The sequence below is a fragment of the Micromys minutus genome (genome assembly GCF_963924665.1).
Source record: "Micromys minutus genome assembly, chromosome: X".
NCBI classification, from domain to species: Eukaryota; Metazoa; Chordata; class Mammalia; order Rodentia; family Muridae; genus Micromys; species Micromys minutus.
Window position 1 is genome coordinate 122,316,892 of NC_137970.1, and position 576,716 is coordinate 122,893,607.

Consider the following 576,716-nt stretch of genomic DNA (forward strand, 5'->3'; position numbering starts at 1 on the left):
ACTGACATCTATGAAAATGACAGGCCTCTAGAACCCACTCCTATCTCCTTGTGGAGTAGAATCAGTCAGTAAAAAGTCTTCAGGTAGCTACACCGTTGAAGGGATTAAGCAGGGCAGCCAAGTATCATTGATCAGAGGGCTCCAGAAAAAATAGAACTTACTCTACAGGGCCGCCTTGCTCTCCCTATATGATGAAGCAAGAATTGCTTCACCATATTTTTGCTTCCTGTTGCCTTTCATACCAACTTTCTTTAACACAGCAATTACCTCAGCTAACTGAGTCCTGTGATTCAGCCAGTTGAGATCCAGGAAATTGCATCATGAGAATGTATTTTTTTAATGTAACAGCTAACTGATGACACAACCACACTTCCAAAGTCCTGGGCTTTAAGACTATAAAAATAAGGCAAATAGAATTAGCACTGAGCACAGCTAGAGAAGAATAATATCTGAGACTCAGCTACTCAACTGTGCAACTATGTGACCTTCATGGAGGCACTTAACCTGGGTTTTCTTGGCTGTCAAAGGAAAATAATGTCTCACATACCTTCCATAGTTACAGTGATAGAAAGCCTCTATTAAGTCAGTATTAGTACAAGGATTTGGTAGCAGGTAAACCTGTGTATGAAACCTGGTTATAGCACTTGTGAACTCTGCGAGTTTGAGTAAATCCTTACCCTCTGCAAGAGACTTAATAACAATACCTACATTAAAGAATCACTTCGAGGAGTAAGTGGGAAAAAATGTATGTTTAGACCAGTGTCTGGATAGATGATCAAATTTAATCGGTTTTACGGCTATGCTAAATATGATGAAGGAATTACAGAAATCTGAATTTTAAATCATAATAGCATCACATCTCAACTATCACTAAGGGCATGATTATATCTGATATTTAAGACTCAGCAGGAACCCAGAGCCAGAAACTTTGGAAGAGCTCTGAAATCAGGTCATTCTCTATGATAACCAGAAAGCCCAAGGGTAAAGACTTTCAATTATAATACATGATTGAGATCCAAAGTACAAAGTAGAATCGTGGGGGAAAAAACCCACATGTATATTTATAAGGTGCATCATTGCAGTTTTAGAGAATTGCCCTGAGCCGAGTTGAAATCAACTCATGAACTCCAGTCACTGACTGGTTGAATGAACCCTGGGACTCCCACTAGATCCCAAACACTGTCCTGAGTTTCACTGCACAGTTTCTGTCCCTGCCCTCAAGGTCAGTAGTTCCTGAACACAACAGATTTGAACAAGTACAGAAATCTGGAAGTTAAAGAAAAAAAAAAAAAACCCAAACCCAAATCAAATCAACCAACCAAACAAACAAACAAAGAAAAAAACCCATGGAAGTGCTCTTTTATCATGGGTTATTCTGGAAGTTTCTACATATTTGAGGAAATTGCCCCAGCATCAGTTATGCTGGCCCATTCTAAGCTCAAGCTAGTGCCAAGTTTCTCTGTCATAAAGGTCCTTGATGTTTCCAGCATAGTTCATGGAAGTACATTAAACACAAATTGTAATTTCTTCCTAGGAAGTAAGTCAGCCTTACTACATGCCAGGTCAAAAGTAAATGTGGAAATCTGAGTTCCAACAGGATGACCTGTATATTACACTCTGTCCATTTGTTCTCTTCCTGAAACTGACATGCATGATTAAACTATTTTAAATCAATTTTAGTTTTAGACACTATCAGAATCTGTGTGACAATGCCTTTAGTAATACTGTAGGAATGGAGGGTTTCAGGTTCTTTGAAATGAAGATTAGTACTTGGAGACTTTGAATTAAACTCCTTAAGAAGTAATTCAAGGGAAAAAATTTCCTTCTGAAGATCTTAGAATCAGCATTTCTCTCAAGTCCCACCTGTTAAAAAAATTTCTGCTTTACTTCCATGGATTGAGATATGGAGTCTCACTTTTGATCTCGTGCTGCCTGCAGAGGGTGTTCAGTGGCCCCTTTGACTGATGGTTTGGTGAATGGTAAGGTTAGTGAAGTACCTTGTACAAGGTAGTCAAGATGACAGATGCTAATAGAGAGGAGGACCAGGCAAAAGCAGAGGGAGTGTGCACCTGCCAAATACTGAATTGAACTGACAACTGTGAATCTGTGACAGAACATAGGCCCTGCTATGTCAGGAAAGCAGGAACAGCTAAGGGGATTTGCTTGCCAAATCCAGGACAACAGTTGGCCTAGAGGACCCTTTTTACCTTGGGGAAGATGGTCACATAAGTGGACTGGGACAAAAGTAAATTGTCCTAGAGACTAGATGGTCTTTAGCATGATGGCTGCAGACACCCCTGATACCAGGAAGCATCTATCAGAGCCAGGGTTGGGAAAGTCTAGTACTAAGGGAGAAAACTAGTCTTAGATCTAAGATAACAAAGCTTCCCCCACTTAGTGTGTGCTGGACCTGAGTTGCTGGCATCAGGGACAGCCTGGCCTCTTATGTGTTGTCTCTTTTAGTCTCCTGTTAGGAGGTGGTGGGGAGGGGGAGCTGTTTCCATGCCTTCTAACTTGGTTTTGATCTCAGGAAGGGAAAGCCCCTGCCCCTCTTTGAAGCAGCAGCCAGCACCACTTGTCTCTTCTCTCCTTCCCGCAGGCACTTCTGTTCAGAGTGGTGCCTCTTGCTGGCTCCTTCTGCTTCTGCTCAGTCCCCCTGCTGATTGGGAAGAAAGTGCACCAGTGGGACGATGGGGGTCTGAAACTCTTAAAGGAGCAGCTTTATTTCTGTTGAGAATTTATTTAGAGTATTGCTTGCATGTCTTTTTCCAATCAACAGATCATTCTAAGGAAAATAAAACAGGTAACAATTGACCATAATCCTCATTTAAAAGTTAACTGTGGATGATCTGGATTTGCATACACATTTTTAAACTAACCCATGGTGAAAATCACCATTAGCAATCAAATGGAATTTGAGTACCACTTACTGAGGGCATAGTGTCTGAGGGTCACAAATCTGAATGGGGCATTTCTTGACACAAAAAGGATTCACAATTTAGGACAGAAAATAATAAACAAGGCACACGTATTTTGTACCCCAACCCCACTATTTTAAAATGTAATTCCTATTTTTAAACCCTGTAGTAATAGCCGCATCTTAGTGGAGTTAACATAACCAGTAGCCAGTTAGCAAGCTGATTTAAAACATGGTCTCCCTTTGGCTGTTCATTGGTTGGTTTTCTGTCAATCCAATAGTATTTGTTGAAGATGTGGCTCCAGGAAAACTACACATTAGGTAAAATCCCACTGAATACAGAAATTGCAGCATTTTTGGAAAGTCACTTCTTCACACCAACAATGTGCTTTCTTTCCCTTACCAATAAAATAAAACAAAATAAGCCCTGGGTGTAAGCAATTCAAAGATAGATCTGTGGCACTTTCTACAGGGTTATATGGCTTCTCTGGTTCAAGGTTGCAATCTGACACACACCCCCTTCTGGGAGAAATATTAGACCTTGAGCAAATGACCTAGTGGGCAATCTTAGTTCATCAGCATCAAAAAGCAAGGCTATTTGGATGGTATTGAGTGCGTGTGATGAATGAAAACAAGTAATCAAATAGGAAAGGTGAAGAGACTAGCATAAGCCAGATGAGCACTAGGGTAACGCTTTGGTTGTACAGATGGAAAAGCTGAGGCCAAGAGGCTCTGTCAATGTTGTCTACTGCTCTGCTCACTTCCAGCCCTAGGATCTCAGCACTGTGCCAATATTGCACCTTCCCTGTAAGGACAGGAGGGAAGCAATTCAGATAAGTGGGACTCCAAACTAAACAAGCCTTTGTAATTCCCCCTTTTCTCTTGAGTAGGTGAGAAAACTTTTCCTTTGAGGAACACGCTGAAGTAATGGATTCATCCTTTCCTGGACTAGAAGGACAAGCTGAAAGGAGGAGAGGGGTGCGGTTAAGCCCTCCACGTGCAGAGAGACCATTCTCAAGCCAGAAGGGAGAGGAGCAGCTGGTGCGTGGGATAGTGGGCACACACCCAGTGGTTTTCCTGTTTCTCAGAGAAGGAAAATGCAGGAGGTTTTTGCCCAAAGCACAAGGTTAGAAGAAACTAGCACTATAACCACTTATCCCAAGGACCACTCAAGGGGCCGCCCTTTATCCCTCCCATTGCAGCTTGCTAAATCCAGGGCCCAGAGCTTGCTGACCTACTGAGCGACCAGTACTCCCTCAGCCTAAGAGAATGTTGCAGCATGAACTCGAGCTGGGATGCGCAGCACCGCAGAAATGGTGAAGGTGACCGCCCTGTCCTCCCTGAACACATGTACCCCGTGATGCAGCCCTGAGGGATGCTAGGGACGCAAAAGTTTGATCCAGTGGTCTGAAAAGAATGTCTGGCCAGAGACTGCAGGCGACGGCACAGTTTGTGCACTTTTTCCTGATGGCAAATATTACACCCCAGTGGGAGGTTGGGGTGGAGGTGTCCCATTCTGCTAGTCTACATTCTGGTACAGCGAGACCACCTTCTGTGTCCCCGTGTCTGTGTCCCAGGACCTCCTTCCGGTCCTGGGATGGGTCTGACTCTTCAGCTCTGCAACTGCCCCCATCAGCTGATTTTGACAGGGGGTGGGGGGCATCCAGGAGCACAGGCGGGCGGGGCTAGCCCTGCCAGATCCAAGGATGATAATGTGTCTGCTCCATGTCGCGGCTTCGAGCTGTCCAGGCTCCGCCCCCTGTGAGTGTGTAAGTGTGTGATGCTGTCTCGGCCGCCGCCGCCTGTGCAGCCGCCGCCGCCGCCGCCGCCACCGCCGCTGCCGCCCCGGCTGCCGCGCCGCGCCACTGCCAGTGCCTCGCTCGCCCCCGCCTCTGCCGTCGCCACCCGCCCGCAGCCTGCCAGGCGGGCGGCCCAGCCGGCCCCAGCTCCAAGCGGCCGCCGCCGCAGCCCGGACGCGCTGGGCACGCGGGCAGCCAGGGAGCGAGTGGACCAGAGCGGGCGCTCGGGCTCTTGCCTGCCCGGTGCCATCGCTTCCGCCGCCGCCGCCGCCGCCGCCACTGCTCCGGAGCGCAGGACCAGGTACCCGGGGCGCCCGCCGCTGCCGCCGATGCGGCCCCAGCACTTTTAACCGGGCAGGAGGGCCAGGGAGCCGCGCCGCCGACCGCAGCCAGAGAGCCGCGCAGCTCAGAGCCGCGCCGACACGCAGCGAGCAGGGACAGACGGCCGCCAGCCGCCGCCGCCCCGCCGCTATGGATCTATTCGACTTTTTCAGGGACTGGGACTTGGAGCAGCAGTGGTAGGTGTTAAAATTTGCCTTCTCTTTTGATGAGTGGGATCCCTGGTCTGGTCTGTGCTTTTCGTCTTTGTTAAGAGGAGCCAGGGCTGTTGTGGGGGGCGCCCCGGACACTCTCCCACTTGCTCCCAGACACCTCTAGCTTTGGCTTCAGTGACTCCTTGGTCTGGTTCTGGGATGGGGGAGGTGCGGGGGAAAAGGGACAGGGAACGATGCGGGCAAAAGCATCCCTTTGCACTCCAAGTCTAAAGAGTTGCAGCTGGCCCATAACAGCTTCGGTGCCACCCACCCACACAACAACCTCCTGGGGTCTTTTTCCCACCAGCGGCTCTTTGGGTAGGATCCAGTTCTAAACGCTTTAACTTTCCAGTTGCCAGTACCTGCAGCCAGTGGCGGGAGAAAAAGCGACAGCCAGGTACCCAGAGGCCACCCTCAGCTTGCTTAGCGGCCACCGCCCACGCTGTTGCCACCTCAATCCCCACCCAGAAAGGCATGAGTCCAAAACCTTCCCTAAAGCCTATCCAGCCTAAGTTCCTCTTCTTAGAGCAGCGTCTTCGGGGGCCACTGCACTAGGGACCTCCAGCCCAGATGCCTTTAGCGCTTGGCTTTCAAGTGGAAGGGTGTTTGAAGTTGGCAACCAAAGTCTGCAGCTCCGAAGTCAATGAACATTTAATTAGCCTCTGAACCCCCATTGGCTTCCCAGTGGGAGGCAGCCTTAGGTTTGTGTATTGGACACACAGCTAGAATCTCAAGGTTTAGCCTGCTTTAAACAAAATACCCTAAAGTTGCGGAGAGATCCTGAAACATGGCGCAAAGGTGACTGAGGTGGGGGTGGGGGAGCAGAAAGTTCTTCCTCTCTGTGTTGATGTACTGGCGCACATGCATACTGCTCCTCGGATCTAATAACTTTCGAAAAACTTCACCCTTTACTAAAAACATTATTGTTCTTTATAAGTCACAATATTTTAATATACCAATACCCCACCGCACCCATGCCCAAGTATTTAGCCGAGGAAGGAGGCAGGCACAGCAGCAGAGTCTTCTAGTGGCACTCTTGCCCTTTAAATGTAGTGAGAAGAATCTGTAGTGCCCACCAACAGTTTGAAATCTTTTGCAATGTTCAGACTACTAGCTGCTGGCCATGAATGCTGTGCCCCCCCCCCCCCTTTTTCAGGGATTTCCATTGTCAATGTCGTTTTAGGCAATTTCCTTCTTTTTAAAAAGGGTCAGATGCTTGGCCAATAGCTTCATTATGCCACTCAGGACCGCTTTGTTGCAAACCCAAGATACCTTACCATTTGTTTTATAGAAATTCCAAATAAATCATCGAATATATCAGTATTCATCTATAGACATTTTAAAAACTATGTGAGATTTTATTAGCTGCAAGGAAAACATGATATAGTTAAAGAATCTACTCCTATTAAAATTTGAAAAAATCCTGAAATTATTGCTCAATTTAAGGCTATATTTCTGAATACAACATTTACTGTGCTACAGTAATTTATTTTACTGACAACCGATAACCACAGCATTATTATCTGCATGAAATTCTTCTAATATATGTTTTAGGTAACACTGCTAATTTAATGGACATTGTTATAATTGATTTAAGACTTAGCTGAAATTTTAAGCATATACTAGGAATTAAGGTTTTTGAACACACAGTTACATTGTCTCAATTCTAGTTTATTATTATATATGTGTAGTTAAATATTTGAAGGGGATGTGAACCTTTCTGCTTAATTTCTGTTTTTCAGGAACATGTGTGCCTGTTTCCCTTTAGAAATTCCTATTCTTAAGAAAAATACAAAGTCATTTTCCTTCTGATCTGTAACTATGTCACATCCATTTTAGAGCATGCTGACCGATTTGGTAGATGTGATAGGAAATACGGATGGAATGGAATAACATATCTGCATAAAAAAGAAAAGCCTGAATTACCTTTCTGTATATATGATCCATACAATTTTTCTTCTTATTGCTTGGTTGTGAAGAGCAAGTTTTCTTGTGAATCTGGGTCTATATTTTTAATATTTGTAATGTGGCTGTGCATCTGTATTTTAAATCCCTCCACAGAGAAAAGAAACACAACCACGGCCATGGTGCATAAACTGAAAAGCTTGACATCATTCTTCATGATGATCTATATATTCTTCAAAACATGCATGTTTGTTAGTTTACTTCCATTTCCTGAAAATAACTAGAGGGTTAAAGGGATGATGTGCAATATCCCATGTATGTAGAAAGACAGATGAGGGGGAAAGGCATGAAAGTTAAAGAGCTCATTTGCATTAGACCTATTCACTTGTGGAACAGCAAGCTGGAAATTATTTCTATGTTAACTCTACCTAGATATTTACCAATAAATTCATCAGGGGAGCTAAAAAAATAAAAAGTAATAAAGCCAACTCAATTTTCTAAGCTTAATGAAGAATGGCTGAATATATACAGGTATATGCATTATTTACAAACACTTGTCTATAGTAAATATAAAAAAACTGAGTGCACATTGATAAGCATATTTAGGTTAGGAAATATATGCACTCCAGAGATGGCTTATGAACGCTGCAGGTATGTGCCATGTCTAGGAATGCTCATATGCCTTAGAGAATGTATCACTGGATTTTACAAACTGCAATGGTAGCTTAATGGGTCATGCTCTGGACTCCATTAAAGGGCAAAAGCTCAAGTTCCTTAGGATTCCTGGATGCATGAGCAGTGTTCACCTGAGTTGGAATTTAATATGAACCATTCTGTGAAAGGAAAGGAAGGCACAGATGTTTATGTCTGCCTAATAGATCATTTTATCTTTTCAAAAGAAAAGAACAACATGGAGAAAGGAGGAGGAAAGCATAGTTCATGCTTTTCAAATCATTCCATAGATTCGTTCTTTTTAAACAAGTAAATGAATTCTTGAGGTATCTGAAGATCATGTGGCCAGATTTGGATGTCTTTATCAGCAATGGCAAAGTCATTAACATAAATGCAAGAGCTTACAAATTGTACACATTATGCTATCTCATAAGCACCTACCTCTATTGCATTAAAGTGACTCTTTGTAATATGCATGCCAAATTTCTTTTTATTAAAAAAAAATAAAGTGTGTCAGTGTGTGTGTTTTCAGTGGGTAAAAACATAGATAATTTTTAAGGATAGAAATGTAAAAAATCCCATGAGAGCAAACCCTAAATATTAAAAATAGTTTTGTTAAGAACTTGTGATAGTGGCTGATTCTCACAGCAAAGGACTACATCAGTTGTTTGTAGATTTTATGTGATGTCTCACAAGTAGCCTAATTAGAGGCAAGCTTGCAAACGGGCAGTTATACAGGAAGAGACTTAAACTCACTAAACTGTTATATAAATAGAAAGTTCAAAGGTCCATGTGAGGCTGTCAAGGCTGAGAAGGGGCCATGTGCCAGCCAGGCTTCTTCTACTTGGATGAAGGCAACCCCCAGGGCCTGCTCCAACAGCTAACACTTTCCCAAGTTTTCTGGACCTCATGGGGCCTGGAGGAGGGGACCTGCTTTCCAGACAAAAGTGAACTGTTCCAGCTCCAGCCAGGCATGGCTTCTACCACAGCAGTCCATCTGCCTCCACCCACTCCCGTGTTCCACACAGGTCCTCTGGGGCTCCCTTAGCTACAGTCTACCACAAGAGTAAAACAGGACTGGTTGTGGATGGGAAACTGTGGGAAATAGAGGGAGTACAACTTTTCTCATGCTGGGGCTACTAGAACTACACTGGGAGGGGGAGGAGTCTCATTTTCTTTAAGGCCTGTGGGTTGTCAAAACTTCTGTTCTCTGCTGTCAGCCATTGATCTTTCCCCCTTTGACTCTGTAGCATGTTAAAAAAGAAACTCTCTATGGTTCATGTTTTTGTCTAGTGTGATATATATTCTCTAGTACGCTTGAGTATTCACTCAGTAAACCATTTTGTAGTGAATGTAGTGAAAGAAATATATGGGAAGGAGAGATTGCAAGTAGTAATACTTGCTTTTGATAAGATATCCTCTACAACCTCCAGATATCCCTGCAAAGAATTAAGGCTGTCTGAGCTAATTTTTAAAATTACAGCTATTGGACAAGAAAGAAAATTATCTCATGTTAGAAATCAGTTTAATGATACATGAATTGTTTTGTTTATGATTCAGTCAAGCATTTAACAACTATAAAATACACAAATCAAGATAGAAAATGACTGCCTCAAAATGTGTCAGTTATTATAGGCATTCATGACATTCAAAACATTTAAATATTTTATGGATGGATAAAAATTATATTGTATTAAAACATGTTAACATTGGATAGAAATGATTCAAATATGTTGAATTTATATTTTACCTCCATTCTTAGATGTGACTATTTCTTGTGTGCAATATTTACACATGTTTAATGTAATTTTAAAATTCTAAAAGTCCAATAAAATGATCATCTGTAGAATAATCTAGATGCTGTTTGCCTAAGAACTTGTAATGCTAGGTAATACTTCAAAGGGGCAAATCATCATATACTAGATTAACTTCTCATGGAGACAAAACAATTCAGAGATTACATTTTTCCCTTTTAATTTTGTCTTTCTGTGGTGCTTAAAAAACAACATATTTATTGGAAAATCCAAAAAAAAAATTGGGCTGAAGATCAATGAAAGCAAGAATTGAACTTCAAGTATAATGAGGGCATGCACATGGATGTGTTTCAGCTGCAGTAGGACTCAGCCTAATCAACCCTATTGTAGTTGGAATATTCATTCATTTGGGGAAGCTATATACTTCATACACTCAGTGCCATACCTCACTTAATCTTAACAAAAACTTTCTGCAACGTAATGGCCCAAGATGATAATTATTTTCAGAGATGTCAGCTATTTAGTAATGCAGGTCAGATTTCATCCTAGATGGTCTGGACATTTTGATAGAGTATTTCCAACAAGTTCATTGCTACTACATAAGACACATCCTTTTACCATTGTGAGGTGGAAATTGCCAGAGTTGTTCCCATTTTTCTGATGAGCAGACTTGATTCTGGACATTGTTGGTATACACTTTATCCTAGTATATACAGCCTGGTGGATATGACCATAAGTCCATATTTATGAAATGTATATCAGGTGCCCCTCTACAAAATGGTATTGACTGTTCATTTATTGTGTGTTTTGAGGATATGTAGTTTTCACTAAAGCAAATGAATTGAATTGTGTAGATTATGCTTACATAAGAAAAATAAATTTGTGCAATCACCATGTACTTGACCAGCTATGGAACACTGATTTCTTTCTGTTAGCTAAAAAAGAGAACAATTTATGTATTGATACAGTCTCTTGACATGCTTTTCTTTTCTTTTTTAACATTTATTAGCTGTAGAAATAATGGATTTTATTTAGAAAATTTTATGTATTTATCATCATAATCAATCATTTCATTTCTAGTTACTTTCATAAATATGTTTTCATGGACATTTGTGAATATTAACACATACATATACATCAACCCATTTTCTAGAAGTATGGGATACATAAATTGTAGTTGTTGTAGCATATAGGTACACCATATATACATATATAACAGTGAAAACTGAAGTTTAAAAGCTGAAATCATTGAGCATTGACCACATATTTTGAATGAGCAAGTTTCTTAAATTTGGTATTGATTACATAGATGACCACAATACATTTCTCAGGTATATTTGCAGCCCCCAATTTGTGCTAGGAAGTTCATAACACTTCTTGTCAAACAGTTTTGTAATCTATCACATCTGTTCTTTGTTTTGATCCTACTAGCAACCTTGAGACTTTTTAAGAATTGTTATAATTAACTCCATTTTCAAGGGAAGAAAATTGAAGTTCATAGGGGTTAAGTGGCTTGCCAAAGTTTGAACAGTAAGTGAATGGTTAAATGAAATATGCTAATTGTACTTTTCACTTCCTCACAACTGTTACATTAAGGAGTTTATGTTTAAAATCATTGCTTCCTAAGTGATGGCATATCACCCCTGTGCGTCATCTAGCACTGTCCCTTCCCATCAGAGGTATTGAAGAATTGTCTGTTGATTTACATTGGCTCAAAGACGGATCCATGAAAATGTGCATCTTTCACAAATACTTGCTTAATAAGTCCACGAGAAAATACTGGCTTGTGCTTTCATTGTAGTGTTTGAATTATTCTTACTTCTGTTAGGTCTATTAGAGTCTGATCTCTTTTACAGAAAATAATGAGACAACATAATAGTTACACAAAAACTTAATAAGAAAGACAAAACTAGAAGCCGTGCTATGGGTGCAATTTAAAACATATAATTTCTATGAAATATAAGATATGTTTAGCATTGAGAAAACATGAAGGAATATTTCTAAAGCATGAAGTTACAGGAGTCAGTGTCAATCTGTATGGAGAGAGTTAAAGAAGAATGTGTGACAAAATTCTGAAGGGATGAGTGATCGAAGGTTTGGGGTTCCTTTAGCTATCCTTTAGTTTCACTCTTTATGACTTGTATTTCATCATGAGAAAGCTGTTTTTCTACTTAACTGTTGCAGATCTACACCATAATTATCATGACTGTTAAACAAAGGTCCAGCGCTGGCTTCATATCATGTTAAACTTTTATGTTGCACTTGAATGAAATGTTATATGCTTGTTCAAAGTAAGGCACACCACTGTGGAGAAGGTGATGCTCTGAATTGTTAGATTTGTTTAAAGTAAATCTTTTCAATGACTTTAGCTACTAACACCTACCAACTTCCCGGGTTGAGAAAAATTATCCATGAACTGAAATAAAATTGTGTGGTTGACAATAGTATTACAGACCAAGCCTGATTTTTATTAGGAATTGCTTAGGTGATGGAATTTTAAAAAATATACGTTATGTTTTGTTTGTAAAAGAATATGAACTAGTTCTTTAATGTAGTCTTTGATTCTGCTTTTCAGTAGGCAAGTGATGGCATATAAGCCATGCATTGGGGAATATGCTAAAGAAATTGGCTTTGTTTTTATTCCAGGCTCAAAAATCACTCATCTGTTTATTCTTCAGTATTCCTTTCTGAACCAAAAATAACTTCTATGCAGTGAAGAATGGTTTGTTTTGTTAGATTTCCAAAGAATATTTCTGAGCATCATTTATCCTTCTCAATGAAAAGCTGATCTCAGGAGCAGATAATTCTTCTTTTGGTAGCGTTTATTATACTCTGTTTTTAGAGTTAGAAAATTTCTTTTGGTAGGCAGCATATCTCCTTGAAATAAAGTTGAAATGTTTTCTTTTTTGATGTAAATAATAACAAAAAACTCAAAGTATTATTTGTCTTATAGCAGTCTTGAAAGTGTTGTCTAGGTTTTAAAAACATTGGAAGAAGTTTTCTGGGAGTTTGACATCTCCTTCCTCTTTGGATTTCTGGTTGGATCATGTTATGAGGTCAGTTTAACCTGCAGACTGCAGCAGCATGTCCTAACTATCAGTGGAATGACGTAAAAAGTGTGATCACATGGGCTTTATTTTCCTCTCCAGGATGTCAGTCAACTAATTTTTGAACGAATTAATTTTCCAAAGGGAGTGATTGTTTTCATGCCAGGTCCACACAGCCACAGTAAGTAAATTAGATTCAGCACGATGGATGTCTCTGATGAAGAGCCATGGAGAGGGCTCATCAATTAGCTATTATTTATTTGCTGGCAAAATGCTTGGCTCTGATGCATAGACATTAATCAATTCGTAGAACCTACTGTTTAAAGGCTAGGAGACTCCATAGAATCTTCTTGCTTTGTATCGACCTAGTACAGACAAGGAAACTGAGGCCCAGCGCGGTAAAGTGACTTTCCCGTCACTCAGCTAGTATCAGTTTTAATAGCAGATTAAGAGAGTGTAAATGGCCTCTATGACTTTAGGCACTGAACACTGAAATACAGATTTAAATGTGGAGAAAGAGTGTGGCACAGGCTTGTAAGTTAAAGAGGAATTTACAAAGACCTATTGTAGGTGAAATAGTCTTTACCCAGCCCATGAAATGCTTTAAGTGCTATTAACAATATATAGGAAAAAATGGAGTGACTATGAAGGGTTGGTGGTGTGTGACTATAATCCTGAAGCAGGGGGCTTACTCAGACTAGCATTGTGACCTTGTTTCAAAATTAACCAAACAATTAAACCAAGACAGATAGAAGAGTAGAAACTGTTATTTAGAAGTCCTAGAGCATCCCATCTGCAACAGGAAATGATGGCCTGTAGACTTGGAGTTACCTCCTTCTGCCTCTCATTTCGCTCCCAGCTGCCAGTGCTTTGTTTTGCTGTGTAGTTGTGAACTCTCCTTAGCAGCACCAACTAGCATTTGATGAGAGATGGCTACAAAACTCATCAAAACTATTTTGACTGTTTGCGTTGTGGAAACAGATGCACTTAATCTAAGAAATACCAAATGAAAATTTGGGTCTTCTTTTTTAAACAATTAAAATAACTGTAAATGGGCAACTAATTGGCCAAATAACTGTTTTGAAAAGATGTGTGTACCATAGCCTTTGAGCTATCCCCAGATATATAGCTTCCTTCCACTTTTCTCCTTTTTAAAGAAAAATGATGTAATCTTTTATTTAGAAGGCACGTATCAGGATTTCGCTCTCTGCATTTATTTATTTTCCCTAAATTGTAAGCTCGCATCCCATCTGATTGCTATTTTCATATGTGTGTGTGATTAACTGATTAAACATCAAGTAATTCTTTAGGTATCTCATCCTTCATGTATCAGCTCTATATCTATGGAACGTCCGCAGGTCACTGTCCCTTTCCAACTCAATACCCTCGCCTAGTCTTAAATTCCCCTTCTCTGTATTCTCACACTGCACTGAATACACTTTCATCTTGGCTGCAGGATACTTTCTCACTTTCTTGATGTCTTTATTTACTTGTGCTCTTGTGTGAGATGAGTACTTGCATCTTCTTTCTACATCCCGACTGCATAGCCTGGAGTAATGATTACTTATTGGTTCAGAGTAGAACATCATGTATTTATTAAATTCAGTCAGTCATTGAACTAGTTCTTCAAAAATGTAAATCTGGATGGGAAAGTAATACTGCTACCACTGATGTTAACACTGAGGGTAAAAGTGAAAATACTGATTTACTGTGTGAGAGGCTCTGATATATACAGTGTTTTCCACAGTAAAAATGAGATCTAGTGACTTGCCCCAGGTTGAATTGGAGTAGTGTATGGTAGATCTGGACTTAATATAGAGTATAGTGAATCTTTAGCTACTCTGCTAACCCATAATGATTCCCTTCTGCTTTTTGTGGGACTTTGCAGTTGTCTAGTGATGAGGCTTTTGCTGCTCATTTTGAAATTTTTATAAATTAGCTTTGGGTTTAAATTCATAATCAAATATGAGGCATAACTAATGAGGTGTCTACTCATGATTATGTTCCTCTTTGTGGTATGCAGCAAATTTGGGGCACAGTTTACACTGATCTGTAAACGTGAACATAATTCAAACATCAGAACTGAGATCTATGAGCTTAAAGATTTCAGTGCTGTTCTCGGCTTCTGAGTACATGAAACAGTAACTTATCCACGGTGGGTGGTTATTTATATTTGTTGTGTATATAAATGGATTATTATATAACAACTTGCTTCATACTTTATGGGGTCAAATTTGTGAAGAGGTAACTCAGAGGAGTAAAACTTAATTTTAACAGAACACAAAAGTTGGCAGTTTATAGATAGATATAGGAAGTAGAGAGGGATGTTGTCTCATTTCCAGTAGGTATTTTTTCCAGCATTGTTATAAATAAAATGTTTCTTCTGTGCATCTCATTTGCAAAGATTCTTGAGAATTCATTGTTGGTAAGCAAATGCTGTGAACAAAATATGCTTAGTCTATCAGATATGTAATTGTACATTTTATATCTACTATTTTCTTCTGATAGTGTGCAAGGATGTCCAGTATCTGCCATAGTATTTTATGGGTTAGTGTTCAGAATTTTAGATAAGATTCTTTTAACTAAGGCTTGGTGGAAGAGGTTTTCTCTAACATTCTTAAGGCCCTTAGTTTCATGAATAAAACTGAATTTGGGAGGAGGCACAAGAAGAGTTAGCGATGCAGGGCTCTGGCATGACATTCTCACAGAATTACGTTTAAGAATAAGAAAAGTTATACTCTGGAAACGATGTACCATAGTTAGTTAAAAGTGTCTTACCATGTCGTAATCATTGAGTTAAGGCTCATATAGTACAAAGGGAGTCATATATGCCTTGAACTTCTCCAGAGTAGTTCCTACACCCTGAACCAGATGCTGTTTTTATATTTTTACTTCTTGAGAGGCTAACCTAGGATCTGGGTTTTGCAAACATATATTTTTAGATGGAACACATCTTCTATTTATGCCTCTGGAGGATTCAGATGACAGTTTCATCTCTAGGATGAGCAAAAAAGTTTCCAAGTTTCAATTCTTAAGAACTCTGTAAGGTGTTTTTACAGTAAACAAAAAGATGATAACATACATTCCATTAGGTCCTGTCATTTGTAGGTATCGCTCCACTAAGCAAACACCCTAACAATAGGTGCTTCAACCCCCATTTTACTGCCTTTTAAAAATCTGATTTTTAAAAGGCTTAACCTGTCTTTGTAACATATTCTTATCCCCAGTGCTTATAGGAAGAGCAAGCCATTTAAGTCTCCTATGTGCTATCTCACTTGATGCCAACAGTCCATTGGGTCTGTTCCCTTCCTCTACGTTACTGGGTTGAAAACGAAAACCTCTAATTCACCTATAATATTAAGAATCAACATATGTACAGATCTATGACAATGCCTTCTTACTATATGTTCAATTTTTTATTTGGTGCATACTATTATAAGAATCAATACATTAACAACAAAGATAACTAACATAAACTTAATTATCAGAAACCAGAAAGTTTTGCTTAGGTGCAAAACATTTCACCATGAGTAGTCATTGCCCCTGACTCAAAGCTGGGTGGAGCATTCCTTGTGCTACAAACACATTAGTAACATAAATAAAGATTCCTCTGAGGCTTTTCTTGTCACTGGAAATATGACTGCAATTGCAGGACCTGGTCATTTTTATATTCTAATCACTAATTACTTTCATTATTCATTAGACTCATTACATTAATAGGATAAGGAAAGGTAAGTGTGTCTTTTTAAAAATTTTGAAATCTGAATAACTTGTGTTCACTTACTAAAAATGAAAGGCTATTACATTAATATTTGGATGGAAATATGTGGGTTTATATTTTAAGATAGAAATAATATGATTCTGAAAAAGTTCATAGAAGTTCACAGACATCACATAACTCTTAAAACATAAGGTAAATGATGAAGCATGGGGTAAGTTTCCTTAAATTGAACATAATCATAAAAATTCAAGGAAAAGCAATATATTCTGAAAAATTTATGAGAGGTTCTTTAGGGGGGAGTTCACAAAGCCTGACAACCCTCAGTACATCTGGCCTGGCACATTCCTGTCTGTAATGAGAACCTTATGGGGCACTGGGCCTTGGTTTTCTTAGGGAGAGCCTATTTCCCAAGGGTATCATAAATGATACACAAGTCAGAAACTTCGTGGCTCATGGCATTTCTCAGTAGGACTTTAGGTCAGAAGATGGGAAAGGGCTTTTCTAATAAATCTTCATTGAACTTTGGCTAATTCACACTATTATTGCCATTTTTATTTTGCTGTTGGTTATATAGGAATTTGAGGAGAAATGACTATGCCTACAAGACTTCCCAGAAATAGTCTAATGTCTTGGGGTCACTACAACTCTTATTTTTTTTTATCCAAATGCATTTGCTTAACAGTGATGACAACCAGACACCACAGACATGTAAACACCAGAAACAAAAGATTGAACACCCAGACAGAAAAACTGAAGAAAGTGTGCAATGCCAAAGCGAGATTTTTTTTTCTTTTTGTGTTTCATCCATCTCCTTTTCTCTACGTTCTGGGAATCTTAGTGATTCAACTCACTTGTGGATGTGAGTCTTCTACTATAGAATGGGTGGTATGGGAATGGGTGATAAATCGTAAAATATAATCATTGGAAATATATATTTTCACACATTTTTTACCTATACATACATTTTCTATAATTTTCTTCTCAAAAGTAAAGTTTTCTATCAGTTAGTGTGCATTTTGGTGCTAAGGGTAGAAAGTGGGGGAAACTTGTAAGTTAAATTGATTGTATTTGTGTGTGTGTGTGTGTGTGTGTGTGTGTGTGTGTGTGTTTTATCATTTAATGTGTTGCTCCTGCCTTCTTTGTGAGCAAGTTCTTAGTGGATTTCAAATGGTCTTGTGCACAAGCCTTGTTGTTCCTTCTAATATACAACCCTCCCTTTTCCATCACCTCTTTCATTATCTCATAAATTCCTGACATTTCTTTTTGTAAGTATCTTTGTGGTCATGGTTTCACTTGGGTCTTTAGGTATTTCCTAAAAGGGACTTGGTGAAGCTAACCTGACATCAGCATCTTTCTTCTGATTCACCATTCTCCTTTTAATCATCTTTTATTTCTCATACACTTGCAGAGGTTTTATGCCTTTGGCTAGATGCTGACATCAGATATCTGGAAGAGGAAAAAATGTCACTGCTTTGTAGTCATTTAACAATTTTTCACTAAACAGTGTTTCTTCATTTTATGAAGAAAATGTTTAAAAGGCTGTAGTGATTGGAACAGCTTACTCTGAATTATTGAGGGAATTGGGCAAAATGAAACATTATTTTAAAAGAAAATAAGCAATTTTTACCTTTCATATGCTGATTCTGAAGGGGTGATGAACAAATTTCTCTGTTTCCTCACTGGGAGAAAGGAGGAAAATGACATTTAGGAGACAAAAGCCTTTAATGTCTTGCAAATTGCCTCACTGTATTCTAAGGTTCAGGTAAAAAATTATGACTCATGTTGATTTATGATCCATCAATTAAAAACAAAAAGGGAGGACTCTTGAATTCAAACTGTTGAATTATCAAACTTGAAAGCCCTGGCTATTTAGCTGTATTCCTGTATTTCCATTGTAACAATAGGACTAAATTTTCATAGACAACTGATTACCAAGCATTTGTAGCTACAGTGCTGATATTATATTGTCATCCATCATAATATAACAAGAGAATGGGGACTCTCTGCTGGCCAGTTTTTCCATAATGTTAAAACCATAAAAGTTATAAAAATAGGACAAGATCTATGATCAGTTGTCCTGAAACTGTGTGGCTCAATTTTCATGCAGTGTTCATAGCATCAGTGTTTCTGCAGCGCTGTTCTAACAACAGTGTGAACTGTAGAGCTTTCAAATGGTAAAGGTCATTAAGGAGCTTCAGACGTGGGCCAGATCCTTTTTCAGTATCCCTACCAGGAGTGAGACATTCAGCTTTTACTTCTCAAGGCAGCTGATTTCTTTCCATTTGGACAGTTCTGAAAGAAATTCTGTTTGCGGTGTGGGGTGTGTGTGTCTTACAGCTTCGGATTCTTTGTTGCTGCAGGACTTGGGAGGCTACAGAATTATCTAAGTTCTTTAGTTCAAGTTGGTTCCCCTTCTGCATTCACTTATGTTCTTGCTGAGGATAAACATGCCTGAGGATAAACATGCCTGGAGAGACTGGGTGGGGGTGGGGTAGGGCGAGGCTGGAGGTGTGTGTTTGGAAGGTGGTTACAATCTCTTTCCTTAAATGCCTTTGTTCTTTTTGCTCCATTAGATAAGAATCAAGTGCTCAGCCAAATTTGGGACAAAAATCAGGTCTCTATCATTTTCTCCGAGGAAAGCATCTCTCCATATTGTCTTCTCTCCAATTGTGACAGGAAAAATCAGTAACCCAATGTCAAGTTCTGATGCATCCTGTGAACTTGTGTACTCTCTCTCTCTCTCTCTCTCTCTCTCTCTCTCTCTCTCTCTCTCTCTCTCTCTCTCTCTCTCTCTCTCTCTCATACACTCACACACACACACACACACACACACATACACACACACACTCACTTGGGAGAAAATAGTGGCTCCTGTAATTAGAGGGTTGCTGCATACCAAATACTAAACTATACAATTTCCACATTCAGACCCTGTTAAACACTTTAGTGGGAGTACACATATTTACTATTGCTTTTCTGATGTTGATTTCCAGAAAGACTGACTTATTTACTCAAAATCACAAAAGTAAATCATAGACAAGATAGTGTCTAAGCATTAATACTAAAACCATATAAGTCATATCATACTACGTCTTGTGGGAATGCCTCCTGATCGCTAAATAATTTTAAAAGCAACAAAAGTTTGTTAGATGTCCTATATTTCTTTAAATTACCTGAGGTCATGTGTAAGGATCCTTCTGGTTGCAACTTATGGCACTTTAAAGTGAAAAAAGAAACGGGTATCTTGTAGGGCTTGAGAGATGAATCAGAGGTTAATAGGGCATTCTGTTCTCTCAGTGAGCCAGAGTTTCGAATCTGTCACCCACACGGGGAGACTCAGGGTCACTCCATAGCTCTAGCTCCAAGGGATTCAACACCCTCTTCTAGCTTCCACTCATAGTGCACACAGAGAGACACTTACTTGCACATAAACAAAAATCTTAAAAATAAAGATATCTCAGTCTTCCTAATTCCCTTATGAACACTACCTTGGTAAACTCATAGTTAAAATTTATGTGACTTGTCAGTTTATGAGAGAGTATTTGTTGAACCACAGAAAACCATTTCCAAAGATTCTACTCCAAAAGGGCTGGAGTCATCAATCATATGTTGAAACTTATGGCACAGGGCATCTGGCTTTCTTTTGCGTCTGCCAGCAGTCAAGGCTATCCAATGTTGCCTTGAATGGTTTAGTCAATGTGTAGTGTTCACGTTTTAAAAACTGGTTGCATAAGAAAGTTCTGAAGTAAATTTAGCCTGTATGACATTGTCAGTTACTGTAATTTTTCAATCATTACTCAACAAACCATCTCTTCTGCTTTGTTATCAATAAGTTATTAGAATTCAATTGAATTGAACTATGAATTCAACTTTACAATATTGATTTTTTTTTTTTTTTTTTTTTTTGCCAAAGGGGCTGAGTCCTTCTAGAGATGTACATTATCGATAAGTGTAGATGACAGATGAGGGCATCTGTGATGGGAATTTTATTGTATTTAATTGGACCACGGTCTGTTACATTTGTAATGTATCCTTGCCATGGTACTTGTCTTCTGTGGGAAAAACAGTACATAACCATGTGTCATTTGTTAAATCAATATTCTTTGGGCTCTGCCAAATCACTGACCTTTAATGGAGAAAGGAAGGACTGCTTCTAGATATTTGGTTTCTTTCTGTTTGAATAGAGGTTGCCTAGTGTTTAATGTGAAGGGGCACATACAGCTTTTGTTTAAGACTGGATGACCCTATCAGGAACACTGTTGAGAAGATGCCAATATTAGGTTAAAATTGAACCAGATGACTTTGAGGTTATTTTACTCATTGAATTATTATAATGATTTTTAGCATCTCATAAGTCTAGTGTTTGAACTGATCAGGAAATAATTCACAAATCATATTAAATTCAGTTTAAGTTTTAGAAGTACATGCCTTTTGCCCACTGGGGGAGTTTATGGTAGAAAATAATAAAAAGAATTATTGTAGTATAAAATATAGCAAATTATAAAATTAATAGTACAAATCCAAATTAATTTATTAACAAATTTTTAAAGATTAGAGTTGGGCACCTCTTGTAGCCTTCCTTGATATTTTGTTTTATTTGTGAGCTTAGTAAATGTGGCCCATTAATTGCCACTGCCTTCTAGTTGCACTTGAAGAACATCTAATATACATTTTGGTAGTACAGCTATTTGTTTTGTTTTGCAACCCAGCTTACTCTCACTGCCCTGACATTGTGCATGGGACCTTCTTCTATCAGATTTGCTCTTAGATTGACATGTTTCTTAGAAAAAAGTTATTCTTAGAAGACACTTATGAGTTCAGATGATTATATTCTTATAATGGAAAATATGTTTATCTCCCTTGCATCTACCTACCTTTGCATATTTGTAGAATAAAACTTAAGCATCTCATTTTTCTTTGTTATAAAACTTTGGAATTAATGTTACAGTCTTTGTAAACGTTACAAGTGAAATGATTTGTGACTTGTCTGATTAAGTTTCATATTTAATAAATGTCTTCCAGTCCCATAGACATAAGAGCTACATAAAGTGGAGGAAATGAGACAAAATGAGACAAAGTCAGAGAATTTGAACACTTTTTTGGACCTGTGTACTAGGACATATATATGCATTTAGTATCAATTAAAGGCTTTAAAATTGTCCATTTGGAGACCTGACAAAGCAATTTATTAGTACTGATGTTTACAAGTAAGTACATACATAAATATGTTATATACATATCTGCCTATAGGCATACATGTGGTGTAATACACATGTAGCATGCATGTTTTTAAGTTCTAAGCTGTGGTGTAATGACCTCTTAAGATATGTGGACATGATAGCCCCTCCCAACTTTCTTCTTTACAATATATACAAATATGCTTTTTTTTTTTAACTATTAACCACTTTACCTGATTGAAGGTGATTTTGTCTAAAAAAATTATGCCACTATTTTATTTTCACCATTACTTTTTACAATAAAATAATCAATGGCAGCTGCCCTAAGCACTTGTGCACTTACAGGGGAAAATCATATAACATAAGCTTACATTTTAGATGCATTAAAAATGGACTTTAATTACCTAATATTTTTTAAAAAAACCTATAAAATGTGTTACTGTCCATGATGGAAACACCCAATTGCACTGTGGGTCTGCCATAGTTTAGACTTTTCAAACGCTTTTGTGTTTAGCAAAACCCCAAATGCATGTTGCCTGAAGCCTTTCTTTCCCCTCTTTAATTTTGAGACCCCTGTGCATGTGGAGGGAAATGTAATCCATATGTTTCTGATTCATTTACACTGAAATCATCAGAATGTTTTTATGTAGAGCCATTTGATGTTCTAGAAGTACTTTTTTTAAAACCAGCTTTTAAAAACTTCCCTTACTACCCCCACTCCTCTTCCCATCAGAAAGTCTGATTTACTGAGGCTAAACAAACAAAAATATCCAGCAGAATTGTCTTTTTTTTTAGTTGCTTAAGCAGAATATGCTAGAGGGTCCCAGGTGGTGGGCAGCAGGCTCCTACATTTCTGAACTGGCCTGACTAGACTTAGCAGGTCATATTCTCTTGGATCTGCTTAGTACTGGCTTGGCTGTCTCTGCTTTAGATGCAATCAAATATATTTTCAAATAAACTTGATAGTACAGAGAATTTCATTCCATTAACCAAACATCTAGTGAGCTTGTCCTTTTAGACACTCCATTCTCCTACTTTGTCATCTTTAAGAAGAAAAAAGGTCTTAAATTGAGAATCTCATTCTTTAGCGTGTCTTCTATTTTAGTCATTAAATCTTCCTTAAAATGTTAATCACTTCACCTACACTTTTCCCCCGTTTTAAATAAGGAATTTGATATATATTAATCAAGAGCACTCTTGAACAAGCTCTTTTATTGTGGCTAGTGGTTCTGGCCTGTTTCCTAAAGTAATTTGTTTATGGCTACAATTACAAAGCCTTCTGACAACTCTAGACATTGGCCCCGAGAAGAGGTCTTTATGTGGAAGTCAAACAGATGAGCAGAGCATAAAGAAAACCAGGCTGAGGGTGGCCATTTCTCAGTGCATGGCCTACTGTGGACCGAGAGTGCACTTAGAATGAAGCTTCCCATAATGTGTTTCCTCTTCACAGGAGTTTGCCTTAAGGAAAACCATCCAGAGTTCCATTCACAAATGTCGATTGGTTATGAGAAACCCTCTGAAAGGAATCTAAAGTGGGACTTTTTGGCATTTTTGCATGTTATGATAATGGAAAGGCAAAGTACAAACTCAATACAACCTCTTGTAATTACTAGAATTAGAGATATATTCAAGAATAACTCAAGATAGTTTTACAACCTGAAAAGGAATTGCCACAGTTTTACAGAAAGAATTTACTTTTTAAAACTAACACATTTTATATACTATTGTTTATGTTATTAAGATAAAGACATTATGGTCTTATAATCTTTAAAACGTATTACAAGCAAATTACATTGCATAGATTATATACTGATATGTGAGTTTCTCTGTGGATTTCTATGTTAGCAGATCACCACATATTGGGTTTGTCTTGATGTAAATGCTGAGGTCTAAGTGACCATATAGTTTCTCCCATTTAGGCCTACATGGGATTCCAATGAATATTTCAGATTAGATTGCACTTGATCATAAACATGTCTTTATATCACATAGGTGTGTGAATTCAAAGTAAGAAAAGAGTGTAGACAAGCAAGTTCTATCTGGAAGTCATGACTATATTTTAAAGGTATGGTACATCTGAAATGGGCCTGCTAGTCTGCAAGGTCACTGACTTGCTCTCCATTCACATTGGTGATCTGCAGAGTTCATGCCATTGTCAGGTTAGGTTGACAAATGGAGAAATGGTTCCCAATGAAACCTCTGCCAGAGTGTCAAAAATTTGTGATCATATTGCTAACAAGCGAAAGCCTTTGTCTCTTCTCTGATGATTGCAAAAGGACCTACAGCTGGCTGCATGGTGCACCAGTGTGTTCCAGCTTGCCTTTGGGCTCTTACAAACTCCATCATGTGCTTTTTCAAAGTATGCCCTGAAAAACTTCTGATGCAAAATAGTCAAATCATAACTGATTCGAGCTGGCCACCTGTCCCGATGACAAACATTAGTTGCCCCTACTTCAGTGAAAATCTTCACTACTTCTCCAAGGATTGCAGGTGCATGCTGCTATATTTAATTGTGTGGGCTGTCACAGAAGCACTTGAGAGCTTTAGGGAATGCATTTGTGTGAGGCAGATTGATCAGCTTTTGCCTCCTGTCCACCTAATGATAAAGACAAATTCACATGATTTAAATTCTCTTTGCCCTATTTATTAAGTGGAGTGAGAGGTTTTTCTTGTTCATATAAACAGGCATAGATTGTTTCTGCAAAGCAGGGTTGGTAAAAGGTTATGGAGCAGAGCTTCTCAACCAACTCTGCGAATACTGTGACCCTTTAATACATGTTCTCATGTTGTTGTGACCCCAATCATAAAATTACTTCATTGCTACTTTATAACTTTATCTTTGACACTGCTATGAGCTATAATGTAAATACCTAACATCCAGGATATCCAACATGCAACCCTCAAAGGGCTCACAGCTCGCAGGTTGAGAAGCTCTGCTTTGGAATATAACTTTATTTTTTTTCCTGCTTTGGGAACATATTGTAGGAACCTTTTCAGTTTCTTTATCACCATTTTTACTACATTCATTCAGTGTCAGTGATACTTTCAATGAATCTTGAGGATTTTCCAAACTTAAGACTGTATAGCTTCTGTCAGTTTCTTGTACACTTGCACAACAATTCCCTACAGTTAGTTGGTCATTGATGGGAATTTAGACGGAATCACAAGAAAAGGAGAAACTGGGGCACAAATAATATACAGCTCTTCTCAAGTAACTGGAATGCATATTAGTGCTGAAAGGATTGAATCCTACTCCTTTTTGTGATGTACATTCAGTTAAACCTCCATTAATATTAAAGTGTAACTGCTAATATCCACTTTCAACATTGATAACAAGCTGAGAAAAATGAATGAGGCTTACATATAACCATATATATATTAGTATATATATGTGTATATATACTAATCATACAATATATATATATACTATGTTAAACATATATATGTTATAATAAGTATATATACCAACATATATGTTAAAATAAGTATATATATATATATATATATATATGTATATATATATATATATATATATATATATAATTTCATTTTGAAACTACATGGTGTTCTTTGGATGTGTAACAGTAACATTATAAACCATCCATATTTCATATATTCTATTCATGTAATTAAGCCAATTCATCAAATATATTGTTGTTAAAGAATCCTGGAAATGTGTGGGATAAAGGATTAATTAACTCAGAGGCATGTAAACTCCGAAAAGTTTGTCAGTCTATTCTCATACATATGCTCTTCCATGTATGATTTGTGACAGCTTAAGGACAGATGGCTGTGTAATTTACAACTCTGATTTCAATTATATATTGTGTAGTTCAAGTGAAAATAGCTCTCTTACAGCACAGATAAAGATGTTATGAACCATTTATAAGAAGTGTTTTGAAATTAGGATCAAAGATGATGCCTACTGTGTTTGATTTCACGCAAAAAATTGGAATGCCTGTTCGTAAAATAATTTCCAAATATTAATTTTTTTGTTTGGCAGTTTTACAATTGGGCAAGTTGCAAAGTGAATTATAACTGTTCTTTCTCTCTCATGTTGTTCATGGCAGATGTTTCAGCCTTGTCTCCTCTCCAAAAAGTCCTTCAATCCAGCTTCTACAGATTGAGAAAGTAATGACAAATTCCTTAGGGTAATAATTTGGGTAGAGACAAGGAGGTGGTAAAGAGAAAGAGTTTGGTACTGACTTGGAAAGCGGGAAGTGTCCTGCTCAGGCTGATAATTTCAAAGAAGCTCTTTGTTATTAACCAGTATGATTCTTGTTCAAAGCATTATATACCAGGCTTCTTGCCATTTAAACTAACTGTTAGCTACCTCAGTACCATGTACCATTCTCTTCAAGTCCGTGTAAGAGTTCATTTGTCTATGTGCCTGTGAAGGTGATTATGGGAGTCTAACAATAATGTGTATCCCATTGCTAACTCATGGAGTATTAAGTGCATGTTAAATGTGAGGAAGGAATATTAAAATACAGACAAGGAAGTGCTGCATTATTCTATTTATTTATTTATTACATATTAACTTATATATTTTCTAGGTGATGTCGATTTGGCCTTTTCATTTTGAATTTTCTCATTCTATATACTGTTTTTAAAAGATTTTATGATTTTATATTTTCCAGAATATATTCTTTTGTGGGAAGGTAAAAAGTTTAGATTGTTTTTCATTACTTCCCTGTCCTTTAGATATACATATAACAGGAATCAAATATTACAATCTGTCTTTCTAAATATGCCTTCAGGATTTCCCCAAAGAAATTATTTTAAAGTGTCACTCTTACTCGTTAATTTGGCTATAGAGTTGAGATATTTTCCTAGCACAACCCCTTCCCCAATTTAGAACAATTTAATAAATAAAGATGCATAACTGATCTAGATACTTGATTTCCATTAAGATGTAGTAACTGAAATGTATCACAGAATAGTCTCATTTTTAGAGAATATGCAGAGACAATGTCTGGACAATCTTAGGACTAAAAGGCCAGGTATAAAGAGTGTTTTTTCCATCAGCAGCGTTTCATACATAAACATAAAGATCTAATATATCTGAGTGACATATGCTTTCTTTTCAAAGAGCAGGCAACAGCAGTGTGCATGTCCTGAAAAGTGGAGCCTTTTTTTTTTTTTTTCTTTTTCTTAGGGACTGTACTGCCACATCACCAATTGGAGTCATCACTGATAAAGCACTCAATCTAGTTGGTTGACAAATGCTATGTGTTCTCCCCTTTAAGTGTTCTTTTGAGGGAACAGGTTGTGATAAATTAGGTCAATTGAATTTTGTAGTATTTTCTGAAGGTAAATTGACAGTTAAAAATGTGTGCGCTATATTTGTAATTGTAGCTTATAATGGAAAACAAGATGTTGGGATTCTACTAGAAAAAGTAACTCTGGTGATATTTTGATATTTTCTTCACATTGACTCTTACGACTCTATAAGCAAGTAAGTGCAAATCTTCATCTGTGAGCATGTGAGTGTCTGTGAGAGACAGAAACAGAAACACAGAGCCCATGTGGATAGTTTGTGGCATGTAAGGCAACTCCTTTTTTAAAACTTTTCCATTACCGGGCATAAGACAGTGAAAAAGCTTTGACATAACATTTAAAATCTGAACTCCAGCCAATGTCAATATTGCATCGCTAATATTGACTTTAATCAAAAAGGTCTGGCTGGTATTAAAGCTTATAAGAACAAACAAAATTGTAACACTCATAACTAAATTACCACTATACAAGTATGCGGTGGTAACCTCAGCCTAGTGAATGAGCTGACTCTCAGAAGATAACGGTGCCATTAGTCAGACTTTGCAACATGGCTGTTATTCATAAATACTTTATGTTCAAATAATTAGAACAGAAGACTTCATAAATATGTATTATGATTTTAGCTTTAGGCTTCATCCTTATTTGCCTACAATATGAGATATTTAATGTAGTAAGATATTTAAAGAAATCTTATAGCACTATTAAACATGGACCACAGCAAAGATTTTAATTAGTAGAAAAGGCAATTGAGCTGTGAAATCTGCAATACAGGAAAAACTTTCTGATTAGTTTATCTATTTTGAAGATGAATTAAGGAAAGAGAAAATGTGTATGTACACACACACACACACACACACACACACACACACACAAACTGTATAGAAATTTAATTTTAGTAGGCTAAAATGCTATTCAAGACAGCTGGGACTCCCTAGAGTTACCTGCAAAGGTTACCATTCTTCGCTGTGTATTTCAGGTCTTCAAATACTTTGCACCATCAAAACACACTAAACACAGTTTAGAAACATTGTTGGACCTGCTGTAATCATCAGTTGTTTTCCAGCAAAATCATAGAAATAGTTTTGACTCAACAAAATGATTTTCAGTGAGCGACAAGGCATTGGCAAAAGTCAAAAAGGAAATAAAAAAAAGTTAACAGTTTAGTTCTCTAAAGAGTATATTGTTGTTTTAAAGAATAAGTACACATTTTTACCATTTCTTTTATTTTAAGGTTTGAGATAGTTGTAGATTTACACAACAAAGCAAGTACATATTTTGCAAAATCAATACACAAAGATTTTGTAGACCCTTTATCAGTTTTATAAAATATTAATATAATATCTAATATTAGAATCTCATTTTTTGTCAATTGAATAATAGGAAACACTTCAATTAGGTTGCTATATCTTTTTGATCTTTGAGTAAATTGTTTATTTCTAGATCATGATAGTCTGAGTTAGCCTTAAAATTTCTTTGTTTCAGTTTTAGAATATTTTTTGAATTCTCAATTCTGTTTTATAGGGAAATGGTAAAGTACACGACATGGAAAAATTTGAAGAGTTCAGGGTCTAGGTATCACTAAAAAATGCAAAACAAATATACACACATATTTTACAAAATGCATCTATGTTTTAAATCTGTAGCTACAATCTATATATGCATTAAAATGCTATGATAGCAAATTCCAAGTCTTCATTTTGTTTTCATTGATTGTTTTTCATGAAACTAACAAAATTATATATTTTATCCATAATATGCTTGCTTATTTACTCCATCCAAACATGCTACTGTGAAAAATTATTATACACAAGGCTCATCAAGTGAGAAGAAAGTTGAAATATAGCAAAACTCTAAGATAGTGTTGAAGTACATTCATGTCACTGAGATATTCCTTGCAAGAGAAAGCTACAATTTCCTTAGAGTAGACCTATCAGGAAGACACAGCTTCAGTCAAGTGGTCAAAGTCACCATCATTAGCCATGAGAGTCAATGACCTCAAGTGTACCTTGATTCTAGGCATCAAAGGGACAGAAGAACATCACTTCCCCGCAGTTCCTGCAAAAAGCACACAATCCCAATCTACTCAGTCAGAAATATCAGACAGCATGGTGTAAAATAAGTTTTCTGTCTTTGAAAATGCCAAAGTTGCAACCAACAGAGAGCTAAACAATTGCTCTAGGTTAAGGGAAAATAAAGAGATACTGAAAGTAATAAAAGCCACAATTCTAGATAATCTAGATTGGATCCTGGACCTGACATCTTTTCTCCGTGTCTTTGTATTCTTGTTGCTAGAGGGAGTATTATTGAGCCAACCGGTCAATTTTAAATAAAATAAGGAGATTAGATAAAAGTAGACATCACTACTGTTTGCTTATTTTTATTGTGGCTATAAGGAGGAATGCTTAATTATTTTCAGGCAATGCACACTGACAGCTTAAAAGACAGGAAGGTATCATGTCTATAGTTTGACAATATGTGACAGGAGTAGACTTTCTCTACTATTCTGGGGACATTTTCTAGTCTGAATTCTTTTAAAACAAAAATACTTAATAAAAGAAATTAGAAGGGTTTTGTTTTTTCTGTCCTTCCTCATCCTTCTTATTATATTCATTCGCTTCTGCCATCTTCTGGAAGAGCAAACAGGTTCCTGTTTTTTTTATTTAATTTAATTTATTTATTGACTTTACATCCTGCTCACTGCCCCCATCCCAGTCCCCCCTCCCACAAATATTTCCCAATTCTTCCTCCCCTTCTTCTCAGAGCAGGTCAGCAGGTGGGAGATCCCTAGGTATCCCCCATCTTGGCACTTCAAGTTTCTGTGAGGCTAGATGCTTCCTCTCCCACTGAGAAGACTCTTATTGAGAAACCTGATGCCCAGTTTTCTGCATCCTTATCTTTCTCTTGAGCTCAGCACAGATTTTAGAATTTGGCCACAAAGCTTAGCAATAACCTTGTGTTAATATAAACACAGCCAAACACTCAGTCATCATGTGGTTACCTTTTAGTATGAAATTCTTTCTCTTTCAGAACTTTTCTCCTTGAAGCAAATTTTTGTGAAATCTTGGTAAAGCAGTTGGTTTAATAGCTTACAAATTTATATATCATTTCTGTGTTCTCTCTCTGATTTTTTTGGGGATTGTTTTTGTTTGTATGTTTTTGGGTTTGAATGTTTGTCTTGAGACTTTTTTTTTTTTTCTGTTTAATTCTGGCTGTCCTGGAACTAACTCTGTAGGCGAGTCTGGCCTTGAATTCAGAGATCTGTCTGCCTCCTGAGGGATCCTCCATGTCTGGCCCTACAAAGGATTTTCCTTTTTTTATTGGATATTCTCTGTATTTACATTTAAAATATTATTCCCTTTCCCTCCCCCTCCACTTGTTTCCATGAAGGTGCTCCCTCTCCCAACCACCATCTCCAGTTCAGTGCCTTGGCATTCTCTTACACTGGGAAAATGTGCCTTCGCTGGACCAAAGCCCTCTTCTCCCATTGATGTCAGACAATGCTGTCCTCTGCTACATATGCAACTGGGGCCATGGGTCTCTCCATATGTGCTCATTGGTTGGTGTTTTAGGCCCTGGGAACTCTGGAGGGTTTGGTTGGTTGATAATGTTGTTCTTCCCATGGGGTTGCAAACCCTTTCTGCTCCTAAAGTCTTTTCTCTAGCTCCTTCATTGGGGACCCTGCGGTCAGTCTGATGGTTAGCTGCAAGCATCCTCAACTGTATCAGTATGACTCTGGCAGAGCCTCGAAGGAGGCATCCATATTTAAACCACAAGACAGGCTTATCTTCTCTACTCAAATGCTGATCTAGATTCATCAACATTCATGACCTTTCTCTACAATTTAATTCTTTCCTTATCTTCAGAAAAATTACTGAGGGGAAATTGCATATGTCCCTTTATTCATTCTCCATTAGCTTTCCTGTGACCATTTGCTTCTATTTAGATGGTCAGAGCAAACAGTGCTGCTGGCTGCCATAGGTAGCTTTCTGTAATTGAAATTTTAATTTTTCTAACATATCTAAAGTAGCCAAATAAAAATATAGTATGTACTGGGAAGGATAGGATGAAGTTATAGGAATTCATATTTCTTTTTAAGTTTACCTCTGGCAAAGAAAGAATAGGGGGGCAAACAGAGGGTTGATAGATTTATGATTTTGTAGACATATTATTAGCTCTTAAATATATACTTGATCTGGAACTAATGATATCAATCCTATGTTTCGATTGTTCACAATTGATTGTTTTCATTTCTAAGCACAGTGACAGTGTAATATAATACATTCTCTTTATGTACTTATCTGAGCATATCTAACATACAGTAACTTGCAAGTGATTAAAATAATATCATGATTAATGTTTACATAACCAGTTAACATATTTTCCTTTTAGTAGTAAGTCAGTTTCCTTCTATGCTCTTAAGTTATGATAAATAGCTTCAAATTACACACATACAAATTAGGTCCAAGTTTCCATGTAGGCTTAGGTTTTTTAAAACCTATTTTAATAAGGGTTCTTAAGTGTTTTAATCTCCCTTCTAGCTCACCTATCAAAGGTAGGGGAGAAGAAAAAATAATAAGAAATGGGGGATAGGAACCTGTTTAGAAGTAGTTATTTGGAGAAATTCCAAACAGGAATCAATATCAGCAGTATAGTCCAACAGACAAACACCAAACATCAATCAGTAGTAGTGACTTGATCTAGAAGAAACTGCAAGGCTCCACTCAGCAAAAGTCCAAGCAAGTGGTAAGAGGCAGCCAGAATACTACAAGAAGTTTTTTTGGCACTTTTCTTTCTAAGAAGTCACAAATGAAGAACAGCAAAGATAAGCAAAGCCTTGCAAGGTGAACCAATGCAAAAGTATCCTCTCATTGTCTCTGGGGTTATATCTATATTCTTTCTAAACGTCACATGCCATCTCAAGTGTATGCTCCAGTAAAACATCACATGCCCTCTCACAAGACAGCTTCCAGAAAAGTACTACATGGTTGTTCTTGGCAAAACACCCTATCACATGTCTGCTTCAGCAAAACATGTATTCATAAGACAGCTTCCAGGAAAACATCACATGACACACTGAGTGTCCAAAGAAACCAGACCTTTCTATTTCAATTTCATATCTAAAGTGTCACCAAACATCAGTGTTTACACAGAACCCATTAGAAAGCAGTGTACCTATTGTATATTTCAAGAGAATAAGCAGCAGCATGCAACAGTGTGACATCTGGAATAATTTAGTATGTGAGCTCAGGGATGGCTTCTGATAGGTAAACAAACAATACCATGCATGACTCTAAAGCCCTCTTATTCCAATGAAACTCTGTTTCCTAAATAATGACAAAAGGCAGTCAGTTCTTACTACAAATACATTAAAAGACTATGTAGCTTTACCTCATCTATGAAATGGGAGCTTTTTAATGTAAACATATTAATATATATAATCAACAATTGGCTAATCATAAAGTGAGCAGATTATGCTGATGTTGGCATTTCTGTTCTGAAAGTTAGTGGTTGTTTTTATCAAAACTGAGGTCTAAAAAGTGATAAATTGGGTGTGTGGTTATTCTCTTGTCTTTAATACAAAATGATTATTAGCAACAACCTTTTGATGTGCACAGCTCCTCCAATGAGATTGGAGGTATAATTAAATTATGCACAGGTAGATATGTCCCTACCATATGAAAACCATCTTTGAAGTGTCTAGTAACATCACAGCCAGATGTCCAGACTAAAGTATGAGATACCAAAAAAAAAAAAAAAAATCCACCTAGATTCACTAAACATTTCCAGGTGGTCATAGAGATTATTGAAAGAAAGCTGGAACATTTTTCTTTAACAGTGTTTTTGGGAATGAAAACACATAGCTGCTTTCTTTGAACTGCTGAAAGGATGAGAAAACAGCAAAGGAGCCCTCAGCATGTCCTGGAGCCATATGATCTCAGTCAAGTCTCACTGCCACCTTCATTATCACATGTCTCCCTTTTCATACCCTGAAAGAAAGGGTGGTTATGTTGTCTGGATGTACTGCTATGCAAAATGGCTTGAAGGAGTGTCTGGCTTGCAGCACTAATGATACCTATGACTTCCCAAGGCAGCTGAGAACAATGAAAGATTTTCTTCCAGCAGGGCACCCTAAAGTAGCATTTGACTTACATTGAATAGTAAGGAAATATCAGCTACTATGATAAGTGTTGCAATTATCAGGCCACGGGTTTGCACTTTTTACTTGCAGACTAGATGTTCACTATCCAGTAACTGTGACTATTATAATACGATGGATACTATGCCTGAGACATAGTGGAGTTAATAAATATGAGTGGCATTACAACATAACCTACGTCATGAAGGCCCAGCAACCTTTTATTTGTTTGACCTTTTAACATTGTCCATGTTAGAAACAGTTTGATGGATGTTACTTTAGAATAATATCAATTCACCTTCCATGCTTTCCTTCCTCCATATGAATGAATTCTGCATAGTGAAATCCAGTGCAAGGCTTATTAAGTTGCCTCTTCCCCTTTTTAGGCTGCTTAGTTGTCTTGTGCAGTTAAGCTGCATTTCTCTATGTCACCAGCAGGTGCTGACAACTAGCACAGGGTGCACTCAGTTTTAAATGTGTGAGGCTGGAAGCTTGGAATTTAGAAGGGAAATCAGTGACATGCATAGTAAATGGATAAATTTGTCTTCGTGTAAAATACATTGGCTTGTAATAATTAAGGGGTCTAGATATGCTAGCCTTCCAGGCGCATGGAAAGCTTAGCACTACCTACCGATTTGTACTCATCCAATCTTTTATATTGAGCAAAGCTTTGATACCTCAGAAATGCAATACAATACCTCACTGGTGTGAGGACCGACAACAATTAAAACAAAAAAAGAATAATAAATTGGCCTTAACTTTTCACTTTCTTTCTTTCTTTCTTTTTGGCATTCACAAACATAACAATGGCCATAACATTATTTCAAGGGTAGCACATTCAGAAAAAATATAGCCTCTGTGTATTGAATTCGTTTTTCGCATTAAAGGTATATTAAAATATTAACACAAAGAAACATATGAGAAAAGTATGGACATGGTATTCAATTCTCTTTGGGATATGTGTGGATACAAACAGGTATGGGGACACACTCCTTATTCTGTATCTAAGATACTCTTCTGAAAACCCTATATTTCTGACAGGATTAAATATTTAACATCACAAAAGAAGAACATTAAATTTAATATTGATCAAAATTAAATAAAATATCCTGTTCCAGAACTCTGAGTATTCAGGTAAAATGTAAAGAATGGGTTGGAAATATATGTTTCATTTGCCATTTCTACAGCCAAGATGCAGTAGGAAAGTATATAGAGTTCTAAAACATCGTCTTTGGGGAAGCTATATTGAGTGCTGCTGGGGCAAAGGAATGAATGGGATACTTTTAGCCTCAGTCTTTTCACATGTACAATGGAGTTGCTTTGACAACCTTAAGGGCATTGTATATGAAAGCACCTGTAGACTATTAAATGGCATAAAATTATGAGTGGATAGGTAGGAGTTTCAGAGGGATTTTCTATTCTTAAAAATGATTGGAAATATCATGGCTACACAATATTTGTCTATAATGTAAATTAGACATGTCCATCTTCTTCTTACCAGTGACCGAACTTAGTTGAAATCAGTACAACTTTTTTACTTATTTTCATTGCAACAGTAACATGCACATGTGGAAAGAATACACATCTACAAGATGTCATGAATTATCCTTTAAAAAGACACAAAGTGTTGGAATAGCATCTGCCCATCGTATTTATATAAGTGTTGTTAACACCCTTTAATGGTGGTTTTTAATCATGTCATTATCATCCTGTAAACGCACACCACTGAAATCTAGATCCCATAACGTGGCACAGGCAGAGCATACAAACTGGCATCTGTATGTTTCCTTGAATCCAGTTTTGTGCAAGGCTAACTTAAGATGCCAGTGACTTACAAAACATATTGTTTAAACATGTTCAGATTGCTAACAGACCATACTGTTGTGCCTTTTAGATTCCAATAAACCATATGAAAATGCTAATTATTGAGTCTACATTAATTTGTATAAATTATGCAAATTGAGTAGCAATTAAGCACTACTGTGGTTGAGGTGGATTCCATGCTATTTTTTAACTTAATGTTGGACTGACAGAGACTCGGTTCACAAAAATAAATTGTTTCATTGTTGAGTGTTTACAAAGCAATTGCTGATGGTAATTGGTTGTAGATGACACTATTGTGCATTTCACTAAGATTTATTTAACCATATGCACACAACCAAAATCCACACAAACACTGGAAGAACAATCAAGGGATTGCTCTATGATGTTTATTAGAAAAAATGGAGCTTCTATATATGAAAGTGGACAATATTTATTAAAGTTATACAAAAGTATAAATCAACAAATGACAACTTGGAATCACTTAGAGAGATGTAGCTACAGAATAATTGAAAGAAATAGAACTTATTAGGAGACCAAAACAACATCCTATTAACACTTTGAAGCAAAATACATGGAGGTAATTGCAATTTAGATACTTCTTCCATGTATGTGTTATATGCAGCCCTAATTTGGGAATGCCAGTTGTGTGTGCTTTTGCATGGCACACAATTGTTTGTAAACAAATAATTTTGTTGTCTATAAATATTCTTACTGAGGAGAGAGGGGTTAGGGAAAAGTAAGAGAGATAGAGGAGGGTGCGAGAGCGAGGGAGAGGTAAGGGAAAGAAGAGAAGACAGGGGAAGAAAAAAAGAGATATTAATATTCAAGATGAAGAAAAGGAACATTGTCTTCATATGCTATAAAATGTTAGGTAATGATGTATTGGTAACATCTGGTGACCAGCTCAGACAGTTTCCAGTGAAGTTTTTACAGAAGGCTAAGTCTACAAAAGCTTATCCTGGCACATGTCTCTCGAGACCAGAAACTTGCAGTCAAACTGTATGGGCAGTAACTAGAACGCAGGTCCAATCAACTCTCTGTCAGAGGATGATGGGATTTTTCAGATGCAAAGGTGAAACACATTGACACAATTATGAAAGGAGAATAAACCTTCCTTTCAGCCAAAATGACTGTGGTAAAGAGTGCATAAATTATAATGTGCTGGTGGAATAACAGCAATGGAATGATGAATGGAGAGTGCCAGCCTTTGGCAATTTATTTTATTTTAGTTTCGTCAATTGGCAATGAATTTTGGAAATAAAGATTTATAGCAAGTGATCTTCCTGAAAAGAGACTCTGTCTTAGTGTATTTTTGTTTTTTGGGTTTTGGTTTTTGGTTTTGCTTTGGTTTGTTTTGTTTTGGTTTGGTTTGGTTTTTTTCTCCTGTGATAAGGCACCATAACCACCTTATAGAAGAGTTTGATTTGGAGGTCACAATTCAGCAGAATAAGAATCTGTGCCCATAACGGGGGGAAGAATAAAACCAAGAATATAGTATGCCACTAGAGTAATAGCTGATAGTCTATATCTTGACTTGCAGTCAGAAAACAGGGAGGCACACTGTGGGTGGCTGCACTGGGGCCAGACAGCTAAAATCTTTGGAAACTTCAAACAAGACAATGCCACCTAATCCTTCCCAAGCAGTTCTATAAACTGGGGAACTAAATATTCAGATCTGTCAGCTTATTGAGGGTCATTCTCATTTAAACCACCTCAGTTAAAAATTTCACTATGGTCACATCTGTGTTCTTTTTCTAATAAGAACTTTAAAAAGGCAAATCTAGAAGATGATTAGTTTTACTGACTTCATAGCTGTTTTCTATAATCTCCAAACTAATTTTCATTAGACTTGGCTTAAAATATATCATTTCTCTAAAAGCTTTGAAGAATAAATTCTTAACTTCAGTATTTATTTATTATTTAATGTATTTGTAATTAATTATAAATCTGAAAGACTTTCTCATTTAAATTTTATTGTAAAGATACAGCATACTAGTTGGTTTGGTTTTCTTTTGCACTTCATACTGAATTGTAATTACAATCACTACTTCCAAATATCAAGTGTTTTATTCCCAGCTACTGCTCCCAGAATGATGACTCTGAGACTAATTACTTATTAATGAATGCCTAGGCCATAAGCTTTGGCTCATTCCCTGAATACCTTGTAACTTATTTAACCCATTCAAACTATTCTATGCCTTCCACACGGTTAGTTATCTTTCCTTAGCTTCAGATATCAAAGTCTGAGGTGAATCTCCTCTTTATTTTATCCTGAGTTCAGCTACTTTGTGGTGTACATCTCTCCATCACTTTACCATTCTAGCCTAAATCTTTCCTGCTTCTCACTGTTTCCCAGAATCCTTCCTCTTCTTCGCTGTGCCACCTATTTACAGGCTATTGGTCATAGGCTTCTGTATGGACATGTTTTGTTTATAAGAGACTCTCTCTACAATTACTTTTGCCAAATGGTCCATCTCTTTGACAAATCCACTGAGGAAAAATGAAGTTTTGAAGTGACATCTGTGCTTTCAAACTAATGAGTTAGCTTAGTGCCTGAAGGCTTCAAACTCTATTCTTCCTTCAATAATAGCAGAATAACTGTGAGTGGCTTACTTCACAGATTTGTTCTCTCAGTTGGGAAGGTTACTTGTAAGATTGGGCCAGCATAAGGCTCAGGCACTGAAAATACATGCTGATATATGAAAATCAACCACATTCATAGCTTTAGGCACTTTGTTCAAATGCTAACTGGTTGCCCTTTTCTATGTGTACTGCAAAGATCAAACGGTCTCTGTAAAAGATCTATCAATAGCAAGATGATCTCTAGTAAATAACACTTCTGATACCACACGCTTGTTTCAGTGTTATTTCTTCCATCTGTTGAACTCTAAAACCACTGCCATATCATATAGAACTGTTTTCAAGCCTGTAAAAATAACAGAATCCACCTAGCAAGATTGTAAAGACTGAATAATATTTGACTCATAAAAGTCAGTTAGTAAAGGGTAGTTGTTGCTCTTGGCACACATTCTATTAATAAGGACAAAATTTAAAAACACTTTTCTCCCACATTTTTTCAAAAACTAAAACATAACTAAGAAAGCTTTATCTCTTTATACTTAGTATTTACTAGAAGTTCAGCTCTTTAAATCTCTATAGAATTGTCTAGTCTATCCTCAATTCGTCTCAATAATGATTTTCTCTGAATTATATACCCAATCGTCCTGTATGCCTGCTTAATAGACTTGGACGGCTTTATCAATAACGACATGTGCTGTTGAGCAGGAAAATGATAACAAGTGTGGCTTTGTAGTCAGAGGGATTGATTCCGATGACAACTCTTCCCTTGCTTGCCAGGAAAAAATGAGCAGAGATATTTATTGATATTTTATTATAGACTAAAAAATTTTAAGTAGATATGTTGAAGGTTTTGTCAAGAAAATAATCAATATTTTCACAGAAAACATTACTTCACATCAACCTTTTGTTTGTAATTTCACCTTGCTGGCTAAAATTCTGTAGAGCTTATTTCAAGAGCAAGGGACTGTCAGTTAAGGGACCTAATTAGTAGTTGTAAATGAAAGGAACTGCCATTTCTATATGTGAATATTGAACATCCATTATGATATCTACACTTTATTTAAAAGAGATCAATCCAATAGATTTGTAAAGCTATTTACCCAGCACCATGAAATCTAAATCTATATCATGTAATTGAAAGTGTTCTTACCCTTGTGAACGTTTCCAGGGGCAGTTCCTCAGTCTGTTGTAAACACTATATTGTTAGAACCCTAGAATATTTACATTTTAATTAAGTAAATATTTAATTAAATTTTAATTTTGCTCAGAAAAGACAGGTTTTGTAAGCTAAGTACCTATTTGGAAAGGAGATATATATATATATATATATATATATATATATATATATATATATATATATATATATATATACACTTCAGAAATTCTGTTTGGTGTTATTTAAAAGGCAGAACAGTGTATTTGTCTTGCTTGCTAAATTATTTAAAAACACCTCCCAGTTGCATTTGGAGTACTCTCTAGAAGGGGTACAGATTAATAAATTTATATCCATTTGAGAATGAGAATTATTTATTTTTTCTTGTTTACTAGAATATGTTAATTGTACATAATGATGAGTTTCACTAGGTCAATTTTGTACAAGTATATGATGCATTTTGATTACATTCAATCTTGAGAACTAAAATTTACAATGTTATTGATAATTTCTCAATGTGGCCTAGATGTATGGAAGTGACTCTCAATGCGAAATGAGGGATAAGAAGGCTGTGTCTTTTCAGAGACCCTGCCATTTCAGATGTGCCTGACTTTAAGCACTTTACCAAATAAAAATCCTAGAGCTCCATCTTTTTAGTTTCTACATCTCTTGCTGTCTCCTTTTCAGCAACATGTGGCTCTGTATGCCGGCCCACCTTTCAGATCTATAATACTAATACTTTAATTTCACCTCAGTCCCCAAATTCTCTGAAAGTTGGCTAGTAAAGTTTTTTAACAGTAGTTAAACATTCAAATTTCCTGAAAATAACTACAATCCAAATGACAAGAGATATCAAAAAGAAGAGTGAGTGTTGATAGAAATGTTGCTTACTGTGTTGGGTTGAATGAGAACGGCCCACATAGGCTCATTTGTTTGAATATTCTCGGTTGGTAGAACTATTTGGGAAAACATAAGAAGTATGGGATTGTTGGAGGATGTGTCTCGCTGTAGGCTGACTTTAAGGGTTTAAAAGTCCATTCCATTTCCAACTGGCTCTCTTTGCCTTATGCTTCTGTCTCAAGATTGGAGCACTCAGCTATTGCTCCAGTGGAGGCCTATGTGCCTGCTACTATGTTCCCTGCCACAGTGGCCATAAACTCAGCCTCTGAAATAAGCTTCAAATAAGGTCTTTCTTCTTGGCCATGGCGTTTAATCACAACATATAGAAAAGTAACTGAGACACTTAGACTCAGAGACACACCCATTCATGGAACATTTAGAATATTAAATTCTAAAATGAACTGAGTTTTTCCAACATTCATTGAATAGTTAAGGAAAATTTGCTGAGAAAGCTTGGCCCAGCTTTGATTCCACAAAAAGGAATAGAAAGGAAGGGTGGATTACTTCTATCTAAATGTTTCAGGTCTGTTCAAGCATTTTTCTTCTTTTTAGCTAATATTTATATAATTGTAGCTCCTCTGGCTGCTGCTGCTGCACTCTAAGGAAAACAGCACACCAAAAGTTCTAGTTGACTTGCAGACCTATTATGTCAGGGCTATGTACTGTCCCTGCTGTATGTGCTTGTTGATTTTCCAGCAGGCTGCTGGCTCCCTGGTTCCTGCAAGCTTGGCTTCATCTGTAGACATCAGGATAATGAGGGTGTTCCTTTAGTCTGTTTTCCAGAAATAAGGTACTGATAGCCCAGAGAAAGGCAGCAGCTTACAGAATATACCAGGTGCTATCACCAGGACTATCAAGATTAAATATTGTCACATCTTATTGTAGGAAATAATGCATTTTCTGAAAGGCAAGCTTTGATAACTATGCCCTTGCATTGCCACTTAAGATGTTCAAGGAGTTGCTAGGTTATAATGATGCAAGTTAAGAAAGTGGCACAGATGTGAACCAATATTTCTCACCTCCAAATATGGACTTAGTGTCCTTATATCTACCTTTCCCCTCCTACTATAAAAAACAAAATAAAGCAAAACAAAAAACAGAAGCAAAAATGAAAAGGAAACAAAAAAATTTCTTATATAGCAACACTCAATGATATTTGAGTAAACCCAAGAAAATTTACTACTTCTAATCTAGTAGCTATCAGGAACTTACATCAAGCCAATTTGATGGGACTTGGTACTAAACATTTTTTGTATCCCTAGGACTATGCCCAATTCTGCTAAATCAGCAACTGTGGACCTTCAGTGTTCCCAGTACCCTAACAAAACCAGGCCTTCAGTGTGTGTTTGGAGCCGAGACACCAACTTTCTAACAGCTTCTGGCCAGAGTCTATTCTGGTGTCACACCACACTAGAAGAAGGTCAGATGGTATCTTAAGAGATTTGGCCTCAGTTTTAGCACAAACACGAGTTATCACTTGATCTTGTGAAAATACAGACTGTGATTCAAAGATCTGGCCAAGTGTTGTGTGAAGGCATCTGATAGTCTAAGGAAAGTCTATCGGTTTACTCACCTGACTTGATTTCACAAGAATGGCATTCAAAAAGACAATAACCCCTTGGACTACATACCAATCATTACTTGCATTCTTACTAGGTTCAGGGTTTTGTGCTAAGTCCTTCACCTGTGTTATCTCATTTAGTTTTTACAACAGCACTAAGTGAAGACAATCCTCATTTTACCAAGGCAAGAATCAAGGCCAGGGGAGATTACACAAGTCACATAGATAAGTAAATGACAGACTCCAGATCCAAACCAGGTGTGGTGTTCAAAGCTCATTGGCTTCTCTTTTTCACTGAACTGTATTTCCTTAATAGCAACTCAAACTATTTACATGAAATTTGTATTCAAATTGCATGTACTCTGCTAATCATGTTTCTTGCTGTGCTTCATTGGCCTGTATGTACTCTGATAACCATTATATTTTAAATTTTCCAATAAGCATTTGATAGGCTACAGAGTGGAAATTTTCTGTTCCTCTTGGGGAACCTTTAAACCTAGGATGGGATGTCTAAGAGGTTACAAAAGAATGAAACAATGTAAAACTTATTAAGCATTTATCTACCATGTTTCCATATCTACTTGCTCTTTATCTTTTAAGTTTACTGACAAATTCAATATCACACAGCTCAAGATAAAGTTGAAGTTGTAAAGGATTCCAAAACTATGCTTCAACTATTCATTGTCTATCACATAAGGGAACTACTGTCCACTACTTATACAAACTATAATTTCTGGTATAGCTTAGGGATTCAGTGCATGGAACCTGTTTATTTTAATTTTTTTGAGCACAAGAGTGGAAGTAATATGCACACACAGAATTCTGTCCTATATGTCTTTCCCCTGGAACTCTCTCTTTTCCTCACTCAAACTTCTCAGAAATTGAAATACACCCTACCTACATAGACCACATTTTGGTCACAAGCATTTTTCAGGTATTACCTTTTTCCCGTGCCACCATCATTTTAAAAAGATTGCTTTTCACTTTGCATTAGTTAAGAGCAAATGCAATAATATAACTTTGAAGGTTATACTATTGTAGTATGTCTGTGTCCCTTGTTTAAAAAGACACGATCTAATTTGTTTAGAATAAGGTACCATTTTTTTTTCTATTCTGCTAGCCTTAAATATCAACTTGTTTTAATTAGAAATAACCATAAGGTATCTTCAGAGAATACGTGTTCTTTCCTCTATCTGGGGTTCCTCAGGAGAATGGCAAAGGATTTTCTATATTACACTTGTTAATAAAGAGAAATGTTAAATATAAACAGTATTTCCAGATGAGAGTGAAGATAAAATACCTAAACCCTTTCCAGGAGCAGCTGCTTCATATTCCCATGGCCAGAGGGAGGGATTAGAGAGGCAGGGCAAGCACACAACACCTTCTGCAGTCTTAAAACCTAAGAGACTCATCCTTATCTGGAATGAGCTGGGGTTCCAAGGGAGGAAAGATAACATTAGCAGAAGGAACAAAGACCACTTAACGACTGACTTGCCTTCATTTTCGCTGAATCAAAGTATGGAGTCCCATTAAAGTCCATTCTAATGTAGTAGTAAGATAGAGGAAAGAAAAGCAACAGTGGTGGAGTGTCAAGCTGAGTCTCTGCTTCCCACAGAACAGGGTATTTAGTGTCTTCTCCATGAGCCCAGCTTCCCTGGGAGCAGACATCACTTCCTGGGAATAAATGAAGTTTTTTTTTTTGATAGCTGCTGTCCCAATTGATTTCAGGCCTTTGGGGAACCATTATGGTAGCTACTGCTTTTGGATACTTACTGATTTTCTGGTAGTCTCCTAAATGGACAAATGTGGCACCTAACATAAAGTAACTTTCAGGAACAGCTTTTTCTCAGGGAAAATGCAAAATGTAGGCAATGAGATTTCTTATGAAACTTCCTGAATGCTGTTACTTCCAGTGCAAAGCTGTGGCTCAACTACATTTGGCATCTTTGATTAATAAAAAACTATTGATATTCTTGATAAATTAAACTGCCCTCCAAATGCTGGTTTTCCTCTCCCCAGCTGAGATGGGAGAAAAAAAAATAACTGTAAAAATTTAAGATCTTTCAGTTACACCAGATGCTTGAGAAAAGAAACAGCTCAGTCATTCAAACAGCTTGATTTTATGAAGTGACATTTTAGATTATGATATGACATTGCAGATTTGACATGATTGTGCTAATTGTGAGAAAATATGTTACTTTGATTAAAGTAAAATGAAAGAAATAAAAAGACATTGTGGTTCAACTTGTAATGAAGAATAGCTCATCCTTGCAGTTTTTGGAGTGTTGTCATAGTTATCCATTCATATACAGGATGTGCAGTACAGCTAGCATTTTGTTGCTAGCAGCCTATTGTGTGCTTATTGGTAAGAAGAATTTAACATGTAGGCTTTCATTTGGGCTATTTGACTAATTCTGATTCTTTCTGCTGATTGGCATGAGATAGGGCACTAGATTGTATTTAACTGGTTTTATTGTGACGTGACTATGATGGATGTGACAAGGGCTTCTATTATTCGCTAGGGAGTGTGGCTGTTAATGAAGCCATTAGTTGAGCTAAGGCAAGTGAAGAAAATAGGGAAATTATCATTATTCTGAAGCCATTAAGTTGTAATCCACTACTTTCTCTCCTTACTCAAAAAGGCATCTTTTCTTTTTCTTTTTTGGAGGCCTCCCTGACTGTCCTTTAAAGATTCATTAATTCATTAATTTCCCAAGGCTATGTGAGTGGATAGCATAATTGAAATTTTAGTCAGTCTAACATATCATATTATTAACATTTTGGAAGTGTCCGTGTTCATTGATGGACCACATCAGGCCACTTTTAAACAAACCGCATTACAGCAGGTAACACGCTCTTCTATGCATAAGAGAAAAAATGCTATAGAGTTCAAAGTTCCTTTATACTCCTTAATAAACACTTTGTACACTCCGGTTTTACAGATGAGTGAACCAAGGCTTAGTAAGGCTCTGTTTGCTGAGGAATGAAGATCAGCAGCCAGTAGATGTGTTGAGACAGATTTCCCTTTTAGATGCACCACTGAGATTTTGTAACATAGATGGTGTATGTTCCATGTATGTTCTTTGTTGTAAAAGTGAAACTGACTTCTGGTTAGCAAAGTTCTTTTGAAAATGTATGAGTTGTGTTATAGTTAGAATAAAGTCTGTGTAAATGGTGTTTAAATATCTGCTTAGTCATAGCTACTTAGTGATTTGATCAGTTTTATTAAACAATGGGTACACGTTGTTGGGTACAGTGTGCTTTTTCTGTATTGACTCTGAAGAAAAAGAAGAAATGCTATCAGTGTGAATCATTATTATGTCATACAGACTCCAGAAGCAGGCTCTATGTGTGGTTTAGTTCATCTCCGACGTGTTTGGTTCTGTAAAGTTGACTGAAGACTACTTCTTGGAGGAGGAAATATTCTTAAAGATAGAGGTTTAAAAGATTTAGAAATACAGTATTCCCAAAGTACCTGTTAATTATCTCCTTTAGAGGGATGGTAAGGCCAGTGCCATTTTTCCCCTTTCATGTACTAAAAAAAAAAAGGTCGAACCTCTCACATCAGTAACCACAGGTTATTCAAACACTGGTGTGTATGTATTATAAACATTTAAAGGTATAAATAGAGACTGCAGGCATTCAGCCTCTACACCAGGGTGTAGCTTCTTAGCCACTTGATAATGGAACAGATGTATGATGCCCCTACTAAGAATAGGCTGGCTGGTGGACAGACCATTTGACTTATCATCCAACCATGTGTGCATGAGTTCATAGGCTTGAAAGACTGTCAGGAAAAGGCAGTCATATTACAAAAAGAAATAGGCTGGGAGGAGCAAAAGGCTATCTTTCCTCATGTTCCTGTCTGCTAGGTTAAATTTCAAAGCATTGGACAAACAAGGTAGATTTGTTCAAATAGTAGATGACAGAAAAGCAGCACTTGCTAAGAGTTTTTCTTCTTCACAGTCCGTGATACTTTTGGCCATTTGGGCATCATTCGAAGTGAATACACACATGTGAAATTTGGATTTTTTCTTTCATATCACAGGTTGGAATCACCAGTGGCAGAATTGTAAGAAAATCTGTTATAGGAACCAGATGGTCTTGCCATTTTTTTTTCAGGAGCTTGACAAGATCTTGCTAAGGACATTTTGTACTCTAGAACGCAAAGTGAAGTCTGAGAGTAGGGCCCCTTAATTGTAGAACTTGGTCCCTAAAATGGAATCCACTGATCATTTGCATAAGTCTCTTGATGTAACCTGTGAGAAATGCCTAATTTGAGGTGCCAGCACAGACATCCCAGTTCTAAGTCTGCATTATTTGAAGATAACAGGGGAATGCATATATGGCTCAGACTGAAGAGGCTATCCTCTAGATTGCATACCACTGGGAGGGACTCCATAGTCACTGCAGTGGATATATTGAATGAGTAAAGATGATGTTATTCTGCTTTACTTTTTCAAAACATAAGGAAGCTGAACATAAGTTTCAGCCAAAATCCAATCCCTAGTTTGCATCTGTTTGCTCGCCCTGCACAGCCATTCTAGCAATCCAGGGTTGTTGTTCTCATCTTACATATATATAAGTTATCGGCACAGAGCAGGATGTTCAGGGTCAGTGGGTAATTGTCAAACAAGAGGGATAACTCTTGGATGATGATGGCATACTGAAGGAGAGAGCACACAGCAGATTGGGAATAGATGGAGCTGCCTGTATGTTTAAGATATGGAATGATTTCATTAATGCTGTTTAATAGCTCTAATGATCATGGTGAGATTGTGTGGATAGTGTGCTTCTGTCTCTCTTGATAAACGTGCAAAAATGCTGTTTGATGATATTGTGTGAAACTGTTGAGTTTTAAGTATATTTTGAGAAGTTTCACTGAATGTTCAGTTATCTGCATGGCTCAATTTGGTCTTTTTATTAAGATGGTGAAAATGGATGAACTAGTCCCGTGCAATTGCCATGCACACCACTGCTTTATTTTCTGTCCTCTTTGTTTCATGAAGATAGAAGTCTTTTAAGCCACAATGGCTAATTACCTCCCCTGGGTGTCTCTATAAAGAGAAAACATGGAAAAGGTCAACCCAGTCTAAGATGATAATTTGTTGCAGTTTGAGATGAGATAGTAACATTTCAACTTAGAGTAAATGATCACTAAGTGTGGGATTGAACATGAAATGGAAAGCCAGTGAAGAAGGAGGAGCTCTGAGGGGTCATATCTGCTTGAGAGATGGTGTTGTATTTCTTTTTTAATTTTTAAAAAAATTAATCTTCTTTATACACTTCAGATTTTATCCCCCTCCTGGTCCACCCTCTGACTGTTCCACATTCCTCTCCCACCCTACCCCCAGCCCTCCCCACTCCCTGGGGCCTCCAGTCTCTTGAGGGTTAGGTGAATCTTATCTGACTGAACCCAGACCCAGCAGTCCTCTGCTGTATGTGTTGGGGGTCTCATATCAGCCAGTGAGTGCTGCCTGGTTGGTGGTCCAGTGTCTGAGAAAACTGGGGGGTTCAGGTTAATTAAGACTGTAGGTCCTTTTACAGGGTCACCCTCCTCCTCAGCTTTTTCCAGCTTTTCCCTAATTCAGCCACAGGGGCCAGCAGCTTCTGTCCTTTGGTTGGGTGTAAATATCTGCATCTGACTCTTTCAGCTGCTTGTTGGGTCTTTCAGAGGGCAGCCATGATGGGTCCCTTTTTTCCATAGCCTAAGTAATAGTGCCAGGCCTTGGGGCCTCCCATGGAGGTGGATCCCCTTTTGGGCATGTCACTGCACCTCCTTTCCCTCAGATTTGTCTCTATTTTTGTCCCTGGAGTTCTTTCAGACAGGACAAATTATGGGTCAGAGTTTTGACCATGGGATGGCAACCCCAACCCTTACGTGATGGCCTGTCTTTCTGCTAGAGGTGAGCTCTACAAGTTCCCTCTTCCCACTGTAAGGCATTTCATCTAAGGTCCCTCCCTTTGAGACCTGAGGGTCTTTCTTCCTGTTCTCTGGTACATTTTGGAAAAGCATGGACTGCCCAAATTCATTATAAAATCACGTTTGTTTCTTTTTAAAAAACAAATGTGTACCAACATTAATTATAAATGAAATCCCTGGAGGTTAAATAATTTGTCAATTTGTTATTTGAATCACTTCCATAATAACTTCATGACTTTCATAAAAGTGCGAGGAAGCAAGAAAACAAGTGAGTTTATGTATTCCTGTCTGTCTGTCTGTCTGTCTGTCTGTCTGTGGCTTTCTATCTCTTTCTCTCCCCACCCATTCACTTCTGCACTCCCTCCTGCGTTGGTTTTCCCATTTAGACCAAATAAATACTCTGTCTCTTTTTGTCTCTGTCTCTGTCTCTGTCTCTGTCTCTCTCTCTCTCTCTCTCTGTGAGTGAATGAGTGTGTGCGTGCACGCACCTGTGTGTGTGTGTGTGTGTGTGTGTTGTCTTCTCATTTAATTCAAGGAATTTTTATTTCATTCTTTATTTCTTCTTCCACCCATTCATGATTTAGTAATGAGTTGTTTAATCTCCACAGGTTTGTCTATTTACTAGAGATTTGTTTGTTGTCAATTCTAAGTGTTATTAGATCGTGGTCAGATAGTAGTAAACTCAGGGTTATTTCAACATTCTGAATTTGTTAAGTTTTGTTTTGTGTCCCAGGATGTGATCAATTTTAAAGAAGCTTCTGTGAGCTGCTGAGTGGTATACATTCTTTATTTATTGTTTGGGTAGAATGGAGTGTAGCCATCTGTTAAGTCCATTTGATGTATCATGTCATGTCATTGATGCTTCTTTCTCTGTTCAGTTTTTGTCTAAATGACTTGTATATTAATTTAAATCACCTAGTATTAGTGGTTTGATGTTAAACCATGTCTTTCATTACAGTAGTACACTTTTATGAAACTATGTTTAGGATACGGATGTCTTTTTTAACTTTTCACTTGATTAGAACAAAACATCCCTACTTAAACTCTTTTGATTAATTTTAGTTTGAAGTCTGTTTTGTCAGCTATTAGTACAGCAATGACTGCTTGTTTCCTGCTTCCATTTCATTGGAGTACTTTTGTCCTTTCCTTCATCCTGAAGTGTTGCCCTTTAAGACAAAGCTGAGTTTCTTGTAGGCAACAGATAGGTAGATTTTGTTTCCTGTTCCATTCATCTAACTTATACTATTTGACTGGAGAGCTGTCATTTTGTCATTGACTCCTGGTATTGTTTGTCTTTTCAGCAATGCTTTGTATTTAGTAGTTATCATTTATTTTCTTTCTATATAAGCTTGGTTATTCTTATTCCCTTCTTTAGCCTGAATGTTGTTTCTGACCTTTCTTGAGCTTTAGTCTGTTAGACATACATTTTTAAGCTGTTTATGTTGTGGAATATCAATTTTTATTCTTCAGTTATGGCAGGTAGTTTTACTGGATACAGATAGTCTAGGTTGACTCTTCTCACTTTAAAAGTTTCCATTGAGAAATCAGTTGTTAATCTGTTGGTTTTCCATTCTATGCATCCTATCGTTTTCTTCTTGTAGCTTTAAATACATTTTTAAAAATGTATACTAGAGTTTCACCTAAGATATGCCATAGGGATTTTCTTTTCTGGGCTTGCCTATTTTGTGTTCTGTGTGTTTCTCATATGTGTATGGATGTGTCTTTCTTTAGTTTGGGAAACTTTTCTTCTGTGATCTTGCTGATGATCTGTTCAATGCCATTGACTTCAGATTCTTCTTTGATGACTAGTCCTACAATTTCATGATGTCTCATATTTCCTGCGTGTTCCTTTCCTCTGCTTTTTTGTTTTGTTCATATGTGTTGCTTGTTTAGCATAGTGCTTCTACTTCATCTTGGGCCCTAATATTCTGCTTTCTGCTTTATTAACTATACTCATAAAGCTTTCCTTTGATATAATATGCAGTCACTGATAATTGGATACTAACCCCAGAAAGCTCTGAACACCCCAGAAACAACTCACAGACTATATGAAGTTCAACAAAAACAAAGGTCAAAAAAATGATGAAAAACCATTATACTCAATCCTTACACACCAAGAAAACTTTGACTATTACATCTTGTTTTACATGTACTTTATACTCATTGTAACTAGCAAGATTTTAATGCACACTATCAAACCTTTAAAAAAATCAAGTACTGACAAAAATGTATTCATATACTTTTTTCAAAAATGCTTAAAATGTGTACATTTATCTTTGTTTTTTAAAAATAAAGTTGTTCAATTTATTAAAAAAATCAAGTACTGACAAAAATGCTTAAAATCTGTACATTTATCTTTGTTTTTTAAAATAAAGTTGTTCAATTTAAAAAAAAGCTTTACCTTGAGTTTTCTAGTTGTGTATTGGGTTTTTCAAATTCCATCTTCATTTCAGCTCAGTTTTTCTTCATTTTTTTAATCTTTTCATTGAATTCCATGTTCAAATTCTGGAATGGCTCTTTAATTTCCATCAGCCTTATGTTTGTGTTTTCTTTGGCCTGACTTGCACATTTATGCTTATGTCCATTCTCTTTAAAAGTTTATTGAACATTTTTTTCTGTCTTCTTTAACTTTATTTATTTGTTTGATGGAATTTATGATTACTCATTTAAATTATGTGTACTGTGCTTAATTTAGGTAATTCATATTAGACAATATTTTTATGGGATTTAGATTTTGGGATAGAGATACTGGCTTAATCTTTCTTATTATTTGTATTTTTTGCAATGAGACCTGGGCATCTGAACTTGGATTAGCTCTGTGCCTGATATAAACGCAGAATACTGGAACAGAGAACAATATTTGCAAGTGAAGTTGGACCTAAGGGTTGGATATGACTTAGGTGGAATAATATCTGATAGACTTGGGGATTAGGCTGGCATGTAGGATGTATATCCTGATCCAAGCCTGTTGCTTTGAAGGTAGATTTGGGAGTGACAGAAGGTTCATGGAGGGGATGACCACCAGATAGACTCACCTGGCTAGACCCCAGATTGAGGTAGCAAGGACATGGCTGGGTGGAGAGACTAGATATGGGATGTGAGGGTTCTGTAGTCTGTGGGAATGCACCAGGGTTCTCTTCTATGCCTGGAGGCTGAGGTTGGCACAAGAAGTACCTACAACTAGATATAGGTATTGGGGTAGTATTATGGAGAAGAAGGTCAGGTAGACTTAGACCTGGCACAACTGTGCTAATTTTGGATATTTAATATTTGTATAATTTGTATACAATTTTAATATTTTAAATAATTTTAATATTTTAATATTTGTAAACATTTTATTTTTGTAAAATAATTTTAATATTTGTAAAAATTTTTATATTTTTTGTATATTGGAATGATGTCAAACAAAGATGTTGTTAAAGTCTTTGTTATTTTCTAAATTATATTTGTTTGCTCTCTTACTTTCACAGTGTGTTTGTGTTTGTACGAGAATGCGTAAACTCACCCAAGCACCTGTGCATGTAAATGCACATGTTTGTGAAGGTCAGTTGATTCTCTTCTACCATGTAGGTCCTGGGGATCAATTTCAGGTCATCAGTCTTGTCAATCAGCACCTGTATGCGCTGAACCTGCTCTTTGGTGCTCCAATTAGTGTGTCTATTAAATTTTGTTTATAGAAATTCATTTACTGACAGGAGAATAAGAGCAATAATACCAATGACAGCACTGCAGATAATATTCCTATACATAAAAGTGACATCAATATTAACAAGAACCATTAACAATCTTAAATCTTATCAGGTACAACAACCTGATTTTGAATATAACCTGGAAATCTTGCTAAAGCTTTTTTTCATCTTTGTATATTTTGAATGTTGCATTGACTCCATTTTTAATTTTTTTAAAGAAACAGAATTACTAAGAGAGATTACATTCTCTATCCTTTGCAGCAATGGACTTGAGGACTGATTTTAACTTGCCTTCCTGTACAACTCAACTAATACCTTGTTTCTATTATGTACTAAGAACATAAATAGACCTCAAGATGACTTGCTTAACTTAATGTTACACGTCACAGTGGTGATGACAACACTGTTAGGAGAAATAAACACTCAAGAACTCAAATGTGGCAGGATTGATGGCTTAGTCATAAGAGCATTAGCTGTTCTTCCAGAGTACTTGTGTTTGATTCCCAGCCCCTAATTATGGCTAACAACTATCTGTATCCCCAGTTCCTTTCTTCTAACATTCTAACATAAGAACAGTTCCCTCTTCTAACATTTATTGGTAGTGCACAGATGTTGTTTTAAAAATTTGTTTATTTATTTTGTGAGTACACTGTCGCTGTCTTCATGCACACCAGAAGAGGGCATCAGATCCTATTACAGATGGTTGTGAGCCACCATGTGGTTGCTGGGATTTGAACTCAGAACTTCTGAAAGAACAGTCAGTGCTCTTAACTGTTGAGCCATCTATCCAGCCCCACAGAATATTTTTAATAAATACAATCCCACAATCACTGATAAGCTGTCTTAGAAACTTGTGCCTTAGTTTTCCTTCACTGAAAGCCAGGTATATTGAGAATTTTAGTTGGACCTGTTTTTTCGGTGTTTTAAGCTGCCTTTTCTTGTTCCTGTAATCTGTTATCATCTTAATACTAATTTGTTCAAGTCTATTTGAATGATATCAGACATTTATTTATTGAGCTGTTACTAACATGTTGATCTTGCTTTCCAAGAATCAAAGACTTGTCAGGGAAATAACAAATGTCCACAAAAGAAGCAAGCAAGAAAGCAAGCAAACAAACAACAAAGCATCAACAACAAAACCATCGTAAAATTTAATTAAGCCTTATGAGGCCTTGCAAGATGGCCTGGTGTGTAAGTCTTTCTGTGTAAGCACACTGACCTGAGTATGATCCCTAGGATGCGTGATGGAAGGACAAAAACCACATATGCACAGCATTGTGCCCAGCTCTCTCTACCATATATAAATACATGCAAAATCATAATGAATAAAGGAAATGTTTTTAAGTGTTAAGAGACATTTGGAAAGAATATGACATCGAGACACCTAATGTAGTCCTCCCTTCTGGGAGTGTTAAGGCAAGTGGCCTTGCTGTTGATTTTATACATGAAGAGATATGCAGTGACAGTCAGAGTGGAAGATAGATAAAAAATGCCTAAGGAACAATGTGCAAATCATTCGGGTGGTTATGTGTTAAGGACAGGGGGCTATGGGCTAGGTGAAAATAAAGGGTATTGACTTCCTTTAGGAATAAAACAGTAGGAGGGAAGAGCATAAAAGAATCAGAGATAACACTGGCCATATTTCCATCAACCTTGGTTCTTCAACATGGGATGACAAGTGTGTTTTATGCACAGTGGGAGGTATTGAAAGTAAGCATGGTGTTGTATTCCGAGTTGTATTCTTAGTTCTGGGTATCTGTGGTTAGAATAGCTGAGGCTAGGAAGCAGTCATGAAACAAGCTGAATCAGTGCTTCGATGTAAGCAATGGCCTTCCACCTGTAAATGCAGGTGAAAGACCTTAGTCTTACCTGTCTAGCTACTGATATACCGAAGAAGGTTTACATCTCCTCTTGCTCTTGTTACTATCTGTTCACTCTCTACTGTTGTAAGTATCAAGCTCTTTTTGATCCTTCAGGCTGACTAATAGGAAGCCATATACTAAGCAGAGCATTGCAGTCTTATATGGCCAGTTCAGCTGAGCTACCTCTCCACCACAAGTCAGGTGTAGTTCCCTAAAAGTACTTTTTGCAAGAATTGTGCTGGATTCTTGTCACACCCTGCCAGTTCATGAGGAAGAATGAGATCATCTCCTGTTCTCACTATCTGTTGTTGTTGAATCATGGGCTCCCACTGACATTCTGTGTTAAGGATACTGAAAAAAAAAAGAAGAAAAACAAAAAAGAAAATACTGCACTCTCACTGAGAACCTTCTGATACTATACCACACAGAGCTCTCTTTATCTGCATATTGGAGTTTTCTGCAGTAGTGATATCCACCCATACCTAAGGATAAAACCGCATAAGCAGATGTTTCATTTTTTCAATCTAACATTTGTTCTAGTCTTCTAGATAGACATTTCCATCAGGTAAGAACAATTCGAATAGTTTGAATGAATCCTAACAAAATGATTCACAGAATTAAGAGAATACAAATTGTATTTTATGCAGTCATGCTATGATCCATGCTAGCTAGACCTATCTCTTGTTGTTTACAAAGAGGTCATATTATAGTACATTGGTAAAAATGTGTTGGTCTTCATGATTTTATGATTATTTTCTTTGAATGAAAATATAAGTATCAAATAGCTAAGACATACTTTTGGAGTTCATTTGAATTATTCTGTTACAATGATTAGCATAAAATGGAAATTTATTTGAGTTCTAATGATACTCTGAAAATCCATTTTTACAACCATGATATTAGGGTTATGACAGTTATTTCTGTATCAATTTCCCTTACCTGAGATAATCAGAGCTTCAACAAATATTTGTCAAATATATCAATGAACATTTATTGGAAATGTGTTAATTGAACACCAAGTAAAATCTAAATACATAAATAAACACATAACATTCAAGGGCCAAGAAATTTGTCTGTTAGAGGTCAACTAATTGTTTCATATTCCAGAGAAAATCTGTTTTTTTTTCAGTTTTTAGAGTTTCTACAACTATATACTATACCTTTTATATTTGAAAGAAATATCAATTCTTTCCGAAATCCACACTTCTTCGGGCTGAACGGTCACAGACTTTGTACATCAATTCCTACATTCATCTCTCTGAGCCTCTTAAGAATTGGCACTTTCCTCTGATCCTGGAGTGCATCACCATCATTTCCTGCTGTACACTCCAGTGTGAGATTTAAAGAAGGATTAGTGAGCATTTGCCTTGGAACCTGGATGATAGTAATCACAGACATCATTAGTGGATGAAGCAAACCATAAGACAATAGGTCCTTGGTTGAATTTGTGCTGGAATTTTTTTTTTCAAAATCTAGACTGACCACCCTTTTACACTGCTTTCTTCAAATTGCTATTTCTAAAACTGGTCTATAATTTGACAGCATCAAAAGCAGAGGATACGTTCTAGCTGCTACCTTCCAGTCCTGGATATTGAAAACAGTACACCTAATAGTTTATTACATGGTTTCAAATAGCTTCCTCCAAGAACTAGAGAAATATTTCACCCTCTTTCTATATAATTCTGGTCCTCAGAGATTGTCCTTTATCGAGAAATATTGATTTGCTATTGTTTAGGCCCCAAAGGAGTATTTCTTATCTCTATGACTGCAGTTCTGTTAGAATGAGAGTTGACAGAATTCAGATTTAGTTAAGTGAGTGTTGTCACTGTTGGTACAACGTTAAAGAGTGAGAATAAATGGCATATTAACCCAGGAAATTTTGTGAAAAGAATCCAATCCTGGAATCAAGACCTTTGTAGTATAGATTTGCAGATGATAAATGTTAAATGCCTAACTCCGTGTGGAGGAAGGCAACTAGTTTTTTACATATTTTATACAGGTTAAGTCAGAAAGACAGCATGAAATAGAAAACCATTCAGACAGTAAACATTAAGAGAAGAATTACATCAGGTTTGGTACTTTGTGATTATTGTTTTTTTGTGTTTTTACCCTATTGGGATTCTTAATTTTTTTCTTACAGTGTCCTTTGTTATTTTTATATATTGTCATAATAAATAAAATAATAGCATGACTGATTATGTGAACCAAAAATAATATGCACATACTGTGCATGATGAAAAAACATAAGGAAATGCATCAAAATGTACTGTTATTAATACATGAGGAGACTATAGACTGTTTTAGTTTTTTTTCTTTGTATTTTTACATTCTTTAAGAATTGTATACATGTGAACTAGGAGCTTTTCAGTCTTGGTAGAACTGATGTTAGGATAAGTGTAACTCTCTTGTGAGGGACAGCACTATGCAACGTGACCTCTAGACCCTTGAAACAATTAACACTTGGTTCACCAATATTATGACAAGCAAAAATGTTTTTAAGCATTGCCAAGTGCCATTGGCATAGTGGTTCAGAATAAATTTAGCTCCCACTAAAAACAAACCTCTTATATGAACTGGGTGTGAGAGAGGATTGGGGAGGGTAATGTGGAGGTAGGATCAGGTGCAGGGAGAGACAGGAGAGGCTGAAGGGTCAATAGAGTGGACAGAAATCTGCAGATGCCAGTGGTGGAGGTAGGGAGAGGAAGAATCTCTAGGATGTCCCAGAGCCCTAGGATAGGGGAGAATCCCAGAAGTCTTAATCATCTCTCTGTTGTACAGTCCAATCTGTGTGTGTGTGTGTGTGTATGTGTGTGTGTGTGTGTGCGTGTGTGTGTGTTTGACCTTAGCTGAGATGCCTAACAGTGTGAACATTGAACCTAAATTGGTTACTTCTTGTAGCCAGGCAGGGTCCACAATGGAAGGATAAGGACACCAACCAATCCACAAAACTTTTGACCTAAAATTTGTATTGTAGACAAGAAATGCAGGGATGGAGCAGAGACCAAATGAACTACTAACCAATAACTGACCCAACTTGAAACCTATCCCATGGCAAACACCAGTTTCTCACACTATTAATGATAGTCTGTTATTCTTGTAGACAGGAGCTTAGTATCATTGCCCTCCAAGAGGCTCTACCCAGCAACAGTGTGAAACAGATGCAGATATCCACAGCTAAACATTAGACTGAGGTTGGGACAATTATGAAAGAGTGAAGACAGATGGAAGGCACTGAAGGTGATAGGAACCCCACAAGAAGACCAATAGAGCATACACAAGCTGGAACAAGGTCCCAGGCCCATACATAGCAGACAGGCAGTTCAGTCTTCATGGCTGCCCTGTCTGGCCTTACTGGGAGAAGATGCACCTAATCTGGCAGAGACTTGATGTGCCAGAACAGGAGGATACCTAGGGAAGGGGCCCACCTTCTCTGAGTAAAAGAAGGGGGGAGAATCTCTGTGAGGGAAATATAGGAGGGGAAGCAGCATTTGGGATGTAAATAAATAAATACAAACAAACAAAAACTCTTATATACATTAAATCAGTACTTCTTATGTCTGTGCATGTGTGATACATATGTGTACATGTTTCTATGAGTATCCATATTTGTGCAGGTGCATGTCTGAAAATGTGTACGAGTATGTGAAGACTGGAGGACAAGTTCAGGTGTTGTTCTTCAGGAGCTACTTGCAGGGTGTCATCCTGCCCTGGGAATTGCTCAGTAGGCTAGGTAGGCTAGCTGGTGAGCCAGGGGCTTTCTACTTCGCCTTACTTATGTGACTACACATGTGGCCTTGAGTTTCATGAGGGTTTCTGGAATTTCTCTTGTAATGTAAGTGCTTGGTAGGACACCATTTCTTTCCAAACTGGATAAATCAAAGACATAAAGAATTTCTTCTATGTTCTGGTGCACGCTAATTATATGTATGTTTGATAATAAAAATTAGCATCTTGTTAATTGGCTTTACGCACAAAACCCCTTTTCTTAAACTGTAAACTCTCTTTTGGATTTTTAAAGCAAAGGAGATCAGATAAAAGTGGAGGTGCCCTGCTTGTATTTTTTTTCTTTTTTGGAATTGTGAGTGTGAGTTCCATTCTAGAGACTCACTATATAACAGAGGCATCATCAAGAAGGCTGCTTCCTTTCTGCAAGACCTCTATGTAATAAAGGGTTAAGTTAGCACAAAAGGGCTAGTCCTCTATCAGCTCCAGAGAGGCAACCTCTTGGCCTTTGGCGTATTTTGTCTGATAAGAGTATCTGTGTATACCTGAGACCTTGGGCCACTGCAGCTAGTTTCTGCTAACAATGTGGATAATGGTAGAGGCCTTGAGTCCCTCACTATCTATCTCTGACCACAATAGCAGTTGGAGACTGAGTAACTAAGGTCAGGCATGTGAGTGCTTCACACTAACTAACTGACTCTCAACAAAAGCTAAGGACCGAGAACTGAGAGAGCATTCCTGCTTGTCCTTCATGAGTAGCCAGTGACTTTAGAGGCCAGGGGATGATGGAGTCAAAGAACATGAGTACGGACAAGTTTCCCTGCAGACAGAGGACTCAGTCTGCCTCAGGAGATCCTGGACCAGAATCTTCTACTCTTAGAGTCCCAGCTGTAGCTACATTTGACCGGGTGCCTTCTGCAAGGTAAGCAGAAAAGAGGTGTAGCTTCTAAAGGCTGTTGCTTTTCCGCTCTGAGCCATATTCTTGGGCCACTTACTGTGGTTTTTGGCATGCTCACTTTAGTGTTTTGTTTTTTTTTTTAGTTGAGTAAATGAGTTTGGTTTTCTGAAGTGAATCTCAGCTTCAGAGTACTTATGGCTTTGTGTGAAAGAGAAACTCAAATCTGGGAGAATGTAAGGAGTAGCTATCTGGCATCTGAATTTTCTGTATCATGGATTATGTTTAAAACATTCTTGTCTATGTACATGGATCATATTTTACTTGCTGGTTGTGTTATGGCAACTCTACCTACAATAGTCAGGTTTTCAGCTTCACTAGGATTTTTTGTTGCTGTAGAGAGAAAATACAAAGCCACAGGAAAAATGAGATCCCAATAAGTGCACTCTCGAGGTGAGACAGAGAATCATACTTCATATCTACAGTGAGAGGGATTTCACCAGGGCTTAGAGGCTTCTCCCGTCTATGTCAGAACACATTCTCTAAGAATAAATAACACTAGATTTTTTTTTCTATAATGTGACCTCTTGCGCACGTGTGTGTGTGTGTGTGTGTGTGTGTGTGTGTGTGTGTGTGTGTGTGTGTGATTATGGGTACTCCTACAAAAAAGACGATAACATCTCTCTAGCTCTGAAACAACCTAGAACACAGTGGAAGAATGTCTTTCTGCATATCATTTTATGGAAGTATCCCATAGATCTCAGGATACAGTAGGCTTCTTAAGATCAGATTTATTCTGCAACCATTCTTAGAAAATCACAAGTCAAAGAAGAGATAAGAGGAAAGAACAAATAATAATAATAATAATAATAATAATTAATAATAATAATAATAATAATAATAATAATAATAATAATAATAATAATAATAATGAGTTATAGAAAGGTTTGAAGGAGCTAAAGGGGTTTGCAACCCCATAAGAACAACAATACCAACCAACCAGAGCTCTCAGGGACTAAACCACTATCCAAAGAGTATATATGGAGGGTTCCATGGCTCCAGCTGCAAATCTAGCAAAGGATGGCATTATTGGGCATCAGTGGGAAGAGAAGCCCTTAATCTTGCCTAGGCTTTATGCCCCGTGTAGGGGAATTTCAGGGCAGGGAGGTGGAAGGGGGTGAGTGGGGGCACTCTCATAGAAGCAGGGAGAAGGGATGGGCTAGGTTGTTTATGGAGGGGAAACCAGGAAAGGGGATAACATTTGAAATGCAAATAAAGTATATCCAATAAAAAAGGGAAAAATAAAACAACAACAACAACAAAAAAATAAAATAATAATGATAAGGACATGGGTTGGGGAAATGGGGGAAGGACTTGGGGGGTTACCAGGAAGAGGGCAGTGAGTGGAATATAGAGTGGATAAATAAAATAATAACTAATAAATAAATAAGTAAATAAGAACATGGATCAGTAGTCAAATTGAGTGAATGGTTTTGGCCCTCTGAGTCTTCTCCCATCACTCACCAAACATAATACATATTTATTTGAGTTACTAAACATTAAACAACATCTTTAAACATTTTTTTGCAATGACAGCTTCATTCATTCATCTAACAAATATTTTAAGACATATATTATGTGCCAGTTATTAGACTAGTTGCTGACAATGTAGCAGCAAATGACTGAGTCATGGCCTATGTCACTCCAAAACTTGATGTCTTCTTCATTTGCGGTTTTATTATTGTAACTGGAGGCCAAACTGAGAAAGGCCATGGTGCATTTGGGAGAAAATAGAGATTCTTAAATCACATTTTCTTATGCCATCAGGGGAAGTAGACTGGAGGTTGGTAGAGGATTAGGATGAACATCTCACTGTACACTTCATTGCTGCTGAGAATGATCTAGATCTATCAATATGTATTTGGTATTATTATTTAAAATCAGTAATATTTGGAATACTTTGTATATTTAAATGAAACCATTGTCAGTTATTCTGTCATAGGTATAGTAGGAGCCATGGAGACACCAGTTTATGTACACGCGCTGTGCTGTCTCAGGCATACTCACCTTTTAAGGTCAGGGGAGCTGCAGTATCAGACTCTCCTACCCTCCTAACCTCATTAAGTGCTTTGATAATGATGCTGAGGCTTCAGAGGCTTTTTCTTTACCCTCTTCCTGGTGTTGCTTCACTTCTATTATTTCCCAATACAAGGTCTTGTTACACTGTTGGAGTTTGTCCTAAGCCATAATGCCCTTGCATCTCCCTTCTGAGTGCTGGGATCTCAATAATGCACAACTGCATGCACAGCAGCATCAGGCATGGAACAGATGATTAACAAATATGTGTTAAATGACTGGACTGTGCCTTTGTACCTCAGCACTCAATCTAGTTTAAATGAAGTCATCTCATAAGTCAACACATACTGACTAGTGGTTGTTCACTGCTCAATAGAAGGTTCTCTGGCCTATAATGATGCCTGATTTTTCTCTGCCATCATTTGCTTGTGATCTTTGCCAATCATTTATATCCTCTGGACCTGTTGCTCCTATGCTATAAAATAGTATGTTTGACTATATGACCCAAGATCTTTTCACACGTCTAACGTTGTGATCCTTTGATTCCCCCACTCTTGGCTCCTGACACTCACACTTTATGTAAATTTCTCAGTAGCCTACACTTTGGGAAGTGGACCTCAAAATAATTGAAAACAGAACACATTGTCAATGGTGGTGGAGCTGCACTTTTGGTGCAGAAGATATGCAAATGCAATGAGAGGATTTTGGTCTCTGTTGGAACCCATACTTATTTCATTTTTTCTTTCTTGGTCTTTCACCATTTACCATCTAAGCACTTGATCGTTGCTGTCTAACATAAAGAGGAAAAATTAACCCCACACTTTTCTATATTTAAAAAATACATCTGTGTTTTAGCCTAAAATGTTTCTAAGGTCAGTTCCGATGTAGCAATTTTTCTCAATGTTTTGCTATATATCCTGTTATCCTCTGAGCACTAGACTTTGGTTTGTCAAGATTTGGGCTGTATTAGAATAGTTACTGATTAAGCCCACAGCACGAGGGCAAAGAGCAGTAAGAGAGGAAAGCCAAAAGCCTATTGTTGTAGGTTGCTCAGTCCATTTTATTCAAACTGTGAGCTATCCAATTGGCCATAAGAAATATTTCTGCATATGTAAGAGTCTGAATTTTCTATTCTAGAATATTCATTTAGTTTTTATTCACCAAGTAATGCACATAAGAGCAGCCCTGTAATTTATGGGTGCTTGTTATTAGGTTTTGTTCAAGTGAGTACCTTCTTCCAAAAGGAACCAGTTTTCTGTTCATGAATAATCCACATAAGGTGAATTTTCCTACAACTAATTTCAAATGGGGAGATTTCATGGTGTGATTTAGATGGTGTGGTGGTGGTTTATGACCATAGGAGCGTAGGTGTGTGGGTAGGAACCGACACAGTTGCATCTTTGTAAATGACTGGAAGCCACTTGGCAGAGGGGATCCAGTGGTAGGTTCCAGCTCAATTTCACATATCTAGCCCCAGACATTGGATACTGCTAATTTTCCAAAGGGCAAATATTTGTTTTACAGAAGAAATTCTGATTTGATTAAGATATTGCTTCCAGACCTAATATTCCTTTAGCGAATCATGCCTACATCATGATTGAAAATAAACTGCATGTTATCTAAGCATTAAAAAGCCACATGATTTGGAACTATTCTACAGAAGTAACATTTAGTATAATTACAGTACATTTAGATTAATTATAGCCCTGGTTCCGGGCGCCACCATACTTAAGGTTATATCTGCATTTTCCTTATTAACCCTGTATGGACAAGGTGATTTTCTGGTGGTCAATTTTTGTTCCCCCTGAAAAGAGTTTCATATAGGTTTAATTTAGAATCAAATTAGCCTTTTTACACTTAATGAATCCTTTAAAAGACTTTATTTCAGAGGTAATATCCTCTTGAAAATTTCTGTTTATGTGTAGAATCTCAAAAATGGACAGAGAATAATTTAGACAAATAGAAATGGTCAAATTCTAAGTCAGGAAGTTGACTTGCTAGAAATAGCTTGTGCTTACTTTAAGGTGTCTTTACAGCACTGACTATAAAGTTAAAAGTGACTGACACTAAAGTGACCAGAACTTTACCCATACAACTTGAGCCTGCTTCTGTTTGCAGTGGGTCCCTACATACCCATTTTAATTTAATAGTGCCATGGGAACTCAATAGCAACAGTTTCTTTTTCCAATTTTAAGAATGACCTTGAAAATTGACAGCTGGCTCCATCTGAATATCTTCATCTTTAGATATTTGAGCTCTTGACAACAATGACATTTTAATTCATTTATCTGATTCTCACAACTGTACACACAATTTCTTAGTGGTGGAATATTTGTACACAGAAAGATTAAATAATTTGACCAAAATGCAGAGCTTATAAAAGACAAAGAAGGCATTGAAACTCAGAAGAACCTGACTAGGGACCTACTTATTGTTTCCCAGCTCCCTGGGTTGGTGGAGGTAGAAAAGGGACCATCTGAACATTATTTTACAAAACAAAACAAAACAAACTGTTAGATAAACAGTATAGTCCCAGCGAAAGCAGTGGATTTTCCAAGACCTTACTTCTTTGATTTTTCTGTTCTCCTTCTGTTTGGTTCATTGAGGTTATATTTTACTTTTGCTTGGTAGACTTGTGTCAGCTCTGATGAGGAACAAATGACGTCACAAATTCAGACTAAAATCAGTGAGATGAAGATGCAGGGGGTGGAGGATGCTAAGTGCTTCCCCTGCTTAGCAGGCTGAACCTTTGAAGTCAGAATCCAGCTTCTTGGATATTGTTCAGCAGAGGTAGTATTCCCATCTATTACATACAGACCTATGTATATAGCTGCTTTGTTATTTAGCGTGGTTCCCAGTACCACCTTCTTCTTACAGCAGATGAATACTGAGAAGCAACAGAGGAGAACATGTATGCTCTCACGGCTGTTTCTAAATGTGTTAGATACAGTTTTAAAACTTTCAAATAAAATCACCTTTATGTAATTACATTGACATGTAAAAGTTACAACCTAGAATTCTTGCAAATACTTCTCCCCTCATTCTCAGAGAGATTGTCACCCTCTCCTTACATTTACTCAACTCAAGGAAACTGATTTGCCAAGGCCAACTGCATTAATTTGGTGAAAGGGTGAAAAATAACAGTGAACAGCATTCAGCCTTCTGGTGATTATGACTATTTTCTGGGATGCTAACTTCACTGAATGAAAATGATGACCAACACCCAGCATCTTACACAGTTGTTGACAGGCAGGGACAAGCCTCTTGGATGCTCTATGAAAACTCACAGACTGAAGCAGCAAGGACAGAGTCTACACATCTCTGCCCCAGGTCCTCTGTTTATAGACTATAGCTTTCAGCTTAGTATTTTTACAGGACTACTGAGTGTATAAATGATTGGATCCCTGATTCTTGTGCGTACTCTTGGGTTTATTTTTCTTCTGTTAGATTGCCTTCTACAGCCTCTATGTGATGGGTTTGGTTTTATCTTATTATTTTTTATTTTGTCATGTGTGATTGTTATCTCCCAGAATCCTGTTTTTTTTTTTTTTTTTTTTTTCTAATAAGAGACAGAAAGGAGTAGATCCAGATGGAAGAGGAGGTGTGGAGGGACTGGGAGAAGTTGAAGGATGCTCTCTTCCATTCTCAGCTCTCTATGACAAGCAAAATATTAACATTTAAATAGGTACAGAATCCGTAACTGTGAAGCTCTGACCTATACTGGAGCCTGGGGCAAAACAAACAAACAAACAAACAAACCCCATAGACAACCTACCCCAAGTCCCTTAATTTTAATTTTTTTAAACAACTTTATTTTACAAAACAAAGATAAATGTACAGATTTTAAACATTTTTTGCTTAAAATTATACATTTTTGTCAGTACTTTTTTCAGATTTTAAAATAATTTTTATATAAAACTATATGAATATATTTTTAGTCAGTACTTGATTTTTTTAAAGGTTTGATAGTATGCATTGAAAACTTAATAGTTACAATGAGCATAAAGTACATGTAAAACAAAATGTAACATGGAAATAGTCAAAGTTTTCTTGTTTTGTAAATATTTTTTTGTTTTGTTTTGTTTTCTTTATTTCTTGGACTTCATACAGTCTGTGAGTTGTTTCTGGGGGAGTGCAAGCCTCCGGGGTTAGCATCCCACTATCAGTGACTGCATATTATGTCTGTTCTTTTGTGACTGGGTTATCTCACTCAGGATGATATTCTCTAGATGCAGCCATTTTCTTAAGAATTTGGTTAAGTCATTGTTTCTGGTGGCTGAGTAGTATTCCATTGTGTAAATGTACCACAATTTTTGTATCCATTCATCTTCTGAAGGACATCTGGGTTCTTTCCAGCTTCTGGTTATTATAAATAGAGCTGCTATGAACATTGTGGTGCATATATCTTTGTTGTGTATTAAAGTGTCTTTAATTTTTAAAATATTGCATTCCATCACATTTCTCTTGAGTGGGTTTATATATCCACTTGTGTGTGTGTGTGTGTGTGTGTGTGTGTGTGTGTGTGTGTGTGTGTGTGAGAGAGAGAGAGAGAGAGAGAGAGAGAGAGAGAGATACAGAGACAGAGAGACAGAGAGACAAAGAGACACAAAGAGAGAGAGACCACTGTCTCAAAGTCCAGCTCTGCTGCTATCTTTGAAGTTTTTGTTTTGTTGTTGTTTGTTTGTTTTCTGATTTCTCCTTGTACCATCCCTCTTGATCTTAGTAAAAATGAATTCCCATCAGAATTTCTGAAGTAGTTTGTAGATATTCTTCCCGCTGCAGCCACGTGACCATAATAATTTTTTTGAGCAGCGTCATTTTCCAAAGGGCATAACTCCTTTGAAATAAAGAACATATCTCTCTCTTCTTCTTTGAATATTTATTGTTTATAAAAGGTTATTTGGTATTCAACATAATTTCTGGTTGTCCAAGACAACAGTAAAATGAATGAACAAGCCAAATGAGCTAATAAGAATAACTGAGATTTTAAATCATCATATAACCTTCTGTGGCTCCATCTTGACCTTCTATTTGGGAACTGGAAATACTATGGAGAAGCTCTAACTGGTTCTAGAATGTTTTTCATTCCAGTCACTAACCAGAGAGAGAATGTCCTTTGCTCCAAGTATGTTGGTGAAACCCACTGTGCAATTTACCAAATAGCCATGTAAGGATAAAGCCCACTTCTGAAAACTCCTTCCAAGCTTTGTTTTCACTCCTTTGCTTGTGGAAAACTCAAAAAAGATTTTCCTGCAACCTTCCAAAGTCTTAGAACAGTCATGATGCTTTGCCAAGTGGCACCAGCCCGTGTGCTCAAAGTAGGTTCCTGAAGGAATATGGTCTTTTCCCAGCTAAAGCAATTCCGCTGAATCTTTTGAGCTGCTCAAGATCCATTCTAAGATATCTATATTCCACCTTCCCTCTACGGGACCAGAATCTGGAGGGCATGACTTCCTTCTTGCCTTGGTTCTAAATAGACATATGAAATACCCCAGAACCCTTGCAAACCTAGGTTGTGTGCACCAGCTCACTGTAGGTAGTTACTCTTTTTAAGGGGTATTTTATATTGCTTTTGAAGGCCATATTTTATTTCTACTTAGAATGATGACAGTGATGATGACAGAGTTGTAAGTTGCTCTTAACTCAAGTCAACATTCTAGGATAAAACCTTTAATCTTTTAATTAGAAAAAATAAAATCTAAACAAAACCAATTAAAGCACGTTATATAATATCCACAACCAGTTCACATTTTAAAAACAAAACTCAATAGTGCAATGGTTTCTTGCATGTAAAAGATTGAGGATTAGTATTCAGTATCTTTGAATTTCAATCTTACCTATAAGATACTGGGTGATAATTACACCAAATTAGGAGGAAATGCTAATGAATATAGTGAACTGAACATTTCTCACTGGTGTCATTAACTTTAGCAACCTAATAAAACATAAACAAAGTGAATGCCACTGTCTCTGATGTCAAATGACTACTTTGACTGATTTCATTTTTAACCACTTTTGCTAAATTTTCAGGCTGCTATTGCAGGTTGGCACAAACTGTGCTGTCCTGGAACTGGATATTGACGCACGATTAAGAACTCATGGCTGAATGGTGGCTGAGAGTCATTCAGAAAGAAAATATCAATCCTTACAACTAATAGAAAATCAAAATTGCAGTCATTGAAGCTCAGTCTTGCTAAGTATCTCAGAAAAACAGAACCTCTAACACCTCTTTCTTTCTCCTTGTCCCAGGGATAAACTTGAACTTTCCATAGATCCTTAAATCACAAGTTGCCCTCATGCCTTGGTTGTATCTCCTAGCTGATCAAAAATGATCTAAATGACCATATTTCCTTCACGGCCTCAGGCCCACTAACAGCCAAGACCACAGATATAATGATCTATTAAAGACCAAACAAATCTGAAGATAATTGCATCATGTTGCTGTTAAATTGTTCTTATCTACAAGAATAATAATGGTCTCCTTCCTCTTCCTATCTTTCTCATTCTTCTTATTTCAATAATAATACAGACACTTTGGTGTGGAGTTCACTCACATAATGTAATCTGGGTTAGAGCTTATGGCACTCTTCCTTCTTTAGCCTTATAGATATTAGGATGAAAACCACACACAAAACACCACACATGGTCCCCCTCCATCCCTTGTAAAGTACAGGCAGAAAGTTCAGTGTTAAGCTGCACTGACTCACAAACCAGAGGAAGTTGTTGGTGATTTTTATGACATATTCTTGATGGGTGGGCAGCTATGACAAAATTAATAAAGACCCAATCCATATTTATATTGCAAAAGGTGCTTTGTAGAAAATAACACAGAATAGAAAGACAGCATTATGGAAGTAGAAATAAAAATGGTTACATTAGGCTGGGTGGTCTGAATTGGGTCTGTTTTAGCTGAGATCTGAATATTGAGAAATAGTTGGTCATGGGTGGATCTCAGGGAGAGATTTTTAAGGAGATTGTGGTATAATTAGACTAGGCTTCAATGCATGAAAACATGTAACTTGTTTTAGTAATGAAAAGATCCCCTATAGAAAATGAGGTTATGGATATAGACAAGGACCAGATTCGTGGGTACTTTAAAGACACAGATACAATAACTGAATTCTAATTTACCGGAATGGTGTGCTTTTGGAAGAGTTTATGAAGGGGTGGATGAATGGCCGGATAGACATTTTCTAGTGAATATGCTGCTACTTTGTGGAGCACAAACTATAGAGAAGCAGAAGTTAGAGGAGGCTGCTGAATGTGGAGGAGGGAAATAAATGGAGTTCCTTACAAGTTGAAAGAGAGTCAGGTATCACTAATAAATTCTCTGACTCGTGTGTGTGTGTGTGTGTGTGTGTGTGTGTGTGTTATAGAATCGAGTGAAAGGGGAGCTGAGTGTGGCTTCATAGGTTTTGCTGTCACTGTTATATATTTTTTATTTGTTTGTACCTACAGAGTGTATTGAAATGGCTACTCTAAAACAAAGAGCTCATATTTTTAAAGAAATTTCTATCTGAAATGAGACAACAGTAAAATGATATCAAATCAAACAATTAGCAACACTGCAGTACCTCCTACGTATTCCCCATTCCACATACTTCATTGTCAGACATACAACATCCGTGGACTCAATTTTAGTGTGTGCTTGAATCTAAAATCTACTTATAGAAGACAGAGTGTGTGTCATAGTCCCCTCATTATTCTTGTGACTGTGGTTTCATCTTACAATGACATGTGTTTTCTGCATGTTTGTTCAAAGGAGGGAAAGAAATATAGATAAATAACCTTCCATAGAATTTTACCCACCTTTTGTCTTACCGTCACAGTGGTAGGATATATAAAGGTAAATAAAATAAGGACCTCCCTATAGATTAGGAATGAGTTCTTGATATACCTGACATGGAAGAATATAATAAAAACAAAACATGCTGTAAATCATTTCCCATCACTCTGCAAAGATTTGACAAGCCTATAGAGACATTTACCTGTCTTGCAGTATCATAATATTTTCAACTCTCCATGATTATTGAATCCAGTCCTAGATAAACTCACATTCCTCTTGTGTCTGAGACACTTAGGATGACAAATGTACCATCATTAGGCTATATTTGGTAACTAATAAAGAAATTATTAACAAAAAGAAGTCCAAACTGTCTATGCAATTAGAGAGGAGCTGTCTCATTCCTGTGATACACTAGAAACAATATACTGTCTGCAGAAAAAGCTATTTTCTTCTAAAGAATTTGGCTGTTTTTACTTCATTAGAGAGAATAAAAACCAGCACCAGCATTATCTGGCACTGCATTTTGGGGGCATCTTGACATGTTCCTATGTGCCCTTTCTTTCTTTCACGCTTATTGTGTAAATTGACACCTTTTCTCTTTGCTGATTATTTTTTTATCTGTCATCTGTTTCTTCTTTTTGTCCTTCTGATGGACATGAAGAGAGCTCTCTTACCTTCTACACTGCCAGGGGCTCACTGATATTCAATGCATAGTTAAAAAGCAACCTCTTCTGAACAGGCATGTTGGACTTCTTCGTTCTGCATTTATACTTCTCCACGTATTTCCTCTAGCTTATATTATGATCACTTTTTATGGCTGTTTCTCACATCTATCTATGTGTTTACCATTTTCTATGGTCCTTAATGCACTTTACAGAGGGATGTTCACTAGAGATCTGTGCAATCCTTAAACAGAGTAGAGATCATATCATGATCTCTTTTATCATTTTCTTGCTTTGAGTAGAGGTGGCTCTTGAATATGATCTTTGCAGCAGTTTAAAATAAATGGAAGCTTAACCATAACACACAGAACTGAAATCAAGAGGCAAAATCACAATGCTTGTTTTCAATGGTAACATGAATGTCCTGAGGAAAAATTATAATTTCAGGTCCACTGATCTTAAATAAGAACCCAGCAGCACTTGCCTTTGAGACTCTATAAAGACACATGTTGGGTCATTGTATATTGTGGAAGAGCTGACTATCCCTGTGTTAAGAGGAGTATTCTATAATTTATCTTTTTATAAAATATGTATTTATAATACAGAAAATATGCCCCTTCTATATTCGGTCCTCTTAGGTTATAAAAAATAACTTTTCAAACATTTTATTCAGTATTCCCCCTTAGGCATTAGTAGCAAAAGTTTACACATATATTATAGTAGATTATTTCTTGTTTATTTCTAAGAAACAGAGCTAGAAAAATGTAAGGTCATTAGCCTATTATGTTTTAAAAACATAAATAATATGAATATGCTACTCTTAATCATCTAGATTGCCTATTATCTTTAGCTTTTCCTATGTTAAATTAATAATGATAAAACTAAATCTTATATTGATAATCTATTTTTATCTTAAGGTGTTAAACCAACTTTAGGGGGTGGGAACCTAATATAATCCCTTATATGTTTACTCATGATTTTATAACTATAAGAGTGACATTTAATTACATTTAAAAATTCATTGCATTTGCAATCAGTCAACAGAAATATTGGGTCCATAGTCACTGAGAAAGTTCAAAGAAAGAAAAGTCCAAACTCTTATCAATGCACTTAAAACACCATTGAAAATACCACGGTAACAAAGAATTATCACAGCATTCAAATCTTAATTTTCTTTAATTTATGGCTTGAGGAGGCAGCCCAGTGATTAAGTGATTTTATGACCCAGTTTTGGTTTCTCAACTCCTGAATGGTGGCTTACAACTACCTCTCTGTAAATGCAGTCTCACATAATCCAGTGCCATTTCTTGCCCTCAAAAGTACTGCACCCATATACTGTACAGACATATATTCAGGCAAAATACCTAGCCACATAAAATACAAACAAATAAGCCTTTACAGTTTTTAAATTTAATAAGAACTTAACCCATCTACCCTTGTTTTCAACAATAATTCATTGTAAAGCAATTATGCATCTTATTTAAACTGTAAGATAATTAGAGGTAAAAGCAGTTTAAAAATATATATGTATATCAATAAGCTATTTTGGAATTATATGTAAGCATGCATGAGTACAATGCAAAATGAGAAACAATTCGTCAAATATATGTGTATAGTTTTTTAGTAATTTTCTTTGCCACCGTGGTAAATAGTTTATATGTATTGTCTTATGTAAAGCTTTTTTTTTTTCAGTAGATTGTTATTTCCATCATGTAACATGTATGAAAATCAACCATCAGAAGCACCACTATTTTGCCTAAGTTTGCTTTCTGCTAGGGAGTATAGTTGGTGCTCAAACCCAAGTGTGGTTAACCAACTATCCACTGAAAACAACTATCCACTGGAAATGCCCATAGTTTAACCATATGTTAATTTCTTCTAAGAAATACAGGTTTTGAATAACATAGTTTAAAAATAACAAAAAGCATGAAATGCTTGCTACATATCAAAAGTGGTTGGTTAATAATACCAAATGAATTTGTTCTATGATACACATAATTTTGTGATTCTAAATGAGAGTAGCATCACCTCTCAGACATTTCCTTCCACTAGACATTGGTTGTCTACTTGAGTCTGATCAAAGAAATGCAGCTCTGCAGTGAAGAATTAATTTGGTAGCTAGGCAGGAAGTTCTCGGCTTAGAATGAGTTTAAACCCCACGTGAGTTACTGGTGAAGGCAGCAATGCCCCAGTCTTTAATGAATTTCTGGCGGAAAGCTATTCACCCCCAAATGCTGATCCATTCCATTGTTAAAATGTCTAACAATGTTATAATTTCGGAAAATGTGCTCAAGTTTCACATTAATTGTGTCTTGAGTAAAATACTTTGTAGGAGTTTTCATTTGTTTGTTTTTGTTTACAAAGAAAGTCTCAGAAAATCACTACTATGTGTCTGATATTCTCCAGGCTATATCAGACAACCTATTAGGCACCAATGGTATTTTTGTTTCATAGCATTTCTTGCTCTTTGGAGTTCATTAATTATTTGTGTCATTATGTGCGTTATACATGTCTCCCATGATAGACTAGACTCCAGGTAGACAAAGACTATAATTTTATTGCTCAGTTTTTCAACTTGCCTGCCGCGTTGAACCATGTAGCTGGAAAATAGTAGACACTTAATCAATATTTACTAATACAGGAATAAATGGAAAAAAAACATAACTAGGTTCATGAGCTATCTAGTGCTTTTAGTCTTGATTTATACCACATAGACCTGTGTTCCTAATTCTGTAGTGCCAGCCTAATTCTACCCTTTTCAGGTCCTAATAGCTCTGGGAGTTTATGTGATAGAAAGGAAGTCTGTTTGCTTGGTGATTACAAAAAGACAGATACAATATTTACTGGCTTTCACAACTCCTGAACAAATGTGTTCCCTGGAGAGAGACACACTGGAATAAAGCAGGGAAACACAGCCATTATCTGGAAGCAAAGTCACACAGGAATTGAGGCTGTGACTTGTGTTTCTGTGGTAAGGAGCTCTGGAGTCGTCTAGGATAATTTATGATGACACTGATGAACAGAGTTTATTTAAATACTGTAAATGTTGAAGGATTCCAATGTTCAAAAATTAGCCCCTGGCTGAGTAAATGCCTTGTTGACCCCTTTTAACTCTCTGATATACTATTGTTTCAAATATTTACATTAGAATACTGGAGTCTTAAGTCCTAAAGTGTCACAAGAGAAATAAACTACACGGATACTTCATGCACCAAGCAGATAGAAGTTTTTTCCAGTGACACTCCCTCCCTTCTTTATGCAGTTCATTGTCCTTTGGTTGGATAAATGATGCTCTAAATGGAGGACTGACCGTAACAGCAAGAAAATACAGATGTTTCATACAATACTAGTAAAACATTTAGGGAAAATTTTTAGCAAGGCAACACAGTCCTTGTTTCTAATAGAAACAAGTATCAATCCTGAGAAGAAAGGTGTTCTTCCAAGTCCATATGCTAGTAAGGCCTGCTCAGCCTGGTAGAGAACCTGAGTACAAGGCCCAGTGCTGGGGAAGCTCTTCTGTCTGCATCTCTCTAAGGTCCTTGGCAGCAGGGAAGAGCTGCCTCAAAATCCCTGCCTCTTCTCATGCAAAGCAGGGCCACAGTCCAGTCATTCAGCTCTGAACTAGAATCTCTTATCAAAAGGAGGAAAAGGTAAATGAAAAGAAATCTCAGTATCAGATGTCAGCAGACCTTTGAGTGTGTTCCTTCCCTTTGAGAGCAGAGCTGCTAGTTGTGTCTTGACCCAAGTCACAGAAACACTCTTCCAAGCACCGATGTAAGCCTGAGGACTACATACCAGTATCGGCTTACTTATCATCTGCCTACTTCCACAAAATATTTTTCTTATAAAATTAGACTTAAGTGTCTGCATTTTCGCTTAATCTTCGGAGCCGGAACAGTCTTCACAAGTGGCTATTGGCTAAGACAATCAAATTTTAAGAGGAATGATTTCCTAAAGCCTAATCAATACTACAACTCTAAAATGACCTCTTCTGTCTTTTAAATGAAGTTGAGGTCATATGTAATGACAGGATGAGGCAGGCCTGCTTTGCTTCAATCTGACAAGTGCCAGAAGCTAGAAGGAATAGCTAGCTGTAGACAAAAGAGTTTTTTCTTGGCTTGACATTTACTTTGTAAGTAAACAACCCAGTATATTGACATCTCAATGTATTAATTGCTGGTGGTTGAAAGCATGACACAAATTTAGATAGTATTTCTTCCTGTTCACAAATATATACACTTGATCAACAAGAGAGTATTTATTGCAGTCTTTGCTTGCAGTTGGCAGGGCAGAGTGAGTCATTCTGAAATATGAACTTCCTCAGATCTGAAATATGTCACAAAAAAACACAAGACAGAGGGGCCCTGAATAATAAAATAGAAGGAGCACATTTCACACACTATATGTTATAAACACGATAGAGTGACATTAATAAGATGCTAGCTCAAATGTGTATAAGGGGACTATGTTTTGTGGCCAGGTGTTAAAAGCTGTTTGATATCCTGGAAACTAACTTGTTGGAGGTAGTGATGTGCGATGAGGTAGCTGATGGAGTCCTCTTTCACTGTCTGTGTGAGTTCTGATAAATTACTTCCCCCCTGTGACTTCCGTTTCTTTATCTGTGGTGAGGATAGTGGTGGGGGTGATGATAAAATAAGAAAGGGAAGAAAGAAGATTATGGACCAGAGAGTTGCTATGAAGCTTAGATAAGAAAAATCAAAACAGGAGAAGTATGCAATATGAGGCTTGATCTTTTCCCTCTTTTCTATGAAGAAACCACATTAATTCCTTTCTTTTACCAACCTTTTGGCTCTCACCTTTCTTCTATTAAATGAGACAGTTTGGCAGAAAGGATATAATTTTCTTAAATGAAAGACACATATATTGGTTTCTGAGGCAGTTAATTCTACAGTGAAGTTATTATATCATTATGCAGCTATTCAGAGACTTTGTATATACAGATGAGTCTTTGTTGCCTAATAAAGAGTCTATAAGAAATAAGGTCAATAATCCTATATTTTATGAATTAATGAAATTTTATTTAATTTACAAGACAATTCTCAATGAATATTTTCTGTGGCTGTGTTCACTGAAAAGCCTGTGTTGTGTCTGTCTATATATGACATTTGATAAAGAGATAATTATGGAAATACCATTGTCTGCATTTCTCTTGATTAACATCACTATTATCCCACAATTCCTCAGCACAATTTGTTTCAACAACTTATCACCTGGGACTTAACTTAAGATTAAGAAACTTGGGTATTCTATGACAGAACCAAATTTGTCCTTATATTCACTATTTTCTAAAAATAGGCTATCTTAATTGCTTTTGTTAGTATTTGACTTTATTTTGGATTGAGATGCAGAGTATAATTTCTAAAACTAAATTACCTGCTCTTTACTTCTGATGATCGGTAACATTCCAATTGCCATTGCTGTATTTATCAAGCCTACCATGAACAGCACTAACTGTATGTCTGTTACAGACTATCATCAATATGATGGTGATAAAGAAATCTCCTATCAATGAATAAAATGTCTCTACTGTTTGACTGAGGTATGGATTAGTTATGGACGCATATAGATGACTTACTGCTTTATTGGGTTTACAAATGCATCACTTTGGCACAAACAATTTTAATTTTGCATTTACTTTGCACACGACTTGAAATTTATTCAGGTTCATTAAGATCAAAATGAGCATCTTCAGAGAAGTGTTCAATCTATACTATGTATCACTCCTTTCCAATTTATCTGGATGGGCTAATGTGACAGAAGCAGCCTGTGGACAAGTTGCAACTCTTCTTTCTCTCAGGCACAGGACCCTTTTTCTATTCACAGTGCTTGGAGCTCTGTTACAGTGTGATAGGGCTGTTCAAATAAAATGGCATGAACATGTGTGGCTTGGAACAATAAAAAGTTTATGGTCTCTCAGTTTTCAGACTACAAGTCAAAAATTTAAACATTGTCTGTGCTGTCATCAGTGGTGCCAGGAAAGATGTTTCCATATCTGTATCATAGCTTTGGGCAAGAGCAGATGCCCTTTCCTATCTCCTTGTGCCTTCACATTGTCTTTCTTGTGAGACTGCTCATGTCTGAAGTCAATGTCTAGTTCTTCAAGAACACTAATCTTCTTCAGTTATGGTTATATTCAGTTAAAACCTGATGACCTTATGTTAGATTGAGCACTTCTGTATTGTCATCCTTCCAAATAAAGTCACATTATGGGGTCCTGTGGATTAGGACTTCAACATATCTTTTATTTTTCTTTTTGTTGGTAATTGAAGTTCTTGAATGCTCTCCTAGGTGCGCAAAGTACATTGTAATTACTCTTACCTCCAATCTTTGTTACCCACCTCCCATCATCCTTTTATCACATTTATGTCTTTTATTTCATTTTCTGATCTCCTAAGTTTACATTGAGTCATCTTGGCGACCATGGCTTTGGAATTATCTACTGGAATTTTGTTGGCTTAACAGTAGGCAAATAACTTGTGGTTAATGACTTCCCTTCTCTGGGAATCATGAGTGGGCAATAGTTCCAGTAAAGAATAAGTACCACGAGCCCTAACCCCATCCACAACTGATTGTTGACAGAGCCAAAGACAAGTTACTATACATCTGACAAAAAAGAAAATGTCACTAAGGTCATAGTGAGGAACTTACTACTCTTGTATGATTAAATTGATATAATGCCAAATGCCTTCTTAATATCTATGTTTACATTCATAGACAAATGGTACTTATAGTTTTACCAAAGAAGCCTCTCTTTCCAGTGAAATGTAGTATAAACACAGAGACTTACAGCAACTTAAGGTACTAAGAATTAGTAATAGTTGAGTGCAGAGCCCTATCATTTTATAAGGGAACAGTGTCATATAGTTCCAAACTGTACCTCTGATTTGACTATTTCTGATAATTTTGAACAATTATCACTCATAAGTAAGTTCATTTAAAATGGAGAAAGCATACAAATAGATATTTCTTCAAATGACAAATACACACACACACTATTATACAAAATGATCTTTGCCATTTTATGAGGAAAATGTAAATAAGAACCATAGTGACATATGACTTCATATGCATAAGGGTGACTCTGTCCATAAAACACATATTTAAATATGAGAAAGTAGAAAATTCTCAGCTTTTAGAAGGTGAAAAGCCCCGTGCACTGTGTAGCCACTGCAGAAAATAAGTTGGTGTTTCATCAAAGATTTAAGCATGGAGTTACCATATGGCCCAATACTTTTACTTCTCAGTATATATCAAAGTCATAGGTCTACATAAACTAATACCAACCTATTCATAGTCATTGTTTGTAGTGACCAAAAATGAGAGTGACTTCAAAACTTCTGTCACCTGGTAAATAAACAAATATGACCTGTATATGCACTGGAGTTTATTGAATTACAAAAGGGAAGAAAATACCAATTAAAGTGGTAGTATATATAAACCTTAAAAATACTACAGTAAGTAAAAAACATAAAATGTTTCATACTGTGTGGTTCCATTTATGTCAGATCGGCAAAATGGAAAAATCTATAGAGTGTTTTCAATAGTCTGGAGATATGAGGAATAGAAAACAGAGTGATTGCTAATAGACAAGGCATTTCTTTCATCATTTGCACGTCACTGAATATATAAGGAGTAGGAAATTATATACTTTGAAATGATGAACAGTATTGAGTATGTATTATAGCTCCATAATGCTGTCAGACATACACACACAACACTTTTCACTCGCTGTCTTTATCACTCACAAATGATTCACTGAGTCATTTACTAGATCATTGTTTACAACCAAGACCAACAATTTTCCCCCCATGAAGGAGTGTTTTATCACTGGCATTTAGAATTGCTGCAGCATGGTGATAGTAAATAGCAGACAGACCTTAAGCAACCGTTGGGGAATTATGATGGAACACATTAATCACTCTATTTTGTACGAATCACCTGGTTTCCTGAAAGAATAAAAAGCAACATAGAAATGTTTCAGTATTGGGCAAGTCAGCAGTGAAAATCGCCACCCTAGGTTTTCCTGACTTCAGTGATGGAAGCTTTATGCATTCCTACTTCTTGGAGCCTGAAGGATTCTGCATAGTACTGCCAGTAAAGCAGAGCACATGGGCTATCAGACATATGTAGTAAAATATTAAAAAATAATAGTGTGCATGTAATGATAAGCACTTGACATTGTAGGAAGACAAACACATCTTGTATGCTTTTAAAACACATTACTCAATACTAAATTTTGCACTTTAAAATGGTATTAGAGATAAAATTTCTATCTGTAGTATATACATGCAAAGAACATTAATAGTAGAATCTATTTATGGCGAACATCATCGTTATTTTCAATTATGTATTGTTTTTATTAAAAAGGGAGCAAGGTTAACTTTGCAGTAAAAAGTCCTTCAAGTTAACAGTAAACATTTAATGTAAATATCTCTTATTTTCATAATGTGGGGCAACCTTAATGCTTGTTTATTTTTCCAGGTTTGGAACCAAAGTTTTGCTTTAATAAAACATATTTTAAATTTATTCTCTGTGAAGTTAAAGTATGGGATTTGTGGAGTATTTTATGTACTACACAAATTCTAATGTGGATTTAATAAAGAAAGGACTGTTAAGTGCCATGCTCTCATTTGACAGTGAACTAAAAAGTAACTCCAAGGTGTAAAGCTCAGGGAGAGGCTTTTTTATTGTGAATACCTCATAGTACATTTTGATGAGGAGGAAACAGGATAAGTCAGCATCATTCTTTTGAGCATAAAATACAAAGCTTACTCGAGAGATAATAAAGATTGGCCAATCTACAGTTACTGTACCAGCATCATGATTTGTCGTTACCCAAATCATCCAAAAATGAGTTTAACATGTTCTTCTAGGACTTAGTAACATTAGAGGCAGGTATGACGTTTCATGCATTTAATTCTAGTGCACAGAAGGAAGAAGCAATCAGAAGTCTCTGAGTTCAAGGTCAGGCTGATCTACATAGCAAGTGCCAGGCTAGCCACAGCTATATGAGTGAGATCCTATTAAAATAAAAAACAGCAAAACCACAAAATTGTTTTATTCTTGGATAGTTCCTGAAAATCTGTACCTTGTGTATACTAATCATTAATAAAAAAAATGGTCTTCTATAACACCTTATTCATTCTTGGCCATATAGCCAATATTTACTGATGGACATGAAATAGTTTTCTATATTCATAGTTTTCAGCCCCTTGGTACCAGTGACAAATGGCTGGGCTAGCATACTGTGAATGGGTCTAATTGAAGAGAACTATGTGGATATCTTCGAAATCAAAGTTAATGGATTCTTCATTACAATTCATGGTCTTTTATAGGTATCAGACCTAACCACTGCTCTAGGATCTACCTAGTAAGATCAATTGCTTTGATCCTACTCGGTGACCTGGAACTCTCACTTAAGAAAAGTGCCATATTCATCTTGTATCTCAGAAACTTATTCTTGTTTAGGTCAAATTGCTCTAGGCAAAAGACCTAACTGAGGATGCTATATCTTGGGACAGGGATGATGGTCTGAATTTGGAATGCTGATGCTGGTTTACCATCATTATGCTAAAGAAGAAATGGCAAGTGGATAATATAGTGCTAGGTAGCTTTACCCTCAGCATTTATCCATCTGCTGGTATCTGGTAATTGCCATTTTTGTTCAGGTACTGAATCATATCTTTCTCAACCTTGCAAATTAAGCCTCGGGAAGAAGCAAAGGAATACCAATTATAATTTTAATTTTAGGGATTATAAAACAGAGACTGAGATCGCTGTACAAATAGCCTTATTAGCTGCCTCTTTTAGCATAGTGTGCATACTCATGTTCACAAACACAATTCTGATAGTGAGTGCATATGTATATGTCACTGATTATTGCAAGCAATAGCAGACTCATCAAAATACATTAGTGAACAAAATACATGCATTGGTCTTTTTTTTTATCCCGGCCTATGTTGAACAGTTTGTAAATTCCTAGTAGATTATATAGATAGTTGTTAAATTAAAATCTCACCAAATAAATTTTGCGAGTGGCTTTCCTTCTGTAATTAGCTTTCCGATAGGGTGGTAAATGGCTGATGGCAACAATAATTGATAATAAAAGTTGTTTACTTGTGAGATGAGCATTTATTGTTGTTTTTACTTTTTTCATCAACTTTTAATTCACAAAAGGCTCACAAGTTAACTATGAAGAAATTACATTATTAAATATTGAATAATAATTACAATACAAGATATTAATTAGCAAATAAAGTATTCACTATGTTTTAGATAATTAGTGCATAGCATTTGATTTTTACTTCATTATCATTTGTAGCAGGTGATTACCTTTCTGCAGGGTATAATTTTTATCACATTGTTCTGAAATTTGATTGCAAGATTATGTGGAAAAGTTCAGTGTATTCAAAGTACTTCTGAAAAATTTACCCTTTTATGTCTCCTCCCTGTAAGCATACAATAAATAATGATTCATAATTGGAGAAATACAATACTAATATAAATTTCCTTAAATGTTTAACTTAGAGACATTTTAAATTTGAACTTTAGAACTTGCACTTTCGTCTCCAAACAAAAGCTATCTATTTCTAATAAATGCAAAGAATAAATAAAATCAAGACCATAATTACCCATAAATGGAATATTTGATCACATAATTGTTACCTAATACTATAATGCCGCAAGTAATTAATGGATATGTTCTATATCTCTCTAAATTCTGAAGGACCTCAATAGTAGTTAACAGTCTTTAACTCTCTTTCCAGAAAAACCGCCTATGTTGTTTGATCACACACAGACCTATTTGCTTCTTCCTTGATAATATTTATAATGAATAAAAAACAATGATCTGCATGCATTTTGGTTCCTACTGTATTTAGGATTAGAAAATATGACATCTGAGTGCATATTACAATTTGTCTTAATAACTTGATTATGTGGTTTAAAAATTCTACAGCAGTTGCCTTTAGGCAATAGTCTCTTGAAATGAGCAGGTTTGTATGTAAGGGATCCAATTTGATTAAATAAAATCCTTTAAGATAAACAAATACTGTGAGCAACTATACTTATTTAAAAACATCTGATGATCTTAAATGTAAGCACAATTCTTGCATCCCTTATTTCATTTTGGTTCTCATGAGGTTAAATAATACTGCTTAATGTTATCCATGATGGAGTTCAGTACTCAAAGAGAATAAGTTTCCTATTTAGATTTAGTCATGCAATCTGTTTAACAGCAATTCCTTTATAATGGTATGCTGCAGTTCCCATCATTCCTTAGGGCACACAGGGAGAATGGCATGGACCTCTTGAATAATTAATATGGTTTTTAGAGCAGTAGTCATGGAAACCCAAGCAGTGTCACACATTTGGATTATAAGAATTAGGCACATTTTGAATATTGCATTTAACTGAAAGAGGTAGCTATCCCCCAAAGACAAAATCATTTTTCCACAATCCCCCTGGTTTAGTGAAGTGAATATGAATTTATAGGTATGTGAGACTAATCCATGCTTCATGATAAAATTATTTTCATATTTTTGTGTTTGAATTGCTTAATAGAGTCCCTTTGCTCTATATTTGAATTCTCTACTTAATTGAGATGTTTTCACATGCAACCTTCTATTTTCTTGCTTTATCTAATGTGGTTTAGTCAGAGGTTATTACTTTTTTATTAAAGAGAAAATGTAAAACTTAATTTACAATAAAACAGTGCAGACTACTCAATGTCTTGAGTATCTCTAAGGTATCATATGCTTTCTAATATCAGGGAAAACCTCAGATCCTATTAAAAAGTAGGAATGCTGAGTGCATTTGGACATTTGTTAGTGTGGAAAAAAGCAGAAGTGTTAATATGATACTTCTAGACTGGCTCTATTAGACACTTTTATGGCTCTTTTACTTGTCTAAAATAAGGTCCCTCTTCAGAATCAATATTGTCATTACTTTAGAGGTGTGTGTGTGTGTGTGTGTGTGTGTGTGTGTGTGTGTGTGTAGTCAACCAGGCAATAGCAAAAAAACTGCCACCCAGTCTTCAGTAATAATGTACGTGTAAAGAATCAGAAGAACTGCAAAACATTTATAGAGTATAAACACTGGCTTCATAAACCATGGTTTTGTTTGCTCAGATTTATTCTACAAACCACTGCATGTCCCAGACTTCCAACTCTCTAGCATTCTGGACTGATGAAAAGTGATTAGCAATACCGTTAACAAATAAGGCAAAAGAAAAATGAAAAATAAAAGCAAGACCTGTGTTCATTATATCTGCCAGTTTGCTACCTATTTAAAACTGAGTTGCTCACAACAAATTGCCATCCCACGAATACTCTCCCATGTTTGGGATGTTTTGTTGTATATTCCCTTTTGCCAAAGACATTGAATTCTGAGCATTCTGAGAGTCATACCTTCTCTTTCTAGAAAATTCCATGGGTGCTTGCTGGTAAGCACACTCAAAGGTGTTATTGTATTTTCCTTTAAAAGCCTTTTCCATATAAATACTATGTCCCACATGCATCAGGTACCACCTACATTTCTCCTCTGGGGCTATGTGTGTGTTTTCATTGGAATTCTAACTGCATCATTGGCCCAGTGTCCTTCCATCTGTTGATAAGCTGCAATGCCTTGGCTATGCTCTTTGGAATTATCCAGCAAAAGAACTGATGCTTCAACAAAAGCCTCAAGTTCTTTTTCTGTGTCCCGAGTTGGCACATTATCTTGCTCATTTCAGTTATTCATGTGTTACAGTTAATTGAGCTCATAGCCTTTATTTTTTGTGAACTGATTTAGTGAGAAAATTCCAAATATTTATAATTGGATGCACTGTTTCACATATTATCTTTCTTGAGCACTAGGTTTGGCAAAGCCGAAATTCTGGGTTCCTGAAGTTTACCTGTTTATGTGGAATTGTCTTATGCCACTACTTTATTCCTAAAGCTGTCATTTTTTAACATTGCCTTTCCCTGTTTCTTTTTTTATAGATTCACAGCATCTTCCTTCTCTGTAATCATCTTTTTATCCTGGCTTACTTGTTTGAGGAGTGTGTTTTAGGGTCATCCCTTACCATTTTGTGCTACATATCCATGTTGAACCAAATGTTCATGCTTTAATGTTTCTCTCCACTGCCTGGAAACATTAAGGTTCTTGAGGACAAAGAATATATGCTATTTCATATGCCGAGAGCTTTATGAAGTATCAGATTCATATCTTATGTCCAGTGAATTTTCCTAGTGATAACTAGATCCATGTTGACTCTTTAAAGAGTCAATCTGTTTCAACTTCTTGTCTTGTATTATTGTAATTAAACTTATAGATATGCTCTCTTTAGGAGAACAAGAAGATTTGGCAAAGTACATTGAGTACGACAACCTGAACAAAATTCTGAGAGACACTTGATCCCCTCCCTTTGGCTATCCGATTATTTAAATAATGATCCGAAGATAATGGAATTTCACTCATAATCCCATACTGAGAAAAGAAAAAGCCTAAATGCAAATCCTACCAGAAGGGGGAGCTTGTCTCTCCAGGCAAAAATTTACCACTTGTCAGACAATCTAGGAAACATGTAGTCCAGATAAGTGATAGAATCATACCTTGACCTGGATTACTCAATTATGTCTAACTCTGGCCCTGCACTTAAACACTTCTTGAAGATTTTTATGACAGGCTTAAGTCTTGTCCTCTTTACCCATGTCTGGGAGCACATAGGAACTATTCTGATGCCTTATAAACTTATAAAAATGTGTGGAAGATTGAGAATACAAGCACCCTTGCAGTGATGTAGCTACAGATAAAATAAAACAGTAGTTTGAATGAAAATGTTTGTTTGTGACAATTAAGCATTGTAGCCATTTTCTATATGCTGAACTGAAAATCCAAATATGCCTATAATTAATGGCGGAGATTGCTGAATAAAGCGTCCATATTAGTTTCCAGTTGTCTTTAATGTTTCTTATCTGTGAATAATACTGGAATGTTTGCCTGCACCGATAAGTAGCAAATCTTACCTGAGCTGCATATGCATAATTTTCTCTGAGTTCAGTGTAAGGCCAAACATTATTTAATTTAGCAAATAATATGCTTTTATCAGCAGCATGTATATCATTATTATACATGTTTTGAAAAATAAAGTGATTTTTTGCTATTTGATACACTCAAAAGAGAGTGCTCAACAGCAATATATTTAAATGATGCTATTAATCATTTATGGCCTTGTGTAAATGCCATTCCCAGTTTGTTCTATCAAATACAATATTATAAAAAGAATCTTCTGGTGTTCTAGTGAAAACTAAACTAAATAAAATGAAGGAGAAATCACTGCAATGCAATATGTAAAAGCTGGTTTAAATGGGTTGATATTTGAAACTAAGCCTGGAAACCTTGTTACATAACTTCCAAACAGGCTTCATTGCAATCAGTCTGTCATGTGGCCAAAGACACAATACAAAACATGAAGAGTCCTCAAGAGTAAACACGTGTGACAGGGCAAGGTGTCAGAGTGCAGTCTGGAGGACTAGAAGAGAAAGGGAAGGCAGGGCAGCATCTTTCCTGTCTTCTCACTAAACTGATTCTCTTTGATCCAAGAAGATCACCTTTAGTTCAGAGACAGTGTATAAGGTTGAAGTTTTAGCAGTGCAAGTTAGGTTACTGCACACATTCCCATTAGCAAGTCACTTTGTGCTTGAGAACTGAGTACATGCTTCTCTGTTGATTGAAAATCAAGGTGCTTTCCTAAAAAGTTACACTGTAACACTTTAGTCATGCCTCAGAGAAGTGCTAGACCTGCCTGGGTGGATACCCTTTTCCATTCATAAGTTGAGGTTTGGAGCCCAGTGCTTCCCACTTGCCAGATGGTTGCAGTTGGTGATAAGCCAGTGAATCTTCCAAGCTTAGTTTTATGGTGCTTGCAAGGGAATTATCCTTGGAACTGGAACTTTCTTTGGTAAAAGATCCACTTTGGTAAAAAAAAAAAAATACCCCAAATTTGAAAAATTCACATAAAAATATAATATAAAAAATTAAAATCTATTATTCTCCATTGTTAAAATAATGGCCTATTTAAAATACAGTTGTAGAAGTAACAAAGATTAAAAATAACACCTACTTGTAATTAATCGCTTCATTAAAGAGAGAAGCATGAGTCTCTGACTAAAGGTTTATAGTTCAACATAAAGTTAATACCAAGAAGGAACAACTGTATCTTATTATTAAAGCTTATCTTCTTTTTATTGTTTTATGTTATCCCACAGAAAACTTTAAGAATTATACAAAGAATCTTCATATACCCCTCCCCCATCTTCCTTAAATGTTTATGTGTTAGCACATTGCTTCCTAACTCTTTCTCAAAAATGGTTGCATGAATCTGTGCATTCACACATTTTTCCTAAATTGTTTGATAAGGACTCATGGGCATGCTCTTTCTTTGCTTCAGAACAGTTCAATGAATAGTTCCTAAGAACACAAAAATCTTTTATTTAAGTACAATATATCTATCAAATTTAGAAAGCTAATGTCAATCCTGGAGGCTTTATTTAACTATGTTTTAATTAATTAATACTTTTGGTAATTGTTTGAGTGAAATCTTTCAAGTAAAAAATCAGGGGTAGTTCAACCATTTGCTTATAAATGTGTAATTTAGAACAGCTCCTCTTTCTGTTTTGATACTTTTGTGGCCTTGATACTTTTGAACATCAGAAGTCAGTTTATCTTGCAAAATGTCGTTCATTTTGGACTTGTCTAAGGTTTCTTGACATTACCTTCACCTTCTGTTCTCTTGGCAGAAATCCACAGGACTGAACTTGTGTTCTTATTACACTGTATCAGGATATACATAGTATTAATTGTCCTGTTACTGGTGATACTATTTTTTATCACTTAATTAAAGTTGTATCTACCAGTTTTATCTCACATGAAGTCAGTATTTTTCAGGCCACTGAGGTGTCTCAGAGTGTAAAAGCACCTGATATTGAGCCTAACAATCTGAATTTAATCCCCAGGACCCACATCGTGGAGGGAGAGAATCAACCCCACAGGTTTCTTCTGACTTTCATCCATGCACTATGGAGTGCATGTATATACACCTAATAATCCATCTATCAATTCATGCATTAATCAATAAACAAATTTATTTTTAAACTCACTATTTTACTTTTGTAATCATTAAATATCGTATTATGAATAGTTGAGGCTATTATCTTCTTCCTCATTAAAACTTCACTCACAAACCTACTAAAATATAAAGATATACAAGTTGCAAAATCATATGTAGCTGTATCAATGCCGCCAGTCATCTAGGAAAGCAAATCAAACTATAATTATGCACTTGCTCACACTAGAACTTGTACATAAATGTTGCTGGAAGAACTAATGAAAAATGACAACAAATGTCTATCACCTATTTATGACTACACCATACAGTGAACATTATTCAACTGCTGAAAAGAACTGCGTCATTTATGTCACATTATGTATTACAACCTGGACAAATTTGAAAAATTACAGGAAGTAAAAGAAGCTAGCCACAAGCCCCCACAGACTGTATAATTCCATTTCTATGAAATGTTCACATTAGGCAAAGTTACCATGACGGAAAGTAGATTAATGTTTGCTATAGGGTAGAGAGAGGCAGATGGGAATCAAATACTTAATGATCACAAGTTTTCCTTTGGGGGTAATAAGAATTATCTAGAATCAATGGCAATTATTGCATAACCTGATTGATACACTAAAATCCACTAAATTATATACTTTAATTGGGTCAGTTATATGCTATGTGAATTGTATTTTCAGAAAGCAGATACATGCAAGACTTCTGTTGCAGTTTTATCACTGATGATTCTCCTGTGCTGCTGATTGTGGTATACACCATGTGCTAAACAACATTACCATTAGACCACTTTGACTTTCACAACACCATTGACAAATGTACCCAAAGTTCTCATATATTCATTCTTCTCAAATGTCTTCATGCATTTTCTCACTACTAATGTCTCCCACTGGAGGTGAGGAACCTATATTAGCACATCACCAGCACCCAAAGTTCATACTTTACATTAGGATTCATGGTTGCTATTTTACATTCAGAGTCTGTAAATAAATCTATACCATCTACGAATCATTATAATAGTAAACAGACTAAAAAGTATTTTGTTAATAATTATTTAATCTCCCACCATACCAGCCTTACGTGATAATACATACCTGTAATCCCAGCACCCTGGAGGTGGGGATTGGGAGGATCACAAAGCTGGACTTCATGGGATAGCCTGTCCCAAAATCCCACTGTTTGGAGTTGTAGCTTAGTGCTGTCATCTTTATAGCTAAAAAAGAAACCTTCTAATTCCTTTGGAATTTCTGTTGGATTTCCACAGTAAGGCAGAGTACCTCCTCTCCCCCATCCCCTTCTCTTCCTCCTTTCCTTTACTTCATGCTTTTCCCTTTACTCTTTTTTGTTCTTTCTGTCCTGACTTTCTTCCTTTCTTGGTTTCTGCTTTCCCTCCATCTTTCTCTCTCGGCTCCTCTTCCTTTCATCACTTTTGTATTCACTGCATTTACTGTCACTATTGATTTTTGCTTCTCAGCTTCTTTACTGTTTATCCCATGACAACCCCATAAGGCAGTACCAATGTCTTTTTGACATGCTCCCATTACTCATATTTGGCTAAGTCTTTCTTTTCTAAAATACAAATTTATTTCCAGTTCCCCCTTTATTTTCCCTATTATAGCATGGGATCAGGTATTTTTAAAGCATTCATTTTCAGTAGAAATGTAGTTGAAAAAAACAAGATTTCAGCACTGAATGTGCCTCTTGCTACTGCTAAGACCTTTTAATAAGGTAGAGCTAGAAAATGAGAGTCCATGTGTACATGTGCACACACACACACACACACACACACACACTTTCAGTATTTCTTTCATATATGGTTTGATAGTCAGATGCAAACATTGGAAAGCATAAAATTTTATTCACACCTTTAATTCCCATTCAATGCCACAGATTTCATTCTAGCTTTTACTTTATTGCATATTTATAGCTCATTTTCCTAACACTGAGAGCCCTGGACCCAATTATTCAGCATATATTAACTTACTTGCTCAGTTCTGCAATACGCAGGCATTGTTTTCTGCATTGCTAACCAAAGATGCTATGGAAGCAGCTTACCAACTAGTACATGTCATTGGCTAAATTTTTTGTTGTCTTTAGCATGAAGACATTCTGTTTGGAAAGAGTAAACAACACCCGAGCGAGCTCTTAGTTCTGATTATCCCACACACTCCAATGCAGTGGTGGTAGCTTAGTCTATTTCTGTTTGAGTTTCACTGAAGATTTGTGGTTCCTCATCTGTGTCTTTTTTCTTACTTTTAAAAATGAAATTATGGCATGTTTTTCAAATGTATCCCTTTTATACAATAAGAGTCTACTTTTTAAAATCTATTTTAAACTTATTTCCAAAGATGAGGGTCTAAGGAATGCTTTCAAAATATGGTACCACAGAATCTAAAGGAAATACTAGCATCCAAAGAAGAAAAATAGAGAAAGGACTGATGTAATAATCGAATAATCAAGGAAAAAGGAAAATAAAACCTTAATTTTATTATGTCTGCTAACCAGCTGTTAAGTATGGGGCCAAGGTCACGTTGACCTAGTTATTTGTCTGGAGGGATAAAGCAAAAAAATAAAAATCACTTTAAAATTAAATATCTACTTTGTACCAGTACTACGTAGGGCATAAAAGAAACATGATATTTGGCCCCTGACTGTGAAGTGTATCAGAATATATAATGAGAGAAACAAACGAAATTGCTGGAAAATAAAATAAAACCTTTCAGAATTAAAAAAAAAATAGAGTCTACATTCCACGATATTAAAAGATTAATTGATTGCTGGCTTTCCAGTAGATTGTACCTTGCTCTGAGAATTCATTACTCAAGAACTCCAAGAACTGGGCGGAACAGGTATAGGGGTTTTTCTAAGGATAAATTGGATCTGAGAATTCTTTGGAGCCCGTTTTGAGTTCATGGAATGAAGCCTTTTGCGAAAGTTGAAAAGCCGATGGGTAGTATAATCATGGGGAGGGCGTACAGTTTGCTACTGATGGAAAAATGAAGCGCAGGAGTATTAAGAAACTTGCCTACAGTTTCACAGCTTCTAAGTGAAATTTTCTTATCAAATCAAGGTTTAAAGTTTATTTTGTAGGTAATAGGGAACTACTAATTTTTTTTTGTATATGTCAGTATGATGAAGCTTATTTCTGTTTCCTTCAGTTTAAGTATCACTCACCCAGCTTATGTTACTGAGACAAGAAGGCTGGGGGGGGGGGTGAAGTGAGAATGACTGAATGTCAGTTTCTCATCTTGTTCATCTTTGTTATCATGTGTAATGGTCTTCATAGTTAAAATTATATATACCTAAGGAGGTTAGCTGATAGATGCATATGATGTTATAATATTTTCAGATACAGGAAAACATATTTTAATTGTACTATTGTTATCATTATTAATAATAATAGTGTGTACATGTATGCATGTGTGTGCTACCTCAGACATGTGGAGTTCAGAGAAAACTTTGTGTTGCCTGCTCTCGATCCATCTTTACGTGGATCTGGGGACCTAATTCAAGTGAATCGGCTTGTGTGGGCATCACTTCTTATGACTGAGCAATCTTGCTGGCCCTAAAAGTTTGTTTATTTCTTTAAAGCAAACAAGCTTTAAATTATACAGCATGGTTAGTCGGTAAAGTGCTACTACTCTGCCCCCAAGAGCATGATAGAAATACTTCTTAGGCTTTTAGAGCTTAAAGCAATTAATATTCTCTGTGTATTCATTTTAGCTGTCAATAGCTTTCTATTCCTCATAAGCATACATTATTATGAGAAGATAATACTCAAATGTTGACCTAGAGTTCTGGTAAGTGTTTTAGTAAATCTTCTGAATTTGAGCTGTCAGTCTACAAATTAAGCAAATATACACCAACTTCATTCTGTACTGTTCAAATATTTGAAACAAAGTATTCTTCAATGTTTGGATAATGGCACATATATTGGACAAATGAGGCATGGTATTGCAGACACTTTACATATGTCATGTATAGCTTTATTACATATATATATATATATATATATATATATATATATATATATATATATATATATATATATTACATTTTAAGTCATTGAATCTTGGACTTAAGAGAGCAGGCAAAATATTCAAGAAATGATTGACGCACTCTGCTAATCTATGGGTAAAAATGTCTTGAAAGGAGTCATTTCCTTGACCATGATCACTCACTTCATGCATAATTTCTTAATTCTTTTTTCTTTTCCATGTGTTACAGAACCATTCTGTAACTCCTAGGGTGAGACAATCTACTTGTAGATATCACTTATACATTAAGAATCTTATAACTTTATATAGGCAATTTTTCCATATTTTAGGGGATATGTACAAGATGAGATATACTTTTATCTTCATTATAATAGTGTTCTCAAAGCCAGAAAGTACTCACCACTCCAAAATTAAAGGAGCAATATGAAATTACATTAAATATATTACTCATGTTGCAAAAACATGCATTTTGTATATGGATATTTTATTAAGTATCTGAGACAACTTTGGAATTTTTGTAATATCTAGCATGAAATATGTTATAAATTTCATAATTGAAACCTAAAAGGTGATTCTAAACATTAGTTTGAGGAGCTAATTTCTCCTAGAAAATGCATATCACTTGACCATGAGAGCAGTATATCTTGAAAAATGCTTGTAGTGAAACTTTGAGTTGAATGCTTAAAAGGAAACATCATACTAATATTACCTTCATGTCATGGCCAAGGGAATATGACTATATAATATAATATAATATAGGAGACCTGCACTGCATACCTGCATGGCCCTAAGCACCTTTGCAAATGAGACAACTTAGTTACATGTACATCAGTTAAAACCAGATTACTGATCTGAAAATGTATCTATTTTCATGTTTTCTTACACAGCATTTCTGTTAGGCTATTGACTCCCTTCCCTGTGTCTTCAGATGTCATATTTTCCTGGACTCCATATATATTTTGTGTATAGAAGATTTCTCATGTGGGCTTCTTGATTGCTGAGTTATTTACTGAGTTTGTGTTTTTTTCAATAGGCAGTGCCCAATCTCATTTTCAGGATAGTATTCATGTGCTATTAACAATAATGGTTTCATCAGGCCAGAGAATAGCTCTTGGATGCTGAGGGTAGATTTTTAACAGAAAGAAAATAGCCTGCTCCATTACTTTCTCAAGAATATGCATAATATACATGTAGACAATTTCATAGAATTATCTGAATCAACTGCATGCTCTCTTTGAAAGGGGGATGTGATTTTAGTATTGTTTCCTTAAGAATCTCATGCACAGAACATGCTGAGGCCCTAGATTCACTTAATGGTTTTCACCTCAGCAGGTCTCTAATTTGTTAGTCCTTCTGATAAACCAGGGGATCTGCTTATGAAGGACAGAAAATGCACTAGCTTCTGAATCCTGAACTCATAATGAACATATTGAGCAGGTGAATTCTTCGGTGAAATGTTTCTTCTATGACAGATCTGAATATTCTGCCTTCTTTCCACTGAAGAAAGTGGTGCTGTAGAAACAGAACTCTCAAACTCTTATATAATTTGCAGGAGCTTGCCAGGGCAATGCCACATTTGGTAATCTGCTTGTCATTGTCATCTTCACTCTCCCCCCCCCCCCAAACCCCAAACTATTAGAGGAGACTTGTGTAAGCCTAGATCAAGTGAATCTTGATCAGATGATCTTTTCATCCATAGAGTTAGAAGTAGAACTTGCAGGAATGGCAGTCTCAGGTTTCAGTTTGCTGTACTCAGTGCACATTAGGAGAGCCCTGCTCTGTCACTGAAAAAACGAATTGAAACCCTGCCATGGATCTATACGGAGTGTGGCCAGTTAAGAGCTGAACTAGGTTAACATTCATAACAAGGGGAAGGGGCATAGAGGAGTCCCATACCTAGCACTGGAGGTCTCATTGCAATGACAAGGCAGTAAATATGACACAATCAGAATTTATTTCTTTCAACATAAGGTGGCTGGGGCATGCAGGCACCGAGAGTCATTTAGCTGTGTTGATGTGAATTTTTTTTTAAATCGCTGTCACTGAAGCATTGGATGTTAATTCTGGCAAGGTTAATTATGAGAAATTAAAAGCTGCTCCAAACAGACTGTATCATTTGCACTCTGATAGAGTAGGTGCTGGCATGAGAGCACCTCTTCATTAATATTCTTCCCCAAAGGGCTATTCCATGCAGTGTTTAGAAAATGGATCGTGAAGTTCCAGGAATGATGCAAGAAAGCAAGGATGTGGATGGTTCCTCTTCGACAGCTTCAAGAAAACACAAGTGTACCTGCCTTGAATAATCACCTGGCTGCTGACATTTGGAAAGGAAAATGTATTTATTTGCATGTCAGCATGTTTTGCATTTTGAAATGAGTAGTCCTTACTGCATCCGTGTTCCTCTACTGTCATTGTGTACTCTATACAACTGCTAACTGGGGAGTTTGCAGAGCACTGTAATTGTCTACCATTAGTATGCCAACCATATGGCTCTAGGGTATGCATTGCTTTCCCAGGAAAATTCTCTCAGCTCCTTAGAAAGTAGGCACTGTTCTATCAGCCTAATATATTGTTCAAAATAGCAATCTTGTTACCCCAAATACATTGCAGGAAAGTAAACTGTGAAAAAATACCAATATAAATAGTACAGCTATACGAATGATAATCGAAGAGGGGAGCAAAGTCTTCTTTTCAATAGCTCTTAATTTGTGTGACTGTAAACCACAAAGGCCAAATTAGAGAGAAAACCTATATAGACATGGAAGCCAAAGACACAGTCAAGTGACACAGTAGTTTACCTGTACGGCAAAACTAAAGCCTTGTTACTCAGTGGATTAAATTTCGAGGCTATCACAAAAAAAGCTCTCATGTTAAGACCCACCTCTAAAAGATGAATTTGGTGCTCTGTTAGTATGGGTATTTGCTCGTCTTTGCCTACATACCTGCAGTTGGAACAACATTAAAATATATTACTACCTTCCACAAAGAGCTGAGCTGGTACTAAGAAGAAAGATCTACTCTTGAGCTTTTCTGGCATTTAAGGAGCAAATGAAGCTACTAGGTATTAGGAAAACTAGAAAGCAAGCAACAACAGCAACTATAAACCATCACTGTGCAGTTAGTCCTTATTTTTTGTCTAAAGATCATATTGTGCAATGTCCCCTACTAAAGCACCCCATTGGTCTACTACTCTATCCTTTATAGCAATTTACTTCCTGAGGAGTGAGCATTTAGTTAGTTTTTGATTCTGGTGGTTCTCTAAGATCTTTTTACATGTTAATGTCTTCCATAAGATTTTAGGGCTTGGTCCTCTCTTCTTCCTTTCCTCAACTAGTTACTCATTAATGTCTCTAGCTCCATTGTCTTCAGTGGTCCTGCATTTTTCACCTTCACATTCTCTATTACTATGGAGTAGGAGAAATTTTCTCTTGCCTTGATCATGCTCCTCTGGATCTGACAGTCTGGGCATGTTCTTTAGACTATTCCAGGGGCTGTAAAGAAATGTATATGTGTTCTTCCTGAAGAGCTGTTAGTGAATGCTGAAAGAAACATGGCGGGTGCTCCTATCCAAACTGAAAAATGTACACATATGTTACATTTGTTTTCTACTCCCAAGGCACCAAGAAGTAGTTTATATTAAGATTTTTTCCATTAATTTATTTATCCACTCTCATTCTGACTGCAGCCCCTCTCCTTCCTCTCCTGCCTGTTCTACCCTTCTCCTCAGAGAAGGAGAGCTCCACCAGTCCCTAACTTTTCCTGGCACATCAAGTCACAGCAGGATCAAGTGTATCCTTGCCCACTAAGGACAACCAAGGCAGCCCACCAAGGGAAAAGGAATCCACAGGCAGGCAGGCAACAGAGTCAGAAATAACCCCTTCTATAAGTGTTCGGGGACCCACATGAGGACCCACCTGTACATCTGCTACATATATGCAGGAGAACCCAGGTCCAACCCATGTGCATTCTCTGGTTGATGGTTCAGTCTCTGTGAGTCCCCATGGGCCCTGGTTATTTAACTCTGTTGGTCTTTCAGAGGTGTCCTTGACCCCTCTGACTTCCTCCATCAGTTCTCCCAATTCTTCCACAGATTCCCTGAGCTTTGCATTCCATCCTCCTCTGTGATCTGAAACTAATAATCTTCCATGCTTTTGTCAGTGAAGATCAAATGAAGCACTGTAAAAGTGCTTAAACACCCCACTCCCCCAAATCCTGTAAGGGCTGGCCAATTTAAAAACCTTTATATTGTTACCCAAGTATTTTACTTAATGGCTTCCAGCCATGATTAGGTCTTTCATGGCATGGACCAGATTTATTGTGCCATTAACAAAGAAATTTTCTTTTCTGAGAAAGTGAAGATTACACTGTGTGTAATGTTGCTTACCACAGAAGTGACCACTTTCAAGTACTAATCTTATGTCCTCTTGAGCACATTTAGCAAATGAAGTAGAACACTTAAAGAAAAGATTATTCTCAAACAATTGTTTCAAAACATGGATCTATCATTTCTCACCAGAGCCAGATTCCTTGTCTTCCTCCTGCTCCTCTTCCTTTGTTTACTTACTGAAAATGCTGCTCCCAGACTCGTTCTTACGATGCATAAATGCTCAAAATGCTGCATTTCCTCATTAGCTTTGCCTATGACAGACACCTGTGTCACAGCTGATGGTGCCTTTATGAGCTTTTTAGCCAAATGACTGATGTTCGCCTCCTTATGTCAGATCTGAGGGCACTCTTGGCATATCGCTTTATTCCCTGTCTAACAACATCAACTGAGCAGCTGCTATGAACCCATGATCAGGGTGATTAGGAAAATGTGCTCAGGAGCTGGCCAATGCCAGGCATCTTTTATCTGAAGAGGCCAATAGGTGCTGGCTACAGTTTTTGGTTTTGCAGAGAGTTTTTGAGCAGGTATCACAGGTGAGAAACACTTGGGCCAAGTCCAAGGGAATGAGACATGATTCATGGATACGAACTCTGGTTTACTATGAAAAAAGTTCCTGGTATAAAGATTGCCCACTTCCCCTTTTCATTATTTTTCTATCTTGCTCATTTTATATTGTTTTGTGTTCAAAGATAACTTGGGTCTGGACCATAGGTAGGAAGTATGTTAAGTCCAGGTCCTGTTGATAGGAAACAGGGTTTTTCTGAGACAAATTTTAATATGAATGATCACTTATGGAGCATAAAACCTCACATTTATCATCACAAATGTGTGATATTTGAAATTCTCTATTCTGAGATTGTTGCTTGACTTGGTAGACAGGTCTTCAGTGACTTGGCTGGCTTATGCCTACTCAAATTACTGGCCGGCTCCTGAGAATTCTGAGATTGTGTTTGGCATAAGGTATTGTAGTGTATGGCATTGGACTCGGGCCCTCACTTGTGCCTCATTGGAAATCAGCTCTGTAACCTTGGCCTTCATTCCCTGTCCTCTAAGGTGCAGTCAGCTTTGTCTCTGAAACCATTTTGGTTAAAGCAACCTTCTTCCTCATCTTGGCATCCCATTCTTTAATAAATAGCCATGATTTGTTTTTACTTTTTCCTTTGCCTCTCTGTACAGCCTGCTTTTGTATTCATTCTTGCTTAGAAGCACATATGCCTAAATAATGTTGATCATCAGCTCAGGTTGCCCCACAGCGTTGGAAAGTGATTCCTCTGTCAACCCTTCAGGGGAGTCCAGGCTGTTCACAAAAATAATAGCCGCATGAATTCTGGAAAGCATGGCAACTCCATAGCTGAAATCTGATATCTTCATTTCTAGCTGTTTCTGACAAGCTGTTATTTCTCTAAAGCAGACACTTCCCATAGTAATCAAACAACAGTCTTTGGGAAAAATTCTTGTAATTTTTAAATGTAATATTTTTATAACTAATACATTACTAGCATATTAGCAAATAAAATGTCTAGCCCTGGAGTGAGAGACAAAGCAAGAGTTCAGGATCAAAACATGCCATCTTAAGCTAACACTTCCAAATATTGAGCTTTTATAATAACATTTTCTTTTGGTCCATTTTGAATGGCATTTTCTGGAAGTGAGAGATTTGGATCTAGCTTCACTTTTCTCCATGGGGGAATCATATTTTCCCACCACCATGTGTTGAAGGGGCTGGCTGTTCTTCACCATAGGTTTTTAACACTTTGCCAAATGCAAATGGCTGTAACACTGTGTATTAGTTATATGCTATTGCTTTGTTCTACAAGTTTGTTTTCTTGTCAGTGAAAGACTGTCTTTTTTAATGGTAGCTCTATATTGTGATATGAAATCATGCATCTGATACCCAAACTGTTGTTTATTTTGCTTAGAATTGCTTTGATGTTTGTTGTTGTTGTTGTTGTACAGTGTAAGCTAGTGTGAGCACCATGGAAATCATGAAGGAGGGCTCTAACAGAAGTAAACAGAGAACTGCGACATGTCCCATATATAATAGTTTCCTTGGATATGTACCAGGATGACACTAAGAAGGTATACCGTAGAGATGCTTACACATCTATTGTTTTTACATCACTATTTACAAAACCCAAGTTACAAAATAAGTTTGGATACCAATTAGCAAATTGATACATTATAAGAAAACATGGTATTTTAGCTAAGTCATAAAGAAATTCAAAATTTGCCATCTGCTGAAAAATGGAAGTATTTATCCAGGGCTCCTTGATTTACCTGCCACTATGTTGGATAACTTATAAAACCTTTTTCGTTTCCACATGAATCTCCAAAGATTTCTGTAATATAGGTTCCTCAATTTTAAAGATGTGGAGACTGTGGCTTAAAGAACTGGTTAGATTTATGTGGCTCTACAAATTATCAATATGGAACCAGGAGTCTTACCTATGTGACAGTAGCTCCAGAATCTAAGCTCTTATCAATTATTCAAAAAATGACACACTAGACATAAAAAAGAAAAGAGAAATGTGGTGAGGATTAGAAGTCACAATTGGGAATTAGAACTAAGAGTACCAAGGGACTGGGAGAAATGATGGAGAAGAGTCTAAACCACACTTCATTTAAAATGTCATAATGATGTGTAATATCTTATATACTCATTTTAAAACCATGTTTAAAAGAGTGACATCACCATAATGTCCAGCGGTAGGAGGTAAGTGTATTGATTTGGTATACCATCCATGAATTGCACATAAATATGTACATGGAATGTGTGTATTAGTAGAAGTAGCATTCAGAGAAACAGACTAAGTATTCTAGCTTCATAATGGCCAAAGCCAAGGAGATTCAGATAAACCAGCACAAAAGAGTCTGACTTAGCTTTTTTTATTCATGGGTTTTCATGCCTTGGTAACAATAGTATGGGGAATTTTAGTGGTGCTTAGCACTAGCCCATCAGATTTGCCTGGGTCTGGAATCAATTCAGAAATACATCTGTGACAACTTCTTCAGGATTGTTTTGTCTCAGTTTCTGGAGCTAAGAGTGTAATATAGTTGATTGTTGAGTTGAGAGACATGGTTGATGTTTTTCAGCTGTCGATCAATCATCCCCCATTGTTCTCCCCTCAATTTCAATAAAAGTTGTTTGTTTAGCTGGTTGGTTTATTTGGGTTGGGTTTTGTTGTTATTGTCCTTTTTGGTTTTAAGGAGTAACCCAAAAGGACTGGGAATAAGTGAGAAATCTCAAACAAACAAACAAACAAACAAGGTAACTTCTTTAGCAGCTATTAGAATACAAATCCCAAACTATCACTAGAAAAAGCTAAACACCAATCAGACTGTGAAGTCTTTCAGAAGTTTGACAACATGGTAACTAATTATGTCTAGAATGGGGAGTGAAAGTCTCGAATAGAAAGGATTGATGGGGAGCTGGCTGCTTTCCCTCTTTTCTACACTATTTCCTGGCTCCTAGGAGACTCTTCTTGGGCTTTTATTCTTTGAATAGACTGAAATACACTGTTTGTCCAGAGATATTTCCAGGAAAAAGGATAGTAAGTCAATACATGCATATGCAACTAGCTAAATGTAGGTACCATTGGGCCTTCCTCCTTAGATGGGTGCCAGCAGTCTTAATGACCTTTAAGAAAAAAAAAAGATATGAAGAGGAAATTCTTAAAGCTTTCAAGAAGAGGAAGCAGGTGGAACAGAGAGAACAGGGTGCATTAAGAAAGAATGCTTTTGGAATTCATAGCAATCCTGGAAGCTAGAAAACCATTGAAGGGAAACACTTTCTAGCCTAACTGCCAAATTGTAAATTAAGCTGATTAAATGAAAACCGTTTAAAACACTCAATATCTCACAAAATTTCTCTAAATATTCCTTTTACAATAAGCACAATGTATCTTGTCAAGTAAAGAAATGAGTCAAGGAAGAAACCTTGTAATGGGGACAAGGAACTCCAACAAAGGAAAGTTGGAGTGTTGAGGATCTGAGACAGAAACAGGTCAGAGAGTTCTGAATGAAGCTCATAAAGAAGGTGGAGTTGAGAGCTATGAATAATGCTTTGATAGGTTTCATAAAATGGATATATTTTGAATTTTTATTAGTGATCGTGGAAAATAAACCCCAAATAATAAAATCCAATTATGATGGTTAAATCAAAGTATTTTTAAGGAATAAAGAATTACAGTTGATAACATGACTTGAACAAATGTAAAAAAATGTATATTGAATGAGCTTAATTTTGTAGTAAGTCTTTTTGGAAGGTAGGAGAATGAGAAATACCCCCAGCATATGGTGTCAAAAGAAGAAAGCAAGAATGTTATTTGTCCATCTTTCACAAAGTTGATAACAGTTGAGCCAAAAAATATCAAGGAATAGCAATTTTATTATGTTATTCAGATGAGTGGTGTCAAATGCTCAAAAAATCAACTTAAAAAATCATGCAGAAGATTTGGATTTCATGTTCACATTTGTCCTAAAGAATCTTTTATAGCTACTTGGTTGTTGCAAATATCACATGTAAAGGTCAGCTTGAGAGCACTCTTAACATCTTCACTGTTCCCTTTTGCAAGTACAACAATTGAAACTCCCAAGAGATAGAAAATGAAAATGAACAAAGTATCCATAGAAGCTCCTACTGTGTAGGTGATAGTTATAAAATGAAGGCTGCTAGCAGAGAAGTAGAGCCTTCATCAGACTTTGAATTCTGCAAGAAAAACTGTCTAATACCACAGTGCACCTCCAGGCTTCACGGCCCTGCCCCTGACCACTTCATTGTGCACTTGGAGAGGAGTGTCTAGCTTAGAAGCCTGCAAAGCTGCACAAAGACCCCTTCATCAAGCCATGTCTCTCCTAATTGCTTGTAAATCCAATGGAGCTAACCCAAATACAATAGACACTTGAGATTTAGCCTACAAAAAGCATACAGTGGGACTACTATTTTCCCATCTCCTCCTGTTCATGGGAATCAGGATTTTCCTCATTCTTTAGTAACTCAGCTCCCTCAGTTAGGCCAACTAGTGATGCATTGGTACAGATATTAAATGCCAGCTAGAATTTAGTCAAATCCTAGCACATATAGAAATTGTATACACATATATGTATTGTCACTTACTTGGGATAACTAAATGGTTTATCTAGGAGATTATTGAAATAGTTATTTTTCCATTTATACTGTTGCATGATCAAAATTTGCAGAGTTTACTCTATGTTAAACTAACTTCTTGGGAAACATGATATCGTGTGAGAACACAGAATAATCTTTAATAAAAGGTGAACATTATTAATGAATCACTTGGTAGATAGAGCATGCTAATTCTTCCTATTTGTGTATCATCAGCAGCTCTCCTAAGAGTCCCGGAGCAGGTACTGGAGGGTATATTACATTAAATTGGGGCAGATGAGGATGAATGAATTCCCCCATTTCCGGAGGTGACAGCACAGTCAGTCATTTTGAAGTGGTCAGTGCCTCCCTGGAGTTTATCAGAAACTTCTGCTTGCAGGGTGTTCAAACAGAAAGCAGAGCTTTGCAGCTGTGCATTCCTTTCTTGCATTTGCAGTCTCACACCCTGCTGTTTTTGTGTGTTGCCCTAGGAAAGACCTTACAAAAGGGCAGGGAAGCAGAAGTGTCCCAAGAAGGGAGTGAGTGATATTAAAGAACATACAAAATGAGCTGGACAGGAATTTGCTTTCTCTGAGCCAGGTAAAATTAGCGCAGGAACCCTTAATCGAATGTTGTTCTTTGATATTATCAAGTGAATACATTTCTTCATGGCCTACCTGCTAGTGTAACTAATTAACAGCCATTCTCATTAATTACATTGATCAGGATCATAAAATAATTTCAAATTGCTGAACATGATCAGCAGGAGTAAAATGGCTTTCCTTTAATCTCTTAATGATTTTTTTCATGATTAATCAAACAAAATATATGTAGTGATTTGAACCACTTTTTTTTTTCTCATCGCAGAGCTGCAATTCAGGGCAATTATATTACACATAAAGTTGAACCAACAGAACTATGTTTTATGTGGTAGCTAATTAAGCAATAAGTCACAATAGGGTGAGGTACACAATTATCATCACATAACCACTGCCCTGAGGAGGCAGAAGTCACAAGGTCCAGCGAAGTTGCTCTGTTTCCATTGGGTCACGATTACCTGTGAACAGCCAGGAATCCTGGCAGCCAGTGCCTTCCTGCTCATCAGAAACTCTTACCATTTTATACAGGAGTGAACTGAGAAAAAAATCACTTGGGTCACGTAAATGGCTCAAACCAGTATAAAGATTTTGTGTATTAATAGTGACAGCATCACTGTATGTTCTAGAAGGTTATGTAATCAGTCAGGTTGTTCTCACATCCTCCACGGGTGTGATGGGGGTTTAATGATTGTTTACACTCTGAAGAGAACATACATCGGGTGTGAAATGTCTTCAAATGGTCATGCTTCTCGTGATTAAGCTTGGTCCTCTAGAACAGTTCTTTTCTTGCTACTAGAATTTTTTAAACAAAATAGAAATGGTACCTTATTTTCAAAATCTAAGAAAGAGGGAAAAAATACATGTGTTAGGTTTTTATCCATCTCAGTTTTCTGCCAACTCTGAAACTTCCTTTCTATGCCCAGCCAACTACAGACTGCGAACTGGAAAAATCCAGTCCACACAAACAAAAACAAAGCAAAATGGCCAATGTGTTTCCTGTGCCAGGACCAGTTGGCAGGGTAAGAAAGCCCTGGTACTTGAAGTGTCTGTGTCCGGTAGTTCACTTATTCTTGTCTGCATGTTGCATACTGGGAGGAGTAGCCATCACAACAGGCTATTTTTTTTTCAAGGTAGGAATAATGCTGGAGTTAGGTTTGAGGTCATATTAAGAGAATACATTATTAAATAAACTTATCTGTCTCACCGGCAATGTTACAGAACAAAGATTGTAAAGAGAATATTATAGGTATCCAGTGATTTCATTTATACCAAATATAAGCAGGTGCATTGTAAGCTTGACAGATTGACCAACCAAACTTGTCTGCTGTGGTTATCCATATAAATGGGTGTGTGTGTGTGTGTGTGTGTGTGTGTGTGTGTGTGTTTGTATGTGTGTGTGTGTGTGAGTGTAATAACAGTTAATGAAAAAAAGAAGCCATAATTTAGAAAAGGAGCAAGGGGAAATATAGGATATTTTGGATAAAGAAAAGAAGTGAGAAATGATGCGATTATATTATAATCTCAAAAATAAAAGTATAGTTAAAAAATTTAAAAATTACCATTATTATTTTCCTGAGTTGTGCCTTAAACAATCAGACTCATTCCATATTTCTTGCCTTTTAGCTAAAATAATTCTGATCCTTTTTTTCTTTTGTTATTTAAGAAGGAGATTTACTAAAACAAATAGGCAAACAACAGTGCCATAAGGTTTAAGGAAATGTCAGACAGTCACCTAAGGGCAATGTACACGGTAGCATCACCTAATACATTTGCATGGTAGAGGCTTGGTATTGGTGCTTGGCATTTCCTCAGCAGATTCAATCTATATTTAGTTAAGACACATTCTTTGGAGAGAAATCACATGCTAGAATAAAGTGCCCTTCACACATCTGCTGTGTCACCAACAGTTCTAACATCTCCTGGTCCTTTGATTATCAAATGTGTTTATCAGGGTGCTCTTGGTTTCTTTCAAAATAATGACTGTTGCTCTAGCATCTCTGGGTTTGTTGAAGGAAATGTAGACATGTACTTTTTGCGACCCTGGGGAATGAAGATAAATGGTGTCCTTTGCAGAATACATTACTGACTTTATGACATACATAAATTGACAGTTGAATGCATCCTTGCCATAAAAGTACCCTTGAATTTCTCCCACAGTCATCAGTGGGATACACTGAAACAAGGATAAGGACAAAAGATGCATTCCAGGCCATGGATTTTTTCCTTCATGTGTTGGTAATTTCTAGTTTTGAAATTTTTAGGGTGTGGGTTAACTCTCATTCTTGTTGAAAATTCATGTCGAACATTTTGATTTGCTGTGGTTTTGCTTGGCAAGAACTTTGCTACCGTATTGAAACCATTTTGGCTAAAGTTAAAAATGAGGAAGACCTTTTTGAAAAACAAAGCTAGCACAAAGTATGGGCAGTAGTAGTGATCATGAAAAAAGATAGCAGAGAACTAAGTCTTGTGATCCTCCTGCCTTATCAAAGTCACAGAAACACTCAAGCTTCCATTATGCATTTTGTAGAGAAAATGTCAACTATTAACTTAAGTAGCATAGGTGTAAATTATAATGGGGCTTTTCAGGGAAATGCAAATCAAAACAACCCTGAAATTCCACCTCACACCAGTCAGAATGGCTAAGATCAAAAATTCAGATGACAGCAGATGCTGGCAAAGATGTGGTGAAAGAGGAACACTTCTCCACTGTTGGTGGGGTTGTAAACTGGTACAACCACTCTGGAAATCAGTCTGGCGGTTCCTCAGAAAACTGGACATAGTACTATCTGAAGACCCAGTTATTCCACTTCTGGGCATATACCCCAGAGAAGCTCCAACATACAACAAAGACACATGCACCACAATGTTAATAGCAGCCCTATTTATAATAGCCAGAAACTGGAAAGAACCCAGATGTCCTTCAGTAGATGAACGGATACAAAAATTGTGGTATATTTACACAATGGAGCACTACTAAGCTATCAGAAAAATTGACTTCATGAAATTCCTAGGAAAACGGATGCATCTAGAGAATATCATCCTGAGTGAGGTAACCCAGGCACAAAAGAACAGAAATAATATGCAGTCACTGATAATTGGATACTAGACCCAGAAAGTTATGAATATTCCAGAAACAACTCACAGGCCATATGAAGCTCAAGAAAAAAAAAAGGCAAAAAAGTGAAAGCCTCAATCCTTCTTAGGAAAAACATAAGTGTGTAGCACCCTCTCCGAGTGGGGTACACTTGGACCTTAAATCATTAATAACCCAAGAGCTAAGCATATAGCCTTGTGGCAATTTTTGGTATTTAAATATCATTATGTTTAATCTATACACACCAAGAAAACTCTGACTGTTTCCATGTTACGTTCTGTCCTACATGTACTTTGTGCTTATTTTAACTAGTGGGATTTCAATGCATGCTATCAAACCTCTAAGAGAATTAATTACTGACAAAAATATATTCATATAGTGTTATGCCAAAATGCCTTTAAAAATCTGTACACGTATCTCTCTTTCTTTAAAAAATAAAGTTCTAAGAGGAAAAAAAGGGTGCTTCTTAACTGCCAAATGCTGAAAAAGGATATTAAATATGGTTATTTATGAGAAATCTTTAGAAATATTTACATTCATTCTAGTGGGACCTGGCAAGTAGGTTTTAAATCATGTTTGGTATCCAACCTCTCAAAATTCATGTTAAATATTAGTAAAGGTATCTTTCCTTATATGCATCTTGTAGCATGTTGGCCATACATCTGTCTTCCCTAAAGCAATTAATCTTTACAAATTTAGCCATTGATAAAATTTGACAGATTGTTTGTGAGTTGAAATGATGGCAAGTGAAATTTAATTGACAAATGGAATGTTTTTGGAAAGCTCTATCACTTGGGGTTATTTTTTTGGTTTTAAATCCCATGACTCAACATTAGTAGCAATCCTCTGGAGTAATAGTTACACTTGTACAGATCATAGATGGAGCTCAACAGCAGTAACTGAACATCTGAACAGGTCTATAAATAGAAAGTCCCCATGGCCTCAGTGAAAGACCATTTAGGAATTATACTTAGGCTCACACAACTGTATATGTGTGCATGGGGAGGAGCACTGGTTAGACAGATGGAAAGAGCTGCTTTAAGAAGGGATCAGGAAGGACATTGCTCCTGCACCAGCCTAAACCCACTAATCTGATGTTATTATTAGCGATAAGGAGTAATGGCCAGAAGAAAATCTCATTTTCTCCAAATGTCATTTAAATAAGACTTTGATACTTTCTGGTCAAGTCAACAGGTTTTATAGTCCAATAGTGAGCACGTTATTTGTACATGCAAGAGGGAAAGCAAAGCTTCAGTTCAGCAGTTCTTCGGATGTCAGCTTACCAGTATTGATTAATCGTTCAGCAGTGGCAGCTGCTACTTTATTAAATGTGCAGCTCTCCATACAGAAGATATCAAGTATAGGAAGTGTTTGCTGACAATTCTCCTGCTCCCACAATGTGGTGGAGTGGACTCTGGTGTGTTCCTCACGGCTATCCCAGGGAATCTCCCCCCTCTCTTGAGCAGATGCTTATAGCTCATACTTCCTGGGAACTCCTGTAGTCAGTTACTGAAGTGAGCCTTCACCACATAGGTTGTTACTGTTCCTTTAAAAAGTCTTTGGGGATATATTCCCTTTATCTCTTTTTCACAATTGTTTTTCTATATAGAATGTTCTTGCTACTTAAGTATTAATTGTAATTATTTATGTAGCACTTATATTGCTAACGAATCATATACTCAGAATTGGAAAGCTACTATTTGCCTAGGGAATGAGGCATTTTAAGAGGCTGCAAGAGTTCTTTGAGACTGCTAGGTGTATTATACAGCAAGTTATCTGCTTTATATTTGAAATTGTAATCTAGCTACAAGTTTCCTGTAAGAAGTCACAGCTAGAAGTAGTGTGTACTTTAGGATAGTCTGGTATATATGCAAATATTCAGTGGTTTTAACCCAATTGTACCTTTAAGGATCAAAAATACAGTGAAGAAAGCTTTCTAACTGTTCTCTATCCTTCAAGATCAATTGTAATTGCATCTTTTGGCATTCCCATGTCAGTTCAATTCCCTTGGCTCTTAGTTTCTGTGATCCTCACGTGCCGCTCAACATAAATTACATATACATATTTTATAGGCAGTCACTACCTTTCTTCTAGAGAGGAGTTTAAATTCTTTAAGCAATGGATTTGCTTTTGAGATGAATTCTGTGTTTTTCAAAAATATTTTAAAAGATATTTATCTAGGTACCATGGATCACAACATTCCTTAGAGATTTCAGTGTCTCAACTTGTCAATGATAAATTCTAGATACTTTTCCATCAAACAGCATAGAAATATTTTAAATGCTCCTTATTATTGGATTCAAAATATGACTAGTATGTAAATTATTTAATTCTAACAGGTCTATTCTCTGTGTTCCATGTCCCAGGTACTTGAGAATATAGCAAAGCAGCACAGTAGAACTAAATACTCTATGAATATCATCCATAATGGTGATAGGGAGCAAGGGCTGCAGTGGTGGAGTGGGATCCTTACCTTTGATAAAACATCTAGGGAATAGTCATTCTTGGATATTCAAGTAAAGACTTGCAGGAAGAGGCTAGAAGAAAGCATTCTCTGCTAAGTGTACAGAAAATACCAAGACTCGGAGTTGTGAATTGAACTGGCAAATTTAAGGAAGAAAGATGAAGTCAGTACTTTCAAGAAGAAAATAATTAGGCTCCAATGAAATGAGATTTAAAGAGAAGTAAGTGAGCAAACACAGATATTGTAGGACTTGGCAGACCATGGCAAGGAGTTAGACATTATTCTGAACACTGTGGGAGGTCACTGCATACCTTATGTTAGACTTACAAGGTTTTAGTTATGCTTTATTAATAATAATTTGCTCCACCTTTGGAGGAGATGAGAGTGGAAGGAGAAAGACACATTAATATATTATTATATAAGACATTTTTGTGGCAGTTGTCTAGGAAAGAGTTGATTCTGGTTTGAACCAGAGAAAGGAATATGCTTTGTAGAAAGTCAGATGAAAATGTGATTGTGTTATCAGGAACAAAAGTAAGGATAGATTGATAGGCAGTTTAGAGTGATATCTGAGAGCCCCAACTTTGGAATGGAGGTCACTTGGTTCTAATGTTCAAGAATGTTGTTTTATTCACCTAAGGCATACTTTCATCATTTGCAAAAGATTAATGATAAACATATAAAATAAAATTTAATGACAAGTAAAATTTTGTAGACAGTCGTGAGTTCACAAAACTGTTTGTAATTTTTTATTTTTTACTTTTAAAATGAAACAAGAATCCCAGTTGGCCAAACAGTAAGAAGTAACATAGTAGGGATAGGAAACCCTACACAAACCCAAACTCTCAACTTACAAATTACCAGCCCTGCATTGACACAAACATTGCAGAACAGAAAAGACTGAATCAATTCAAAGAAAGGGGTTAAGTGCAGAACTCCGACCTGTTGTGTGTTAAAAAACAGTTATTGTTCAGTAGCTTTGATTTAATCAATAGGTCACTTATGTGTTAATTTAAGTCACTCTCATTGGAAGCCTTACTTTTTTTTTTTAGTATGATTCACCACTGGTATCTTGGTTTTGATATTTTTAATGAAAATCTAATTATTTTGCCTATGTAAATAGTTCTTTTTCTTCAAAAATTCTGGGAGTTTTATCAATATTTTCTTAGTAGTTTTGCTGATTATTATGGATTTTTCTAGATATATAGTAAGCCACTGCTATGGGTTGCCTGAAGTCATATTTATTTCAAATGTCTTTTCTTTGAGTAGGATTTTAAATAATAATCCAGCTTAGCTTTCTTTTATCTTTCAAGGGACTACTAATATAAATATTACATTTTTTGCCTTCATTGTATTTCCATAACGTTCTTTCAGATGCCTTTTGCCTTTTCTTCAATAAGTGCAAATTAATTTTCATTTAGATCTATTTTCTTTTGTGTACTTTTATCACATTTTCTAATTTTCAGATAATTCGTTTCTTTATAGTTCTTTCTTGAATTTTATAATTCACCCTCAATTTCTTAATGGGTTTTTCACTTTAAAATGCTTTTAAAATTCTATGTGAGTTTAGAGACACACAGAACAAACAAGTTATATTTAGGAATATATTTCTGTGTACATGTTAATGTATACGTACAATAGTTATTAAAGAAAATGGAAGGCATGATTTTGAGGGAGAACACAGAGGGGTATGTGGGAGGGTTTGGAGGGAGTAAAGGGAAGAAAAATCTCATGAGGAGTTTGCCTGTCTGTAATTATATAGACCATGTGCATGCAGTGACAGCTGAGGACAGAAGTTACAGACAGTTGTGAGCCACCATGTGGGTGCTGAGTAATGAACCCATGTCTTCTGCAAGATCAGCAATTGATCAGAGCCACCAAGCCATATATCTAGCCCTCTTACTCAAGCAATTCATATTTTAAAGTGTTCATTTCTGACTTAAAGTGGTTTTCCTCTTGCCATTTTTGGTGCCAAAGACATGGCATAATGTTTAGAAGTACTCACTACGCTTTCAAAGGACCCAAGTTTGGTTGCCAGCATACATACTGGGCACTCATAATTGCCTGTAATTCTGTTCCAAGGGCTCCCAACTCCCTTTCTGACTTCTATGGGCACCTGAACAAATAGGGTGTGCATAAAAATCTGGAGAAATGCATCCATATACATAAATAACATTGATTTAATTTAAAATAAGGAAATAATTTTCTTGAGTTTATGTAATTCTCTTTATATTGTTTTTGTACTTTATATGTAGTAATTGTCTTGGCCGAAGGGTCTACTGAATTAACATTATTTAGAGATTAACTTCTTTTTATAATTTTAATTGAGTAATTTACAATCTGACTACAGCTTCCCCCTTCGTCCTCTCCTTCCAGTCCTTCCCCCATCTCTTCTCCCCACCCCATCCACTTTTTCTCCCTTACTCTTCAGAAAATGGGAATCTCTCCCCCTATGGAAATCAAACTGCCTTGGCATATCACACTGCAGTAAGACTAGGCACATCTCTTATTGGGGATAGACAATAGGAACAAAGGGACATAAAGGCAGGAAGCTAAATCAGTGACAGCCCCTGCTGTTGCTGTTAGGAGTCAGTCCCACATGAAGACCAAGTTGCACATTTGTTACATATATGCAGAGGGCCTAAGTCTGTCCTGTGCATGTCTCCTGGCTGGTACTTAGTATCTGTCAACCCATATGAACCCAGATTAGTTGGTTTTATAAGTTTTCTTGTGGATTTCTTCACCCCTATGACTCCTCTAACCCTTATTCCCTCTCTTCTGCAGGATTACCCAAGCTCTACCTAATGTTTGCCTCTCAGCATTTATTGCCACTAGTTGCTGCGTTAAGTCTCTCTGATGATGGTCATGCTAGGCTTCTGTTTTCAACTATAGCTGATTACTATTAACAGTGTCAGGGGTGGTCTCCCTCTCATGGCATGGGTCTCAAGATGGACCAGTCTTTGGCTGGTTACTCCCTCCATTTATGTTCCATCTTAACTCAAGTACATCTTGTAGGCAGGACAAATTGTAGATCAAAGGTTTTGTGGCTGGGTTGGCATCACAATCACTCTATTGAAAGTCTTGCCTGTTTACAAGAGATGGCTAGTTCAGGCTCCACATTGCTACAAGTCTTAGCTAAGGTTATTTTCATAGATTCCTGTGAGTTTTCATTGCCCTAGGTTTCTAGCTTGTCCCAGAGATGCACCCCTCTACTTATCTATCTCTCCACTCAATAAGAACTGATCCCTCCTGTCCCTATTCCAAACCCTTCCTGCATCCAATCCTTTCTCCCTGTTGACCCACACATGATGACTATTCAGGTGTTCTCTCTTGAGCCCTTCATGTTCTCTTATTACTTAGCATCTTTAGGTCTGTGGATTGTAGCATCATTGTCCTTTGCTTTGCAAATAATATCCACGTATAAGTGAGCACATACTATTTTGATCTTTCTCGGTTTACATTCAGAGAAGCACACATCAAAACAATGCTGAGATTCTATCCTATACCCATCAGAATGGATAAGAGAAAGATTTAAAAAAACTCAAGTGAAAGCACATGGTGGCAATGATGTGCTTTCAAGGGGTAATACTCATCTATTGCTGGTGGGAGTGCAAAACTACTTTGGAAAGCAATATGGCAGTTTATTGGAAATTTGGAATAGATCTACCTAAAGATCCATCTATTCCACTCCTGGGCATGTAGTTAATTGATACTTAACCATACCACAAGGGCACTTGTTCAGCTATGTTCGTAGCAGCTTTATTCATAGTTTACAGAAACTGGAATAAACTTAAATGTCCCTGTACTAAAGAATTATAAAGAAAATTTGGTACATTTATACAATGTAATATTACTGAGCTGAGCTAATAAAAGCAATTACATTATGAAATTTGCATACAATTGGATGAAATTAGTAACTAATTTTTTATTGGATGATACATTAAAATTGACCATATTTTGGTAATAACTAAATTCATTATTCCATTAAATAGAAAATTACAACTATGTCTTAATTATAAATAAAGCTAGAAATTATCAAGAAAATTAATATAGGAAAATCATTTTCATCTAGAAAATTTAAGAGGCTAGTATTAAGCAACTTGTGAATAAATTTAGATATGCAAATTGAAATTATAAACATAATTTAAATGAAAGCATTACATATAAAATCTGAGATTATTAAAAGCACTTACCAGAAGAAAATTCACTATAATTAACACTTTCATTATTAACAATGAGAAATTAAAATTAATGAAAAATACATAGGATCAATAATAGAAAAATAACAAAGTTAACAAAAGGAAAGAAGAAAAATGAAAATGTAAAATGAAAAAAATTTACAATGAGTAAAAAGAATGGCTAATCTAACTAAGGCATCAAGGTTCTATGTTTCAAATTTGAATAGAGGAACTGAACTCTCTTAAGGAAAAAAACGAAAAATGAAACCGCAAAATAAGAGATTTCAAAGAGAAGTAAACAATGGAGAAAAAGAAACTAAAAATTACAATAATCTACTTTTTAAACATCCATGCACAATTGGAACATGAATAAAGCTGGCATTGCTTGATTTAGAAAATTGAGTAAACCATGGTTCATGAAAAGAATAAAGCTATAATGGAAATACATATGCACACATACACACTACCACCACCAGCAGCAGCAGCAGCAACAACAGCAGCAGGTTCAAATGGTCAAACAGTTCTAAATCTACCATGTACATGTTAGGATAGATCAGATATGTGACTTTTCGTTCTCTAAATAACATGCTTTCCTACAGCCCAACATAGACCCCAGTGGCTGGGTGGGATGAGAGCAGTCAAACTCCCTGCATCCTGCCTTCCCAAGCAGCCTTGCTCAGTGGTAGGGCAGAGGAGGTACTTACAACCCAACATGTGATGATAAAATATAGATGATATAATTATTACATATGCAATAAAATACATCCATGTGTCATAATACTGTCATTATACGAGTGACCTGGTGAATTAAATTAAAAGTTATCATTAGGAAAAGTATAATCACAGGCAAGGTCTTCTGATAGATGTTAAAGTCTGTGTCAGCTATCTGAAAGAAACAATGACTTTATGAAATTCTTAAGAAAATGGATGCATCTAGAGAATATCATCCTGAGTGAGATAACCCAGTCACAAAAGAACAGACATAATATGCAGTCACTGATAATTGGATACTAACCCCAGAAAGCTCTGAACACCCAAGAAACAACTCACAGACTATATGAAGTTCAAGAAAAAACAAAGGCCAAAAAAAAAAAAAAAAGAAAATGAAAATGAAAAAACATTATGCTTAATCTTTACACACCAAGAAAACTTTGACTATTTCCAGGTTACACCTTGTTTTACATGTACTTTATGCTCATTGTAACTAGCAAGATATTAATGCACACTATCAACCCTTTAAAAAATCAAGTACTGACAAAAATGTATTCGCATACTTTTATGCATAAATGCTTAAAATCTGTACATTTATATTTGTTTTTTTAAAATAAAGTTGTAAAAATAAAGTATACAGTAAAATGTAAAAAAAGAAGTCTGTGAATGCATGTTTGAGGAGACATTTCATCATAATCTTAAGATTATCTTCTTTAAGTTTGTAATAATTAAAATGTGAAAACATAACTTTATCAACTGTTAGCTATACTGTCATATACTTCCTCAGATGTGATACGCTGAGAAAATGTTAATATCCTTTGCTTGTAACTGTTGTTTCAAAATGTTTTACAGATAAAGTCCATGGTTTAGATGGATTCACACAACTTTCTAGAAGTCTATTTTACACAGGCTGTGTTTTCTCCATTGCAACCCAAGTTCTGAAGACATGATAGCATATAAAGGCTACATGTCAAAAATATCCGTTTTTATACAATGTAGGATCTACACATTTCTAAGTAATCACATAAAACTAAAGCTATATTTGATGTAAACAAATCTTTGATGATTCTGTAGCATTTCTGGGTCAAGATTATAAAAAACAAAGAGATCTCAGAGAAAAGTGTCACAGTAGGGAGATGGTAGTTTTCTGAAAGTACTATGTGAGTACTTTCTCCATTTAATTCTGGGCTAAGAAGAGTAAAATAAACAACTTCTCCCTTTTGGAAGTATTAACTCTGAGCTCACTTGATTCTGTTTATGAGCATCATACAATTCTCTTGTCTTTAATGCCAATTATGAGCAAACTGTGTAACAGGTACCATGGTAATGATCTAGAGAGTAAGATGTCAAAAACAAACAAAAAATTACAAAGAACACTGAGATCCTTCCTGCTATGGATTGGGTAATTCAAAATGATGAAATTTAATGATCTAGGCATGGAGTAATTGGTTTGTATGCTCATTCTGTTAGGAAACAGCTGATAAATGGAAATTTCACTCACATCTTCCACTTCTCACAGTGTTTCTCAGGATGCTGAACTATTAAGAAGAGTTCAGTATACTTTGAGATCTCAATGTCTATATACAAAGATAACCTTAGAAATCCCAAAAGAGTCATGGGTGTATGGTCTGCTACAAACCACTTCTCATATCATTCATAACATGAAAACTTAAGTTTGTATTTAAGGTTTAAGGAAACAAAATTTTCAAAACAGGTCTAAAACTGTTCTTGCTTTACTTCTTCTTGGACTCTATATTTTGTGAATGTGCTTAGCAGATATTAGTTAGTTCATCAAGCATGAAAGAGGTTTTGAATTTTAAATGTTTTCTATTTTTCATGTGCAGTTTGATCAATAAGAATGAGTTGTGAGAGAAAGTGATAATGCCTTGTCCTCTTTAAAAATCCTGGAGCAGGAGGCTCAGGGAGAAGGAAAGACACTGAACATGTTTAAAATGCATAGTATACATTTATGAAATTCTCAAAGAATTAATGAAAGGTGTGCTAAAGTTCCACTTAAAGGAAATAATGAAAGGAGCCAATTGAATTATAGACCTTCAAAGTCAACCTAAAGCTGTAATCTAGCCACCATACTGAGAGAATAGAGGGCCATGGCAGTCACTCGGACCTCCCTTTCTTTCTGCCATTTGATTAGAAAAGTTGACAAGAAAGCCATGGTATGTTATTGGATTAGCAAGTCTGATAAAACATATTCCTGGATTCACAACCCTTGACATGCTCCAGTGTCACTGAATGTCAATAATTTCTTTCCAGATGGTGCTATAAAGCTATTAAAAGTTTTCAAAGCAAAATTCACTTTAATTAACATTTACACAGAGAGAGCTATAAAGGAATTGGAAAGATGTTAGGAAACCAAAAGAGCACAGCTAGGGAATTACACAGAATATGAGCAACATCTTCATTATCTGGTGACTGGCATAATTTCTTGATTGGAAGAATGCTGAGACTTATTTAGTAGTTTTGTTGTTGCTTTTGTGGGGGATGTCAATTATGTCTTCAGTTTTTGGTAAGAGAGGTGCTGGAATGTTAATCTGTTCTGCAGACTTCTTCAAAGTCTTCCTTTTATATTCTGATCCCGAGTCAGTCCTGGTTCATAATGGCATGTATGTACAAAGGTACTTTTAACAACAGGAGTGTTTAGTGCAGTATTGAGAGTCTTTGAGATAAAATTTGCCTTCAGTGTGCACTTAAATTTCCATTAAAGAAAAGCTGCAACTGAGCTTTCAGAGCTGAGGGTAACATCTGAATTCTGCAGTAGGAAATCAAAGTATTAGGAGCTAGGATATTGAATCTCACTTTTTCTCATGCTGAAATTGACTTTCCTTTGGAGCATCACAAGCTTGTGAAATCTAGTTCAGTTGTATAAATTTTTAAGTTTTTAGTTTTTTTCTACTAACCAAAGTACAGAGATACAAATCTAGGGCTTAGGGGGTTCTCATGTAGATTTGTCATATTCCTTGGGGTCTGTGGGAGCTTAATCACTTTCATATTTTATTTATAAAGCAAATGTTCCATGACATTGAAACATTAAATGGATTATGTTCAACCATGTGCAATGTATAATTTTCTAAAATCTCTGATTAATTTAATATGGGTGATTTTCTCTCTTTGATACTTGGCCTTGGTGTAATTTATAACAAGCTATAAATTTTTGAAATCCTGTGGAAATGTGGTTTGGGGAATAGTGTTAACACCTGCTCTCTGTGCTAGTTAGGTTACATTGAGCTTTGCATGTACATGTGTGTGTTTCAGAGGGTATTATTTGATTTGTGTTCCATTTGAGTATGTGGATGAAGTGATTGGCTAGTTTATAAGGGGTTTTCTCCATTTTCTTAGCTTTTGATCTGAAATAAGATTTAATTGAAACATTGTTAGCATGCCTTGTTTGGAACCTTTCAATTCCTTGTGGGAGCAAAAATGTTAAGCCCCTCACTTGATAACTCTTCACCTTTGCCACACACCCTTTCTAAGCCGTTATGTGCAGGAGAGGTAGGGAAGTAATGAACAGGATTCCTTTAAAAGCCTGAATCTTGAGACACGGACATCAGATATGGATCTGGTGACTGGCTCAGCTGACTGCTCCTGAGACCTGTAAGAATGAGGATCGTCAAGAAATCTGAACCATCACTGCTTCTATGGAAAGCCAGTGGCAAATGAGCCTCTAAATCACATATAAAACTTTTCTCAGAGTTCAGTAGTCTGCTCTTTGTCTCTCCTCCCACCAGCTTGTCCTTTGGATTTGAGAAGGAGGGGGAAGCAGACTATAGGAAAGTTTTTTGTTTTCCTTTTATTTTGTCTCTACCACCTTCCAAATTTAAGGCTAAGTATTTTAAACCCTATGTACAAAAGTCATTCCCAAATGATTGTTGTAAGATTGTTGTAAGAGTCCACACATAAGGACTACAGTGGCATGCACTGCTGGTTTATAGTACAAACACATTATCACTATTACTAGTGAGCTTCTTCCTACTGTTAATAATCCTTATGGTAAAAAATTAACTGACAGAGGATATAATAGCCTATCACTTAGCAACTTAATACTAAATAATGTAAGGACTCCTGTTCCTGTTTTCTCAGTGTTTCTTATTAAGGAATGTCTAAATTGTTAATGTCTACCAGAACAACCAAAATAACAACAAAGCCTTTGGAGAAAGATTGACATTGAATGAAGGCAGAGAAAATCATATTTCCTTTCCTGTTTTTCACTTTACCTCTGAGGAAGCAAAAGTACTAGTACATGGAAGTTGTAGGCTTACTTTCTTTTTTTAACTGGCCAGATGAGTGATTTATGGAGTTGTCTGGGGATTTATTCACACAGGTGAATTTCTGCCATCATAATTTAATTTCTAATGGGACATTTGCCCACAGTCATGTCTGGTTTTCCAAGGTCTCCTTTGTATTGGGTAAGAGATAGAATAAAATATATTCCTCACATACGTTATTTCTCCTCCACAGAAGCAATAAATTTCCCTTAAAAGGTAGTTTAGGGAGCATGTTATAAATAAAGAAGGACCACATTCAGTAATTATATTGGCAAACACTGAAGGCAAGGAATATCATTAAAATTACATTGTTTTAAATTTTTGTTATTCAGTCCAATGTTTTCTAAATACTACTCCAATTTAATGTTCCAGGAAGAATGCCGAAGATAGGAACATTCATGAAGAATACAATGTCACCATGGTCAGGCAGGAAGCTGAACTAATGTGTCACTCATGAATCTTGGCATGCTGGAACTTAGACATTCATAGTCAAGTGTTTTGAAAGATAAAGGAAGTAGTATGATATTTTCTGTGGGGGGGGGCTGTGATATCGCTTTCTAATTGATTACAAATGACAGCACAGAGTATGTTGTGATTTTGGAAGGTAAAACTTTTCACTGGCATTTAGAATTTGGTAGGTGTTCTCCTGGGAAAAGCTGGCATACTGCCTGCTTCTTCTCAATGGCTCTCAATGTCTTGCTGTCTTGTGTGCAATTTGTCAAAATTAAAAATTAAATTCAGGAAGTATGGTCTGGCAGTCAGAGTAGTAAGTCTATGAAGATGAAAAATACATTTCTATAGACATGTGATATATTAGCTTCCTAGGGCTACTATAAGAAATCATCCTACGTTTTAGTTACTTGATACAACACAAATATATTCTTTTGTAGTTCTGCATGTCAGAAATCAAAAAATGGGTTAGCATTCTTTGTGGAAACTCTGGAATCCCTTTCTTTACCATCCCAGCTTTCTAAAGGCTGTTCACATTGAAATTAGCCCCATTTCCCTGGGACTTGCTGCCCTTGACTCATGTCTGACTCTTTCACTGGCTCTCACCTCTAGCTACACCCTGATAATGATTGTGTATTCACACAGGGTCCACCTGGGGTAATCTAGAATAGTCTTCAAGACTCATTTCTTAATGGAGTTGTCTGTTATGCCTGATCAGGTTTAGGCGATTAGGGTGTGAACATTTATATACATTATTCAACTTAACATATGTATGATTAACATCTTTGCGACTCAGTTTTGTCACTTATAAAAGACAAGGTAAAAAGTCTACAAAGAGTACCCATCAAAGACTAGTAACACATCTTCACCAACTCCTTTGGCCACAGTTTTTGTGTGAATAAAATGTGGTTAGCAACCACCTGCTCACTGAAATATGCAACATGGGAAAACTTGGAAGTGCCTATGATACCTCTTTTAATTATTTGCTCATAATGTTGTAGCTCAAGACCTTATATTCTAGGGACCACAGGTAATTAGAACACTTTTCTGTTTGTAGTCTATTTTCCTTGAATCCATTTGACAGCATGGCACTAATACAGAGCACTGTACTATCTGGAAAATATCGCTCCTGCCCTTGGCAACCATGTAAAATGGAACCTTCATAGTCTGTGTCTTACCATCAGCCATGCTCTTCTTACACATACTTAACCTTCCAAAAGCCCTTTATTTTCCTATCTTTAGACTCAAACGCCACTGCACTGTGGTGAGCTGGGTCCCCTTTGCTCCCTGAACTTACTATTTTCTTTCTCTATCTAATAAACCTCTATTTTCATATCTCTCATAAAGCTTTGTTCTCATAACTTCAGCTTGCAAATATGTCCGTCTTTGGAGTTCCCCAGTCATTAAAATTGCTATCACTTATTTAGCAGTTGTCACAAGGTATCTAATTCAGTTAATTATCTTTATATGTCAACAGGTCTTAGTTGTTCAAGTAATTACAGTCTTAAAATCACCAGCCATATCATTCATATAGGCAGGTTCTCCATTCACTATTTAGTACCCAGTAAGCCTGAAATAGGTATTTTTATAACAATACATATGAATAGGGATTAGTTTTACAAGCCATTTGTCCTGGGCTTTATTTTCCTGTGGTATTAATCAAGTACTTTATGCTATTTAAATATATTGACATGTCAAGCTTGTACATAGAAACCTTTTTATCTACCAGTTGACCTGTCCTAGAAACTTCAGTTTTGCCATTCATTGCAGCTCCATGTTTCCTCTCACTATTTATACAGGCTATTATAACTCACACCGTTTAACTACACTATCTCATTTTGATTCACTTTATCTGGAGGAAACCAGTGCCAAGCCATAAAGAATTTCAGATAAATTGTGTAAGCCAGACATCTTTTGTAGTTTTGAAGAGGCCTTCCTAGAGCTTCAGTTCACACACATAGTCTTTCTTGCCTTTGTTAAAAAGATTCTTATTTATGGAGATAACCCAGTCCTAACTTAACATGTCTGAAACCTCTAATATTAAAGCCCTGTCTCCTTATACATTGTACTTGCAAGTATAGTATTTGAAATTTCTTCTAAGGATGCTCTTAATATGAAAGTGCTAAGCACGGTGTCAAAACTACTGGAAATGTATTGCTTCCCAAAAAGAGTATTTTCAACCTGATACCATTAATGCTTTTGCCAAACTAGAAAGTGCATGCAGCCACCTTAGCAAATGATGATGTTTCAAAGCCAGTCATTATACTTATGGGAATTCCAACATAAAGTGGAATCACAGCTATCAGATGAACTTTACACATAGGGTTTATTTAAAGTTTAGATTTGCGGTTTGTTCCTGTGGAAGGGACCCTGTTGATCCTAGCTGAGACAGGATATTCTGTTCAAGGGAATGTTCTGATTAATAAAGGGAAATAACTAAAGTGCAAATATTTATGAACCAGTTGATGAAAATTCTCAGGTTGTTTTGAGTCTCTGGAAAATGTGCCCTTCATGAACTCATTCTTTGTCTTTTTTAATTGGCTCTTGTAAAGGAGGGGAAGGGCAAGGAAAGTAGTCAATCTTCCAGAGAAGTTACAAAATAACCATTCTATTTGTGTCTGAGCTGCCTTTTGAGATTCTAATAATGATCACATCACAGTTTCCAAGACAGTCTTTCACTCTGGTTTCTAAATTAGAGAGACTGTTTCCAGGAGACTCAATGGTGACCATAAGGATCACTTCTAGGCTTCATTGTGACCTGCCTCCATTTTCATCCCCTGAGATATTAGGCCATAGAAATCAGAAGTGTGAATTCAGCCTTTCATTTATCATTGCAGTTTTCCACTTATCGTTAAATCCTTAATTTTGTAAGCTCAAGTGGTCTATTGTGTTGGCAATTAGCCAATTGCAGGTGCAAAATCTTGAAAGCATTCATAAGGAGGCCTTGGTGGGAATTGCCTTAAGAAATTGGTCTCTTGTTATACACTGGGGTGTGGAATTTGTGAAAGAATTGGTGCAAAGAATATTAAATGGATCCCGAATGTAGATGGGATGAAAATGGGTACAAAAATGCTCCTCTAAGTGTTGACATCTTTGACTAGGCAAAAGAGACATTTAGCATTAAAGCCATCTCAGTAGATTATCAAAGGCACAATGGGAATGACAATTAGAGATGGGCTGCGGCTTTGCTATGGCCCTAAAGTAATTTAGTACGGGTTGGCATTCCATGCTTCTCCATCCCATTCAAAATTAAGATTAAGGCCAAGAATGTGGGCTAGGAATCCCATTCGCAGCACGATTTGATTCTCACAGTGTACAAGCTCATGAATCCCTGTTCTGCTCTCCTGTTGTCACTCATGTGCGCTCTCTCTCTCTCTCTCCCTCCCCCCCCCCTCTCCTCTCTCCTTTATGTGCTATATATAATATGGAAAGATGTACCTCAAGGCCTTACTTCTCCTAAGAAACCTGCCATATCCTTCTAATAAAAACTAAAATCTTTGTAATAATCTTTAGACATTCTCAGTTTTTGTCCTTAGACTTGAATTTGAGAGTTCTATATTTTATTCCTTTATACATTATTATAAAAGTCAATCCAATAATTTTGACATTAATTCACTTACTTAATGAGAGTAATATAACTAATATACCTGGCTTATAGGAAAACTTCACATAAGAAAACCTAAGCATTTACCTTTAAATAAAATATTTAACAACTTAGTGCAACTACTAAATGGCCTTCAGAGATAGAGAAATGTCAGGACAATTTATCAGTTTATTATCTACTAGGGATGGAAATAAATCACCTAAAACTAGCTTAATGAGAGCTCATTGCTGATACTTCAATTTGCATATTACTCTGTAAGAACTGAAGTTTCATATAAAGTTAAGTATACCTACAAATTAGATTCTGCATGAGCTTTGCCTTCCTGAAATCCATCATGTTGTATGAATTTAGAAAGAGTTGAATTGAATGTTCAAGTGAAAGGCATGTCCTTTCAGGTTAAAGAAATGAGATGTATGACCATATTTCACCTGGAGGAAAGGTTTCTGCTTGGCCAGGATTAGGTTCATATTTGCTTTATGCTGAACAGCACAATTTGGAATGATTATTTTTCAGTCTGAACAGAATACAGACTATTGCAAAAGATATATCTTATATAGTATTCTTTCCCCTTCTCTCAAATCTTCCCTCTTCTCCATTTGTCTTAAATTTCCACGCGAAAGTGTGCCATCACCTTTCTTCCTGCACATGAAAGCATACTCACCTTTCCAGGATGCTTGATTCTGCACAAACTGTAGAAGAAATTATTCTGGAATTCTTTGTTTTTTGTTGTTTTCAAAAGTCTAACTGTGTCACCTAATGTAAGGTTTGCTCAACTCTAAATACTTCCTCATTAATTCTTGGGCATCTGTAGCTACTGTACCTGTCCTTGTCACCCAGTTTATGCCTGTTGCATTTGTCTAAGATTTCCCTTCTGAGAGTGTCAGATCCATTTCAGTCTCAGCAAAACATAATTATGACAATAAATGTGAAACAAGCAGAATCACTAAAGGTAGCAACACACAAAACCCAAGAATGTGCTGGAGAAAGCAGATTATTGATATCACCTACTACTGCTGAATGGAGTCTCTTTAACTCAGGCTCTCTTGCCCCTGGCATCCTGGCATACAGGGGATTTGTCTGAAATTGAAGAGTTATTATGAAAATAGCATCTTCCAGGATGGTTAAAGTTTACAAAAACTTATCTCTGTAATAGAGCTTATGAAAGAAAATTATTATATGTGAAAGCAAAATGAATAGTTTTGTGTTTTTCCAAGTGTTTTTTTTTTTTTATTTGAGCTTTTAGGGAAACTTTCAAGACTAGAAGGCAAAATATTATGAGACAAGATATATTTATTCTACTCATGAGCAGACCCAGTGCTCATGGCTTAGCTGCCTATGAATCATCATGTTTTTCCTCCCTTGAAGGATAAATATGGCATCCATCCCAAACCATTTAGCCCATTATTCTTTTGTATATAAAATAGGCCAAATTAAAACAGTCTTGTGCTAATTCTGCATTCTATGTATGGGTAGAATGAGTGTTAAAATATCCATCACAGCACATGTCTAAAAATGCTTTCTGCATACTGAACACACCACCCTTCCTCTGTCCTCAACTAAAGGTGACAATTCAGCCAATCATAGAGCAATTTAATTATATATTTCCACTTATCTGTGGTGAAGTTCTGTCTATAAAGAATCTAATATTTAGATGAAAGCAAATATTTGTAAATTTTTTTTACTAAATTTGCATTTCATCTAGCATTCTAACATGAAGAGAACCAGTCTATGAGTATATCCTCTGGATTAAAACTAATTACGTTTTTCTGCTCCAATCCTCCCATTTAACCCTCCTTTCTGTCTTTCATATAAGTTGGCTTTCTCTGTTTTACATTAATATTGTTACATGTGCATTCATATATGTATATATATGTATGTGTGTATATATGTATATATATATTTAAATATAACTTGTTGAGTCTTGATATTGTTATTTTTATTAGGGTTTTCAATGCTGAACATTTGGCATTGGATAAAATTGAAAGACTGCTTCCTCAAATCTCAGTATCCTTAGTTGCCTTTACTTTTTGTGTAGGCTTGAGGCCTTGTGAGCTTTCCTTACCCACTGTAGCATGTCTACTGTTGCCTTGTTCAGCTCATTTTCATATTGGTTAGAAGAATATTTTTTTAATTTTGGGTGTATGGGTGTTTTTACCTGCATGTTTGTCTGTGTTCTCAGTGTCTGTGAGGACAGAAGAATTCTGGGATTGCTGTAACAGATGGTTATGAGCTACCATCAGTGTTCTGGGAATTAAACCTAGGTCCTCTATGAAAGCAGCAAGTGTTTTGGACAGCTAAGCCATCTCTCTACTCTCCCTTTCCCCCCTTTCCCCCCTTTTAAAATACTGACCTGATTTACAAGCTTCTTAAATGTACTCTTGTAAAATATCTCTTGTGTATACCTCCCTAATGATCCTTACACCAAAATTCTAACTCCAAGAAGCTAGAAATATTAGCTGCCAGAAGACCCAAAATAAAAGTTCTCTAAATTCTGATCCATGGCCTTGAATTTCTTTTTTTTCCCTCATGATTGTTTATTTATATAATGAATATATGTCAGGAAAGTACTGAGCATTTCACAATGAGCATCAGAAGACAGTTTACGTATGGCCTTGAGTTTTAAATGCTGCTTTCCACTCATAGATACTTTGTGAAAGGGAAAACATTTGGTGAGACTATTTAAGGTATAAATAATGAAATTAATCCAATTTGTGGATATGTTTGTTAGTGTGCATTCATTTTAAAATAATATTGAATATTAGATTATTCTATTCATTTTTCACAGAATCACAGCAGTGATTCTAGTTTGTGAGAAGCAGGGATGTAGTTTATGGCTCCAAAGCCTAAAAGTTGGAAGCGGCTGCATTCTTGAGGTTGCACTGTTATAAGGCAGACAGTTGTAGTGTAAGAAAATTGAGTTAACAGAGACTCATATTACCACAAGGGACTCCACTCAGCTTTGCTTTTTACTTGCCAAAATGATTTATTCTTAATATTTCGAAGTACATGTTTTTATGTTTAATTTTCATTTGAATGATTTATTTATTAGAGTCAGCACTCAAACTTCTAGAAAATTACATTTGTCTGCTATATCTTTTCTATATTTTATCTATTTTGGTCATTTGACCCTTCAAATTCTTCTTCTAACTCCTCCCAAACCTTTCACAGTAACCTCCTTCTAACTTCATATCATCCCTGTTAACTAACTAACTAACTAACTAACTAACTAACTAAATGCAATTACTTAAATTAATATGCTCATCGATATAGGGACATAGACTGAAGTATTGGCTTCTTATCAGGGGACATAACCTCCTTACACACACACACACACACACACACACACACCAAAACCAAAACCAAATGAGGTTGCTCTTCAAGCAGCCAGCATATATACTCATAACCCCTTGAAACACTCTTCATCCATGCTGAAAGGCTGACTACCTTCTTCTTGTGAAGGTCTTGTACATACAATTACAACTGCCATGCGTTTGTGAATATAACAGATCTGTCACATCAAAGAGACACTGTGTTTGGAATATTTATAGTGAAGAACACAGCATAATTAACAGAAAAGGCAGCATTTAGGTGTTCTGTAACGAAAAGGAAATAGGACAGTTTACTTAAATCCCTGTGTACATTCTGAAGCCTAAAGTGGTAATAAAGGCATCAGTAGAGGTTGTCGGTAATATCTGTTCCTTTAGAAACTATGGCTTGACAATATATTACTCATTTTTCCTTAGAAAACAGCCTAAATGTGAAAATGTAGTTAAATAGTGAGAGGAAGATGTGTAATTGTGCAAACTGGCAATTCTAAAGTCCGTGGGGCAGGCCAGTTGAATGTAAATTTAAATTTTGATGTAGTTTGGAAGAAAGGGTCACCAGTGTAAGCATGTCTTTGTTTCTTTCTGGGGAACTTGTTTTCCCTAAGACCTTCCATTGATTAGATGAGTGATACCTATACTCTAGATTAAAACTTCCTCTGCTTAAGAGTGAACTGATTCTAAACATTTAGCACATGTATAATACTGCAGCACATCTAAACTAGTGTTTGGGTAATCATCTAGGCACCTTGCCAAGATGTCACATCCCAAGTACCAGTGCTGATTGCTGATAGGTTTTGTCTTTACACATTTTGGCCCTGCTAGCCAAGGCTTTTGACATTATTATTAGAAATCTTTGGTACAGTAGGGAGTTGTTCTGGGTTGTTTTCTGTCAATTTGACATAAGCTAGAATCATCTGAGAGGCGGGAACTCCAATTGAGTACATGCCTGCATAAGACTGAGCTGTAGACATGCATGTAGAATACTTTTTTAACTAGTGATTAATGTGGCAGGGCTCAGCCCACTATGGGTGGGGGTCCTTCATATGATGGTGGACCTGGGTGGGTGATCGAGTCACAAGTCATAAGCCAGTAAAAAATAGGATTCTTCTGTGTCCTCTACATCAGCTTCTGCATACGTGTTTCTGTCCTGCTTAAGTTCTTTTACTGACTTCCTTCAATGATAGACTAGGATGGGGAATGAAATACACATAAATTCTTTCCTCCCAAATTTGCTTTGGCCATGGTTTTTTCATCATTGCAATAGAAACTTTAGCTAAAACAGGAGTCATTTACCAATACCATCCTCGAGTTCATGCTAGGTTTTCAACTTTGTCTTATTTTTCCATTCATATCACTTTCTCTCACCTCTACCCTAAAGTGAGTGAGAATCCAGTCTTCTCCGTCAGCATAGATTTGACAATCATGCTCCAAGTATTTCAGCTTAATTGTCACTATCTATTCATATCAATTACACTTTAGGCATTTTGGGACACTGTGTGTTGGTAGTGTGGCAAAGAGGTTAATGACACAGTCATTTCTTAGAAATGATTCAAGTGTGCAAAATCATCATCGGTTTTCCCTCTGCAAGGTCAGTGGAAGTTGTATGGTAAGCTAGCATGTGATTTTTTAATAAGAGCAATTTGACAGATGTCACATATTTAATGAGTAAGACATTTTGAAAACCAATAGGTCTGGCCAATGCACTTTAGTAATCAATAACATAGCATAGGGTTTCTTTCAAAAAGGAAACAAGCCTTTATAATTTCTGATTTACTGTTGAGGTGTTAAGTGATGGTATTTTTAATACTGAAGCTTTTTGAGTCATTACATATTTTACAAGCTATGCTCCTCCTCCTATCCCTACCTCCAAATTTGTAGCTAGCCCGTCTTCATATTAAACTCTTCTCCTTTACCATGACAATTTGCCCTCTTCTATACATAGAACTAAACTCATGTCAGTGTGTTCTGTTTCAAAGTGACTTTTAGTTTTCCTAAAACAACTTTTGATTGCTGTATGTTGATTTTACTGGTGCATTTCAGTGCACGCTATGCAGCGCGCACTGCGCCAAGGAAGAGCAGTTCTTATTTGTAGCTTTCTGTGTTATGTTGAGGCTCCTCAGGACGTGAGCTTGTACCATCGTTTCACAGTGATACGGACTGTGTTCTATATTCTTTTACTTCATAGCTAAGCATCAAAACACAGTTTATATTGACTATGCAGATCATGTTTAACAGGTCAACAAGAAGAGAATGGATTTAAATATTATATTATCCTCTTATTTTTTTATTTTATCTTATTTTTAAATTATATTTTTGTTATTTCATTTTTTAAAATGTTATTTTATTGGACATTCTCTGTATCTATATTTCAAATGTTATCCCCCCCCCTGCTCCCATCCCCTCTCCTTCTCATCTTGCTTCCGTGAAGGTGCTCCCTCTCCCAATCACCCTCTCCACCTCAGCATCTTGGCATTCCCCTAAACTGGGAAAACTGGTCTTCACTGGATCAAAGGTCTCTCCTCCCATTGATGCCAAACAATGCTATCTATCCTCTACTACATATGCAGCTGGAGCCATAGGTGTGTGCTCAATGGTTAGTGTTTTAGTCCCTTGGAACTCTGAAGGGTTTGGTTGGTTGATATTGTTGTTCTTCCCATGAAGTTGCAGACTCTTTCAGCTTCTTCCGTCCTTTCTCTACCTCCTTCATTGGGGTCCCTGTGTTCAGTCTGATAATTGGCTGCAAACCTTCTCAGCTGTATCTGTATGACTCTAGAAGAGCCTCTGAGGAGGCATCGATATCAGATTCCTATAAGTACTTCTTGGTATCAGCAATAGTGCTTGGGTTTGGTGGCTGCATATGGGGTAGATCCCCAGGTAAGGCAGTCTCTGGATGATCTTTTCTTCAGTCCCTGATCTCCTTATAGACTAATAATGACTATGAGGAAAGTAAGAGCAGATAATCCCAGTAAGTGTAGTTACTTGCATTTCTCTTTACATCTGTTTTCACTTAACAATGAGTAGTGCTTTTAGTGCCCAAATTATATTTGATACAAGAAAAATATTGTATAAAGATGGATGGGAACCAAAATTTTTGTCAAATTTTGTTTTGCCCTCATATGACAGTCTATTGTATATTTGGAGATGATCTGAATGTTAAAATTGTTCAGAGGAAAAGTGGACAGGGATCAGATAGGGTCTAGGTGAGCTGGGGACAGAGAGAGGGGCAGTGCTTGGGATGTAAATAAATAAATAAATTACATCGAAAAACAAAACAAACAAAAAAGAAACATCAATATGTTCAAGAATGGAGTTAAAATTGCACAGAGATATATAAAATTTCATTTGCACTCAGCTGATAAAAAATACAAGTGAATAAAAAGAATCCAGGCCCAACACTTAGAACCCCTAATTATAACCTCAAGTTTCTACATTGTTCTCAGTCATTTTATCCTAATCAGATAAAGTGTCTCCGGTGACCTATCTCATAGGCATCTGGCACATTTCTTTGCATTTAGAAGAAACTTGTCAGTCTTTGCTGACGTCATAATAATTTACTTTTCCTGACTTTTTTGTTGAACACAGGGTTGAGTACTCGGCACAGGGGAGAGAGATAACTTGAAACTGTAAAGCACATTGACAAGCTTTATCATTAACTTGAACACTAACTTCTAGGAGTATGTTGCAAGATCTTCTAGAGATGCAAGGTTAATGAGTCTCTTGCTGATTAGCTGGCCTGCCTTGAGAATTATGTGACTTGTCATGTTGTTATCTTGTCAGGGAAAGATGTACTAAAGTATGCAGACTTTCCACCTCTCTCTCCACAAGGGTCAGTGGAGTAGAAGGAAACAAGGGACAGAAGATTGGTTATCCTTTTCCACCAAGAGAAGAGCAGAACCAAATAAAACATGGATCTCAATCTAGCACATTATCAGTCACATCTGGCTTCTTACCAAGTTGAAGCTGCCTCATTTACTGATGTAGAGATAACTCTTCCTCCATTAGGCTGGACCGTTATCAAAGAATTGAGGTAGCAGTTGTCTGTCTTTCATTTCTTTATTAGTAGTATAATAGGAATAAAAAGAACGAAAATTTACTTTCCTCCTTCAGAAGAATGTCTTTATATTAAAGATAGAGGATCTTTTAGCCATGCTGATTTACTTATAAAAAGGAAAATACATTCGTTCTATTTAAACACCACAGACCATTATCACCAATGACTTGTTTAAGCAGGGCACTTCCTGGGAATTAATGACAGACTCAAGGGAAATGATGACACATAACAAATCCAAAGGGCTGTTAACCCCTATCAGTCGTTTAATTACTCGGGAAATTCATTCTTAGGCAATTATTGCAGTTATAACTTTAAAGAACCAGAGGCACATGCATTATAGCAATGAACTCTGTTTTATTTTATAGTATGCTAGTCTAAGGAATGGTAAGTAAATATGAAAGTGTGACTTCGTTAAAAATTTTAATCTTTGTTGAAAAAATGGTGTTGCTGAGATAGGCACCCTGTCCCTTTTCTATTGTGTGTTGATTGCTAATCCCAAAAAGGATATTGATGCCAGGTTCAATTATCATGGAGCATCATTTCTCCCAGTTTTTGTAGACTGTCCTCAGAATGACAACATGGGATGGTAAGACAAGTAGGCCTTCTGCTTTCCAACTCTCTTTCTTCTGCTGCTATAGGGCCAGGTCTCTTGTTGCCTCTGTGACACCTTCATCAACAACGTTAATTAAGAATTTACCTTCTGCCAGATGTTGTGCTCTTTTCTCAATTGGAATGGGTGCACAGTTCATAATAAGTGGGGAACTTCAAGAATAGGATTTCTGAGCTATAATGGGAGGGGTGACTGTAGTTTCCTGGGACTGCTACACCAAATTGTCACAAATTAGGTATCTAAAACAACATGTATTGTCCAATCTTACAATTCTGGACATCAAAAGTTCAACAATAAAGTGTCCAGGGCCATACTTTTCTTAAAAGGTGTAAGATAAAGCTATGTTCCCCCCTTTTTGTAGTTTCTAGTAGCCTTAAAAGTTCTTGCTCTGTGGTTCTGTAAGTTCAGTATCTGCCTCCATATTCACATAGTCATCGTCATCTCTCATTTTCCTCTGCCTTTCTTTTATAATGGTAGCAGTAGCTGTATTTAGGATCTACCACAGATCTAAGATAATTTTATTTTGGGACATAAAATTGATTACAACTATACTGAACCCCCACATTCCAAAATACGTTTGCAATTACAAGTTGCAAGTTGATATGTCTGTTGAAGATAATTATTCAAACCTGCTACAGGGAATGAATTATAAGCAGGAGCACCAGAGTATTCTTACTGAAAGTGAAAATTATAGAAAAAAGCTCTTTCTACATGGAAAATACATCATTGGGACAGAGAGAAGACAATGGAATTTTGGGGGGCAGGAGTTATGTTTTAGGATTGAATGGGAATCAGCTTTTCTGTGCCCATCATATAGAAGTAACAAATTTAGCAAAGGAACATTTTCTGTATGGTGATTGATCACTGTTTTGGGGAACACCATAAAATGAAAGAAGAGGCTATTAAAGCATTCATATGAGAAGTAGTAGAAATATGAATTAAGATAGTAGCAATAGGTATCGATTTAGAGGATATAGTCATAACAGTAACATGATCTATGACTATATATATATACATATATATATATATATATATATATATATATATATATATATATATATGAATATTTCCATCTATATGCCACAAATGCATTATTGGATAAAGCAAGCAAAAGTATGGATATAAAGATGAGGATCTAACATCAATACTGGATAACTGAAAAACTCATAAAATCAGTTAAAATGATGAACAGTACAGGAAGAAAAGCAAGTAAAAAAGAACATTGTATACTGTAAATTTGGAGTATTAGAAGTCCACACAGAAATAACCCTACACCAAGTGAGTCTCTAGGACTTAAAATCAGGAGAGATATCATACAGTAATGATTTAATATTTTGTATAGTATGGTCTTCAAAGTCTTAGGATTGGACAATGTGGGTAAGTAAAAATTTATGGCACAGAAATGGGAGAAGGAATTAGGAACCTCCTCCTTGAGGGTGGAAAGACCCCAGAAAAGAGAGACAGTGAATGAGAGACAAGAGAATCCGGACAGAGCTAATGCCCATTATTTTCCAGTAGTAGCACTGGTCTTAAGGGGAGATATATACAACATTGTGAATTCATGTAACACAGCTAAATTGAACATTAACTTAAAAGTGGTTGTGGTAGCAGTTTCTCCTTGAGCTGTATTTTTATCAACATCTGAAAGAATAATTTAACATATGAAAATTTAGCATATTAAAAAATCCAATTGTATGCATGAGTTGATAAGCATAATTGTGAAAAAGCAATTTATTTTTTAAATATTTGCTTTCAATAAGCAATAATCTTGTTTTATTTGGCCTTTTGGGAAGCATCATAGTAAGTTTTTTCCTATGTTATATTCCTGAAGTTTGTATTATGAAAGCCTCACAAGGCTGATAACATTGTCCAATAGCTGAAAGTGCTTCCCATGAATGTCTGATGTCCAAAGGTCCGTCTACAGAACCCACAGTAGAAAGAGAGAAGACTCTTAAAATGTCTTAAAGTTTATTCTCTAACCTCCATACATCCACATGCATCATATATGCAGATCCACACCAATAATAAGTAAAATTGTAAAAATATCTCATGGGTGTGTTATTGTGGCAAAAAAAATTAGTCACAAAGGGACAATGTAGCTACAGTATATGCCCGTCACAATAAAGTCCCAATGCTAATAGTTTATACCAATTTCAGTAAAGACATAGGAGTGATAGCAAGTTTCTGACACCTTCTCTACATGATTATAATGGCTTGGATATACTGGAAAGCTGTAGTTTGCCTTGAGAGGACAATTAGGGTCACCTATAACATGCAATTCTCAGTGTGCTAAAAAATTGTTTAATTTTCCTTTTTCTTTGACCTGTTACATGGCATTGCCCAGAGAAATGAGAATTTCAACATGCATAAGTGTAATGCTTGTTGATCCTTTTCTCATGATGTTATTGGGTAATGATGAAATATCCACTTCACCAAATTATTCATTTTTAAAATAATTATCCAAGGGTAATAGAAACAACATAAGCAATGTTAATTGGCCTTACTGGATTATAGAAGGGTTTTATGTGTATGTATGTGTGCATGCTCTCTCTCTCTCTCTCTCTCTCTCTCTCTCTCTCTCTCTCTCTCTCTCTCTCTCTCTGTGTGTGTGTGTGTGTGTGTCTGTGTGTGTGTGTGTCTGTGTGTGTGTGTGTGTGTGTGTGTGTGTGTGTTTTGTTTGTAGTAGAATTATTGAAATAGTGAAGTAGGACGATGAAGGTAACATCCTCTCTGTGTCTCAGGTCTTTTCATTCATACAATGAGGGGTGAGGACACATTAAACTCTTTGAGTACTTTCAGATGTAAATATTGTGCTTCTGACATTATGAACAGAACAACAACTGAGATTACTAAAGGACTGAGATAAATCATTCATGACTTTAAATAGTAAATTATTAGTTTACTTCAATAAATCAAAACTTTAAAAAGCCAAATATTTAATTAATTTGCATCATTAATTTGCTTATTTTAACTGATTAAAGAAGTTGTTTATTCATTTCCTGTTGGTAATATGTAAATTTGTAATTTAATTAAAGTCCCATTATATATTTTTTATAATAAAAGGCACGTTGGTATGGTTTGATGATTGAGGTTGCATAAACAGAACAACTGCAAGAAGAGGTGCCCAGGGAAGCCATTACTGTATTTTTGTGTTTTTGTTTTTGTTTTTGTTTTCTTTTGTTTTGTTTTAGCAGAGGCTTTTGAAAAAATAGTGCACCTGCCAGTCTACATGGCTGACAATGTCTCTATCAAGCAGAAGCTTTGAATATGAGGGTCTTCCTAAGATTATCAGGAATTTGTTCTACTCCTTACCTCTAGGTACATCAGCCTGATCCATCACTCCTGATCCATCGGGTGGAGGCAGACTCTTTCCCCGCTAGGACTTTTCTCTTTTGAGTCAGCAAGAACAGCTGCACTGTCTTCAAAATGAGTGCCATTCAGAAGCCGAAAATGTCTGTATGTTCTTGGCTTCATTTTTTTTTTAACCATCAGTTGCTGTTTCCATAAGTGTTCACAGAATGACACCCTTGAGTTCAGTTTCTCTTGAAGCTCACCCATCCAGTGCTCACCAGGCCTTAAGAACACAAACCTGCACATAAATAGTTTGTTCTAGGATTGGCAAGGGCTTGTCTAGTCAGGATGTTATCCCAGCTCACTGCCCTAATCTCTTCCCAGGTCCAAAAAGATTAGAATATTTGCCTTGTGCATATCCCTCCACAGGAAAAATGCTCGTAGACCTATGATCTCTCCTGCCTCCTCCATAACCATTAATGTTTCCAGTCACCCAGGATGCGTTTCTATAACTTACTCACTCATGTATCAAGATAGTTTGTTAAAGAAAATTGCTTGTGAGCCAGTTTTGCATAGTCATCCTTATTGGTCTTCTCTGGCATATTGTCTTTGTTGTTCAGGAAGATTCTGGTTCAGAGGGCTGGAGGGAAGTCTCAGCAGTTTAGAGCACTGACTGCTTTTCCAGAGGTCCTGAGTTCAATTCCCAGAAACTGCATGGTGGCTCATAACCATCTGTAATGGGATCTGATACCCTCTTCTGGTGTGTCTGAAGACAGAGAAAGTGTGATCATAAACAAAATGAATAAATAAATCTTTTTTGTTTTGTTATTTTTAAATTTTTATTAGATATTTCATGTTTTTACATTTCCACCCTCCCTCATCCATCCTCCCCCCTCCTTCCCTCATCCCCTTGCTTTTATGGAGATTCTCCTATTCCTACCTCCTCACTCACTCCCACCTCATTGTCCAGCATTCCTCTACACTGGAGGAACAATCTCTGACAGTACCAAAAGCTGCTCCTTCCATTGATGCCAAGCAATGCAATCCTCCTCTGCAGCATATGCAGATTGAGCCATGAGTCCTTCCATGTGAACTCACTGGTTGGTGTTTTAGTCCCTGGGAGCTATGTGAGGGAGGGGTTGCTTGATATTGTTGTTTTTCCTACGGGGTTGCAAACCCCTTCAGCTTCGTCAGTCCTTTGATTCTGACTTTTAGAGTCTCTGTTGAGATGTCCGGTGTAATTCTGATAGGTCTGCCTTTATATGTTACTTAACCTTTTTTCCCTTACCACTTTTATTATTCTTTCTTTTTTCTGTGTATTTGGTGTTTTGATTATTATGTGATAGGAGGAATTTTTTCTGGTGAAATCTATTTGACACTCTGTAGACTTCTTGTGCATTTATGGGGATCTCTTTCTTTAGGTTAGGAAAGTTTTCTTCTATGATTTTGTTGAATATGTTAACTGGCACTTGGAATTGAGAATCTTTGCTCTCTTCTATTATTCTTAGGTTTGGTCTTTTCATTCTGTCCTAAATTTCTTGGATGTTTTGGATTAGGGGCTTTTTGCACTTTGATAAACCATCTAAATCATCCCAAAACCCTAAAGAAAATGGAAACAGTCATTAAACCTCCCAACCAAAATAAGTCCAAGACCAGATGGATGTAGTACAGAATTCTACAAGACCGTCCAAGAAGACCTAATACCAATAATTCTCAAACTATTTCACAAAATAGACACAGAAAGATTACTACCTAATTTTTTCTATGAAGCCACAATTATACTGATACCTAAACCAAATGACAACCTAAAAAAGAAAAAAGAACTTCAGACCAATTTCTCTTATTGTGCTAAAAACTGCATGGCACTGGTACAGAAATAGGCATGTGGATCAATGGAATAGAATAGAAGATCCAGAAATGAGCCTTCACATATATGGTCTCTTGATTTTTGACAAAGGAGCTGTAAACATTAAATGGAAAAAGGACAGCCTCTTCAACAAATGGTGTAGGTCCAACTGGCACTCAGCATGCAGAAGAATGAAAATAGACCCTTTCTTATCTCCTTGTACAAAGCTCAAGTACAAGTGGATCAGAGATCTCCACATTAAACCAGGTACACTGAAATTATTAGAAGAGACAGTAGGGAAAACCCTAGAACACATAGGCACAGGAGAAAATTTCCTGAACAGAACACCAATGGTTCATGCTCTAAGATCAAATATTGACAAATGGGACTTAATGAGATTGCAAACTTTCTGTAAAGCTAAGGACACTATCAAGAAAACAAAACAGCAGCCAACAGATTGGGAAAAGATCTTTACCAACCCCACATCTGATAGAGGCCTAATATCCAAGATATACAAAGAACTCAGGAAGTTAGACACCAGAGAATCAAACAACCCTATTAAAAATGGGGTACAAAGCTAAACAAAAAGTTCTCAATTGAGGAATATAGAATGGCTGAGAAGCATCTAAGGAAGTGCTCGACATCATCAGCCATCATGGAAATGCAAATCAAAACAACCCTGAAATTCCACCTGGTACCAACCAGAATGGCTATGCTCAAAAACTCAGATGACAGCAGATGCTGGCGAGGATGCAAAGAAAGAGGAACACTTCTCCACTGTTGGTGGGGTTGTAAACTGGTACAACCACTCTGAAAATCAGTCTGGCTATTCCTCAGAAAATTAGACATAGTACTACCTGAAGACCCAGTTATTCCACTTCTGGGCATATACCCCAGAGAAGCTCCAACATACAACAAAGACACATGTACCACAATGTTCATAGCAGCCCTATTTATAATAGCCAGAAGCTGGAAAGAACCCAGATGTCCTTCAGTAAATGAATGGATACAAACATTGTGGTATATTTACAAAATGGATTACTACTCAGCTATCAGAAACAATGACTTTATGAAATTCTTAAGAAAATGGATGCATCTAGAGAATATAATCCTGAGTGAGGTAACCCATCCACAAAAGAACAGACATAATATGCAGTCACTGATAATTGGATACTAACCCTAGAAAGCTCTGAACACCTCAGAAACAACTCGCATACTATATGAAGTTCAAGAAAAAACAATGCCCCCCCCCCCAAAAGAAAATGAAAAACCATTATGTTTAATCTTTACACACCAAAAAAACTTTGACTATTTTCAGGTTACAACTTGTTTTACATGTACTTTATGTTCATTGTAACTAGTAAGATTTAATGCACACTATCAAACCTTTAAAAAATCAAGTACTGACAAAAATGTATTCATATAATTTTATACAAATCACTTAAAATCTGTACGTTTATCTTTGTTTTTTAAAATAAAGTTGTTCAATTTTAAAAAATAAAAACATAAATATTGATGCAGAAATACTCAATAAAATTTTTGCAAACTGAATCCCAGAACACATCAAAATGATTATTCCCTACTACTTGGAAGAAGTAGGCTTCATTGAAGGGATTCAGGGATGGTTAAACATGTGAAAAAATCCATCAATATAATTTACTATATAAAAAACTCAGAGGAAAAATATAGATAATTGTCTCGTTATATGCTAAAAGAGCCTTTGACAAAATACAACACCCCTTTATGTTAAAAGTCGTGGAGAGATCAGAAATTCAAGGCATATACTTAAACATAATAAAAGTACTATGCTGCAAACCAATCGCCAACATCAATTAAATGGAGAGAAGCTTGAAGAAATCCCACTAAAATCAGAGACAAGACAAAGCTGTTCACTCTTTTCCTATGTGTTTGATATAGTCCTTGGTAATTTTCAGCTTCTGGCTATTATAAATAAGCCTGCTGTAGAGGAACACACATCCTAGTTATATGTTGGAGCATCTTTGGGTATATGCCCAGTAGTGGTACAGCTGAGTCTTCAGGTAGAACAACATGCCAGCACCATGCCTAAATAATAATAAGCCAGGCAAACACAGATAAATGTTGATATCTCTTAGCGTCTATTTAAGTGCCTGCATCACAAGAAGAGGGATTTGTTGAAGTGCAGCCGTCACTTTGTGTTTCACTTGCCTTTAAGCACAGCAGTGAGAAACCCAAAACTAATTTCAATTGAACTTGAATGCTGATTTAATAATCAAATAAATACCTTCATGTTTCACACTTAAGCGGAATTTCATTAAAATTTCGTTGACATTAAGCCAAATTTTGAAATGATTTGGAACTGGCTTGCATTTCTTAAATTGGTCTTTCTTCGGAAATAATGAAAAAGTGTTAGAATCTTGGAAGAATTCCAATGACTGTAACTTAACTTGTTAAAGAGAAAATTTAATATTTACATATTATATAGTGTAATATTTATATGCGGCAACAGATTGAGAGTGTATAATTCAAAATAGAATAGATTTTTTAGTTAGAATTACACTCTGATACTTTTTACACTCAGAGATTTGAGGGTTATTTGAGTTTATCAATATTGGAACAATCTGAGCGATGGATTTGGAAGTATAAATATAGCTCAGTGTATGATTTTAGTTTGTATTCACTTGAGTTTTTGATTTCATGGTGCCAGACTTTTGTACTGCATTATTATTGATTACACCACAAGTTACCTACTCAAGGAAAGCTGGCTTGTGCTCTATACCATCGACTTTGCTGCATGAAAGTGAAGTCCCTGGGGTTTCCAGGGATCTTCCCTGCCATGTCTGGAACTAGTTTAGCTTAGAAATAAAAGGTAGGAGGGGTTGCAAATCCATGAATCTAATAAAAAAATCAGTATCTATGACTTGCTTAGTACTCTATTAGATATCTTGTACAAGTGCCATCTATTATTTTATTACATGTATTTATTGAATATATAAACATGTGCATATGTGGACATATGTATTTCTATGTATATGTGGAGGTCAGAGCTCAACTTACCATAGTCACTTTTCCTATTTCACCATATGGGTTCTGGGGATGAAAATCAGATCATCTGGTTTAGCAGCAAGTAAGTGCCTTTACCCGCTGAGCTACCTCTCTGGTAACTCTTGCATTTTATGTATATGAAGAAACTGGGGTTCGAAAAGGTTAAATGAGTTATTCAAGGTCACTGAAGATCAGTGATCATAACTCTATGTCCACAAAACTAGAAAACTGATGGATCTAGGAACCACTATGTTAAGGTTTAAACATTAGCTGGACTTAATACAGGAAACTGTATCATAGTTTTCTCTCATATATGAACTCTTTAAATCAAAGGACATAAAAGTTAAAAAGGAAACACTGGGAGATTGAAGCAGATGCGATGTGTATAGTTAATTGGAGGGGGAATTGACTTTTTCAAAAATTGCTATTTACTTGGTAATATATCATTGCATTGTAAAACGCAGAGCAGGGCAGGAAGAGTAGACATGCTCTAGTAAACCTGAACATATTCCAAAAGATAGATGAGGCAAGAGGTCATTTATAAAAACAAAAGTAACCATAATTTCATTACATATCTTAAATTAATAGTTATTGGTTACAATAAGAAGTAATAAAAGTTGACAGCAGTCTTAATAATGGTACAGAAGTTCTTATAAAAATCTTACTATATGAGGCTACAGTAGCATCTATATAAGCTTGTTCCTCTAGCAGTATCTCATGATAGCTACTATTAGGCAGTCCATGCCTTAAGGCTTTGCTAATCTTTGTTAGTGTTGGCATAAGTAACCCCACTGTGATTCTGCCCACCTTTACATTTAATTAAGAAATGTCACATCTTCACCTAGGATCCACAGGGATTTGCCATCTGTAGATAGAAACCCACAAGTGCTTACCTGAGGTTAACTACTTGTATATACATACATAAATAATAGAAGACATCCTGGATCTAACATATCTAAATTCCTTGTTAACAGTGGTATAGAGAGCATTCTAGAGCCAGCTGGAGGTAACAGGATAAGTAGATGTATTTAGTTCTTTTCAAAACATTTAAAACATTGGTTCCAAGAATGCTGTGAAAAATAGCAAATGCAAATCTGGATATTTTAAAGCAGTAGGCTTATATGGAGAAAATCTAAATAAGTGTGCCCTTTCTTGCCCAGTCATAGCTGTGCAAAACCCCATTTTAGTCAACTTGTGAGGTAGTGAGCTCCCTAGAGCTGACCCAGGAACTTGTCAGGAAGGATATTTCATACTGAATGGAGGGCTGGGCAGTTTAACTGTGTGTCTCCTGTGGCCTCTTGTACTCTGATACTCTGCTATGAATTACAGATGCACATTTGCATGTATGCATATACAAATACCATTAGCATTCACTATATGCCAAGATTCAGCCATATCATTGCTTTAATAGCCTCAGGTTGTGCCTACAAGATAACATGAAGACAAACCGTTACAAAAAAAGAATTCTGTCAATCATGTGGCCATTTAGTTTCCACATCCATCTTTATTTAATAACTCTTGGCCTTGTGCCAAACTATGGGCTTTCCTTGGCGGACTTCCAAGTTATTTCTTTCCTAAACTAATGCCACACAGTCTGAAATATTGCAGCCTTTTCACACAAAGTAGATTGCTTGCAGACGCTAAGTCCTATTTAGATTTTAGTAATTCATGAGCATTTTAAAAGAAACTTCCAAAACTCATTGTATCTGCTCAACCTCCTGTTTTGAACCCACAGAACTGGGAGGATGCTCCTTTCACTTTTTCTTTCACCTTCCATTTCTCTCATGAGGCAAGTTAAAGCCTTGGACAGAGGTTAAGAAACTCAAAAGATGGCACAGGTAAAAAATAGTACTGAATTGTCAGGAGACCTGTTTTCTGTTCCAAGCCATGTCACTAAGCAGCTGGATTACATTGGGCAGCCCTTTCCCCTTACTGTGCCTGATCTTCCCTATAGTAGAAAAAAATGATAGTTTTGATTTAAATACATTCTAAAAACTCTTTGATTGACGTTAGTTTTCATATTCAGTTTTTCTTCTGACTTTCCATTCTGGTTTGAGGTATAATAATGTGGAAGATATATAGTCATCTACATTGTTGTGAAGTCACTTAACCACTTTGATAATCAAGAGAATTGATGGGCTGATGTGTAAGGTTATGTGAATGAGTAGCCACTGATTTTAAACTACTGTAATACTTAATGTGATAAATCCATCTTTTTCCAGCATAATATTTTTATTGGTTATTTAAGAACTTTATACTACATCCAACTAAAATGTAAAAGGGTGAGGATTGCTCCAGTTATCTTGAGACTGAGCATTTAGTTGTTTGAGGTAATTTAAATGTCTTGGGTCAGTGGGTCAGCCTCTTAAGCTTCTAGCATATGGATGGAGTATCCTTAGGATCACTTTCTTTTTTAGTTCTACTGAGCAATACGAACTAGCATATCCTATATAAGCAGAGGTTTTCCCTCTTTTCTCCATCCCTTAAAGATCTATTTTCTCTTTTGTTGGAAATAATGCAGATAAAGATGAATAGCAGATATAAGGCCAATTGCTTTCAACTGACATTCATATGCATATCTTATCTGAGGGTTATAATGATTCTTGGAAATATTGTTGAGAAAGTCTTTGGAGAGCTAAAACAGCTCACCCAATCATTAACAATTATTAAATGACAGGTATGTAGCGATGACACTACAAAAGCCTGTAGGATTTACCTAGCTGCAATCTATTGGACATTGCCCATGTGGGCACTGATTTTCTAGAGCTTTTAATGCTCCAGGATATTACTGTTATGAGTTCATTCATTTCAGCACCTCAGTAAGAATCTTTAAGATCTACTACATGTCATGCAATGGTTCTTAAAAATAGAACCCAATCAGATAAACGGTTGTATCCATGCTTATGTAAAATAATGACCCCTTTCAAGTTGTCTATTGCCATTTCCAAAACTCATGTGTTTATTATTTTATGAGGCAATGTGGGATATTTAAATGTGATAATTGTGGATCATGAGCTGATAGGATTATGGTGCATTGCCTTGATGGGCGCAGGGTAATTCCAAAGATCCTAATCAGAGGAAATCATGGGGATAAGGAAGAGAAGTAATGATAGAAAGAGGGAGAAACAGAGAGAGAGCAGGAAACAGAAGGGAAAGAGAAATCAACACAGAGAGACTAAGAACTCCATGCTGCTAGCCTGAAAGAATCTATAAAAGGAAAGAAAACAGATGTTCTAAGGCACTTCCATTAGCACCTCAATTCAATGCATGCAGGCCTTTATTAAGTCCTTTAACTTTTAGCCCTGCAGGACTAGAGATTTATATCTTTAGAAGCCATCGCATTTATGGTCATTTGGAATTCTAAGCAAAGAATCTGCCATATCCATCTCAAGAAATTCATTAATTATTTGGGAAAATAGCAAGTAAACACTTTTACCAAGTAAGAATCAGTGTGCTTGACAAGGAGCTGTAGAATGCTGGGGAGAGCTAAGGGAGGCTCAGAAGTCTAGACTCCAGATGAAAGGTGGAGTGTTGTACAAGTATTACCTGAAGAAGTACTGAAGAGTGAGTCACGGGTGTTTAATCATTGCAAAGACTATCAGTCAAGACGTGGATTTTCTATATATCAGGAAGCATAGGGAAATTAATCACAGCCAGAGATTTCCATGTTCCTTAAGGTGGAGAAAAGAGTGATAGAGGACTCATCATTCTAAGGAGTCTCTAACTTTTCCCAGAAGCTGTAAAATATTTTTTTTATCTCTTCTATGGAGGCAAGCAAGCTTATTTAGTGGCCACTGACCATAAACGTGCGTGAATCTATATAGGAGTATTTACATCCACTACAATATACCATGTATGTCAGCATGATGTTCAATATCATTAACTTAGAAACACACTGTGGAATTTGAAACAGCTGAAAGTTGAAGTAGACCATCTCCTTTCTTCCTAGTCTGCCTCAGATCATACACCATGATGAATAGACGCAATTATAGGCAGATTCAACGCTAGCACCATAATTTATTGGAGTATAATCCTTGTCGCCAATCAGTGCTGTAAGTCACAATAAATTATATTAGACTTCTACTATTACTTGAACATGTCGAGGGCTATGGATCAATGGGTATCTGAGATTTGAAAAGCTCCCACATTCAGTTCTTACTGAATCTGTAATTAACAAATGAAACTAACCTAATCACAGGAAATTGTTCATTTGACTGCATTCTTGTTGAGCACACTGTGTGTTGAGGAACAAGCACAGAGTGCTGCAGAGTGTGGGCCTGTGCTCTTGAATGTCGTGGTGCCCATCAGCAAATGAATGCATTTATCAGAGTATGTGAATAAAAATGTTTCATCCTTTTAGGCTGCTGATTCATCTGGCTTAAACAGTGTGTGCTAATCAATGATTGTTTTGTATTGCAAGGCACAGTTTCACTTTGCTACAGATTAGCTGGCAATTTTTCAAGAAAATATCACAAACTGAGTGGTTTTAAAAGTAAGGTGGGAAGTATATTGGAAGGGGTATAAGCAAAACCCAACTAGCAGTGGCTTTGTGAATCAGAATTATTCCCAGCTCATATACATGCTTTGGGTTTAAAAAGTAAAATTAGCTAGCAAACAGCAAAAACAGACATAAAGCACTTTACAACTACACAATGTTTCTTATTACAGACGGTTGTCATAGATTGTTCCATTTAATTATTTGTTTTCTGTGGCAGAAAAAAATGCCTGAGTCAAATACAGTGCACCAAGCCTGGACTAGTGTTTAGAATCATGGGCTATTTCAAAGTATATTCACTGCCTCTGATACACCAACTTACTCTTTGTGACGTGGGTGAGAATATTGAGACAATGATGTTTAGCAACCACTTAGAATATTTAATTTTCTTGGTTTTCTATGCACCAGTGATATTCAATTGAATCTTAGCATTAATATAGTCAGAATAGACAGTGCAGTGCCTCCCTATGGTGCATTTGGTTACAAGCATATTAAAATATACAAACAGAGCTCAATACCACACATATTATTAAGATCAGCAATGCAATGTTCCAATTAGATAATACAGCAGTTATGAGAATAAACACTGGTATATGCATCCAGTCTTCAGGTGGAGATGGAATTTAGGGAGCAGAAAGAAGAAAATAGTGGATAAGAAAAGGGACACACACACACACACAATGTTTTGTCGTTTGGAGGTAGAGGTAGAAGTAGAGCACAGGGACAGGATTACTTAAGCTTTGTCTGGCTTGTTAAGTACACATGAACAATCTCTCCTCTTAAAGCAGCTCTGCTGAGAATGAATACAATGAGAGCTAACAGATTTAAGTTTCATACACGAATTTAAATTTTTACTAGCAAAAACTTATAAGTACAAATAGGCAAGCTGTGTATCTTTCCTTTAACAGATACCTGAAAATTGTCATTGTAACATGTGGTCACGTACAAAATAATTAATGACTTGGCTAATTTCTTACATACTAAACTTCTGAAAATTTATACTTATAGTTCATTTAAATTCAGACTAGTAAGTGTTCCCATCTTGAGGTAGGCTAGGCAATGGTTCCTTTATGATTGTACCTTCTGTTTTGTTTTGTTTTGTTTTGTTTTTTGCAGACTAATTTCTTTTTGATGATTTGAGGGTAGAAGTATGTGAACTGTGGGAGCTCGAGCCTCACAGTACTCTGGAGACATGCTCAGGATCACACAATCTGTAGCAGTCTGAGGTCTTTCTGTTACACAATGTCCTCCTTATTATGAACAGGACATTGCGACCTTTCATCCTAGCAATTTCATACTAATGAGTTACAAAAGCCATTTGCCTATACCCTCAAAATGAAGTGCCTTTGCTCTAACACATGGGTAGAAAAACTTCCCCATGTTCTGAATGAATAAACTGTGAAATGGTTTTGCAATTATAGAAGGGTCATGCCATAAAGCAAAGACTGTACCAGGGCTAAGAGACTTTCAGGTTTTACTTTTTCACTTCACTGTCAGAGTCACAGAGACCCATAAGCATCTCACTTTTCTGTACCTTGGGTGCTTTATTTGTAAAATGGGAAGGTGCAGTATTTACCTTCCTATTTTTAAGATGACTATAAGTCTCACAAAAATCTTATCTCACTGATTAAGGATGGGTATAAAAGCCATAAAATGTAAAAATCTACTGCTTTTTGAAAAAGAAGTAAAATTTAAAATCCTGACATGCCTCTTACTCATTTAATCAAGTGTGTTATAATAGAATTGAAAACATTTGATAAAGACAACCTATTTAAAACATAAAACTAAACCATTACAGATAAAATATAGTCCTCCTGAATCAAGCCTCAATCCCCTTTGCCTTGCTTCTCCCTTAAGTGCTAGCTGATAATGGGCCTTGTATATCCATATTAAGATGGAAACATGTACATTACAGCAACATATACAATACTTGAATGTAAAGTTGAGCTGATGACCTCAGGTAAGCTTCCAGAGAGAGCACATTGGCAACATTGTTTCTGTATAACCACTTACAATATCATTACCAAGAGTCTATGCTTCTGAGATACCAATGCTCAAGAGTGGATTATGCACTAGACGTAAAATGTTTATGAGATCCATGGGAGAAACACAAGACAAACCTGCTCCTGAGTTCAAATCAGAAATGGAGGGTGACTGAAGAGCTCATAGGTTTTCATGTTAATGGATACTAGTGATAGTCATTTAAAGTACTGTGGTCATTTCGATTTTCAGTTACTATAGTAGATGGGAAGAATCTTCCATCATATACTGTCATAACACCTAAAGTATTACTAAAGAAAATGTTTACAATATTGACAGAAATAAGTACTTGATCTTTGGTCATTTAAGCAAATGTTTTTCTTTAAAATATAATGTACTAGTATATTAAATTATGAGGTAGGTATCATTCACTTTTATTCAGTGCTCTTCAAAAAGCAAATGAAAGCTGACTGAATTTTAATAAAACTAAGAAACTATTTATTGGGGGAGGAAGAACACTGTTAACTAGACCACTATCACTGACATTGCTTATATGTGTAATGTTTAAAAAATGATCACCTTGCTTTAATTTGAGTTTTAAATTCCTAGACAGAACCTCCTCTTGTTTCAGTAAAACAGAAATCATTCATCAGAACAGAAGGGAACTAGTGCAATATATTGGTTATAGCTTACTTCCAAGCATTTCTGACAACCTCTTCTGTTGAAGAGAAGATTGCACAAATTGCCAGTGATTATAATTTTTAATAAATAAGCCTCATCCACTCTCCCTACTTCCTTCCCTCCCTTTGGCTTCTAATGTGATTGTGTTCAACAAGCATATTTTCAGCGGGGCCATTTCTATTACAGAGTGATTGAGCTCTGATTTACACATCAATTACCCACGTTCATGGAGATTTTCATGCTCCCCTAGCAAACATCAATGAAGCCTAACCGCACAAATGCTTTATTTCATACCAGTTTTGGGTAACAGAGACTGATACCGAATCATATTGAGAGACTAGAACAAGGGAACAACCAACACTTGCCCTTGACAATAAATATTCACTAAGAGTGATCTTAGTTATGCCTATAGCCTTTTTACATATTTATATTTTTATTCTTCCACATCTGTCCCAGAGGCTCTTCTTTGGAGCCACATGCAGCATGTGACCTCTGCCATTGTTTAGACATATGTGGCAAACAAGTTCAAGATTTCTTTTCATAACCTCAGTAAATTTGAAGTTATACCCTTCATTGATATTAATTTGTAATAGTTTTTACTTACGTTCTCAGCTGTAATTTTCATGAAAGCTTTTATTACGCACCACCACTCCCCCAAGCACCTAACATAGCACCTGACATAACATAGTCATCAGCACTAAACGTTTGTGGATTAGAGTCATTAATGTGTGTGTGTGTGTGTGTGTGTGTGTGTGTGTGTGTGTGTGTGTCTGCATGTGTGCATGTGCACTTATACATGTGCTTGTGCATTTGTGTGTGTCACTGAACTTGTGCAGAAAAATATTGTTCATTAATTTAGTCAAAAATGGGTATTTAAACCTTAACACTGAACTTAGCACATTTTCAGGTAAATGGAAAGCTGAAATGCATTAATCTTCCTTGGTAACAGTTTCATTTAACACCCACAATTTTTTTTGAGACAGAGCCTGAATAGGAAATTAGAGTTGGAAGCCCAGAAGAAAGTTGTACTGAATCAGAGGGGACAGGGTGGATAACGTACTATCAGAAGTACAAAGGGCAGTCCTAAGGCTAAATCATCTCTACCTCCCTGATGATTCCAAGTGAACTGGCTTTAAAATGTAGTTAGGGTGTCTTGGAATATATTCATTTGCTAGAGTAATCATTACAAATCACCAAAACTGTTGGTATTTTAGCAATATACATTTTTATCTCCTAGTTATGGAGGCTAGAATTTTAAAACTCAAGCAAGGCACTGGCATGTTAATTTCATGCCTTTTAGTCATTGTAAAGGATATTTTCTCAAGTTTATAGTAATCTGTGGTTCATCTTTGGCCTTCTTTAACTTGTAGAAACATCACACCAATTTCCATCTTCATTTTCATATAGAATTCCATGTAATGTTTTTGCATTCTTTTTCTATTTTTGTATAGTTCAATCTGGCCTTGAAATTGGTAAGCAGACAGTGGTGACCTTGCATTTACAGTCTTCCTGTTTCCATATCTCCATTGTTTGGATTACAGACATAAACCATTTTTTTAAAGGATGAGAGGCCCGATTAGCTCACTTGTTAGAGCATGAGACTCTTAATCTCAAGGTCATGGGTTCAAGGCCCACATTGGGGTCCAATTTGTTGCAGTAATCTTTTCAACTCAAACATACCCATTTAATGAAAACACAACTCAGTAATTATGAATACAAGCTATGTGCCTAGATTGGGCAGATTTACCAATACACTCTCTATTTCCTAGATATGAAAACCCTTATAACTTGTGGTTTCTCCAGGCCATGTGTTCCAGCTCCATCTCCTACTCCTTCATCCTCTCCTCCTTCCTCTGACCCTCTCTCTCACCTCCCTTCCCTGCCCAATCACCTGTTCTCACCTTTACTTTATAAATTAAAATGGGAAGGTTCTGATGAAGTCACCTAGGTAAGTGACCAGGCAGCCCTTCTGGGGAAGTGGAATTTGCATCTAAATACAAACATCTGTAGGACAATGCACATTTATATCTGTTTATCAGCTCTCATTGTTCCACTATGCTATGTATTCTCTTAACCAATTAACATTTAAACCATCTTATTTTCAAGTATGGTCATTTCAGAGATGCTGAGGGCCAGGACTTGTGAGCATTCCTTGTTGAAATTCAACTCACAGTAGGAGAATGTCCTGATTGTTGTCAGCCATCTTCTTAGGGGAAGAGGGGAAGATCACACCTATAGGCCCATGTGTGAAAACAAATCCAGAGTCATAAGAGAGCAGAACAGGCATATACTGCTAAGAGTTTTCCTCTTGTTCTGGTTTCTTGCTTAAGTCAGAGCTCTATGGGTGGTGTCTCAAGGAAAGAGACAGAGGCCAAAGGGTAGGCCTGCAGGGGGTAGAATTTGCTTGGGTAAATTTGGTGAGTGCCTGTGGATCAAAGGGTTTGGTGAGACATGAAAACATTTTAAAATTGTCAATTATAAACTGCTCCTTAAGGGCATTAATTTCCTTAGTTTGAAAGTAATTAAGAATACTATTTCTAAGAAAATATTGTTTTAAATTAAGTAGTTATTGAAATTGCCTTACTTCTAGTTAAGTGAAAATAAAACACCTTTTAAAATTGTCATTTATGAGAAGCCTGGAGGGTATATCACAATTTTAACTTGGAAAATATTTAATGAGCATGGAGAGGAACAAATTCAGGTAATATTTTTTAATCTCAAAAGGAAGCAGTTCGGAGTATGATGGATTCAAGTGCCAATGGTATGGACTCAGGATAGTAACAAAGGCACAACCTGCTGAGATAAAGGCAGAGGACCAACCATGTTAGGGACACCAAACAAAGTACTATGCCTCACTCCCCATGGCAGTAAGGTTGGGGAAAGCCATTGAATGCAACCAAAACAAGGCTAACCCTGAAAATAGCAATAGACTCCTGAACTATCTGCACCAAAGTATACACAGAGCTCGGCCTCAGGCCAGACTTCAAACCATCTCCTGCATACTTTACAGCCATTGCAAGTGTTTAGAGTCTGCCACTTCCTCTGTTATGATTCATCAGCCCAAGATCCAGGCAACCATTTCTGATTAGAAAGAACAGGCACACATAATCTTAAAGTAAATCAAGATTTAGATCTAGTAGCTCCGTAAATCACAGTATCACCATCAAATCTGATTCTTTTAAAGAGAAAATTATGAATAAGTTCAAGATGACTCTGAAGACCACATGTAGAATACAGGGAAACAAAAAAAACAGGGTTCTAATAAGTTGTTGCCTCTAATTAGTAATAGGAAACAAAGTAAATGATCAGAGTATAAGTGATAATGCTTTTTGTAATTATTTATATTTTGCATAGATTTAACTGTATATTATCATACAGTTTAAAGTGTGGAACCTGTTCAAAATCTACAAATATATAAATGAATAGGTTTACTTTATTTTCTGATTATTTGTTTGCTTGTTTGGTTTATAGCATCTACTTAAGGCTCCTAGTGTTCCTTGAGATGTATTTTGGTAAACTCCCATGGCAAGTAATTGCTTGTAGCTCTTATGGTTTCATCATGCTGAGAGGAAGATGCTTAAAAGTCTTTGCTTTCTATTACTAATGAGTCAGTGAGCCATTAGTGTTATAGTGAAGTCTCACTTGATAGAGTAAGCTGGCTCTAATGTATTTTTAAGTGATTTGCTACAAAAGCGGATAACCCAAGTAAAAGGAAACTTAGAGATTCTTCACTATTGTGTAATGGGAGCCTCTTACAGAATACTCTGTACTCAGGGAAGGGGAGAAGCAATGGGTCTTATGGAGTAGTCAGAAAGTCAAAGACTTGCTAACTGATATGGCACACATTCTGATTTGCATGCAAGAAAACAAAAGCAACATTTTTTTTTTATAGCAGGGAGGGACACCCCTATCAAACCATGTTGGATATTGGACCCCACCTTTTATACAATAATTATAATGTGAACAGAAATATCTCAGGTTTTTTTTCATTGAAAAGACTGCCTTCAGAATACATTTTAACTCGATTCTGCAAAGTACTTGGTGGGGTGAGTTCTATTTTTTTTAAAAAATAATTGATGACCTTTGAATATTAGAGTCATGGTTGTTCTATAGAAAAATGGCATTTTTATTAAAGTAAAATTCTTCAATAATGGAGTTTTGTTGCATTCCTATGGCATCATTGGTAATCAAAATTCATTTGAGTATCCACCTATGCTTGCTTTACTAAAAAGAATCTATACCATCAATATTCCAAAAGTACTTTTACAAGCCAGGATATTTTATAGAGAATTCAGGATTAAGATATACAATTGTACTGTGTCTGAATTATGAATAAGGCTTAAATGTTTGGCTGTGACTCTACAAGTACTTTTTTATATTGAGAAGATGAACATCTTTTGGTGTAGATGGTGGCTTCTGGATTCAGTTCCTATTATTGTTGTTGTTTCTCAGTATAACAAGCCCATTTTTGTAATAACTGCTTTTGCCTTGAAGGCATTTCTTCAATCAACAAAGTAGAATTTTTCATAATAGAATCCTTTAGTTCCCCAAAGGTGCTTGATCTTTGATTTGCTTTCTTGTAATACAGAAATAAATGGTTGTTTCAGGTCCAGTCTATCAGTTAGGCACATATAAATGAATCAAATATAAACCTTTATGAATGACTGTCTCCTGAGCAAGTAGCAGAAGTTGCTGCATGTAAAAATCTTGAGACTCACACTGGATTGTATGATATAATTGATCTAACATGTCAGGTTCAAAACTCTATTCCTGGGTTATTTCCAAGGAAATTCAAGCTGAATAACCAAGTTATAGAAAAAGAAAACTAATATTTATATTATGTGGAAATTCAGGTTAATGTTGATTTGTGAATTCAGCTTATTTAGTTATCATTTGATGCTGATAATTTCAAAGATCATGGTTGAATATATAGGTAGTGTAAAGACAACAATGTTCACACCCCCAGTTTTTATCTTTAAATAAACACTGTTATCTTTACCTTAAGAATTGTCCCTGTGTCATTACAAAAGGCCTCAGTAGTAAAGTGTTGTATGGCAGCATATGATCAGTGATGCTGTCCCTTAACTATGAGCATCCATCAATGATTCACTGAACCCTTTCCTAATCAATAGCTTGTCAACATTTACACTAACTGAATGAAGAGAACATCAACAGTATTTCTATTTTATGCATGAGGAAGCCCAGACTTATGAACAGTAATTGATTTATTATTGATAAAGCATCTAATAACTGAAAAAGTCTGTGTGGGATCTTCAATGGGTAGCATATGTCTTTAAGGCTTTCTTGCCAGTAAAACCCAAAAGCTATTCTCTAAGTAGATGTTGGATTTTTATTTGCTTGCTTTTAGATTTTTCCTCTTTGTAGATATTTTAATTATCACTGCAGCTTTAAAGTTTCAGATTTGTTAAAGATTACAGTGTCATTTGGGAGGCTGTAATCTCTACACATTTCAAGTTCTGAGTGGAACATCGGCAATGTCTCACTGCCTACATTCCTGAAGAAAACCGACTCTCCCTTCATTGGTTATCAAGAGAGTCTGTAGTTTCTCAGATATATTCAGAGTCATGAGCACTTCCCCACTTATGCTGGGATTTGGGATGTCTTAATCTTGAGCTGGTTTTATGCACAATGAGTTCTTGTCTGTAACAGTTCTTTCATGTCCAGTAAATGATCTTTGGATTACTTATGATTCCTATATTTTTTCTGGACACTCCTTCAAGATGATATCTGATTTTTTTGGGAAGACAATATGATATGCATGCATAGTTTATACTTGAGAAATCTACAGTATCTAACTTGCTAGGTCTGACTAACTGTGTATCTCTGAACAGATTGTAGTATGTTTCAAGTGATGATTATTTAATGAAGATTGAAAAATGCACTAATCAAGGGCCAGAGTTCAAATTCAGTGTTTATTTTTTTATTCTTTTATATAGAAAATAGGTTTTTTTTGCACATTACTTTCTGATTATGGTTTTTCCTCCTCTAGCTCCTCTAAGATCCTCCTCCCCTCCCTGTACAACTTTCTGCCTTCAATTACAAAACAACAGGCGCATAAAGAATAATAATGAGAATCTCCAAAAACAAATCATAGGACGAAGCAAACAGAAGAAAGAGTCAAACAAAAAGCATCAGAAACACATATGGATGGGAAACCACACACATTTGCACTTATAAGGATCCCATAAAAACGCAAGAGCAGAAGTCATAATATGTACACAAAGCATCTGAGAGGAAAGTAAATAAAGCTAAAAATAACTAAATTTTAAAATTAAAAATAAAACCTAATTAAGCAAGCAAAAGAAAAACCCAAAACAAAGAAACAAAAAAAGAACAAAACAGAAACATAAATGTTCCAACTACTGAGGCAAGGAACCTTCAAAAACATCATTGAGTTCCTTTTCTGTTGGCCATCTATTGCTGGGTATGGTGCCTACCATTAAGAGTGGTTTGCTTCTCCAGAGAGACTCCCTCAGAGAAAACAAATGATTCATTTGTGAATGGCTGTCAGCTGGAGATAGCTTCTGTGTTACGGATGGGGGCACATGTCTACATCTCCTTTCAGCTTTAGGACCCCATTTGTCACAGACCACGCAGGCCCTGTGCATGCTGCCACATTATATGTGAGTTCATATGTGCATTGGTCTGCCTGTGTTTAGTGGGGCTTGTGTCCTTGATGTATTCAATTCCCCCTGGATTCTGCAATCTTTCTGCCTCTGTCCTCAGGATTCTCTGGGCCCTGAGGGAAGAAACTTGATGGAGACATTTCATTTATAACTGTTTCAAGGTCTCCCTTTATCTGCACATTGTCCAGGTGTTGGTCTCTGTATTTGTGCACATCTGCTACATGAGGAAACTTCTCTGATGTCTGAGAAAGGAAGTGATCTATAAGGACAGCAGAATGTTGTTGAGAATCCTTTTCAGTTCTGCATCACTTTAACAGAATATTTGGATATTTTCTAGGTTCCTAGCTTATCTAGTCTCAGATTCTTGGCCACCCAAACATTGTTGTGGATGGTTCCTATCACATGGAGTATGCCATAAACCAAATAAAATATTAGTTAGATCCTCCCACAAAATTGTGCCCCTACTATACCAGTATATCTTATAGGCAGAACACCGTTGTATATCATAGTGTTTGGGGCTGAGTTGATGTTTAGTTGTGGTATTGTCAGGTAGTGATCAGACTACCTCACAATACCACAACCACCAGTCCATAGGGGTGATGCATTATGTAGGCACAAGCTTGATTTCTCTGGATTCCAGGAGTAGTGCATGTATTGTCTTCAACAATAGGTCCTTATTATTATTTTGTGGAGAGCAACCAAACTCCCTGACAATAGCTTTGTTTGTAGGTTCCCAAGGGGTTGTACAGGTAGCTTACACATGTACAGAAACTTCTTTGTGTTTGTTCCTGGCTGTTGCTGGTACTAGGATTTTTTCTTCTAGTTGGGCTGCCTTGACTAACCTCAGTGGGAGAGGATGCACTTAGCCTCCTAGAAACTTGAAGTGGCCTGGTAGGGGGATACCCCAGAGGTAACTCACCTGCTCAAAGGAGAAGTGGGGATAGGGGAAGGATTGTAGGAAGGGGTGACTGAGAGGAGGGCAGTGAGCAGGATGTAAGGTGAACAAGTAATTAAAATAAAACACTAAAGATTTGAAAAAAAAGAGAGAATGCCAGTTGATGCAGTTTAAGAAGTAGTATAAAGCCATCAGTACACATGAATTGTATTCGACTCCAGACAGGACTAGGTACTGCTCAATGCAACATGGATATTCCTTGAAGACTTACGCTTAATGAAGAAAAAAAATTTAACAGACCACATATATCATTCAATAAAGGTAAAATATTCAGAATAGACAAAGTGAAAAAGTTCCAAGCTCCTAATGATCTGTATTGGCTAGAAAATGGTAGGGCAGAGTGATTTCTAAAACATATACAGTGTTTTTTTTTTTTTTTTTTTTTTTTTTTTTTTTTTTTTTTGTGATTGGTCAAGTTTTTCCTGAAAGCATACCACAATCGTTGTAAAATTCAGTGATTATATTAAATGTCATTGCATTGTGCACTTGAAATGGGTGATATTGCATGGAAGGAATCGTGCTTCAATAAATGTAGTCTGTATAATAAAATGAAAGGAGAAACGAAAGACATGAGGCTAAAGTTAGCAGGTGACATTGAGAGGCCACCCAGGAGACTTTGGAAAAGTCTGTTTTCCCCAGAGAGTGATTCTATGGGCTTTCTGGGTAAAATGTATCTCTAGTCCCATTTGCAGAAGGTGTCCTATATTGAAATACTAAGCTTCTACCACCATAATTTCTGGTAGTATTGGTGCAACCATTGTCTTACTAAGTTGAGAGGGAAGCAAAGAATGCCCACTTGCCTCTAAGAAACTGAAGAATGTTAGTACAGATGTGCTTAATGCTGTTATACTAGAACACAATCAGTCCCATACATAGCAGAATTTTAACTTATTGTATTTTAAATATTTAAAACTATTAGCAGTTTTTAATGTTTCCCTAAGTGTCTTTGTAAAACAGTCAATGAAGTAAACAAGAGTTATTTAATAAGTTTCATGAAATATTGAAGCAAACCAGACCTAAATTCATTTATTATTCTACCAATCCCAACCTCTCTTCTAGCAGATGAAGTTAATTTTTATAATCATTTTAGATTCTGTACATTTGGATATAAAAACAAATGTTTTTTTCTATTGATCTCATTTTCAAATCCAAATAAAATTTCTGAACATTTTTTCCTGTTGACAGTTTATAATGCAATGCAATCTTTTTTTTTTATTTTTTAAACGACTTTATTTTGCAAAACAAAGATAAATGTACAGATTTTAAACATTTTTTGCTTAAAATTATACATTTTTGTCAGTACTGTTTTTTCAGACATTAAAATAAATTTTACATAAAACCATGTGAATATGTTTTTTATTCGGTACTTGATTTTTTTCAAGGGCTTGACAGTATGCATTGAAAACCTACTAGTTGCAATAAGCGTAAAGTGCATGCAAAACAAAACGCAACATGGAAATAGTCAAAGTCTTCTTCTTTTGTGAATATATGTATATTTTTTGTTTTCTTTATTTCTTGGACTTCATACAGTCTGTGAGTTGTTTCTGGGGGAGTGCAAGCCTCTGGGGTTAGCATCCCACTATCAGTGAATGCAATGCAATCTTACGGAAAGTTTGCCAATGGGTATAAAGTAGACTTGTTTATTCTTGAGTATGCAAGAAACTGGAGTGTCAAACATTGAATAGTGGAGGGAGAGAGCTAGTTTGAAACTGTGAAAATCCGGCTGCCATGCTCTGAATTTTGCTTGGGAACCTGCTGTGGAGCCCATTACCCTTTTTAGTTAAATTTCTTCATCTGTAAAATGAGGGCAACACACCTAGATGATTACTAAAGTGTTTCCCTGCTTTAGCACTCCTGTTCTAAAAGAGAAAGCTGCATTGTCAGCCAAGTGAGCTACCACTGTGAACTAATGGATATGGCACAATTGACCTTTCTAGATCTCATTGAATCTAGTGTACCCTGGGTTTATTGCCCCACAAATGGATCTGGGGCTTCTAATGTACAAAATAAAAGTTACCTACAGTTGAGAGCAGATTTAAGGACAAGGTTAGAAGAGTGTGTGAGAGGAGGAGAAGATTTGAGAAGGAATGACTTCAACATGAAGAAAGGAGGAAGTCAGGCTCAGGTCCTTCTTAACGCTCACTAAAAGCTTCAGACAGCTCTTCTCATTTTATGTTTCCCCATATAAAGGAATGGAATGTATCTGCTAATATAGGCTTGAGAGGAACAGAGATGGGGAACATATAAAGCCTGAGAGAGAGAGAGAGAGAGAGAGAGAGAGAGAGAGAGAGAGAGAGAGAGAGAGAGAGAGAGAGAGAGAGAAAGAGCGTTTTCTCATCATCATGCTATGTACTAGAGTTCTTTGAAGAAGCTTTATTAGGAACCACTTTTTTCTTGTGTTATCCTATCGGCTAGTATGGGGACATGACTGACATAAGGTCCCAAAACAGGAGAGACAGGCAGTAGCATTGAGTTATTAACCAAAGCACATATTTGGTTTTCAGTGGTCAGGGCTTTTATATCATCCTGGCATAATTAATATCATTATGTCTAGGAAGAAAAAGTTAGAAAACATCCTATCTCGGTAAGAGTTGCGAAACACTGGAGGTGAGATTTTGGGCTGAACTTTTCAATAGGAAGAGGGTCCCTGTGTTAATGAGACTGACTCAGCCTGTCCTTGTCTCTTTGAGTAAACTCAGACTATCCAACAATGTGATCCCTGACTCCTTGCTGTCTGGCTTAAGCTTTCTATGTAGCCTCCAGAGCTGTTCTTCCACAGGGGGAAAAATAAGCCCCAGAATAATGGTGCACCAAATCCTCAGGGGATAGACAGACTTTCTTGCAGTCTCTTCAGGGTTCACAGGTTCAAATGCAACCTGCATGAATTGTAAGAACTTTAATTGAGTAGATAAAGAAGGCCTCATAATTATAAACGGCAGTAGGTATAACAAGAGTAGGTATAATACATAGCTATGGTTTTAATTAGCTAGTGGTTCAAATTAGTAATGTTGGTTTCAGTCAGAAATCAGTGACGTTATACCCTGAAAACCTCATCACCATGTAGTTCATTCCTCATTAGACTTCACCGTGTGAAACTTTCAATACGACACCATGCTGGGCTTGAAAGGAAAAAGTTGAACCTATTTGGTTGCTGTCCAAGAGCAGTGGAACTCTACGGAGAGTAAATTCTTTCTCAGCAGAGATATGAGAATTAACTGTTCTTTGTTAGATGTGTTAAAAAATGCAGCAGGCAGTTTTGCCGGCAACAGATAACACCCGTGTGCATGCTCAATCTGCTATTCAAATTTGCATCTGGAATTTGGTAGCTAATGAACTGATACAAAATGCAGCCAAGAGCCTCCTAACAAATCAAAGCTGGGGCTAAAGCCCCGAAAGTGCCCTTATTGCTGGCCGCTTGAAGGGCTGTCATGCAACTTAAAGCACATTTCCTTTTCTTCTCTCTCTTCTTTTTTGCCTTCAGGGTTTTAATTATGTCTTTCCCTCAGAGGAGAAAGAAGGTAGTTTGCAAAGCCAAGAGACCAAAGCGCTTCAGTTTTCTTCATGGGAGAATTAAATGTGATCTATGGGCTTGTCATTTTGAGCTGTCAGGTGCAAAAAATGAACTGATAGCTCGGAAACTGACATCTTGCTCACATTTACTCAGAAGCAGGAGACTTCAGTTCTTGCTTTTGTGTTGAAAATTGTCTGCTATGGAAAGCAAAGAAATTAATGCCCTTCTCTATTGCAAAAAAAAAAAAAAAAATCCTCCTACCTTTAAAATGCTAAATACTACCTGAAACTGTTATTCTACCCCACTTTGCGCACATCTGTCTTCCATTTCTCACAAACTGATATGCTTCTATTACCTGTGGCTATTCATGGTATTGAGGTTACAGAGCCACAATAGAAGGACTACTTCACTATGCCTAGTTAATTTTAAATGAGCCTCCAACATGGATATTGGACACATGGTACCATACTATGTAAGGTTTTTGGCCTCAGCTTGGGATCACACTGATATTACTTGCAGAACATACTCAGGAGTGCAAGTGAATTATGTGCTATACATATTGTATATTATGAAAGCTGGAAGTGCAGTTCAATACTCTAGAAATGTCATCAATTTAAAGTGAGAACCTGAAGGTGGTTTATGTTGACAATATCCCCATCAGTCAAAGTACTGAGTTTGACAATTCAAATATTCCTATGAAGAATGGATAATTAAGTGTAGTAGCATCACCTACTTGTTAAATATTAAACTGCATAGTTAATGCACTAGACATGTGGTCCTCAACCTTCATAATGTTTACACCCCTTAGTACAATTGATCAGGTTGTAGTGACCTCAACCATAAAATTATTTTCATTTCTACTTAATAACTATAATTTTGCTATTATTATGAATAATAATGTAAATATCTGATATGCAGGATGGTTTTAGGTGACCTCTGTGAGAGAATTGTTCAACTCCCAAAAGGGGTCATGATCTACCAGTTGAGACCGGCTGCTCAAGGCCCTTATTTTTGTAGATGATGACTATGGTATCTAAGTGAACTAGCTAACTAAGCACTGGAGTTTGTGATGTATTTAGAAACACTAACTCCCGTTGTATACTGATATACATCTTCAATCCCTGTTTTCAATAATGGCAATTTGTATTTCAATAACTTATCTTTTAATATGGTATTTCTATATGGCAGAAAAGTCATCCATATAAATAATATATATTTATTTATATTAATCATTCATATATTATGTATATGTATACATGTGTATGTATGTACTTATACACATGTAAATTACCTGATATCCATGTTATGGATATTTATATAGTTGTATAAATAAATTCACTTTCATATCTCATATTTTTCCACTAATTTTGAAATATTTTTTTCTTTTTCTTTTCTTTTTTGAAATGGAATCTCACTATACAGCTATGGCTGATCTAGAACTCAGGAAACAGGTCAAACTTGTTCAAACTCACAGAGATTCTGTCTTAGACAGTGTTCTACTGCTGTGAAGTGATACCAAGACCAAAGACACTCTCATAAGAGAGCACTTGTAGTTGGGACCTGCTTCTAGTTTCAGTGGTTTTGTTCATTATTACCATAATGGGGAGCATGGCAGCACACAGACAGACATGGAGCTAGACACATAGTGAGAGCTCTCCATTAAAACCTGCAGGCAGCAGGAGGAGTGAACAACTGAGCTTGGCTTCAGCATCTGAAACTTCAAAGCCCACTCCCAGTGACACAATTCCTGTAAAAAGGGTATACCCACCCCAACCAGTCCACACTTCCCAATGCTTCACAAGTAGTAGCATTCTGTGGTGATTAACTATTCAAATATATGATCCTGTGGGGACATTATTATTCAAACCACCACAGATTCACATGCCTCCATGTCTTTTTAATGCTGTGGTTAAGGCCTGCATTACTATACATGATTCTATTTTATTTAGAATTATATATATATATATATATGCATATAATGTTTTGGTCAAATCTACCCCATAGTCCCTACTCTATAGCGTCTTCCCTATATCTCTTTAAACTTATTCCTCCCAATTACATGTGTGTTGCTGTAAATATTAAAAACATGCTTAACTTTTTATTCTGTGCTTTGCTGGCTCCATCTTCTTTCCTTCTGGAGTCACCCCCCTTCAATCTCTTCTGCTCCCCCAGACTCTTTCCCTGCCTATCTCGACTTAACATAAACCTACACATGTGCTCATTTTTTATTAAATCCACTAACTGTGTATAATGTAGTACAATCTATTAAAGCATGTGTAGCCTCTCAGGAGCCACATTCTGGGGGAAAAAATCTGTCTTTTCCACTTCAAAGAACCAGCATTTGCCAGTAGCTCTTCATGTAGGAGAGGAACTTCCTGAGCCCCTTTCTCATCTATGCTGGAATTTTTGATATATTGTTCTTAGGCATTTCATATTTATACACTCATAGTTGTTGTGAGTTCATGTATACAATAAAGTAAGTAAATAATATGCCTGAGTCTATTATCTCTGGCTCATAGAATCTTTCTACCAACTCAACTGAAATGATAACTGAGCCTTGGTGGTGCTGGAAGTATGTGCTATATATACATTGTCTCATTTATAAATGAGAATTTCACAATATCTTATCATCATTTTATTGACTGTGGACTATTTGTCATATACTGAAAGATAAATTTCTCTGATGAAGGTTGATAACTGTGTTAATCTATAAGTTTAATGATTAAAATTCTAGAGGCAATTCCACAGAGTATGCTTTTTAAAAATCCAAATGATAGAATTAGATTTTCCTTTACAGTCTATGACCTAGCCAGTCATAGGATCTGTCCTATGGACTGGGGTTGAAATCTGTAGTTAGCAGACTGATGTTGAGTTGTATGAGTACAATTTCTAATGAATAAATTTCTACTTTTGTTCCTTATCCTTAAATTCAGTACAGATTTTAAAAAAGGGGGGTCTCTTTGCAGCACTGTGTTGGAAAGAATTGATTTTGCATCTTTTATCTTCTTAGGGATAACAAGGGATATCTGAATTTATTCATGATTAATTAATATTTTCTATGTTTGTCTTTTCCTTTTCATATCAGTCACTATGAACAAGACCGCAGTGCACTTAAAAAAAGAGAATGGGAACGGAGGAGTCAAGAAGTTCAACAAGAAGAAGATCTCTTTTCTTCAGGCTTTGATCTTTTTGGGGAGCCCTACAAGGTAGCTGAATATGTATGTAATTTATCTTTTTGGAAAATATTTTCTTGCTACAGTTTTGAACTTGCTCATTAACAATAATTTTATTTTCAAGCAACAAGTGATAGTTACATTGGGGACAATTAAAGTTTTAAAAGATATGTGCAAGAACAAAATTTATATTCTTTTTCTTGTAAGACTTCCTGTCCTCAATGAGCCCCTTATGCCCAACCCTTGTTATATAAGCAATATTCCTTCCATGTTTTTATGTATTTAGCTGAGTAACCCTTGTGGGAACTTATTAAAATACCAATGGACAGGACTATTTATCTTCCCAATCAGTGCCATCTAATGCAAAACAGATCCCCACTTTTTCCAGTTTGGTTTAATATTCATGGGAGATAGTTCTAATAAGCTTTTGAAAATCCTTGGCTTCTTGGCAAGGGAAAAAGAGCCCATCATGTTTCTTCATGGATAATAAGCATGGGCTATGTAGATTGTTCAACCGGAAGTTAAAAATGAAGTAAGGTTGATATTTCCAGTGGCATTTGGCCTCCTGTGTAGCTCCATGAATGATCAAACATCTATGGCTACAAGTATTTATTTTATGACAACTACCTCTGACCTTTCTTTTGGTGGTAGAAATTAGAAATAACTAGGAAGAGATTAGAAGGGAAGAGTTTTATTGCATTACTCACAATTGGCTGGTGTTTTTTAGTAAAATTTTATTTATTTCTGCACAATACATCACATAATTTTATTCATTGGATATATTTTATTTACGTTTCAAATGCTATTTTCTTTCCCTGTTTTCCCTCCATATTATCTTTGGTTCATAGTTTTCTCTGCTTTTTTGTTTGTTTATGTTTTTATTATCTTGTTTCTTCTCTTCCTTTATTTTCAAGACATGATTTTCTTTTTCTTTCTGTCTTTCTTTTTTTTGCCTAAGCTTGTTTTTATTTTATTTTATTTTATTGAAAATGCTCTTCATTTACATTTCAGATGTTATCCCTTTCCCAGAATTCCCTTCCACACCCCCTCCCATTGCCTCCATGAAGGTGCTTCCTCTCCCAACCACCCTCTCCCACTTCAGCACATTGGCATTCTCCTACACTGGGAAACGGAGCCTTCATTGGACTACAGGCCTCTCTCCTCCCATTGATGTCAGAAAATGCTATCCTCTGCTGCATATGTACTTTGGGCTATAGGTCTTTTCATGCTAACACATTGGCTGGTGTTTTGGTCCCTGGAATCTGAGGTGGGTTTGAATAGTTGATAACTTTGTTCTTCCCATGGGGTTGCAGACACTCTCAGCTCCTCCAGTCCTTTCTCTAGCTTCTTCATTGTGTTTCTCATGTTCAGTCTGATGGTTAGCTGCAAGCATCCTCCTCTGTACCAGTATGACAAATCTGGCAGAGCCTTTCAGGAGCCATCAATATCAGGTTCTTTCCAGAAAGCACTACTTGGCATCAGCAATAGTGCTTGGGTTTATTAGATGCATATGGGGTGTATTCCCAGGTGAGGCAGTCTCTGGATGATCTTTACTCCTATCTCTGCTCCTCTATTTGTCCCTTTATTTCCTCCCATGAACGTTTTATTCTTACTTCTAAGAAAGACTGAGGAATCCATTTTCTAGCCTTCCTTCCCATTGAGCTTCATAAGTTCTGTTTATGGTTTCTAGGGTATTCAGAGCTTTGGGGGCTATTATCCAATTATAAATGAGTACATTCTATGAATATTCTTTTGTGATTGCAGTACCTCACACAGGATAATAGCATCAAGTCTCATACATTTGCCTAGGAATTTCATGAAGTTATTGTGTTGAATAGCTGACTAGTACTCTATTTTGTATATGTATCACAATTTCTGTATCCATGCCTCTGTTGGAGGACATCTGGGTTCTTCCAAGATTCTGGCTATTATAAATAAGGCTGCTATGAATATGCTTATACATGAAGACATGGTTTTCCTATGTTGCCCCTGGTAGTACTGGCGCTCGCTCAGTAATCCAGGCTGGCCTCAAACTCAAGAGATCTATATGCCTCTGCCTCCCATGTGCTGTGATCAAAATCATGTGCCATCACTGCCTAGCTATTATTTTTTAACACAAATCTATACAATAACTTTGACCATGTTTTCCCTTACTCTAATTCATTCTAGTTCTTCTCTATCTGCTAAGCTTCATGTTCTTTCTCTCTCTTTCAGAACAAAGAAAACAAACAAGGAACCAAGAAAGACACACAAAACACCTCAAAAACAATAATAAAAAAAGTAAAAGATAAATTAGATGAAAATGACAAAACAAATTAAAGGATTCAAAAAAGCCCACAGAAATGCCTTTGAAGCCATTTTTGTGTTGTCTAACTAACTAATCCTAGGCTTGGGGACAGAAATAAACTATGGTTTATATACACAGTAGGATTCCCTTGGCAGAAAACTTATTTTGCATTTGAAAGCAGCGTCAATTGCAGATAGATTCTTGGTTAGGGCTGAGGTCCAGTGTCCATAGCTCCCTCTTGATGCTGGGGCCCCATCTGGCTTGAACATTGCAGGGCTTGTGAGTATGTCACAGTCTCTGCGAGTTCATATGTACATCAGTCCTGCTGTGTCTGGAAATCCTTCTTGGAGTCCTCTGTCCCCTCTAGCTCTTACTTTCTGCATGCTCTTCTGCTTAGAGCCCTGAAACATGAAGGAAAGGAGGGGATTGATGAAGACATATCATTTAGGTCTAAGTATTCCAAAGGCTCATATTCTCTGCATATTGTCCAGTTGTGGATCATTTTATTGCTTACTATCTATCCAGTTGTAGATGGTTTTATTACTTACTATCTACTATAAGGAAAGGTTTTTCTGGTAAAGGCTGAATGAGACAATAATTTATGAGTTTAATAATAGCAGAATATCATTAGGTATCATTTGATTGCTATGTTTCTTTAGCAGAACTAAATTTTTGGGTTTGGTTTTCTTGTAGGTCAATGACCTATGTAGTCTCAACTTCTTGACTGCCTGAACATTGACAGACATCAGTTCCATTTCATGGAGTGGAACTTAAGTCCAATCAAAAAGTGCTTGGTTTCTCCCATAACATTTGTGCATTAGTCCTCCCTTTTAAAATGAATCTTATTAGTATTACTACAATTACTATTGCTAGGGCTATTTTACATATTTTCATGACTCAATAAAAATGAGGAAACTGGTACAGAAATGTTTAAGTGACTTATACTAGTATATTTGTCTTAAAGGAGGTAAAGACCAAGACAAATGGAAGGTTGTTTGGATGATTGTTGTGAGGATCAAATGAAATCGCTTAGAACACCTTGCCTTAAAATCTGTAAAGTACATAAAGTTATAGTTATTGCTGTTATTACATGTAAAGGGAGCAATGGCAACTCATGGCTCAGAAAGACTAACTGTAAAAATATCAGAATTAGGGGAAAAAGCAAATTACTAAATCACATACTTCAGTTACACTACAAAAAAAAAAATAGAAGAAAAATCAACCTCAAAACTTGAATTATTTTGCTATTTTATTAAAAGGAAATGGTATGCTACAATAGCCTCTTAGCACATTAGTCTGGCAATGAAATCATACTACCGATTTGTAGATAACATTAGAAGCAAACTGAGGAGACTTTGCATTTCCTAAAGTAATGAGAAGCAGAAAGCTTAAATGAAGCCGTGCTGTTAGTCATGAGCCACAAAGCAGACATGTAATTCATGCTTGAAAATACTTGTGAAATGCATTTCCTTGATAATAGAGAGATTGTGATTACTTGGAAAATAATGGCTACACAGGTTACTTTTAAGGAATCAACCAATTATGTAAGTGAGAAATAAAGTATTGGCCATATTTAAAGAAGTCTAATAATTTACTGAAACAGCTAAATTCCTTTGAAATGCTAAAAATTTTCAGTTAAGTCTTCTGAGAATTTCTTCCTCCTTAACAAGATTGTTAAGCCTCTGGGGGAGCAAAAAGGAACATTTAGTGTACATCAGAAATTTCTATTGTGTATAATGAGAGGAGATAATATAAGTTTATGAATATATGTTTCAGGCTCCACTAGGTTTTCTATGTCATGTCAAGTTTTTGAGAAATTACAAGACTAGATGACAGTCACCTCTCCAATGGTAAAGACCCTGACCACTTGTTCTGAACTGTGAAGTATCTGGTGGTTGTGAAATAGTGGATATTTTGAAGTTCTGTATTTATGCCCTTGTGTCTATGCCTAACTTTGACTCATGAGAATTGCTTTACTTACCAGTATTTATCATAAGAATGACCACAGTATTTCCTACTTTTAGCCACACCACATCTGTTATGCAAACCGTAAAGATTTTCATTCAATTTTTAACTCCCAAAGCTTGGACAGTAAACTCAACCTTAAATTATCTCCTATAGAATTCCTGTCACGAGGCCTTCTGAAACAATTGCTCTCTGAGGAAATACATCCAATGGATGCAGCCTTCATTCTTATAGGCTACCATTCTAAGCTAGCCCTGTAATTTGTATGCACAGAAAAGCTACAGAAGGTTATCATAATAGTTTAAGTCCTAACTTGAAATGACCACTCACTTTCACTGAATTAGAATTTAATGTAATGCATATAGTTTTTGTCTTCATAAGAAAAATTGTACACAAGGAATACCTTGTCATTTTCTAGGGAAAAAAAAAAGTCTATGCTAAGGGAAAAAAGTTTTTAAAATTGCTTTAAATTTATTATATGTTATCATAAGAGAAATCCCTTTTTACATTTTAAGACCATGCATATTTTTTGTCTCACTTAATGATATATGGTGATATTCTTATCATAGAAAAATATTATTTTTCAACCTATAATCTTTTCATTTTTGACTTAGCTATAATGGACTTCAATAATTTCAAGTTGTTTAATCAGTAGTAATAATGTTGACATGCCCTTTGGCTTTCATATGTATCACTTACTTCAAGTTATTACATATTCTTTCATTTGGGAGAGGCACAGTACGGGATATAAGTTTTCTGCTAAATTTTGCAACAAGTTATTTAATAATTTAATACTAGACCAGTAGTTCTTAACCTGCAGGTTACAACCCCTTTGGGGGGCAGGGATCAAGCTACTGTTTTGCAGGGTCACATATCAGATATCCTGCATATTAGATATTTACATCACAATTCATATCAGTATAAATATTAGCTATGAAGTAGCAACAAAATAACTTTACGGATGGGGGTCTCCACCATAAGAGAAACTGTATTAAAGGTTCTCACCATTTGGAAGGTTAAGAATCACTGTTCAAGAATTGTTGAAATTTTTGGTGATATATAGATTTCTGTTGAGTTTTAATAAATGTAGGTTTAGACAGGAAATGAAAGCACACCTTTACTACTTATACTGAATAGCAGGGTCTTAATTTCTGGGCTTATTTAGAGCAATTTTAATTTTCCATTAACTTTGACATTATACTTACAGATATTAACCAGTTTGGAAACACTCTTTGTTCAAAATGCATTTTAAAACTTGCCTCAGACACTAAGGTCACTCTAATAGGTAAACATCAATGAAGAGCCATTAAGAATTAGACATTGTTTTTTTTTTTTTTGCTGATTAAAAAAAAAAAAAAAAAAACCATGTTACATATCATCAAAATAACAGCAGGCATTTTACCAGCTTGTAAGTAAATGAGATAGAAGAGGTCTTGTACTTAGAGGGAAAGAATAAGATGTTTCGTAGAAATGGGCTTCCACTAAATCCACTAAGCCCAGCAATAATGTTTTGAGTGGAAAGTTAAATTCCTTTGTTTCTGCTGGTAGAGTCCGATTCTTGATCAGAGACATGTAACTCTCTTTTTAGCATATAGTCATATGACTTGAGAGATAGATGTTTTTCAGGATGAAGAACAACCCTGAATATATTTCAGACTTGCATCAAATTCTTGGTGGGCTCTTAAGGCAATGGAATTTCTTTGTTTTATATTTCGGGAGTGAATAGACATCCTGACTTTGGCTGCTGTCCAAATGGTTCATTGTGTAAGTCAGCTGAGGAAATTGCTATATGCAAAGAGTTTATTCTTGCCTTTGCTAAAAAGTAATTTCTTTCATAAAAAATGGTAAGTGTAGGAATTTTGGGGAATAAAAATGATTTCTCTCTATCTATATCTTTTAAATATGCCTTTCAAATATGCTTCTGAAAACAGGGCAATTATTCTACTGAGAATTCCATAGAATGTTAATTGTTTAATCACTACTTCAGCACCAAGGTTGCATATGATGCAACATAAGATGTTCTTGAGGATAAGCAAACTAAAACTGGCTTGTATTTATTCATCTTCCCCACAGACATCCCCTAGCATATATTTAGCATATTTTGGTATAATCTTTAAAATTTATATTTCTCTAGCTGCCCTAATTTTTTACAAGTGTCTAAGAATTAACACATGACATGAATTAATTATGTGGAGATCATTCTAATAATGAGGCCAAGGTCCATAGTCTCTCTCTGATTATTACTTTTTGGTGTCCTTTTGGCTCTTCTTGACTCTGTCTATTAAAAGTACATATGCTCCTAATGTTTTGCCTGAGCACAATCTTCTCATTCCATTTTTTTCTTTTGCTAGGTGATATTGTCCATTTCTAAAACATCACACTTTATCCTTCCTCATATTTTTCCATCTTCACATATAAAGACAATAAAGTTACATATACTTAGATAGAGTGTAATACCTGAGACTTCATTAAGTACGCCACCTGTGTGGCCTAGGAGAGCAGGAAGTACTGAGGGCATATGAAATACTTTGAATGTAGAACATCTATCTTTTGTGGACCACATAGCTTTCCACTTCTGTGCATGGAAAGCATACTCATGGCTTCTTTGACATAAAAGCCATATAATATGGGGCCTTCTGTAACTAATGACTCTATTACCAAATGACACCTGGGATTAGGGTAGCTTTTGCTTTTTGTAACATAGGAAGCCAGAATAGTACTACCTAGGCATAATGAAATCTTTTGTTTTTCTCAATTAAACAACTTGTTTAGATATCCCATTTAAATATAAAGAGAATCATAAAACTTAATTTTGATAATTATCAACTGACTTTCATCAGAATTATTTCCAACTATACAGCCACCATTCATATTTTAGTAATAAATGCTTTGCTTCCTCATTGCAAAAATATAAGCAAGGGCCTAGTTATTTTATAAAATAACAATCTGTCATTTTATGAGATTAGCATATCCTACAAGGATATGAAAAGTGCACTGTTGATTGATTTGGTTGCCTTTCCTACTCTTACCCATTAGGCTAACATTGTTTTGAAAAGATAACTTTGTTTTGATTTACTCAAACAACATTTAAATTCTTGGAAAAAAAAATGTCTAACTCACTGGAAAGACACAGGAGAGCTTGAGTCATTGTTGATTAACAATGCAGCATTTCAAAGTAAGTGAGTATGAGTCATCAATGTGTAAACACTGTCGCCCACAGAATATGTAGGCAGACACCAGTCATTTATACAGTTCTCTGATTAAAAGAATTAGATTCATGTTAGTCATAGTTAGCTCAATTAGATGCTGTTTAATCCATTGCTTGTTTAAAGTTTGTGTAGTGAGAACAGCATAGTTTAACTGATTTATCTATCAAAGAGGCTTAGCATTTTATGGTATAATGTGTTGCCAAGATTGATATGTCACACCAGTCAAGCATTCCTTGTAATCCAATCACCAGTAAAAAGATAGCTTTCGTAATAGTGTACAGTGTGTCAGTGCATCTTATCGAACCCACAATTAGTGGGCTTTTCTGGTTTTGTTTTGTTGTTATTATTTTTCAAACTTACTCACTTTGCCTTAAAATTCTCTCCCAATAAATGTGTTTAAGGACAGACCATCGATAACACCAGTCATACATCAGTACTCAGTCCAAATCCCTCTTTTTATTGAAACTACATTTTTTGCCTTTTATAATATACCCTGGTTATGATTTCCCTCTGTGTACTCCTCTCAGTTCCTCCCCATCAACTCTCCCATCCAAACCCACCCCATTACTTTCTTTCATTAGAAAACAATCAGGCTTCTAAGTGTTAATAAGAAAAAAGGTAATGTACCCAAATGACAAAGCAAAGAAGAGAAGAGCTTAAGAGCAGGTACAAGAAACAGAGACTCGCTCATTTGCACATGAAGGAATCCCATATAAAACACTAAAACTGGAAGTCACAATATGTAAGCAAAGTAAAAGACTAATAAGACACAATTGCCAAAACAATATAAAATGATACAAAAAGTACAGCAAAATGCCATTCAAACCATTTTATGTTGGCCAACTAGCTACTCCTAGACTTGGGGCCTAACATTAATTTTGATTTATATATATCCATCGAAACTCCTTAGAGGAAACTACCCAGTTGCAAGTGGTTATTAGCTGAAGATTGTTCTTGATTAAGGATGGGGTTGGGTCTAGATCCACTTCTCCTCTCAGTTCTAGGATCCCTTGTGGTATAGACCTCTGCAAATCTTGTGCTGCTCAGTCTCTGTTATTTCATTCATCAGAGCTTTGATCATGTTGATTTAGAGGGCTGTGTGTCCTTGGTATCCTCCATCCCCTCTTGCTCTTCCACTCTTTCTACTTCCATATCTGATAGGGTTCCTTGAACCCCAAGGTGATAAATTTGATTAGATATCCCCTTTAAAGCTAAATGTTCCAAAGTTTCTTATTCTCTGCATTATGTCTGACCATGGGCCTCTTTATTCGCTTTTACCTGCTGTAGGAGAGAGCTTCATTGATGATAGTTGGGTAGGGCTTATTGAGTATGTGAAAGGTAATTAGGAGTAATTTAATTGCTACTATTTAAAAAAAAACAAAAAAAAATTCATTTTATCTAATCTTAGGTTCTTTGTCACTCCAGATGGGACAGGTTCTGGTTTCTCTCATGGAAGAAGCCTTTAGTCAAATCAGATACTGTTTAGTTATCTTGCCTGCAGGATATCATTATAGATCAAAGGGTTTGTGTATTTGTTGCTGTTAATACTTCCCCTTTGGGTTACAACCTCAAGGGAAGAACAATGTTATCAACCAACCAAACTCTCCAAATCTCCCATGGACTAAAACGCCAACCTTTGTGAGCACTATGATAGACCTATTGATCCAGTGCATATGTAGCTGAAGATAGCAGTGTCTGACATCAAAGTAAGAAGAGGCCTTTGCTTTTTTCAATTTACAGGAATGCCAAGGCAGTGGGGTAGAGAAGGGGATCAGGAGGGACTGCACCTTTGTGAAGACAAATGGAGAAGGAGAGGGGATGGAAGCAGGGCAGGGAAAGAGATAACTTCTCAAATGAAATTCAGAGTATCTAATAAAGAATACTTCCCTTTTGGTATTATGAAGCATACTTCCCTATACCAAAGGTGCTAGCTTTTAGAGGTAAAGGCTCTGCATAGGCAACAGATCAACTTCCATGTTTAGTGTGTTTTTAGATCTTGTTTTCATTACAGTCAACTTGCCATCAGTTTGTAGAGAACACATTAGAGTCTTGGCAATAGCCTAGATTGGAGCTTCTACTGGACCCCTTTATCCAACAAATTATATATATATATATATATATATATATATATATATATATATATATATATATATATATATATATATATATATATATATATATATATATTCTAATTCTGGAAACTTCATTTGAGAAAAAGCTATGTCCTGTGGGCTACTGTCTCCTCCTTTACTTGGTGACTTCATTTAGATCACCTTAATATATATATACATACATATATATATATATATATATATATATATATATATATATATATATATATTTAGGAAGCTTCTATTATATTAGGTTTTGATAGACCCTTAGTTTTAACTATCTTTTCCCTGTATTTCCTTTTTTGGGACTCTCTCTCTCTCTCTCTCTCTCTCTCTCTCTCTCTCTCTCTCTCTCTCTCTCTCTCTCCTTCTCCCTCTCCCTCTCCCCCACCTTCTCCCTCTCTCCCTCTAATCGATCCTCCCATTCCAGTCTCTATCCTCATTTATTCTCTTCTATCCCCTTTCCTAGGAAGGTTTATTTGTCTGGGGGGGGACAGAGAGACAGAGAGACAGAGAGAGACAGAGACAGAGAGGGAGAGTTTGTATATGTGTCTCCATATAAAACTGAAAATTGTTCACTGAAGATCTGTAAAGAATTGATCCATTGGGATCCAAATCCCTTTCAATATAAGATTTATGTATTCTTCACTTAGTACACAAAGTTTGGAATTATGTAACAGTATGGCAATTTTAAAGGAATATATTTGAAGTTTTAATGTTAGGTAGCAGACACATTAATTTTTCCCTCCATCACCATCTTTTTTTTTTTAACTTTAGACAAACAAAGGGGATGCCCTTGCCAACCGAGTCCAGAATACTCTTGGAAGTTATGATGAAATGAAGGATCTATTATCTAACCATTCCAGCCAGAATCATCTGGTGGGCATCCCAAAGAATTCGGTGCCCCAAACTCCCATCAACAAAAGTGAAGCAAACTTTTATCCAGAACAAAAGAATCGAATGATCCCATCTCACCAGGAGAATACCCACTCCTCATCACCGATGCCTCCACCTTCAGTTGTGATACTGAATTCCACTCTAATACACAGCAACAGAAAATCAAAATCTGAGTGGCCACGAGATAGTCACAACACTAGCCCTGGACAAGCAAGCCAGGCCAGCAGTCAACCAAACAAGATACAGACGTCCACACAAGACCCACCTCAAACCCGCCTGGAAGACTTCTTTGTCTACCCAGCTGAGCAACCTCAAATTGGTACAGCTGAAAAATCTGACCCATCTGTAAAGGAAGACAATAACACTAATTCAGGTGGAGAAGATGCTTTCAAAGAAATCTTTCAGTCTAATTCACCAGAAGAATCTGGATTTAGAGTGCAAGCACCTGGGTCTCCTTTAGTTGCCTCATCTTTATTAGCTCCCAGCAGTGGCCTTTCAGTCCCAACTTTTCCAACGGGGCTTTACTGCAAAACAAGCATGGGACAACAAAAACCAACTGCATATGTAAGGCCCATGGATGGGCAGGACCAGGCAACTGACATCTCTCCAACACTGAAGCCTTCCATTGAATTTGAGAACAGTTTTGGAAACCTCTCCTTTGGATCGCTGTTGGATGGGAAACCCAGTGCAGTCAGTTCAAAGACCAAACTGCCAAAGTTCACAATCCTGCAAACAAGTGAAGTAAGTAATTTTTAAAGTTTTCTTTTATTTCATCGTTGGGTTTTCTATTCTCTGTTATCAACTACTTGAAACCTATTCGTCTATCTTACTGGGTTGTGTGCATAATGTCTTCAAGGTGAGTTTGATTCTTAATCTATGGTAACTTGTAACCCAAATAGGTAAAACTTTGTAAGTTCAGTTAAGTCTCCACAATTTGTAAAGATGAAATACATGGTTGGCTTGGTTGAATGAAATAGGGTAGTTATAAAATGATTTTTGAAAATTATCTTGTAATAAAATTATATTCAACATAAAAGCATTTTCTAGAATGAATGCATTAATTTGTTTTTTGGGGGGGGGGGTTGTTTGTTTGTTTTTGAAACAGGACCTCATATAGCCTAGGCTGGCATAACATTCAGAAAGAAAGAAAAACTGACTTTAAACTCCTGATTCTTCCACCTCAACCTCCCAAGTATTCCAAGTACACCACAATACTCAGGGGCTAGCATGACAAAGGCATTTAAAACACTTCTTTCATGTCTTGTGAGTCTGTTTAGAGGTGCATTATTTGTCAAGGTATTGATATTATCTTCCATATCACCCAGTCTTCTTTCTGGTGCCACTTTCTTCCACAGATACCAACATTGCCCCTTTCATAATTACCTCTATCCATGCTATATGTCCAACCAAGTCTCAATGTGGTTAAAAATGACTAATACTTTGTCTAACTCAAGAACCGTTGCCTGTAAATGAGAATCCCAGTGAGACCAAAGCCTCTTGCAAACACATAGGCAATGATTATGAATGGCCTATGGATTTTGCCTGGAGGAAATATATAAGGCTGAGATGACCTCATGTAAACAGCTGCCTGCTGCCATTTTAAGCATATGGTTTCTAAAAAGTCACAGCCTTTGGGTTAGATTTCTCTAACTGGTCACTAGAAGCTTGAAAAACCATAGAGGAAAAAGATATTAGCATTCATAATCATTGAGAATTATAGGGGGACAGTCTGAATTGTTAGACATTCTAAGTCAGTGAAAATAAGCTATACTTCATATTTTAGCTTTTCATCTTCATTCTCAGTATATATGTTGATAATGATTTTGGTGAATGACATAAACACAAGGAAGGAGAGGCTTAGGGCATATGGTTGCATTTTGTGGACCTATGCTTGGTTATTGTCCCATATTGAGGTAATTTTGGTGTTGTTTTGGCATTTTTATTCATAAAGTCTTGTCAGGCTTGTGCCTACATATCTCTCTGATTTGTCTCCACTTCTCCACATGCAATGCCTTTCTCTGTGGATTGCTGGAACCTTTCCTAACTGAAATTCCCCCTCCTGTCATACTTCTCTTCCAAACAGTCCTCTCTTTATAGAAGTCAGTCCCTTCTTTTGATTCTTTAGTGCATTGTCATTACTATCAGAAAAGATCCAGCATTCTTAGTTGCATGTCTAAGTCTCTTCATACTTTGACTTGACTTTTCCTTTCTGGTACAAAGGGAAATATTTGGTAAAAAAATATGTCTTCAGCATTTTTCTGTCTGTTTCTGACTCTGTTTTATTCTTATGTAGTTATTAAGGAATCTTAAGCTTAATTTCTTCAGCATGTTTTAATATTGGGTTTTAATATAAAGTAACTAAATATGGATATGCTTTGAAAGAAGACAATAATAGGAAATTGAAATATTCTTTGACCCTTCCATTGTCTTAGTATCTGCTACTGTTCTCTCCTTACATTGCAATGACACTACTCAGCACTGATCTGCAAGTGGTACTGCTTCATAAAGCAGTCTGCTAGGCTGTTCCATAATTCATTAACAGAGTGATGACTGGTCACCCATTCAGTGGTATCCATTCCATTGTAAACCTCACTCTTATATATTCACAAAATACCTGACCCAGACATAGAAATAACATCATGATTTTTTCTGGATGCTGCAACACACTCATAAGAGGTACATTTTCTGAGTGAGCTGGCATCATCTCTGGATATGATTGTCCAAGAAACAGCCATGTACATGCAGCTTCAGTGATGGTTCAAATTGACTCTGGTAGAGCTTTGTGTAGAAAATGGGTCTGCTGTGATAAAAGTCAAAATAGGAGATCATAGATGAGAATAGAGGTCTCAAAGGATTTCAGATAAGGGAAGAGTGAAGCTTAGGTCCCTAAAGCCAAAGGAATAGACAGATTTGAGGGGCAAGGTGAACAAAAATTAAGAGGAAAGAAATTGAGACCTTGGAGAGCCCAACAAAGGACAATGAAGGCTGTAGATTGGAATGTGCACATAACTATAGACAGGGTAAAGCATTATGGAGCGTTAAACCTAGTGGGATTTATGTTGCTTAAATTCAGAACAAGTTTGGAAATTTACCCCACTAAATATTGATGGACTTTCCCTAAGCACTTAGCATTAGAATTCAGCTCCAACTCATGGCACCAAGAATTTTGGTCACTGGGTACTGGGTCCCTAGTCAGTACAGCTATCTTTGATGGGTTCCAGTATTACTTTGAATTGTTTCTCTGAACTTTTATGTACAGAGAAATTTCAGTATTTCTCTAAGCATTTGCCATTCTTTCCCTGGCTTTAGTGATAAGAGGTAACATACGTTAGTGGAGTTTCTTTGACCTGGTTAAGGAGAAGGGAAAATTAAATGATACCACTCACGCTACTCAAACTTGGACAGTTACAAATAATCAGATATGATAATCTTCATATATCCACCAATTAAAATGATTTTGAAGACCTGATATGCATTTGTGTGTGTGTGTGTGTGTGTGTGTGTGTGTGTGTGTGTGTGCATGTGTGTGTCCATGTTAATTTAGGCCTATACTTATTGGGGAAAATTTTATTTTTCATTCATGAAACCTGATTTCACTTCTTAAAACTTCCTTAGTACAGCAAGAAGACCCAAGGTACAACCAACTTTACAGCAAAAGGACAGCTGTCCAATTGGAACTGAACATTTAAGCAAATAATAAAAACATCATGTTAAAAATTTATTAACATTTTATGCCACTAAAAGAAGAGCAATGTACTATGTAGTTGACTACAGAAGAATTTTCTAGAAAATTCATCTAAAAGCAGTAAAAGCTTTATTTATACCCATAGAAACTCAAAGTTGTTTGCCAATTACCTTTTTCTTAAAATGAAATTATTAATAAATAAATCTTTATACATTATTTTGTTATAAATATTTAGTTTTATTGTATTTTGCATCTTATTTTACTTTTTGCATTACGATGAAATATGCTCATGTGGAAAGCTTGTATTTTGTTGCAATTTCAATTTCTTATTGGTGTTGTTTGCATATGCATCCAGTATCTCTTGGTTAGTATCTCAAAACACATCTGAGAGCATAGCACTAACAAAAGGAATGACATTATTCTAATTAGCTCCACACACTTCTGTTTGCTGTGATTTGAGGTTACTGAGGGCTCCAATTGCCTAACGACTAGGAGCTTTGTAGAAAAGTTTAATGGCACTGATATAGTTTAATGACAGTGTAGTTTTGTCACCTCGATGTAATATTTTGTTCACATTCATGATTATGCCTCTTATTATTATACCGTGTACAGAGCGTTGTAAGAATACTTATTTTTAGTTACTGTGGTGTTAATGGTAAACTTTTATCCTTCTGTGACTATTATAGAGAATGATGATATCTCGCCAGTGATGGCTTAGATGTGTCTGCAATACAAATTTTGTTTTCACTGGATGTGTATCACATGACTTTTGTCTATTCTTAGGGAAGAAAATAAGCATTCAGCTTCAGGTATAAGTGGCCTAATATAAATCTTACAAGAAAATAATAGAGATACTCTGTATGGCCTTATACATTTAAGATGTGAGAAAAAAGTTTTCAGCATTAGATGTGTAAAAAACAGAATGTTTTGCCTTATACATTAGTGCTTTTTTATGTTTTGGATAGACCATTCTAACTTGTTCATTCTTAGTGGTATTCACAGTCATTTCCCCAAACACATCATTTCATGTTTTGCCTATTTTAGTTTTTTGCTGAAGCTAAATAAAGTGAGTCCAGCAGAGCACCTGAGCAGGATGGTAAAGAACAGCCTGTATGTCTTGTGAGGACAGAGATGCAAGGATTAGTATTGTTGTGTTTCAGTGATAACAAAAGGGGTTCTGAGGTGAGACGGCCAACACTATTCCTAAAATCCTTAAACTGCTTTATAAGGCATTGGTATCTAGTATTTTCTTTGCACAGTTTTGCAGAGAATGTTTGAGAGATAGATTTTGAACTTGGTCTTAATGCTAAATCAAATTACAAATCTGTATATCAAGCCATATATATGCATATCATTAATAGATGGAGGGAGTAACATATACAAAACTGGAAGGTAATAAAAATGATAAACATATTCTGTGGGAAGACATGTTTGTCTACAACCAACAGTTTATAGGGCCAAGGTGAGATAGGGCTCAACTATAGTAAGAACAACAATAAACAATACTTCTATTTATCTTGAATGTATATGCAGTGTGGCATTCAGTAAGAATAATACTATTATCTAATAGACACTTCAGTTTCTCTGCCTTAATGGGTAATTAGAGAATTCTAAAAGGCCAAAATGAGCCCTCTTACTGGTTGTCCAATAAAATATGGTAATCCTTCAGAACATATATAACAACAAATATGAACACAGTAGGTTGTATTACATAGTGATGCATAAACACACATATGGATATATGTAGCAATAATAATCAAAGCAAAAGAAAGACACTATCAATTTGTGAAAAAAAGGGCATGAGAGGGAGTTGGAAGAGGAAAGGGATGTAAGTCTATTTTAATCTATGATGTATTTTACAGAAAGCTAATTTTCCTTACAATTCCACCAGGAACTTCTGAGTCACCTACGTATGTTCTCCACTCCCTTATAAGAAAGAACATCACATTTCTTCTTTTCAAAGCTGCAACTCTTCCTCCAAAAAAAGCCTCAAAGCTCTAGCCAAGCAAAAGCAGGGAAGCTTACTCCAGTATGCCTGCTGTTCATTCATTCCATTCCTCCCTTCATTAGCCAAATTAGAACTAATCTAACAGTGCTATGCAGAAACACTGGCATTAACACTATTTTGTTTTCCCGATTTCTTCAAAGTTCCACTGTTTTCTCATATGCTTTGTAAATATAGCCACCAGCCTCCTGAGCAACTGTCAGCCACATCACCCTTTCACTTCTCAAAGTTAAAGGACAGTTGTTTTCCATACATTACTCTTGGTATTTTTGTTTTTAAATATGTTGTCTGTCATTGCTAGTATTTTTTGTGATTGCAAATAAGCAAAAAGACTTTAATCCTCATTCTGTAATATAATTCAAGTGTGGTTTACAAATATAAGTGATAAAACTTAAAACATCACAGTTTATTTAGTTTAGTGATTTGTCATGTGACTACTGAAAGCAAATATTTCTGAGGGAATATGTGATATATTCACAAAGTATAATTACAATGAGTTATGCTGATATACGGGATCTGCTGGATTGTCTTGGTTTACAAATTTGAGAGTGCTTTTTACCTTTCTGGATTAGACTGGTTTCTTGGTGAGATCAGCATGTCTCTAGTTCACTGAAGGTGTATTTTTCCTTGACTGGTAAGCCTAACTCGATTTCCTTTGTAAAGTAAGTTTAGTCAGTCCCTTCCAGTTTTACAAGATTATCCACATGGGGACAGAATGGGATCCTTTACATTACCGCCTTTTCCAATAGTCTAGGAATTATTGACACTAGGTAAATATGAGTAAACTGAGTATATTTGAGTTATAATTTGAAATTAAGCCTCGAGCATTATTACATTTTAATTTTTTAATAATAGGTATATGGTGCATTTCATCCAAAAGCATTAAGCTGTTGAATCACCAAATAGCCTTGTAATACTTTGGTTACCACTCACTAAAATAATGGAGGGCAGAGAATATCTATTTTCATATTATATCTAAGAAAATATTTAAACAGGTTCAGTATACAGTGACATGGTAAGCCTTTGTAATGTGTGTTTCAAATCATCCTGTTATCACTGGATACATTGATTAGTTCAGTACTTCCTGAAATGGCCATAAAAAAGATGGCCTTCATTCTGTGTTAAAGACTAAGAAAATCGGCGGGTAGATAATCATATTGATCCCACTAAAATAGTAAATGCAAAGGACTCTAGAGATGAGATATAAAAATTTTATGGGTTCTGTGTGTTTAGTATTTATAATTACTGTGAAGGCAAATGATCTTTAATTAACCATTGTTTAAAATAAGTATTTTGATTGCCAAATTGAGTTTATAATATGGGTAACAATGTCTATTCTTGTAATATGATGTCTCATCTTGACCTACTTCTAACAGGAACTAAAAATTATCATTATTCACTTTCCATGTTTGAAGAAACCAAGTCTCAAAGCAAACAAGTTTCACTTGAATAAAATTACAAAGCTGTCGATGTCAACACAATTGACCATGCTAGACCTAAGTCTAGGTGCAAAGTTCCATTTATTTGATGGCATTTAATAAAAGGTATAGTAATATGTACACATTGGTTACATTTATAAAAATATCCTCTTTTTACCACATCGAGAGCATGGACATAATGAGCTGAATTCAGCTTAACTTAACATTCCATGGGTTTATATTTCCATTCCGGTGGTTGAGCATACCAAAGAAACAGATTTTCTCATGAAAACAGGTTATAGTCACATGTTTTTCATTTGGAAATATGTTAAGAAGTGCTTTTGCCATATTCTTAAATGAGTAACATATGACACAACTTGTTAGAGGACATGTTTTGGTTCATACATAGGGTTTCAGAGTTCCTGTCACTTTGGTGGGATAACTTTAACAGTATGTCCAAACAGCACAGCTAACAACCAAGACTTTTGTGGCTGAAATTCCAACATTATTATGATAAATCTAGGTACATATGAAAACCAGTAAAATTTGAACCCAATAGCAAGCAATTTGAGAGGATAAATTCTCTCAAATGCTGAAGCTCCTCACAAACTCTTTAGTATATGTAGTTGATAAATGCACTTAGCAAGGAATATGTATGTAGTCACTGACCTTTTTCATAAGTATTAACTGGATAAATCCCACAACACAAAAAAAATGCTAGTAACTTATGGAATGTCTACATCAGAAAATACCTATGTTCTTAGATGGTATAGAATGAAAGAGTGGTAAGGGAAAGACCTTAGCTAACAGCTTTAAGGATGAAGGGGAGTTGTACTATGGCTTTTGAGTAATCCATGTGTTGATGGAAAAGGTGTATTTTAGCCACCTGAAATGGACTGCATAAAGACCCAGCTTCCTATAATATAAAGATATCATGGCATGTTACTGTTTCAAATGGGGGCCATAATGGAATGTTAGAAGTATTACAAATGTACTGAAAAGGTTAGTATTGTCCCACCATATTGTATAGTTTCAGGGATCACTGTTCAGATGGAATACCATATGAGTAATGATTCTGGAGCTGGGTAAAAGATGGTACGGTGTTGAAAGTACAACAGTTTTTTTTTTATATTTTCATATGTCTGGATTTATTTTTGTATTTTAAATTTTGTATTCATCCAGGACTTCATATAAATTTACTGGGGAGGTTTTTATTTTCTTTTTTTTTTCTTTTTCTTCTTCCTTTTCTCTCTCTTTTTCTTTTTTATCTGAGCAGCCCTAAAAGTTGTTCCATGGGAACCTACCCAAGAAACTGACAAGAATATGTTCTTTTGAAAATTGAGACATCCAAATGGTCTTTGTGTATCTATACATGTTTATTAGAATAAATGTGGTCTTCAGATTCTTAGTAAGATAGAATCTAACTTCCCTTCTCACTCAAGGTTAATAGGTAAATTGGGTTCACAGTAGAGGCTTTAGTCTGAGTCCACAACATATCTTCGATTTGTATAGAGTAAAATAGCCTATTGAATATTATATGGAAAATTTGTCTAAGAAGAAATGTACAGTGGAATGGCACATTTCAAGTTTTCCATTGTAGTCTTCTACCATGAATTATGTGCCTGTAGAAAGACTCCTTGAGCAACAACAGTTTTATGAACCCCTATATTTATTTTATGCTTTGCTGTTTTTCATTCATTCAAGAAACATTTGTTAAGTGCTCATTGTATGCTAGGAACTAGAAACATAACTTGATAACTTCTCTCTGTTGATAGTTTAAATCGGAAAATATATAAGTAAGATGAAAAAATTATACATAGTTAAGTGGGGATAGAGGATGTTTAATTTTCTGTGGAACCAGAGAGGATATCTACGTGTATGGGGTATTTCAGAAGGCTTTTACAAATAATTTATATGCTAGGTTTTTAACTAGGTTATGGCATTTTCATGATTCAATCTCCGAACAAGTTAAAAGTGGGCCTGATAATGCTGAAAACTCATAATACCTGGCAATTTTAGAACAGTTTTGAGGGGAAATAGCTAAAAAAATTAGAGCACTGTCCTGGTTCCTGGTAATAAGGCAAAATTTTAATCCATTTAGAGGTATGTGATTGGAGCTTCATAAGTGATGAATATGTTCAGAAGAAAATAACACGAGAACGGAAGGAAAAGTGTCAGAAGCCTCAGGAAGCTGCTAAGACTAGAGACTAGAGATCAGTTAGTAAGCTGTTGCAATATGCCAGGACAGAATGCTAGCAATTTGAAGTAGGACCATTTTTGAGATAGATTTTTAAGGTTGATTCAAGTAGCCAATTGCCAATTAGATGGGGTATGGTTCCAATTGTTTATGTAGCAGAGGATGGCCTTGTACTGGCATCTATGGGAGGAGATGTCTTTGGTCCAGTGAAGGCTTGTTTTCTCAGTATAGGGGAACACCAAGGCACCTATGTGGAAGTGGATGGTTGAGATAGGGAGCATCTTCATGGAGGCAATGGGAGGGGGAGGGGGATGGGAGGGAGAAAGTATGTAACATTTGAAATGTAAATGCAAAGGTCACAAAGAGAATATCCAATAAAAAAGGAAAAATATCAAGCTAGAAAAGTGATATAAAACAATGTGGAGGTTGTGCAAAATAATAGTAACATTACACAAGATTCCTTTCCTAATATTCAAATCTTCATAAAGTAGGCAAGTTTCTATTTTTATCATTTTTACTACCATACCATCATAATATCATTGGTTCAAATGTTGTTCTGTTAACTGTTACATGGTACTACTTATATATATCTATGTGCAAAACACTTGATTAATTTTATACATCCATGAAGGATTTATTCCCCAAAAATAACATTTTATTCCACACTGAGAAACTAATAACTCATCTCAGAAGAAGTTTATAGATGTTTACAAACAGCAGAAATTTTGTTGGATATTTCTGAAAAAGTATCTTGGCTTTTAGTCATAGTAAGAGTTGTGACCTTTGCTATCATTCTTCCTAGCTTTCTCTTCTTTAGACTGAAGCTGTCTGCAAGAGGTACAGACTTATAAAGAAGAACTGAGGCACCATTGCACTCAGCCTTAACCTGCTTGATGTAAAATTGTGTGATAAATCATGTCCTTGAAATTTGATGGAGTTAGTATAGGGTTATTTCACTCGACTGTATAAATTATTATTTCAAATATTGTTTGATATATTTTGTGATTATGGTTATTGAATTTCAGTGAGGTCAATGAATTTTTGGTAGTGGAAGCTAGAAAATAATACTAACATTTTTCAAGTCTACAGTTTGCTGGGTTGTAGTTGTTATTTTCTACTATTGGGAAATTAATCCTACTGTGCTTGCTTAAGTTTGTGAATCCACTCCTGTTTAAAATTCTCTCTTTAATGCCTATACATTTTCTTGTATATAATCACTATAAGATGGAAGAGTTTGGAAGTTTAAAGTGTCATGTTTTACAATGGAGAATCCAGAGGCCAGATAGGAGGTTTTACTGAAAGCCATTTATGGCAACTAATTATGAAAAAAAAAAAAAAAAAAAAAAAAACTTTAGAAATCTACTCCCAAATCCAGGAAGTTAGTTAAAAGAGGATAAAAGACAACGGTTTAAAAAATAGTATATATTCAATTAATACCTTGAGTTGAAATTGCACTATGTCTAGAAAATGGAGTCATCATTTTCTCTTGAGTGGAACCTGGGGAGTGGTGGCAAGACTGGTGAGAATAATGATTCTATTTATGCAATGAAAGGGTCTCGATAAAGGAAGAAAGGTATAAGCTCACTATCAACACGCTTTCAATATTTCACTCTGCTCATTACTTATTCTGGAAGGTATTTCAAGGCTACAGATAGAACCTTGACCTCATAACAAGTACTTCAAAAATAGTAGGTCATGCCACTTGACTGTTTTTCACACTTTGAATCTATAGATGTTAGTTCTTTGTTTAGTATATTCTTGGAAACATAAGTCTAATCTAGCGATTTAAAAATACAATGTATTATTTGTATTCTTAAATTCTCACATCTGTATTTTGAATTAGACCTCACTGCCCTTTGAGAGTCTAAAGACAATCACAGCTACCTGATGCCTGTTTGGGTACTTTCTTGGAATTACCCTTTAAAGGGCAACATGATGAAAAGACAGGCCAGTGCCACAGATAGAAGGGGGAGGAGCGGGATGGGGGAGAAAAGTAGGGAGGGGACAAGAGCTGTGGCTTTGTTTATGTAAACCCCAGTTCATTTCTGAAACAGTTTATCAAAGTCTCTAACAATATTTTTATGCCTTACATAGTAATGCTCTGGAACACTAAAAGACATATTGCATTGGAGGAAAATACTGAAAAATGTGGATCTTGAATGTTACTTTTAATTACAAAATGATTTATTATGCAAGTTATATAGTTAGATGAATATATTTATAAATCACAAAATTACAAACATTTAAAGCTATATAAAAGCTAGCAAACACCATCTTTGTTCAATGTTAAGGAGACATTCATGTTATTTTCAATGATAATCCAACTATAATCTCAAAATGGTGCAAATTAAAAAGGTTTAACTAATAGGTATCTAAAATTACATCTTTATAAATCAAGATGATATGGTACTAGAGCTAGAAATAACCATACTAATTTTACTACTATTCTGCAGCTCAGATTTTGAATCACCATTTAATTTATAAACCATATTTATTTCAATAATTAGTATTAACTTTCTCTGCAGTGGATATTATAATTGCCCTTAAAATTTAAATAGGATAAAGATGCCTTGAGAACATGATTTAAAGGACTCTTCTTTATTTCCAATATTCGTGTTAGTTATTCATTATGTAGCATTTGGAAGAAGATCTTGAAGAATGAAAATCCAATGAGAGAATGACTTTCCAGATAAATGGAATGAATTCTTTGCTGAAGATATGACATCCTATATTACTGAAGCATTCTTGATGGCAAATAGGGGGCCCATTCCCCATGAAAATGACCAATCAATTAAAATTCTATTAGCACATCCATGAATGCTGTCTTAGTCTAACTCTCATTTTTCTTGTTACCTGCCGTCCTGAATGTGTAAAGGCCAAGTTTATATGACATTCAAATACATGTTTTATCACTTCCATTCACTGGAGGAGGCATATTTGTAAATTCTGAGTGCCATTTCAGTGTCATCTGATTTCAATTATGACTCATCAGATTATTATTTTCTTACATATATACAAGTCAAAATTACTTTAGAAACACCATAAGCACTATAATTCTGAAAAAAAAACCTCATATTTCCAAGGAAATCCATATTCTTAAAGATGAAAGCAATGTAGCTAGCCATTGTGAACAACAAAAGTAATTTCCTGAAAAAGTTGATCCAGTTATTATCTACCCACTTATTAATATTTTACACATCAATATGTATAATATAGTTCTTAGCTTTATTAGTGCTCAAAAGTTTTAAAAGACATGATTTCTTTTCTCTGATTTCAGTTAGAGTGAAGGTTACATCTCAATTCTCATTAACAATGTTTCATAACTGAATGAATCTCATCATCAGCACATATATGGCTATAATTAAAAAATAATCCAGAAAATAGATATGTGGAAGTGTAATAACAAGAGAAAATATGACTCATATATGCACAAGACTTTCTTAATATGGTGTTTTTGATTGACTAGAGAATCCTTTAAACTTCAGAGAGAGGAATGAGGTCAGCAAAATTTATACTGAGCAGTTTTATTAAGTACAACAACTTGCTAATTGAATAAATCAACACCAGTATGCTTTTGCCAAGCTTCTACATGTGTACATTTGTATAGTGTATCTTTGAAAGAGACAGTATTGAAAATAGTTGTAGTCTCCAATAAAGAAATTTGTGAATTTCAGGGATCAATACACACACACACACACACACACACACACACATACACACACCACCAACACTACCAACTCCGTCTCCAACATCAACAACCAAGCAAAAAAAAAAAAAAAAATCAGAGTTTCCATTCCAGTGGAGCCCATGTGAGCAAGAAATGCATGCAGGCTTTAAAAAATGATGAAAATAGATCTAGGATATTTGTAGGAATGTATTGAACCTCACTGAACTATATATAAGCAGTAGACAAGACATGGTCCTTTATAAACTTATAGAGTCTTGGAACTGTTTAAGGTGCTAATAAGTTATTTTTGTCCTTTCCCTAAAACAAGTGGAACTATACAAACAATATTTTAGACTTCCTGAAGATAGCCTATGGTTCTTTCAGAAAATCTGTGCACTAATAATTAACACAATTCTTGAACAAGGACTTGGACAAGAATAAGAGTCATATTCATAGCTTAACTCACTTCCTTTAGTCTCTTGTTTTGTGCAAGTTTCACAAATGCTTACAGTCCATTTTTATCTATGTAAAATATAGATAACAATATTCTCTCAGTGAGTTTGGCACTAAATGTGTTGATAGGAATGACATTTAGTCACATTGTCAAATGTCAAACCTGTTTTTACATTCTCAATATTTTTGAGACCATATTTTTTTGTATTTCCATCAAGGTCGAAGAAATTGTATACGTTGCTAGCTATTGGTAAGAGCTGATATTTCTCATACTGCCCTATCCAACATATCAATTTGGATTTTAAAAACCCTCAAAATGATAAAATTATGAATACTCAGAGAACTATTAGTTCAGGAAATATAAGCCCACACTGAATTCTTATAATAAGACAATCCAAAACACAACCATATGTTTAATTAGTATATAATTGATTATAATGGGTAAAGGATACATGCATAGTTATGTATATATCCAGGGACATTAGAATGGTATAATCTACAGATTTAATTTAATCCCCATCAAAATTCCAACTCAATTCTTCATAGAGTTAGAAAGAGCAATTTGAAAATTCATTTTAATTAATAATTAAAAAAAACAGGATAGCAAAAATCGACAGAAAAAAAAAAAAAAAAAGGCTTCTGGGGAAATCACCATTCCTGACTTCAAGTTGAATTACAGATCAATTGTAATAAAAACCTCATGGTATTGGTAAGTGATAGGCAGGTAGATCAATGGAATAGAATTGAAGACCCAGAAATGAAACCACACACATATGGTCACTTGATCTTTGACAAAGGAGCTAAAAACATTCAAAGGAAAAAGGACAGCCTCTTCAATAAATGGTGCTGGTTCAACTGGAAGTCAGCATGCAGAAGAATTCAAATCAATTATTTTTATCCCCTTGTACAAAACTCAAGTCCAAGTGGATCAAAGACCTCCACATAAAACCAGGTACACTGAAACTAATAGAACAGAAAGCAGGGAAGAGCTTAGAACACATAGGCACAGGGGAAATTTTCCTGAACAGAACACCAAATGACTTATGCTCTAAGATCAAGACTCAACAAATGAGACCTCATGAAATTGCAAAGCTTCTGTAATGCAAAGGACACTGTCAAAGGGACAAAATGGCAACCAACAGATTGAGAAAAGATCTTTACCCACCCTAATTAATCCTATTAAAATGGGGTACAGAGCTAGACAAAGAATTCTCAGCTGAGGAATATGAAATGGCTGTGAAATATATAAAGAAATATTTAACATCCCTAGTCATCAGAAAAATGCAAATCAAAACAACCCTGAGATTCCACCTCACACCAGTCAGAATGTCTAAGATCAAAAACTCAGATGACAGCAGATGGTGGAAAGGATGTGGAGAAAGAGGAACACTCCTCCACTTTTGGTGGGGTTGTGAGTTGGTAAATCAGGAAATCAGTCTGGTGATTCCTTAGAAAACTAGAAATAGCACTACCTGGAGACCCAGCTATACCTCTCCTGCGCATATACCCAAAAGAAGCTCCAACATCTAACAAGGACACATGCTCTAACATGCCTATAGTAGCCTTATTTATAACTGCCAGAAGCTGGAAAGATCTCAGATATCCTTCAACAGAGGAATGGATTGAAAAAAATATGGTACATTTACACAATGGAGTACTACTCAACTATTAAAAACAATGACTTCATGAAATTCCTAGGCAAATGAATGGAACTTGACGCTGTCACCCTGAGTGAGGTAACCCAGTCACAAAAAAAATAAAAACCACTCATGGTATGTACTCATTTATAAGCTGCTACTAGCCCAAAAAGCTCTGAATACCCAAGAAACATTTCACAGAATTTATGAAGCTCAAAGAGAAGGAGTACTAGAAGGTGGATGCCTCAGTCCTTCTTAGAAGGGAGAACAAAAAACTCATGGGAGAAAAAAACAGACAAACAGAGGAACATGAATTGGATAAAAGATCATCCAGAGACTGGCTCACCTCGGGATCTACTCCATATGCAACCACGAAACCCATGCTGATGCCAAGTAGTGTTTACTGGCAGGAACCTGATATGGATGATACAGAGGAGGATGCTTGCAGCTAACCATCAAGCTGAACTTGAGGACCCCAATGAAGGAGGTAGAGAAAGGACTGAAGGAGCTGAAACTGTCTGCAACCTCATGGGAAGAACAAAATGATCAACTATCCAAACCCACCACAGCTCCCAGGGACTAAAACAGCAACCAATGAGTTCGAATAGAAAGATCCATGACCTGAGGTGCATATACAGTAAAAGATAGCATTTTGTGGCATCAGTGGGAGAAGAGGCCTTTGGTCCTTCAAAGGCTTGTTTTTCAGTGTAGGGGAATGCCAAAGCATAGAGGTGGGAGAGGAAGGTTGGAAGAGGGAGCACCTTCATGGATGCAATGGGAGGGGGTTGGGGGATGGGGTTGGGGGAAAAAGGATAACATCTGAAATATAAATACAGAGAATATCCAATAAAAAAAAGAACGCTATGAGATTGGACATTACGTGTTATCTTATTTCAGCCTCCCCTTTGTAGGCTTTCATAGTTCTCCTGCACACCTGCTAATGAACTTAAAAATGGATTTCCCCAGGGTTTATGTTGACTTACTGATGAGCAGCTGACGATTTGTGGTCCATCTACTTCTACCAGGAATATAGTAGAGGGTGCAAGAGGGTTCAAGGGCAGCCTGGATAACATGAAACTCTATTTCTAAGAAGAACAATACTATTTTTAACATTTGTGTAGGAACATACATATTTACAGAGAAAATGCATATTGGCACGCACACAATCATATGTAAAAATAGGGCTGCAGCAGATGACACATCCAGCAGTTGTTACACAAAGTGATGATGTAGGTAGCTTTCTTTATAAACATGACATTTGATGTGGAAATTCAAGGAGAGCAGCAGTGGGAGGTTAACTTTAAAATCAAGTCATTCAGCTGGTCATTGTGCAGGTGACTCAGATTGGCTTTGTATACTGTGAATATGTTGATTCCTAAGCTTATAAATATGCAAACCCAATTTTAAGAAAAGTGGTGGAATTCATACTCATTATAAATACAAAGCCCTTCTATTGAGTTTTTCATTGCTTTGTAGTTATTTTCTCCAAAATAAAATGAGTAATTATTTGAATACACTTTTACCACACACACCATGTGGGCTAAGCTAGCTCTTGACATCTAAAGTCCTTTGAATGAAAATGTGAACCCCCCCCCTCACCATGGTACCAGTCAAGTGTCATGTGAACCTTAGTCTCCCAGGATTCAAGAGAAATAAAAGATTGTCAGAACAGCCTGCTCCAGAGAAAGAAGCAAAATTCAAGACCTGGAGAGCAGAAAAGAGGTATTGCCAGAAATGAGGCAACCAGTAGGTATTTATTTCATAGAAAAAGGGGTGGATGGTTAAGCAAAATTAATGATACAGTAAGATTAGGATCTATATACTATTTACCAAAGCATACTTGTTTATATGAGAAAAGAAAGGAATCTATTTTTAAAGACCAAATCTTGTAATATGTTGCGCCAAAAGTTAATACTCAGTACTGTGTAGTACATTCATAAGAAGCTTTGTAAATTCCTAATGAAATGAGGTAATTTTGTTTTGCCTTTATTTGAGAAAATCCAAAATGCTGATCATTCAAATAAATAGCAATTGTTAAGTATGTATTTGCTGACTGTGTCAGAGAACAGCAAGTGATACATAAGAACTTGTAAAGCATATGATTAGATTTTTCATTAATAGAGAGAAACAGTTTCTAGAGATTCGAGAATGAAGGAGGTTGTATGATGTATTCTAAAGTGCATTCCTGGTGAGCTAGTGGGAAGAGTAGCAGAGATGACTCTTACCATGTAGCTATTCTAGTTTCTTGAGTCTTATGCTATTTACTCGTCTACTGACTAACTTACATCCATTAGTTAAGCTAAGTACATCTCAGCTATGCCACAGAGAAAAATAATCCTTGAGTTACTTTTGTTTTTATGAAGCTCTGAGAAAATTTACTGTGATTCTAGATGTACAAGTAGTGTGCAAATTATAAATTGTGTTACATGTATATGGTGATTTCAAATATTTTCAGTAGAGCCCTCTAGACATTTTACCTGTTCAATCAAAGTTGCATATGTATTCTTTTCAATGTTTGTGGTTATGAACATGAGAGAGTAATTTTACATAGCACCTAGTGACTGAATTGGTTGATAGCTGTAGTTAAACCATCATGCTTTGAGCTCTAGCTTTGGAAATTCATAAACATCCAGATTGCCAATATGGGTTTCTTTGTGTTCTTGTGAGCTGGGAAGTGTGGAGTCATACTGAGTTGCTGTTCTGGAATTTTGTCAATATGCATTTAGCATTGGTATTAGGTGAGAGGTATGTCTTTAAAATAGTGTATGTACCTAGGTCCTATATTCACCTCTCTATTGAAGAAGGATTAAGTACAGATTTAAACTGTATGATTCCTCAAATAGGCTGACTTTCATAAAACACAATCTTTCTCCTAACAAACCCTAATCCAATATATTTTGCCTATTCTTGATCATGGCAGAAACTGCACTATTATTTAGCACTTAGAGATATTTTTGTTGACATATCACTCTTTTCAAAGTACTGGATTTTGAGACTTGGAAACAAGACTTTGAGCACCTCTTCTTATGAAACATATTACCTTGTAGTACTGTGCTTTCTGTTGACTTTTCACCATCGAACTGAATTTGTTTCTGGTGCACATTTATTCCAGGCATGCCCAAATATTCAGAAGTTACTCTGGGAAGATCTACTGTGATATGTTAAATAAAATATGTATGTCAACAATTTAAATATGAAAGACAATAACAGATTTAAGAATATTATCATGGAGAAGGAAGTTAGGATAGACCCATTGCTTCAGCTGCATATGCAGCAGACAATGGCCTTAGCTGACATCAGTGGGAGGGGAGGCCCTTGGTCCTGTAAAGGCTTGCATAGGGGAATTCTAGGGCAGAGAGGCAGAAGTGGGTGGGTGAAAAGGGGGCACCCTCATAGAAACCTGGGGTGGAATAGGGGATTTTTAGAGATGAAGCCAGGAAAGGAGATAACACTTGAAATGTAAATAAATAAAATGACCAATAAATTTTTTTAAAGAGTATGGTTATTAAGGTTATAAAATGATTAATGAGTTTAATCACCCTTCACTAATCAGATTGATTCCCACTTAAGAAACGGGCTTTAGAATGCTAATTTCTTTGTATTTAGAAGGCCAAACAAGTTTAATTCTGGTGGAAGATTAGGTTATCTTTGACTTTGTGCTTTCAGTCTCAAATTGTGCAGTTATGTATTATTATGTGGAAGCTCAAAGATATTTTGCAGATAGATACATAAGTCTTTGAAATGGCTTTAAACAGATATATTGTGGGTTGAGAAGATAAAAGAACCATGCATAAATTAGTGGTCAGAGCCTGGGCCATCCATTTAAAGCACTAATTCCTGTAACCACTTAAAATAGCTGTCAGCAACAGGGACCAGAGGATAAAGGTGATAGCTGCCAAGTCTGATGACCTTAATTTGATTCCTGAAGCTCACATGGTAGAAGGAGAGAACTTCTGTAAATTGTCCTGCAACCTCCACCCACACAACTTAGCATGTTTGTGTAAACAATTGTACATGCAAAAGACACAGACATATAAAAAATAAATGTAATAAAATAGGCTCTTAGCAAATTCGAATAAACATATGTCTGGTCACCCCTATACCTAACTTCATCTCTTTGGAGCAGAGCACCAAAGTTTAAAACTGAGCCTCATGGTGCAAACATTGGTGTGCAAATCAAGCATAGGAAGAGCAACAGTATCAGCTAACAGGACCCATCAGAGCGCCAAAGGAACTAAACCACCATCCAGAGAGTATACATGGGTGCATCCATGGCTCCAGCTACACATATAGCAGAGGATGGTCTTATCTGGCATCAGTGAGAGGCAAAGCCCTTGGTTCTGTGAAGGCTTGATTCCCCAGGGAAGGGAAATGCTAGGGAGGCAAGGCATGAGTGTGTGTGTGGGGGGGGAACACCTTCATAGAAGCAGGAGGAGAGAGAAAGCATGGGGGTTGTGGAGCTGAAACCAGAAAAAGGGATGACATTTAAAATGTAAATAAATAAAATATCCAATAAAAATATCATCTGTGAGGTAGCAAATAGACTAACATCAGCCAAATAGTTTCTGACTATTGATGTTTGCTTTCCAAGTAAATCAACTAACAGTACCTAAGGGTAAGGCTTTTAAAATACATGTTTAGACTGTATCACACATATATAGTATTTTGGCAATAGTTGTACATTTAAGCATTAAAATATTAAAATATGTTCTGGCTCCAGGAGTAAAATACATGCCTAGGGTCTGAGAAAACAATTGACATCAACAGAAGATATTTATCTATAGCCCTTAGGATCCTCTATTGACTGCTGGAGTAAGCATTCCAGAAGAATCTAAGAAGCAGAAAAGATGTGCACTGCTCCAAAGGGCCTTGGAACACTTACACTTAAAGCCTGTAGACTCTGTGACTATCTTTGTGGCTATTGTGATGATTGCAGTGCAAATATTTTTATTGTACATAGCAATGAAGTGAAAAGCAGGAAGTGGTCTACGGTAGTATAAGCATGTGAAGGCTAAGCTGTGCAGGTAACCTGTAGGCTCACAAATAATCTATGTTCAAAAAACAACCCAGAACTACATCAGGATATGTTTGGCTTTTGAAATAAAATCTTTAAAAGGTAATTCAACTGAAGTGTGTACTTGTAGTACTTCATATAGCAGCCTGAAAACTAATAGAGCAAAAAGGGTCACAGTTGTCATTAATTGGAGCTTTACATAAATTCTAAAAGCACTGTGCTAGCTAGTGTGAGGGAGATACTAGGAAATGAGCTATCTACACTTTCCTGACCTCAAAGAGTTTCCAGATTCCTGCAGAGGAATCACTAAGAAGCAGTGAAATTCCAATGAGACACACTTAAGTAGAGCACATACCACACATAGCTGAAACACAGAAGCACGATTCTCACTTTTTAAGTTTCACTGGCAAACGAGAAGCTTAGAATGAAACAAAATTGTGACAGAGACTATTGGCTCATTTATACAGTTAGAAAACACCAAATGAGAGGATGTTGGGACAAGCTAGGGAGAAAAGAATAAGTCAAAACATTTTCAGGACCTATGGCTTTCTTCTCTACAAAGTTGTAGGAATAAAAACAGTCTCTGGCTGCAACATAGAAAGTGCAGACACAGGGTGAGGATGAGGTAAGAAAAACAGGTGTAGAAAGATACTGAGGAAATAAGGAAACAAACACTAGGATTCTGGAATGAGTAGTTCAAGGAAGAAATATCTAGAAAGCAACATATTGAAAATCAGCAAGGAGAGAAAAAACAGACCCTATGGAAGTCCAGATACTTTTCAGTGAGTTCTCCTTATTTCCTGTGAGCATCAGTATCTATTAAACAGGAAGCATCCTTACAGCCTTCAGTTGTGCCATGAAGAGTACACCTAGACCTTAAATCGCTAACAACTCAAGAGCTAAGAATGTAGCCTTGTGGCAATTTTTGGTATTTAAAACTCATTGTGTTTAATCTTTACACACCAAGAAAACTTTGACTATCTCCATGTTACATTTTGTTTTATGTATACTTTATGCTCATTGTAACTAGTAAGATTTCAATGTATACTATAAATTTTTAAAAACATAAAGTACTGACAAAAATTTATTCATATAGTTTTATGCAAAAATGCTTTTGAAAATCTATACATGTATCTCTGTTTTTTTTTTTAATAAAATTGTTGGGAAAAAAAGGAAAACACTATTTAGAATGATCATAGGAAGTGAGGGAGACACAGGCTGCCTGTTTCAAGAAGAATTAAACGGAAGGAAAGTCAGAGGCTTAAGGATAATGAGCTTCTACCTAAGTACCAATATCATCTTGAGGAGCAAACTAAATATGTAGAAAACACTAAATATCATCAGCTAAATGATATTTGGAAATATGCATTTCAATATTTTTCTAGTATGAAGAGTGCTACTAAATTTTCTGTTGCTGCCAAATCAACATGTTGATTTGACACTGAATGACTCTCATTGAAAATAAAGAAACAATGGCACCTCCATATGAAAACTTCAAATTTTTGTATGTAAATAGGTTACTTTGGATCACCAAAAATTCAAATTTATGTTAAAATTACTGTTTAAATATTTGGCCACTCACCCACTCCCACTTCAACACCCTATAACTCCCCTACACTGGGAAAATGAGCCTTCACGGAACAAAGGGCTTCTCTTCCTATTGATGCCAGACAATGCCATTCTCTGCTACATATGCAGCCGGAGCCATGGGGGCCCCCATGTATACCCTTTGGTTGGTAGTTTAGTCCCTGAGAACTCTATGGAATCTGGTTGGTTGATATGGTTGCTCTTCCTATGAGCTTTTAAACTCCTTCAGCTTCTTCAGTCCTTTCTCTAACTCCTCCATTAGGATTGCCATGCTGTCTGATGGATAACTGAAGGCATCTTAATCTGTATCAGTAAGGTTCTGTCAAAGCCTCTCAGGAGACATTCATATCAAGTTCCTGTCAGCAAGCACTTCTTGGCATATGGGATGGATCACCCATATAGTGCATATGGAATCGATCACCAGGTGGGACAGTCTCTGGCTGGTCTTTACAACCCCAAGATTCCACCTCACACCAGGCAGAATGGCTAAGATCAAACACTCAGTTGACAGCAGATTCTGGTGTGAATGTGGAGAAAGAGGAACACTTCCATTATTGGTGGGATTGTAAGCTGGAACAACCACTCTGGAAATCATTCTGTTGGTTCCTCAGAAAATTGGACATAGTACTACCTGAGGACCCAGCTATACCACTCCTGGGCATATAACCAAAAGATGTTCCAACATATAACGAGGATACATGCTCCACCATGTTCATAGCAGTCTTATTTAAAATAGCCAGAAGCTGGAAAAAACCAGATGTCCTTCAACAGAGGAATGGATAGAGAAAATATGGTACATTTACACAATGGAGTACTACTCTGCTATTAAAAACAATGACTTCACTAAATTCTTAGGCAAATGGATAGACTACAAACTATCATTCTGAGTAAGGTAACTCAGTCACAAAAGAACACATATGACATGCACTTACTGGTGTGTGGATACTAGCCCCCAGAAGCTCGGAATACCCAAGAAACAATTCACAGAACATACGAAGGTCAAAAAGAAGGAAGACCAGAATACGGGTGCTTCAGTCCTTAGAAGGGAAAACCAAACTTTCATGGGAGGAAATACATGGACAAATAGAGGAACATATAACAGGTGTTTAACTTAGAGACTGCAATGCTAGTTTTTTCATCATTTTACAGCAGATTCATCACGTAGGTGAATTATTTACCTACACATTTTCAACTAATCTCATCCGATACTTATTTCTGATACTTATTACTTTTCCATAAAGCCACTTGAAGAAAACCTATCACTTCCTTTATATAGACACAATATTACATCTTTCACACATGTGAGATCCAAAGTCCATTAGATCTGGCCTGACAAGGCAAGCGTGTTTATTAGATTTCATACAAATAATTCATTGTTTCAATGGAATAAATATGTCAGTGAAAATCACAGTTGTTTAAAAGAGTGAAGTGCCCAAATAAAGAAAGATGTACAGTTGGATGTTCAATTAGCCTGTTCATGATCTCTTACAAAGAATGTACTCTTAGCTAAAGACTACCTTCAAGTCAGTTGTGTGTGCTCTGGCACTAATGTCTTTTACCTTGAAGGGAACTCTGGATACACGACCTTGTGAGGTATGACATATAAGAAGAAGAAGTGAAGTTTATAAACTCTGCAACTATTATGAATGAAACTTCTATTTTCATTCTACAAATAACACATTGGTATCACTATACCTGAATCAGCTACAGTGTGTACGGAAGGGTTGGGGCTTTAGCTCTAGAAAGATAAGGATGTAATATATATAATAAATTATAATTAATGTGCGTAGGAAATTATAGTTTCAGTCAGTGTTTGAGAATGTGTTGCTTTCTAATTCTGAAAATAGAACATCTGATTTGAACCATGAAATAGAGGCATCATAAGGCACAATTTAGCTGCTATTTAACATGCCCACTTAATTCCCTATGCACTTGGTTTTACTTCTACCCTCATTCCAACTCTGCACATGATCTACTAAATACAAATGGTATGCCACTGGAGAAGGGACCCCAAGTTCAGCTGAGATAATGATACTCCAGGAGAACTCATGTACATGAAATCTGAAGACAGGCTTGAGGAATAACAATACCATCTGACAGCAAATAATCAACACAGGAAATTTGGGCCACAACAGCTTGCTTGCTCTCCTCACAGTCATGGTTGATTGGTTATTCTCATCTCCCTTTGTTTAAAATCATTTCAGAATTAATTGGCATTCATTAACAAAAGTCTTTGCTGTGGAATTGCAGAAACAGTCATTAATGTAGCTAATAAACATAAAAAAGAAAAAAGGTCCTATTACTGGGTCCCTACAGGCTGTTAACTAACATTTTGAATAAGAATACATAAACATAAATTAAACATTTCTCAGACTGCTACGAATGTGGGAATTTCACATGGTGGTCTACAATAATGCTTTGAATAAATTTGTTCCTTTTAAAAAGCATGATCTAGAGAAAGTGATCCTGATTAGAAATCATTATCTGGAGTGGTCTGTCTGAGGAGCCAGGCAAAATCCAGAAGTGAGCCACCCCACCAGCCAGAAGCTATTTTTATTCTTCAAAATAGAGACTTTGATGCAAGACCCAAACTAAGTCTAACGTCTGGCATTGTGTGAACACTCACATAAAATCTCTCATTACAAATACACACCTGTTCCACAAAACAAAGAAACCAATTTCTCTTCTTTCTAAGAATAAGTAACTTTCTTATTCGACTGCCTGAGTTCTGACTTATTGATGTTATTAACTATTTAAACACAATGCATAAGAACAAACTCCAGGGTTGATTTCTAATGATGTTATAACCTTTATCTCCTTTTACCTTGATATGTGATTTCCTATCACCATCAGAGCCAACACCCTGTTTTAAATCTTCCTCTGCCTTTTGCTTCTGTTGTCACATATACTGCTTTTTCTGTTACAGTATCTTTCTTTTCTCCCACTGACTCTCTTTACTCTCCCATTTTGAAGAACCAGCATAGTTCATCTTCCAAACCCTAAAGGACTAATGTCTATGCCATATGAAAAAAAATCTTAGTCCCTTTCCGACATGCCTATATATCTTAACAAAGGCAATCACAATAGATCTGTTTGAGGTAAATATTACAGATTAAGGAATAATTATGAAGAACTTGAAGGTTTTGTACTTCAGACCCTTCTTACACTACTTTAAATATTCCCAAATGAGCTATCTTAGAGCATATATTATATAGTATGGTTGCTGTGATACGTATGTCCTAAACATCCACATGTTCATCTTAGTGAAATGCATTGTTCTTAAGTTAAACACATTTACAGTTTCTTAGGCAAAAGTTACTTTTTATCATTCTAAATTCCATGATATTCCATTCCAATGAAATCATTTGCTTTCTTCTTACTTGGGAGTATAATCATTCCAGGTTGTAAGTTACTGTTGCAAATTAGCAATAAAAGTTGGACACTGCTTCTCCATCTATAGCAGATACTCTGGGTCATTCATTGACAGCACAAGACCCATAGGCACACTTCTTTTCTAAATTATTGTTCGTACAACTTTCTCTTATTATGTTCATATATATATATATATATATATACGTATATATATATATATATATATATATATATATATATATATATATATATATATATATATATATATATATTATAAAAGGCACTTTCATATCCAGATGGGTAGAAAATTATCTTATTTCTAGTTTATCTCTTCTGACAAACTAATTTAGGTAAGTCTACAATTCTGACTTTGGACAGTGTGATGAATCATCTTTATATTTGAGTATCTCAGACTATTGGGTTGTTAAAGGGCTAGAAGTACTGTTGTATATGTAAGGCACAAGAATCCAGTCTATCGTTCTGAGCCTTTTGTATACTTAAATTTTTCAGTATCTAGAAATAATTTAATCATTCCTCATTTTTACTGTATGTTATAGACTTAGCCTGGAAAATGTTTTGTTGATTTATTTAAATACAAAATACCAGGACAAGTAATTTATAATAGAATGATGATACATTTTAATAAATGCCATATCATTTCAGAAGGGCAAATGCTGAATATTTCAATAAAACATATTTTATTATGGTGACAAGCAAACACAGGAGTATGTGGAGTACACGTGCCATTGCTGGTGTCATAATAGAATTGATAGTGGATTTAATATTAAGCTCTTAACTACTACAAAAGACAGTTCTGATGTTTTAGAGAAAAATTGTGTTAACCTTTAGTAATTACAATATACAACCAGAAAGACTAAACATAGTTTGTCTAACTTTTATTTACTGACTAGAACATCTAAATTGCTTTAGGCATCACAAAACAATAAAAAGGTGGCTTCTTATTGGTCTTTGATCCATTTAATTCATTTTTGATGTTGGATGCAGTTTCTGAATATCTTTTGTGGCTTGTAATAAAATAGCCGAAGTGCAATTTTGCATGTATGTCAAGTGATGCGTGACCTCGTATGCAAATTTAATACCAAGGTGCCAGAGCTGCATTCATAATGTTTTCCAGCTACAGAGCTGTTTAAGGCAGTTTAGAAATCAATGAATATGTAATATGAATGTGATAAGACCTAAATAATAACCCTATTTATCTACTATGAAAAAAGTATTTATATACAGAACACTTAGCACACGCAGAAAACGGACAGAGTTTCCAATTATATGCTTTGCATAAACAAATGTTAAACTATGTGAACTGAATAGATAATGATGTAGTCAGTTCTGCATTGTGCTTGAAACTTTGAAAATTTTACAGATGTACTGTTTCTTCTCAAGATAGAAATAATATTACATGTGAGCTGAACCCATGGATCCCCCATGTTCTGGTATTTCCTCTACATTTTACCTTAGCCTAGTATTTCAAATAGGGTTGAAAAAATTAATACCAAGGTAAACAAATGTGTACGTTTTGAATTCTTGCAGTTTACTTTTCAGTGAGAGAGAACAATTGATAGCAATAGGAGGAAGTGATAAAATCTTTCCTGTGGGTTATTTTAGAGTACATTGTGTTATTTGTGTGGAGACACTGAACATTCTTCCATTCAGATGAGTATAGCACTCATGTTCCTGTTGAAGTAGCTACACTAGTATTTGAGTGTATAAAGACTTCGTTGACCAGCCCCACTACAGGCAGAGATGGATTGGATGGGTATATACAGGGTGGAATGATAGCAATAAGTGCCAGCTTTTTATTATGAGAAAATATATTTATTTCTCTGCAGATATATTTAGAAAGCAAGCATGTTTATATATGTTCAATGCATTTGCACACATCTTTACATGAGTGTGCGTATGTGAATGAGTAAAAGTGTACACACATCCACACATAAACACACACAATCTGTACTATTTTCTGACTACTGCCAGTCAGATTGCAGAAACATTTATTTAGAGGAAGCAGCTACAATATGACTAATACTTCATAAAACAGTCAATGAAAATGTAGAGGCAGCATTTGCAAAGGACGCCTATAATGCCAGATGGGTAGCAATATTTTGAAGAGCTTGGAATATACCTCTCCGGTATATTGGAAGTACTTGGAATAAGCCAAATACTCTTATAACAAAGTTAGAAGGAGGTAGAAATGATAGGGCAAGTCAGGATTCTTGGTAGATAATGATGAACTTTCAATCTGGGTTTGTGCTTGGATCTTTCACAGAAGAAAATCAGCTTCTAGAAACTTAGCTCAGTTACATCCACAACTTGTCCTTAGAAAGTCTAACAGAATAAATAGTACAAAATAGAAATGCAGTGGTGTCCTGCCTTTGCATGTCCCTTGATATGTGTTTCCTAAGAGAACTTAGTACTCATAAAACAACTCCAAAGAAAGCCATGGTAATTATAAACTATATTCAATCCAATGTCCAGATTTTAGTACTATGCTTTGGGTTTGGTTTTGCCATTGTGTTTTTTGTTCAAGTTTAATCACATAGTAATTTATGGATCTCACCTGAAGGTTTTGTATTACTTTCTTATGAGATGTGATCCCAGTTAATGTTCATCTTATTTAACAAATGGGAATGATGTGAGGCTAAGTGATGGGGTCCTCAAAAGACTGGTGACATATCTGGGTTGTGGAACTGGGTGAAATGGAAATTTGGCAATTCTATGGGTCATTTCTTTGACAAAGACAGCCAAACTTCATGATTCAGACAAAATATAATCTACTTTGGCCACTTTCATGGAACAGATGAACTGAAAAATTGCCAAATCTCTATTTCCTGATGCTCTGTTCAAACCAGCCTTCTTTGCAACAGAGCCAGGCGAGCAGGCTGTCTCTCCAGATAGGCTCTCCTACTTAGCTTAATTAAATGTGTGAGGCACCCAATATGGTGAAGTTATCCAAGAGAGTATTTGAACTCTACATTGATCCAAAATAGAAAACTATAGCTGAAATGGGGAGGGAACCCATTCTGACAGGACTACCACCTTGTTCCTAAAGGAGCCGAAACCTTGACAGTGAAGTACTCTTCATCTTAGGCTACATTCTGATTTGCTCATACTCCTACAGCTACCGTGATCCTGCCCCTTTGTTGATTCTTCCTGGAAAACAAACAAACAAAGGGTGTTTGGGAATATAACTGCAGAAAAATATTAACACTTTTGTTTTGAAAGAACGATTCAATTATTTTTTTAAGATTCTAATTTAGTTCTGTATAAATCACAGGCTAAATAGTTACCTATGTATACTTATCCCTACTATGTTGTTAACTTCTGAAGCTGCTTCAGTTGACACGGAAATGTCCCATCACGTGTTTTCTGGGGATGAAAATCTTTCTACCTACTAGAGATTATAAGGCTCAAAAGTAATTAGAATTCACTAAATAAAACTTCGGTTCATCATTAAAATTTTTGGCTATTGTATTTTATGACATTTATTTCTTAGCTAAGATGACCTGAAGTATATTTGTGTGCCTATGCATGTGTGTGTGTGTTTGTGTGTGTGTGTGTGTGTGTATGTGTATATGTCCAAGTATATCTGTTTCTGTGTCTTTGTGTTGTGCCCATGTGAACATGTGCCTACACCATTATAATAAATTGCCTTGGTATAGTCTATTAAACTCTAAATTTTGCAGTGTTAGCAATAGCAATTGTGCCGTGTCTATAATATTGAAATTGGCCCCTTAAGTTTAAGAAGGTGGTATTAGGCAGAAAAACTGTGTTCCTAGTGATGTGATATGAGCATTTTGATGACTATGAGCTAATGCGTGGCAAATGTTAACTATTTTTTTTTCAGGCCTATTTTCACACTTGCCAGTTTTAGCATGCATCAAGCTCTTTCCTTCAGCAGACTCAAAAAAGCCATCCAGGGCCTTGTTTTGCCTCATATTATCTAATATCCACTCCTTTCTTAATTAGAACACTATGCTCATAATTTGGTAATTTTATAGCAGTGATAAATGACAAAAGTTTAAAGAAGTTCATGTGATATTTAAATGATTAAATCAAATTCAATGAGACCCCACAATTAAAATATAAATCATTATTTTCAAATATTACCTATGAGTTTCTATATTTACAAGTAACAATAAAAAGTGACATTATTTGAGAACTATATAGAACATTACTATTCTGTAGTAGAAGAAATTTCTAGATTCATTAGTTTAGGCTCTAGTTTTCAAGACATCTTAATGGGAATAATCTCTAGTACACCCATACCCTGATTTTGAACATTAAAGTACAATTTACCTAGCAGTTGAATTGATTTTCTTTGTGGTTGTGTATATGTACGTTAGCCTGAGACTTACTGTGAAATTTGCCATCTTTGCCATGACCAACCATGAAATTTATCATATGTCCCTCTTATTTACATAAAACTCCATTTATAATAACCCAGCCTGGTTCACAAGTCAAAAGTATTAATAGACTGAAATCATTTGCATAGATTCATTTTGACACTATATCTGCACTGCATTGGAAAGGTAAATTATAAGGCTGAACCATATATAGATATTTTGACATTTATATTTTTAGATTTCATATTTCTTAAGTGTGCCATCATTATGAATTCATTTGCTATTACTGGAAGAGTACTTAGGATAATGGATTCCCTTTGGTATCCATGTGAATATCACATGTTCTTTTATATGTCCTCTACTATAATTTTATTTCAATCTCACTTTAATTTAGAATTGGTTAATGGACTTTCTCATAACTAGGGCCCTTTTTTTTTTTTTTTTACAACATCAACTTCCTCACTAAATTTTTTTCTACTTAAAACTATAGGAAATTTTGTGTAGTCAATTTGAGAAATTGCCCAAGAGTAACTGGATCAAAGAAATGAAAGCAAACACAGAAATGTTACTAAATTAACCTTGCGCAGAAAGGGGGAATATTGTTTATATGGTAGTTATTTCATAAGCATTTGTGAGTGAAGTTGACTAGATAAGGCTATCCTAGGAAACCATTGTTCAAAGTTGATACGGATCAAGCATGTTTAAGGCCACACTGGTCTATGGAGCAGATTCCAGGACAGTCAGGGCTACACAAAGAAACCTGTCAAGAGGGGGGAGGTAGGGAGAGGAAGAGGGAGGCAGGGAGAGAGGAAGGGAGCGAGAGAAACAGAAATATAGAAAGATAAAATAATGTAGCTTTTAACCATTCATCTTTTGTAATGTGCTGGGTAATGCATTCAGAGCTTTTAGGTCAAGTATTCTACTGTTCAGCCATACTTCATACTTCTGGCCTTCTTTTTAACATTTTCATTTGGTGGGAGGAGGTGATTTACATCTTCTTTGCCAAAAATTGATGCATATTGTCTTACACACTTCATTTTGTATGTGTGTATGTGATTCTTTATGAAATGTGTTACCATTCCAGTATTATTAATGTTGAAAGAGAATCTGAAAAAATTAGAGAATCTTCCCCGAGATCACAAAATCAAAGATTTTTTTCTTGAATATACCCAGGTTCCAAACTGTTCTTTTCTAGTATAGCATATACAGTTAGTCAAGTTTGCTATGTATGGCATCTAGCTTTATTTGTATTCTTTTGATCCTGATTTATTATCAACATTAAAATTTTATCATGCTTACCACTTACTCTAAATATACAATACAAAAATTAATCACTTAAAATTTCCTTGGTAACAACAGAGGGGGAAGATTTTGTTTTATTATTTTAAATAGACAATGAGTATAAACATAAAATACAAAGAACAGCAATGCCATTGGAATTACTATGTAGTATCTGAAATATTTTTCAAACAATTTCAATTTTAAGTACTATTCTTAGCATATTATTACCACTCTGTATCTATTACTTTGTTTTTATCTGTTTAATGGTGATCTAACACTTCCTTCCCAACTAGCCTGTTAATTAGCCTTTTAAAAAAAGATTCTTTGAGTGTCTGCATCTGTATTGGTCAGGTGTTGATAAATCCTCTCAGGGAACAGCCATACCAGGTTCCTGTGAGCAAGAGCTTTTTGGCATCAGCAATAGTGTTGGGGTTTGGTGACTGTGGATTGGACGGTTGCCTAGGTGGGATGGTCTCTAGATGGCCTTTCCTTCAGGCTGTACACCTAACTAATACAGATGCACATACAGCCAACCGCCACATTGACCTCGAAGATACTAATGGCAGAGTTAGGGGAAGGACTGAAGGAGCTGAAGGGAATTGCAACTCCATATTAAGAACAATATCGATCTGCCACCCGGAACGGTGGCTCTTAGAGGCTGAGCAACTGGTGGGTGGGAGACCTGGGCTGCCGGGGAGCAAAGAGATCTCTGCGGAGCACACACGGAAAGTGCACCCCCTGCCTTGCCCTGACCTGCCTTGCCTGATCCAGCGAACAGGAACAGAAATTTAGAACTGTTCCCACCCGACGACTCTGAGGCATAGAACAGGGCTCGACCCATCTGACACCTGGACCAGTGGAGATCCAGGGACACAGACCAGATACAAGGGAAAGGCGAGAACATATCACTGACAACAAAATGGCAAGAGGAAAGCGAAAGAGTATATCCCAAGGAAACCAAGACAATCTAGCAACACCAGAACCCAGCTCTCTGATAACAGCAAACATCGGAATTCCAAACACTCCAGAAAAAGAAGACACAGACCTGAAATCATACCTCAAGACGCTGATAGAGATACTTAAACAAGAACAGGAGGAAAAGCAAAAAGATTCAGAAGCTTTTAAAGAAGAAACAAGAAAAACACTCAAAGAACTCAAAGAATTAGAGGAAAACAGAACCAAAGAAATAAAGGAATGGAAGAGGGAGTCATATGCTAGTCTCTGCATTAGAGACAATATATAACCTTGAAGTATTAGTGAAGGAGAAAGTTTCTAAGTAAAGTATGTTTTCTTATATTCTTTGATCAACGAAAGTGAGTTGAAATTCATAGGAGACAACAAGAAAAGTTCTCCAGCACATTACTTGGCAATTTTTCTTCCAACATAAATGAAAATCTTAAAATTACTTTGGTCTGAAGGTGAACACTAGGCATGTGATCATATGATGCAAATGGGCCACTTCAGATTGTATTTTATGATTCACGTTACTTGTCTAGCTTCTGGAATAATGAGCTTTTGTATTGCATGGCTTTATTAGCCAAATAGACTCAATGAAACAACTGCCTTGCTCACTACTTTGAACTCAAATAGTAAAATGTAAGATGAGAATGATTATTTTTATTGGATATTTTATTTACTTACATTTCAAATGTTATCCCTTTTCCTGGTTTTCCCTCTGGAATCCCCCTATTCCCTCCCCCTCCCTTGCCTCTATGAGAGTGTTCCACCACCCACCCAACCCTCCCATCTTCCTGCCCTGATATTCCCCTACACTGGGGCATTGAGCCTTCACAAGGGCCAAGGACATCCCCTCTCCCTGATCTCAGACAAGGCCATCCTCTGCTACTTATGTGGCTGGAGCCATGGGTCCCTCCAGGTGTACTCTTCAGTTGGTAGTTTAGTCCCTGGGAGCTCTGGGGGGGTCTGATTGGTTAATAATGTTGTTCCTGTGGAAAATGATTATTTTTTAAAGGTGTCTTGGACATGCCCAAGGTGGCTTGCATTGAATAAATGCATATTTATGAAATCATTAATTTGCTGTTTTATTGTGAATATCAACCAGGTGAGAAAAACTTCAGTATACTATGTATGACCTTCATCCAATAATTGTGTCAACTCTCTTGCATCATGATATAAAGATAAAATTATATAATTCAATATCATTAATAATATCTAGAATATTTCAGTCAATTATATTAAAATAAAGGTATATGCTCAGGCAATTCCCTTTTATAGTAGCTTCGTTAGTGAAACTCCAAAATCACACACATGCATTCATGTGAACACACAGAAACATACACAATGTGCTGCAATAGAAAGAGAAATCTTTAGCCACTTATTCCACAATTTCACATTCTCTGACTTTAGAAATTGCCATTGTCTATCTTGTTTCATTTTTATTGTCTGTAAGATTGAAATTATAGTACTTAGGCTTCTTAAACACAAAGGATATTGTTTAAAGTAAACACACCCTGTGCTAGAGACTGGGCTAATCAGTTAACAACACTTGTTGCTGTTTATTATAGGGGACTCAGGGGTTCAGTTCCTTGTACCCACATGGTGGCTGGCTCATAATCATCTGTATCTTCAGTTCCACGAAATGCAGTGCTTTCATCTGATTTCCATGCAGATTAGAAACAAACATAGTACAAAGAATTATATGCAGGAAAACACCAGAATACATAAAAATAAAATAATACCAATCATTAAAACAAAATATGACTGGCCATAAGTGATTTATTTAATTAGATATTCATTGTCAAGTTTGTCAAATGAGAGATCCTGTCAATTTTAATCATCAATAACCATTCTAGGATTACTGATTATGGCCATAAGTGGTGATCTAAATATATATATTCATATATCATATATATAATCATATATAAAATTTTTTAAAGTTATTGGATATATTTTATTTACATTTCAAATGTTATCCCCTTTCTGGGTTTACACTCCATAAACCCCTATTCCATTTCTCCTTCCCCTGTTTCTATGAGGGTGCTCCCCCACCCATTTATAAATTTCTTAATTTATCATAGTCTTAACATTCATTCAAGCTCATTAAAATATTTTTCTTGTTTCTTTTTTAAGAATCTTTTTTTAATGCACTCCAGAAGAGCAACTTAAATTTATTTTATTTTATGTATATTTGTGTTTTCCTGCATGTATATCTGATCACTGGATGCATGCCTATTGTTTATATGACTCAAATGAGAGCATTCAAATACCATGATGGTTGTGAGCTGCTATATAGCTGCTGGTGATAGAACCTTGATCGTCTGGAAAAGTAGTAAGTCCCATTAACCACTGAACTCCAGCCCTTAATCAGGTAAAATAAAGAGTCTAATTAGAAATTGGACTTTGTACTTCTGCAGAGCTTGGTCAAGTTATTCTCATTGTGTACCTGACTTGGAGACAAGTGAGATTTATTTTATTTATTGTGGAACAATAAAATAAATCTTTCAAAATGATTCTCTGAACTCTACCTTCAGCCTCTGTTAATAGCAATTTCCATCCATCAATATAGTTCTGAGAACAACAATTATAATGTTTGGGTCTGTGCTCCACCTCCTACCTGAGACAAACCGAAGCATTTATTTATAAATGTTTTATAACTTTAATGAACAAAATCATAAGTTATAGGAAGTTACAAATAGCATTAATGGTTTCCTAGCTCAAAAGAATCATCAACCAATATTACCATTTTTATTCTGTTTAGTTCACAATTTAATGGCAGAAAATATATACAGTGCAAACCATCATCCTTATCTCCAAAATTTTTCTATAGTTTCAAACAGAACACTGTAATCTTGTGTTTGGGAAACTAAAATCCATCTTTACAAAAAAAATTATATGGAGGTAGTTTTTAATCTTCTCATGGATCATTTACACAGTGGGTTTATTCTTTCCTATGTAATTACATATAAACAACTATTTTATTTGTTTTACATTTATGTCATTCCCTTGGAGGCAATTCTCACATATTTGCATGAGCAAAATAATAACAGTTCCAAATGATAAGATTGGGCCTTGGCTTCAGGTCAATTGCCTGGATGGCCTATAATCATGATCTGTCTTGAAAATAATGACTGTACTCATTTTAATACTCAACACACTGATTGACATTTTTATATGTTGCTCAATTGTTCAGGAATCTCTTGTTTTTATAATGAATAGCATCTGATGAAATGACCAGCATTATGATATGTTTACGTGTTTCAACCACAGTCAAATATTATAATTGAAATGCTTCATTTGCTGAGTTTAGATAGCATAGTCATTCATGTACATTGAGTAAACAGAGATGAAGATGTTTTTGCTATGTATAACGGTTTTATTTTCTTGCATGGATATATCATAGATAATTTTTAAAGATAAAATAAATTATTCAATCCAATTGAGCTCTGGTAAAAATCTTTTTTTTTACAACAGATAGGTATACTAGCATTTTTTTACTCTGATTAATCATGGAATTTAAAATTCTGATAAAAATTGTTACAACCCCTTTTGATACCTTTATTTGAAAAGCTATGTTATTATGTATGACAGACTATGTCAAAATAATTGTCTGTAGGACTAGTCTAGGTTAAGAGGAATCGTATTTGATGCTACTAATTTTCACATTATTTCACCCATAAAAATTCTTCTAGCAGCAAAAGTTTTATTGCACTGTATTTCAGAGTCTTTAATTTATTCATGGGATAAATGTTTCATTTAATGAATTTTCAAGTAAATGTATTCTGAAATTCATGCATATTGAGGGCTGCTATAAAACTACAAAAAATGGTGAAAATTGAGGCATTTTCCCCATCCTCTTTGGGAAGAATATTAGAAAACCTGGAAGATTTTATGCTAATGAAGACAATATTTTCCCTTTTTCCCTTTTACGCAATATATCCCTTTTATTTAGTTCAATCCATTTATCCTAATTAATAACTTTGAGTGGAAGCATTCCATCAAACTAAGCTTACATAATACTACTACTGTTTAAATGTAGTGTGTACTATGTACCATACATATTACTTAACACATGCCTCCTTGTAGAGAAATTTGATCTATGTCACATTCTGATGACTTGGTGAAACATTTGTTCGAGGGTCTGCCACTATTTGGTTAAGCATGTGTTTTTACATCCTTCTCTTTAAATAGCATACATACTTTCAGATTGTAGCAGTAGTGATGGTGCTGATTATCCATCCACTTGTCACTGAGCTAAATTTCTTTTGGCATTAGTAAAAATTATCTATCTCCCTGCTGATATTCCAATACAATATACAGATAATAAAAAATAATGGTTTCAAAAATTTAATCACACTCACATCTAGTCCCACTTAGAAGAGTGAACTTAGGTTTTTTTTTAACCAGGGATTTTAGTCTAATAGTTGTCAAACTTACTATAAGATGCATTACTATGACATAAAAACACAGACCACATGTTTATCAATAGGAGACCTGATGATTTAGAGATATAATTTCACACCAAATACAGATTAGATTTAAACATTAGCTTCTTTTATAAGTTCTTCTTTCAAAGCATGGCATTATATATATTTGGAATATTGAATTTATAGAATTTTGAATTTAGTATGCTTAGGACACTGAAGAAGATCACCCTTTCCCAAGAAAAATGAAAGGGCCTTAGCGGGTCACATTATTATTCCTCTTCGTCCATCAAGAATTTTTTTCAGCTTAGAACTCTTCTCTGAAAGGTATACCAGCTGCTAGTTTTAGATGATTCTAACCATAAATTCATTATATATTGACTTCTCTCACTTAAAGACATATATTTTCATATTTTATATAAAGTAAGTATTCATAATCTCTTTTTTAGCTATTTGGTACACATTATTGAATAAAACCTGGTAAAAACCTGCCTTCCATAACCATGTGTAGAATGTGTTGATATATAAGAAAATGAATGTGTAAAATATAAAATATATATAGTAACAATTACGGTTGTGAAATACAATGATTGTTTAAGGCATTGCATGCGGGCTCATTTTTTTTTTTCTTTTTGTTGAGTTGGCAATGAAATGATTCTATATAAGAGCTCAGTTTCTTCTAAGAGAGGGCAAATGGAAATAGCTTTTAAACAGAAACCTCAAGGTTAAAAGGCAAGATAGAAACCACACAGGGTACAGACTTCCAGCGCAAGACAGCAGGAAGTACATACAATTATAAAGAAAAAAATCAGATATCTCAGGGAGACTGACAGTGACATCAGATGAGGCAGAAGAATAAATGTTAGTTTGGAATAGGTGGAATGGGACAAAAGCACCCTTTTACAAACATTTTATTGGTTATTCTCTGTATTTACATTTCAAATGTTATCCCCTTTCCTCCCAATCCCCTCCTTCCTCCCCCCTCCACTTGTTTCCAAGAAGGTGCTCCCACTTCCAACCAATCTATCCACCACAAGGAACACCTTGTAGACTAGCCATTTGCAATTTTACCCAATATCGAAAATTTCAGAAAAAAATATATTTCAAAGCACTTGCAATCAAGTGCCTTTTCTCCACAATTATTGTTTATTGTTTTTATTATCAGAAGGATTTTAGGAAATATCAACGTGACAGAGTCTTCACTGGCAAAAGTCTTTCTACAGACATGAATCCTATGGACGGCAGCAAAGGCCAGGGTGACCTGGAGAGAAGCACAAGCAGACTCGAGCTCATAAGCCACTGCTTTGCACTCTGTCTGAAGACCAAATGTTTGACTGTGATCATTGTTCTGAATTTCCCCAGAAGAAATGGTTATTTCCTAATTTTGAAGCTGGTTTGCTTACATAGAAAACATGGGAAGACACTATTTGTAAATACAAATACTTCAACTAAGCCACGGATTTCTTTTCTTTTTTTTAAAGTTATTTTATTTATTTACATTACAAATCTTGCCCCCTCCCAGAGCTGAAGCAGATGGCAATCCAATAGGAAGACCAACAGTACCAACTAATCCTTTTCTTTCTATATCTGCCTGAAGTTTTTGTCCTTTCTGATTTTGTAGATAAAGACTGCTTTGAATTCAATGCTTTCCTGATAAATCTCTCTCTCTCTCTCTCTCTCTCTCTCTCTCTCTCTCTCTCTCTCTCTCTCTCTCTCTCTCTCTCTCATAAACACACACAAAAACACACACAAATACACACATACACAAACACACACACAAATACACACACACACAAACACACACACACAAATACTCATGCACGTTTACCTCCGTTTGTGTTTAAGTCCCTAACAAAACCATGTGATAGTGTTTTGCTTAAACTCATATTTACTTACATTCTCCAGAGAACTCTCTAGAGAAACACATCTAATTTGAAAGAAAATGTCAGCCTATGAAAACCCATATCCAGTGTAGAATAAATGCCTTTATCTCCTTATCTTTTTATTCCTGACTACAGATCTGGCCTTTGAGGAAAGGGAGTGTCTCTAGTCCTGCCATTATTGCCCATACATGCACTTGGTCATGGCATGCATTCAGGGTTATAGCAAGGGGTCATGGCATGCATTCAGGGTTATAGCAAGGTCCTGTCTGGTGTCACTGTGGCTGGCTTTACAGACTACAATGCTTTGTGGTAGGATTATATCTTGACGACCAATGAAATCAACAAAGTATGTTTTTGTCCTTGTGGGAATAATATCTTTGGAGGGAGAAGAAGGAATAGACCAAAAATGAAACAATAGATAGGAAGAAAAATTAAATGATACATAGAATAGTGAAAAATGAAAGTTAGCCAAACTTAAATGCAAAAGTATTATCCGACCTGAGAATTTACACCCTTGTACAAGAAAATTGACAGTAAATTTTTATATAGAACAGTTGATGCTTGAAAGCATTATTTATAATATCTAAGAAATAGAAACACCTCAAATATCCACCATGAAATCTGAATGAACTATTAATACACACTAAAAGACTTATTCATCTCACTGTAGAAGGCTAGGTAAAAGGTCACCATATGTAACATATTGCATGATGCCATTGATATGGTATATTCGATAAGGGCTAGTGGGAGAGAAATGGAGACTGACCTCTTAATATGTTGGGGTCTACTTTTGAGGAGAGGAGAAAGTTCTGGAATAAACACATTGGTGGTGGTGGTGGTGAGACAGTATTGTGAATGTGATCCATAGTATTAAACTAGAAATCCTTACACGGGTCACATTTAACTTTATCCTTTCTAATATTACCTCAAATAGGAAAACTAAAGAAACCTAGGGGAATTTCAATTATGCAGTGGAGGAGAATTGGAAGAAGGATGTTATTGAGAAAGTTGCCTCATGAGCTGAACCTGGAAAATATGACCATTTCAAGTAAAGGAAGCGCCCACTGAAATACCCCTTTGAATGGGGAGTTGTTTAGCAGCTTCAAAAGACAAGACATAGTGTGTCTGGGAATGAGTCAAGAAATGGCCATGGGAATACACGGCAGCCATTTGCTTTCCTCATCTCTGATTTTGGTAGTTGCCTACCAGGCCATGATTGGCAGTGGTGACAACACAGGTGGTAGAGAAGAAAAGAAGAATTTTTCATATATTTCCTGAAGCCAAGAATTGGATCATAGACTATTCTTTCCTCTTTTGGTTACAAGATTCCTTTAAAGGTAGTACTTTTCCAGGCCTTTTAACAGCATGTGTGTATATTTGTGTGTGTGTGTGTTTCACTTTTTCAGTGATACTTTCTGTTACATAAAAGAACTCATTCTTCTACAGCATCAATGAAATGGAGTAAAATTTATACTTGTTTAAGTGTATAATATTTTGAAATCATTTTAGGTAATAGTAAAATTTAGAAAGACATATTCAATAAAGGTATATTATAAAAGAGATTATGGCCCTTCCTGGTGATTCACATTTTTTTCTTTTTTATTGGTTACTTTATTATTTACATTTCAAATGTTATCCCACTTCCTAGTTTCCTATACACAACCCCTATTTCCCTCGCCCCTGCTTCTGTGAGGGTGCTCCTCCACCACCCAACCACTTCAACATCAGTGCACTAGAATTCCCCTACACTGGGCCATAAAGTCCTCCACAGTCCCAAGGTGCTCATTTTCCATTGATGCCAGATAAGGCATCTGTTACATATGCAGCTGAAGCCATGGGCAGCTCCATGTGTACTCTTTGGTTGGTGATTTAGTCCCTGGGAGAATTTGGGCTGTATGGTTGGCTGATATTATTTTTCTTCTTGTGGGGTTGTGAACCCCTTCAGCTCCTACAGTCCTTTCCCCAAAGTTTTCATTGGGGTTCCCACCCTCAGTCTGCAGTACATGCACAGCCTCTCGGGAGACAGCTATACCAGGCTTCTGTGAGCAAGCAATTCTGGGCACCAGCAATAATATCAGGGTTTGGTGTCTGCATATGGGATTCATTCCTAGGTGGAACAGTCTCTGGATGACCTTTCCTTCAGTTTCTGCTCCACTCTTTGTCTCTGAATTTTCTTCAGACAGCACTAATTTTGGATTAATATTTTTGAGGTGGGAGTGGTCTGATTCCTCAACTGGGGGCCATGCTTATCCACTGGATATACTCTCTACAGGTTCTGTCTCCCCTTTGTTGAAAATTTCAAGTAAAGTACTCCCTTTTGGGTTCTGGGAGCCTCTTGGGTCCCTGGCATCTGGAACTTTCTGGTGGCTACACCAGCACCCCCCCCCCACTTCTACACACCTCTATTCAATTTCCTTACCCTTAGTATTTCTTCCCAGTCTCTTCCCACATCTGATACTATCTCTTCTTTTATCACCCTCCTTCTCTCCTGCCCAGATACCTGCCTCCCTGAACCTCCCGTGATTATTCTCTTATCCCTTCTGAGTAGGACTGAAGCATTATTCCTTCTGAGTAGGACTGAAGCATCCACACTTTGATCTTCCTTTATGGTTTTTATATGGTTCATGAGTTGTGGGTATTCTGCTATTGTAAAAATTTTTTGGCTTATATACATTTATCAGTGAGTACATACTAGGTGTGTTGTTTTGTGACTAGGTTACTTCAATCGGGATATTTTCTAGTTCCATCCATTTGCCTGTGAATTTCATGAAGTCATTATTTTTAATATCTGAGTAGTACTCCATTTAATGTTTATGTTTAAATTGTAAAAAATGTTTAAATGTACCACATTTTCTGTATCCATTCCCCTATGGAGGGACATCTAGGTTGCTTCTAGCTTCTGGCTACTATACATAAGGCTGCATGGGGCATGTGTCCTTGCTGTATGTTGGAGCATCTTTTGGATATATGCTCAGGAGTAGTATATCTGGGGGTCTAATTTTCTGAGGAACCACCAGACTGATTTTCAGAGTAGTTGTACTAGCTTGCAATCCCACCAGCAATGGTCGAGTGTTCCTCTATTTCATATCCTCACCAGCATCTGCTGTCACCTGAGTTTTTGATCTTAGGCATTCTGACTGGTGTGAGGGGGAATCTCAGGGTTGTTTTGATTTGCATTTCCTTGATGACTAGGGATATTGAGAATTTCCTTAAGTGCTTCTCAGCCATTTGGAATTCCTCAATTAAGAATTCTTTGTTTAGCTTTGTAACACATTTTAAATAGGATTATTTGATTTTTCTGGAGTCTAACTTCTTGAGTTCATTGTATATATTAGATATTAGTCTTCTATCAGATATAGGAATAGTAAAGATCCTTTCCCAATCTGTTGGCTGCCATTTTGTTCTCTTGACAGTGTACTTAGCCTTACAAAAACTTTGCAGTTTCATGAGGTCCTATTTGTCAATTTTTGATCTTAAGCATAAGCCACTGGTGTTCTATTCAGAAAATTTCCCCCTGCCCCTATGTGTTCTAAGTTCTTCCCTACTTTCTGTTCTATGAGTTTCAGTGTACCTGGTTTTATGTGGAGGTCTTTGATGCACTTGGACTTGAACTTTGTGAAAGATAAGAAAGGATAGATTTTCATTCTTCTGCATGCTGACTGTCAGTTGAACCAACACTATTTGTTGAAGAGGCTTTTTCCATTAAATATCTTTAGCTCCTTTGTCAAAGGTCAAGTGAGCATAGGTATGTGGATTCATTTCTGGGTCTTTAATTCTACTCCATTGATCTACGTGCTTTTCTCTGTACCAATAACATGTGTGTGTGTGTGTGTGTGTGTGTGTGTGTGTGTGTGTGTGTGTGTGTGTGTGTGTGTTATCACTATTGCTCTGTAGTACAGCTTGAGGTCAGGGACAATGATTCCCCCAGAAGTTCTTTTAATATTGAGAATGGATTTTGCTATCCTGGGTTTTTTGTTATTCCAGATAAATTTGAAAATTGTTTTTTCTATCTCTGTGAAAAAATTTGTTGGGATTTTGATAGGAATTGCATTGAATCTGGGGATTGTTTTTGGTAAGATGGCCATTTTTACTATATTAATTTTTCCAATTCATGATCAGGAGATATCTTTCTATCTTCTGAGATATTTGATTTCTTTTTCAGAGACTTGAAGTTCTTATCATACATATCTTTCACTTGATTGGTTAAAGTCACATCAAGATATTTTATATTATTTGTGACAATTCACTCTTTCTTAAAGAGTGGATTTATTTGGCAACAGTGATAAATTTCAGAAATATAACTGATTCTTTTCAAGAAAGTAATTATGAGAATCTATCTGGTAATTCTTAACCAAGGAATTACATAGGATCATTATTCATCATACAGAAGTGAAAATGAAATGAAGCAGTAAATTGATAGTGAAAAAGTTAGTTCTAGGAAGCAAAGCATGTATTTAAATCCACAGCCATATTTGCTCTCTACATAACCCTGGCAAAGGTGCTTCTTCTCAGAGATGAAAGCTGACAATTTACTTATATAAGTGGAAGTATCAAATGATTCATCAACTATAATGTCTTTGTGGAGGTAACCTAAACTCATTTTCCTTTCTCAATATGGAGCCAATATGTTTTCTTTTTCACAATTATAATACTTTTTCTCTTTAGGTATTGGATTTTTGCCCCTTAGTGAATCTTTCAATACCATAAATATCTAGCCAGACATGCTGAAATAAATGTATAAAAGACCAGTTTTCTTTTCTTTCTTTTCTAGCATTATGTACCTTGTGCTGACCCAGAAAATCACTGTTTTCCAACCTCATCCTCCTGAGTGATTGATTGTAGGCATGTACTACATGCCTAGACTGCCATTTGTTAATCATCTGACATACCATATGATTGCAATTATTTAATAAAACATTAAAAATTTTAATACTTGTGTGTTTATAAATGGTTGAGGAACCTAAAATTGTTAAGGTCATATCAAAATTTGTAGACTTAAATTTTATATCTTTGTTTTTAATTGCTAAATAGTATTCCATTATGTAAATATATAATATTTTCTTTATCTATTCTTCAGTTCAGGAACATCTAGGCTATTTCCAGTTTCTGGCTATTGTGAATGAAGTTGCTATGTATAGTTGAGCAAGTTTGCTTGTTGTATAGTGGGGCATCTTTAGGATATATGCCCAGGAGTGATATAGGTGGGTCTTAATGTAGAGCTATTTCCAATATTCTAAGAAACCAACAGATTTATTTCCAAAATGGTTTACAAGTTTTTCTCCTAACAGCAATGAGGGAATGTTCCCCTTGCTCCACATCCTCACCAGTATGTGTTATCACTTGATAATTTTTTTTTATCTTAGCCATTTTGATGGGTGTAAGATGGGCTTTCTGAGTCATTTGATTTATATTTTCTTTACGGCTAAGGATGTTGACCATTTTTTATGCTTCTCGTCCATTCGAAATTCCTCTATGGAGAATTCTCAGTTTACATCTATACTCCATTTATTTTATTTTATTTTATTTTATTTGGTATCTAGTTTCTTGAGTTCTTTAGAAGAATTAGAGGTTTTAATATGGAGTATGTTTACATTGTTATGACAAGTACCTTAAAACATTTCAACGGAAAGATATATTTATTTTGGGTTGCTGTTTCAGATGTTTCATTGTGTGGTCATTTGATCAGATGCTACAAGGACTCAGTTGAGTTAGAGGATTTATGGAGAAGGACATGCTGAAGCTAATTCTATATTATTTTTAATGGTACAAAATTCAAGATTTAGAGGGCATTTTAGAAATGGTTATGTACAAAAAGTTTCTTTCTAGTGCATTCCCTCAGTGATATAATTCTCAGTGAGTACTTACTATGTTCTAAAAATCCTGAAAAGCTCTTCATATGCTGTACTTAGCTGCTGCCATTGGCATTACTGGTACAGCAGCAAATACAGGTGATAATAGAGAAGCTAAGCATCACATTAAAGTCTAACCCAAGTAGCTGGTTCATTCTACTCTTGAGCCCATGAATACTTAAAGAGTAGATAAGTGGATATGTCTTGATAATAGTGTTTTTATTTGTTTCCGTGGGTGGAAATTTTTATGGGAACTAAAGATTAACCACAATAAGTGGTGCTTGCCTGCAAGTATGCAGGAGGCTAGAAATAAGGGCACACACAATTCAAATACAATAACTCTCTTAGCTGAAGTGGCTGTTGAATTCTTCTTTGACGAAATTTTATTTTCAGATTTTGGATAGGAAGAGGTTGTTGCTGAACAAACTATAAAAATATACCACTAGTTTCCAGAGAACATTTAAGCCATTATATATATGAATTCTCAATCTCTCTCTCTCTCTCTCTCTCTCTCTCTCTCTCTCTCTCTCTCTCTCTCTATCTATCTATCTATCTATCTATCTCTATCTCTATCACACACACACACACACACACACACACACACATACACACACACACAACTAATCTCCCTCTCTTCCTTTTCTTTTTTATCCTCTTCCCCTCTCCTTTTCCTTTTACTCCCTCCATTTCTTTCTCCCTTTCTCTTTTATTACCATTTACTTTACACATTCACTGTCCTCTCTTCCTCAATGATGTACCCATCTATATCCATATACATATATTTAATTTTCTATCTGTAACCCTTATCAAATATTTGTTTGATTTTTGCCCTTTGGGCTCATTCATATTTATGGTTATTGTTTCATGAATGTTTTCATGAGTATCACAGATAACAGTAATATATAAAGCAGTTCATTTACTATTTCCCAAGATTTTCTCCTCATGTATAAAATGAAATATTAATGTCATCATCAATTAGTTTCAAAACTGATGAAAACATTTGTTAGTAATATATTGAAAATAACTATATAAATATTTGTTGTGTTATTTGACTCTCACAATTTTATTCAAAGAGGAACATCCTATTTACATTGTCATGTAAGGGTGAAAATTACAGTGAGATTTGTTATTTATCACTTGCTTCGCTTTCCAATGCAAGTGCAAGTAGTTTCATATTTTTTAACTCTGTGTAGTATCGTTATATTTTAATTTATGTTTTCAAGTAAGCTCTAAAACAAAAAAACATACCTGTGCATTTACCTACCTACTCACCAAAAAATTGTTCATTTCACTGTATATTATGAGATTCTTTTCTTTGCTCTCAGAAGCTAAAATTATTCCATATATATATGTATATATATATATGTGTGTGTGTGTGTGTGTGTGTGTGTGTGTGTGTGTGTTTGTATGTGTGTGAATATGACCTATTACCTCTTAACCTTATGATTTAAAATAGATGTGTATAAATAATTTCATTTGATAATTGGTTTGTACAAATAATATCTTGACAATAGTCATGAAAAGCACATGCTTTGGGGTTGGACACAACTGTCTTTATTATTTATTATGTATGTGGTATGGGTAAAAGCCTTTATCTGGAATTCAGCATCCTCACCTTTATCCTGGAGATAATACTAAGCATTGATTCACTAACATCTTGAGTACTAAATAAAACAAATACATTTAAAATCATTTGTCATTCCCGAAAACAAAACCAGTAAAGTGTGTAGTATTTGGAATCTCTTGATAATTAGATGTTGTTCTTAGTATTGTCCTATTAGACATATTATGCATGTCAATCTGCCATTAGGTTGGTACCATTCATATAAGATCAGGAATTGAGGAGGGCAAACAATTATGTGATAGCATTTACTTTCTGAGTTGTCAAGATAAATAATATCAGGCTTGAAGAGACTTGAATGAAGTTTCTCAGAAGATGTAGGTTTTCTAATGTATTTTTTCCATAATTTTTTTGGATACTCTCTGTATTTACATTTCAGTTGTTATCCACTTTCCCACAATACCCCCTCTCCCACTGCCTCCATGAAAGGACTCCCTCTCCCAACCACCCACTCCCACCTTCCATTCCCCTACACTGGGAAAACAAGCCTTTACTGGACCAAAGTCCTCTCCTCCCATTGATGTCAGAGAATGCCATCCTCTGCTGCATATGCAACTGAGGACATGGGTCTCTCCATCTGAACTCATTGGTTGGTGTTCAAGTCCCTGGGAGCAGTGGTGGGTTTGGTTAGTTGATAATTTTGTTTTTCCCATGGGGTTACAGAACCTTTCATTTCCTTCAGTAATTTCTCTAGCTCCTTCATTGGGATTCTTCTGTACAGTCTGATGGTTAGCTGCAAGCATCCTCCTCTTTATTAGTACGGCTTTGGCAGAACCTCTGAGGAGGCATCCATATCAGGCTCTTACCAGTAAGCACTACTTGGCATCAGCAATAGTGCTTGGGTTTATTGGGTGCATATGGGGTGTATCCCCAGGTGAGGCAGTCTCTGGATGATCTGATCTCCAATACCTGCTCCTCTATTTGTCCCTTTATTTCCTCCCATGAATATTTTGTTCTCTCTTCTAAGAAAGACTGAGGCATTCACTTTCTGGCCTTCCTTCCCTTTGAGCTTCATAAGTTCTATGGATGATTCCTTAGGTATTCTGAGCTAGTATCCACTCACTAGTGAGTGCATACCATGTGTGTTCTTTTGTGACTGGGTTACCTTACTCAGAATTATAGTTTCTAGTTCATCCATTTGCCTAAGAATTTCATGAAGTCATTGTTTCTAATAGATGAATAGTACTCCATTGTGTAAATGTACCATAGTTTCTCTATCCATTCCTCTGTTGAAGGACATCTGTTTTCTTTCCAGCTTCTGGTTATTATAAATAAGAGTGTTATGAACATGGTGGAGCATGTGTCCTTGTTATATGCTAGAACATCATTTGGTTATATGCCCAGGAGTGGTGTAGCTGGGTCCTCAGGTAGTGCTATGTCCAATTTTCTGAGGAATCACCAGAATGATTTCCAGAGTGGTTGTACCAGCTTACAATCCCAGCAATAATGGGTGAAGTGATCCTCTTTCTCTACATCCTCCCTAGCATCTGCTTTCAATTGAGTTTGATCTTGGCAATTCATGCTGGTGCAAGCTAGAATCTTATGGTTGTTTTGATTTGCATTTTTTCTGATGACTAGAGATGTTGAGCATTTCTTTAGGTGCTTCTCAGTCATTTGATATTCCTCATTTGAGAATTCTTGTTTAGCTCTGTACCCCATTTTTAATAGGACTATTTGATTCTCTAGAGGATTATTTGATTCTTTAGAGAATTATGAGATTCTCTAAAGACGTTCTTGAGTTCTTTTGATATTATTGGGTACTAGCCCTCTATCAGATATAAGATTGGTAAAGATTTTTTTCCCAATCTGTTAGTTGCCATTTTGTCCTTTTGACAGTGTCCTTTGCCTTACAGAAGTTTTGCAATTTCATGAGGTCCCATTTGTTGATTCTTAATCTTAGAGCATAAGCCATTGGTGTTCTGTTCAGGAAATTTTCCCCTGTGCCTATGTGTTCTAAGCTCTTCCCCACTTTCTGTTCTATGAGTTTCAGTGTACCTGGTTTTATGTGGAGATCTTTGATCCACTTGCACTTGAGCTTTGTACAAGGAGATAAGAAAGGGTCTATTTTCATTCTTCTGCATGCTGAGTGCCAGTTGGACCAACACCATTTGTTGAATAGACTGTCCTTTTTCCATTGAATGTTTACAGCTCCTTTGCCAAAAATCAGGTGACCATATATGTGAGGGCTCATTTCTGGATCTTCTATTCTGTTCCACTGATCTACCCTCCTGTCTCTGTACCAGTGCCATGCAGTTTTTGTCATGATTGATCTGTAATAGACCTTGAGGTCAGGGATGGTGATTTCCCCCAGAAATTTTTCATTGTTGAGAATTTTTTTGCTATCGTGGGTTTTATTATTTCAAATGAATTTGTAAATTGCTCTTTCAAACTCTATGAAGAATTGACTTGGAATATTGAAGGGTATTGCATTAAATCTGTAGATTTCCTTAGGCAAGATGATTGATTTTATTATGTTAATCCTTCCAATCCATGAGCATGGGAGATGTTTCCATCCTCTGAAGTCTTCAGTTTTCTTCTTCAGAGACTTGAAGTTCTTGTCATACAAATCCTTCACTTACTTGGTTAGGGTCAAGGTATTTTATATTTTTTGTGACTCTTGTAAATGGTGACGATTCTTTAATTTCTTTCTCAGCTTGTTTGTCCTTCAAGTAAAGGAAGGCTACTGATTTGTTTCAGTTAATTTTATATCCAGTCACTTTGCTGAAGTTGTTTATCAGCTGTAAAAGTTCTCTGGTGAAATTTTTTAGGTTACTTAAATATACTATTATATCATTGGCAAATAGTGATATTTTAACTTCTTCCTTTCCAATTTGTATCTCTTTGACTTCTTTTTGATGTCTGATTGCTCTGACTAGTACTTCCAGTACTATATTGAATAGGTAGGGGAAGACGGCACATCCTTGTATAGTCCCTGATTTTAGTGGGATTGCTTCAAGTTTCTCACAATTTAGTTTAATGTTGGCTACTGGTTTGCTGGATATTGCTTTTACTGTGTTTAAGTATGGTCCTTTAATTCTTGATCTTTCCAAGACTTGAAGCAGTTTTGAATTTTGTCAAATGCTTTCCAGAATCTACAGAGATGATCTTGTGTTTTGTTTTGTTTTTTTTTCCCCCCTTTGAGTTTGTTTATATAGTGGATAACATTGATGGATTTCCTTGTACTGAACCATCCTTGCATCCATGGGATGAATCCTATTTGATCATGGTGATTGATTGTTTTGATGTGGTCTTGGATTCAGTTTGCAAGTACATTATTGAGTATTTTTGCATGAATGTTTAGGAGGGAAATTGGTCTAAAGTTCTCTTTCTTTCTAGGATCTTTGTGTGGTTTAGGAATGAGCCTAATTGTGGCTTCAAAGAATGAGTTGGGTAGTAGTCCCTCTATTTCTACTTTCTGAAATAGTTTGGAGAGTATTGGTATTATTAGGTCTTCCGTGAACATCTGATAGAATTCTGCACTAAACCCACCAGGTCCTGGGCTTATTTGGTTGGCTATGATTTTGATGATGGCTTCTATTTCTATAGTTTTTATGGGGCTGTTTAGATAATTTATCTGATTATGATTTAAATTTGGTATCTGGTATCTGTCTAGAAAATTCTCAATTTCCTCTAGATTTTTTTTTTTTTTTTAGTTTTATTGAGTAAAGGCTTTTGTAGTAGGATCTGATGATTTCTTGAATTTCCTCAGTTTCTGTTGTTGAGTTACCTCTTTCATTTATGATTTTGTTAATTTGGATTCTCTCTGTGTGCCTTTTTTAGACTGACTAAGGATTTATCGATCTTGCTTTCTAATTTTTTAATGTATACGTGTTTTGGGACTGGAATAAAAATAAAAGTACCATACACAAAATTGTTTAAGGAACAGAAAATGATAATGTCACAGTTTGAAGTCTTGAACTCAACAATCAGTGTAATAAAAGAGTGATAGTCCCTCTGAAACCCTTAGACGAATGTTCTTCCTTACTTCCTCCAGTCTTTTGTAGCCTAAGATGTTCTTTGGCTTGTAGCAGAAGGCATGTCATCCTCAATTTCCATCATCCTCTCTGCACACACTGGTCTGAATTTCTGTCTTCTTTTAACAGCATTAGTCATATTGGATTCAGAGACCGCCCTACCTTATTTTGCCTTTCTTCTGTTTTTTCTTCCTGTAGTTACTTTTTGATACTGCTGATAGTCTGTATATATCAACTGAACATACTGTTTATGACCATAGTCCCATACAAGGTCATATCCACAAATACTAGAGGTTAAGAAGTCATTATCCCCTTATTTTTTTTAATGTCCTTCAATAAGTGATTTACTCATCTTCATCTGGAATGAGGAGAAAGAACATAGAAAATACATATTAAGTCAGGAAGATCTTATGAGTTTAGATTTAGGGGAAGATATGCAGTGAATAAGAAAATGTTGCTGGAAAGAACCCAGATGTCCTTCAGAAGATGAATGGATACAAAAATTGTGGTACATTTACACAATGGAATACTACTCAGCCACCAGAAACAATGACTTAACCAAATTCTTAAGAAAATGGCTGCATCTAGAGAATATCATCCTGAGTGAGATAACCTAGTCACAAAAGAACAGACATAATATGCAGTCACTGATAGTGGGATGCTAACCCCAGAGGCTTGCACTCCCCCAGAAACAACTCACAGACTGTATGAAGTCCAAGAAATAAAGAAAACAAAAAATATACATATATTTACAAAACAAGAAGACTTTGATTATTTCCATGTTTCGTTTTGTTTTGCATGTACTTTACGATTATTGTAACTATTAGGTTTTCAATGCATACTGTCAAGCCCTTGAAAAAAATCAAGTACTGACTAAAAAAATATATTCACATAGTTTTATGTAAAAATTATTTTAATATCTGAAAAAACAGTACTGACAAAAATGTATAATTTTAAGCAAAAATGTTTAAAATCTGTACATTTATCTTTGTTTTGTAAAATAAAGTCGTTTAAAAAAATAAAAAAAAAAAGAAAATGTTGCTTAACAGTGCTGAATAGTCTTTATGGCTATAAAACAGCAATTAAACATTTAATCTGTTGTATATCATGGAATATCAGGATCATAAATTAAATCAATTTTCTACTCCATCACATAGTGAATACCTGAGTAGGACTAGGTATTTGTCTCTCTTTACCTGTTAAATTAAGTGATGACTGAGTCTTGTCCAGGATAAAAAACTAACTGTTCTGGGCTGGAATGTAAAGTCTATTTGCACCAATCTCATTCTTTAGAATTTTCTTAAAGATAACAGTTTTCTAATGTCTTTTGGCAGATGTTAAGGAGGTAATATTGGCTCTACATACTACAAATCCTTTAGCAAGGCAGGTCATTAGTGTAACTTGGGGATAAGATGAGGAATTTTTCATGGCACAGTTCATGTGTTGGCATTTAACAGAGATTTACATAGTTCATATAGAATACTAACTTTGAATGTTTTAATTCACCATAATTATTGAGAGTACATTAAGTATAATTGATATAATATTCAGTACATAATTTACCTTGTAAATATATTGAATGGAAACAAGCATTCTCAGTACCAACTGATGCTCAGACGAGTTTAGCGAAGCAAATCAATGCAAGTTCATCTTTCAGTGTCAGCTGGCTGAGTTTTGGACTAGTGATGAATGCCTTGACTAGAAAGATGAAATGCTGGAATGCCAGCCAGTACTCTGACAGCTACAGATGGTGCCAATTACTGCCAGTGGAGCCTGTCCTGCTGTGAGCCCAAGATGTCTGATTTGTGGCCACAGGAAAATGAAAAAGAGGCCTTCCAGCTGGGCTTGTCACCTGTCCTTTATTGTTCTTTAACCAAAATTGTAATGAAGTGTGAATGCTCCCTTCTTTTTTCTTATTTTTTGATGATGTTAACTGGGTGCATTGAACATGATAAGGAAGCAATGTTATTCATGTTAATTGCAGAGTCATGCTAATTGCCAAGCATATTCCAGGGAAGTGGGAATACGTCCCTAGCAACTGGCCAATTTTTCTCACACCCCATTTCTAGTCTACAAAATAGAATATGAATACAAGATAATGAAAATATCCAAAGCTTGTGATTTTCATTGAGCTGTGTATACACAAACATCATATAGTGTATCATTTGAAGAAAATATTCTTATTAGAATAATCACTTTGCTTCTGTCCCTTGGAAGACTTTGGATATTGGGTCCCCCCACATAGTAGCAGGTGGTCCCAGGACACATATTTGAAGTGTAATAGTGAATTATGTTCTATTCCTCCCTTCCTCTAAGTGTTTTATGCTGCATTTATGCTTCAGAAGTCTCATCCTCAAATAACAAATGGGTATCTGTATACTCATGATAAGACTAACAAAATAAAATTTAAGTTTCATTACTCTAACTTATTTGTTGGTCAGTATGCAAGTATACCATGGACATTCATGCCAAACTTCATCTGTGCAGCTCAAAGAACAATTTTCAGGAGTTGGCTCTCTCTTTCTAGCCTGTTGTGACTAGAGATCAAATTTAGGTCATCAACCTTGGCATCAACTATGTTTATACCCTGATCCATCTCTCCAGCCACAATAATGAGAGTAGTATTACCAATATTAATTTTATCCACCATATTTTGACAGTATCTTTCCTTATTTTTATAATTATTATTTACTTATAATTTGAATTAGCATTTTAACTTTTCATATAGGTGAATATACTGTGGACTTTGATCATATTTATCTTTCTTGCCACCCTCTCTTACCTCCCTTTCTCCTGTACCTCTTCCTCTCCTTTCCTCTTAACAGTTTGAACTCTGCTTTCATTTCTTAAAAATTCATATTCCACAGATGGTTGGGAAGGATAGTGATTATATTTCTGAATCTATCTTCTCATTCCATTTAGTCCATTTAGCATGGTTAATCTCAGTTATATTTATTTCATGGAAAATGACAAAATATCATTCCTTATGAATGAATATATATATATATATATATATATATATATATATATATATATATATGACAGATTTGGAGGAAATGTTAGGTTGGGTGATTTAGCTCTATTGTTCTTAATATTATGCCAAACTTATTTACAGATATTAATATTCCAGGTTATAAATTAAAAGTGATGCAAAAACATCGAACACATTATTAGAGTCTACAAATTTGATTTGAATACAATCATTCAAACTTCAAAAGAATGAATGCAGCCAAGAATAGGAAAGAACTTTTCTGTCCTTGTATTTTGAGAACAAAAACGTATTCTGTTACTGATGTAAGAGTGAAAAGGCTACTGACATCAGGCTGGGATGAAAAGTAGAATGATAATAAGCAGAAAGGGAACAACAATGAGTCATTTGCATTTTTAATATTTTTATTTGTAGCTGAGCCTTATAATAATGGCTATAATAAACTGTACTTTTTCTGGTTATTGGTAATGGTAAGTCACATGGAGTGTGGTGGCTGGATGTCAGATTCTCAGGAAAATGCATCTTCTTACAACTGTTAAGCCTATGGGTGATAATAGTCTTTCCAAAGGACTCAAAGCAAACAAATATAGCCACAGCCACCAAAGAGTCCACCAGAATCTAGGAAATCTCTCAAATATGGGAAAGGAGATGCCAGTCCAGAATCTAATCCAATGAGTCTGGAGGCAGCGTCAGTTCACATGGCCTACGTGTTGGTTTCTTTTATGTATGGTTTTACTGGATAAAATGTGAATGCTAAAAGCCAACCTTATGGGCAAGTAGAAATGAAGTGCTTACCCTAAAAAATACTTAACTCATTAACAGTTGGTGTGTGAGTACATTTTAACTTTTCTAACAAAATGTTATTTGATAAATTTTGTACATTTTCCCATTTTCTTACTTGATACAACTCACTTATTGTACCTCCAAATTAATATCTGCCTTTTGTTCCATGTTTTATCTTCTATGTAGAATATAAAACAAAAAAATTTGATGATATAAGGGAGACTAATGGAGAAGAGGAAAGAGTAATGTCAGTATCAATGAGATCTAAATATAAAGGTAGCTGTGGCAAAAATCTATTATTCTTTATAAATTCATATTCCCCAGGAAAAATAATATATATATAATAGGAAGAAGGCTTAAGAACTTCCTTCTTAAGTTTCTGAATGAATCTGTAAGTGCTAGCAATAGCCCACTTCTAGTCACATGTTAGCACATGACCTGAAATCCTTCCAGGTATGAGGTATCATCATGTTAGTGAGAACTTGCAAAGGAAGCATACTTTTCTAAAGATATCAATGGTCTCCTTAAAAGCCTAAAGGCTTACTAATGAATGGTTAGAGCATTTCAAGCAGTGCAGGTTGAATCTACAGTGTAACTTTCCATTGGAAAAAAAATATGGAAGGCACTCTATAGTTTTGTTTTGTTTTGTTTTGTTTTTTGGTTATGTTTTGCTCTCTTCTCATTGAATGCTGAGTACTGAATTCTTGACATATCCCTTGCTTCAGCATGAGGAAAGCTCCTGACATTGAAGAACACCTAGCTGATGTTTAGTTCCTGTTCTAAAGACTGATCGAAGGTTCTATTGTTGATGTTTCTATGTAGGTATTCCTCAATTTTTGGTACAAAGATCAATAGAGTACATCATAAGAAGTTTGTATATCTGTTGGGGGAAATGGAATTAATGATATTGCTATTTTGGTAGATGTATACACTAGAAAGACCACTGGGACAAGAAAGAAGTTGTTAAGCCCTAAACTGCCAAAGACATACTAAGCATTATTCATAGCTAGATCAGTTAATCACATGGTTCTAGAGAACTATCTAAGGAGAGGAGTCACATGAAGGTCTCTTTTTAAGCAGAGATATTCTCCCAGTCTTATTAAGCTTATTATTCTGGGACCTTTCTCTTAGACTATATAATAATTCTCTGGGTATTAGTCTTCCCAGAGACAGACTGACTTATAAAAGAATTATGTGTTGTCTCCTGAACCCATGTTTATTTCCTAGCTATAAGGTCAGAGGGATAAAACTGGTGTAATCCATAGGCCTTTGGCCCCAAGTAGACTGTCTTCTGTAGGGTTAGAAAGGACACTGAGCCATCGTATACAAAATTAAAACCAGGTGGGTATTTTCCTACTTTGCTTCTTCACAATGTGTCTAGGACTTGGCACAAATTAGTGTTTGTCTTTTCATTCTACTTGGCCAGTAGCCATCAGGGATATTTTATTTTCATTTTGAAATTTTACTTGGCAGATCTTTAAAAGTCACTGGAGGACATTTTCTGAGTAATAAAAAGCAACTTTCATTGAAAACTAATTATTTTTTCAAATGAATATGCCAGCTGTTTGATAATGCTCTAGCCACATTACGGTATATTTTAATAATGTGCACACAAATGCAGATTCATTAGTAAACTGCTTTTTGACAGTAACTTTTAAGTACTATATTATTCTATGCCTCTAAATTTCACTTCACACAGGTCTAGCAATGTGATAAATGAAAGAGATGTACACTGGGTAAACAAATCACTTATTTGGGGATGAGCTGGCATTGTAAAATTCATTCTATAAACTTCAGGAGGGTTGTTAAGAACTAAGACAGAAAAGTAACTCCATATTTGTTCACTAAACAGTCTTGCAATTCCAAGAGTAGGTTAAAACTAATGACTTCATAGGTTTGAAATGTCTGCTTATGTTTGTTCTTCCCCATATGTCTATTTACATGGCAGTTACATGTTTTTCTGTTGCCTAAGCATGATACTAGTTATTGCAATATGCATGAAACATGAGGATTAATTAAGCATTGTCTTTTCCTGCCAGAAATTTATAGCCTCATGGATAGGTCCAAAAATAAGTGTATACAGAAATGTAAACAAGATAGGATTACCTACTTGTAAAACAGATCATCAATTAATATTTTGGGTTAGTTAAAATCCCACTGAACATTCTGACTGAAAGGTAAAAACATATAATAAAAGATGCACTTATTTGTACTGTAATTTGAAGAAGGATGATAATGACAATAATTAGTGAAATATGGACAAAAGACATTTCCTACTGAATAAGCGGTAGTAAAGACACAAAAGAAAATATTGTATAGTCTCCACTGGGGAATATAGAAAGATATAAGGCTAAATAGTCCAGCTGATAGACTATTTAAATGTCACAGTGAGTAGGTTATTTTCTATCCTGTTTAAGATGGTGAAAAGTGGATGGATTCGTTGTGTATCATATAGGTTTGTGAGAAAACAAGTATATGTTCAAATCTAACTATTATGGAGAGCAGTGCATAAACTCAGATGGTAAAAGGAAGGCAAATGGCATAATTGTTTTTCTTGATTGTCAGTTTAATTGGATTTGAAGTGATCATGGTGACACACTTTTGGGCATGTCTGTAAGAATATTTCCAGAGAATTTTCACTGAGGAGGAAATACCTACTTTGAGTGTATTCAGAATGACTACATAGGCTAGATTCTGAAAGTGCATAAAGTAGAAGAACACAGATTGAGTGAAATCAAGACAGCAAGTGAAACACCACCATTATTACTGTCAATAGCTTTGTCTCTAGACTCAATGTAATCTGATTCTTCACATTCATGCCATCTACCAGACCAAGAGTCATCTCAGTGCTATACCTTCCACAATACCATTGTGGAAGGATGTGAATGGATTGGACCATTTCATTGTGAGTTAAAACTCCTCCTTAACTGGATTTTATCATGTGAACCTTCCAATGATTGATATGGAAAATTAGTGCCAGGAGCCACGGTTCTACCTGGATAAGTTTGAACAGATAGTTCTTATTCTTCTAAAAACAAACAAAACAAATATGGAATAGTTAAGATCCATAAATAGGAAAGCCCAGGAATATTGGTTGGAATTTGGAAGACACCCAGAAGAGGAAAAAAGAAAGAAAGAAAGAAAGAAAGAAAGAAAGAAAGAAAGAAAGAAAGAAAGAAAGGAAGGAAGAAAGAAAGAAAATGAAAGGAAAAAAAAGGGCCTTATTCTATTAGTTTCCTGAAAGGTTTAGTATAGCTAAATTCAAAAGTAATTCAGTTATATTTTTGACAGAAGAGATCCTAAAACAGCACAACATCCAAAGCTGTGCAATATTTCTCAGGTCATTGAGTTCTATCAAAGATCCAGTCCAGAAAATGGACACAAATCTCCAGGACTCAGTATCTGTCCTGCTTTTCAGTCTTCCTTGGGCCCAACCATTCCTTATTATTCCTCCTTTTGTCCCATTTCAAATGTGGACATTTATTCTGTGTCATTGTAATATATTCGTTTTTAAAATAATAACTAACAATTATAAGAATGCCTTGTGTTTCAGAAGAGACTAAACATATGAATAGTGTTTTCAATGTTAAATACTATAGTGACCTTAAAAGTTGGACTTAATTCCTTTTGCATAATAAGATGGCTTCACTACCCTTTGAGTACCAAGAGTAAAAAGTTATGATTTGAAGTGATGTACTTGGGTGTAAAGTTGACAAGGGAATGGACTCATGATAGTATTGGTTGTTAGTTTAATGATATTTAGAATAATCTAGGTCCTACAACTCTTAATATGTCTAATATGCCCTTACCAGAAATGAATTTTGAGTGGAAAAACTCAGTATAAATCTTCCACTCAATTGAATTGAGAAGACACTGTGAGTGTAGGGAGCTCCAGCCCATGACTTGGGCTCCATGACTAAATTAAAAAAAAAAAAAGAAAGTTACCTAAAGACCAACATTTTTTTCTTCTTCTGGACTGTGGACATAAAGTGATCAACTGCCTCATGATCCTTTCCCTTTCATAGTTGTTTACACACTGTGCATTCTCCACCATACTTTCAAAGTGAACTAAATAAATCCATATTCCTTGGTATGATTTTGTCTGATATTTGTCACAATGACCAAAAAGCAACAAACACAGGTGGGTTAGGAGCATTTGATATTGTTCAGGTGAATGAAGATCTGGGACCAAAAGGGGCATTAGAACAATTCACTGGGGAATCTAATCGATGCAGAAAGTGAGCTTGCTGATGCATATGGATAAGAAAAAGGCACTTAACTCTGTTTTTATTGGCTTGGCCTGGCCAGATAATTGTTTCAGCTCTCCATTTTGTTTTGACTATGCCACAGTCATGTTTGGTTTGCATAAATTGCTTAATATCTATACGTTTCATTTTAACCAGTTGAAAAGAATGGAAATAATTCTATCACTAATAATTGCCTCATAGAAATGCTTTATGATTTGTGTAAGTGCTAGTATATTCCTGACATGAAATGATCATTAAAAGGTATCTAATCTTTATTTTAATGTGCTTCACGGTGTTCTAGAAAGTCAACATGTTGAAATGCTAAACATTTTAAATACACATAATATTCAAATTAATAAGTTGGGAACAATTGGTAGTGTCTTTCTTTTTGTTACAAGTCATCTCTGATCCATTTTCAGTTTATTCATAAAATTTCACTTTAAAACAACTGTAATATTCAGATTTATTTAAGAAAGATACTAGAGTTTTACAATGGATTAGGAGAGGTCTCCATCAACTCTTGAGTTTATCCCCAGGAATAAAGTCTTCCAATCTATTTAGTTGACAGTTGAAAGTAAGGCATGTGCAAATTTAGCATCCATCTTCCCCCATGGCTTAAGGGTTTAATGACAGAATGATGCTTAATTTTTCAGAGTGATGATAAAAACTTAAAGGAATAAATCTGTTTTGCCACTGATCTCATGGTTTTGTACAAGACTGAACTCACAAATGGTTTCAATGACATTTTGTTTATGGAGGCCATTTTACATTTCTTTTTATCTGCATCAAACAAGGCAAAAGTGCACATTCACAATATCCACATGTATTGTGGTATATTAATGTGGCCAGAAACAGGGCATGCAAAAGATCTGTTGCTACTTGACAACTATTGGCAGTGCCTAAAACAATAAAATTCCCAGAACCAGAAGGCATGCATGTTCTGTCATCAGCAAGTGAATAATTAAAAATATTCCTAAGACTTTAAACCAGTAAGTAGTTCACTTAGAAATTCCTCATTGTAGAAAATCTATCTTTGGAACTGTGTGGCCTCAGAAAGCTGCATGAGCGAGCTTTCAGAGTTCTATCTCTCATGTCAGTGCTTCTTAGAGATCACGTCAATAACACTATGTGGAGATACAGCAATCCCTCAAGAACCCTATGGTTTTTTGTTTGTTTGTTTGTTTGTTTTCGATTTTCTGATGCTGGTACAATTTACAAAAGGTCCACAAGGTAGTTTGTCCGATTCCTTATAGTGAAGAGTTCAGTTCTCAGTGTGCATATGGACGGCCCTGTCAGTACTATGCCAAGCGATGGGTTTCAGCTGACTGTGGTGAAAGACTCATCCTAAAGACCTAAACCAAAGTAGCAGTATTTGACTTCCTATGAATGGTAATTTCTATAGGAATGTATTCATTATTTGAAATATATAAAGGAATGATTATTTGCAATTCTCTATTTGGGAAGAAGAATGTGTTTCAATCAAAGAATACATAGTCATTTAAGTTAATTACCTGTCAGTAGAGGCAGGAAGAATTCTATAACCCTGCAGTCCACTTTTCTATTTAAGGAACACCCAGTGACATGCTTGTGGCTTCCTTTTTCTTATACATAAATAGAACTAGGTTCAAAACAATTTGATCTTTGGTCAAGACGTTATCACTGACTCCGATTTAGAGATGCAATTAGTTTCCCATCACTGAGTGTGGTCATCCTGAAACAATTATGATAATTAGTATTATACCTGTGAGGTTTCCTTAGAAGGTAAAGTTCATTTTCTTTTTCCTATTAATGAACTGCTCAGAATAAATTAATAAAAGTAGCTAATTTTGTCTACTCATGCAGCATATTGCCTGCCTGTTTTATATTATCTCTCCCAAGCATTTTGTTGTGGATGAGAGAAATTGTCATTCATTTATTCATTAAAATATTTGTGGTACAATAAAGCCCATGTCATCTTAGGAACTAAATTCTATAGCATTTTCTTCCCTAATGCATTGTCTATTTAACTCAATGTACTCATCTTCGTTTTGTGTAATCACCCATCTCTCTATCCATCAATTTCTAATAAATACTAGAATTTATCCCTTAAACATAAACATAGCAAGTTCACTGGAAATGGAGTTTAGTAAGATTTTCTATGAGCCTTAACATGGAGCTTATAACTCAACTTTAATAAAAAGAAGGGGAAAACACATTTAACTAATAACATTTTTCTATATGTTAGCAAAGCTAATGCCATAAATCCTAGACCCCTATGATCAGTGTACATCTGTAGGACTTACCTGTTTTCTTTCAGAATGTTGCCAGTTGGTTAACATATCATTAGATGTATACTTTATTAGGATATATAATTGATGCATGGAAATTGTAACTTTCAGAAAGTCTCCATAAGCATAGTTTAACACCTTAATCTGACAGTTGGCTTGATCAAAAGTTAGTTTATTTGAGGAAGATACAACTATTCCATTTTATAGTACATGTCCTATAATCTGATAGAAGGAGACCTACATTTGCCCAAGCTATTTTTATGTAGGGATGTGAATTTCAACAAAAGAACTCTTCTCAGATAGACTTCCTGATGACATTTCATAGCATAATATGGGACCAAAATCTGGGGACAGAAGATACACTGTGGCTTCTGCTCACATGGCGAGGGTATCTTGGGAGAGTTTATATTTATGTGGGAATGTGGTAAGCTGTTTAATCTGTGATTTATTTGCTTTCAGTGTTGTCTAACATTTCTATTCCTGCAGCAGACAATGCTTTGGCTCTTGCACTTGAGCTATTATATGACTGCAGCCTAAAAATTTGTCTAAACTTTGGGGACTAGAACAAAAACAACAATAGAAGGAGACAAGATGAAGAAAGAAGAAACTTAGCAGGGATATTCACACTTGGCACTTCATTTACTTGAATTTTCAAAGATTTCCATGAATTTAGAGTTAATATTATGTCTCACTGGAATAGTAATCAGCCTTATTCCTAAAACCATGCAATGAAGGATGAAGACAAGATTCCATGCCAAATCCGTGTTAATTTCATAGCCCTTGTGTTTTCAAAAATCTCTAACAGACTAAACCTATTTCAACAATCCTTATAAACTCCAATAACACAGATAACAGTGACTGAATATGTGTCATTGTGGTGGCTTAGTTAAGGTGATCAGCATTATAATTTTGGACATGGCAAAGGGTTAGAGTATCTGAAAGTATAAAATAACATTTCCTACTTACATAAAAATTCAATTAAATTCACTGTAGATTTTTTATTTTATAAATAATCAAGAAATGCAAATAAATAGTATCTATTGGTATATGTGAATTCAGCTAAGCCCACGACTTTTAAAAGCTATCAAATCCAATTTTTTAATTGATTACAGTAGAAATGACCATTCAACAATATTTATACAAAAACATTATATAAAATAACAGTTTCTTGTTTCTGGGTGAAAAAATAGACTTGTCAATGTCCTCCATATTCCTGCACTTAAGTTGTCAACAGGGAAAGAAAAGGCTTTATTAGTTCAATTATTCCATTTTATTCCATTTTGTCCATTTGTAGAAGGTTTTAGAAAACATGTTGGGAGTGTAAAGAATGTTCTGAAATTAAAGTAAGCCTTTCCACTTCAGTGTTCTGAGGCTATTATGTTTCAGTAGAGTAATCACACATTACTATCAGAGTTCACTGGGCAACATTTGAGGGACCTATAAAATAAATATGGGGCCAAATTTACACTCTACACTTTTAGTTCTAACATTACACCATTAGGTACCTTACATCTGAATTTTGGGCAGGGAGATTATGAACTATATTTATGGTGAAAAAGAAGAAAATTGAGGGTAATTTTTCCATAAGAATGGGATGACTGGTTGGGAAAATTCCAGTATGTCATTTTTGTTGCTTGTAGAATCCTCAAAACAGCCTAGTTATGTGTTTTTCAAACCATTTCTTTTAGTTTCAGAAATATTATTTGAATTCTTTTATAGGCTGTACTTTATTCACTTATCCCAAACTTAGTTTTTCTTTGAATGCTGAGTTTCACTTCTTTTATGATTTCCTCCAAATTATTGTTTCTTGGAAAAGATTAGTCACATTAATCTGTTTAGAGCTCTTTTAAGTTAGGTATTATTGTGCCCAAAGTTACATTTACATCTGAATCTCATGTTACAACTAATATATGCTTTTCAACATATATTTAAGTTTCTCCATAAACCTTGGTAGTAATCATAATGGCCTGAGAATGCTGCCCACTCTATCTTTACCTAGTACTGCAAGTCCTAGCAAGCGCCATCAGACAGCAAAAAGAGGTCAAAGGGATACAAATTGAAAAGGAAAAAGTCAAAATATCAGTGCTTGCAGATGACATGATAGTATACTTAAGTGAACCCAAAAATTACACCTGAGAACTTTGACAGCTGATAAACAACTTCTGCAAAATGGCTGGATATAAATTTAACTCAAACAAATCAGTAGCCTTCTTCTATTCAAAGGACAAACAGGCTTAGAGAGAAATTAGAGAATCGAAACCCTTCACAATAATCACAAAGAATATATACTTTGGTGTGACCATAACCAAGTTAGTGAAGGATCTGAATGTCAAGAACTTCAAATCTCTGAAGAAGGAAATTAAAGAAGACTTTAGAAGATGTAAAGATCTTCCATGCTCATGGATTGGAAGGATCAACATAGTAAAAATGGCCATCTTGACTAAAGCAATCTACAGATTCAGTGCAATCCCCATCAAAATTTCAACTCAATTCTTTATAGAGTTAAAAAGAGAAATTTGAAAATTCACTTGGAATAATAAAAAAAAAACATACTCAACAATAAAAAAAAAAAAAAAACTTCTGGGGGAATCACCATCCCTGACCCCAAGCTGTATTATGGATCAATAGGGATAAAAACTTCACAGTATTGGTAAAGAGACAGGCAGGTAGATCAATGGAATAGAATTGAACATCCAGACATAAACCCACACAGCTATGGTCACTTGATCTTTGACAAAGGAGCTAAAAACATTCAGTGAAAAAAGAACAGCCTCTTTAATAAATGGTGCTGGTTCAATTAGAATTCAGCATGCAGAAGAATACAGATCAATCCTTTCTTATCTCCTTGTACAAAGTTCAAGTCCAAGTAGATCAAAGACCTACACATAAAATCTGGTACACTGAAACTAATAGAACAGAAAGTGGGGAATAGCTTAGAACACATAGGCACAGGGAGCTTATGCTCTAAGATCAAGAACTGACAAATGAGACCTCATGAAATTGCCAACCTTCTGTAAGGCAAAGGACATAGTCAAAAGGACAAAAACAGCAACCAAAAGATTGGGAAAAGTTCTTCACCAATTCTACATGTGATAGAGGGCTAGTATCGAATGTATAAAAGGAACTCAAGAAGTTAGACTCTTGAGAATCAAAAAATCGTATTAAAAAATGGGGTACAGAGCTAAATAAAAAATTCTCAACTGAGGAATATCAAATGTCTGAGATGCACCTAAAGAAATTCCCTAGTCATTAGGGAAATGCAAATCAAAACAACCCTGAGATTTCACTTCACACCAGTTAGAATGACTAAGCTCAAATCTCAGGTGACAGCGATCAACTATCCAAACCTACCACAGCTCCCAGGGACTTAAACACCAACCAATGAGTTTGCATGGAAAGACCCATGGCCTCAGGTGGGTCAATGCAGCAGAGGATGGCATTCTCTGTCATCAAAGGGAGGAGAGGACTTTGGTCCAGCAAATGCTTGTTTTCCCAGTGTAGGGGAACACCAAGGTGCTGAGGTGGGAGAGGTGTGGTGGGAGAGGGAGCACCTCCATGAAGGCAATGAGAGGGGAAGGGGGATGGGATTGTGGGAAAGGGATAACATCTGAAATGTAAGTGGAGAAGATATCCAATAAAAATTGAAGGGGGCTGACATTGCATTACAATGCTCCAGCTCAATCAATTTCTTTGTGAATAGGATGTTTTTCAAAAAGTAATAGTATTTATCAAGCAAGAACTATTTCATTTTAAATAACGGGCAGCCATTGATGGCCTTCTATTGTGACAATCAATGAAAGTGCAGGTTTTATAACTAAAAATCTTAATGATTTGTAACATAAATACTTAGAATTGCAGTTGTTATAAGCTTTAAATGTATTAAGAGAACTCATGGAAAAAATACCCCTATACATACAACCCTCCCATTTTTTAAATATGTATAATATTTTGTTCTCTATGACTCATTAAGCAATGAAATAAAACTCTCAGTAACTTTTTGAAAGTTACTGGGTAACATTAAGGTATATTTTTGAGTGTAGCATGCTGGACTTGAATAAACATGATGAATTTTCTATGTTTTCTCTCTTTATGCTTCTTAAATTTTATAGGAAGGCTCCATATTTTTCCCACAACTTATCAAATACAATAGAGAAAACACTATATGATCTGGAAAAAGGACTCTTTTAAGGTCAAAATAGGATATATTTTATATATTGTTTAAAATAAAGTCACATACATGGTGTCCATCTCAAACAGATTTGCAACTTGTTACAGGCTTAAGTCACCTGTTCATGAAATACAACTGCCTGTTTTATGTTGAATTTATTTGAAAGATAGTTTGTAAAGAAAATAGAAGCAAAAATGAATGTGCATAAGATATATGGGACACATTATCTTCTTTTATGATGACATGTTTTCTGTATAGAAACAGCCTAGGAAATCATATCCCCAAATTTTATATGTCAATAGTGATGTTAAGAATCACCAAGGACTGCTTTTATCTATTTCCATATCTCTTTTTTTTTCTACATAAGCTTGGTCATTGTATGATATAGCCTAGGGTGATAGAAATTCTTGTAAAGATGCAGACCATATCAAACTGAAAAAGTAACAAGTCTTCATTTGCTATGTAACCAGACATCGACGAAACAAAGGATCAAACACTGCTGCATAACCAGTGCTCTTTTTTTTATGATTGCTTACTTAGAAATCCTGTACGTAAAGAAGTACAGTGCATGTATCATCAGTCAGAAACAACTACTATTAACCATTTGTTTCACTTGTAGATGCATGTGCGTATAGGGCAAAGATAAAAGTTGAGATTATTCTTAAAATTTTATCTTGCCTTTGGTTTTCCTCCTTAAACATAGGCATTTCTCCATATTATTAGATACTCACAGAAACCAGAAAAGGGTATCACTCCATTGTCAGCATGGAGGGAGCTGAGAGTTACATCCTGATCCACAGGCAGGAGAGAGAGAGAGAGAGAGAGAGAGAGAGAGAGAGAGAGAGAGAGAGAGAGAGAGAGAGAGAGAGAGAGAGAGAGATTGTTGTGGTATTTTAAAACCTTAGGTCCATCCCATTGACACACCTCCTCTAAGAAGGACACATCAACTCCAACAAGACCACTCCTCCTAACCCTTTCAAACAATTCAACTGGAGCCTAAACATGCAAATACATAAGCCTCTTGGGACATTTTCATTAAAACCACCACAGGACCTAATTTAAATACATAGTTCTTTTATAGTATTCTATTTAGTGAGTGATAAGATATCAGTCCTCCAGAAAAACTACAGTGGTAGATTGGGAAACTAAAAGGTATTTTTATACCCATGAACTTTTATCACAGTTTTCTAGTTGGTGGCACAGTTATTATGACATAGCCCAGAGTTATCTGAGTATCTGTTTCAAGGCTGCCTCAGTCTGATTGATCTTTAGGTATCTATCTGTGGCATTTTTGTCAGTTTGATTGTTATTTTGAGTGATATTACTCATAGGCAACGGATCCTAAACTGTGTAAGAACAGATGCTAAAATATGAAACCCAAAGAACAGTGTTTCTTCTTGGTATCTGCTTTAGTGCCTACTTGAACTCCTTCCCTAACTTCCCTCAGTGATGGGTTATGACATAAAAATATCAGCCAAATAAATCCTTGCTTCACAAAGTTTATTTTGGTCATAGTGCTTATCAGAGAAACAGAACTCAAACTAGAAATTTCATCTACCCCAAGTCAAGATTTATCTTAGAATCTTCTCACTTCCTGACATCTTCTTAACATTATTTTGGTGAGGCAATTTTTAATGGATCAACAACATATGGAACCTATTTGATTTGAGATGCTCATTTGCTTAAAATGAAACAAAGATTTTGGTATATTTTTAAAAGTATCTTGAAGCTTAATCTGGACTTCTGTGCTTGTGTCGTGTACGTGAATGCAGTGATTATTGTCCCCATGACTTTAAAACATAAGGGCTGACCTGCAGGCTAATATTACACTGCACTGAAGACTGACAATCCTACTGCATAACTGAAAGAGGAAAAATAAAAATAAGTGAAAATGTAGCCTGTCAATGTAAAAAAAGTTAAAAAAAAAAGTATTAGTAGAACTTATTGCCTCATACAGAGTGTCAAGTTTCTGAGTAGATGCTAAGATGTGGTCTTCTATTGTATAGATATTTCTTCTCAATATTGAACCATGACAGGCTTTCCACTGGCCATTCTTTTTCCTTCTTTGATTATTAGCTTATGTTTGTGAGATGCTGTTTTATCCCACTGACTATAAATTAAAATTTTCCCTTTCAGGCCTTTTTGAAATGATGATTTTAGAACATCATTTACCTTCTATTATGCCCAGAGTGTTTGGGGAAGATGATATAAAAAGAACACAGCTTGTAAAGCTAAGCAGAATGCCTTTTAGTTCTAGTGTTAATCATTGTTGGATTTTATAAGGGGATCAGTGTTGTTCATCCTTTGAAGCATCTTAAACCTCTGCCTAGAGTGTTTAGCTAAGAATTTTGTCTTCCACAAAGGAATCACCAGAAACATAAAAGTCAGCATAGTAAGAAGTTAAGACTTCAGTAAAATATTTTATTTATCCATTTATTCATCTTTACCTGTTCTTTCCTATATTGTAGACAAGAGAAAAGTATATGAGCAATGATAATATTGTTTTATATAATAGAATGTTACTAGGATTCTGTGAGAACCCAGCCAAGAGGAGACACAGCAGCTAGGCTATTCTGAATATTTCCTTTTCTTAAAGACTTAATCCCATTCATTGTTAGAGACTGCTGAGGATTAGCATTTTATAAGACTATATAGCTAGCATAGAAATATTAAAAAGCCTGACCCACCGTAAAAATAAAGCACCGAGGACTACAAGGGCAAATAAGTTGATTTATGGAGTGAAAAACTCCATTATATATTGTGTAATCTTGCTGAGATATAATGTAATTATTTTCAACTGTTTTTCACTCTGACCCTGTGGATTCTACATGAAGTGTTTCTGGGTCCCAGATACCAGGTATCAATAGAAGTTAATGGTGGTAGAATGTGCACTACTCCTTAGAAACTCTTACTTGCCATTTGATGATTACCTTAAATAACATTGTTGTAAGGAAGCTTTCCCTACAGGCTTAAAGAAACATTTTTTTGAATGAACCAAACAAAGTAGTATATATTCCATACCTTAAAGTGCCATATGGGATGCAGGTAAAATCTTAATATGTATCTCTTTAATAATAATCAGAATAAAGAAAAGAATTCTTTTACTTTGAGGAGTAGATGGAAATAACACAATCCAAACCTGTATAAGAAGACATTTAGCTGTCAAATACCAGGGTGACAGCTTTGGCTTTCCATCTGCCTTTTAAAAGCCAGGATCAGGTCTCAAGTTTCTTGTTTACAAGCATTTTTGGTTCTGTTTTACTTTACTTTCATTCTGTTATTTTCATTAATAAAAATACTTTAATATGGTGCTACACTGAGCTGTATTAGATCAGCTAGAATCTTTAGCCTCTCCCTGCATGGGCATTACATATTCAAAACAGGACCTAATGTTTCAGAGCTTCATAGTCTACTATAATTATATGGTTCAATGCAAGTGATTATATCTCTTCTTCAGTAACGGGCTGAAAAGTTTTGGTTTGCTGGTTCCCTCATAATTTATTGCCTAGGTATAATAGGCCAGTCTTGCGGAAAAAAAGATGATAAATGATGCTGGCTAGGATTCATAGATTTATTAAATTTCTATCAAACAGTGCAACAAAAAAATCTGCTTAAGTTAGAAATGGGCTCAAATTTTTTAATCAAAATTCATGAGTCCTGATGCTTGGTTCAGTAGGTCCAAGGAAGGCTTGAATTGAAGACTGATTAAAGAAAATAAAAGGCTTATTTGAAGTAATTTTTCAATGACGGCTTTTAATTGGATGTTAAATCAAATTCTTATCTGCCTTTCTGCAGATAGCACATTATATAAAATACCGTTAGTGGCACCACCACTGTAACGGATACACTGAATAACAAGTGACTTCTCACTTTACACTAAGAGGGGAGAAGGCTTGTGGTTGTCAGCCTGTCAGAAATTAAATATGTAAATTAACGCTTAAGTATATGAATATGATTTACAAGAAGCTTTGAGTGTTGTTGGGAGCAAACACTAAGTTTTCAAAAATTTCCCCTTCAAAATTAACAAGTGCCCAGTGACCTTTACCACTTGGGTGAGATTGTGAGTCTATTAGTATGTGATTTTCATGTCATTTTGCCACTGAGCTTCTCTGGAAGCTTCAGTACTCAAAAGAGCAAATACTGCAGTCATTCTCCGATGTCCCTTTCTGCCACCCATTAATGTCAGCCCATAAAAGCAACTTCATTAGCATTTGTTCATTTTCCAATATAAGCATCAAGTGTGGTACTAATGCTCATAGGCACTGATCCATCTTTTGTAAAGAATGGTTACCCTCCCTTACGCCAGGTAGGACCTATCTTGATTTTGGAGGTCACAGAAAGCACTCTAGTGAGGAAATAGAAACATTGTTGGAAACAACCATGTGCGTTCTGGGAAAGTGCTTACTCTTTTGCAGGCCATAGCAGAGAGAGGGAGAAACAAAGTCAGCATTCACAGCTGACTGAGATGAGGGTGGTTTCCAAGAGTTAATGGAACTTTTGTTAAATGCTGAGTTAAGTCCCTGGACAGTGTTTACTGGTTGAGTGAATGAAGTTTGCATAGACTGGTTTTCTCATATACATTTTTAATGGTAGATTTCAAGTAGACAGCTTGTTAATTTTAAGATTCTTTATTGCCAAGAATAATATCCTTTGCGCTCGGGAAGTCTCTACCATTTTTGGTTCTACCTACTAGAGGAAATATAAAATCTGCAGTTGACGGAGTTTTAAGAGGAGAGACCCCATTACACAGCTGACATCCCAATTATCGACATCTCTTTGCTTCCCTTAATAGAAGTGCTGCTGTTTTGGCTTTCCAGTTCTGAGATGATGTGGGACGTAGTCATTTCACGGACTGAGCTTTGCTCAAACTAATGAAACCCATGTTGGATTTCCAGTTTGTCTCCTACAAAACATTTTTGGATTTATTGCTTACTAGTATCATATGCGTGTGTCTATATGTGTGTGTACATGTGCATGTACGTGTGCATATGTGTGTGTTGATCATATTCACCCACATGTTGTGCTCCCCTATTTTTCTCTCAGTGCCACTGAATGCATCTCAAAAAGTCTCTTTTCCTTTCAGATTTTTACTTCATACTTTCTGAATCCTTTGTAGAGTACACCTAAATCAGCAAATTCAAGCTTTATCAAGCATAATAATTACATCCATTATGAAGAGAATATTTCTTAAGGCCAAGTTGGCTACTTTATACAGGTGGTAAGAACAGTGTGTGGCGAGTGTTGGAGCAACTGAACAGTTTCAAAAAGTAATCAAGCAGATACTGCAGTCTCCACTGGACAGACAGAAGGTGCTATAATAAAGTGTGATGATCCTTCCTGAAACATAAGAGGACATGTAAGGTAGTGAACATTGTAAGGAGGGACATAAGGCTCAAGGATGCCATCTAATTGGTAGCTGAGCAATGATGATATCATATTGAATTTGAGCAAGGGTCTTTCCACCTCTGCTCTTTTTCTCACAATTTCCTGCACTTTTCTCCACTATCATATCAAATAGCTACAACTTAACATTGGTCCATGGGCCTCCAAAGCCAGGATTCTTAGTCAGACCTCATTTTGCTTGACATATGGCATATGACACTGTTTATTTTAAAGATTCTCCACGGCACTGAATTCTATCAGCACACATAGCACAACCCTTGGGCTGTGTCTTTCTCTTCTGCCCACATCATAAGGTATCAGCGTTTCAGTGTCTGAACCTTTGTCCTTGTCAGACACCAGATGTATTCATTAATAATGCTCCAGTCACTTAAGCAGGCATTTCAACTTATGTCATTTTTTCTAGAATCCCTTCTTGCACATCTAACTGTCCTTTGTCCAGATTTGGATTGAAAACTGATTCTATTAGGTATTTGCTGAGCAAATTTAGTAACAATGAACATTTGTTAAGCCTTCATTTCTTCATTTGTAACTTGGAAATAGTTATAGTTCCTTATAGGGTGTTGTAAGAATTTAAAATGAGACAGAAAGTGACCGAGCACAGAATATAGTATATAATAGCCAGTAAACAATAGTGGCTAGTCTTAACGCTAGAACTTATTGTTAGGTCACATGTCACAATATTCCTTGCATTGTCATTCTTAATGACCATATACTGTCTTTGTCAGACTGTCCCTGAGCAACTAGAAACTATGCATCTATCAAGCTGGCACAATAAATAGTCATATGCTCAAGTTCTCATTTGATGTAACTGCAGTAGTTTGTTTTTATTCTCTTGAAGTTTTATTATTATATCTAAGCTACTACAACAGCATATCAAAAAAAGTAATTTATAGTAGTTCCAACAGTTCAAGAGAGTGAAAAGTCAAATTTGTAGTGTGGGGAAACTTGATGTGTGATGAGAACTAGCTTCTTTATTCAAACTGAGAGCCTTCTTATCTTATGTAATAGAAGAGAGGAGGCAGCTTTTGGGGGTATTTTAACATATAAATTTGGGGACACAAACTTTTAACCATTTCACATGTGCTATACCCACTGACAGAAATATACTCCTTATTTTCTCTTCCAATCATTTCCCATATCTTTCTCTAACAACAAAGAAAACCAGTTACTTAGTGAACATTTTAAAGTCTTGCCACCATTGACTCTGTCGATGCTCATGGAGAGAGCAGAAGATAGAGGAGGTGAAGAGAGGAGGGAAACCCAGAGAGTTAACAGAATCACTGGGGAACCAAATGACATGTTGACGATCCAACTAGAGAGATTGAACTTCTATTTGTACTTTTGATTAGAATCCTCATTTTAAAAATTGGATTTCAAATAAGAGAATGATCTAGTCATATTAGCATTGAACTAGTCACAACACATTCCTGACTTAATTATTCTGAGTGAAAATTTAAGTAGTGTTGTAAGAACATATTGCATTTGGTGCTTTGGCTTTTCTTTGAATTTAAAATTTGTGGTAGATAATACCATCTCTCTAATATGGAAGTGCTGTCTAGTCAAGACCCTAATTGTACATTGACAAAAATTCATGACTTTTTGAACTGCATTCCATAAAATGTATATATTACATGTTTAGATATATTTATAATTATAGAATGGCATTATATTGTTTTAACTGTCCTATTAAATATTAAATCTGACATTCTTCCAGGATCTTTACAATGATTTTTATTGACTTGATTTATTTTTTAAAGAATCAATTATTTTATGTATATGAGCATACTGTAGCATGTTGCGGTAAAAATACAAAAGAATCTAGTTCTACCTGTCCCACATGGTCTCACTCTGCAGGAGCTGCTCCAGTGTGGAGCAGGTCACCCAGTGTCTTTTTCTACCATGTGGTCCACTGGCCACTGAGACTGATCTGTGCACCAGGGCTTCTTCTCTGCCATGCCGTCCACAAGCTGCCCACTCTCAGCTGTCTCTCTTTTAGCCGCTCTTGACACCCGGTCCCCACCTGCCCATCCCAGCTCCATGGCTGACTATGTGTATCACACCACTATACCCTCCTTTAAACTCAATTAAGTTGCCACATCAAAGAACATACCAAAATACTCTGATCCAATTGGTATGATATAATTTGCCTGCCTAGATAAGTCAGATCATCCCTTACAATCCCATCTCTTATAAAATATTCATAACAACCTGTATCCATATAGAGATGTGCAGAGAGAAATTTCTATGTCTGCCTCCATGCTGCTTCTTCTTGAATCTACCACTTTCTCCTTTTCTTCCGCCTTACTAAAATTTCGTCCCTACTCCACTCTCTACTGTCCAATCATGTGTCGCCTTGACATCAACCTACAATAGCTGTCTTCAGACACACCAGAAAGAGTAACAGTCCCCATTACAGATAGTTGAGAGCCACTATGTGTTTGCTGGGAATTAAACTCAAGACCTCTGGAAGAGCAGTCAGTGCTCTAAACCACTGAGCCATCTCTCCAGCCCCAAGCTGATTTATTCACAATGATTTATTGACTTGAACATTTTTAGATATCAACTACACTTCCTAAAACTCCATCTTAACAATATAAAAGCCCTCACAAAGTCACAATAGATCTTATTCTTCCCATTTCCTTGGACACACCTCCTCACTGAGCATGGATGTTACATCAAGTTAGAGTAGACTTAAACAGCCATTTATAAGGCTTACTGCTTTGTAAGTTCTACATAAGTTCTTTGGATGATGTTATAATATAGTTATTTGTCTGTGGAAAATGAAATAAGAATAAATAAAATGAAACCATGCCAGAATCACTCAACTCAACATTTTATAATATGCATAATTTGTTGAGGTTTTTTTTTTCTGAAATCCTTGAAAGATGCTCTTTAGTTTTGTTTCAGAAAAATTGCTACCTCTGCGAGTTGATAATATGATTTTAAATTCTTCAAAAGAATCTGTGAGTTGTAACTGTTCTGATTGTTCTGCGGCTATTTTTAAGTTTGTGGTTTAGTAGAGAAAATTACATTTTTGGAGTATATTTTAAATGCAATTATATATCACTAGTTGAAACTTTTGAGGCAATAACCAAATGGACTATGGGACAGATAATATGGTTCAGCTGATACTGGAAGATATGCATCTTGTCTTACATGCTTTGGTGTATCCTCATTTACCTCATTAAACGTATCCTGACACACTCTTTGTGTCATATCTGATTTCTTTGGCTGTCGAAACACCTATATAATAACTTTGGGGGGGAAATGATTTTGCCATCAGTTTGGTTTCCTGCAGTACTTACCGACATTCTGTGTTTACCTGGGTAGCACAGAACAATTTTTATCACGGATTCTGACAAAGTAAGTTGATGCTTTGATGTCAGTCAATGTCCTTAGGTGAAAATTTTACCATAAATCCATAGAACATGATATCTAATTTTTATCAGTTATATCTGCACTAAGTAGAAGTCACTTTTACTGGGCTACCATTTAGCCCTTCTACTCCATCTGTCTAAATGGTGGCCTCCAAATCTTGCTATATCATATGTTTAGGTGTTTCAGAATACAGAATCTGTAATCTATTTTTATATTTAGGCAGTCTTCTTTTGCATATGAAAGGACAATGCAACAAGTGGGCATAGGTTGTCTTGGATCATGATCTTATCTTATAGTAAATTCTGATTAATCAAGAATAAACCAGGAAAGTAAAATTTTCAAGTATAAGTTTCAATATCGACATATTTTCAAATCTGTGTTCTAAATCCTTCTATAAAAAATAATATATGATACACATTGACTATATAGTAGACTTTGTAATGTCAAACTATGTAACAGTTTTTTTTTCTTTGATAACCATCAATAAAAAATTTAATGATCACTAGTAGGGTTGTCTTGTTACACGCTTAAGGAAATCTGAGGCATTTGGTTACCCTTCCACATATCTATACTTTCTAGCATACTTGAGTTTATCATGACTTTTAGTTATTTGTCTATAATAAAAGTCATCCAGTCTTTGCCTTTGGATTTAGAAAATCACCAATATATGTATTCATAAATTGAACATACCCAGATACCTCAACTCAGTGACATAAGTTCTGAGACACTTGTTCTTTCCTTTTTGAGTTTTATATAACTCTCACTCAAGTCACTTCAAAGACAGTATTGGTAATATCAGTGAAGAATAACAGAAATCCCTAAATTTCAGATTATACTGGTAGTGGAAGAATGTATAAAAAATGAAGAAGATTTACTTACTAGACTTAAAGACTTGATTACTATGTATGGATTCAAACATTTGACCTTTAGCACAATTAATGGAGGGAATGATATCATTGTTCCTTCTTGTATCAATGTAGGGCTTCTCCTTATCTCTCCTAATGCCAGCAGGATACATCTCTGTTACAAAATCAATTCACTGTTTAGGTAGCGATTATGTGTGCAGTAGAGAAACAATTAATCAATATTGAATAGAGTTCTATAAAGTGCTGAAAGTGGTATTTTTTTATTATTTACTGCCATTTGTTATCCTCTTCATTTAGTACTACATTCAAATGTGCTATTAGAGATCATAAGATAAATACTACCCACCTAACTCTTGTATTCTACAAGTATTAGATCTATAGGAAAGTTAATTTAAATGTAGAAAAAATATGATGAGATAAATACTACTAAGGATCTTATATATAAGTCCTTTGTAGACTATGCCCAAGTTAGGTAAAATTACAGACATGCCTAGTGGGATACTGTTCTCACAGGAAACACTCTTTCTTTTAGTTGCAAAATGGTTCTTTGTAGTGATTTGGGAGTTTTCAGAGATAAATTAATAAATTGTTACTGGGAACTCCCTTTCTATTTTGCTCACCATATTAATATCAGGTAAACCTGCACTTAAACCAGCAACTGCCAAATCCAATCAGTTCTTTCCATCTTATTCATCGAAGCATATCCTGGTGAAGATTAAAACTGCTTTAATCAGTTATGTTTTGAAATCATTGTGACATTTAGACAGTGGATTGTTTTTTATTAATTAAGATATTCAATTACAGAAAAACATTTTCTATTTTTTTCCAGTCTTTGTCAATCAGAGCTTTAACCATGACCACTTATTTCTAGACCATCTTGTGATTTTTCCTAACAAAAGAGTAGATTGGTCCCTTTTCTTGTTACACTAAATCACAAACTGATGAGGGAGTGACAGGTACTTCACTGGGGGTAATCATGTATTGTCAGGTATTTACCTGTTATAAACCAAGTCACACTCACAAAGGGTCATTGAATATGCCCAGGTGCTCTTAGATATGATCATCATGTTACAGTGACTGGGCCTCTCTTTGAACTATGGACGTATTCTATTCTCACCTTTTCTGTTCTGATAAAAAAATTCTGACAGAAAGCAACTTGAGGAGGAAAGAGTAATTTTACACTTTCAAGACAGGATCTTCCACTGGGAGAAGTCAAAATATGAGAATAGTGCCTGCTGACTTACTTATCTGCAGGTTCCTCCTTATTTAGCTTCCTTATATAGCCTTAAGCCTACTTGTGCAAGACTGCTGTTATTCACAGTAGGCAGGGCCTTTCTGCACCAATTAGCAGTTGACAATCTTTCACCAACATACATATATGAAAATATGATCTAGGTAATTACTCACTTAAGGCTTTCCTTTCAGATGTTGTGGCAAGTTGACAAACCTAACTAGGCCAAGACACATACTGAATTCTCTAATAATAAAACTCATTGAAGTTATCACATATTAAGTTATCCAATAGCTACATGTCTGTCTATATATCCCTACTTTTTGCTACTAAGTTATAATATAAAATGTTTCCCAAATTCTGCTTGAAATATTCAAATACATTCCTGAAAGAAATATGCAGTTGAATACCTACACTACTCAGCCAGTTAAGGAAAATCAGTGAGGTCAAGTAACTAAGACTAACCATTGGCTAAGTTTAATATTTATAGTTGCTGTTTTCTTAAAATCTTGATAAATAGGCTTGATATGGGTGGGTAAAGGCTCTCTTACTGAGGATCAATGTAGGATATATAATTGGAATAAAGTAGACTTTATAATATAGCACCAGAATTTATACCCAAGAGCTGTATCATTGCACTTGTGAGAAATATTTAAGTGACCAGAGTCTAATTTTTGTTATCTGTGAAATGGAAATAATAATGACCTCCTAAAGCATTACTTAGGATCACTGGAAATTCTCTACTTATCACAAAAGGTAGGCTGTGATATATGTGAGTTGACCTTCAAATAGAGCTGTCTTGGTTGAAAATGGGAGTTGGCTTGAGTTTTCATAAGAACAGCTAGCAAATTGATGCAGTGAGCTGTGTTAATGATCTTATACAGAACATCGAAATGCCCTGTCCTTTTTACTGGTGAAGTGTGAAAATTCTGAATTTAATTCTTTCAAAACAACATTTCCTTTAATAATGGTTGTTGGTATCTCCTGTAATCAGCAAATAATCAACTTGTTTGAAAGAAGACTAAAATTCAATTTTTGAATTGGACTATTTTCCTCTAATGTTTCAATAGTAGTGAGTCTGAGCTTTCATTCGCCACATGTGAATAATACAGAAATCTGCCCAAGTTTGTTACCCAAAATTATGATTGGGGATTTTTAAATATAAATTAAATGAAACATGTTTGCCAGGGAACTCTTTCCCACTCTGACAATGACTAGATTTACATGGCACAGAGTATTTTGAGGGATAATATGCCGTGGCTGAAGTATGATTGTAGGAAATATTTCACATGGTGCCTTAACTGGGTAAGGGACACATACATATAAGGAGTGAATGATAAGTGTGTAACTCTTATGTATCTCATTGTTGGAGTTAACCTGAAGAACCTTGGTCAGGGTAGTAATTAAGAAATTTCAGATAACATCCAAACAACATTAGAAAAAGGTGTCTAAAAAAAAGTCACATGACCTGAATTCTTATCCCATGATAGGAAAATTATAAGATTTGGTTGAATTTTTAAATTAAAACTTATCTAAATGCATCGTTGTATATTTGGAGAATGTTTGGTTTTACAACAATGCTGCCTTCAGGGTATAACCTTCTGAGTGTAGGCAATATTATACTAATCTTTTATTTAGTATACACCATGGGTTCGCTAAGCATATACACTTTATTTTTTTTTAAATAAAGTTTTATCAATATATGAATATTCCAATTCATTTACATATATACTATGGTTGTTTCATGTTTCGAAACCTAGGGGTGTGTACTTAAAAACATGCCATGGGACCCATAAAATTGAAAAGAGAGGCAATCTAGTCCCCTACAAGAAACATTTACTGCCTTCTGTTCTGTAAGAGCAAGAAAGTTATCAATGTATGAATGTCAAATCTCCATGCATACCTATTAAATTGAAAATAATAGTGAAAACTAAGTTCTAAGAGCCTAGAATTCCTACTGGGCCTCAGGAAGTGACTTTAAAAGAAGAAATTACTAATGTTAAAACAACTGACACTTCAAAAAGAAAACTAAATGGGACTGCTTTTTAGTTAACCCCCACAGGAAAGAAATTTTAATAAGTAATTGAGAAATAGAAGATATTAATTTTTTTAAAAACTAAAAACAAACATCAACCTTATCTTTCACAGAAACTAAATAAAACATTTAATAAATAAGCCTTGAAACTTTTATAAAATGTTCTTTTTTCACTCTTTTTTCTGTATTTAAGCTATTTGAAGTAGAATTCTCATGCATCTCTGTATTTCATAAGCTAAAAATAAAACCAGTAGTCTAATATTAAAAATCAACTGTCTGAATTCAAAATAACTAGTTTCATTAAAATATACAATTTTCAAAATTTTATCTCAATGGTACATTAAATGTAGATTCGTATTAAGTAGATGCCAGGTAACAGCAAGGAAATATTTGAATAATCTACTTCAGGTTTTCATAAATACTATTTAGAAACACACATTTGCAGTATTTTACTTAATATGATCTATGTAGGGCAAAGCCTCATGGTGAGACATCTGCTTGACAGCACTATCAGAGCATGAGACATTTGCATGACTCAGTTATCAGCATCTCAATTCATCCCCAACAAATACAGTATTATGATTATAATTACTGGATCAGTGGGTGTGAACATTTTAAGAATATTGGTGCATGTCTTCCAACTATCCTTGCCATTGTGACAAAAAAATCCTGACAGAAACATAGAAGGCTAAACTCGACAGCACTAAGGAGTATGACTTTTGAAGTTTTGCTTTTGGAACATTTAAATGTCATTCTGAAATGTTTATTGCAAAATATTTCCATTCTCCATCGGCTAGAATTGGGTTTAAACATTGAAGGAGGCCTTGATGAAGATAAACCACACTTCCAGGAAAAGTCATTCCTTTAGTTTTTAATGGCCCTTGAAAAAATCTTTATGAAGTTATAAACTACTCAGTTTTAAGAAGGTTCTGGGGGAATCTTTGTTTTCTTTCAAACTAAATAAAAACATTAATTAAACCCAGGATATCCCAAAGAGGATATGTTCTGTAAGAACACTGTGAAGGAAGATCAAGGATTTTTACTGAGATATAAAAACTTTGAATGTTCATGGGTACCCAAATTATTCCAAAGAATAAAGCATTTCATAATGGGATGTTTGCTTACATAGTTCTCTCACCTCACACTATAATGACTATAAAATGCCTTGTAAGAGGACAGTGTTGATCTAAATCACAGCAAGAGAAATGGAGTGGAGACACCTTTGATTCTGTATTGAGGTTGGAAGGATCATTAAGTCATCCTAGGGATCAGTTGGTGTTGCAGTTCACTTCACCAACATATTGTAATTAGAAGAATGCCTGAACTGTGTCTGTTAACTTCAGCCACATTCAGCCTGAGACAGAAAATTATTACCTGGCCAAAGAATTCACTAATTTTATCAACTTCTAGGGAATGTTAGAAAAGACACTCAGAAGCAACTGACTAATGTCAGTTACAGTAGTCCTCAAATTTATTAAATATGCTCTCTAGATCTTTTTAATTTAAGCCAAAGTTAGACAGGATTCAAAACTAAAAATTTGCCTCTTGAGTTTATTCATTTTCTACCAAATATGTGAACCCTCAGCTATTTTTTTGTGGTTTTTTTTTGTAATGACAAACAATCTTTTAAGTTACAAAAATCAAAACATAGTCATTTGTTTGTTTCTTTGTTCAACTATCCCTGCCCTAGTTGGAATTTTCCTCAGATTTGAAGAATTCATGCCCAAGCTAAGACCCGTTATGGCAAGTTTAATAGATAAGCTACAGAACAAACAAGAGTTATGTTTCAATGGAAACAGTTGTGCATCCCTTGAAGTCTGTGAAACTGAACTGAATGATGCTATCCCGCAGTTTTCTATTGGCCTCCTTTCAAAGGGTTATGATTCCTCCCTGTATAACCTGATTACATAAAGCAGCATAAGAAATGAAGACATCTTCGGAAAGAAATCATAAAAATTTCAACCCTCCATCTGTGTCTAGTTCAGTAACTTCTCATTAAAATCCATTGGCATTCAGGCATTATCAAATATCTATACGGAATGGGCTTTTAAAAGTTGTACTCTCAATTTCATGCTCAAACCTCAATTGTCTCAGTGGGTTATGAGACAATGAATGGACAAGCCTTATTGAGAAGAACCTAAACCACTACAGCTAAACTAGAAATGTTCTATGTGTAAAATAGTAACACACTCTTCCTTCTACTTGAACAATTGCAGCAGTTTCAAAGTAGCCAATAGACTATGTTGAATAGATTGTTAGATGATACATAATTTATGCAGCTTTTCTCAAAATATCGACTTATTTCTTTAGAATATAAAATTGGTTGGATTGGTTTTCCTGTAATAGACAACCAGACATTAAATATCAAAACTCCAACTGTGAAACACTTCTAGTGAACAAGAGAAGATATACATTTTACTTGCCTATATTGAACTCCCCTCACATTATATATCTTGGCATTAGAAGAAACATTTGGAACAACCATTGTTTTATAAATAACATTAGTCTCTGTTTCCTTATGTGTAAATGAACTGTATGCCTCTATAATACTTCATGAATTGCTGTGACTGTCCGGAAGCAATATAACATTAGATTCATAAATATATACATATTTGTGACAACAGTTGAAATAGTTACATTATCATTTTGAGTGTTTATGTAGGTTCAACTATTTATGAAAAATTAAATCTCATTAGATTTTTATTTTAGATAAACATATGTAGAGCCAGAGACATCTCTAAGTGCTATGAACAGAACAGGATGAAACACTCATAACATAAAGCAAAAGTGCACACTTATTCTGTTATAGTTGGCTTCTTGTTTAGCATCATGTCTGCTGTAAGACAAATATTTATAGGATGTAGGGATAGGTGATGAATGTCAGAGTCATTAGTGTATTTTTGAGAAATGTTGTGAAAATTGTTGTCTTAAAGTTTCCCTGGCAATAAAGGACCTCCTAAGATATCTACTATCATGTTACTGATTAAACATGCATAATTTGTTATGTTCTGTGAATCCAGAAGACCAGTCTCATAGGTTTCGACCTGTGTTAAAGGCTTAGTATATGCTTGTCTCATGCTTGATCCCACAGTCTTCATTTCTTCCATGCAATACTATCCTGTTGTTAGTAGCTGCCACATCTATTCTTTAACAGAACAGTACTGAGAAAGAATATAAACTATAAAAACTGTATGTGGTATATGATAACTGACCTTCACAGACCAGGACAATGAAAGTCATTACTCTAACAAACTCCATGCATCCTTTGTTGAATTACTTTATATTTAAAGGAAAATGTACCATGGCCACTCTTAAAACAAGAAATATTGACTGAAAAAAGGAACCATTTTAGTGTGGAAAGTTTCAATGTTTTTTACAAACAAAAGGTATCTAGAGATGACACTAAATTTTAATAAAAACATCGGTGTGTTGTCATTGTGTTAGACACTTAAAAAATGATAGTTGAATCAAGTTGAATTCCACATTTTCAGCCTGGTATTTTTTACTATGTCAAAAAACACAACTTCTAAATTTAATCTCTTAGCTACATGTTGAACACACTAATCAAATGTTAAGCCTAGCTTAACAGTTTAGCTTTCAGAAGTGATTCCTGGAACCAGTTCCTATTTGTAATGCCGTATCCCACAAACTTTTAACTATGGTATTATTTGTGTTATCTTGCTTTTTTCTCACTTCTCACCTGAGCATCTTTTTGAAACGATAAGGTTGGAAATTAGAAAGATAATGATGCATGCTGATATAACATTCGCATGTTCTCAGCCTACAGAAAGAGAAGGTTAATTCCTGAGGGATAAATCTTTTATTTTTGCCACTTCCTGAAAAATGATACCAGTTGAAATGTCTCAGCAAAGATTTCAATACCCACAAAAAGAAATTTACTTGAGGAATAAGCTAACAGGGATGATATTTTCCTGGTAGCAGAGAAAGTAATTAGGACATTGTCTTTTAGAGATTCATTGAAGGAAATTATATGCTTTAACATTCAAATAATAGTTACATTAATCTGTATAGTAGTCAGCTGAAAAATCCATTGGCATGAACTTAATAAAATTTGTCATAATGGTGCCAAAAAGAAATGTGGTAAGGAAACTCTCCATTGTTGTGATAAAATACAGATGCGTCTTAGAAAGAAACTTGCATAGTGAGCAGAAATAGAATATATAATTAGAACAAAGAAAGCTTAAATCAAATTAAAATCTTCATCTGACAGAAACAGTTACATTTACATCACTGAGTGCAAAGTCATAGCCAAAACTGAAATGAGAAACAGATAATTATGATAAGAGAGGACACTTATGCTGACTTTTCTCGTGTATAATTGGAAAGCATACAAAACGCAATGCTTGTTCTAATTAGAATTAGCATTAAAACATGTGACTTCTGATGAATTCTTGGTTTGCCATAAAATGTGTTGTTTAAGTAATTAAACTATGGACATGCAAATTTGTTTGTCTGTTTGTTCAAGGTTCCAGCAGTAACTGGGTTCAGACATACATTACAAGGTGACCAGTGTCAGTAGGATGATGGGTGTTGATCTTTTGACAATAGGTAGTTCTAATCCTGTTAGTTTCTTTTTGTGTCTATTTTTAATATGATTTTAGTTTTAAAATACACTGTTTGTTTCCTTCTGAAAACTCTCCTTTTTGCACACATACAAATGCAGGTTCCAGGTATTCATTCAGCAAACACAAAAAGTACTGGTAATTATTCCATACATGCAGATGTTTTTAAACACTTCTATTGTTTCACCTTGGATGTCAAATTTTCCAGTTCTGAGTGGTTTTACTAAAAGGGAAATGTTGCTTCCTGATGACAGATCCTTTTGAAATATCTCTTCCTAATTTCCACACGAGAGTCAATCTCTTCTACTGTTTGATATCTCTAGTGATCGTGGTATGTGAGAGAAGCATGAGCTGTTGATCATCAAATCTGAGAACTCATTACTTTGTACTTCACCCTCCCCAGCTCATGTTGTTTCATGTTGACTTTTGATTCTGCTAAGTTAGTCTGATATCAGTATCAGCAGTTGGTTAAGTTCTTTTCCTGAATCTCCAGAAACCATATATGCTGAATTCCTTCATTTCCAATAAGCTGATTCTATCATACTGTACTTCATTGTGAATTGCAAAACTCTAATTTCATATTTGTTGGAAATACATGAATTTCTGGAAAAAGACATGGGCTTAGATTAAGCAATGGAAATTCATTATGAAGCTTATTTCCTGATTGCAAGGAAAAAGTTTTCTTTTTTTCTGCAAAAAATACATGGACAGATGATGGTATAGCATACAGGATTTCTGTTTAAGATAATATTGAATATCTTACTAGCTGGGGCTCATTAAAATGTTGCAAGTGATGGTTAAATGAAGTTGTGGGGTTTTTCCTATCCCAGAAAGATTCTGATCTATCAAAGATTATGTACGGTGCTGCTACCTCAGGCATGTTTCATTGTATCTGATCATTATATTTCTTCTTGGATTACTGTTCTTCCTAAGTTTCTCAGTACTGGAAAACATGAAAGGACATACTGAAGCAGAAAGCTACCTTAAAATGCAGGTAACAGTTTATTCCTTTGTCCTTTTTATTTTGTTTTATTTCCTGAGCTTAAGTGCTTGGACTTGGTATTAAGTCAAAGATCAATGGCTAGAGTAACTTTTATTAGATTTTAGGAACCATAATATTTAAAATGCCATCTTAATTGAAATCTTTTTACAGAGCTGAATTATATAGGTGAGACAACTATTATCAAAATAAATTTCAGAAATGACAAAACAGTGTTAAAGACGAATACTTTAAAGGATCAATGATGCTCCATGTTCCAAAAATAAGAAGAAGAAGGGACCTGGGTGGGAGGGGAGAAGGGGAAAACAAGGGCAGGATTGGGTATGGGGAGAGACAAGAGAAAAGCCCAGAGGGCCAAGAGAATGAATGGAAATATGTAGCTGCCAGGGGTAGGGGGCAGGGGGAGTCAACAGAAATGCCCAACATTGAGGAGACAGAACATTCTGTAGAAAGACAGGGTCTTAGTGGAGGTATTGGGTCACCTACGTACCTTTAAATTTTTTGATCCAGCATTGTTCCTGTATACAGAAAATCAGGGACAAAAATGGAGGAGAGCCTGAAGGAAAGGAAATCCAGTTACTGGCTCTACTTGGGATTCATCCCATGTGCAGACACCAAACCATGACACTATTACTGATTCCATGTTGTGCTTGCAGATATGAACCTAGCATGGCTGTCCTCTGAGAGGCTCTACCAGCAGCTGAATGAGACAAATACAGAAACTCATAACCAACCATTGTACTGAGGTCGGGGACACTTTTGGAAGGGTTAGGGAAAGGATTGAAGGAGCTGAAGGGGTTAGCGACCCCATAGGAAGATCAACAGTAACAGCTAAGACAGACCCCAGGGAACTCCTGGAGACTAAGCCACCAACCAAAGATCATACATGGGTTGGTCTGTCTCCCCCTCCTGCACACACACCCGACCCCCAGTAAGGCACATATGTAGCAGAGGACTGCCTTGTCTGATCTCAGAAGGAGAGGATTGCCTAATCCTGTAGAGACTTGATGCCCCAAGGAAGGAGGATGGGGGTTGTGAGGAGGTCAGGGGAACACCCCCTCAGAGGCAAAGAAGGGGGAAGTCATGAAGACTTCTCCTTGAAGAGGGAACTGGGAAGGGGTAACAACATTTGAAATGTAAATAAGTAAAACAATTTTAAAATTTTAAAAATATATAACAACAATAAATATAAACCTGGATACAAAAATAATGATGATAAACTAATTAATCTATCATACGTCCTATTTATACTATTAATTTGATTAGTGGATATAGTTTAAATGACTATTGTCAATGATAGTTTTAAAAGCTTACCAGTCCTTAAATCAAAATACCTTAAGAAAAAAATCTAATAAAGGAATATAATCTGATTGTACTGAAATAAGTGGCATCAGTATGGTCATTTACAAAAACTTTCTATTTTTAATATATCAGCAATGCCTTTCCAACAAGGGATTCAGAACAAAGTTTTCAGTTGAAAGAGATTTACTCCTGTGAGCTCACTTGCTTCTACTAGAACACAGGATTTCTTAGGGCAGTTAGACTTGAAGCCCTAAAATACCTAAAGCTTATTGTAAGAGCAAAGGGTATTCTGAAGCCTGTGCTTTCATCATAGCATTGCAACCACATGCAGAACAAACTATTTACTAACAACTTAAAAGGGCTGACAAGCAAATTACTCCCATCTTGATAGAGGCTGATTATTGACATTCTCAACTCAGTTGGTTATTCTTAATGAAATAAGACAACTTAATTTCACAACTTGGCTTGTAATGAAGGTGAAGGGTTTTTAATGCTTTTTTAACGAGCAATATTACAGAGTTATATAGTGTTTTACATTTGCAGATATCATTGAAGTCTATTTTATTTCCTTTTTTTTTTTTTTTTTTTTTTTTTTTTGTCCATCTAAAGCTTCTGCAAAGGAACTCTGGAAATTCCTGCTGTTGTATATAAAAAATTAAGATTTTTTTCCTATTTGCATGTTTGGTTGGTTGGTGTTTCAAAACAGGGTTTCTCTGTTTAGCATCCCTGGCTGGAGAAATGCAAATTGTGGCCCCAATTTGATGAGAATAGAGGGTGCCCATATGACTTCTGAGCAATGTATTTGGCGTTTGATAAGCTAATTATTGTCTTTTTCTGCTGACTTGCCTTCTTCCTGTTACCTTTTTTCTTCTTAGAATAATTAAATGTCTTTACTCTTTCTTTTCAGTGTCCTTTTATTTCAGCCCATAAGAGCCTACATAAACTGCTCTTGTGCTAGACAAGCTCCTCCTACTTTCTCCAAATCCTTTGCCTAGCAGTTGATAATGACTTGCTCTTTTTTCCATGACTGTTAAAATATCTATCAATATTTAAATACAATGATCTATGCACCTTTATTTCTTGGACTAGGCTGAACCCCCTTTTGCCCCTACATATCTGAAAGCACCCTGGTTACCTGCAAATGTCCTTTTGTGCAGACTACAACTGAAAATAAAAAAGTGCTAATTAAATGCAGTCTGTATGTCCTTAACTGCAATTCCAAGTCTTCAGAGCTGCAAACCTCCTGTTTATGACTCCTGCTGCTTCTGACAATTTTACAAAGGATCTTTAGAGCCTTTCCTTCAAAGGAGACCAAAATGTGCATGAGCACCCACAGCCATATGCATATATTTGTAAGTTACTAGGACCATTCACTTTCAAAGCAATAACTTCCAATGGAGGAAAATCTTTTCTAATCCATTAAATCAAAACTATAAAGCATCCTTTGGATTCACTAACCAAAATGTATTTGCTGTGGCAGAAAGTTACAGAAACATCTTTTTTTCTTTTTTGCTATAATAATTGTCATGAAAAGGCATAGAATTTCTCCCAGCCATCTGTTTCACCTGTGCCCTGGATACATCTCCATGACGACACAAGATGAAGATCAAAATCAAGATCAAGAATAAGATTTTGTCACTGTATCATTTATTTTTTATCCCCAAATTTCTCTTTTAATTCTTTCTCTAGAGTACTTTGAAGTAGATGATATTCTATTCCATTTAAAGATGAAAACATTGATATCCTGAGAAGCCAAGGAGCTCAGCTTTTATGCAACTAGTGTGTGTCCACCTATTGGAATGAACTTCAGGTTATCTGGGTGGCTTCTCATCTCTCTCAACTGAATGGATGCAGGCTTTTCTGGAAAGAAATTGATAGATAAAAAATCATATTAAAAGTAGATAAAGTTGATTTTTGTATCTTAAAAAGAGTCGCTACAGACATCTTTACAATTGGCCGTGCTTTGTGGAAGACAAGGTGCAGCTTTCCTGTCAAGGGGCTACTTTGAATGCTTGGATAAAGGGCAGTTCCAGCAGCATGAATGCAGCCAGCAAGTGTGAAGTGGGAGAGCTTTTCATGAACAGCAGGGATACACGCCTGTGACAGAAGAAACTAAGGTGACAGAGGAATAGGCAGCACTGACAGGATGTCCTTTCTGTTTCTCCTGATAAACTGTTGGGCAATTTTAAAATGCACAGTCATTTACTCCCCGACTCAGCATGTCACTGGGCGGTAAGTTGGTTGAAATATTAAGCCTCCCCTCAGTCTTAGAGTATGTTCCTCCTCTTCTACCCCAAACTTGGTTCCTTTTTCCTCTGGTTGACTTAACTTCATAGAGAGTTCCAAGCAGACATTCAGAAGCATGTAAAAGCAAGTTCACAATTATTAGAGTAACATAGAAAACAACAACAAAAGCTTCCCTCCACCAACTAGGTCCCATGTCCAAAATCTCCTACCACCTCCCAATAACATCATCATACTCTCTATCTACCTATGTATGAATTCATCCACGAAGGTAGCTATCATTATCTGATTACTTCCTCAAAGACATCAGCTGGCAGCCACGCCTCATATGATGACCCATAGAAGAATAAGAACACTCTACATCAGTTGAATTCTTTTTAAATGTAGACCTTACCTTTTTGACTTGATACAAAATAATGGCCTATCTCCCCAGAAACAGTCCCAGTTTTCCAACTTCCCCATCATTGTCATCCATCCATATGGTAATAGCATTTTAAAAGTGCCCATTATGTACTAGTTTTGTGTACAATTTCACAGAACCCGGAATCTCCTAAAAGACAAACCTGTGGATATGTCTATGAGAAAGTTTCTAGGATGAGTCAGTTAATGTGAAAAAACCCATCCATAGCGACAATTTTGGAATTTCAGTTTCTGTCAAAAACACAGAAATATAAGAATATTTTCATTTTGATCCCAGAGGTGGGATATGGTTCCGGTCTGCTTCAGATTGTCCACAGCAGCTGACTATGATTTGGCTTGGGCTCTAGAAGGGGCATGATTTTGCCAGTGGCAGATTGTTTCTGTGATCCTGTGATCTTTAGAATTCTGGGCACTTTTCAGAGTGAAAATGAATTCTAGGGGGCAGAGGGGTAGTAGCCAGGTTAGCTGTGGTTATTGTATGGTTGTTATGGGTGGTCGTTGGATGCAGTTTGTTATGTAGTCATGTACAAAGAAGGAAAAAAAGAAGAATTTAGATATACTGGTGGTAAAATCAAACTTACCCCAAGAAACTTGATGCCCCTAATTAGCAGAAATAGTCTAACCATAATGTCGTCCCCTTTCCTACTCCTAATGATATTCAGGGATCGCTTTCCTTTTCTTTCTATTCTTTTATTTTTCTCCTATCTAGTGTTAGGGAGTTGAAAGGGGATAAGGAGAAGGATGGAGAAGAGAGAAGAACCCACAAAGTAGCCAAACACAAGTCACACCCACCCTAAATGTTGGAAGCAGCAGCTGAATATAAAGGAGAAAGTGAGAAACATGAGCATTCATCTTTTTCTGCATTACAACTAGCTAACATGGGCTCCTGTCACCATGCCTCCCCTGCCAGGACAGACTGAACTCTTAAACTTGGTTGAAAAACAAACTCTGTCTTCATTAAATTTCATTTTATCAGGCATATTGCCACAGTAGCAAGAAAATGATGTCATATATTATGCTAGATATTAATAAACTGTGATATAGAAATCACAGACTACAAAACAATCATGATTAGAGTAGACATACATTCAAGTGACTTACAGATTAGGAGGGAAAGCCTACCTGTAGCATGATAGCTGCAAAAATGGTCAGCGTTTAAATATAATTCTGACCTCTAAGGGGAAAATTAAGTTCACACGTGGTTATAAAGAAAGACTTCAAGAGCAAGAGAAGAAATTGAAGCTAAACTTTGAGTGATCATTAGAATTTATAATAGAGGATTTTCAAGTATGATTTCAAGAGCAGGAAGTACTACAAATGAAGGAAGGATAACAAACACATAAGCAAATGGCTGGAAACTCACATCCATTTAAAACTGATTATTAGTAATGTTGCAAGGTCAACAGGAATCCATGGAAAAGATTGTCATGTCTGTTTTAGTCTGGCAAGACTTCAGATATCTTTGACAGAGCATGTGAAGTCTTAGATGGAACATATGAAGAGATACGATATAGAAAACTCTGTCTTTTCTGTAGAACACAAAATGTTTAGACAGAGAGACATCCTTGTCTCTCTTTATGATGACATCTCTGTTGCATAGTGAGTTTGTAGTTTACAAAATGTAAGCTTATCTGTGCAGAACAAACTTGACATAGCAACATTGAAGTGGCGTGTAAAAAGCCTGCTTACAAGTTTAGTCCATAGCTGACTTCTGGGATCTTGGCCTTGAAATAAAGGCTTTAAAGATAAAATAAATCTTATCAAACCTATACTGTTCACTCAAACGACATGGAGGCATATATTTCTTCTCTAAGGTCCCGTGTTGTAGTACTTTTTTATCATAAACATTGGGTATGAGTAAATTATATGCTGAGTCCTATAAATACTACTTAGGAATCTCTAAACTTATGGATGAAGTTTTAAATCTTAAAAAAAACAGAATTAAAGTATACATAAGACTTGGTGTCCTCTGAACCAAGAGAATAACAAACATTCTTGGAGAACCAGAGATAGACTCAAAATCCTTGCACATGCCTGACAAGTGTTTTACCACAATACTACATCCTCAGCACTGAAGTATTAGTTTTGAATGCATGTTGTGAATTTGTAGAAGGCCTCCACAGACAGGAACAAGAACTACATTTCTTCATTATAGCCATGCATTTGGCTTTTCCATCACTATTTGCAAGACAGTAGCTTGTTATTTCTATACTAAGTTAACGAGTAATGAGCATCCTCTATCCCAGCTAATTTTCAGAGGCTCTCTTTTTACCTCTCCACAAACTTCTTTTGTGAAATATTTTGCTGTAACACTGGTATAGGCAGTAGCAAGTAATTTTCTTCTCATACCAGGTGACGTTTATTCAATTTGATCATTGATTCAGTTGCTTTCTTTTAAGGAAACTTTCTTTTGCAGATGGAAATCAGTGTTACCTAGTGCTAATGAGAACTTACAGGAAAAGGAACCAAAATCAGTCTCTTCTCATTTAATGAGGCTTGCTTATAAAACTGTCCTAATATTGCGTCCAGTTAGGCCAATAGATTTCAAATGGTGCAATTTTAAATAGAAAATTAAGTCTGTTAAGAACATATCTGCATCCACATCACAGCAAGGAGTAGTGAAGGTAGGCAGGCAGGACTCCAATTTGAAATGAAAGAACAGATGGAAAGTTTACTTGCAAAAAACCACCTGCAGAATTCATGCAAGACTAGATGGAGATTGGAGACTGCTGGCCTTACAATTGTGTTTTTTGACCCATAATAGGTTAGAGCCTGATTTAATAGGTCACATTTCACTGCCTTGATGTACACACTTACATCTTCTTTTCAAGGTAATTATCTCAACACACATCTGATGTGGCAATGTAGTTGACTCTTGCTTTTGTACAGTTATAGGTTAATGAACCTGACTGACTTCTTTAAACCAAGTCACTCATGTTTTGTTTGTTAAAATGAAATAAAAATATATTTAGAAATGATGTTTGATACATTAAAATTCTCAAATGGTTTACAACTTTGATTTCTTATCCTTTATGCACCACAGTGTGTGGCCATGAAGAAAGGATAATAGAAGCATCTGAAAGCAGTTTGCTTATTTGAAATTCGGGATCCAGGAGGAAAGAATGGCAGAATGATGCTTTTGATGAGTTTAACACTGAGGCTTTAAAATGCAATGTGATTGTTATATAGATGTGGCTTGTATTTTCAGTTACTTTTTTTGCCCAAATCCCCCACAGTTCTTGAGTGTGGTAATTGATTTCTTTAAATTTTCAATGAAGAATCATTCTAATGTCTGTTTGTGTAATTCATTTACTATGCATTGATTTCCAAATAGTTAAAGCCAGTAAAGAAGTGCACGTGTTTACTCTAGAATGGGATTACGAAAACAGGTGCTTTATTTGATGTTATTGTCAGAGAGCTAGCTATAACCCTGTGGAAAAAATTAAGAGTAGACTGAGTACAATGATAACTAAGCATGCATCCATTGCTCGAGAAGAAAGAGTAAACACAGCATTCTTTTACTGTGAAAAAATATGAGTTTTTAAAAACTACTGAATGAATACAAACCACATTATTTTTTAAAACTTAATCTGTTTCTAGATTTTAAATAAACAGCCTTTTTATTTGAAGATGAAAGCAAATTTTCTCTTTAAAAAATGACAATATGTAAACTATGAAGGTTACTATGATTGTTTGTGATTATATTTTCCCAAACCTTTATGAGAAGAAAATAAGCTTCCAAAGAAGACTATTTGCAGCTCTTATTAGCCAGCCTCTGAATACCAAATGGAGGGCAGGGCAACATCATAAGCGCCTGAAAAGAGGGGAGTAATTCCTAAGTAGTAATTTAGGTTCATCTTGGAAATGCAAAATGCAAACTAAGATAATTAATCAGAATGACAAACAGAAGTGATGAGTGTGCTGTAGAGATGTAAAGCTGCTATGCACATACACACAAAGGAAAGGGAATAAGGAGACATTGTCAATGGTTTGGTGAAATTAGCTCGTTTTAGGATTCCGCAGAGCAGCTAGATCTCGTGGTAACAGAGAAGATAGCCTGCCATTTGCTGCCAATGTGTTTGTTCTGCTTTCTAAAGGAGCAGAAAACTGGGAAACAACATTTCTGTTTCCACCAGAAATTGGGATTGTCAGGAACAATTATATGCAGAAAGTGTTCATTTCCTGAAGGATTTCAAAGTAGAAGGTTTGTGACTCCTTACCTCTAATAAGTTATTTCATGTGGGTCAACTTGAGCTTTTGAGAGAACTCTACCATTTCTGACACTTTATATGGAGTTATTATTCATCCATAGCTACTACAAAGATATCTGGTAGTATTACTAGCCAGAAATAATACACATATCTATTCATATATTATAGGTTTATTTTTTTTACTGTTTTTAACTCTGTGTATACATACATACATATATATATATATATATATATATATATATATATATATATACATATATATATATATATATATATATATATATATATATATATATATATATATATATATATCTGTGGGGTATGTGACTGTAGTGACTGTTGAACCACCCTATGTGGGTTCTGAAAACCAAAGTTGGGTCAACCACACAAACAGTTCTTATTCTTAATAACTGAGCCCTTTTCCAGCTCTGACATTTTGTCATTTTTTTCTTGTTTATTTTTTATTTTTATTGGATTTTTTTTTACTTACGTTTCAAATGTTATTCCTTTTCCAAGTTTCCTCTCTGGAATCCCCCTATCCCATTCCCTCTCCCCCTGCCTCTATGAGAACGTTCCCCGACTCACCCACTCCCTCCCATCTCCCTGCCCTGGCATTCCTGTACACTGACCTATTGAGCCTTCACACGGCTAAGGGCCTCTCCTCTCCTTGATGCCTGATAAGGTCATCCTCTCCTATATATGTTGTTGGAACCCCGAATCCCTCCATGTGTATTTTTTGGTTGGTGGTTTAGTCTCTAGGAGCTCTGGCGGGCTCTGGTTGGTTGATATTGTTGTACTTCTTGTGGGGTTGCAAACCCCTTCAGCTCCTTCAGTCCTTTTTCTCACTATTCCACTGGGGACCCTGTTCTCAGTCCAGTGGTTGGCTGCAAACATTCACATCTGTATTTGTCAGGCTCTGGCAGAACCACTCAGGAGACAGCTATATCACGCTGCTGTCAGCGTGCACTTCTTATCATCCACAATATTGTTGCAGTGTGGTGACTGCATATGGGATGGATCCCTGCAGTATCTGGTTGGCCTTACGTTCAGTCTCTGCTCTACATGTTGTCTTTGTATTTTTTCCTGTGGATATTTTGTCCCCCCTTCTAAGAAGGACTAAAGCATCCCCAATTTGGTCTTCCAACTTTTTGAGCTTCATGTGGTCTGTGGATTGTGTCTTGGGTAATCTGAGCTTTTGGGCTAATATCCACTTATCAGTGAGTGCATACCATGTGTGTGGTTTTTGTGATTGGGTTACTTCACTCAGGATAATATTTTCTAGTTCCATCCATTTGCCTAAGAATTTCATAAAGGAATTGTTTTTAATATCTGAGTAGTACTCCATTGTGTAAATGTACCACAGTTTCTGTATCCATTCCTCTGTTGAAGGACATCTGGGTTCTTTTCAGCTTCTGGCAATTATAAATAAGGCTGCTATAAATGTAGTGGACCATGTGTCCTTGTTAAATGTTTGAGCATCTTTTGGGTATATACCCAGTGTAAGATGATGTCTATATAAAAAAGGCAGGTTTAAGATAAAATGAGGCCTTTCATTGGAGGAGAAGGAAGGATGGATGGGAATAAAGTTTTAGAATGTGAGGGGAAGAAGTTGGGAGCAGCATAGAGACAGATGTAAACATTCTCTGTGCATAGATAGAGGATGGGTTTCTACAGGATTTTGTGCTTTCTAGATGGACAAATTATATCATATCAATTAGATCAGAAGTTTTTCTGTCATTTTTAATTTACTTTACATTATTGGTTTATGTAACAACTCTTCCTCAAATTCTATAAAACAACCCAAAGAAAAATAAATAATAAAAATGTGTCACGAAATTAGAATAAAAAATACACACTATCAAGAACTTCATCCATGACTGAACACTTAATTTGTGTATGGTACTCATATTTTTATCATGACATCACTACATATTTCTTCAACCAGCAGAATGACATAGAAATAAAAGGTCTTGAAAGATTTTATGTGTTTTAAGAAAAGCATTTTCAACAAACATATATTCTTTCCTGCTTTGTTGGCTTTGTGTCCTATATTTTTCCTAATTATATCCATATTTGTACATGTTTCACAACTATAAATAACTTGGCTACTTATTTATGATTAATACTTAAAACAAGTATAAATTATTCTGGAAGAATATGTACAATTATTCCAGAATAACCTTCTCCATCTTATTTATATTTTAAACATGCTCATGTTTGTTTGTTTTTTATTTTGTTTGTTTGTCTGTGTTTTTGAGACAGGGTTATGCTATATAGAACTTACTATATAAACTGTTCTGGCCTTAAACTCTCAAAAGTTCTCCAGCCTCTGCCTCCTGAATGCTGAAATTTAAAGTGTGTGCTGCTATGCCCATAAGGACTACAGTTCATAAGTAACTAAGCAATACGGCTCTAAAATACTTCTATTGTCCAATAGTGTTGCTTGTTCGTTAGTGAGATAGCAGAAAAAAATGAACGTCAGTGAGTATTTCACCATGAAATGGACTCTTGGAACATTTAGACTGGCCAAAAAAGTGAGGTAGAGTTTATTGTACTGAAACCTATAGAGGAATTTTTATTGATTGTGAAGTTCAGCTCTTTTGCTTGATTAAATGTAATTATGCACAATCAACACATCTTAATTTGGAATCATTATCATGCAAATGGATATACCTTACTGAAAAGCTGTATAGCATTATTTATTCTTCCTTGTAGAATCATTTATATCAAATATCAAAGTAAACATTTCTTTAAAAGAACGACTAGCTAGCGAAGAAAAACTATCAATTTTCATGCTTCAAATTTTCTTTTTTTCTTTAATATTAGTTAATTAAGTAAGTAATTAACATCCCAAATGTTGTCACCTCTGAGACCACCCTTACAGAGTTCATCCCCCTCTGCCCCTTCTTTTCTGAGAGTGTATCCCTGATATCTCACCCGCTGGAGCAATAAATCAATGCTTGACTGTGAGTATCTGTATCTGTCTCAATCTACTGCTAGGTAGAGCCTCTCAGAGGTCAAAATGTCTTGCAAACTGTATTTGTGAGTTCTATACTTGCATGTAAGCATGTATGTGTTGCCATATTTTGATTTATGGACTTGTCATTCTCTCTCTGACTTCATCTTCACATAAACAGATGGCATCTGCATTTTCTCTCTCTCTCCTTCCTCCCTTTATTTCTCTCTCTCTCCCTCTCTCCCTCCCTCCCTCCCTCCCTCCCTCCCTCCCTCCCTCTCTCTCTCTCTCACTCTCTCTCTCTCTCTCTCTCTCTCTGTGTGTGTGTGTGTGTGCGTGTGTGTGAAAAGACTCCCTCTATCTATCCTATAAGGGTTTACGAAATTTTATCCACACTATACTCAAATATCCTAGAAATAATTATCTCAAGCTCTTTAATCTGATCACATCTTTTGTCCACACAAAGAAAATAATCATGATCATGATTTTTCTACTTTGTTATTTGGATTCTAGGGATTTGACATGATTGTAATTCTTGGTGGTTCTTTTTGTTCTCCCATAAAGTTTATCCAACTCATAAGTGGCATAACTGAGAATGACTGGAGTTAGGTACCACAATACAAAAAGTATGAGTTACTTCTAATGCTGTATTAAATATACCTTATCTTGGATCAAAAATAAATTAGAAAATCTTGACTGTGTCCTTTGCCTTTCAGAGATTAGGATACTAGGTTTTCTCGAATGGAGTTGTCCTGAAATTTTTATTATGAAATCACACTAACATGTGCAAAACGAATCAGAACCCATGCTAATAAAACAGATTTGTGTTTTCCCATTTTTCTATAAAAAAATAAATTTTTATTTTATATATTTCATATTTAAAGCTTTTAAAGTATTGTTTGGAATAAACTAAGCTGATGAGAATATTTTATTATATATTTTAGTTATCTTAATATCAGTAATATGTTTAGCATAAAATTTATTAGTAACATGCCCTTTAATTTAGCCTGCCTAATTGGTGTTAATTTAATTAGATTGCATTGAATTACACCATTTGATGTAGCTATACATGGGTCAAGATATCTATTTCAACATGTTCGGTAATTTTTCATGCAGCTGAACTATAAAATATGGTACTAAACTGGCTTAAAATATACCTTTCTAAATTCCCAGTGATATGGAACTTGAGAGAATGGTGCAGAGACTATCCATTCTATCACTGTCATTTTCCTGATGTGTAATATCAGAAAACAGGGTACATGCTTATAAGCATTCTAAAATATGGATAAACACCGCAGGTTAGCCTTCATTTCTGTTTTTTTTTTTTTTTTTTTTTTTTACGTTAGGAAGTTAAATCCATTGTTTCAAAAAGACTAGTTTTTATTTTGGCTTTCAAGTTTTCCTATTGGATTTTTGTCTGTTAGATGACAGATGAAGTCATTATTTGTTTCTCCATGATATAAAGTAACGCTAACGCTAAGATAAACAACAAAGAAATATTGCACAAACCCTGACAAACCCAGTCAGTAGTACTTAGTAATTAGATGGTATTCTGAAGAGTGTGCTCAGTCTGCATCCTGGCAGACTCTACTGCTCATAGTGCAGGGTCACCCATCTGAGTTCCTGAACTCTGTCACTCAGTATATACATCATAACCACTCAGAAATGACTAAATGGAAGATGTAACATGATTTGAGTTTATTCTAGAAAGTAACAACCATCTAAAATGTAAGACTTTTAAGTTTTTTCTCAATAAATAATTGTCTTGGTCTCTGGGAGAATCTCTAATGATTCTATTTAGAGCCATTGATTGTTCTTTCCTCTCGTTTCTTTTCGAGAGCTAGTGTCAGGGAATGTCTTGTGGCATGGTAAACAGTCTTACCTGAGACTGTATGCTTCTCTCCCAGAAAAGAGGTCAAACAAGGCCTGGATTTTATGGGCCTTTTGAACTGAGTAGGCATAACTCTATGACAGTATCAGCCAAGACTCTCTCCTAGGTTTCAGAACAATAGACTCTCTCTGCTTTCCTGATGAACTTTCTATAATTGGGACAATAAATGTCTCAGAATCTGCTTGGTTTTGCTATTGTATACACCTAAAACTTGAGTCTTCACTGAGTGTCCTCACTGCCAAAGCAGGCTATGATAGCCAGGAGGGGAAAGAATACAAAATAGTTTGATGAAAGTTCTCTAATGCCAGAGCAGGAACCTTGCCAGTCTGCCATTGCTGTCAATAGCCAACAGTGTTATATATAATTCCTGGTTTTCCTCACTACTATGAGTGGCTGTGAGTGGCACCCAGTCACTGTCCCTGCCTTTCTGGGTTTTCTCCTTTCTTTCAGTAGGCACCTCAATTGTGTATGCGTCCAACTCCTTATAATGAAGTGTTGCATTTCTGAACACAAAAGTAAAAAGGGGAACATAGTTAGGAGAAACTATAAGGAGACAATCCAAATGATGGAGAAAATCAGATAGGGAAGCAAACCCCAGATCCATGCAGGAGGGGCAAATGAAAAGGTCTAAATCTACAGACACAGAGGATTTGTGGCTAGGCTGCCGATGTTGGTACAACCCTGGAGCTGAATTCTGTGATTAGATAAAGCACTTCCTAGTACCTAATACTACAGTACATCAGAATTAGATCGTTCTTGCTGAGTACTGTTCTAATAATAAAATTAATTTGACCACTTGAAAGAAGATTTAGTAATGGCTCCAATCCAAGCCCCTGAATATGCACATTCCACTTCGGAACTGTACATAATTGCTCAATTGCACCTGCAAATCATGTTGTTAGCTCACTAATTATTCAAATAGTGGGGGCAATTCCACAATTGTGTGTGTAATTGTGTTAATTGTTAATGCAGTTAGGTACAGGTGCACCGTGACTAATTACACATGCAGAAGCAGCTCCTGATCAGCCTACTGTCTCCAGACAGGGGCTGTCCCTCTCAGAGAAAGATAGAAGTGCTTGACTGACATACACAAAGCCACAGGCTGTTAGTGCAGGTCCATCTGGCAGAGGTTTTCCCTTGGGAGCCACATATACATTTGGAGAACAATCAGTTCTTTGAACGAATACAGTTGGTTTTCCTTTTGCATGTCCTGTGCCCACTCATCTTTTCCAGGCAGAATAAGGCATAGAGTATACCTCCCAGGTTCTTCCATTCGGTCACACGTAGCATTAAGCACAGACTCATGCAGAGATGAGTTCTTGGGCTGGCTTTATTTGTCTTTTTGATGAAGGTTCTGTTGTCTAGAAATATTAACTTTTGGCCAGGTATTTTATTCCTGTCTTTTCCTATCACACATATGGTTTTGGAGATCTCAGTTAACTACACTCAGTTCATAATAGCTGTCCTGCGCCAATGACAAGAAGCAAGTTAAGTGCCTTCTAGAACATTTCAATGGTTTATTTTGCTGGGACCAAAAAAGAAACTGAAAACACATTCATGCTTTTCCCTCATCTCTTCATTCAGTTCTGTGTTTGTTAGCCTGTGGTTAGGCACGAAACACAGGGACATTCATAGCAACAAGTCTGATAAATGTTGAAGTCTTCTTTCTTCTGTGTGTCAGTAAGCACTTTAATAGCTCGCTCAAGTAAAGATGTGCTATACATATGTCTTCAGTTTTTCAAGGTTGGCCAAATATCAAGTAATCTGCTCAGTGGTCCCCATACTTCAGGTGTTTCTAAGATCTAATGCATCCCAAGATCTTTCACATTTTGATCAAAATGATGGAGTAATATCTTGCCACAAATTCTTGTAGATGTACATAAAAAATTGTAAAAATGATTTCAAGTTTATGTATTCTATATCATTCCATAACGCTTCTTCACCAATGGCCAAGGTGTTGCCATCTAACACAATACTGTTTTTTTATCTTTGTTTGTTTTCCTTGTTTTGAGACAGTCAGGTAGTCACTATGTATCTTTCGGTGGCCTAGAGCCACTATGTAGACTTAAACTCCCAGAGATACATTTGTCACTGCCTCCCAAGTATTGGAATTACAGGATTTTGCCACTATATTTAAAGTGCATTGTTTTGATGGCATTTCAATGTGCAACCTCTCTGAAGTGATTTGAGTACACACTGCAGTATTACATGAAGAGCCTTCCATTTGAGACATGTCACTGAATGAAACAAATAAAATTTCATTAAAATATACTTAAGTCACATTTGCACAAAATGTCTGAGCTAATAAATTTTTCCTTCATGTTTACAAAGATATGGTTAAACCATTAGAAATTTTTACTATTATCATGACCATGTGGTTGGTGATTTAAAAATGAACATTTGCAGCCAAGAACGTTGATTTATTGATCTAAAGGAAGGAAAGAGAGAAAAGAAGATTTGTTTGGGATGGTAAAGGATGTACAACTATGGACTTTAACAGCAGACCCTCTTATATATAGAACATGGGACTCCCAACTCACATGTATACATTTTATCTTGGTTCCTCCACATCAGAAAACTATATTTATTATTTTTAACACACACACACACACACACACACACACACACACATATATATATACATATATGTGTGTGTTTATATATATATATATATATATATATATATATATATATATATTAAATATGTTCATAATGGCAGTGCCTATAAATGAAGGTAAGAATCAGGAGCATCGATATCTTCATATTTAGATGTGGAAATATAAAATAAAAGCATGTGTTAAATGCTTTAAACAACATGGGCCGAACAGACAATCTGAATCTGATGGCTAGAATTCCAAGATCAAGGTGTTATCATAGTTGGTTCTGTCTTATAGGTATGAGATATAGATCTGGTCTGGATCTCTTCTTGGTGTTTAGCTGACCATCGTAAACTCTTAGATCGTCTTCATATTGTCGTACTTCTGCATGTAATTTTGTTTAAGTTATACTTCTCTAAGGATACCAGTCATATTAGATTAGCAACCTAGTGATCTCATTTTATCCTAATTACCACTGTAAAGATGTTATTGATATGAAATCACATTCCCGTAGCTAGGTTATTGGGCTAGTACTCCAAGATATAAAATTGGGAACAATAATACTGAATATTATTTTAATACTTAATACTTTTATGTGCCATTTTATAAGAGTGAAAAACCTCTCAATTGCTACATTATATAATAGCTAGTTTGTAATACCCAGCAGTCAAGAAGCAGAAAATATGCATTTGTTCAGAAACAAATAGTACTTAACAATTGTTATTAACAACATAGTTTGTGTGTGGACTATAGTTTTTTAAAATATGGACCTTACTCAGTCGTAAACAAGAGTGGATATGAATCCCATTTCTCTTCCTTCGACCACTCAAGTCCATTTTCACACAAAAATGTAAGCCTTCTGATTCTTGCTATCATGCACATTCTAAAGGCTAGAACACACACACACACACACACACACACACACACACACACGTCTGTGTCTTTATGCATATGTATACATGTGCAAAATGCCTTTACATAATAGATGCAGAGTAAAGTTTGTTATGAATAACATGTTTTGTTGAAAATAAATAAAAAATGAGTTTAGAAATGATTAGAACCCAAATGTCTTATAAACATTAGGCAGATGAAAGTCAACTCCTTTGATAAGATAGCCTTAATGTAATTTTTATGACAATATATCTTCTTATATGTAATGGTAAGATATCTGTGTAATGGTTTTTCTGGTACAAAATGTTATCCAACTTTCTGAGTTATTTTAACATTTAACAATGATCAGTATTGTGACTCTGTGAACATGTAAATGTGTATTGGAATAGTCCAATTCACCATCTACATACATGATATCTATTTGCGAATAGGCAAAGCTAGTTTATCACTCTATGCTAAAAAAATACTTATTACAATTGTAAAGAGGGTTCCATTTTATAAGAGCAAAAACCTCCCAATTACTACATTATATAATAGCAGTCAGGAAGCAGAAATTGGCAGAGATTAAAAAAATATATAAAGTTTGTATTGCCTTTGTCATTTATTATGTACTTTCAGTTTACTGGTACAACTAAAAATCGTACAACCAAGTTCACATTCCTCTTTGACTATTTGTCTCACTATTGTAACAATGACCTAATGATAATCTTTTATTATTAGGTTGAAATACATCAGAAAATCAATAACATGAAAATCCTGCTTGATAATCACTGATTTTTTTACATTGTGTCAATTGCTGTAAATCAGAGATATGAAGACATAATTGTTGTGTTGAAGGTTGTTAAAAGATGTGAAATCTGTAATCACTATAATAAAAGGGATTGTCACCAATAAAGTTACTCTAGATCTAGGGAGTCATATTGATCTGAACTCAGGAATGTACAAGCTTTTTCTCAGTAATGCTGTCCCTCCAGAACTGTAAATATATAATAGTACATTAGCTTGAAGAAGGTCTGTATATCAGTTAAGAGTACTTCACTTACTTTTTTCTCTTTTTTTTTATTAGATACTCTGTATTTACATTTGAGATGTTATCCCTTTACCCTGCCCACTCCCATCCCCCTTACCCCCCCCCCAGTTGCCTTTACAAAAGTGCACTCCCTCCTGATCCCCTTCTCCATCCCAATTCCTTGGCATTCCCCTACATTGGGACAACATGAGAAAGGCTGATTCCTAGATTGCCATTCATGAGCTCTAGAAATCCCTACTATAGAAATTCCTATTAGCCACAGCTTCAGTGCATTTGGCAACACAACTCATGGACAAATAACTCTGAAGGATTTGTGAACTTTAGAATCTGTTAGTATTTTGCAATTATCCAGAGGCTACAATTGGTTTCATACTGTAAAGCAATATAGTATATTGAGTAAAAATGCATAATAAGGGATCCAATACAATAAAAATAAAGCATAACAATTTTACTTCCATTAACTTATCTATTTTTCACAGTTCCACAGAGCCACATATCAACAACTGTATCTGTGTGGATCCCTGCTAATATAAAACTGAAATATCTGCAGGTCAGCAAACCATTGCATATATGTGCAGGATTAACCCACTTCCCCACTGCCTGCTTCCTGTTCTCACCACACTCTCCTTTTTGCTTGAGTGGTCATATTTTGAAATTTCCTCAGGACCAGTTTGTCATGCAGTCACGTTTCTCATCACATCTGAAGGATGCTGTGCTTTGCATGGTAATGAGGCCTTCTTTGTTTCAGCTGCTGCTCTGCTCTCAGTAACTCCCATCAGTTGTGCATTCTGCAGGCTAATGCCATTTTGGTAGTATGTAGAGGGCTTTGTAGAGAAAACAGCACTCATTAAAAACAACTTATTTAGCTTAGTTCCTGATGTTAAGCTGTTATGTTTACTCTGGCTTTTTATTTTTGTGCATAAAAACAACTTATGAACATTAGTTGCTTGTGTCATATGGGTATGCTTGACTAGATTATTGTGCCCATTTATATAACTGAGTTAAAAGAGAAACTGAACTAAGTTACGACACCCACTTAAATATGTTGAGGAGAGAGGAATGATCTTCTTGGAATGGCTTACTTTCCTTGTATATTTAGTAGCAGTTATGGTGTATTTCCCACCAGCTCTGAGGAAGAATATTCTTTTTCTGTCTTTTCTTGAAAATGATTGTTATTTGGCTTAAATTACTTTAAATTGCATCCTAAGACCATGTTACTTTTACAGAAATGTGGTCAGTCAATTTTATAAAATCTGTGCGCATCCTTATTTTAGCCAATTAAGAATTCTCTCTTTTGCAGTCTTATCTAGACCGTGGGAAATTAGTAGGAAATAGATTTAAGGAGAACAAGTTTTTCTATTTACTTTCTGACTAGCTGAACATACCCACATTCCAGTGAAACTTCCATACCTCAAATGAATAAAAAGACCTTTTATTACCAAAGATAATTATTTTACCAGAAATTTCCTTGGGACCTTAGGAACAATAACTATACATAAAAAATATAGCACTTAAGCCATAACAGATTGTAGAGAAAATCAAACCCTTTTGTTTCAGAGTGAAAAGGCTACATCCCAGAGAGCAGCAATGATTCATCAGTGGTACACAGGGAGATAAACAAAATTTGATGAAATATGAACCACAGAATAGAGAAGGTTGAGCCCCAAATGGTGAATTTTACATAATCAAAAGATGCCTTGAGAGCCTGTCATTGTGGGGCCACCTGTTAATCTCAGCACATTAGACATGCAACAAGCAGATGTTAAGTTTGAGGCCTGCTAGAGCTACTTAGCAAAATACCTGTCTAAAAACAAGCTTCAATAAAATAAAAAGCATATGACGAATAGTCATAGGGTGTTCTGAACGAAAAGGTAAAGGTCCTCACATTTTTATATCAAAACAATGTTCATAGAATATTTTCAGATCATCTACATCCCCCATTTCAAGTATAAATAATTTTTTAAGTCATCAGTTCTTATTTCACATTTGGGGAAAGATTACAGGATCTAGAATATTTATCTTCAAAGCTGATCATTTCATAGATTCAAAGCCCAAGGGACTATAGTAGGCTTACTATGGAACTGAGAAATATCTGGAGACAAGGGTATAAAAACAAGGGTTTCCAACTTCATCTTTTTAATTTGGATGTTTTTTCGGCATGTGTGTCTGTACACCACAAGTATTAGTGGTGCCCATGGAGGCAAAAAAGAATATCATATATTCTGGAGCTGTAGTTATAGTTTGTGACGCACAGTATGGGTGCTGGAAGTTGAACCTGCGTCCTCTGGAAGAGTGGCCAGTGCTCTCAGTTACTGAGCCATCTCTCCCATCCCTTGACCTCATTTTTTATGTATGGTATGTTGTGATTTTATAGTGAGTTCCATTATGGGAAATACTCATTTTCAAACCAGTTCTTTAACATGTAATTTTTGATGCCTTGAATGAACAAAGGAATTGGTATTCAAAAGGTTACGTTTGGTTTAAGATTGAAGAAACATTTTTTTAACAAAAGTAGATCACAAAATACATTAAGAAGCCAATATCAAGAAGAGTGGGAGTTTTCTTTCATTTGAGACCAATGGAGCCAACTAACCACTAGTGAACCCACTAGAGAGAACTTACGAAAAATACAACCTTTGGAATCAGTAAGCACCACTACTGTGTAGCCTGTAGTCCAGATGTTAGGGAAGTTGTCCTTGTTAAGGAGTTTACCTTCCCTTTTTATTTCCAAATTAGTAAATTTTAATAAACTTTATATCTTGAAAAAAATAGGAGAGAAGTTTTTTAAAAGACGTTTTTTTGCCACTAGGTTGGTCAATTTGTGTTTACTGTCTTTATATTGATTAGAGTATATTACATCTGCTGATGCAAACACTACACTTTCAAATATAGATACACATAGCAGGCCAATTATATTTTTGAATAGTCAGGCCAGTAAGATGTCTTAAATGGTAAAGGCATTGACATCACAACCGAAAGGTCAAGTTCAAGGCCAGTTAGATAGTAGAGAAACAACACAACAAATTGTTCTCTGACCTCATAGCCTTCAAACCCACACATACACACACACACACACACACACACACACACACACTACATTATCACATGCACACACACATGTACACATGTGTTCACACATACACACAATACATAAATAAATGTAAAAAATAATAAGCAAAATTGTAAACATTGACTCTTATATTGCTTTTCAGTCGTTAATAGCCTCCACAAACACTTTCCTGCTAATTTGATTTCATTTCTTAAATGAGAGGAAAATGACACTAAATCATTTCTTGACTCTTAATTGGATTTTTGTTGATACTTTATGAACTAGCTCATTGAGCTCAATATTACACTGTATGTATAGATTGAGTTGAAGAGATTTGTATTTGGTCATAGTCATTACAGAAGAAAGAAAATGATCACAGTATCTTTTTATCCTGAAAAGCTACTTATAAGTCATTTCATGTTTGTCACTACAAGAGACAAAGTAGGCTCAGGGAATGGCTTTCAATTGACCTGCCCATTATGTCATCTTCTATCTCTAAAACTAATGATTCTAAAAAAATGAAAGCACAACTTTTATTTTTTCTCAGGGGCTCCTAGATTTTTAAGGGCCTAAAGTAGTGGAGTTATCATTTTATGAGATGTATCACATTGGATTTAAATGACCAAGGTAATATTATCTAATCTTCATGAAGCTCACTTTCATGTTTATAATGGGAATAATAATGGTCATATCAATAGATTGTTATAGTAAATAAGATGAAAAACATATCATATGTGCTCAGGAACTGTTTCTATTTGATAGACATTTATGTTGCTGTTTTAATAGAAAAGGAATAATGGTCTTTTTTACATAAATATGTTTCAGTTTTTATTATTTTAAACTAAGGCTACAATTTCTTTCTTCAAATATGAATTTCAATATTGAGAAGGTTTCCATATAGAATTACATGTAACCTTAAGAAACCTACAGCTAAATGCCAATTAACCCAAATAGACAATATCTAGAGGCCACAATTAGGTAATGATTTGGCTCTCAGAATATATGACACTAAGTTAGGAGCCCCAAATGGAGGGATCATTTTGTTTTAGTGTGGCTGCTGAGTTTTGAATGTGAAATGTTCTTGTGCACTCATGTACATAACGCTTTGTCAACAGATAGTAGTACTGTTTTGGAAGTTGTGGAAACTTAAAAAGGTAGATTTTTGTAGGAGAAATTGGGTCACTGAGGTGAGCTTTGCAGTTTTATTGCCAGGCCCCAAGCCTTGTTCTCATCCTGCTTCCTAATTGTGAGTGCATTGTGATTACATCTTTTCTAGCTCCTACCTCTGTGTCTTCACTGGCATTATGGCATGTATACATTCAGTTATAAGCTATAATAAACTTTTTTTCCTTAAATTACTTCTTGTCAGTAATCATCCCAACAATATTGTAAATAATGTAATGGCTGTCGTTTTAGAGACTTGCTAGGACTACATTTCTGAGTTGAATAGTCAAGAAAAGTAAAGGAGATAAGAAAAGCAACTCATAGACTTCATTTGAAAGTAGACACCGAAAGATACTCTATAGAAATTATAAATTCATAGCTTTTCAAAAGCAGACCTCAGAAATTAACACGAACTACTTTTGTACAGAAACATTTAAATTGCATGTAACCCCATTTGTCGATTCTGAAAATTATTTCTTGTGTACTTCAAATCCTGTTCAGAAGGTCCTTGCCTATATAATATATACACATATAGTGTGAACTGTCCCTTCAATGTTCTAGTAGTTGTAGAGCTTCAATTTTTTTCTTACAACTTTATTTAAAAAAGAGAGATACATGTACAAGAACTATTTTTGCTTCACCTGTTTTACAAGTTACAAAGTGTAGTTATTCATCTAATTTCTTCATTTATCTAATTTGCTAACATTATATGACCTCATGTTATCGCTTTGTTTGTGTTAGTTGTTTAGATGTCACATAATGCTAAAGAAGTCAAGACAAAGAATGTAACCTCCCAGTTCATCAGTTTGCCTCACTTTAATATGCGGCCAATAACTATATGGCTGTCCTCTAGTTCTGGCAAACATAGATTCCAATTTCCTGGTGTTCCAGTTTTTGGAAAAATGGTTGAGTAAAGGTAGAACATAGACTGATTCCCCTTTCTTTTCTGTGCCTTGTTTTGAAAGTTTTCCTTTCATTATTAAATATATGATTATAGGTGTTTGTATGTGTGTACTAGAATATAGATGTCCACAGAGACCAGAAGAAGGTGTTCCAAGTGCTTGCTATCCCTACAGAGGACCTCATTTGGTTGCTAACACTCATATAAGGCAGTTCAAAACCACCTGAAACTCCACATCCATTTTTCTAGCCCATCTTTCAACTAATGTCTCTTTATGCTTCCATTATGCTATCAAAGACTACTTTTCATCATGATGCTACAATCAATAAATCACCACGAATGTTTCAATTTTGGGGGACATACTTTCACATATGGTTCAACTCTTCTGTCATTTTCTAACAGATTACTGAGAGGATAGTGTTGACAGATCAAATCTTCTAGTCAGAGGCAGTTTACATGAAGCTTCTTAATGTAATTAATTAATTTGAAGTAAAATAAACTTGAACTAACAGGATCATGAAGTAGTGAATTTCCTATCACAAAAGTCATATAAAACCTGTATGTATATATAAGGATAAAATTTGGAGGTTTTAAAGTATATGTATTACAATTAGTATTTAAGTCTTTAAATCACATCATTTTGTGACTTTGGACAAATAATTTCATTCTTGCCCTGTCAATGTCCTTCTTTTTAAAATGGTTCAGAGAGTAAAATGTTGGAATATATAACTCCTAGGTCCTTTTTTGTAACAGGAGTCTATGAGCTGAATACATTCATTTAACTAGAAAAGCAATTCAAGAATAGTCTATGCAAATGAACCAGTAATGTTCACCTTGCATGAAAACGATGATACATTAGTTGTTAGAATTATTTCATCGATGACCTAGCCCTTTTCCTTACTCTGTTCCATCAGATTTAGCAGTAGTCAGTTGGAGCATTAATGGCTTATGTCAAATGAAAAGGGCAATCTTTCGGGGGAGCTATATGCCTTATTATAAATAACCAGAATTTTACTATGGAAACTTTGAACTTGTCAATTCTATTTGGCTGCTTCTCAGTTCTCTAAAAAAAAAAAAAAAAAAGCCGTGAATACTTACTGTGTGCTACGATATGTGAGTAAGTACTTCTTTGTCTCTTTCTCAGTACCAATAATCCCATTTTACCACAGATTTACAATTCTTCTGAGTGTGGGCTTTGGGAGAAAGACATTTTGGGGTGGGGCACATTTGTACTGTCAGTGAACCTATTAAAATTTCCTGTAATTGGGGAAAATGCTAAAGAAAGAGTAAAAGATAAGGAAAGCAGTGCTGTCCTCAAAGCTTATGTTTGCTAGTGATACTCTTCAAGGTATATTCTGAATCATTATTTTATAAGCATTGACACCTCTAAATGCTCTTTTTAACTTATTAATTCTGCCATGTGCCAGTTTGCAATTCTCATTTTAGAACATCAATATTCTACCTTGTATTTTGATAATTTGTGGAAATACCATAAACATCTCATCTTAGGTTGGAGAACTTATTTATTTTTGAACATAGATTGTAAACTTCAATGACCCTAATGGGAATTTTATAGAAAAAAAATATTTAGACTCAACAGCATGGCATAGAGACAGTATTGAATAGCTTAAAACTAAAAGGCTATTCTGAGCTTTTGAGCTAGTATACACTTATCAGTGAGCACATACTGTGTGTGTTATTTTGTGACTGGGTTATGTCACTCAGAATTATATTTTCTAGTTCCATCCATGTTCCTAAGAATTTCATAAAGTCATTGTTTTTGATATCTGAGTAGTACTCTATTGTGTAAATATACCATATTTTCTGTAGCCATTCCTCTGTTGAAGGACATCTGGGTCCTTTCCAGCTTCTGGCTATTATATATATGAGGCTGCTATGGACATAGGGGAGCATGTGTCCTTGTTATATGTTGGGGCATCTTTTGAGTATATGCATAGGAGTGGGTTCTCAGGAGACACTATGTCCAATTTTCTGAGGAACTGGCAGACTGATTTTTAAGATAAAATTCACAGACCATATGAAGCACAAGAAGGAAGACCAAAATGTACATTTCGGTCCTTCTTAGAAGAAAGAACAAAATATTAATGAGAGGAAATACAGGGAGAAAGAGTGGAGCAGAGACTGAAGGAAAGGCCATCCAGAGACTGCTTCACCTGGGGATCCATCCCATATGCAGCTACCAGACGCAGACCCTATTGCTGATGCCAGGAAGTGCTGGCTGACAGGAGCCTGATATAGATGTCTCCTGAGAGGCCCTGCCAGAACCTTACTGTTACAGATAAAGATGTTTGCAGCTCTTGGTTCTGTGAAGGCTTGTTTCCCTAGTGTAGGGAAATGCCAGGGTGGTGAGGTGGGAGTGGGTTTGTGGGAGGGGAGAGCCCTCATAGAAGCAGGAAGAAGGGTGATGGAAGAAGGGGGACCTGGTAAAGGGGATAATATTTGAAATTTAAACATATAAAATACCCAATAAAATGCAAAAAAAACCCTCAAAGGCTAGTTTTTCATCAATGACTAGCTATAAAATAGGCAAATCATGTAACTGTATAAAGTTCTGATTTATTTCATCTAAAGATGGAAATTATTGTACGGCTTTTGTCTTTTCAGAAATTGGTGTGACAAAACATTGAAATTAGTAGCAAAAGAAAGATAAAGAAGCATGTACACTACCTTATATAGTAATGACTGTACAAAATTCAAAAGAAATGGTGGTTGATAGTAGCACACCTATATAAATACCCTTACTCCCTTTCATATCTCATGGGAGTGCTGTATTTAAGGGTTAATGTCTTCATATTAAAAATATTAAAGGTTTCTTTGGGGATTTGACCATGATTATAGAGAAGAAAAATATGCTTTTTGAGCACATATCTAAAAAAAGCAAATTACTTAAAAGTTAATATGATACATTTGATATTTGTATGTGAGGATATATAATTTCTAATTAGTGTGGTCATCATTATTTTTTAACTATTAAGCACAGAGTTTTGCCTAAGTGACTATGATTAAGTCATATATATCTTTAGGATAATCCTTTGTATGAAGTAAAAATTTAAAAGGGATTCCAACTAAGAAAAACACAGGGATACACAGATAGCCAAGGACAGCTTTGTCTGACAACAATGGGAGGGTAGGCCTTTGGTGCTGTAGAGGTTTGATGTCCCAGGGTAGGGAAATGTTGGAGGTATGGGGCAGGAAAGGGTGGAAACATCCTCATAGAGACAAAGGGGAACAGGGAGAGGGCAGATTTTGGAGGAGGGGTTATGGAAGGGTAACCAGAAAGGGGAATATCATTTGAGATGTAAACAAATGGAATGATTAATATAAAAAAGAATTAAGACTGCACATTGCATTATATATTGATCTCAACTGAGTTACTCCAAATTGTTCTTATGTTTATTTTTAAAGGTTAAATCATGAAAACACAATCATATTTATTTTACAGGATAAAATATTTGAAGAAGCTATGAATATAACAATATCATTTAAAAGACCATAAAATAACACTATATCATAATATTTGAGTGGTTGGTTTATTAAGCTAGAAGAATTACAGATTAAAGGTATATGCCTTTATCACATTTCCTTTTTGCTTTTGACAACAATGAGAATAAATGAAAAGTATGAATGAAATTTCTCAGGATATATATATGTCACCTTGTGTCTGTGTTTAACGGGGTCCAACGGCAAATAAGCATCCTTAGGTAAAGAAAAAAATCCAAAGACTAAGTAGTAGTCACTGAAAGGAAAGTAACTGAATGCAGGATCAAATGAGTCCCATGACAATAAGAGATCTTCACTGCCAACATTTAGGACACAGTGCAGGCAATTTCACTAGAAAGCAGGTTTCCACCTTCTGCTCTGGCCTACCAAAAATACCGCAGCAAAATACATAGAACTAAATTGAACTTTGAATTACAATTTCAACATTTGTCTAGTGAAATGAATTCATACTTTGGCACTGAACGTTTGAGGTTTTAAGTTGATTCACATAAGATAAAAATCTGTCTGTTCAATTTCCATGTTGCGTTTTGTTTTGCATGTACTTTATGCTCATGGTAACTATTAGGTTTTCAATGCATACTGTCAAGCCCTTGAAAAAAATCAAGTACTGACTAAAAAATATATTCACATAGTTTTATGTAAAAATTATTTTAATATCTGAAAAAACAGTACTGACAAAAATGTATAATTTTAAGCAAAAAATGTTTAAAATATGTACATTTATCTTTGTTTTATAAAATAAAGTCGTTTAAAAAAAACTGTCTGTTATGTCAGGTGAAATGAATAAAAAACACATGATTCCTAGTGATTTTCATATATGACCAATCTTTAAATAACAATGGAAGATTTGGAAATCAGACTGCATTTTCATCAGGAAAATCATTTCAAACAGAGTCATTTTACATGGTTAGGCTTCAAGTTTATTGATGTAGAAAATAATATTCTATATGTTTATTGCTTTTGGCAACAGTGTACATGTAATTCAGTGAGCATCTCTCATATGACTGAAGCAAATTGGCTGTGAGATTCACATATAATATCTTTAAACAACATCTAAATTGTTATTATCATCTTCCCAATATTGAAAATTGAACTGTGTAGGCAACCACAGCAACTGTAAATTTATGAATGCAGTGATCCGGACATATTCAGAAGATACTACTTCACCCTGGTTTATCCCTCCTTTAGCTCTTCCCATTGTTTAGTTCCATCTTCCATGATGCTCTTATTGAAGAAGTAAGGGGGTATTGTCTTCCCATCTATGGCTGAGCAAGCCCACAGACACTTATTCTCTGTACTTGGATAAGTTGTGAATCTCTACATTAGCTACCTTCCACTGTAAAAGAGAAACTTTTCTGGTAAGATCTTAAAGCTATGCTAACTACATACATAAAAATAATAACTTAGAAGGTAGTTTGACAAGAAACCATGGAATGGTATATTTTTCAAGTCCTAAATCTAAATAACAACTAACCAATAATACTGTGGAAAAAAGTTATCTTAAAAACTCATAGAGAAATAAAAACATTTCAAGAGAAGCAAAAACTAAAACAAATCACCACACACACGCGCGCGCGCGCACACACACACACACACACACACACACACACACACACACAAAGAAAAAAATGAAAAAAGGAAAACCCAAGCTAGTACTGCTAAAGATACTTCAGGGACTTCTACAAACACAGGAAGGGAAAAAGATATTCTTATTAATAACATCATAGGAAAGGAAAAGTTTCATGGGAAGAATAGATGTCTCACTGTAACTTGTTTAGTACTCTTTGGCTGTCTTCTCTTGGAGGACCACTCTTTTATAAAGAGTATGGAAAGGGAATAGATCTAGGGCAGAGTAGAGATGGGGAGGTGCTGGGAGGAGTAGAGGGAGGAAAAACTGTGGTTAGGATGCATTGTATGAAAGATGAATCTATTTCAGATAAAGCAGCGGAGGGTGAAGGAGAAAGAGGAGCAGGAGGAAGAGGATGAGAAGAAATGTAAAATGAAAATTTAAAAATGTCTCAATCATACCCACCTCAGTAAAGCCTCAAATACCTAGTATAAGGAAGATAGAGAAGAAATAAATGATAAATAAGTCAACAAAATTACAGAAATCAGCAAGTGTTTTTTAATAGTAACACTAAGTAGAAATAGTCTTACCTCTCCAGGTAAAAGATCATAAGTGACTTACTGGATAATAAAAATAAGATGTAATTACTTGTTACCTAGAGTAACACATTTCACTGTCAAATTCATAGAAACTATTGAATTAAAAGAATGGATGTCAATATAATAAACAATTATAAAGAGCATTAATAGATATACTATTATCTGATGAAGTAGACATTAAGCCAAATTAGTCAAATGAGATAAATAAAAATAAATAAATAAAAAAACTATTATACATACTACAAAATCTATCAATGAAATAGAATAAATATATGTTTCCATCCACTGAGCAGCAGATACATCAAGTTTAAATAAAAATAACAGTATTGAAAATAACAGTGAGTCACTTTAATACCCAACTCACATCAACAGAAAGATAACTCGGGCTTTTTAAATGCATAAAGAAGCTTTAAAGTTAAAAGTTCACCATTAAAGATATTATATAGTATACAATAATCTATCCAAAAATTGCAAAATTATGCATTTTTCTAAGGAATCCATGGCACTTTCTCTAAAACAAATCATATGTTATGGAAATGTAATGAATAAAAATAAAATAATTTCTTATGTTTCTTATAGAATCATACTGTAATAAAACTAGGTATGACTACAGTTCAAAATTATAGAAACTATATTAACACTTGAAACACATACTGTAAGTTTCTGGACTTCAGAAATTAGATGAGTAATTCAAAAATATTAGAACCCACTAAAAATGAAAAAACAAACAAAAAACAAAACCTAAAACAAACAAAAACTGGCATAACCTTTAGGATATAGTAAATGATGGACAGGGTAAGCTAAAATGAATTGCTTTTTAAAGGATGAAATACAACCCTAATACAGTAGAATCTTTCTAAATTATATACATATATAAAGATAATCTAAATGATATTGCAAAATAACCAGGGAGACAGAACCCTGACTGGACATCTCTCATCACCAAATGAAGTGTCAAGTACCAGGCATGGCTAACATACAATCAAGTGTTGGCCAAACGGTTCCCATGGAAACCCCTAAACAATCCAGGTTGCTCTCCACAATTTGATGACAGGACCTCCCCACTTCCAAGGACAAAACCTATACAACTCATTGCAGTTGGAGAAGTACAGCTGGTGCCTATCTAGTGCCTATCAACAAATAAATAACTAAATAAAACAAAGTATATATGAACAGTGAGGGTTAGTTCCTCTGTAAAGGATGAAATCATGACCATTTCTATGTATTAATGATGAGAAGGTGTTCTTTGTAGATATAAGAAAACAACCAGAGGCATCTAGAAGTGTCCAGACTCAAAATAGATAGCTGAATAGACTGGGCTAGTGAATAGATGGGGGTTGGAGAGAGGAGTTGGTGGACCAGGGGAACCATGAGAGGAACCAAGAGAGTGTATATTCAAACTGGCTGAGTCATGCTGGAAAGGAAAGCTGGGGGAAGGTAAGCAAAGCTCAGGGGCTAGAGACATTTAGGGTGGGAGCCTAATGGGAAGTGTTTAAAGGTGTGAGGACTCTGTAACAGGTCATGTTGATGCAGATGTTGATGCTGAGAAAGCCTCACTTCCATATGTTACTAAGTACCTCAGTTATTCATTTGCTCAGGATTTCTTTGAGACCTAACAACTGACAAACAAATGGATTTCATGTTTATTTTATACATGCTACCCTGATTACAGAAAGTAGAAAAGTGCTTATGTGGGTGGAAAGGAGGAGCCTAAGGGGAAGAGAATGTGGGACAAGAAGGAATAATGACAGAAATATATTTTCTCTCTCATTTCATGCACTCAAACATGTGTGTGTGTGTGTGTGTGTGTGTGCTTATGTGTGTGCAAGCACGTGTGTGTGTGTGACAGGAAAGCAGATAGAGGAATATTTGGGGGAAGAATGGGACCAGTGAGTACAAAAAGGAAGACGAAGGTGATGGGGATGGGGAAAATATGAACAAAGAACAAGGATATGCTAGTTGAAGTTATAACAAACCCATTCTTTTATATAGTAACTGAAAATAGTCATGGAAAAAATTAAAACATCATAAATGAACTCCAACTTTATAAAATGATTTTTGTATTATATATAATATATAATATTATATATTTAATATATTGTATAATATATGATATGTGATATATTTATTATATATTATATATTATACAATATACAGTATACATTGTATTATATATTGTATATTTCATATTACATATTATATTGTTATATATTATATCTTTACACACAATAAATATTATATTGTATAAATTATATAATTTATGTATAATTGTATATACCTTAAACAACATATAATGTTTAGAGAGAGGTTGCATGTAAAAAGGAGAATTCCAACAACATTTTAGTTGACTTCACACAGCAAAAAGAATGAAAGCCAGGTTGTAAATCATTATTTATTATTGAACAAAGTAATAATTTTGCCTACTCTTCTTTCTTAAACATGAGACCATACTCATGTTGACCAAAATATTAATCTGAGGCAGTTTACTTATCAAGGGACCAATCTGTGATTGATGATCTGAAAATGTAGGTTGGCTTTCAATTCATTTGAAATGCAAACAGATTTGACAACCCATAGCAGCTATGGAATATTTTTTAAAACAAAGCCAAGCACCTACACTGGCCTTAGATTTACATTTCTTTGCAATGAAAAAAAAAAAAAAATAAAGTCACATAGAAGCCATGAAGAAATATATTTCACAGCAGGCAAATTAATTGGTTTTACAGTATTTGAATGGAGGGTTTGTCAAATAAAACATGCCATGACAGTTAATAGTGTCATTTAGAGTCAGAAAATTATTGGCTTATTTGTTATTGGATAAAAGGAAGGCAAACATTTTGTATTAGGAAGTTTTAATGTGTTTAAAATCCTCATTAGGGATTAATGGACATGCTTGCTTAGCATAGAGCCTCATTAATTTGAGGCTAAACAGTTACTTCTGTTTTTCAATCTCAGTGTTGTTCCTTAACATTTTTTTTTACTTCTCTTTAATTAGATCTTGCATTTGAGTTTGGGTTTTACACCATTGGAGATGTAGAATTAATTAATGAGATTTATAAATTTAATGGAAGTAAGTTATTCTTAGATATTGGCTCATTTTAGTGAGCAGTTAAAGCACATGTAAGGAGACACAGATCTAAGAGATTTCAGAAGCATAGAACAAATGTGAACTTCCTTGAATATATTTAGCAGTGTCACTTGGCATTAATAGATAAAAGTGTTTTAATTAGAGTTATAAATAATAGGGGAGCTGGCGAGGTTTCAGTTTCCCATGCACATGGCTTGTTCTTTAGGATCATCACTGTCAGAGAAGAGCAATTGTAACTGTTCCTGTGGAATTGCGATGTCATCCACTGGCAATTAAGACAATTCTAAGTGCAGGGTTTTCAGAGTCAATAAGGCACCAAGTTCATTGGAGGTTACTTTGAAAGTGGAGCCACTTTCTATCAAGTGCAGTCTGTTGTCACATTTTTATTGAGAGCATGTGTGAGTGCAATTTCTAAAATCAGTTCTACTTATATGGGTTTTTTAGGGAAATTACACTAAGAAAATCAAACTGAAATTGGTCTCCTTTATATTAAAATTGAGATTGAAATAATTATGTATTTAGCAGAAGAGTGTAGAGATTTCTTTAGGGTAAGCGACCACAAAAGTCAAGGAAAGACATTTCTTTTCTAAAGGACTTTGAAAGAATGGAACTAAAGATATAAATGTTTAAATTCCTCTTGTAATTGTGATTAAAGCCATTAATTTAAGAGCTCACCGAGTATCTGTGGCAGTGTCTCTTGAAATTCCCCCAAGGACCTTAGTGCCAGCTTCACATTTATTTTTTTAACAAATCAGACATCTTTGTGTTTTGAACAATAAGTATTTTGAAGACTAACACATATTATAAAAGATAATTATGTTATAGTATGAATATGCTTCCTGTTGATGATCATATATTAAATGTATAAAATTATTACTAAAATAGTATTTCCCATGAATGAGCACATTAATTATTTATCCAATACCAATATAACACATACAAATATACACATGGTATCTACTCATTGGTAAGTGGATATTAGCCCTATCGCTAAGATACAACTCACAGACCACATGAAGCTCAAGAAGAAAGAAGACCAAAGTGTGGATGCTTCAGTCTCACTTAGAAAGAGTAACTTAATAATCATGAGAGGCAGAGTGAGGGAGGGACCTGGGTGATTGAGGGGATGGGTAGGAAAAGTGTGTGTGGGGAGGAAGCATGATCAGGTATGGGGGAAGACAGAAGAGAAGTCCAGAGGGCCAAAAGAATTAATAGAAATAAGTAGCAGTAGGGGGTGGGTACAGGGTGGGGGGAACACTAGCAAGTCCCAGACACCAGGGATGTGAGAGGCACCAAGGGTCCAATGGGGATGACATTAGCCGAAATGTTTAACAACTGGGAGATAGAACCTGAAGAGACTACCTCCAGTAGATAGACAAGGTCTCCAGTTGAATGATGGGGACCACTCACCCATTTCAAAACCTTTAGCCCAGAATCGTTCTTGTCCATAGGAAATGCAGGGACAAAATTGGAGCAGAGTCTAAGGACAGGCCATCCAGAGATTGCCTCACCTTTGGATCCATCCCATCAGCAGACATCAAACCCTGACTCTACTGCTGATGCCAAGATAGACTTGTATACAGGAGCCTAGTATGACTGTCCTCTGATAGGCTCTGCCAGCATCTGACTAAAACAGATGCAGATCCTCACAGCCTGCCATTGGACTGAGCATGGAGACCCCTATGGACGAATTAGGGGAAGGACTGAAGTTGCTGAAGGGGTTTGCAACCCCATAGGAAGATCAACAGTATCGACTAACTGGACCGCCCAGAGCTCCCAGGAACTAAGCAACCAAACAGAGTACACATGAACAAGTCCATGGTTCCCACTACATATGTAGCAGAAGATTGCCTTATCTAACATCACTAGAAGAGAAGGCCCTTGGTCCTGTGGAGGCTTGATGCCCCGAGGATGCTAGAAGGATGATGTGGGAATGGTTGGATGGGTAAGGAAGCACCCTCACAGAGGCAAAGAAGAGAGGAGATGGGGTGGGGAGTTTTTTGGGGGAGAGACCCAGAAGGGAGACATTTGAAATATAAATAAGTAAAATAATTAATAAAAATTAAAAACAAAACAAATAACACCATACAGACTGAAAAGTTTATATTTAGGAATATACATACATAAACATAAACATATATGCATATGACAATAATTAATAAAAACCAAGGTCATGAATTATAAAAAGATCAAGTCCTAAAGGGGAAGGGAGATTATATAATTATATCATAATTTCAAAAAATAAAAGAAATGATTAAAAATAAAATATTTCTGACATATAGAATATCAAAATGATTGAAAACCTCATTTAAAACAATTAAATTAAATTAAAACATTAAAATATAGTATCTTCTTCTGATAATGCACAGGTTTACTTTCTAGGAGGAAGATGTAGGCAAATGGAGTTCCCTTTGCTCCTCTATATACAAAGCCAAATTTATTTGGGCTCCTATATACTCTCAAGACTTGGGGATATATTAGGCCGCTGGGTTTCATTTTATCTGGACTTGTATAACATTACCAGAGTGTGGGTTCTTCAAATCATTAATATTACTCTTCTCAGCCTCACTGGTTGTCTCATGAATTCAAAGCTTTTTATACATGAGAACAGTTGGAGCCATGTGAACTGTGGTTCATTAAATAAGTGGTAAAGAGAAAGAATGTAATGCTGAGAAACAAAGAGCTACATTGGTGTGAGTTGTCATATTTCACTAACTTTGGCATACAAAGATCGAATCTTGATTGTCAGACTTTGTTCTTTTTACTGTTTTATAAGAAACTTTGCAAGAAAGTGAGATCAATGCTTTGCAATAGTTTAACAATCGTAGGTGATGGTATAATTATTGGAGAGCTCAGGAATGCATGGCAATTCTAAAACACCAAAATATTTACTTTTTAATCAACAGAATTAAGAAATGAACATTCTTTCTGATACATCTTTCCCATACATTTGGGTCATATATTAGTTCGGAGATTGCCCTATTTCACTCTAATATGCACATCTTCTTTCGCTAAAAGAAATTACAGGTGTAATTGCAATAAAGAGATATTTTGTAGGATCCATTTTATGCCTAAAATGGTTACTGTTGCATGGCTAAGTTTTCCACAGGATGGAACTAGCTGTCACATAGTCATGGAGGAGTTTTATACACACATATATTTCAAAAATAAAAGGACATAGCTAGAAAGTCTGCAGATTTTAAAGCAGAAACTAAAAATTAATTGCATGAATTGAGATTATGATTTACATCACTTCCATCTAGACTTTCCTCCCTTCCTCCCCCACTCCCATATACCCATCCTTGTACAGCAGAACAGTAGACACTAGGAGAATTCGGCTCAAATTTTGGGCCTAGATTGAAGGAATGGAGGTGAAATTACAGAAAATATTGGAGTGGGATTATGGACTTAAGAACTTGGCCAGAAGAGGAAACAACACATTTTGAGTATTGGCAATGGTAGCAGACAGAACATTGAAAGAATGTGGATCAATGTTATTTTCTTATTCCTTGGTTCTTAGTTTATTATAGTAATATTCTTAGATGACTGTTATGTTTGACTCTCTCCCTCTCTCTAACCCCCCCCCTCTCTCACACACACACAAGCAAGCAAACAGAATACCCTCCTGATTATAGCTCCCTTTTCTATAGAAAATAGTTATTAGAACATTTAAGTGAACAGTGAGTTAATGGCTATTCAGAACCCATGGAATTAAGTACTCTTCATTTTAAATTCTGTCTGCCATTAGGTCCTCTTAGCTAATGATGGCCTTTTCTACATATGCATTCTGCTGTTGCCCATACCTAATGTAATCAGTGAAGAGACATCTTCATAATGAAGCACATTGATCACCCTTCCCCATCCTATCCACCACTCACTCGTCTTATTTTCTGTTGTCATATCCCCTTAAGTCCCATCTCTAGTCTCCTTTTTCACCTTCAGAGCCAGCAGATGGATGAACAACCTAAAGCTCCTTATAAACTAGGTCCCTAAAGAGGATTTAATGATTAATTAGCAACATTCAGAAGATATCACAATGTCAAGCCTATAACAGCAACTCTCTGTGCTCTCTAGACTGAGGATGCTGATGCCTCCTTAACAGCCATAATTCACTATAAAACCTGACTTCCAAAAAGAAAGACAGATTACTAAGGAAGAATCTGTTGCCAGGTCTGCTGGTCTTAGTGCATGTTCATTTTGTAGCTGAGGGAGATACTTGAATTTGTTGAAATGCTAATAGAAAGATCTCGACCAAGTAAGCTTGCTCTAGACAGACAAACCCAGACATCTCATTTCTCTAAACATTGAGGTTTTAAGGTTTTTAGCCAAACCAGTGAGTGTAGTTTGAATATCCACCTGAATAACTCAATTGATGTAAGTTTTCTCTAAGTGAAATTCTGATTCTGTGGGTCTTGACGTTGAGTTTCTAAGCCTCTCAGCTTGAGGACCAGATTCTAGAATCTAATGAAGTCATTGATGCTACATATGTATGCCCACTGACCTTCAGTTAGCCCTCCCAGGCCTTATTCCAACTTTCATATTAGACACCTGTTGGATCATCTAAGCATCCCTATTAGGCCAACCAAGATTATTGAGCAACATTCATGCCATACTAGCTAATCTATTAATTTGACAAGATCTCCTCCTGTGATGACATTTCTGTGAAGTCATTGCTAGATTAACCAAGGTGGGAAGTATCTCAAATGTAGGGGACACCATCCCATGGGTTGGAATCCCCAACTAAATGAAAATGAGAGAGTGAACTGAGGACCAAAATTCATCTCTATCTGCCTCTTGATAACACATGCAAGGCAACACATGCTCCTGATGCCTTGCCTTCCCTATCATGATGAACTGCACTCTCAAACTGTTAGCCAAACCAAATTCTTCTTGATTTATACAGCTTTAGTTTCATGTTGTACCATAACAATGAGAATTTGTAAGTAAGAAATTAATACACAAAACGAAGAACACTTGCTTGCTCTGACCCTGGAGATGCTGTGCAGGTGAGTGAGCATCAGTAGAATAAAGACCATACCCTCAAGGGCTCATCCTATAAAAAAGAGACAGGATGGTCCTAAACCAACCTGAGCAAATACAGGACAAACTGCACTATGCATCATCATAATGTCAAAAGGACATTGGGAGTCCAGGGCAGAGGAAACAGTTTTTCAGGGGTGACAGGAACTAAATGCATGTAATCTGACATCTATCTCTCCATCACTCTGTGCAACTGAATTCACAGTTAATATGCAAGGAAGCTACATCCTATCCTAGTTCTCTCACCTGTCCAGCTGCATTAGGGTGGGACTAGCTCAGGAAAATACCATTTCTAAAAGTTTAGAACCCAATTCTAACTACAATTGTATACCCCTTCCTTTAAGATTTCTTAAACTCGGCCACCAGGAACAGCAGAGATCCAGAGACGCAGGCCTGGTGAGACTGCTGTGAGTAGCTGGGGTGCAGAGAGGTCTGGGCCGAATGCACAGAAAGCAGCCCCCCACCCCTCGATTGGTTCAGGGGAGCAGAAACTCTGCCTTAGGGACATGGTTTCCACCCGGAAGGCCCTTGCATGCTGACCAAACACTCAGGCCATTTGCCACTGGGAAGAGCTGAGATCCAGGGACACAGGCCTGATGAGACCGCACTGCAAGTAGCCAGGCCACAGAGAAGTCTGGGCCAAGCACGTGGAAAGCGTGGCTCCCCTCCCTGATTGGTTTAGGGGAGCAGGAACCCTGGAACAAGGACTTGTTATACGCCTGGAAAGCCTTCCCGTGCAGACCAAATGCTCAGGCCATTTGCCACCAGGAACAGTGGAAATCCAGGGACACAGGCCTGGCGAGACTACACTGCGAGTTCCTGGAGCACAGAGAGGGCTAGGCCAGGCACACAGAAAGCACACCACCACCCATTGATTTAGGGGAGCAGGAACTCTGTAATAGAGACACAGTTTCCATCCAGAAGGCCCTTGCATGTGGACCAAACGCTCAGGCCAATTGCCACCAGGAACAGCACAGATCTAGGGACACAAGCCTCGAAAGACTGCGCTGCAAGCAGCTGGGGAGCAGAGAGGGCTATGCCTAGCACGCTGTAGGTGCAGCCCTCTGGTTGGTCCAGGGGAGCAGGAACTCTGCCATAGAGACTCGGGTACACCCGGAAGGCCCTTGCATGGGGATCAGACACTCAAGCCTTTTGCTACCTAAAAGAGCAGAGATCCCGGGGCACAGGCCAGGTACTCTGGAGAGACTGGAACCAATCACTGACAAGACTACATATAATCACAGACAACAAGATGGCAAGAGAAAAGTGAAAGAACATGCCTAATGGAAAACAAGACAACCTGGCAATATCAGAATCCAGTTCTCCCATCACAGCAAACAGCAGAATGCGAAAAATTCTAGAAAAAGAAGACTCAGACCTGAAATCACACCTCAAGATGATGATGGAGATCTTTAAACAAGAACAAGAGAAAAAGTATAAAGAAATAGAAGCTTTTAAAGAGAAAACACAAAAAACACTCAAAGAAATCAAGGAACTAGAGTAAAACAGAACCAAAGAGCTAAAGGAATTGAAGAAAGAATTTAAAATGGAAACAAAAAGAAAGCACTAAAAGAGACAACCTGGAAGTAGAAAACCTTAAAAAGAAATCAGGAGTCATAGATGCAAGCATCTCCAACAGACTACGAGAGGTGAAAAAGAGAATATCAGGGGCCGACGACAACATTGAAAACATAGACAAAACAGTCAGAGAAGATGCTAAAGCCAAAAAGCTCCTAACCCAAAATGTCCAGGAGTTCTAGAACACAATAAGAAGACCAAAACTAAGGATAATAGGAATAGAAGAAGGTGAAGAATATCAACTAACAGGCACACTAAATATCTTCAAAAGAAATCATAGAAGAAAACTTCTCTACCGGTAAGAATAAGATGACCATGAGCATAAAAGAAGCCTACAGAATTCCAAATAGAGTGGAATAGAAAAGAAATTCCTCCCAACACATAATAGTCAAAATGCCAAGTGCCCAAGGCAAAGAAAGAATACTAAAAACACTAAGGGAAAAAGGTCATATAACATATAAAGGCAGACAAATCAGAATCACACCCAACATCACAACAGAGACAATGAAAGCTATAAGATCCTGGACAAATATCATGCAGACCCTAAGAGAACACAGGTGTCAGCCCAAGCTGTTATACCCAGCAAAACTCACAATCACCATAGATTGAGAGACCAAGCTAAACCAGGACAAAACTAAATTTACACAATATCTGACCACAAACACAACACTACATAATTTCTATGTGGAAAACCCAATACAAGGAGGGAAACTACATCCTAGGACAAACAAGAAAATAACTAAGCAAGAAAACCAAAAGAAGAAAGACACACAGGCACAATTCTACTTCTTTTTTTTATATTTTTTTATTTTTAAAATGACTTTATTTTACAAAACAAAGATAAATGTACAGATTTTAAGCATTTTTTGCTTAAAATTATACATTTTTCTCAGTACTGTTTTTTCATGTATTAAAATAATTTTTACATAAAACTATGTGAATATATTTTTTAGTCAGTACTTGATTTTTTCAAGGGCTTGACAATATGCATTGAAAACCTAATAGTTACAATGAGCATAAAGTACATGCAAAACAAAACACAACATGGAAATTGTCAAAGTCTTCTTATTTTGTAAATGTATTTTTTTTTTTTTTGTTTTCTTTATTTCCTGGACTTCGTACAGTCTGTGAGTTGTTTCTGGGGTGTGCAAGCCTCTGGGGTTAGCATCCCAATATCAGTGACTGCATATTATGTCTGTTCTTTTGTGACTGGGTTATCTCACTCAGAATGATATTCTCTAGATGCAGCCATTTTCTTAAGAATTTGGTTAAGTCATTGTTTCTGATGGCTGAGAAGTATTCCATTGTGTAAATGTACCACAATTTTTGTATCTATTTATCTTCTGAAGGACATCTGGGTTCCTTCCAGCTTCTGGCTATTATAAATAGAGCTGCTATGAACATTGTGGTGCATATATCTTTGTTGTGTATTAAAGTGTCTCTGGGGTATATGCCCAGCAGTGGAATAGCTGGGTCTTCAGGTAGTACTATATCCAATTTTCTGAGGTATGGCCAGACTGATTTCCAGAGTGGTTGTATTAGTTTGCAACCCCACCAACAGTGGAGAAGTGTTCCTCTTTCTCCACAGCCTCGCCAGCATCTGCTGTCATCTGAGATTTGGATCTTGGCCAATCTGACTGGTATGAGGTGGAATCTCAGGGTTGTTTTGATTTGCATTTCCCTGATGGCTAAGGATGTCAAGCACTTCCTCAGATGTTTCTCTGCCATTCGGTGTTCCTCAACTGATGACGTTTTGTTTAGCTCTGTACCCCATTTTTTTTAATAGGGTTATTTGATTCTCTGCTGTCTAGCTTTTTGAGTTCCTTGTATACCTTGGAATTTAGGCCTCTATCTGATGTGGTGTTGGTAAAGATCTTTTCCCATTCTGTTGGTTGCTGTTTTGTTTTATGACCATGTCCTTAGCCTTACAGAAACTTTGCAACCTCATTAAGTCCCATTTGTTAATCTTTGACCTTAGAGCTTGAGCCATTGGTGTTTTGTTCAGGAATTTTTCTCCTGTGCCTATGTGTTCTAAGGTTTTCCCTACTTTCTCATCTAATAGTTTCAGTGTATCTGGTTTAATGTGGAGATCTTTGATCCACTTACCCTTGAGCTTTATACAAGGAGATAAGAAAGGGTCTATTTTCACTCTTTTGCATGCTGAGTGCCAGTTGGACCAACACCATTTGTTGAATAGGCTGTCCTTTTTCCATTGAATGTTTACTGCTCCTTTGTCAAAAATCAGGTGGCCATATACATGAGGGCTCATTTCTGGATCTTCTATTCTATTCCATTGATCCACATGCCTATTTCTGTACCAGTACCATGCAGTTTTCAGCACAATTGCCTTGTAATATAGCTTGAGGTCAGGGATAGTGATTCCCGCAGATGTTTTTTTGTTGTTGAGGATGGATTTCGCTATTCTAGGTCTTTTGTTATTCCATATGAAATTGCACATTGATTTTTCCAGTTCCATGAAGAACTGGGTTGGAATTTTGATGGGGATTGCATTGAATCTGTAGATTGCTTTTGGTAGGATGGCCATTTTTAAGATGTTGATCTTTCCAATCCATGAGCATGGGAGATCTTTCCATTTTCTGAGATCCTCCTCAATTTCTTTCTTTAGAGGTTTGAAGTTCTTGTCATACAGGTCCTTCACTTCCTTAGTTAGAGTCACACCAAGGTATTTCATAGTTTTTGTAACGATTGTGAAGGGTACCTTTTCCCTAATTTCTTTCTCCACATGTTTGTCCTTTGAGTATAGGAAGGCTACTGATTTGTTTGAGTTAATTTTGTATCCGGCCACTTTGCTGAACTTGTTTATCAGCTTTAGGAGTTCTCTGGTGGAATTTTTGGGGTCACTCAAGTACACTATCATGTCATCGGCAAAGAGTGATGTTTTTATCTCTTCCTTTCCGATTTGTATCCCCTTGATCTCCTTTTGCTGTCTAATTGATCCAGCCAGGACTTCCAGTACTATGTTGAATAGGTAGGGGGAGAGTGGGCAGCCTTGTCAAGACCCTGATTTTATTGGGATTGCTTCAAGTTTCTTGCCATTAAGTTTGATGTTGGCTGTTGGTTTGCTGTATATTGCTTTTATTATGTTTAGGTATGGACCTTGGATTTCTGTTCTTTCCAAGATTTTTTACATGAAGAGGTGTTGGATTTTGTCAAATGCTTTCTAAGCATCTAGTGAGATGACCATGTGATTTTGATCTTTGAGTTTGTTTATATGGTGGATAACATTGATGGATTTCCTTATATTAAACCATCCCTGCATCCCAGGGATGAAGCCTACTTGGTCATGATGAATGATCGTTTAAATGTGTTCTTGGATTCGGTTTGCAAGGATATTGTTGAGTATTTTTGCATCAATGTTCATAAGTGTGATTGGTCTGAAGTTCTCTTTCCTTGTAGGGTCTTTGTGTGGTTTAGGTACGAGGGTTATTGTAGCCTCAAAAAAGGAGTTAGGTAGTATTCCATCTGATTCTATCTTTTGGAACAGTTTGGAGAGTATAAGTGTTATATCCCCAATAAATATATGATAAAATTCTGCACTGAACCCGTCTGGACCTGGGCTTTTTTTGGTTGGGAGACTTTTGATGACTTCTTCTATTTCTTTAGGTGTTATAGGGTTATTCAGATGGTTTACTTGGTCCTGGTTTAACTTTGGGATCTTGTATCTGTCTAGGAATTCGTCCATTTCCTCCAGATTTTCCAATTTTGTGGAGTATAAGTTTTTGTAGTAGGATCTGATGATTTCTTGAATTTCCTGAGTTTCAGTTGTTATGTCGCCACTTTCCTTTCTGATGTTGTTAATTTGTATACTCTCTCTTTGCCCTCTAGTTAGTCTTGCTAGGGGTTTATCAATCTTGTTGATTTTCTCAAAGAACCAAATCTTGGTTTTGTTGATTTTTTCAATGGTTCTTTTTGATTCTATTTGGTCTATTTCTGCCCTAATTTTTATTATTTCTTGCCGTCTACTCTTTTTGGGTATATCTGCTTCTTTCTGTTCTAGGGCTTTTAGCTGTGCTGTCAGGTTGCTGATGTAAGCTCTCTCCAGTTTCTTTTTGGAAGCACTTAGGGCTATGAGTTTTCCTCTCAGTACTGCTCTCATTGCATCCCATAGGTTTGGGTATGTTGTGTTTTCGTTTTCGTTGTATTCTAGAAAATCCTTAATTCCTTCTTTTATTTCTTCTTTGACCCCGCTATGGTTTAACAGAGCATTGTTTAGTTTCCATGTGTATGTGGGCTTTTTGTTGTCTTTGTTGTTGTTAAAGACCAGCCGTAGACCATGGTGATCTGAGAGGATACATGGGAGTATTTTAATCTTCTTATATCGATTGAGGCTTCCTCTGTGTCCAAATATGTGGTCAATTTTCGAGAAGGTTCCATGGAGTGGTGAGAAGAAGGTGTAGTCTTTTACTTTAGGATAATATGTTCTGTATATATCTATTAATTCTAGTTGGTTCAAAGTCTCTGCTAGTTTTGCAGTGTCCTTGTTCAGTTTCTGTTTCCCTGATCTGTCCATTGGTGAGAGAGGGGTACTAAAGTCTCCCACTATTATTGTGTAAGGTGAAATGTATTTTTTGAGCTTTAGTAGGATTTCTCTTATGAATGTGGGTGCTTTTTTATTTGGAGCATATATGTTAAGGATTGAGAGTTTCTCCTGACAGATTTCCCCGGTAATGAGTAAAAAGTGTCCTTCCTTATCTTTTTTGATAACTTTTGGTTGGAAATTTACTTTATTTGATATTAGAAAAGCCACTCTAGCTTGCTTCTTGGAGCTGTTTGCTTGAAAGTTTTTTTCTCACCCTTTAACTCTGAGATAGTGTCTGTCTTTGTCTCTGAGATGAGTTTCCTGTATGCAGCAAAAGGCTGGATTTTGTTTATGTATTAAGTCTGATAGTCTATGATTCTTTATTGGGTAGTTGAGTCCATTTATGTTAATAGATATCAAGGAATAGTTGTTTCTGTTTCCTGCCATTATTGCATTTGTGGGTTGAGTTGTGTCTGTGTCTTTTTCTTCTTTTAGTTTTCTTGTTTATGAGTTTTCTTGTTTTCACTAGGCTGTATTTTCCCTCATTGTATTGGGTTTTCCACCTATAATTTGTTGTAGTGCTGGGTTTGTGGTCAGATATTGTGTAAATTTTGATTTGTCTTGAAATATGTTCATCTCTCCATCGATGGTGATTGATAGTTTTGCTGGGTATAGCAGCTTGGGCTGGCACTTGTGTTCTCTTAGAGTGTGCATGATGTCTGTCCAGGCTCTTCTAGCTTTCATAGTCTCTGTTGAGAAATCGGGTGTGAATCTGATTGGCCTGCCTTTATATGTTACCTGACCTTTTTCCCTTGCTGCTTTTAGTATTCTTTCTTTGCTTTGGGTACTTGATGTTTTTACTATTATCTGTCGGGAGGTATTTCTTTTCTGGTCCAACCTATTTGGAGTTCTGAAGGCTTCTTTTATGCACGTGGTCATCTCATTCTTGAGGGTAGGGAAGTTTTCTTCTACGATTTTATTGAAGATATTTACTGTGCCTCTTAGTTGATACTCTTCTCCCTCTTCTATTCCTATTATCCTTAGGTTCGGTCTTCTCATTGTGTCCTGGATTTCCTGGACATTTTGGGTTAGGAGCTTTTTGTTTTTTGCATCTTCTCTGGCTGTTTTGTCTATGTTTACAATGTTGTCTTCTGCCCCCGAGATTCTCTCTTCCATCTCTTGTAATCTATTGGAAATGCTTGCTTCTGTGATTCCTGATTTCTTTTTTAGGTGTTCTACCTCTAGGGTTATCTCTTTTTGTGTTTTCTTTATTGTGTCAATTTCCGTTTTAAGTTCCCTCTTCCATTCCTTCATCTCTTTGATTCTGTTTTCCTCTAGTTCTTTGAGTTCTTTGAGTGTTTTTTTTTTTTTGTTTCCTCTTTAAAAGCTTCTGAATCTTTTTGCTTTTCCTCCCATTCTTGTTCAAGTATCTCTATCAGCATCTTGAGGTATGATTTCAGGTCTGTGTCTTCCTTTTCTGGAGTGTTTGGAATTCCGATGTTTTCTGTTATGGGAGAGCTGGGTTCTGGTTTTGCCAGGTTGTCTTGGTTTTTTTGGGATATACTCTTTCGCTTTCCTCTTGCCATTTTGTTGTCAGTGATATGTTCTTGCCTTTCCCTTGTATCTGGTCTGTGTCCCTGGATTTCCACTAGTCCAGGTGGCAAATGGATCGGGCCCTGTTCTATGCCTCAGAGTCACCGTGTGGGAACAGAAGTTCCAAAGTTCTATTCCATGTCGCTGGATCAGACAGGGCGGGGCAGGGCAAGGCAGGGCGTGCACTTTCTGTGTGTACTCCGCAGAGATCTCTCTGCTGCCTGGCAGCCCAGGTCTCCACCAGTTGCTCAGCCTCTACGAGCTGCCGTTCTCCACAATTCTACTTCTAAAAGCAAAAATAGCAGGAAACAGCAACCACTATTCCTTAATATCTGTTTACATAAATGGACTCAATTCCCCAATAGAAAGACATAGGCTATCAGAAGGAATACATAAACAGAATCCAGCATTTTGTTGCATACAGGAAACTCATCTCAGAGACAAAGACATACACTATCTCAGAGTAAAAGGTTGGGGAAAAAACTTCCAAGCAAACAGCTCCAAGAAAGAAGCTGGAGTAGCCATTCTAATATTTAATAAAGTAGATTTTCAACCAAAATATATCAAAAAAAAAATAAGGAAGCACACTTTTACTCATTACTTGGAAAATCTGTCAGGAGGAACTTTCAATCCTGAACCTATATGCTCCCAATAGAAGAGCACGCATATTCCTAAAAGAAACCCTACTAAAGTTCAAAAATACAATTCACACCTCACAATAATAGTGGGAGACCTCAGCACCCCACTCTCATCAATGGACAGATCATGGAAACACAAACTGGACAAGGATGTAAGAAAACTAGCAAAGGTTAATTTGTAATTAATAGACAAAATATTTCAACATAAAAGAATACACCTTATCAGCACCTCATGGAACCTTCTCCAAAATTGACCATATAATCGGTCACAGAACAAGCCTTAATATATATATAAGAAGACTGAAATACTCCCTTGCATCCTATCAGATCACCATGGTCTAAGGCTGGTCTTTAATAACAACAAAGACAACAAAAAGCCCATATACACATGGAAACTAAATAATGCTCTATTAAATGATAGCATGGTCAAAGAAGAAATAATGAAAGAAATTAAGGATTTTCTAGAATTTATTGAAAATGATACCACAACATACCCAAACCTATGGGATGCAATGAAAGCAGCACTGAGAGGAAAACTCATAGCTCTGAGTGCTTCCAAAAAGAAACTGGAGAGAGCATACACTAGCAACTTGACAGCACAGTTGAAAGATCCTGAACAAAAGGAAGAAGATACACTTAAGAGGAGTAGACAGCAAGAAATAATTAAACACAGAGCAGAAATTGACCAAATAGAAACAAAAAGAACGATTCAACGATTCAACAACATAAAGAGCTGGATCTTTGATAAAATTAACAAGATTGATAAACCCTTAGCCAGACTAACTAGAGGGCGAAGAGAGAGTATCCAAATTAACAAAATCAGAAATGAAAGTGGAGAAATAACAACTGAAACTGAGGAAATTTAAGCAATCATCAGATCCTACTACAAAAGCTTATACTCAACAAAGCTGGAAAATCTGGAGTTAATGGATGAATTCCTAGACAGATACCAGATACTAAAGTTAAACCAGGACCAGGTAAACTACCTAATAATCCCATAGCACCTAAAGAAATAGAAGCAGTCATCAAAATCCTCCCAACCAAGAAAAGTCCAAATCCAGATGGGTTCAGTGCAGAATTCTATCAGACATTTATTGACAACCTAATACCAATTCTCTCCAAACCATTTCACATAATATAGTAGATGGAACTCTACCTAACTCATTTTTCAAGGCCACAATAACCCTTGTTCCTAAACCACACAAAGAACCTACAAGGAACGAGAACTTCAGACCAATCTCACTTATGAACATTGATGCAAAAAAACTCAATAAAATCTTTGCAAACCAAATCCAAGAACATATCAAAACAATCATTCACCATGATCAAGTAGGCTTCATCCCTGGAATGCAGGAATTGTTTAATATATTGAAATTCATCAACATAATCCACCATATAAACAAACCCAAAGAAAAAGCCACATTGACATTTCACTGGATGCTGAGAAAGCATTTGACAAAATTCAACACCCCTTCATGTTAAAAGTCTTGGAAAGAACAAGAATCCATGGCCCATACCTAAACATAATAAAAGCAATATAGACCAAACCAATAGCCAACATCAAACTTAACAGGAAGAAACTTGAAGCAATCCCACTAAAATAAGGGACTTGACAAGGCTGCCCACTCTCCTCCTGCCTATTCAACATAGTCCTGGAAGTCCTGGACAGAGCAATTAGACAGCAAAAGGAAATCAAAGGGATACAAATTGGAAAGGAAGAAGTAAAAACATCAATATTTGCAGATGACATGTTTGTGTAAATAAGTGACCACAAAAATTCTGATAATCAAGTTCAGCAAAGTGGCTGGATATAAAATTAACTCTAACAAATCAGTAGTCTTCCTCTACTCAAAGGACAAACTTGGGAGAAATAAATTAGGGAAAATATACCCTTCACAATAGTCACAAACTATATGAAATACCTTGGTGTGACTCTAAGCAAGTGAAGGACCTATATGACATGAATTTAAAATCTCTGAAGAAGAAAATTGAGGAAGATCTCAGAAAATGGAAAAATTTCCCATTTTCATGGATTGGAAGGATCAACATTGTAAAAATGGCCATCTTACCAAAAGCAATCTACAAATTCAATGCAGTCCCCATCAAAATTCTGAACCAATTCTTCATAGAGTTGGAATGAGCAATGTGCAAAATTCTCTGGAATAACAAAAGACCTAGAATAGCAAAATTAATCCTCAACAACAAGAAAACATCTGCAGGAATCACTATCCCTGACCTCAAGCTATATTACAAGGCAATTGTGATAAAAACTGCATGGTACTGGTACAGAGATAGGCATGTGGATCAATGGAATGGAATAGAAGATCCAGAAATGAGCCCTCACGTATATGGTCACCTGATTTTTGACAAAGGTGCTGTAAATATTCAATGGAAAAAGGTCAGCTTATTCAACAAATTGTGTTGGTCCAATTGGCACTCAGCATGCAGATGAATGAAAATAGATCCTTTCTTATCTCCTCGTACAAACTCTAGTGCAAGTGGATCAAAGATCCCCACATTAAACCAGGTACACTGAACCTATTAGATGAGAAAGTAGGGAAAACCTTAGAAAACATTGGCACAGGAGAAAATTTTCTGAACAAAACACCAATGGCTCAAGGTCTAAGGTCAAATTTCAACAAATGGGACTTAATGAGATTGCAAAGTTTCTGTAAGGCTGAGGACACTGTCAAGAAAACAAAATGGCAGCCAACTGATTGGGAAAAGATCTTTACCAACACCACATCAGATAGAGGCCTAATATCCAAGGTGTACAATGAAGTCAAGAAGTTAGATACCAGCGAATCAATCAATTCTATTTAAAACTGGGGTACAGACTTAAACAAAAAGTTCTCAATTGAGGAATATAGAATGGCTGAGAAGCATCTAAGGAAGTTCTTAACATACTTAGTCATAAGGGAAATGCAAATTAAAATAACCCTGAGATTCCACCTCACTAGACAGAATGGCTAAGATCCAAAACTCAGATGACAGCAGATGCTGGCAAGGATGCAAAGAAAGAGGAACACTTCTCCACTGTTGGTGGGGTTGTAAACTGGTACTACCACTCTGGAAATCAGTCTGGTGGTTCCTCAGAAAATTGGACATAGTACTACCAGAAGACCCAGTTATTCCACTTCTAGGCATATACCCCAGAGACACTCCAACATACAACAAAGACACATGCACCACAATGTTCATAGCAGCCCTATTTATAATAGTCAGAGGCTGGAAAAACCCAGATTTCCTTCATTAGATGAATGGATACAAAAAATATGGTATATTTACACAATGGAGTACTACTCAGCTATCAGAAACAATGACTTTATGAAATTCTTAAGAAAATGGGCGCATCTAGAGAATATCATCCAAAGTGAGGTAACTTAGTCACAAAAGAACAGACATAATATGCAGTCACTGATAATTGGTTAGTAACCCCAGACAGCTCAGAACACCCCACATACAACTCACAGACTATATGAAGTTCAAGAAAGACAAAGGCCATCAAAAATGAAAAATCATTATGCTTAATCTTTACAAACCAAGAAAACTTTGACTAATTCCAGGTTGCATCTTTTCTTACATATACGTTATGCTCATTTTAACTAATAAGATTTTAATGCACACTATCAAACCTTTAAATAATTCAAGTACTGACAAAAAGGTCTTCATATACTTTCATGCAAAAATGCTTTTAAAATCTGTACATTTGTCTGTTTTTTAAAATAAAGTTGTTCAATTAAAAAAAAAACAAAAATTTCTTAAACTCTCAACACTTTAGGTCCCTTTATATTTGAGAAGTTAATGTGTGACCCTGAGGATATAGCCATGTAAATCATGCATAAAAATTAAGACATTTAGTGATTGTAAATAATAAATAAAGTTATTTTAAAAAACAATAAGGAGCCTAAGGAAGGACTTAGAATGTGAACATGAGCATGAACTATTCCTGGGCTAAGGCCTCCTATACCTTACTTCATTTCAACATCACAGAATTTCCTAAAGCAGTTTTAATTGTTCTCAGATAGGTACGTAAACAGAGGCAGATATCTGGGTTAATTTCCCCCCAAAGTCATAAAGGAAGTTTCAGAGCTGGAATTTGATTCAAAATTGGTTGAACTTCAAAGATGCCTTACATATTCAAAAAATATAGTAAATAATATCATGGATTTTGTAAATGAACAGAAGCTTATTGCTTGCTACCTTTCCATTTTACTTGTAATCTCTTGTATGATTTTAGACAGTCATTTTCTGTACTTTTCTTAATATATGTTGAATTCCTTTAAGCTTTCATACTCTGCTCTTTGGTCTTTTCTTTCTTAGAGGGAGTAGTATGGCATTTATTAGCCTGGTTTACATGGAAATTTTTATAATATAATATATAATATAATTATGTCATTTCCCTCCTTTCCTGCCCCCTGCCTGTATACTTTCTCCTCCAATGCTTTTTCAAATTCGTGGCCTCTTTCTAAGAACCTTATTTTTAAGTAAGCATCAATTCTGTGGATACATAGGAGTTCTTCTATATTAAAATAAAATTGGAAGATGAGCTGATTTGGCAGGGCCATCTTACTGTTGTGAAATATTTTGTTGTTGTTGTTATTGTTGTTGTTGCTGCTGCTGTTTTGATTAAGGTCATATTACCCAAAGATTTCTCTCTTCAGTTAATGTAATATTAACTGCTCCCATTTAATTATAGATTCATGAATATAAACGAGACTAGGGACAAGTTAAGATGAGGCAAGAAACAGGGACATCAATAGATCCTGATGTGCATGCAGTTTCCAAATTCATTTTGGAACCTGGGACTCCCTGGATGGGGAGATATAAGGATTTGTATATACAAATAAAAAACAAGAGGCTGATGCTCCCATAGTTCCAACTGACCAATGATGGAGATTAGCAATTTGAGAAGACAAAGGCTAGATTTTAGGCATATTATAACTTGAATTTTTACTTTATTATTAAAACTATGTCAAGGGCCTCTATATCACATAATTCAATCATGAGGATAAATGAGGTAATCTGTTAATGAAAATACAAATGAAATTAGTTTGACAGTTGCTATCAGTGTCAATTGTAGATATTATTTAATTGACAACCAAATTTACGGGTTTTATATTTTACTTTGAGAAATCTTTAAAAAGAGAGTATTCTTAGAATACCAGGCTTTGATTGCCACATATTATGTTATAGCCTTGAGATGATTTATGGCAAAAAGTGACCCTTCCTCCCTCATAATCCCTTAGCAATAATGCACTTAGAGGCACACACTGAACTCCTATAGGTTTAACCTGTAATAATCATTATTCTTTTAATGTTTTATACTAATCTCCATGTTTTCTATTAGTCACTGCATGTATCTCTACATGCCACAATCACAGTATCTTTGGTATCTTGTATTACCCTAATCGCCAAGAAGGATGCTCCAAACTGATTAATTCCAGAATGATCAAAACATCCTATACAATGCATTTATTGTTACTGCAGTTAATTTAATATTTGATTGAAAGGTAACCTAATTATTTCATAAGATATGTATTTATCATGAGGCAGATGATCTGTATGTGGCCTTTCTGTGGTTACATTGAGTAGCTACGTGCAGGGTTACATTCAGAGCGGATAGGGTCTTGTAAACATTATCGGACTATTTACCACCTGCTTAATGATGTATGCTTCCCTTCCCTGACTCTCAGAAGAACATATCCATGCCAAGCACAATATAGTCATCTAGGGCCAGGAGTAAGAGCTCAGCCTCTCCTGGATGTTATCCTTGTGCAGCTTACTTTCTACTCTAGGAAGAGGGGATGGAGATGGGAGATTTGAAAGCATGCTGCAGCTCTGAGTGACCTTGTGATTTGTGGACTGAATTCTCAAGAGTAGATTCAGAATGAGAAGGTAGTGGCTCTAGACCTAAGTGACAATGTGACTGTTCTAATCCCAGTACTATCACTACTTTTTCACCAGTATTCCTTGGAAAGGTATGGGTGATTGTGCCCGAGACAGTGTTTGAGAGGACAGATTCCAGCCCTGGTTTTAGTGTGCATTTCTTCTAATGTGTCCTGTACCTCTAGAGTGGTACTTCATTTCCAGGGGTTCAGAAATTAAAGTGGACTCAGGTGGCCCCAGCATTTCTCAGTCCTGTCAAATCCCTGGCTTCTTACTCCCATATGATGCGAGGTCTACAATGAGGACCTCAAGGCTGGGGCCTTCTGTTAGATATTCTGTGACTATCAGTAGAAAACCAGAAGAATGCCAATAGGTATTTTTTCTTTACAACTTAATAAGTCCTCTAGTTCCTAATTGTCTATTTACTCTGTAAATAGACAGTTTGTCTTTCATTTTATTTGCATGGAGTCTTCAATGTAAGAGAAGAGTGATGTTGTTTTTGATTTTTAAGTCCTACCACACCACCATACACCATCCTGAGCTCAATCAGGACTTTTTGTCTGAAGAGGTAAATGATGAATAGGCATACTGTGAATGAATGAGGTTCTATTACCCTTGTCAAGACTATCTTACCAAGTATGTCCCAGTGGGTTTCTAATTGTTAATATTTTTTCCTGTCCCTTCTAGACCTTTAACTCTGAAATAAGGATCGGGTCTTGAAGCATTTGTCATTGTAAGCTCAATCACCATTGAGTCCCTATATGAAATCTGTAAGGTTCTTTATAATATGTGTCTGTCCAATTTTTGAGCCTTGTTTTGTAGTGTCTCTTTTATCTCATATACAAAAGTTATTGCATTAAGAAGGATGCCTATACAATTTGTCACCCAAAGTGGAGAATTTTAATATAAAAGGGAATACAGTTAATAATTTTACTAGAATAACAAATGTAACCTGGAAATGTGTGTGGTATTCCAAGGTAGCTAACCTCATTATTGGATACTGTCTCAGTATATTTACTTGGTGTCTTATGCTTTCTGAAACAGAGACCCTTACAGCAAGTCCTCCATATGTTGATGTTAGGGTTGGATTTTGATTGATTAAGAAAATGTCACCTAGAGAGAGACAGAATAAAGCCTCATGGTGTTCACTTACTATACTTTTGAGAGTCCCTGTAAATGCTGAGACAAATCTGTAATACTCACAGAAATTCCATTTATTTTGTAGTTAAAAAAAATGTAGGCATAAGGGTGGTGCCTAGTCTTACTGCAACATGATATTCCATGTTTAGGAGGCCTACCTTTTTGCAAAGAGAATTGGAGGAGCAGTTGATGAATGAGGGGGAGGGGGTTAGAGGAGAGAATGAAGAGGAAACAGTGGTCATGGTGTAAGCATTAATAATAATAATAATAAATAATAATAATAATAATAATAATAATAATAATAATAATAATAATAATAATAATTGCTAATATTTTTAAACTAAAAGTCGGCATCTGATTTGACTGCCCAAGTTGAAGGAGAATCCAATTAATCAGAGAAATATTTTTACATAGCCTTCTTCTTTAAATGTAATAATATGCTAAACTATGTTTCAGGTTTGAAAGGCTGGGAGAGCACAACGTCAAGTTCCCTTGTTAGATAGACCTAAATGGGAGGAAACCAGCTCAGTGTCCTCCATTGTATGTGAAAGAGTCACTTTCCACATATTGCACTGTGGCTTCCCTGTTTTGTTAGTGTAATACAAAATTAGCCATTTTAAGAACTTGGTGCTTTGTATTTAATAGGGAAATTAATTTTGTTAAGGTTTTATTTTCTGTCTTGATGATTTATCTGACAGTGTACATCATAAGCTTTTCTAAGTGTAACTTGGTTATATTTTTTTTTATATTTTGTTTATTTTAGGTAAGCCTTACCAGCGATCCAAGCTGTGTTGAAGAAATGTTGCGGGTGAGTTTGAACTTTTATTTCTGTGTCCTCTAACAACAAAGGAATCTGTCTGTTGAAATTGTTGAAAGTACTCTTGCACTCAGCACCCATAGTCGTCTGCTTTTATCACCTGCTTCATTTCTTACCTCCCATTACTGACTAGTCTTACCTGTTTGATTGGAGATGATAGGCTATATAGTCTGGACATATGGTAGCCACTTTTTTAAGATAAGAGCCGAGCAATTTGTTGAGTATCTGTCCCTTGGGCTCTGGGCCTTGACAGGAGCTATAACAGTCATAGTGAAATCTACAAGCATGTTATTCCCTGAGAACTTGGCTATTTGTTCAATTGGATAGATATAGGAACTTCCATAGAAACTTTTCTTGTTATCATCCAGCATCCTAAAAGAAAGGCAAGAGTAAAAGAAGTGGCTCACTCAGTGGGCATGGTAATCTCTGTCTACTCTTGGTTCCCCAAGGGGCAACCATAATGAAATCTGTCAGTCAGGCCATTTCTTTACACCCAGAATCTCAGAGTCATCTCAGAGTCTCCATCTGACTTGTCGATATTGAAGTCTCTCCTTCAGGGCCGCCCAGCCTGGTGCTTAAGTGTGTCACGCAGTGACAGTGAGGGACTTAGCTAGAACACCTTTCAGAGTCTGAGCAAATAGGCAAACGGCAACCTTTCACATACACATGGAAAAAGGCCAGTCACCTTAGTAAGTTCATAAAAGGTAGCTGCAATTGGAAAAAGTCACAAAAGTCCTTCTGCTGTTCTTGGAAGAGAACCTAGGGAAAGTTGGTATTTTGTTTCCTGTTTTGATTGGTTGATTGGTTTTGTTTTGCAAGGGTATTGATTGTTGAGAATTCTGTTTGATTCATTTCCTTCATTAGTGTTATAAATTGATAGAGTTTTCCTTATGAAAGAGTGGGATGTTTTAATCCGTATACATGGAACAAGACTTAACTTTCCAAAGTTTCTTCCTCAAATCTTATGACTCATACTTAAATTGTTGTAGATCACACTACATGTCATGACAGAGCATGTTGTGGGACTCTGTTTTACGGACATGTCCATGCTTCTGATTGCAGTACCTTCCTGTCTGTGAGTTATGCTACAGGAACACTGTCACCTTACTCCCCGCATGTGTCCTTCTTCAAAGAAAATATTTTTCTTTTTCTCAGCTCTCCCACTGAACCCCTCTGTGCTTTTCAAACTAAATTGATTCAAAAGCAGGCAAAGTAACTTTTCCTTTTCTCACTTTTTCTCCTGAATCCTTCTGTGCTTTTCAAACTAAATTGATTTAAAAGCAGATTCATCTCTCCTAGGTAAAATAACTGTGCAGCTGGAAGATGTGGCTCTAACCCCCTGAGGAGAAAGAATTGGCTCCCAGTTGCTCTTGGCATTTCTTTCCTCAGGAGCTGCATTAGTCTGTTTATCTAAACCACAAAGGAAGATTACCCCCTTTCTACCTCACTGCCTACCCCCTAGTGAAGGCATTTTATTAATTAAATTTGTTCTTTGACAATTTGATATATATTGTATGTAATTGGAATGATGACTCTTATCCCTTACCCCCCCCTCCCACCACTGTCAACCATTCCCTCTATTGATTTCTTTCTCATATTTCTGTCATATTATTTTTGACAGTAGTCACTGTACAGGCTATTTGCTTATTATATTTTAGTTTATTCATTTTTCTAACTTTCCTTCCTCTCTGATCTTCTTTTCCCTACTATATATGAAAACACAAGGACAAATTTTTGTGTTAGCCAGGTGTGACACCATCAGCATACTTTACTGCCAACTCTTTAGTCTTGCAAGCATTAGAAATACTTTTGCTTCGTGCATTCTGTTTTGGCTAAATTTTTCAAAATATTGCTAAAATTCATACCAACTCTTATTGATTTTTTTTTCTAAGAAGGACTGAGGCTTCCACTTCTTGGCCTTTCTCTTTTTGAGCTTCATATGGTCTATGAGTTGTTTCTTGGGTATTCAGATCTTTTTGGGGCTAGTATCCAATTATCAGTGATGCATACCATGTCTGTTCTTTTGTAACTCAATAGGTAAGAAGATAGATAGCCTTGTAGCAATTTTTGGTATTTAAAAACCATTATGTCTAATCTTTACATGCCAAGAAAACTTTGACTATTTCCATGTTACATTTTGTTTTACATGTACTTTATGCTCACTGTAACTAGTAAGATTTCAATGCACACTATCAAACCTTTAAAAAAAATCAAGTACTGACAAAAATATATATCTCATATAATTTTATGCAAAAATGCTTTTAAAATCTAGACATTTATCTCTGTTTTTAAAATAAAGTTGTTTAATTAAAAAAGCAAATGTAAAAAAATCTTATGAACATAATCAGTTTATACATTTCTCTTGAAGAGTTTATTTCAGTGTACATGTATTTCTGTTTTTTTTTAAATAAAGTTGTAAGAAAACTTCCTACCAACTCACATTCATTGAAAGCCCCTCTCACCATTTCTCTGAAAATGGGCTCAGCTTCCCTTCAAATCAGTGTTTCAATTCCCCTTTCTTTGCGTTTGTAGGCTTTATAAGATACAAACAGCCCATCTAATCTTCCAGCATTTTCCTTCTTTTCCCCATACCCTTATAGGCACAGGCATATCACAACAGGTTCACTTTGCTTTCCTGGGGGAGATGACTACAGTTCAAAGCACTTCATCTCTTAATGTTATATAAAAAATGATTTATGCCCTGGCTAACATTTCTTTCATTTAAAAAAGAAAACACTAACAACTTTAACAGAGTTTGAGCAAGTATTAATGACAGTAATTCCTCCTTGCCATTATTGCATATTTCAAGTTTCATTTCAGTTAATAATAAAGACAGCAATAGCAAATATACTACTCATGATAAAATTATGCATAGCACGTAAGTACATTTCTTTGAATCCTCAAAGAAACCTTTAAAGGCATAATTTTTGTACAAATTATGTACAACATTAATCATATATATATATATTTTGCAAAATATATACAATTTAAATTATTCATATTCAGTTTTTTTCAAACATACTAGATTGCATTCACCTACAATTTTTAAAATAAAACTACTTTGTCCCACAAAGCAAGTTACATAGACATAGGTGTATTTGGCATGTCACAAATATTGCTTATTATAAATTTCACATGCCAGAAACTTAAAGGCAGCTTCATTTGTATACTACATTCTAGCTTATGTACTTGTTTCTATAAGTGTGCCATTTGCTCTTTAGAGTCGATCTACTTTTTAGTGCAAACGGATAACAATGATTCTACCCAGTAAAGGCATTTTGCAGTTACAATTCATTTACCATACAGGGATTCTTAGACTGCTCGTAAGTCATAATATGCGCAAAACCAGCAGCTTCTTTTCTGAGCTCTACAGGGTTTTATGCATCATAGACTCATCCTTTCTGGGAGCATTAAGCCAACGAGGATAGCAGCTAAGGATGGATGTTCAGTGATTATTTGTTCTGCAACAATATGATTTATTTATATCTAGTCAAAATTTACATAAAATGTCAACAAACTATCAATTAAATCCTTTCTAGAGTTAAAAATGCAGATAGCATGCTTCTCTTAGATTTGATGCTGAACAGATTGTGTTTCCTAGCAAAGTACCTTCTGTAGATGATAATTTCATAGGCAAACATCTGTAAGGATAACTCAGTGTTTATGAGAAATGCTGAATTCACTATCTAGGATTTAGGAACTGTATTTGATAAACTGTGCCTTCTTACAATTTCCCTTGCCATATGGATCAGGTTGATAAACACCTACACAGGCACCACATTTTGATTACAGCCGATCCATGTCTCTACAGCATATTGAATTATGGCAATTCTACTCATTAGTTTTATATCTTTGTTTATAGTTTTATCGTGGAACAAACCTGCCAAATAATTATAGGATAGCCATATACACTATTTGTTATTTTAATCTTTAATGGGGTTAATGAAAAAGTCCCAATTATGAGTAAGATAAAATAGATTAGGGAACAAAATTGGTCAGACAATTATGTCTGAAAGAAAATTTGATTGTATTATCATATTATAAAGAATGATCAGTACCTTTCAGAAAAATTTCTTTTACAAATTTCATCAATAACTAGGCAATTGATTTTATATCCCGTCAAATGAGTCTGTAAATAGTTTTCAAATTGAACTCATGTAGAAGATTTTTTCTATAATTCTTTTAAATATTAATCCTTCTGGAATGTCTGTAAAAGCGCCTATCCCATTCTGGAATAGGCTTTTAAAATTATAGTTTTCTGAAATACTATATAAATAGCACATTCAATGAAGACAACAATTGCTATACATAATTAAGGCTATAATTAATGTTAACATTTATAGAGTCAAATAAATGAACCAATGATTTTACCCTCACCTAATCTGACAACTAGCTCTTACTTAATGACACTGTGAAATATGTAAATTTATCAGCAGGTAAAAATGACCTTGACTGGCTAAATTATGTGGAGTACTACCTTTTCTGAAACTAATTCAAACCTCTAATGGGCTTAATAAAAACCATGCACATGTGAGGTGAGCTACTCATAGAACCAAATTAGCCTATAACATATATTGTACATTATTTGCTTCCCAGTAATCATTTCCTCTTTTTTCTAGCAAAAAACTAACCTGGAAGAAAGATGCTAAATTTAATTATAAAAACTATTATGTGAACAATGAAGGTAAGCTCTCAGATGTGCTTCCAAATCCACCCAGAACCTGGCAAGCAGCTGAAATATTTTCATGTGGTATCTGGGGGTTTACAGCTAGCATATGAGATGAATTTTAAATTATTTTACAGACGTCATTGGGAAAGTGAGTAATGTGAGTAACGAGGTGACTGGCTCAGTGAATCATGAGAACCTGTCACACATGGGGAGATGTCAGGAAAGAGATGATGTCAAATACCAGTAACTTAGCAACAAAGCATTTAGCTATCCAGGGAGGGAGCAAAAGTAGTCCCTTTAAAATAGCTGAGTAGATATATGAGTCCCTATATATTTTAGGTGAGCTATAAAAATATGTCTGTTTGCTGTCAACCTGTTTCTTTTCATGAATATGGTGATTCATTATTTTCTATTGAACTGAATGAAAGCCTGTGAGGATTTAAGCCATGTGTAAAATTACACCTGCTTTTTGTATCTTAGGTAAACAGACAAGGGCAATGAAAGAATGCATTGGCTTGACAAAGAGGATTCTAGGTTTGTCTGAAAGAAGAAACAGCTTCTGACTTTTGTTTGAGAACCAGCATTTTGGTCCTCACTTTGCCAGTAGAATTGAGTTGGGAGAGGAAAATGGTAATACAAGAAAGTTTGCCATTCTATTTGCTACTCTGCAAATAGTGACCAGTGTCTGGAAAAAAAATGAATCAAACTGGCAACCTTTTTATAATCAACATGGTAGGCAATTTCTGGTTGTGGAAAAAAAATATGGAAGAACAAAGTAAAGATCAGTCTTTATTACAAAGCATGCTGGAGTTTTCCAACTGGATTTCTCCATGTGCTCAGTCTGAAATGTGCAATTGCTTCTTCAATAGACCCTTTCCTTTGAGTTCTAGGAGGCAGCAAAGGGTAATAGCCATAGTTTATACTATTTTAGAAACCTTTTGGATCCTTCTGAACAAAAATTTGAAGGAAGTTTTCTCATGGCTGGTGCTGGGGTCAGCCGTAAGGACACATACATACAAGTAACAGCAAATGGACTCAGCAGTTTGTATGTTTGTATGGTGTGTGTGTATGCATGCATACTTACATACTTGCACACATAAATACATGCATGCATGCATATATACATATATACAAATGTATGTATATTGTGTGCATGTGCTAGTCAGGATTCTGTGCAGGAACAGAAATGACAGAATGAAGTACCTAACTGTGGTCTGAGCAATACAACAATGGCTCCTGGCACAAAAGCCAAGAATACCACAGTGGTTTACTCTGTGAGACTGGATGTCTCAGTAGTCTTGTTATGGTGGTGAATCCTGGAGAATTCCTAAAGAGACGATGGTCTTCTGTATATGTAGGAATCATAAAGACATAGCTTATATTATCAGCCAAGGAATGTCTCAGCAACAATAAATGAACTTGCCAGTTAAAAAGAGGATAAGATGCCACCAAGCAAGAACTTCCTTCTTACATGTACTTTAACTTGGACTGTCATCAAAATGTATGACCCAGATTTAGGATTCCACATCAAACGATGCAATTAAGAAAGTCCCTCACAAGCATGCCCAGTTGCTTAGGTTTTAGCTGATTTTATATGTAGTTAATCAAGTTAACAATAAAGATTAGCCATTAGCCATAACAATGTGTATGTATGTGAGTTTGTGTGTGTGTGTGTGTGTGTGTGTGTGTGTGTGTGTGTGTGTACGCACATTCATGCACGTGAACAATATTTAAGAAGAGGTCATAAATTTGAAAGAGTTTTGGGGGAATAGGGCAGTTAAAAAAGGATATGGTTGCTTTTATGTGTGTTTTTATGGCTGACCATTTAGTATTAGGTAACTAATTGTGCTCTTTCCTAAGTAGGACTATTTCTCCCACTCCCCATATTTCTCAGTTGCCTGTAGTTCTTTGTATAGGGTTGAAACCTCAGGATCCTTCCCTTGTCTACTCTGGAATGTCCGCTATTATTGTCCTTGTTCAGCTAGTGCTAGGTAGTCATACTGGTGATATTTTATGCGTGTAGCCTCTGACTTTATTATGAGCCACAATCTCACAGAAAACTACCTGGTCCCCTGGCTCTTATAATTTTTCTGGCCTCATTTCTTTAATAGTCACAGAGCCCCACTGTCAAGGTATGTGTGCCGCTGCTGTGCCTATGGAGTTATCATGTCATGCTTGTCATTTTTGTGGTTCATAGGTATCAAAACTGGGCATGGCTATTGATTGCTTCCTTCCTTCTACTATGTGAAAGTTTTTCAAGGAGGAGGCTACTCTGCTGAGTTCCTGTTTAAGGTCCTCTGTGTGTCAGAAAGGCATGGAATCTTCAGAAATAGGATCTTACCTTCCACTTTTTGGAGGGCTGGGTGAAAACCAAGGGCAATAGCTGTAAGTGTCCTGGAAAACCCTGAATGACAGCTCAAAAGAGAGATTCCCATGTTTGCTGTTGGGGTTTCTGTTATACAGTCTTTGGTTCTAGAGGGAGCACTGTCAGCACAAATGAGAAAATTTCACTTATAAATAACACAACGATCAAGGAACATTTCTTTCTGTAAAATAAATATATGGAAGAGATAGTTATAAATTATTCACATATTTTAAATATAAAACAAAGAAGTTTAAGATTTAATATTCAAAAGATTCCATTTACACCTTATGCATGTTACAGTTTACAGTTTAGTTTAATAGTAAATGTATCATGGCTATGTGAACAAGATAAGACACTGGGAGAGAGATAAAAAGAATATTTCACCAATTGAAAAGCCCTACTGTTCTTGGGAAGGAAGAAAACAGCAGAAACATTCTTTTTCCTAGGTGAATCTTGGCTCCTCACTTGACAACATATGATATAGCTTCTACATACATTAACAAATAGGATAGAAATAACTGGGAGAGAGCTGGTGTCTTTTTAAATTGCAGGCCATGGTTCAGAAAGAGCCAGCAAACATAAGAGGTACTCAGGGGAAAATCAGAGGTTTCAATGAGACTAGAAGTTTAAAATGAAGAAAAACAGATCTTTAAAAGTCCAGGATAATGTCTAGCACCTGGAAAGCCATGGGTTCAATCTGGAGTGCTGAGGGAAAAAAAGACAGAAGAAAAATAGGAAAGGAAAGAAGATTATGAGTTATTGTCAAGGCTGTGAGTGTGGCCAAAGGTATATTTGGACAAATTCCCACTTACATGCTGTGTAATCTTCAAAACCATATATCTCAATACCCAGAGGCCACTAATTAACAGATATGTGACATCCTGGATGTCTCAAAAAGTTGACTAAATTTCCCCAGTCGTAACTTAATTATTTCTTGATGCAGCATTCTATATCAATGCTGGTTGAAATTCAAAGTACAATCACAATAAATGTCAAAAGTCTACTTTAGTTAGGTTTTTAGTTTGAGTTTGTTGTTTTAGACCTAGTACTATTATAGGCATTTCGCATCTAGAAACTCATAGAATTGCCAAACTAATGATTTGAAGCACTTCTAAAACATCCACCTCTTACAGATAATGAAATTGAAACACTTGGAGTTCACGTGACTTTGCAAATTCAAGTGAAGATCTTCACCTAGGGAGTCAGGCTCCAAAGTCCACTATGTATTTTGCATAAGGATACGGGATTGTAGAATTTGGTTTTATGTGACTACTGGGGACTTAGCCCCTGACTCAGTGAACAACAGAAAAACTAAAAAAAAAAAAAAAAAAAAAAAAAAAAAAAAAAAGTTAACTGAGAATACCATGGGACAAAATTCAGGAAAACACCTTACATGATCCAACATACCTAACAAAATCCAGTTTCATAGCAGTGCTCAATTATATGATGATGCATCGAAGTCCATTGATATCTAGATAGGAGAAGAAAGGATACTTAGTGACATACATACACACATACATTCACACACATACATACATACACATACATACATAAATACATACATACGAGCAAGATTTTCAGTCTGAATGGAGTCCTTTATATCCTGTTCTTCTTTTACGGGCTATTATTCCCGAGTAAAGCCTACTTGGTAACGTCAGACTCAAGGCTGTACCATTTATTCACCAGAGTTTTAGTTTGTTTTGTTTTGAGAATTTTGTTTATACGTCACTGATCGTTTGAATCAGTTTCAGTGTGTTCTGTGAACTTTGGTGAGATTAATGGTACACTTCTTTTGTTTTCTTGCATTAAATTGCTTTTTCATTTTGTACAAAGTCAAATGAGCATTTTTGCACAACTTGTGCCTGGAATTCTTATTCTTTCCTATTAGCCATTATCCACAGACTCTGTCAACACAATCATTCCTTCATGTGTATGGCTTTAAATTAATTCTTAAAATACAATAATCTGAATCATCATCTTTATCTTTATCTAGTTGGTATGTTCCTTTACTCATCAATTATGAGTTAGACAATTTACATTTGCAAAGAATCTAGGGGGAATGTTGGTTGGCACTGTAACACATTTAGAGATATTTTTTCTTATATCTATCTTTTAAGTCACAAATGCAACTTTCTTGTCATGTCCTGAAGACACTGTTTCATAACAGTCCTCTCTGACCTCTGCCTTTTATAATCTTCCTGTCCCTCTTCTGTGTTGGCTGCTGACCCTTGAGGAGAAGACTGTGTTGTAGATGCCCATTTGAGGCTCAATAGTCCTTTGTAGAAGTTCTTGAGATGAATATTGTTTTTGTCCTCTACAGTTAATAATCTGATGAATTGAAGGGCTGAATTATGAATGGATTTAAAACAGTGAATTGATTAAGAAATTCTAGGCCCTGTATACATTCATGCCCCTATTGGATTGCATGCTAAATTTTGAATACATGACTTAGATGTTTATAGTTCAACCCTTTATGGATTCACAGTTTGATTTAGCTGAGGAGTTTAAATCATGCTTATAAGTTTTTAAATTATTAGCCAGGTAAACCTCTTAAATATTTTTATCATGTATATATGATATGTATGTATGTAAGTATCATGTACATATATACACACATATATATATATATATGCTAGTGTACATGCATGCATGTCTATGCATGCACATGTGGACACCAGAGTTTGACATGTGATATCTTTCTCATTTGTTCATAGCCTTGTCTCCTTGACACTGCATTTCCCAGTAAACCTAAATAACACTGATGTAGTTGGGCTGTCTAACCAGAAAGTCCCTGGTATTGTCCTTTCTCTGCTTCCCTAGCACTAGAAATATAGTCTTAAGGGGTAGGGGATTATCATTCATTACTTCTTTATGTTGGTGTTGAGAATCCAAACTCGGCCCTGCATGATTGATTCATAGCAGAGGAACTTAGTCATCTCTATAGTAGTCCCACATAGCTTTAATACAGTGCTGGTGGTTTTCTTTTGTAATTTTAATTTTAGACCCCAGCAAAATTCCTAAGGCACATTGCAGCTTTTTAGTTTCTCTCACTTGTTGAATTAGCCCAGAGCCTAGCCACCTTGATTTTTGTCAGCTGCATAATAGTCTTTTTTGGTTGCTTACAAATTCCTTACCAACTTTTGTTTGTTGGTCTTAAGATAGTTTTACAATGACTTTGTAGAGGTAGAAGGAAAGTAGAAGAGACAGGATAAGCAAGGGGCACTGGCAAGGGTGCTGTGATGGTGGTGGGGTTGATGTAAGCTATCACTGGCAGAAAAGCTGGAGCTATAGGCCAGTACTAAACCACTGGCTGACAATTGGCTTTTCACCAAGAGTTACCAAGTAATTACAGACAACAACCTGAATCCTGGACCGGAGCAAGGTGTCTGTGTGAGAGGACAGCCCTCTGTGAATTATTTATTCACTTCCAGCCGGGTCTTGTATTTGCTAGAATCTTCCCAGTGAGAGGTTTGGCATTATTCCTGTTGGATCTTCCATTTGCTACTTCACTAAATTTATGGTTGGGGAAAAAAAAGTATTGACCTGGTTACTCCAGAGTTGCCATAGACTGAAAACAGATTTACAGAGGATTTGGAGAGTCACGGGTGGTGAGTTCTCATAGGGTTATTAAAAGGCTCTGGTGGCAATGAAAGGAGTCAGGTGAATGCACTTCTTCCTCGGTGTGATAAAATGCCCTGCCAGATGTGGTTACTCTCGAAGATCCCAATGGGAGTTTATTAACAAATATGTTTTTGTAACAAGGCCTACATATGGTTTTCAGCTTTTTTTTAAAACAACTTTATTTTTAAAAAACAGAGATAAATGTACAGATTTTTAAAAGCATTTTTGCATAAAACTATATGAATACTTTTCATCAGTACTTGATTTTTTTAAAGGTTTGATAGTATGCAGTGAAATCTTACTAGTTACAATGAGCATAAAGTACATGTAAAACAAATCGTAACATGGAAATAGTCAAAGTTTTCTTGGTGTGTAAAGATTAAACATAATGATTTTTAAATACCAAGAATTGCCACAAGGCTATATTTTTAGCTCTTGAATTATAAATGATTTAAGGTTTAGGTGTACCATACTCTGAGAGGGTGCTATATTTTTTTTCTAAGAACTGAGGCTTCCAACTCTTGGCTTCTTTCTTTCTTTCTTTCTTCCTTTCTTTCTTTCTTTCTTCTTTCTTTCTCTCTTTCTCTCTTTCTTTCTTTCTTTTGAGCTTCATAAGGCCTGTGAGTTGTTTCTAGAATATTCAGAGCTTTCTGGGGCTAGTATCTAATTATCAATCTGTTCTTTTGTGACTGGGTTACAGTCAGTAATCCTGAGTGAGGTTTTTGGGTTTTATATTAAAAATTCAAATGAACAAAACCCTACAAAATGGGAAAATAAAAACAAGCTTCGGTGTCTTGGGATTATCTGTTGTCTCTCAGTGTTAAAGTAGTAATGATTGCCTAGTGTATATTGAGTCCTTGCTCAGACAGTATCACAAACATCTGCTTTCACCATGGAAGAAAAGAATTTTCTTTCCTGGTTTTCAAACAGCATTGAAGCTTTATTACAGGCCTGTGGGACTAAGTTGTCCATGCTGCTGGTCCTGGGAGTATTCAGAATCTTTTGTTTCTCTCTCTTGTACTGCTTCCTTGCCACTCTTAATATAGGATACAAATGCTAGTTATTCCCTGTGATTTGGAGAGATTTTGGAGTAACGGGATTTTAAAAAGACGAGAGGCTAGCCAGGCATTCAGGACTACTCAGCCTCTTAGGGGCTTGGAGTAATGAGAGGGGAGTTTGTGAATGAGTTTCACTTGAGGCTTCACAGGGATTTAATGTTATTTCATGTTATGGCAGAGTCCGGTGCTGCTGGTTATTTTTCCTGGGGTTGTGTGTAGGTTAGTGGAGGGCTGGGTGTTCAGCAGACTGACACCTTCTGATTGTATTAGTAATTTATTTTTATGTAAATTTAGCAAAGCAGATTTGTTTGTGCCCTTGCTGCTGTGATTTCAAGAATGAAGCAAATGTTTCAGACAAAAGACACTTCCATGTACATGGTGCTGGGTAGAGTTTGCTGGGTACTTGCAGTCAGTGCTTTCTTTTACTGAGCCAGGCAGTAATGAGAGAGCAAAGCTACAGCCAAATTATTCACTGGAGGCTTCATTGCATGAAAATACATATTACCCCCCCCAACCCCAGTAAGTGGGCCTTTGTTCTTTCTAGGCAGTGGTCATGAATTCCTCATTACCAATTTTTCCTTAATGTGATAAGTGTAAACTATGAGAAAGCTACCATGTTTGAAAAGCTGAAGCAACCCTTAGTAATGGAATGCTAATACCTGGCAAAGCCTTGGACTGTGGATTGCAGGAAATGAATCCCTCTTCTCCGCTTGGCCTACAGTTGCCATTCATTAATAATACCTTCTACTTACACTCCGAGGTGGATTCCTAACGAACAGCTCAGTTACTGCCTCTGAACTGTGCAACTTTCTAGCAACAATGGTGTAGCCAACATAATAAAATTCATGTTTCATCTGTGAGTTTTTTCTAGTTTGAATGAAAACTATCAAGTTTCATTATTTTGCATTCTGATTAATAGTATTCTACCTATTGCTAGCACAGCTGCCGTCTGGTGCTAAGCTTATTCCATTCTGCTAGCTCTTAGATGCCTTCCAGAAAGTATCCAGTCAACAAGTGATAATTTGAATAATGAGATTAAATGTACACTATTCAATACACTGCTTGTAGAAAAGCAAATGTATGTATGTTGTTTCTTCTGTTGGCTTGCCTGACCTTCACATAAAGTGGCAACTGGAGAGCAACCATAAAGAAGCCACTCATTTTATGAGGCTATAACATAGTATTCCATGTAGAAAATGATAGCAAAGAAAAAGAATTATTATCGGATAATGACACAAGGGTTGGGAACTGGATTGAGTCATTGTATTTTAAATGATAATCATTCAGTGTAGTTTACAATATAATAACAGGAGAAGAAGAGCTAGACACACGATAGTAGCGGTGGAAAGACTAATGGTGGTGGCACTTTGATGTTAAGATTTGATTAAGAATGAAGAAAATGACTTGTAGGTTATCAATCCTCAGATGTTTGAACTGACTTCTCAGTAGAAACTGACAAGATTTTTAATTGATACTATTGTCTATAAAACTAGTTTCACAGTAACCAGTTCTTATATTTCTAAGTCTAGAACTTGTGCAATTTTACCTTTACCACAGATACCAAATAATTCAGCATTGCACAGTCTAACAGCAGTTCCTAGTGGTGTGGGTAGTCTTCTATCCTGACTAGGTCAATATAAGTTATCTAGCTGTTCTGATAAGGATTGAAGTTTACAATGCCAGCATCTGTTAGGACTCTCAAACATCTTACCACAAAGACTATTGCATTGCTCTTACAGTAGTGAGTAGGATGATTAATTCGACGCATTATGCCAATATGTCCTTTTCTTCTCAATTGCCATAGTCTATACACAAGATTCTCTGAAATGTATGAAGATAAATGTATAAGAATTAGTGGCCCAAATGTTGTTTCACGGCCACTCAGGAGAGAGAGGTAGGCAGATCTGTGAGTTTGAGGTCAGCATGGCCTCCAGTGTAAATTCCAGGGATAGTCAAGGCTACATGAAAAAATTTTGTCTTGAAAAACAAAAACAGAAAAGGAAGTTTCACAGTCTGTTTCTGCTCCTTGTCATAAAAGTTCACATTCCATTCAGTGTAAGACTGACTTTATCAAGCAAAAGCATGGTGGGATAATGCACTGTTGCTGGGGCACTGACAATTATGCTTCCCATGTGTGAATTGGTCTCTTTTCCTGTAGGATAATGGTCTGAGGGTTGTTAGGATAAAAGTAAATTATATGAGCTTCCTTCTTTCTTTCTTTCTCAGAAATTCTCTTTCCATTATTCAAGGTAGTAAACATTCCACCTCAAATGACACAGAGCTTACTCACTGCTTTATAAGACAGTTCAACGGTTGGAGGGCTCACATGATTGGATTTTCTCTCTTGGTTTGGACCAAAATTGTTCCACTAATGACTTTTACTCACAGTAAAACAGGGTGTCTTTGAGTGTGACAGCAACTTTCCCATAAAAATCACTGGCCTCCAGAACTACCCCATGTCAGTAGCTTCTGGGATTTCCCTCTCTTAAACTTAAGAAAGAAATGAAAGTACCACAGAAATATGGGTTTTAAAAAGAGTTTTATTATAAGATTATGAGTATAAGCTCAGGACAAAGAAGGTAGAGGCCACTGGAACAAAACTACCAAGCTGCAAGTTAGGATCTTTTTCTGGGTTTTAAGTTATAATTTGTGAGGTCAGAGGATGAGCTGGTCAGTACAGTCAGTCCAAGAGTTAGGGGCCCTGGTTAGTCTTAATTTCAACCAAATCCTCTTGTACAGTTTCTAGGTAAGGCTAGTCATTTAGGTTGCTTAAAAGGAGAAGAAAGATATCAAGAAACCAGAGTAGGAATGAATGTTACTTTCTGATATTATTGGCCTCTGGCCAAGAAATAACCAAGACATTCCTGGTATGGGGTCAAGGTAAGAGTTGGAGCTGCCTACTTATGGGATTCCTGCCCTAAAAGTGTGCAACCAGTTTCTGTTTCCTGTACAGCATCTAACTCTCCCTTGTATAGAGGATTTGCTTCTGCAGAAATTGAACATCTGGGAAAATGTTCCAGCTTTGAACAGTTATGTTTTCATGCTGTATCCAGCAGAATCACTGTCTGCATTGTGAGGGTTATAAGTGTCACCTAAGAATGGCAAGCATTCTCTAAACGGCCAAAATATTTACAATTAAAAGAAGGTATAAACTAAAATCTTTATGGGACTATGCCATGAATTATGCCAAAGTTATATAGTCTTTTACAGTCATTTCATTTGCTATTAATCAAATCAACCAGTGTGCTTCACACCAGTGCTTCAAATCACTCTACATCTGATCACTCTTGCCTTAGTATTTTGACTTTGTATGTGCTCTTCTAAATTATTAATTTAATTATATAAGACTTTTAAAATAACTTCCTTTAAAACATAATGTTATTATTTGTCTGTTGTTATTAGGAAACTGGTAAACTTCCTGTCATGTGACTTTCTCTTGAGAGACAAAGATACAACTATTCATTTAATTGAGAGAAGCACCAACAAAACAAAGAACAGATTTCATCCTATCTAAACCAGTGAACCACTGAAGTTATAGGGATTATGTACAAGAGATTGGAAACTTAAAAGTAACCACATATCAAACAATACAACCTCTATCACAGCCAACTCATGTTCATCTGTATCACTGAAGATATATATCCTAGCATTCTCCCATTACACACACACACACACACACACACACACACACACACACACACACACACAAGACCAAATGCAGCTGGGGCAAGAAGATGTAGGGAGTAAGAACTCAGATGAGAATACAGTGAATCTTTGTAATTCTTTCAAAAAATGTTAACAGGTCCATACCATTACCATAGGCCTAGCTGTGGGCTGTAGTATTCTGTTTAATTTCTTTGTAATGACCAATGGCCAGGGCCCTCTGTAGTTCACCTCAATAATTCTGCTTGAGGATGACAATGACATGGAACCCTGGGAGGTAATGGTATACCACACAGAGAAGAGCCTTATGAAAAACCTATGGAGAAAAAAAAAAAAAACACCTGTGGAGACTTTCCTTCTAGGTTGTTCATACTTATTTAGAAATCTGTGTTATCTCCTATAATGGTGCACACTAATGCAGTTTTAAAATTTCTATCCTCTTCTGCAAGACATGTATTTGACAGTTGCTTTACTGACGCCAAGATATACTATGTCATCACCAGTTTTCCACTTTCCTGAAAGGACCGTGTTTCTTGCACGGTATCAGTGCAAAAATTTGAGTTATATGAGGTTAGAAAGGCCCTTGAGTTAATTACTAATTAAATATGTTGCATGAAAACTTTATAACAATGTCCACTTGTTCAGAAAAATGCAATATCTATCCTGAGAATGGCCAGAGAACAAAGATGCTAGGACATCCTCTCATGTTCCCTGCCTTCCTGTATGAAAAATCTCATGTGGAACAGCCAAATTCATAGACACTGAGGAAGGTGTACCTTCCTATAGCAATGATTATCCCAAAGCTTTCAACTTCCAGATGATCCACTGAAAAACAAGTTTTTATTTCTACAGTGGCTGCACATCTTTGTGGATGCCTTCTGAGGGTACCACACTGAGAGTGGAAGCCTGGACAGCCCACAGTCATTTCCAGAATCCTCATCCCAGTGAATACCTGGCTCTTGCCCTTTGTGGGTCCCTTACAAGTATGCCTAGCTCTTTGCAATGTTCCCCATGACTAGCTCTAAGGCAGCTACAGATAATGTGCTAATGTTTCTGCCTCTCTCCTATGAGGGACTGGAAGCTTCCAACAGACCAGTTCCCAACTGATAACAGATTGGGGGCTGAGCAATGATTTGGCTGCTGTCCTAAGGCTGAGTTCTTGAGTTACCACTCCTAATAATCCCAAAGCCTTTGTCCCTTTCCCTTAAAGTCCTAAGAGCCTAACTGCTCCTCAAGAATTGTCAGAGCCCATGGATACAGAGCCTAAGTCATTTGCTTTCATGGAAAGTTAGGACCTTTTGCCCATCACAACACATTGCTTACACTGCTATCTCTCAGGAAGAGAGGATCCCATTAGTGGAAAAAAAAAAAGGTAATTGTGCCTATCAAAATGAAGATCTTTTTCACATAAACAGAACATGCGGCACCCGGAAGAGCGGCTCCTAGAGGCTGAGCAACTGGTGAGTGCGAAACCTGGGCTGCCAGAAAGCACAGACATCTCTGCGGAGTGCACACGGAATGTGCACCCCCTGCCTTGCCCTGCCCCGCCCTGTCTGACCAGCGACCAGGAATAGAACTTTGGAACTTCTGTTCCCACCCTGCGACTCTGAGGCATAGAACAGGGTTCAACCCACCTGCCACCTGAACCAGTGGAGATCCAGGAACACAGACCAGATACAAGGGAAAGGCAAGAACATATCACTGACAACAAAATGGCAAGAGGAAAGCAAAAGAGTATATCCCAGAAAACCAAGACAACCTGGCAACACCAGAACCCAGCTCTCCCATAACAGAAAACATCAGAATTTCAAACACTCCAGAAAAGGAAGACACAGACAGGAAATCATACCTCAAGATGCTGATAGAGATACTTAAACAAAAACGGGAGGAAAAGCAAAAAGATTCAGAAGCTTTTAAAGAGGAAACAAGAAAAACACTCAAAGAACTCAAAGAACTAGAGGAAAACAGAATCAAAGAGATGAAGGACTGGAAGAGGAAATTTAAAACGGAAATTGACACAATAAAGAAAACACAAAAAGAGATAACCCTAGAGGTAGAACACCTAAAAAAGAAATCAGGAATCACAGAAGCAAGAATTTCCAATAGATTAAAAGAGATGGAAGAGAGAATCTCGGGGGCAGAAGACAACATTGTAAACATAGACAAAACAGCCATAGAAGATGCAAAAAAACAAAAAGCTCCTAACCCAAAATGTCCAGGAAATCCAAGACACAATGAGAAGACCGAACCTAAGGATAATAGGAATAGAAGAGGGAGAAGAGTATCAACTAAGAGGCACAGTAAATATCTTCAACAAAATCTTAGAAGAAAACTTCCCTACCCTCAAGAATGAGATGACCACGAGCATAAAAGAAGCCTTCAGAACTCCAAATAGGTTGGACCAGAAAAGAAATACCTCCCGACAAATAATAGTAAAAACATCAAGTGCCCAAAGCAAAGAAAGAATACTAAAAGCAGTAAGGGAAAAAGGTCAGGTAACATATAAAGGCAGGCCAATCAGACTCACACCCGATTTCTCAACAGAGACTATGAAAGCTAGAAGAGCCTGGACAGACATCATGCACACCCTAAGAGAACACAAGTGCCAGCCCAAGCTGCTATACCCAGCAAAACTATCAGTCACCATTGATGGAGAGAAGAAGATATTTCAAGACAAATCAAAATTTACACAATATCTGACCACAAACCCAACACTACAACGAATTATAGGTGGAAAACCCAATACAATGAGGGAAAATACAGCCTAGTAAAAACAAGAAAACTCCTAAACAAGAAAACTAAAAGAAGAAAAAGACACAGACACAACTCAACTCACAAAAGCAATAATGGCAGGAAACAGAAACAACTATTCCTTGATATCTATTAACATAAATGAACTCAACTCCCCAATAAAGAGACATAGGCTTTCAGACTGGATACATAAACAAAATCCAGCCTTCTGCTGCAAACAGGAAACTCATCTCAGAGACAAAGACAGACACTATCTCAGAGTTAAAGGGTGAGAAAAAAACTTCCAAGCAAACAGCTCCAAGAAGCAAGCTGGAGTGGCTATTCTAATATCGAATAAAGTAAATTTCCAACCAAAAGTTATCAAAAAAGATAAGGAAGGACATTTTTTACTCATTACCAGGGAAACCGGTCAGGAGAAACTCTCAATCCTTAACATATATGCTCCAAATAAAAAAGCACCCACATTTAAAAAAGAAATCCTACTAAAGCTCAAAAAATATATTTCACCTTACACAATAATAGTGGGAGACTTTAATACCACACTCTCACCAATGGACAGATCATGGAAACAGAAACTGAACAAGGACACTGCAAAACTAGCAGAGACTTTGAACCAACTAGAATTAATAGATATATACAGAACATATTATCCTAAAGTAAAAGAATACACCTTCTTCTCAGCACCCCATTGCACCTTCGTGAAAATTGACCACATAATTGGACACAGAGCGAGCCTCAATCGATATAAGAAGATTGAAATACTCCCATGCATCCTCTCAGATCACCATGGTCTATGGCTGGTCTTTAACAACAACAAAGACAACAAAAAGCCCACATACATATGGAAACTAAACAACGCTATGTTAAAGGATAGCAGGGCCAAAGAAGAAATAAAAAAAGGAATTAAGGATTTTCTAGAATTCAACGAAAATGGAAACACAACATACCCAAACCTATGGGATGCAATGAAAGCAGTACTGAGGGAAAACTCATAACCCTAAGTGCTTCCAAAAAGAAACTGGAGAGAGCTTACATCAGCAACCTGACAGCACAGCTAAAAGCCCTAGAACAGAAAGAAGCAGATATACCCAAAAAGAGTAGACGGCAAGAAATAATAAAAATTAGGGCAGAAATAGACCAAATAGAATCAAAAAGAACCATTGAAAAAATCAACAAAACCAAGATTTGGTTCTTTGAGAAAATCAACAAGATTGATAAACCCCTGGCAAGACTAACTAGAGGGCAAAGAGAGAGTATGCAAATTAACAACATCAGAAAGGAAAGTGGCTACATAACAACTGAAACTGAGGAAATTCAAGAAATCATCAGATCCTACTACAAAAACTTATGCTCCACAAAATTGGAAAATCTGGAGGAAATGGATGAATTCCTAAACAGATACAAGATCACAAAGTTAAACCAGGACCAAGTAAACCATCTAAATAACCCTATAACACCTAAAGAAATAGAAGAAATCACCAAAATCTCCCAACCAAAAAAATCCAAGGTCCAGACGGGTTCAGTGCAGAATTTTATCAGACATTTATTGGGGATATAAGACCAATACTCTCCAAACTATTCCAAAAGATACAATCAGATGGAATACTACCTCACTCATTTTTTGAGGCTACAATAACCCTCGTACCTAAACCACACAAAGATCCTACAAGGAAAGAGAACTTCAGACCAATCTCACTTATGAACATTGATGCAAAAATACTCAACAAAATCCTTGAAAACCGAATCCAAGAACACATTAAAATGATCATTCATCATGACCAAGTAGGCTTCATCCCTGGGATGCAGAGATGATTTAATATAAGGAAATCCATCAATGTAATCCACCATATAAACAAACTCAAAGATCAAAATCACATGGTCATCTCACTAGCAGCTGAGAAAGCATTTGACAAAATCCAACACCCCTTCATGTTAAAAGTCCTGGAAAGAACAGGAATCCAAGGTCCATACCTAAACATAATAAAAGCAATATACAGCAAACCAACAGCCAACATCAAACTTAATGGCAAGAAACTTGAAGCAATCCCAATAAAATCAGGGTCTTGACAAGGCTGCCCACTCTCCCCCTACCTATTCAACATAGTACTGGGAGTCCTGGCTGGAGCAATTAGACAGCAAAAGGAGATCAAGGGGATACAAATCGGAAAGGAAGAGATAAAATCATCACTCTTTGCCAATGACATGATAGTGTATTTGAGTGACCCCAAAAATTCCACCAGAGAACTCCTACAGCTGATAAACAAGTTCAGCAAAGTGGCTGGATACAAAATTAACTCGAACAAATCAGTAGCCTTCCTATACTCAAAGGACAAACATGTGGAGAAAGAAATTAGGGAAAAGGTACCCTTCACAATCATCACAAAAACTATGAAATACCATGGTGTGACTCTAACTAAGCAAGTGAAGGACCTGTACAACAAGAACTTCAAACCTCTAAAGAAATAAATTGAGGAGGATCTCAGAAAATGGAAAGATCTCCCATGCTCATGGATTGGAAAGATCAACATCTTAAAAATGGCCATCCTACAAAAAGCAATCTACAGATTCAATGCAATCCCCATCAAAATTCCAACCCAGTTCTTCATGGAACTGGAAAAATCAATGTGCAATTTCATATGGAATAACAAAAGACCTAGAATAGCGAAATCCATCCTCAACAACAAAAAAACATCTGCGGGAATCACTATCCCTTACCTCAAGTTATATTACAAGGCAATTGTGCTGAAAACTGCATGGTCCTGGTACAGAAATAGGCATGTCGATCAATGGAATAGAATAGAAGATCCAGAAATGAGCCCTCATGTATATGGTCACCTGATTTTTGACAAAGGAGCAGTAAACATTCAATGGAAAAAGGACAGCCTATTCAACAAATGGTGCTGGTCCAACTGGCACTCAGCATGCAAAAGAATGAAAATAGACTCTTTCTTATCTCCTTGTACAAAGCTCAAGTGTAAGTGGATCAAAGATCTCCACATTAAACCAGATACACTGAAATTATTAGATGAGAAAGTAGGGAAAAACCTTAGAACACATAGGCACAAGAGAAAATTTCCTGAACAAAACACCAATGGCTCAAGCTCTAAGGTCAAAGATTAACAAATGGGACCTAATGAGATTGCAAAGTTTCTGTAAGGCTAAGGACATCGTCAAGAAAACAAAACGGCAACCAACAGAATGGGAAAAGATCTTTACCAACACCACATCAGATAGAGGCCTAATATCCAAGGTATACAAGTAACTCAAAAAGCTAGACACCAGAGAATCAAATAACCCTATTAAAAAATGGGGTACAGAGCTAAACAAAACGTTCTCAGTTGAGGAACACCGAATGGCCGGGAAATATCTGAGGAAGTGCTAGACATCCTTAGCCATCAGGGAAATGCAAATCAAAACAACCCTGAGATTCCACCTCACACCAGTCAGATTGGCCAAGATCCAAATCTCAGATGACAGCAGATGCTGGCTAGGCTGCGGAGAAAGAGGAACACTTCCCCACTTTTGGTGGGGTTGCAAACTAATACAACCACTCTGGAAATCAGTCTGGCCATACCTCAGAAAATTGGATATAGTACTACCTGAAGACCCAGCTATTCCACTTCTGGGCATATACCCCAAAGACACTTTAATACACAACAAAGATATATGCACCACAATGTTCATAGCAGCTCTATTTATAATAGCCAGAAGCTGGAAGGAACCCAGATGTCCTTCAGAAGATGAATGGATACAAAAATTGTGGTATATTTACACAATGGAATACTACTCAGCCAACAGAAATAATGACTTAACCAAATTCTTAAGAAAATGGCTGCATCTAGAGAATATCATCCTGAGTGAGATAACCCAGTCACAAAAGAACAGACATAATATGCAGTCACTGATAGTGGGATGCTAACCCCAGAGGCTTGCACTCCCCCAGAAACAACTCACAGACTGTATGAAGTCCAAGAAATAAAGAAAACAAAAAAAATATATATTCACAAAACAAGAAGACTTTGACTATTTCCATGTTGCCTTTTGTTTTGCATGTACTTTACGCTCATGGTAACTATTAGGTTTTCAATGCATATTGTCAAGCCCTTGAAAAAATCAAGTACTGACTAAAAAATATATTCACATAGTTTTATGTAAAAATTATTTTAATATCTCGAAAAACAGTACTGACAAAAATGTATAATTTTAAGCAAAAAATGTTTAAAATCTGTACATTTATCTTTGTTTTGTAAAATAAAGTCGGTTAAAAAAAATAACCTGCCCTGCTGTACACAAGGCAGAGAGGGGTGACACCCCCACATCCTTAACTAGATCAGCTGTCAGGAGACATGGACACAAAATCCTGACACAAGCTACTCACCTGAGAGAGCCTCAGTTTAAAAAAAAAAAAAAAAAAAAAAAAAAAAAAAAAAAAAAAACAGAACATGCGGATACCACATTTTCAGGCTTTTAAAATCTAATATCTGTGCATTCTTAAGCTGTGTTGACTTGTGAACATCATATTGTATAATGTCATTTTAGGGAGTAAAGTCCCTTAAAAGTAAAAACACTAAATAAACCCAAAGAATTTCAGAGGCTATAAGAGTAATTTAATTCTAATTCCTTATGAAAAGAAATCTTTGAGTTGGTAGATTTAATCTATCTTAAAATACTCAGGTATTCATACTTACTACCCTTAAATGCAGGAATTTAGAAATACCTCCAAAGTTGCATTGATTATATTTTTTGATATCTCAGTAGAAATAAAAACTGGGAATAGGCACCTCTTTATCTCTTTAGTCCTAAACAGAGCTTACATGGGCTGTTGCAAAGCATGGGTCTAAAAGCTCATATTATCAATACTATAGCCATGACTATGGCCTGATTGATAAGATAACCAATCCTGAAGAGTTTTCATTTTACTTGGTTGCTGGGAATGTAAACAAAGTCTGCAGTAGAGAACCATGGGAGGGCAGCCACTGTTGGGGCCAGAGAGCAGCTGGTGCTAACGTAGGACCAGCCATGAAGGTAGAAAGATCACCTCCAGGGACAGAGAGTAACAGGGCTTGCACAGCATGGTGCATGGAACCATTTGCCATTTAATATTTACCACTACAACAGTGAAAACAAAACAAAAACAAAAGAACATTGATCCCTCTGGACTCTTTGTGTTCTGCAGAAAGACAAATCAGATATTCCGATATCTAATAGATCCTTAATGATAATCAATATTCTGAGAAATGAAGTGGCTTACTTAAAATTCCATGCTTCATTGGAGTGAATGCTCATGCTCAGTTGCCTTTTAGTTCTTGAGAATGTTTCATGAGAGCTCTCTGCCATTCTGGCAATAAGCAAAAACTTCAAAGTCAAATTCAAGAAAAATCACAAAATACTCCGTTTTCTACCACATTAGACTTACCTTGGCTCTTTGCCTAGGACTCCAATAAATTGGAGCAACTTGTGGGTAGCCCTGGTTTGCACAGTTAAAACATAAAGGCTGTGTACCCTGTAGGCAAAGTGAGAAATGGTGTTACCTGGTCTTTAGGCTCTACCCACTTCAGCTGTAACCCATCCTATCAGAACTATTATTACTTGTTCCTTTTTATTTTACAAATGAAAATTACACACACACACACACACACACACACACACACAAAATGATGTGCAATGTATTTGCCTTGTGGAATGAGGAACTGAATTGCCATGGTCGCATGCACTACCTTAACAATGTTTGGGTTTACTCCAAATCGTTAATAACATGTTACTATTCTAGAAAATGAACTCCACAACTTCTTTCTCCTAACAATAACATCATACACTTTGACAAACCCTCTTGCATAATTTAAATGATTATATTATAGAATTCAGCTGTAATCAGGAAAACCACATACATTTTAAACAGATCAGTGAGTATTGTAAAAACACCAAGTAATTAGAATTCTTCTGAAAACTCTTATCACATGGAGTTACTTTGGGGCAAGTTTTGATGAATATATAAGCAGCATTTTTCATTTGTCATGAATGTTATCAACTGGATACGAATGTCCAAAAACACTTGGAGACAGCCTATCTTTTAAGTAGGTTAAGCATCCCATCTAAATCTTGTGTGCATGTTTAATGTACTTCCCTCCCCCATTTTAAATAGTGCTGGGGAAAATTCTGTGTCAGCGCTTGTCAGAATAATACTTACAAATTCTGCTTCAGCAGAGCTGCTATAAATGAAGCTGTGAAGTATCTCCTTGCATTACAGCTATTCATACATCAAAGGCTCCTTTTGGACTGTGTGATTATAGGAGGGGGAAACATGTTTTAGTGCTACCTGAGAGTTCTTACTAATATTACCTTTGAAATGACTAATTATGTTACCTGTAAAGACTGAAAAGGAGACTTATGTAACTTACTTATTAAAAGTGATACTCACTAACTAATCTTTGTATACAGCTCCCCAGCTCCACTCTTTATTTCCACCATTACAATGATTTTTATATTTAGTATTTATATATGAAAATGTTTGGAGAATCCTACACATGCAGATTCCCTCCTGTTTCACAAAACTTACCTCTTTACTGCTGGGAGTGTGAGCATCCAGTTTATTAATCCCTGCTCTTAGGGTAAAGCATGTTGGCTATGAGCCCTAAGACTTGACCAAGATGTGAACTTACAGATCCCCTGTGTGATTGACATGGAAGAACCAAGGCAGCAACTCCATAGTAACCTCTGTGAATGAAGGAATCTTACTTAGCTGCCTTGTCTCTGCAGAGGAAAATAAAGAGCATGCATATCATCTTGTCAAAACCTGTTAGGCTGCATCAATAGAAGATGAGTATCAGAGCATCCAGATTGAGGGTGGTGAGAGGGGCTACCCTGCCTGGAACTATCATACCATATGTGGAACAGGATACTAAGAGGTTAAAAAGCTCCAGGCAGTCAGGATTCCTGCCTTGGGAGCATCTAAGATTGTAAGAGAATTCAAAGCTGAAACTTTGGAAGAAAAGTACAAAGTTTCCAGAAAGTAAATGAGCAGGTTGAGAATGTCTCAACCTGGGAAAGAGACCTACCACAGGGGAACAAATAAACTTGCTGTCTTCCAAAGCTGAAAGACTTTTACACTGAAGGAGGAAGAGCTGAGTTTCCTGTGCCTCCAAATTATTATTACTAGGTAGAATCGTTTTGTGAGACAGGTGTAGCTTCACAAGTAAAAGGGATGATTCTGATCAGCTAGCTGTCTTTACCTGAGCTAGATGGCCTGTTTAAAGCAATGATGAGCTCTCTCTCTCGATTCTCTCCTTCTCCCTCCCTCCCTCTCTTCCTTGTGTGTGTGTGTGTGTGTGTGTGTGTGTGTGTGTTTCATGAACATCATACACACAGATAGAAACTAGATGGCCTTTGCATTTTAGATAGGCTTCAAGAACAAGTAGAGAGTTAGAGCAAATGATGCTAACCTCCTCTAAAAAGAAGTCAATCAAGTGGGTATTCCTAAGTAGTTTTTACACTTGAATTTAGCCGATGTCAAGAAGCATAATCTTTTAAAAATGAATCCCTACATTTTGTACAATAAAGGTGGTCTGCTTCTCCTCATAGACCATGACACATGTGGAGCCTGCTTCTGGCACTGACATTCACATTTCTGGAATCTCTAAGTAGAATAGATTTCCTCTCTCACAGTTGAATAGCTATATTCTGCTCTTCTCCGTTACCTTCACTGTGTTCATTGAACCAATGTTCCAGTGGGACTTATGATTATAAAATAACACTGGTCTTCTGGTACCTTAAAAATAATCTGAAGTTTCTCTTGTCCTCATCATGGCACCAAAATTTTAAAGAAGAAAGAATCTTTAAAACAACACATATCTCATATCCAGGCCTTACCTCTATCCAAGTAAATGGTAGCTAGAGATGAGGAAACAGAAGATCATCCCCTACAGAAGACCAGATACACAATCCAACATTTCTCCTATGGTTTTCAATTTAATAAAAGCTATACTCTTCATTCCTGTCATTTTGTTTTAATTTTCCTATGTCACCTTTCCAATCCTTGCTTACTAACAGACAGAGCCTTCTAAGCCATGATACCACACAGACAGAACTTTTTCATCTACAGTTCTATTGTGAAGACTTGAAATAACTCCTTCCTGAGCTTCCACAAGTTTTTGTTTAGTTTAGTTTACTTTAGTTTTTGTCGCATCCACCTTACAAGATGTGGCTATTCTCAGACATCATACAAAAGAGACTTTGGAATAGTCAGCTCTAAACACCTTCATCAAATTCATCTTCTTTGAGCTCAGGGAACCCCACAGAAGAGAAAGCAGAAAGAGTGTGAGAGCCAGAATGGATGGAGGACAGAGGAGAACGGGTCCTCTAAACCAACTCACAGAGCCTCAGAAGCCAGCACATTCACAGGACTGACATGGACCCCCAGCATGTTCTCTGCTTTAATTTAGTGCTTTTATGGGATTACTGGGTGTGTGCATAAGTGTGTTTCTGGTGATTGTATCTTTTATTAGACTCTTCCTTCTGTTGGTTCACCTTATCAAACTTTGATGTAAGGGTTTGTTTTATCTTGATACCTTTTAGGTTGTTATATTTTGTCATTATCTCTTAGAAACCTCTTCTAATGAGAAACAAAAAAGGAGAGGACCAGGATGGGAGGGAAGGGTAGGGGAAGAGAAATTTGAAATTGTTGAGGGAGAGAAAACTGTCATTAGGCTTGATTAAATGAGAAAAGAACCTCTTTTCAATAAAAGGGGGAAAGATGTGGCTGTTCTAATAAAATAATTTAATTTAAATGAATGTTTCTTCCTTTTGTCCTTCTTTCCTCTCTCCTATTATCATTTATTTATTCTGAAATAATTTACTAAATTCATAAAGTACACTTAATGTTAGAAACGTAAAACAACACACTATAAGCTATCAATGGCAGGCCCAAAGAATGTGAAAGTCTTTGAAGTAAACATAAGGCTCTGAACCGTATACAACTCTTTCTTGATCACTCAAGGAAGTAGTTATCATGGAGGTGAAAATATTTAGAAAATTATTATGATGTTGAGAAGTGGCAGGACACCAGAGAATGCTGCCTGAAGAATCCTGGCATGATGAAGACCAAGAATGAAGGGTGGTATGACCCATGCAAGGAGGCAAACTGAAGTGCTTGGATTGGAGGTTTTAGAGAGTCAGTTACAGAGGTAAACTCTAGGGAAATGAGTATACTGCTGTGACATGACCTGACAGCTATGGTCTTTGTAATTTTTTTTTAAATCATAGTTCTCAGATGGTATGCTTATGGTTTTGACAATATCTGCATTTAAATTGTTTCAATAGCCCTTTCTCTTTTGAATAGAGTCGAAGCTAACCAGTAACGTTCATTGCCCCAGGCTGAAGCAAGGCATTTCTTTTTTCATTCATGCTCCCCCAATCCCATGGTTATCCTGGTTTGCCATCCTTCCTGGAGTCTCAACTCATCTTAAGCCTTTTATGTAGAATAAAATTTTCAGTCCTCACTACCAACCAGAGATATTGGTAACTTGAGCATATGTAATTTATAGAGAAAACTGGGGGGCATGGTCATTAAATAAGGTACTCCAGGATCCCATGAGGTAGTACACTGTGGTGGGAATGTATAAAAAGAAGAAAATGGAGAAGGAAGAGAAAGAAAAATGAAAATATTAAAAATGGAGGAAACAAGAGGAAAAATATACAAAATTTAAAGAACATGGTGTTTTTTTCTCCACCTAAATTACAGATGCCTGATTTCAAAGTACATCTTTTTCATTTTTTATTATTACTTTTTTTTTTTACAGTCTAGCTGTTGCCCCAATCCTGGTCCCCCTTGCACAGTTTCTCATTCCATTCCTCCTCCCCGCTGTCTCCAATAAGATGTTCCCACCACCATCAGACCTCTTCATTCCCTGGGGCCTCAAGTCTCTTGAGGGTTAGGCACATTTTCTCCCAGTCAGTCCAAACCCTACAGTCCTCTATTATATATGTGTTGGGGCTCGGACGAGCTCTAATGTGCTTATTTGTTGGTGGCTCAGTGTCTGAGAGCTAGCAGGGTTCAGGTTAATTGAGACTTCCTATGGGGTCGCCCTACTCCTCAGCTTCTTATAGTCTTTCCCTAATTCAACCCTAGATGTCTCTGACTTCAGTTCATTGGTTAGGTGTAAGTATCTGCCTGTCTCAGTCAGCTGCTTGTTGGGCCTCTCAGCTAACAGCCATGCTAGGCTCCTGTCTATAAGCACAACATAGCATCAGTAATAGTGTCAGGCCTCGGAGCCCCCCCTTGAGATGTATCAAAGTTGGGCAGATCACTGGACCTCCTTTCCCTTAGTCTTTTCTCCATTTTTGTCCCTGCAGTTCTTTTAGACAGGAGCAATTCTGGGTCAGAGTTTATGACTGTGGCATGGCAACCCCATCCCTCCACTCGATGCTCTATATTTTGACTGGAGGTGAACTCTACTTCCCTCTCCCCACTTTTAGGCATTTTATCTAAGGTCCCTTTGAGTCCTGAGAGTCTCTCACCCCCCCAAGTCTCTGCAATTTTTTTGAGGGTTCACCCTCCTTCCAGTACCTGAGGTTACACATTTCCATTTGTTCTGCTGGCCCTCAAGGCTTCACTTTTATCTCCTCCATACCGAATCATGTTCCCATTTCCCCTCCCCACTCCTGTCTCTTACCAGATCCCTCCATCTTTCTGCAGACAGTGATTATTTTCCTCTCCCTCCCAAGTGGGATTAAAGGAGCATCCTCCCTTGGGCTCTTCCACTTGTTAACTGTCTTGAGTTCTGTATCCTAGGTACTCTGTACTTTTTTGGCTAATATCCACTTATTAGTAAGTACATACCATTGTTTAACTATAAAGGGCATTTTATAAAACAGCTTACAAAACAAATATAAAGACTGTGTGTTTTAATCTCCTATCACATGTTATTTTGTTTGACTTTAGAATGTGTGTTAAATTTCTTGAAGGTATACAAGTCTAAACTTGTTCTGCATCTTTGCAATAAATTAAATTCCTTTAGAGAAACACCAGATAGAAATACTTGTTTAAAGTTAAGGTGAAGCAAATGGTTAGCAACTCATTTTTATGTATGTAAGTAAAATGTTCTGGATAATTGAAATTGTCTGATAGTTTCAGAAACTCCACATGATGGAGATTATTTCGAAGTTTAACTAATATTTTTCTGTAATCTTGTAGAAGGTTATATTGAACATGCTACAGTTGTTCTTCTTAACTTTAATACTATTATCAGCACCAATTATTATATTAAGCTGTAATTGTGCCCTTAAGGAAAAATAACACAGAGAAGAATGTTTTTCTCCCATTAAATGTTTAATGGATGCAGAATTGTGTGCTTTTTAAGTTCTGACTAGTGACATAACCTCTACAGACAATTTTTTCCTTGCCATCTGTAGTTTCCTAAAGGATAGATACAATGGTTCAACATTTTAGAGACCTTTTGTCAAAAGGCAGCTAGTTCTCTAGTGACAGAGGGACAAAAAATACTAGTAGTGAGGAAGTAAATATAAGAAGGGTACAATGATACTTATGTAGGAAGTGTAATAAAATTTGTCATCCAGAATGGTAACATGTGTTCAGCTTCCATGAATTTACCTTTCTAGTGATTAAATTTGTATTTGACAGTTTCCTGTGGATGTGTATATAGTACATTACATTGATCGGTGCTAAACTCTCTTACTTTCCTTTCAAATATTTCAAGCCTTGCATATGCCCTTTCTTCCCTACATGTACTTTAACCACAAACATGCATTTTTCTTTTATTTCTGACCTGATGATTTTAACTAAGATCTTCTATGTAGTCAAAGGTTTAAGAGACATTCCTTGAATTCGTGAAGACAATGACAATCTGTCTCCTACAATCCATTAGTTTCCAATACTTCAGCAGGGAAGATAGGTTCCATAAGCCTCTCTACAACTGACAATTGGCTTTTGACAGCCCTATCTTGTACAGATCCAGTGCAAACAACCAAAGCTACTTGAGATCTTGTTTGCAATAGCTGTGCAATGTCTTGAAGACAGCATTTCACAGCCCTTCTCTCTCTTCTGCCTCTTACAGTATTTCATTATCTTCTGCAGAGTTTCTTGTACCTTAGAGAGAATGGCATAAACTGTGATGAGTCCGGTCCTTGGGCCAATAATCTTTCCAACTCATGGTTTGTTTGGTTTTGTTTTTTGTTTGTTTTGTTTTTTTTTGGGGGGGGGTGCAAAGTTACCAAACAAAAGTATTCAAAAGGCAGGTCTCTTTCAATTTTAGAAACCTTTAAACAGTAAACTTTAAGCAGAATTAGTGAAAATCTTTAGCTGAGTTAATTATAGTTTTCCAGAGTAATCATCACAGAAGTCAAACTTCCTGTGAAACGGGTACAATAAATAAATAGACTGAGAACTTGACTTTCAGATAAATTACAGCACAGTCATATGGTTCTTTGCTTATTTTCTTAAGATAAATTAGGCTGCTTCTTCTGTGTAGGGTGAGTTCTCCCCTAATGAATACATTACTCAAATCAGAGATTCTGATAAAAGAAATTTTACATTAACTTTCTTTGTAGTGATAGTGATGAAACCCAGAACCTTACTTGAGTTAACTGCCTTGGGTTTTGCTCTGAAGTCCTTACATATTCTCCACACAGTATTCTGTACAACCTGATATATTTGTTACTTTTCTATTGCTGTAATAAAATATCATAACCAAGGAAACTAACAGAAGCAAGGGCCTATTTGGACTTTATGGTTCCACAGGGATAAAAATCTCTCAACATCATGACAAGAGAGTATGGCAGCAAGCAGGTATGAATGATGAGAGAGAGCTCTTATCTCAGCCTTAAAGAATGAACTAGTAACAGCACAAGACCTTGAAACCTCAAAGCCTACCTCCAGGGACACTTCCTAAAGCAAGGCCACACTGCCTAAAACTACCAAAGCAGCACCACCAACCAGGGACAAAGTTTTAAAGTGTCAAAGACCACAGGGAACATTGTCATTCAAACCATTTCTGAGCATTGCTTTAATGCTTTTACATGGCAAGTTTGTGAAGATCTCCACAGGTATGCCATGCTCCCAGAAAGACTGATCAATTGCAAGTCTAGATTTCTCAAATCAGTGAATGAATTTTGTGAAGGGTGCTTTCAAATAAAATTTAAATCCTTTCAATAATATAGTCTACTAAATATTTCAAATTACTTTCTCTACCTCAACAGACTTGTAATAAAGTGTGATGAATACCTATGTTGTACTAAGTTAACTTGCACATTTTATTAAAGATTGTTTTTTTTAACCAAGGAAGAAACTAGATATATTTATTAATTACAATCAAGTTTATACTTTTAGAAAAGAACATGATCATGTGTTTGGCTGAACCAAGTCTCTTTGACTTTCTAAGAGGCATCATTGCCTAGCTAAGTGATGTTACACACTTGAGCTTTACGTATATGGGTCATTTGTTCTCATGTGGTTTACAGTTCCAAATAGATAGACATGAACTTTCCTTTAAATTATAATGAGGTGACATTCTTTCTAAAATTGTTGCAGCAGCCTTGGGTAGTAGGTACAAATACAGCCACACAGAGAAGTTTAACTAATAAAATTTTAACAGTTTTGTTCTTGTTTGTAAACATTACTAATATATCCTTTAAAATACCAGCTAATTCCCTTCACTCCCATATCATTTTAGTGACGTCTCTATTATATATTCTTCCTCACAGGAATCTCAGCATCTGACTCCAGGATTCACCTTACAAAGTAAGTGGGTTTTCTTTTCCCAATTATCTTCTTCTGTCAGCCGTCCATATTCTCATTTCCCTTACTTTTGCCCTCTTTTCTGCTTAATGTCATTAAGACATAAAGGAATAATGGTAACAAAGGTTACACTGGGATTGACTCTTCTAGTACCTATTTTTTATCTACTACCTACGACAGAAGGGTCTGAAATCATCGGCAGGCTGCATGTTTAGAAAGTAATTTTATTGTGGATACTCATTGGAGATTAGGGGCATGAATAGTAATTCTCTGTGTCCTTTTTATTCAGAGTGGAGTGACCCAAGCAGCAGAGCTTCCACAAAGTCAGTACCACTCAAGTCGTGAGTATTTACCCTCCCAAATACAGTGATGAGCTGCTACTCCCTTGGTTTTTTTGTTTGTTTGTTTGTTTGTTTGTTTTTGTTTTTGTTTTCCTTTTGAGACTACAAACCTTTACTCCTATTTTCAAGTTAGTAAAGCAGTAATCAAACTCTCATTCCCTTTGTACATGTCAGTTCCCATAGTATCTACCATAAACTGAGCAGTTTATCAGTAGGGGACATAGATGTCTAACAGTTCTAGATTCTAGGAAGTCAGAGGTAAAGTCAGAGGTATCTGTTTAAATAGCCTCATTTTCACTCTAAGCTCATATTTTACAAGTAACAAGAGCCTCTCTAAAGTAGCTCTTATAAAGACACAAATTCCATTGATGAAGGCTCACCTTTGCAACAGAATTATCTCTTCAGTGTCCCACCTTCTAGTACTGTCACCTCCTAGGGAAGGATGACAAAAACACATCTTTAGTAGACCATATCATTGAAACTGAACTAACTGTGGTCAGCAAGTAAGAATAAAAATGGATGTGGGCAGTAATCGGCCATCTAATGATATAGATATGGTCTAGGTGAATACCTGAAAACAGCTGTAACTTCAGTGAAAACAATCCAAACACTGGTTTCTCATATTTTGATGGGGTATTGAGCTTCATGTAACTTCAGTACAACTGCCTGTCCAGCTACTAGGAAAAACAAAGAATGGACCTGAAAGACAATGTGAAGTGCCAAGACTCCATCATTTGTAAATTATCTGTCATCTGTGTGTTATAGCCAAATAAAAACAGCCAGGGAGACTGAGAAAAAGATGGGAGAGACCAAGAGTGAAGTTAGAAGTCAGAGCCTTGCAATGCACTCTCTTCGTTTTTATTAATACCAATCAGAAGAGGAGTTTATAGAGAACCAATTCCCTCACATTAACTATTGTAGATTTTTAATATCCATTTGCCCAAGAGTATATCAATGGAATATTTCTATTATAACTTATCTCTTTCCTAATAATAGAAAATGGAATTCGACTTTTTCTCTGTAATATTATATACTTAAAAATTTTGAAAATGAAATAATTTATGATGCACAAGTAGTCTAATGACACACTTGAAGAGAATTGCTCACCTTTTGGAAGATCATGAATAACTGCATAAAACAACTGGGGCCGTCTCCAAGACTACCAAGACTCGAACATAGGCAGTGGTGCGTCTACTCCATCTTCTTCTTGCAGCACAGTAATTAAATCTCAAATCCCGTACCAGAGCACCAGGCTTTTTGTGATGTTGCTCTTTGTGTTTGATTTTTGCAGCTGACATGTACTTTGTATTTAAAAGCTAGAATTTAACAATGAAAACTCTTTAGTTTTATAATATGCAACAAACAAGGAAATGGAATAATCAAATCAAGTTTTTGATGTAATGGCCACATTAATGGGCATGCAGGAATGAAAATCATCTCTGATACTGTGCATTTCATGTTTTTACATTAATCACATGAGCTGTTGTTTTTGTTGTTCTGAATGAGCCATAGATCCTATTGCTTTATTGCCAATCCTAAATTACCATCTTTCTACTAAAATAATATGATACATAAACACGTTTCAGGAAGTCAATGCAAGTTTGCAAACAAGGAAGAATATAAAATTATACTTTCATGGCAAAATGATCTTACTCCTAAAGCATGTTTGCTATATTCCATTGTGAAATGAGCTGCTAGGCCAAAGATTAAAGTATTCTAGTAGTCTACACCTAACACAAAGAAATGTGTCAAAGGTGACTTAGAGTTGATGGCTGCATTTCAGAGAATAGCATTTACTGCACACATACAATGCAGATGATAAGACTAAAACTTCCTGTAATAAGTATCAGTAAGACTTGAGAGTACTAAGTCCATTTTATGATTGAGATTCCCCCAAGTGTTGTCCATCAGACTGTATTTGGAATGTTCTCTTGTATGGGAAGATATTGATTTCGTGCAAGGGAGATCAGAATTGTGATAAAATTGTTTTTGTTTTAGCTTTCAAATACTTACCAGTTCAATCATTATTATTATTTTCTCATATTTTACATTGGTATACAAGTACGCCAACTTCTAAGATTTTCCATTTGGCAGGGTAATACTGAAGGCAATTAGGAACATTCTGATTGTAGACCTATTGCCAACGTTCAGAAGTAACTCTCAAGGCAAGCAAGCAATAGGAAACATCCATCTGTTCAAGGCCAGCAAATGTCTAAGGATTGTAACCTACTGCTTAGTTCAGCAGAGGGAGATTAGAGCCTTGGAAAACAGAATTCCTTAATGTCTGAGATAGTCTATTTCTTTTCCTCAGCTTGATTTGTTTTCCCTGCTTGACAAGATGCAGATCTTTCATTCAAGTATAGGTTATTTATAAGAACTGCACACGTGGGCACTTACCCAGTGATCATTCACCTCTTTGGTTCTTTGTGCAGACTTGCACCTTCCTAGGCTCAATATTTGTTCTTGACATTTGCTACACTTTCCTTGAGCAAAGACAAACACTTATTTAGCCTTATGGAGAAGTAGGTATTTTCCTACTCACTTTGTTGACATATAGTGTTCCAACGGGCTCCAATTATAAATTTTCTTCTTTTCTATTTTTCTTTTATATTGGATATTCTCTGTATTTACATTTCAGATGTTATCCCCTTTCCCCCAGTCTCATCCCCCTCTTCCTCCTATTACCTCCATGAGGATGCACCCCCTTCTGAACCACCCTCTCCCACCTCAGCCCCTTGGCTTGGGAAAATGAGCCTTTGCTGGACCAAAGGCCTCTCTTCCCATTGATGCCAGAGAATGCTATCCTCTGCTACATATGCACCTGGAGCCATTGGGTCTCTCCTTGTGAACTAATCTGTTGGTATTTTAGTCCCTGGGAGCTGTAGTTGGTTTTGGTTAATTGATAATTTTGTTCTTCCCATGGTGTTGCAGACCCTTTCAGTTCCTTCAGTCCTTTCTCTAGCTCCTTCACTGGAGTCTCCGTGTTCAGTCTGATGGTTAGCTGCAAGCATCATCCTTTGTATCAGTATGACTCTGGCAGAACCTCTGAGGAGGCATCCATATCAGATTCCTGCCAGTAAGCACTACTTGGCATCAGCAATAGTGCTTGGGTTTAGAGGCAGCATATGGGGTGGATCCCCAGGTGAGGCAGTCTCCCATGACTGTTTTGTTCTCCTTTATAAGAAGGACTAAGGCACTCACCTTCTGTCCTTTCTTTCCCCTGAGCTTCATAAATTCTGTGGATTGTTTCTTGGGTATTCAGAGTTTTATGAGCTAGTATCCACTTATCAGTGAGTACATACCATGAGTGTTCTTTTGTGACTGGATTATGTCACTTAGGATGATAACTTCAAGTTCCATCCATTTGCCTAGGAAATTCATGAAGTATGATCATTAACAATAATCAAATAGGCTTCATCCCAGGGATTCAAAGATGGTTTAATACATGGAAATATATTAAATATATATAATCATAATCTACTATATAAACAAACTCAAAGGAACAAAAACACATAATCATCTCTAGATATTGCAAAAGCATTTGACAAACGTCAACATCGCTTCATGTTAAAAGTCTCAGAAAGATCAGGAATCCAAGGCCCATACATAAATGTAGTAAAAGCAATATACAACAAACTGGTAGCCAACATCGAACTAAATGGTGAGAAACTTAAAGCAATCCCACTAGATAAATATTCATTAGACGAGAGAATCTAACTTAAGAATTTAGGAGTCTCTGTTTCAGTGTTGTCGTGATATTTTGTGGGGAGGGGGTTGCACTGGATGTAGATGTGAGTTTAAATCATGGCATAACTTATCTTTATTTTGAAGTACAAAGAATCTCTTAAAAGAAATTACATACTTAATGAAAATGCATATACATATTTGTACCCCCCAAAAAACTTGTTAGATTTCAAACATATAAGCATACATTTTAGTAATTAAACCTAACTACATAAAAGTGTGTTAAACTTTAATTCTTAAAACTTTGTAAAAAAATGAAGACCTGCAGTTGGCCACTCCCACTGCCAGTGCTGAGACTGAGTTATAATAATTAAAATAATGGCTCAAATCTTCTAAATCCAAAATGTCTAATCTCTTAGAGAAACGTTTTTGTTCCCCCAAAAGAAAAATGCATGAGTGTTATATGATGAAATTTTCAGTAATCTAAGAGTTTTACACATTTGAACATGAATATCATGTAAGTTCTGTATGTATCAGTCACTGGATTCAGTTTCTCACTGGACACACCAGATATCATTACATCATAGACTCTCAAGGAAAATATAAAGGGCCAATAGAGGAGAAAACAAAACCTGTATTTTTTGTATGGCCTCATCAAATTGATCATCAATTCTTTTTCACAATGACACACTTTTTGCCCTCTTTATGTTTGAATTTGGAGAGGCACTTAAAACAACAACGGATGAAATATATTCAGTTGCCCTGGAAAGAATTCTAGATGGCTTCCATGAACTTATAAATGTCCATTCAGTTAGCCTTTGAACTCGGTTATTTTGTGAGGACTGTTGAGAAGACAGCAATTCCAAATATCAAGTTCCTTTGTTAAACTTGATTATTAGCATTTGGACTCTGCCCAATTGGAAAGCATCCAGAACTGCTCTTATCCAAGCAACTCTGTGTTTTAATGCATGCTATTGACAATGTCTGGAGAGTTTCCATACAGGCCCCAATATAAAGTCAGATGTAATCAGGATGCTTTTTCCCTGCCATAAAACGAGTACCTTCACTTATAGTGTTGACTATGTGTCTGAAAGCACCAACCATGAGTCCAGAGAACTAATAAGCAATTTGAAATCAGATTTACTGTGTCCAGCTACAGTTTCCATATTTGTAGTTAATATGTTTGTTGTATGAATAAATACATGCATGTAGTTCCAGGTAGTAGGAAAGAGAGCTATGCTATTACATAAAGGGCAGATACCTTAAATAAGACCATTTTGTTTTGAGTATACCTGTCAGGATGATCTTATCTGTCATCCTAAAGCTATAATACAGTTTCTGTCCCTAAAACTTACTCAGCCCCCTTGGAAGATAAATTAACCACACACCCTTATCTTAAAGGAATATTTGGGCTACAGAGAAGTTTTCAAGTAATACTGTTTTTTCAGGTAAAACATTGTGAAAGTAGGCTAGGAGCCTGTGTGTTTAAATCTTCCTCACATCCTACAAGGCTGGAATGTTCCTTTACATTGTGATCTGGTGGATTCAGGAATTTGATACAACTTTGACCTTTTGTCCAGGCTTGTTGGCACATGTCTATAATCCCAGAATTTAGGGTGTAAGAGCAAGAGGTTCAAGTATTTCAGGTTTGAGGCCATCCTGGGCCAAATGAGACTCTCAAAAATAAAAATTAAAGAAAGAAAAGGAAAAGAGGTGGTAGGGGTATATAGTAGTAGAAAGCATGCATGCATATTGGTTTTTGTATCATGATCCAAACCTTTAAGGAGACAGAGCTGGTTGGTAGAAATAGGCCCCACAAGAAATTATACCCCTCTGCTTTGTAAGACACAAAACTGGATTAAATTGCTTTATTTAACTCAACTATCATCATCTCTAAACTTTCTCTAAATGTTATGAAGATTTCATTACCATAGAGAATAGCGAGCTTATGAGAATGTGTCTTTCAGAATGCTATAACTGATAGAAACAAAACATTCTTTTTAGATGAATTTTCACCAATTTAACAACAAAAATCCTCATATTCATTATAGCTATGACCATCCTCCTGCCAAAACTTTCATCATCAAAAAAATGTTTCCTTTGAGGAGTTGATTTGAGATTTATGAACGGCTCTCCTTTATTGCACAGCAATAATCCACATTCTCTAGCACTTGCCGATATTCCTGCCTACGTCGGTATTTGGTCTGATACTTGGATCTAATTTGGTAGCAAAATAGCTATGTTATAGCAGGAATAAAATGTTACTTTTTAATCCAATTGATAGTTAATCAAAACACATGATTTGGCACTTGAAATTTAGTAATGTTTATAATCACTTTGAGTTAATCCAACAACTTACTTCTCTGAAAACTCCTGTAACCTCGGTGATTATCAGTAGTCGCAGACATTCAGATTTTTAAGCTACATCAAACAAAAAACAAAACAAGACATTTTTAAAAATGCTAACACTTGCTTTTAACCTGTCTTGTGTGCCTGTGTCTCACATCTTGCCAACTTCTCAAAAAGACTTAATATATTTTTGGAAGTTCTCCCCTGCATCAGGAACAGCCACCTGGGAGCAGAGAAAACGAAATGTGGCTGTCTGTTCAAGCTGTGAATTAAAGGTAATTCCCAGTTTGAAATGAAGCAGCGTGAGCTCCTGAAGAAGAGCAATCAGACATTAGGAGGATTTCATGTTGAAGGGTGTATATTGGCTAATGGTTCAACAAGCAATATTGGCATCTGGAAGGTTTACATCAACACATGCTGAAGCTGTTGTGGCTTGATAGATGCCAAGACTGAGACTTAGGAATCCTTTAAAAGAAACTAGAGGCTTCTACTTTCACCATCAGGCATTAATGTAGTTGAAATGTCACATTTTATTTCTGTGGTGCTGTTCAAAGGTCCAACATTATCTTAGCCTTCCAATATTTTACATGGATTTTGAGATGTCTATTTAATTAGGAAAACACCTGTTTTATTTCTCTCTATGAGAAAAGCTGTGTGCCTCTTCTACTTAATTTACATTTATTTATTCATTCATTCACCCATTCATCTCTTTAGGGTTTCCATTTCTTTCAACAAATATGTGTTTAACACCTACTATATGTATCTCTGGGTCACATATTGTAACTCAGGCTCAATGCTGTCCATCTTTCTCTCAAGAACCTCACAGTCTCAATAAAATTAGACACCAATAACTCAACCAGTTCACACTTATGGCATGTCTAATATGTACCAGGCCATTCCTTTCAGTATTTCTACGTACAACAAGTCTGTGGTATTGATCATCATGACCAAAGCAGAAATAAAGCTCAGAGTCACTGACTGTGTAGGTTGCTCAAAGCTACTCTTATAAATGGCAGTGCTGGAACTAACTGCATGGATGTACCCTTTTCACATTAAGTCCCACCTTTGGACACTTAGGAAGTAGTCATTTAAAGTCAGGATATTCCTTATCCAATAATTAGGCATAGTCTCAATTTAGACCTATATGGTAGCTAACAATCTAATTGAAACCGGGGATCTCTAAATTCCTGTTGAGCTCAGTCTTCCATCTACTGTTTATACTATGCTTGCTAATATGGAAACTTCATCTAAGACACTCCAGACAGATTGTATCATAAAGACTGTAAAATGTCCCTTACGGTGAGGCTGAAGGATCTATCCCTGCAAGGGACTTACATCATCATGAAAAATCTACATAAGATGGATTGTTATGGCATGTGATGCAAACAACATTTCTCTCTGGCAATCTCTGTTTTTCATATTAAAGTAATACAAATATAGAACTAGTGCATGGGCCTGCTTTTGTGAAACTTTTAACCATTGCCTAGCAACTTGTTTAATGATTGGGAAGTTGCTTTACACTCTCATAGTAGATCTAAAAAAGAATTCCCATATGTTATTAACCATACTGACATATTTTGGAGTTTTTATCAATTTTTTGGACTGTTAACTAGGATTTAAGTAAATAATACTGTTAGTGTACACAAAACTATGAAGAGTCAAAATTTTAAATTATTTCAGTTGCATAATTAGAGTGTTATGATAGCACACACATGCTTACACACATGCACATACATTCCGTGTTCCAGAATGAGGGCCTTCTAATGGTGTCTGATCTAGTAATATGAATGTGTATACATGCATACTTTTTAAATTTACTAGATTGTAGAATACGGCCATCAGAGATGTTCTTCATATAACCTGTGATTGATGATTTCATAGCACTTCCATCCATTCTATTAGCCTTTTGTACGTAATTAGAGCAGTTTTATTAAAGACCAGGTAGGAAGAGACCAGACCTGGTAGTGCAAGATACTTGCTCAAATTTTGCCATCTAAGAAGGAGCCAGGACCAGATGTAAAGACAACGTTTGACCAATAGAATGGAAACCTTGTTCCCAGATTTCCCAGATGACAAGTCCAGAACTCATTGATCAGAATTCTAATAAGCCTTCCAGCCCCAGGAGAAAAAAAATGGCAGCAGAATAAAAGTTAAATTAGGGGAAGAGGAGGACGATGAAGATTATGAGGAGGAGGAAGAGGAAAAGTCCAACTGAGGCCAGAGAGATAAGAACTATCTTCCCAACTTCTAAACTGTCTGTTCTGTGTTACCATCCCATCAAGCCTCACAGTGGTGCCATTGGGAATGTCGTATTTAAAGGCTTTGCTCTTGACACATTTTGAAAGCTGCTAAAAGCCTTTAAATTTTACTGACAAATGGGGAGCCGATTTAGTAAAGGACCACATATGCGTGCACAATTATGATTGGAAATCAGTCAAAAAATCAGACCAATGTCTGTCTTTGTGGTTAATCCATTTCTATTTACCGTGAGTACAGGAAAAAAAGTCTCAAAGATGCTCGCTTCCAAGAGAATAAAATATAATTGTATTTGCTACTCATGGGATATCTGCATCCATCACTTTATTGTATTGCCATGTCCGTGAAGGACCAGACCTAAGAGAGCAGTAGTGAAAAGAAAGATGAGTAGGCAGGTAGAATGTAACAACTTTGTAGACAATCATTCTGCTGGCCTCCTTGCTAATTTTTTAACTTACTTGATTCTACAAAATGTTGCCTATATTTGAAAAATATAATCCTAGATAGATACTTCAATATGGGCATTACCACGATTTTCAGAGGAAAAAAAAAGTCTTTTATGACTACAGCATCTAGATATCCTCTAAGGTATCTGAATATTTGAAGGGGATTCTAAATGTCCAGAAAGTAAATATCATAGATCCTATAGTAAAAAAAAAATAAAGAAAATAAACTATAAATCACTAATGTGTTTAGGTAATTACAGCTAACTCTTCTGATTACCACTAAATTTCATGCAGTGTGACAGACAGGTTATAAACATACAATAATTCTTATGAACCACAACCTTACAAGATGTTGCTATAATCAAATCATTATCAGTCTAATGATTGTTTTTCCAGGTCTCTGAGATGTCCAAACATGCATATTTTCATAATCAGTGCTGCTAGTAATATGGAAATCAAGCCTACCTAGTGTTCCTCTATAACAAGCCAATAACAGACTCACATGTTTAATCACACTGTATGCTCATAATATTCTGAGAGGTAGATATGATTTAACAAATTTTATGGAGAAGAAAATTTCATCTCAAAGAAATTAAATGACTTTCTGAAAAATCACAGAAATTCATTTCACAGAAATTAAATGACTTGTTGAAAAATCACAGAATTGCTTCTTAAGGGAACTGAAATTTTTACTCTAAGACTCTTGAATTTAGAACTGGAACATCTGGTGATGTATTAGCTTATCCATATAAGGTTACAATTTAATTAACTACTATTGTTTAGTGTTATTCAATGTTTCTAATTGTTGCATTTGGATTTTTCTAAATTATCCAGGTCAAGAGGTATGACCTCTACTTCTAGGACTCACTCAAATTTCACCTCTCTGTCCTGTACTCTGTTGAATTCATTCTGTGCTTTTTTTAAATCATTTGTCTCTTCATTTAAAGAACAATAAACAAGCAATGATGATCCATCCTATAGACTCTATAGTGGACTGCATTGTCTTCAGATAATCCCACATGCAGGCTTTGAAGTCACCTATTCTCAGAGTTTCTTTCCTGTTGGAAATGATGGTCTTATTGAGGTAGGTTGGATAAGGTTTCTAAGTTCACAGATAGTAAGTAGTATTGGTAGTGGTTCAGTGCTAAGCTTTTAGGATTCCAGCTGGGTGTTCTTTTTCCTGTTCAACATCATTGTTTATGAATGCTATGTGCTTGGAATCAGGGGATCAGCTGGAAATGTTGTCAAAGGACAATAGACTTAAATCTATAATGACATGTGCTAACCCCCCATCTAGTTAAATATTTCTAGCATATTTCTAAATATTTAAACATTTCTCATAAAGAGTACATATTCCCACCCTGTTAGACACATTGAATCATTTAATATAATGATGTTTCAATCACTTTCAGAATAATCTGACTTTTTTTAATCACATGGTTCAAACAAGTTCATGGTTATATGAATGGTATTTAGGGTTGGGCCTGCTTTTATCTTCATTCTTTTACATGGTGCTTTTTTATTTCTGAGACTGAAGAGGACCTAAAAATTGACCTGACTTGCCCTTTCCTAGTGGATTAAAATTCCAGGTTGTTACTATGGGAACTGTGCGTTGAAAATTAGACCCTGACAGAATCACTAAGAAATTTAAAAGTGCACTGTTGCTGTGAACATTGAAAAAATAGCATACAACAAGGACAGCCTCTTAATGAAAATAATCCACATGTTAATTGATTAAAATGTTAAGTTTATGTGTATTAGAGAAAGAAGACAAAGATTACATATGTGTAGATTTAAGTGTTATAAAAAAAAAAGGACTGGCATCAGTTCGAAGCAAAGCTGTTTTCCCCATGAAATTTAAATCAACTTCAGTTCAATTTATGCTATTCAGAAAGAACCATGTTGTTCAGTATTCATGGAGGCGGGAAGCCAAGGTGCTCAATAAAGATGTAAAGATAGAAACGTTACTGCTAGAGGTATATCCCAGGCAAACCTCACTATACCCAAGACATAGATGGCAGGTACAATTAATGCACAGACTGTTGTGTCTAGGCATCTGGATATCTCTCCAATGTGGAGAAGCAGCTTGACAGATTTTCAGTTCAAGAAGACATGTAGTTACTGCTGCCTCTGTAGCATAAAGACTTTGTGCTATGACTGTTGTTCTCCAAGTCTGAGAAGTAAAGCAAGAAATATGATGCATCTTACCTCTCAAGAAGATAAAAACCAAGACAATGGTAATTTTAGGATTTTCATTATACCTTTCTGTCCCAAGGGAAGCATGGCATTGTAGCCTTTGCTATAAGTTATAAATATATCTGTGGTTCCACAGCTCCAAGGCAACATGTTTTTGTTTCTGTAGATCAGTGATTCTCCATCTTCTTAATGCTGTGACCCTTTAATACAGTTCCTCATCTTGCAGTGATACCCAACCATACCATTATTCTCATAGCTACATAACTGTAATTTTCTACTGCTATGAATCACAATGTAAATATCTGCATTTCCTGATGATCTTAGAGGACCCCTGTGTAAGAGGCTTTCAACTCCCAGCAGCCATGACCCACAGGCTGAGAATCTGTGCTTGAGCCCTTTTCTCCTTTCTCCCTTTCTCTGCAACTCCTTGTCCTTTTCTTCCCTTTCATTATTCTTCCTTTTCCTTTCTTACATGGCAATAAGATGTTATTGTGTGTTTCTAACTATCAGAAAGGAATACTTTCAGAGTAAAACTTTCAAGAAAGTTAACATAAGCATAATTCTACATATGGCAGATATTAAGCAAATTAAGCTTATTGGAGTATGTCAAGTAATTGTGGCTGAGGAAGCAGAGCTATGCAAATTCTCATCCACAGTGGTAAGAGAGAGCTTTGAGAGGAGTTCTGACTGACGTCTTGGTTTATAATAAAACGCATAAGAATTACCTTAAATACATGCATGCATACGCTTTTATACCGAACACCTTATCATTCTTAGATGCTATTATAGCACATTATCACAGTGAGATTTAACTTTTATTTCCTAGTTTTATTAAAAAATAAGAGATGAAACAAATTAAGTGCTCGGTTTGATATTGTATGTTTCATACCCACTATCAACTTAACTGGTTATAATTCAATGGTATGCATTCATTGCTGTCACCCACACTTTACTATCAATTAACTAATGTTCATGTATTGAATCTCAAATTATTATAGTTAATAGCTACAAATCCATAAATTTTCCTGTGTTTGATTTCAAAATAGTTCTTATAACCTGTACTTCCTGCCTTCTTATACTTTTCTAAACCCTAAGTCCATCTGAACTCAGTTGTCCTGAGTGGTGGCAATACCTCTCCAGAGATAACACAGGGGGACAAGAGAAAACAGTGAGTGGAGGAGAACAGTAACTTGAACAAAAGCATTTTGTGTTCTAAACCCACTGTGTAATCATTTTTGAGCCATAACTTATTGTTTGGTTCATATATTTGTGAATGACTACACTTGAAATATCAAAAGAGTATTGCCAGATTTCTAATGAGGTAAACAGAATCATTTTTGTAATTTCTAGGTCTTTGAATGCCTAAGGGAAATCTTCTAGATACAAAGTGCAGATGAAGTTTCATTCTATGAGATAAACAGTCTATCCCCATGCCTTGTCATATTATTTCTGATTCCACATATCTCTTCCTGTTTCTTTAGTCTAAAAAGACATTTAAGATTCTTCCTTTAATTATTGTCAGGCTTGACTATGTATCCCCTGAGAAATAAGCTTCTTTTTTGCTGGGAGGCAAGATAAAGTAATATTTAAATAGGTTTTAAAAATAAGAATTGAATCTCAAAAGACATACGCTGTAGAACACACTGTATATCAAAATATATAAGTACATAATTGAAACTGACACAGTCAACACATTGCTGAGTGAACTATGAAAAACAATCCACTAAGGTGCGATTTCCCTTATTCCTAAGTACTCAGTAAAGAGCCTATTGCTATAAAGTCGATGTGCACTGTTTAAAAATATTTGAATGTATTTTAGCATGTTTTCTCTAGGCCCAATAGGATACTCTTTTATTCTCTTGTTAGAAAAATACACAGTAAGAAATTTAGCTAAGTGGCATATTAAGTAAAGGTCTAAAGTCATTTTAGAAGATAATGATTTTGAGCAAAGCAATGTCTTTAGCAATTTGATTCTGATTGTGAACATAAATTAACTCCGTAGAGTAGAATCAAAAGAGGCTCAATTAAATCTTTCTAGTTTACCATATAACTTGGCATTTCACACCCGGAGCATTCACTACTGACAGCTTTATTATGAGCCTGAAGTCATAAGCAGAATAGGTATACTAGTGTAAATAAACCAGTTTTCGTGTTCTTTTCTGTTAAAGTCCCAAAAGCCCCATTAAAATATGATAGAATAGTAGCTATTCGTAAGCATGCACCTTTCTGTTGCTTTCACTAAAAATTATAGGTCTAAACTGAAGTAATGTGGCTTTTTAAATCATACCTAAATTAAGGTTTATTGTCCCTTAATTCAATGTAGAAAAAATGATGAGGTCTGCTCAACAAGAGAGAGATGATACATGAGATGCCTCATTATGCACATTGTAAACATTTAAGAACACTTTTGCTCTAAGGCCATTCAATAGTTTCTCAAGTTGTAACATATAGCTTAAGATTTTTTCTTTAATTCCAAGGTGGCAGTGATCCACAGATACAAAGATCTTGAAGCATAGATTCCTACAAGTAGCATTTCACTGTTTTTTTTAAAATAGAACACAAACAATAAAATCAATGAATTGTTGCAAATGTTTGAAAAACAATTTAAGAACTACACACACATGTGCCTACCTATTATGCTGTAGATTGGCTGCATGGTGTTTATTATTTACTCATTATGATGCATAACTTTATGCGGGAGAGTAAAAGAAAAGCTCTATATAGATGTTTGTTTCACTTGACACAAAACTTTCACAAAGATTCTAGCATATATTTTCAAATATATAAAAAAAGTACTTTTTCACCCTTATAAAAGATCACTCACTTGGAAAACAGTTTGCCATAGGTTTCCTACAAATTCTTAGCCCATCTCATCGATTTACAAACTGGCTTATTTTTCAAAGCAGCAATTTACTTGCAGTTTTCAAAAGAAAATTTATTGTGCAAATTGATGCTTGGTTGCATAAGATAAAAATCAAACACTACTTTATAAAAAATAGAGAGTTCATGGTTTTTAGTTACTTCATCATTAATATTAATCATTTATATTCAACCAGTTAATATAAATTTGTTCATACACAAATGGAGATGGAGATGCCACAGGCTGCCTCAGAGGCACTTCCATAATGCTCATTCATAATTAGCAAAATGCCCTATTTCAGCAGCAGTCAATCAACCATGGCCTTGTTCTTGAGTTCTCACAGGCACCTAACCCTTCAGTCCCTTCTTAAGCTTGCTTGGTTCACAGACTCATAGCACGAGCTGAACAACTGAACAATAAATTACTGAGAAAATTTGATCAGTTTTTAGGAGTATGTTTTGAAATGGGATGCAATTTTGAGTGTTTAGGATATGACAGCCACTGTAAAATACACAGATCAGGGACAGGAAAGGTAGTATGTCATCTCTCAAAAAAAAAAAAAAATAGAGAGAGAGAGAGAGAGAGAGAGAGAGAGAGAGAGAGAGAGAGAGAGAGAGAGAGAGAGGAAAAAGAAAGAAAGAAAGAAAGAAAAAAGAAAGAAAGAAAGAAAGAAAGAAAGAAAGAAAGAAAGAAAGAAAGAAAGAAAGAAAGAAAAAGAAGTAAAGAAACCTCTGTAATAAATCCTTGGAGCCAAGGCACAAAGTTTACCTGGAGTCCTTTAGAACCAAACAAAACAGCACTAGAAGCTCAGCAGGGTTAGATTCCATAGCATCACTTGATATCTGTCTGCCCAGGACTCTAAGTGCAGTGCCTCTTGAAGACAGAGAACATGACTTGTTCTTTCACAATAATGTCTTACACTGAGTGATGGCTAGTATCATTTTTAAAGCAAATCATTCTATCTTTGTTGGAGAGAGGGTCAAATCAGGCAGGAATACCCTTGTGCTACTGAGATTGGCTGCTTTTATTCTCTATTTTTCTAAGATTTTTTTTTTTGGAGAAACTCATGCCTCTACCACTAAAATACACCCAAGAATCTAAAGCACTCAGCCCTAGAGCTAGGCATAACATATTTTTACCTTTCCATGTAGAATCCAGATTTAAAATTTTATAAAAAATGATTCTGAATTGGTTATACAAAGTTTGACCCTGGAGTTTTTATTTATAATGAACTTTCAGACTTCATAAATGGAGTTGTCTTGAATAATTTTCCTCCTCAAAATTTTACCTTCATAAAATTTATCTGTGACTTAAATAAAAAAAAAATTGTCTGTGTTGTCGGGTACTATTAATGGGAAAAAAAAACTGACCCTCAACTATGAACCAATGGGGAAGTTTTATCTAGTGGTCTTAGAATCGCCCCTTGTTAACATCAGATCTCTTTCTTTGGAAGCACTGGATGTGTTGTGTCATTTGTGCCATATCAATGATATGAAGGAAAGAAATAACCTCTTTTCACACTCAGTTATGTCTCTGCACACGACCAACTCATTTCAAAGGTGAGCCACTGCATTAAAGCTTACTAAATTTCCAGCCAGGAAGTGGTTACTTTGAAATACTATTTTTTCTCCCTCCCCCCAAAGAAGAAATTTTTGATACAATCTATTTGGGAAACAGTGGGTTAGACAAAAATCTAACAAGTCTTTATATTGTAGGAATTCTTTGAGCCTTTAATATGCTATTGCTCACTGTGTTTCTACAAGAGGAGAGGTGTTGAATGTGAAATGTTTCCCAAACTGATTTGGCCATAGAATTTTTTTCCCCAGGATACCTACTGAAATCCCTTGGAGCAGTTGGGTCCGTACTAACATTGATGACTGCATCTTTGTGAGTTCCTGTATCGTTTTGGTATCTACCTAGACTGTAGCTGCTCATTGATTTGTACCTTGCCACCTTCACTCACCTTTCCTCCAGTTGTCAGACAGTCTATTTTAAATCAAATGTTCCATTCAAGCAGAGAAGTGAAATCACAGACAATTTGCATTCCAAACTCAAGGAGCTTCATTTTTGTACTGATAATATGGAGGGTGTTCTGAAATCCCACCAAGTTTCCCCGGAAGATTTCCTTTATATAAAGCCTTTTGTCTGTTTCTTTTCCTTTCTTTCTTTCTGCCTCCCTGCCAGACCACCTGCAACTGTACATTGTCTCCCGGTTGTTGGCTCCTGAGCATCTTCCCTCACTAGGGAGAAAAGCAAGCTGAATAGAGAAAGAATGCAGCCTTCCCACTTGAGATTCTCTGGAGATAATTTGCTGCCATTTTTTTCTATAACCAAGGACTACATGTGCTTAGGACTAAAAGTGCTTAGCAGGTTTTTTTATATTAGATACCGCCAAGAAAGATAATAGTACTATTATCCTGGTGACTTTAGAGAGCATTTTGAATGCTGGTACTATTGAAAATGTGGTAATGAAGTCAACTCGCAAATCTTTACACATGGTCGCCCACTTTAAATTAAGTCTTCTCCACTTGGCATGCTGTAGCCTCCCAGGCCAGCTCAGAACTGCCTTCTCCTTCCCTCTGTGGGAATGGACTGTTTGAATGCATACTCTCCTAACATGAAACTAAGAAAACATCACAAGTAAGAAGAGAATTTGAAAAGTTGTGAGACACCACTGAATTGCAAAGAATCAAGAGCCTTCCAGTGTCCCATCTCTCTGTGCTTTTTTCAGTGTGTGCCTGATGCAGAGTGGCAGGAATGCAGACCTGATGTAGTCCTGATGTGCACCCAACTCTTCGTTTTAACCAATGTGTCCTTCATTGAACCACTGTCTTGACAGTCTCCTATTGTGAGGAACTTTTATGCAGTAGCCAATCTGACATGATGAGAGAGAGCCGATTTTCTGATCTATATATTTAGAGCAAAGAGTGTTTGTGTACATGGTAATCCACTTAATTATTACCTTATTTTATTGGCTTAAATATTTATGTTGGACACATTTTGCAATAATGAACACAATATACAAGAGACTCATATTTTTATACATTTTCTCTCATTTATATTTTAAGCCTGATAATAGATAATTAATTGATTTGATAGGAAAATGCCTAAAATATTTATTGAGTAAAGGAGATGAAATAAGTTCTGTTTAATTCTTTGCCAATAAAATATTGTTCATAATGTTTATTTCTGATGTGAACTCAATACAGCACTATGTATCTTGAGAGGTGTAGAGAGAAATTATCTGGTAGCTCTGGTTAGACTATTAAAAACTGGTGTTCATTGTGGGGAAAAATAAATATTGAAAATTTTATTTCTGAGATTAACTTAATTTTATGTAGATTTTTTCATCTGTAATATCACTACTTTATACATTTTATAAACATTTAAACAGTATTTTCCTTATAATCTGGCATGTTTAATCCTGAAACTTGGTTTAAGAAATGACTGTCCAGCTGTATTTCACACTTTTAGATCGTGGTGAATGAAGTGTCTACTCATGGAGGTTTGGGAAGCTCAAACTGAAAAATGGTATAGGCAGTAGCAAAGGCTACATGCTTAAAACAACTTAAACTAAGAGCAATGCAATCTCACTATGTATGCCAAATCCATATTCATGTTCAATATTGCGGACAGACCAAAGAGCAAAAGAGATGTGAGTTCAATTTACATAGTTGTGGTCATCACAATGCAAGATTGCCACTCAGTGTGAACAGCACTGCCTCTTGATGTTCCGCCTTTCTCCATTCACAAGGAAAGAGGAGGCAATGGGAGCAATGAAGATGGAAACACAAGAGGCTACATGAGAAATGATTTTCATCTACAATGAAAACTAGCAAGCATTTTCTTATAAGTCGGAACTTCATTCACAAAATAGTCCCAAGTAGACATGGCCTTAGGGTACATGTTTCCTAACTTTGCTTTCTGTTCACTATGGCTGGGATTTGATGAAAGCCAAGAGAAAAACAAATTGACCAGTAGCAGTAGCAAGGAAAGTCTCAAAAATATATACTTAGTATATTCCAAGTGTTTTGTGAAGACACAGTACACTGGAAGCAAATCACTAGCATTTTTGTGTGGTCAGAAATATTGTTTTTAAAGAGATGTAAATAGAGGAATCAGTGCATTTCAAACTTCTGATTGGCCTACTTCAAAGGTGAGTAGATTGCCCAGTAAATGGGCAACTGATCTGTCTTTTTATAACAATACCTAGTGGTAATTTGTTAGAGATCCAAGTGAATTACTTTGGATCTGCTAAAGATGAAAAGACTTCTTTCCATCTTCAAATTCTTTTATAAAAATAAATTGAAAACTTGGTGTTAAGGGAGTGTGGTTAGTGTAGATGACATTATCCCCTCTGAGAACTTAGGTGTTGTTACTAAAGTACTACAATATAAGTAAATTGATGTTTTCATCAGTGTCTCTTCCAGAGTCCTAGAAACACAGTGGAGACTTGAGCAGAGTAATTTAGTAGAGTTTGGTACATTGTTTCTGTGAGCTATATTTTTATAATTCATTCCAAGCTCAAGCTAATGAAGAGAATCAAATTAAACCTAAATATAAATTTACAAGGATTGTTTTAAAAATCAGGTCAAGCTTTATATTTCCTACCATTGAGATGGGACATATTTTTGCAAGCAACATGATGGTTGTCCATGTACTATTTCCATTATTTCCAGCAAAAATAAAACAAATCAGGAAACAAGTCCATTGCATTCAGGCATCATTAGGTACCATTAACTGTAATCTGTCCTGACAAGCACTCTCTCATCAGATGATGGCTGAAACATTGGAAAAAGTCAAGAGAAAACCATGACTGCTGATGAAATATACGCTTGTATTTTAAGTGTGGCCAATTCAGATGTTTGAAATAGAACAATGTACAGCCTGCTAGCAGCCAGGACCCCATCAGGCTTTAAATAACTTTATTTCTCTACTTCTTATGAGACTCTTAACTCACTCTGAGAAGAATCATGACATTTCACTGCACAAGGCAGGTCACAAATTGAATAATGTGAAATAACTTTATTAGAGAACTCACGAAAATGATAGGGCAATAATGTCTTTTACAGTAAAATTTGATAGCTCTCTAAAGATTAATGCTTGTGTTTGTTTACTTTGAAGTGAAAGGACAAAGGCTTTATAATAGAATCCAGAGAAAGATCCAAATAAAAGGACTGTTTTGTCAGATAAAATGGTCTTCCCAGTCTATGATTAATTCTTCAAATCTCTCAAAGTAAGGCAGACAGGCATAGGTACTGTCTGCGATAACATGTCATTATAAAGCTGCCCTGGAATAATGAAATTCCTCTTAGGGCCACACAGAATAAAACAAGCAGGGAGTCATCAGGGTCTTGCCCTGTCCCAAACAAGCATTGAAAGGCCACATTATAAAGGGAGAAAGAAACAGCAGGACCACCTGCATTTGCATCACCAAATGCCTTTGTGGACATAGAATAGATTCAATTAAACAGCAACCATTTACACTGTCTTTTACCCCACCATGATTTTTTTTTCAGAGACAAAACAAAAACCATTTATTTGAGCAACAATACATTACTTTTGAAAAAATGAGGCATCATGAAGAATATGGAATGAGCAAGAAGCCTGCGTTCCCGTCCTTTATCTTTGCCACCTCTTCTTAGTATGCCACAGACCTCATGAAAGCATCTCTGCCACAATGAGATAACTATGAATTTTCATTAGAGTAGGCAGGAATATTGGAGCTGACTAGGAAAAGAAGTATTCAGAACTTCTTACAAGTTTATGAGACTCCATTAGCAGAGAGTAAAGTAAAAGGTTGTCTGATATTTAGGCCCTTGAAAAATGAGAGGAAATTCTGAGTATAATGCATATGGAAAGAGGGGAATGGCCTGACCGGCTGGGAGAGGCAAGAAAGGAGAAAGAGAGAGAAGAGGGAGAGGGGAGAGAGGGAGAAGGAGGGAGGGAGGAGAGAGAGAGAGAGAGAGAGAGAGAGAGAGAGAGAGAGAGAGAGAGAGAGAGAGAGAGAGAGAGAGGCAGAGAGGCACTATTATTTTGCTGCTTGCTGGCAGGGAGTGATTGACAAGGTATTTCTATGGCTACTTCCCTTCCTGACTCTCAGAGTTGTTTTTCAGGACATGACTCAGTGTAGGTAAATTTGTGTTTTTAACACTAACCATTGAGCACACATGAAGAGACCATGAAGAGAACTGGACCATGGCTCCAGTTGCATATGCAGTAGAGGATGGCAGTTTCTGGCATCAATGTAAGAAAAGGCCTTTGGTCCAGTGTGGGGGTGTTTACCCAGTGTAGAGGAATGCCAAGGCACTGAGATGGAGAGGGTGATTGGGAGAGGGAGCACATTTGTGGTGACAAGTGGAGGGAGGAGGGGAGTGGGGCAGGGGTGAGGGGGAGGGGATAACATTTGAAATGTAAATACAGAGAGTATCCAAAAAAAAAGGCTTCAGGGATGATTTGTTCTGCTCCCCCTACTCCCCCAAAAAAGGTCTTTACATGTCTAAGCTAGAAAGATTCCTTTCCTAGAGTATATATTGGTTTTCATTTTCAATCAAACAATAGATAGTTAGTACTAAACAATCAATGTGATGGAATGATAGACACTTTGATGTTACTCTGTTACTGCTTTATAAAGCAGATACAAAAAAGGAGAATCGAAGCCATATTTAAACATGAGAAAAACAATCACAGCAAATTCTAGATGTTAGCATAAGCCAGGGACACAGAAGATGTCTGCCAGTGGCACCAATCCTGGCAAAATGGAAATCTACCAGTACTTCCTGAGAAGTTAGCAATCTACAAAGAATATGGAGACCTTGGGGTAAGTGACATATTATTATAACTTAGCGCTCATGTGAGTGGCACTGAAGAGTATACATGATGATGTGGTACATTGTGATAAATTTACACAAGTCTACATAGAGATGTGTTTTAAGTTTCTGCAAATTCAAATTTTTCTATAATTTTAAGCTTTGTAACTATGTCAAAATGCTGTCTCTATTTATTCAACCGAGTACTAATAAGGAATCCTGATGAGCTAAGGACATTTTTAGTAATATTACAGATTTCCTTCTATTGTGCCATGTTGACTTTCATTCCTGAAGAGCTAGAGAAGATCTTACATTTAGATTAGTCTCCCCGGAACACTTGCGTTCTCTCAGGAAGACAAAAGTGATTGCATCTATAAAATTAAATACCACCAAGGAACGCTCATCAAAACCGGAAAGTGTGAGAAATCACAAGTCTACATTTGATTTTTTTCTAATAAAAATTGTATTTACGTAAAAGCACTTAGAATGTCAACAAAACAGCTGCAGGTTTTTTTTTGTTTGTTTGTTTCAATTACAGAGTGGTGTTCAGTTAACAGAACAACAGTTATCTCCACATAAGCTGCAGCAGAGACAACTGAAGATGCAAAAGAAAACAAAACAAAACAAACAAAACCAAAAGAAATAAAACAAGAAAAATAAAAACAAAACCCAACCGAACTTCTGTCCCCATATATAACTAATTTATGCTGTGCACCAACAAGAACCTGCTTTAAATTTCCAAGCCAACTTACAACCCCCAGACTGTACCAGGCAAGGTTAGTGGCCATTGAAAATACCACCAGGACAGGGCTATCTAAAGACACATTCAGTAGTGTGTTAACTATACAAAAAAAGACACTGTACAGTTTAAAAATGAATCTTACACAGCCTTAAATTTCTTTTTTTTTTCTTTAAGAGGAGTGAGTTGTATATGGGAGGGGTGTGTAAATGCTTTATAGAAAAGAAAAAAAAACTATGCTAGAACCAACTTTTTCATCATCTTATTCTTCCTCCTCTTCCCCATCCTCTTCATCCTCCTCATTATCTTCCTCCTTCTTTTTCTTACTCTTTTCAGCCTTGACCACCCCCTTTTTCGCTGCATCAGGTTTTCCTTTAGCTCTGTAGGCAGCAATGTCCTTCTCGTACTTCTCCTTCAGCTTGGCAGCCTTCTTCTCCTAGGGCTGCTTGTCATCCACGGCAGTGTTGTTCCACATCTCCCCTAGTTTGCTTGCGACCAATGGATAAGCCAGGATGCTTACCTTTGATTTTTGGGTGGTACTCAGAACAGAACAAGAAGAAGGCCAAAGGAGGCCTTTTAGGTGCATTGGGATCCTTGAACTTCATTTTGGTCTCCCCTTTGAGGGGGGTAGGTTTTTATTACCCTTTCATAAGGAGCCTTGTAAGCTTTTGCCATTTCTTCAAATCCCCCCCCCCTTTTTTAGCAGGCACGGTCGCTCACCTCTCTGAGCACTTCTTGGAGAACTCTGAGAAGTTGACAGAAGCATCCAGGTGCTTCTTCTTGTGCTCCTCCTGGAGGTTTGCACAGAGTGTATATGAGGACATTTACCTCTCAGCTTCTTAGGACCTCCTTTGCCCATGTTCAGTTGACTTTCCTCCATGAGGCACAGAGTCGCCCAGTGCCCGTCCAGTTCTTGCCTGCCCCACGCTTTCTCTATGGAGCTCAATGGACTACAATGGCTATCACATTTGATATTTTTAATCCTGCAACAATTAACAATATGTATACATAAAAACTGAGCAATATTTTTCTTAAAGTGAACAGTAGCCTTTTAGGTATGAGAAAATGGACAGATTCTAAGGGCCTAATATATTCCCATAATATAGAAATATAGGAACAGTGTGTTCTGGAATCTATTCTTGCTCACACCTGTCAATACTTTTTTACACCACATGGATTATGTTGTCTGTCTTTCTATAGTACTCTAGAAACCTGTCTTCTATGCGTCTTAGAACTGCACACAAAGATTCCTAACTGAAGGAATCCTGGCATACCTATGTCAAGTAGAAATCAATCCAGATACAATATGAATACTTCAAGTATTAAAGCTAAATTTTTCTTTTCTTGCCAAAGAGCATATCTCCTAGCCCTTGTGAGTCCAAAGCCATATTCTAGAATTTCCTCTGAGTCCCCAGGAATTGTGTGCCTCTTTCTAAGGGTCTTCTTTTCCATCAAGGATATCCCACAAGTGGAAATATAAGATTGGTTAGAGCCCAAAAAGCCTGATGAAGTCCTTCTCACCCTCTTTCTTACCATCTCACAAGTCTGGTCATCAGCACACTCCAATGCTGAGATTGCAATGTACTCAACATCACAACTCTTCTCCGCTATATCAAAAATAACAGCTTGCATCCAACTACCCCACTTTGATAACTTTCAGGCAACCTCCTCCAGATGACCCTTCCTTTAGAGCCACACTCATATGCATATATCCTCCACCCAAAACTGTTGACTTTAGAAGCTTTAGTCTTTGCTACCCTTAAAGTATCTTAGCCAAGAGAATTATCAGACAAGAGTTATGCTTTAGAAATATCACTCTGGTTCAGGTGAAAGATACTGAAATGTTGAAATATGTGGCAGCAGACTACAGGATGATAGTATGAACTGACTGACAAAAATGCTGACTAAGACTGTGAAATGATTCCAAGGTGTGTTTACTTGGTAATGTGAGGAGACAGTGTGTTTTTAGGAATGTTTTAGCCTATTTGAGTTATGTCAAAGTACCTAAGCAGTAATTTATGAAGAATAGAAATATATTTTTTATAGTTGGAGGCTGAATAGAGATGGTTCAAGACCAAGGCTATAGCGTGTTTAGTATCTACTAAGATTTGTGTTTACTTTCAAATGAGAACTTTTATTCTGTATCCTCCATCGGGGAGAAAGAAGATGTTCTCTTAGGGCAAATGAAATCAAAGGGCTTACCTATATCTAGTTAACTTGTTTTTCTTTTTTTAAATTGAACTACTTTGTTTTAAAAAACAGAGATAAATGTACAGATTTTAAAAGCATTTTTCTTTTCTTTTATATTGGATGTTTTATATATTTGCATTTCAAATGTTATGTCCATTCCTGGTTTCCCTTCAGCAACCTCCTCATCCCCCTTCCCCCTTCCTCTACAAGGGTGTCCTCTCCTCTACCAACACAATCCTGCCTCTCTGCTCTAGGATACCCCTACGCTGGGGCATCAAGCCTTCACAGGATCAAAGGCCTCCCCTCCCACTGATGGCCTGACAAGGCCATCCTCTGCTACATATGCAGCTGGAGCCATGGGTCTCTCCATGTGTATTTGTTGGTTGGTGGTTTAATCCCTGGGAGCTCTGGGAGGTCTGGTTGTTTGTTATTACTGTTCTTCCTATGGGGTTGAAAATCCCCTCATCTCCTTCAATCCATTCTTTAACTCCTCCACTGGAGTACCTGTGCTTATTCAGATGGATAGCTGAAACTGAACAATAAAGTGTACAGAGTATTATTTTACTATAATAATAATTACCAACATGTATACAAAATAAATCCACAAAATTGAAAAATGTAATAATATTTAGCTATATAGATACAAATAAGGCATAAGGACTAGCAAATGAATACATGTACACTGACATAAAAAGAGAAGTCAATTCAGTTTGAATTTGCTTGGGCTTGAGCCATTTGTGCAAGATGTAGATTTGGAAGACAGATTCATAGGAGTATGCTAGGCTGAAGTCAAAACTGGAGGACTCAGGACTGTAGATTACAGCAGCTAGGGAGTAGAGATGTATTCACAAAGAAAGGAACATTGTGCATGTAAGCACAGGACAGGAAAGTGGGGAGAAGGTGAAAGCTTGCAGGGAGCAAATAGAGGAGCAAAACTCAGAAAAGCCCCTACCTTCCCTTTCTCTCTCACTTTTGCAAAAGAGAAGACAAGATAAATTATAGCCCATACTTTCTGCATCTACAATGATCATCCTGATGAGATTTTCTCTTATGTCATCTTCTCTGATAATTGCTGTGTGACTCAACACTACCTCTAAAGTCTTTGGCCTAGAATGTTTAAAGGGGTAACACTTTAGACTCTCTAGAGGACAAAACTCATGTTCCAAGAATGATTAAGTTTTAAAATGTCACATACTTGAAAGAGATGCCATGAGATGATACTGGCATAAGTAACTAGGGAGAAAATCTAGCTTCATAATTAGCAAAGATTAAAGCAAAGTAAATGAGACTTCTAAAAGCAAAATAATATTATCTCTGAAACTATGACAGTCTCTCAAAAGAGGTGAAGGGTACCATGGGGTCTGAGTTGGAGTTTTGATGAGATTTGAACTCAAGAAGTCTAGATGACTAACGTTTCAGTTACTTTCTACGTAAGAAAATCGATCATACTATCTGTATGTCAATTCAAGTGCTGTTGGCTGTAAGCATTTATATCACATCCCTAAATGTTCTGTTTTCTATGTAATAATATCAATGGGAGGTAGATTTAAAATATAGCTATTTGAGATGTAAACATATTGCCTCAACTACATAATTTGTGGACCTGGTATGGTGATTTGAATGAGATGTCCCCTATTAGTCTCAGGGAAAACACTATGATTTTCCCTGGTAGAGGGTAATATGGAATCAAGGTACAACCTTCAGAGCAGAGAACAACACTCAGCAGACACTAAATACAACTGAACAAATGCAGGCTAATTTGGGCAGTATGGATGTATGGGCTACAATTGGCCCTGTTGTCTTTCCCCAGTAAAGGGGAAGTAGGAACTGTTCTAATTCCACTCCTCCAATTGCTCTTTGTGAGCACGTTCCCCCTGCTTTCCTCTGCCCACATGCTTTACAATGTGCTTTGACTTGATGTTCTAAATCCCATTCGATTTGTTTCCCTGTTGGTGGCTGTTTGTTGAAGATTAAGAGGTACAGCATTGCTGGAGGAAGTATGTCACTGGGAATGGGCTTTGAGGTTTCCAGTGAGCTCTCCCTCCCCGCTGCTTGTTGTTTAAAATGTGGTCTGTCAGCCATTACTGCTGCCATGCCTTTGCTCCACGACTGTAGACTCTTTACACCCTGGAACTTGTAGACCTCAAATAAAGCCTTTCTTTTATAAGTCATGCTCGTGTTGTCTTATCACATCAATAGAAGAATAACTAGTACTCCTAGGAACTAGGATCTATATGCAGTAGCCACAAGCTAGGAATCTAAAAACCCAGGCATTAATATAAGATATGCTGTCTATGAGGACTGTGAGGCAAGGATGTGTTTGACACCTCTCTTCTAGGCTTGTGCCCATGGCTGTCTTCTCCCTGTGTCTGTCCTCACATTTTCCTTGTATGCATGTCTGTTTCTCTGTCCTAGAGTCTACTGTAATACCTCCAATGCCTATCTTTTTAACAGGTTATATTACAAGGTACAGAGGGCTGGAACTGAATATGTGAAGACAGAAGGCAAAGTTCAAATGCTGAAAATACTGATTCCCAAATTTGCAAATTCTAATTACTCTCAAATTATAGCAGTAGTCAGATATTTAGTTACAAACCATAGGCCACTCTTCTCTCTCCAAATCCCCTGTGAACTACCTTCTTCCCTAATATCTCAAAATGACATGGGGTTAGGAAGTTAACTTCAAGGTATCTGCAAGTGGTAATTACCCAATAACAGTTACTATAGTTACTGAGTTAAGAAAAGCACTGCTTAGGTAATTGATAAAATTTTCTAAGAAAATGATATATTTTTCTTTTCCCTGTAAAGACAATATTTGCAGGAATTGATCCCATATTCTTTGTAAACAGTTCTATTCTATTTTGTTTTTAATTATTCCTGGATTCTGACCATCATTTTTTTTCCCTTGTGGGTGTTCATTCTCTGGCTTCATTGTATCACACTATGCCAAGAGAACCCACTGGAAACCAAGAGACAGAACATGCTGTTGTCACACATTCTTTGTCCACGAAATCAGATTTTATTTCAGAAGAAAATGGTTACTGTAAAGTCCAACCGAGGTAAGGTAAATGGCTAGAATAAAGGTTTTTATTAAACAAAAGAAGTTATCTCTGTCTGATTCGAGTCTGGTAGACAGTCACAAGCTGATTTGGCCATGGTGAGTGAGTGGTGGTTAAAAATAACCAAAGTCAAGAAAGATGACATGGAAACACCAATGTTACTTTGTGGACTGCAAACCAACAGGGCAATTGAGCGTTCCTTACTTGGTCCCAGACTGAAGGCACTCTGACCTTCATAGTCAGGAGAGGAGGCCTGTGGATAAGACATCATCCCTCCCACTTTTCCTGGGTGTTTTCTTTGTCCAGATCTGGGAATGCAAGGTCGCAGTGGGGGAGATGGCAACAATGTCCCTAGAGAATTGCAAGGCAGGCAAAGATTTTACAATGCTGATAATCAGTGGAAACACAGTTGCTGGTTTTTGGAGCATGTGCTTGTGGATGGATCCCCTCTGCATGAAAAAGAACATGACAGACAGCTTTCCAATATTGAATCTGAGATTTTGAAAGTTAGAGAACAGGCAATCAAGAGAGGGTTAAATAAAAATGATTTATTTCTCAGGCTCAGGGAACTCCATTTAAATGTGATCTGTGATGTTTGTACTCATGTAGGTCTTGTACTCTTGGTACTGGGCCCTCATAAGAGTAGACTTAATCTCAAGTGTCACAGCCTAGAAAATAAATTACTGATAGAAGGCTAGGAGAAACTGCTACCACCCAGATAGCCACACTGAAGACCAAGGCACACAGCTACTTTTCCTTTGCTGGGATGGAAACAAGCCTATCTTACTTGCGCTCTGTGAATCCCTTGGTACACCACTGAATACACAACCTCATCCTACTACTCTGCTAAAATGTAGGTTTCCTTTTCTCAGCCCTGAAGTCCAATTAAAGCAGTTCATGAGCATTGTCAATCCATGTGAAATGTGTGCCTGCCTGGAGGGTTTCTTGGGTATAGGCACAGGAAATTGGTACTGCCTAGAAAGGGACAGTGATTACATAAATTCCTTTCATCATTAGCCTCAGGTCTGAAGATTCTGAAATCAAGAAGGGTAGAGGAATCTCTGTGGAGGAGATCGTGGCTTGGTATGCATGCCGTTCCAACAGCTGCATCTTTAATGCAGTGCTTTATCTCACTCAGGAAGGACAAAGCTGGTTTCTCTTTTCCTTCTTTGAGGCTTGTGGTGGCTACATCAATTGCATTTTCAATGTACAAAACATAGAGAGAGAAAGGGATTATGCGAGCAAAGTAGCTTCTTTGCTACTGTTCTCTGTAGATGTCAGAGTGCATCGGAGACTATCTGCCTATCTCTGTTGCACAGGACAGGAAGTAGAGAGATCAGGGATAGAGCAACCGGAATGTATGAGTTGACATTCTAGCTCTCCTCCTTGTCCTGGCCAGCTGTGAGTCAGAATTTTACAATCAGCCTCTTTGGTATGCAATACCATAAAACTCACCACTTGAAAGTGTATAATTCAGTGCTATTTAGTATACTCAAGCAGTATGAACCAGCACTATTTTTGAACTCCATTTTTACCAGCCCAAAGAATCTCTCTAACATTTGTGGCCACTCCTTAATTTACCTCCACTGATCTCTGACAACCAGAGTCTTTGTTACTTTCTGGGTCTATCTGTTTACTACCTTTAAATGTAGTCAATTAATATGTGGTCTTGCTCTCTCTCTCTCTCTCTCTCTCTCTCTCTCTCTCTCTCTCTCTCTCTCTCTCTCTCTCACACACACACACACACACACACACACACAGAGAGAGAGAGAGAGAGAGAGAGAGAGACAGAGAAACAGACAGAGTCAGACAGACCCCCCCACACACACATTCATTCAATATGTGGTTTTCATTCATTATTCATTTAGCATGACTTTTGAGGAGTCTCTTTAACTTGATTTTGAAAACTGGATCTGTTAATCCCTTAGCACAAGAGTAGCTACCAATGTCACTTTTCTGTAGCAAACCACTCCCTATCTTGAAAATGTCTCAGATCTTCTGTAGCGCTCAGCAGCAGTCTTAAGATGCTGGCCTTACTCATGTGGGACAGAAAGGCCATTGCATTTGGGAAAATGTACGTTGTGTTGATGAGTCACAGAGAATTCATTTGCACTGAGTTGAAATTTGGGAAAAGATGGCCAGCATGACTTAACATGGCTGCTTTCTACTTCAATGTGATTATGCCATGTACTACAATTTATAGTGTAAACAAGTCTTCTACAAAAGCTTAATATATCACATAACTCATTTAACATTCACAGAAGAAGCCATTAAATTATATCAGTCCCATTACTTGAAATGTTCAGAAAATTCTTCTGTAATACAGCCCAATGCAAAAATGGCCTTGAAGCCAAGTGCTGCAGCAGGAACATTGAATTCTCTGGGGGAATTCATGTCTTAGACTGTTACTCAGGGAAATATACTGGAGACATTGTGGAGCCCCTTGTAAAACAATTCTTACATTGTTAAAACAGTGTGATCCAATTTTGTGTTACATTAACTGGCATCTCTGTATTTATGAATCTTGTAGATAATCAAGACTGTCAATAGAATGAGGGTGTGCTTTAATGCTTGATTGTTTTTGAAAAGGAAAAGTATGACTTTTCATCCCCTTGAGAGGGTTTTGTAAAATTTATATGCAATATCTCAAAAATATTAAATTGGCTTCGCATCTTTAGCTTAGCATCACCTTTTTCTTTTGCATAAACAGTGTGCCGAGACCCAAATTGGGCTAGTAGTAAGCACACCAGGATAGGGAAGTTCACTTGGCTTATATTCTAATGCAGGTGATGAATAAGTCTTTTCACCGTTGGCTAGAATCTGACCTCACAGTCTTCCATGGTTGGCTAGTTTTAAAAGAATATGGAACATTGGCCCTTGGCAGGCAAGCTACCTTTGATTGTAAAAATATTCCTGCCAATTCTTCTCTCTTCCATTTTATTTCATTTTCTTCAAACTCACCCAGCATATGCAGACTTTCTGAAGTCTCTAGTAACAGTAAATTATTGTTATAATAAGTGACTAGGGGTGGTTTTGTCTTGAAGAAACTTTAAGCCCCTAATTCAAGAATTAATTATTCCATCTATCTCTTCACAATGGTTTTAGGTGATCCTGAATATCTAAGGGTCACCCCTTGGCCAAGTGATTGATCTGACCTAAAGTCTTAGTTGAATTTGCAGAATCCCAGGAAAGTTCTTGGAAAAATGCAGATCCTAACTTGAAACCAAAGGATAGATTACCATCTGCCAGACAGTGTGAAGGAGCAAAAGCTAGAAACAATGATGCACCAGCTTGCTTGGGCTTATAAAAAATAAATCATTGTGTCCATTTTTAGTCTGAGTTTTTCAGAGTTACAGATGAGCAGGAAGAGATAGGACTCTTCCTCTCCCCTAGCTGTGAGCTGTTACCTGCTGTCTCAGAACAGTCAAAAAGTTGTAGATAACATGTTAAGTGCCTGAGTCCATGATCAGAAAAAGTAGCAGTATCAAGGCCAAATTATTCATTAGATAAAGTGTTACATCTTAAACCAACAATGGAGAATTTGGGACTGGGGCAAGGCTCAGCAGATAGGAAAAGGGTTCAGGAATTTCTCATGATCAGGGGATTTTAAAATCTACTGTCTTACACCAAATCAGCACATCAGGTATTTTGGCTTTTGTTCTTGCTGAAGTTCCTTTCTGCAAAGTATAGAGCAACAACTGCTTCAATTTCAACCGTCTGCTGAGTTTGTTATTATAGAGGGAGGATCATGTTTTCTACAGGAGGGAGACAAGAGAGGGCCATACTGGATTTTAAAGCCTACTGTGTCTGCGCAGCATCTCCTAGCCTGTATTTCTCCAAATGAGATAGAGTATTCTTTCTCTTCTTCAGACTTATTTGCTGCGTGCTTGTTGTGTGCCCATGTTTCTGCCTACTGAGCCTTACGTATCTTTAATTTCATTTTTTCTTTCCAGTTACAGTGATATAGACAGGTTAAGAAAAGAAAACTAATATAATCCCTTTTGTGATTCTTTTAGATGCTATTATTTTCTTTGTTCAATATTATTGCTACTAAATAATAATAACTATTTTACTATTGACAGTCAATCTATGTAGAGTATGCAAAAAACCTTATGCTTAAAACAAGTCTCCCTAATCACTTGGGTGAGAGTTTCAACAGTTTCCTTAGTTGAGTTCACCTGGATGTTGTAAACATCAATTCGATGACATTTTACTCTGTATTGTTATTTTCACTATCAACTGTTTCTTCTCATTTGAAACAAGAACAACAAACATGGATATTCTCTGTGTTGTAAAAAGCATAAAAATATAAACTGGTATAATTATTAGAAAATATTACCAATGAATTATACTAGTCTGTTTACAATTCTGTTTTAAAATATATATTCAAGAATTAATTAAAGTATCGACATTATTATGGAAACTAATGTCTAGGTTTCTGCTTTACCATTACACATTCCTTATATAGAATGAATTTATTCTTCTTGACCTCATTTTTTTTTTGAACCTAGGGATCAGGAAGCATTCTGGAGCTGTATCAAATAAGTTATTATCTTTTGATTACCATATGGTTAAATCATTTAGCTTGTTGATGGCCAGATATATCATAAAAATAAACATTAAGAGCCTATATGAATCTGAAATAGGACCCCTTCATTTATGATATACTTGCATAGCTTGGTATTCCTTTGGGATTCCTAACAATGGGAGTGGGGGCCATCTCTGACTCAGTTGTCTGCTTTTGGAACCCTTTCCTCCTACTGTCTCTTGCAGCCTTGATGTGGGGGTTTGTGCCCAGTCTATTGCCTTGTTTAGTTGATATCCCTAGAAGTCCTGCTCTTTTCTGAAGGGAAATGGATTTGGGGGAGACAGGAGCATTGGGCAGGACTGGAGGAGAGAAGGGATGGGAAACTGTGGTCAGAACATAATATATGACAGAAGAATGAAACTTAAAGATCAAAATGACAAAATAAAACAGCAAAACTGATAAACCTGTATTTGTGAAACGTGGTTTGTTAATAAAATTTGTGGTCTAAAATTAAGTTGTATTTTGTATAGTCTTAGACGTTTTAAAATTGAAACGAGAAAATAATATAGTTTAAGTTTCTGATATATAATTGTGTGAAAGGGTACATGCAGTTCTTCACCATTCAGGCTTTATTTTAATATGAAACTTTTAAAACATAATTGTATTTGATTTATCCTATAATTTAAACTGAAATATACAAGGACTAATAAAGATTGGCCAATTCTTTTATGGTAAGGGTACAATATTGAATATGTCACTTAATATTTGCAACTATCTTCTAATGTGGTATATCATGGTTCCCAAATCACTTAGGCACTCCAGAGTTCAAGGGGTTTAAATAAAGAAAATTGGCTAGTGAAGACTTGAGCTTGGGTCTATCTGACTGCAGATTTCATAAGCCAAGAGCTTTACTGCATTCAGAAACCATAGTTCCAGTGGAGTACTTTTCTAGAAAGATAGTTGGTAAGCTAAGGAACATTGGTAATTCTTGCCAGTATGTATCCTTGTACTTAAAGGGGTCCTGCATGACAAATTATGCCACCTTAGCTCATATATATCATACTAAACAGAAAAATAAATCTATTAGATCTTATTTTCTATATAGTAATAAATTTCCTAGTCTTTGTTAGAACTTAAATATGGGATCATATTTGCCCTGAGAAACGTATGTATAATATGTTTAGCATGAACCTACAAGGAGGCCCATTAAGATGGAGTTACCAACTGCTAAGCATGTATGGTGAGATGGGAAGCTTGTCTTCTATACAAACATGGGAACTGAAGGTATGCAGACAGGCCACATAGTCAGCAACTTGACCTGCAGCTAATCTGAATCTCAGTGGAACACTTAGTGATCCTCCCTTCTCAGAGAGTAAAGACAAACATGATATATACTTCAGGGCCAACTCACACTTGCCTTCTTATCTCCTGTGGGAGGTTGGCATAGGACAGTTTTCTATGGCTTTTTAGATTCTGTGGAGGTACAAAGCCTACCCTGTCCTTGAAGAATAGAAGTGCCACATAAAAAATTTGCTGAGCTCAAGTTTAGAAGAACCCAGCTACAGACTCTTCTATAACTCACTCAAAAGTCTCCTCAGAGCCACCCCTTTGGAATTCGGAATTTTGGAATTTGGTGCACCCCTTTGTGTATGTAGATCCAAGAATCTAAAAGGAGCAGGTAAATTCGACTGTTCTTCCTACCTTTCATCATGTAAGTAGTAAACAGTCTAAATGTGAGTATAATTCTTTGTGACTTTACTAGGTTAATCAACCAAGTCTCATTCTTCATATTAACTTGTCTTTTAAGTATGTACATTCACTGATGAAATGTATGTGTGTCATAGGCAACACATGCCAGTGCAGCACTGCTGAGCGTCGAAGCCCTGTCAATGTGGGTTATGAGGCAATTTACCTCTTTGTACTTTGAAGTGTAAAGAGTCATTTTTATTGACAGCAAAAAGAGCTGAGCATACAAACCTGGTGGAGATTTTATAAACAACTAAGCATCACTGTTGTTGAAATTTAGTTGAACCTAAATTGTCAAGTCTGAATATTTTGCTTAAACAATTGGAAATGAAATGGAATTTCTTTATGCATCAGCATAAAAGAAATCCTGCCTGCTATATCAATGCAGACAAACAGCTCTTCTCTGCAGCCTTTCTCTAGAAACATTCCAAGTTAATGTGTTCAGTTGTCAGTGGCTTTGAATTTGCAGATACTACTCAAGTATTGGCCCTAGCCACCAATGAGTTTAATTTCAGGTGAAGTGGCTCTCAGAAGACATGAGTTGTAGTACCCTTAACAGTAACTGAATTCTTCAGTTGTTTTGAGGAGTTGGTTAGGTGGAGATTAATGGACCAGCTCCACAAAGGGGCTCTTTACTTAATCCCTTAGTAATTAGAAACTAATCTGGAGAGATGAGTAATGAATTACCTACTGAACATGAGGTACATTTGAGGTATGTCCAAAGTTTTCTTCTCTTAATCAACTCTGTGGACTCTTAAAAACTTAAGAAAGTATGAGATGGGACTTTTTGGCTTGAAATTTTATTTTCAATGAGTAAAGCTACCCAGAACTGTTTCCAAAGAAAGAAGTGTGCACTGCAAGCAGTGCAGCACCTGAAATCAAAGATCCCAGAGGGTATTATCTGAGCACAGAGCATTTATGCTGATTCTGATGGATAATTAGTAAAACCCAGCATCTGGGAGGCTGAGGCAGGAGTATTGCCAAGAAGAGGGAAAGGAAGGGATATTAGGTATTCAAATTAGATAATAGAAACCTACTACTACACTCTATTACCTGGCTTATAACACCCTGGATATTTTTCCTAGTGAATGTTTCATCTTTTAATCCCATATTCTTTGTTTAAAGCACCCCCCCCGATTTTTTCCATACCCATTACATGTATGAATGAAGGTAATGTCACTTGGTTGAATGTGACACACAAGAAATTCTTTCTAGATGACTGGTATGTTCCACTGAAGAATGGAAGGTCAGCTGTCTTGTTGAGGGTGTTTGACACACATATAGGTAACTTTAACTCTCATTCTGCCTCAAAGAAGCTTGGCTTTGTAGTAAATGGAGACTATTATAGAAAGCTACACCTGGTCACAATACAGAGAGCAACTGTCTATGACCTGTCCAGACCCAATTGATATATCTATGACACAACCTCTAAGTCTCAAGGAGAATTGGGCAAGATGGGATGGAAAGGTTTTAAGGTTAGGAGAAAAAGACATTTGCCGCAAGATTATGTCTTATGTATATAACAAGAAACTGCAACTATGAAATCTTAACAATGTGGTCGGCCCAGAAAGACCTACACGAGGATACCAGTTGACATTGCAACATGGCTGAGGAAACATCACAGGTCCCACATCTAGATGAAGATATGCAGGGAATTAATTATTTCTGAGAGGATGAGAATCAGTTTTCTTCGGAGATCATCTCCCTATTCAGTTATCCAGGACCAAGTGGCCAGCTCTAAACACATATTACATATGGACAACACTAAAGTACACAGCATGTTGTATGTATGTCTTTATAGTGTGTGTGTGTATGTGTGTGTGTGTGTGTGTGTGTGTGTGTGTGTGTGTATGAAAGAGAGAGGAGGGAGAAAGAGAGAGAGAAAAAGAGGTCATGGAATTTAGAGGCAGAGGATGATATGGAAGGAATTGGAGAAGGTGAAAGAATGCATTAATCATATAATAACTATCTCTGAGACACATGTTTGTTACATTAAATAAAAAAACTGGGCAAATGGTCCTTGGTACTATGCCCACTTTTTTCTTATTTACTACAAAACATGTTTTTATCCCCATTGAGCAATGGAGTAAACAGAGGTTAAGAGAAGCTAAGTGAGAAGGTTGGGCTTTCTTAATGAATCCTATACCACATCTATAAAGCCAAAATTCTCTCTATAATAAGATACTTTACTGAATGAATTCATTTCAACCCGTCACTTTATCTCTGAGGCTAAGAAAATCCTGATTTTTAAATGCCTTTCTTTGAGGTTTTTTTTTTTTTGGGGGGGGGGGGAGATGTCACATGGTATAAAAAGAAGTTTTTCCTTAAGAATTTGGAAAACATTGACTTAATTGGAAATATCAGAAAACATTTTACCAACAAAGGCAAATATTTGCTTTCATCTCTGTTGAAGCGAGTCAGCCTGACTATTATGACATGTAAACAACCATGAATGGGGATGGCTTATGCCAATAAAACTTTACTTGTAAAAACTGAAATATGATTTCTATATATTCTTTCTGTGTTATGGATTGATATTTTTTGCCCACCCACTAAAACAAAAACAGTTTACTCATTATAAGTACAGAAACATAGCAAAGTCTGATCTAGGAAACAATGCTTTATTCTCATGCTAAGCCATCAAAGTATTTGGAGATACCCATCTTATGCAATGTGTAGCATTCCATATGCTATAGAATATAGTCTTCTCCAGATCTACATGTACATGGTAAGTACAACTGTGGCAGACACAGGCTCTTGGCCTAGAATGAGGGACTTGGCCCTAAAGTTCCACTTAATAGATCTTTGAGGCTTTCATAAAATGTAATACTTATTTTCTTTTAAATTTTTTTGGATATTCTCTGTATTTACATTTCTAATATTATCCCTTCTCCCCATCTCCCTCCACTTGTTTTGTGAAGGCGCTCCCTCTCCCAATTATCCTCTACACCACAGTGCCTTGGCATTCCCCTACACTGGGAAAAAGTGCCCTCACTGGACCAAAGGCCTCTTCTCCCATTGATAACAAACAGTGCTATCTTCTGCTACACATACAAAAGGAGCCATGGGTCTCTCTATGTGTCCTCAACAATTGATATTTTAGTCCATGAGAGTTCTAGAGGGTTTGGTTGGTTGATAATGTTGTTCTTCCCCTGGGATTGAAAACACTTTCAGTTCCTTCAGTCCTTTCTCTAGCTCTTTTATTGGGGCCACTGTGTTCAATCTGATGGTTAGCTGCAAGAATCCTCAACTATATCTGTATGACTCTGGCAGAGACTCTGAGAAGGCATCCATATCTGGTTCCTTCCAGTAATCACTTCTTGGCATCAGCAATAGTGCTTGGGTTTGGTTGCTGCATATAGAATGGATCCCCAGGTGAGTCAGTCTCTAATTGAACTTTTCTTCAATCCCTGCTTCTCTATTTGACCTTGTATTTCCTCCTGTGAGGGTTTTGTTCTCCCTTCTGAGAAGGACTGAGGTATCCACATTCTTGCCTCCCTTCTTTTGGAGATTCATAAGGTCTATGAATTTTTTCTTGGGTATTCAGAGCCTTTTGGAGCTAGTATTTCCTTATCAGTGAATTCATACCATGTGTGTTCTTTTGTCACTAGGTTACCTCACTCAGGATGATAGATTTTAGTTCCACCCACTTGCTTAAGTATTTCATAAAGTCATTGTTTCTAATGGCCAAAAGCACCTATAGAAATGTTCAACATTGTCATCAGGGAAATGCAAATCAAAACAACCCTGAGATTTTACCTCATACCAGTCAGAATGGCTAAGATCAAAAACTCAGATGACAGCAAATGCTGGAAATTATGGGGCAAAATAGGAATACACCTTCATTGTTGGTGGGATTGCAAGCATGCACAACCACTCTGTAAACCAGTCTGGCCGTTCCTCAGAAAATTGGACACAGTACTACTTGAAGACCCAGCTATTCCACTCCTGGGCATATACCCAAAATTCACTCCGACATATAACAAGGACACATGTTTCACCATGTTCATAGCAGCCTTGTTTATAATTGCCAGAAGCTGGAAAAAAGCCAGATGTCCTTCAACAGAGGAATCCATACAAATATTGTGGTATATTTACACAATGGGGTACTACTTAGCTATTAGTAACATTACTAATTTTCAAACCAATGACCAATTTTCATGGTCCTCAAGCTGAGACTGCTCAAGATTCTCAGTGAAATGATCATTGAATCAAAAAGTTATAATTTAAAATCTCTGAAATTAGTGAAAGCTCTTCCAGAGGACCTTTACCCTGGGAAAGCAAACTTGACACTCTTAAAAGTATTACCACTTTTTAGTTCCCTACCTTTATTCCAACCAATGCAGACCACTCAGTAGGTAAAAATACAGCCCTGTGAGTAAGATAAAACTGCTCATATTTCATTCCTTCAAGACTGCTTTATTAAAAGGAAAAGTTCTTTAAGGCATAGAGCTGCAAAGAGTTGAATTACTATTCCAGAAGATGGCACAGAGTGAGACTCTGATGAGAAGGCATAAATCCTAAAGTATCCCATGACTCTTTGGGCGATATGATTATCCCCAAGCCCAGCTGTGGGATGCAACTGAAGTTATCAGGATCTTACTCTGATTGCCATCAGCTCATGGTACTCAGTATGCCAATGACAATCTAAGTAATCAGAAGATCCCAAAATAGTTAGATGGACCAGAGTCTGTGGGTCTTAACTTAGTTTAAAACCTGAGTAAACCAGCCCCTTACCTCACATCCCTAATGCAGCAGAAACAAGATGCTAGAAAACTTAAAAATTATAACATTTTTTAAAGTTCTAAGGAAGAGAATTGTACCAGCAGCTGCCTATTTTCAGAACTATATATTAGAGAACATTTCATTTCTATGATAAAATCATAGGCAGTGTACTAGGAAGTAATATAACCCAAATTTGAGTCTTTGTTCTGGGGGGTCTCATTCTACCTGAGGAAAGCAGCATAAAGCAACCATGAGCCCATTTCTAGATCCACCTTTGAGATATTAGTAGACATTTCCTTAATTACCACTGTTTATTGGATTGATCGCTGACATCTTCCCAGGTGAATTTTATAACTTTGTCAAGTATCTGCACTATTAGCTCTAGTTGTGATTCACATTGCTCACAACGAAAGTATGTAAAAAAAGGGTTGTCCACGTAACTTAGATGTCATAATGACTCAGACAATATGCCCAAACCTACAATAAGCCTGTGGTCATTTCATGTTAATATAGTCTTTGAGTTCATTATGTTCTTGTTTATGTTAGAATTTAATGCAACATTCTTTATCATTTGTTTCCTATAGGAAAACATGTACTGTTAAATTGTGGATATAGATGGTTTGCACCTCAAGTTTGTCTCCATGGCTTCTACTTATTTATTATATATTAAAAAAAACATTTTGTAACATCTTTCAACCTTATTTAGATAGTGTCGCTAGCAAGGAACTTTCATCATAGGCTTCTTTCAGGCATTGGATTCTGTCACAGATCAAATATTTAGCACTATACCTGACATAGAAAATTGGCCACTACAAATAGATGAGTCCTGTGTAATTCATTATACCAACCACTTGAACATACTTTACCATGTACAAACGTATGCACAGAGAAAACCATTTTACAATAATTTAAATGTATTTGATTCTATATTCTGTTAGTGATATAGTCCTCATTTCCTGACATGTGTGTTTAGAGCTACAAAGCCAAAACTTCAAAAGAAATGTCAAGATGCATATTTTCTCCTCTAATATCTTGAAAACAGCTATTAGTTGTCTGCAGAACAGCCATAAGTTCTGAAAAAATAGTTTCTCTAAAACAATCTCAGATAATTGTCCTCTTACCAAACATCCCTTATACTGCTTGTGGTTGTTGTTGTTTAGAATTCAATGACTCCATTAGGGATGGGAGAGCTATGCTTTATTTGGAGAATTATTACATGCCCACTGTGACATGAAACCCTTTCCAACAATTGAACAAGACCTCTAAAATAACGCCCCATGCTAAATAAAATCAGAAACCTCATTTCCCCTTTTATCTTTCTTCTTAAGTATTCATAACTCAGATGGGAATCTAGAAAGGGAATTTTAGGATTGATGTTATACTAACTAGTGTGTGACCTTGAGGGAAGTAGTTCACCTATCTTGATCTTTCCTTCCTTGTCTCCAAAATGAAGTTGGTAGACTCTGTCCTTTCTGGAAAGATGCTATAAAGAAGATGGAAGTGAATCAGGTGTGCCTCGTCAGCCACCTGAACATTAAGGACTGATGGGAAAAAGAGAAACACTATGGAAATTTGTGCCATGATTTTCACTTCAGTCTGTGTGAAACCCTGTGTGACCTGCTTAGCTGACTCTGAGGCCTGTGACGTGCAGTCTTCCCTTAGGCTAGAAGACCAGAGAGAGGAAACACCCCTCCACCACCACAGAGAAAGGGTGGGAGACTCTCTTAAGTCTAGGCATCACTGAGGCTGACCTAGAATCCAGGTATCCAGGATATGCTCTGGCTCTAACTGCCCCAACTGTGATGGATTATGGAAATAGAGATTATTTTTAAGAATATTATTTCAAGAAAACCTTTGTGAAGAATAGGAGCCTGTAAAGAATAGGAGCCTTGGGAGACCACAGCATATGATTTCCAGAGTTGAAAAATACAATTTTGGCTTTAAAGTTAAGCTTGATGCTGAGCCAGAAAGAAAAGAAAAATGAGCAGAGCATGCCTAGGAGTTGGGAACTGGTCCAGGACAACTGAGATTTCCTCTACTTGCATCATGATGATGAGGTCTAAAGTCATGTTTAATAAATTAAAAGATGAACACAAATTGGTCTTTGAAGGATATTCACCTGGACCTTTATGATAATAAGCTGCCCTTCCTGCTCTAGCTCCAACATGAAGATAACAAAGACAGATGACACTCAAGTTAATACTCCTGACCAAACTAAATGCTTTATGTGGCCAAAAAAGAGTTTTGAAGATGCTAGTTCATCCCAAATATCTAGACATCTCATATTTTCCAGATACATCACTTTAGGAAAGAAATGTTTTTTATACACAACATGAGTTTATATTTCTTGGATCATATTTTACATCAAGAGATGATGGATCATACATTAAAAGGTTAATGACTTGTGGTTTCTCACCCAGATATTTGTGGTCACTGATCTTCCCATTCAGAGGCAGTAAAAGTGTCCTCGCCCTCTGTCATCCAGAGAGCCCCAACAGTCTTTCCCAGCTCAGCTTAGCAGTGCTACAAATTCCTTCCCATCTTCCTGCCTGGAAGTCAAATCAGCTGGTCTATAGAAAAGCAATTTCCCATCACCCTGTATGTTTGACCAGTACTTTTATTATACTTGTGTATAGATTCCTGCCATCTCTGGAGATGATGAAATCATACATTTGTCCCTTGATTTAGGTTAAGGTAGCGATAGAAGAAGTGTGAAGTTATGACCTACCTATAGGAGCTCAAATATCTAATTAGCTGAGAGGCTCATGGTTCCCTCGATATGGTTGCGGCTGTCAGATTCTAGTAACAATATTTTTATTCTCATCGCCAAGTCAATCTGCAGATAATTTAGACAAGATGTTTTGTAACACAAATACCACTCTGATTTACTTCAGGATGCTTGAAGACGACTTGAAGCTGAGCAGTGATGAAGATGACCTCGAGCCTGTGAAGACCTTGACAACACAGTGCACAGCCAATGAGCTCTACCAGGTAGGAGGGACTTAGAGCTTTGGATTGAGCTTGAGGAGATAGGGCACAAAGTACTAGAGTAACTTTTATAAACACAACCTTTGCCTTTTGCAGTGAAAGAAAGAAAGATGAGCAGTGTTTGGGAACAGATAAAATCTGCTGTCATTTCCGTTAAAGCTACAGCCGAGAGATGCTGAGCTCTTCAAACCCAATTAAATTTCACTCTATTTTCTGTACACAAATACGGCTCACCAATAAGCAATAGAGTATTGTATTTCTGTCGTTTAAACTACTTGCTATATTTGGGTGGCATGTCCATTGCTCCGCTCCAGGGTGAAGCTTAGCATTTACAGGCAATAATTTGGGTGCAAATGTCACTGTTCCATTTTCTTTTTCCAGACCTAACACTGCATAGTGGGGCAAGAATAAGTACCCTGTATGTTGCAGCATCATGCATTGAACAAATCTGTTCTAAATAATTTCTAGTACTTTCTCCCCAGAAGACATGATTGTAATCTGATTTCTTTGATCATTTCTGATGAGACTGGACTTCTTGCTTTTCAAAAGTAAAATAGCAGTGTAAGTCCCTATATCAGCAATGATATATAATATCAATGATCCCTGCACTGTTTCTCAGATGTAGAGTTTTTCTATATGTTATGGAAAAAATATGGAGTGCAGAAGGCAAATCTGATGCTACATAAATCTTGCATGTTTTTCAGTTTTGGTAGGGCATCAAGAACAAACACAAGGCAAGTACTACCTGCACTCTCACAATCTCCCCGCTATTTCTGAAGCACTTGCTGTGCAAGCAGTCCCTTGCCTTCTTCAGTGTGGACTGCACAACAAATGTGGAATACACACTTCATTGGCAATGTTTGTCATTTCTGCTTTCTGCATTTAATATGCCAATAACAAGAGCATCACTTTAGTAAATAAAACCAAAACAAAGCAAAAATTCTACATCATTGATTCTGACAGCTGCAACCTTAAATTTTAATGGGAATGTTTAGAGCAGAATGTAGCAATAACAGAGAGTAAATTTTGCACACTGATTTCTTCTTTATGTGAATATATAAATGTATTTCTGCTTTATAGTTCATATGATTATTTTTATATTAAGAAATGGCATCAGACTCATTGGCTGAATTATTTGAGATTTCGAATACCTTTACTGTTATTATATAAAGTACCGTTACATATGGATGCTCAGGAGCGATAAGTTGGGAGCTCCTATGTGGCCTGTTGCCTTCTGACCAGACATGCCTTCTTTCATGAGGCTAAAGTTCTCTCACTGAATAGAGAACTGAAATGGTAGAAATACAGTGCAACAAAGTAATATAGTTAAGTTTGTGGAACAGGAAGTACTTACACAATTCCAAGTGTTCACATAGGAGCTGCTTCGGGGAGTTTTGAGGACAAATTAAGTGACTTGGAAAGGTATAGGTATTTGGTATGAATGACAATATTTGGTGACCTGTGGATTTATAATGCTTAGCATTCTTTTCTAAGAATATAGGACTTGGAACTGTTTATCTTTTATTACGTTAAACATTATACAACATAAAATTAAGAAGTATAAACTCATAGTTCAGTGACATTCAGTATATTGACAAATCCATAACAAATTTCCAAATATTTTCATTGTCCCAAATGGAAACTCAATACATATGACGTATACACATTCCTACTTTCATTTAGCCCCTGAAGATCACTCACTGAACTACATTTTGTCCTTGTAGATTTGCCTATTCCCTATAATGGGAAGATAAATGATTGGACCTTTAAAATATCTACGTTCTTCACTTACTAAAACAATTTGTTTCTATGTTATTTCAGGTTGTACCATATAGTTATACTTCATTTAGTTTTATGGCAAAATAGTATTTTGTTGTTTGGATAAAGCTCATTTTGTTTATTTGTTCATCTGTTCCTGATATTTTAGTCAGTTCTGCCTTTTGGCTACTACGTCGTGCTGTTGAGTGTACTTACGGCCAATGATTTTCATGGACATTTATATTTCTTTTAGCCTCAAAAAGAAATGGAAACACTGGTTCTCCTGTTAATTTTATGTTTGTTTTTAATAAAGGAACAACAGGCATAGTTTTCATCTGGGCAACACAGGGCCATGTAGATAACATGGCTCTAGTTACTTATCTCATTATTGGGACCATTCTACCTCCAGCAACCTCATAAATATGCAAACCATATACACAGAAAGATATGTGCTTTCTCCACATTCCTACTACATTTTGCTTCTTAGTTAGAACTTTGAGGGATGTTGACATGAATTCATAGTAGCTGAAAAGACGTAAGTTTTAATCCTAGTCTTATCTCTTTCAAACGGAATGAATTCTAGCAAAAGATCTATTTTTTTCTAAAATAAATATGAGTACCACCTACTCATTGAGTCACATTAGATTCAGTGAAAGATAAATGTAACAATACATATCAAAGAACTTGACAATAAAGCTCAGGGCATAGCAGGTGCTCATCACTTTAGATGACATTCATCATTGTTATGGCTACATCTGATTATCTAAAATGTCTAAAGTGCTTTGAAATGCTAGGACTCTCCACTTTCACTTTCTTATAAAGAATGAGATGGTAAGGATAACTGATGAATTAGGTACATGAAAAATACTCAGCATGTGGCAAACTTGAATGAAAAAAATCTGTCTTGTCTTAATGTTTATTAGCTGTGTATGCCTGGCCATGAAAAATTAAAAGTGTAATCATTAGGAATGTAGTTTCTGGAATGAAGAAGCTTGATAACAATTCCTACTTTATACATACTAATTATATCACATTTGGGGAAATTGCCAAACATCCTGAATTCTCAGATTTCCTACAAGTTAGGATAAAATAGTCTTGTCTAATTCATAGGAGTGTTGTGAGGATCAGACAAAGCTTAACTATGAGAAAGTATGCTTAACTATGAGAAAGTATACGGAAAACTGTAAGCATGACAAGTATGTAGTTATCCTTCCTTGTGGCCCAGTTAGCATTAACTGAAATTCTCTCTTAGATATACAAGAGAATAGACATTTTTCTTTGGCTTAGGTGGCCATAGGCTTTACTAAGAACTAGATTAAACATCCTAACTGGCATTCAAAGATATCTGTCAAGTGTGGATAACCTTAACTCCCCTGAGTCCTGACAAGTTTTAAGTCAGCATCTCCAGGAATAAGGTCATCAATGAGACTGTATCAAGTCCTTCAGAAAATTACATGTCTCTGGAAGATATTCTTCCAAGAACTGATGTAGATAGACAGTTGAATCACACATACTGAATTCAGTGTGTCTCTTCTTTTTCTGAAATAGCTCCTACTCTGCTCCTAGAAATATTCTTAAAGGCCTATGTAATTCCCTATTTCCACTGTTTCCCTCAGAAAAAATCCCAAATAAGATAAAGATACCACTGAGAGTTTATACTGAACATTAGAAAGTTCCAGAACAGCATTAGTATAAGAAACAGTGCTTTGTATTTAGTGTTTGTGTGAACAGTTCTGTAGCAATATAGTGTTAGAGAGACAGATATACAGAAAGAAAGGAGGGAAGAAAGAAAGAACAAACAGGTGGATAAATGGTTTTGATGTCTATCACCCATCTGATAGAATGTTTAATTGTCATCTGAGAGTGTTGACATTACAGATATATTTCCATCTCTGGCCCTCCCCTTGCAAAAGTTAATGAATTCCCGTTTTCCCAGCCAGAGATTCAGTGGTGTTCAGTCAGGTCTGGATGGATACAAAAGGATGAGCTGCATATGAATGGGGACATACCATAGTTTCCACTTGGCCCTAGCTAAACCTCTGTTTCCCTTTTTGTCAAAATTTTCTTCTTACATTTCTTGGGATTAAAGGAACCCCTGAAAATGAGGAGTCAAACCCGAAATCAATTTTCATTTACAGCTGAGAAGCAGTTATTGATGCTGTGCTTACAGTTCAATAAAAAGACCTAAAGATATAGACCCTGTGCTTCTCTTCCAATATAAGCAGGCTAATCAGTCTCAACTGCTTTTTTTAAAAAAAACAGTATTGTTTTGACAAGATTATTGAAATTACTGTCTTTAAATTTTTAAGCGCTCTAGAATTTGTCTTGTTCTAAAGACTTCAAACGTACAAGTCAGACTCTAAAACTTTCCCAGGATCTGTTCATAGAACCAGGTAATCACCTGCTTATTATTTCACTTCTTGATAGCATTAGTAGTATTCCGACCTACCTAGCTCCAAGCTTGGAGTCTGCTAGCTTCTAGATTCAGGGTGCTCTGTCATGACCAGTATCTGAGGCCTACTCAGTATCTGAAGAAAGGTATAGCTTTCTTATAACCCAACTCACCTCAGAATATATATGAAACACACACACACATTTGCTTCTAGAAACTGCCATTAAGACATGTTAACAGTAATGTTATCTTTTTATTAATATGAATCTGACTGAAATTATAGACTTCATAGACTTCATTTAGTCCACTTAGAAGTTCAAGACACTTAATGTGATTGGAAATGTTCAGTTAATAATTCAGTTTAACCAAAGAACTCTAGATAAGACTTGGCGTTGTGTATTTGTTATTGTTTTAAATTAGATGGTATACAATTTGAAAATATTCTCCAAAAGGGCCAAATTAGACTATATTCTGAAAAGAAAAATGTTTATATTAGCTTGTTTGAATTTCTTTTAAAAATAGCTAAGCAATTCAAAATTTATTTGAGAACAAAAACATTGTAATGTCTGGATATGTTATCTAAGTAGTTCCAATGTACCCAAATTTCTTTAGTCACATAAGGACTATCCTGATAGTCTGAAACATGTACCTAATTCAAAGATTGTTAGTGAAGATTGTGTGTACCTTTCAACTAGAATATGATGGTAGGGCTCTATCGCCCACATATCAGACTTATAGACAAAAATATTTTCTTATGTATTACCCTTCCCTTCATTATCTTATGTCTTTTTTTCTATAAATTTAGAGCAACTTCACACATAAAAATGTTTGCTTTTAATCCTGACTCTTGATTTTAGTTTTATATATGAACCATTTGCTTGTTGCTGTGCTTCCTTCTGGCTAGGTTGCTATTTTTAAATACTTTCAAATGGCACAAAATTACAAAGATTGTAAACCCTGGGCATTCTGGCAGGTTCTGGATGAGCTGCTTACACATATACTGAACTTCCCAAATACATTAGCCAACTTAAACTGAAAGCCTGTTTTTAGGTAGAAAAATTGCTTGTGCAAACGATGCAATGCATCTCGCTCATGCTCTCCTCTGGTTCTGTAGGAGCTGCTATGCTGAAGTGAATGTATTCGTTGTGACAACAGATATGCTTCCCTGCTGTAATCATTGCTGCTTTGTGGCTACAGTTCTCCCTCATCGTGTTGAACAAGTTGTTACCTCCCCAAGGTTTCACCACATTTTCATTTACGTTGTTATCAGCAGAAAGGCTAGGGAAGGCCTCTTCTATAATGACATCAATACAGCAAACACAGCAAGAGAGGTCAGCCTGTCAGAGCCGGAGAAACAGCAGATGGATTAGGTTGAAACTGGCTGCAAAATAACTTTAATAGAGTCTTTTAATGTAAACAGTTTATCTGTCATTGCCTTTCATTGAAATACCCACAAAATGATAGAGTTGGGGCTGTTGAAGTTACCCAATGTAACTGAATAAAATCCATGCATTGTCATGCTAAAACTACCCAGCAATCAGAGAAAGACAGGGCATTTTAATTTATTACTTAAAGACAAGAAAGTAAATAGGATAACGTGCAAGGTTAATAGAATAACAAATGTTTTCATATTCCCAAGATTGTATTTCCCATTTGGTTGTATTAGCATAGTGACTAAATTGATAAAAAAAAAAACTGCTTAAGGCTTGTATGGTATGATTATTTTAATTTGCTTCTGGCAAGTCTGTGACTATTTAGAAACCCATATGCTGAATTTTTCATTGTAATTATGTTTTTTCTCCACTTTTAGTACCAAATATTTTGGCTTGTTATCTCTATATAATGGAATGCCTTGAGCATGCAAAAAGGTAGAAAAGTGAAAGAATTTTATATGGTGTCATTGTCATATCATCTGTAGTAACCATGTCCTAGTTATTGTCCATAATACTTTATAAATTATCCATCTACAGACATTTTTATTGCAAATCCAAAACTTCTTTTGCTTAGCTTGATACTCTTTTCATAGTAAATTTAAATCGGGTCCTTGTCATGATAAAGTGCTTGTCCTAGATCCAAACTAAAAAAAATAAGTAATTTTTTAATGTCTGGATGGATTATGTTCACATGTAACAAGATGATCATGGACTCTCCATTCACAAAAACACAGCACATATTTGCCTCTGTAAAATTTGTGGCAGTATCAGCCACCCCTGAGAAGCTACAGATCACTGTATGCAAATCTGAATTAAAGTGTCAGGAAGAAGAAATATGACCATATTTCTTTTGTCACTGACCCTAAGCTGAAGAAAGTGTCCAAAGAGAAGTGTGCTATTTTTTCTGAAAACCATTTATCTCCCCAACTTCCGTCTTAATGAATGGCTGAAGGCTGTAAGTTGTGTCTTGGGGTCATTAGTAAGCAAGCTCTGGAAAATGTACCACATGTGTCTGAGTTTATGGGAAATTTCCTAGCTTTGATTTTAATCAAAATTCTAGACTATATTATAAAAATATGAACATCTCTCATAAATAATAGTAATAAAATGTTTCCAAATTAAAGATTTAAGATGTTTAAATTGATAGGCTAACTTTGAAGTGAGAGTAACTGAGACTTTGGTATAGGTGTCAAACATGTTCTTACCCTATACTCTCACCAAGTATTGATCATCTGCTAGAAAGGCCACAAGATGAGCTTTAAGCATGGCAGTGGACCATGTTCTAAATGGAACAGAGAGTTTACCTCATCCTTATGTTTCTATGTTTACTTTTCTATTTATATCAAGAGATAAAATCATAAGAATTTTAAATATATAAAAGAGCACAAACTTACATTAACTTTCCTCCAAAATTCTATCCCTGCCCACTATATATATGGTACAACTTTCATGTTTGTGTCAAGGTTCTACTAAAAGTACAGTGATAAGTGGTATCTTTCTAGTCCCTGGATATAAAGTCAGGAATATAGCCAAGAATTCAGGTTCTGTGCAACTGAGTGACATTTTTTTACTCTTTCCTCTTGACTGTGTATACTTGATGCTAGTTGAAACTTCAATCTCCATGATACAATGAATTTACTTATTTTACTCATCCAAGTGAAGTACATTGTCATATTTGGTCAAGTGTTCTCAGTATACAACTTTTCAGGTGACTGAGCTAGTTCTGAAGGCATTGATTTGAAGCCACCTGAATGCCTTGCTGATGAGTTCATTTGTCAGTAAGGTGTTCTTGGCTGAGCTAAGGTGATCAATGAAATTTATCAACATATGTCTCTAGGTTGGAACATAAATGTGTCATGCAACATACCTATGAAAAAAGTTGAGAGAGTGGGGGATAGCAATAAAGCATATAAAACAAATGCAATTATTGATCATCTGTCTTAGGGATGCATTGCCTAATGTGCAGTCATTTGAAATAATATGAATGATTGAATTTTTCCTTTTTACAGAAAAACATAACAATTCAACTTAAGCACTTATGCTTTTAGAATGACAGAGAAAAGTATATAAGTGGGAGTAAAAGTTATGCACAGAAATACTAATAAAATAATATTTTAGATTTGGATAACAGTATTATTATTTATTATAGAACAAAATATCTGGGTGTATATCATTATTAAATGAGTTCAGCAGGACAATATCTTCAAGTTATCTGTGTACTCATTTTGACAGTCTTCACATAAAGGGAATATATAGCATTATATTTGTTTTCTATAATTCAGAGAAGGTGTATAATGTACAAGTTTGGATGCAACTATTTAGGCCTTCCTTCTGAAAAGCCTCCAGAAAATCCCTAAATTCTCTATGGTCTAATGGAAAAGAACCATGACTTCACAACCACAAGGTCAAAATTACCCTAAAGTATTTTGAAAAAGTTTCAGCATTATAGAGAAAATTAGTAGCAAATTTTCTAAGTTGCTTACATGTAGCATTTACTTCCTCAAAGTGTTATGTACACTGTGGTAAATGGTGCTCACTAGGTAGCCACTTACTGACCTTCATTTCTTCTTTTCTGTGGTGAGAACTCCACATCATGTGCTTCTTCTGACACAGTGTGGTCCCTGAGCTATTTTAGCTGTAATGCAATTCATGGTTCCTCTATAGGAAATAGAAAGAATTTCTTATTTTTAAGGAGGAAGTTTTAGTAAATGAGCATCTTCCATCCTGAGGAAATAAATTTGTTGTTTAGCCGGGTACCTTGGGTAGTACAATGCTGGTAATGATGTATGACGCAGACAATAAACATTTCTTAGAATAAGAGAAGTGCCTTCTCCCCAGCATATCGTTCTTTTTCAATATGCTTTGCATAAACCGTTAATGAAAGGGAAGAACATCCATGAAGGTGTAAAATGTAGAAAGAGGGATTTCTGAATGACGGGTAACCTGAAAATGAGGATTCAGTGAGCTGGGTATGGCGGCATGAAGTTGTAATCACAACCTTTGGAAGACAGATGTAGGGAGATCACTTGTCCAATGCAAGACTAGGCTGTGCAGTATGAGTCTACCTCAAATAATAGAAAGGATCAATCAACCAGTCTAGCTTCACTAAGAGAAAGGAATGGAGAAAAGGAAAAGGGAAAGAGAGAGATTTGAGTGGTATGTGAACATGCTTGGGACACACGCCCCTACCTTCAGTGACCTGAAAGTTCTGTGATCATGTTCCAAGAATCATGGGAGATTCATACCTATACAATTGTAGAAGGCCCTTACCTGCTTCATTACTGGTGTGTCTCCTCAGTGCCCCAGAGTCTTCTGTTAACACTGCTTTCTGGACAGGGGTATTGTTTTCATCTAAGGGCTATTCCTGATATGAAGAAAGCAGCATAGTAATATTTCTTATTCTCATGGCAGTAACTGCATATGGCTGATACTAGGACCTGGCCACCACTTGGTAATTCCATAAATAATCTTACCATTAACCTCAATTCATCATCTCCTTTGAAGGAAGTACTAACAAATGATGTGCAGGCATTTGCCTAACTACTGACTTTTCTGAGCACAGCATCAGTGTTGAATGCTAATAATAGTCACTGATACAGAAAGGATAGGAATGGTTGTCTTCACTATCAAAAGGGGAAAACTGCAGTTCAGAGGTTTGAGTCTCTTGTTAATACCATACGTAGCAAAGACAGAACCACAACTTAGTTTATTAACATTTCCAATAACTTATTCTTCCACCAACAGGTAGGTCTAACCTCTGGCCCAGGGGCTACATGTACTTCAAGGCAGTTATAAAAAAGAAGCCTAACACATTTGCATATGACAGTGTTGAGAGATTGTGCACTATTGTGCACCACACTAACTCACTCTCATCATATCACTGAAGAGTACAGTCCTTAAAATTTCTTTCATTACATGAGAATCTCCTCCTTGTTTATATATATTGTCATCGAAATATGATGCAAAATAAGGAGAATATGGGTTTTTCAAAGCATATAGAAATTTTAAAATAAAGCAACATAACTGCAAAGTATCGACTCTTCATGTTTCCAGTCAGTTTAAATTATCTTAATGTATGTTTTCAAACTTAAATTTAGCTGTGACTTTCTTAATCCTTGGTGAATTATAGTGTGTCATTTCCTTTGAATTTACCTCCTTTTGAATTACATCTCACACCCTGCCATATGTATCTGGAATGTGAGATTGCCTTTTTATATTTGCTTGTTTCGAAGAAAAATTTCTCCTTGTAAAATTTGTAGAGTAATTCTTTTATGCCTCAAAGGCATGCATAATTTGCATCCAAAAAACTGCTTAAATTGTCCCAACATCTTCTTACTATTACAATCTCCCATAGCATGCCTATAACAAAGTCAAATTGCACAAATGTAAAGAATATAATTTGAGTCATGTCTCATCTGACATAGGTTCCCTGTCACCATTTAGTTGAGAAATTCCCCATGATGAACACACAGAATGGCATGAGTATATTTGGCTTTGATTGAGATAGCCAAGTTCCTTTCAAAGGAAAAGTGAACCTTTAAACATATGACATTTCTAATCGATAGCCAAACAATCCATGAAAAGATTAATTTGAATGATGCTATGTTCTTCCAATGGCTGTATTTAATAGCATAGGCTTGGAAAAACCTAGCCTATAGCATTCTTCTGATCAGAGAAAAATAACTGGGTATCATTAACAGTTGTGATACAAGAAGGAGACAACATTTTAAAAAACTGTGTCTTCAAATCAAAGCTGGATTTCCAATGTCAGTTTGATTTCCCCCTTCTACCTCATCTGCCAGTGCCACGCTCACTTTAGCACATCAAACAAAAGAAACTACTGGAACAGCACCTATTATGATTACTTACAGCGTCTAGGACAGACTTGTTTGCATTTTAATTGTAAAAAGTGAATTAATAGGATTTCCATAGTAATGCATCTTCAGCTGACTACTGCACCTTATTCCTACCCAGATAGACTTGAGGTGGCATGAATCTGGAGAAGGCAGGCGGAGGGAGGTGTGACAGAAAGGATAGGAAAGGAATAGGAAAAAAGCAAAGGCAGGAGAGAGAGGGGAAGAAGAGAGCACAAAGGGCAGGAAGTGAATGGGATGGAAAGGAGATGGGAGGGATGGGAAGAAAGTGTGAAGGAAGGGAAACTGTGGCAGTGGGGAGTGTACAAGCTGATGCAGATAAACCTTATATATAAATATAACCTAAATATAACCTTAGGAAAGGTTAATGGTCATCACGGCACCTCTTAACAGCATCTGTCTCTTCCTTTGTCTGTTTGACCTGACAGAATCCATGATGAACAGTGACAACTTTTGTCTACATGGATTGCATTAGAATGGTTTCACGTGTCACTGATATGCATTAGATGTGACTTTGAAGAAGCCAGACACAGTTCTTGTTTTCTCATTTTTACCTGTTGCCTCATTTTCTAACTGTCTTCTTCTAGGACTTGCCAAACAAACTCAGGCACGGGTAGTAAGAAAATGATTTTTGCCTATCAAGGCAAAGTAAGTTCCCAGTATTAGCAGATGTTTTAATATAGTGACAGAAACTGAGACTTAAATAAGAAGGGCTTAGATTTCCAACACTAATGTATGATTGCTGGGAACTGTATGCTGCTATCAAATGAATTGACTTGACATAGAGAAGTTCAATATATCGCAGCTCACTGGTGATCAGCTACAATGCCAAGTGCAGCGTGAGAGTAGCACTGTTAAAATTATTGCCCCAGTGTTCTGATTTACAGTACCATTCCTCTTCCTTGGACTCTACCCGCTTCACAATTCACAAACAAGGTCCCCTAATGAATATTGTTTAAAAGTGTCTGAACAAACCTGAAGGTGGTCAAACTGCTGCTTTTTTGCTCTCCATAATAAATGTTATTCTGGTAGCCTGATAAAATCTAATAGAGTACAGGTTTGGTTTTGATTACATAATTATGCAAAAGATATATGGAAAAAATCATCACTTAGCTCTCCAGGTGCTTAAACAGTTTGATAGACTGTAACCATTCTGCCATCCGTGCCCCCAGCTGTGTTGCTTAGCAACATTTTAATTCCAGAACAATCGAAGGAGATGAAATCCCTGTGGAGAGGGAAACAGAAATAAGAAGGCTGTTGACAGATGATCTGAGTTGTTTCTTCTAATATACTGTGAAGATCACTAGCTCTTTTCATGAATGATAAATGGACTGTACACAGATCAATGGGTTCAGCAGGAAACTGGAACCAGTCTCCATGTCTAAGGTGACACAGGCCATGGGGCCCAGAAATTTCCTCATTTTGAGATTTGGTGTGTATTTTCCTGAAGGTTCCAATGGGGGAGGAAATTGAGCTCAGTATTTGGGAATTCCTTGCCCTTTTGTAATGTCTACTGCTAAAAGTAATTTTGAAAATGAACACTTTTTTTTCCCCACGTCTCTCACCGTGCAGGTGTGGCTGGGTGTCAAGAAGAAAGCTAAGGTTATGGTCCCCTGCCATAGAGCAACCATTTCTTTGCCCCCACCCCCACCTCAAAGCTGTCACTACAACTCAATCAGGCTCACCTGGGGTAACTAGAGTAAAGGTGAGGAAGAGAGGGTGTGTCTGTGCACCCACCAACTTGCCAGGCTCCTGCTGAACTTTTCCAGGTGCTCTGACAATGGCCATCTGTGTCTGAGCACTTAGACAAGTAACTACGTCCCCAAGGAAGAAAACTGTTTTCTGTCACTGCTGATCCATGGGAGCCTGTTTAATTCACTCCTAATGTTTCTAAAAAACATTTTCTAATTTTATACTGCTTATTGTTTTGGTTACTAGTTGCAAAGATTATGCCTGCTAATAATGTCTAATTGCATTTTTCTCTCTGTTTGCAGGCTGTTGAAAAGGCAAAACCTAAGAATAATCCTGTGAAGTAAGTTATTATTTTTGCTAGTTTAAAATGTTAATTTTAATGAACTCTGTGCATGGGGGAAAATAAGGTCATAAATTACTTGTATTTTGCATTAATCTCTATTCATGACAATTTAAAGACAAAAGCATGACATTGGTGAGGGTAAATCACCCACCAATGAGCAAAAACCAGCTTACATTTTTTCCACGTGTCCTTGATGAGTAAATGCCTCAAGTTTATACAGTTTACATAAATTAATATGTGCCATCATGAATAGCTGCCAAATACTATTATAATCATACTCAATGCATACTACTTCAAGCCTCTGGGTTTTTTCTCATGCTAAAAAAGATTATATTTTTAATTGCAAACTTTGGACCTATGACAGAGATGTAAATGCCTGAACGTGTGCCAAGTGCTCACCAGCCACGTGAGGAGGGCGGTATCTTGGCATCAAGGACTTGGTATTCTGTTAATGAAAAGCTCATAAAAATACATTTAACTGAATGGTGTGTAGCGTGGTTACTAACAAAGAACACTCACTAAGCCATTTTGTAGGACATGCAAATTATAAATAAGACACAGTGTTATTTTAAATACAGTGCATGTCAGGCATTCTGTCTTTTCTAGAAGAGAGATTTTTAAATGAAAAGGAATGGCTGTCTTGTCATTTTGGTTTGCGATATTTGATTGCAATGTTATGATGCATACCATTCTGGTCAGGGACCTGGGCAAGGAAGAACTTGCTGTATTAACTGGTTTATTACAGGTCTACAACAATCACATGTTTAGAAATTATGTGTTAATTTATGCCAACAAACTTCCATTATAGCTAGTACAAAACACAGAAATGGAGCATGCATTTTTTTTTTAATAGTTCTTGAAGAATGGATTAGCTGTGTCAAGTATAAAGAAGTTGTTTCTGTAGTGTGAGAGAATTGGTTTTTCAATATTATACAGGTAGTGTTTAGCATACCCTTAAGTTTAAACCCTTATTTATTTTCCAGTGGTACTGTATGTATAGTGTGTCCTTATGTTTGATTTAACATAGCTGACAAAATCTTCTCTGTCTGTAGCCCTTTCAGGGCCCTTTACAGTTGGGAAGTATATTCTGCTGTACTGTTCCTATGGAAACCATTTAGTAGCTGAGTTTTTAGTCATGTATGGTTGAGATTAAAGTCTTCTCTGAACCCTGGCTTCTTTTCCATCTGTATACTGTGACAGCTCTTCCACTGTCTGGAGAGCTCCACAGATTAGAAAATGGTGCTAATCAGGACAGGGATTAATCCCTGGGTGGTCCATTAGTGTTGTGGGGGGGGGGGCAGTCAGACTATACCCTTCTCTCCAGTAAGGTTGCATACAGATGTGTGCTTTAGATCACAAGGGGTAAGTGGTAAAACAAGGGCTGTCAGAATATAAATCTTGTTCTCAGTTGCTCCAAGTTTAAGCTCTTCCTTCAGGAAACGAGTCCAAGCTTCATCATTGCATGGATGGGACAGCCCAATGTCTATGTATGGGGCTACATTACATTATTACCTTATTATCTAATAACCTTAAGTGGGACTTCTTTTCCATCTGATCATTGAAAATTTTGGTGTACATATAATTATACATTTTGTGAATTCTTATTAATTCACAATGCAGATTTTTTCTAATACTACTTCTTTAAAGTGTTTTTTAAAGAAAGATAGAGAACCTGGAAAGCTCTTCCTGCTCTTAAGTACATTTAAAAAGTCTACTTAGTAATAAAGTTAAGTTAAAGCACCAAGTATTTGGAAATGCCTTCTAATTAAATAATTCAGTATTTAGTGTACCTTGTGGTACTTGGAATCATAATATCAAATACAGTTGGCAGCCACAATTAGATGGATACTTCAAAAAGAAAACCATCTTCCCAAGCTCATTCCATGGGCAGAAACTCTACAGCATTATTTACATTGCCTGTCAAAAGAACAAAAAAAGCTTTTTAAAGTTTAATATGCAGTGATCTTCATGTCTAATAACTGTCAATACATTTTGGTTGCATACAGTGTACTACCCCCTAAAAACAGATGAAAATTTGAGCCACATTTTCTGTATGAATGAGTAGATTGCACATAATTCAGAAAATGGTCTTTCTGGGAAGTTTGCCTGGAGGCTTAACAAAGCTGTTAGCTCTAGTCTAGTAGGTTGCCACCATTAGGAAATAGGAGCTTGTATATTGCAACTGTGTCCTCATCTACTCCCTGTTACTCTTATGTATGTCATGTATAAAAATATTCCCATGATGCTCTTCTTCCTTCTAGTTGCTTTTCACTTAGTACTTCTCTTTAAGTCTCTAGTTAGATGAGCATATGGTTGCATTATTGGAACATGAATTAGAAGTTTTCTATGATTGTTCAGTGGAAGTTGAGGCCTAGTGTTATCAATAACAAATGAAATATAAATACAGGGTTGTGAAGATGACTATTTGATGAGATTTTATATCACACTATTGTGTATAATTTGGCAAATATTTAGAAAAATTCAAAATATAATAGGGATATTTCATGGCATGTGAAAACTAACATGACTTTCCAATATCAGTATCTACATGTGAAATTGGAATTGGAATATAGCCATTCCTTCATTTGCATTTTATTTGTCTTAGTTTTTATACTGCAGTGGCAAAGTTTAATAGTTAAAACTAATACTATATACTGTATAGAGCAACATGTGCTTACCATATAAGTCTGTATACTAGAAGTTCACTCTCTTGGGATGTAGTTGGACAGGTAGGAAAAGGCAGAACAACTTTTAATGACACTACAGGTTAAACTACCAAGCCTTTTACTTTGGAGGATACTAGTATTAGAAAGTATCTTAGACATTAAGTAGACATTTAATGAGCCATTATTGGGTATTCAGGATTTTCTGGGACTGACATACCACATAGTAATTATTACAGACAAAGCAGTTCTCTCTTCATTGAGGATCCAATGGGTAGATAATCCATCTTCAGGCAATGATATCTCAAAGAACAATGAACATTTATCTACAATGTACTTCCAGTCTTTCACAATTCAAAGATCATATTGGTTTTTATAAATTATGTAACTTCTAGATATAGCTAAGGCAATATAAACAAGTGTTAGGCTTGTAGCAAACTATTCACTAGATCCACTAACTTTGCTGAGTTTCCTCTTTAAAAGTTCAACCTTTCCATATTTCTAAGCAACTCATCTGATTTATTTTCAATAACTTCCTTGGTATATGTTCCTTCCATCACTGTGGGGAAACTATGATCCACATTAGTAAATAGTTCATATACAGGAAAATAAATACATACATGTCTAAGGAATGTAAATGCATAGTACCCCCGTGTATAATAATGACCTTACCTTGACCATTAAATATTACTTCTGAGAGTAAGACTCCAAATGACTGATCCTAAGATCAATAATTAGGCCAAGAGATGTCGGTTTTACTTCTCTATATAATGGAAGCACAGTGGCCAAAAAGTCTTAATGGGTTTAACAAAACTATAGCTCTGTAATTTGTTAGCAGAAGAGACTTTCTCTCGTATATCAAAGTGCTGCAGCAACCATTCCCAAGATTGTCATTGTAATAACAAGGCCTGAGAGATGTACAGATTTCTCCTACCATATGTGACTTATCACATATATTTTTGAATAAAAACCTACATTTCTGTTATTAAGACATATGTGATAGTATACTTATGAAAATGTAAATTGCTTTTGGCTTAAATCCATGCACTAATAAGCTAAGTTGAATCTGAGGTTGACATCTGTTGAGAGAAAAGGAAAAGGGAGAAGAAAGCATAAAATTATCTCCTGCATTTACACTTTAACAACATTGCAGAAGATGGTGGTTGTCTATCACAAATCAGACCAGAATCAACTGGGATGATAAAATTACAGTTTTATTTGGAAATTGGTCTATTATTGAAAATGAAAACAAAATTCCCAGAAAGTTTTTCTTGACAACTGCTTAATATTATTTATTATTTCATGCAATAGGTATTTAAGACCGCAGAATTCCAGAAATTGTGATGGATGTTGAAAGATCTAAGAGTAAATCTGACACAAGTCTTATTATCGAGGAGTAGAACATCCAGTGATAAAAATCCTTTTGCAAAGACCTAAATGGAAGATAGAGTGATAGATGCCCCTGGTATTCAGGAAGTGATAAATCAAGGATGAAGCTCTCAGGAGAGAGCTTAGCACTGTTAAAGTTAGAGGTAGAAAGTATGATGGAGAAACATTTGCTTCAAGAGGATAAATATTACTGATTTAAGATGCTGGTTTGAAGGGTTGCATGGTTTATAAGGAATTCTGACAGTCTCAGTAGTGTGCAGTTAGTGAATGGCCAAGTAGAAAAAAAAGTAGCTTGGTAGAGTCAAATAGCTCTAAAGAGCTCTTATCTTCTAACACAAACAATCAATTAGTACTGTAGTCATTTAAAAACCAAGGAAGTGTTAATATATCAGGGTTCAAGTCCTGAGACTGACATTAGCTTATCATATAAAATTGAACTCATTCCATTTTTGCTCCACATCTCAGCAGTTATTTATTTGGTCCTCCAGATCTTATTAAAAACAGAAGCTTAAAAACTTGTTTTATAAATATATTCATTCTAGATCATCTTTAATTCAATTTGAAGTAGCACGTATATACACTACAATCATTGTGTGTGTGTGAGTGTGTATGTGTGTGTGGGGGGGGGAGAGAGGGAGAGACATAAATAATAATCCATCTTTTAAAATTTTTACATTTAAGAATTGGAGAGCAATAACCCATATAACTATAGTTTTAAAAAGGTCTGCTTGGTTTCTCTGCACAGACATAACTATATCCCCTTCCATCATTTCTACATTTTACATTTGAGAATTAAAGGACAAGAACCTATATAATTATATCTTAAAAGAAATATGTAGGGTTGAAAATAATTGTGGGTCTCAGTATATTGGGCTGATCCTTTGAAATGATCCCTTATGCAAGTTTTCAGAGATTCATTTTGAATGATTTTTCATGCACGCACATTCCAGATATATAGAACTGGAATGGATTTATCACTCTCATTCCTACTGATAAGATAATGGGTTCTCAACTGGGTTCTGTTAAACACTAATCTTGTGGGTTTGTCTTTAGAACAATATGATTACAATGCTATGGAGGTTTATCATAGAGAAGTCCTATAGACTGTTCAGTTGAGATTTGTTTTACCAGGAGTTTCCCAAATGTGTTTGGCCAGAGGACATGTTTACTTTGGAAAATATATAATGGGATGTTGATTTAGAAGATGAGTCCCTATAAAATAAGTGGCTACACAGAAACCTTGTCTCCATATGAATGACCCCCGCAGCAGGGAGACCCTCAGTCAAGTCTCGGGATAACACGACCCTCCAAGAACTCATGAGAGACCGTTCTTGCTGCAATTACACAAGGTTTTTTAATGGACCAGTGCACTGGGGTCGAGACTCATATCCAATGCAAGAGTAGAGGAGTCTGACCCTGAGTGGCTGGGAGAAGGAGTTTTTAAAGGAAACAAACCACAACAGGGGGGGGGGGGTGGTACATCATTGGAGAATACCAAAAATACCACCAGTGAAGGGAAATACCTGGTTTCTCAAGATTGCCTATAAGGTGAAAATTACCAGTGACAACTCACGAGGGAAACATCCGGTTTCTCAAGATTGTTTATGATGTGTTATTTAACTTTTATGTTTTTATGGTCAGTCAGTTTCTGAAACAGTCACCCTGACCTTAAGGCCATAAATTCTTTGTGGTCAGCCAGTTCCTGAGACAGTCACTGAACCTGCTATCCTACATTTTTGGCTCTACTCTATCTGCTAGGGGTATTCTACTTTACCTGTTAGGGGGTCAGGATCTACCCAGGTCTTTCATATAGGTAGTTTGAGAAATCCATTAACCTAATAACTCATACCTAGTCTTTAATGAATGTTCCTGAATTAAGCATCCTATCTTCAAAGGTCTCGTGGAAAGTAAAGAAAACTCCAAATCATGAAGCTGCAAAATATCTCCTGTATTTCTTTTACTGTCACATTCTAAATCATTTCTAAGGGTTGCAAATGTCCTCTGGTGCATACCCTAGTGAGAGTGTGGAACATGTCATTATGGTTTCCTTTGAATGCCATAGGCAAAGACCTGTAGTCTCCAATGTGCCACACCAGAGAGGCAGGCTCCACTTACACTTTAATATTACCTGGTCCACACATATCTTAACTGTGAAACACCAGTATGCTTCATAAATCTCTAGTAAATCTCTAATCATCTCTATTTCTTAGCCAATTAATGAGGAGGCAACAAATATATTTCTCTAAACAGCTACATAAATTATACTGTAAACATATATGTATCTTTATAGGGTGAAAATAGCTACAATTGGATGCAAAAGCTTTCAGAAATCATTTTCACAGCTAGTAAAAGCTGCACAAGTTTCCTGGAATTTGAGAGAAATTTTATGTATAAACTCAGAGGAGACACGTGAAAGTCAGAGAGGTCACTGCTCAGTACCCCATGTTTCTATACATTCCACACTGTGGCCACAGCCATTCAAGAAAAACACACCTATTTTAAATTCCTATGAATACTTTGGAGATTTAAAAAGTCCTATTACATAACTTTGCATAGCTGTTCATTTTCTTCAAAAATTAGTACCAAATGTGTCAATAGCTAATGATTGGTGAAATTTAAAGGCACTTTAACACTTAGAACAACTTCATTGGCATGGAGCCTATATCTGAAAAGAAGAACTTAAGCACTTCAGTTGCTCTGTTGTTATCGCCCACCTTTCCAAAGGCTTTATGAAAAACTTATCTCCTTAGGTAGAAAATTAACATCCTGATCAACATGAGGATGAAATAAAGGAAGAACCCTTTTATTTTCTATATTTGTAGGAAGGACTTCAAAAATAAGCCTAAAGTTGTAAAAGCAAAACCTTTTAAAGGAAATTAAGCTACCTTTTGTAAGCAACAACAATTCAAAGGTCAATTTAACAAACCCAGATCAAATAAGTGGCACATCAAAAGGATCCAGTAAATCTAGAGTAAAGTTTCTGAAGTAGGAGAAAAGATTTCATCAGAATGTCAGCAAAACAGGAAGATGCTAATGTCATTGTCATTTAGGAAAGACTTAACCACCTTTCCTGCTTAAGCAAAGCAGGAAAGTTAGAGGACTTAAGTGTTGTTAATTAGATTTCCAGGCCCTTGCTGGGACAGACCACACCAAACCACAGGGTTCCACAGTTTAATAGAACAAGGGCAGGGGTCAAGGTCAAGAGATAAGGAAAAAGAGAGAGAGGAGGAGGGGTTTCAGTCTTTTGTAGGGGTTGCTCCCAGGTGGAGGTCGGATTTTGAACTGATGTCTTCTGGGAATGTTTTGGCTGTTTCCATGGCAATTGATGTGCTAGGTTCCTGTCACCTGTGGGTGGAGCCATGACTGGGGGAAGGGACTATCTTAATCCCAACATTAAGTAAGAAACAGTGAGATGACTAGAGACCACTTAGTATGTTGCTGACAATCTAGAATGGGATGGGATGTGAGTCGATGGTTATTCCTGGTACACTGGTTATTCCTGGTTATACCCTGGTACATCTTAAAAAAACATCTTAGTAACTATTACTATCTTGACATTTTTAACTTTGAAAGGAAAGAGAAGAAAGAAATTTGGGAAATTTTTAATGTAAATATGTTCATTTGTAGAGTTAAACAGTCATAATCTGAGGAAGAAAAAGTTAAGGACACAAAGGAGACATAGTCATATGTGATGATAGAGTCGTTAAGCTTTTTCAGCCTATTTTGGTCACTGTAGGTCATCTGAAGAACCAAATGAAGAGTCAGTGCATTCAGAAAGAGTTGCCTTTAAGGCTTTTAAAAGTAACCCAGGCAGTTTTTATCACCATGACCCATGCAGCAGAGGTATTATCTCCAGTTAATCTAGTGGGACACTAATAGTATATTACTTGGCATGATCTGTAGAATTAATGATGTTGAAAGTCAACAAAAGGCAAATGAAGATTGTTTAACTTTATACTTGGTTATAATAGAGCCTGATCCACATCCTTGTTTCTTCTTGGGCTGGTTTGTGTTTTCTATACAGACAAGAATGAACAATTGCACGTACTGTTATTCATATTACATTTTACATTTTAAAATTCATCAGTTTCACTAAGAATTATATTTTTGACATTGCCATTCTGTTATCTTTTAAAAGTGCATTTTATTTATTTGTGTATGTATGATATGTTTGTGTATGCATGATCATATGCGCATGAACTTGTACCTGTGCAAACAAACAGAAGAGTACATTAGCTCCCATGGAGCTGTAATTACAGACACTTGTGTGATGCTTGGCTTGTTTCATGAATGCTGAACTCCACTTTTCACGACTGTTCAGCAAGCACTCATAACCATAAAACTATATCTCCAGATTCCATTTAGTGATCTCTGAGAAAACTGTCAAAAATCCAGAGTCACATAGCTGATCTGTAAAAAACTCAGGCAAGCCACATACCTTTGTTCTTTTAACAAATGTTAATTATGTACCTATCATATGCCCAACACAATTTCTAGAGGGATGAGTCAGGCAAGATCATGGCCCAGGCAATCCTCACAGTCTGGTAGGGAAATTCACAAATCATTTCACTGAAATGTAAACAGGTTGGGTCTGTGATTGAAGTTCATACAGCATCCTGTGGGGCACACATGAAGGACTGAGCAATTGCTTGGAAGCAGCTCTCCGTGTCGCAGCAGGAGTCCCCTGATAAACTGTGGGAGTACAAGCCATTCAAGAGAGCAGAATAACACTTTCAAAAGGCACTAAAAGAAGAAAGCACGTGCTGTGCTGTAAGCAATGTCTGCTACTCAGAGGCTGCTTAGGAGAGAGTAGCCATTTTTTACAGTAGCAGAAAATACCATTTGTGAGTTAAAGAAAGGAACAAGTAGTGACAAATGCCAAGGAGCTGAAATCCCAAAATGTGAATTCAGTATTTGATGTATAAGTGAAAAACAATGAAATGTAGATACAACTAAGAAGGTTTAGAAGAGATTTACTTACCTTACAAAGTTATAGGTTAAAGTTAAGGGGTGGTCAGAAAGTACACTTTTAAAATGGCTTCCAAAAACAGACATCAATCTGATTATATCTGACTAATCTTTGCTGCAGACTTGGAGTAAATATCAACTAATGTAGAAGTTCTCTAAGCATCTAGCTGATCTTCTGTAGCTTTATGCATTCTTGATTGATAATTTATTGATTTCCACACATTTTCTTCCATATTGCTCAAATATATTTTCATCATTACATATAGCAATTTTATTTTAGTTATAGAAAATAACTTTCCATAGAAATAATTTTTTATCAAAATATATTTTTATCTGAAAAAAAAGCTACATAAGCATAGTAGGGCTATTTTTATTCATATGGAAATGATGTACGTTTCTATGATAGCACAAAGCTCTGAAGTGTGTTCAAGTCAAATGCTCATGGTGAGGACATACTATGTAGTTGACTACTCTTTGAAGGACTGAGAACAAACTAAACCAGGAAACATAGTTTCTGCTTTCTTCAAATTGTGGCCTAAACCAATAACAATTATACAGAAAGCTTTAATTTGGAGAAAACCAAAAGTGTTCTTCCCCAGGAAAACATTTTCATTTGTTGAATTTACAACAGTGGCTGATTGCATGCCATTACATTCCAATGTTTACATGTAATATATGTCTATATATCTGGTGACATAAATCTAAGAGAATTTTGCTGGGGATGAGGAAGGAAAAGACAGCAATGACTTAAATAAAATTTTCAGTTTGGTGGGGTATTGGGTGTGGGTCTGGATGTGTTTGTATTCAGTGTGTACATTTTATACATGCTTACATGTATGTAAGTTTGTACATACATGAGTAATAATATGTGTGTAGGTGTGTGTGTGTGTGTGTGTGTGTGTGTGTGTGTGTGTGTGTATGTGTGAAGGAGCAGTTGGAGGCCAGAAGTTGACATTATTTTTCTTCCTCAATGATTTCTCTACCTTATCTACTGAGGCAGGGTTTCTCATTTAAACTCAAAGCTTGCTGATTTGGACTTTTCTAGCTAACAAGCTTACCATGGTAACCTCTGTCCCCATCTCCTAATCATTGCTGTTATATAGACAAGCTGCCCTATCTACCTGGCTGTCACATTGGTATTAGGGAATCCCAACTCTAGTCCTCACAATTATGTAGAAAATGTTTATTAATATTTTTCTCAATTCTCACCTAAGTTTAAGTAATTTTGCTTCTTTTATATACTATGTACTTATAAGTAGATTCCACATATTTTGAAGAAAATTCCAGAAAAATGGGGGTTTTCTTAGCTAATCTTTGGGCCAGTTCATAATGTATGTGACAATACCCCTACATGAAAGCATTATGAGGTACACTCAAGGCAGGCATGCATTGTCAAACTCTACAACACACATGAATAATTATATATATAGAAATGTGCCTTATATGTCTCTTTTCTACTACATTGAGATATGTGTTAATTCCAACATATTGGGCTAAAATTGAACTTCTTTACACAGTGATGCAGTATTTCAAACAAGCATTTTATTAGCCTGTGGTACTTTCACAATAGTGCAAGTGTAGTTAGTAAGCAAATTAGACCTGTTAATGGAATTAATTTGGATACGTGGATGTCAATATATACTTCACACACAAACTACACTCATATCGTTTAACAACTTACCTAATTTTAAGAAAGGATTTAACATGAGTTGAACAAGTTTGTAGAGAAGAACACTTTAAAAAGTAAGAGAACTATAACTTCTAAATCCTAGAGAATGATCTCCTTACACAGTGACATGAATATGGTATGGTGTCTCTTCAGTTAACACCAATGCAAGCTGTTTTGCAATGGCAGTGCTAAGAACAACTGAGCCCTCCCTGCAGTGATACCCTCCTGGTATAGATACTGCTGGGGGAGCATCAAGGAAAGTACGATCAAAATCATGTCTGATATTTCCTGCTGATCTTTGATTAGAGCAGAATTTCAAATGTGTTGTTAACATCTGAAAACTAGTCCAAGATGGTGATTAAGAACAATGGTCACTGGGATGTATGTTCATTGTGAGTAACATGCTTATTAGTTTAAAATAAGAGCGATTCTCTCCTGTTGCAAGAGAGATTCCGAAAGGGGGATTTTTATAAGGGAATTGAGCCTGAGCAACATTGTTAGAATGATTCCTCCAACATAAATGGCCTTAGATAACTAGTTGTTTTGAAAAAATATCACAAGCAAAGGAAACCTGAGAATTTATTTTGCATTAAGACTCCTGAGGAAGACACATCCACAATGGCAATGGGGGACAGAGCTAAGAGGTCATGTCTCACCTACATAAGAGAAGCAGAAACAGCAACGGAAAGAGGGCGAGGTATCAGCTCTTAAAGCATGCCATTGGTCACATATTCCTCTAGCAATTATTTTGTAATAAAAAGTCCAAAAACTCCATAAACAGGACCAACAACTAGGGACATAGTGTTCAGATAGGTGTATCTATAGGAGACATTTCTCATTTAAACCACAATGTTGTCCTTCCATAAGAGTGTAAGCTGAATACAAGTACTTTTAAATAGTGTTGTAACCATTTCATGTGATTCTTTTGCTCTGTACACATTTTGGATGGGGGATACATATGGGCAGTGTCAGTTTTGCTTGATATCATTACATATTTCCAAGAATGCCAAAGCAAATTCTGATATGAAAATATAAATGATAGATGATAGTTCCTATTACTTTATGCTTAGGAATGAACAGGATTGGACATGAAGCAGTGAGACCAGAACACAGGAGTCGGGAGACTGAGAGCTAGTCCTTCCCTGTTCTTTCCTGTCACAGAGCACCATCACAATGGAGAGAGTGAGAAAACTCTTTTCTTTGGCTGACAGTCACAGAAGTTGTATAACTCCAAAGTAATCAGGGCAAATGAAGTTGTTATCTAATCCAGACTTGATACACTAAATCATAGATATTTCTTGTTATGTGGGTTTAAGAAATAACTCTGTAGAATTATACAACTAAACAATATTCCTTTCATTTTTCATAAATATAGAAGTAACTCAAACCACTGGTAATATTTCAATTATGGGGTAAAAATGTGCTCATTTAATACTAATGTGTACAAAGGATACTAAAAAAGGAAGACTGTGTTTCAGAAAATAAAGCTCCCACAAAGTAGATTTTGCTTCATACAGCAATTTTTAGAGTTGGATTGCCTAATTTCTTCCCTCAAGTGTTGTCCTTATGCTTGCAATAATGAAAGCTGATTTTATTGGAAAATAACCTCTGGGTGAGGAGCATAACTCCAGAGGAAACTTTGCATAGGGATGAACTCATTTCTGGTGACAGTGGCACACTAGCCAACTATCCGCGCCAGCACTGTTTGTGTTTTCGATCTCTCTGATCACTCAGGCAGCTCATTCATTAGCATTCCTTCAAGCAGGGTGTAAAATCTAGTCACATTAGGAAAATTTGCTTTGAATTATTTGGAGGACTTATGGTTTAGTAGGTCAACAATCAAAGTGTGGTTCTAAAAGTGCACATTAAATATTTTATTATAATAATAGGGCTCACTAACTTTTACTTCAAATGCTTAGCATAAAACTGTTTTTGCATAATGACCTACTTCTCTAAATAATTTCATATGACAGGAGGAAATTACAGTAAAAGTTCGAGAGGACAGGATGGATGGCCATATCAAGTGACGAAGCCTTCACTCTAATGTAGGCATGGCTCATCCATCAATCATTGTCTGTCCTTTGGGATTTGTTTCATGCTGGTTTTGTTTTTGAGACCAGCCTTTCTATATAGCCCAGGTTGAATTAAAAATTGTCATTTTTTTATACTTAGTCTCCTTAATGCTGGTGCCACCAAGCTCAGCTTATATTGGAGTTTTGTTATTACAAAATGTAACCAGAGTCATCATGGTGGTGCTGTGTATCACACCTTCCCAAGATACCCATTTACGCAATACCACCCCTTCAAATCCAGGTAGAAACAAAATATCTAAAAGGAATATACTGATCTTGGAGGAAAGGGAGGAAGAGAAGGAGAAAAATGACAAAGAAGCTTGACATCAGGGGGCATTCTGATAATCTTTGGGTGACATTAGCTCTAGCAGTCAAAGAACAAATAGTGAAAAGATGATTCATTTTACAAACTTGGGAGAATCATTGGCCAAAGGACCCAGAAGGCATAGTTCTGTAGATAAGACATAAAAAACACTGAAGAACTCATAGAAACATAAATTGAACCTAGTCCTTGAGTTTCTCATATAACACAAGAGTAGGAGGAAAAAATCCTCCATTGGATTCCTGTTAAAAAGACTCTGTTTAGGACATTTGGAGCATAAGAAAATACGATCAGAAATTATGTGACTGAGGTCTACTTCTAGGTTTGTAGAAGTTCATGTGTTGATGTAAAAGACAAAATGACAGACTACAGTGAGTGGTTTGTCGTCTTCTATTATGATTTTATGGCTAGATTACTAATATTATTTACTTTAGCCATGAGTGAATGAAAACCAATTCCCAAGATCTGGCAGTTACACAAAGGTTTTATCTACTTGTATAAGTGACATATGGCTTAATAATTAGGTTGCAAGAAATCAAGAAGCTACCCCATGTAATATCACTATAGCTCAGTCCCCAGGGGACATAACAGAGGTGATTAGATATATTGAGTTCTTCACGTCATTTGAAGAAAGAAAACCATATACACTGGTGTTAGCTTCTCACTTCATTTCAATTTTCAATAACCACTGTCACTCTATGTAACAGTTTCTTCATAATGAAACTTCATGTCACATTGCATTTGTCTTTACAGTGAAGGCATACATAATGTGAGACACTCAGAAACATGATCCTTAAAAATCAATTTTCTTCTAACAATCATACATAATACAATTCTTTAAAATAAGAACAATATAGTCAAAGAATAATAAAGACAAAATAGTTGTATTTGGAATTACTTTCTGTTTCCCCTTCATTTGTATATTTCTTTTGGTCCAGAAGATGAATCAGTGATTTTTTTCAAAATGCAGGCTTTCTTGGGGAACTAACCTGGAAACTGGTAGAAACAGGTCTTATTGAGGGGCAGCATGGAAACTGGTTCTAGGTACCAACCCATTAGTTAACTTTAGTTCACCCTTAGGTTAGGTTCTCTAAGATAAAATCTGAACCCAAAAGATCTCAGTAGATAGTCATTAAATAAGAATGGAAAATTCTTTATCTGAAAGTTTACCCTTAGGCTGATTTTTAAACCCTAACATGTTGATAATGTACAGTATATATGTCTAAAAAGGAAAACAACTGTTGACTGTGCCATCTCATAAGTCATCTCACCACAAAAACTTTATGTCTATGATATATCAGAATCTACTTTGAGACATACAGTAATAAACAGTGGTTGGTTGTGTGAGTGATTTCAAATCTCCAGTGTGTTAAGTTAAAAAAAATTCTTATGTGACTCTATCTGCACTTACCAGAAACAAACATTTATTTAGCTAGTCTGTTTTTGGCATATGATTGAGACAAATAATAGAAGATTCACCACTTTACCAAATGAACTGCTATACTAGATAATGGTCCAGAAAAGAAAGTCATTAAAACATTGGCTCACTATAAGCCAGTAAAGTGAGCTTAAAAGTGAAGCATTGTGGTTTATTTAGGCGGAACACATTAGTATTGGAAATTTTGTAGTTTCTATCCCTGTAGACGCCCTGTAATATCTATCCCTCTCTCAAAAGTTTGTTCACTACAAGCACCTACAGCGTAACTCATAAAATTCACATGCCATACAATTCACAGATTTAAAATATATAATTCAATAGCATAAAATACATTTACCAATTCAAGCAATAATCTCGATTGTTTTAAAACATATTCATCATCCACAGAGGGAACAGTTTAGTCATTAAATAGTCTAATAGTCTTCTCTAACATGCTCAGAGTATTAATATACTTGCTATTTACATGAACTTACCCTTTCTAGATATTTCACAGAATTGGAATTATGCCTTCTTTTACTTGGCAAGATCTTTTTTCATGTTTTAGCACTAGTTAGTTCTAACAAGATGATATCGCTGGGAAGGAGGCATCTCTGCTACAGTATATTTCAACTGTATATCTAGGAAGAACTTGATATCACTTTAAACATATTGAAAAATATTGAAATAAAAGTAAATGAAAACTTCATATAGTTTGATGCTCAAAGTAACTATATATTATATGGCTCATTGTCCAAAGCATTTGATTTTTTTTATCATGTCATAGTAATACGGTTTTAAGTGTGAATGGTGTTTTCATTTTTTGACAGTTCTGCCCCTTGGAAAAGATGGGAAAGGGGGCTGGCTATCATAACATATATCTAAGGCTTCAAACTCCATGTTTTTACATTTTGGCAGCTTCCTATAATTTTACAAAATATTTTAATATGGCAAAGTCACTTCAATTACATAGTCATTATAAGTTTTGCCAAGGTTGAATATGGATCGTTTTGTGTTCATTAGAGCACAAAATTAGAATTTTCATTGCAGTAACTGTAAACACTGTTGGCTCATAGGATTCAGGCAATTTCTCATAAAATCTTGCATAACTGATAATGGATATCTTTCTGTTTTCCAGCATATTTTAATTTTTGGAAGTTACTTTCTGTTTCCCCTTCATTTGTATATTTCTTTTGGCCCAGAAGATGAATCAGTGATGTTTTTTTCAAATTGATGATATTGCACACAGTACATGAACTAGTGGGCACAGATAGCACCTTCCCCAGAGACAGGAGAAAAAGAATAAAGGATTGCTTCATTTTCTCAGTTTTAGCCAGCCCAAAGTTTGGCTGTTAGACCTGAACATGTCTGGAAAAACCATCTGGCACACCTCCATCTGTTCTCACATTTGCCAATCAGGATTTATCAAAAATCAATGACTCAAAACCATGAAGCTCTTGAGAGGTGCTAATTTGTGGCTAAAAGAAAATTCAAATTCACCACCATTTAGTCCTCATGGAGCATGGTTATTTTTTGGAAATACAATGAATCTGCTTCATCATCTTGATCTCGTTTATCTTCTCTGGTAAAAGTAAAACCATGGAAATGATCTCATGTCTCAGGAATTTCTTTCCAATCTTTTCATTCTCAAACATTAGAATGAGTTCGCCAACAGGTGTTTGATACCCCAATGCTGTTTTTAACAAGCACTCACACATCTCTGTTCTCCTCCCAATTATCAGTTATCCTCAGCAAAACAAAGACATTTCGCTCTGTTTCCTGCCTATGATCTCTTTTCTCCAACCTTCTGCCCGACAATCAAAGTCAATCACCAGTGAAAAATCCCTCCAACTCCTATCCTTCCCCACCAGCAAAGAGGAGATGCCATTCATTATTCATTTCTCAATGCTTTCTCTTTGCCAAAATATATCCTCTTGCTTCCAACTCATTGGCTTGCAAGAGTTCAACAGCCATGGGTGGAAGAACATATTTATTATGGGAAGCACAGATTTCACTGACAGATTTTTGAAACCATAGCAAGCAATTGGTTGGCATCTTTCAGGCATTAATGTCCTATGACCAGTGCTGTGTTCATTATTATACAGGTACCACATATAATGTACATAGACATCTCTAAGATACTAAAGGCATTGATGATTCATATAATCAAACCTATGTGCCTCCAATCCAAAGTTACTAAGATGAATTGAATCAGTACTATTCATAATCTGCATTGGAGAGGCAGAATTGTATTTTGATACATTACACTATTTCTACCAAAATTTAAAAATTTAGATCTAAAGAAAATTTGTATTTCATAAACTTGGCACAAGGAATTTAATTCTTGAAATTATTAAATGATGTTTTTGCCAATAAGTCATCCCATGGTGTCTCTAGAATCAGCTTTACAGTGTGAGTTTTGAGTGCATTAAACTCAAGTACTACTTTCAGAAATACAAAACCATAAGCATAGCAAATGATATCTACCTTACTAGTAAGTAAATCTAAACATATCATAGACAAAGTAAGAGCATGTGTAAAAAGATCGAAGTATATATTAGCATAGTTAAATAGGGTTTCACAGACAAAGCAAAGAGGATTGAAAAGATACTTTGACTACTAAGAAAATACATAGTTGTTTGCCATGTCATATGGATATAATCTTTGCTTTGGCAACTTTGTGTTCCCTGTGGTGGAATCCACAGTGTACCAAAACACCAACAGAATCTCAAATCACTCCAAACCTGAACAAAATTTATCTGATTGCATATGTTCATTGATTTGCTGGGTAACTGGACCCCAGTAGAAGGAACATACTATATTTGGTAGAGAAAACATGGTTGGAGTACTTTTCCTATGCATGTGTAACTGTTTCGGAAAATGATTCATCAAAATGGAGTTAGAGCATAGAACTTGGCAATTGATAGCAAATATATAAGACCAAACTATATTTTAGATTGATTGAAAATGACTGAAAGTGACTGGGAGGTGAAGTCTTGCGCTGAACACTTGTATGTTGGAACCATACTTCCTCAGATGGTAGATCTAATCATTAGGTCATTTGACCATGAAGGCTCTGATATAGTCAGAGAGTTAATCCATTTATGGAATTACATCTTGATAGCTATTTAAAGGATGTAGGTCATTGTTGAAGGAAGTAGAACACCAGAAGCTGATTAGGAGCATGCCTTTTAAGTTGCTCCTACCTCTTCTTGCTTGTCTCACTCCTTATAGGGTGCTGTAGAATGAACAGCCCTTTTTAATCATGAACTTCCAGCATGCAATTTCAGCATTGCCAAAGACACACAGTAGTGGAGTAGCTGACTAAGCATTGAATAAATCATTCCTCCTTGAAGTTGTTCTTTTCTCATATTTGGTCATGGCTATAGAAAACTAACAATTGAAACTACCGAACTATGTTTAAAAAGTAAGTGACTTCAATATTGACATTGGATGGCCTTCAACTCTTAGAATTGCCCATGGAAAAACAACCATGGGGACACACACCACACAAATCTCTTATTACATGTGCTTTGATTTGTGTCAAATTAATTAATTTCTAAATGTAGTCATTACATTTTCCAGATTACAAAAAGAAAATTCTATGATAGTAGAATTTGTAGAAAATCTGTCCCCTTTAGTAGTACTACAAAGGAAAGTATTCTGCAGGACTTAATATTATAAATGGAAATGTGTGTAATTTCTACTCTTCTAAATGCCTTAAGAGATGCCAAAATATAAAAACCAGTGCACATCTAGAGGAGTAACTGATAAGGTAGAGAAAGGAAGCCATTCAGATTCCAGTATAATCATATTAAATTCCAAAATCAAGCCAGAACCCTGAACGAATCTTGCTAATTCTAGCAATATTGTCTAACAGATAAGTTCTGATGCCAGTATATTACCTCCATCTCAAAAATTTCCAGAAGATTCATGGAATCCCAATATATCCAAACATCATTTTCATTTTTGTGCAATAAATCTGCATATATAACAAGACAACTTCACAAACATACAAAACTAACTACCTCATTATGCGGTGATTAAAAACTAGACCTGTATGATTAAAAATTAAATTGTTTCTAGAGTTTATTTTAAGAGCAGCTGTACCATTTGCCTCCATCCATTCCTGAATCAAAATAAGGGGGATATTGCATGATCTTTCAGGATCCACATGGCTCTATTTGTATCTGATCTATGAGTCTTAATCTACTAATGTGTGGCATTCTGTTAATAGGGAAATTTGAGAATATTGGTTATTTAATACCAAATCTTAAACAAATAGTGGGTATTTGGATTTTTTTAAATCAGAAAGTATATTTTATACTTCTAAACTAGCATATCATGATTCAGTGACTAGCACACAGGGATTAATATTTGTTTTAATGAATGAATATAAGAAATAAATAAAAAAAACCCTCAGCTTCCAGGAAAGTACTCCATAGTACATTATATACACATCAGTAGATGAGGTCTCTCAAACAGTTATATATAGCTCAGGACCATGGCATAATACTGGGTACTGGTCCTGAGCTAGCTTTGTAAGGCTTTCAAACAACCGAGATCACAAGAGGCATGGGATAAAGCTCTCTTGTCTTGCCAGCTCTGATACTTCATTAGTGCTAGTTGGGCCAAGTTGGTTTACCTCTATTTGCCTCCATTTTTTTCAGATGTGACATGAGGCTTATGCTACATATACTTCATAGGATTGTGGTAGCTGTTAGGTATGTTGACTGATATAATGCACTTGAAACAGCATAACTATGAGTGTTTTCTGGGATGTTGATTTCTATGGTATATAAACTGGTTTGTTAAATGGCCAATACTCCAGACATGATAGACCACCTGGGTTTGAAAACCAGTTAGATTTTAGCCTTTAATAATATCTTTTTATCCTTAGGGTTTTTTATATTTGAAAAGAGGGATAATATTTTATATAATTGTTTTGTGGCTTATCAATAGATATTAAATTTCTTCTTGTGTGTAAGCATTCTTATATGTAGTAATTTCTGGATAAATCTCTATTGAGTTTACCCTATGAAGGCCTTTAGAGTAAAAACAACAAAGGCTAGCTGCCTTTTCATGGTGATGATGTCCCTGTTACCTTTTGTCTGATCTTGAAGCTCTGCTCATACCCATGCATTGTTCATTAGATCAAGCTTAAGTTCAGGGGGGGAGAGACATCAAGGCTGAACCAGTCTCCATTTTAGTTCTGAGCTTGCTGTATTATAAAAGAAAACAACACACTATGTTGATGTCTTTGCCAAAAACAACCTTGCCACATCAAAGCCTCACAGTTCCATGCTCTTTTTTCTAATGAGATAAAAAGGATGAGAAGAAATTCTCATGCTCTATATCATACTAGTCCCAAAGAGCTTCCCATCAATAATAGGTGTCAGTTGGTGGTACAATTTAGGAGGGAGACCCTCTCACCCCAATAATGTTTATTTCACCCTTCAACACAGAAAAGGAAGTTGTCACTCTTATTGAGAAGGTATAGGAAATCAATTTCATTGCTCAGTTGAGATAGAAGTAGCCATCAATGATAACGACAATTTTTTAAATTAAGACATAGCACATGAAGAACACAGAATGGAAGCAGAATTTATAAATCATAATTGTAGGGTATATTTGTTAAGGTCCATCTTTATTGGTGCTCACAGTAATGTACAAGTTCCCATCTCATAGTTTGCCAAATTGCAACAATCTCTTCATTTTCCCAGTGACTAAACCTTGCACACCACTTCAATCCATATTTATTGATTTTTGTTACTTAAATGGAAGCAAATGAGTAGATTTAATACTGTGACCTGTTGGAATAAAAGTGTCAATGTCACAGTCACAGGAAAAACAAGGTTTATGTATTCTTCCCTGAAGATCTAATTGAAAAGCACACAAAGCTTTTCTATGCACAGCCATTCTGTCCCAGATATTTTAATATCCTCTAACCCTGAGACACTAAGACCTCATTTTCTCTAGTGACTCTGTTTAAGTATTTATAAATTTGAATGATCTGCTTAACTTTTTGAATAATGTTATAATTTTATATGAATGAGAATCTTTTCATTATATACAGAAAACTAATATAGATTCTAAGTAGAAGTTTGGATCTTAAACATGAACATTATAGGAAATACTCAAAACAAGGAACTATAGTAGAGACAAAGTTCAAACCAGAGCTATTTCTTGGAAAAAATCTTACAAAAGCAAATATGGATGCCATTGTAATTTCGCATTTAAACAAATAACCCTTCTACAATAGCCCATTCTTCAGATTCTTTCATTTTTTCTCATCTTCACACTTTTTCTCTTACTTATGCCCTGCCCCCTCTACTTCCCCTTTCTGCATAGTTCTCTCCTCTTTTTCCTTTTCTTCTTCTACCATCCATTATCATGCTGTAGAGATCAAAGATCAAACACCCTGGTTCTTACTCTGCAGTCTGCAGAATGAAAATTGAGAAAACTAGAGTCTGAACTGGAGAGATTAAGTGGCTGCCAACCACTCTGTTCCACTCCCTTTTCATGTTGAACACTAAACAGCTGCTCATTCAGCTGCATGTTGACTCCTCTCTCATAGACTTTTCATGTCAGGAAAAGTGTTGGTAGCAAAAGCACTACCTAAGTACCTACTTTTAAAAATGGAACAATTGGGAATAATAAACAACATTATACTGTTATAACAGGCTAAAATATTATGCAACATTATATTGAATGATATTTATTATGGCTTAATACATTCATTAGTAAACTGTACTTCAGGTTGAGCAATATTGGGACTGAAGGACAAACTCATATTTCAGTAGTATTTTAATATGCTGAATTTCTGAAATAAATACAAAGATAACGAGGAATTCTTATTGTAGTTTTATACACAAAAAATTGTGTCCACCCTGTCATCATAGAAGCTTGAGCTCTGTTTTTCATAAGCATCTCACTCCGCTTATATGCAATACTGTACTGTATCTTAAATATAAACCTATCATCAGGTTTAGCAAATCAATACCATAAGTGTGAAATTGTCCCCAGAACTCTCCACAAGGGCATTTCACAGTAAAAGCAATTGAAAAAGAAGCTGCAATGGAATATCTTATGAGATAGCCATTTAGATCACAAAAAGGCCATAAAAGTCACAAGCAGTTTGTGTGAAGCAAGGTTCATAATATAACCATGCAGGACTTACTGGGAAGAAGGAGGAAAATTGCAAACCAATTTGCAGTTATAGCTTTTTCTGTCAATTCTACTGGGATTTAAAACTTGTAAAAGGTAGGAACTTCTGCCAGATCACATCACAAAGAGAGACTGTGATAATTATAATCATACCAGACAAACAAACACCAATTATTATTAACTTTGAACTATTAGTACTTCTTGAATTCATTTAGCCACCAGTCAGTAACAATTTTGGACATTTGGACATCAAGCCAGGATGCCTCTTTACTACCTTTCAAAAGAATTTTATGAATGGCAGATAGATTGTTGTAAAACAGAATAAAACGGAAGAGTGACACTGCTTCAGCTTCTAATACAGACTGCAAAATGTTGCCTAGAAGTAGGCCATAATTGGTATCCAGTGCTGTCAAGCTAGGCCTGAAGCCCTTATTTTAGGAACTACAGACTAGTCAGCCTTCAGAGAATAAAGTAGTAATAATGTCAATCGATATTGAGGACCTGCTGGGCATCACAAATTCAGGTCCATCATCACTAATGGTTTTAGTAGCTGTTTAAGAATTTATTATCATAGGAAGAACATCAATATCAACCAAGCAGACCCCTCAGAGTTCCCATGGACTAAACCACCAACCAAAGAGTACACACTGAAGGACCCATGGCTCCAGCTGCATATGTAGCAGAGGATGGCCTTATAGGTCATGAATGGAAGGAGAGCCCCTTGGTCTGTGGAGGCTCTATGACCCAGGATAGGGGAATGCTAGGGCACTGAGGCAGGAGTAGGTGGGTGGATGGGTGGGGGAAAGCATCCTCATAGAAGGAAAGAGATGGGGAGAGAATGGAGAGTTTTGGGAGAAGAAACTGGGAAGAGGGATAACATTTAAAATAAAAATAAATAAACATTTTTTTCTTTTTGTTTATTGGATATTATCTGTATTTACATTTCAGATGTTATCCCCATTCCCCCAACCTCATCCCCCCCCTCCTCACTGTCTCCATGAAGGTGCTCTCTCTCCCAACCACCCTCTCCTACCTCAGCACCTTGGTGTTCCCCTATACTGGGTAAACAAGCCTTCACTGAACCAAAGTCCTTTCCTCCCATTGATGCCAGACAATGCCATCCTCTGCTGCATATGCACCTGGATCCATGGGTCTCTCCATGTGAACTCATTGATTAGTGTTTTAGGCCCTGGGAGCTGTGGTGGGTTTGGTTAGTTATTAATTTTGTTCTTCCCATGGGCTTACAGACCCTTTCAGCTCCTTCAGTTCTTTCTCTAGCTCCTTCATTGGAGTCCTCATATTCAGTCTTATGGTTAGCTGCAAGCATCCTCCTCTGTATCAGTATGGCTCTGGCAGAGCCTCTGAGGAGGCACCCAGTAAGCACTACTTGGCATCAGCAATAGTGCTTCTGTTTAGTGGCTGCATATAGTGTAGATCCCCAGGTGAGGCAGTCTCTGGATTATTTTTTTCTCCACTCCCTGCTCCTCTATTTGTCCATTTATTTCTTCCCATGAGTGTTTTGTTCTCCCTTCTAAGAAGGACTGAGGAGTCCACCTTCTGGCCTTCCTCTGAACTTCATAATTTCTGTGAATTGCTTCTTGGGTATTCAGAGCTTTTTGGGCTAGTATCTGCTCATCAGTGAGAACATACCATGAATGTTCTTTTGTGACTGGGTTACCTCACTGAGGATGATAGCTTCACGTTCCATCCATTTGCCAAAGATTTCATGAAGTCATTGATTTTGATAGCTGAGAAGCACTCCACTGTGTAACTTTACCACAATTTCTGTATCCATTCCTCTGCTGAAAAATATCTGGGTTCTTTCCAGCTCTGGCTATTATGAATAAGGCTGCTATGAACACGGTGAAGCATGTGTCCTTGTTAGATGGTGGAGCTTCTTTTGGGTATATGCCCAGGAGTGGTATAGCTGGGTCCTCAGCTCCTATGTCCAATTTTCTGAGGAACCGCCAGATTGATTTCCAGAGGGTTATACCAGCTTATCACCCCACCAACAGTGGAGGAGTGTTGCTCTGAAAAGGGGGAATTCATTATCTTCTTAGAGAAGAGGATACTGAGCTCAGAAAGGTTACTTATTAGTAGTTGAGAGTCAATCTCACAGTAGCATGGTTATCCTATGTAGGTTCTTTCCAGGCTCTTCTTCCAGTTTAATGAATTGGGTAGTGACAGAGCCACACAGAATGCATATTTTACCTCACAGCCACACTTGGCATGTCAATGTTGAGAATTAGTCTATAAATTTTCCCATAATGAAGACTGAAACTGGTGGCTCTTCTGGCTACATGCAATTCTGCATATCTTGCTGTAGCTCTAAATTAACCTCATCAAACAATTAGAAAACTAATTAGATTGTAATTCCTTTAACATGAATCTTTTTGATTTGTTGTTGATTACAAACCAATCATAACCAAGCTATCCAGATTTTTTTCCATCTGAATTAGAAAGAAATAGTTTATTTCCCTAACGTTCACATTTCTCTTGAAGTGACAGAATACTATGGATAAAGATAAGAAATAAAATGCCATTGTATTCAATCCATATTTCTTCAGAACACTCAAAAGTAAAGCTATTTCTTTTAATATTATAAGAAAATCTTATATTAAGTGCATTTAGGTTGGAGAGAAGCTGATTGATGCAAGAGTCACAGTTTCTGTTCTGGCTGTGACTTACTTAATGTGTTCTTCAAAAGGTAAAGCAAATTGTTGTTCTCAGCTTAAGTATCCTTTCTGACCAGAAAGAAATGCCTACTTCCATGTTTCTCAGAATCCCTATGCCCCATAAGTCCCTGCCTTAAAGTTAACAAATGGGTCACTAGTGTTAGTGGAGCTGGGCGAGTCCAGTTCCTGAAACTCAGTGGATGTTTCACCCTTTCCTGGCCTGCCAACCAAAGATAGAATGAAAACAATAGAAGAATGATCAAAAAGACATCGAGATGTTCCTTGGGAACCCAACTCCAGCTTCTAGAAGGCACTAGGAAATGAGTTGAACCATAGCAGTGTATACACCTTAGGGGCCAGGAACCTTTTTATGTGTCAACATTCCCTTTGTATGTTAGGTAGCACTGCAGCCTCAAACAGAGCTATAGTGTATAAAAATTAAAAAAAAAAAAAAAAGGCATCAGACTCTTTTTCGCCATCTGTCACTGTTGAGTTTGACACTCTCCATTCTGTGTCCTTGAATTACTCAAGTTTTTTAAGAGCCATCAGTTTTTTCACTGGCATATTGAGCTTGGTAAAAGGGGTGATGATATTTCTTGTTTGTTTGTTTTCTAATAAACTCAAGGTGCAAGAGTAACTACTTTTCCCAATGATGTAGACAGGTTGTTTGAAGCCATAAGTTAACATAAAATTTTGGTCACCTTACCTTAGTCAAAAGGGTATATTATACCAGATCACTAGATTCCTGGACCTATACAGTATAAATCAGAGTATCTTAGGAATCTAGAAAACGCCATATTCATCAAGCATAAGAGTCCAGGGCACTTGCCATTTCTATACTGAACTAGAATTTCTCAGAGTCTAACAGGAGCCCTTTGTGTCTGTAGATCAGCCAGCATCATTCTGAACCATGTGGCAGCCACTGCTCTAGTATTTCCTCTGCATGTAGAAAACCAGCGTGCATGTCAAGCAGCCAGGAACAATTAACAACAGTGCCCTGCCCACAAGCTCCTGTTTCCAAGTGCTTTGTCCCCCATTTCTGTTCACCACTGGCATCCTGACCTTTGCATTTCAATTACATTTGTCCCAATCCACCTATAGACATGGCAAATAGACCAGCAGTTCTTTGAGACTTTTGGTTACTGTCATATCACGTTGCTAATCACTGACCTGATGGAGCTTAGATAAGAGAATTTTCTAGTCTTCTGACCACTAAGGCAGTGTTATTTCAGCCGCTACTGCTGCCTGGCTTCAGAACTGGAGTTGACGGATGATTGGGGTTTTTGTTTTGTTTTGTTTTGTTTGTTTGTTTTGCAAGCTGCAAATGTATCTTGCATAATAGATTTGATTCATTTTATCAAAGACTATAAGCATTTTACATGGCATATTCAATTCACATGCAATTCACATGAGTGTGATCTGCATTGTTGATAAGCATTTACTCATTGTAGTACATTGATACTTAAATTAATATTTTGTCTTTTAGAAGAACAATATAAAATTATATTAATAATTGTAAACCATTTATCAGAATAATACAATTATAAATATCTCTTTTATTAAGTGGTAGCCTTAATAAACACAAATTACGCCCACTAGAATCTTCCAATTTACATGCTTTGCACCATTGTTATCATCTATAATGATTCCATTGTTGAAATAAATGTATTTTTACATCTGAGAAAGAAAAAGATCCTGTTTTGGCTTGTGATCATTAACAAGGTAAAGAATGGCTGAGAAACGTGTTTTTATGTTGTTTTAGGTACTGTATCACACCCAGGAGTGGGTGGGGCTCTTTTCCTGAAAGTGCATTAGAAAATCCTTTCTTCTGACTGAGTGAGCACTAGAGGAGAAGGCCATTAAGGAAAATATCCACTCCAATAAGAGGAGTGGCAATTGCAGGCAGCTCAGCCTGAAAGCCAACCAACCATGTGAACTGTTCATTTGCTACTTTGGTTCACTTACAGCTTTATTTATGTGTTCTTTACTTCTGTTGCTGCTGCTGCTACAGAGATGAAGTATGTTTTAGGCCAATGACAAGTATGTGGCAGACGTTATTGGGGTTTAAGAAGAAGATAATTTCCTGATAGATTTTCTCTAACTTAGTGTGTCATTGTTAACAAGTCTGGACCTCAGTGTATTTTTCTGAAAAGTTGGGTAATGAATATCTGACATGTTCTCTAAGTATATCTCTAAAAATTTCTGTGTAGAATGTTATATATTTGGATTTGTCTCCAACAATAAAATCATATGAGATTAAGGTACCATTTAGTTTTAGTTCAGGCATGATCTGAGAAATTTTCCCAAACATTTTTTACATTAGTCTTCTAAGAGAACTCCCTCTTGATTTCTTGGGACTTTGCAATGAATAACAATCATAGTGAAGCCATCGCTCCTCTTTAGGGCTGGGGGTGGTGGGAGACAAGGCCCAAGAGCATTGCCACACTGCTGTTCCTGTCTGTAAGATAAAGAACCTTGGAGACAGGAAGACCTGGATTTGGCTGCCAACTCTTTTAACTAGTGAGTTGGGTAATCTTACGAAAGCTTTCTCATGTACATGAGCCTTTGTGTATCGAGAACTTAAAAATATGTACTAGAACATTTTTACCTGATTCTCAACATTAAGGTCATATACATTCTTTCTCTAGTCATGTTCAACTGGATCTAACATACTTTTTATTTCTCCAGACAAGTATTGTGAAGGCTGGGATAATTTATATCAAGTGATTAGCCATCACTCTGGAGTAGTTTCTCAATACATTCACACTCTTACAATCTGTTCTTAGTGATCTGCTTTGCCAATCATTTTAAATCATCTTCTTACTTATTCAAGATTGAATTAGTAAATATTCATCACATTCCTCTATATAATTTCTTAGGAGCTAGAAATATGGACATTTGACCTGCATCTCTTCCCTAGCAGTGTTTATATTCTCTTGTGTTGAAATAAATGATGAAGAACACTGGTATGTAATAACAACATATATTGGAATGTGATAAATACTACTAGAGGAAATTACATCACAGTTGAGTGCTAGAAAGGGTGGGATGTATTGGAAAGCCTTGTGAGGAATGGGCATCTGAGAAAAGCCTCAAAAAGTGAGATGGTAAGTTATGGAGAAGAACATCATATGCAGTACCCCTGAGGCACAGTTGTTCCTGAGGTAACCTAGAAGTAGTAAAGAAAGGGGGTAACTGAAGCTGAGTGAACAAGGATAATAATATTGAGAGAAGAGATGGGAAAGTTTTCTGTAAATCAGATTGTAGAAGAGCTGATGAGCTATTGAAAAGAGTTTGGCTTTGAATGAGTTAGAAGATATTGGAGAACTTTGAGCAGAGGAAAACATTATTCAATTTTTGACATGATAGGATCATAAAAAATCTATCAAGAAAGAACTGAAGGAAGGTTGGAATAAAAATCGAAAACCCAGTATGTGGTATATTGTAATAGTTTTAGCAAACATGTAGTGGCCATTAACAAAGGAATGTGGTTAAAATGTATAGAGTAGAAATATTTCCAGGAAGAATAGTACAAATTTATTGATGGATTAATTGGATACAGTGTAAATAATCTGATGAAGTCATGAATTAGTACAAGATTAGCCCAAGTACCAGTAAAGGTGCTATTTGCTGTTGACTAGGTTATTACAAATGATATCAACTGCATAATAAAATAAGACAATGTAAAGATATTTTTTTAAAAAAATTCGTAAGTCTTTTAATAAGATAAGTTTGAACTTGTGTTAGTTTACTTGGGAAATAATGGTTTTGATTATATTGTCATAGGGGATTAACATTCAGTTCACAAATGACTATTCAGTGTAGACAAACAAAACACACTCTATACATGTTGATACAGGACACAGAGTGTAATAGGCAGGGCCTAGTAATGCAGTGTGTGAGTTTCTTCTTTTTTTTTTAAACAGCTTTATTTTACAAAACAAAGATAAATGTACAGATTTTAAACATTTTTTGCTTAAAATTATACATATTTGTCAGTACTTTTTTCAGATTTTAAAATAATTTTTACATAAAACTATATGAATATATTTTTTAGTCAGTACTTGATTTTTTCAAAGGCTTGACAATATGCATTGAAAACCTAATAGTTACAATGAGCATAAAGTACATGCAAAACAAAACACAACATGGAAATAGTCAAAGTCTTCTTGTTTTGTAAATATTTTTTTGTTTTGTTTTCTTTATTTCTTGGACTTCATATAGTCTGTGAGTTGTTTCTGGGGGAGTACAAGCTTCTGGGATTAGCATCCCACTATCAGTGACTGCATATTATGTCTGTTCTTTTGTGACTGGGTTATCTCACTCAGGATGATATTCTCTAGATGCAGCCATTTTCTTAAGAATTTGGTTAAGTCATTGTTTCTGGTGGCTGAGTAGTATTCCATTGTGTAAATGTACCAAAATTTTTGTATCCATTCATCTTCTGAAGGACATCGGGGTTCTTTCCAGCTTCTGGCTATTATAGAGCCGCTATGAACATTGTGGTGCATATAATTTTGTTGTGTATTAAAGTGTCTCTGGGGTATATGCCCAGAAGTGGAATAGCTGGGTCTTCAGGTAGTACTATATCCAATTTTCTGAGGTATCGCCAGACTGATTTCCAGAGTGGTTGTATTAGTTTGCAACCCCACCAACAGTGGAGAAGTGTTCCTCTTTCTCCACAGCCTCTCCAGCATCTGCTGTCATCTGAGTTTTGGATCTTGGCCAATCTGACTGGTGTGAGGTGGAATCTCAGGGTTTTGATTTGCATTTCCCTGATGGCTAAGGATGTCAAGCACTTCCTCAGATGTTTCTCGGCCATTCGGTGTTCCTCAACTGAGAACGTTTTGTTTAGTTCTGTACCCCATTTTTTAATAGGGTTATTTGATTCTCTGGTGTCTAGCTTTTTGAGTTCCTTGAATACCTTGGATATTAGGCCTCTATCTGATGTGGTGTTGGTAAAGATCTTTTCCCATTCGGTTGGTTGCCGTTTTGTTTTCTTGACTATGTCCTTAGTCTTACAGAAACTTTGCAATCTCATTAAGTCCCATTTGTTAATCTTTGACCTTAGAGCTTGAGACATTGGTGTTGGTGTTTTGTTCAGGAAATTTTCTCCTGTGCCTATATGTTCTAAGGTTTTCCCTAATTTCTCATCTAATAGTTTCAGTGTATCTGGATTAATGTGGAGATCTTTGATCCACTTACACTTGAGCTTTGTACAAGGAGATAAGAAAGGGTCTATTTTCATTCTTTTGCATGCTGAGTGCCAGTTGGACCAGCACCATTTGTTGAATAGGCTGTCCTTTCTCCATTGAATGTTTATGGCTCCTTTGTCAAAAATCAGGTGACCATATACATGAGGGCTCATTTCTGGATCTTCTATTCTATTCCATTGATCCACATGCCTATTTCTGTACCAGTACCATGCAGTTTTCAGTACAATAGCTTGAGGTCAGGGATAGTGATTCCCGCAGATGTTTTCTTGTTGTTGAGGATGGATTTCGCTATTCTAGGTCTTTTGTTATTCCATATGAAATTGCACATTGATTTTTCCAATTCCTTGAAGAACTGGGTTGGAATTTTGATGGGGATTGCATTGAATCTGTAGATTGCTTTTGGTAGGATGGCCAATTTTAAGATGTTGATCTTTCCAATCCATGAGCATGGGAGATCTTTCCATTTTCAGAGATCCTCCTCAATTTCTTTCTTTAGAGGTTTGAAGTTCTTGTCGTACAGGTCCTTCACTTGCTTAGTTAGAGTTACACCAAGGTATTTCATAGTTTTTGTGACGATTGTGAAGGGTACCTTTTCCCTAATTTCTTTCTGTATGGAGATATTTTTAAAGTTTTGTCAATAAATGGCTTAAGCTACTATTATCTACTTGTGATGGGCTTTCTTTTGTTGTTGTTGCTTTGTTTAGTATTAGGAGTGGAAGAAGTCTAAAGTAGAAAAGACCATTTCTCCCCCCTCATCAGTGCTTCCCTTTCCTTTTCCTTTATGGCCATTTATTTGATGTGATTCCATAAGTCTAGTCTATACTTTCATGACCCAAACTAATGGCTGCCAAACATGGACATACATAATAATCAAAAAGGGGTGTTACTAAAATAACAACCATCATTCATTTGGATTATATGTATATATGGACAGTTAAGATTATGTAGGCTTATTCCTATATAAGCACAGATATCAAGTTATCAAAGTATCATGTATTTCAACTATTTAGTCAACTAAATACCCATATCGTGGTTACTAATGAATTTTCAAAATAAAATAGATGATTATCTTAGACACAATATTTTCCCTGGCAAATTTTCTGTATGCATTAGCTTCTGTCTCCCTATAAAGCAAAATGGCTGAAATTAATTTTATTGAGATAAGTTCCTGAGATTGATGAGTTTTCCTAAATGACATTTACTTCTGAGTACACTGATTAACTTCAGATCCTCTTCAGATAGTTCAGAGATAGATTACTTACTCCCAATGTCCTGTGTAGCCACAATTCTATGATTCTGCTATGCCCTTATGAAATCCTTATATAAGCTGTATTTGCCTTCAAAAGCTGGGCATTTACAAAAACAGAAACTTAAGAAACAATAATGGATATTATCTTTAAGCTGTGTATTTGCATCCTAAGGCAGTTCATTCTAACACAGTAGTAAACTTTCATGGCCTTTGTTATCAGAATGACACTCATTCAGATCTTAAAGGAAGCTGTTTAACCTTCCTAAACTGCCCTCCTCTCACATGAAATGAGAGCAATAACAGTGTGTGCATCTATTATGACGGCTAAGTCAAATATCATAAAAGTGGTTATAGTGTATAGCACACAGTATGAGGTTAGTAAGCAGCAGCTATTTCCACAAGCATCATTATCATTATCCTCGTTAACTGAAGAATAACTAGCAAACATGCATCTTCAATCACCAGTGCAATACATTGAAAAGTCTGCAGATAATTTTATGAAAGCATGTGTTTAAAGATATTAGTACATGTTTTCTGATATATCACTCTGAAACTATACATATGGATGGAAAACTGGCTGACAGGCAAAACAAAGAAAAACTTCCAAAACAGGACTGTTTTTTTCCCAGCCACTTACTGTCTGAGACCTTGATCAGAGTCAAAGTGCATATGAGGAAGTGGCTGGAATGAGGTGTTATTTCTTTTATTGTTGGGTATAATGTAAATAATAATTGTGCTAAAAGAACCATGTTTGAGAAAGATACTCTATGTGTAATACCCCACTGACTTATTAGGTCTCAGAACATAGATTTCAAATTCAAGGGTCATGCAAATATGACATATTTTATTACTACATAGAAATTCTCTTTATAAGCTGCAGGTTGTTGACACATTAAGATAAAAATCATTTTTTAATTGGAGACACTCCCCCTACACATGTGTACATATATACAAATGTGAACACACACGTGTAAATCTAAAACCTGAAGACTTTTAGACATGTAAAATCCCAAATATCTTATTTCTACCATCCTTTCCTCCATCTACAGCATGTGTTTGGAGATAATGCTATTGGTGCTTGGGGTTGTTATGGGAAAAGCCGTACAGGCACATTGCAGGCTTCCTGCAGCTTGCACCAGCCAGCCAGCTCCAGAGACTTAGATTCCTTGTGAAACTGCTCATTCTCAGCGCCAGAAGATAAATGAGGACTGCAGTGCAGTAAGCATAGCTCCCCAGTCCTCCCCTCACTGCGATCCGAGTGCTCCACAGTAATTGTTATGCTTTCAATAATAATAATTTTAAAAGGGCAGATCTAAAGGCAAATATCGAGTTTCCTGGCAAACGCAGAATTCAGAGAGATATGTGAAAACAATAATTTAGTTCAGCAATAAATAGAGTATATTTTATACTTCAGGGTTTTTTTTTTTATTTCATTCAGTAAAATCACCATTGTGTAGTAAATGGCATCCCAGAAGATATTTATCAAAGCAGGATAGCTGTGGAGAGAAACACTTCGCATTCACTTTAATATTTCGCCGTGTCTTTTGACATCTTCTTGCCTGGAGATCTAATTCCATTAAATATGTACATCTTTGACTGGAAGACTTCTTCATGTATCTTTCAGATAAATCTTAAAAGTACACAGGATCTGTGGGGCAGCTTTCTTTAAGTGCAAATGAGACACAGTAGAATATTGTCCATGAGGGTTTCCAAGTTATTTATATTCCTGCAGAGCTTTACCTTGCACTCTCTGTGATAACTAGAAGGGAAAAGGTAAAATGCCAATCCACATGCTGTGGAGCACTGTCGAGCTCTATCAGTCATATTCATTCTCTGATATCAAGGAACTTACTTGGTTGATTTCCATTCCTACTAGCTTTATTAGGTACTATCAAAACCCTAACATTTACCTGATTGACAAGAAAAACACAGTGTATCTGAGTGCCAAATTAGCAGTATGCTGGGTAATAGTCCATTACATTTTTGCATTAGGTGTGGTTTCTCTACTCTTCTTCAGTGTGAGACTTCTCTGGGGCCTTGGAGTGCAAGCATAGCTGAATAGGTAGAATTAGTGTTATCTATGAGGTACTCTGGTAGAGCTTTCAAAGCCACTAGCAGTATTAGAAACTGTCTTCAGTGTCTTTTAATACCCCCTACACCTCCAACTTTAAATGTAATTACTGAATTCTCACAGAAAAACTCCGGTCAACCATAAGGCTCAACAAGTATAGAATCTGAAAGTCTGGCTTCTTATGTTCAGTAGCTGCGGAAACGGCAAGCTGTAGTTGAGAAGACCCAGAACTGCATTTGGCAGTAGGAGTGACCAAAATGTCCGCTTTGCTCTACAACAGAACATCGCTACATGTGTTTTGGGCAGTGGTTGTCCAGTAGGTAAAATCTGCCATAGAAAATTCAAACTCACTGAATTATTAAAGTTAGTAGGAACACTGTGAAGCTATTGTAGGGTTTGCATACCCAGGATAATATGACTTTACTCAGAAGTTCAGAACAACAGTATGGGATCCTGCTTCCTTCTACAAGCCTATAAAATTGACAGCTTCTGGCCTAGCTCTGGCCTTATGGGATGGGAGTAGGGCTTTAAATATTACTGATATAAGTAATTTTTTTCTTTGCATTCTGAAACCAGAAGTGAACCTTTATAATGAGGTTCTCTGTTTCCAAATGACCCATGTAAAAAAACATGATTAAGACATTGAAAAGACACACGTGAGTACCCTGAAGAAGCAAAAACACAACCAAGGAAAGAAGAAATTCTAGTCCTTAACCTTGTGCACATGTGAGCACATGCATTCTACACATGTGTGCATGGGCGTGCACACAAGCACGTGCTCCTGTAAACACACACATATCCTAGGCCACTACAGAACATCAGCTTGTCTGACAGAAGCAACCTTCCACAATAAGCACTGGTTTACTATTCCCCCCAGCTATTTGCTATGACTTTGTATCTCCCCTTGTCACCGTCTAATTAAAGTAGCTTTATTCAACTGACTTCCCTATGACTGAAGACAAGTGTATGTTGGGTTTGTTTTATGGTGGAAGAAATGGTGGGAATGGAGAGAAAATACAAAATATGTTGCTTTCGAAAAATTGTTATCAATAGGATAGCCAGATCATGAATGGTACTGTTTTGGCTCAAAGGGGGTGAGCAGGTGTCTTCGATGTCCCAAATGAGCCTTGTGCAAGCTTGTACAAACAAGTGCAGAATCAGGCCTGTTTGTTATTCACACAAACAGAGTTTAAAGCATCTAAATTCCACAGTTCCCAGAATTCAGATGGTGCACAATGGTCCGTAATGAGCAGCACCTGTGCTTACCTCAATTCCCAGCCAGCCCTGAGCGTCGGCACAAAGGGCTTCCTAGAATTTTTTCAATAATAGATTTAGTTATGTCTTTCATAATTGGATTCAAAAGCTCAAAATTTCATTTTCCAACTTGTTCATAAAATTTGTATAAAAAAGTCTGGCATTTATTCAAAAGAAATAGTCTATGAAGGAAAAAATACTTGCAAAACAGCCAACCATTGGTAACCGAGCAGCCAAATTATAGTCCAAGCACTTGGCAAATACACTGTCTTTTTATTATTTCAGTAATTGAATTTCTGTTAAAGCATGGAGCATAATTTTACATGAGGAATTTATTTATAATACAATAGTGTTTCAGTAATAAATGGATTATTATTGTCACTTTTAATGGAGTCTTATGTATTCCCTCTGAGACTGTGAGGCAGACTTAGAGACAGCCACTGCACCAGCGTTGTTTGTAGACAATTGAATTAATTGGAGACAGGGTCATTAACTCGACCTGAATACCTCTGATTGCTTCTGTAAATAAGGTTAGAGAGCAAATGGCTAATCTTCCTTGTCATTATAGATTCCTCTTACATTTTCACACTGCCATGTATATTAAAATCATTTTGCTAAGCAGCTTTTCAGACTCCCTGTATATTTACAGTATCGTCTTGCATGGCATATAACCATAATTGTATCAGACTTATATTACATTTCCCATATCTTTATAAAACATGATACTAGAAAAGATTCTATGTTGAATCACATCTCATAAAAACCATCCGACCAACAAATGAATAAACCACAGTGTATAAAACATCATATTAAAGGAAAGTAAAATCACAAAGCAAAAGTTGCTTTGCTTTCCTCTTGCAGATACAATTTGAATATACAATTAACACGTAATGAGTTCTCAAAGATTCGATCTCTAAAGAAAGAGCATAGGCAGAGAAGCATTGCTTTAAAACCTCCTTGGGTTTCAGTTGGAGCTGTTAAAGTCATGCCCTTTCTTGCCCTTCTGTAACATTAATAACATGCAAATTATAGGAGGTTAGAGTCTTTCTGTTCATTTTTAAAAGTAGTTAACTAAATACCATTTGAAACACAGATATTAAAAGCTTTTAAATGTTTTATTTCTAGAATTATTTTTCATACCACTATCTTGTTATTGGCATAAAAGATATTTAGAAGAGATATGGAGGTGGAAAATCTTCCTATATGAAGATTCTAAAAATTCACAAGGAGAGAAAGAACTACTGAAACAGAATTTTCCAAATCAATTAATAATGTAATTCAGATATAAAGGTGCAACACTATAGATAGTATATTCTATAGTATATACTATAGATAGATAGATAGATAGATAGATAGATAGATAGATAGATAGACAGGCAGATAAAGAGAGAGAGTACATAGTATACAGTAGATAGTATTCTAGTGAGTGTTGGGATTGTTATAAATAAGATACCAGAAAGTAATGGAGAAGTGACAAGATTGGGAAGGGAGACTCAGAAGCAACACAAGAAAGAAGGAAACCTTGTTTATAACAAGATCAAAAACTGCCGAAAAGATTAAAGAGATCATATAAATGAAGGGTAGGTCAAAGCCACGAAAACATACTCTGTCCTACCAAGGAAACAGAAGCCTGCTAGCTTTCCTTAGCACCGGGACTAACGGGATAAAGTGAATCATCGACAACATCCATCTAGAAACAATCCCACTGGCAGTTCTTGTAGACATTTTGCCTTTTAAAGGTTTTATTCTTTAAATTTCAGGCATGCACACACACACACACACAATGTATTTTGATTATAGCCACCCCTCACTCCACTCCACATCAAGCTTTCCCTAGAATCTCGATAACGTTTCTCTTCCACCTTCATGTCTTCCTGACTTGTGGGTCATATACACAGGGTTGTGGTGTCATTACTGTGCATGGATGACTTACCAGTGGCCAGACCTAAAAGTGACTCTACCTCCTCCAGCAATCATCAACTGGCAATTGCACTTTAGCTAGGGGTGGGACCTTTATGAGTTTGTTCACTCCTGCATCCTGGAATTTAAAAACAAATTTATTAATTCCTATTTTATGCATGCACACTACATGTACTCCTGGTTGCTGCCTAAACTAGGGAAGGGCGTCAGATCCCCTGGAACCGGAGTTACAGATGGTTGTGAGCAGCCATATGGGTGCTGGGAATGGAACCTGGGTCTTCTAGAAAATAAACACTAAACCATCACTCTGACCCTTCATACTTGAATTTTCTTCCTTATATTTATGTTTCTAATTTTAATGCTAGCTTGTTAGATGATTATATGTTAACTAATATATTTCCACATATGCTAATAATGAAGAGATGGTTAGAACACAAATGGGGATTGATATAAACATTGGCAGACAACAATATTTCCTTTTATTAATGACTGACTAGTATGTGCTGTAGAACTCAATACCTCAATGCTTATCCAAGTCATAGTAATATTATTTTTAAATTAATACTATGTGCATCATTTGGAGTCTTTTTCCAAAACATATTTTTTCCTTCTTAGCCAGTCTTATAGTTTAGTGTTTTAATTAGGGGCTGAGAATGTCCTTCAGTGATAAGGTATCTGTCTACTATGTGTGAGGCCCAACTGTGTGAGGACATTCATAGTCTACCTGAAGCTAAGCCTAAGATGTGCACTTGTTGAATTTAGCTTTGAAAAACCTGCATTGTTTAAGTTTGCTGTCAGCATTATAAAAAGGTGTCTTCTGCTCAGAACATATGATTCCCTGCTTTTTCTACTGAAGTTATGGAATTCAATTATCTTTTGCTTAATCTCAAAAGATGTTTGTAATTGCCTACTTAAATCCTTTTCATTCAAATCACTCCATTCTTCGGAATTGCTCAGATTTAAAATTCCCCTGCATGACAAGCTTTTCTTAATAATGAAACCAATCACCCCACCTTATTACTAAGAGCCCCTTTCCCCTTATCAAATCCTGTAGTAGTTCTGGTGAAATGCCTGTTTGCTTTTATTTCTTTTTAAATCAGCTTGGAATTGACTGTGTGTACTCATTGGTGACACAGGCTTTCCATTTCTGTGGTTACTGATCTAGATTTACTTGTGAGCACAGCCATTTCACTAGTGGAAGAAAGAAGGCTGTTTATACTTAATTTCCTTATCCCCCATGGCCTTGAACAGACTTTTCTTCTTAATGGCAGAAGTGGTTTGTGTACAGGATCACATGAGCCCTAGCAGCCTGGGAACATGCTCCCTTCTTCTCTATTTTGCACTTGACCTTCTCCAATTTAGCATTGATGAGAAGAGAGATCGTGTTAGCTGGAAGGTAAGCATTTTCACACAGGTTGTATTAAGGGAATAAAGATCTACTTTTCCTTTTGTTGTCACTTAAAATGACAAGTATAGGAAATTTTTTTTAAATGGCCAGTTTTTTTTTTTTTTTTTTACACTAAGTAGGCTTTGAGCAAAAGGTGTAAGATGTCAGTGTTATAAAAGATATAAATATGTTTAGGCAAAAGATAGAAGTAAATTCTTATAGAAACTGTTAGGATTTTCTCTTTCTGTTTAATAATATGTTTTATGTTTAGTAATATATTTTGTGAAATACTAGGATGAATTTCAAGCCAATTGATTATGGGGAAGAAGCATTTTCTTTTTATTAACAGGGAAGTGTCTGTCATAACTAGCAATGCATGTGAGCTGAAGGATATAGTCCTGTCTTTTGTGACAAAACTTCAATTCAACTTCATATTTAATTTCCACTTGATGGAATATTTTTTGCTCCATGAGCAAATTAATTATTGTGCTGAAAAGCATCAACTAGAAAACCAGTTAATATCAGGCTAAGTGCTGTCTAGACTGGTTAATGTATCAAGATCTGAGAGGAGCCCACATTTCATACAAAGTAAAATAGTGGAATTTGTGTTTTAAATAAAACAAGACAGTATGTTTGCATGTAGCACTCATTTTCAAAAAGAGGCATAACATTTATTTCTTATGCTCACAAACATATGAACACTCAGTGATTACTGAAAGCTGTTTCCAAATATCTAAATAAGCTGCATTTTGTTGATGGAACTGAAACAGAACTACTTGAGCACAACTTTTGGTCTATCAGAGAGTGAAGACTGGAAATAGATAAGGAAAATCGTATGTGAAATGAGAATTATGCACATTAAAAAAGTTTTCCCATGCCACTAAGCAGCAATTTTCGAAAAATAAATAGTCAGTAATAGTTCTGAGCACAAAGAAGTTTCTAGTGAGGAAGACAAACTGGTAAGTGTTCACAGAATCTTTAAGTGATTTTACAGAAGGAAGACAGCCAACAACAGCTTTTTCCTTGGGAACTAGTGGCCTAGTCTAAGTTCTCAGTCATTAGGGTTTCCTCTACAATCATAGCAAGAGATGGCATTGCTGGCTCTTCTGTAGAAGCTGGAAGTAGTGATTTCCAGGTTGCAGTTTTGCCACTAACTTGATATTTCTGTCATAAGTAGGAAGTAAGATACATTCAGTGTATGCCGTTTATTTTAGACATTTTGTATGTGTCTTTGAACTAAATGCAGCAAAATATTCCTCAACAAAATGAAAAAACAGTCCGTCAGTATTTTCTCCACCAACTGCTAACCATTTAACTCATTAAGTTACCAAAGGAAACATTTGGGATTAACTAAAAGTCTCTGTTCCCTTTTTAAAAAATATTATCATTAGCTTTTCTGATAGAGGTTCCAACTATGTGACTGGGTGGCCTGGAACTCACTTAGGATCCTAGTCTGTCATTGACGTCAGATATTTTCCTACCTCTACCTCTCTGGTGCTGGGATTGAAAGCATGTCTCACCACAGCCAGCCCTAGTACGATTTGATATGATTAAAATGATGTGTTGTACAGTTCATATTACTTTCATCTTCTCAAGGTAGAACTTTTATCCCCTTTGCATTTTCCCCACCTCACAGCACACACACTCACACACATGCACACACAGTCTCTCTCTTTCTCTCTCTCTCTCTTTCTCTCTCTCTCTCTCTCTCTCTCTCTCTCTCTCTCTCTCTCTCTCTCTCTCTCTCTCTCTCTCTCTCTCTCTCTCCAGACCCCACATGTCTCAAGCACATAACTAAGAAGCTCTGGACCTTCTTTGTTAAAATTGTTAAATTTCTGCTTCCTCTTCTTAAAGCCACGAAATCCCATGTCATAAGTAAGTAGCAAGGCTATTGGAGTAAACTTCCTAGAAAGTACCAAGTGCCTCATCATTAATAAAATTTTTTCTAGGCTTGTTAATCTGATGATGACAATACCCTGAAGAGACCATAGGGTCATGGTACATACAATAAGGAGGATAAGTACCTATTCATAGGACAGGCAAAGGATGCTTCTGGAGACAGTTCAGTTTTTTCCAGAGATCTGTGAAAAGATATGATTATTCTTTTATTCTATGGTATCTTAAACACACTAAGCTTTTTATAGTGTGTTGTTTATAAAACCTCTTGACTTAGAAGCTGACAGTCTTACTCCAGTGTTTGTGATATGTCAGACAGCATCACTGATAAAGAGATTGGCACTGAGAGACATTTGAGAAGAAAATAGTCTAGAGGAAATGGAAGAGAGATGCCAAATTCTCAATCCTGCAGCAAGTGTAAGCCTGATAGGCAACAAGACAAGAGACCTCAGGCAGGTAGAAGGCTGCAGCCTGTGCCAAGACATCCTAAATCTGTCTCCAGAGTACCTGAGCTGTCTCAGTGTACTTTGTGTTTTCTCATGGAATCTGGCATTAGGATCCCATAGGCTCTCCTGGCAAGTAGCTTGGCTCTATCTCCAAACCAGTTCAAGAAGCACAGTGACTCATACATGAAGGTCACCCAGTCAAAATACATAACTTACTTCACCTAATATTTGTGATGAATATAATTCATTAATGGGAGGTTTGACCACTGTATAGAGACTCTTGGAGACCTACTTTAGGATCCTCAAGAGTACCAGCTGACAAACATTTATTGTTTTTTGGAGACCAGGATCTTAGGGTTCAGTGATCACATCTGCTTGCTTCTTTTGTTCCCAATGTTAAACTCAATTTTTAAAAACAAAAGGTACCAAAGCATGGTTTCCCACACCTATTGGTTTTCTGATTATATAAGCTCTGTATGGTAACAGAAAAGTTGATGTGGATTCAAAATTCCACAGGCAAATTAAAATACTACAAAATGTTAATGCTTTGAAGATATAACATGCCATTAGCAAACACTAGCTAGTCTTCCGAGAGTCTTCCCCAGCGTTATCTTAATAAGTACTATGGTGGGGTAGAATTCACTGTTTTTATTTTATTTTTGTTAAGTTTCTGAAGTACTAGTCATGTTGCTCTTGTAGAATACTGAACATTAGTATTCATAGCTGTAAAATGGAAGCAGTATGGTATATAAGTGTTGGCATGCACTGAAAGGGATGTAGGGAAATTTCAAATAATCTAGTCCTTGGTACATTGTATACAGTCAGTATGTTGTACCCATATCTAGCACTGTCATAATAGTTGTCTACTAGAAGTAGTCATCAATATAATCTGGAATCATCCAAAATTTTGGTTTAGACAGAAGCATCTCACTTCAAAACCCCATTACTATACCTTTAGGCACATCAAGCATGGAAGAATAATGCATTTGGGTAATTACTGGAACAGATAAAGGCCTAAAGAATGTTTCAAACTGAACCCTCTTCTTATTAAAAGGTGTCTAATAAGAACTATTTAAGAAGCTGAGTTTGGATTTATAGCACCTACATAAAAAACTAGCTACAGTGGAACACAGTAAGTACCTTCAACCCCTCTGCTTAGGCAATTGTGCAAGGGTTGGGACAAAGACAGGCAGGTAAATCTGTACATCACACTGCCCAAGCTAGCAAGTCTAGCCAACAGAATTCGTTTCAGATTTAATGAGAAACCCTGTCTCCATAAATGAGGTAGAGAGTAATGAAAGTCACTCAGTGTTAATCTCTGGCCTTTCTACATGTACAAACATGGGCTTTACACACAAACATGGGTTTTACACACCACATGTGTGTGTGCACCTACATACACTCTAACATAAAAGCTTAAATTTTAGTAAATATAGTAAAAATGACAGAGAACAGCCAACATTTTGTTATTAAAGGTGGAAAAATAATTATGGAAATGCATATATGGTACCAAAATTGTGTTTTATCCTATAATGTCAAATTTGTAGCACATTAAGTTATTTTTCTTCCAATCTTACATGCTTCCTGGTCATAACAATATACTCTTTCTAGAGCTGTCAGGGGGACTGTAGCTATTTAAGTGGACTGAAATTGGGCCCAGCCAAGAAAATCCCAAGGATCTTGATCTGGTTAGTCCACTAAAATCACACCTCAGATCTGATTGATTTTTAAGTACATGCAATTATGAAAAGCCATTACCACAATTTTTTCATTATTATCTCTTCAGTAAGGGCACAGCTTCTAGTAAATGAGGAGAAACAGACACTGCCAATCAGTTTCATTTCTGACAGCTTCAAAATATCAGTTTGCAGTTACTCTGACTGATTCACCTCTTCTCTTGGTGACAATGATCCTGAATCTGAGATCTTCTCCCTAGCTCATCAGTTGGCTCTCGTGCTTCTCAGGGTGGCCTTGCTTATAGACTTTGAAGGAAAATGATATTTCATAAACACTGAAAAATGTGCTAAAGTATAATCTTCTGTGGTCAATATTTTATTCATTTGTATTAGGATCCTGTATTCTTTTCCTTATCTCAAATTAGTAGCTTATAGCGTATCATAGGAAATTATTTCAAAAAATACAAGTTTGTTATCAGAGTTCTGGAGTTCAAAACTTGGTCATGAGCCTCACTAGACAAAACTCAAGGGGTGAGCTGCATTTCTTATTGAAGCCTAGAAGGATAAATAGTTTTTTGTTTATTTGTGCTATTGGCACAATTTATTATCTTCAATTTTCTTGATGGCTCTAAACTAAGTTTAATTCCCAGCTTTTAGAGCCTGTCACACTCCCTGACCTTCTTCCATTATCAAAGGCAGCAGATCAAATCCTCACTTAGTCCTCTGAATTCTTTCTCTTGGAAGGATAATTGTGATCAAACCAGGCTCATCTGGATAAACTGGAATAATCTTTTATCTCAAGATCTTTAATTTATTGATAAATGCCAAATCCTATTGACTATTAAAGCTCATATATTCCCTAGTTTCAGGGATAATAGTGTGTATGTTACTGATGGTCAGTTATTATTCTGCCAACCGCAGACCCCTCCAGTCATTCACAGATTTAAAATCAAGTGATTCAAAAAAATGAAGGAGTGGGTAAATATGTATGGATCAGACTTCATTAAAAACAGAAGGATCAGCTAGCAAAATAAGTATTGTATACATACATGTTGGAAAAATATATCTTTGAAGCTGTGTATGGCACAGATCACAAGTAAACATGAACTAACTGCTTATCATTTTTCAAAGCATTTTCAAAGAATATCCTCACTTTCAATGTTTGAGATAATATTCGTATATAAGATATTTTGCCTTTTAATGGTGTTCAAGGGTCATCTTATTTTCTCCTGCCACTTCATCCCCTCTTAGCAGAGCAACTCTACTTTTTGTCTACAACATACATTATGCTTCTGCTTAACCTCTGTATTGTTTCCCACTCTTGATGTCCTTTCCACCAGACAAATGGATTAAGGTAACAAGCCTCGAAGACATATGCGAAAATTAAAACTTCTTAAAATGCTAAGAAAGTGGTTTGTTCTCATTCCATGGAAAAAGTCCATAGTTCAGAAGCTCTGCTCCTATTGACTTAGTATTTCTAGAGCAAGTGTATTCCTGGGATTCTCAAATGCAGAGTTTTATAAGTTAATTTTTATTTTTAAAAATTCATAAAGTGCAGGCCATTTGCCACCGAGAACAACAGAGATCAAGGGACACAGGCCTAGCAAGACTGTGCTGAAAATAACCAGGGCGCATAGAGGGCTAAGCCTAGCGCTCCATAGGTGTGGCCCTCTGGTTGATCCAGGAAAGTGGGAAACCTGCCTTAGAGAGTCGAGTCTACCAGGAAGGCCCTAGCGTGCAGACCAAACACTCAATCCATTTGCCATCTAAAACAGCAGAGATCCAGGGACACAGGCCAGGTACACGGGAGAGATGGAAACCAATCACTGACAACAAGACCACGTATAATCACAGACAACAAGATGGCAAGAGGAAAGCGAAAAAACTTACCCAATGGAAACCAAGACAACTTGGGAACATTAGAATCCAGCACTCCCATCACAGTAAGCAGCAGAATGCCAAACACTTAAGAAAAAGAAGACTCAGACCTGAAATCATACCTCAAGATGATGATGGAGATCTTTAAGAAGAGTGTGAATAACTCACTTAAACAAAAATGGGAGAAAAAGCATAAAGAAATAGAAGCTTTTAAAGAGGAAACATGAAAAACACTCAAAGAAATTAAATAACTAGAGGAAAACAGAACCAAAGAAATGAAGGAATTGAAGAAGGAATTTAAAATGGAAATGGAAACAATAAAGAAAATACTAAAAGAGACAACCCTGGAGGTAGAAAAACTAATAAAGGAATCAGGAGTCACAATACAAGTGTCTCCAACAGACTACAAGAGAAGGAAGAGAGAATTTCAGGGGCTGAAGAATACATGGAAAACATAAACAAAAAAGTCAGAGAAGATGCAAAAGCAAAAAAGCTCCTAACCCAAAATATCCAGGAGATCCAGGACACAATGAGAATACCAAACCTAAGGATAACAGGAATAGAAGAGGGTGAAGAATATCAACTAAGAGGAACAGTAAATATCTTCAACAAAATTGTAGAAGAAAACTTTCCTACCCTTAAGAATAAGAAGACCATGAGCATAAAAGAAGCCCACAGAACTTCAAATAGGTTGGACCAGAAATGAAATTCTTCCTGACACATAATAGTCAAAACACCAAGTGCCCAAAGCAAAGAAAGAATACTAAAAGCAGTAAGGGAAAAAGGTCATGTAACATATAAAGGCAGATCAATCGGAATCACACTCAACATCTCAACAGAGACTATAAAAGCTAAAAGATCCTGGACAGATATCATGCAGACCTTAAGAGAACACAAGTGTCAACCCAAGCTACTATACCCAGCAAAAAGTCTCAATCATCATAGATGGAGATACCAATACAACCCTATTAAAAATGGGGTACAGACTTAAACAAAAAGTTCTCAACTGAGGAATATCGAATGGCCGAGAAGCATCTAAGGAAGTGCTCAACATCCTTAGCCATCAGGGAAATGCAAATCAAGACAACCCTGAGATTCCACCTCACACCAGTCAGATTGGCCAAGATCCAAATCTCAGATGACAGCAGATACTGGTGAGGATGTGGAGAAAGAAGAACACTTCTCCACTGTTGGTGGGGTTGTAAACTGATACAACCACTCTGGAAATCAGTCTGGTGATTCCTCAGAAAATTGGAGACCCAGTTATTCCACTTCTGGGCATATACCCCAGAGAAGCTCCATGTACCACAGTGTTCATAGCAGCTCTATTTATAATAGCCAGAAGCTGGAAATAGCCCAGATTTCCTTCAGTAGATGAATGGATACAAAAATTGTGGTACATTTACACAATGGTATCCTACTCAGCTATCAGAAACAATGACTTAACGAAATTCTTAAGAAAATGGATGCATCTAGAGAATATCATCCTGAGTGAGATAACCCAGTCACAATGAAACAGACATAATATACAGTCACTGGTAATTGCATACTAACCCCAGAAAGCTCTGAACACCCCAGAAACAACTCACAGACTATATGAAGTTCAAAAAAAGGCCAAAAATGAAAAATCATTATTTTTAAACTTTACACACCAAGAAAACTTTGACTTTTTCCAGGTTACATCTTGTTTTACATGTACTTTATGCTCATTGTAACTAGTAAGATTTTAATGCATACTATCAAACCTTTAAAAAATTCAAGTACTGACAAAAATTTATTCATATACTTTTATGCAAAAATGCTTTTAAAATCTGTACATTTATCTCTGTTTTTTAAAATAAAGTTGTTCAATTAAAAAATTCATAAAGTAAAACTTTAGAGGATGAGAGGTAAGATTAAATAGAGATCTCTTCACAACTTAATTATGAACTGAATTATAAAATTGTTCTAAATTGGCCTGTAGACTTACATGTGATCCTTCTAAAATTAGGAAAATAGGATGTTAAAATGTGTACAAGTCTCAACTAAGAGAAAAAAATTAATTCAGGTCTATCTTGAAATATATGCAATGCTGCATGTCTTTGTCAAATTCTGTGTCTTTGGCCATTTGCTGCTCATATCAGTATCTCCAGGACTTTCTTGTTAAAATTTCCCATTTACAAAAATATCACCTATTATAGAATCCAAACTTTCTTTTGGATGCCCACATACACTTATTAAGCAAATTGATTAGTTCATAATTTTCTTTACTCATTGTACTGGCTGGTTTTGTGTCGACTTGACACAAGCTGGAATTATCACAGAGAAAGGAGCCTCAGTTTAGGAAATGCCTCCATGAGATCCAGCTGTAAGGCATTTTCTCAACTAGTGATCAAGGGGGGGAAGGGGCAGCCCATTGTGTGTGGTGCCATCCCTGGGCTGGTAGACCTGGGCTCTATAAGAAAGCAGGCTGAGCAAGTCAGGGCAAGCAAGCCAGGAAGTAAGATCCCTCCATGGCCTCTGCATCAGCTCCTGCTTCCTGACCTGCTTGAATTCCAGTCCTGACTTCCTTTGGTGATAAACAGTGATATCGAAGTGTAAGCTGAATAAACCCTTTCCTCCCCAACTTGCTTCTTAGTCATGATGTTTGTGCAGCAATAGAAACCCTGACTAAGACACTCATTATGAAAGGAACTTGTAGTTGAATTTGGAGCAGACTTCAAGAACATTAATATAAATACATGGTTTTCTTAAAGCTGCCAACCTGAATTAGTGAAAAGCCTAAGCCATAAAACAGCTCTTCCAGGATAGAAACTCCACAGGAAGACCGAGTCAACTCACCAGGATCCTTGGGGCTCCAAGTCCAAGAACATACATGGGCTGGACCTAGGACCCCCCTCATATATGTAGCAGATGTGAAGCTTGACTTTCATGTGGGTCCTGAACGACTGGACCATGGGGCCATCCCAAAACCTGTTGCATGCCTACAGATCCTGTTCCCCAAACTGGGTTGCCTTATCTGGCATCAGTGGGAGAGGTTGTGCCTAATACTGTGTTGATTTGAAGAGCCATCAGTGGGAGATATCCAGGAGGGTTCTCCCTTCTCAGAGGAGGAAAGGGGTGACTGGGAGAGAGACTATATGATGGGGAACTGGGTAGAGGGGAATGCAAAGTGACTGAACTAATAAAAAACAGCTCTTCAAGAATATATTGTTTAATATTCCAGTTTGGCAAGAGTTGTGTGACTGATGAAGTGCAGTTGAGAGAAGGTTCTTTGAGGCCCACACACTTTAGTTCCTAGAGTCTCAGAGCCTTTGAGTAAGAAGATATCTTAAATAGCATCCAAGCCCACTCCATACCTACAGTTGCAATCTCTCTATCAAAGTTTTCACCGCCACTTTGCTACGTGGTCACTGATTTGCAGAAAATATCTTACTTCATTTGGAAAAAAAAAAAAAACATTTGAAAATTTAGAAGTGAAATATTCCACACTAGATGCCTAGATGTCTATCCCCTTGTTATCTTCGAGGGTATTCTTTATGTCGCTCCCTTTCTCAAAGGACAGACCTTTGGGTTGTTCAAATCTATAATCTACCCACTTTTCTATCCCCATCACTTTCCATCAAATAGTCCTGGCTTCTTCAATACGGTTTCAAGCCTCTGCTTTTCTTGCATTTCTCATTAATTTTGGTGTCACAAATTGATCCCAATTATTTCTGGAAATGTTTATTCAATATAATCATTAATATATTCTAGAATACCTATCTGTGCAATATATATATATATATATATATATATATATATATATATATATACACTATACTATATTCTAGGATATAGTATGTAGTAGTTGATGTACCGTCTTTTAAATTGTTTAATTTCTCTCAGCCCTCTCAAGATCCTTAGACCAGATAAGAGATAACCCTGTCTAAAGAAGCCATTTTAATCCTCCCCAATTTCCCTCCCAGTGGCCTACGCAGATCTCTCTCGAGTCTCACCTCTAGCCTGTGCTGCAACCATGATGACAAAATGAATGAAATTGGAGTTAAAATGAAGCCTTGCTTCACTGAGTAAGGCTGACTCACTGATGGATACAGCAGCAAAACTGATCTGTGAAAGACTGAACAGTTAGTTGACTTTGAAGTTGTTAGAAACTTGTGTTATACTCTATTAGGATTTAAGTCATAGAATACATAGTATGGAGCAGTTAATGCTAGTGCACTAAATGTTAGTGATCTTAATATCACACGTTGGAACCACTAGCATTCTTTAGAAATGTAGTTTATATAAATATGAGAATAAATGGTGTGTGGAAAATAATTTTAATGTAGCCTTGGTAAATGGGGATATATAAATTATGTATTGCTCCTTCATATTCTATGTACAATTAAGTATTGCATCCACTGGATTCATTCACAGTCAGTTTAGTACACATTTTAAAAAGAAATTAATGACTTATGGAAATAAATGTAGTAGAAGAGGGAATTTAGCTGACCAGCTAACAGTTTTGAGATACTAAGTGAAATGTCTGATGTTCTGCCAGCCTGAAAGTTCCAGAGTAGATTCCAGACACGAGTCAGGGCCTGAAGCAATTACTCTCGTGTTGATATTTGTTCTGTTATGAAGATAGTATTTCATTCTTAGCTTCATTTGTTTCTGGGAATAGTTCATAGGAAGTGAGGCTTAGACTCAGTTATACTGTTTCCATTACTTAGTAGAATGAATGTAGTTGTTTTTACTATTGCCCAGGATCACTTAATTGTGATTCTGAAATTCAGAAAGTTCTAGAACTTTCTTTTTATGTTTGAAACAAATTCAGTTGATGACATCTTTGATCTAAACAAGTGTAAATCACACTGTGAAGGTTATTGAAGCAATGTTGAGTTTCATTAAGGGGTCTGATTGAGCATACTATATGTATTTATGTATGACTTATATTCAACATAATAATTTTGAGGTTTTAAAAATCTGCATACAAAAATGCATTTGTCCTCAGAATGTCTTTGGATAAAGCAAACTTACTTTAAACTTACACATTTACAGTTGTCCTAATATTGTGGAGCTTACATTCTTAGTTTATGAATAAGTTGCTTCTGGTAAGTAAACTAGCTGTGCTTTGTGTAATTTATGTTAGTGCATTTTATCTTAAGTGTACAAACTTTTGACAGTGGCCTTCGCACTGGGCTCTCGGAGCCTTGTATTTCATTTCTGTATTTCTACTTTTCCTGCAGCTCATAGATCATAAGTTGTTTTTACATTGAACCAGGCTGTTGCTTTCAAGTCTGAGACTCGATGAGGTAATAAATGATGTCACTTTTCTTTCAGCTCACTCTTGGCCACACCTCAGCCTACACCTGCAGCACAAGCCAGTGTGGGGTCTGGCAGCTCCAGTGAGTCAGAGAGTAGCTCAGAGTCGGACTCAGACACTGAAAGCAGCACCACCGACAGCGAATCCAATGAGGCTCCTAGAGTGGCTACTCCAGAGGTGAGTGCTCAAGGCCTCAGGATCCATCTATGTGCTGGTGGGTCAAGTGTATACCAGATGTATCAGCAGTAGAAGTACTTTACTACAATAACTACTTCAGAAAAGTAGCCAGAGACTGGAAAAGATTGTTTCTTTCGAACACATGTTTGTATATGCCCTAACAAATATAGATCCCTTTGTGTGACTCCAAGCTGTACAAGTTGCTTGCTGCGTGATGGGTTTTCTATGGGAGTCATTAAGTTACCGCAAGCCTCAAGCTTCATCCCACATAAAACTAGTATAGGAATGATGAAGCTTGCAACTTCACTTTCTAAGTAAACCAACAAAGCCAATCAATACTCACTTGTAGATCTAAAGATGCCAACCCTACTTTACTTTAAAGTTATTAAAGGGGCAAATGGATACTATGCAAGGAAGATATGAGACATATGTCTTCCCATAAAGGTAAAACAGCACTAAAGAAGTCACACATTCCTTATTTCAATTTACATTGTGTACCAGATGATAATAAGATATGAAATCTTTAGCCTAGCACCCCAAGCACCAGAACAATAACTCTGAAATGGAAGAATTAATTTTTCCCTTCACATACTCTAGCTAAGTGCTCTGGTTCCCCGAGTCTGCCTGTTGTACAACAAGGGAATTCATCTCATTGCTCTTTATACATTTCTTTCTCAGTAACCTGAAAGGAATAATAGAGGCAGTAGTTATTTTACTGCTGTTAAAAATAGCAAACGCTGTGCTGGACACTTGACTTACACTTTCTCATTCACTCTTATTAACAACCTAATACTCTACTCTCTCACACTACAGGACATTTTATAGGTGGCAATGTATATTTATGAGAATTTAAGCCAAAAGGACCCCGCGATCTCACAGATACACAGTAATAAAGTGAGGCCTTAGACTTGGGTCGGTATACTGCCAGAGCTAGCTTTTAACACTGGCATGACACTGCTAAGCCTCTGAAAGAGTTTCTTTAATAATTACTTACTATTGCTTTCTGTAGGAACGGATCACAGCTACTGAATTCATTTTATTAATATTTTACTATTTTTATTAGATATATTTTATTTACATTTCAAATGTTATCACTTTCCTGGATTCTCCTCCATATCCTCTATTCCATCCCCTCTCCCTTCTATGAGGATGTTCACCTGCTCCCTCCTTCCTGCCCTGACATTCCCCTGCACTGGGGCATTAAGCCTTCACAGGACCAAGAGCTTCTCCTCCCATTGATGCCCAACAAGGGCATCCCCTGCTACTTGTGCAGCTAGAGCCATGGGTCCCTCCATGTGTGCTCTTTGAATAGTAGTTTAGTCCCTGGGAGTTCTGGAGGGTTGGTATTGTTGTTCTTATGGGATTTCAAACCCCTTCAGCTCCTTCAATTCTTTCTCTAACTCCTCTATTAAGGACCCCATTCTCAGTTCTATGGCTGGCTGCAAGCATCTGCCTCTGTATTTGTCATGCTCTGACAGAACCTCTCAGGAGACAGCTATATCAGGGTCTTCTATGAAGGTCTGATAGAAATCTGCACTAAATCCATTTTGTCCTGGGTTTTCTTTTGGGGGGGGGGTTGGGAGACTAGATGACTGATTCTATTTCTTTATGGATTATGGGACTGTTTAGATGGCTTATCTGATCCTGATTTAACTTTGGTACCTGGTGTCTGTCTAAAAAATTGTACATTTCATCCATAGTTTCCAGTTTTGTTGAGTATAGGCTTTTGTAGTAGGATCTGATGATTTCCTGAATTTCCTCAGTTTACCTTGTTATGTCTCCCTTTTCATTACTGATTTTGTTAAGTTGGATACTGTAGCTTGGCCCTCTGGTTAGTCTGATTAAGGTTTTGCCTATCTTATTGATTTTCTCAAAATGCCAGCTCCTGGTTTTGTTGATTCTTAGTATAGTTCTTTTTGTTTCTGCTTGGTTGATTTCAGTCCTGAGTTTGATTATTTCCTGCTGTCTACTCCTCTTGGGTATATTTGCTTCTTTTGGTTCTAGAGCTTTAAGGTGTGCTGTCAAGCTGCTAGTGTATGCTCTCTCCAGTTTCTCTTTGGAGACATTCAGAGCTATGAGTTTTCCTCTTAGCACTGTTTTCATTATGTCACATATGTTGGGGTATGCTGTGCCTTCGTTTTCATTAACTTCTAAAAAGTCTCTTTTTATTCCTTCCTTGACAAACTTGTCATTGAGTATAGCATTGTTCAGCTTCCATGTGTATGTTGGCTTTCTGTCATTTTTATTGTTATTGAAGACGTCCGTGTTGATCTGATAGGATGCATGGTATTATTTCAGTCTTCTTGTATCTGTTGAGGACTGTTTTGTGACGGAATATATGGTCAGTTTTGGAGAAGGTAACATGAGGTGCTAAGAAGAAGGGATATTCTTTTGTTTTAAGACGAAACGTTCTATAGATAGCTATTAAATCCATTTGGTTCATAACTTCTGTTCGTTTCACTGTGTCTCTGTTTAGTTTCTGTTTCCATGCTCTGTCCATTGAGGAGAGTGGGGTGTGGAAGTCACCCATTACTATTGTGTGAGGTGCAATGTGTGCTTTGAGCTTTTGTAAGGTTTCTTTTATGAATGCAGGTGCCCTTGCATTTGGAACATACGTATTCAGAATTGAGATTTCATCTTGATGGACTTTTCCTTTCAAGAGTATGAATTGTCCTCCCTTATCTTTTTTGATAACTGTTGGTTGAAAGTCAGTTGTATTTGAAATTAGAATGACTACTCCCGCTTGTTTCCTGGGACCATTTGCTTGGAAAATTGTTTTCCAGCCGTTTACTTTGAGGTATTATCTGTCTTTGTCACAGAGGTGTGTTTTTTAAATGCAGCAAAATGTTGGGTCCTCCTTATGTATCCAGTCTACTATTCTATGTCTTTTTATTGGGGAATTGAGTCCATTAATATTGAGAGATATTAGAAACCAATAAATGTTCCTTCTTGTTATTTTTGTAGTAGAGGTGGAATTATATTTATGTGGCTATCTTCTTTTGGGTTAGTTGAAAGAAGCTTACTCTCTTGCTTTTTCTAGGGTGTAGTTTCCATCCTTGTGTTGGAGTTTTCCATCTATTATTCTTTGTAGGGCTGGATTTGTGGAAAGATATTATGTAAATTTGTTTTTGTCATGGAATGTCTTGGTTTCTTCATCTATGTTAATTGACAGTTTTGCTGGCTTTAGTATGCTCGGCTGGATTTTTCTTTTTTCCAGGATCTGTATGACATCTGCCTAGGATTTTCTAGCTTTCATAGTCTCTGTTGAGAAGTCTGGTGAGATGCTGATAGGTTGGCCTTTGTGTATTACTTGACCTTATTCCCTTACTACTTTTAGTGTTCTTCCTTTGTTTTGTGCATTTGGTATTTTGACTATTATGTGACGGGAGGAATGGATTCTGGTCCAATCCATTCAGAGTTCTGTAAGCTTATTGTGTGTTTATGGGCATTTCTTTCTTTAAGTTAGGGACGTTTTCATTTATAATAATCTTGAAGATATTTATCAGGCCTTTAAGTTGGGTTGGGAATCTTAACTCCTTCTATACCTATTCTCCTCAGGTTTGTTCTTCTCCTTGTGTCCTGGATTTCCTGGATGTTTTGGGTTAGGAGTTTTTTGCATTTTTTCACTGTTGTGTCAATATTATCTGTGGTATTTTCTGCCCCCGAGATTCTCTCTTCCATCTCTTGTATACTATTGGTGATTCTTGCATCTATGACTTCTGCCCTCTTTCCTAGGTTTTCTATTTCCAGGGTTGTCTCTCTTTGTGTTTTCTTTCCTGTTTCTATTTCCAGTTTTAGATCCTGAATAGTTTTGTTCAATTCCTTCACCTGTTCACTCGTGTTTTCCTGAAATTCTCTAAAGTTTGTGTGTGTGGGTATGTGTGTGTTTCCTCTTTAAGGGCTTCTGCCTGTTTATCTGTGTTGTCTTATATTTCTTTAAGAGAGTTACTTATGACCCTTTTAAAGACCTCTAACATCATCATGAGTTGTGATTTTAAATCAGAATCTTGCTTTTCTGGTGTGTTGGGGTATCCAGGACTTGCTGTGGTGGGGAATTGTGTTATGATGATGCCATGTGACCTTGGTTTTCATTGTTTAGGTTCTTGGACTTGCCTCTTGCCATCTGCTTATTTCCAGTGTTAGCTAGTCTTGTTGATTCTGACCCTCCTTGATGATTGCTTGACCCTCCTGTAAGCCTGTGTGTCAGTATTACTGGGGGACCAGTTCTCTCCTATCAGGGTCTAGGCAGAATTAGCTGTGGCATAGGGTCAGCACAGGATGTAGACAGAAACCTGAAGGATCCTGCTCCAAATTGCTCACTGGTTCCTGTGTCCTGAGTGTTCTAGGGTGTTCCTCTTGGGCCAGGAATTTGAGCAGGTATGGTGGTCTCCCCTGTGCTGTCAGATATATCAGCACTCCTGTGAGACTGGCTCTTTCCCACTGGGGTCTGTGTACAGAGTGTTCTGGCACTAGGTCAGCTCCACATGCTCCTGTCTCAGACTGTTCCTCAGTTCCTGTGTCCTCGGGGCTCTGGATGGGACCCACAGAGCAGAAGTGGTGGTCTTACCTGTGGTCCCAAGTGTTGTAGCACTTCTGGGGGACTAACTCTCTTCCAGCGTGGTCTGGGTATAGAGAATTGTAGCACAGGATCAGCTCCAGGCTCAGGCAGAAACTGCCTGATTTCATTTTAAATTCTGCCATCTTCTATTTAATGGAGCCACATACTTGGTGGCTTTCGTAGGGAAAAAAAAACCACTTGTAATAAAAATGATAGCTCTTTTTTAATGGTAGAAATCAGAGTTGAATATCAAGCTTGCAGATTAGACATACCATTTCTATTGCTTCATAGTGAATGCCAAAGTCTACATACACATCCCTATAAATTTATTATTGCTCATATATTTAGAAAAGCATAGTGGTTTGAGAGAATCAATTTATTTCACCCTTCAGTAAAAAGATAAAGGTAGTAGTGTTTTCAATGAATTATAGCATCATGTAATACACCCTAGTATTTATGAAGATGGAAATAATCTTTACCTTTGATCACACTTGAGATGCACTTAGGTTTCTTTTTAGGAACAGATACCATAACCTTAGGCTCCTGGTGATAGGTGAATCAATGATTCTTAGCAAAAGCTTTTGGGAACAGAATTCTCTCTCAGGAGCCCCTGGTTATAGTCTGACACATCTCCATGTGAAGAATCCTTTACTTACTAGCTAGAGGATAGAATTTTTTGAGGGAAAAACACAGTAGAAACTAGTGTTCAAAAAATTGATTGATTTGTAGTTGTATGCTTTTTATCTAGTCTGATACAGGGGAAACCAAATCACTTTTAATCACCATTGAAAGTGTATTTCTCAATGAATGTGTATATGTTTGTGTATGTGGACTGACTTAAAGTCTAAGGTAGTCTGGTTTTGTTGTTATTGTTTGTTTGGGTGATTACAAGGTCTCATGTAGAACAAAATAGCTTCAAACTCAAACTTGCTATGTAACTAAAAATATCCTTAAACATGTGATCTTACTGTACCTCTACAACCAAACCTGGTTCATGTGGTTCTGAGAATGGAACCCAGGGCTTCATGCATAGTGAGCAAGTCTCCTACTAAATCTATTACCAGCCCACAGCATCTAATAATTACTTACCACTGTATAGTCACTATACAGATATTCCCTATAAAGTCTCTACATGTGTGAATCACATCCTTGTTGCTGTTTTTCAATCTACAGCCTGAGCCACCCTCAACCAACAAATGGCAGCTGGACAAATGGCTGAACAAAGTCACATCCCAGAACAAGTCATTCATTTGTGGCCAAAATGAGACACCTACAGAGACCATTTCTCTGCCTCCTCCAATAATACAACCAGTGGAGGTCCAGGTCAAAGTGAAACCAAACCCCAGCCAGGCTGTGGCTGTACCCAAAGAAAGACCTCTCCTCAGTCTTATTCGGGAGAAAGCTCGACCAAGGCCCACACAAAAAACCCCAGAAACAAAGGCCTTGAAGCATAAGTTGTCAACATCAGTTGATACAGTTTCTCAAAGGACAATTGGAAAGAAACAGCCCAAAAAAGTTGACAAAAATACCAGCTTTGAGGAGTTTACCTGGCCCAAACCAAATACTACCAGCAGTACTTCCAAAGAAAAAGAAAGTGTGGAGCTTCCAGACCCACCACGAAGCCGCAACAAAGCTACTGCCCACAAACCAGTGCCTAGGAAAGAGCCAAGGCCTCATGTCCCTATGGCCACTGAGAAGAAAAAATATAGAGGGCCTGGGAAGATTGTCCCCAAGTCCCGGGAATTTATCGAAACAGATTCATCTACATCTGACTCCAACACAGACCAGGAAGAGACCCTGCAGGTCACAGTACTGCCACCTTACATTGCTCCTGGAGGTAGTGCTGCTAAATCTAAGGACACATCCAATGCCAGCCTCACACTGAGCACCCTGACCAGCAGCAATAGTAACAGCAGCAACTTATCCACCAGCAATGAGGATACAACTTTTTCACCACCTCCTGCCATGCACACTGAGCTTTTGTCCCCTCTACGTGATCATGAGAGTCCAAAAAACCTCTGGGTGAAGATTGACCTTGACTTACTTTCTAGAGTGCCTGGCCAAAATTCAGTCCCAGCAGCACCTGCAAAGACAGACCACAAGGAGACTGCCTCGAAACCCAAGCGTCAAACTGCTTCCACTGCTGTGGAAAAAACAGCCCCTAAGGGTAAACGCAAGCACAAGGTGAGTGGTCCATGTGGGTGTGAGCAGAGGCTACCAAAATTATCTGTAGTCTCTTTTTAAGGAGAGTAATAGCAGTGGGTTGCAGGCTTTGGTAAAGAAAATGACATTTTCTGAGAGGAATGAAACATTTCACATTTGACCATACTGTTAGGAATTGTCAGGTTATGTGGTAGCCATTGATAAAGGTAGCTGATATGGAATAAGAGAAACTATGGTATATATGAAATAAGAATACAAAGAAGCCCCCTTGCTATAGTAAACAGTCTCTGCAGTAAGTGCCTGAGATTGTTCCTACTGTCAGTGGCTCTTATATTATTGCTCACAGTTTACCACTTCAGCATTAGCAGGGTGCCTCTCTGCCCATAATGGTCAAGGGCATCTTATGCATTTGTTCATTTCTCTGGACAAATATTAATGCATTCATAGGCTATGATGGTGTATCCTTGTATCTACCTTACTAAAGCTTTAAATACCTTCTAGGATTATTGGACTACTTGAAAGGATTACTCTGTGACAATCTCATCTGGAGATACCTTGGTATCAATTCTAGGTGCACACAGGGTCACTAGAAGAAGAAATCTAGAATTACTTTTACCAATTAAAATATGCATAGAGTTTATAGCTAATAAACTCTTTCTGATCTATCACTTTATCTTGAGATATTTTTTTCAGAATCAAGTTCCCTTTGATAATGTTTTGCTAATAGTATTCCTCACATCATCATAGCAACCCAGAAATGCAACTCCTAATCTCTTGTACATCCTCACACCCCATTTCTCTCCAGCAGGGGTTGTACACAATATGGCCATTGCTTCTGATGCTTAGCAAAAGGGAGATTACCTACAAACAATAGTGACTTACTAAATGAGGTGCTCTAACTGACTTCATTCCCCCATAATTAAGGGGTTTAAAAGTAGAGGAGACTGAAGGTACCTAAAACAAAAAACAAACAAAGAAAAAACAGCGAAATATCAGGACACAGGAGTGTGATATGAGAAAGAAATGCATGAGGACACAGGAAAGACAGACAGAAGACAGCTGTGGAATCATGGGTGGTCTGAAAGTGCTGAAGAAATGAGAGTGATGGGTGAGTAGGAGTGGTAGGACCCTGTACTTGGAGGCCAGGGAGTCATAGGGGACTGTAGAGCCCTAGAAAACAAATGAGCATTATGTGACTATGGAGCTTGAGAACACAGAGCACACAAAGACTGTGGAACACTAACACATAGGCAGTGGTACAAAATGGGAATGCTGATATAAGAACACTCTTTCTTGTACATCGGGTAGTGCTATTAAAGACTGGGGGATAATAGGAAATACCAACAAAGTAGGAGAAGCTGTGGGATACTGACAAGTTCCAAAGCAAGAAGAAATGTTACACTGGCACGGTGGAACACTAAGTAATGATGCCAGGCTAACTAGAACTCCACCAGACAGATAAACACAAAGAGAGAGAAGGGGTGGGAGACAGAGAAACACAGAGACACAGACACAGAGAGACAGAGAGGTGCAAGAGAAACAGGAGCTGTAGAACTGTAAGGAGAGTTAAGAGACTATGGAGTGTTGAGACAGGGGAGTACTAGCAGACAGGGGAGTACTGAGACAAGCAGTGGCAGAATAATCTAAAAAAAATGGAGGTCTCAGAAACAGGGAGCTCTAGGAGATATAGGAAAAAAGAAGTTCTATGAAAAGGAGGACTTGCTACTGGACAAGGAAGAACTCAGGAATGGAGGGTGCTTAAGAAACAAGACTGACAGTGAGAGATGGATTATATAGAAGTTCTCAGAGACAGATAACTGTAGGAGGCAGGAGAACATTCAGACATGGGAACTGCTACAAAAGGGGAGGAATCAGAAACAAAAACAAAACCCAAGGGAATGGAAAAGTGCTAGGAGAGAGGGGAGCACTCAGAGACAGAGGACATCTAGGAGAGAGGGGAGCACTCAGAGACAGAGGACAGCTAGGAGACAGGGGAGCACTCAGAGACAGAGGAGTGCTAGGGGACAGAAGAGTACTCTGTGATAGAGCAGCTGTAGCAGACAAGGGAGCACTAAGATACAGAGAAGTGGTAGGAGACAGGGTAGCAGTAAGAGACAGAGGTGTGCTAGGAGAAAGGGGAATGCTAGGAGACAGGGGAGCACTCAGAGACAGAGGAGTGCTAGGGGACAGGGCAGTACACAGAGTCAGAGAATGTTAGGAGCCATGGGGGTGGCACCCAGAGTTGGAAGAGTACTAGAAGAGACAAGGGGGACTCTCAGTGACAGAGTATACCCGGTGATAGTGTAGCACTCATAAAGGAGTGCTCACAGACACGGGGAGCACTCAAAGATAGAGGAGTGCTCGCAGACAGGGGAGCACTTATAGAGTAAAGCTAGGAGACAGGTAGCACAGAGAGAAGTGCTAAGAGACAGGTTCGAATGCAGAGATAGAACAATGCTGGGCGACAGGTTGTATGTAGAGCAAAGGAATGCTACAAGACAGTACAACACTCAGAGTCACCAGAGTGCTAGGACACAGGGGAGCACTCAGAGAGGAGCACTAGGTCACTAGGGAGTACTCAGAGAGGAGTGCTAGGACACTGGGGAGCATTCAGAGACAGAGCCATGCTAGGAGACAGTGGGGGCACTATGGGACAATCAAGTGTTAATTCACAGGGGAACACTCTGATCGAGAGGATTTCTAAGAGACAGAGAAGTTCTAGTAACCTGATGCATTCAGAGACAGAGGAGTGTTAGAATATAGAATAGTCATCAATGTCAGAGACAGAACATATAGGAGTCCTCAGAAAGAGGGTAGTGTAAGGAGACATGAGAATACTCACAGAGGGCTTCTATGAGGCATAGGAGTACTCAGCGATACAAGAGAGATGGGATGCATGGTAGTGCTCAAAGACAGGGAAGTGTTAGGAGACAGAGAAATAGACAGGGCAGGGCTAGGTCATTTGGTGCATTGAGGGACAGGGTACTTGTAGGTAATAGGAGCATGACTGGTGATTGCCCCATGCTAGGAGATTATGAGATACTAGGGTAACAAGAAACACTAGAAGATGGGATCACTAGAGACAGGCAATACGAAAGAGAAATACCAGAATACTGAGGAACCTTTGAAGAGGGGATACCATAGATTCCGGGGAATACAGCTAGGGACAACTTCAAGGCTACAAGGGCTTTCAGCCAAACACACTGTACACTGAAAAACAGTTGGAGACTTGAGCTCATTAAAATGTGAGAGAGATAGGAGAGAAGAAAATACTTGGAACTTTGGTGGGGAGCATATAAGACAACATGTCTAGGAGAGCAGTGAGCCCCTGTGACTGCAGACTGCGCAAAGACAGGCAATCCAGAATTCTGGCAGAACTAGAGAACAGGGGCATGCTAGTAGACATAACAGCGGGAAATGGGAAACACTAGCCCACTGTGGAGCACTACTCAAGTGTACTGTGACAATGGACTGCATGCAGAATTGTGGGAATTGGGCAAATGTTAGAGCATCAGGAATGCTAGTTTACTGGATTCCTAGATATAAGTCTAGGAGACTGCGTATCCTGGGAAACTAGGAAACACTAGGGATCTAGGGATATGTTAGAGCCAAGAATTTAGAAAGTGGAGTGTATGGAGACAGAAGAGAGCTAACAGTCTTTGCAATTCTTGCAGGCTAAGGATAAGTAGAAAATAGTAGGAGATGAGGTTCACTAGCCACAAGTCTTAGTGGTTTAAGAACACTAGGAGAGTGAGGAGCAGTAGAATACTGGGCCTGATCATGATCAGGAGACACTGGAGCACTGAGACAGGGAAGCTCTGGCAGACTGGGCAGCAGTAGAACTGTGGGAAGCATCAGGATACAGGCAGGTCCTAGGAGATTATAAAATGAATATTAGGAGACATGGCTGCACTAAGAGACTAGGGGGTACTAGGACGCACACAATTTCTAGGACACTGGGCACCACTAGAAGAATGACGTGGGGATGCCTAAGGACTAGGTCTTAAGAAACTGGGGAATGCTAGGGGACTAAGAACCATAAAACTTGGGGACAGCTAAAGGGCGGGAAAGTATGAGGAGACTATTATATTAAGGGACTGGAGATTCCTGAGAAATTAATAGGAGGGTGGAATAGTGGCATGACATTGAACATCAAGGAGACAGTCAAGCACTGAGAAGGGTGAACATTCTTCAAGACTATGGCAGAGAAGCATATTAAGAATTAGGTCCTTCCCAGGTGACAAAGGGATACAAGAAGACAGAGAATATGAAGGAATTGGAGAGTGCTAGACAAAGGAAACAATCTGTGCGATTGGGAGGCAGGAGGGGCTGCCTCAATGGGACTGCTTAAAGGCAGATCAATTCTCAGGGGCAGATGAGTCCTGAAGAGAATGCTCTGTCCACTGAAGGGATTCCAGAATTGTGAGTCTGAAGTGTGGGAATCTTGAGCTGCTTTCTTTCTTCTTTCTTATTGATGAGAAGAGTACAGAGTAAAACCTATGCCTCTGCAATGAAGACATTTAAGAGCTAAAGGCATTACACATTCATGCTCCTCTCACATGTTGTTGATTATAGAGACAGCCTTTATAAGCCACCCACAAGCCTCATGTTGTTTAAACAGGATTCCTGGCATGTTGACGTTACAGTGTTCATTTCCTAACTATCACTCTGTAGAGGCACTTACGATGAGAGGAGTGTATGAAAATTATAGATTCTCTTCACGTTTGTTATAAGATTCCGGTGCCACACGATCTTTAATCAGATATTTATTTAATTTTATATTTACTTATTTACTTTACATTCCACCAACTGCTCCCTCTTGGTCACCCCCTCCCACAATCTTTTCCCTATTTCCCCTTCCCTCCTCCTCTGACTTTCCCCTCTGGGTATCCCTTCAAATCTCTGAGAGCCCAGGTGCTTCCTCTCCCAATGAAACCAGACAAGGCAGTCCAGCTAAAACATAGCCAACATACAGGCAACAGCGTTTGAAATACCCTCATTCCAGTTGTTCAGAACCTACATGAAGGTCAAGCTACACATCTGCTACATATGTGTGATGGTGCCAAGGTCCCGTCCATGTATATTTTTTAGTTGGTGGATCTGACACTGAGAGCCCCAATGGTCTAGGTTAGTTGACTCTGTTGGTTTTTTTGTGCAGTTCTTCTCCCACTTCAGAGCCCACAAATCATTCCTCGTATTCTTTCATGAGTCCCCAAGCTCCATTCAGTATGTGGGTACCTGTCTGAGTCAGCTGCTGGCTGGAGCCTCTCAGAGGATAACATGCTCCAGTCTGCAAACGTAACAGAGTATTATTAATATTGTCAAGGATTGGTGCTTGCCGAAGGGACAGGTCTTTAGTTGTCTAATTATTGGTTGGCCATTCCCTCAGTCTCTGCTCCATCTTCCATGCCTGCATTTCTTGGAGACAGGATACATTTTGGGTTGAAAGTTTTGTGAGTGGGCTGGTGTTTCTATCCCTCCAAATGAGGTTACTGTCTGGCTACAAGAGGTAGCTAATCAGATATTTACATTAAAGTTTAAACCTCTCATAAGCCAACTTCTTGGGAGGACTAGTTTAGGAAAGGTTGATTGCTTTTCTGTCTAATCTAAGGTACATACTTATCTCCCCAACCTAGAAGAAAACTGTTTTGTTCAATGTGTGTGTGTGTGTGTGTGTGTGTGTGTGTGTGTGTGTGTGTGTGTGTATGTATAGTGTATCTATTTGAAGCTCTGCATATTTTTCCCTTGTTAAAGCCAGCAGAAGCTGCGGAGAAAATCCCTGAGAAGAAGCAACGCCTGGAGGACAACACTACTATCTGTCTGCTTCCCCCTTGCATCTCACCAGCCCCACCCCACAAGCCTCCCAACACCAGAGAGTAAGTTTTCCCTGTTTCAGTGTTCTGGTCCTTGTGTGATGGTTTTAGCTTTAAAAAAATCACATTTGAACATATTGGGGGATTCCTGCCTCATTAGAAAGTCAGGCTAGAATCAAGAGTGTCTTAATCCAGGCTTGACAATAATCTCTGGCAAGTGGTCTAACATGAATTAAGAATGGAATATGGGCTATCATGTTTAGGGTGAACATAAGCTTTTAAGAACTGTTTCTTTATTACAACCCAGAACAATCATCAAAATTAACCACATGGAACATTCTGCACCAAACAAAAAAAAGTGAATTAAAGAGAGGAAATATCAGAAAACACATATCATCTTAATGAGATCAATCTGCTTTTGGCCAAGGTTCAGTCCTGATGGTGACTAGACTATTTCCCTTATCTTGATAGGATGCTATTTTAAAAGCCATTTCCTAGTGTTAATACAAAGATAGAAGACTAGTCTTTATATCCTGCCTGTCAGGAGATTGACATGTTTAGGAAATTGTGCTTTACCCCCATGAGGGTTCTTCTGTGTTGAGAAAAGCCTGGGAGAAATAGATATGTTGATTCTAATAAACTGCCCCTCCTCTCCCTTCTTTCTCTGTGGCAAGTTTCCAAAATTAAGCAGGAGGGATCCCAGTCCTTTCCCCAGTCAAAGAACATCATGTTTCTCCAGAGAAGTCTAACCCTTTGCTTCTAGCAAGCATTATAACTGAGTCCTTTCTGTTTTATAAATATTACTTAACCAACAATCATGTCAGCTACTCGAGACATTCTGTCTATGTAATTATTGCAATAAATTCATTCAACATTGGAGATTACTCCCAGCAAAGCCCAGTTTTGGAGTCTATTAGCGCCCAAAGCAGAGAGGCAATCTGGACAGCTGCCACTAACAATTGATTTCACAGATTACTGTTTAACATCAGTGATACAGCATCAATCTGCCACAGATCAGATGTTGGAAAGAAGTTATCAGCTTGAATGTGTCTGGCTTCTTGTTTATAAATGAAAGGTAGAAACAGACTCCATATTGCTAGACATGCTCCACAAAGTAACATTTGATCCCTAAAACGCCTGCCCCTCACTGTGGACATCACTTACTATTTGTGACATACGTATATAGTCTCTACTGCAGTCTGTCTTTGTTTTGGGGGGGTATATTATTTATTTACATTTCAAATGTTATCCCCTTTCTAAATTTCCCCTCCAGAAACCACCTATCCCACCCCTCCTGCTTAAATGAGAATGCTACCCTAACCACATATCTACTCCTTCCCATCTTACCACCCTTACATTCCCCTACACTGGGATATCAAGACTTTACAGGACCAAGGGCCTCTGCAGTCTGTCTTTAAAACATCTATTAAGATAGCTCTCAGACAAACGTACCCAATGAAGCAACTGGAATCCCTTTTGCTAAATGTAGACCAGGTATATGAGGAAGCTTGGATTTTTTTTTTTTTTTTTTAGTAAAAGCAAGCTTTTAGTTTAAAAATGCTTAGAGTGAGAGGGGCAGCTTGGGGGGTAAGAGTTAGAAAGAACTAATTGTTGTCACAAAAAACCTGGGCCCTATTCCCAGCACCCAGTGACTAATAACTATACATAACTCCAGGGGATGAAATGGTCTCTTCTGACCTCCACAGGCACTGCACATGGGTCTTACACAGACATACATGCAGATAAACACTTATACTCATAAAATAAAAATCTAAACATTAAAAATTAAGAAAGTTTAAAACAGTTCATATAAATTCCATGTTTGTGCTCAATAGAAATTGAATTTAATTTTTCAGGATCCAATGATTTTTTTTAATTGAATAGTCTCTGTATTCACTTTCAAATGTTATCCCCTTTCCCCCAACTCCTATCCCTCCTCCCCTTCCCCTTGCTTCCATGAAGATGCTCCCTCTCCCAACTATCCTCTCCCACCTCATTGTCCTGCCATTCCCCTACACTGGGAAAACAAGCCTTCACTGGACCAAAGGCCTCTCCTCCTATTGATGCCAGACAATGCCATCCTCTGCTACATATGCAACTGGGGCCATGGGTCTTTTCATGTATACTCATTGGTTGGTGTTTTAGCCTCTGGGATCTCTGGAGGGTTTGGTTGCTTGATACTGTTCTTCTCATGGGGTGAAGCATGGATCTTAAGGCTCAAATGTAGTCATTCCTGGAGGAAAGATAAAATGGCATAGTGGTGATACAATCCCTCCTTAGTTCACAGACTGGGCCCAGTTCATACCACCTAGAGCTTAAATGCAGAGCACAGGGTAGTGGACGATTGCCACACCTTCAATGCTTTACTAAGCAACCATACCAGGGAATTGTTACTCCAATTTATGGAAGAGAGTAAGTAAGTCTCAAATGAGAAATGCCACAGGATTTGTATGCATTCTGTTCTTACAGTAAATGGGAAATTACTATTTCCCTGGGAGATTTATCACGCAGACAGGGACTTTAACCTGTTCTTATGCTTGTCAACATCAAATCCTTGGAACTGAAAAAGGATGAGGAAGATTGGTGCCTTAAGGTTCTTCTTTTGGGAACCCTCTTGCAATCTTTATCTCTTCCCTTGTTCTTTGAGCCTTTTCTCTAAATCCTTAGAAACTCCTAAGAGAAAAGTTTCTCCTTTCTAAATGAATATGATAAACCTGGTGAGGATGCTGTATCTGATTGTGGCAAATGGCATTATCCTATCAACCCAAAGGAAGCTTTTTTGACTCTCGCACATCTAGAACTTGACAAGGCCATTGTAATTAATGTTTCTTTGTTCTGATCTACTGTCCTTCTCTATACTATATAATGACAGACACAAATATGAAAAAAAAGTCTTGTGGTTAAAAATAATTATGGTGAGCTTTCTTAGAAAAAAACCCTTGAAGTCTTTTGTCAATGAAATTATTAAATATCCAAAACCTTTAGCTTGCTACTGGGTACATGAAAAGGGTCTAACACTCAGAATGAACTTGTCTCCATTTATCAAGCCAGGAGACAATGGGAAAGGACTGACATACAGTTTAAGATCAAGTACCTCTCAAAAACAGATCTTTACCCTGCAGCCCCCACTACCTTCTTAGGCAGTTCAAGTGGGGAAGGTGCTGGTTATAAATAAAGAAGGAAACAGCAATGGTTTACTTGTGTGTACATATCTTCATAGGTCAGGTACCACTGTAGCTATTATACTTTATGTTTTCTATTGTTGGAGAAACTTCTTCATGGATAAGAATCATGATTCATGGCTAAATAGGTTCCTAAGTGGCCAAGAGCACTTGTTGCTCTTGGAGAGCATCTGGCTTTGATTCCCAGCACCCACATGGTGACTTACAGCCTCCTGTAGTAACTCTAGTTATAGGAAATTCAACACCTTCATCTGACCTCCTTGGGCACCAGTAACCACATATATGCAGGAAAAACACCAATACATGTAAAAAAATATAAAAACAAACAAAAACAAAAAACAAAAAAGGAAACTGTGGATCCATATGCTCACTACCATTTTATATGGCACCACAACAATAGCAAAATGAATAACATTTCAAAGAAATTTTAAGAATAATTAGAAAATGTTTTGTATTAATTTTAGTCACTTATGATAATGACAGAATATTTTCACTTAAAAAAGGTTTACTAAGTAGCAATAAAATAGATCCACATGAATGAGACAAAAGATGAGGAAGAAGGCATGTATTGTTATAATAAGAAAATATATATCACACAGTAAAGTGGAACAAGAAGCTTTCACTGATTTCACTTTCAGGAAATCAGACCACCTGAATGTTTGTTCATCTTCGATTTGTTGCTCTAAGATACAGCAAATCTATATATCTAGACACTGACTGAAATTGACCAAGAGGAAAACATAAATTCTTGTTGACTTAATTTGCTATTGAAAATTGCAGTCAATAATCATGAAAAGCAAATGGCTGCACAGTGCAATATTAGTTGTCCAAGAAAAGATTAAAATTCAAGTAATCTTCATTGATTAGCCCAAGACAGTAACTAAAATGAAAATCCATGACCCAATTACCATGTAAAGCAGTTAGCATAAGATTTTAGTTGTTTTGTTTTATTTGAGGTCTCAGTCTGTTTGATGGGGCCCATTTAATGGGCACTTTAAATGCACGGGCTCTGTGTCTCTTGTTAATATCACCAAAGAATATTTTAAGTGGGTTTTTTAAGTGTATTACATCAACACTCCAATATAATAATTTAAGGTGAGTGGATGTTTATATCTTGGCATTGGCATACAACATTTTTAAAGCCAATTTATGTTTTAAACTAGTCCTTAGGGTGTAGTTTATTTCTTAGTGTATATGCATAATATTTATTTTAAATGTGGAATATATTGTACCACTTATTGCTGAACTGTTTAGTTAAGTCTTAGAACAGAGTATCAGGAAAAATGAAGGGATTGAAGTCTACACTGTATTTTCTATAATCAGGTACTGGACAATACTCTTGCTAGGTTTCAGATATCACATTGTAGCATTCTCATTATCTACGTTGGTCACAGGATTCTGATTCTCAGACAGAATGAGTCTTAGAGATGTATGCATGTACATATTTTCACATATACGTAGTAAGATTTTTTACAGTCCTATGTATCGTTCTTTGTGTGTGTGTGCGTGTGTGTGTGTGTGTGTGTGTGTGTGTATACTCAAACAGGTAACAAGTCATCGAGTTATGCATCACTTTAGATGAAGAGGCCGTGATAGTGATAAAAATTCCAAATGAAACAAGATGAGACTTTATGACACCCTACACTTTTTGTTTCCACAGAAATTCATCTAGGAGAACAAACAGGAAAAGAGAAGAAAAGCTGTTCCCTCCTGCACTTTCCCCACTAGCAGAGGACCCTCCACGTCGCAGAAATGTCAGTGGCAACAACGGGCTCTTCAGTCAAGACAAAAGCATCTCTATGGCTGGGCAGATCACATCTACCAAACCCAAAAGAAGTGAAGGCAAATTCTGTGCTACTTTTAAAGGGATATCCATAAATGTAAGTATCTAAGAAGAAATACTCTCTAAAGTAAAAATAAGTTGATGCAGCTCGACTAGTATGAATTTTTCAAGGGAATGTTGCAGGGGAGGAAAAGGCACAGAAGAACCAAGTGTGTCTTTGTATAGGAATACTCAAAGTTCTACATTCCAAAGGCGCTGAGTGTCCTTAAGTTTGATCTCTTCATATCTTGAGAGTGGAAATGGCACTGCCATAATGCTGAACACAGAAACTGCTATGTGGTAGGCACTGATCTTCTAAGCCAGTGGTTCTCAACTTTCCTAATGCTGTGACCCTACAATACTGTTCCTCATGTTGGGCTAACCCCAACCATAAAATTATGTTTGTTGCCACTTAATAACTGTAATTTTGCTGCTTTTTCGAGCCATAATGTAAATACCTGATATGTAGATGGCCTTAGGTGATTCCTGTGAAAGAGGTCATGACCCACAGGTTGACAACTGCTGTTCTAGTGAATGAAAGAAATAGATGTAATCAAGGTTGCCCAAAGTCACTAAACAGGAATAGGAATTCCGAGTTGCTGCTTTCCACTATTCAGATTTGCAAAAGTTAATTGTTGGAAAAAAAAAAAGATTGACTTTCTATGGTGGGTCTCTTCTAAAAGCACAATAATGTCTCTAAGCTAAACAACTCTCCAGTCTTTTGAGTGTTCTACACTACATCTTGATTAGCATAGACTATGGAATGATATAATTTCAATATCCATACACAATGTCACTTTACTTTTCAAGTATAAGAATATAAGTTATTGAAATGATGAGTCACAGCCTCACTAAAGAATGTTAATTACAAATACATATATGCATATAAACATAATACATATCTTGATAAATGCAGATATAACACACACATATCTATCTATATATATAGATATAAATATAAATATAGATATATATATATAAATTCTTCTAATATAATCCTCCAATACCTAAATTATTTAGAATGGCTGGGTGACATGTTTATCTATGTGTAATATAATTAATATCATAAACTCTTATACTCTCTTCTACTGAAAATCTCAGATGGCATGGGCATATCAAGGGAATTAATTATCTTTGTGTGCTGCCTAGCATATTGTCATAAACAATTAGGTATTATAAATAACAACACCTTGAACTGCATTACATATAAGCGAATGTTACAAATTTTACTAAGGCAAAGATAATGCTTCAAGAAACTACATTCAGATACACAGGACAAAAAATTACTAGGGAAATGTCATAAATATCAGTATATTTTGTCATAGAAATATATCCTTCATGCTGTATTACACCTATTGGAGTTCTTTTTCTTACTTTGAAATGTAAATTGAATTTAATTTTTAAGGTTGTAATTAAGTATTTGTGGGTACATATACATACACATATGTATATATGTAACAATAATATAGGAAAAGAGGCTATTAATTTGAGGGGATAGGAGAGAGACTAGGAGGGGTTGTAGGGAGGAAAGGGGGATATGATACAGTTCTATTTTAATTAAAATATATTCTTTTTTGTTGTTGAGCTTCACACAGTCTGTGAGTTGTTTCTGGGGTGTTCAGAGCTTTCTGGGGTTAGTATCCAATTATCAGTGACTGCATATTATGTCTGTCCTTTTGTGAATGGGTTATCTCACTCAGGATGATATTCTCTACGTGCATCCATTTTCTTAAGAATTTCATAAAGTCATTGTTTCTGATAGCAGAGTAGATCTCCATTGTATAAATATACCAACATTTTTATATCCATTCATCTACTGAAGGACATCTGGGTCCTTTCCAGCTTCTGGCTATTATAAATAGAGCTGCTATGAACATTGTGGTGCATGTATCTTTGTTGTATATTAAAGTGTCTCTGGGTTATATGCCCAGAAGTGGAATAGCTGGATCTTCAGGTAGTACTATGTCCAATTTTTCTGAGGAATCGCCAGACTGGTTTCCAGAGTGGTTGTATCAGTTTACAACCCCACCAGCAGTGGAGAAGTGTTCCTCTTTCTCCACATCCTCGCCAGCATCTGCTGTCATCTGAGTTTTGGATCTTGGCCAATCTGACTGGTGTGAGGTGGAATCTCAGGGTTGTCTTGATTTGCATTTCCCTGATGGCTAAGGATGTTGAGCACTTCCTTAGATGTTTCTCAGCCAATTGAATTTATTTTTAAGTAATACAGAAAAGCAAATTAGTTTATGACTACGGGATTTTATGTGATCATCGGGTGCAAATATATAATGCATTCAATGTATATTAATTTAAACATAGGTAGTGCTTTAAATACCTGTCAAATATTTTTCAAAGGAAACTATCAACCAAACTTTACGGTAGAATTTCTATATAAACATATGTCATGATTTGATGATGTCCTTTCCATTTTATCTCAGGTGCCCCTCTTCTCTCTGCCTTAATTTAATACTCACTAATTAATTTGATCTATAATTTAATAATCACTAATAGTCCCTCTTTAATTTCAGACCACTTTTCAAATGCTTTCTGCATATGAGAGAGACCAAGGAGATGTTCTTCTTTTGTGAGAGCATCCTAAATGCTACCCTCCTTTTTTCTTCCCCCCTCCCTTCTCAACACATCGTTATTTGAGATCATTATTCATTCAAATGTATATCCCTTACTGAAAAAACTATATAGCATTATTTACTCTTCCCTCTAGAATCAGATATATCTAATATCAAAGGAAACATTTCTTTGAAAGAATGACTAGCTAGCCAGAATAAACTCTCAATATCTCATGGCTCAAATTTTCATTTTTAATAAAATATTTTATTTATTTATATCCAAAATGTTGTACCCTCCTGGTCCCCCCATCACAGAATTCTTTTCTCCCCCCCAACCCCTTTGCCTCGTAGAGGATTTCCATTCCTTGTATCTCCCCTACCTGAGGCTTTAAGTCGCTACAGGATTAGGTACTTCTCTCACTGAGGCCAAACAAGGCAGTCTTCTGCTACATATATGTCTGGGCCCTTGGACTAGCCTGTGTATGCCCTTTGGTTGGTGTCTCAGTCTCTAGGAGCTCCCATGGGTCCATGTTAGTTGATACCATTGATCTTCTATGGGGTTGCCATCCCCTTTAGTTTCTTCAGTTCTTCCCTTAATTCTTCCATAGAGTCCCTGACCTCTGTTCAGTGGCTGTCTCTGAGAATTTATCTCATCTGCTGGAAGAGCCTGTCAGAAGACAGCCATGTTAAGCTTCATTCTGCAAACATAATATAACATTAGTAATAGTGTTAAGGTTTGGTACCTGCCCATAGGATTGATCTCAAGTTGGGCTGGTCACTTGTTGCCCTTCCCTTCAGTCTCTGCTCCATTTTTGTCCCTGCATTTCTTTTTAGACAGGGGCAACATTTAGACAAAAGTATTGTAGGTGGGTTGGTGTCCCCATCCCTCCACTGAAGGTCCTGTCTGACTACTAAAGGTTGTCTCTTCAAGTTGCATATCCCCATTGTTGGTCATTTCTGTTTAAGGTCACCTGCATTGACTCCTGGGAGTGTCCCCATGCCAGGTCTCCTGGACTTCCTAGATATTCCCCCCACCCCTCCCATTCCAGCTGCATATTTCCATTCATGCTCTTGCCCCCTCTGAGCGTCTCTCCTGGACCCCTGTACCTGATGCTGTCCTCCTTTTTCTGTCCCCCTCCCCCTCCCACCCAGGTGCCTCTCTACCTCTGCCTTTCCCACTGCCTCCTATAATTAAAATGAATTGATTTGTAGGCATATTTCATGTTCATATACTTTTCAAGATCATGACTAAATATTTTCCAGTTAGATGTTTCTGTACTGACATCAGTGCTTCAAGGTTCACAACACATATCTTAGTTATAGAAACAGTCAACTCTGTTCTAAGCTACTTGTGATGGTTTGTATATGCTCTAATAAGGAGTGGCACTATTAGAATGTATGGCCTTGTTGGAGTAGGTGTGTCACTGTGGGTGTGTGTTTTAAGACTCTCACCCTAGCTGTGTAGAAGCTAGTATTCTGCTAGTAACCTTCTGATAAAGATGTAGAACTCTCAGCCCTACCTGCATTATACCTGCCTGGATGCTGCCATGTTCCTGTCTTGATGATAATGGACTAAACCTCTGAACCAGTAAGCCAGCCCCAATTAAATGTTGTCCTTATAAAGTTGGCTTGGTCATGGTGTCTGTATACAGCAGTAAAACCCTAACTAAGATACCAACCTTATTGTTTGATCTGGGTCAGTCTGGCTCTAAGAGTGTAGACATGGAGCTCATACAGGAATCTTTCACAGAGGTACGTCTATGATGATCTTTAAAATATTTTTCTGTACCTAGCATAAGAATTTATAGATACATAGCATTTTGTATGTTTATCTTAATATGGACGAGTTAGTAAAAATTATCTGATAGACATGAAGGTCAGGGATCAAGTGGAAAAGGCTGAATTTCATGGATTTAAGCAATACCATACTTAGCTTGTATCTTTAAAGTGACATCTTTAACTAAGGCAAGCATGCATTCCTGTGTTCAGCAAATTCTAAGAGCAATGACTGAAGGGGCAGAGTCATAAACCAGAAATACCTTCTAATCTGATGTGAACAATGGACTTACTTGTGTTCAAAGGGGAGAGCATAAGATGGCTGGAGATTAGTCCCTTACAAGGAAGAGAGACAGGCCCAAGAATGGTACAAAAGACATGAAAGTGCATCTGGATACAGGTACAAGACAGCTTGGCGAGTAGAGATGAAATTTGTCCCTATCATGCCTGTTGCAATACCCCTAACCTGGAGACAACCACAGGAATTGGCGAACTCAGTGACAAGCTCTGATGTGATGAGAGGAAACACCATCTTGCCATTAATAAAAAGAGTTGTCCTTCCTATTAATTGTCTAAGAGAAATTTGGACTATCTCAGTGTTCAAATGTGGTCACTGCAGATTCAGAGCTTCAAAGAGTAAGACTGGTGTTCCCATTTTAGTATCGTTGTTCATTGTTGAATCTGCATCGACATATGGAAATTTCACAAGTCAGATCAAGGAAGAAGTTAAGTGGGGGACAAACTTTGAGGCACAGCAATCTTAGGGAGACACCACGTAATAAGGGTATAAGGAGTAAGTGACATCCTGGAAAGTATTACCAGAGATATAAAAGTCAGGATTGTCCACAGTTGCCAGATGGAGAAAAGCAGTCTGTCACATAAACATGGCAGTAGTCTTGTGGTACTGTGTAAATACAGTTCTCAACACATACTTTCTTCTGGAATCCATCCTTTTCTACAGCGATGCCAGTGCAAAGCAAAACCCTCCCAAGTCTCTTAATCACTTGGTATGTGGCCTGGTGTAAATGAGGTTTTAATCTCTGAAAACTTCAAAATATGCAATTCACTTTTGACAGCAATCAGGAGCCTCATAAGGAAGAAAGCCTGTGTCTGCCTCCTGTCAGCCAGGACACTGACTATTGAAGAACAGTGCTAGGTTTTCTGATATTCCTTCTCCTCAAATCACTTCTCTCTTTCTCCATCTTCTTTCTTTCCCTCCTCACATAGTTCCTTCTAGATTTAAACCCTTGCCATGGCAGTCTAAGTGTGATCACAGGCTATATAATCACAAAACTTGGCTACCTTACTGTTTAATGTCACCAGAGAACAAAAGTTGATGAACCACAAAATTCATAAACTACACTAGGATCACTTACCTATACGTCCCCAAACGGCGTGTACTGTTTCTTTTTGTCATGCTGTGTTTCTTACTGTGCTTAACATTCAAATGATTTGTGAAAATATGGCTTACGAAAACCAGATCTAATAAAAGCTATTTGTCTTTGCTCTTTCTAGGAGGGAGATGCTTCAAAAAAGGCTGCCTCTGCCACCATTACTGTCGCCAATACAGCTATTGCCACTGCTACTGCCATTGTCACTGCCACTGTCACAGCTACTGCCACCACCACTGCCACAGCCACCACCACAACCACCACCACTACTATTTCTAGCATCACTCCTACAATCACTTCTGGCCTTATGGATAGTAGTCACCTGGAGATGACATCCTGGGCAGCCCTGCCCCTCCTGTCCAGCAGTAGCACCAATGTCCGGAGACCCAAGCTCACTTTTGATGACTCGTATGTTGTCCCCAGATTATTGCAGACCCATTTTCGGAGTGGTGATTGGGGGTGTGGGTAGGATAGATTTTCTAGTGTCAGGCATGTGTCGCCCCATATAAGACATTCACATTATGCCCTATAATTAAAGGAATATCCATTCTACACACGTACCTCCATCAACAGTAATAATGTCTTCACCTCCTTTAACCCTGCATCTTTTTACTGTTTCTTAAGGCAGATTCTCTCCTCTGGGCTATTTCCATTCATTCCTATTCATAAGTTCAGTTACATAGAGAGAGATATAGTTATGTTCTATACAACATATTTGAGCAACTGTTACTGGGGTTAGAGGTATAAGTTTCTCTCCTAAAAGGCTATCTTGTACTTCAAAGTCCATTTTATATTATATATGGCAATATTAATCTGCCTTCTTTAAGGCAGCATGTAGAAATGAATGAATAGTCAAAAGTATTTATACTATTCAGTTTCTAAATGAAAAGATTAACTGATGGTTTGTAAAAAAAAAAAAAAAAAAAAACGAACAAACTTATTTTGTTCTTTAGTGTGCACAATGCTGATTTTTACATGCAAGAGGCCAAGAAGCTGAAACACAAAGCGGATGCACTGGTAGGTTCGTGCTTCTCATTGTCTCACTTTCTATAAAGTGCCGTATTTTAAACAAAAATGAACAGGACAATACATAAATAAAGGTAGCACTACCCAGAGCTTTTTAAAGCATTGCTGCTCTTACACAGAGGTGTGAGGGCTTGGGAATTCTGTAGTGTCATGACTCCTGAAGGTCTTGGTTCTCATGTTATTATGTATCTGTCACCTTTTTTTTTCTAGCCCAAGTTTACATATCCCCTTGTCATAGCATTTTATGTAAATTGAAATTACTTTTCAAATGTGCTGTATATGATAGGAGTTTCTTTTGGGTCTCTTAACCTAAACCTGGGGCGGAAGGGTGGAAGGTGTTGAATGACACTGGATGTATATTAAACTTTTGGGGAAACCAAAGTCTCCTTAGAAAGCTCAGAGTCTTGTTGCATTTGGTTCCATGCTCCTAGAATAGGGCCAATAGCCAGGTTATTCTATACTGATCACAGGAAAACAATGCTATCATCTTGATTTCTAATGAAATAATTCCCATCTATCTCTCAGGATCTTGGTTGACCTAAACCAGTGATGAGCTGATTATGTTGAAATTTTTATCCTAATTAGTCCTTGTAACAACAGGTCTCAACAACACGATCCTCAGGCTATATTCAAAATCAATGAAATAAGAATTTACAGGACTGAGACCCTGCCATAACTAAGATCCCCAACTGAGTTCCAAATGCAACAGTTTGAGAACCATGGTCCTAGAGACAGTCTTGGAGTTAAGTTCCTCTCCAAATTCTATATCTCAGAACAATTGGAAATATCAGTTCAGTGTCATTACATGGGGTAAAAATATCATCCTCAATCATATACTATGTCCTTTCAGCCTTTAGCTGCATTTGACACTTAAATTGTTATGGGGCCTCCTATCAGGCACTACACTGTAACTAGTGTATAGCCAGTAACAACTTGCTCTGCCCATTGCATCTGCTGTGTTATTTCTCTCTGCTGTTCAAGTTGTCTACCTAGTCTCTAAAGTGAACCTTTATGTGCTATGAAATTTCTCCTGGAAACAATTTCCCCACACTACTGCAGACAAAATTAAAAAGGTAAGCTAGAGGATGCCTTTGAAGGCACCCAGGTGGATTTTGCCTATGATCACTGGATGCTGGCCAGCAATTTAAATGCCACTGGGTGACACTACTGCTGACTGGAAGGCCAAAGGTTTTCTCCAAATGTTGTCAACTCTGTGATACTTAAGAAGTGCTCTGGAGCTTTTCTGCTTTAAAATCAAAGCAAGGAAGTACATGAATATCCCTTTGACAAGGTGGCACACAGGATGATAAAGAGACTGGGATCACAAGGAAGACTATGACGGTGAAAATTTGAAGAACTAGGGAAAAAAATCAAATATAGAGACATCCCCAAAATGTAGCTGAGAAATAGCATCACTGGCAACTGCTTCCATGGGGCAAAAATTGATTCTTAGTATAAAGTAGAAAACTCCAGCATAGCGCTGTGGTCTTTCGGTGCAATCACATGAAGAGACAACCAGTGTTTTGTTAAAACTTTACTGGCAGTATATAAAAATGTCTTTAGGAAGTGTTTTGGAGGAATGTGATCAAGGGGGGGGGGAAAGGTTAAGACATATTCAGAAGGATAATGTTTTCCTTGAGCTTTTATCTATCCTCCTGTTAGAAACATGTTTCTAGCTTATACCTTTCAATTTGTGAATGAAAATTAACTGGCATCATGGCTACGTAATTGTCTTTCTGGATTTTAATATCTTTTCCTTTTGAAAAAAAATGATAGGTTGCACCTTAATAATGTTTAAAAATAGCTCACCTTCAAAACCCAAGATGTACAAATTAATTCCCCCCAAAAGCTACTTGAAGTCTGAAAACAAAAGGAAATTATCTGACAAAACAAAATAGGATACTAGTTGACATGCAAGCCGGAAGGCACAAAAAAATCATTAAGACCAAGAGAAAGAAAGTAGTTTACCCACCCCCGACACACGCGCACACACACATTTTGGTTTTCAGAAGAGCAAGAACAAAAAACAGTAATTCTGTACAATGGCTTACAGAAATTACAGGATTTCTTAAGTACATAATAGCTGAAGAACATTATTGTAAAGTCATTTACAATAAGAGATTCTTCGAGACCTGCAACTAATCATTGTGTAGTTGAATTTATTCCTTTTCCAGAAGTACCTACTCTACCATTTTGAAAGTTGAAATCGGGCTGGAGAGATAGCTCTTCCAGACATCCTGAGTTAAATTCCCAGCAATGACATGGTGTCTCACAACCATTAGTAATGGGATCTAATGCCCTCTTCTGGTGTGTCTAAAGACAGCCAGTGTACTCACATATATATATATATATATATTAAGTAATTCTAAAATAAAGAAAGTTGAAATCTTCACAATTGCATACACAGTGTTTTAATAAAAGGTACACAAAATTTAAAGTTGTTAAATCTGCATTATACTTGTTCTCTTACATAAAGTTTTGTATTAGTGGAATTTTTTTATATCCAACTGTCAAAGATTAAAGATGTAAAACCCTGTTATAAAATTCTCACTATGAAAGTGTCATATATAATATTCATTACACATGAAAAAGAAATCAGTGTGGCTAAGCCAGTTTAATCATGATCATTATCAGGGCTAAAAACTTTTTCAATAAAATCTTACTAAAGTAAAATATTTAACAGTGCTATATTTTTGACACCATCTCAAACCATCAATTCCAGTGAAAATGACTGTTGTCGACTGTCACACTAGAACTTCTCCCGTTTCAATCTATTACTCTTTACCTTAGATTGGGATTGATATTATGACATTCTAAAGTAAGAAACAGACTGCGAAGATAACAAAAACAGAGCTTAGTTTCAAGAGCTGAGTTAACGACAGGACCGGTTCAGTGTATTTACTGATTAGATTGTAGTTGGCCCAGAAGTGATGAGAACATCAACAGTGGTGCCATCATCAATTTGGATGCCTTGGCTGCACTTTCCTCTTCTCAGCCAGCCATCCTGTCAGCGCAATAGAACCTTAAATTAGCTTGTTTATCATTAGCACGTATTTGTACACTGCCGTCTCTCTGTATCAGGGTTGCCGTACCTCCATATCTCACCTTGGACATATGGAACATGTAGTTCTCCACTGAACAGACTGACTCTTACATCTCCTCATGCTTCCCAGCATTTCTGGTCTCTGTCTTCTAGGTACCTCCTGTCCCTCAGTGGTAACTACCCAAAGTGCCTCTACAAAATAAGTGTTCTCTGAAACATAGGGACAAAAATTCATCACAGTTGTGACTTATTCCTTTATCGGAAGGAGAAAAAAACAATATCATGTTGAAAGTTATTTTTCTATTTTAGTTTGAAAAATTTGGCAAAGCTGTGAACTATGCAGATGCAGCCTTGTCCTTCACTGAATGTGGCAATGCCATGGAGCGTGATCCTCTGGAAGCGAAATCCCCATATACAATGTATTCTGAGACCGTGGAGCTCCTCAGGTAAATGGCTTTCCTAGAGTCGTATTCCTACGTTAATCTTAAACACTTAGAAGCTCTTAATATTTTTTGCTTAACTATCATTTCCACAATTAATGTGTCCAGAAGTCACTGTAATTAGTTCCTGTCATTTTATTAATGCCATAGAATATTTATAATTGATGGACACTGTTTTATAAATTATCCCCTTCAGAGGTTATAATGTGAGTCTCATAATTGATAATATTCATAAAATTGAAGTTAAGATGTCACAGATGAAAGTAAAGCATAATCATTTTATCATTTTCCACTGATTTTCCTTTTCAAAACAAACTCATGCTCTCCAGATTTATATTAAGAGCCATATTTTCTTTTTTTCCCAGTTTTATTTACTTTGCATCCTGATCACAATCCCTTTCCTCCTTTCCTCAGTCCCACCCTTACAAGTACCCCAACCCCATTGCAGGAGAAGGGAGCCCCCCTTAGACACTACTTCACCCTGGGGCATCTGACTAAACTATGCAAATTCAAATAAAATATGCAAAAATAACAAGAAAATATTACAATGTCAGTACCTATCATTTAAAAAAGATAAATGAAAATCAGATAATAGACCTCTTCTTTACTATTAATGTGAGTAGAAATTTATCATTCAAAATTGCAAGCAATTTGGCATTACATATAAAAGCCATGTAAGCAAGCATTTATATTGCTGGACAGAAGATCTCAACTTGAAATTCTCAGTTTTCTTAAAGACATTTAACTAAGCATGATTATTGTCCTTTTCCCTTTGTGGACAAAACAAAGAATGTCTCCCAAAATGCTGCATAGCTTCAAAATGAGACACAGAGGCAACTCCAAAAATGTTAAAAGAATTATTGGGACTCTGTTCATTTAATGTTGTAATAAAGTTATAGTCTACTAAATTGTGATGACAAAACAAAGGAAAGAAGGAAATATATCTCTACAAGTACTACATATAACACACGTATATAATATATATCAACACTCAGAAGTAATACAAATATTAGAAGAGAAATTTATAATATCACTGAACATTTAAAAATACTTTGCAGCCATTGACACATAATAATGATGAAGCCTAAACAGTGACATGAAAAATTGGGAAATGTATTAATGTAAAATGAGGCATAGCTCATTGATAGATGCTTGCCTATCATGTGGGAGGCCCTGGATTTAATCTCTAGTACTTAAAACAACTTAAATCATGATACAGAACTATATATAAATTATAAAATGAAAAAAGCTTGTATTTATCTAAATTAAAGCAGAAGGAATTAAGATTAAGATTGTAATTGTGAAAGTATGACATTATGGATGTTTTCTTTCTCCACAAATGTTGTTTCTTATTCATTTCTAAGAAAAGTACACACTCTTCTAAAAGCCACAGCAGGCACAAAGATATGTTTTAACAGTTTAGGGTACTCACTGCTCTTGCAAAGAACCCAGGTTCTGTTCCCAACACATACACACACACACATGAATACACACACACACACACACACACACACACACACACAGAGAGAGAGAGATGTTCACAGTTGCCTACAGCTCCAGTTTTAGGGGTTTTAATACCCTCTTCTGGTCTCTGTGGGCTTCATGAATGGAGCACATAGTGCACATGAACTTGGACAGACACACTCACACATAAGATTAACAGATGGAATTCACAAGGTAAACACTAAATTTAATCTGTGGTAAAAACATGAAGTGAATCATTAAATAGTATTTATTTACATCCATTCCTTCCTTGATTATTAAAAAATATTATTCTTCATTACTTATAATTTTTATTAACATGAGACATTAGTGCTCAAAAAATGTATTTTACTGGAACATTAGAAAAAGGCAATTGAAAATTTTTAAAAATTCTCTCCAAGGTCAATATTTTAAACTTGATTTTGAGTCAATTGTAGATTCAGGTACAGTAGTAGGAAAGAATGCAAAGAATTTCTGTGTGCCCTTCCCCAAATTTCCTGCATTGGTAATATCCTCTGTAGCTGGAGTTTAGTATCGCAGCCAAGACACTGGCATTGGCATAACCAAAGATGTTTCTTTTTTTAAATTTTAGACTTTCCTCAATGTTGCAAGAACTCATTTCTATATTCTTTATATTTTTTAATGAGAGGAATTTCTTTGGGGAATGAAATGAGTTGAAACAAACTAGGTCTTCCGGCCCATTTCAGCAATTGAAATTCTACTATCCAGTAACTTTCAACTGTGGTTGCAATTAGGGAATGACTACAACATGAATATAGTTTTTAGAAGTACAATATTATGTAGAAGAAATTTTTATTACTCTATTCCCAACAACATGCTAGCGACAGAAGGAAACTGGTATTTTTTTTTTCTTTCAAACAATTATAGTTGTTGTGAGCCCAGGGAATCTGCAATAGAAATGTATTTGTGAAAACAAGAACGCACCACAATGACTTGACCCTTTACTAATCCAGCTGTTAAAAAAAGTCAGACATTACATTATGAAAACCCCACTTGTCACCATTGTAACAACAGAAAGCACCTGCATCAAGTATGTAAGTCCCATCACTAAACACATTCAGTCAACAGATTCTGAGAGGTTACCATGAAAGCAGGGCAGATGACATGCTGAGGAGTGCAGACTCTTGAGTGGGATGAGCCAGGCTCTGGTGATCTGGAGAGGCTGCTGTAAGAAGCAAGTAAGAGGACACTATAGGCCCTCTATCTCTTTCCATAAATGAGGGATAACCCAGCAGCCTGCACATGCTCTTCACATTTTTTTTCTGCCAGAGTGAACTCGATTACTTATTCTACTATAAGTACCCCTGAAATTGCATTAAATCTCAGACAATGATTTTATGCAATGAATTGATTTCTCAAGACTCTGAATGCTCAGAATGAGATGTGCTCAACTAGAAGGGGGAAAAAAAGAAAGGAAAGGAAAAGAGGACCACTTGATCTTTTATCACTGCAGCATGAAACAGCAATAATTAAAGAGAATAGGAAGGCAAAATATACAAGTCCCATAAAGTAAGCCCTCCTTCAACACACACATGTGCATACTCACACACCCATGGGAAGCATGCACACATGTACACCTTCTCTAAGAACATAATTAAAACTTGAGCCATTAGGAAAGAGTTTTTACATGATTGAGGTCTCCCTAGCCAATGTCAGACATAGTTCTTTATTATTGCTTGATCTGTCATAAAGTGAAGTGAGACTAACATATTTGCCCACCTTGCATATAAAAGCAATAATATTGTTTACCTAAGCAAGCTCATAGAAATGACATTTTGCCAGCCAGCATTTGTGCATAACCAGAATCTCGTGGAAACTCAACAACCTTTTTCTAAAAAATAAGTCCAAAGTTAAATTGCCTTTTGTAGAGTTCAGTTCTTGATGTCACATCAAATTCCATTATGCTGTGTGGGAAATCCTTTTGGATATGATTTTAAGAAAGGGACATTCTGGCCTCCACCTTTAATGGGAAGGAGAGGATTCTAAGTAAATTTTGGCCATCAGAATTTTGAAAGGCAATGCAGATTGCATTTAAGTATTTCTTTATAATTTTTTCAAAGGTATGCAATGAGACTGAAGAACTTTGCAAGCCCCTTGGCTTCTGATGGGGACAAAAAGCTAGCAGTATTATGGTGAGTTGCACAGAGGATTCAAGGAAACTGCTGCACTGTTGTAGAGTGGTGGGGCATTCACATCTACTTAAGTAGCTCAGCTCAGCCCATTTAGTCTGGCTTTCTGGTGAACTGTGAAAGAATAACTAATGTATTTCTCCCATTGCTTGTCTAAACATCCACCACCCCTTACAATTTAAATTCTTACCAAAATGGGATAGTAATAATTTCACCTCCATTTGTTAAGTCTCTTTATTTACACATGTTCGTCAATCTGAGATTAGACAAGTGACTGTAAAATATGACTTCTTGTATTTAACAGTATATGGTTTTCATGAAGCACTACCATTAACTGAATCCTTTTATCCTCACCCAGCTACCGATGCTTGTCCCTTCTCTATTTGAGGATGTTTAAACTGAAGAAGGACCATGCTATGAAGTATTCCAGATCACTGATGGAATATTTTAAGGTAATCCTTCTTTCGTATGATTTATAAATAGATGGTGACAAAAAACAACCTGAATGAAACATGCTGGACATGTTAATCAGGTGTCAGATAACTAAGAGAAGATAGATGCTGCCACAAGCCTGACCTTTTCCTTCAGCTCACCACAGCCTTCTCACTCCTAAGGGAAAAGGTACACAGTAGTGCAAATGGCCTACAGCAGCCTCTTGATTACAGTTGGAAGAAATGGAGATGATCATAACTTTGGTCCACAGTCTCATTTAAAAATCTGGCCAAGAAATTCTTTAGCTGTGACAGAAGTCGGCATATTGATACCAGGTGGATGACTATTTATGCCTCTCAAAGTCGTTTGTTCATCGGAAATTTTGGTGTGTCATGGTTTCAGTTTAAAGAATCTGATATCATTGATTAACAAAGAAAATAAACGTACAGAGTTATCCTCTAGAAAGCAGAGGTTGTTAGGTTTTGTTTGTTTTAATTTGCAAATGAACAAGAAAGGTAACCACAAAATATAATGCCAGTATTTGAAAATGAACCAACATAAAATCCAAGCAGTAGGCTGGTACTAGGTTTGGATACTGTGTGCTCTAATATGATTTTAGTCTACTAACACTGGCTATAGTTTAGAATCGAGGTGGTTCACTGCTCCTTTCTTCAGGCCTGACCTTAGAGAAAATGACTTTTTGCGAGTATGTGAGGTTACTTGGCCACATTGTCTGAGATGAACCACATCATGACCTTGTAGCAAGTATCCCGTGAGTACCACTGTATGTCTACATGATGACACTGTGATTCATCTGGGATTATGAACAAGATTTCTTGATACTACGTGGTGTGGATGTAATGCCATAAAGCTAGTGCTCATGTGGGTGAAAAGGGATTATATCCAACAGTTCCTCGGTTCTTTCTTACAGTATACCATAGAAAGGTGGATTTTGAATTTCACTGAACTTCTAAAATCCCTAGAAGGCTACAAACAAACAAACAAACAAAAACCAGAGAGTCAAGTCCTATTGCCCAAACGAGTGTCCTTGGCTAAGGTCTGAGAATGTGCATTTCTAACAACTTTGCAAGTAATTCTCATGCTGCTGGCCTTGCCATCTCACTGATAGCCACTGTTGTAATAGCTATCCTCTGTGCCCTGAGGGAATTGGAAAACATCAAACAGATGCTAAGTAGCATGTGAATGTGTTGTACTCATTTAGCTTTAAAACTGAGGATGCTTGTAACTAACCATTGTACTGAGCACAGGGACTCCAATGGAGGAGGAAGAGGAAGGATTGAAGGAGCTGTAGGGGTTTACAACCCCACAGGAACAACATTATCAACAAACTGGACATCCCCAGAGCTCCCAGGGACTAAATTAACAATCAAAGAGAGACCCATGGTTCCAGCCTCTTATGTAGCAGAGGATGGTATTGGCTGGCATCAATAGGAGGAGAAGTTCATGATCCTGTGAAGGCTCATTTCCCCAGTGTAGGGAAATGCCAGGGTGATGGGGTGGGAGTAGGGGAGTGAATGGGGGAACCTTCTCATAGAAGTTGGGGCAGGGGGATCAAGGTGGGGGGAACTGGGAAAGGGGATAACATTTGAAATGTAAACACATAAAATATCCAATAAAAATGCAAAAAATTGAACAAAGGAGTAGATTCATAAAAATCTTTTCGAATCTATAGACTGTAAAGATTCCATTGTTTTATATTTGACTATAAAATATAGCATTTAAAATTAAAATTAAACTGAATTAAGCCTTCAGAATACACACTATGTCTGTGACACCAGGGCAGCAATGAATTCTTACTAACTGTAGCAAATGCTGACTATCTTTTCAAATGCCCCTTTTGCAAGGGAGGCTGGATTAGAAGAGTAGAAGGTAGTAGAAGTCAATTGCCAAGAGAAGACCTGATTCAGATTGGAGTCACAATAACTGGATCCCTCTCCTGTCATGGAGAATGCTGAATATCAGGTTTTTCTTTCATCCAAAAGGGTGTGGCAAGAAAACAAAACTATAAAAAACCAAAAACAAAACAAACCAGAACAAAACAAAAGAAACAAACAAAATCCAAACCAACCAACTAAACAAACAAACAAACAAACAAAAAATCTGGAAGCCTGTACTTTAAATCAGCTGGATTCTGTCAGAGAAACAAAAAGAGGTTTTAAATTCCAACTTCTTTTGCAATTCAGCCCTGGACCAGTTGCACTGCTAAACAGAGAAAACAGTCAGCCATGAAAATCTGCATGTAAAGACCATAAATCACAACGAGTCTGGAAAACAAACAAGTAAAAATGTATTGCTTGATTCTGACATCTTCCTTAGAATCAGACATTACAACCAAACCTGTATCCCATGGGAAGTTTGCAACCAATACTAAAGGTGAAAGAAAAACTTACTTGTTCTCTGAAGGGCTTGTTTTGCAGAATAAATTTCAGATGAGGATAATTAAACCACTTCTTGGAGAACTGAGTCTGATTTCACTGGGCCTTTTAGTATATAAGATCTTTCATCAAGTGACTTTCATGGTCCTGATTGGAGCCCACTAATTATCCTAACCAGCTATTTTCATCGAGTATGCGTCGTGGTGTGCTGATGTGCACATACATCCTAGCTCTGCATCCAGAAATGCTGCAATCAATATTAATGTACTCTAAATCACACTTACATCTGTTTCTGAATTAATAAACACAAAATAGATGTCCTTATTTCCCTCTCTCTCTCTCTCTCTCTTTCAGCAAAATGCTTCAAAAGTTGCTCAGATACCCTCTCCTTGGGTAGGCAATGGAAAGTAAGTATGCTACCAAAAATTGCTTTTTCATGAAAATGAATGATTGGATAGACCCCACATATTTTGCATTGATTGCTAAAGAGTGAAGGACAATTTCAACACTCCAGTCATTTTTCTGCACACAGAATTCTAGCCAGGTTTCAGCTGATGGAAAGACAGAAAACTTTTAAATGATGTGGTTCCTTAAAGATCTGTAAGCTAAATTACTACCATAAAATATCTGCTAATGAGATGGCAAGCAACATAATATTTCTAGAAGGTGGGATAAAGTCAAATCCACTGCAATGATTTGTCAGTGATTCACTCGGTAATGAAAAGTCAATGAAATATTCATTGATGTATGGTAAGTGATGTTTAATAAAATCAAAGGCATAATAGAGCTAAAAATGTGAAGGTACTTAGTCAGCCAATTATCTGGGCATTCATGGAGATTTTTATATCAGTACTAAAACACCTTGACCTAAATAGAAAAGGATGTACTGATACTGACGTAAGAGCTCATGGATTGATCCAGACTTTTAGCCTTAGTTAGAGTCCTATCAGTTTAGGATTCCCCCCTAGACTTCAGAACACTACAGAGAGAGTCTGAGGGAGATGCTTACCATAAAACTGAGGCCACTCTCCTTCTAGATTCACCCTTCTGCCTTTGAAATGAAAGCGGCCAACTTTTGCTAAATGGGGGGGCCTGGAGGAGATGATCTGGACAGAGGGCAGTTATGAACCCCACTCTGTCTCCCTAACTTTCCTGACCAGCCACCTCACCTCTCATTTCAAAAGTATTCCATCTCTTCCAAGCTCATTTCCTATCTGTATAGAAAGAAAAAAGTAGATGGCAGCAGACACATTCACAATGAACCTGTTATCCCAGCTTTTTCCAATTTTTATCATCTCAAAAATCTTGCATCTCTGATCAAAATGCCTTTCTCATGAGTAGAATAGCCTTGACTGTCACCCTATAAATATCTACAAAGTGTACTCGAAAATCGTGGGTCAGCGAACTCTACTCTGAGATCATAAAACCATTCAGATCGAGGGAACAAATCCATTAAGAACTACACATTAGCTCAATTACTGTGCTGAAAGGAAGCACCACTTCAGTGGTTGAAGTAGGTCTTACTCTTACACTGACAAACAAGGGGAAAGACAGTTTCTCTCCCTGGAAGTTCAGAAAATAAAAATAACCATTGAAAGGCCAAGAGAAAACTATTTTCTCTGAGCACAGAATAAAGAAAGGGCAAGGGTGGTCAGGTAAACATCTCGTCAAAAATCATTGGGAAATTTGTGTGTGTTTGTGTGTGTGTGTGTGTGTATGGAAGAACTCAAACACATTCTAAGCTTGTGAGTTCACATTAAAAGACTCATGTAATGCTTCTCAACAGCTTCAGTCTAATGAAAATGTCATTTAGATTGATAGTTAGACTGTGCTGTGGTGTGATATGGTGAAGTGTCGGGTGAGATGAGGAATGTGTGTGTGTGTGTGTGTGTGTGTGTGTGTGTGTGCATGTTTGTGTAAATGAAATTAGATTATTTTTCAATTTTTTTTGAAGAATAGAGTTGGAATTCCAGTGCAGATTATATTATTCTGTAAATTACTTTTGGGAGGATGGCCATTTTCACAATATTAATCCTACCAATTCATAAACATAGGGTATATTTTTGTCTTTTGTTTTTTTTTCTTTAGTCTCTTTGTTCAGTGCTTTAACATTTGTATTATATTATGTTATTCTTAATCTCATGTAAAAAGTTGAAAAGAGGAAAATGCCAAAAATTGACTGGAAAAAGCCAGGAATCAGTAGTACATTGTGATTAAGCCATGCAATATCTGAAGTGAGATTTCGGAGCAAAGAGAAATGGGGAGACGTACGTGCCCTGTGAGGTCAAGGAGAGCCATGTGATGATCTGATGCATACATAAAATAAATAATGATCCAATCCAGAGAATCAGAATGCCATGTTCCTAAACATATACATCCTATGTTTGCAGGTAATCTTAGACTTTCTCTCCTTAAAAAACATACAATAAGTTCATATAAAATTATACTTGTCCCAATGTGTGTCGACTATGACAACTTATTCCTCCTTTGTAAATAACTGGATTTTGGATCAGCTTTCAAATTATCTCATCTTTTCCTGAACTAACCACGATTCGATTCTCTTCACTGCATCTATAAACTTTCTCCTCTGAAGCTTCTATCTGTGACAAAAAAAAAAAAAAAAAAAAAAAAAAAACAGACTTTTCAAGAATTATGAAGCAAAGCAACATGTCTTCTTTTTTCCCTTGGACTTACAGACATGGTAGAAGAAAGTGAGGTCTATGAGGTAGAAGGGCCATACTATTATAAAATAGCGCATGTGACCTATGAAGACAAAAACTCAATTCTTGTATCACTAACTAACTCTGTTTGCTAATTGTTCCTTGACTTGGAAATCCCCATATACCATCCTGCCTTGAGAATAAATCATACTATGATAATGCAGAGAAATATCTTAGAAATCATAAACATAATTGGGAAACCATCACATGTTCTTATACCACACTAGAACACTCCATAAGATAGACAGAAATACCTGAACTTTCTCTTATGAAGGTTAGCACAATTTATATGTGTCTGAAAAAGCAGATTTCATCTTCAATCCTTCAGAGCTTATCAATAGCACTTCAGCATTTTGGTATATGTGACCTGTTTCCCAAATCAAATGTATGTGAGCAGATATAGACTGAGAAACAAAGCCACTTAGGAGATGCCAAGTTGTCAGTAATAAAAGTTGGTGAAGGACTGGATCATGGGGAGCATGATATAGGGCCCCTGATGACACTCTTGGATGGAGAAGAGGTTCCTTCAAACAGGCAGACTCTTAAACATAGTTCTCACTCATTTCTGCTGATTATGTGTTTGTTTTGTTGCCTAAGCTAGTCTCAGATCCCTATCTTCAACAACCTTCACTTATGAGCCTCCCAAGAATCTGCAACTATAGAAATGTATTGCCACACAAGGATGCCTATTTGTTTTTCTCCCTCAAAATGTCTTGCCCACAGTGAAAACATTTGAGACTGCTCGTGCATTCAGGCTCATCTCTAGGCAAGTCTGCATCAGGCTATCCTAAACTCAGGCCCTGAAAAACATTAGCTCCCTGTTATGTATACCCAACAGGTAACTCATTGTTACTGATGTTAAAGAACTCAATGAAAATCTGCCCAAACACTGGAATTGTCAAAAGTACAAATTTTGAAGCCTCCTCCTTATAACCAGAATGATGATAAAGTCAACAATGAACAGTCCATCTATGTTGCACATCTTTAAAAAAAATCCCGAAGTCTTACTATTCTTTCTAGCGTCTCCAATGCTGTACGTCAAGGGGCTTTGACAAGCTGCATTTGGATTATTGTGGCAACTGTATTTGTAATGACCTGTTACTATGGTTTCCACAAAACACTTTGAAGATAGACCAATATTGTACATCACATCTTCTTTCAGTTACCATTCTGAAGCAGGTAGAGAAAGTATCAAATCTCTGAGTGGTTTCTTTTTCTTAAACATTTTTTTTGTGTGTGTCTTATGTACTCAAAGTAAGAACCACATTTGTAGATAGAAATATTTACAAAACTCTTTCTCCCTCCTTCCCTCCCTCTTCCTCCGTCCTCCCCCTCTCTATCTTCCCCCCTCTCTCTGTCCCTCCCTCTCTTCCTCTCTCAGTCTCTCTTTTTTATTTTAAAATAAAACCACCAGTGTACACAAGGGATCTCCAATTTTAGAGACAATGAGGACCTCAGTGTTTCTAGTTAGAAAAATGAGTAAAGATGAGTTTTTCCAGGGCCAGCATTATATATAGATCTGGATGGGTTAGTCAGGTAATATAGAGCTGCAATGTCAATATTGTTTCTCCTACACTAGATCCTCTGAATAAATCTATGATGTTGACTGAAACTATAGGATCTTGTCTAAAAGGGGCCAAAGAGATGTAGGCTCTCATATGAGGTTCCATGCATCTTTATCACAGTAAACTCTTCTTTGGCTAGTGGTATTCCGAAGAGATCCCAGTGTGACAAAGGATCCTCCATGCTGTATGCATTCAAAACCCTGCTGTCATTCTTCCCTACCAACTTAACCTGGTCTGTCTATTTCCACTCTCCAGGAATACTCCATCACCAGTGTCTCTCAACAATGCCTCTCCCATCAACTCAATGGGAAATTGTAACAACGGCCCAGTCACCATTCCCCAGCGCATCCACCACATGGCTGCGAGTCATGTGAATATTACCAGTAATGTGCTTCGGGGCTATGAACACTGGGATATGGCTGACAAACTGACAAGAGACAATAAAGGTATGATTATCTGGTGGATTCTTTGCCTAAGGATGAGGATGCAGTTGGTCACTTGTGCTTTGAAGGACTAGGTCCCTTTTGCCTGTTTGCCTTATATTAGTCAATTCTGATTTCCATGTCTTAGGTGAAAGGAAGTTAGCTTAGGACTGACACAGTAAGTTATTTTAACACTTGGATTGATTCAAGGCCTAAATATCTATTCTCCTTTAAAGCTTAAATTAATCTAATCTGTACTGCATTCACAAATGTCAGTTTCAGAATCTCACCCAGTCACAAGGATCATAGCAAAATAATTGCTAAGGCAAAAGAAGTGAGTGATTCAAAAATTAATTAAGGCCCCATTTGGCTACTGTTTGTTTTTTTGAAAGATGAGGTGGAACTAAGGTCAGGTACCTTCATTATACTAGTCAGCTACAGCTGAATACATGACAACACAGTTTGAATTTGTAAGTAAGGACTAAAGTTCATCTGAGATTTCTTCACACCCTGACAGGATGATCAAGGTTCTATTTATGGGAAGACAGGAGATGTGTTACAGAACAAATGGAAAGAAGACCCTGCTTTACCAGGGTCAATAATCATTGGTGACTTGTGCTGCTATCTGTGACCTCAGCCATCATTTAGACTCAAAATAAAGCCTCACCCACCTAATGTCACTGGGAACTAAAACCAAGACCACACTTTTACTTTGGCCATTCACTTGCTGTGCCTCTTTCAGCCCTAATTACAGAAAGGCCAGTTGCAAACAAGGTGGAGACTTCTGGACATCTATTAGAATCAAACCTGAAAGAGGTAACAAGCAGGCTAGAGTAATAGAAATATTACCAGCAGTGGCAAGCAATTAGCCTCCTCCACAATCTAAGTTGCTTGGGGTGGACATGGGTTTTACTAGGTCCTAAGTAGTATGAGCTTCAAGGATGCAGGACACACACACACACACACACACACACACACACACACACACACTCACACTTACAGGAAGAGTAAAAAATTTAAATTGAGTTGGAAAGTGATTTATAGTAGAAGACAACTCAAACTCTACCACATTCACAGAAACCCATGTGTACTCCATAACAACTGTGCAAGCATAGAAATATACGCATGTATATATAACACATACACACATTCTATCGTAGACGTAGACATGACTCTAAATTCAGCTCTCACTGTCTACTGACTCCTTAGATCTGTGTGTACTGATCCCTATGTCCCAGACACTGTGCAATTTTTTGTTTGTAGTCCAATTTGTCATTAGTTTATAGATAAAGATACTGAGAATATTTGAGGCTAAACATTTTCCATTGCATCAGAACTCTTTAGGTTTGCCAGAAGCAGGAGAATAATGGCAAAGTATCTGATGAGTTGAAACCAATAGGGTACTCTGCCTATCTAGAAAACACATTTTGAGGGATGTGTTTAGAGACCTTTGGTAAAAGGCTTGAACTCAGTTATCTGAACAAAGGAACATCTTATGTAGTCTGCTTTCTTAGACTTCTAGAAACCCAGATACAAGTTGCCTAGACAACTATGTCCCCATAAAGGCTCTAGAACTTCGAACAAAGACCTAGGCAAATTGAGATATGTCTGGTTTATCTGGTTCTAATCTGTCATTTTTTTATATCAGTAAGTGAGGCAAGTTTAATATTTATGGATTTCCTTTATAATTGCATTCACTTTCAAAATTTGTTCAAGTAGTTTCTTCTAAATTAATGGCAGAATTTTACAGGAGCAGCATGGTGTTGAGTCTAGGGTGAAACTAATCTTCTCACTAGCATAGCCTGCCAAGAAGTTGCTTAATTCTTTGCCTAATATTGAATCCAAACAACACTGTCACTGTACCAACAGAGAGAATACATGCTGGTAATTGTGCCACTGGGATTTTCAGTGGCCTAGGAAGATACTCTAATTTGGAATGTTGTGCCTACCACCTTTAATTCTGCAGACATGTCATTTAGGACTTGGACGTGAGGAGTGTTTTAATATCTACCTGTGTAGACAGAAGTGACATAAGTTGGAAGCTTCTCTTTGGATAGAAACTTCACATCCCACTCGCAGAAAGCTGCGACACCGAGATGTGCGGTGTTCGATCTTTGGGTAGAAAGCCTCCATCCCCACCCGTGCATGCCCATTCTAGCAGCTGCAGATAGTTTATTACAGAAGGTTCTGGTCCTGAAACAGGCCACTGGGTTAATCTACTTTCTGCCCTTTGATCAGAAAGTCCCATTCCTTATATACTCCAGCCACATGTATTATCCTATTGAAGTAGTCATTAAAATGGTGACTTGGCAGTCTGGTTTAAACTGCCAAAGACAGCTTTGCACAAAATTTTCTGGGGATGTCTTAGCTCACATAAAGCTCACATTCATTCAACAAAGACTAGTTGTTTAACATTTTTCTTAGTATTATGTTACCAAGGAAAAAAATTCAATGCCAGAAGTAATTTACTCCATTGTCAGCAGAAATTCTTTTTATTGCATTGCTCAGGTTAAAAAGTATCACATAATCAAATGAAGTTGATACCTGGAGAAGAAGCCCATATGTTCTATAAAACATAAAGAATAAACGCACTGTTCAGTGAAATACCATCTGCTGAGCAATCAAGTACATGTAATCTACGCATAGAAATTGCTTCCTAAGAAGGCAGAAGGGTGTCTCAGCCACTTTAAAACAGTCTCCATTTCCACCCTGCTCTGGATTTGGATTTCTCATCTTCATCTAGCACAGGCATGGTTTCTTATAGAAGGCTGAGGCTGCCTTTCCTGTGGGGAGCTAACAAGAAAAAAAAAAAAAAACAAAACAAAAAAAAACACCAGTAAGGCCTCTTGAGACCAAGTGTCAGACAAGTCAAGTGGGAAAAAAGTGTGCCTAGGGAGTTTTTCAGACACCATATAGTCTTCCCCACATACACTACCCCAAAGCAGGAATTTTAATACTCAAGTCACACAAGTGAGTAGTTAGTAATGTAGCCTCGAGACTATACCGTTTCCCAAGTCAGCCAGATGTAATCATGCCAATAGGATTGTAGAAGCTGTCATGTGGTAGATACTTGCTGGTCATTTTCTACCCCTACAAAATCAGTACTAAAACTTCCTACCTCAGACTCATCCAAGACATTCATTTAAAGTGCTGGATGACAAACATATTTGCTGTTCAGCCTCTTTGGAGTTTCCTATACTCTGCCAATAAAAGTCAGGAAAAAAAGTTTATTTGGACCAAAGAAAAATATATTTTCAATTTAAATATGAAAAACATCTTTACATCATAGAAGTCATAGTGCTTATTGGACCTCTTTGTTGTATAAGGAAGCTTTCATTAAAATAAAGTTATTATAGTAAGATATTTGACTATATATATATATATATATATATATACACACACATTTAAGTACATTTAAAAATACATAAACATTAAATTTACAAAAATATGTAGCCTAAATTACATTTGTGTGTGTGTGTGTTTGTGTGTGTGTGATGATGTAACAAACTTCTAGAAAATGATAATGTACTTTAAAAATATGATGTTTGAGAAAGGATATAGTAATATAAAAATGTACTTAACATGAATTAACAGATTCACTAATCACAATAACAGAAACATTGTGTTGTTAAAATTTTGATATTTATTATAAATCAACTATATATGTGTGATTCATATATGTAAATATAAGTGTATATAAATAAATGTCATAGACAGATACATAGATAATTTTGGTTCCCTTATAAGTCCTTTAAATTTTGCTTGAATGAAGGAGAAGATGGACAGATGGATGAACAAATGAATAAGTCTTTTAATATCCACATGATTGTAGTATTGACTAATTGATTGTAGTATTTTAGTCTGGTATATAGTTTTATAATGCAAAATAAAGACTTGACCAAGTACTACTCTGATTTTCAGAATTCTTTGGTGATCTGGATACACTGATGGGGCCTCTGACCCAGCACAGCAGTATGACCAATCTTGTCCGCTACGTTCGCCAGGGACTATGTTGGCTGCGCATCGATGCTCATTTGTTGTAGTGGGCACTCTCCCATCTCTCGCCTCAGCACTTGTCCCTCTACCTTTACCAGTGCCTTGATGGTAACTGGTGGAACTCCACTCATTTGGGAAAGTTCTCTTTCATTATGTTTGTTTTTATGCATTTTTGATATCTGTGAAAAACTGAAGTCATTGTAAGTGAACACTACAACATGAGAGAAGTGTATGTTTTATTTTTTAATATTTGATATGCATTTCTCATATCTCCTTATTTTTGTGCTTTATGGAATGAAAATCCCTACAATATTGAGTTAAGTCCACATGATTCAAAACAAAGAATGAGAAGCACATGTGATGATGACAGGTCCCTGAGAACTCAAAGAAGCATCTAACATGCATCTGAACAAGGGACCTGCAGAGATCTCCGCAATAGCCATTCCCCAAACTAGACTCTTGGGTCCAGAAAAGAATGTATCTGAGAATCCATTGTTAAACAGTTTCTGTGGTTCCCACAGACTAAATCTTCAGGTGAGAACCTCCATTGTCAAACCCACAGATCTGATGTTCTAACCACATGATAAAATCAAGGGTAGCATGCAAAACACAAGCCTAAGAATTCTACTCTTGAAATGACACAACACAAGACTCTTTTGTTAACATCCTGTTCCTGATTACCTATGCTTTTCTAATATTTCAATGGTGAGGAGGAAGAGAAACACTTATTTCAATAAGTTTGACACCAGCTGGCATATACAATGTAAAACTTAACTCCTCACCTGAGATTGTCTTTGCACAAAACTCTCCTTTACAAGATGCTCATCTTGATCATCAAAATTTCACACTTATCTAGACTTGAGAAATCAGACTGGACTGAAATCTGTCTGTCCTCCCAGAAATCCATGCCTTGGTCTCATTTTCAGCCAGTAGGCAAATCCATAACTTCATATATTTTGGTAGATGTGCATATAAAATCTGTGGAATCAAAAGCCAAGTTATCAAATTGATAATGCACAAGTTATTTCCTAGTGTCCTCACTATCTGGACGTTCCAGATATTATCCATATTTTCTATTTTTTAGATATTTTCTTTTAGCTTTCCTTTATTATTTCTTTCAAAAGATCTTGGCTAAAATACAATCATTGTCTTTTGTTAAGGTTTATATTAGTATAAGTCATTTACATGAAATTTCCAAAGAAATACTAAACCTGTAAGTAATACCTTACTTTTCTTTTATAAAATGAAAATCTTAGGTAGTGCTTCACCCTAGGATCCTTGGAATGATTCTTGAAGTTTGAGAACAGTTCACCTAATTTGGAGCATTTCCTTATGAGTTATTACTATCTCCCCTTATGATCCTCTATAGTCATCTTTTGTCCCTAAAATCACCCTGTAAATATCATCTTCAGTGTTCCAGCTCACAAGAAAAATTCTCCAGCTATAGTAAACACTATGCATTCATTAGTTACTTGTAATTGCCTGCTGGCATATAATTCTCTACAACCTTTAATCTGTTGAGTTATTGAATTCTATTCACTGACTTATGACCAGATAAATAATAGATATGTACATGAAAATTGCAAACTTGTATGATTTCTAAAGCAAGTCATGCAGGTCTGTGATGAGAACTTCAGGCAATGACTCTGTATTCTCATTGTAAAAGTTAGGTACTTCCCTAGTTGCAAAAGAGCCAGATCTGAGCTCTGCTCTGATCATATTTGACTTTAAGGTCCTTTGTGGTATAATAAAGTTAAGAAAGTTGCATTCCAATGGCTAAAGCCATGCTGTTTCTATGGCTGATGGGTGTACCCCAGCAGCTGAAGCCTGCACTTTTTCTGCTCCCAATAGGGTTGAGCTTTAAGCCTACAGTTTCAGCAACAACACTTACATATGCACACACACACAAATGAAATCTAAATCTTTTCCATGCCTCTTAAATGAGGAAAATGAAAATATGAAAAACAGAACACCCCAAATGGGTGTCACATGAAAATAAAATGAGCTGATGACTTTGCAGTAACTCAAGTTCTCTGTTTTCCATGGCCTGCCAAGAAGCTTTCCTGGCTTGACTTGTAAATTAAACTACTCCACAATCCTAAGCCTTCATAGATTTACGCAAAGATTCTTTTTGAAATTAACTCTCCAGGAACTAGAAATTAGAGTGGTAGGTGCAGTTTTCCATAGCAACAAGCTATTTCACAGAGATGAAAGATTTGTTACTCTAGTTTCAGTAACTCATCTTTTCTTCTTATATATAACAAGGAGGAAAGAGAATGCTCTATCATCTCTGGTGCCATGTCAGCAGTATGATTACCAAATGTGACAGTAGAGCTCTGGATCATCACCTGATTATTTAGTATACCTGCTTGTAACATAGCTTAGAGATAAGTTAAACATGGAGGATGAATTACCTTCACATTCCTGGAGATGAGGAGTCTTTGGTCTCCTGATTTAGATTTGGTACTGTTTTCTAGGCACCCTAGTCATCATGCTAAAGATGGTGATGTGCATTGTGGGTGTTCAACTATCTGCAGGATTGAGAGATTGAAGATGTTGTCATGGGAATCTCTTCAGAGTACCAGTTAAGTGGGAGGGATATGACATATATGGGTGGCAGTGACAGATTTTGCCTCTGGATGTTGGTGGAGGCTTGGTGAGCCACATCCAAACAAGCCTATGGAGGTGTGGTGATGGGCAGAGTAATAGGAAGCCTACCCCCAAACCCCCAATCAAATACAAGAAACAATCACAGCCCTACAACAAGACCCAGATAGGGCCAGCATTATGCCTTCATTTATCACACAAGCTCCAACCACAGAGAGTCTGACAAGTTTGTGTTATGATGTTGGCTTGGCTTAGTATCTTTAATTAGCTTTGGATTTTTTAGTGGTTTTGTCATATTACTGTCTGAGTTTTGTAGGTAGGATTAATTTGAAAAGAGTTTGATAGTGTGGTCTTTGGAATAGAATTTACCTGTAAGCATGTTGTTAGCCAGCCTATAGACTGTTAATTACTTAATAATCTCATTGGGAAGAACTAGTAGTTTTATATTCAAGTGACATAATTGGAGAAAGCGGATGAGCTTCTGTGGTTTTATGAAGATAAGGTTGAGATGTCTTTTTTTTTCTTTCATGTAGTGAAATGAAAAGATCCAAATCTTCAGTTCAGTCAAAAGTAGCAAAATTAGATGCCATTGCCTAAAATGTGTTTTGCTGAGTTTCTAAATGGATGGATGGTTAAAGGCCTTGGAATTGGTCTGCATTGGAAAGATGCTAGTTTAGTTCTACTGTACCTGAAGCTATCAAAATTAGATTTTGTTTTATTCAAAGTTGGATCCCGGAGGTTGAAGTTAGAGTTTGAAGTTGAAAATCATTTTGAAGGCAGAATCAATTAAGTAGTAAGGGTGAAGCCCTTACTTCCTTCTCAACAGACACAATAAATGTTACCTGCATGAGTTAGCAGGTGGGAAAACCAAACTGGATCCCTGGGTAGGAGTACTTAGTAAAGCAACACACTGCTTGCTTAGAGAAGCATCACTATCCCCATTTAGAAAAATGGGTGATTCAGTGCCCCCAAATCAACTGTGTGGGGAAATATATTGAGCCAGTTGTGAGTGTTGTGTTCCAACTGGCAGACTCGATTCTTTGTCATCGTTGTTCTTGTTGTTGCTGTTGTTGTTTCTCATTTCCACTCGCACAGCCTTATTCTCATAACTAAACTCTGATTCATTTTCTCTTTGGTGTTAGCAAACTCCAATGACAGAAATGGCATCTGTGTATTGATACTCAGCATTTACCCTGGCAGGGGACTAATCAGATAGGCTGGTCTCAAACATTAACCCTACCATCTGATATTCCAGCAAAAGAGAAAGTGTTAGTTCCCTTTCCATTCCCCTCCTCATGAATCTAGAAGCCCTCTGTACCAAGAGCATCACATTTTTCTCTGTAATCTTTTAACAAAAAGAAAACTGCATTGTGGGGAGGGCAGAGGGGGGTGTGGGTGGGGGTGGAGGGTGGGGAAGCCCTTGAAGGCCAGACTGCAGTTCATTCCCCTTCCTGCTTCTGACATAAACTGTTAAAGAATCATTCATAGTGCTCACACTGGGTTAGGGGACGCTGAACTGCTTTTCAGATCCATGGTCAATCATTCCTCTGAGATTGGAGCTTTGCTGTTTCATTAACTGTGCAGTGTAGACTAATGGTGTTTAATAAAAATCATTTAAAAGTGCAAACTCTTTTACCAGTGACCTCTATTTTCTTGGCTGTTTGATTGTCTCAGACTTTGAGAAGGGAAAGGGAAAGGAAAATGAATGGGTAATGAGTTGGTGGCGGGATGCTACAGCAGCAAAGCCAGGCCTGCTTAGCAGCCAGCAGTTGCAAGTAAGTGGTACCATGCAGAGCATCCTGTAGAATGGCCCAGTGGATGCTTTCAGCTTGTTCATATGGAGAAATCATGGGTTCACAGGTCTCCACTACAGGAAACCACCTGCTATATCCAGATGTGATTCCAGAGTTCTACAGAGCTGGCTCTGTCCTGTATCACTTATGTGGTTACTAAAATGGCATGTTTCAAAGTAGAACCTGATATGGTGACAATAACCAAATGCATCCCAGATGCTCAGATCCTCCTGTGGTTCTTCGGGGGTTCCACTGGAGAAAACAAAATTTGAAAAAGCTCAAGAGCATGGGTTGATGCTCTTGGGAATTTTAGTGTACCAACTTTACCAACTAGTTGATACAATGCACCTCATTCATAGCATTTTCCAATTCACATTGTCTACCTTCCAACAACATGCTGAAACAAAATTTAACCATTGTGAACTTTCTGAAAATAAACTCAAGAGAGAATACTATCATTTTCTGTGAGCAAAAGCATGCTAGCTCCAACACATTACACAACCAAAGAGGGTTCAAGTTTCATACATTTGTTTCTGTGGCTACTCATGTCCACACCTACTTTAATAACTAAAATCTATTATATAAATTTAAGTAAGAAATCTATTCATGAAGCTAATTGATGATGAGGCCTTGGGGGTTGTGGAAGTCTGACTTTTAATTTGGAGATAACCAGACAGAATGAAATCCTCAACAGTTTATCACAAATAGATTAATGCAAAACGCATAGGCTCTGTATCCCAAAACAATATGGAAATGAGACTAAGCTGCCATAAGTCATCGATAAAGGATAAAAATGTATCTTATGAATATTAGTTTTCATTCTCCAAGCAGTGTTTCTAATTTTTAAGTGTAACTTAGATAAAATAATCACAGGGTATTTGTGGAGAAGCACAATCCAAAATTATTTTTTGTAATATGGAGACAGTAATTTTGTCATAATCACATTGTTGATAATATTTTTACTTCAGTTAAATCTTTAACATTTGTTCATAGTTAAAGGTCTCTATACTTTGTTCTAGATCTGAATCAAAACAAAGTATCTCCTAAAGTAATAACAGCATGTTTCCAAAATAACAGTTTATTTTTCGGCAGTTATGAAAAAAACTAAGGTCAGTAAGAAGAAGGCATAATATGCAGTTTCTAAGAAAACTAAGCTTCTATTAAACATGCATAGGACTCTATTAGCCCTCTACCACTAGTCATATTGAGAGTAATTAGAAACTCTCAAAGAACTAATTTTACTGGGTTTGCACATCTTCTACAATTATTAATAGCTTTGCATGAAGAAAGCTTGAAGAACTTTGACTTAATATCCTATTCTTTAAACCTTCCTATATTCCGTCTGAGCCTGTATCCACACTAGTGTGAACCTTGGAAGAGATTTTTTTTTTTTTTTTTTTTTTTGCTCAGTTTCTGGCCCTTATGTCATTTACCTCTGTAATAATTTCTGCAGCTAGAGAATGAATGCTGTACCCTTTCCTGATATTCCTGTAACTTTTGTTCCTTCCAGTAAATGGTAACATCTGGGCCCCATTAAATTGGCATTGTAGTTATACAGGGACAATATGCCACAGGCAACCGACTGGTTTTCATGGCTACAAGGAACTAAAAATGTGTTTAACATCAAATGGTACTGCACATCCATCCTTGCTAATCAATCATACTCACTAATGAATATTACCATAAGACTGACTGTGTCTCAAGATGATTTTTCAAATAGTTTTCTTCCTACATGATTCCAAACTCTAGATGTTAGAAATTAAAATCTGAGACAAAATGCTAGGCTTTTTGTCTTTTTTTTTTTTTACTTAATGCTATGGATTAGTGCTTTCTGTTCTTATTTTCATCATAATAGTACTTCTCAAGAATTTTGGATGTGGTATTGCCATCTATAAAATTAACATGTCAAATTTGAGGCTTACAGAAAGAAAATACTCAGAATGGACCCTGGGTTCAAAAGATACCAAAAATTCTTTCTATTGAACATTTCATGAGTGATACGTTCTTAAGATCTTCTAGGAAAGAGATGAACTAGTATCTTTTCTGTTCTTATACTTGTGGCTATTGTTAAAGTCATGATTATTGTGATATGTCTCACATTCTCTCCACCTTCCTTTCTTCCCTCTCTCCCTTTATCTCTCTTTCTGCTTCCCTTTCTTCCTCCCTTTTCTCTAAGTACTTATTAACGATATTCTTGCTGATGATGCTTCTCTTCCTAAACAAACAGTGAATTAATTGTGAGTTTCTGAATTGTACTTGTTCAAGATTTTAAGACACAAAGAAATAATCAAAATAGGTATGCCCTGATTTAAGATGTGCCACCAGGAAAGGCATGCTGTATTATTAAACTACGCTTTTACAATGTGAGATTATATATATATGTATACGTATAATACGTGTGTGTGTGTGTGTGTGTGTGTGTATGTCAATGTCCACAGGATTTTTACCTTTTCCTTCCTAAAAACCATTATATTCACAGTTATAGGAGGTAATGGCTATGCTGGTATATAGAGGGAGCATTTTAAAATAAAAATTCTGTCTTCTTGGGAGCTTATGTCATAATATCACAGCTCAGTCAGATGGATTCTATTGTCCTTTGTTAGGGAATGGAATCTATTCAAATATAACACAGTTTCCAGTGAAACTTAATGGGTAAAAGAGCTCATGAGGGAAAACAAAGGCAATCTCAGCTCCACCAACACAAATAGGTGAGCACTCAGGGAAGGACTAATTTTGCTTCAAGCAGCTACTCTGATCCATGGGGTCGATATTTAGCCTGGGCTCTTTCCAAACAAATGAAGGAACATGCCGTTAGAAATAGTCTTGCCTAGCCCCTAAGAAAAAGTTCCTGTCCCTGTCCTTAAAAGTTGCCCATACTGATGGCCTTCCGGGTGCCTATTAAAATGCAATGATAATACCGAAAGTGCCCTTTAGGCTTTAGCAATTATCTCTTTTGAACCACTCCTTCATAGGTGCAGGGTGCCCAAATGCACACATAGTTTAGGCTCATCAACTCTCAGTGTTCTTAATAATCATGCTGTCTCCACAGAACTGCAGTGAGTTCTGATGATATTCTATATAGGTTCAACATATTGTTTGACATGAGTCAAATAATGAAATAGCTGGTATACAGCTTTTAAAATTGTGTTTCCTGTGCTTTACATGGGTAAACTGTATCTATGCAAACAGCTTTGCATATTAAATGTGTTTTGTTTTGTTTTACAGGAACTGTACATACAATCATTTTCATGTGCTTCATTATCTTTCAACAAGATGGCTCTGGGAAATGATACTGGCTAAACACTGCATTGATTTTTCTCATAAAGGCACAAACTATACTGATAATGCATTGATTTATTTAAAATGCAAAATCAATTTTTTATGAAGCTCTAATTTTCACCATGTACATTACTGTGCTTACAGACTTTTTCAATAATAGGTACCTCATTACTATTTCTTTATCACAAGACAGGGCCAGTGTTCCTACTTACCTCAATAATAAAGTCAAGAACCATTATAAAAGTAAATAACTCTTTCTCAGATAGACTCTAGGACAATAATGCAAACTCTCGTTTAAGAGAAAAAAATAAATATTTTCGGTTTTGGGGTTCTCAGTAAAAGAGCAAAAGGTTTTCAAAATCATAAGGGCATAAAACATTATCACCGAGAAAAGAGACAGCAGAATAAAAACCAGAAAGGTCAAGCAGTTGTGTCTATTTACTGAAGTGGCATGTAGCTGCAAGCCTGGAAATTCCACATAAGCAGTGATTTTAGATCACAATATTAATTTCCAGTTATCAGAAAGAGATTACATTATTGTAATCTCTTTATATTCAGCCAGAAGCACATTCCATCTAATTTAGAATGTCTTTCACCAAAATTTCCAGACAGATAAAAAGCATGTTTTGGGTCCCACGAAATTCCACATATATGGACTATAGTAACTAGCAATGTGAAACAAGGAATCACAGTACTAAGATATAGCATACAATATCTATTAATAAATATGACATTAACAATTCTTTTAGCTGAGTTTCCTGTGAGGGGAAAATGTACTACATTTGGCTTGTTCAAATATTTTGATGTTGCAAAATAACAATCATAATCTAGGTATGAACACTCATGTGCCTAAATGTGTTTAAAACTGATAGAGAATTACCACAAAGAACTGAAATAGCTTTTCCTAATCTGAAACCTACCACATCCACAAATATGAATTTTTGTTGTGATAAAGAATTTTTTACATTAGTAAATTTAACTAAATGGAGTATATATTTTTTCTCAAGCAATGGTGTTCTTTCTTACTCATCTCAAAAATACATGCCACAAATTATTGTGTATGCATAAAATATGCATGCACATGGAAAACTAGAAAAATATGCAGAATAGCATTTTTAAAAATCAAGTGCTGAGGGTAAATGAAGTGATCTTCTCCACAGGGCTTATTATCACTAATAAAGACACTAGTAGCCCAACATGCTTCTGGCATTTTCATACACATTTTTACATAAAATCCCCATAATGGCCCTATAAAGTAAAGAGTATTATATGTCTTGGTTAGATGGCAATGTTGAGACAGAACATGATTAAGCTGTTTGTCAAAAGTTGCAAAGCTCAAGTTTGTACCTTGTGCGGTAGCAAAGGACTTGAGCTTTGACCTTGGAAGGTTTATCATTTTCATTATAAAAACAAAAGTACAAAGAATCTCTGAGTGCTTAGGAAGTGATATCCTTTTGGTAATGAAAGCATGGGCACTAGGACAGCCTTTCAGAAATGCATTCTTCAGTGAAGGTTGAGACTATGGCAACTCAGGTAGGGTGCAGTGGCATGAGTCCTGTTTGTCTTGGAAGGAAAAAGAAAAGGTGGAGGTTCCACGTTGCAGGCCAGCCACTCAGTCTGAAATGATAGTCAGGGCCTGGACTGATGGAGCTTTAATATCAATATGCTTTTAAGACAGATGCATACACTGCTTAACTCCTGCAGGATGTGAGGCTTTGGGGCAGGATTTTAGAACAGGATTTTAGAGCAGGTTATTGCTACCCGACACTTAACATTTCTGCCTTCTACATTCCTCTATGAAATAGATCTGCTGTCAACCTTTTTGTGGATATTCAGACAACTATTTCTCATCCTACACTTCCTTAGCAACATGGAGGACTTTATTCCCCCCACATCTTTCTTTTGACACAGTCATTATCAAGACCAACAGTCTTAACGCTCTATAGGTGTAAGAGGTGTAAGAGTAGGGTGGGTAGCGTCCAGATTGAAGCTACATCAGTCCATATGCATGGGGTGGTGGGGAGCTCATGGCAAAGTGTGGTACATAAAAGCCAAAAGTGCTTTGACATTCTTCCAATAAACACATTTGAAGCTTGGGAAGAATATTATGTCACCCCTTTCTCTTCTTTCCATTTTTTAAACTAGTTCTTTGAATGTTTTATAAAATGTGTTCATGTTCTATTAATACTTCTACCCCAACTCTTCCCAAATCTACCCTTTTTGCCATCAAAGTTATATCCTATATAAGACCAATTTTGTTTGCTCAGAAAACTTGGATACATGGTCTTTCACTGGAGAGTTGGTTGACTTACCAAGACAACATACTTAAAACTCTCCTCTCAGCAGCTACCAATTTCCAATAGCACCATGACTAACATGTCCAAGTTCCTTCTCCGTAATGGAATTTGGTCTGGTTTAGACTTATACAGGTCTTGAGTGCTGATGCTCTCCCAACTTCTGGGAGTTTATATTTGCAGCTACTCTGCTGTGTTCAGAAAATAATGTCTCTTCATACTCATCTACTCTCTCTGGCTTTAATAATCTTTCTTCCTTACTTCCTCCTTTCCTTCCTTTTTTCTTTCTCTCTTTCTGCTCCTCCTCTTCCTCCTCTTCCTCCTCCTCTTCTTCTTCCTCTTTTTTGGCAAAGAGTTGTGGTATATAATGTTTCTATAAGACAGAAAATTATACAGTCTCTTAGCTGAATGTTGATTATTTGTTTCGTATAGCACTAAATCCTTAATAGTCACTTTAATACTATGTCAACATAATAGTACTAGGTTCTCCTCCCTTAGGGCCTATGACCTATGTTGACATATATTCTGAGCCTGATAATGTTCCAGGTATGCATTTCATCTTGTGGAGTAGGACTTTGATCCTAACAGAAAGTGACTGGTTACTCTGATAATGCTCCTTTCACTGCTGCACCAGTTGGCATGTCATGCTGAGCGCAGTTATAATTATATACTATTACAAGAAAGAGAGGGAAGGAGATGAAGGGAGGAAGAAAAGAGAGGGAGAGTAGGAAAGAGGGAGGGGGAGAAAAGGGAAGAAGGAAAAACACACATACACACATATGGGGGTGGATAATCTTGAGTGAGTAGGGAGGTGGAGCAGATCTGAGAGAAGTAGTGAAGGGAAAACATGGTCAACCTGGATTGTATGGAGAAGAGAGGCTGGGATAGGGGTTTTTGGGGGGAAACCAAGAAAGAGGATAACATTTGAAAGGTAAATAAATAAAATACCCAATATTATTTTTAATGCAGATGCAAGCTTAGCTCAAGTGATTCTCATTCTAGAGGTCTGGTCAGACATGTCTGACATCAGTGCCTTTTTCCCCAATAAAATTTTATTTAAGTCTCATTCACATATCACAATTTATATAATTTTTAAATATGCAATTGAGTGATTTTAGCATAGTCTCCAAGTTGTATATAAATTACCCTTTCTCAATTCCAGAATATTTTCTTTTCAATAATATTTTCTTATTAATTACATGGAAATTTCATTCAATGCATTTTGATCACATTTATCCTTCAACTTCATAAAGATTATCCTTTACCTCCTACCCAAATATACCCCCTCTCTATCTATCTCTTATCCTTTTATCCTTCTTTCCTTTCGTTCATGTTTTTTAAACCCCATCAAGCACAATGTACAGTTTCTATTGGCCAAGTACTCCTAGTCATGGTAACTGCCCTGGATCGTGGTCAATTTACACCATTAAGAAAACTCACTTTGTTTCTCCAAACATCAATCACCTGCCAGTAGCTCCTCATATTGGGTAGGATTTCATTCCTACTTTCTTTCCTTCATGTTGAAATTCTATCTAATTGAGCTTGTGCAAGTCTTATGTATGCTGTCCCAACTGCTGTGAGCTATTATGTGCATTTATCTGTCTTGCTTCATTTGGAAAAGTCTATTTTCTTGACGTAATTACCACTTCAGATGCTTAAATTATTTCTGCCACCTCTTCCACAAAGTTCCCTGAGACATGATCTTGAAGGATGTGATATAGAAATCCATCCCATTTAAGACTAAGCATTCCAAGGTCTCTTATTCTCTGTATGTTAACTAATTATAAATCTTTGTGTTAATTGTCTTTGTGAACTGCCATCTATTTTAAAGAATAATCTCTGGTGCCTGTTGAAAGAAGCACTGCTCTAAGGGTTGACCTATTAGTTGTTAAAGGTCATTTTAAATGCTATCTCCATTTAGCAAAAAGATAGTAGTAGGTTTTCTCCTAGAACTCATGGCCTATCTAGGCAGAGGTTTCTTAGCTTTGGTGATGGTAAAAGTTGATGGTTTAAAGTTCTATTGTTTAATTACACATAAAACTAAGATGAAGAACTGTTGTTCTGATCATATCAGATAAAAGCCCCATTACTTATTTGACCCACACACCTACCCAGGGCAGAAGCCATAAGGTGCTTCTAGGAATCTAGAGAAAATATTACATGGGACACTAACATAGAATATTCTTTTCCAAGTAAGTGAATTCCTTCCCCCCCACCCTTTTTTTAACTCTCCAGGAATATTTACAGCTATTTCTGTGACTCCTGATCATATTTTTTTATTTTATCACCCATAAGATTTTCCTTGCAGCATGCCATAGATATGAAGAGAAATGTTCAAAGAGGGTTGTATCTCTAGAGGCAATCTCAATTAGCATGCTTTGAATTGAGTAAAAGACAGTGGTGGCTATAACAGTGTTTCCAAATCTCAGGACATACCAATGACTCAGAGTTGGAAGGATACATCTGTCATAAGGGTTGATTTACAAAGTCCTTTCATTTGTCTTTATTGGACTAAAAATTTTATAAGAAAGAACACTACAGCTTCCTGGCTCCATCTGCACCGTCCTTACCAAATTCCTGCCTGGAGAGAGCTGGTTTCTCAGGAGTGTGCTCTCATTCCTAAGCCCACAGGCACGGCCCCACTTTCATTCCAATAACTCTCCAAAGAGGGACCTGCCAGGAGCACACAGGGCACAGGAACCACAGAACAGCCTGAGACAGGATCCTTCCTATCACTATCTGCACCCTGAAACTAAGGCTGTTCTATAGTCCTCCTAACCCAAATCATGCTGAGAGAGAGAGAGAGAGAGAGAGAGAGAGAGAGAGAGAGAGAGAGAGAGAGAGAGAGAGAGAGAAAGAGAGAGAGAAAGCTGGTCTTCCAGGAGTACTCTCACTCCTAAGATCACAGACTCACAGCCCCATAGGAGGGGTGAGCTTCAGTCAGAGACAACAATACCAACTTACACCAGAAATAAGCAAATAACAAGAAACAAGCACAAGAACCTAAGCAACAGAAACCAAGTTTAACTGGCCTCAATTCTCCCACAACAGCAAGGCCTGTATACCCCAACACACTAGAAAAGCAAGATTTGGATTTAACATCACATCTCATAATGATGATAGTGGGCATTAAGAAGTGCATATATAACTCCCTTAAAGAAATACAAGAGAAAACAGGTAAAAAATAGAAACCCTTAAAGAGGAAACAAAAATATCACTTATAAAATTAGAGGAAAACAGAACCAGTTGAAGAAATTAAGCATTTTTAGATACAGGATAGAAAAAATGGAAGTAGAAATAATAAAGAAATTACAAGGAAAACAACCCTGGAGATAGAAAGCCTAGGAAAGAGATCAGAATCATAGATTCAAGCATCACCAACAGAATACAAGAGATAGAGAAGAAAATCTCAGGGGCAGAAGATACCATAGAAAACATCAACACAATACTAAGAGAACAGGCAGAATGCAAAAAGCTCCTAACCCAAAACATCCAGGAAATCCAGGACACAATGAAAAGATCAAACCTGAGGATAATAGGTGTAGAAGAGAGTGAATAGTCCCAACTTAAAGAGCCAGTAAATATTTTCAACAAAATTATAGAAGAAAACTTCCCTAATCTAAAGAAAGATGCCCATAAACATACAAGAAGCCTACAGAACTCCAAATAGATATGACTAGAAAAGATATTCCTTTTATCATCTAATGGTTAAAACAACAAATGCACAAGACAAAGAAAGAATATTAAAGGAAATAAGGGAATAAGGTCAAGTACCATATAAAGGTAGATCTCTCAGAATTATACTAGACTTCTCAACAGAGGCAATGAAAACTAGAAGACCCTGGGCAGATGTCATACAGGCACTAAAGGAACACAAATGACAGTTCAGAATACTATATCCAGCAAAACTCTCAATTAACATAGATGGAGAAACCAAGATATTCTATGACAAAACAAAATTTACATAATATCTTTCCACGAATTCAACCCTACAAAGGATAATAGATGGAAAACTCCCAACACAAGGACGAAAACTACACCCTAGAAAAAGCAAGAAAGTAATTTTCTTTCAACTAATCCAAAACAAAACAACCACACAAACATAATTCTACCTATAACAACAAAAATAACAGAAAGCAACAAGCACTTTTCCTTCATAACTCAACATCAATGGACTCGATTCCCCAATAAAAAAACATAGACTAACTGACTGGATACTTAAACAGGGCCAAACATTTTTCTTCATACAGGAAATGCACCTCAGTGACAAAGAAAGACATTACCTTAAAGTAAAAGACTGGGAAAATATTCCAAGAAACAAGCTAGAGTAGCCATTCTAATATTGAGTAAAATAATTTTCAACTAAAAGTTATCAAAATAGAATATAAAGAAGAATACTTCATACTAGTCAAAAAAATCCACCAAGATGAACTCTCAATTATAAATATCTATGTTCCAAATGCAAGGGCACCTACATTCATAAAAGGAACCTTACTAAAGTTCAAAGCACACATTGCACCTCACACAACAATAGGGGGAGACTTCAACACCCCATTCTCAACAATGCACAGATCATGGAAAGCGAAACAAAACAGAGACACAGTGAAACTAACAGAAGTTGTGAACCAAATGGATTTAACAGATATCTATAGAACATTTCATCCTAAAACAAAAGATTATACCTTCTCAGCACATCATGGCTCCTTCTTCAAAGCTGACCATATAACTGGTCACAAAACAGGCCTCAACAGGTACAAAAAGATTGAAATAATCTCATGCATTCTATCAGATCACAACAAAGCAACAGCCCAAATATAAATGGTAGCTGAACAATGTTCTACTCAATGGCAAGTTGGTCAAGAAAGAAATAAAGATTAAAAACTTTTTAGAACTTAATGAATATGAAGCCACAACATACTCAAACATATGGGATACAATGAAAGCAGTGCTAAGAGGAAAATTCATAGCTCTGAGTGCCTCCAAAAAGAAACTGGAGAGAGCATACACTAACAGCTTGACAGTACACCTGAAAGCTCTAGAACCAAAAGAAGCAGATATACCCAAGAAAAGTAGACAGTATGAAATAATGAAACTCATGGCTGAAATCAACCAAGTAGAAATAAAAAGAACTATACAAAGAATCAACAAAACCAAGAGCTGGTTCTCTGAGAAAATCAACAAGATAGACAAAACCTTAGTCAGACTAACCAGAGGGCACAGTGACAATATCCAAATTAACAAAATCAGAAATGAAAAGGGTGAAATAACAAAAGAAACTGAGGGAATTCAGAAAATCACCAGATCCTACTACAAAAGCCTATACTCAACAAAACTGTAAAACCTGGATGAAATGTACAGTTTTCTAGACAGATACCAGGTACCAAAGTTAAAGCAGGATCTTATAAACCATCTAAACAGTTTCATAACCCCTAAAAACTAGAAGCAGTCATTAAAAGTCTCCCAACCAAAAAAGCCCAGGACCAGATAGGTGTAGTGCAGAATTCTACCAGACCTTCATAGAAGGCCTAATACCAATACTCTCCAAATTATTCCACAAAATAGAAAAAAAAGGAACACTACCCAATTCCTTCTATGAAGCCACAATCATGCTTATACCTAAACCACACAAAGACACAATAAAGAAAGGAAAATTCTGACCAATTTCCCTTATGAATATTGGTGCAGGTTTTTTGTTCAATGGACAGATTCATTGTGTGTGGCTCCTCAATTTCTGCCCATTTGCATTTTTTTTGCTAGTGATTAAATGTCACTCAAGTCAATAGATGGATATGGATATGGCTCAGTGAGCAAAAGCACTTGTTCTTTTTCAGGAGACTAGTATTTAGCTCCTAGAACCTATGTTTTGCAGCTTATATCTGACTATAATTCTAGCTCCAAGGGATCACACCATGTTCTGGTCTTTGTGAGTACCAACACTTGTGTGCACAGACATTGAGAAAGAGACACATAAATCAAAATAAAATGTATCTTTAAAAAAATATCATTGGGTGGGCTAAAGATATAGCTCAGTGCTTAAGAGGGTTCTCAGTTCAATTCCTGGCAACCACTTGGTGGCTCACAACAATCTGTAGTCAGATCTGATGCCCTCCTCTGGTGTGTCTGAAGACAGTGAGAGTAAAATCACATATATAAAATAATTGAATCTTTTAAACAAACGCCATTAGATGTTTGTCTTGGAAAGTGCTGTGACCAAGATGACCAAGGCAACTCTCATAAGGACAACATTTAATTTGTGCTGGTTTACAGGTTCAAAGGTTGAGTCCATTATCATCAAGGCAGGAAACATGTCAGCATCCAGGCAGACACAGTGCTGATGAAGGAGCTAAAACATTTTGTTCCAAGTGCAACTGAAGACAGACTTTCAGGCAGCTAGGAGGAGAGTCTCAAAGCCCAAATCCACAGTGACTCACTTCCTCAGATGAAGCCTCACCTCCCAGTGGTGCAACCCCTGGGTCATGCATATTCTAACCACCACATTCCACTCCCTGACCCCCATAAGCATGTGCAAATACATGAGTCTATGGGGGCCATACCTTGTCATAATGCAAATATATTTAGTTCAACTTCCAAAGTCCCCATAGTCTACCATATCTTCAACAGTGTTAGAAGTCCAAAGTTCTAGGTTTCATCTGATGTTCTGTTGTAAGATCCTGAGGAGTCTTAGCTCAGGTGCTTGACCCACAGAACAAAATTAGACAATAGATCATTGCAATAACAAGAGGTTTTAATTCCATGCACATGGGGTTGCTTATCCTCGAAGGGAAAGTCAACCCCAAACTCAAAAAGTATACATCTTTTATACTTTTTTGTGAGGAAGCTGAACTACCTTTTTTTTTTTTTTTTTACCATTGGGCAGCAGTATAACTTTTAGAAAGAGGAGAGACAAAGAGGGAGGAAAGCGGGGAGAAACTTTGGCAGTGAGGTTGTTGACAATTTGCATTCTCCTTGAAATTCAGTACAGGGAGGAGTAGGGGAGCTGTTCCTAAAGCAGTCATTTTTGTTTTGTCTTAACTCAGCTTGATCAGTATAGCTTGACCTGTCCACTAAGACTTTGTTTTTACATTTTCAGAACCTTGTTTATATATTTCAAAACTTTGAGGGGTTTTGTCCTTGTTTTGTTTCTCAGAATTGTGTGATTAGAGCATGAGTTAACTATGACATGCGTCAGGACCCTATCTAGGGCTTTCTTTCTAGAAGGCCAGGTGGCTATCAGTCAGTATATTCTGTTTTTTTTTTTTCTGAGAATTACTCTGAGCCATTGTTTTTATTTGTCAGGCACAGGCAGACTCTCATAGCCTTGGGATGACTGGAAAGTCTCTGAGTCTGACTTTAACCATTTCTGTGTCTTTAGGGTCTCATATTCTAAGAGTGGGTTGTTTTGGAAAAGTCTCAAAGCCCCTAAAAACTTTTTACACAAATTATTTAAGTGAAATCCATTTAAAAAAATAAAAAGGCAGATCACACACATCCAATATCTGAGGATATACATTACCATTCGAAAATGTCATAATGGAGAAATACTGAGTGAAAGCAATACCAAAAGCCATCTGGGCAAACTCTAAACTCTACATCTCCATGTCTGATATCAAGGTACTCTTCGGATTTCCAACTCTGTTCCTCTTTGTTGACTGGAACAAATGTTTTTTCCTGGGCTGGTTCTATTTCCTGCTAGCAGCTTTCCTCAGCAGATATCCTATGACTTGGCCATCGCTAACATCGTTGGTTCTCCAAAGCAACTTCAACTTTACAGCTTCTTGACCCATAATCTGGGATTCAAACATGTTCTTCTGATCTCATCCTGAAGGCTTGGGTCACTTCTCCAGCTCTGCCTTCTGTAGTACTCTAGGCTCTGGTTGACTCTATTCCACTACCTGCTGCTGTTCTTGGTAATCTTCCCATGATATGGCATCTCCAACACGCTAGGCCCTTCTGCTGCATAGGTTTCACCAATAGGCTCTCTTCATGATGCCAAACCTCAACTTCTTTACATGACTCCTTCAGTCCTTGGCCATCAACTGGAACTGAGGTTGAACCTTCACCAATGGTCTTCTGTTGTCTCTCATAGTCCCAAGCCTCTGCTGCTCTCCATGACCCCATCATGCCTTTAAAACCTGTACCACCTGGGTGATTTTTACACATTACCAAGTCCAGCTGCAGCACCAGGTACAACCTTGGCTATGTGTGGAACACAGCTTCCATGTGCTCTCAAAAAATACTTCTCAGAAGCTTTCTCTGGAGTGATGCTGGTTTCTCTTAATCACCACTTATTTCTTTGCTCCATCGAATCAGAATCAACTGCCCCAGTACTTCTTTCTCTTCTTGACTCTAAAGCCAGAACCAAAGCTGCCAAATTCTGCTGCTTACAGGGGCTGAATCATTTCCCCTAGTTCTACTATACTATTACCAGCTTCCTGTTTTCCAAGTTTTTTACTGCCTAAGACTGGCTGACCTGAAACTTGCTCTATAAATTGACCTTGAACTCAGAGATCTACGGGGCTTTTTCTCCTGAATGTTGAGATTAAAGACATGTACCATCATGCCAGCATTTAAGTTTTTCTTCATCTAAGATTTACTCTGTCTCAGGCTGGCCTTAGAGATCTGCTTGCCTTTGTCTCTTCAGATTAAAGGTATGTACCACCATGCCGGAGCCTAAACTTTACATGGCCACTATTTCAGAAGATCTGGATCAAAATCCTGTTCCTCCATTTCTGGATTTCAGTTCATTTTAGATTAAAAGTCCAAATAAAAACCATAACCAAGTCTTTTGTTCAATTGCAAAAGCATAAACAATAAGCTTAGCAGAATAGGATCTTGCCCCAAGGTGATCACTACTCCCCTATTCTGTTTATCTCCTGGAACATAGGATTCAGTTCCATTCTAATTCCTGGTGTCCCTTTAATCTTTGAACCATACATTTTGTATTTTCTAGTTTTAAGCTTGCTATGTTTGATCAAAACAATCTTCATAAGACTGAACCATAGGATAAAGTCCAAACTAGGTTTTTCTTTCTTTCTTTCTTTCTTTCTTTCTTTCTTTCTTTCTTTCTTTCTTTCTTTCTTTTTTTTTTGAGACTTCTTTGTCAATGTAATTAATCTGTATCTTTTCATTTTAATAGCACGTAGACTCTTCAGAGAAGGGCAGAAATCAGTCACATCCTTTACCAAAATATCACAAGAACAGTCTCTAGGCCTTATACTAACATTCTTCTCCTTTCAACATTCTATGGCTAAGCCCACACAGTTCAAATCACCCTTTGCTCCAATGTCTTTCATATTCCTACTAGTATGGCCCATTAAGTTCCACTTAGAGCATTTCACCTATTTCCAAATCTAAGTCTCCAAATCCACATTCTTCCAAACAAAAATATGGTCAGGCCTATCATAATACCCCAGTAGGTGGTACCAAATTTTGTCTTAGTGAGGATTTCTATTGCTGTAAAGTGGCATCCTAACCAAAACAACTCTTCTAAAGAATATTTAATTGTGGCTGACTTACAGGTTCAGAGGTTCAGTCCATTGTCATCTAGACAGGAAGCATGGCAACATCCAGGCAGACATAATGCTGGAGAAGCAGCTGAGTATATTGTACATCTTGCTCCGAGGCCAAACAGGAGAAGATTTACTTCTAGGCATCTAGGAGGAGGGTAGAAAAGACCAAGGCTACATATTTCTTCCGACTAGGCCAGGTGTCCTAATAGTGCCACTCCCTGGGCCATGTATATTTAAAGCACTAGAAGAAGTCATATCTAAACACTGGAGCTTAGTCCGAGTATCCTGGAGCATCATTTAAGAATCCTGTCAAATCTGTTACCAAGAGCAATTGTCATCTCACTAAATAATGATAACCTTGACCAGCCCAACTATCAAGAACAAATTGCTCTATATTTGAATTAAGATAAGCCAGTGCCTTCTGAGATTATAACCTTTAGTTGGGGACAGCTCAAAGTATAAAGCACAAAAATCTGTGAGGCATGTGTGTAATGCCTCATATTGCTTCTCTGAGGCTGAGTAATGAGGTGTCATGGACTCAGAGGCTTAAGGCATTATGTGCATTTATTTCCTCAAAGATTTCAAGAGTCTTAGCATCAGTTAGCTGCAGAGTAACTCAGGCTCTTCCCAAAGCTATAGTCAGTGTGTTAGACAGAGCTATAATCTCATGAGTAGCGCTGACTACTTCCAAGCTAACTTAGATTAACACAAAGTCATTTCTTTGCAGCTATGGGACTCCTATCACCTGGCTTCTTCAATGCCAATAGGAAGTAGATTATGGCTTCTAGATATTCCTTTGAAGAACTCACCTAATTATGGCCAATGCACCCAGCCACATTAATCTCCATTTTGGTTAACTAGTGTCAAACTGATTGCCAGCCCTAGGTTTTTTTTGTTTTTGTTTTTTTTTCTGTAAATTCCCTTCAGTTATGCCAAGTAATATCACAAAATGCATACAGTACACCATCACATACATGATATTCATTCTATTCGTAAGTTCTGGCCACACAAGACATATAAGCCAGGTACATATTCTGGAGGACAAGAATCTTGAGAGGCATGTCAAATTTCTGGTTAACTCTTAATCATTTAGGCAAGAAAGACATTACTCTTCCCTCTCCCATGATTACTGGTACAATGAACCTAAAGCCTCAGGAACAGTAACCTGCCAACATCTTTTTTTTCCCTGCCTTAGTTTTCCCAGGTATGAAATTATTCAAGCAATCTTTACTTCTTTGCTGTCTATGGTACCACAGTAAATTAATGAATTAATTTTGTTAAGCTCATTAGTCAGACAAAAGGTGCTATAGAAATGCAAATTATTATTATTTTGAAATCTTATGGTTGTCATTGCAAAGTCTGCACTTAGTTATTAGATACTGAGCCTTTACCATCTATCAGCCTCTAGCTCAATAACAATGCTTGCATTTTGCTTCAAACCATTAATTTGAAAATAACTACCTTAGTGCTCATGATGTGATAGGGAATTATTTGCCCTGGGAACTTGCCAGCAAGAATCATGAAAAAACAAAGATGTGCATTAGTTGAAGCTTGAAGAGGAGAACTAATGAGCAAACAGGAGGAATATCTTCTCAACAGTTTGCTTCTCCTACCCTCTCGGGAATACAGAATAGCTGTGCTGACAGATTTCCAGCATCACTTGGATTCCCCAAAGACCCTGGTGTTCTCATGGGTAAGTTTCAAATCAGCATCACTTCCTTTACTGATACAGCTATAGTTGCCCCCTGTATGATTCAGTGTTTTCTGCCTAGGGACTTGCCAAGAGTGACCTTCTTTCCTAGTGTTTGCTTCTTAAGCCCTCCTGGAAGATGTGAGACCTGCTCTCCAAATAGCATGAGACTCTCCAAGGGGCTACACATCATTCCTGTGGGTCTTTACTTCCACCTTCTGCTCACTTTCACCCATTGAGCTACTAATGATTTCTTAAACTGCTTCCTTGAACTCCATTCTTCCCTTGATGGAGAATCTATATTCTACAAATATCATTCATACGTGTGGAAGATTTTTCCCTCCCTTACCCTACAGCATCCTCTGAAATATTATACCATAAGCACTTTCCAAATCTAGTGCAGTCTCTAGCTTTCTAACCTGGGGGAGCTGATAAATAACAGTAGGAGAAAGGCTTGAGTGCATGGACATGGAAAGGAGAACAAGCAGTGACCTAGATGCCCAAATTGGATTCTTTGTGTGTAGCCTCAACACTGGCTGTAGTGGTGCCTCTCTCACCCCCTCTGATGGCAAGGGATTGGACCTCAAGCTCTTGCACATCTTTGGGTTACTCTAGCCACCTTCCTCCATTGATGAGAGAGCCATGTAGCTCATCTAGGGAATCCTTTCAAGGAATATATATATGTTATAGTTCAGTGTGCAGAATTGTCAGAGCAAGCTGGGAATGGACCTGCCACTCATTCTATCTCTGCACTAGAATGATAATGAGAATGGTGCTGCTGCTGCTGATGATAATGATAATTCTAACGGCTTTCTAAAAAGAAGTCTGAGGAATCTCTGTCCTGAGGTCAGTTGTTCCTATGTACAGGTTGATATCTACCCTCTAGAAATTTATATGGTAGAGTTCTAATTCCTAATATCTCATAATCCAACTACTACATTCAAAATAGTGTCCTTATCAATGTAATCAAGTAAAAAACGTAATCATTAATGTGTGTCCTAACCTAATATGGCTAATATCCTTCAACACAGGAACAATATCAGGTGGACATGATTATGGCTATGGAAAGAAAGATAGAACAGAAACTTCACTTAGAAAGCGCGAGACATGCTGCTGTGGATCTGAGCTACTCTCCACACTGTGAAACAGAAGGTCTCTTTTGTTTAAGGTCATATGCTTTTATGTGACAGCTCTAGCAAATTAATATACTTCTCCTCATTTATCACTTGGTAATTGGTCATTATGTGCACAGGATGAAGGTTCCCTGTACTTATGGAACTTGTTGTCCAGTAGGATACAAAGTTTTTCTTCAGACAAGTCAAAAAAAAAAAAAAAAAACAAAAACAAAAACAAAAACAAAAAACTGCAAGTAAGGGGACAACAGTAAAGAAACTGTTTCTTGCTCTATAAGCTTTTGTGGTTGCAGGGTCCAGCTAGGTGACAAAGGCTCCACTTGAGAAGGTAGTGATGAGCTGAAATTAGGAAACCTAGGAAGCGTACAGAAGATAAGAGAAGGAAATGGCATGGTACCCGGAGAAAGGCCAAAGCCTCTGCTCAGACTCTCACTTAGCTCTCAAATAGGCCTGTGACTCTAACAGGCACATGTAAGTGCCATTTAGCCATTGTCAGCTGTGAAAGGACATTATTAGAGGAGCTTCACTAAAGGAAGGTAAGGTGAGAATGGGAGGGAGCAGCTCCAATGAGAAAGGCAATAAGGATTCTGACCAGAGCAACTGAGGAGAAACACTGCGTTAAATTTGGTCCTCCAATATAGGCACACTAAAGGAGTTCAGGTACTGTGTGGCAGGCTCTAATGAGGCTAGCCTTGGCTTGATTTGCCTGCCATCTCAACACTTAACTATTTGGGGTCTCCTTTTTTTTCTCCTTTGCATAATGGAGATAATAACTCACTTCCTATGACTGAACACATCTGAAGGATGCAGCACTAAAGGAATGTTCTAGAAATCTTATAAATAACATAATACAAGGCAAGCCGGTGGAACTCCCTGAGCAGAGGCGATCCCTATCAGTACTAAGGCTAGATAGAGTCCTGACAAAGCAGGAGCCAAGGATCAGTGACTGGTTCCCTCTTAAAGGCACCAGAGAACTATTCTCTAACTTGTCCCCAACCCAAACTGCTCCAAGTCTACCACTTCTGGCCATGTGGCTGTATTTTCTTCCTGCTTTTGAAGGGCTATAATTTATGGCTTGACAAACTCTGACTTCTTTGTAGTGGAGCTATTGTGTTTGTTAGCATACTCATTTCTCAGAAAAGATGTCAATAAAGGCCAAGGACTGAAACACCCCCTCCCAACACACACAACTGCAACTGCTAAATAATTTCTGGAATGAGTTGTCAGGAACCTTTTATTTACTGATTTCACGCATTTCATTTATTTCTGGCACGGGGCCAACCTTCCTGACAGTTAAGATTTATTGATTTAATTGCCTAGGGTAACCATGCAATAAAATCATCTCAAAGATAAATTTTCATGGCACTGTGCAGTGTGGAGGTAATTTTTCAAATGCTATGGCTATATTTCTGCAGGTTACAGGTGCAAAATTTGCTTAAAGCAGGGATGTCTCATTATTGCAGCTCAGGAACATGGTGTGGGGCAGTTCTTTGGTGGAAAATAGTTTAAAAGGAAGACAGAACATAGCAGAGGCAGAATGGAGACAGGAGAGAGGGAGGAGGGAGAGAGAGAGAAAAGAGACACAGCTCTTTCAGGAAATAAATGATATTTCCTTAATTGGTTCATATATTCAATGCCCATGAGAAAATGGGGCTTCACTTTAATTAGGAGTGGGCTTGGAGGTTATTTACCGTGTTCTGTGGAATCATTTGTTTCCAGCTGTGCTATGCTTTGTAATGCATGAGCCTCACAAGGTAGATGATTGCCACTTGTGACATTCGAGTTTATTGCTTCTTTAGATCTTTTTATTTACCCTGTTAAAGTGCTCATTATGGCTCTGAATAACAGGTAAATGAAAAACTCTGATTAACTCCCAGGTTAATGGTAACATTTGGGGAAGTCAGAAGTAGCATAAACTTTTAACAATGTGAAATCTTTTCTTATCTCTCTTGATTTATTTTACAGTGTTTTTGCTTTGATTGCAGGATTCAGATGGTGCCGTTTAATAGCTTATTAAACTTGCAGCCTAGCAGGTTTGCTGTTTGGATACAATTTTATTTTTGCTCAGGTGTAAACTTTTGGAGCAGGCAGGGATTTTTTTTTTTCTTTACCGTATTGAATTTCAGTTTCTAGAATCAGGCTGATTTTCTCAGATGTCCTTTGTGCAACGAGGGACTGAGGGACTGAGTGCACAGGAGCTAGTCTGAAACTGTTGTGCTTGAAATGTCATTCTTGCCCATGGGGGAGAAGGGTATCAATCTGGCATGGGAGGAAACTGTAAAATTTTTGGATGAACCGAAGTGAGGAGCTCAATACCCTGCATGTATCAGGCAAGTAAGCCTTAGGGGAAGTTCAGAGTAAAGCTATCAAATGCAAGTCTGCAAATGTGGGGAAGATCTTCCCACTTTATTTCCATCTATCCTGTCCTATTTGCATTCATCACTACCCTCCAGCCTACATGCACACGAGCAACTTGCCATGTTTGTACTTCAGTTCCTTTGTTTAGGAATAAAAGGACATTTGTTCTTTACATGCTGCTTCTTCAGGGCTGATACACTGGGACTCCGGGACATGTGTCTGTCTAGCCAGGCTCATGCCTACATCTTAGCCAGAAATACAATCTTCCTCTCACAACTTTTGACAGACCTCTTGAGTCCAAATATTCACAAACTCCAATGTCCCAGGCACGCCTTATCAGTATTTTCTGTCTATATCATAACATCATGGTCTCTTCCATTGGAGTATATTGAGTGTGTGTGCATTTTTATTTGTTTCTTAGTTTTCTAGACTAAAACACAGGTTGTGCTTTCTGAAAGCACAGCAGAGTGAGCCTAGGCTTTGACTGATGGGATCACAATGGCGATGAACCGAGATGGGTCAAGTTACCCCTGTAGACCTGTTGTTCTGAGGATGTATACATGGCAATGTGTCCCAGGCTCAGTGCCAATTGTGGTACTGGGGACAGGCTCTGTGTCCCAACTTCCTGTCAGCCAACAGAAATATGTAGAGAAAAATCTATTCCAACCAGTGTGAAGAACAGTGGACTGCAGGAGGATTGCATCAGTCAGATCTAAACATGGCTCAGGTCACTGGCACTGGACGGGCAAGCTGCAAGACCAGGAGCATTCGGCCCTAGAACTGCTCCTGGTTTTGTTTCTATTCTTGCCAAAATCAATACATTCTGTCTACACAGCAGCTATCTGTTAAAAATGAATGTCTTATTATGCCATTTTCCATTTAAAAATTCTCCAAAGCTTGCGATCACTCCAGAAATCCTCCTGTGATTTGATAAGTCTGGAATGACCCTATTTCTGCCCTGTTGCTTCTCCATGCAATTTCTAACCTCTGGAAAGCTCCAGTGAATGGACCATCAATCAAGATGGGTTCTCAAAATAAACACACACACAATGTTTGTTTTTCTTCTATCCATAATCATTTATATACAATCCATTAAACATCTTGCCAGTTTTACCTTTAAAATAGATCAATAAACCATATCTTCCTTTCATTGTCTCCTATATCCACTTGAACTTAGATACCTGTTTTTATTTACTAGCATATTAATATTTAAAAGACTCCCAAAAGTCCTCAGAGGAAAGCTGTAAATCCACTGTTAGTTCTCAGGTACCTACAGATATTTAACTGTGACTGTTGTTAAAGAAAAAAAAAAAAAACTATTAACACCATTAATCCATCATCCACTTCTGAGTTTTATTTTTTTGTGCTATGAGTAGTTTAGCTGTTGAGAATATACAATTGAAACAAAAATACAGAAACGTCTTTGCTCTTATAGAGCTCACAGCAGTGAAAAAGATAGGCATACACAATATAAACTCATATATCTAGAACATCAGGTAGTAACTGCTGCTAAAGTAGGTCAAGAGGATGACTGGGGAGAGGATCAAATGAAAAAGAAAAGGAGGGTTGGCTCGACATACAAGTACAGACTGTCCACCCACTGTGATAGAAGAGAAGGCTGTGAACATTGGCACACACATCTTAGAATGAAATGTTCCAGTGTTCCAGGAAACATTTTTCACAAAATTCAAAGTAAAATGTTTAACCCAAGAAACTCCATGTTCCACCTATCCCTTGCTAAATTATAGCTTTTGCCAGCCTCCCCCATCTCTCTAACAGGCACCTCTCTACTCTAGCCCTAACTGCCTCCTGACTTATCCAGTATACATTTCCCATGCTGTTTCCTCATCCTTTTTAAGTGTTTGATGTTTCTCACCTCCTTTTAAATTATCAGAATGCTTTGCTTGAGGTGATACCTTTCTCGTTGCTTCATCACCCCATCCTGTTCCAAAAGCTGCCCATCGCTTTTAAAGGAGAAAATTATGCTTCTCCAGAAGGTTTCTTAGAATAGCAGATCACATTTAGAGGGAAAAATTACTATCTTAGGATTTCTGGCCACCCCAAATTTCATTCAAAGGCATGTAGATGTCAGAAATGATTTGCTCTCTCTTGTACTGTGAATTCTGCGAGTGACAATGCAACCTAAGCTAGTACATAAAGGTCTAGTCCCTAATACTCATTCCTGGGCCATAATGAATGGGCAGATAAGAACAGCCAATATGGTCCTAAGCAAAGAAGACAATGAACAAGGAGGGCTAGTTAATGTCACAAGAAGACTTGCAGAACAAATTGACAAGTCAGAAAGACCAACCTCCCATGAAGAGTTCTAAAAATTTGTTCAGACCCAGTTAGTCTAGAGTGAAAGATGGAAAGATCAAGGTCTCTCTCATATGGAAAACATTAAGATTATAAAGCAGCAAGTTCATGCTGAGGAGGATATTAAAAATCACACACTTGTGTTAATTTGGAAACAGTCAGTTGGAAGAATGTGCAGGAATTGAGCTAATCTGGCAATGCTCCCTGGTGTAGATTGCTGGGGGCATATTTCTCAATTGATCAAATTCCTACGGGCGTCAGACAGTCTTCTATCGCTGCCCTATCAAACAGCAACTCAAATTCCAAGTGTGCCAATGTCTTTATGGCTCTGCACTAACATTTTAAAGTCCACTGGAACATTCATGGCTTTAATTACAAAATTCTCGTTACCAGGGTTCCAGGCTTTCACATAGCAGAACATGGAACCACTAAATCCCACTGTAGTTACCTATGTACCTGTACAGAAGGAACTACAAGCTTCCCTGCTTATCTCTGTAGGGCATTTACCAGTATAGTCTGCCTGGTATGTACTACTATAACAACTATACAGTCAGCACAGTACATGTAAATTCAAGCCAGAAAGAAGCAAATAAGAATTGCCAGCTCAAACATAAAGTCTATCTAGATGGTGACGAGGACACACTCATACATTTTCTATACAGATTCCACTAGTTTGCTATTGCGTTCTTAAGCCTGGCTAGTATGAATGTTGGTAGCTCAGTAATACATGTTTTCTACTGAGGGAGTTCATTATCATGAACTCAAGAAAAACACCTCCTTTTAGTTTTCCTTTTTCTGGAGCAGCCTCTCTCCCAGTTATCCATGTGTGGCCTGGGCAGTTGCATTAGTTTGGGAGAGGCAGAGGCATAAGTTCTTCCATTGAATTCAACCATCATATAGTTCAAAGAACTTGACCTAGTTTTCAAATCTCATGATTTATCACTACAAATCTCGATTTAGGTTGAATCAAAGTATTTCAAATTTATTCAAAATGCATTTTAATATACTTTCCCAATAGTTGCAAATGTTCTTGTTTGATAAAAAATAAAAATCTCAAAAAAGGATTTAAAATAATGGTAAAGATAAATATCTGAAAATATATCATTGAAATTTGTGTACTCGGACATGAGATAATTTGTCTTGCATTTTGAATGGATCTTTTAAATAATCATTTGATAACTTTGTGCATTTGTGCACTTAAAACACATGAATGGAACTTTTCATTACAAAATACTGTAAAGAATTTTTAAAAAATATCACCACAGATATGACAGGTTGAGCGAAAATGTGTTTTTAAGAAGCAGGAAACTGTCAAGCTTACTGTGGGTAGGGGGTCCAAGTTTTTAAAAATTCACACTTTTCCCTGAACGTTCAGTTTTTATCATTGAAAACAAACTTCTGCCCATTGTTTTTCCTGAGGTGGCAGACTTAGTTTGTACTCTTTGAAGTAAATGTCAGTAAATACTCAAGTTGAAACTATCACAGTATTTCCACTTTCTTTCAAGTGAAAATGGGATTTGAGAACAAGGAAGCAGCCAGTTGGGCTCCCAATCATTTACAGCTGTGCAGCTCTTCCCGCCCTCCAAACCTCCAGCACACAGCCTCAGGAGAGCCTTAGCATTCCCATTTTCATGACAGATTTAGGAGACCCATGCACTCACATTTGAGGTTTAATTGAACTGATATTTGCGTTTCTACATTATTAAGGACATTCTTACTTGCAGCTAACTTTGTTAGTTTAGTTGTTGTTGTTGTTTTAATTGCCCATGTTTGGCAGTGAAAAGGCAAAAACTCACACAGCTTAGGGTTCTTGTGAGAACTGCCGGCCCCCATTCCCAGTAAAATGACTCATTGTAACTTTAGTACTGTGCATGCAGATGACTACTTAGGGCCAGCAGTGATGGTCCCCACATCACAGGGTCCTTTAAGAGCTCTAGAAAAAAAACTATGAGACTGTGGGTCACCCTTTCTTTATGTCATCTTTGTACTGTAGCTTTCCATTTCTGCCTTCCCCTAGACCCTGATATGCACGGGATTACATCTGTCACTAAATAGACAAACCTTCCAGCCTGAAAACTGTCAGAAAAAAATTCTGTCCATTTCTCTATTCCTGTTACCTGGTGTTTTGTGATACATGGTAGGCCTCCATTTAATATCTGCTGAACAAATGAAAGGCTTGGGAGGAGAGCTGAACACGGGGGACATGGCAAAGCTCACTAAGAGGTGACCACTCAGCTCTGCAGCCCATTTGTCCATTGTCCTGGTTCCTGTATGTGTAGGAATGGGTTATATCTCTTTTGAAACACTTTCACTTTCAGAGATAAGCAAAAGCTGCATTTGCAGAGCCCCCTCCGCAGGGAGTATTGGCAGAGGTCCTCAAATTGCCAACTAAATGGCAGCTCAGTTGGAAACACGAAAATCTCACTCTTTTCTTGTAAAGGCCATTTCACTTTTCATTGTAAGATACTTACTATGCTGGCCTAATGAGGTCTATTGACAGAGGAAATGGCACTAGCAGCTCCTCAGGGGGAGAAAGCTGTTCCTGAAGGGCAGGGTGGAGTGAACAGGAATGAGGCATAGCAAACAGCTCTTCTGAGACATTTGTATAGAAAGCCTCGAGTGAGAGTCACAACTAAAAACAAATCTTCCATTGGAAGGGAAGTTCACAGAGGTCAGAGAAGAAAGAGAAGTTGTATACAAGAGAGACGGTAACTTACAGGAAGTTTTTCTCTTGTGTTTAGTAGAACATGCCATGTGAATGGGTGCAGTGACCACAAGGAAGACTGTTCTACAACACTCATTTTGGCACAGCATGGTATGTAGATAGTAGTTCAATTAAATAAGTGACTTAATGAATAAACTAGTGAATGGCAAGAGCTATATAATTAAGTCCAAGATCACACATTACTGTATCAGGCACCTGCTCTTTATGTACATCCATCCTCCTTACTCCCTTGAGTTTGACTAAACTACCCTCCTTTGTGAACCTTATTCTCACCCTGTGGACTTTGGTCTGCCCATGCCAGGCAGGCTCCTCATCCTTACCCTGCCCAGGTCCTGACTCCACTTACTATGGAAGACATGAACTTAAATAAATCCTCTCCATCTTTCAGCAAGAACTAAAGATTATTAATGGGGGCTGCCAAGACAACTTAATAGTTAAAGGTATCCATCACCAAGCATGAAAACCTGACTTTAGTACTCTGGACCAACATAGTGGAAGTCAAGAAGCAATCTTTGAAACTTGTTTTCACCCCCTACATGTTCATATACACATGAACACAAACACACAGAGAAAGGGGAGGAGGTATATAATAATTCTTTAATTAAACAAGAACAACATTGATAGGGGCTATTCAGAAAGGCTGACCTGTCTCTAGACTATTTGGAGCCTCGAGTCAAGATTTTTTGTTGACACCTATTTAATTGACTTGTTTGATGAGAATTTGCATGAAAAAAATTACAGGGGTGCCTGAGATCTCAGTCAATCTGACAGAGAAAGAAGAGACACTGAGATGGTATCTTGCTATGTATATGTGCAGGTCCTAGAAGGGTTTGGGCCCCGTGTCTTGCAGCTCCAATCATAACTCCTTTTTTATTACTTATTGTTCATTATGGATGACTAGCATGAGAGAAGAAATGTCACTGCTGTCACTCACATTGCCAAGGCTCTTTAGCAGCAACTCATACTGAACAATCTACATCTTCTTATTTCTGCATGTGTCTGTGCAGTAAACTTCCAATTAGAAAGCAGGTGGTTACTACCAAGGTAGGCATGCCTCTATTGCAGCACTAGGGTTCTATTGCAATGCTGGTTTCTGTGGTAGTTCATAGGCACCACAGATGACTAGGACTGTTGGCTACCCCCTTTGGAAGTTTATATGGTTCCTTCACCATCAATAATTAAAGAAAAAGAGATAACACATGTTCAAGGAGGGTACATAGGAAAGTTTGGGAGGAAAGGAAAGGAAGGTGAAATGGTGACATTTTATTATAATGTCCAAAAAGTTAAATTATTTTAAAAAGTGAATTCAATATTTTTTTGGAGTACTCAAGCTCTCCAAATAGTCTTCTAGCACTTATTTTACCAGCATGGTCATTAAAGCTGAAAAAAGTCATGATTTTTAGGGGGACTCTAGCAGGTGAAGATATCAAAATGCCCAGAGGCCATAGTTTCAAAAAGAACCAATAAAACAGATAGATGGTTTCGTCTGTCAGATACTGTATGTTTATTAATCTATGTTCAGAAAAAACTGATTCTTCACTTCTTGGTCCTGACAGCTGAATCTGACTTCTCCACAAGGTCCCCAAAAGTCTAAGGGCCATTGTACAAATAGAGGATCTAGGGCTGTGGCTGTTAACTCTGTGAACAAGTGGAAGAATGGAAGTGAGAGAGGGAGATATTAAGTTTGATTTGTGTTTCCTGATTGTGTTAGGTCAAACTTTGAGTGACTACATGATGTCCCTCCCCTTCACAGGTGTTAGTTATTATCCTATGAAATAAACTGTATAGATCACTAATAATAGCTGATGTCAATTTAATGGGGGGGAATCTCATGAGTAACAGTGATTTTTGAGATGCAAGAGTATTGAAATCGACACATTGACATGTTTTAGTGGTTGATAGCATACACACTGAGCCGTTTCCAGATTTACACGATGCAGGCTTGTAAGAGCAAAAGGACAATGAAGAACATTAAAAATATTAAATTGATCTTCAAGATGGAATCTTCAAGAACTCTGAAGTTTCAATCACACTATAGCTATTAATTATTAGCTATAACAATTTCCAGCATCAGCTATCATACTTTAAATTTCAGTCTTAGTTGTTTTAATAAGAGAAATTCATCTCAATAGGAAATACTTTGGCTTTCCTCCAACACTGGGAGTTTTCAGCAAAACTGATCTCTTCTTTTGTGGTTACTCAGCTATCAAGATCCAAGAAACACTGCATAGTTCAGAGATGGAATCATATCCGCATGACAAACAGAGTTATAATCATCACCTGTATTGTCAGCTTCTACATATACTGCCAGTTCCCAAGAAGATTAAAATCCAGTACTACTTGCTTTTACATCCATCCAAACAGTCAAAGATAGTGCAGTTCAATGATGTATATTTAATAGGGACCAAAGATCACTCATCTACTAACTTCCTAATTTATTAATAATTTCTTGAAGCTGACTCTGTGATATACCCTGTGGGTGAAGAAGGAGAAAGTACCATGTTGCACATTTAATAATGCAGTAAAAAGATATATATATATATATATATGAAGATGATTATAATCAGGTTTACAGAGTACAAATAAAAGTGAGCAATTATGGAATATGAGAAGACATGGCAAACATTGGAAACACAAAAAATTATAGAAATACATAATACATATCACCGCTCCAATGTTAAACATAATGATCCAAGCACATTTTCCAAGAAAAAACATTGAGATTTCTAATCAAGGAAACATTTATTGTTTATGATTTGAGTCATACATAGTCTGTCATATATCCCATTCTGTTTCCCTGTCTATTATGGTTTAAGTAGGAAATTATCCTCCAAAGGTGTGTATGTATTCAAGTCTTGGTCTGCAACTGGTCCTCTTATTGTGAGGATGCTGAATCATGAGGGACCTTAATTAATGGACTATTTGCAGGTGATGACTGGTTAGCAGGAGAAAGTCACTAGAAGTATACAACTAGAGAGTATATCTTGCCCTGAATCCTTCCTGTTTGTTCTTAGTTGCCATGAGGTTACAAGCTTTTCTTCCATATCCTTCCCATGATATACTGCTTTCACAGAGGCTCAGAAACACAATCAGATGACTACAGACTAAACTTCTTGACATAGTGAACCAGTATAAATGGTCCCATGATTGGGATCATCAACTGTGAAAAGAAGTTGAAATAAACTACTATTGACTTTATCTGGGGTACAGCTTATATAAAAACCATTTAAGCTCATCTAAGCTCATGGGGAAAAACACAAATGGCTCTTTGTCCAACTTACTAATGCCTATAAGCTTGTATTTTAATGTTCCCAGTGTCACAGAGGGGAAAAAATTCTAGCCTAGACTCGAGGTCCAAGGCTATTGTATAATTGCTAATGAAAAGTCACTGGGCTGAAACTTTCAAATAAGTAAATTTATGATCAAAATGACAAAGGAAAACATAATTCAGAAAATCGAGAATAATTATTAAGATACTAAAGAATAGTTGAAATTAGAAATTATTCATCCATCTATCCACATGTGTGTCCATGTGTGTGCATGTGTGTGTGTGTATGTGTTTATCTGTGTATGAGATATGAAAGTAAAACTTAATACTAAAATAAGTAAAGATAAAATTACTAAATTACTACATTGGGGAATAATATTTATGAATTAATCTAAAATAAGTACATAAAGACAGAGATTAATGTACATGAAAAAAAACATAAAAAAGAACAGCTCTAATAAGAACATATATATATATATGTATATATATATATATATATATATATATATATGTATATATATATATATATATATATATATATATATATATATATATATATATTAGGAAAGTTATTGGTGTATAATACCCAATTAAAAATAATAAATATACAATGGATTAAATTAATTACATGAGTAATAATATCTAAATTGTTAGAGGAAAAGTAATAAAACGGGTAGAAAACATAGGAGAAGTATGGTTCCCAGTTTGGGATAGGCAATAGGTCTTAAGGAAAAAAATTCTTCGAAAGCAGCAGCACAGCAGGATGGTGGCTCACACCTTTAATTCTAGTACTCAGAAAGCAAAGGAATGTGCACCTCTGAAGTTGAGGCTAGCCTGGTCTACAGAGTGAAGTCCAGGACAGCCATGGGCTTCATACAAAGGAAACCAGTCTTGGAAAACCAAAGAAGAGGAGGAGGAGGAAGAGGGGGGGAAGAAAGAGGAGGAAGAGGAGGAAGAGGAGGAAGAGGAGGAAGCAGCAGCAGTATTACAGTCTCGATTATGATGAACTTCCCTTCATTTATAAATAATGAAGAAAATGGTAAACCTATAAATAAAGCAGCTCATATATTTGCAGCAAATATAAATATTAAAGAACTTTTATCTCATATGACAATTTGAAATTTCCTGCCACTCAACCAAAGATTCATTTTTATAAGAATAGAAAAAGAAACTTTGGAATTTTAGTCTATATGTAACTTTAATATTCTCCTTTATTGCTAATATGAGGAAAACCCGTAGTGATGCAAACAGAAACAAGATTGTATGGATACCATGACAACCTGGGAAATGTGATCATTACTGATTTCCTTTTAAATAACTTTATTTTATAACCATGCATGCTTTCATAATAATAAAATATCTCTCCAAAAAAGAATGACTTTAAATTAAGCAAACCCTCTGTCCATTTGAATCCTGAAGGTTTGTCAGTGTGCAAGGGATACAGTTGATTCTTCTACAGAGAGATGCTGTAAATGAACAGCGCCTCCTCCATCATCTCCTCCCCCAACCTCTGTTTGTAATTGTACCAGATTAAATGTTTCTTTCTGTGACATTACTGCTGCTTAAAACAATATTTATTTATTTATTTATTTATTTATTTATTTATTTATTTATTTATTTGCTGTGTATCTTCTAGGGACATAATAAAGTTGTATTTCTCCATTCTTCATTAAAGTTTAATTTGACCTTGAGACTGGATATATCATCTTTAAATTTTGATGCAATTTGTTACATACTCTTCCATTTGGTAGTATAAACATGAGATCACACACCTTGATGCTGAACTTCTACCAGGTCTAGACTCTAAACATATGCAATTAGCAGAACCTTTCTACTGGCCTCTGTTGAAAATATATCATGAATTCAAAATAAACCTTTGATGCATTGCACTAAGATTTGGGGATGCTTGTTACTGCAGCACACACTAGCCTGCCATCTTTGAAACACTTCCCTTGGAAGTTACTGAAAGAATCCTATCAAATTTGAGCTGTGTTCCTGTTACAACTCTGTCACTGTGTGGTATCTGAGGAATTAGGCTTGTTTATTTTGAACAGTCAATAGGGAGAAGTCAGTGCATAAAATGAAGCAGAGAAAGCTAACATGCTTAAATAAATAAATAGATAGATGAATAAATAAATAAACAAACAAACAAACAGTCAATGATTATTAAGTCCAAGCCCTAGCCATTCTTAGGCATTTGATTAACAATGATTAATAATCAACATTTCTTCAAAGTGTGTGGCTCACTGTTTAACCTTCTACCATTGCCACTTGAATCCAGCATGATCCTGAAAAACTTATCTAAACTGTAGGCTTTAGAGAGCATTTGCTCATTGCTCCAAGTGTTCGTGTACAGAAGTTTAATCCCCATTATTAGGTATGAAAAGGGCAAAATTCAAATATAACTATAGTGCTTGGGGCAAAGGTCTTTAGGATGCAATTAGTCTTATCTGTTTAGAGGGTGGAAACTATAAATGCATATACATCCTGTCTCTTGCCATACAGTGTCTCAAAAAGCACTTAGATTCTGACAATAACACCATGAACCTGTTTTCTTCACAACATAACCCAGCCTTACATAGTTCATTAGGGTAAGGCACAGGGATTAAGTTACTTAAAAAATATTGTGGATAAAATCCATTTTATTACCTTTTCTCATTACTGTTGCCAAAACCCTCAGTCAAAAGCTGCTTAAGGAGAAATATTTTTGATTTGTGTTTTTGGTTTTTGGTGTTGTTTAGCTCACAGTTTGAGGATATAAACTACACCCTGACAGGGAAGGCATGTCAGCAGTGGTATGAGGGGGGTGGTTACATAGCATACACAAATTTGGCTCACTTCTTTCTTCTTATTCACTCCAGAATCCCATCCCCATGGGATGGTACCACCCAAATTCAGAGTGGATGTCCCTTTATTTTTCAAACCTTTCTGAAAACAGCCTCACATCCAGAAATATGTTTCCATGGTGATCCTAAATCTCATAAATTTGACAATGAAGACTATTGTGTCATCTGTCTTAGCTTCATTTCTGTTACTAAGACAAAATACCCAGACAAGTGCCAGCTTATTGGAGAAAGGGGTTTGTTTAACATTAAAATTCTAGCATTCCAGGAGACCCACAGTTGCAAGAACCTGAATCAAACAGTTGTATTCTATCCACAAAATTAGGGGCAGAAACAAAGAACTGCATGTATGTTCACTAGATTGTGCATGCTCAACACAATTTCTCTACTCTTATACAGTTCAGGAAGCCCTGCCTACAAATGGGTCTTTCTACCTCAATAACTTAAGACGAGTCCCTCCCGAGACAGCCCTATAGACCAATAAAACATATATTATCTTTCACTGAGACTCTGTTGCCAGGAAGTTCTAGGTTGTGTCAAGTTGACAATTGAAGCTAACCATCACACCGTTGAATAAATGGTGAATGAATAATCTCTACAGGAATGAATGCAGAACATACCATTATGGCAATAATAATCTATATTATTGGGGATTCAGATACAGAAATAAGGAGATAGAAGTCAAATGGCCATCTCTTCATGGAGGTGTGTATGGCCTGTGTCAGCAGAATTTGACATGAATCTACCTAATGATGACAAGAAAGATTTCATAAAATGCCAGAGGAAGCCTTAGCTCAAGGACCAGGAACCTCAAATGTGCTTGTGCTCACAGACAAGCCCTAAGGAACCTGGAATGTTAAACATATAGGTTTGTTCTTTCAAAGAAAGGAATGCATAACCTGCTGACTTCTCAAAGGCTGGGAGTGGTGATCATGGTTAATAGCCTGGTAACCAGAGAGTACACAGGACCCTTCCTCAGACGCTGATTGTCAGCTTGCTTTTCTCAGTCAAGGTAGAGAGCTGGTCTTTGTGGAAGTTGTCACGTGTACTTTACAAAAATTTCAGAGTAATCACATCCAACTTTTATTTAGATTACTTGTTACTTTATATGAATAGGGGATGGTATAAATTATTAGGAAATTTTTTTACCAAGTTGTGCTCTGCTTGAATATACCTAAAATCAACTACTCAGGGTTAGACTCCTGCACTTTTAACCAACACGGGCTACTTAGCCACGTTGAACTAGACTGCCTTCTTGTCTCTTGACTTGGATGGCCATGGTGATCACAGAGACCCGAAGCACAAAGTCGTTGACTGATTTATGGTACAATCTTATACAAATTTACCCTGTCTCTAAGGTAAAAGGATGGCCTCAATACCTTTTATCTTGTAGAACCTAGAAGTTCATACAAATACATGATATGCCTCAGCTAAGCCTGCTAAAGTAGTGAGTAATAATTAGGTTATGGAAGACAGAATAGAGACATGTGAAAGTTGTATTTGACAAGTAGATAGCCAATCTGTGGCTGACCCATCTATAATCTGGAAAGGTCTGTATAGTTAATATGTTATTGTTACTAAGGTTTTTTTTTTTTTTAATTTGCTTCTTTGTTTATCTCCTGACAAACATAAAAACTCATTCTCAATACATCCAAAATAGATGTCTTCATATTTTCCAAATGTTAGCTTTAAAGTCACCTGATAACATCGTCTTTAACTTTTTGCACTTTATAGGAGAATTGCCATAGTATCCAAAGCTTCAGAAGCACTTGTTGCCATTTTTTAGTCATAAAAAAAAAATAAAAACTCTTGGGATTCCTGCATATTAAGGTCTTCTTTTCCTCAACACAAATGGCTAATTGCATTGAAATCCCAGAGGCAGTGCAAAGCAGAAGGAAAAGCAAGTATAAAAGAAAATTGCTTTAAATGGGCTAAATATACCTATGGAGGAAAAAAAGTAAATTTTTCTACAAGGCAAGTGCATCAATTAATCCTTTCAATGGGGAGATCTTACTTATGCTCTCGGCATTAGTCTGGAATATGTATTACAGAACTCTATTTACTACTCTAATTAATATAAATGAGTGGTTTCCATAGCAATTATTGCATTATATAATTCACATAAAACTCTGGCTATGCTTAGAGCCAGGGTCAACATTTTAAATCACTCTTGACTCATCATGAATCAAATGTCCCTTTCTAGATATTCTGATGTATGAAGGTTGAGCCTTTATTAGCAATAATGGAATGTAGAATTAATGTAGCACATTTTATCTTCTGAGTAATTTAACTATATTAACCAGATAAACTCTACAACATGGCTCTTTAGAGTACATCTCTCAAGCCTTTTATATGGTTATTCAAAATGGAGACTTGCAAAGAGTATTCTCTGAGAGATAAATGTCATTCTTTTCAGATTTAGAAGTCCAGATACATACTGTATTCAGAAAATAATATATCTTTACAGTAATCTACTACCCTAGACTCTAGAATCTTATAATCATCCCATCTCTTCTTCCACAATGATCTCTGATTTTTGAAAGGGGGTTTAGGGCTGAGTTTACTATAGTCTCTCAGTCTCAAAACTTTGGCCTTCTCTAAATAAAAAATATACTAGTACTTGCATTTAATTACTATGTGCTAAGCATCGAAAGAACTGAGAAATAGTTATACTATTGGTAATTGAAAGGAAGCATCTCATGTCTTCTTGTTTCAGAGCCTGTAATAATAACAGAAACCCAGAAAGAATAGCATGAAATGAATTAGATAATGAATCAGCCATAGATCCTGAGTTTGGTTTTATAATAACCTCTTTTGTTTCCTTTATTTTCCCATCTTTCTGTTTTTGAGACAGCATCTTGCAAACTTGTAAATTCTTTTGCCTCTGACCTCTGAGTGTAGGGATTACAGTTACAAAGCACCATTCTGGGAAGGTTATTGTTATTTATTTTTTAATCGGTAATGAACAGTGTTTCTAGAAATAAAACATTTGTCAAAAAAGAAATCCATGCTATAGAATTTTATTCACTAATGATGTTATACTAAGATTATATATTATAATATATATTTTAATTATTATAGTAATGATTTTACTATTATAGGCATAGCATAAGGATTTTTTTATACCAAACTGGAACTCACAGTTCTCTTTTTTTATAACCCCGAGGAAGACTCATGGGCATGTAAGAAGTGAGGTACAGCAGAACAGAGGTGGCAGCAGTGAGAACAAATGGATCAGCTATGCTGCCTGATGGTCTGGAGCAGGCTAGAGAAAATCCAGACACACTCCATTGTGCTCTCTACTGTGCTCACCTCTCTGAAGGTTTTCTGGGGTCAACCCATTCTTATAAAACTACATAGTACTTCAATAGGTAGGAACTTTGCTTTCCTATAGAGCTGGGCTACTACACTTTTGAGACAAAAGAAAATCTGATTCTTCTGCAACTATCAGCAATACAGTGAGTATGCTGAGTAAGTGCTGGCTTCATGGACATGTAACCAGAAATCCAAGTTCAGCACTCAGTAACCTGTGCTTGACCTAATGCTCTGCGGTCGCTCTTGTACAATTTTTAATAATTGTCCTTTAGATTTGGATATTATAATTCAAATTAGGTAGAATGACAGATATGTGGCACCAACTCCAAGCACTTCTGCCACAACTCCCTAAAATTAGTTCTCAGCTACACATGTCTCTGACTCTCCTCTTTCAGGCATCATCTGGCCTCTTACTGCAACCACCACTCTGACCATTAGTGGTCCTCACCACCTAGTAAGGGTCCAAGCATCTCAGTCAGGTACTGTGGAAGGTCAGGGAGAAAACATGGAATGCCCACCAACATTTAAGCAACAATCAGTTTCTGATCCACTGTATTTCAGGTATTAGGGGTGTCCTGAGGTGGATATTGCTATCCATAGAAATCTGCCATATACCATAAAAGGGAGTGGCTGGATTGAGAGAAATATATGACAGAAGCTGGGATAAACTGTGTATGTTTTAGAGCTTGTAAAAAGAAAGCTAGCATCTAGGAGGCATTGTGAGATCCTTTGTACATCATTGAGAGTCTGTACTTATTTTTAAAGTTTGTGATTATGGCATCAAAAGCACATGAAGGTCATCAAGATACATAACAATGAAAAAATATTAGATTTCTATAATTTCAAAATCACTTTCTCACTTACATTCAATGAGCGAGAAAGTGATTAAATTAAAAATATTTTATTGTTATTATTAAACTATTATAATTATCATGTGTGTATAATGGAGGGCTCACATGATATATGTATAGAACCTAAGAAACAACTTTGTGGAATGCATTTCTTCCTTCTACCTCAATGTGGGTTCTAGGAATCAAAGTTCAGTTGTCAAGCTTTGAATGAAAATTGCCTTACGTCTCTGAGACCTCTAAGTCATCTCACCATCCTTTAGAGCCTATTTTCATTTAATGTTTTCTTTTGAAAATTATGTATCTACCTCTAAATTCAGCAAAGACTTACTATGAACAGCAGCTTTACTATATTAAGCCTTTGTTCTACCTAGGCATTGTGCTAAGTTTATTCACATTAGCTCAGCTAATCCTTACAATAGTTTTATGTAATGAATACTACTTTTTGCTCTTTATAGTAAGATATTTGCATCTATACTTTAAAAGCCTGTTCTTATGTGCCCCATTTTTCTCATCTATAAATTCAAAAAAAATTAAGTTTGGAAACCTCATTAACATCCTCTGCCGTATTAGTTTAAACTGCATGAAATAAATATCTTGAATTTTATAAAATTTTGCTTAAGTATGCCTTACTTCTAGAAGTGTGGGATGATTTAATGACATAATTCAGGAGAAAAGTGGTTAGTTTATAATATGAACTTGATTCATATGCATTATACCTGATTTTATTTTTTATCTAATTTTTACTTATTCATTTTACATCTCCTTCACTGACTCCTTCCTGGTCACTCACTTCTACAATCCTTCTCTCATCCCTTTCTCCTTTGAGCAAGTGGAGGCCCGTGGTATCCCCCTACCCAATCCCCCTACCCTGGAACTTCAAGTCTCTGCGAGGCTTACACTTAATTTTATTAATAGCAATAATATTCATAGTAGTACTGAATGAATTTCCATTTACAGGTTAAAAAAAATAGGTGTTTCTAGAGAGACCAGAGAGACAGCCAGAAAGATGAAGTCTGCGGTTGGATCTTAGGCTTAGCCTGAATGTGCTGATTGGAAAAGAAATGAACTGTTCTCATACTGGTATACTCTTCATTCAGAAAAGTGTGTCTTCATCTGCAGTCCAGACAGGTCCCTGCCAAACTCTCAGCTTGGACCCTTACTGAACGCTGGCATCAGAACACAGGGCAGCACTGCTTTTTCTTCCACCCTAAAAGAAGAAAGAAAAACTTCTCTCACCTGGAAACGGTACATTTGCATACATGACAAATAGCAAGGCAGCCTGCCAGGAAGGTACAGTAAAAAAGAATGAATGCCTTTCCTTATTTAGACCGTTTTCCAAGGTCAGATGCATCTCAAGATCTGTCCTTTCTGATAGCTTCTTTCTTGGAGAACTCATCAGGATTATAACTGCAATTGATTTCTTTTTATTAGTTAAAGATGAACTGCAAAAGGGTAAAGGTTCATTATGGATAAAACCTCAAAAGTTCGGAAAGCTCCCAAGACTCCTACTGAACTTTCTTAATCTCTCTGCTGCTTTGCGTTCTGTGTAATTATCCGTATTTGTGAAGGGTAAACTGCTCTTGCCTTCTTCATCTCTGTCATTTTGGATTGCCAGTAATCCCAGAAGTGCCACTGCTCTTGTCTGAGAGGCCTGCAATTCTTCCTCCTGAGCTCACACAAGGTCAGCCTTGCCTGAGAAGACACAGCTCTTCCCCAAGGATCCCAGACCTAAAAAAGTGCATTCCATTTAAATCACAGAAGCCACAGTCAAGGGCCAAGAGAAAGAATCCTGAAATTAAGAGCATCTTAAAAATGAAAGGCTCTTTGAAAATGAATGTGTCACTAAATCTTCACAGTGAGATCTTAGAAAATGTCCTCATTTCTTCTGCTCAGAGAAGAGAGAACAAACAATCTGCAATATAATTTCCCAAAATTTCTTAACCAAGTCATTTTGGTAGTCTTACAAAGAAATTTTGAAAACTACTTTCTAACCTATGCTGTGTCCTATGACAACAGTACCCTTTTATGAAAAAGGGAGGTAGGTATAATAGTCTAGAAAGGGTTTGTATCTTCCTGTTCATCTATAGAAAGCATAGAAAACCAAGTCTGCACTCTGAGAATCAGGGGCTCTGAGTTAGTGTCCTGGATTTGCCCTTCATCCCCGGGGCTAAATTAAAACAGCTAATTTTTTTTTTTTTTTTTGGTCTCAATGTTTCTATCAGAGCAAAAAAAAAAAAAAAAAAAAAAAAAAAACTTTATATAAGGTCACTAAGGAGTCCTTCAGTTTTACATCCTCTAAAAATTGTTGGTGGAGGTCAGTTATGCTACCTATACAATTATATAACTACATAGTTATAGTACCTGTTAAGGTGAAAAACTACTTAGAAGCTACATGCACTCAAGTCAGGTTCCTTACCTTCCTTGTGCTTTTATTTTTGCATTTTTAAGCTAATGACAATAATTCAATAAGGTTTTTCTCCCACATAAGGTCATTGTAAAAATTAAGTGAGCTAATTAATGTAAAACTATACAAATTTGACATATAACATGGTTTTAAATGTTATATATTACTATATACTTGATATTGTGTTAGGAATCTTTGACAAATTTGGATGGTCCATGCACTTTCTCCAGTGACAAAATCGAGATTCAAATGAATTGTGTGCAGGTGGGCTTGAAGAATGCTTGTTGAGTGACAGATAACAAATAGTAGTGGTAAAAACTGAGTATTTTATCCTAAAATGATCATCTTTAACATAATAGTTATCATGACTTTATTATTTTCAGTCTACCAACAAAAGATGTCCATGAAAATTGATGGATTCACAAAAATAATTCTGAGGACCCATTACTTAAAATAAAATATATTCCTATGATGTCCTCACTGATTCCAAATATCTCAAACACTGGAGTTACTGGAGATAGATTAAGAGTAGAGAAACTGTTGTGAGAGGGCAAGAGAGTGCAGAGGTTCTTCTATCTTGTATTTTTGCTGAGAACATTTCAGGCTTTAACTAGAATTTGATCATAATGGAGAATCCTGTGGAAAATGACCAGGTCCATTTTAACAAACTGAGGTCAAGATGCTCCAGTTAACTTAACTTGGCCTCTATTAAACTGCCTGCTTATGGGAACCCTCACCCTCTCCATCAAACTGCTTATTGTAGCTTCTGTTACACACTCTTATGCAAACATCCCTCTGTAGTCAACAGTTTAACTGCTGTTAAACTGCTTGATTGCACAAAATCTTCCCCTGCAGCTGTTGAGCAAGATACCAGGATGTGCTTTTTGATTTTAAAAATGCCTTGATCTCAATACCCAGGTCCACACTTGGGTCCAGAATACCTAAGTTTAGTCTGAGCTAGCTAAAATAAAGAATTTCATTTGGCTATAAACTGTCTTCAGTAATCATTTCTAGTGGTTTCCTTATAACAGAGTGCTCCACATCTGTTACCCATTATTCTAGCTAGAGAATGAACATAGGATACCCTTTCTTATATATTGCTTGAATCATTTAAGTTAGACTTTAATACAAGCTTGAGAATTGAAACTTTAAAATTAACAAATACCTGCCTTATAAGTTCTTATTAATGTTTATTCATTTTATTATTTATTTGAAATTTTCATACAGTGTACTGTGATCATATTATTTCCCTACTTTAATTTCTCCCAAATCTATTATTCTTTCTTTACCCACACATATTTTTTTCTTTTTAAACTATTTTTTCATCGGATAGTTTATGCATTCACATTTCAAATGTTATCCCCTTTCCTAGTTTCGCCCCCCTCCCCTCTCCTCCAACTTCTATGAGGATGTTCACCCACTGACCCACACACTCCTACTTCAACACCCTGGCATTCACCTCTACTGGAAAAACTAGATTTTACAGGACCAAGAGCCTCCCATTGATGCCAGACAGTACCATCCTCTGCTACATATGTGACTAAAGCCATGGGTCCCTTCATGTGTACTCTTTGGTTGGTGGTTTAGTTCCTGAGAGCTCTGGGGAGTCTGGTTGGTTGATATTGTTGTTCTTCCTATGAGGCTACAAATGCCTTCAGCTTCTTCAGTCCTTTCTTTAACTCCTCCATTGGAGTCCCCATCCCCATTTTTTTAATACATCAAGTACAATTTGCGCTGCATGTATACTCACTCTTGAATGTGTAGCCTTCCATTGAAGTGTGGCCTATATACATAAGTCAACACTCATGAAGAAAATTGGCTCTCCCTCTCTCAGATGCTATCATTTGCCTTAGTTAGAAATAAAAGTTTGAGTCCACCTCTTTTCTCCATGTTGAGGGTTTTTTTTTTTTGTTTTTTCTTGTGCCTTGAGATTATGAAGATATGCATATTATCACAACTTCTCTGAGTTCATATGTACAACTATCTGCCTTGCCATGTCTAAAAAATATTGCTTTCTTATAGACACCAACCACTTATGGATCTTACAATACTTCCACCCATTCTACCACATTGAACCCTGAGCCTTTAGAGGGTAATATGTACTCTGTGGGTATCTCTTTTAAGACTGAACATTCTACAGTTTCTTTTTTTCTCTGCACTTTGACCAGTTTGGGGTCTCTGTGTTCATTGCCATAAACCACAAAAAAGAAATGTATCTGATAAGGGTTAAGACATGACTATTCGTATAATAATAATATGTCATTAGGCATTAGGTTAATTCTATGATGAATTATTGGAATCATAATAGATCTTCCTGTAGGGCCTATCACCTGTCTAGACACAATTTTATGCCCTGATAACAGTGCCTGGTATAGATTTTAACTTATTGTGTGAGACTTGAATCCAATAGGAAAGTGGATGGTTGCTCTCATAACCTCTATGCCAGTACTGGACCAGTAGGTATGCCTTATCAGGCCATTCAATACTGTAGCTTGCAGGGTTCATAGCTGGGTAAGAGAAAGTATCACTTCCCTCCTCCACCTTGGTGTGCTTCACCATCTAGCATTGTAAAAGCTAGTCAGTAGGGATGAAGTTTCCAGGTGAATACTAGCTTGATTTCTCCAAGTTTTACGACTCAAGTATTTGGTATCTTTATAAGAAAGTTTTACTATCAAATTATTCACAGTAAGTAAAAGCATTGCCAAAAGCCAGTACAGTTTTTTGTTTGTTTTTTTTTTGTTTGTTTGTTTTTTGTTATTTTGTTCTTTTTTGTCTATGGGACCCCACTGGCCAACATGTTCTAAAGAGATAATTCATTCCTGGTACTGGGCTTTTCATTTGTGAGCCTGTGCTAACTAGTCCCATTATATAAAAAGAGTTTAAATGAAGCTATGTTTTATTTTGAGGGAATGCAAATATTATATCCTACTACACCCAGCTTACTTCTACGTTCAACAAAAGCAATCTTGTTAAACATTCAGGAGTATTAGCTCAGAGGTCTGTATGCCTGAACCACTAGACATAAATGCCAAGGACATAAACTATCAAGTTTCAGTACTCTATGAATTAAGAACAAAGGAAGGCTATGATGCACTACCTAAGAAATATACACGTTAATCAAATGTATCATAGTAATGGAAGTCCTTATAGCTACATCAGGAATTAAAATATCTGAGTTCCTATTATGCTTCAGACACTAATATAAATGCTTGTATAATCTGTGTACAAATGCTAACTAATTTATTTCTCACACCATGGCTATGAAGCTGATATTAAAATCTTTATTTAACAGAGAAAAAAACTGATGCACAAATATAAAGGAAATAATTTACCCAAGATTATAAACCAAATTGCAATATTAAGTACAGGTCACACCTCAGTATTCTGTCTCCAGATTCCACATAATTAAATAATATATCTACAAACATTCTCAGTGCCCTGAGATCAATTGAAGAGACCTGTACTGAATATTGGGGCATAGGTACAGAGTGAAAAGGTGCTGGGAAAATAGCAATCTTTTGAATAGGTAAATAAAGAATTATTTGAATGTAGTAATATACTACAGGATGCAGACATAAATAACAGCATAATTTAGACAATTTAGAGAGTACATCAAAGGGAAGAATTCAGTAATAAATATGAAGTTTGAAGTAAGCCACTACTAAGATTTTTTCTCTATGATTCCAAATTTCTCGGGGCTTATTAAATATACTTACTTATCACTATTGCTGATGCCAAGTAGTGCTTACTGGCAGGAAATTGATATAAATGCCTCCTCAGAGGCTCTGCCAGAGCCATACTGATACAGAGGAGGATGCTTGCAGCTAATCATCAAACTGAACTTGAGGGCCGAAAAGAAGGAGCTAGAGAAAGGACTGAAGGAGCCAAAAGGGTCTGCAACCCCATGGGAAGAACAAAATGATCAACTAACCAAACCCACCACAGCTCCCAGGGACTAAAACACCAACCAATGAGTTTGCATGGAAAGACCCATGGCCCCAGTTGCATATGCAGCAGAGTACGGCATTGTCTGGCATCACTGGGAGGAGAGGCCTATGGTCCAGTGAATGCTTGTTTTCCCAGTGTAGGGGAACACCAAGACCTTGAGGTGGAAGAGGGTGTTTGGAAGAGGGTCCTTAAGAGAGGGAGCGCCTTCATGGAGGCAATGAGAGGGGGAAGGGGGATGGGATTGGGGGAAGGGTATAACATCTGAAATTTAAGTACAGAGAATATCCAATAAAAAAGTAACTGCTACTAAATATACAGAGTATCCTGATCCTTGTTGTTTCCATAATACTATATAAGGTAAGCCATATTTTATCTGTAAAGTGCTTAAAATTATTATAGGGATACAATTTAAAACCATAAAATCACTTTCATACTTATTAAAATGGCTGCTATCAATAAAATAGAAAACCTCACATGATAAGGGGAATATGTCAAAACGGAGATTTTTATTTTGTCAATGAAAATATAAAATGGTACAGTGCTTAAGTTCCTTAGAAACTTTTACAAAATGCAACTACTATATTAATTTGCAATCTTAGTCCAGTGAGTACAGAGCCACAAGAAACAGAATGTCAAAGAGATATTTGCATATCCATGTTTATAGCTGCATTACTTACAATAGCCAAGAGGTAGAAGTGACCCAAATGTCTTCTGACCCATAAATAAATTGTCTATCCACAAAGTATACTATTATTTGAAACTCAAAATGAAGGAAATTCTGTCTTATAATTCAGTATGGATCAACTTTAAAAACATTACACTAGGCAAAATTGGGACAAAATATAGCAGAGTTCTGTTTATATGGAGTCCTTAGGGCAGACAGATTCATAAAGACAGAAATCACAATGGTGAGTTCTAGGAACTATTGGTAGGATAAAATGAATATTATGCTTAGTGGATTTCAGTTTTGCAAGATGGGAATGTTCTGAAGATTGGCTGTGTAACAAGACTTAACACTTCAGCACTATAAACTTGGAATAGTTACAATGCTAAGTTTTATGATACACATTTTATACCTCATTGTAAAGGCATAAATATATCTACTGAAACTATACTATAGTCCTAATCAAGCACAGACTTGTACTGTTTGCAGTGATCCTACCAATATTAGTGAATCCTGCTGGATCTTTCTTAGTTCAGACTAATGCTACTTTGATTTTTAAACAAAGCATGGAGTGGAAATAAGATAAACCTGGAAGCCACATATAAATCTCATTTTGACCTTTTTGTATTTCTAAAAGTCTTTTCCATCCAATTAACACACACACACACACACACACACACACACATACACACACACACAAATTTCACATTTTATTTTTTCTTTTTTCCCAGTCTTTTTAAAAAATTGGATATATTTAATTTACACTTCAAATGTTATCCCCTTTCCCAGGTTCCCCTCCATAAACCCCCTATCCCATCCCCCTACCCCTGCTTCTATGTGGATTCTCCCAACCCACACCCCAACCTCCCTGCCCTGACATTCCCTTACACTGGGGCATTGAACCTTGGCAAGACCAAGGACTTCTCTTCCCATTGATGTCCAACAAGGACATCCTCTGCTACATATGCAGCTGAAACCATGGGTCTGTCCATTTGTACTGTTTGGATGGTGGTTTACCAACTAGAGCTCACAAGGACTAAATCAATTAACATATTATTAGCAACATGACATACCAACTGTTTAGTTGAGAAGGTAACAGTCCCAGCACAATGATCAATGTGTTCAATATCCATATAATATTTATACTGTCAGAGCTAGAGGTCCTCAGAGTTTTGTAGCAGGAACTTAACATGAAAGCTATTGTATTACCATTTAAGTGGAAAAGAAGAACCTATGGTATGCATGTTAAATGATCAATTTCCCTATGAAAGGCAGAGAATAGCCTCATAGAGTAAAACTGAAATCCCTCAGTGCTTACTCACAGCAAGACTTATTCTCAAAGGAGGAGGACTGAATAGTCAAATGTTCTTTGGGATTGAGTGGATCCCCAGGAGGTTTGTGCACTTCAAAAAAGTAGGCATTATCCGGGCCTTCTACTGGGTACATCTGTGAATGGGATGAGATTCTGAGAAAACTTCTGTCTGAGCCCTGTCCTTAGCATGTAGTGCCACTGAGACACTAATATGTGGAATCTGGGTATTCTGGGTGTTCAGAAAACCACGTTTCAAATCCTCACTCTTCTAATTAGTGAAAATATGATTTCAAAATATTTATTTTCCTGTTAGTATTTCCTAATAAACAGAATAAATAAAATATCAAGTCCATTATGTTCTTATGAGGAAACAATGAAATGATGTGTGTAAAGCACAAATCATGGTGCATAGAATGAAGTCCATAATATATTTTTGCCATTGTCATCTAAATATGCTGTTCACTAACAAATGCGCCCTATATCTTATGAAAATGTCATCGCTGTATTTGAACCCAGTTAAATCAATACAACTAACTTCTCAGGACGCAGGAGGCCGTAGCACTGTTTGAGCACAGGCTTCAGGACACCAGCTTTCCCACTTCCCATACTGCTGGCCACCTAGACGCTTTCAATAAATATGGAAGGCAGAAGATGCTAGAAAAAAGTTCTTCCACAACCCAGATTTCTTTTGCATCATTGCCATGATATAGAGAAGGCTTCTTCCTTAATAAATTATTATTATCTCCATGCCAGTTGGAGATTTAGTTACCTTAAAATCTATAAAGGCAGCACATGGGCAATCAGTAGACCCACTAGCTAGCATAGGCTCCAAGTTGCACCTAAAATGGACCCAATCTTGATTACTATTCATTTCTTAATCCTGTCCAATAATTTAAACTAACATCTCATTTTAAAATATTTGACACATGGCAGACACAGTGAACAATGGCAGGCACATTCTTTTATGTGTTTTCACTTATTTAATACAACAATTCAATGAACTAGGTATTCGAAGAGGTCTGGATATTTTCTGTATATCACAGGTGAAAATGCAGCTCCTGCAGTTCTGTAGACTTGTCTTGTGCCTCTGTAACATACTGCCTGACAGAAGTAGTTTATAAAATATAGAAATACATTTTCTTACAGCTCTGGAACATTCATTTATTCGTTCTTCATTCACTCAAATATTCCAGACATTCTTTTTTAATAATCATTTTATTTGTTTACATTTCAAATGTTATCTCCCTTTCTGGTCTCCCATTCATGAACCCCCACTCCATTCCATTCTCCTTTGCCTCTAAGAGGGTGCACCCCTACACACTCACTCTGGCTTTACCCCTCTAGCATCCCCCTTCTCTGGGGCATCAAGCCTCCACAGGATCAAGAACCTCCCTTTCCACTGATGCCAGGTGAGGCAGTCCTCTGCTACATATGTAGTGGGATCCATGGACTGGCCCATGTATACTCTTTGGATGGTGAGACATTCTAATACTATTATAGGCTTAAGATCATTTTTGTTATTCTCCTGCTTCTTGCCAGGACTAAATCTTAGTTTCCCTCAGTGACAGGAGCCATTTGCCTGCTTCTCTGAAGCAGAGTATGTATATGGAAGGGGGGGAGGAAGAAGGAGGAAGGGATGGAGAGAGGGAGGGAGCGGAAGAGAGGTCGGCTTGCTAGGCAAAATCAACACAGATCAGGATCTGTTGGCAGATTGCTCAGCTTCCTGAGGCATAGAATGATAAGAGGAAGTACACTTGAGGTTCAAGGTGAGGGACTGAAGATTCTACCGACCTTGGTGGAAGAAATAAGTTTGTTTGTCTGTTTGTTTGGGGGATAATAAGAACAAATCTCTCTCTCCTTTAATTTATTTACATTTCAAATGTTATCTTCTTTCCCAGTTTTCCTTCCACAAAGCCCCTAACTCATACCTCCTTCCCCTGCTTCTATGAGGGTGCTCCCCACCCATCCACTTCTATCTTACCACCCTGGTGTTCCCCTATACTGGGGCATCAAGCCTTCACAGGACCAAGGGTTTCTCCTCCCAACTGCAATGTGGTACATTTGCACAACCAAGTAGTACTCAGCTATTCAAAGCAATGACTTCAGAAAATTCTTAGGCAAATGGATGGAACTAGAAAATATCATCCCGAGTGAGGTAACTCAGTCACAAAAGAACACACATGGTATGCACTCACTGATAAGTGGATATTAGTCCAAAAGCTCAGAATACACAAGATACAATTCACAGACCATTTGAAGCTCAAGAAGGAAGACTAAAAGTTGGATGCTTCAGTCCTTCTTAGAAGGGGGAATAAAATACTCAAAGGAGGTAGATGGTGGGAGGGACTTGGAAGGAAGCAAGGAGGGTGGGGGGAAAAGAGGGACAGGATATAGGGATGATATACAGAGGGTCAGGAATTTGAACAAGATGTATAGCAATGAGGGGTTGGGAAATGGAGGTAGCCACTAGCAAGTCCCAGATGCCAGGAAAGCAAGAGGCTCTCAGGACCCAATAGGGATGAGATTACCTGAAATGCTTAACAAAGGGGTGGGAGAACATGTAGAGACCATATCCAGAGGTTAGGCAAGGCTCCAGTTGGGGGATAGACCACCCACTCATCTTCAAATTTTTTAACCCAGAATTGTTCCTGTCTAAAGGAAATACGGTAACAAAATATGGAGCAAAGACAATGTCTTATATCTATATTTCATCAAATTGTTTCTGTTAGCTTGTGGCTTTGCTTCCCTTGGTACCAAAGTATAAGAAGCCTATGAGAAATACGCTCGCTGTTGATGAGTTATTGACCTGTATCCCTCCCATTATCTGTCTCTTGCATAGTTTTTCTCTTTCCTATAATCATTCTCACTACACCCTCAGAGGACTGCTCTACTTTGTACCAGTCAGCCCAGTATATCTTAGCTCATAGCAGTTTATTTGGAGAAATAATATGGCTTCAAGCCAGCCTCCCACATATCAAAACACTCATATTACTTGGGTGTTTAAATGATTGCTATGGTTTGAATATTTTTCCAAAACTGATCTTGAATTTTAATGGTTATTGTAACATTAGTAAATGAAATTTTTAAGAAGTGATTAAGTGTTCTCTATATATACAAATAAGCAAAATGATTAATAAAAAAGAATGTCTGGAGTAAGTGAATGAATGAAGAATGAATGAATGAACAAAATAGATTATTTTAACAAGTTTTATGTCAAATGAGAGAACATATTATTAATAAAGAGCATGCAAATAAGAGGAGATATTTAATTTTACAAGATCCAGATCATAGAACACAAAGAAGATGTTCTGAATTTCCAAGCCTGCACAGTGCCGTGGGTTGGAAGTGGAAAAGGAATAAAAAAAAATAATAAACTTTTAGAAATTAAGCAGGGTACACATATGATGCTGAAAGTGGAAGATGAATTTTGTCCCTTAAATCAGAAGAGACCCTTGTCTACTCTTTCTTCCCCTTGGTCTGTTATTGAAAATATAGCTAAGAAATGGCTGCCGCTTCCTCAGTGCTGTATAGGAGGAACAAACCTGTAAAAACACTCTTACTTCCATAGACAACTCAGCCCTGTCCAATAACCTTCAGATGATCTGAGCAATGCACATTTGTCACCCTCAATCCAGTAGTTTATTCTGATCACCAAGAAAAAGCTTTGAATCCTGGTTTCCGTAAACATCTTCTCTCTAATCTGTAAGCTATTTATCAAATATGAATGTATTTTCCCTGGCGTTTTGTTCTAAAAATAATTGGAAGTGACAATACAAAGGATTACACATAGAGTTGAATCATAATAAAATAAATATCAAGTTGAAACTGTCTTTGGAGGCTTGCTGTCTAGTGTGGCTTCCTCTACTAGGAAGCATGGATCTTTCCATAGGCAGATTTGTGTTCTATTATTGATTAGCTTTTAGACTCATGTTACATATTAGATTAGGATGTCTCAGTGACTAAAGAATGAATGGTCCAACCATACATATAAACATCTTAACAAAAGAGTTTTTAACGTTATTTTTTTTGTAAAGAAAGTAATATTCAAGAAAATGGCATTAATTGCATATTATAGATGTCTTCTTATCTATTTTCTCTTTAAAATCTCTGTGTGTATGTGTTTGTGTGTGTGTCTGTGTGTGTGTGTGTGTGTGTGTGTGTGTGTGTGTGTGTGTGTGTGTGTTTGGAGGGGGCACATTCGTGCATGCAGGCATATACTCATGTGTATCTGTGTCCATCAGCTATTTGTGGCAGCAGTTTAAAATTAAGAAATACATTGAATATGTCCCCTACAATTTCATGCACTATAATACTTAACCTTTACTTACAGTTTTTTCTATTTAAATGTGGGGGCTTTCCGGCATCACTGGATTAATGGTCCATCCTAGTAGAAGCTTTATTGTTAAAATTCAGCTCTTTGGGGCTTGCTCTTGCCATGTGGTCCCCTCTATGTCATGTTTTGATACAGCAAGAAACAGATATTTCTATAAAAATAGTACTGATACCTTGCTCTTGGGCATTTCACCCTTTAGAATCTTAAAATAGCTTTGAATCTCTGTGAATTATTCCATCTACAGTTTTCTGTTAGAGCAATTGAAAATAAGCTAGCATATATGCTATTACATAGAAGGATAATCTAGGATAATTGTCCCATCTGAAGAACCTTAGCTACAATTCTATTTGCAAGGTTCATTGAGCTAAAGCACACTACATACATAGTCATGTTATTCACAGGTAACATTTACAGGTTCTAGGGAAGAGGCAATTGTTTTGTCTTCTGTAGAACTCTATCTTTTTTTTTTCTCTTTCAACTTTATTTTAAAAAGAGAGAGAGAGACATGTACATTTTTAAAGGCATTTTGGCATAACGCTATATGAATATGTTTTTGTCAGTACTTAATTCTTTTAGAAGTTTGATAGTATGCATTGAAATCTACTAGTTACCATAAGCATAAAGTACATGTAGGACAGAACTTAACATGGAAACAGGGTTTTCTTGGGGTGTATATATTAAACATAATGATTTTTAAATACCAAAAATAGCCACAAGGCTATATTCTCAGCTCGTGGATTATTAATGATTTAAGGTCCAGGAGTACTACACTCAGAGAGGTTGCTATACACTTATTTTTTTTTTCCTCAGAAGGATTGAGGCTTTCACTTTTTGGCTTTGGCTTTTCTTGAGCTGCATATGGCCTGTAAGGTGTTTCTGGGCATTCAGAGCTTTCTGGGGCCAGTATCCAATATCAGTGACTGCATATTAAGATGATGAAGATCTTAATTTCTTTCTTTATTTCTTCTTTGACCATACTTTAGTAGGGTTTCTTTTATGAATATGGGAGTTCTTATATTTGGAGCATATATGTTAAGGATTGAGAGATTCTCCTGATAAATTTTTCCTGTAATGAGTAAAAAGTGTCCTTCCTTATCTTTTTTTGATAAATTTTGGTTGAAAATCTACTTTATTTGATATTAGAATGGCTACTCCAGCTTGTTTCTTGGGGCCATTTGCTTGGAAGTTATTTTCCAGCCTTTTACTCTGAGATAGTGTCTGTCTTTTTCTGTGAGATGAGATTCCTGTATTCAGCAAAATGCTGTATTCTGTTTATATATCCAGTCTGATAGTCTATGTCTCTCTATCAGGGAATTGAGTCCACTTATGTTAACAGATATTAAGGAATACTGGTTGTTGTTTCATGCTATTTTTGCTTTTAGAGGTAGAATTATGTCTCTGTGTGTTTCTTCTTTTGGTTTTTCATGCTTAGTTATTTTCTTGCTTTTTCTAGGATGTCGTTTCCCTCCTTGTGTTGGGTTTTCCATCTATTATTCTTTGTAGGGCTGGATTTGTGGTCAGAAATTATATAAATTTAGTTTTTCCTGGAATATCTTGTTCTTTCCATCTATGGTGTTTGAGAGTTTTGCTGGGTATAGTAGCCTGAGCTGACATTTGTGTTCTCTTAGGGTCTGTATGATGTCTGTCCAGGATCTTCTAGCTTTCATAGTCTCTGTTGAGAAATGGGGTGTAATTCTGATTGGTCTGTCTTTATACGTTACATGACATATTTTTTCTTAGTGCTTTTAGTATTCTTTTTTTGATTTGGGCACTTGGTGTTTTGACTATTATGTGTCAGGAAGAATTTCTTTTCTGTTCCAATCTATTTGGAGTTCTGAAGGCTTCTTTTATGCTCATAGTCATCTGATTCTTAAGGGTAGAGAAGTTTTCTTCTATGATTTTGTTGAAGATATTTACTGTGCCTCTTAGTTGATATTCTTCACCCTCTTCTCTTCCTATTATCCTCAGGTTTTATCTTCTCATTGTGTCCTGGATCTCCTGGACATTTTGGGTTAGGAGCTTTTTGTTTTTTGCATCTTCTCGGACTGTTTTGTCTATGTTTTCAATGTTGTCTTCAGACCTTGAAATTCTCTCTTCCATCTCTTGTAGTCTGTTGGAGATGCTTGCATCTGTGACTCCTGATATCTTTTTGTTTTAGGTTTTTCCATCTTAAGGGTGTTTTTGTGTTTGTGTGTTTTCTTTATTGTTTCTATTTTCATTTTTAATTCCTTCATCTCTTTGGTTGTGTTTTTCTGTAGTTCTTTGAGTGATTTTCGTGTTTCCTCTTTAAAAGCTTCTATTTGTTTATGGTTGTCCTCCTGTACTTGTTTAAGGTAGTTATTCACGCTCTTCTCAAAGATCTTCATCATCATCTTGAGGTATGATTTCAGGTCTGAGGCTTCTTTTTCTGGAGTGCTTGGCAATCCACGGTGGGAGAGCTAGGTTCTGATGTTGCCAGGTTGTCTTGGTTTCCATTGCTTAAGTTCTTTAGTTTTCCTCTTGCCGTCTTGTTGTTTGTGGCTATATGTGGTCTTGTCAGTGACTGGCTCCTGTTTCTCCTATGGATATGAAGGCCTGTGGGCTCAGGAAGAAAATTGCTCCTGAGTGTTTGGCTTTTTGTGGGCAAGCAATGAGTTCTGGTGGCAGGTACTCAGTTGTCTTTGTGGACTCAGGCGGAGGAGCTCTTATGAGGCTGCTCTGGTCATGAATACTAGTGGTGGGGATCTGGCTCTTTCTCCAGGTCAAAATGGACCGTTTTCCAGTGAGTACAGCACTCTCTGTTCACTGAGAACTCATGGTGTGCCCTTCCTGGGCATTTGTGTCAGGTTCACTTCTGGTCCAAGTGTAAAAGCACTCGTGGAGCTGATATTCCAGAACTGCCTTCCCCAGGCAGGTCAGGAATCTCTCTGATACAGCCACAGGTACAGCTTCCAAGAACTCTCTGTGCTCTGGGTCCTCACTGCACAACCTCACTAGGTCTGTACCCCAGGTTACCTGCTGGTCTAGGTAGCAGAGCACCTGGGCATCTGGTCCAGGAGCACAGCCTTTCTCTCTATCTTTTATTTATTTGTTTTTTTTCTCTTTTCATGATGGTGGTTAAGAATTTTCCTTCTTTCATTAAAAAACAGTAAGATTTACTCAGAAATATTGAGACAAAAGATCTACTCATGGAAATCATGGTAACCACTGAGATGTTCATAGTCTAAAGCCTATCAGCAAGAGGACATGCTCATCCATACATCTCAGGTTGACTGACTGGTTCAAGCTCTTGGTGTCAGGACCCCTTAAATGGTCAGGATTATTTAGTATCTTTTAATTCCTAAAATTAGGAATTATTTTTACAGGGGTGGGCATTTTAAACTCCTATAAAATTTTGGTTTTATAATTGTATATTGTTCCAAGATACATGAAGTATGTATGTACTTATCATAAAAACACATTTACTTTTGCTAAATTAGCATATAACATGATTTGCCTTAACTTGATAAAGACCCTTTTCCATTTGAATGCCTACTAAATAGTGGTATAATTGTACAAAGTGAAGACAAATCAAAATTCAGCTGAGATATATAATCACCTTTCAAGTCAAATTGCGTGGCTTTTTCATTGAGTCATGATTTTATGGCAGCAAAAGCAAATTGAGGTGGCTGAGGTTGAGCAGCTCAATTGCATTTTTCTGCATAGAAAGGTAAAGTATTCATGTATTTCATGAAAAGGTATTTAAATAATCAAATATTTTACAATACAAATTTGCTTATAAAGTGCCTGCAGTAATTCCCAGTTCCATTTGGTTTGGTAGTTTATTTAGAAGCTGAAAATAACATAGACAAACCCAGACTGCTAAGTCCACAGGCCTGGTAATGGCAGTTTAAATTGGATAAAAATTCGGGTTGAAAAAAAAAAAAGACCCATAATTCCGTTTCCCTTTTGTTTCCTGTATAATTAAGGAAAATACCGACTTAGTTGTTTTCTGGATAATTATAGGTTTGTAGACCTCAGGCTGTCCAAGTGCCAATAAATTCACCTAAAGATAAAAGGAAAAATAATAATGAACAGGAAATCAGTTGTTGGATTTTTTTTCAAAAAAAAAAAAAAAAACTGACTGAAATAATTTTCTCTCCCATCTACTGCCCATATTGAATTAGGGAGCAAATATAAATATACTGAACTTGTCTAGTACATTTACTCTCAAACTACAGAAGATGCTGACCAGGGTGTTCTTGAATTTCTGTCATTTTAAATAGTTCTCCTAAGCACCTACTTAGTTCCCAGATTCAAACTGAAGTTACTATGAATATTCTATCCAGAGTTCCTAATACACAAAAATCTGTGAACAAGAGGCATAACTTCACATAATTACCTATCCTCTTGCCACCCTAGCATGTCCCACCCTTCATTTTGACCATTCACTTGGTAGTATCAGTTTCTTCCCTTGCAAATGAGGTCCAATTAGAAGGTGCCTATAGTAAGCCTGTAGGAAATACAAGCAAGGGTGGCAATAGGACTACGATCTACTTAGTTTCTAAAGGGAAAATAGAAGAGAAAGATAAAAATAGGGAGACTTTTGCCTTAGAAAACCTTGGCTTGACCCTTTTCCATCCTTCATCCCTTGCCAACTCAAGCAAGTGTTTACAAAGACACTTTGTAAACATCATAGACAGGTGGCTGTGAGCTTGGAAGAGCTGCAGGAGCACTCTCCATCCTAAGTGGAAGGGTGAGTCAACTTCTACTGCCCATGGTCCACCCTGGGAGAGGCTGCCCAGTACTGCCTGGGAGTGCACAATTTCAGCCCAAGGCCAGAACCTGCCTAGTTACATCAGGACTGGGCTGTGCCATTGGAACTCACAGGCTACCCTGAGAGAGGAACACCCAGGAAAAATTCCCCTCTGGAGACTATGAGTCAACAGAACCACAATAAACACAAGCTCCAGTAAGAGGCAACAAGATTACCTAGTATCACCTATAATAAGATGACAAGAGGCAAGTGCAAGACTAAGAAATGGAAACCAAGACAATCTGGCAACATCAGAACCCAGTTCTCCCACCACCACAAATAGTGGATATCCCAATTCACCAGCAAAACAAGATTTAGACTTAAAATCATACTTTATGATGATAATGATGGAGAACTTTGAGGAGCATATAAATAACACACTTAAGGAAGTACAGGAAAACCAGGAGAATACACACAAACAAATTGAAGGCCTTAAAGAGGAAACATAAAATCACTTAAAGAGCTAAAGGAAAGCACAAACAAGCAGGTAAAGGAACTAAAAACAGAAATAGAAGCAATGAAGAAAACACAAAAGGAGACAAACCAGAAGTTAGAAAACCTAGAAAAGACATTGGGAGTCATAGATGTCTCCCATCTAAGACCAACAGAATACAAGAGATGGAGGAGAAATACCATAGAAATCATTGATATAACAGTCAGAGAAAATGCAAAAATGAAGAAGATTCTAACCCAAAACATCCAGAAAATCCAGGACTCAATGAGAAGACCAAACCTAAGGATAATATTTGTAAAAGAGGGCAAACAATATCAACTGAAAAGCACAGTAAATATCTTCAACAAAATTATAGAAGAAAACTTCCATAACCTAAAAATGAGATGACTATCAACATACAAGAAGCCTACAGAATCCCAAATAGAGTGGACCAGAAAAGAAATTCTTCCCGAAACATAATAGTCAAAACATCAAATGCTCAAAACAAAGAAAGAATACTAAAAGCAGTAAGAGAAAAAGAACAGGTAACATATAAAGGCAGACCAATTAGAATAACACCAGACTTTTCAACAGAGACTATGAAAGCTAGAAGATCCTGGACTGAAATCATACTGACCCTAAAGGAACACAAGTTCCAGCCCATGTTACCATATCCAGCAAAACTCTCAATCACCATTGATGGAGAAACCAATATATTCCAGGACAAAACGATTTTACACAATATCTGTCAACAAATCCAGCCCTACAATGGGTAGTAGATGGAAAACTCTGCCACACAAAGAGAAACTTCACCCTAGGAAAATCAAGAAACTAATCCTCTTGCAACAAACACCAAAGAAGAAAAGCACACAAACATAATTCTACCTCTAACAACAAATATAGCAGGAAACAGCAATCATTATTCTTTTATATCTTTTAACATCAATTGACTCAATTCTCCAATGAAAAGACATAGATGATCAGACTGAATAAGAAAACAGGACCCAGCATTTTGCTGCATATAGGAAATTCATCTCAGTAACAAAGAAAGGTACTTCCTCAGAGTAAAAGGTTGGGAAAAAACTTTCCAAGCAAATGGTCCCAAGAAACTAGCTGAAGTAGCTGTCCTAATATCAAATAAAATAAAATTTCAACCAAAAGTCATCATTTAAAAAAAAAAAAAAAGGAAGGACACTTTTTACTCACCAAAGGAAAAATCTATTAAGATGAACTCTCAATCCTGAACATCTATGCTCTAAATACAAAGACACTCAAATTAATAAAAGGAACTCTACTAAAGCTCAGAGCATATATTACACCACACACAATAATAGTGGGAGACTTCAACACCTCACTCTCATCAATGAACAAATCATGGGTACAGAAACTGAACAGAGACACAGTGAAACTAACAGAAGTTATGAACCAAATGGATTTAACAGACATCTATAAAATATTTCATCCTAAAACAAAAGATTATACCTTCTTCTAAGCAATTCGTGGCACCTTCTCCAAACTTGACCATATAGTCGGTAACAAAACAGGCCTGAACAGATGAAAGAAGATCAAAGTAATTCCATGCATTCTATGAGATCACCATGGATTAAGGCTGGTCTTCAATAATAACAACAACAACAAAAAAGCCCACATAACCATGGAAGCTAAACAATGCTCTACTCAATGATAGCTGGTCAAGAAAGAAATCAAAGACTTTGTAGAATTTAATGAAAATGAAGGGACAACATACCCAAAATTATAGGACACATTGAAAGCAGTGCTAAGAAGAAAACTCATAGCACTGAGCACCTCCAAAACAAAACTGGAGAGATCATACACTGGAGAGAGACAGCACAACTAAAAGCTCTAGAACAAAAAGAAGCAAATACATCCAAAAGAGTAAACGACAGGAAATGATCAAACTCAGAGCTGAAATCAACAAAATAGAGAAAAAAAGAACTATAGAAAGAATCAACCAAACCAAGAGCTGTTTTTTGAGAAAATCAACAAGATTGATAAACCCTTAGCCAGGCTAACCAGAGCATGCAGAGAGAGTATTCAAATTGAAAAAAAATCAGAAATGAAAGAGGAGACATAATAACAGAAACTGAGGAAATTCAAGAAATCGTCAGATCCTATTACAAAGGGCTATACTCAACAAAACCAGAAAATCTAGAGGAAATGGACAAATTTCTAGACAGATACCAGTTACCAAAGTTAAATCAGGATCAGATAAACCATCTAAACAGCCCATAAACTCTAAAGAAATAGAAGCAGTCATTAAAGAGCTCCCAATGAAAAAAGGCCCAAGACATGATGGGTTTAGGGTAGAATTCTGTCAGACCTTCATAGAAGACCTAATACCAATATTCTCCAAACTATTCCACAAAATAGAAAAAGAGAAATTACTACCCAACTCATTCTTTGAAGCCACAATTATGCTCATTCCTAAATGACACAAAGATGCTACAAAAAAAGAGAACTTTAGATGAATTTCCCTCATGAATATTGATGCAAAACTACTCAATAAAATTTTTGCAAACCAAATCCAAGAACACATCAAAATGATCATTCACCATGAATAAATAGGCTTCATCCCAGGGATGCAAGGTTGGTTCAATATACAGAAATCCATCAATGTCATCCACTATATAAACAAACTCAAATGAAAAAAAAAATACATGATTATCTCTATAGATGCTGAGAAAGCATTTGACAAAATTCAACACCCCTTCATGATAAAAGTCTTGGAAAGATCAGAAATCCAAGGCCCATACCTAACATATTAGTATCAATATACAGCAAACCAGTAGCCAGCATCACAGTAAATGATGAGAAACTTGAAGCAATCCCACTAAAATCAGGGACTAGACAAGGCTGTCCACTCTCTTCCTACCCATTCAACATAGTACTCGAAGTACTATCCAGAGCAGTAAGACAACAAAAAGAGGTCAAAAGGATACAAGTTGGAAAGCAAGAAGTCAAAATATTACTATTTGCAGATGATATGATAGTATACTTAAGTGATCCCAAAAATTCCACCAGAGAAATTTTATAGCTAACAAACAACTTCAGCCAAGTGGCTGGTTATAAAGTTAAATCAAACAAATCAGTAGCCTTCCTTTACTCAAATGACAAACATGCTGAAAAAAAAATTAGAGAATAGACACCCTTCCCAATAGCCACAAAGAATATAAAATACTTTGGTGTGACCCTAACCAAGCAAGTGAAGGATCTGTACAACGAGAACTACTAGTTTCTGAAAAAGAAAATTGAAGAAGTTCTCTGAAGATGGAAAGATCTCCCATGCTCATGGATTAGAAGGATCAACATTGCAAAAATGGCCATCTTACCTAAGGCAATCACCAGATTCAATGGAAACCCCATCAAAATTCCAACTCAGTTCTTTATGGACTTACATAAAGCAATTAACAAACTCATTTGGAATAATAAAAGCCTAGGATAGCAAAAACCATTCTCAACAAAAAAAAAAATTGTGGGGAAATCATCATACCTGACCTCAAGCTGTATTACAGATCAATTGTGATAAAACCTGCATGGTAGGGGCTGGAGAGATGGCTCAGTGGAAGAGCTCTTCCAGAGGTCCTGAGTTCAATACACAGCAACCACATGGTGGCTCACAACCATCTGTAATGAGATCTGATGCCCTCTTCTGGTGTGTCTGAGACAGCTACAATTTACTCATATATAATAAATAAATAAATCTTTTAAAAAATAACTGCATAGTATTGGTACACAGACAGGCAGGTATACCATTGGAATAGAATTGAAGACACAGAAATGAACCCACACACCTATGGTCACTCTATATTTGACAAAGAAGCTGTAAACATTCAATGGAAAAAGGACAGCCTCTTCAACAAATGGTGATGGTTCAACTGGCACTCAGCATGAAGAAGAATGAAAATTGATCCCTTCTTATCTCCTTGTACAAAGCTCAAGTCCAAGTGGATCAAAGACCTACACATAAAAACGGGTACACTGAAACTAATAGATCAGAAAGTGGGGAAGGTCTTAGAACACATAGGCACTGGGGAAATTTTCCTGAACAGAACACCAATGACTTATGCTCTAAGATCAAAAATCGACAAATGGGACCTCATGAAATTACAAAGCTTCTGTAAAGCCAAGGACACTGTGAAAATGACAAAAAGGCAACCAACAGATTGGGAAAAGATCTTTACCAATCCTATATCTAATAGAGGACTAGTATCCAACATATTCAAAGAACTCAAGATGTTGGACTCTTGAGAGTCAAATAATCCTATTAAAATGGGGTACAGAGCTACACAGAGACTTCTCAATGGAGGAATAATGAATGGCCAAGAAACACCAAAAACATCCGTAGTCATCAGGGAAATGCAAATCAAAACAATCCTAAGATTCCACCTCTCACCAGGGAGAATGACTAAGGTCAAAAATTCAGGTGACAGCAGATGCTGGGGAGGATGTGGAGAAAGAGGAACACTCCTCCACTGTTGGTGGGGTTGTAAACTGGTACAACCACTCTGGAAATCAGTCTGTGGGTTCCTCAGATAATTGGACATAGGACGAATGAGGACCCAGCTATACCACTCCTGGGCATATACCCAAAAGTAGGTCCAACATCTAACAAGGACACATGCTCATCAATGTTCATAGCAGCCTTATTTATAATAACCAGAAGCTGGAAAAAACCCAGATGTCCTTCAACAGAGGAATAGATACAGAAAGTGTGGTACATATACACAATGGAGTACTACTCAGCTATTAAAAACAAAGTGTTCATGAAATTCCTTGGAAAATGAATGGAACTTGAAGCTATCATCATGAGTGAGGTAACTCAGTCACAAAAGAGCACTCATGGTAAGCATGCACTTATAAGCAGTTAGTAACCCCTCCCCCTGGAAAAAAAAAAACTTGGAATACCCAAGAAACCATCCAAAGATCTTCTAAAACTCAAAAAGAATGAAGACCAGAATGTGGATGCCTAAGTACTTCTTCGAAGGGAGAACAAATCAGGGGAGGAAATACAAGGTCAAATAAAGAAGCAGGGATTAAAGAAAAGATCTGAAGGGACTGCTTCACATGGAGAACCACCCCATATGCAGCCACCAAACCCAAGCACTATTGCTGATACCATGAAGCGTTTATTGGCAGGAACCAGATATGGATGTCTCCTCAGAGGCTCTCTCAGATCAGAGTCATACAGATACAGCTGAGAATGCTTGCAGCTGAATATCAGACTGAACACGGGGACCCTAATGAAAGAGCTAGAGAAAGGACTGAAAGAGCTGAAAGGTTTGAACCCTCATGGGAAGAACAACACCATCAACAGCCAAGGCACTGAGGTGGAGAGGGTGATTGGGAGAGGGAGCACCTTCAGGGAAGCAAGTTGAGAAGGAGGAGGGATGGGAGGGTATAACATTTGAAATGAATATACAGAGAATATCCAATAAAATTGAAAAAAGGAAATACAAGAAAAAAAGGGGGATCATAGATATGAAGAGTTTATCACTCTGTAGTTCACACAGTGGCCATAGGTAGTGTTGAAAGGCCACAGGTCTGAAAAGGCAGGTGGTGGTGATTTGCTTCCTTTCTTACTGAGGAAAGGGTCTAGATGAACAAGTATATAGAACCAGAAACAGAATATTCATTTTTATTTCCTAACATGCAAAGAATGGCTTCTCTCCATTCTTTAACTCAGACATGAGATAAACAGGAAATATAGACTAAGAAAGATACGGTTTTTGTTCTTAGTTTATTCGGTAAAAACTTCAACATTATTGAACTAATCATTTGAAATCTCCAAAACATTGCTTGTCTTCTCGCATCTCAGCAAATCTTCGAGTGTAAAAAATAGATTTGCCACAGCTATATCTGTAGACTGCTTTTTGAAATTTTGATTTACTTTATGCAGAATTTATTAACATGTGTCTTTTCTTTGATTGGTTGCTTTGAATTTTTGAGATCAGAGTTTGCTACATAGACCATGATAACCTCAAACTCATAGAGGTCATGGTAGCCTAGATATTCATGTGGATGGCACCTGTGTCCAAGTGTTGGCTTCTATATGTGTGCCACCAAGTTTATCTTTTTAATTTTTTATTATTTTTCTGCTCTCTCTCTCTCTCTCTCTCTCTCTCTCTCTCTCTCTCTCTCTCTCTCTCTCTCTCTCTCTTTGCTCTTTCTGTACAAACTCTTCTCAGGATCTCTTTAAATAGTGTGGCATGCCTGAGATGTTTTAATTACCTGGATTTGTTCAGTGATCACTGAATTCACTTCTAAACCATTCAGTTGAATATTGCCCTTTGTGCATTTAAGCAAATGAAGAAAAAAATCAAGCTGCCTTTTACATTACTAATCTCGTGTCCAATCCATTGTTTTATTTATCAAGTACATCAATATATTCTCAATATATTCCACACTGCTTCTTTTAGATAACAGATAGGATTTCAGAGTTATATAACCTTAAAGGAGTAGACAGTTCCACGGGCATTACTGTAAACATTAAGATCTGAATTTCTCAATTTACATGAGCTTCTGAGGTGTTCTGTATCACATGAATAGTGACCATTTTACAGGTCATTCTGGAGCTATTTAGAGTAAGAACTGGTTTTGTGTTTTATAGTAAAATTTTTATTTAAGAAGAGGTTTAGAGTTTTAGAAAAAACATTATATGCTAAAAATAGTACTGATGTACCTCACAAAAATGTCCCCTATGGTTAATATGCTAAATTAATGTGACACATTTGTCACAATGAATGAGTTAATATCAATACACTGTTATCACTTAAGTGCAAACATTTTCCATTCTCCTTAGTTTTCGTCTAATTAGCAGGACCCCACGCAGGATTGCATTCAGTCCTCTTGTCTGCTAAAGTTCTTGGCTTTGAGAGAACTAACTCTCTTGAAACAATTTTGGCAGTTTTGAGAAGTAATTCAGACAGTTTCTTAAATTACTCTTGACTGGAATTTGTCTAATATTTCTTCTTATACTCAGATTGTACTTAAAGATTTCTTGAGAAAGAAGACCATGGAGGGAAAGTTCCATTTTCATTAAACCCTATCAGTGGAACCTGCTATCAGAATGACTTATATCTACTCATGTTCACCTCAATCACGGGGCTGAGGTAGTATTTGTCAGGAGGTTTCTCCACCATAAAAAAACTTGATTCTTCCTTTATTCCCCCTACCACCAAACATACTCATTGTAAGAAAGACACTTTTAAAAGGTCAGTATTAATGAGTGGGGAGTCAATGTTTTACTTGTATAGATAATGTTTTCATAAATTATTCTAATTTCATACATAAGATTTGTGTGTTTGCATTTACTTACTCTTCCAAATGGTTATTTTTATCACCATGGATTTTAGGGTTTTTTTTGTTTTGTTTTGTTTTGTTTTTTTTGCCTTGAGTTCTAACCTAATATTATTTTAATACATTTTGTTAATCAATTTGTTTCAGTTTTGCCCCTGTTCATGTTATATTAATATGTTTCCATCCTATTGTTTTCTAATAACTTTCTTCTTTTATGTCCTTAGAAGATGCTCTATGCTCATTTCCTTCTCCAGAACTATAATCCACTTTTTTTGCTAAGGATCTCAAATTTCTTTCATGGCAAAACAGTATTAGAAACCAAGTCCTGGTTGCCCTATTGCCATGGAACTGTTACAGTTTTAGTTCTTCTCAGTTAAAAAAAAAAAAGGTAACATACCTCTGTCTTACACACTTATGTCCTAAAACTGATGTATATACTTAGCTCAGTAACATTCTCTATATATATCCAGACATAGGTGTAACGTGGGGGGTATGTGTGTGTGCACATAAAGCTGTTGTCTATAGCTCAAACATAGACCCGGGGGTCATTCTAGTTTGCTTTCATTGTTCTTCCCACATCAACAGTGAGAGATGTATCTCCCTCAATTCTCTACTAATTTATTTTTAAAATGCCTATCTTACATGTTTGGATACTGACCCTATACAGTGGGAAGCCACAAGTAGTATACAGTGCATATACACAGTTTATTTTGTTATTATATTTAAGACTCTACTCATTTCCAAGGTCACTAAAGTCAATATCTTCCCCCCTCCCCACAACTAGTCAATGAAAGAGATAAACACAATAAGTATTTGTATCATATTTTTAATGAGAATGCTGAATTCAGTAAGTGGTTGTTTTAGATTAGTTTAAGATTCATATCTTATGCTGTAAATTTTTATGAATTTTGGCAGGTACATAGTATTATTAATGTACTGCTAGAGTATCAAACGCAAAAGTTGTACCACTCTCAGATATTTCTTGTACCTCCCTTACTCAATGTTTTTATTGGTTATTTTATTTATTTACATTTCAATTGTTGTTTACTTTTCTGAATTCCCCTCTGCAAGCCCCTTATCCTCCACTTCTATGAGAGTGTTCCCCCATGCACCCATCCACTCCTGCCTCACCATCCTAGCATTCCCCTACGATGGGGCATCAAGTCTCCATATTACCAAGGGCCTCCCCTCTCATTGACGCCAGGTAAAGCAATCCTCTGCTAAATATGCAGCTGGAGCATGGGTTCCTTCATGTGTACTTCTTAGTTGGTGGTTTAGTCCCTGGAGCTCTGGGGGTCTGGGTTGGTTGGATATTGTTGTTCTTCCTATGGGGTTGCTCCTTCAGTATTTCCCCCCTCACTCCTCCATTGAGGTTGCCATGCTCAGTCCGAAGGTTGGCTGCTAGCATCCATATCTGTACTTGAGAGAACCTCTCGGGACAGTTTTTAACTCTATTCTATATATGTGGCAAATAGTAGTATGGTTTCTGGATGTTTCATGTGATGGTTAATTTTTATGTTATCTTGATACAAGCCAGAGTCGTTTTGAAAGATAAGACTTCATTAGAAAATACTCCCACCAAAATGTTTTGTGGGTAGGCCTTGTGGTACATTTTCTTGATTGCGAAATGATGTGGGAGGGCCCAACTCATTGTGGGTAGTGCCACTCCTGTCCTAATGCTCTCTCTCATATGCTTTAAGAAAGCTGACTGAGCATACCAGGAAAACAAGGTGAAAGCGAGTACACACAGAAAACTCACAAAGATCAAGACCTCAAACAGGCTGAACTTGCTAGATATTCAGTACTATAGTGCCTATAGTTAACCTATTTTCTCCTGGGACAAAAAGGTGAATGGGAGACTTTATATACTGGGTGGTACCCAAGTAAGATACGATTTACACTGTTCCCCATGTAGGATAAAAGAATCTTGTTAGAGATATTCACAAAAATAAATCCACTAGTCTCAATTGTGAGACAGGCTCAGAAGAAGATATGATGTTAACAGAGATAACAATAAAACGGAGCAATAAAAGTACCTGGTTCCGACTGGCACAGGTGGAGAACTCTTACTCATGAGGCTCATGCACCTCTGGTTGTGGAAACCTCTACCCGTGAATGCACATTTGTCTTCGGTCATAGTTTCCAGCATGGCCAACTTCTGGCACGTGAATATTGGCCTCAGCTCACTACCATCACCTTCCCACAACACACCATAAATCCCAAATCTAGAAGGGCACTAACATGACCCTAAGACTTAAAATAAGAGTAGAATTCTCAATGCAGAAAGTCACCCATAGTGCCACACTAAAGGCAATGATTTCTCACTGGAAAACTAAAACCATAGAAACATGAGCAGACTCTAGGGGGGAAAAGCAAATGAATGGAACATAATGGTTAAACAAGCAATGAGGCAATGGGGGTGCACCAGAAAGAATGTCAAGGTAGGTATGGAAGCCTGTCTTCACCGACAATTAGGTACAGCCACTTTAACACACACACACACACACACACACACACACACACACACACACACCAAAGGGACAGAATAAGGAAGAGCTAGAGAACATAGAATACAACACTGAATCTCATGTGTATGGAAAATATTCAGAGGAACACCTCTCTTTGCCCTGTCACCCTCAAACTCATGTGGGGAAGCTCACGTGGGTGGCCATGCCAGTATGAAAGATTCTAGAAGGCTAAGGAAAAGCCTCCATTCTCTAAGGAGACCACCTAACTGGCACTTCCCCTGCAGGGGCAGCAAACTAGTGCTCTGTGCCTTTTAAGCCCTTCCCCCTCCCACAGGGCTAGACTAGGTAGGGGTGTGGCTTCCTGACCAAACAATGCAAGGGAGTGGCTACTCCTTATCTGGCCAGACAGTTTCAGTGGTCTGGAGGTCCTGGCTAAATTCCTGAGAAAAACTGAAATGGGGGTGATAAATACAAAGTTACAGGAATTTCACATGGCTGAATCAAAAAATGCCACCACCCAAGGTATGAAGAAGGATGAGAAATCCAAATATAAGGTCAAGGTGAGCAGCTCTACCTTTGGTCCTTGTCTAATATCCCTACCCTGTCCTCACAGGCACAAACTCCCTGAGACCTCACCCTTTCCTGAGACCCAGGCCATGAGCTCCTGTTCCCTCCCATCCCCACCATCTTTCTCCAAACCAATCCCTTCCTGTGATCTCCTTCCAGGTAACTAAGAAATCAGTAGCTATGAAGAAATTCGAGCAAGCCTGCGGGAAAAAGCCGCTCCCCACAAGCGCTCAGACTCCCTTGGTTAAGGTGAAGAAAGAAAGAAAACCGCAAAGATTAGGTCTTTACCATCGGCTAAACAAGAAGCTTAACCACGGTGTGCAAGATGAACTTGACCAAAGCGAGGACAGCAGTACCAGCAGCACCACAAGTGATGACCTGGACAGCCAGTGAGGCAGGATGCAGGCCAGAGACCTCAGAGCCATCCATGTCCAGAGGTCTCTACCCTGACCAGTGGGTCACTGTGAAGACAACTTTGTAGCCCCCAGTGGTCATATGATGATGAAATAAAATCCTCTTAGGAATGAATGCCGGTGTCTCTGTGTTCTCTGATGGGAGCCAGAGGAGTGGAGAATTTAGGGAGGGTGAGGCTAGAAAGGGTGAGGGGCTGGGGAAGAGAGGGCAGGAGAGAGGGAGGAAGAGGGGGTAGGGATGGGAAGGGGGGAATACAAATGGGGAGGGTATGGAAGGGGAGTGATTTGGAAGGGTGGGACATTTGCAGAATGTGAAGCAGGATGGGAACAAACAGGAAGGGAAGGAAGTGGGTCCTCTGAGATTGAGGGTCTAGGGTGAGCCAGACAAAGATAAGTGTTGGTCATTCAGGCCTTTTAAGAGGGAGGAAAGGCTTTCCCTGCATTGGACTCCCTTGGTAAACTTTGTAAACTTTGAAATCCCTCAAGGCAGGAAAGAGGCCAAGCCCCGCTTGAGGAGCTACAGCAGCCAGAACCTGCCCCCAGACCTCCCTAACTGTCATAATTATGCTTCCAACCTCTGTAACTGCCACCAAGGTCATCTCCAGCCCCTCAACAGAACCCTCTGCAGATTCTGCTTCTTTTAGGTGAAAATCTGAACAAAAGCCACCAATCCCTGAACTTCTCACAGCAACCTACCAATCACTGAACAGGAAAGCCCATCAATCCCTGACCTGCCCCAAGCTCAAGACTTGAAAGCCCACCAATGCTCTCACCCCAGAAATCACCCTACAAAGGGCCACACAGCAAGAACCCCTATATAGTAAGCAATGGCCTTTTTTCTAGTTGCCTGCTGCGGTTTAGGTTTCCCGGGCATGGGGTTGAAGGAGAACCAGGAAGAAAGGAAGAAGGTGGAGGAGAGGGAGAAAGAGAAATATCCTATGGGTTAGGAGTCATAAAAACATGGCCCTGAGGGCTGGTCTTCCAAGTTCCAAGACACCTTCCCTTCTGAGCAGAAAGGCTAACAATAAGCATTTAGTCACAACATGCCAGTGCACACAAATTTCCCTTTACAGGTTTGACCAATAGGAGGTCGAGAAACACAGATAGTGAGACATATGATAGTATGATATGTAAAATGACAATGACAATTCATACACAAAAGGTAGCCAGTGACCTCAGCAGACAGTGACCTCAGCTGACAGCCAGCTGGTCCTGAGATGGAAAGAAAGAACTGCCCTCAAAATCAGCAACCCCCTGATCCCACTGAAATCTATCACAAAGACACAGCGATGCTGTTAGCTGAGGCTCTAACCCACTTTGTTAATAACGAGCTCTGTGTGCAGCGTGGCTTACTGAGGGTGGGAACAGTAAACATGGACTCCACTTGGCAGATGCTATCAGTAGAATTTTATGATCTGAACAGAGCAGAAGAAAGTGGTCCTGTTCTTAGTATGCTCATCTTCCTCTACAGTGTTTAATACCAAAGGATGCTGGTGATTAAATACCACCCCCAGTCTTTCCTGGGTCTAAATTATGAATGTTTACTATGATTTGTGTTATTTCATATATAAATAAGTATATTTTGCCTTAGCATATTTTTGGTGATTTTCCTTTTGAAAACTGACTATATTTAGGAAGGGAGATCATGTTCAGAGTGCCCTGTTGTGCAGTGGTCCATCCCTGGCTGACAGATCTCACTACCTCCTTCCCTCCTTAGTCCTCTTGCTAGGAGTCACCAGTGGTGGCTACTCTGCATACTTCTAGCCTACAGGCCGTGTGCTGAGGTAGGCCACGGAGGCATCCTACATGGAAACCGCATTCTAAACAGTGGCAGGACTAAGACTACACAGAGAAAGATAGCCCTGATGAGAATTTTTTTGTCTGTATTGATGTCTCAATCTGCACTAAGGTGAAGTCTTTCTTCAATTAAGAACCATTCAGTAAGGCTCCATGGTGGAAGACAATACCACACAACTCACTGCACACAAAAAAGTAGATATGGCACCTATGTAGAGCCTTCTTTCTTACTTTCTAGTATCTTTGTTATAGGAAGGTACTCTGCATGCTACCAAAAAAGAACTGTAAAAACAACCCGGTTACCAAGCCCTTGGTCTTAAATGCTGTAGAGTAACAAAACATTATTTGATTTACCATATGGCATATTCCACAATATGGAACCCATAACTGACACTTCTGGGGTAACCAAGAACATGAAACTAGATAGTCCAGTGACATAGGGTAAAACCAAATACTACTATTCTCAAAATGTCAATAAAACAACTTCTAATGATAATTTGCTATACTCATTACTCGGTGCCTTGCTCAGCCTTCATTAGAGAAGCTTCCTCCTGCTGCAAATGAGAGCAAGAGACCTAGAAACACACAGCTCTAAAGATCTAGTCTTCCCTCTCAGAAGTGTGAGAACCTCTCTTCTCACAGAGGAGAAGGCAGGATGTGTTAAGAGCCAGAAGGGACTGAGAACACCAGGACAACAAGGCCCTCTTATGATCAAACCTCATGTGAACTCAGGGAGACTGCACATATCTACGCTCCTCTGCATATCTATCATGGCTTCCAGTTTGGTGTTTTTATGGAACTCCTGACTGTGTGGATAGGAATCTGACTCTTGTACCTTCTCTTGATGTCTTTTCCTTCTGTTTCCTTCGCCTAATTCCAATGTGTTTTTGCTTTATATTATTATATTTGGTTTTATTGTAGTCCTTATGAAGCCTGATTTTTTAAAAATTATTGTATTTATTTACATTCCAGTTGTTGCCCCTTTTCCAGTCCTCCCTACCACAGTTCCTTATCTCATTCCTCCTCCCCCTTGCCTCTGAGAGGTTGTTCACCCCCTACTCTCCTTCCCAGGGACCTCAAGTCTCTCCAGGATTAAGTGCATTTTCTCCCACTGAGGCCAGACCAGGCAGTCCTCTGCTGTATATGTGTCAGGGGCCTCAGACCAGCTATGTGTGCTGCCTGGTTGGTGGCTCAGTGTCTGAGAGATTTAGTGGGTCTGGGTTGGTTGAGACTGCTAGTCTTCCTGTAGCGTTGCCCCCCTCCTCAGCTTCTTCCAGCTTTTCCCTAACTCAACCACAGGGGTCCCTTACTTCAGTCCATTGATTGGGTAAAAGTATCTGCATCTGTCTCAGTCAGCTGCTGGGTGGAGCTTCTCAAAGGCCAGCCATGCTAGGCTCCTGTATGCAAACACAGAATAGCATCAGTAAGAGTGTCAGGCCTTGGTGGCCACGCCCACTCCCATGAGACACCAAAAGGGAGTGGCTCTGGATTCTGGTGGAGGGGAACTAGGAAGAGTAGAGTAAAGAGAAATGAATTAGAATGTTTATGTGAAGGGGAAAACCCATTTTCAATAAAAGGGGGAAATTGTACAGAAGAAAGCAAGCAAAACAATTTCCATTACTTGTGAGATTTTTAAACTGTACCTTTGGCTATGGTTTCATTTTCTTATATATCAGTAATTCCTTGGAATAGCATTGATATAAGCATTTTTGGACTATGATTATTTTCTGACCACTTACAAATTTACGAGTATTGTAGAAAATGTGTTCTGTTGAGAAGAAAATGTGAAGAAATATTTCCTTCTTTTTGGAATACGGAGCTTTCAATTGGTGAGAAAATATAGGTTAAACTTTCTGGATAATCCTTAACTTCTCATTGCCAGATTTGCTTCTGTTTTACTGACTGAAGAAGCCCTCATGTTTTCCTCACTTAAGAAGTATCTCTGTGCGGAGTGCTTGTTTGCAATGATTGATATGCAAATGTTTGACCAACCCTAAATTCCTGTGATAAACCTCCCAAGATAAGCCTGATCCCAGTGAGGGACTGTCAAACGAAGTTTTATTGGATAAGGCTCTTCTGCTATAGCTTCAAGTACAGAGCTCCTGTCACATATAATTTATTATTAATCCCACATATTGCATTCCTCATCATAGACACTGCGGTTTTCATCTTTATAAGTACATGCTGAGTTCCTTCTTATGTTCAACAACCCTGCTGAAAACTTTTCCAACAAGTGAAAGGCACTTACAGTGTTTTAACGTTCTTACCTAATTCTAAATGCTGTTCATTTTAAGACCATTTCTTTTCCTTGGATTAGATTTGCATTTTGAATCTTGGGTTGCTATAACAAAGTAATAAACTGGGTAACTGGCAAAATGTCCCATCTGAGACTAAGTCACTCACGTATTTGGAGTTTCCTGGTGTAAAGATATTACCTGCCGCTGTGTTTCACATGCCAGAAGTGGGTAGAGAGCACCATGTGCCATATTTTATAAGGGTATTAATTCCACCCAAACTAATCACAATAACTTTTCCTTCTATTATAATCTTACCTATCAGAATTTCAATTTATAAATTTACAGATATCCAGTTTGTTGTACTTAGTTGGATAATCTTAAACAACTTTATTTTTTGTTTCATTTTTTTGTGCATGCAAGTGTGTACGGGGGCACACACAGCATAAATAGAGATCAGAGAACAATATGTAGAAATCCGCTCTCTTCCTCTGGCATGTGGCTCCCACTGAACCATCTCATCTCACTGACTCTAAGCAACTTTAATATTGGTAAATGTGCTCAGTGTCATGACACAGTGGGCTAAGATACCTGCCTCCAAAAGTCACGGTCTGAGGTTGATACTTAGAACCCAAGCACCTGATGGAGATATCTAAGCTGTGCGAATTGTCCACTTCTATCTACAAACCATTACACTTTGCTCACACATCCACCCCCACACAATGAATGAACAAACGAATGAATAAATAAATAAATAAATAAATAAATAAATATTTAACATGGGTAAAGGGTGGTTTGATATCTGTTTTATGAGTTACCTTCTAGGGTCTTTTTTTCATGTTTTTCTATTAGGTTTTGGAATACTCTGTCCAAAAAATTCTTCAAAGCCTCAAACATATAAACAACAGCTTTCTAAGCTGTAAATATTTCACAATTCTCTGAGCTACAAATATTTTCCCCAGTGTTCCAATATTTTTTCATATTTCCTGATCTGTTTTATTTTGCCTTCTAAATGTTTAACTAGTGCAATGCATCTTGGGTAAGCAAACAGCAAGCATCAAGAAAAGAATGCTTCATTGGACATACTGGGAGACCTTATTAAACAAAATGTTTGTGTTCTCATGTGAGGACAGCCAATATTGTTGGCTTGCTGTTAGGTACAGAAGACCCGACATAAGGCCCAGTATGTCTTTCTTTCATGTCCATAAGCCCATTTTATATACTATACTATATAGATAAGACATGAATACACTGTATTCTCTTGTAGTAACTGAAAACTTGAATACAGCCAGAGATTATTCCACAAGCATACATATTGCACACAAGCACAAAAGGGTCCCATATCTTTGATGGCTCTAATAACTCATTCCAGAAATCTTCAGTTGCAATCCTAACATTTGTAATGATGTTTTAAACAAGAGTCATGCTTTCATTTATGGTGGCCTTCCACATTGTGTAGTGGGTTTTGCCTCTTCTCTCAGGCATCTGACATCAATCTTCCTATATTAAGGGTTAGAATGCTAAACAAAATGACTTGACTCTTACTGTAGAGCTACTTCTCAGCTGCAAGCATGCTGCAAGCTGCAATTGCACGCCTTCTATTTCACATGAAGACCACATGAAGCCACAGACAGCAGAAAAATGTGTGTTACACAGGGTACGTCTAGGTCTTCTTGAGGGTCACTGCAGTTTTCAAATCTGGCATTCATGCCAAATGAAGACATTAGTGGCTTGAGCCTCTTGCTAACCTATGGAAACCTCATGTGGATCTAGTTCCTTCACTTGCCAGTTAAACCAATATTTTTAAACACAGGCTATCCCTCTAATAGTCAATATAGGTTTCCGGCGAAAGATGAAGTTTTTGAATACACTTGGCTCCTAAATTTTCGTGAAATAAAGCCATGACCCACCCAAGCCTGCTGCTGTTCTGTCCTTCTTGGTGGAAAGAAAAAAGTTGGCAAAGCTTTGGAGATAGTAAGGACATCTAAACATCTTTTTGAACTTTTATAATTGTAATAGATTGAACAACATCTGGATGATATTTTGCCACAAGTGTTCACAAATTCTAACACGAAGAAGAAAAGGTAATAAGCAAAATATGCTTGTAGAATGCCAAAAGCAACAAAAGATGAGGTGGGGGAACCTTGAGTAAAATCTCACCTTCTTCCCATACAAAGATCTGCTGAATCAAACAGATGTTTTATTTCTGGAAAACTTGCTTTTCTCCATGTACTCCAAAAGACATGAGCATCTTATAAAACTGATTTCAAACACAGAGGGCCCATATTCTGGAAGATGGTACACTGATGGCAACTTCTACTTTTAACCCTCCTTTTATAACCTCTTCCCTGACAAGCAGAATAGAAACTATACCATATATTCCTTTTATAGAATCTCTGAATAGAAATGAAAGAAAACAAGCATTTTGTACCTGGTAGGAATTTACAGAAGAGTTTCTTTTGTATCACTACCTCCTCTGGTAAGCTTCCTCTGAAGATTAGGCCGAACAGGAGAAGCCACTTCCGAAGTGGCTTGCAGCCCAGCCATTTCAAACCACCCAGCATGCCCACACCTTCTCACACTTTGGCAGTTTTAGGAATGGATTGAAAAATAACTTGGAAAATTTCGTGCAAAACATATTTTGCCCATTCTTAGTGTTTATAACTGAAACAATGACAAATGGCTTTACAGTGGTAATATAAATACTGTGGCAGGCACTCCAATTCTGACATGTGACAGTGCTCTTAAGAGCACTAGCTAAATTACATTCTGATCTTTAATAGATGGCACATAGTGTGAGGGCCTTGTTCTCAGAGGACAGAGATTAAAGCGTGCTCTCAGCTAATGCTGTATCTGCCCATCTGCCACGTAAAAGATGGCAGTAATCAAATCTGGAGGTGCTTTAATCCTTCTGGTATAATTTGTCCACTGCCTAGCTTGTAAACCTTATATTTCACTATTTACACGTCATAAGAAGTCTTCTAAATTGAGAAGACTGACAGATTTCAGTCATCAGTGATCTCTAACGTAGGTTGAATCAGTCTTCATCTAAGTTGTCTCTCATTGGAGATACTAACTCTCAGAAGTCATGAATTTTCTACAGTGCAACAGATTCTAATCATGAATAAGTACACACACGTTCTGTTAAACAAATATGCTTCAAACTGAGAACACAGAAAGCCAAATACAATTTCCTCTCAAAAACAAACAAAGCCTTTAAAGCTTGTGATGCTTGTGCTGGTGTAAAGTTCTTGTCTGCAAGGATAGTGGCCCACACCTGCACCAAAAATGCAACATTAAAATGTGATTAAAAAGATAATTTATCCCACACTTTTTACAAAGACAGCACAGAAAGCATAAAACAAAACAGAAGATAACGATTGATGAGCCTGTGGATAAAAGACAATCTCTGTACTCTGTTGTTCAGAATGTAAACTGGTACAGGTATTTCATAAAATATTATGAAGTTTTTGCCCCAAAGTATTAAACAGGGAATTATAATATGATTCTATAATCCTACTTCTGTTTATTAATCCATAGAGCATGTAATTGGTAGGTGCAATAGATGCCTGTACTCTGTTTATACATCATTTAAAGTATATACAATCTAAAGTGTTAATCACCAGATGAATGAGAAGCAGGATAAAGAAAAATCTGTCACTTGTATCTTATAGCCTGTCGCCTGAAGTAAACAATAGTCTTCCAGCTTGTGGTGCTATTATAAAAGGTGTGGAACCTTTGGGGATTTGTGCCAGGTAAAAGTAGGACATCAGGGTGAGGGTTTTAAAAGTTATTCACTCCTAGTTCCAGCCTGCTCTCTGGTTTCTGGTCTGCTGTGTGGTGAAATGGCTTGGCCTTGCACTGCAATTCCACAGATAAAAGAAAACAGAAATTCTCACTTCAATATAAATGCTCTTCCATGCTTTCCCTGTAGTAGTGGACTGCAAGCCTCTAGAATTGGGATCTTCCTTTTAATTGTTTCTGTGACATATTTTAATGACAAGAACAGGAGGAAATTAATACAATATACACAGTAGAATATCTTTCATCCTTTAAAGGAAGCAAACTCTATCATGCTACAGCATGGGTAAGCCTAAAGAAAATTATAATAATTGAAATCAGCTAATTACAGAAGGGAAATAATGGAAAATATGCACGTATAACATCTAAAGTCGTCAAAATCATAGGAAAAAGGAGCATGTGAGTATCAGTGGTTGATATGATGAAATACTTCATAAATCTGCTACTAAATAATAATTGCTTATCCTTGTATTATACGATCGAAAGTTAGTAAGGTGGTAAGTTTCATAGTATGTGTTTTTACTGAATGATAACCATTTATTCTGAGATATATCAGCAGTTGTTGCTTGTCTAGCTGTAATGGGTTTGTATTATACTAATAACACTCAACAGCCAAGGAAAAGAAGGACCAGGCTAGTCATCATGTATTAGGCTATACCACTCCTCTTTTTAATGAGAAACTAAGGACTTTGACTAGCAACATATCAAAAGCCACTTGAATTTCTGTGCCTTCTAACACAACTGAAAGTACTGTATATGTTCCACCAAATCATTGGGAGAGGCACAGGTAGAGAGTAATGAAGTGTGAAGCCAGTGCATTCTTGTCCATTTTACCTTCCATAATAGAACTCCTTAGATGGTATAGCTTCTAAACAGCATAAATTATTTCAGTGCTCTCTGAAGGCTTGCAGGCTAAAATCAGGTTGCCAACATGGTAAGATTCTGGTCAGGCCCCTTTTGTGTTGCCAAATAATGTCTTGGTACCCTATTGGCAAAAAAGTGAGCTTGTTCTCTTGAGCAAGCTTAATTTGTAAGTTATAAACCCCATGTTTGACCTACTCATGCCATAGAGACTATGTCTTCTCTGAATGAAGGTGAGAATGTTTACCCATGAACTGCAGGAAAGCAGACATTCAGTGCACTTTTCACTGGACTGCTCAGGCCATCGGTCCTGGGGCCCACAATTCTTAGGACAGCTAGTAAGTAATATGATTGGTTACTAATGTCTGATGAATGGAGGGCCAGCATTTCAGAAGAGGATACTTGACTGAGCTCATTCATCAAATGTCACTTGTTTATTTTCTGGTATTGTGGCAGCAGAGAAATATGGCCAGTGAGGCTCAAAGAAAAACCTCATTTACCTGAGTTCTGACCAATAGTCCTCATACTGAGAAAACATGTATTTTTAGCATCTTTAAAATTTATTCCAAATGTTTCATGTGAACTGAATAAATGAGATACACTGGTCACAATTAGGGACCCCAGTGTGCTGAGGTTGAGAGTCTAATTCTCACTAGTTTTCTCACTCTGTCATAGTGAAACCCTGTACTCTCCTCAATGTAATTTTGATAAATAATAACAGTCCAAAATTAACAATTGTGAAATATATGAATATTTGGTAATCATATATATATATATATATATATATATATATATATATATACCAAAATTGTAAAATACCCATGGGTGATATTCTTATTATAAATAATGGAATAGAGAGTGCAGAACAGAGCCCGGGCCATCTGCCACGCAAACCGCCAGCACCTAGGGATTGAGAAACTGGTGAGTGGGAGAACTGGGCAGCCAGGGAGCAAAGAGATCTCTGCGGAGTGCGCACGCAGAGCGTGCCCTCCGACCTGCCTGATCCAGGGACCAGGAACAGAACTTTGGAACTTCTGTTTCCACCCGGCAGCAACTTCAGGGCGCTAAGCAGAGCCCGGCCCATCTGCCACGCAGACTGCCAGTTCCTAAGGTTGAGAGACTGGCGGCTACTTCAGAGTGCACAACAGAGCCTGGCCCATCTGCCACACAAACCACCAGCCCCTAGGGGTTGAGAAACTGGTGAGTGGGAGATCTGGGCGGCCAGGGAGCAAAGAGATCTCTGTGGAGTGCGCACGCGGAGCGCGCCCTCCGACCTGCCTGATCCGGGGACCAGGAACAGAACTTTGGAATCACTGATCCCACCCGGCGACCCTGAGGCATAGAACAGGGCTGGGCCCATCAGCCACCTGGACCAGTGGAGATCCAGGGACACAGACCAGATACAAGGGAAAAGCAAGAACATATCACTGACAACAAAATGGCAAGAGGAAAGTGAAAGAGTATATCCCAAGGAAACCAAGACACCCTGGCAACACCAGAACCCAGCTCTCCCATAACAGCAAACATCGGAATTCCAAACAATCCAGAAAAAAGAAGACTCAGACCTGAAATCATACCTCAAGATGCTGATAGAGATGCTTAAACAAGAACGGGAGGAAAAGCAGAAAGATTCAGAAGCTTTTAAAGAGGAAACAAGAAAAACACTCAAAGAACTCAAAGAACTAGAGGAAAATATAACCAAAGAAATAAAGGAATGGAAGAGGGAAATTAAAACGGAAATTGACACAATAAAGAAAACACTAAAACAGATAACCCTAGAGTCAGAACACCAAAAAAAGAAATTAGAAGTCACAGAAGCAAGCATTTCCAATAGATTACAAGAGATAAAAGAGAGAATCTCAGAAGCAGAAGACAACATTGCAAACATAGACAAAACAGCCAGAGAAGATGCAAAAAACAAAAAGCTCCTAACCCAAAATGTCCAGGAAATCCAAGACACAATGAGAAGACCGAACCTAAGGATAATAGGAATAGAAGAGGGAGAAGAGTATCAACTAAGAGGCACAGTAAATATCTTCAACAAAATCGTAGAAAAAAACTTTCCTACCCTCAAGAATGAGATGACCACGAGCATAAAAGAAGCCTTCAGAACTCCAAATAGGTTGGACCAGAAAAGAAATACCTCCCGACACATAATAGTAAAAACATCAAGTGCCCAAAGCAAAGAAAGAATACCAAAAGGAGTAAGGGAAAAAGGTCAGGTAACATATAAAGGCAGACCAATCAGACTCACACCCGATTTCTCAACAGAGACTATGAAAGCTAGAAGAGCCTGGACAGACATCATGCACACCCTAAGAGAGCACAAGTGCCAGCCCAAACTGCTATACCCAGCAAAACTATCAATCACCATAGATGGAGAGATGAAGATATTTCAAGACAAATCTAAATTTACACAATATCTGACCACAAACCCAGCACTACATCGAATTATAGGTGGAAAACCCAATACAATGAGGGAAAATACAGCCTAGTGAAAACAAGAAAACTCCTAAACAAAAAAACTAAAAGAAGAAAAAGACACAGACACAACTCAACCCACAAAAGCAATAATGGCAGGAAACAGAAACAACTATTCCTTGATATCTATTAACATAAATGGACTCAACTCCCCAATAAAGAGACATAGGCTATCAGACTTGATACATAAACAAAATCCAGGCATTTGCTGCATACAGGAAACTCATCTCAGAGACAAAGACAGACACTATCTCAGAGTAAAAGGGTGGGAAAAAAAACTTCCAAGCAAACAGTCCCAAGAAGCAAGCTGGAGTGGCTATTCTAATATCGAATAAAGTAAATTTCCAACCAAAAGTTATCAAAAAAAGATAAGAAAGGACACTTTTTACACTTTACCGGGGAAATCTGTCAAGAGGAACTCTCAATTCTTAACATATATGCTCCAAATAAAAAAGCACCCACATTCATAAAAGAAACCCTACTAAAGCTCAAAAAATACATTTCACCCCACACAATAATAGTGGGAGACTTTAATACCCCACTCTCACCAATGGACAGATCAGGGAAACAGAAACTGAACAAGGACACTGCAAAACTAGCAGAGACTTTGAACCAACTAGAATTAATAGATATATATAGAACATATCATCCTAAAGTAAAAGAATACACCTTCTTCTCAGCACCCCATGGCATCTTCTTGAAAATTGACCACATAATTGGACACAGAAGGAGCCTCAATCGATATAAGAAGATTGAAATACTCTCATGCATCCTCTCAGATCACCATGGTCTAAGGCTGGTCTTTAACAACAACAAAGACAACAAAAAGCCCACATGCACATGGAAAGTAAACAACTCTCTGTTAAACGATAGCAGGGCCAAAGAAGAAATAAAGAAAGAAATTAAAGACTTTCAAGAATTCAACGAAAATGAAAACACAACGTACCCAAACCTATGGGATGCAATGAAAGCGGTACTGAGAGGAAAACTCATAGCCCTAAGTGCTTCCAAAAAGAAACTGGAGAGAGCTTACATCAGCAACCTGACAGCACAGCTAAAAGCCCTAGAACAAAAGGAAGCAGATATACCCAAGAAGAGTAGAGGGCAAGAATTAATCAAAATTAGGGCAGAAATAGACCAAATAGAAACAAAAAGAACCGTTGAAAAAAATCAACAAAACCAAGAGTTGCTTCTTTGAGAAAATCAACAAGATTGATAGACCCCTAGCCAGACTAACTAGAGGGCAAAGAGAGAGTATACAAATTAACAACATCAGAAAGGAAAGTGGAGAAATAACAACTGAAACTGAGGAAATTCAAGAAATCATCAGATCCTACTACAAATCTTATACTCAACAAAATTGGAAAATCTGGAGGAAATGGATGAATTCCTAGACAGATACAAGATCCCAAAGTTAAACCAGGACCAAGTAAACCATCTAAATAACCCTATAACACCTAAAGAAACAGAAGAAGTCATCAAAAGTCTCCCAACCAAAAAAAGCCCAGGTCCAGACAGGTTCAGTGCAGAATTTTATCAGACATTTATTGCAGATATAACACCAATACTCTCCAAACTATTCCAGAAGATAGAATCAGATGGAATACTACCCAACTCATTTTTGAGGCTACAATAACCCTCGTACCTAAACCACACAAAGACCCAACAAGGAAAGAGAACTTCAGACCAATCTCACTTATGAACATTGATGCAAAAATACTCAACAAAATCCTTGCAAACCGAATCCAAGAACACATCAAAACGATCATTCATCATGACCAAGTAGGCTTCATCCCTGGGATGCAGGGATGGTTTAATATAAGGAAATCCATCAAAGTAATCCACCATATAAACAATCTCAAAGAACAAAATCACATGGTCATCTCACTAGATGCTGAGAAAGCATTTGACAAAATTCAACACCCCTTCATGTTAAAAGTCCTGGAAAGAACAGGAATCCAAGGTCCATACTTAAACATAATAAAAGCAATATACAGCAAACCAACAGCCAACATCAAACATAATCGTGGGAAACTTGAAGCAATCCCACTAAAATCAGGGACTCGACAAGGCTGCCCACTCTCCCCCTACCTATTCAACATAGTACTGGATGTCCTGGCTGGAACAATTAGACAGCAAAAGAAGATCAAGGGGATACAAATTGGAAAGGAAGAGATAAAAACATCACTCTTCGCCGATGACATGATAGTGTACTTAAGTGACCGCAAAAACTCCACCAGAGAACTCCTACAGCTGATAAACAAGTTCAGCAAAGTAGCTGGATACAAAATCAACTCAAACAAATCAGTAGCCTTCCTATACTCAAAGGACAAACATGTGGAGAAAGAAATTAGGGAAAAGGTACCCTTCACAATTGTCACAAAAACTATGAAATACCTTGGTGTGACTCTAACTAAGCAAGTGAAGGACCTGTACAACAAAAACTTCAAACCTCTAAAGAAGGAAATTGAGGAGGATCTCAGAAAATGGAAAGATCTCCCATGCTCATGGATTGGGAAGATCAACATTTTAAAAATGGGCTTCCACCAAAAGCAATCTACAGATTCAACGCAATCCCTATCAAAATTCCAACCCAGTTCTTCATTGAGTTGGAAAGATCAATGTGCAATTTCATATGGAACAACAAAAGACCTAGAATAGCGAAATCCATCCTCAACAACAAGAAAACATCTGCGGGAATCACTATCCCTGACCTCAAGCTATATTACAAGGCAATTGTGCTGAAAACTGCATGGTACTGGTACAGAAATAGGCATGTGGATCAATGGAATAGAATAGAAGATCCAGAAATGAGCCCTCATGTATATGGTCACCTGATTTTTGACAAAGGAGCCGCAAACATTCAATGGAAAAAGGACAGCCTATTCAACAAATGGTGCTGATCCAACTGGCACTCAACATGCAAAAGAATGAAAATAGACCCTTTCTTATCTCCTTCTAGAAAGCTCAAGTATAAGTGGATCAAAGATCTCCACATTAAACTAGATACACTGAAACTATTAGTTGAGAAAGTAGGGAAAACTTTAAAACATATAGGCACAGGAGAAAATTTTCTGAACAAAACACCAATGGCTCCAGCTCTAAGGTCAAAGATTAACAAATGGGACTTAATGAGATTGCAAAGTTTCTGTAAGGCTAAGGACATTGTCAAGAAAACAAAACGGCAGCCAACAGAATGGGAAAAGATTTTTACCAACTCCACATCAGATAGAGGCCTAATATCTAAGGTATACAAGGAACTCAAAAAGCTAGACAACAGAGAATCAAATAACCCTATTAAAAATGGGGTACAGAACTAAACAAAATGTTCTCAGTTGAGGAATATCGAATGGCTGAGAAATATCTGAGGAAGTGCTGGACATCTTTAGCCATCAGGGAAATGCAAATCAAAACAACCCTGAGATTCCACCTCACAGCAGTCAGATTGCCCAAGATCCAAAACTCAGAAGACAACAGATGCTGGTGAGGTTGCAGAGAAAGAGGAACCCTTCTCCACTGTTGGTGGGGTTGCAAACTAATACAACCACTCTGGAAATCAGTCTGGTGATACCTCAGAGAATTGGACATAATACTACCTGAAGACCCAGCTATTCCACTTCTGGGCATATACCCCAGAGACACCTTAGTACACAACCAAGATATATGCACCACAATGTTCATAGCAGCTCTATTTATAATAGCCAGAAGCTGGAAAGTACCCAAATGTCCTTCAGAAGATAAATGGATACAAAATTTGTGGTACACTTACACAATGGAATACTACTCAGCCACCAGAAACAATGACTTGACCAAATTCTTAAGAAAATGGCTGCATCTAGAGAATATCATTCTGAGTGAGATAACCCAGTCACAAAAGAACAGACATAATATGCAGTCACTGATAGTGGGATGCTAACCCCAGAGTATTGCACTCCCCCAGAAACAACTCACAGACTGTATGAAGTCCAAGAAATAAAGAAAACAAAAAATATACATATATTTACAAAACAAGAAGACTTTGACTATTTCCATGTTGCGTTTTGTTTTACATGTACTTTAGCTCATTGTAACTATTAAGTTTTCAATGCATACTATCAAACCTTTAAAAAAATCAAGTACTGACTAAAAAATATATTCATACAGTTCTATGTAAAAATTATTTTAAAATCTGAAAAAATGTACTGACAAAAATGTATTGTATAATTTTATGCAAACAATGCTTAAATCTGTACATTTATCTTTGTTTTGTAAAATAAAGTTGTTGAAAATAAATAAATAAATAAATAAATAAATAAATAAATAAATAATGGAATAAAAACAGAATTCAAAATCTAGTCTAATCTAAATTTTAGCTATTTCATTTTTTTCATTTAACTTATAGCAAGCAAAATATGTAGTTTTTGCAAGTTTTATTCATCTGTATGTATAAAACAAAGAACTCCTTAGTGCCACCTATATGATCTTGGTGCTTCTCCCGATATTTTCTTATATGAATGTAGTCTGTGATTCACTTGGGATTAGGATGGAATGTAGGCTGGCCCTACTTTTATATATCATCTGTTCTTATTTTTAAAGAATTTTGAACATGTGTGCTAAATATGCAATTTTTAAGGTCCAAAGCTGCTATAACTTCTTAGCTGTGAAACCTGCAACAAATTATTTCATCTCCCTAAATTTCATATTCTTCATTTATAAATGATATGCAACTCATAGATTCTTTTGGAAATTAGAGGAATAGTTAATACCTAACAGTGACTGGCACACACGAAAAAAAAAAAATCTCTACTTTCCTTTTGACTCATAAGGTCACTCGTCTTAAGCTTATAAACACAAGAAATCGCACAGTTTCATGGTAGTCTCAGAAAGTGAAATATATAAACAGATGGTTTACAAACTAGATGCCACAGAGCAGACTAAGCCAGGAGTCCCAGCACATAGACACTGGTTAGGAGAAATTGTGGCCTAGAATTACTGAGTGAATCAGAATTTAATCAGGTTGGGTGTCAACATTTAGTTATGGATATGGCTCTGAAAGGCTTTAATCTATATCAATATACTCTAGATAAACAATGCAGGCCCCCAAGGCCAAAGGGAAGGGAAGCAGGGCTCTGGGTGCTGGGGTGAAAGATGGAAGCTCACACAGAGGCCGACCAGGAGCATCAATTCACCCCAGGCATGACACACTCATTCGTTATCTCATCCTTCTGGTTTACATGGCACTAGAACACATCCATGAAGAAGAAAGACTGCAATGGGAGTGACAAATCTCATCATGTCAGTGAGCAGGGATGCCAGAATCTTCCCAGATAATGGGTACAAATACAATCCTGACACAAAGAAGAGAGGGGTAAACACAATGGAGAAAAACAAAACAAAACACAAAACAAAATCTATACTACTCCCAAAGTTTCCAGTTGAATCTGTGATGGGAGGCAGGAGAGCATGTAATGGCAGGCAGGGATGAGACTACAACATGATCGATCGTACCAGGGTAAGAGGTCTGGGGATCAAACAGGTGGGGCTGGGGTAAAACCACTCTGAAAGGAAGTGGTGCTGAAAAGGTGGTTTTGCAGCTAGAAGTGCATGTGACAGACAGGGTAGCAAGCCTTGCAAAGATGTGGTGCCAGGAGCTCAGACAGATGACAGAACAGGTACAAAGATGTCAAACAGAAAGAAACTTGGTGAATCCAGGAACTGCACTAAAAGAAGCATTGGTGTCATAATAGAAAGGGAAGAGGTCAGGAATTTGGCTTGAATGACTGACTCTAACTAGCACTAGTACCACTTTGCTTGTCTGCTGACACCACCTCTTGCCTAGAATCTTATTATAGACTCTTTAATTGGTCTTTCAGCTTTTGTTCTTGGTCTCTCTGATCTATTGCATATTTTCCCAAATTTTATTCTACATTAGACTTATCTAGGGGGCTTTTATTTGGTATTTTTATTAATTTATGCATTTAATTAATTCCTGTCCACAGGTAGCAAAGGTTTTTTAAGTACTAGTACTGCCTATTTTAGGATGTTAACTGTCTCTGTTAATTTCACTGCCTCTGCCCCAGCATTCACAGTTTACTGCCTAACTGTAAACATTCTAAATAGTTTACAGAACCTACTTAAAGACCATAACTCACTCAATCTTCATAAGCACTGTGTAAGACCCTTTTGATTTTTAACTCATAATCAAAATAAGTTCATCTCAGAGCATACAGCTAAAAGATGACGTTTGGTATTTGAACATATGGGATCCTGGTTTACTGGATACATTTTAAATGAAGCAATGAGGTCCCCAAAGGAACAATAATCTGTTTTTACCAGGGAAGGACTTGTCGTATTCTATCTTTGGATAAGGTAGAGTAACCTACAGCAAATGGAGTACTATGAAAGCATTCTGCAAAGAAACAGAAATATCAGAACGTGTGCACACTTCTATATAGAGACATTTACTGTTACAAAACAGGCTCATGTTGGAAGTTAAATTTATTCAGTGTTTATAGACAGCCTATAGATCAGGAGAGTTAATATTTGAGTGTGAATGTAGTCTACTGCAAAACTTACAGTGGCTGGCTGGTGAGACAGATGAAGACTGAAGGCATTATTTTGGATATTCTATTTCTTAGAGGATACATGTCTTTTTTTGTCCTCCATACGTGCTTTCACCTATATTATGGCAGACAATTTACTCAAAGTCCTTTGATTTCAATGTAAAACTCACCAAAACATATCTTCCTAGATAAATCCAAAACAATTCTGAGTAAATATCTAGTTAATTATGGCCCACATAAGTTGATGCACAAAAGTCTTACAGCTGGAAGCACAGATCACTAAGTAGTTAAATGGAGAGTATTAGTCATCAGAATCCAAAGAGCGTGAAGTCAGTAGGGTGCAAGCTGACCCATGGGGACAGAGTTACAGATAACAATAAAGAAGCAGTGAACCATTGCTGCATGTATCACTTGATAACAATGTTGCTTTGTGTCTTTCAACAGTTAGAAACAGAGGTTTTGGAGATCTTTATGACAAATAATACAAGGTTGAAGAGGTAGGCACATTTAATCTTAGTCACAATGCAGCTTCCAACATTATGAAGCATTGAATGACACACCATGAAGACATGTAATTCTATGTTCTAAATTTAAAAGTAAATTTAATTAAAAAATGTAGGGAAAGAAAATAAGAAAAATTGGGAAAATAGGTCTAAAAAGATCATACAGGTAAAGGTCATTTGTGAATATACAAAAGAATGGTTGATACATTTCTACTGGCTTAAAACTAGATTAGGACAAGTAAACTTAGCTATCAAACTTTCACATGATTTATGGCCACTTTTATGTGGATTTTAAGGAATCTTAACTCTGGCCCTTATAGAACTCTGGCTTTTTCACTATGGTGGTTTGAATGAGAATGGCCTCTTCTGCTTATATATTACAATGTTTGATCCCAAGTTGCAGGATCTGTTTAGGAATGACTAGGAAATTTGGCCTAATTTGCAAAGGTCTATTTCAGGGGCGGGGCACTGTTAATGTCCAAATGTCCACAATATTCCTAGTTAGTGCTCTCTCACTGCCTAGTCACAGGGCTTTTCCACCTTCTTAAAGCTGTGACCCTTTAATACAGTTTCTCATGTTGTGGTGACTTCCAGAGTTGTGGTGACCTCCACGGAACTTCAGATTAAACAAAAAAGCCCAAGAATGGGGGTGAGACAGCAATACATTTTAATGATTCCTTATGTAATTCCAAGGCACAGGGAAAAACAGTTAGGGATAACTGACCTATTCCCAACATTACAGCTATTAATAAAAACTAGTCTAGCACAGTCAGGAGAGAGGCAGGGGCAGGAGGATATCTGTGAGTTCAAGGCCAGCCTGGTTTACATAGGGATATTCAGAGCTACAGCGTCTCAATAAATAAATAAATAACTTAATAATTAAATAAATAGTTAGATAAATGAACAGATAGATAGATAGATAGATAGATAAATAAATAAATAAATAAATAAATAAATAAGCCTCTCTCCTGCTGAAAGGTCTCTAATATCTACCCTCTGTAATGGGAAGAAAACCAAACTTTTGTTTTCTTATGACTTGCAAGGTTCTGTACAACCTGACAAGTCCCTGTTCCACAGTTAATCATAGTGCCCTCCTTTTCTTTTCGCACAATGTGTCAACCATTGACCTTTCGGTTTGTTAAATAGATTGAACTTCCTCTTCCTCAGAAGCTCTGAGACTTCATAATTAAGCCAGTCTTCCAAAAAATATGCACAGCACTGCTTCCTTTTTGATATCCTGGACTCCTTTAGAAGACTTTGCCAACTTTTTAGGTAATCTTATACAAAGGGACCTTCCATGTGAATGCTTTGCTCTTTTATTTAAATTTGCCCTCAGAAACTGAAAAGCTCATTTCCCTAGCTGCTGGGAAACCTGTTGGCACTTGGCCTTGGCTGAAAAACTGTATATTTCCAATGACAGCCTAGATCCAATAACTCATTATGGGTAAAGTTTAAGGACACAGCCACTTCACTGCAACATGGGAAACTGTCAAGGGATTTCTCAGCCCTGGTCATTCCCAAGGGTAGACTAAAGCCTTGGATAAGAACAAGTAACAGACCAAATTCTTGGAGCAATCCAGCTTCCTGTTTTTCTTTTTCACAAATGTTTATCCTAGTGGCATTCATTGATAACATTCCTGAATAGTCCTTCAATCTCAGAGCCCAAAGTAACTGGTAACCTTGGCAGTAGTTGTCTGAAAATGCCATCATTAGCATGACATCCTGAAGCTGGACCATCTGCCATGTAACTGGCACTGAGACTCTCTTCACTGAAGAGAGGAGGCACAGGAATCTATAAGACAGACAATTCATTGTAAACAGTTTTACATGTGAAACTGGGATATGACATACTGGGAAGGAAATTCACTAGCAAGAATGGAAATAGAGAGCATTATAAAGGATTACTGATGCTTTGCAGTAATGTAACAAAAGACAATTAGGAATCAGCTGTCACAGGACAAGTGGGAAGACTAGACAGCTTCTCTCATAATGAAACTTGGTGTTTGTCTCCTGACTTTGGGAAAGAGAGAAAGCTGCCCTGGTCAAATTAATCATCTAATCAACAGAGAGAGGTCCAATGAAGCTTAAACTCCCAATCATTTATCTATGAGGCAAAAGCCAGGTATCTAAGTGAAATAAATTAAATGCCACATCAGAGGTGGTGAATACCTACCATTGTATACCCTCAAATCTGGAATGGTCAGTCTTCACCTAAGCCTTTTGCATCTATGGATCTACTTCAAACTTTGCCAGAAATGTACCTTCCATTCTGAAGGATGGTGCAAAGGAACTCCTCTAAAAGTGATATGTGCAACTTCAGGATCAGCCTTTATGCACCTCCTTTACTGGTTAAGAGTTTAATAGTGAGATTATGCCACAATAGTACCTCAATGGGTCTTGAGGAAGGAATGGCACCTCAAACCAGCTCCTGGATTTAGAATGAGCAAACTACCTATCTCAGTAATCACGTAACTCACCTATCACACTACATCAGAGAGAATCAGGAGGAGCAGAACATAAAGTTGTATCAATGATATTATGGTAGCACTTATGAAAAATACAGACCAGCATTCTAGCAAGAACACTGAAAACACTTAGGATAAGCCCCATAACTATATAAAAACAAAAGAACCCACATTGATCGAGGTAGAAATGCTAGTCATTCGGATAGGCAATATAAAAACAAGCATATATTGGGTCATAATTCTTTTGGTTTTCATAGGTTTTCACATTTTACTTTTATGTTTTGGGTTTATGGCAAGCTCAAATAGTAGAATCACTATAAACAAGTATGGGCTTGAAAGCACAGGATGATAGCATGTATACTAGGTAATTATTCAGACTCTTAAATATAAAGCAGAACCTTGCATACTGTTCAGCTTTTGGTAGAAAAGAAGTATTTGATAGGCCTTATTAAGGGATCATGGACCTGGGGCTGTATTCTTTTAGATCATCACGTTAGGTGTTCAACCAGATTTATTATAAAACAAGCTGATATAAAAGGAGAAATCAGGACTGTTTCACAGATGAGTTGGCTTATATGTGTATGCAAGTTAAAGACTGACCATAGCTGTACTTCAGCGCATTCAGGAGTGACCTTAAAAGACAACTATACAAGTAAATTAGTCTAGTGATGCAGTTGGTCATTTGCTTTATTCGAAAAAGAAAATATTCTGAGGTTTAGAGTAATATAAGGACTGGTAGAGAACTAAAACACATTTGACTGGTTATACCTCTTTGAAAATACCAGGAGCTGCATAGCCGCAAAGGCATTGCCTGCAGGTGGACCTAACTGAAGACTACCTGAGAGACCAAGGATTGCTGAGGCAGATAATGTCAGCCAATCAGGAACTGCTGTTTAGAAGAGATGCTTTCTTGGAACCTGTAGGGTTTGGGTAGAGAATATTAAAGTAGCTTGCAACAGTGTTCAGAGCTTGTACCTGGTCCTAGAGTCCTGTCCTTAACTCTGACCCATCTCATCCCCACCCCCAAGGGCAGGTAGGGTCAGGATTGAGTAGTTCAGGGCAGAGGCAGCAGGTTCCCACTCACCAAGGCTGAGCTGCTGCTATAGTAGAATGTGTAACTTGGAGAAAGAGACCAATAGTCTTCAATATGATGTAAAACAACAAGACAACAAACAACCTTAGAGTGAATCATTAAACAAGTGATTAATTTTCAAAAGAATTGCATATATTCCAGAAATGCTCTCAGATAACACAAATATGTTTGATTCACTGACATGATACTGTACACAATATTGTGCCAAACTGATGTTATTTTGTGTATATGAGTTGCCGAAGAAGATACCATGCTGTTCAGCCCATTTGTCCTAACACATCCACACTAGCTAAAAGGTACCCACATAACAGTGATAGCACAGGCCCTTGAAGGTACTATGGAAGACACGGCTCAAAAATGATTCCTTTGGCTTTCTTCCATCATGTGGTGTACACTATAAATTAAGGCCTCTATTTAGTGTTTGTTATGTGTCCAAAATTTTAATACATTGTATTTAAACTCAAAGGATACAGGTAGGAGTGCTCCTTCTGGAAGAACCTATTTTCTATCTTATGAAGATAGTGATATTTGGAAGATTTTATAATTTGTATCCATTTATATAGAGGACAAAATTCTCAAAGGGGAAATATAGTCAGGCATGGTGTCATATATCCATAATCTTAACACTTAGGAAGCTGAGGTGGGGGACTGAAAACCTAAAGCCAGCCTAGGTGACATACTGAAACCTGACCTTGCTTGAGAAAAAAAAAAAAAAAAACAAGATTAAAAGAAAAACACTTTTACTAGAGGCACAGAAAGATTTCTTTTATTGAAGTATAAAATGAAAATGCAGTCTTGACACATCCTGCTTCTTGTTCAACGGAATGAGCAGTCAAGAAGAGTGACTGTGTGCGAATAGCAAGGGATTGGTCCCAATCATAAGGAAACACAAAGGAAAACATCACCCAGTAAAGATAGGAAAGAATTTGTGTGCAACTTTTATGACCCAGTTGGTTGTCTAATCGTTTCAATTTACAAGAGGTAGTTTGATCGTAAAGAGAATGGTGCCTAGGATTTTAGAAGGTTCAGAGACTGGGATCTCAGGCTTGCCATCTGTTTGTGAAGCCATCAAAACCAGTAGAGGCATTAGCTGAGGGCAAGAAAATTCTAGAAAAAAAAGCTACATAAAGAGATAGACAATTTCAGCTGAGGCCTGAAGAATAGCTACAGCAGTGGGAAATGCAGTTCGCCCTATTAGCTTCCCTCTTCAAAATAATCCTCAAAATATGAAGACAAAGCTTGGAGCAGAGGCTAAAGGAAAGGCCATCCAGAGACTGCCCCACCTGGGGATCCAATGTACTTCCACCAAACTCAGACAATATTGCTGATTCTAAGAAGTGCATGCTGACAAGAGTCTGATATAGCTGTCTCCTGAGAGGCTCTGCCAGATCATGACAAATACAGAGGGAGATGCTTGCAGCCAACCACTGGACTGAGAACAGGGTGCCCAATGGAAGAGTTAGAGAAAGGATTGAAGTAGTTGAAGGGGTGTGCAACCCCATAACAACAACAATACCAAGCAACCAAAGCTCCTAGGGACCAAACCATTATCCATATAGTACACACGGATGTACCTATAGCTCCAACTGCATATGTAGCAGAGGATGGCCTTGTTGGGCATCAATGGGAGGAGAAGCCCTTGGTCCTACCAAGGCTCAATGCCCCAGTGTAGGGGAATGTCAGGGCAGGGAGGTAGGGGGGTGGGCAGTTTGGTGAACACCCTCATAGAAGCAGAGTGAGGGAGGATGGGATAGGAGGGATGAAGGAAAATCGGGGAAATAGGATAACATTTGAAATATAAATAAAATATATCCAGTAAAAAAGTAATCCTCAAAATTATACCCCCAAATGTTCAGAAACCGTTCATTTTATTATATGAACAATTGAGCCTATGTTGTTAGGATGTACTCACTAATCAAAGCTTTCTTTACTGAAGGATTTATTCCCCTAGTTTCACGAGAAGTTACTAAGCTCATAGCTTTTAGTGGTTAGCTAACTGAAAATTGCCTTTTCCTGGAAAGAACTGTTCCCACTCACGATCACCACTATCCCATAAAATCTTTCATTCAACAGCAAGCAAATAGGCTGGAGAGATGGCTCAGTGGTTAAGAGCACTGACTGCTCTTCAAGAGGTCCTGAGTTCAATTCCCAGCAACTACATGGTGTTTCACAACCATCTGTAATAGGATCCGATGCCCTCTTCTGGTGTGTCTGAAGACAACTACAGTGCACTCATATACATAAAATAAATAAATCTTTAAAAACAAGAAAAAAAGAAGCTTTGCTAAAGAACAGCTGGCATGATGGGTCATAACTCCATCTGTGAGTTCAGAGGCTGAGGCAGGAGAGTCTCCAGTTCCAGCCAGCCCGCCATTTCGAAACAAAACAGCAAGTAAACATGAGTGTAAAATGCCCATCTCCTGGCTACAACACAACTTACCACACAAGGGCTGTCTATCTTCCCTTGAACTCAGATGGTTGAAGAGTGATCAGACTTAACTTTTCCCTTTACCCATTACCTTTCCTCCTATTTTCTACCATTTCACACTTATCATTTCTGAGATCAAGCCTCAGTGAATTTCTTATGTGTTCAACTTATTTCATAAAATACATAAAACTCTTGTTCTCACTTTTCTTCTTACCCTTGCTCTCATTCAGTTATAGAACCCTATATTAGTAAAGTACTCAGTAATTGCTTTACTAGCCTTATAGCTACGTGACATCATCTCTTACATTTTGTAGAATATTATTTATTTTTCTTCCTAAACGACAGTGTCACAAAGTGGGGTTTATTCATCAATGTCTGTGCCCTTAATGCTCCTTTATACATAGAAAGGTGTCAATAGCTATTTGACTTGGAATTACTAAAGTGTTTCTTGGATTTACAGGGCAGGCCACAGAGAATATGTGATAGAATAAGGTACCATCCACCATGCCTTCCTTTTCCTGATGAACTGCATTCTCTGAAGTATGAGTTAGAATAAACCTCTCTCCTTTTAAAAATCTTTCACAAAGGTATTTTTTCATAGGGACAATAAAAATAACTAGCATAATTGATTTTAAAACAGTGGTTGGAGAGCCCAAGACTTATAGACTTGCAAGCCCTACCCTTACCGATGAGTGGAAGATTTGAACTTAACAAGCTCATCATAGAGAAATACAGTAATCTTTTAAAGATTAATTACAGTCCCAAATTTTCAGGACCCAATTATGGCCTCTCTTTTGGGTTATTATCTACTGACAATCAATCCAAATTATTTTATTATGATGTCAGTTTTCTAGTAGTCACTAAAAACATGATCTGCAAAATTTGAGTAAACCTCTAGTATCCAACTCAAAGTACTTTTCATATTATATACTATAAATGACTTATATGTAGGAATTTCAGTGTTTTCTGATATAAAAGAAACAGTGCATCTGAGTTGGGTCCCTGAAATTCACATAGTAGTAAGAGAGAACTGGCTCCCACAAGTTATCCTGAGAATTCAACAAGGGAAGCATGGCATGTAAGGTATGTGCACACACATAAATTAAAATGTTCTTTTTGGAAAATGTAAAAAACATAGCATGAAAAAGTGAATACAGAAAAGAAGCCCAGAGCTGGAGGAACCTAGTATATTAGTTATGTATATATTTCATTCTACTGACATGGAAGACAAAAAACACAAAGACAGGAACAATTGCTTATTTAAAAAGATTTTGAATAGAAAATTATACAATTGTTTAATGTACAAACACATTGATCTGAGAATTCCCATTCTCTCTCTCTCTCTCTCTCTCTCTCTCTCTCTCTCTCTCTCTCTGTGTGTGTGTGTGTGTGTGTTTGTATGTGTTTGTGTAGAAAGAGAGAGAAAAAGATGAAGTCTCAAAAAGACAGAGGAAGACAGAGATGGAGGAAGAAACACAGAGATGATAAAACAAGGGATAAATAAAGAGAAAAAAATCATTCAAACCCATCACACTACACACTAAAGACAGAAAAACAACAACAAAATAAAAACAAACAAATAAACAAACAAACAACAAAGTAGGTCAAATAAAACTGCCACTTACTCACAAAGAAACAACAGATGAACTGAGACAGCTTCTCCTTGACAGGAATACAAGTGACAGAATTGCTAAACAATACATTACAGATGATCAAAGAATTACTCACAAATAAAGCATCGTCCATAACCTATCTGAAAGAAAAACAATTTCTCTCCACATTAAACCAGGTACACTGAAATTATTAGATGAGAAAGTAGGGAAAACCTTAGAACACATAGGCACATGAGAAAATTTCCTGAACAGAACACCAATGGCTTGTGCTTTAAGGTCAAATATGGACAAATGGGACTTAATGAGACTGCAAAGTTTCTGTAAGGCTAAGTGTCTCGCGCCCCACTTCCCGCCGGCAGGAAAAGGCGTGCGACGACCACAGGATTCTTCTGCGAACAACCTTTATTGTACAATACTCTGAGCAGGGGATCTCCCTGAGCAGGGGACTTCTCCTTTAAGCAGGGGACTTCTCTTTTGAGCAGGGGACTTCTCTCTGGGAGAGAAAAGCATTGTTTATATATGCCCAGGAGACTCGTATCGCTACCTGATTGGTGCGCCCTCCAGTAACTCAATAGTATGCCCCCCCCCCCCCCCGAGAGCAGGCTAGGACATATGTGGCGCATGCGCATTAAGTCTCTTGGCTGGGCAACAGCTCTGTTTGCTGAGCTCTCGGCAGGAAGCCGGAGCCATGTTAGGGTGTGGCACAAACGGCTCCCTACAGCTAAGGACACTGTCAAGTAAACAAAATGGCAGCCAACAGACTGAGAAAAGATCTTTACCAACCCCACATCTGATAGAGGCCTAATATCCAAGGTATACAAAGAACTCAAGAACTTAGACACCAGAGAATCAAACAACCCTATTAAAAAAATGGGGTACAAAGCTAAACAGAAAGTTCTCAATTGAGGAATATCGAATGGCTGAGAAGCATCTAAGGAAGTCCTCAACATCCTTAGTCATCAGGGAAATGCAAATCAAAACTACCCTGAGATTCCACCTCACACCAACCAGAATGGCTAAGATCAAAAATTCAGATGACAGCAGATGCTGGTGAAGATGTGGAGAAAGAGGAACACTTATCCACTGCTGGTGGGGTTGTAAACTGGTACAACCACTCTGGAAATCAGTCTGGCAGTTCCTCAGAAAATTGGACATAATACTACCTGAAGACCCAGTTACTCCACTTCTGGGCATACACCCCAGAGAAGCTCCAACATACAACAAAGACACATGCACCACAATGTTCATAGCAGCCCTATTTATAATAGCCAGAAGCTGGAAAGAACCCAGATGTCCTTCAGTAGATGAATGGATACAATAATTGTAGTATATTTACACAATCGAGTACTACTCTGCTGTCAGAAACAATGACTTTATGAAATTCTTAAGAAAATGGATTCATCTAGAGAATATCATCCTGAGTGAGGTAACCCAGTCACAAAAGAACAGACATAATATGCAGTCACTGATAATTTGATACTAACCCCAGAAAGCTCTGAACACCCCAGAAACAACTTACAGGCCATATGAAGTTCAAGAAGAAACCAAGGCAAAAAAAAAAAACAAAACAAAACAAAAAAAGAAAATGAAAAACCGTTATGCTTAATCTTTACACATCAAGAAAACTTTGACTATTTCCAGGTTATATCTTGTTTTACATGTACTTTATATTCATTGTAAGTAGTAAGATTTTAATGCATACTATCAAACGTTAAAAAAAAAATCAAGTACTGACAAAAATTTGCATACTTTTATTCATAAATGCTTAAAAACTGTACATTTATCTTTGTTTTTTTAAAATAAAGTTGTCCAATTTAAAAAAATGATCCATTTCACCATGTATTTCTTATGTGTGCTATGATCTCTAAACTCTCATAAGTGTATGTTCATTTTATAGATTTACTTATATCTTTGTATTAATAATTGTGCTTATATTAATTAATCAAAGATAAAAAACAAAACAAAAAACAGAAAAAGAATTTCTGATAATGAGTAATCATCATCTCATAGCATTGAAGGAAAATTTTGTTCATCAAACATATTTATTTGATTTGAGAGAATGATAATAGGACCCTAGGGTTATAGACAACATAGTCACTCAAGGCTGAAAACAAAACATGTGACTCAATTATACTTCACAATAGAGACCCTACCTAAGTGACAATTCACTCTGAGTTTTATGTTGTCATTTGCCAGTATGACATAAGTATCATTGATGGTATGGCTGTATGGGTCATCCCCCCCACACATACAAACACACATCATACAATAGTATGTGAATCTCCTTCACTGTAACCTTGACTTAGTACTTGCCTTTCTGGTGTTCTCTACAAGTAACATAGACAATAGCCTAAATTCAGTAATGACCAATTTTGTCTCTAGTAGACCTGAGACTTCTACCTCTGAATACATGTGGTGATTCTAAAAAAATAATTGCACATTATTTGACCTATTTAATATGCTCTTCCTTTGGAATCTGGGGATAATAATTTGGAATACAGTTTCTTTAATATTAATAACTAGAGTTATTAGTTATGACAGTGTGTAGGAATGGAGCGGCTGAATCTCAGACGGTCTTAAGACTCTTTCCACGAGGCAATGGGCATAGGCTCACGGTTGCTTTAAATCGTCCTTTAAAGCTATCATTTGAGTGTATTAGTTACTTTCCTAGTACTGTAATAAAATATTGGAGAGAAATCTTAAGGGAAAAGAATTTATTTTGGCTTACAACTTGAGGGTGCTGTAGCAAGTAAAGCCTGATAGAACTGATGATGGGGGAAACCTGTGGCTGGGACACATGGTGTCTCTGTGGACCAGGAGGCAAAGAGAAAGAGGCGGGGTTAGAAGTTATCCGGTGATAGTCAGAATTATTAATTTCATAGAATCTATAATCAGTCAGGAACTGGACTCTTAGGCATACCTATGAGTGGTTATTTTGATAGTTTTAACTGAAGTAGGAAGACCTGCTGAGTGTAAGTGGCATCATTCCCTGGCTGGGATCTTGAACTATGTAAGTAGCCTATATAGCCAATCAAAGACATACTTCGTCTGTCTGTGGATCATTCAGTCAAGTCTGCTCATTTACTGTAAATGAAGGAACCTGAGCAGCAGCATTCATCCATCCATCTTGTTTTCTGCTTCCTGACTGTGGACACAAAGTGATTAGCTTCCTCAAGCTCCAGGTACCTTGCCTTTTCCATCACAAAAGACTACATTGATCTGTGAGCCATAATTAATCCTTTCTCCCTCAAGTTGGTTGTGTCATAGTATTTTATTACAGCGCTGGAAAAGGAAAAAAAGACAAGGCTGTATAGAACACCTAAGATCCACTGTACCCAGTGACATCTTTATAACCTCATCCCACTGTATAAAGAAAGGTTCCACAGACTCCAAAAGTAAGGCCACTAATCAGGGATCAAGTGTTGAAATGCATGAGCCTGCCCAGAGACATTTCACATTCAAATTGTGGTATCACGATACAACTAAAACAGAAAGTTTCAAGAAAAATACTCTAAAAGATTATATTCTAATTCTATTAAACATATTAAAAACATCCATTCTTTATCGGAAAGTCCAATTTAAATAGCCACTATTGTTACTTCTTAATCTGTCCACCCTATGCAGTTCAGAAATATCTTGCCCAATCCCCAATCCTTCCATAACCTCGTTCTTTGATTCCCACAGGATTTTCCATCTTCCCACCTTACTAGTGTGAAGAAAAGAAGGATATAGGTTGTCCTGACTCCAGCTACCAGAGGCTAGACAGGGCTGGAAAATTGCTGTTGGCATCCACAATTAGCTTCAGTGGGCATTTTCCCATAGAAACAGTCATCTTGATGGTGGCTGGCTCCCCAGTGCTATAGGCTTCATAGTCCAGCCATCTTCTTGATTAAATAGGCTTTTGTGGAATGGTCTGGGAAACTTCCCACCATTTGTAACATTGTTTCCATGGGAAAAATGCTTCTCAACTTCTAAACAACTGACTTACAAACAAACTTCTGGAACAAAATGCAATGGTAAATTGGGCAAGGCCTGTAGACACTTCCAGAGTCATTCAAAGGCCTGTGACTTCACTCTAAGATGCTAGCAAGGTTTGAGGCTACTTAGCATACCAAAAGGAAGCCACTGGGCTCACTAAAGGAACTTTAATAAGCAAACAGACATGATTGACAGGTCTATAATGGATAGACTGACTCTGGCTTTGATTGGCTACAAGGGCCAGCATTTACACTGAATGATTCCCTTAATCAAACACAAGCCTTATCTGGACAGGCAGGGCACTTATCCCACAAAGTGGGTGGTTATTACAGAGATGGCAGGTACTCTGTGTCTAATTGTACATTTAGCATCCTTTCACAGACAGCAGCTGAGGACGGAAAGACAAGCTTATTCTCCCTCCATCGTCTGATGCATTGAATGTTTCATTGGTTCCTTCACCTTGATGAAAACTGAGCAATTACCCGGCTTTCATCTACTTCTTTCAAAGGAATAGAGAACATTCTGCTTTGGGGAGTAAAATGTTAATTTCCCCAAAGTTCTTCAAGGCTTTCTGAGAGGCAGTCTCCTTTACTGCTGAAAGTCCAGGGACTGCTGCCGCATTTGCATCACAAATGTGACAGGATGGTTACTTAAGAGACTAAAAGAGGAGGAAGAAAATGTATAGAGATACCCCATTTCCCATTAATTATTGGAACTGAAATGGAATACCAGTAGCTAGTGGGGAGAAGTAGAAAGAAATGTATCAGCATGTATTTAATCCCTTACAGACTATAATAATAATTAGAAAATTATTACACTGCTGATATTTTACAAGCAGCGTAGCCACCTGTTCACCCCTTTATTAATCACCAATTTTCTCCTTTAACACTGCACAGGAAAGATTATTAAGGAGAAGAGTACAAAAATTGAGGTGCCAAGAAATAATTTATAACGTGTAGCAAAAGTATGTTAAAATGCATCACCTTAATTAAGACTTTCTCCAGGAAAGAATGTCATATTTTAGGCCCATTTTATAGCAACGTATAACTGGACTTAGAGAATAGCAATGCTTATTAGTTGATATTATTGTTGCTACTCTTAATTTGTTCTGGAATCGGGTCCTCTGATGAGGAAGCAGCTATAGTCAGACAACTGTATTTACCTGCTATTAAGCAGGATGCTCTCTGTCAGGGCTGAGAACAAGCCAGCCAGCAGACTGTAATTCTATGTTGCGGGAGAAGGCTAAGAGGGAGGACTGGTACCCTGAGAAAAAGACATACATACTTGTTTAAAGATTCTGGGAAGGAAAGTGGTGGTTTGAGCTACATATCAGTTCATGTCCTGAGAGAAATATGATCTGGTTTCTGTGACACTGTCATTTAACCTCTCTCAGTCAGACTTCTCTAGATGTTTGAAATCTATAACAAAATAAAAATAAAATAACAAGATTGTTTTTCTTGTAATAACTCTCATACAAACTAACATCATCATCATCCTTTTGTCAATTGAGTTTGAAGATCTCTATTTTAGCTTACTCGCACACTAGATATCTTACTTCATTTTAAAAATAATACAAAAAATTTGACATAATTCCTTGTAAGCAGTACTAAAACCATGATACAGAAAGATATATTGCTCTCTTCTTTCAGTTTTTAA

At 36.7% G+C, this 576,716-nt stretch overlaps 1 protein-coding gene across 5 annotated transcripts; it reads left to right on the forward strand.

Moving 5' to 3' along the window:
- Positions 1-5,187: 5,187 nt before the first annotated feature.
- On the forward strand, positions 5,188-476,697 carry AFF2 (ALF transcription elongation factor 2; the record flags this gene model as incomplete). 5 transcript variants are annotated; one of them, XM_080909761.1, is made up of 20 exons in its annotated part: positions 5,188-5,234; positions 154,073-154,205; positions 164,510-165,370; positions 299,578-299,622; positions 331,472-331,508; positions 331,795-331,846; positions 372,328-372,424; positions 384,873-384,910; positions 433,550-433,709; positions 439,441-440,451; positions 446,185-446,306; positions 451,086-451,305; positions 457,103-457,386; positions 457,932-457,995; positions 461,357-461,493; positions 465,051-465,122; positions 465,478-465,571; positions 468,302-468,354; positions 472,488-472,678; positions 476,576-476,697. In XM_080909761.1, 20 exons carry the CDS (start codon positions 5,188-5,190, stop codon positions 476,695-476,697), a joined length of 3,840 nt encoding a protein of 1,279 aa, XP_080765887.1. The 5 variants fall into 5 exon arrangements, with proteins under 5 accessions (XP_080765887.1, XP_080765889.1, XP_080765888.1 ...); XM_080909763.1 differs by having other exon boundaries at positions 331,795-331,828; XM_080909762.1 differs by having other exon boundaries at positions 154,073-154,193.
- Between the last annotated feature and the right edge of the window lie 100,019 nt (positions 476,698-576,716).